Source organism: Pelodiscus sinensis, chromosome 4 (genome assembly GCF_052426305.1).
Source record: "Pelodiscus sinensis isolate ZL-2025 chromosome 4, ASM5242630v1, whole genome shotgun sequence".
Classification (NCBI taxonomy): domain Eukaryota; kingdom Metazoa; phylum Chordata; order Testudines; family Trionychidae; genus Pelodiscus; species Pelodiscus sinensis.
This window is the reverse complement of record NC_143055.1, coordinates 85405827-85982542: the sequence shown is the minus strand read 5'-3', so window position 1 is coordinate 85982542 and position 576716 is coordinate 85405827. Positions and strand designations below refer to the sequence as shown.

Below are 576716 nucleotides of genomic sequence, written 5' to 3'. Positions count from 1 at the left end.
AGCCCGAGCATGCTGGGGGTGGGGCAAGCCAGTGCGTAGCCCCGCCTCCTATGCCACAACGTAGGAGGGCCGGCAATGCTGGGTGCAGGGCAGACCCTGGAGACGTGATCCCCGGCGGGGCATTTAAACCCAGAACTGGGGCCAGAGCAGGGGGAAAGACGCTAGGCAGGCAATCCCTCCCACCTCAGCTGAGGAGCAAGTCCCGGACGCTGGAGGATGACGCAGGCAGATGGACACAGGCCACCGCTGGGGAGGTAAGGGCCATGAGGTCACGGTCTCGGCAGACCAGCGGGGGGGAGGCTAGGAAGCAGCCCGAGGCAGGGCCATTCTGGCGCCCATGGGCTGATGCATTATGGGGTGGGACGCCATCAGCCAGGTAAGGGCTAAAAGACCCAAACCCTTAGGGCCCCAGGCTGGGACCCGATGGAGAGGTCCCCTAGCCCCCATTCCCCTCCTTCACTTCCTTGATTTAACCGACCTGATGCACCACAAAATAACTTACGGACGGCGGGCTCGCAAGGCCGTAACCCTAATGTGGGAGGGTTGCGCGCTTGCGCCCGAACTAGAAGCCGTCACGGTAGCCATTGTAAGAAAAAGGGAGGAAGAAGTGGGCAAGGATGATGTCCCAAACTTCTGTTTGCCAAAAGCTGGAAATAGGTGACAGGGGTTAGATAACTTGGGATATATTTAGACCCCAAGTTATCAAATACCTGACAAGGCATAGTTTGAAGATTATTACACTAGTGTGCAGGGAGTTAACACAAAGGTATAGTTGATCACATTTTGATCTCATTATTCTTACAGCTTCATTTTTCCCTGTTGGTAAAGTATTTTGCTTTGCTTACCTCATTTTATTTTTGAACCCTTATTTTCTGTTTTCTTCCGTCTCATGTTTAATGGTTTGGTTACATGACAATTCATACTGTTGTGGACTCTACTGGACCTCAGAGTCAGTTTTAAACATTACCTACCCAACAACATGTATGCTGTTAGTTGGCTGTAAAAAAAGTAGCTTACTAAAAATGTATAGTATTGCTAACAGCTAAAATTTTAATTTCTGCATTGTCTTTGTGTTCATGAGCACAGAATAGTGTAATTAAATAAAAGAATTACAATACTGGGGGTTCTGGAAGGTTTAATATGGATACTAAGTCTCAGTAGAAACTCAATGTCATTGCTAAGTTTTACAGAGGAGGTTCTAGTTTGGTTCTTTAGGGTTTTTCATTCTTTTTGACATAATATGTATTTATAACACACATACTGCTGCAGAAGGCAAAAACCACCACTGTGAGAATTTAGAGTTTGTAAAGTGACATGAACTACTGGACAATCTCACAGATAAGATCACTCAAGCAAAATAATGACTACATACACATCAGAGAGAAAGCAAAGAAAACTGGAGACAAACATGCTGTCCATTCATTGGTTGCCTTAGATGTCCTGCCTAGGCAAGGTTGAAGCTGATGATATCAGCCAAGTATGAGACACAATTCCAACACAGAACAAGTATTTGACAGTGAGATAAAGGATGGCAGCTCAGTCTATCATGAGGAAGTAAAGCACAACTCAAGGTTCTGGAATGTACTGAAGCAATTACAGCAACTGTGTCTGCAATGTAGATGTGCACATCTGTATTTGAAATCTCCACCGCTACCACCCAGCATCTACCTAGAGAGGTCTGGAAAATGCATGTGTTTTGTTAATTGCTCTTGAAAATTCAAGTGATTTGCCAGACCTGAATTTTCAATAGACTGTCAAACATGCAGGAAGAAGAACGCAAAGGTATAAGAGATATTAAAGCTCTTTTTAGCAGTCAAATGGCAATTTAAATGTATTGTTACCTGAATTTGATTGTTTTTATCCATAGTAGACAACACAGGGAACTCTTGTACATGCACTACATACAGGACTCTGCAGTGCTCTTTAGCTTTTATAGTACATATTTCTATGAGTCTCCTCAGCATACATACCATTATTGTATATTTAGCTAAATATAATGCCTTATTCCAAACAGGAACACACAGTAGATACAGGAATTATTACTTTGTTACCACATTGGACTAAAGCACTGGTATATCTAGTTCAGTATTTTGCTCCCAATAGTATCCAGTACAGGAGACTTCACAAGCAAGTGCATGAATAATCTGCCTGAGGGGACTTTTCTGAGTGTTTACAGTTAGTTTAGAAGACAGCAATGTACATGGGGATCCCTTTCCATGTGCATTATCTCACATTTTTCAGCACTGAATTTTAACTCTCAACTTTCTCCCACTTTCGCCTCCTTTTTCTCCCACTTTCACCTACCTTTGTTAGAGTCTTCTGAAATTCCTCCCAGTGCTCTCTAAAATAGTCCATTTGGTAACATCAACCTATTTTGTCACAAGTCTTAACACTTTTCGCAGAACATTAATAAATATATTCAATCCCCAGTGCTAACCTGGATCCCCAATATTAATTTTTTTGTGTTGAAAATGTACCATATGCTCCTGCTCTTTGTTTTTTGTTTATTAGCCAGTTTCTAATCAATTATAGAAATTAACTCTCATTGCAGGATTGCTTAGTTTTCTTCATAGCATCTTGAGGTAAAAAATATTTTGGAAAATACAAATAAATTATAATCACCTGTTTCCTGTTTATTTGCTACTTATTCACTCACTCAACAATAGAAATAGTTGGGAGAGGGAAGACTTTTCTTTACAAAAAATAAGATAGCCTGGATTATTTTCATCTAGGCATTTTGTTTGTAATTACTGTTTCAGTCAGTTTTTCCTGGTTCTGAAGTAAGGCTGGATAATCTCTTGGACCATTTTTTTACTCTCATCTCTATATACTGTTTCTTTTTCTTTTACTTCATGCATCTGATGAAGTGTGTTGCAACTCATGAAAGCTTATACTATAATAAATGTGTTAGTCTTTAAGATGCCACCGGACTCGTTGTTTTTGCTGAAACAGACTAAGCCCTGGTGTACATTAGGGAACTATTTCAAAATAACTCCCCTTATTTCAAAACAAGCAAAGTGTCCACACTACCAAGCCTGTTATTTCAAAATAACAGGCTTATTATTTTGAAATTACAATGCTGGCTCTCCATGAGGGATAACACTTATTTCAAGATAGCACTAGTGTGAATGCTCCACTGCTGCTATTTCAAAATAACTTCTCCCCCAGGTCATTCAAAGTAACTACTCCCCAATGCTTCCTGGGGCTCTAAGTCGAGGTAGCACATCCACATTAAGGAAGCATGCCTTGGATTAATTTTGATGCTTCTCTGTAGTGTGAACATGCTATTTTGAAAGAGTTTTTTCAGGAGTTATTTTTTTCAAAATAATTGCCTAGTGTAGACATGCCCTAACATGGCTACCTCTGAAACCTTTTATATTTGCTTCCTTCCAGGTTGGCAGCTGAGTTTAACCAGTGATTGTATATTTAACAGGTTGGCCACTTCAATCATGAATTCCTTCAGAAATTCTTGGATGTTTACTATCTATGTAAAGTGACTTGGTTGTTCATTAAGACCCTGCTCCAACAAATGCATATGCACATGTTCAGTTTTACACAGATGAGAAATCTAATTGACCTCAATGGGATTACTCACATGCATGAAGTTAAGCACATGAGCAACTGAATGAAGGATCAGAACCTAATTTAACACCACACATCTAATTATGTATGCAACTATGTGAAAAAAGCAGGTAAGATTTTTTTTCTTATGAAGGACAAAAGTATATTTCCTGTATTTCTTTCACTGGGAGATACAATATGTCCCTAAAGTAATATTTTTCTTCTCAGTTCATTATATTTTTGACCCTGCAGATATCCCAATACTACCTTCTTATTTATTTCTCTGAATCCCTTCTAACTCAGTTTCCAAGAAAGTCTACTTTTGTAATATATTTTCAGTGGAGCCATCTTAGTTATTTTGCACCTGATCATTTCTGTTGTTCTAATCGTCCTATGAAGAGGCTGAGTAGAGAAGACTATCTTCAGAATTAGAAACAGACCTAAAACAAGCCACCAGATTTAAACTCTCCTCAACCCAACTTTAGGAATGTTCAGATTGTCATTGTTTCTCAATTATAAGTGAAGTATATCTTTCTGATCTCGTTTTCTTTCAGCACGACTATGGACTCTAATATATAGTGTGTGTTTTGAAGATTTATATACAAAATGAGGGACACTTCAATGTTTACAAGAAAATGTTATGCTTTATACTTCTACTTTTTTTTGAACATTGCTATGTCCATGTTATATTATATTAATCTAGCAAAATTCTACTTGCACTCACCTGAGCAAATATTTCTTATGGTAGAGAAATAGCATCAATAATTTTTTATCCTTACCATTACGGTAAAGGTAACGCAAATAGATTTTAGTCCCAGGTTGATGCTGCTTTGAGTTTGTGTACCCTGATTTATGAACAGTTTGTTTCTGATGATGATCTTTTTTGGAGAGATTGTAGTCATTTGAAGGCAAGAAATGGTAGTTCAGAAAAGATTTCTTTCAGAACTGGGTCTCCAATCAAGTATGAGTTGTAGCTGTTTGCTGTTAACCTATATGTGGTAGGTGACAACTAGGCGTGTGCAGTCAGATGGTGTTCTATTTCCGTATTGCAGCAAGTTCTATTTGCATGCAATCCACTTTCCTGGTAGAGGGTCTTTGTTTGGTGAAGGTGGTTCTGAGTGTATTAAGGTGAGGTATACATCTTTGACTTTCTTCTCTGATCCTGCCAGAACAGAAACAAAAGCTGCAGAAATATATTTTCTGCTACAATGATCAACATCCCTCACAACATGCCTTTCAAAATCCATAGGCAAAATGCATACATATCACAACATGGGACCTACCTCACACAATGTATTAAATAGACCAGTGACAACCAGATGGCTGAAACCAGACAATCACAACACTCTGAAGTGAACTTACACAGGAAAATGATAAGATGAAAACACTCAGCACCTGAGGGTGAGGGGTGGGGGGATGTCAACAGACTTGCCAAACCCCAGGGCAAAGTGGGAAAGGCCAGCTCTGGGCTCCTGGAAGAGGTAGAGCTGGGGCAGCCAGCCCTCAGTGCTGGATAGAGTATGCCACGCTCACCCTCAGCAGCCCTTAGAGCCACTCAGAACACATGGTGCTCCTGCAACAATTTAAAGGGCCCACGGTTCCATCCAGGAACCATCGGCCATTTTGAATTTCTGGGCCTCTGGGTAAATACCTCTTTTGCCTGATTCTGTTGGCAGGCCTTTGCACATTTTTCATAAAACAATCACAAAACCTAGGTCTTTGTCCTCAAAGGACACCAGCCCAGCACTTTCAAAAAAGAAGCCTGGGAACTTACATTCGTAACTTTGCTACACACTAAAAATCATGGTCTGAATAGAAACACTGGATTTATGGCCTATTACAACAATCTGCATCCCAGTAACCCCCCTTTTTGTTCTATGACTACAGGAATGTTAATGGGCCACTTCACCTTGAACAGACCCTTAGAATATTTGCTAGCCACTCATGCTGACCTCATATTTAGCTGTGATACTCTGAATACTTTGCCCAAATCAGAAAAAGAGCTCAGTGTAGTTAAAAAGCTTGTTTCTCACCAGAAGAAGCTGGTCCAAAGATATTACCTCACTCACCTTGTCTCTCTAATATAGTAGGACCAACACAGCTTCCACAGCACTGCATATATAACTAGTTGGATAACCATTACCAGACAGTGGTTATTAAGAGTTCTGTTATGCTGGTAGGACACAACAAGTGTGGTTTCTGCAGGGATCAGTTCTACTCAATATCTTAAATAATGATTTTGATAATGGCAGAGACAGCAACTTACAAAGTTTGTGGATTATATCAAACTGGGGGGGGGGGGGGTGTTGGAGGATAGGACTATAATTCAAAATGACCTGGACAAACTGGAGAAATGGTCTGAGGTAAACAGAATGAAATTCAAAAAGAACAAATGCAAAGTACTCCACTTTGTAAGGACCACTCAATTTCACACGTTCAAAATGGCAAATGACTGCAGAAAGGAGTACTGCAGAAAGGGATCCAGGGGTCAGAGTGGACCACAAGCTAAATATGAGCCAACAGTGTGACGCTATTGCAAAAAAAGCAAACATCTTTGGAATACATTAACAGGAGTGTTGAAAGCAAGACACGAGAAGTAATTATTCTTCTCTACTCTGCATTGATTAAGCCTCAACTGGAGTACCATATGCAGTTCTGAGTGCCATATTTCAGAAAATATGTCAACAAATTGGAAAAGAGAAGAAAAAAAGAAAAAATATTAAGGTCAAGAAAATATGACCTATGAGGGAAGACTGAAAGAATTGTATTTGTTTAGTCTGCAGGGAGAAAAAAAGACCCACTGGAGATATGATTATAGCTTTCAAGTACCTAAAAGGTTGTTACAAGGAGGAAGGAGAAAAATTATTCTCCTTAACCTCTGATGATAGGATAAGAAGTAAAAGGCTTAAATTGCAGCAAGGGAGGGTTAGGTTGGACATTTGGGAAAATCTTCCTGTCAGGGTGGCTAAGCACTGGAATAAATTGCCTAGGGAGATTGTGAAATCTCCATCATTGGAGATTTTTAAGAGCAGGTTAGACAAACACCTGTCATGGATAGTCTAGATGCTGCTCAGTCCTACCATGAGTGCCAGGGGCTGGACTTGAAAACCTCTGATTCTGAAATTATTGGTAGAGTACCATGATCATTCAAAACACTTTGTGCAAATATTCCTCCATTATACAACAGATTAGGTACATGCAGAAAGGTTCATTTTTCAATCTCTTGAGAGAGAGTATATTTGCAATGAGATAAAAATGTTCAAACATATATTCCTTTTCAAGTTTCCTTTATTAGCATATTGAAGGGAGTTATCAGAGATTAGCTGCTCTGGTTTATCATGTTTTGCAAAATATGGCTGCATGTTTTCAGTCTAGGCATAGTCCTCAAAAATGTGTAACTCAGACTTCAAGGAAATTAGTTTAACAATTTTTTTTTAAAAGTACTTTTCCCCCTTCCATATTTATGTGCATCTGCTTCCTAATAAGCATCTAATTAAGGCATACACCTGCAGTGGCTTTTCTTCAGCATGCTATTGTACATTAAGTGGCATTTCATCATTGTTTCTTTATTTTTCAATTCTGTCACATAGGACAAAGATTGTTAACCATAGGCAGGACATATTTTCACTAGTAGTGGCAAGACATGAAATACCTCCACAGAAGAGAGCAACATATTTACAGGTCTTCTGCAGTTGTTTGTCTTAGCCAGCAAAGTGGCTATAAAATTATATTCATTGAACTTTTGAAATCATCATTTGCTCAGTTCTTGGAGGAGTTTTACCTAACTTCAAAATCCTTATAAATCATGTATGCTGTTACTAGGGGGTTGTAAATGCACTGATTAAAGTAATTGCTATATTTTAGGTTAAGGGTCTTGCACAAAACATCATTTAGATTTAATAAGACAGGTATGTTACAATGCATTTAATATAAAACATTTAATTATTAAAGCAAGTGTATTGCATATATCTATTTCTATAACCCTAACCTTCAAATTTCTCATAATGTAACTGTCCTGTCTAAATTAAATGGATAGCTGAGCAGTAGAATTTAAGTGGTATTTATTACGGTCATACAGCAACCGGGTATTCTTTGACTGATCTTTATACCCTTTCAGTTTGATAAGCAACTGTGAAATGCAGGCTACAGATTGTTGCCCTCAACATGTGTCCCTGCCCTTGTGATAAAGCTTCCATTGACAACATAGCATCCTACATACAAAGGGTACAAAGAATTCTACAAAAGATAGAGATATCCCACAAAAAGTAAGAGTTATATCAAAAACACCCTGCAGCTCACCAGAATACACATAAATCCCTAGGGGCATAGCTGATCTTCAAACCTCCATCATGTTAAGAGAACTTTCCCTGGAAAAAATATTATATTAAGCACAACGTGATGGCATTTTGTATCTTCGCTATCTTCAAAAAATATTAGTGATGCCCATAGTGTGGTAAATGCAATACAATCTTCTCTTAAAATAATGAGCCAAGTTCATTCTAAGTGTAATGCCACTGAGGTTTTGTGTACGCTAACTTCACCTCTTACCCCAGCTTCCCATCAATCTAGCCTATTCAATTTTAGCTACTCAAATAGTGTAGCTGGGTATGTCTACACTACCCCGCTAGTTCGAACTAGCGGGGTAATGTAGGCATACCGCAGTTGCAAATGAAGCCCGGGATTTGAATTTCCTCATGGAACGAGGTGTACAGATAGTTCGGAATGGTTTGCTAGTTCGAACTATATAGCCCGTGCCGTGTGTAGCCGCGCTGCACGGGGTTCGAACAAGCCGGCATTTAAAAATGGCGCCGGCCGGCTTATGCAAATGAAGCCCGGGAAATTCAAATCCCGGGCTTCATTTGCAAGTGCGGTATGCCTACATTACCCCGCTAGTTCGAACTAGCGGGGTAGTGTAGACATACCCGCTGATATTGACATATTTACGATGCTATCTTCTGTGCAGTAAGGTCAGCAGGGGCCAGTGTTCCCTGTAAGCTATGTGCTTGTTAGCCATCCAGAAGAGATTCAGACATCATCTAGCTATTTAGCAGAGCATTCACAATGACCACAGCCAGTAGCGTGTATCTCCTAGTGGTGAATATCCACACATGTGTTGATGGACGTAACAAAAATTATTCCACGCATGGATGAAAAAAATTAGAGGGAACATTGGCAGGGACTGTTCTCCCATTGACTCTGGCAACTCTTCTTCTGATGGAGTGCTGGAGTCGATGGAAGAGTGTTTGGATATTGATTTATTGGATCTAAGCAGACATCATATATCAACCCCGGTAGATCAATCGCTACAGCATCAATCCAGAGCACAGTGAATAGAAGCTCTGAATCTATTAGGGTACGTCTACACTACAGCACTAATTCGAACTAACTTAATTCAAATTAGTTAATTCGAAGTAAGCTAATTCGAACTAGTGCATCTAGACCTAAAAACTAGTTCAAATTAGCAAAATGCTAATTCGAACTAGCATGTCCACATTGAGTGGACCCTGAACCGAGGTTAAGGATGGCCGGAAGCAGTGCCGGCAGGGCATCAGATTAGGACTTAGAGCGTGGAGCTGCTATCTCAGGCTAGCCGAGGGCTGTGCTTAAAGGGACCCGACCCCCACTCCGGACAGACAGTTCTCAGGGGTTCCCCGCTCACTTGTCTACCTCGATGAGGGACAGCAAAGCAGTCCTAGCTTGGATTGCCCTGAATGCCCACACTCGGCACATCACAGCACTCGGCCATCAGCCTGGCTGCACTTGCCGTAGGCTGCCATCCAGGGGATGGTCAATGGAGGGCTGCAGGAGAGCTTCCACCCCGAGGAGCCCGCAGAGCCACCCCAGTCCTCCTCATTGGGGGCTCGTACCCCATTCCTCCCTCACCTCCTTCCACTTACCCCTCCCTAACCCCCCTCCTGATGTACAAAATAAAGGACACGTGTGTTCAAAAATAGAAACTCTTTATTGAACAATACTTGGGGTGGAGGGGTAACCTCTGGGTAGATTGGGAAAAGGAGGTGGAAGAGGGAAAGAGAGAGGGTGGGAGAGGGGAGAGAAACTAAAATGATCAGGGGTTTGGAACAGGTCCCATATGAAGAGAGGCTAAAGAGACTGGGACTTTTCAGCTTAGAAAAGAGGAGATTGAGGGGGGATAGGACAGAGGTCTATAAAAGCATGAGTGGTGTGGAGAGGGTGCATAAAGAAAAGTTCTTCATTAGTTCCCATAATAGAAGGACTAGAGGACACCAAATGAAATGAATGGGTAGCAGGCTTCAAACTAGTAAGAGAAAGTTGTTCTTCACAAAGCAAATAGTCAACCTGTAGAACTCCTTGCTGCAGGAGGCTGTGAAGGCTAGAACTAGAACAGAGTTTAAAGAGAAGTTAGATAAATTCATGGAGGTTGGGTCCATGGAGTGCTATTAGCCAGGGGGTAGAAATGGTGTCCCTGGCCTCTGTTTGTGGAAGGCTGGAGATGGATGGCACGAGACAAATGGCTTGGTCATTGTCTTCGGTCCATCCCCTCCAGGGTCCCTAGTGTTGGCTGCTGTCGGCAGACAGCTACTGGGCTAGATGGACCTTTGGTCTGACCCAGTATGGCCATTCTAAGATCCGGGCTCAGGGTCGGGGGTCTCACTGGACCACCCTGATTTTCATGCAAGCCTGGCCAGGCTGGCAACTATCCTGCCCTAGATGGCCACTTTCCTGTGCCTAGTGGAGAGGTCGTGGATGAGGTCCATGATCTCCACACTAGACCATGTGGGCGCCCGCCTCTTGCGGACCTGGGCAGGCTCCCAGGAGCCGCCAGCCTAGTCCTGGGAAGACACGGAGGTCTGGGTGGCAGCGGGTGGGTGGTTCATTCCGTGCCAGGTGCAGGGTCTGCTGTCTGGGTGCTGGCAGGATTGCACCTGGCACGGGCACCGTAGCCAGACCGTGCCCCTTTAAGGGCTCCGGGGCTGGGAGGGGGGCAGAAGAGTTTCCCTGGTGGTGCCCAGAGTGGCCACCAGGGAAAGCTGGGGAGGGCTAGCCTCCCACTAGTTCGAATTAAGTGGCTACACAGCCCTTAATTCGAACTACTTAATTCGAACTAGGCGTTAGTCCTCGTAGAATGAGGTTTACCTAGTTCGAATTAAGCGCTCCGCTAGTTCGAATTAAGTTCGAACTAGCGGTTTGCCTGTGTAGCGCCTATCAAAGTTAATTCGAACTAACATCTGTTAGTTCGAATTAACTTTGTATTGTAGACATACCCGAAGGCTGTGTCTACACTGGCATCCCTTCCGGAAAAGGGATGCTAATGTAGCACTTTGGAATAGGCAAATCCACGGGGGATTTAAATATCCCCCGTGGTATTTGCATTAACATGGCTGCCGCTTTTTTCCGTCTTGGAGATAAGCCAAAGAAAAGCGCCAGTCTAAATGTGATTCTCTGGAAAATAAAGACTTTTCTGGATGATCTCTTATTCCTACTTGAAAGTATAAGAGATAAGAGATCCTCCGGAAAAGTCTTTATTTTCCGGAGAATCACGTCTAGACTGGCGCTTTTCTCCGGCTTATCTCCAAGCCGGAAAAAAGCGGCAGCCATGTTAATCCCCCGCGGATTTGCCTATTCCAAAGTCTACATTAGCATCCATTTTCCAGAAGGGATGCCAGTGTAGACACAGCCTTACAGTTTAACTAAGTCTGAATTTAACTCACTGTTTACTGTTCATTGAAAACAGTCCTGTGTTTATCCAATAGTTTCTAATTCTTGCCAATAGTTTCTTCAGTACCAACTGGGCAATCCATGTATTTATATTAAAAAGAAAAAAAAGACAATTTTAACAATACCATAAAAAAAGAGCAGAGACATTAGAAACACTTTTAGGTTTTTATTCAGCAAAGCACATAAGGATAAATACTGTTAAACACATTAAGTAGTAAAATCAAGGTCAAAGAGGTCAGCCACATGCTTAAAGTTAAGTATTTGCTTAGTGCTCTGCTAGTTCTGGACATTATTGAGAAAATTGGGGGGAAGGGAGTTGTATTAGTCTTTTTATCATTTAAGACTTGCTTCTTTGTATCACCACAAATAAGTACATACATATATTTATTGGGGTGTATATACATTTAAATACAGCCGCTCTCCGAGTTATGAACAAGTTGCGGACCAACACTTGGTCCGTAACTTGAAGTGTTCGTAACTCAGATCCCATAGAGTTACATGGCAACCACGCTTTTTGTAAGCGCAGATCGCCGTTCGTAACTCGGATCTGCATTTATGACCGCTTTGGTCGTAAGTGTGAATGGTCATAAGTGGATGTGGTTGTAACTCAGGGTGCAAGCTGTATACCACTCCAAAGGTTATGTACAATATCATACAGGATAAACCTCTCTAAACCAGAACTCTCTTGTCCAGAAACATCCATCATCCGAAATTATTTGAGTTAGATGGATGTCCATTTTTCATGAGTGTGGCCAAGTTTCCTATGGCCCCATAAAGTTTGTTTACAGCCACCAGTCCTAGCTCTCAGTATACTGTACTGTTATTTAGCTCTGATTTACTCCCTAAATGTCCTCTAACTGCACAGTAAGTACTGGAAGTGTTGGTAATGCTGCTTAATAGCATTGACCTCCTATGGTCCAGAAAATTCTCTCTCAGAACCAGTCAGATCCCAAGGGTTCCAGACTAGAGAGGTTCGACCTGTACTTTCTGTATCGGTTCTCTCGGACTTTCCACATTCAATCCTAAATAGAACTGCAAAACATGCACCTCTCTAGTGCAGCTTCTTTCTCAAGGTTTCAGTGCATCTGAGAGGGGATTAAAACTATACTTCTGTGGCTAATAACAAACACTCTGATAAAGATCAAGCCTGTGCTATTCAAAGGATCGAGAATCAGCAGCACAGAATGTCAACCTTGTTTAGGAAAAATTCTCTCTTCCAACTAGATAATTTCTCTTTTTATTTGTCAGTTCCCATATTACATTTTCCTAGTGCCCTCCTGTTTAAGGCACTATTTGATAATTTGTCAGAATAGTGCACATGAAATAATTCCTACAAATCCTGTATCAGAAATGTGACTGATGTAGGGGACTTCCCATGGACTGCCATGAAACTAAAGAGCAGTAAATTGTCATTGACATTATTAAAGGTTTCTTAAAATAACTGTCATTATTGGAGATGTGCAAATGATAAATTATTTCATTTCAAATTCCATTCCAGATGCATGATTTCATTTTATCAACTTTACATATAATTATGTCAGAGCAAAACAGTAGGTTCTCTCATTGAGATATCTATCACTTTAGCATTACATTCCATCTGATGCAAGAAAAGACAGTCATATGCAGTGGTGATAATTTATATTGAACAGAGTTACTGAAGAGTGTTACATCCCTTGTGATATAACCTATGGTTATCACTGCAGACCACTTAAAAATTATCCCTGCTTTCTTATATAAATGTCATATGGGTTCTTTTTCTTTATGAAATTTTTATTTCTTCACACTTTGCAACCCACTACTGAGTAGAAATACCTGCCAATCTCAGGATTTCATTACTATCTAATTTTCAACAGATTGATTTCAACTTGATTGATGTCTTGTAGCTACCTTCTCACACTTGAGTGGGGAATGCAAAGTCAGTAGCAAAATTATATACTTTCCAGCTTCTATCACCATATATAAATATATACCTTTGAACAGCTCCATTTCTGTTTTCTTTAGATTAATAAAATAAGTGTATATTTATTTTTGATATACTTTTCCTAAGTCAAATCCTGTTCCAGTGTACATCAATGTAGATCCATTAATTCTGTGCTATTAAAGTGATACAGATTCACACCAGTTGAGGTTTTGGCCTTGTGTCTTCTAGAAATTGCCCAAATATTTAGAAGACATTTTTTCCAGATATAATAATTTGTCACTATATTTTAAACACTTTAAGTACATGGAAAAATCTTTTACATTTATCAATTTAATCAGTAATAGAATTATTGATGGATAAATTTGAAAATTATAAATTAATCATTTTAAAGACTATCACCAAATTAACAGTGAATTCTTTTATACTATTGTTGATAGTCCTAAAAGTCTCACAGGATTTCTTATTTTCATGGGAATTGCCTCTTCTCAAAAAATATATCTTGGCATTGGAAAAAGTTCAGAAAAGGGCAACAAAATTATTAAAGGCATGTAATGGCTGCCATATGAAAAGAGATAAAAAAGATTGGGACTTTTCAGCTTAGAAAAAAGAAGAAGACTTAAGGGGGATATGACAGAGATCTATGAAATCGTGACTGATGAGGAAAAAGCACATACGGTAAGATTATTTACTTATTCCTATAAGTTCTGAGAGTCACCAAATGACATTAATAGGAAGCAGGTTTAAAACAAACAAACAAAAAGAAGTATTTCTTAACATAATGCACAATCAACCTGTGGAACTCCTTGCCAGAGGATGTTGTGAAGACCAGGGCAATAATAGGGCTCAAAAAAAAACCTAGATAAATTCATGTAAGATAGGTCCATCAATGCTTATTAGCCAGAATGTGCAGGAATGGTGTCCCTAAACTCTGTTGTCAGAAGCTGGGAATGGGTGACAATGAAGGGATCACTTGATGATTGTCTGTTCTGTTTATTCCCTCTAGGTTATCTGGTCTTGGCCACTGTCAGAAGACAGGATACTGGGCAGGTTACTATGGCTGTTCTTATGTTCTCATGTTCTTATGAATGACTCTAGTCATGAATCCCAAAGGGTACTAGACATAACACTGCACTGACTGCATGAGAGAATAGACAGTCTTATATCTGTAATGGGGAATAACAGCCAGTATTAATATGCTATATGCTTTGTTCATGCACAAAGAGAAAGGATGACTTCAGTGTAAATCAGTCTTTGTTGCAATACATTTCCATTTGTATTTTCATGATGGAGAATGGAAATAAAATTGTCAGGGGAAACATACAGTACATCTATTCTTCTGTTTGGTTCTGTAAACATGAAGAAAGTCAAGATTAAAAAGTAAATCATTCTTTCCATCTGGCTCAAAGCCATCACATTAAGAGTATTTGGATTAATCTGAATATATTTGTTTAAGCCCTACCTATCAAGAATATTATTAAATCATTATGCTGAAGGTGTGCTGCCTATTGATAACTAACTACTACAATGTGAAAAAAGAAAATCTTTGACTCATACAATTTTAGTATAAATAAAATTTCACTTAAACAGCAGCAGTTTAAATCATGACTTTTCTTTAATGGAACTGTTAATGTTGCAATTAATAGCATAATGTGTGTCCACAACTAATTATGTCTGAGGGACACAAATAGTTAGTTGCAGGTTTTTTTAATTATGGATTTCATATATTACACAGGATTCCCAGATTCATCAGGTAGGATTCATTCACCCATATGGAAAGTACCCCCTTTTTGCTGTTGACCCATTGAAAGAATGCTACAAATTATCTTAAGAGTGCAAAGAACTGGCAGTAAAAGTCTACAATACTAGCACAGAATATATCACACCCTTCTTCAGACATACCTAGAGTAACCACTCAAGGACAAATGCACCTATGATCTCTCCCCCAGTCTCTCCAGCAGCCACCATTTCCAAAAGGAAGGTCACAAATTGTGTTATTTCCAGAGTGGAAGCACAGGGGGGTTCATCAGGCTATTTCCACCCTCCTGACACAGTTACATAGCAAGTGGTGCCCTATAGCCATTACAGTACCTCAAAAGTGCATCACTTCTTTCATCTCTCTCACAAACCCTGAAGTTTGTGCCATTCAGATGGGATCCTGGGATGGGAACAATTTCCATTTCCAATTGTGCTTATAAGATAGGCCCAATTATAATTGGTATCTTCAAGGCACTCCTTTCCACATATTGGAGACTAATAACTGATTAATGTGACTGAACAACTCTTTCCAAACTGATATCACCCCAATATCTGTGCTCCTGGATCTTGCTTGAGATTCCTCACCTCTCAAAGTTTAGTTGAACCCAGATACCTCTGATACATTCCACAGAGCCTCTGCCTTAGTTCCACAGTCTCACTATGGACTGCCTATCTCTGGGCAGGGAGACAGATTCTTTTCCTGCAGTTTCCCTGTCTATCTCTCACATTACGTCTCTCCCCAAGGAGCTATTGCTCACTCACCTTTGTTTGCCTTTGCTTTAAATGGCTTAGTGTTATTTTGCTCTTAGGCTCCAGCCTTGGGAAAACAGGTTTGTTAGCCTGTCTAGTGACAGGCAAGTAGGGATTTCCTAGCTCGCACTTTTTTTTTTTCCTCCCAGGGACCCATAATGTTCATCCTGGCGATACTATATCTGTTATGGTTATGTTTGATGCTGTCCCCTCACAGTCTCCTTTGATTTAACTCCAGGGATCCAGAATAATATAGAGCAATTAAATGAAGGCACATATCATACCAAAAGCAACACAGCTATCTCCTCGATTCTCCAGAATGATACAGACAGCAAAGACAGAAAGATAAATAAGCACCTTGCTCCATGCTCAGGGGAGTAAGGACCAATGGAGAGGTAGCATGCCTTTGGATAAACTAATCATTGATATTATTAGACAGGGCTGTTTAGACTAAATCCCATGCTCAAGACGGAAAACAAAACCCTTACAACATGTGACTTTCTAAGCTTAAATTCACATAGTATATTAAACAAATCAAAATAAATTAATATAGTGACCCAAGAATTTTATATAAACATGTTTAATTAGAACAAATACTTCTTAGTATTTTACTTTTTAACATTGAGGTCCCGTGAACAAATGACCAAGTAAAGGTCAGAAATATGAGGGTGTATTATGCAGTTGTATACCACCATTCAGTTTCTCTTAGTAAACCTTTTGTGGTTCAGGAAAGATTAAGTCAAACAGAATGTAGAAAACAAAAACAAACACGCATGTAGCATAATTAATTCCCAGCAGAAATCTTAGCTGGCTAATTTAGGAAACCCTGATGCATCATATTAGATCAATGCATTCTCTTATTCTTTCAACAGCAAAGACATCACACTAATGCCAATGTCACATGAATCATCATGTTTGGTTTTGTTGGTATATTTTATTGCAAGGGGTATTAGACTCTCTGTGCTTTCCAGCTTAGCTTGCCAAAGTTACATTTTGAAAAGTGATATTAGCATCCCAAGATGGAAAAAAAAGAGATGATAAAAGAAGACGCAAGCATGCATGACAACCACATTCTCAGTATTTGAGGTTTGGCTGGTTTCCAGCATATCTATAGGATGACTACAGGGCATTGAGGACCTCTGTACTACTTAAACAGTCAAGCAGGCAACAGCTGTCAGGCTGCCAACAAACTGTCTTTTTAAGGCAACAGCTGTGCATGCTGTCACCAGCCACTTTCACACAACTGTAGTAAACCAATGACAAGCATGCACTTTACTTGATTATTAACAGCTTACTGCAGGGGACATGTGAATGGGAGCTACTCTTCTCTATTTGACAACTGGAGGAAATGTAGAGTAAAAAATAAGGGATATGTGATCTACTTTCTGGATTAGAAAATTACTACTGTATCTCCTATGTCAGCTACTCTGAACAGCTACCATGCAAGAGAGGTATCTAAAATCTAGTCTTTATTTCACATTATGCTTCCCCAGATGAAAATAAGTGTCAAATGCATAGCTCTTGAGTGAAGATTTTTGGCTGTTTTATATTTGTTATTCAGAGATCATATTCAGAGATACGTTATTCAGAGAGGCATAGAAAGTTGGCTTAGTCTCCAGTCAAATTACATCCCAACTACCACTCACTTTTATGTCTTTAGGCCCAGTGTTGCTGTGTTCATCCTTGCAACACCTACCAGACCTAGCAGCCAAACTCCCAATGGAAGTCATGGGATTTTTGGCTCCTAAATCCCTTTGAAAATGAGATTTTTTACTCCTGCATCAGTTAGGTGGTGTAATGCTAAACACTCTAACACCTAAATACCTTTGTAAATCTGGGGTTTAGTAAGTAAAGGGATTTTAAAACAACAAATCATGGGTTGTATTGAATCAAATTGTATGATTCAAGAAAAGAACATAATTCAAATTAAATCCAAACCAAACCAAATCTAAAGTATCCTTTTTAGATACTGCCTGCCTTTGTTCAGTCAGGCTTTTTCTATACTGCCGGGAGAGGCATAAGGATCTTGCGCAAAAAGGGGGTTTTGCGCAAAAAGGAAATGTCCATACTGCTTGTTTTTCTGCAAAAAACCTTGCACAAAAATGGCTCAAATAGATTATGCAAATGAAGCATGACAAAATGCTAATCAGTGCTTCATTTGCATACACTCTGACTGCAAAAGCCGGCAGTGTAGACATAGCCTGACAATGTATGAATTCCAGATTATGTGAACTGCTGTAAAGACTCTAACATAAGAACATAAGAACGGCCATACTGGGTCAGACCAAAGGTCCATCTAGCCCAGTATCCTGTCTGCCAACAGTGGCCAGTACCAGGTGCCCCAAAGGGGGGTGGACCGAAGACAACGATTAAGCGATTTGTCTCCTGCCATCCTTTTCAAGTCTTTGATAAACAGAGGCCAGGGGCACCATTCCGTACCCCCTGGCTAATAGCCTTTTATGGACCTAACCTCCATTAATTTATCTAGCTCTTTTTAAAACTCTGTTATAGTCCTATCCTTCACAGCCTCTTCTAGAAAGGAGTTCCACAGGTTGACTGTGCACTGTGTGAAGAAGAAATTTATTTTGTTAATTTTAAACCTGCTATCCATTAATTTCATTTGGTGTCCTCTAGTTCTTCTATTTTGGGCACAAGTAAATAACTTTTCTTTATTCAACTCTCCACACCACTCATGATTTTATAGACCTCTATCATCTCCCCCCTCAGACTCCTCTTTTCCAAACTGAAAAGTCCCAGTCGCTTTAACCTCTCGTCATATGGGACCCATTCCAAACTCCTAATCATTTTAGTTGCTCTTTTCTGAACCTTTTCTAATGCCAAAATATCTTTTTTGGGGTGAGGAGACCACATCTGTACACAGTATTCTAGATGTGGGCACACCAGGCTATGTCTACACTTGCGGCTTCTTGCGCAAGAACATCTTGCACAAGTGTTCTTGTGCAAGAACTCTTGCACAAGAAAACGTCCACACTGCCATGTGCGAGCTGTGCTTTTGGGCAAGAGTGCCCATGGCAGTGTGGATGCTTTCTTATGCAAGAAAGCTCTGGTGGCCATTTTAGCCATAGGGCTTTCTTGCACAAGAAATCCCTGCTGAGTGTCCACACTGCCCTCTTGTGCAAGAGCTCTTGCGCAAGAGGGCTTACACCTGTCAAAAAAGAGCATAGCTCTTGCTCAAGGAGCCCTCTCTTACCACGCCGTACTGTAAATTTATTTAAGCAAGGGCAGGCGGGCAGTGTGGACACTCTGCAAATTCTTGCGCAAGAACAGCTGTACTTGCGCAAGAAACCGAAAGTGTAGAAATAGCCTTATAGTTTTATATAAGGGCTTAAAAACATTTTGCTATTACTTTGAGGTTTTGGCTAGCTGTTCCTCAAAATCTTTTTTGGCTTTTCTCTTTACATTTTTACACTTAATTTGGCAGTGTTTATGTTCCTTTCTATTTAACTCATTAGGATTGGACTTCCATTTTTTAAAATAAGCCTTTTTATCTCTCATGGCTGCTTGGTTGTTAAGCCACAGTGGATCTTTTTTAGGTCTCTTATTATGTTTTTTTTAATTTGGGGTATACATTTAAGTTGGGCCTCTATTATGGTGTCTTTGAAAAGTTTCCATGCAGCTTGCAAGGATATTACTCTAGTCACTGAACCTTTTAATTTTTGTTTAACTAACCTCCTCATTTTTGCGTAATTTCCCTTTTTGAAATTAAATGCCAGAGTCTTGGACTGCTGAGGTATTCTTCCCACCACAGGAATGTTAAATGTTATTATATTATGATCACTATTCCCAAGCTCTCTTTGGTTAATGATTATCTCTGATCTCCAAAAGGTAACTGAGGTGTGCCTAAAAATGAGGTTCTTGGCAGAGACGTAGTGAAGAGGGTGTGGGGGGGGGGGCAATTGCCCCCGGGCTTCACGCTAGGGGGGCATCAGGCCGGGGTGAGAGTGAGCGCATTCTGCGCGGGCTCATCTGGCATGGGTGGTCAGTTCTACGGCCGTCCCTCCTCCCCCCGCCCCAGCCTCGGACCATCCCTGCCATACGCAGCATTCATTCGGCTCCCCCTTGCCCACGTACGCTGCGCACGGTCGGGCTGGGGCCGGGGGGGGGCAGCCATAGAACTCACTGCCCATGCCAGCATTCAGTCAGCTCCCCTTGTCTGTGCACACTGTGCAGTGTTTGCAGGTGACCGGGGAGACACCCGGGCATGACGTGACGTCACGGGCCAGGACTTTAAAAGTGGTCAGTGCCGTGTGGTGCTGGCCTAGCTTCCGGCTCAGAGTCCAGGGACTTTTGGGGCCCAAGCACAGACTCCGGCCCTGCAAGTGGAAGGCAGAAGGTAAGGGAAGGAAAAAACTAGGGGGAAGAGGTGGGAGAGGAAGGGGATTGTGTGGAGGGGAGAGGGAAGATACAAATGCCAGGGGAACAAGTGCAGACAATGAGGAAAAGGGCAGGAGGGGAGGTGTCAGTGGGAGGGGGGTCAGGGTGATGCTGGGAGAGGAGAGGAGAGGGGAAGGGCATTAGGGTCTGGAGGGGAGAGGGAGAGGTGCTGGGAGGAAGCTTGAAAGGAGGGGTGGGTATGAGGAAGGTGGGGATGGAGCAAGGCATGTGTGAGGGCACAGAGGGGCAGGAGTGGAATGGGGGCAGAGAGTGGGCATCAGGGGAAAAGAGGGCAAAGGTAGTAGGGACAGAGAGGGAAGGGGGAGACACCAGAAGAGTGCAGGGCTAAAGGAAGGTGCAGGTGCCAGGGGATTCTGGGGGTGAAGCAGAAGGGCAGACACCTGCAGGGGATGGACCAGCACCAGAGGAGAGAGGCAGGGCAGGTGTGTAGAGGGAGGTGTTAGGAGAGGGGATGAGGAGGGGTAGCTCACCTGATCAGAGTGGAGCTACTGGAGGAGTGGACACAGGAGGGAGAGAAGATCTGGTGGAGGGGGGCAGGTTGCAGGAGGGCTGAGGGCAGTGAGAAGGGCAGGAGTCAGGATAGCAGAGGAGGGTGAGTAGTTGGGGGGCAGCAGACACCATGGAGATGATGGAGCAAGGAGAGGAGACATGGCAGCAGAGAGAAAAGGTAAAGATTTAAAAATATTGATTAATAACTTGGTATGCTGCCCACGGCCAGTTTGTTTGTGCTCCGTGGTGCAGTTTGGGTTTATGTGGGGATCAACATGTGGCTGTCGAGTGGGAGCCAAAACAAAAAAGTAGTCAGTGTAATGATCTTCTGTTGATATGCATTTTAGTAGTTAAATTCTTGGACTGTCATTGCTCATGAAAAGTGCTGTCACATGCATAGAAATCAGGTAAATATTGCATTTTATTAATATCAGCAGAGCTGACTTAAATGGGGTCTGTGTGTTGCGTAGTCTTGCCTTAATCTTTGTATTCATGCCTGTCCATGTAAGAGAAGCTATTTGTATATATTTGCTCGCATATGCAACCACACTTAAGTTGAGGCCCTCAGCATGTTCTCTAAGTATCAGTATGGCCCCTGGGACTTCCAAAGTTGAGTTACCCTAGCTCATCCCTAACAGGTGTCTGTCTAACCTGGTCTTAAATTTCTCCAGTGATGGAGATTCTGCAATCTCTCTAGGCAATTTATTCCAGTGTTTAACCACCCTGACAGGCAGGAAGTTTTTCCTAATGTCCAACCTAAACCTCCCTTGCTGCAATTTAAGCCCATTGCTTCTCATCCTAACCTCAGAGGCCAAGGAGAACAATTTTTCTTCCTCCTCCTTATGATACTCTTTTAGATACTTGAAAGCTGTTCTCATGTCCCTTTTCAGTCTTCTCTTTTCCAAGTTAAACAAGGCCAATTCCTTCAGCCTTGCCTCATATCTCATGTTCTCTAGACCTTTCATCATTTGTGTTGATCTTCTCTGGACTTTCTCCAGTTTCTCCATGTTTCCTGAAATGTGGCGCCCAGAACTGAACATGATACTCCAGCTGGGGCCTAATGTAGATGGCTCAGTCCCTGCCTAGGGGACGTGAGACTGGGCGGGTTAATTTCCAATCCTCCTGTCTATTCTTTTCCTAGCCAGGAGGGCACAGTAGTTTTGATGGGGGGCTCTGCAGGAAGGCAGCCCGCACTGCTCCCTGCCTGAAACCTTGTGCAGGTGTTAAACATCTGTCCAGCCCACCCTAGAGGTGACTGCATTTCAGCGTGCCTGAAGCAACACAGCACCAATAAATTTACAGCATGCTGTATGTATTTGTTTCATCATATGGGGCCATGAATTTTTCCCCATGACAAATCTTCGAGACAGCTTGCTACTCGCTAAGCCATGAGCCCTTTGAATGTCGCAACCTTCCTCTGCTAATCAGTGTCATTCATGCTATAAAAAATATGCAGTATTAGTTGGTGAAGCTATGCCACCTGTATTGAGTAGAGCAGAAAGAATCTACTAACTCCCTAAACAATTTAAAATGCACTCACAAATTTCCCATGCTATGATTTGGATTTCTCTGGACTTCATCTAGGTCTTTATGGACTAATGGGACCATTTTAGTAGACAAGATTTTCTGAAATCTGATCTTTCATACCAGTATGTCTAAGGTCCCTCCTCACAGATGGGTTCAAGTAGCTGCACACAGGCAAGCATTTCACAGCACTGAATGATTTATCAGCACAAAATGGAAATGACATTGATGCATACACTTTAAATAAGGGAAAAAGTAAAGTACTAGAAAGTGGAAGGTCCATAGATTCCAAGAGAGATGCCAAACAATTTCTAAATGGAATTACATAGCTGCATTACCTGAATAGATGTATTTTCAAAGAGGCCAGAATCCTAGTCAGTGGAGATGTGACAACTTTAATGCCTCTTGTGAAGGTGATTGCTATCTCTGTTATATTACATCATGTGTAGCCATGGAGAAATATAAAATGCTAACATTTTTCTGCAGGAATGAGGGGAGGTTGAAAAAAGGGCAAAATATACAGCCTAAATTGGCCCAGAGATCCTTGTCACCATACTAAATAATGCCAAGCAATTTATTAGCTAGAACTATCTACAATACCAAAGGTTATTGGTGAAGGGAAAAGTTCGACACCCAGAGAATCTTGGGTTCCAATCCCTGTGTCCCTGAGCAAAACACGTGCTCTCATTGGACTTGATCTTGTTCCTTCTGAAGATAATGCCTGAAGTCCTACTTCAGCATAAGCCGTGCCACTGGAAAATTCTCTCATTTCCCCTTTCATGTGTTAAGCCAGGCTTTGCTGGATAAATATTTTTTTTAAAATGTCTGTAACACTGTGTGCTGTCTTCACTAGCAATCCTGTGCCATGTCTCATGACACAATGGAAGAACAATAGTAAAGATTAATTATGGTCAGTGCAAGAAACCTGGTTTTCTAGTGTTAGGCAATTAACTAACTATGCAGATTTTTATCTCACAGGGTCTTTACAATTCTTCTCATGGTGATGTAACTCTGCCTTGAAATATAATTAGTTAAGTTACATTATAATGAGTATCTTGTCTTGTTTTTTCTAGTTTAAGAAATTATAATATGCGCAGCCTGAATGAGAAGTTTAAAATGCACCCATTGGACTAATTTCCAGAAACACAGTTTTAAAAACCCTATTAAGACATCCACCATTTTAGAAAAGTTAAAAGCCTTCGGTATTACCTGAAGTTTGAACACTGTGTCAGTAATACTCTTAGTAATTTACACCGGGGGTGTGAATTTGAAAGATATAAGAATTATATAGCATTTTAAAAAGGAGAGTATGAAGATGAAATTTGCTGAAACACAGAGTAGCTTTTTCATCAAAAAAAAGTTGCATATAACGTCCTATATTCTGATATATTGAAATCGTATGAGAGATGCTACTTTCACATTATTTCATGGCATCAGACATAATCACTTCCCTTGACTTGATGAATCTTATAGAATTACTGTCAAGCTATATATGGCTGAGAGATCTGTTTATATGAAGCTTCATGGTTTTGCAGCTAAGTAAAAGATAAATCCATCTGCTGTCTTTCATCTCACCTCTTCATAAAGTCTGTGGGATGATGCCTGTAGAATTTTTTTTTAAATCTCTCTTTGGCTGCTCCATTTTCAAACATCAAACCAGAATTTTTCAGCATAGCAGACTGAAGCTTCTCTCCATAGTGGTTATAAAATATCATTAATTCTCAGCTCTAAAACTTATACACTCTTGATGGTCACATTCAAATACTCATCAGACTTTCTAGTTTCAGACAAAGGTTACTGTGTGAAATACGTCATAAGCAGATTCTTGCTGTACTGAATTACTCACCACAACTTCATTCCACAAAGCCTATTACCAAGAGCCAGAGACGTTTCACTTTACCACTTAATATTCTGAGCATGTTTAATACTTGGGGGTTTGGCTTCCTGAGCTGACACAATTCTTACTTCTAAAGTGTTGAAGCTTTCAGGATAAGGTTAGTGTTAAAAACACCCTACTGTAAGTGATCCATATGTTTTAGGAGAGCACAGTTAACTACCATCAGAGCTGAGAGGAATTAAAAGAAACTTCTAATGGGATGCCTAAACCTGCACTCATCTGCCACACACAGAGACCCGTAGCTTTTTAAAACAGGCTTCAAACTAGCAGACTGCACTATAAAGAAGTAGAAAGACTGGCTAGAAATAGATGGTCGGACCTGTGTGTAGACCAAGTCTACTCAGCACAGGACCAAAACCTCCCTGACCCTAAGATAGACAAGGGTTAATTTATCCCCAGAGCAAATTAAAGCACCTCCAGGACAAAGTTCTGAATGGTTGCCCCCAGCCTCAAAGAGCCCTGCTATCAGCTGAGGATTATTGGATAACATAGGTACTCTGACTACATAACCAAGCCTTTAATGCCTGGAGCTGTTGAGGCAATTCCTCCTGTGCTGGGAGAATGCCCATCTGTATATCTCAATGTCCCTCATTTCAAAGGGCGTGAAACATTTTAGTCCCACCTACATTTGGTGTCGCCTCATTCTTAGTGTTAAAACTTCTATACATCAAAAATAGAAGCTCATGGATATGAGGTTAAGGACAAAGCTATTTACTCTAAAGAAAGGCATCTTGCAGCATTTTAAGTTTCCTATAAGAATAATTATTCTGAGCTTCTTCTCTCTTTGGGATGATCAGGAGGCACATCCCCAAATACCTTGCTTTGCAGCCTCCTTGTATTGGCTAGAGTGGTGCAAACAGTCCAGAATGGAGCCAAAGAGCTGCCCTAGACAGTGATAGAATGAAAGGGTTTGCATGTTTACGCATAGGCTGTAACATATCTATCTCTGTGCAGCATAGTCTCTCCTCTCCAGGGGCACAGAAATGAGTGATTGCAATCTGTAGTGCTCTCATCTAGTCTAAAAAATATTAGATTTATCTCCCCCTTTTAAATTAAAAGAAGTTTTCTGAGTTTTTCCCTGTTGGGAACATTTTACTGTTAACCAGGCTTTCCTGTAATGGTTTGAGATCCATTCTGGAGATAAAATAAATACATTTCATCTAGCAAGGGAATAACCATCATCAATCCTGCCAATAATATGGAACTGTCTAAAATTTACAACATCTGTCAATTCGGTCTGTGTTGTCCACTTTAGTCACTAAAGCAGGGGATTGAATCTCACTCTGAGAAATCTAGCAAATATCTTGCACCTATCATTGAGTGTGAGGCAGTAAATGTGCCCTTTTTTGTTTAAGAAAGGACCTAGCTTTGTTAAAAAAAAGTGAGCCTCTAGGTCACAAAAGCAGGAATTTGGCCCTCCTGTTTGTTTGCAAAAGTCCAACTGCTGATACTATGTTCATATAAAAATTCACTCTATTATTTCCTCAAACAGATACAGAAGATACCAAATTCCAAGGACATAAATGAAGGGGAATAGTTTCCCCGCCGAATGCTAAAAGCAATGAAAATGCACTCCGCCTCCTCTCCTAGCTTGGAAGAGCATTGTTCCCTTGCATGCCAGCCTACTCGCTGGCTGGTGAAATGTCCAGGACATCTCAAATGGGAGTAGAATGAGTGGATGCCTGACTAAGGAATTTCTAGGTCTGTCATGTTCATTCCAATATACAGAGCCATTAGTAACACTGAAAAGGAGAAGATTCAGTGGGCATCTCTTTATGACCAGTAGCTTCTGACCCTGTACAGGGCTAGAAAATGAGACACTTTACTGCCACAGGAAAGACACACAAAATCACATCTCTGGCTCCCTCTCTCCTCTGCATCCTACCAGAGGAAGATCACCTAGCCACAGTGATTCATGCCTTCATGGTCTCCATGATCAGTCACTCCAATGCATGTTACTTGGTAACAAGTTGTTAGACACTCCAAATGTTCCAAAATGCAGCAGCCCATCTGTTCATAAGTTGATGAATACACATCACTTTACTGTTCCCACCAGAGCAATGGCTACCAGCTGAAAATCAAATAATGGCAAAAGTCCAGCCTTGAGCTTAACAAGGCTGTCTTTCTGCGTGCGTGTGTGTGTGCGCGTATGCGTACACATGACCTCTGTAATCTGAACTTCTGTGATCCCGCAATACCCTTGAACTGGCATCATCAGCAACCCCGTAGGTGCTCCAGCAAAAAAAATGGTGGGCTGGGACCAGGAGCGTTACCAGACCAGGGAAGAATGGAGCCCCAGGGGCCAGAACCTGAAGCAGCAAAGTCGTGAGGGCTGGTGGGCCAATCATTGAAGCCCCAAGGGCTGGGAACAGAGAGATCAGAATTGACTTCCCCTGGTCCAGCAAATTTCTGGTTCAGGGATGAGTCAAGTCCCACAGGTGCTGGTCCAGGAAGGTTCAACCTGTATATTATATATTCAAAAAATCAGAAACTCCTCTTCTTCCCAAACCAACTCACTGACACTGCTGTGATTTGTGGGTACAATGTATCACTTAGGGGATAGAGTAAGTCTAGTGGCAGTTGGAGACAATTTTAGTGAAAAACCCTCAGCTGAGGAACTAACTCTATTCATCTGGAATACTGTGTACAACTCTGGCCACCCATGTTTAAGAAAGAGAAATTCACACTGGAACAGATGCAGAGAAGAACTACTAGGATGGTCAGAAGAATGGAGAGCTTATCTTGTGAAAGGAGACTAAGAGAGCTTGGCTTGTTTAGCCTAGCAAAACAGTGCCTAAGAGGGGTTAAAATTGCTTTATACAACTATATCTTCCAGTCCTATTTTACCCAGAAGCAACAAGTTAACAAATCTTTCTCACCCCATTCATAAATGACCTGGAGAAAGGGGTAAGCAGTGAGGTGGTAAAGTTTGCGGATGATACCAAACTGTTTAGGATAGTCAAGACAGAAGCAGACTGTGAGGGACTCCAAAAAGATCTCACCAAACTGAGTGATTGGGCAACAAAATGGCAAATGAAATGTAATGTGGATAAGTGTAAAGTAATGCACATCGGGAAAAATAACCCCAACTATAAGTACAGTATGATGGGGGCTAATCTGGCTACGACAAATCAGGAAAGAGATCTTGGAGTTATCGTGGATAGTTCTCTGAAAACTTCCACACAGTGTGCAGCGGCGGTCAAAAAGGCAACTAGGATGCTAGGAATTATTATGAACGGGATAGAAAATAAGACACGGAATATCTTACTGCCCCTGTATAAAACTATGGTATGCCCACATCTTGAATACTGTGTACAGATGTGGTCTCCTCACCTCAAAAAAGATATTTTGGCCTTGGAAAGGGTTCAGAAAAGGGCAACTAAAATGATTAGGGGTTTGGAACGGGTCCCATATGAAGACTGGGACTTTTCAGTTTAGAAAAGAGGAGACTGAGGGGGGATATGATAGAGGTATATAAAATCATGAGTGCTGTGGAGAGGGCGAATAAAGAAAAGTTATTTATTAGTTCCCATAATAGAAGAACTAGAGGACACCAAATGAAATTAATGGGTAGCAGGTTTAAAACTAATAAAAGAAAGTTCTTCTTCACACAGCATGTAGTCAACCTTTGGAACTCCTTGCCAGAAGAGGCTGTGAAGGCTAGGACTATAACAGAGTTTAAAGAGAAGCTAGATAATTTCATGGTGGTTAGGTCCATAAAAGGCTATTAGCCATGGGATAGAAATGGTGTTCCTGGCCTCTGTTTGTCAGAGGCTGGAGAAGGATGGCAGGAGACAAATCCCTTGATCATTGTCTTCGGTCCACCCTCTCTGGGGCACTTGGTGCTGGCCACTGTCGGCAGACAAGCTACTGGGCTAGATGGACCTTTGGTCTGACCCAGTACAGCTGTTATGATCTTTCTTCCTTCGGGGGAGGGGAGGAGAAAGCAACACATTCTTATTTGCCATATTTTCCTAGTAATGCAAAATTATTTTAGAAATAAAAAATAAAATACTTCTGCTTTTTCTACTAGGATCAGGGTCTGTATGTATTTCATGATGGTGTTCTATGTAATTTTGAAAGATGCATGGTACTGATACTTTATTAGCTAGAAAGAGCTGATTGAAGGAATTCCTTATAGGAAAGTTACGCAGAAGGTAAGGGACCAGTGGCTTTTACTTATCTTCTCCACAGATATAAAGTTTTTGTGCTAAAGCCATTAAATGTATAATGACTTCAGGTGAATGCTACTTTCCTGATTTCAAGAACCAAATGGTACAATAAACACTTTGTCTAAAATGAAACGATATTTCTAAGGTTTGGTTGGTTTTGTTGTTGTAGCTTTTAAACAGAGACCATTGTTTACTTGATTTCCTGGCAAATGCCCTAAAGCATGCATTTTAAAGTTGAAAATGTATTGATCAAACACAAGAAATCCAAACAAGTGAAACTGAAGTTGAGTAATTATGTAAACTTAATTAAAGCTAATTAAAGTCTCTGTCCTTTTGGAAACAAATTATTAGATCTCTTATTTTCACCAATAACCTTTCTTTGATTAAAACGAAAGAGTTAATTTTACTCTCAGTCCAGATATGTGTAGAGGGCATGTGCTGCTTCTGTTTCTGACAGTCAGACAGCAGGCAGAGGACAAACTAGAAAAGAGGGCGGAGGGGGACACAGAGCTTTTGATGATGTTCTTGAAACACTGGTCAGCCATGAATAGGTGCTTTAGGTGTCCATGGCTGCAGCACTCTCCTCACCCCACATAACCAGAGGAGGAGGCTCTCTGTTCTCTCTTCCTGTGCCTCCCTTCACCAGCATGTTTGGCTACTCTTCCTGGCAGCCAGACATGAAGCAGCATGGAGCTGCTTCTGCTTGAGAGAATTTAGCCACTCTCTCTAGCAGCTGGGCAGAGAAGAGAGGAAGAAGTGACACTGTCTCATTCCCTGCCCACCTACCAGGTAAAGTGAACAAGTGTGCCAGGAAGTGAGGGAAGCTCAGGGAATTAAGGGCAGAGAGCCCTCTCCTTTCCCAACCCAGCAAGTCAATCTACAGTGGACACCTGATCCCCTAGGTCTCCCGATTCATCACCTTTTGTCAGGGGCATGAAAAAACCATCCCCTGACCAACATAATTTCACTGACACAAGTGTCAGTCTGGAACACTACTATGTTGGCAAGAGACTCCCTCTGGCTGATATAGCTCCTGCTGCTTCCTGGGGCGCATGCCAACAAGAGAGCTCTCTTGGGGGAACTGAGCTGCTATGCAAAAGCATACAGAGGCACAGGTGCAGTGGTGCAGCTGTACCATGGTAATGTCTGTAGTGTAGACATAGCTGAAAAAAAGTATTTATGACATTTCTATCAGCTTGGTATCTGTCATGGCAGCCATCTTGATGGACTTTGCAGGGATCAAACCCTCATACCTAAAAGGATGAGCCACTGCAACTTGGGCTCAAGAGCCAAATCATTCCAGGTATGTCAGTAACAGATTTATATCCTCTGTGAATTGAGCACAAAAGGAAGCTCATAGCACATACTCACCAGATGGTTATATGAGCATCAATTAATCTTTGATTAGAGACCATTGGATTCTGAAGACTACACTATACAGATCACGGTTTCTCAAGAAACAAATCTACACATTTCACACTCATTTGTACAATTGAATTGTTTCCTTTTTCAGTAGCTTGTTCCTTATATTATTCCATGCAAGCAATAGCTCTTCTTAAGTCCCTTATTTATTCCCAATGCTCTCAGAGCTGTCTGCATGTGAAGTTTCATAAGGAATGTGAATAGGGAAATCACATTCACTTCCTGCCTTTTGTTGGTGTTCTGCCAGTGACAGGTTTATTGATCACGTCAGTGATGTCATAGTGTTGCTTTGTATTTCAGTCATCCAGAGTGGCATTCAGGATGGGTTTATTTTTTTTTCTGCCAGCAAACAATAGCTTTTATATTTGGTGTAATATTTCTTCCAGCTTAGACATATTACACCAAATGTAAAAGCTATTGATTGTAGGCTGAAAATATACCGACCAATTACTGCTGGAGAGGAGATGAATATAAAGTGCTCTCTATCTGAAGTGGTTCCAGCTGGTGATACACACAAGCCTGCACTAGTACTTGTTAGCACACAAAGCTGAGAGGTTATAGATTCATTATAAGCAAATGACTGATTTTTCTTATTACAGGTTAAAGCACGAAGTACACTTTATTTCAAAAACCATATTCCCCTGCATTTTTCAAGACAGATTTCTGTCACTGCATTCTGTGACAGCATATACCCATGTTCATGCCTTACAAACCACTGTAATCATGTTTGTACAAGGAATGCCTTGTGAGGTATCATTTTAAAACCTCATAATCTGCTGATCAATAATACCACAACAAAATGAAGTCACAACATTTTATGTGAAATTATAAACAGAAGCCAAGATCATCACTAAAAGTAGATTTTTCCAGAGAAGCCTGGGGAGTGGCCAAACCAGAAACAAAGGGCAAGCTGATGCCTCAGCCAGGTGTAAACAAGGCTGAGAGATCATTATGTTCTAAGTATATTTCTAAACTACAACATTTTCTCCACACCCAAAAGCCAACACAACAAAGTGTATTCACATTTGCTCCCTCTGTCAACAGATCATATCCACACTGGAAGCAGGGTCATCTATAGTGAAAGCAATGCACTGTGGGTATGTATCCCATGGTGCATTGTTACAGGAAATCAGAGTGGTTCTGAGCACATCTTGGGATTCCTTCGAGTTTTCCCACAGCCTCCTCAGCTGTTGGGAGCAGCATCTCTGTGTTGAGAAATGTTAAAGCAGCACAGAAGCCTGTCCCTCTCCCTCTGCAACAGCAGTCTGCCTACCATTGTGTTCCTGGTGTAGGGCAGAATAAGAGCACTCCAATGATTTGCTCTTTGTTTGTTCCCCAAAGGAGCAGCTCACTCAGCTGTCAGACACTACTCAGAACTTTGAAAAGGGAGGTGTGCACGCCTGCAGGACTGCAGAGATCAAAATACCAAGCAGAGTCACCAGGGCAAGCATTGAGAGATGCTGGTGGAAGCCCATTCTGTCATCAGAACAAACAGAAGGGTCCACACTGGCCCTTTGTTGACAATAAAGAGAAGGGAAAAAGAAAAAAAAATCTCTTGTGGGGTGGAAGTTTTTTGTTGCTGATACTGGGCATTTTTCCTGAAAAAAACCCATCACACTGCAGTATGTACACTCTCACTGTTTTGTCACTAAAATGCAGTTTTTGGCAACAAAACGTGGTAGTGTAGACATATAACTAAATGCCTGTTCTTTTGAAGAAAGTGGGCAAGGGCAAAATAGCTACATCTTAACAAAGAAACAGCACTGAGTTATGTTCCACACAGACTGCCTGTCTTTGCTCGCGGCTAGAAATCTTCTCAAAGGAGATACAGGACTACAAAAAAGGAGGAACAGACACCACAAAACATCCCTTCCCTTCTGGCCCTTTGCATTCACTGCACTTAGAGCAACAAAGGAAATGTTTGTTGCCTCTGGGAAGAGGGGTCCTGGACTAAAAAGTTTGGTTTGTAAGACTGTTGAAAGCACATTGTAAGAAAACTTTTATTTAAATTTAACAAAATTAGGCTCCAATAGCCTAATTTTTCCTTTGTTTTTCTTGTAACCATTTCTGACTTGTATGCCTCATTACTTGTACTCACTTAAAATCTCCTTGTATTAATACATTTGTTTTAGCTAACCCAGAGAGTGTTCAAATTGAAGTAAATGGGATGATATTCCATTTGAGTTGGTAAGTTCTGAGCCTATTTCTATTAAAAAAAATAAAACTTGTTTTGTCAAGGGGAGAGCTGGTCAGCATAGGACGTACATGTCTGGGGTATAATATAAGGCTAGGGTTGTGTTGGAATCACCCTGGACTATAACCAAGGCTGGGGAAAGCCAGAGTAAAACCTTAATATGGCTGGTCAGGCAGGCTGTACACACAGATAGTCAGGACAGAACTTGCATGCTGGAAGACTATTTGTGAGTGAGCCAGCTGGGAGTTACTTCAGCAAGGTTTGTAAGTTACCCAGGATTGCAGGGCAGAGGTGATGCAACTGCGCATTAGTCTAGACTGTGCTCTGGTAGATCACCCATCTCTTAGAGGAAGGGTTTCACAGTATGCACAGAGAATATCTTGCTATTGGCTTATAACGGTAGATACAATTCCTGATGACCTTACGCAGTTTGTATTCACTCTTTTCAGGAAAAAATTACTGTTGGTTTCAGTGGACTCTTGTCTGAGTGAAGATTCTGCAGCCTTTACTGTTTAGTCAGTCTACAAACCTGACTTTGATAGGACTATTTAAGGGATAAGGTACCAGTCAGTGCAGATGGGTGTCAGTATCTGGACCTTTGTGATTTGACCCTTGTCCTGAGGTACATTCACCACAAGTGGTTCACCATCCTAGCTGCTCTTGAGATTCACTCCTTCCCCATCAGAGGTCTCTTTCTTCTTCATGCACTACTGATGCTGCTCTTAGTCTCTGCAACTCCCTCTTCATGACTTGCCTATTTGGCTAGGTCACTGAACACTTCCCCCCTTACAGGGTATCAGTCTTTCATTACTGGCAGTATTCTTAATCACTGCCCCTATGGTGTCAGTCCCCCAGCAGGTGAAAGGGGAATGTGGGTCCACTAATCATCAGGCAAAGTCTACATCATCCTGAACCTTACTGCCCTTTTCCTAAGCTTTTTCTGCTCCTTCTGACTTCCCCCATCTGGGTTTGCAAGTTCAAACTCCCAGCAAGTAACTGATAACTAATTTCTGTAGTCCCAAACATAACTTGCTAGCCCAAGGAATGACTGCAGAATACTTTCCTGCAGCCACGTCTGTTATCAGCGCCCTGGTTTTATAGAGGCCCCACCTGTTCCTGTATAGATGACCTTCCCCTAAGTAGAGCTTTGCTCTCAACTTTGATTTCCCCAGCTTGCATTTTAACACCTTGATTGGTCCCTCTGGCCCACAATAACCCCTCAGGGCAAGTGTGGGGAACACAGCCTATCACAAACCCCTATAATGAAAGTTCCATCACATTTTTGTTATATGTTACGTATTAGAGCTAGATTAACAATTGCTGCTAGATTCTAAACTCAGGAAATTATTTATTTGTATTATATTAATATTAGATTCCCCCCCCCACACACACACACACCTTCTTGCATTAATCCCAACTGTTTTAAACACCGAACACATACATCATAAGAAACAGTCCCAGCCCTGAACAGCTTTTAGTCTGGCCATATACAACAAAGAGTGAGTGGGAAAACAGCAAATTAAAGGGATGTGTCCAGGGTGACACAGTAGATCATTAGCAAAGAAAGCCCACATCTGCTGTTTCCAAGTCAGGTGAGGTTACAATATTGCCACCAAAAAAGAAAAAAAAAGGCATAGATGTGTGTTATTCAGGATTTCCAAATTCTACTTAACATTTGCTTATCCTCCCTCAGGTGAATTCAAGGTTGCCCAAGAAACTGACTCACTCACTTTCTGCTCATGCCACCAACTACCTCTGCAGCCACCAGCCTGCACCCCTTTTCTGCAGTTAGCTGCATATAAGGCTCCTAGAATCTCTGATCAAATTGTATGTTCTCTGGGGGCTTTCCATTTGTATACAGAGTGCAGCCAGGAGTTACAGTAGAGAGAGAGACAGAAGAGAAGAGGTTTGAGGTATGAAGTCAAAGGGTCTGAACAAGTTCTAACTAAACTGTCAAACTTCTAATATTAAGTCAAACCAAGGCAGCTCAGCGGTTTGACAGACAGTGGTTTTTACTGTGAAGCATTGTTAAACAATGTATTATGCACATATTTAAGTCTCGTCTTCACATCTGTTTTTACAGGTGGCATTTTCAAAATAGCTAAGAAAACTTAGGAGCACAAGCCCCAGTGACTTCTACTCTTTACTCAAAGTACTTTTGAAAACTCCTCCCTAAATGAACAGAAATAGTCTTTGCAACAACCAAACCAAGGCAACTCTGTAGGTAGTTTACCATGCAGCTTTCACAGATTAAGGCCAAAAGAGATTATGAGGTAATCTAGTCTAACCTCATGAATCAGGCAGCTTTACAAGCAAACAACATATCTCAGGAGCTGTATAGGCAAATACTTTGTTGCAGAAGCAATACTGTCCTCTCGTTTCAGAATGATATTTTAAACACATTTCTTCAGGGTGTGGAATTGTCAGCATTCTCCATAACTCCCCCATGCAGAGGCTAACATAAGGGTATGCCTCTTTCTTCATACATATTTCAAATAAATCTCTTCATTAGAAAGAAACCCTTACTTATCCCGGGTGCTCTGGTTGTTTCTGTATGTTCAATCAGCTGTAGAAAGTCATAAATGCAATTTTAGCAATGAACTCCTTGTATACTTACAGAATTTGGTTACTTAAGCAACTCCAATAAATGAAATAATTGATTTGAACATGTCCTGCCTGATATATATTGAATTCTATAACCTGTCTCCAAATCTCTTCTGTGTAGGCAATCCTTATGAGTTCAATTCTCTTATACAATTCAGACATTTACTCAGATTAGATCTCAAGAAGCACCTACATATGTTTTTAGTATCAGCAAAAGAGTTTTGCGGAAAAATGATACCACAAGAAGAACATCAAGAAAAAAGTTGCAGATGAGGTTAAAGCCAAAAATTAGTTTGGCCTGTTTCTATCTATGCTGCTAGAGGGGCCTTATTATACATAAGAATCAGAGTCTTCGGGCTCGTCTACACTGGCCCCTTTTCCGAAAGGGGCATGGTAATTTCAGAGATCGTAATAGGGAAATCCGCGGGGGATTTAAATATCCCCCGCGGCATTTAAATAAAAATGTCCGCCGCTTTTTTCCGGCTTTTAGAAAAGCCGGAAAAGAGCGTCTACACTGGCCCCGATCCTCCGGAAAAAGCACCCTTTTCCGGAGGATCTTATTCCTACTTCAAAGGAATAAGTAGGAATTCTTATTCAAAGTAGGAATAAGATCCTCCGGAAAAGGGCGCTTTTTCCGGAGGATCGGGGCCAGTGTAGACGCTCTTTTCCGGCTTTTCTAAAAGCCGGAAAAAAGCGGCAGATATTTTTATTTAAATGCCGCGGGGGATATTTAAATCCCCCGCGGATTTCCCTATTACGATCTCTGAAATTACCATGCCCCTTTCGGAAAAGGGGCCAGTGTAGACGTAGCCTTCATGTTTTGGGAGATACTTAATCCTCTGCAAGCACAAAGCCATTTTAAAGTGTCATATTATAGGCAATACAGAAATCCATCTGACATTATGTCCTATATTAAAAACAATAATCCATATATATCCAGATAAATAGACATAAATATGTATAATTAATTTTCACATCCTTATACTAGTTGCAAAAATATTACAGACACAGTAAGAACTAGAAATGGCCAGACACAAATTTCTGGTCAAGACCAAATTTCCAAAGATAAGGATAGGCACAATCAGATGCTACAATGATGACAAGATTATGGTAATTTGCAGAGGTGAAAGTAAGTGGGTGCGCCCTGGTGCACAGCTCCAGCAAGAGCTGGTTGAGCTCCAGCAAAAGCCAGCAGAGAGCTATTTAAAGAGCTGGCAGGGACCCAGGTTGTAATAGGACAGTACATGTAAGAAATATTAAGTTACTTTCACCTCACCAAGAGGTTTGATTCAGGCTAATTTCTAATAAGAATCAACTTGAACTTCTGTCCATAATTCAAACTAATACTTCAATTTATTTTCACTAGGAAATTTAATCATCTTGAATCAGTTTTTAACAGGTAACGTAGGCACCACAGTCCTGGCCATTTCTAATTTGTCAGTGTATTCAAGGTTCACTTCTGATCAACATGATGTCAGCTAGTCATAGGTAAGCCATAGTCATAATAGGATTTTCTTACAATTTGATGAGAATATGCTAGACAAAACTATTCCCGCTGTGTGCTAAATAGTCGGCATTCTGTCAACTAACTCAATTATATATTTAATTATTCAGTTTTCTAATAGAGAATGGAAGGGAGTTTTGAAGTAATATACAGAAAAATTGTCTTAAGAAGTTGACCAGAACTTTATTGTATTGAGACGAATTCAATAAGTTACTGTGTATACAAAGTCCTCCAAATCTTGATATGCTCTGAATTCACTTTACATTGGATTTGTATGATTGCCCAGCAAACTACCTAATAAACCAAGTCAAATTAAAGGGCCTCCTTGGCTCTCAAGTTCTTTCCTTTTCTTCCCCTGTCTTGTTTTTGTTTTCATGCACTTATCAATTCCCAGAGCAGCACTCCTCTACAACAAGACGGAAGCCATAATCAAGAGCTTTGCCAGTAGCTTTATATTTGTAACAACATTCATGTTTTTGTTCCAAACATATGTTTAGGACATGAATATAGAGAAAGTGCCATTCTACATAAACACTAAGACTCACTATGGCCCTACATATATATTTGCACCTTTGCTCTTATTTCCAGCCAGGACCTGAAGTAAAAATGGGTAGGCTAGTTGCTGAAGTATTTCAGAACTGTCAGGAAGCAGAAAATCCCAGAAATCTTGTAAGAACTTATTCTTGGAAAGTTTCCAGCTGAGTTTTGCAAAATCAAGTGGCTTAAGACTTTGAGTTACTCATCCAGACCAGACTGATTTTTGTACCAGCTCATTAGACACAAATGGTGAAGAGCATTCTCAAGAACTGCAGTTGTGTAGCTAGTTAGGATTTCGTCCGATGTGTCACTTATTCAAAAGAATTTTCCATGCTGTCATTACCCTAAAGATTCTTTTCACAGTTTCTGTAACAGTGGCATCTGCAGAGGGGAGCTCCAGCCACTTGAAACTCATTAAAACATGCTTGAGATTGACAATGAATTGAGAACATCTGTCAGACTTGGGCAAGATTTCAATCAAGTGTGATGTTGCTGTATTACTTTGCTACACTGGCTTAATAAATGAGTTAGCTGCTGTCGACTCAAGAAACGTTGAGTTCTAATTACTAGCCTGTTCTCTTTTTCTGTATCTTAAATGTTTTTTCTCTTTAATGTTCATGGTCTATTGGAAATGTCTTAAAATGCATCTGCTGTTGTTACAAACTAAAGTAAAAGAATATTAGCTCATATTTTGTATTGGGTCAAATCAACCAATTTATAATAGGATACAGAATCTCCTCCCAAAAGTATAAAAATACATATTTCTGGATAACTAAAAGCTGTAAACAAACTACTATTCAGCATTGTAGTATATTCAGCATAACCTTATCTTGAGGCAGATACAAAGAGTCCCATACAACTTGGAATAGAAAGCATCTAAAATCCAAGCATCATCTATTGACCAAATAACTTCCAGAATAGTATGTGGGTCCAATAGTTCTCTTCCAATGAAACTGAGGAAGAATCTGGCTAAATGGACTGCATACGAGACACAGTGAAGGACTGTAAAGCTATTTTAAAATGAGTAGAAAAGAGGTTGCCCAAACTGTTTCTCTGCTACAGAGATATTCAGTCCTGTGGACAATTTCCTCTCAGGCTACGTCTACACGATGAGTTTCTTGGCAAAAAATATCCTAGTGAGGGACTCATTTGCATGAGTTGCGATCTCATTTGCATATTTTCTGTCAAACCGTTTTTGTGCTAGGTGTTTTAGTGCTAAAACAAGCAGTGTGGACATTTTCTTTTTGTCCAAAAACCCCTTTTTCCGCAAAATCCTTATGCCCCAAAAAAGGAGGTATACTGATCTTGCGGGAAAAGGGGGTTTTGCGCAAAAAGAAAACATCCATGCTGCTTGTTTTTGCACAAAAAACCCTAGCGCAAAAACAGATCAGCAGAAAATATGCAAATGAGATCACAACTCATGCAAATGAGTCCCTCAATAGCATATTTTGCAGAGAAAACTCGTTGTGTAGACGTAGCCTCAGCTAAAGGTGGAGGGAGTTCTCTCTGGGGACAGAAGGGCTTCCAGAAGCTGTTTCATTCCATAATTAAAGGGGGTTTTTTTGATGGTGTGTGTTGCATTCAAAATTTTTCCCAGGTGAGTCTCCATTCTGTCTCTCAGCACTCCAATGACCTTGTATATAAAAATAAGATACAGCAATGCAGGTCAAAAAGACACCATACAAGAACCCCTGAAATATCAGCACTTTGGGTTGCGGAAAGCATGTGCACCATTATTGAATCAGTATGATAACCTTGCTTGAGATTAGTGAAATCTATAGGACTATAGACTCCACAGTGAATGGAATATGGATAATTCACCAGAGTATTGTTTTAATTATTTGTATCTGTGCTAGCAGATATTTTACTAAAGATGCACTTAAACACTAATGATGCACTAAAACAAATGCTATGGTTAGACTTTGTCCTGGGGTTTCTTCCTGGACCACTGGGGCTTGAAGCATTTCATACTGCACAACTATGTAACCTCTTCCATCAAGGAGTGGTATTCATGGGCTCTAAAGGGAGCAGAAAAATGACAACTGCAACATGCAGCTTTAAAAGTAAAGGTACAAAGAAGGATAAATCACCTGTGCACTACCAGGACTCTAAGGGTACGTCTAGACTACAGGCTTTTGTCGACAGAAGTTTTGTCGACAGATACTGTCGACAAAACTTCTGTCGACAAAGAGCGTCTACACTACATTCAGTTCTGTCGACAAAGCAAGCTGCTTTGTCGACATGGTAGTGTAGATGCAAAGGACAGTTTACATGCAACAACACCTTCTGTCGACAGAAACTCAGCGGTAGTGTAGACGCAGGTACAGTTTTGTCGACAAAACCCTGTAGTCTAGACACACCCTAACAGAAATGCAGAGCAGCAGACCCTGAAAATAATAAGTAAAAACAACTCAAATACATACATGTGGAGTAATTGTAAAATATTAATATATTAGCCAATTAGCCCGTTGTAAGACAGGATTTTCAGGTCTTCTCTCCTGAGAGCTCTCACTCTCTCACTCTCTCTCTCTCTCTCTCTCCTACTACTACTGCCTACCCCTCCCTCTTTCAGCTGTCCTCCTCCTCCTGCCTCTCTCTCCCCTCAGTCTCTCCCCTTCCCCTTCCCTCCCGCCGTGGCGCTTGGCTGAGTGCTGCCTGCTCAGCCAGGCTGCCGCGAGGGAGGGGGGCGAGGCGGTGACGTACATGGCCAGGGGTCAGGGCCATGTACATCACCGCTCTCCTTTCCCCTCCCATCCCGAGGGAGCCCAAACAGCCCCTTGCGCTGCTGGCTCCCCTGGTGGCCCGGCTGAGGGGCGCAGCACTCAGCTGAGTGCCACAGCAGGAAGGGAAGGGGGGCGGTGATGTACACAGCCCCGCCCCCTTGCCGTGTACGTCACCACCCCGACCCCTTGCCCTCCCTCCATGGTGGTTCGGCTGAGTGTTGCGCGCGCCCTGGCCATGTACATCACTGCCCCTCCCCCTTTCCTGTCCCACCAGGGCTCAGCTGAGCAGAGCAGTGCAGCACCAGCGCCGCTCAGCTGGGCCCGGGGCAGCAAGAAGCTGCTGCTCAGCTGGGCCCAGCGGGAGTGCTGCCACTCAGCTGGGCCCAGCTGAGCGGCGCAGCGCTCCACGGAGGAAAGGGAAGGGGGGTGGGACACTACGGAGGGAGGCAAAGGGGGGGCCGCTCAGCTGGGTGGCGCAGCGCTCGGCCGAACCGCCATGGAGGGAGGAGAAGGGGGGCAGGGTGGTGACCTACAGGGCCAGGGGACATGGCTGTGTACATCAGCGTTACAGACTCACGGACAATGGGCTACTATATATAGGATTACCTAACAATTTTTAAATTTTTTACATCCTGGAGTATGTGTTACATGGCTAGAAAGGTACCTATGCTTAGATTATACATCAAGAATAAGGCAGATGGTTAGGTTGGTTATCCTTGTGTTTTATGTTTCCCCTTAAAGAATCAATTTTACAATTGGGATCATTTGTTACATTAACTGGTGGCTGTTTCTTGACCCACAGCACCCATGAAGAATTTGCTGCAGCATTCACAATAGCCACTTAAAGGGAAAAGAGTAATATGTTACTGGCTTCTACAAGGGATTACCTAGTTTCCCTGCTAAACAGCACTCTCTACTTGCAAAACAATAACCTATATTCTTCCTGGAGAGACTTGGGCTATGGATCTGACAACAGGACCAAAAGCTGAACACTTTTGAATTCTAATCCCAGCTCAAAAACATACTCACCCCTGACACTTGGGAAAATCACTTAACTTCTAGTTTCTGTTTCCTCTTCTGTATTGGCTACCTCAGAAGGGTGCTGTGAACATTAGGGGTGCATCTACACTGCACCCTTACCTCAAAATAAGCTATGCAATTTGAGCTTATTTTGAATGCATTTCAAAATAGTTTATTTCATAGTTTGGTGCTGTCTACACAGCACCAAATTTCGAAATAAACCCTATTGCTATATGTCCCTTAATCCTCGTGGAACAAGGTTTACAGGGACATCAGAATAGCGTACCTGTTATTTCAAAATATCTTTCAAAATAACGGGTGCACTGTAAAGATGAGGAATAACTATTTCAGGATACCTGAAGTATTCTGCAATAGCGCTGCAGTGTAGACATACCCTGATTATTTAGTTTTTGTCAAGACCTTTGCAGATGTTTGTGCATGACCACATCTGTGATACGTACAAAGCTCAATTTGAAATCCTTCTGAATAAAATCACAAATTTATGCTCGTCAAGTTTGGAACTAAGTCACCAGCTGTCCAGTCACAAGCATGCTCTCAAGTGAGCTATTTCTTTTTCTTTTTGTTGTTGTTTTGTTTACTTGATGGTTCATTCTACTTTATATACAGATGCATTAGAAACTAACCCCCTGATCTGAACACCATGAAGTGCAGAGGTTGTGGAGGAATGAAATCTGAACTTCAAATTTTACAAATGATTCCTGTCTTTATAAGAAGCCAAACCAGAATCCTAGATCTAAATATCCCAAACTTTGAATCTGGCTTTTGTGACTTGAATTTTGCAAGTTACATTGGGGTTGGAGACCCTGGATAATGATGCTCCCCTCCAAATCATTTTTCTAAACCAAAAATATTCAGTACTGTGCATGTTTTCCTGCTTGTAATGTATACCTAGGTGGCCAACTGTCTCTGTATTGTATAGCTTTGGTTTTATCTCTTTAAAAAGTTCACTGAGAACAATGCATATCCACATGTTTAGGAATATGCCCATATTTCCCCTTCAAAATGTCCTTATGGATAACATTTAAATTAATGGATCTTAAAGGTTTCAAAGCTTGATCAGAGTTCAAATAAGCCCTGAAAAGTTTAGATACCTATTGGAACTCTTATTATGAAATGTAAATCAACCATGTGAGATCTCTCTTTTAAAAATGCCTTTTTTCTGTCTCCCGATCCAGCTTTTTTCAAAGATGTTTTCCTTTTCCTTGAAATCTTTTCTTTCCTGTGTCCCTACAGATAGCTCCAGACCTATACCGACACCATTCTGGAGGCCCACCAAATTGTTTTATTTAAATATGTCAGGTTCCAAAGCTTTCTTCGGAAAAAAAGCACACAAGAATGAATTTTCAAAAGTGCTCAGCTTTGGCCTCATTCTGATCCAGTGAAGTCAGTCTTATAGCTACCAGTGATGTCAATAGAGGCTAAGTGTGGCCACAGCTGAGTGCTTTTATATCTGCCAACCAAGTTGCACATCTCCAGAAGCCTTAGCTAAAAATTCACTATGGGTACATCTACGCTGCGTGCTTATTTTGGAATAAGCTATTATGGAAAAAAACCCAAAATAGCTTATTTCGAAATAGCATGTTTACACAGCAAATGCCCATCGAAATAGCACTGAGCTATTTTGAAATAGATTGTCTACACTGATTGGAGCCTCAGTCACATTTAAGCACTTCAGGCAGGGCATCAGGACAACAGTCACTTCCTGTAGCTGCTTCCTAAAGCTAGCTGAGGCTTGTGCTTAAAGGGACCTCTTGTACAGTCGTGTCTCAGGCTCCTCTCTTTTGTCTACCTCCTGGAGGGACAGCGAAGCCTTTTCACTGCCTGCTCTGCTTGCCCTTGTGCACACCAGAGCACTTCTGCCATGGAGCCAGACCTGCTGGAAAGCAGTTGCCAGCTTCTGGATCTCGTGGTGCAGTTTTTTCAGGCTACCCGCGTGGCACTGCAGAATCTGGACACCAGTTCTGACTGGTGGGACTGGATCGTGATGGAACGGTAGGACTCCAGAACTTCCACATGTGGAAGGACACCTTCATGGAACTGTGCAAGTGGCTTGCCCTCAGGTGATGGGACACCCACATGTGACCTGACATTCCCCTCCAGAAGCAGGTCACCATCGTACTGTGGATGCCATGGAGCTGCTCGTAGTAGCAGGTATGGGGTACCACCCAAGTGGGAGCTATATTCTCTGGCATTGGTATAGGCCTGACTGAGTTCTTTAACTTTCATGCACACCTGTTCCTGGGTGTTCATGTGTCCCCTCTGGCCCAGGCTCTTGGCCATCCAGCTGTAGACATCAGTATTCCTGCACCTGGTGTGGAGATCCTGGAGGTTTGCCTTGTCTCCTCAGATCTGAATGAGACCCAGAGTCTCTGCACCCATCCAGGATGGGGCCTGCCTCCTCCTCCCCTGGGCAGGAGTTTGGGAGCTGTCTGCAGCTGTGCTTGCAGCTTTTGGTGGCTCAGAGTCAGTGCTGTGGTCTGCCATGGCAGCAGAGTAGGCAGATCTGGGTGTTGCTGTGTGCCACAGAGTTTCCCCTAAGGCTGAACCTTTAAATCCTGCAGGGGAAGGGGAACTATAGAGTCCTGATGAGTGTGGACAGAGTGGCTAGCAGGGCATCTGTGGGAAGCCCTGGAGGTCACTTATTTCAAAATAACCACAACTGCCCTGTCTACACATGTCTTATTTTGAAATAGGCATTATTCCTCATACAGTGAGGGTCACAGAATTCTGAATAAGATGCCCGTTATTTCAAAATAATGAGTTGGCTGTGTAGATGCTCACTTTGTTATTTCGAAATAATGGTATATGTGCCCTATGAGACTGGAACAAAAGAAAGGCTGAAGCTCATTTTTTATTTGTTTTTAAGAACCTGTATGTCTGTATCTCAGTATTGGCATGTTTGGAATGTATATGGTACAGAAATTTCACTTTCAATTGATACTTTCTTCACATTTATATGTGACACTAGACCCAGTGCATACCAGGGTGGATAAGACGTGACAACTGTTGTTCCTCTAACATAATGGATCTCAACTGAGGATCTGTACCTCCTGAGGGCCACAAGCTGGTTTCAGAGATGTGAGAGCTCTGGCAACCTACAGGGAAAAAGCTGCAAACCCATGAGACAAGTGGGAAGGGGGAACTGGGGCATTGGCCCCTCCAAACGGCAGTGCCTTAAGCAGAACAAGACAGTCCTGAGAGCAGCTCCACATTCCCTCATAGTTCCTTCTGTCAATCCCCTCCCAAAGGTTCTGTCCCCTGGCCAGGCAGCAGGCTGGAGTAAAGTGGAGCGTGGTGGCTACTGCATTGGCTGGTGCCATGGAGCAGTCGGTCATAGCACTTCCCTGTTTGCTGCTCATGTTCAGAGCTCTAGAGCTACAACTGCTCCTCATGTAACAGCCCCCTGTGACTATTTATGCAGATGGTAAGAGCTGACCAGGGCTATGTCTAGACTGCAGGCTTCTTTCGAAAGAGGCTCTTTCGAAAGCATCTTTCGAAAGAGCCTCTTTCGAAAGATCGCGGCTAGACTGCAGGCGGATCTTTCGAAAGAAAAATCCGCTTTTTCGAAAGAGAGCACCCAGCGAGTCTGGATGCTCTCTTTCGAAGACGGCCTCTTTACATTGAAGAACGCCTTCTTTCGAAAGAGGAACTTTCGAAAGAAGGCGTTCTTCCTCGTGAAATGAGGTTTACCGCCATCGAAAGAAAAGCCGCGTTCTCTCGAAATAATTTCGAAAGAACGCGGCTTGAGTCTGGATGCAGGGGAAGTTTTTTTGGGAAAAGGCTACTTTTCCCGAAAAAAACCCTGAGTCTGGACACGGCCCAGGTGAGGGGACCTGACTGCAGGCCAGCAGAGGCCTCAGGTGGCAATGACCCCAGGGGAGGCTACCCTGGCACGTAGCCCTTTTTCTTGCATCCTGGGGGGGGGGGGGAGGACCTCAGAAAGAAAAAAGTTAAGAATCACCATGGCCACAAAAGATTATTTTCTATTACCTCTAAACATATACACAAAAATAAGGCTTCCTGCTTCCTATCTACACTTTGAAATTAAATACAAATGCAAAAAAAAAAAACCCCCAACAACAAAAAACCCCACCTGAATTGGTGTGAAGAGATTTGAATACTCAGATTTCACACATTCACCCCAGATGGTCCCCTCACCTGTGCTTTCTCTCCCTATGGGGATGTTGGGATAAGGGCTGGGAACAGGGGTAAGTAGGTTTTATGCTGAATTATTATTTAATCAAAAATTGATAACTTTTATGCCATCAAGAAGAGCGCAGACAATTTTTCATTTCACAGAGAAGAAACTTCACCCCCCACTGATAGGATAAAATATTAACTCAATAAGATACACTGAGGTACTGAATATACATTTGGAACTCTATAAATCATCTTTTGAAAATCATAGTATTCTTATAATGATGGCTCTTGCTGGAACTCTAATCTTTTCAGTTGCTATTTATTTTTTGGTTTTAGGAGTAGGCTTAATGGCCAAACCAAGACCGATAGGCGTGTGATAATCTGCCAGAAAAGTACCCTTCCCTAGTAATTTGCACTTTCTTCCTATAGTTTGAGGCCATGTCTACACTGCAAGCTTCTTTCAAAAGAAGCTTTTACAGAAGAGCTGTTTGGAAAAAACTTCTTCCAAAAGAAAGCGTCCACACCTCAAAACCAGATCGAAAAAGCAATCTGCTTTTTCAAAAGAGAATGTCCAGACCGCATGAACGATCTCTCGAAAGAAAGCCCTGATTGCTATTCACAGAACGGCCACCAGGGCACCTGTGCTTTTTTTGAGTGCCTTTTCTTTTGAAACATGTCCATGTTCTGCATCCCACATGCCTTTTTTTCCCCAACAGAGCTCTTTCGAAAAAGGCATTCCTCCTCGTAATTTGAGGTTTACTAATGTAAAAAAAAACAAAACATGTTTTAGATTTAATTAAAAAAACGTGATTGCAGTGTAGACGCAGGTGAATTTTTTTTTTTTTAACAATGTACTCTAGACATATACCAAGTGGAAAACTGGGCTACGTTCTTTATTTTTTCAGGTAAGATCGGACCACACTAGTAAAGAGGAGCTGTTTGTCTAAGCAAAGAACTAGAGGCCAGATTTTTACACTGAGTAGCACTTACTCTGTGATAAGACTAACTGAAATGAATGACACTTGTCTCAGAGTACATTATTACTCACCATAAGAGTGATACAATCTGATCTTAATACATGATTCTAAGGCCAGAAGAATTCACCATTATCCACTGGTGGCTTAGTCAATCAGCTTAGTCATCCAGAGGCTGGATACATCAGAGAAGTCTCATAGCATTACATTAATTGGTGAATTTTAACACTGACTTTTTGTCAAGTAAAAATCATTGCAAAATAGTCTTATTTCATTTAGTCTTTGAAGAGTTGTGCTTTTCAACCTAGTTGTTATGCGTGAATCAACATCATATATCCAGGCTCAGGTGCCTGATTCCAGTAGAGACAGAGGGTGAAATCGTGGTACCACTGAGCTGAGTCACACCACTGACTTCAGTAGGACCAAGATTTCACTAAGAGAGTATATCCATCTCTGACTAAATTCTGGCATAGTAATTTAAAAAGATATAAGACCAGGCATATGTGAATGTACAGCTATCCTCTAGTACAGATAAGTTTTACACTTCATTAGCTTCTGCAGCTGGTCAAATGGATTGTATTTCTTGGTTTGACAAGCAATGTTTATTTGTTACTACAACATTTGCTGGAGATTCATTTCTAGTAGTATGCCATTTTCACAAAAGGTAAGGAAAATAAAACAGACATTGCAGGTACCAGACATACAGTCATGAAATATGTCTTTGTTATTGCAACTTACACAAGAGATCCCAAAAGCCTCTAAGCACCCATATTGTCTCTCAACCTCTAATAACATGTTCTCCAATGTCACTTCTTAAATATCACCACTTGGATATTGAGTTAAGTTGTTATTTTTAGATAAGCTCCCATCTTTTCAAAGAGGTAACTGAGGATCAAGCAGAACAGAAAGTCATGTTGGTACCTCTTTCTATCTGCAGACTAGCGGAGGAGATTATTAATGGTATCCTCTAGTGATGAGCTTATCTGTTTTTGAAACCATATAACTAGCTATTTTTAACATTGCAGACATATAATTAAGTACAGTATTTGTACTGTGGTTTTGCAGGCATAACTTTGTAACCACACCAGGTCTTCTAATGCATTTTATATACACATCACATACTACCGAATGGACCTCTCCTGAAAACGCTGTTACTGTCAAACAGTAATTGCACCGTATTCTAACAGTTGTGTTCTGACTGTAGTTTCAGCATAATTTCTGTTAATAAAAAATGCATAACTACATACTTGTGTTAAACTTCAAAGGCTAAAGGCAAAGGAGGAAGTTATACCTAGTATGAAACATTTCAAGTGTAGAAAACAGAGGGATGGGAATCTGTGGGGCTTGCTTCATTCAGCAGATAGAGTGAGACTAGCTTAGGATCACGACTGGCATAAAGTCAGTCCAGAGGACAGCTGCAGCAGAGTAAGAGGCCAAAGCCACCATTATACTTGAGATCCTGGAGTCTACTAGCACAAGTGCAAAAATAGGAAGGATTGACCACAGACAAAGCGTATCTCCTAAGTTTTTTCCTATGGCTTTTTTTTAGTTAGTAAAGTTTTCCATGTAGTGTCTCGCCTCCATGAGCATGTGTCTTAAACATTACTGCATCAGATGCTCAAATCAGGACATTGAGGGTATGTCTACACAGCAGTGTTATTTCAGAATAACTAATGTTATTCTGAAATAACAAAGAGCATGTTTACACAGCAAGATGTTATTTTGAAATAGCAGCAAGCTGGAGTACTTCTTACTCCGACTCCTGTAACCCTCATTTTATGAGGAGTAAGGGAAGTCAAAGGAAGAGTGCTCTTCCTTCAACTTCCTGCTGTGTAGACAGTGCCAAAAGCCAAATTCAGCTATTTTGACTTCAGCTATGCAATTGACGTAGCTGAAGTTGCGTAGCTTAATTTGACTTTTGCCCTGCTGTGTAGAGGTGCCCTGAGAGTCAATAAGAATCAGCACTTCCAGATGAGCAAAAAGGAAGCTTTTCTCTAGCTGAACCAGCAATAGCTCTGCTAAGAGTCTCAGGACAATATTTTCTAAAGGTATCTAATGCCTAGGCGTTTAAAGGTATTTAGGTATTGTTGTGCTCAGCTTTGCAATGTCTAACTGATTAAGGAACCTAAGTAATTTTCAAAAGAGATTTAGGCATTTAGGAATCAAAATCCCATTGTCCATTGATGGGGATTTAGTGTCACATGGCAAAATTACTTTTGAAAATCAGATTTTGGTGTTATAGTTTGGACCCTTAAAAAAAACCTGGGCCTAAGGTTTTAGCATATTAATATTGGGTAAAACTAATCATCAATGCAAATAGCCCTCACAGTCCTGATTAATATCAGGTCTTAAATGCTTAAATGAAATATAAGCCTTTGGCAGCCTCTGCTGCTGTGATTATTACCCATTAGGAAGAAAGCTATGAAAAACAGCACATTAAAAAATTCCTTTGTACTTTTTTAAAATCTCAAAATGGAAAAAAAAAAACAATCTGTCTCGTTGACTGCATGAGGTCTTTGTGCCAGTGCACCTCTGCCCACTACAGTGTAACTAGCATCTCCAGTCTGATCAAAGAGTAAATTTAGCACCCTACAGCATCCCAAAGAATAAAGAAAGCATCACAGTTTGATACAGCTAATCACTTACAATGCAACCATCAACCCATTTTTCCTTTCTTTGTATTTTGTTCAATTTTGTCAATGTCAAGACACCCCTCTCTAAAAGCAACAGTGCTGCAATTAGAGATGTAAAACCCAGTTTGCATGCAATTTTAAAAGGCTGAAAACTAGTGATATTCCCAAGGAAACCACAAACAATTATTTCCATTTCCATGCACTAGTGCATCTGGTTGACCATTATTTTTCCTCTACGATTGTATAGGAATTGATAGTTAATTTGCCACATAGAAAAAAAGACTCTGTTTTTTTGACAGGGGTTAGTGATATAACATTTAGTCTCAGCACACTGTCAAGCTTATATTGTTAACAATTTAAACTACATGGCCAAATATTATAACAATGTTCTCTGCTAAATATTTAATGTGGTACATGGGTTTCTTTTCTCCCCCATCCACAACCTAAAATAGCCATTTAGCCTTTTCTGGCTTTCATACATTGAAAATAACATACAAATATTTGGAAAACACAAGCTCTTTTTCACTTCCCAGAGGTGAAACATACGTTGTGTAGGTATTGCAACATTTAAAACACATTTGAAGCCTTTGAAATGCAGGTTGAGGTGCTGAATTTTAATGCATACAAAGGCTGGGTGGGTATGGGGCCAGATCGTATGCGGATCAAAACCAGTCTTACTCTGAGATCAATGGAGCTACAGTAATTTAGGCAGAAATTCAGAACTCCATTTAAACTGTGCATCCCATCAAAGTCAATGGGATGTAACTACATGCCAAGAATTCTGCACATGCTTAAGTGAGCAAGGATGGACTACAGAAAGATATGTATCACGTTTAGAACAAAGAGGAAACTTTTATAAAAATGCACATTTATAGTTTCACTTTAAATTTCATTAGGATTTTATTTTATTTTGCTAAACAGACCCAGTTTATTTAATAACTGTTCATTTGCATATATGATTATTTTAATTCACAATAGGCTCAGAATTTATCAGGAACAAGAATTTCTGTTCTGTAGGAAATTGTAAAGATTTTAAAAAATCATTCCAAATCAAAAACAGAAGCAACTGGTTCGAACAGTTCAATGATCATTCTCTATAAATGAGAATAATGCTATCCCCCTTTACCTAAATACTAACATGCTGATGGTTGACATCATAAGATTACTGCACTGTTCATTTGACTTTGAAAGCCCGTATTTATATCATGTACTATAACATATATCATTCAGGCTGGACCTTTCAAAGGAATGCAAGAGCATCTCTTAGGGCGTGTCTAGACTACAGAGTTTTGTCGACAAAAGTGGACATAACTATACCTATACCTAAACTATACATAACATCGACAGAACTCAGCAGTTTTGTTGACGCTGGTAAACCTCATTTTACAAGGCATAACACCTTCTGTCGACAGAGTTCTGTCGACAGAAGGTGTTATTGCCTGTAGGGTTGCGTCTAGACTACAGGGTTTTGTTGACAAAGCAAGCTGCTTTGTCGACAGAACTGAATGTGTCTAGATGCTCTTTGTCGACAGAAGTTTTGTCGACAGTATCTGTCGACAAAACTTCTGTCGACAAAACCCTGTAGTCTAGACGTACCCTTAGGGTCCTTTTGCTGGCACAACCATGAATCCATGAGGTGCCCATTTGATTTCAACAGTGTTCCATGACAGTGGATCTTTGTACACACAGGAACCCCACATAGGACAATGAGATTCACCTGGATGCAGGGGTCCACCTGCTCCAAGACAATTGCAGAATTTGTGCGAATTTGTTCAACGTAACCCAAACTTGGTATGTCTATCAAAAGCATATGAGCCAAAACAAGATACACTCATAACCATTATCTCTCCACTATTTAGTTCTTTGGTCATCAAAATACCAAACATCAGCTAAAGAAAAAAATGTTGCAAATATAGCCTGGGCTCTCTTAATTTCATGCACTGTGACTTCAACAATTTCTTCATTTTATTTCTCCAAATGTAGCTTCATTTAAAAACAGGGAAACCACATTTCATGCTCTTCAGTTTCATTAAAGTTTATAGAAAATGTCCCTACCAAAAGAAGATTTCTTTAATTAAACTATTGGAGCAGATTAAACTATTGAAATGATGAGTCTGAAAAGAAATCTGACACACAATATATTTTCTTGCATCTCTTCTCATTTGGGCATTTAGAAAAAATTAAAATAAAGATCTGAAATCACGGGTTGAAATATGTAGCAGTTGCCATATAGGAACAGGTGTGGAACAACTCGCTAATTTTTAAAAACATGTCAAGAAAGAAAGGGGACTGTTGCGGATCAGTTTTTCAATACCAAGAAAAAAGCCATTGCATTTTATGAAAATCTACCATCTATGTAATTGGCCAAGCTAATAAAAGATTAGAGACCTTGTTCAGAATACATTCCACAGGAAATTTGATATAAATACTATAGGAGTTAAATAAGAGAGATTCATCACAATTCAAAATGTGCTACAGCATGCACTAGTTAATGGGCACTTGAAATAAAATGTACCAAAAATAAGAGGGAGTACTACTTAATATAATTCCTTCCCTCAGGACCTGGAAAATAAGTTTCTTTGATTGACATCTTTCAAGAAGCAAAAAGAATGGCAATGACTGCTGAGGGACAAACACTTGGGAAAGTGACTGAGATTGTATTCTAGTCACTGTTACTTTGACTTCAAAGCATGTGGAGCCAGTTTTATACAAGAAAGTACTAATATTCCCAACGTATTTAACTAATAACCATTTAAAAACATTTCAAGATATAAAATTGCTTCCCAAATGTCAATAGTAGTTTAGGAATCTTTTGGTAATGGACCAAAATTGATGGCAATGACATCGTTACTCTGTCAGCTATCAATCATTTCTAGGGGTTGGTTTCGCAATATGGTTTCTCATATATAGACCCTTTAAACTTTTACCACAGAAAATAGTTTGCTTATATTTAATCATTTAAACTATTGTTTTGGTAAATGGAATAGAAGCTTTTCATCCTTAGCTGCTTTAAATCGGGTTCAAGTCACTACTGTCACAGTGGCAGTGGCCAATATTCAATTAATTGACCATCTCAAAACTCCCACTGCACTTTTGTACATTATTTGGCAGCTTCAATGAAAACGCCAAATATAGACTGGAATTGGACAACCCAGTCTTTAGTTTCTCTCCTGTAGGCAGAGCCAGCCCACAACATTTTGGCACCTGAGGCAGGGAGTTCAAATGATGCCCCCATGCCATCTCCTGCCTGCCTGTTATGTCTCTTGTGCCCTCCTTCCTCCAGCACAGCACTCCACCATCTCTGGGCATCTAGAGCAGAGAGAATACATATGCACCAGCAGCAGACACAATTTTCTACACTCTAGGTCATAGTGGCGCCTCCCCTCCACACCCCACCGTCTGGCACCTGAGGTGCCTCAGTTCGCCTCATGGTAAGGCCAGCCCTGCTTATAGGTGTGGCCAAGAGGGAAGAGAAATTCCATGAACATTCTTTCGTAGAGTTTCCCGTGTGTACACTTTTCTATTGGGAGGGAGTTCTCTCTTCCCCTCCTCCCACCCCGTAGTGGAATTAGCCTCAGATATTGTCTCTAAATCCTACCTTTGGATCCCAAATACCTTCTCAACTGCTCTTTTAGAACTTCACTGTCACCTACTCCTCTGGACAGTTTCTCCAGGGACCACCCTTAAAGGGACTCACTCCATACTGAGGAAATCAATAGAAAAGGAAATAAAGCCTGAAGTTCTGCTTTGTCTTCCCACTGCCAACTTAATCTGACCAGTCCACTACCCATGTAATCCCTGTATGGATTCCAAACCTTTAGAAAGCCTTCCTTGAGTCCCAAGAAGATAGAAATAGTGTCATAAAGGTTGCTGATCTCTCTTCCACACAAGATGGTTAAGGTAGCAAATGGGCAAGTGGCAAAAAGACAAAGATCCCACATAAACTGAGCTATTGAAAGCAATTCAAAGTCTATTAAAGGAATGCTGACAGTTTCCACCAGTGCCTGAATAAAAGTAAAAGGCTTGTCCTTGGTGCAGGTAGAACTGATGGTTTAGTGGATCTTATGAATCTCACCACAAAGGGACCACAGAAATATTAACTTCTTCTATCTCCCTGTTATCCATTACAGACATTTTAAAACTTTAGACATACTAGTAGATTTGCATAGCCAGTATCCATAAATATGTCCCTTAATATCAACAGTGGCTGTAGCAGAGAAAACTGGAGCTGCAGTTACTGAACCAGCTGTACTTGTGTTGTCTATGGATGGGTCACTGGTAGTGAGAAGTCAAACCTGGTACCTCTTGTCCTAAAAACATAAGCCTTAGCCAAAATTGTAGCACACTCAACAACCTCTAAAGGTGGCCCAACCACCTTGGAAGTAGAGGGAGGGAGAACAATGCTGCAGCATTGAAACCCACAGCCACTCTCTAAAGTAAAAAGCATAAAAAACATAGAAGCTTAAAAAATGAGAGTGGTTCGAGGAATCTGTCCTATCTTGAGGACTCTCTTTCTGCCCCGCCATCACTTAAAAAATGAAACCAACAAGCCTCAAGAGGACATTTGTGTTTGTTAGCCCAAATTTGTCTGTGTTGAACACCTTACAAATTACATATTTGAAAATACAGTTTGAATTCTCTTTGTTAGAAAATGTGGGGCATAATTTATCTACATGTCCTGAAAAGGGAAGTACACAATTCTGAGTTTGAAGAAAAAAAGAGACACTGTTGGATTTAAAAATGCATATTTTAAAATAATGTTCTTGTCCAATTAACTATGGCCTTGATCCTCATTGATTGCCTTCCATAGGCATGTTCATGGAGCATAGAGTTAAGAACATGTCAGTCTTTCCAGGATTGAAGCCTACGTCTGTACTTTTGAGTTGTAACTCTATGTTGCACGTCTTAACTTTTATCCAATTTCTGCACAAATGTTTTACACTGTTGAGGTTAACGTAGCCACATTACAAAGCAAATAGAAAATATTGAAAAAAATGTGTCAATATTGTGCTCATAAATGGTCAACATTTCTGTTTATTCAAATATTCTCAGATTTCTTTAAATAAACAAAACTTAAGATGGAAAATATTTAATAAACTAGCCAATTAGCCCATCATAAGATGGGATTTTCAGGTCTCTCCCTGATGTCTATCTTCTCTCCTGAGCCTCCGGTCTCTCGCTCTCTCTCTCTCTCTCTCTCTCTCTCTCCTCCTCCTGCCTCCCCCTCTCTCTCTCAGCTCTCCTCTGCCTTCTGCCTCTCTCTTGGTCTCTCTTTCTCCCCTTCTGCCTCTCACGCTCTCTCTGCTTTCCTCTGTCTCTGTCGGGGATGCACGCTCATCCAGGCCCCGCCCTCTGGACATGTACATCTCCGTCCCACCCTCCTTTGCCTCTCGCCATGGCGTTCGGCTAACTTCTGAGCCTCTCAGCCAGGCCAACACGCTGGAGCAAGCAGCGCAAACAGCCTCTCTCTCTTCTCATCCTACTGCCTCGCCCTCTCTCTCTCTCTCTCAGCTCTCATCTACCTCCTACCTCTCTTTCCTTCTCTCTCTTTCTCTTCTCCCCCTCCCACCTCTCTCTGTGTTTCTCTTCTGCTGCTGCTGCTGCTGCTGTGTCTCTCTCTCTCTGTCTCCTGCCTCCTCCATTCTCCTCTCTGTCAGCTCCACTTTTCTCCTTTTGAATCTGGTGCCCTTTCCTGACAGAGATGCATGCTCATCCAGGCCCTGCCGCTGCCTCCCGCAGTGGCGCTCAGCTGACTTTTGTGCCGCTCAGCCGGGCCGCCGCGTGGGAGCAAGCAGCCGTTTGGGGTCTGCGCTCCCCATGCAGCATCAGCCGAGCGCCACGGCCGGAGGCAACAGCGCCGCCCAGAGGGAACCCAGCCAGTGTTTCAGCATTACAAAGTCACAGACAGTGGGCTACTATATATATGATATAATGCTATCTATAATGAATTTGACAAATATTGTTCAAGCAGCTCCATACTCTAGATTATTGCTTAGTTAACCTGCATCTCTGAAAATGGATTTAATATTGTTAGCAAAAAAAAAAATCCATAGGACTACTGGAGTGATATTAGATTAATGACTGGATAGCAGGCCAGTAATAGAAAATACATCTAGAAAGAAAAATTATTTCTGCAGCAACTGGTTTGGACTGGGAAATGAAGATTTAAATGGTAGGTGTAAAGTTGTGTTTGACAAGACAAAGAGGACATCAATGTTTATGTTTACTTACTTTTTGCTTTATGATAGTCTTTTTATTTGCCCAAGCAATTGTGTTTTTCACTTAAAGTAACCTGAATTCAGGCTTTATAATCAGTTATTCAGGAACCAGGATGTATGAAAATTCCTATAGGATGGAAACTCATTCCTGAACATAAGGAGGCAGAAGATGTTCAAAAATGATACTATACACTTACTTTTGACCCTATGTTGACAGGGGCTCATCCCAAAAAGGGTGCTACAGATACAGAATATGAAAGTTGATACAGAATATGAAAAAAGCTCCAAGCCCATGGGAGTACTAAGCTACAGTTAGAGATACCAATGATGATTTAATAAGACCATGGGAAAGTATAGTTCAAAATGATTTGCTTTCTTATGAGAAACTCCTTCTGAATGACAGTGATCCAAGGACAGTCCCTGCATAGAGTGAGATATAGGTGAGAGAATTATTCTAGGAGGGGTGGGTGAGATTCTGTGGCCTGTACTGTGCAGGGGGTCAGACTAGATGATCATAATGGTCCCTTCTGACCTTGAAGTCTATGAGTCTATAAGAGCCCTGATCATATGGATAGCACAAATTATTGCTTGCAAAGCATGCTGAGTGTAGCTTATCAAGTGACCACAGTACCCAAAAATCATTTTGTGTTGAATTTGTCATCCATTTAAATACAGTAATGCCTTTTTAATGTTAGAGTGGGTGACATCTCAAGAGAGATCGGAGAAGTGTGCATCACCGTGAAAAAGATTGTGTTTGATATGTGCTTCTGCTTGCTGTGATTCATATGTTCCCCTTATGTTCTTATGTACTACATGGTGTGCAAAAAGAGTACGTCATCACCAGGGCTACCAACATTCTAGGTGTACAATACTTCAAGACTCTGATAATACAGGATTAGTGCTTTACTAGGAATGTTAGATTGTGTATCCACTAAAATTTGATCTGGTTACATGACTATTCAATTACACACTACTACCCAATGGCCCCTGGGGGTGGAACCAGCATCAGTGTTCTCAGGGATTTCACTCCTGGGGAGCCCCCTGCCACCCTGTGCTGCTGCCTCTCTATCAGAGGCAGCAGTGTAGGGTGGCAAGTGGGAGCTGTTCCATGAGGGGCAGCCCCTGTCCATGGGGAGCTGCCCCTGTCCATGGGGAGCTTGGACCCCCCCACGGACAGGGGCTGCTGCCACGGACCAGCCTCTGTCCATGGTGAGCCTAGGCTCACCCCAGACACAGACTGCTCCTTGGGATGTCAGACAGGAGCTACTGCCGTGGAGCAGCCTCTGTCCACAATGAGCCCAGGCCTGCTGCGGACAGAGGCTACTTCACAGCAGCCTCCCTGACCCTTCTTTGCTGCCTCTGGCAGAGGCAGCAGCATGGGGTGGTACATGGCACCCACTCCTGCCTGTCCCCACCCCACTGTCTCTGCAAAAAGTGGCAAGGGGGGCAGGCATGTCTGTGCTGCTGCCTCTGTATGAGACACAGTCGCACTGGGCTGGGAGGGGGCCACAGAATTCTGCCTTTCCCCTTGCTGCCTCTGATATTTAGGCAGCACGGGGGGGGGGGGGGAATGCATGTAGCTGACAGGATTAACCGGTAAGTCCAGGTGTCATCAAAACGTCTAGTCATCAACACGTGCTATAAAGCATAGGGATGTCAACATTTTCTATTATTTTATGCAGTCTGATTTTTAAATTACCAAGAAATGGCTCTTTTACCACTTCTCCTTTGAAAGATTATTTCAAAGTTGAACTCATCTTACCCAATAAAGATTTACTTGATATTCAATTTAAGTTTCCTCCATTTTACTTTCATCTATACAACTTTCAGGATGGGTTGCATATAGTATAAAGTTGTGTCACTTGAAATCAGTGGTGTTTTGCCTGCCTACGGCCTTATCCAAAACCTACTGAACTCAATAAAAGGGAAGACTCCCATTGGCTTCAGTGGGAATTGAATTGGGCCAATGGAACAGTTTGCAGGATCAGAGCCTTCTCTTCTAATTAATATCCTCATAAACCACCCATCATTCCTCTCCAACCATAGTGCTTATACACTTCTACTATGAATAGATTCATGTCTGTCCCTTTGGCATTGCTTAGCCAAAGAATGTTCAGCTCTTAAACACTTTCTCTTAGGGTATGTCTACACTTGCACCCTAGTTCAAACTAGGGATGCAAATGTAGGCATTCAATGCCTACAATGAAGCAGAGATTTAAATATTCCGTGCTTCATTAGCATGATCTCTCCCATCTTTGCTCATTTTTTGAGGAGTAACATTAGTTCGAACCAAGTAACATTAGTTCGAACTAACGAGTCCCAGCACACACTTTCACTTTCGAAACAGCTGTTGATCGGAGTAACGCACCGGTGAGATAATGCCAATGAAGTGCAGGATATTTAAATCTCCGCTTCATTGACTATTTCGAATGCCTACATTTGTATCCCTAGTTCAAACTAGGGCGCAAGTGTAGATATACCTTTAATTTGACTCCCTCCAACACCAATCGTTGTTTCAAAACGAAGTGTGTATTTGCCTTTAATTTCTGACTAGTTTTAGAAGGTGCTCACAGAACTAAAAACAGTCTTTAATGACACAAAGTTGCTTCAGCTGGGGTTTGTATGTACCCATCCTCAAGCTGTTCTAAATGAACTATGACACCAAGTCATGAAGGAAGGCTTTTGTTTTGTTTTTAGCTGTCTTACCCTGCAGCATAGTAAAGTTGTGCATTTTCCTTTAGGAAATACTTTTTTTTTCATCTTTAGGGTTTAAATGAAGTGTATGAATGAGATTTAAACACCTACTAAATCTATGCACTTAAAAATAATAGTTGAGGTGCTTGCAATTTGTAACTGATTTGCAACTGCCCACACAAAAATCTTTCCAAACCATTTCTCACTTGCTTATTCAAAGTAAAAATTCTGAATTCATAGCATGTACACTGATAAAAGCATGGGCTTCCCAAAAAACATAACATACACACAGATTGATACTCTGAGGTTGTGGTTTAACTTTCCAATCCAATTTTGCCTGAAGCTGTTTCCATTAAAGTCAATGGCAAAATGGCCATGGACTTCAATGGATGCTGGATCAGATATGAGACTCAAAAGAACACCCTTAGGGAATGGTATAAGCCACCTAACTTTTTTCCTGTTTTAAATTTTCATTCACCTCTGCAGTTCCTGGCTCTGCTAAAATACCATGCAAAGAACACTTCTCACAAGTTTTCCAGTTACATTTTATTTTTATATATATTTTTGTGCTTCCCCAAACTGAATCTCTGAACTGCTCTATTATGTTTCTCTGTACAATAAACAAAATCTGCTTTCAATCTAAAATAACGTTTTCAATTAAAAAAAAGGAAAAAAGTAAACTCTCTGCAAAAGAATGTATGCCCCCTCTCTGGAGCAAGAAGCAACAATTCAGAAAATAAATTAGATCCTATTACTATAGACTGGCACAGTATTTAGAAATGGAAAGGTGGAGTAGATGGAAACTGAAACCAGAAAAATTCCATTAATATATACCACACTATGAAATTTGCTAATCAAGGCTCCAATCCAGCTAAGACTTACACAGATGTTTAATATTAGACTACATTCACAAAGTTAAGTACAAGCATAAGTCAAAATGGAGGCTGACTAGTGAACTATTAAATGCAGAGCCAGAGAAGTTCCAAAATTAATAAAATGATTCAAGCTCATAAAATAAATCAGTGTATAATTTTTAAAACCAGAGAAACTGGATGGTGCTACCATGAGTGCACAGACACTGCAGTGTATCCTGCTGAATTGAATCAGGCTTGCTCTAGTGTTCAAGTTCTTGCTCTACCATGTGTGGTCTACCAAAGAGGATATTGTAGCATATATATCTGATCATCTACTAGCCATTATCAAAGGCCATTTGAGAGAGTTGCAGCCTATTGTTTTGAACATAAATCTGGGCACTAGGAATTCCTGAGTTCTAATTCCATCTTTGTCCCTTATTCCTTCCTTGACCCGTATTCCTTCTGTGGCCTTGATAAAAGTCACTTAACCACTGTGCCTCAGTCATTTTATCTATAAACCCTCATTGTGAGGGTTAATGTTAGAGCTTTGAAGACTTAAAGTACTATGCACACTATCATTATCATAATCGTTTTGCTCAAAAGCTACACTGCTGTGCTTTTCAAAACAAGAAGATCACAATCACTAGTTCCATATGCATGTGGTATAGCTGATAATGTAGTACAGGCATATTTATGTGGCCAGAGATTTGGACAGGAAGGCAAGGAAGATAGCACATCAGATAAATGAAGAAAGTGGCATTGGACCACTCTTCAGTGTCACAGGCTTAGAGGCAGGGCAGGGATAACAAGCCTTCCAGAGAAGTTACTACTATCAGAAAAGTCAAATGCTGCTGCAGTTTTTCCCCTCAGACATAAAGAACCAATTCAAAATTCCAAACAATAATTTACTTCACAAGGGTCTGCTCATTATGCACTCTCTCTGTCCCTTGTGCTATTTTAAAATCCTCTTTTAGTAGGTAGGTATGAAATAATCTCCTGCTGCCTGTAGCACTGGCCTTTTTTCTTTCATGTAACTGCAAACAGAAACTACTTATTCAAAAAGGAAAATGTTATTAAACTCAGCAGAGTATTTTTTAAGTGAGAAAGAGAAATGAACTGTTTCTGCAATTTTAACTGTGAGGCATGACTGGAAAGCTGTTCAGGATACAACTGGTGTATGGAAAGCACAAACGCAACTCAACCCTGTCCAGTGTAGAAAACAGTCAGCATTCAACTTTGTCATCAATGAATTGCTAATTTGATTCGTAATGAGTGGGGGGTTTATTTCTGATTTTAAAGGGAATCCACATGTGGATTTTCCCTTGACAGAAATCTCAATTGTGGCCTTTCCAACTAAGGCCTTCAGTCCCACAAACATGTACACAAATTTAGCTGTACATATGAGAAGTCAGTAGTTCCCCTGACTTCAAATGAGTTACTAACATGGGCAATATTCAGGCCATGAGTCTTTGCGGGATTGAGGTTCAGTTTATTAAAACCTTTACATTCATAACAATTAATTAGAAATACACCATTCACAAGGCAAAAATTTTAGCTAATGATTCTTTGCCATTAAAGAATTTCTGTAAATAGTAAATTTAGCTTATTAGCAACGCATTTGTTTGAAACTGGAAAGTAGTCTTTAGGAAAATGTTACTGGACCATTATCTTGCTCATTCCATTGTTATTTTATAACTAGGATGAGCAAGGGTAATTTTCTTACATAAAACATATTAAATAACATTTCCAATCTTGAAATTTCAATGAGATTCTCTCTACCAACTTTTGCCTGATATATAAATTGTTCCGACAGTCTTCTAGCTGCTTTGTTGACGACCTGACACCTTGAAATTGCATAGGCATGGGCTAGTCGAAACAGTGATTAGCACCTATCATGTTTGTTGGGAAATAAAATTGATAAACCGTAATAAACCATCCTATTGATAGTCATCAAGAAGTGAAAGGAGCTAATTACTACATCCTTTCTTTCCCCAATGATCTGCAATCCCTGAATGAATGCTGTGTAAACCAGAAAGATTTTTGTGGCCACCCTTTAGTAATTGACCTTTCACTCTCCCCATTTCATTTGCCCTAAGTGTTAATTGACTTTGAAAAAGCAGTATATTATCCTTTTAGAAAAAAAAATCTGATTTGTGCACGCCAGCATCCTACAGCATCAAAGCTCTGTTAAATCATAGTGCAGTAGAATTGGAAATGAGTCTCCGAAAGAAGGAGAGGGGGTAGGGTAAGAAAGCAGACTTGAAAATGAAAGATCTCCAGTGCCATCTAGAGAAAATCTGCACTGCCTAATTTTCTGAAGGGAGGACAAGGCAGTTAGTCAAATTATATGTCAGTGTCTAATATATTTTGGGGAGAATTTTGTATTCTGGTTTACTGAATCCAAACATTTACAAAACCAGCTTTGCTGCAATTTACACTAAAATAACAGTGCTGAAATATAAATCAACTGCAAATCCTGGGGGAGTCGGTAAAGATGTTAGGAAGTTTCCACTAAAAAGTCACTTTTAGATTGTACAGCTATCATGTCTCATTGTGCAACAGTTTGGGATTTAGGTATCTTCTCTTACAAGATAGAATTTTTTTCCCTTCTTCAGAAGGCTGAGTCAGTCACAGATACTTTAGATCCTGACAGCTATGCTATGCTATGCTCCTAGCAGCTGCCTTTGTGAAGTTGCTTGTCAGTTAGAAAAGCAGAGTGTGCTATTCGGGGTACAAATTCTCGCTTTCAAACACATAAAAACTGTCCTGTGGAAGAGGAGTGTTTGATACGCAGCAGAATCCCAGGGACCAAGACAGCCAGCAAACAGGAGGCACCTATTGGAATGAGGTGCCAGCAGTAGCCTACTTTAATCTCACTGCATTCATTTATGCAGTTTCTATCCATACTGTGACTGAACTCAATGAAGAGTATGTCAGGGGAGATATGCTATGAAAATCAGAATCAGAAGATGCAGTACACCATGACACCCAGATCCAGGACAGCAAGAAGGCTGCAATCATCCTGGTGCATGGCTAATTGCACTTAAAGCACAATCGTTTATTTTACAATATAGTGTGTAGAGTCTGCATGTAGCTGAACAGCATTTCTAAGACACCTCTGAAGAGAGCACATTACCAGTGCATTGAGTAGTCTTATGAGAGCATTTGCTTTAGCTTTTAACATTAACAACTATATAATAAAGCATAATTTGTGATACAAAATAGCTAGTGGAGTAACACGTTCCTCTTCCCCATCCTCTCAGTGCAGCCTTGAAAATCTAAAATTATATTTAGAGAAACACACAAATTCTAGTTGAAGTTTTGAGGCTTCAAACATGAGTCCAGCAGGGACTGTTTAAATCCCACTTTGGTCTAGTACCTATTACAGTGAAGTCTATATTGGGTTTGGTGTTTCTTTCCCCAGATTTCATCAGCTTGGGTACTATGACAAGGATAGAGAACCTTGTTTGGGTCGGGGGCCACTGACCCACAGTAAAATCAGTCAGGGGCCACATACAGGTGAGAAGTGAAAAAAAACAGCCCTCACTGATGTGGTACCCCAATTGAGAAGGAGAAAGACACTCCCCACATTCCCCTTGTACACCAGGGCCTACATGGGCCTCAGCCTATTAGACTTTGTGCACTCCTGCTTCATGATGGGCAGTGAGGGGCTGGAGTGCCAGCACATGCTCCCCAATGTATGGAGGGCCCCTGAGCCTCAGGGCTGGATCCAGGCAAGTTGGGGGCCACATCCAGCCCCCAAGCTTGAGGTTCCCCACTCCTATACTATAGGATCAGCAAGGTAATCTATAATAGGCAGAGAAGAAAACAAGCTCTTGATTATATTTGACCCAGTGAGACATGAGTAAGGCACAGCAAAAGAGAGAAGTATATAACAAGCCAGGATACATACAATATGTTGCATAGTATTGGATTATGATGTGCAGTATCTGACAGTTACTTTACAGCTTCATTCCTGAATAAAGAATTATAGGGGGGGGGGTATAAACAGCAGCAAGGATATTGGGGAAATGAGTGTATCAAAACTACATAATTATCCAGGAAAGTAAAACAAAACATCAGTGATTTTGTTTTTGGCATGTGCTCTCTCACTCTCCCCCTCCCCTGCTTCCTTCTTCCTCCCTCCACCCCTCAGCCTGATGCTCCCTTCCCCTTGAATACCAACTGTGCAGAATGGGAGCTGAACCATACCATTCTGATCCGGCAGTATTTCATATTTCACTTTGCACAGTTGTAAGTGATCACATTAGGAACAGGGCAATGGGAAATCAAGCCCTTTGTATCTATTATTAAAACTGAAACCTTGTTTATTGCACCAAATCCTGGTCCCAGTGAGGTTAATAAGAATTTTGTTATGTCCATTACTAGAAGGAGATCTTGACCTTGTAATTAATGTAGATTAAGAGTCAAATTAACGCATAGTGATGTATTTATGAGCCTGTTGGAGGAACAATTGACTGAATACTAGAAAACGGTGTCTGAAGACTATCAGAAGGAAGAGAGACAACTGAACATGGTCCCAAAATGGATTATGAAATTACCAACTTGGCAGGAGATATTCAAGGTTAGACCTAGATGCTTGTCTGCCAGGAAAGCTTTTATAACCTTGAATGCAAGATGGACAATATAAAACACCAGAGAAGTTTTCCAGTGCAAATGTTTCCATTAAATGTAGAAGGAGTTGTTTCTATTTATTCCAATGAAGTAAGAGTTGTAGAGGGGGAAAAATCCCATTGAATCTATAAAGCCTAGTTTGTCCCTTATGACAAATATAATTCAACTATACAATTAAGCAACAACAGTGTGCATAAGAATCAATTACCAAGAATCAAGAGAGGAAGGGATTTAAATGATGCTGTAATATGTAAGATTGTCTTCTCTGTTGTCCCACTTTCTACCCTTGCTCCAAGTCCTTGAAGAATTTGTCATCATTTAATCACCGCATGAGAGCTCATATCTTAAGATTTACGTATTAAATCTGAATTGGTCCTGTGCCAAGCTGTGTGGAGCCAGCCACACATGCCTTTGATGAAGCAAGAATATAGACACTTGTTTTTTTAAAAACAGGTAATAAAACAAGTCATGTTGCTTACAACAGGCAGATTGAGACATCTAATTTTGTTCACTATACATTACACTATACGTTACATCTTTAAGTGTTGTTGGAACATAGTTCTGTGACTAGTGTAAAAGATCATGAACAAGAAACAGAAATATCACCACATTATGAAAATCAGAGGATAGTGATTCTTATATTTGGAATTTACTGTCAAGTGAAAAGGGCACAGGAGAATTTCTCTTTCATTTGTACATGCTCTGGATATATAACAGGCTTCACAAGAAATGAATATTTTTTATTTTAAGGTTCTCTTAGAATGTATTCTTTTTCATAGAAGATAACAGCAAGCAAGATACTTCACTTCTTGGTTTCTCAATTTCCTCTTCTGCCTTTTGTCTTCTCTATTTAGATTGTAAACTTTTTGGGCTAGGATTGTCACTCTTAATGCAGTTGTACAATGAGGCCACAATCTAGTAAGTCCCTGAAGGTACTATTATAATAATTGTTGGCTTTGTAATACGTGTTTATAGTCTGTATTTTGAATGGTTTGAAGTATGCTCTATGAAGTATGTTAGGTCTGCTGCCCTAAGGGAAGTGAAGGAGGCTTATCTGACATTGTTAATCTACTTCGTGTTCAATCTGCTGTAAAGAGTATTGTTTGGGAAAGGCAAAATTGCCATACATCCTCTCCTCTATGGAATTTTCCTCATTTAAAGTAAAATCCTGTTCACTCCATCCCTCTGCCAGTCCTGTTAGTTTGAGTAAGACAAGCAGAAATTTTCCCAAATTCTAGACATTCCCACACGTGAAGAGTCTTGTGTAATACAATCTTACCATGTGGAGATTATGACTATTTAGTGACTGATTCCAGAGACTATAGCAATCTATTACTTATGGACTGTTACAGTTGCTCCTTTACTCAAATGCTAGGGCCTTGTCCTCTTGGCACAGAGTATCCTAAGTTTGATCATAGCTGGTGACTCCAATATGTGTACACAACTTTGATTTCAAAGGGTTCCAACATAATTTTACAGAATGACAAAACTTCATTGTAACATGGCATCAATGTCATTCATCACTTAAACAACCTAGGACGGATCCTCAGCTGATATAAGTAATCATAGCTCCATGGAAATCAAGGGAGTGCTATCAATTTTTATCACCTAAAGATCTGGCCGCTAACATTACAATTCACTTCAAATTCCCACAGCATGTAGAAAACAGCAAACAGAGAGACAATAGATATATGACTGTTAGAAGGAACAGAAAATACTCTGAAATTTCCTTCTAGATAAAATGTTATCTCTTCCTTTGTTCATCTTCCTGAAGAGCTTAAATAACGTAGGGTATGTCTGCACTACCCTTGTAGTTCGAACTAGGAGGGTAATATAGGCATACCGCACTTGCAAATGAACCCGGGATTTGAATTTCCTGGGCTTCATTTGCATAAGCGGGGCACCGCCATTTTTAAAACCCCGCTCGTTCGAACCCCGTGCAGCGCGGCTACGCGGGGCATGAACTAGGTAGTTCGAACTAGGCTTCCTAGTTCGAACTACCGTTACTCCTCATTCCGCTGCACGGGGTTCGAACGAGCGGGGTTTTAAAAACGGCGGCACCCCGCTTATGCAAATGAAGCCTGGGAAATTCAAATCCCGGGCTTCATTTGCAAGTGCGGTATGCCTACATTACCCCGCTAGTTCGAACTAGCGGGGTAGTGTAGGCATACCCTTAGTCAGCTTGCTTCAAGCCTAATTGGAAATGGTGTTGTCCCACTTCTAGTCAAGTTCCCTGTAAGGTGCTTTGCAAAATGCAAAGCATTTGTTTTGTGTGCATGGTGTAGGTGGTGAGTTAGCGGATACAAACCTAGCTAAGATACTGAAGCCAGAAGGTATTTGTGTGTGAAAGCAGGTCCAACTGGAGCAAGTTGACTTATGGAATGCTGTAACATTAGTATTGATTTTATTTTCTTTACAAACCAGAAAGAAGGAAAATGCAGTGAAGCAATGAAATGAACAAAACAGGGGAACCCAGAAAATTCAGAGTAGGAAAGCAATAAAATTCACAATGACTTGGGTAGACTGGAAACACGGGCAGATAGGCAAGTTAATGACTCTAAGGACAAAATAAGCAAGAGCTAGATCTTCACTGGATAAAGGCAACAGCTGAAAGGATTTGCATTGCAGCATTCTGTTGCAAGAAATAGTGCACCATAAATTCTGATTTATGAAAAATAATCTCTCAGGACAGAACTGATTTTTTCAGTTGTGGCTACGATGGCTAGAAGACACTAAGAAAGAAAGATCTGGTCTGAGCACTTGATGAAACTCTAAAACTTTTGCCATAATGCTTGACAGTAACAAAGACTAAGAAAATCATGAACATAGGATATTTACACAAAGGCTTCAATGTAAGAGAATTTTTACAATATAAAAGATTTTAACATTGTGTTGGAGACTACGAAAGTGACATATTGGAACACATGTGATATACATGTTCTGCCTACATTCTGAATATGCTGTGGGAGAGGAGGAAGTGGGATAGCAGCGGCAAAGCAGGAAGATAGATGGGTCAGTAGAATTTATTATTTAGAATGTTTTGAGAAACTAGGGGCCTATTTCTAAGAAATGTAGAGGATTGAACCACACAACTCCTATTGGCTTTGTCAGAGCGATGAAGCTAAAACTCAGCAGGCTGTTTTGAATATATGCGTCTAAACCTATTTTATATCACTTGAGAAAAAGGACTTTTAAGATGGAACTCACTGAGCAATACAAAATTCCAGGACTGTCATCCTTATCTCAGCTCATCGATGCATTTTGGGCAAGAAAACTATTGTGCCACTCATGTAGCTCAGCAGCAGAGTGGTCCTACTATTCATAGTGGAATGAGGCTCCTGCATGTTATTTTCTAAATCATCTCTCTTTGAAGAGAGAGAAAGAAAAAGATCAGGTCAGATCTTGGATGGGTTTCAGGAAAGAGGCCCCTGAGGAAGGAGAATATAGGTATGTCCATCCATCCCCTTTCCTGTGACATTTCTGAAAGGGTTTGTAGAACACAATACAGAGCACATGTTCAATATCATTAGGCCTTCTATTCACTCTGCCGAAGATTAATGCGGCCACAATTGATCTTCCAGAGTTTAATTTAGCGAGTCTAGTTAAGACTTGCTAAATCAAACTCAGAGGGCGCCCCTGCTGGTGGTCAGTACTCCTGTTCTTAAGTGGAGTAAGGAAAGCCAACCACAGCGTTTGCTCCCATCCACCTCCCAATCTGGGACCTGCACCAAGCTTGGCTTAAGGTAAGCCAACTCCAGCTATACATTTTACACTTGATCCAGGAGTGAAGAACTAAGGAATAGAAATAGTACTGGGTAGCATTTCTGTAAAGGAAATAATTAATTCTGAATAACAAATAATAAAACATATATCCCTTTGTAAATTAGTTTCAGAGGGGTAGCCATGTTAGTCTGTTTAAACAAAAGCAACAAAGAACCATGTGCACCTTAAGGACTTAAATTTATTTGGACGTAAGCTTTCATGGGTTGGAACCCACTTCACCCAGTGGTGCCTCTAACAAAATTGGTATTAGTCCACAAACACTTATTCCCCAAATAATTAGTAGTCATTTAGGTGTCAAAGATTCCTCATTGTCATTGTAAATTGTTATTCATGCAAAAGGATCCCAAAACAAATTTGCAAACTAATTCCCCAATCCTGTAAGCAGCTATTCTAGGTCATATTCCAGCATGGGACAGTATTCTATCATGTCTTCTGGAGCTCTGTGCAGGCTTTGGGGCCTCACACAAGTGCTGTACTTATAGAATTGGAGCTTTTGGGGACAATTATTTCATTCACCTCTGAAGAGTTGCTATGCCTAAGGTGAAACATGGCAACTTTAACATTATACAGAAATACTGCACAATAGTTTAGGAATTAGGGCAGATGCACGAGAATATTGTAAACACAGGAGCACTAAAAAAATCCCTTTAAACAATGAATAAATCAGACCGTTTGGGAAATAATACAGAAAAAGAAAAAACTAATGAAAGTGCAGTACTGCTCTGCAGAATTGGAGAAAGGTATAATATCACAGTATAACAGTAACTACTAGGCCAAATATGCAGGCAAAAAATGGACTAACTGCAAACTCTGATAAATCCATATGGGACCCAAGAATCGGTCCAAGTGCTTTCATCCTTAAACATAATTACCAGCAATTATGGCTCTTTCAAGCTATCATAGGTCCTCACTGATACCAGTGCAACCCCAATATCTTCAGATTAGACCTTCTATAACCTCTATGTAATATACTTGCTTGTAATATGAGGATTCAAATGCAACTGATTGGCTTGGTAATTGGAATTTAGACAACAGTTCTGTGGATTTATTAGGAGGAGTGCAATCCAGATCACTGGTAAGCAGCAAATTTATTTTGGACACTAAAAATCAGCAGATCTAACTAAACATAGGGAGCTGACCAAATGAAAAATGAGGTTGCAATTTCACATAGCCACTATTCAGACAAGAACTACACTTTAAGTTCCGTTGGTGCTGCATTTACCCTAACAAGAGTTCCTTAGTGGTCACTTGTGACTTAACAAAACATTGGTTAAGACCTTAAATTGCAGCTGTCAGTTGTTTGATATGGGAAAAGTTTTAACACTACAATACACAACAATTCACAAGAGAAATGAATCAACTGACCTATCTAGATCCAATTCCCTTTATGGATAATGGTTTTGGTATGTACACTTTCTCACTGTGTGCTCATCTAACTCTGGTCTTGAATATGTTCTTGAAGTATATAGGCATGCAAATCCTTTTATCTAATTCACCATGACACTCTCAGAAACAGTCTGTATATGTACCTACAGTTATAAAGGCCAAATGCCAGACTCACACCAGGCATATCCTTCAGATAATATACACATATAATGGACGTTCTGGAAATGTTTTTAAGTGTCACTCAGATAATTGCACTTCTGGTTTGCATTCACTCTAGTGATACAATGTAAAGGTAGGCATCATGCATAAAAGAAAAGGGTTCAGCTGATGGTTGCTGTTTCTAGTAGTTCTGGGACAATCACAGTCCTGCCACTGGTGACCTGTTGCATTCCAAAAAATGATTAAATGAAAATCAAGGTAAAATGGAAGGTACGGCCATCCCAATTGTATATAACACTCACAGCTGTTAAGTTGAGAGCCTATCACTTCCAATGTTTGGATGAAGAGTCCAAGAAAAGAGGCATATTTCCAGGGATGCATAATACATATTTCAATATGAGACAACACAGCATCAGGACTTCAAGATGAATGCCTGATCATTATTTAACCGACTGGCAGTTATAGGATAGAACTCAAATATACTCTCAAATGTGCCCCTAGCTAATGAGTTCATATGCAGTTCAGGAAGATTACAGGTTTCCACATAAAATTCTGACCCAAAACCACCACTCAATTTAAAAATCAAATTTAACGGGGGAAATGTGTAAATAATTCATAACCATTTTAATTGAGTTTCTTTTAAGTGGCAACAAGTCTATAACTAATATAGGTGATTACTGATCATCTGAAGAAGTGGACTGTGCCCACAAAAGCTCATGATACCACCTACATGTTTTGTTAGTCTTTAAAGAGCTACCAGACTATTTGTTGGTTTTTAAGTTTATCCTGTACAGACTCACTCGGCTACCTCTCTCAAGCTTTTTTAATAGTTGTACATTATATCTATAATTGTACCATCATTCCTGATGATCTCATGTAATTTAATTTATTTTCAGTCCTGAAAGTAACACAATTCACAAGAAATCCATTGATTCAATGGAATTACTCACATAAGCAAAGGCAACTTCATAAGAGCAAGGTTTTGCTGTACCTAGCCCTAGTTTTCAGCAAAATTCTAACAGTCCGTCATTCCATATGAACTCCCATTGGTTTCGGTGCTATTAATTGCAGCATTAGGCAGTATTTATTATGACCATGAACAGCAGACTCCAGCCTTCTGCATGTAACTATCAATATAATGGCTAAAATACAGAAACAGCACAGTATAGTACAATCTCATAGTAATAGTGATACTACTGCACTTATTCATCCAAGTTTTAGCATGAGAGTAAATCTGGAATCTTTGCAAGACATGCTGTGCTGTGAATTTGGGATTATTCAAGGACTACTGTGAAGACAGCTTGAGTAAAGGAAAAAAGCTCTCTGAGCAACAGGAGAGTTTGTTTTCTTCTTTGGACTGTAATTAGAGTTAATTATTGAGGCTGAATTTCTCCCTTGGAATCAGGCACTGATATTTAACTGTAATTCATGGAAGAATGGATTACACTGTACGCTGTTGGACCATCACATTTCCAGGATGGGGTGTGTGCATAAATCAATCAAGTTATATTATTTTCAGGCTCAAGCTATATTTAGGTTCTCTACCTCCAATTTCTTCTTCAATAAGAAGCTGACTTATAAGGCCTTAGGCACATATACTGCTTCTCAGCAGAGGTGTGACACTGTTGTCAGAACAGGACATTGATGTCAGAAGAAAGGGCAACAATACTACAGGTTGTACCTCCCTGGCTTGGCACCCTCCAGACCTGACTGTTCTTGAACCAGGGAATTTACCAAACCAGGAGAGGTTAATGCTAGCCCCCATGTTCCAGCAGCAGCAGAGGGGCCAGCATTGACCAAGCAGGGAATTGGGTGGGGCACTTGGGGGAAGAGACAGAGTGACTGTGGAGCCCCAGTTGGGAGTCCACCTCGCACCAAATGAATAGTTTGCAGTTCTCCAGAAACTCTGGAAGGGTCGGAGGAGAGTTGCAGAGTGCGGGGCCCTGGCTTTTCCCTGTGACTGCTCCAGCCCGGGAGCACCCATTGGGATACTGGACCACATGTCTTGCTTGATTAGGGAAATCTAGATTATAGAAGCCCAACCTGTAGTTTTCTTTTCAATTACATATACATGTAATAGACTAGGGATGTTTCCCAAATTATATAATGGCTATAAGTTTTATGTCCAAAGTCCATCTTCCACCAACCAATTACATTTCAAATAAATGTGCAGTGTGAGGAACACTGCCTTACGTAATTCAGGCTTCCTATCTGGCTGAATGAAGGCTGGATAATAGGCTCTTTGCCAGAAAGGGTCTTTCCTTTTCCAAGGTGCTAAATTTGGTTGAAATGTGTCATTTTGAATTGCAGAATAACATTTCTCAAGAAATCAATGAATGACATTGATATAGTGCTTTGAGTGTAATGATACCAAAGCATTCCAGTACGCATAGCATATTGATTTACAATTACTTGATCTACACTTATGCCTATGAGTAACTATGCACCTGAATGGTCCCATTGAGTTCAATAAGACAACTCATCTATTTAAAGAATGGGGCCTAAATTACAAGTTACTTTAACTCAATCCTTTGGGATAGAAAGTGACAGCTGTTTTAGCTTTACACATGCCACAGCAATAGAGCCAAGTAAGTATCCAAGTATTCACACTGCAGGGAGAATTGTTGGTAGTGGCTGATCACTTAAAAGGAATGAGCCTTAAAATGCAAAATTGTTAAAATTATATAATTCTATCATTGCCTCAATGTATGACCTTATGAACATCCACAAAGAAAAATATGATACAGCAATTTCATGTACTCTTACACCATATTGAGGTGCGGGGGAGGGACTGAACTGGTTTCAAGCAGGAGAGAGAAAAGAGGGGCATATATAATTCCACAGCCTTAGATGGGATGAGATAAACAGTTAAGACATATGAACCTATGACCAGTTCTCATTAATTGGAATAAAATTGTAATCCTAATTTTAAAATTAGACTGATGGTAGAGTAGAAGCAAAGTGCTGCACTCCCATCTGCTGGCAGTACAACATAATGGCATTATCTCAATAAAATGTACTTGTTTCCTTTTCTGCAGTTTCTAATAGATTTGACTATCTGCAAAGTCATCACACAAGCACAAGTGTTTGCATTTCCAAGAGAGTTTGCTGCCCACGACAACAGTATTAATGTGTTTGTTAAAAAATAAATTGTAATGTATTTTGACACCTACGACAAAATGTAACGAGAGCCAGTGAGAGTTAAGATTTAAAATCTTGACAGTAAAATTATATAATACAAATATAACAAAAATGGATAGCACTCCACCTAAGTGAGCAGCAGAATTCCCACTGATTTCAATCACAGCAGGCCAAAATTGTGGAAAAGTTTTAGATAAAAATACTTTCTTAAACTAAAGTTCTGCATAACGCAAAGTAGGTTTTGTTTTAGTTGAGAATGTGTAGGATAGTTAGAAACTATATTTGAAGCCAATAAATATAATTTGACATATGAATTTACTTGAACATTCTTTTTATTGTACCAGCAACTGGTTTCAGTCTTCCCTTGAGTACATGGTAGCAGTCTTTCATTGAAACTAAGCATAGCATCTAACATATGCTAGTACAATGGCATCTGAAGTCTCATCATGCTTTTCTTGATTCATAAATAGATTTATAGTAAAAAAAAACCAATACCAGGTATTTTTTCTTCCAATATTCTCTAAGGCCTTCCCTTAACAATAAAACCCTTTTATTGTTCAGCTGGCCAGTGATTCCATTACTTCCTAGTTTTCATTACGTACTGAAACATCCATTCAGCACTTTTTCCCTCTACTAATGCAACAGAAACTCATCTGCTCCGTGAGATTTATTACTTTTTTCCTAGTGCTCACAAGAGATTGTTTTGCATTTTGCAGTAAGTCTTTATTATATAATAATGATGGCTTGCAAATTAAATTAGTTTTTAATGGCATAGTTAAATTCTAATTTATGTTGTGGATCTTTGTTTAATTCATTTAGTTGTAATGTAATCGCTTTCTTGCTATTATCTTACTTACGTAGGAAGAACAAAAAACACAACAACTCCTCATCACATTCACTTGAGTTGGCTACATTAAATCTCATTACTAATTGCATTTCCCTGAAAAACTTTCAGAACAATTGGAGGCTTATCTTTTGGGCCAAACTATATGGTTGTTCAGTATTGTGCCCCTGAAAGGAATCAAGTAGAATAATTATTGTAACTCACTGGGGTTTGTTACACATTTTGCTTGCTCATGTTTACTATGGGTATGTCTACACTACAGAGTTTTGTTGTATAAACAGCCATTTGTCGGATAAACAGACAAAACCTGAGTAACATCCACAACTGCAATCACGTTATTTTGCAAGTAAATCAAAAGAACGGATGGGTTTTTTCCAGAATTAGTAATACTCTTTCTATGAGGAAGAAGCCTTTTTCCAAAAAAGCTCTTTCAGAAAAAGATGTGTTTGGACAGGGAAGAGGGAGTTTTCGCAAGATGAGGAAAGAGGAAAAAGCGCAGGTACCCTGGTGGCCATTCCACCCATAGTAATCACAGCTTATATGAGAGATAGCATCCATTCAGTGTGGAAAATTTGCCTAGTTCTACACTAAACAGATCACTTTTTTGGTGTGTTTTCTCAGTGTGGATGCACTTTCACAGTGTGGATGCTCTCTTTTTAAGAAGTTTTCTCAGAAGATCTCTTCCAGAAAAGATTCTTCCAAAAGAAGCCTGCAGTCTAGACATAGCCTCTGAGTATAACATAGTGGTTGCAGAACATTAAAGAGATCCATAAAGGGGACTAACACTCCTTGGCCCCATAGCTCCACCAATGCAGATCTAGAACAAAATTTATGCCTTCCTAAGCCCTATTTTTGAGGATTTAAGTGTAATTTAAGCAATGCATATAGCTGCTTCAGATATTGTGCATAGGATGGCTTCTTCCCCTCCCTGCCAAATACTCCTACCATATTATTTTCTGTGCAGGAAAAGAACTATGCAAAGACCCTGGTATTTGGCATAATGGATGGTCCAAATAGGAGAGGCGGAACTCACAGAGAATGGGTACATAATATAGTAGATTGGTGTGGAGCTAGTCTACAGAAACTAAGCCACTCCTCACTGGACAGAGAAAGATGGAAGGAAATAGTGAGGGAGGTAACAGACACCAACGGGCGCTGAGGCCATGGTTGTTGATGATGATAATGAGTACCCCCCAAGCAAGTACCCTAGTCACTACACTATAAGGTCATTTTCATTCTCTTGCCTCTCTCAGACCCAATAATACATACAAAATTATTTCCTGTGGAAATGATGTTCAGTGGTTAGAGCACTCAACTTTAGTCTGGAGACGCAAGTTCAAATCTCTACTTCAATCAGACAGAGTGGGGATTTGAATGTAGCCTCCTTCATTATGAGTAATCACTCTACCCTATATCAATACAACATGAGAATGGCCATTCTGTCTTATCCAGTGGACTGTCTTCTGACAGTGACCAGTGTCAGGTGCATCAGAGTGAATGAATGGGACAGGGAAATTAATGAGTGATCCACCCACTATTGTTTAGCCCCATTTTCTAATAGTCAGATCTAGGACATATCTTTACTCCAGGCTGGATCGGTCAGCACTCAATCCAGCAAGGGTCAATTTATCGCATCTAGTATAGACACAACCTCAGGCTCTGGTTGTCCTTAATGCATTATCTTTGCTATTGCGGGCCATTGACCTAAGTTATGAAACTTCAGCTATGTGAATAATGTAGCTAAAGTCGACCTAGGTCTGCTTACTGCAGTATCTGCACAGCAGTAAGTCAACCAACAACCATTCTCTGGTCAACTCTGGTACTCCACCAAAACGAGGCGAGTAAGCGGAGTCAATGGGATAGCATTAGTTATCTTTTTATTAGTTATCGTTTTCCTAATGGCTCCATACATTCTTTGGGTTATAAAGAGAAGGTAGAATCACCATGGTCTTCTCACTAAAAATAACCATCTCCCCCAAAAAAGCCAAAACTATTCAGCAAAATTAGTGTAGAATTTAACAGTTTCAGTTGCAGGAAACTGCATTTGAAGTGAATAAACTATGCATCAAAAATGTGCCTAGTTCTACACTAACCAAACTTGTGTGTTCCAGGACACAATGCCTTTGTTCAGTATGAGATCAAATGAAAAACATTCAGACATCAATTTTGATGTAATAACTATATACATATTCTATCTTAAAGCAGAAAACAGCATGGGAAAACCCTTTTCAATGGTGTTATAGGAATACCCTTTTATCATTTAAAGGTAAGTGAAAACTCATTTGACAAAGCACAAGAATTCACATTAAAATTGGCATCTCATGGATGTATTATTGCAGTGTTTACATGTCATTGCCTATCAGTGGTGTCATTACTGAAAACATAATTTTGGATTGTAGTTGTAACTAATGTGCAATTATCTACTGGTCATTCACCAGACTTCTAGAAAAATACAGAAGCCCAAAAGTATAAACCAAAAGAGTAGTACATCTGAATTCTTTTTGCCTAAGCTTTTAATAATGTGTTGTGCTAATTGAAGTGTTTTGCTCAATGTATTGTTTTTCATATTTTTTTAAATTAATAAAGGAAAAAAGTGTTAAAGTCTACAGAGCCTCCAAACTCATGTTCTCACACTCACACATGGCTTCCTTTGCCTGAACTACAACACTCAATTAAATTCCTCTTCTAGTTCTCCATGAAGAATTCCCATTGAGGTCAACATAGGAACTGAATGCCAAATACATAGTAGAGCACCTCAGCATGTTAACCTAGGGTATGTCTACACTAGCCCCCTAGTTTGAACTAGGGTGGCTAATGTAGGCATTTGAACTTGCAAATGAAGCCTGGGATTTAAATATCCCAGGCTTCATTTGCATGTTCCCGGGCGGGCCCATTTTTAAATCCCCTTAGTTCGAACTGACTGCCCGTGGCTACACGCGGCCATCAGAAGTTAATCCTAACTAATTCCTTAGTTGGGATTAATTGTTACTCCTCCTGCAATGAGGCATATATAATTAAAGAAATAAGTAATTCACATTTGTATAATAATGCCCTTTTTTCTGCTTGATTCTAACATTAAGTCAACACATCCTGTGTTTCTAATGTTTCCATGGCAAATAGCTACCTATCACAAAATTCAGAATTCAGTCTTCAATATGAGGTTCAGTGATTGAAGAAACTGAAGAGTCAGCAAGCAAACCTTAAGTTTTATTTGAGCATCTGTATTTATTACCAAGGTGAGCAAGGATAATTGTGAAAAAAATGTCAACATGTAATGGAGAACTGCTGTTCCCCGACTTTAAACTATTGTACAGTAAATGTATTTATTTACCTCCTGGTCCATGGGGGAGATATAAGTAGGATTTTTATGTTTGCTATAATATTAATCGTATACATTATAGTTTTGTGACCTAATCATGTAAAAGTAATCTATCCTGATGGATCATTATCTCCTTGTGACTTGAAGGCTATATTAAGTTCTGCCCACAAATCTCTTTGCAAGTCCAAGCCCTTATATCTGAGTGCTTGTTCATTCATGTATGGAATGTGTTTGTGTCTGCATAATATAAAATCAGTCTAAGTATTTTAACAGTCAAAAAGTAAAACCAAACAAAGAGTATAATTAAGCAGGCAAAAAAAAAAAAAGAAATTGAAGAACAACCACCAAAAAGCACAAAAAATTAACAGCATTTTTTTCAGTACATCAGAAGCAAAAAGCCAGCCAAACAATGGGATAAGAGGACAATCAAAGTACTAAAAGAGCAATCGAGGAAGACAAAGTCATTGCAAGGATGATAAATGAGCTCTTTGTGTCAGTTTTCACTGCAAAAGATATGGGGGCGATTCCCACAGCTGAACCATTCCTTTTAGGTGACAAATCTGAGTAACTGTCCCAGACTGAAGTGTCAAGAGATGAGCTTTTGAAACAAATTGGTAAACTAAACAGATGGTATTCACCCAAGAGTTCTGAAAGAACTCAAATATGAAATTACAAAACTACTGTGATATGTAACCGGTCACTTAAATGAGTCTCTACCAGATGATTGGGGAATATGTAATAGTTAACATAATTCAGATTTAAAAAAAAAAAAAAAAAAAAAAAAGCTCCAGAAGTAGTCTTGCAATTATAGGCTAATAAGTCCAATTTCAGTACCAGGAAAATTGTTTGAAACTATAATAAAGAACAAAATTCTCAGAAATATTGATAAACACAGTATGCTGAGCAATAGTCAACATGGCTTTTGTAAAAGGAAATCACGCCTCTATCTAGTAGGATTCTTGGAGAAAATAAAAAAAACTGTGTGGACAGTAGCTTAGTTGATACAGCATACTTGGTCTTTCAGAAGTCTTGTGGCAAGATACTACCCCCAGGGTAGCCAACAGCCATGGCGGGCCCCTGGGCAAGATGGAAGAGGCCAGCTCTGCGAGAAGGAATGTAAGCAAGTAGTTGACTACTCACCTACTTGCATTTACCCCCGCCCTTGGTGCCGTGGACAGGGGCTGTTGGACCCGGTGTACACTGGGACTGAGCAAGCCCAGCTCAGTCCCAGCTCACACGGGATCCAGGACCTATGCCTGCTGCAGCTCTGTAGTTTAAATGTAGTCGGAGCCAGGCTTCCTGCCCACCTGGCTCTTACTACATTTAAACTGCAGAGCCACAGCAAGGGTAATTCTCAGAACCGGCATGACCCGGAACGGAGGCTTCCTCCCTTATTGACTAATCATGTAGTCAATAGAATTACTATCAACTACACAATTAGTTAATTACTCACTTCCAAACATCTCTACCAGCAAGGGGCAGGCCTTGAATGGAAGGGGCAGGGCTTGGGCAACCAGGCCTCAGCACAACCCAGACTGCACCACACCACTACCCGCCCCAACCCTTAGAGCCTGCCATAGCATACCAGATCTCCAGGCACTGGCACTGCTACAGTACTGGTAGCCAGGAGCCCTGGGCCCTTTCGAATTGCCAGGCCTCAGGGCAATTGCCCTTTTTGCCCTCCCCCTTGTCCTTTTCTCCTGCCTACCATCAGGGGACAAGGGGGAACTAGTTTTAAGATAGGAAACAAAGAGTAGGTATAAATTATTGGTTTTCACAAAAGACAGAGTTAAATAAGAGTCCTCCAAGGACTGAGGTCTGTGAAACTCACCATATTCATATATTATGTGGAAAAGGGGGTAAACAGCAAGGTAGCAAAGTTAGCAGACAATGCTCAGTTATTCAAGATCTACAAAGCTGACTGCACAGAGTTAGAAAGGGGTCTTCTAAAACAGGACGACTAGGCAGCAAAAATGGCAGATGACATTTTATGTGGATAAATGCTCATCACAGCTATGCATACAAAATGATGGGATCCAAATTAGTGGTTACCACTGAAGAAAAATATATTGGAGTAACTATGGGTAATTCTCTGCAAGCATTCACTCACTATGCAGTGACGGTCAAAAAAAAAAAGCGGTCAGAACGTTGGGAACCTTTAGAAAATGAATTGATAATAAAACAGAATATCTTAAAGCCTCTATATAAATCCATGGAATGCCCATACTCTGAATACTACATGCAGTTCTTGTCACCCCATCTCAAAAAGGATATATTAGAATTGGAAAAGGTAGAGACAAGGGTGACAAAAGTGATTAGGGATACGGAGTAGCTTCTGTATGAGAAGAGATTAAAAAAACTGGGACTGTTCATCTTAAAAAAGAGAAGATTAATGTGGAAGTATGATAGAGGTCTATATAATCATGAATGATATGGAGTAAGTGAATCAGGAAATATTATTTACTCCTTCACATAACACAATAACAAGATTTTGTTCACTCAATGAAATTAATAGGCAGCAGACTGTGAAACTGATTGCCAGGGGATGTTTGTGAAGGCCAAAAAGAATTACATAATGGTTAGGCCCATCAGTGATTTTTAGCCAAAACGTTCAGGGAAGCAACCTCATCTGATTTCCAGAAGCTGAGACTGGTCAACGGGGAATGGATCACTTCCCAATTGTCCTGTTACTTTCCTTTAAAACATCTGGCACTGGCCACTGTTAGAAAACAGACTAGATGGACCATTGGTTTGACCAAGGATAGCTATCCTTAGGTTTCTGTGTTATAAAGAGAGTGTGAAGGCTAGATCATTAGCTTTTGTAAATCAGACTAGTTCCATTGTCTTCACTTATGCTAAATTTAAACCAATTGAGGATCTGTCTTTCAGTCTAATTCCCTTTTCATTTAACACGGGATAATTTAGGAGAAACTCTACTGAAAATGGATATACTGTTAGATAAAAATCATCTAGGTCAGGAGAGAATTAGACCAATCTTACTCTAGTTGCTATGCATTTTCTAAAAGACTTTCCATAAAAAAGTGTAAATATGCACAGTATTTTAAAGAAACATACAATATGAATATTGTGTCCTAGCATATAACTGCAAACCATACCAATATTAGCTTAGAAAAACATGCATAAGGCTCCTTCCACAGCATGAATGGCCATAGAAGCCTCCCTGCACAGTCGTTCAACGAGTTGACACCCACCACAGGGTATCAATGATGTGCCTAGGTCCGCATCACTTCCCGCAGCTCTCTTTGGCTGAAGTGAACTGCAACCAGTGGGAGCTGCAAGGTGCTGTGGCTGCACAGGCATTAGGTAAGCAAACGGGGGTGGCCCATTAACAGCTCTCTCAAAGTGGAATGAGCCATTATATCACCTGGAACACTTTTCTATATTTTTGACTTCTTCAAAGAATTCTAAAAGATTGGCGAGGCATGATTTCCTTTTACAAAACCTGTGCTCTTTCCCAGTATATCATGTTTATCTATGTGTCTGATAAGTCTGTTCCTTTCTGTAGTTTCATTCAATTTGCCTGGTATTGAAATTAGGCTTACTTGCAGGTAATTGTCAGAATCACTCTGGTGTCTTTTTTTTTTAAATGGCTTTACATTAGCTACCCTTCAGTCATCTGGTATAGATACTGCTTTAAGTGATACAAGTAGTAGTCCCCTAATTTCATATTTGAGCTCTGTCAGAAGATGGGTGAATACCATCTGGTCCTTGTGACTTTTTACGGTTTATCAATTTGCTCTGAAATCTCCTCTATTGACACTTCAATCTGGGACAGTTCCTCAAAATATGTTACCTATAAAGAAAAGCTGTAAGAATTTCCCTCCCATCCTCGGCTTTGAAGACTGATGCAAAGAATTTATTTTAGCTTCACTGCAACAGCCTTGTCTTGTTTCAGTGATGCGTTAGCAATCTGATTATCCTGTGTCTCCAATGACTGTATGGCAAGCTTCCTGTTTCTAATATGCTTTAAAAAATTGCTGTTAGAATTTGAAGAGCAGTTGGCAAAAGACAACAAAAAAAAACTTTGTGTGCTTTATTATACTTAGGCATTTGACTAGCCAGAATTTTCCTATTTTCCTTCCTAGGATTTGACTTTTTTTTTTTTTAAAGATGCCTTTTTACCTCTAACTTCCTCTTTTACTCTGTTGTATAGCCATGGTGGCATATTTTATCTTTTTATTTTGTTGTTTATTTCTTTTGCGAAGACCGGGTTTTTTTGTTTGTTTGTTTTTTGTGGGCAGTATACATTTAGTTTGAGCTTCTATTATGGTGTTTTAAATAGTTTTCATGCATTTAGCAAGAATTTCAGCCTTGAAATTGTTCCTCTTAATTTCCATTTAATTATCTCTCTTATTTTTCTGTAGTTTCCTTTTTTGAAGTGGAAACCCACTGAAGCATCATTTTTGGCATTTTTCCCATGTAAGGATGTTAAATTTGATTAAATTATTGATGCTATTACTGTGAGAATCAGCTATATTGACCTTTTGGACTAGTTCCTATGCTCTACTTAGGACTAAATCAAGAATTGCATTTTCCTTTGTTGGTCCCAGAACAAGCTGATTTAAGAAGTAGTCATTTATGATCTCTAGAAATTTTCTCTCTGCATTTCTTCCTCTATCCTCAGTAAACATGAGGATAGTTGAAATCTTCCATTCTAATGTCACAGAGAGTAACTTATAAAGTTTGTGGATAATATCAAGCTGGGAGGAGTTGCATGCTCTTTGGGGGACTGGATTACATTTCAAAATTGTCTTGAAAAACTGGAGAAGTGGCCCAAAATATATGGCATAAATTTAAAAAAATGGCAAATTCAAAATTATTCCACTTAGGAGGGAACAAAATGGAAAATCACTGCATAGGAAGGAGTTCTGCAGGAAGGGATCTGGAGGTTAAAGTGAATCACAAACTAAATGTCAGTCAACAATGTAATAATACTGAAGAAATGTTGAAAGCAAGACACAAAAGTAACTTTTCCACTCCACTCAGTATTGAGAAGGCCCATTGTGGAAAGATGTTGACAAATTGGACAAAGTCTAGAAGAGAGCAATAAAAATAATTAAAGGTCTCGAATGCATGACCTACTAGGAACAATTGAAAAACTTGGGTTTTTTTAATCTACAGAAGATTGAAAAAGTACATGATAATAGTCTTCAAGATTGGTATAAAGAGAAGAGCAATAAATTGTTCTTATCCACCAAGAGCAGATCAAGAAGCAATGGGCTTATATTGTAGCAAGGGAGATTTATGTTAGACATTAGAAAAACTTCCTAACTGTAAAGATAGTTAAACATTGTAACAAATTATCTAGGGAGGTTGCAAAATCTCTGTCCTGGATGTTTTTAAGAACATATTAGAAAAATAACTGTCGGATGGTCTAGATAATACTTAGCCTTGTCTACTTAGCCTTGTCTACATGTAACAGACTGGAGTAGGTAACCCACTGAGGTCCCTTCCAGTTTTTCATTTCTATGGGTCTATGATTATTGTATTTTCCACCTTTGTAGCCTCCCTAATCTCCCTAAGCAGTCCACAATCACAATCAGGTCAGGTGGTTGAAAATATATTCCTATTATTGCTATACTCTTAGGCTACGTCTACACTTTCAGAATTTTTTTGCAGACAGTTTTGTCAGTTAACAAAAATGCTTTAAAAGTGCTGATTTGTGTTCACATTGTTTTCTACAGGTGTCAGCATACATTTGCATATGCACAACTTGCATTGCCATTGAGAGGAGAGCACTGTAGTACCTATCCCACTATGCATTGCTCTAGGACACAAAGCAATTGATTATTGTGGCAAGGTGGAAATGTTTGTGTGACAAGTACTTGAAGCAACCAGTACGGGAGAGGGGGAGAGAGGTAGAGACCCCAACCTCTCCTCCTCCAGTTCAAACAGTCTAACATCAAGACCCCATACTGTGTTGGAGGAACATAAACTGCATTTAGGCATGCATTCACCATCTGCCCACTAAGTGGGCAAGTGTACATTTTGCATTCAGTGCATAAAGTGGGCAGCCCCCCACTCTGATACTAGATTTCTGCTTGCATTATTTTTACTCTTGTAGGGATTTTGTTTTGAGGTTTATTTGTTTTCTTGTTTTGGATCTGGGAGAGGGAAGTGTGGGTCTAAATTTAGAGTATGTTTGTTAGGTGCATCAGCTTCTCACAACACTCTTCCAAAATTCTCGTTTGATACCCCTATTTACTTGCTCCTCTGGTCACTGAGGAGCTGGCTTCATAGACACCTCTTTTCCCTAGAGTTAGCCATACTCCCTTGTCAAGGGATCCTTAGTAGTTTGCTTCTATTCCTGAACAGCCACAACTCATCTCCCACAGTTTATATCAGCAGTGGCCCTGTGTAGTGGTCAATTGCGGAATAACTTTGTATGTGCTAGTTTGGGGTGGTCAGGCCTGCATTCCTTCCCCCCTTTCCGTTATATCTGATGAGCCAGAACCAAGTCTTTGGGAACATACGCCATTTAAGATAAGCATTGTTGCCAGCATAGCAGGAACAAGAATAAGATAAGGTTAAGAATGCATAAACAACTCTGTTTACCCTAAAGTACTGATCACGTAAACAGGGCCAAAGGACAAGAAGAACCAGATCAGAACCAGATTGATAATTAACAGCTAAGCTTTACATCAGCACTAATGAGTAAGCCCTGGAAATTTCCAACCTGCCGAACAAGGTAGGAAAACTGTAATTAAGGCTGTCTCAGAGCAATTCGGACCTCACCGATGGGCTTTGGATACTAGCACCTCGGAAACTGAGACAACCTCCCACTTCATCCACACCCTACCCGGTGCCCCAGGCTTGCAGGAAGGGACGTAAGATATGCCTCTTCTTTGTTATGTTGTCCTTCCATCTATAGGGCACAGCTGTTAGCTGTCAAGAAATAAACTGTTTGTGCTTGACAGATACCTGTGTGGTATCCTTTGTACTTTGGGAACCCAGTATCGGACCTGAGACTTCCTCTTACCGACTACACCCTGAAAAAAATATTGATCTAGATGTACATTGTGGACATCTATTGTCTTATATTAAAAACAAAATATAAAATGTTGGCAGTGAAATGCAGTAGATAACTGGAGTATAGTATAAGGGTGTAAATGGCTACACATTCACATAATTAACCAATAAGCCTGGGCTCATCGGTTAATCCTAATGGTTACATGCAGTCCCTCCCCTGCCCCATTCCCTTAAAGCCAGCTCTCCATGTATGCTGGCTCTTATGGAGCCACCTGCCCTTGAGGCAGAGGCAACAGCATGAAGGGGGTCAGGTGGAAGCCGGTGCATGTGGGGAGCCAGCTCTTCCCTGCACATACCAGCTCCTTAAGAGCTGTTCCCTCAACACACACCCAGCCTCCAATACAGAGGCAACAGGGGGGACAGGCAGGAGCTGGCATTCACAGGGAGCCATCTTAAAAGCCACCTCCCCACCCCCATGTTTCTGCCTCCCAGTGCAAGGGGGCAATGGGACAAGGGGGGAGCTGGTACTCGTGGGGTGCTGGCTTAAAATCTGGCTCCCCATGAGCATCAGCTTCCAGATGCTCCCCCATGTGTAAACATGTAACTGCTGAAATTTACATGCTCAAAATTGTTAACATAGGAAGAATGAACAAAATTGCACAATGTAATGGCAGTGATCTACACCATCAATATATGATACATACATTTCCCTTTCCTTGGGGATTTTAAGTTAAGTTATCCATTGCTATAAAGTTTTAATTCTAGAATTTTTTTAGTTCAGTTCCTACTAATGGGACATCTAGAGATAAAGTTCCACAAGGGTTTAAAAACAAACACTTTGCTCAACATATTCCCCAAGTTTGACGATTTTTCAAAACCTAACACATGCACACAGTAATTTTTCTGTGATGATATACTTAAAATATGTAAAAATTCCTAAAAGGAATTTACTATTGTGCAAAAATTATAACTCACATATTCAGCCCTAAATGTCTTTAAGCATTAGCTGCAGACATACAAAGACTGCTTGTAAGAGCTGTGTAACTAGCATGACAAACAGCTGCAGATTCAATTACTGTATGATCATCAGTGTATAGAATAAAGAGGCAATTTTTGCAGAGTGAAACCACAGGGAATACACTGGACTGACAACTGACTGGAATTCAATTTACTGAAGTGATATTGAAATATGGGGGAGAAGTAGCAGTACACTGATTAAGTTTCAAACTGCTGTATTACGAATACTGTCTCATGAACCTGTATGCTCTGTTATCACCATGGCAACATGATCATCAGAGCAATCCAGAGAGCAGGCAACACTATAGACTGTTCATTTACATTTCTGATAGATACTGAAAAGACATGGACTTTAATAAGCCTGAATTTCACCTAATGCAAGCAGACAAAATTAAGTGTGCCTGTTCCTCAAAAATTTGGGGTACAGGAAAGGAAAGAACTGTGCTTTGTTGAATAACATTCTTTAAAGAAAATAAATTCCTTCTAGATTTATTATTAATAATAATATTAATGGAAACAGCTGATATTTAAAAAGTGTACTGATAATGACTGATGCCTACATATTTCTTATACTGTTCACTGAATATATCAAAGATAAATTAAATCCATAACTTTCCAACTCATTCTTCATACACCCCAGAGAGTCAGTGGTTTTCTGATTCTAGGGTTTAACAACCAGAATTTAAAATAAGTAGGCATGACACAATTTGATATTTATTTTTTATTCTTTTGACAGATAATATCAATATCTATTTAAGCATTTTCTCTATAGCTATTTAAATTCACAACTTTCAAAATTATGAGTTTTAAGCATTTGAGATAAATTAAAATCACACAACTGTGGAAAATTTTAAGACAGGGATCAGACAACAAAGGGTGAGGCATCTGGCAATAATTACTTAATGGCAATGGTCACTGAGATTCAGTAAGTTAAAATTTATAACCATGAAACACAAAAATTGTAAACATTGGATGTCAAAATATACAAAGTAAATGTACTTTAAATCAAATTCATAAATTCTCAAGTAGCAGTTTTTCTGTCAATTTGTGTTGCTTTTACTGTACACACACTTACTAGATAAAAAATCTAATCTTTCCAACCCTAAAGATAAGGATCATTTGCAAAATTCAGATTTGGATTTGATATAATCCCAGATTTGTATGATTCACTCTGAGATTTTGAGGTATGCTTCTCTCATCTAAGCATTTTCTTTCTAAAATTTAGGAAGAGTAGAGCCAGTGAACTTAGTTTTCGCATGCAAAGAGTAGCAAACCAAAGGGGGTTTTACTAGAAGGTCCATATTAAAATAATGTGGGGTTCCATGCATTACGTAATTGCCCCAAATACCTTCCCTGCCCTGTAAGGAAAAGGTCAGGTCTCAGAGGCATAGCGAGGGTGTTATGCTCCTGGGGGCAAGGGAACAATTTGTGACCCTCCTGCTGCCGCCGTGCAGTGGGGCCCTGAATCTAGAGCAGAGCTGATCCCAACCTGGGCGGATGGGGAGGGAGCTTGTACCACGTCTTCCCCTGACCCCTCCAGTTTGGGTCCAGGCCCCGCACGCACTAACCCACAAGTGGAGACGGAGGAGGGTCAGGCTGGGGGCAGAAAGTCGGCTCCAGCCGGCAGCAGCAGGCGGAGGAGGAGCAGGTGAGCTGAGGGATGACAGGGGAAGTGGAGGGGGACTAAATTGGCACACCCCTAGCATGGTGCCCAGGGGCAACTGTCCTCCTCTGTTCCCCCCCCCCCCTCGCTACACCACTGTCCGGTCTTGCCCCTGGAGTGGAAGGCTAGACAGCAAGCTTAGCCTGAACCAGTTCCTATCCCAGGCAAAGGCCTCATTACACTTCATGCCGCCTCCCTACTGGCCCAGGGTTGGGAGGGTTGTGTGTGTGTGGATGACACTATTTAGTCCTGGACCAATGGCTTATTTAAAAGGAAATACGATGAGGCTCAGTACGGCTAGAAAAAAAAATTAGATCTTTGAAAAGCCAGGAATCTCCCCCTTTCCAATCAATGGCACAAAGCTTGTGATTCTGAGTCAGAAAGATTTCAAGATAGACATTAAAACTGAAACATTATAATGTACAGAGAAGCTACTGTATTTTTGGTAACTTGTAAAATTAACTTCTTCCCCAGAGTGCTATACTGTTGGACTCATGGTACGGAGGCACCTGGCTTTATAGTTAGAGGCAAATGAATAAACTGTACCCATACCTTTTTTAAACCAACTCTAAAAGTAAAGAATATGCAATGGTGTGGAGTGGCAACCATTTTCCAGGCATCGCATTTGTTCCAGCCACGCAAGAAAAATTAAAAGCTTCTATAGATGTCATTTAATTAGGCCACAACTTTATTCACTTAACATACAGTATCTGGGAATATCCAGCTGTGATGAATAAAACAGGACAGGATCTGCAGGACGAGCGGCCCCGAGGCAAGGCTGTGACAACGGAGATGTGCGACAGAGAGCCTTCACTGTTGAGGACAGTTGGCAACTCTAAAGGGAACGGCCCGGTTGGAGCCACGAGGGGACAGAGGTAGAGAGTGGGTGAAGGGCTAGAGGACGTGCTGGCCTGCTCTCTGCTACACCAGCAATAAATGGTATAGTGCAGTTAATCATTCTTTCAATTGTTTCCATTTACTTGGGAAGGCTTCTATCAGCCCTCTCCCTTCCCATCCTAGACCCAGCCCATACCTGGCATTTTCAAAACTGGCCCTGTGATCTGGTAGATAGAAAATGAACAAGAGACTGAATCAATGTTCGCTCTGAATCCTGCCTCCTTGTCTTATTTCTCCATTACCCCCTTTCTCTCCATTATTTCTACAATTACTACACCATGGGGAAAAATCCCATCTGATTAAAGGTGCTTGTTAAAGACCTCTAAACTTTAAATATTACACTAGTTATAGTGTTTTGCAATAACATTTTAGTGTACTGTAACTGTAGGTATGTGTATTATACACAAAAATGCATGTCACTGATAATGCCCTTTATGCATTCAGATATCCTGCTTCTATAGTATCCAAGAGAATTTTTGAGGGGGGGGGAACCCTTCCATTTACAGGAAAGACTCACACAATTTGTCTGCAGATGCCCAAGGTTTTGTTTTTTTCTTCCAGAACTGTTTAGCTCATTCCTACTGGAAATAATATTTAAAATCACACTGAAGAATTATGCCTCTAGTCTTCTGTAATAATGTTAACATACAAGTGTCAAGGGCCTGCTGTAATTTAGTTGCAAAAAAAAAAATTGCAAATAATTCTCACTGACTAAACACTTTACACTGAAGAATAACCTTCCATTCTATTCTGAGAGCTGATCTACATCTTATAATTTGCCATTAACTATATATATTATGAATTACCACTGACATTTTTTAAGTTACGCTAGAAAAAAATCCATGCCCTATACACTTAAGTGAGTTAATACATCAGAACTAAAATGATGAAATTCAGGAATTAGCCTTCACTTAGATAACCTGTGGAATTAAATTAAATCCATTTATTACACACACACACACACACCCCGATCTGTAACATCAGCTCAGGAAATCTCTCTGAGAAGTGGCAGTTCTTTATTTGATGTTAAGGAAGTAGACTGCATGTCAACTTACTCCTAAAAAATACAAAGTACATTGAAAACCTAGAGCTATGAACTGCTGTTTGTGTTAAATGGCAACTACTCAAGTTATTCCACATTGGAAGGTATAATGATCCTCACTTGGGTCTGATTGAGGAGCATGGCTAGGGTCACAGCCATAAATCCTGACTGCCAAGGAGGTGGGGAGGAGAATCTGCCTCCTCCCCCACCAGGCGCCAACCCAGGGCTACCAATAGTCTGGTGATCAGACTGCTTAAGGCTGCTCCTCCATGGGCTTTCCTTTCATTCTCCTTGCCTTCTCCCACCCCACCCCAGGGATTAGTTTAGTACAAGGCTTCTACTGATTAGGAAATCCAAACCAAAATAAATATGAGGGGATTACCAATGTCCACGGTCCACAAGAGCCTTTCCTCTCTGGTTGTCTCTGGGGTGGTTTCTCTTTTCTCTCAATCAAGGCCTCTTTGGACAGCTGTATTAGAGCCTTTAGCCTTCTCTCTTCTCTGTGCTGCTGTAGATCTGAGCTGCAGGTCACCTCACCTTCAACTCTACCAGCCAAACAAGCTAAATCCCTGGTCTTTTAACTCCTCCAGCACATGGAACATTTGCTGCAGGTGTGGAAGGGTGGGGCTAGCTGAGCCCACAATTCCTTCACCCCTCCTTGCCCAGTGTGGAGTTTGTACACTGCATCATAGAAGGATACCTATAAACATCAATGTTCTATTATATTTTCACTTCTCTGATATGGGGTTAGTTGAATGCTCTTACTGTTGGACAAACATTTTTCTTAGAAGCATTGCCATAGAATCATGCCATACCCAACAGTGATATAATAACTGTCCAAAATATCCAATCTATTATACCTTCAGATTTGACCAGCCACATAACTCTGGGCCACCTTGGCCCACTAGGATCCTCAGGCAGGCTCCCTGCCTCCTGCACTCCCACACACTACTCAGCTGGTGCCAGCTTCTGGAGCCAGCTGGTGCATCTCTGCACTGCATATCCAATGGGTGGGAGGGCTCTGCATGCTTCCCCCAATCCCAGGACAGACCTTGCCACTCCCATTGGGAAGAAACTGGCCAATGGAAGCTGCCTCATCCATACTTTCAGGTGCAGACAGCTCACAAAGCCCCCTTCCTCCTATGGTGTGTGCCACACAGAGATACACATGCTGACCCCAGCAGCCAGCCGCTTTGAACATGACACAATAGGCAGACAGCCTGCCTGCCTGAGGGTTCCACTAGGCTACTGGCCAGAAGCTGCCTAGAATAAGCACCTCCTGGGCAGAGCCTGCACCTAGCAACCCACCCCCTCCTGTGCCTCAACCCATCACCCCAGATCACAACTCTCGCCTGCCCCAGGTAACAACCCAAACCACTGCACTCCCTCCTGTACCCCTGACTCAGATCACAACCCTCTCCTACCCTGGGTCACAACTCAAACCCTCTGCACCCTACCACGGTTCAATTTCCTCCCAGACCATGCACCCCCTCCAGCACTCTTATCCCCTGCAGGGGCAGATGACTATTTTGCGGGGCCCCGGGCAGCGTAACTCCACGGGCCCCCCCCCCTTTGCCACAACACATGCGCCATGACGCCATGCACATGCGCGGTGGCGCCACAGCGCATGCCCGGGGCTTTTTTAAGCGCGGGGCCCTGGGCAGCCGCCCCGTTCGCCCTGCCCTATATCCGCCCCTGATCCCCTGCTCTAAGTCATGACCCCCTTCTGCCCCAGGTTTCAATCCAGACCCTCTTCATCCCCTCCAGCATCTCTGCCCCAGGTCACGACCCTCTACTTCACCCAAACTCCTACCCAGACCCCTCATCCCTCCTGCATCCCAGTCTTCTACTGTGAGTTTTTGTACCCAATCTCCATCCAAAACCCTGCACCTTCTCTATTAATATCATGGAAGAATGCAGCACTTGATGACTTATCAAATTCTTGGAGTGGCCCCTTATCAAAAATTATTGCCCACCCCAAACTATAAGGTAGTGTAGAAATGAAAGACAGAATAGTCAGGGTATTCTTCCCTTCTTTTCCTAAACTGTGATACACCCTTGCTCTGTACATATCCACCACATTGGTGGGTCAAAAGATTCCTACATGCATATTATTGTATCCTCAACTGCCAAACTTTTGGGAACAAGATAAAGTGAAAAATGGACAAACTGCTGGTATTGTTAAAAGATCAACTATGAAAAATACATTTGTGAAAATCTAGAATCTTAAAAAAAATATTCTGGCATATGAAAATTCAATGCCCTGTGCCTGCCCACTGGCCTGTTCTAAGGAAGGTGTAAGGATGTAGGTTTCATTATCTTATCCTCTATGCCTGGGTCCAAGGGATGTGAGGCAGTTCTAACTCCCTTTCCTTCCTTTGCATATGAATGAAACCAAGTAACAATCTATCCTTAAGGGAAGCAAATCAGGATAAATACATTGAGCTCCTTTTAGCTTGACAAGTTAAAAGATATATTTCATCAGGAGATTCCAGAACGTTTTAAAGACAATTTGTTGGCAGGTACACATTAAGCCCCAGTGGCGGCACAAATCGGATGAACAGGAATGCTGTTCAGGTTTCCTTTATAGGAAGCAAATATTCACTACCAAGGATTTTTTTTAATATCACTTCATGTTAACATTGTGTAATGAAAGGAATTACTTTTAAGCTTCTTTAATATGGAAGTATACCGCTGAATCCCAAAACAGCACATCTTCCAAGCCATAGGAGGACAGAGGAACAAAATATTCCTGTGATTCTATCCTCTATTGCCCACTATTTTGTTAATAACAAGGTGTTTAAAAAACATAGCAAGGGGGCAGAGAATACTTTGTAGTGGCATTGGCTGTGGTACTGAGAGTTTTCAGAATGATACAATAAAAATCAACTTGCTTGGAATCTATGTGGGGGATGGATCGGAGTGCAGATACCATAATAGGTGTGAAAATGTTATCTGATCTGAAATATACGCTAATAAAAGTGCAGAAAAACATTTTATTTTTCTGCATACTGCAAGTGTTAACTGCACATTTAAGTCATTTCGTCAGCATCCTGTAATTTCAGAATGCTAAAAAGAAGTGTCGTTGGCATCCATGCTGTGTACTCTTTATTCTGTAAGTGTAAGATATAGGATTGAGAAGAAAAGAAAATGCAGGGGGAAAGCCAAATATTCATTTCTAAGGATGGGTTTCAAACAAATAAGGTCAGTGAAAAGAACCACCTTATTTTTTAAATTACTAGAATGTTGTAATTTTTATCCAATTCCATATGTGTTAGACCATCCCCTAAAAGTGCATAGGGCTTGATGCTGCAAGCCCTCTGCATATGCATATATATATATATATATATATATATATATATATATATCCCAGTGACTTCCAGTGGAAGCTCCAAGCATGAAGAAGCTGCAGATCAGGCCAATAGTGAAGATATTTGTTTGTAACTATCTGTTCCAACGTGTTAGTTATTGGTATTTCTGCAGGAAATTTATTCAAATGCAGTGCAGGGAAAAAGCTGAAGGTGTAAATGCAGAACTTACATATAGGTCTTTTAAATGAATTCCAGTAAAACTACAGAAAATAACTTTTCAAGGTTGAATTATGTGCACACTAGATGCATTTTCTATTTCAAAAATAAAATCACTGCAAAATAATCAGAATGCTTCAATAGGGAAAAAATGCTTTCTCTCTCTCGCTGTTTGAAAGAAATCCATCCTCTTTCCAACTATGGAGCTACATGATAGCTTTCTCCACACAACATGGATATTAACCAATTGTGATAATTTATAGAAAAATATGAAGGGTAAGAACAGCCATTCCACTTGGTTCTTCCTCCTTTCAATATAATACTACTGATCCCTTCAGTACAGTAAAGGGCCTCTCAGTTTTGAGGGTTAGAGGCAAAGGAAGCAGAGAACAGCCATTCTGGACAGATTTCCAGTTGAAAATACAAAAGCAACACCCCCTGCGCAGTTGGAACCTCTCACCCCAGCCATCCTACTACTGGGGAAGGAGCAACCAAGATGCAGTGCAGAGGGCTTTTGATCTTCCCCTTGAATACTCCTGTAATTGGCACATGTCCCAAGAATCATGCAAATGTCATGGAAACTGAGAGGACTGAAGACTCAGCTTACAAAAACATGGTCATACTGAGCCAGGCCAATTGTCCATACAGCACAGTACTCTGTCTTCCAATAGTGGCCAGTGCTAGGTGCAATTATTGAGTGATCCATCCCCTTTTCCACACCCAGAGCCTGAGTTTGCATCTCTGACCATCTTGACTAATAGCTACTGATGAACCTATCCTCCCTGGACTTCTCTAAGGGTACGTCTACACTACAGCGCTAGTTCGAACTAACTTAGTTCGAATTAGTTCATTCGAACTAAGCTAGTTCGAACTAACGCATCTAGAACTAAAAACTAGTTCGAACTAGCGTTTTGCTAGTTCGAACTAGCAAGTCCACATTGAGTGGACTCTGAACAGGGCTTAAGGATGGCCGGAAGCAGTGCCGGCAGGGCATAAAAGGAGGACTTAGAGCATGGAGATGCTGTCTCAGGCTAGCCGAGGGCTGCGCTTAAAGGGTCCCGACCCCCACCCCGGACACACAGTTCTAAGGGGTGCCCCGCTTGCAAAGAAGTTCTGGCTTGGAGTGCCCTGAGTGCCCACACTGGGCACATCACACCACTAGGCCATCAGCCCGGCTGCACTTGCCGCAGGCTGCCATCTGGGGAGAGGGAGTAATTGGGGGGCTGTAGGAGAGCTTCCACCCCCAGAAGCCCGCAGAGCCAGCCCAGTCCTCCCCATCGGGGGCTCGTACCCCATTCCTCCCTCACCTCCTTCCACTTACCCTTCCTTAGCCCCCCTTCTTATTGATGTACAAAATAAAGATAACGTTTCTTCCAACATTGACTCTGTCTTTATTGAAAAAAAACTGGGGGAGACTGGGAAAAGGAGGTGGGAGAGGGGAAGAGAAAGGCTGGGAGAGGGGAGGGCAACTAACATGATCAGGGGTTGGGAACAGGTCCCAGATGAAGAAAGGCTACAGAGACTGGGACTGTTCAGCTTAGAAAAGAGGAGACGGAGGGGGGACAGGATAGAGGTCTCTAAAAGCAGGGGTTGGGTGGAGAGGGTGCATTCAGAAAAGTTCTTCCTGAGTTCCCATAAAGAAGGACTAGAGGACACCAAAGGAAAGGAATGGGTAGCAGGCTTCAAACTAGTAAGAGAAAGTTGTTCTTCACAAAGCAAATAGTTAACCTGTGGAACTCCTTGCTGCAGGAGGCTGTGAAGGCTACAACTAGAACAGAGTTTAAAGGGAAGTGAGATAAAGTCATGGAGGTTGGGTCCATGGAGTCCTATTAGCCAGAGGGTAGGAGTGGTGTCCCTGCCCAAAGTTTGTGGAAGGCTGGAGAGGGATGGCACGAGACAAATGGCTTGGTCATTGTCTTCGGTCCATCCCCTCCAGGGTCCCTAGGGTTGGCCACTGTTGGCAGACAGGCTACTGGGCTAGATGGACCTTTGGTCTGACCCAGGACGGCCATTGTAAGCTCAGGGCTCAGTGTCGGGGGTCTCAGTGGACCCCCTTGATTTTCATGCACACCTGGTCCTGGGTGGCCAGGCTGGCAGCTCTCCTGCCCTAGACGGCCACTTTCCTGTGCCTAGTGCGGAGATCGTGGACGAGGTCCACGATGTCCGCACTAGCCCAGGAAGGTGCCCGCCTCTTGCGGTCCAGGGCAAGCTCCCGGGAGCCGCCAGCCTGGTCCCGGCAAGAGGGGGTGGGCTGGGGGGCATCGGGTGGGTGGCTCTGTGCCGTGCCAGGTGCAGCGTCTGCTAGCTGGGTGCTGGCAGGCTTGCACCTGGCACGGGCACCGTAGCCAGCCCGTGCCCCTTTAGGGGGTCCGGGGCCGGGAGGGGGGCATAGAGTTTCCCTGGTGTTGGCCAGAGTGGCCACCAGGGAAACCTGGGGAGGGCTAGCCTCCCACTAGTTCGAACTAAAGGGCTACACAGCCCTTAGTTCGAACTAGCTAGTTCGAACTAGGCGTTAGTCCTCGTAAAATGAGGTTTACCTTGTTCGAACTAAGCGCTCTGCTAGTTCGATTCAAATTCGAACTAGCGGAGCGCTAGTGTAGCACCTATTAAAGTTAGTTCGAACTAACGTCCGTTAGTTCGAACTAACTTTGTAGTGTAGACATACCCTAATTCTTTTTTGAACCCCAGTATAATGTTGGTCTTCACAACATCCCGGAGAACAAGTTCCACAAGTTGTGTGAAGAAGTACCTCCTTTCATTTGTTTTAAATTTGCTGACTATTGTTTTAATTGAGTGACTCCCAGGACTTGTGGGATGTGAAGGAGTAAATAACACCATTGTCTGCAGTGTTACAATGCAAGTGCTTGAGAGACCACCTCTTTTTTATACATTTCTACATTGCCTAGCACAATGAGGCTTCTAAGCTTTGCCACAATAAAAATAATTTTGAAAATACTGATTGGTATTTTCTGTGACAATGTTGTGTACAGCACATAGTCTACACTTTTGATCAACCCCTGGATGTATATATTCACTATTGGGATTTTGTATTGATTGGTGTTATTGAAAACCTTAAACTAGATTATCTTAAAACACCTTCATTGTTCTGTATCTTTGGGCCTGATTCAGCACTGCATTACTCCAGCCTTGTACTGATGTAACACTATTGATTTTACCAAGTCATATTGGCACAAAACTGCAAGAGTTGAATCAAGCCCTTTATCTTCATATCTGCCTCAGATAATCTGGAATTAATTTATTATGACTGCTGTGAAGTGTTAGCCAAGACAACTCTTGGGAAATGAGAAGGACAAACAAGTGATCTTCTGTGGCTTGCATCAAAACATTTCACAGGGTTTCTAGAAAAAAAGGTCACTTTAAAATGAGATACATATTCAGGCTTTGCTTTTTAGTGCAATGGTTCCCAACCTTTTTTGTACCGCAGACCGGCAAATCCATTCACAAACTTTTGATGGACCGGTAAATTTGTATTTGCATATTTGCTGCCACAGCTGAAGCTGGCTCTGGGAGCCAGGGCTGGGGTACACCCTGGGTCCAGAGCCCCCAGTGCCAGCCCTAATCCCTAGAGCCTCCCACCCCTTCACTACTGACCCCAGAGTCCCCTGCACCCAACTCCCCCATGCTAGCCTCCCATCCTCAGAGCCCCCCCGGTGCCAGCCCCCATCCCAAATGCCTTGGTGTCAGCCCTCCACCCCTTAGATTCTCAGTGCCAGCCTCCTGTTTCCAGAGCCCCATAGCACCCAACCCTCCCAGTTTCCCCCTATGCCAGCCCCCAGTCCCCAATATTAGGTCCATCCCCAGAGCCCCCCCAGTGCCTGCTCCTGCCTCTTAGAGCCCCCCACCACCAGAGCCTCCCAGCACTAGCCCTGCCCCTGGAAACCCCAGTGCCTGCCCTGCTCCCCTCACCTAGCCCTGCTCTCCTCCCCTCCCCTCCCCTCACCACCAGCTGAGCACTGCTGCCCGAGTCGCAGCTGCTCTAAGGCTGCTGTGCAGGGCTCCACGTGGCTCTCCCACCACACAGCAAACCACTCTTCCATGTCCGGGAGGAGACCCCGCCTGCCTGATGCTGGTTGGCTCAGATGCGAGGCAGGACACACTTCTCCTAACAGCCACTGCAGGAGGGGAGGCCCCTAGAGCCACCATAGCCTGGCAGGCAGCAGTTTGCAGCCTGGCATCAGGCCATGGACCGGCTGTTGGGAACCACTGTATTGATGCACTACAACCAAAGTAATGAGACAGGAGACTTTTTCTCCCTGTCCAGAATCCTATGTACACTCAGCTCAGCTCCTGTGCTACTTCAACAAGGAAAAAACTGTATAGAAATAGGATATACATGCCCTCAGCATCTCAAAGCAATTACCACCTGTAACAGGGTGGCACTCACCTCTCATGAGCACCCCCCTCTAGCAAAGTGCATGTTCCTGCAGTCTCTTAGTTCGAAGACAAAAGCCTCTTTGGCAACTCAGCCCTCTGGCTGTGTGACTCAAACCCCTTCTGGGATACACCTTTAAAAGGGGCCCATCTCAGTGCTCTCTGTATACTGTTTAAGTCTGTTCCCTTAGGGTATGTCTACACTACCCTCCTAATTCGAACTAGGAGGGTAATGTAGGCTTACCGCACTTGCAAATGAAGCCCGGGATTTGAATTTCTCGGGCTTCATTTGCATAAGCCGGGCGCCGCCATTTTTAAAGACCAGCTCGTTCGAACCCCGTGCCGCACGGCTAAACGCGGCACGGACTAGGTAGTTCGGACTAGGCTTCCTAGTCCGAACTACCGTTACTCGAGGACTAGTCCAAACTACCTAGTCCCGCGCGGCACGGGGTTTGAACGAGCTGGGATTTAAAAATGGCGGCGCCCGGCTTATGCAAATGAAGCCTGGGAAATTCAAATCCCGGGCTTCATTTGCAAGTGCGGTATGCCTACATTACCCTCCTAGTTCGAATTAGGAGGGTAGTGTAGACATACCCTCAGTCTTAACAAGCATGGTGCCACAGACTTCCTCTCCTTAAGACAGCTTCCTCATCCTTCCCCTGGGTTTTATCTCAGAGTTCCATTATAGTCCATCAGTCCCTCTAAGCTCACCACATGGAGCTATCCATGCTGCTGCTGCTGCTGCTGCTGCTGCTCTCTCACCCAAATCCACACTCAGAGGTCTCCAGAACCACTGACTGCTGTGTGGTCCTGCCACTCCTTTTATAGGGCATTCCTGGACCTTGATTGGCTACTTTTCCTGCTTGGAGGAATTCTCTATAGATTCTCTGGGGATGGATGTGGCAGGACCACAGGGCTTCTGGCATGGAGAGCCTCAGGTCATGGTCCACCCCATCAGATACTGTAGATACTTTTGCAGCAGATGAATCCTTATTACCTCATGGCCCATTTCAGAGAAGGATTTGTCAACTTCTCTACAACTTCTTTCTTATCATTAATCAATTTAAATTACAAACTCTTATCTTTTCTGGCCTATAAAGGGCAATTCATTCCCTGGTACTATAAAAAAAATAACTATCCTCCTGATTGTCCTCACCTGTGACACCTGTCTTGGCTGATTTAGTGGTTTTTTAAAGTGTATTTGACATTGAAATACATCCCAACAGTGCTTCATTAAAGGACACTGAATTTGGTTCTACTAGAATAATAACTGTTCAGTATCCCTAAAGTTCTATTTTGCCCTTCATGATTCCAGTTTCCTGCTTTTCTTCTGTCCTGAGTTTATTGTCTCTTTTGTCCACAAATTATGATTCTCTATATCTCACTTCCTTCCCTTTTTCCTTACTGCAATTCTTTCCCACACTAAGCAAATTGACTTTTATGCTTCATTCCACCCACTATCTTGGAAAATCTGGTTTAAATATCTCAGTTGAGGTTATACCTACTGAGACCACCATTGTTCTAATAGTAGATTATCTAACTATTGTTCTGTGAAGAGTTCCACCTGTCTTTCCAGTATGTTGTTGGTATTAACCAAAATTTACAAATAAAATATGAATGGTCACTTCTTGTTCACATAAGGATTTTGTCATTCTTTCAATAGGGCTTCAGTATTTTTGCAGGGCTCCATCAGTTCTCACCCAGATCAATTTTTATGGAGATTTCCTCAATAGGAAATTCAAGGCCTGTAACCCAGCCTTCTCTCCTAGCAAGAATCTCTTTAAATGTATATATAAATGATGGTTCATTTTCATCAGCAAAGAATGCACACTATAAACATGTGGCAGATAACACTAGTTGATCTTTCTGTAATGTAGAAAGCCATTGTATTATTCCCCTTTTATAACAATGTAACTGCATTGATTTCAATGAAGTCAGACCTGTGTCACTCAAAGAATGCAGTGGTTAATTAAGCCCAGTGTCTGATTTTGTTTCCAGATTTTGAATTTGCTTTCTCCTATTCAGATAATTTTGAATGACAACATTTCCCAATGGATATTCAACAGAATTGGGAATTACAGGATATAATTTCTATTCCTAGTTCTGCCACTGACCTGTTGCATGACCTGGGACCAGTTACTTTTGCCTCTCTGTACTTAAGTTTCATCTTTAATATTTTTATCCTTTTGTAAACCAGTGTGATAGCTGAGAATGAAAAGTATAATTAACCAAGGCAGAACAATACTGAAATCCCTGATTTTAAAAGAGGTAAAGTTTCAAAGTCCAAATCAGCTTAGAGTGTAGGAAAATACAAACCTCAGTAGTCTTACAAGGGTTAAAATTCAGCAGGCTTGCTCAGATCCAAGCCTTAACATTGCCTAGAAACTTGGAAAAAATACTCAGCCACATCCTCCAGGCTAAAAGGCATGGAAATATAAAACTAGACATCATCAGTATTCTAAAATCACTTCAGCCCATGTAACTTAACATCCTCATATACACATTACATGAAAGAGGTAATAATAAATAGCCAAGAGAAAAAACTCTTGGGAAAGAAAAGCAGTCTCCTAATAATACCCTCTAAAACATCTCCAGGATAAAAAGTACAATGCCACCACATGTAGGCTATATCTACACTAGAAAGCTTACAGTGGCACAGCTGTACCAATGCAGCTCACCACTATAAGATCTCTCATGTAGCCGCTCTATGCCGACAAGAAAGAGTTCTCAAGACAACATAATTAAGCCACTCCCAACAAGCAATGGTAGCTATATCAGCAGGAGAAGTTCTCCAGCCAACATAATGCAGTGCATACTGCCATTTACGCCAGCAAAGTATATGTTGTACAGAAGGGTGTTTTTTGACATCCCTGTTTGACATACATTTTCCAGACATGGCCTTAGAAATTTTAAGGGACTAGGAGGCAGCAATCCTGGTCACAGCAAGTATTTATACATGATAGACCATGTTAGACCTAGTACTATATAGCTACGTCTACATTGTGCATTCTTGAGCAAGAAGATATGCAAATAAGACAGGGCGATGAATATTGCCACACCTCATTTGCATACCTAATCAGCCACCATTTTTGCACAAAGGGCTTCGACCCAAAAATAAGCAGCAGAACGGCTCTTGCACAAGAGGGGGGTTTTGTGCAAGAAGGAGCAATGTAGACTGCTCCTTCTTGCACAAAAGCTCCTTGCGCAAAATGGCGGCGTATTAGGTATGCAAATGAGGTGCAGCATTTGCATATATTCTTGCGCAAGAATGTGCAGTGTAGACTGTTACTGAAGCTACTACATTAGCTCCTCCTATAAGAGCCTGTACTTTTGAAGCAAAGCCCCATGTATTCATAACCTTCATGTGATTGGCTGAGCATAGAGGTTATGAGTAAAAGATCATAGATTTCATGTCACTATGCATGAGTTAATGTGAAGATTTCGTAGAATGAATAGTGGAATGGGATTTTTAACCTTTTACTAACACTCTTCATTGTAAATCTACTGTTCCAATGGCATTAAACTCTCAAGCACATAAATTCTCATTCAGGGATTCAAGCGAACAGCTCATCGTATCTCAGTCACAGATATAAAATATATATGACAAAGTTAAAAGAATGTATTCTTTCTGTCTGAAGAGTTTTATATTTGCTAATAGTGCTAATACATAAGCGGGTGATGCTGTAAAGAGAAAGAAAAGCACTGAGTCGGTCATATGACTACAGTGTCCATGTAAAATCATCCACAAGAGAGGAAGATTTCAAATTAAAACACATGTAATTCCATTTCCTTCTCATAATATCCTCTGGTGACATTTGTGTTCAAGTCAAGTTGTTTGCAGTGTATGTGTGAAGTTTCATAAATTGATTCTAAGGTAATTTCTGCTCTGGAGAGTAACAGCTGAAGCAAAGATGAAAGGAAGACAGAATGCAAGTTCCTGCTGTGCTCTTTCTGCCTGGGAGCAAGCAGACAAGCCACTGTATAAGGACACTTGAGGGAGCATTTTTGGTGTGTTTTTGTTTTTCTTGCCAACTCATGATGTGTTCCATTTGACTTAGTTCCTCTCTTCCTTAAGTCTGTCATTGTGTGATGGGCTAATTATGATATTCATGTTTGAATATTTTTAGAGATAGTCTACAATGTACAATAATATTTAATAGAAATGTGCAGAAAACAGTAGGTGCTTGACATTCAGTTTGAATAGAACTGCCACCCTTAAATAAAAGGAAGCGGAAGAGAGCATGTGGCCTATAAATACATGCATTTATTACATTTCATAATACATGCTTAAGGAATAGAAACCCTGAATTTACCTGTCCAAATGATTTATCAATTGCTCCATACGAGTATGTTTAATCTGTCATAAGTAATAAGAGAGGAGAATTGAGGCTACATATCTGTAACAGGAGGTTCTTCAAGACTGGTGGTTCCCGATGTGTATTCCACACGTGGATACTCATGCCCACCATGAGCCTGAGTTTGCAGATTTATAGTAAGCTGTCTCTGTGCACAATTCTCCACATACAATGCCTCTCCATTTTTAACCTTATCATGAATCAGTCATGATCTGCAGCAGAGAAGATGGAGGGTGAGAATACAGGTAGGTATAACCCATCTCAATGAGTTGCAGGGAAGTAACTTCCATTTCTACGAGTAATGTTTCCTATGTGTATTCTACGTGTGGGAGCTAAATAAACAGTACCATCTTTTAGCGAATATAACCCACACCCGAGTATACCCCGCACCCGAATATACCCCACAGTTTTTGCAGTTTGAGTAAAAAAATCTTGTATACCCTGCGCACGAGTATAACCCGCAGGGTATACAAGACTTTTTTCAAACTGTGCAGGGGAAGGGGGGGCTTCTATGGGTTGGGGGGAGAATTAGCCACCCTCCGGATGGGGGAGCACTCACCCTACCTGGTTCCCGCACAGCTGCACAATCTCCAGGCGGGGGAATGAGAGTACTCCCTCCCCCCCACCTGCGGTGCTCCCCCACCCGGAGGCTGGTGGCTGTGCAGCAGGGAAAGGGGTGGGGGAGCACTCACCACCAGGTAAGTAAAAACATTTTTGTATACCCTGTACCCAAGTATACCCTGCAGGGGGGGGTACAGGGTTTGTAAAATCGAATATAACCCATGGGTTATATTCGCTAAAATACGGTATTTAATCAGGAGGACAGTTCGAGGATGCAGATGGTATAAATATCTGTAATACTGCTATTTCTACCTACAGAATTCTGGGTCAGTGCATAATGTTTTGTAATGTTATAGTCAGAGAGCAAGATAGCCACGCTACATATAAAGGTTAGTTTACACACACACACTACATATAAAGGTTAGTGTACACAGAGAGAGAGAGAGAGAGAGAGAGAATGTGTGTTACTTGGATGATGCAGCCCAACATGGCGCTTATAGCATCTCAATACTCAGTGCCAGAGCAATCAAACAGTCTCAGAGTGTAGTTACTTTTGGTTGCTGTAGACTGAACACCAATGTCTGGTAAGTGGACTGTTTGCTGCCAGTTTTTGAGTTACACATCTGTCAAAAAATGTTAAAGCAGATCACAAACAAGAATCACCAGCAGACTCTAGAGATAACTGATAGTTTTGTAACCAAGAGGAGAAATGTTCCCATTTGGCCAAATAGCATCTCCTGACAGAATCCTTCCTGCTTTGAGGATATCATGAGCTCTCTTTGTCTGATGTCTATCCAGATACCTGCCCTTGAGTTCTGGAGCTCCTGGATTGGAGTGCTTGATTACACCATTGTGTTAGTAAGTAGAGCCAGAAGCAGTTGGATGTTGATGAGCAGATGGATTGAAATCCTCAGGAAGTCCAAGAGTCAGAATTATCTCAGCCAGTTGGTCATGCTGAGGATGACCTAAGCCTTGTTGTGATTAAACTTTTGCAGGACTTGAGGTGTTCATGAGATTGGTAGGAAGGCATATCTGAAGTGGTCTATCCAGAATAGTAGAATGGTATTATCCTTGAAGCCTCAGTCCTGTGCAGCTCTGGAGAAATACAGTTTCTTGTTTGCAAGGTGTAAGAAGTCCCAAAACAGTGTTCCATCCTGAACAAGATCTTCACCCTGGATGTATGGCAAATCCGTGACAAGGGCCATCAGATCCAACATTTCCCGGGTCACAGTGGAGCTACTGGCATAGAGTCTAACCAGAACATTGAAGGTAGCAGCACTAGATATCTGTCTTTTAGTTTCTTTGTCGGAACCAAGATCAGAACCTATGGATCCTTAGTCCTGCATTTCACACTATTTTGCTGGGGAGCCATACTCAGCAGGCATAGGTCCTTAGAACCTGTGTACAAGGACTCTCCCACCTTGGAATGTGTTGAAGACCAGTCCTTTCTTTTTCAAACAGATTTAAAGAGGCTCCTTTCAGCTTGTGAGGGGTGCCTTCTCATGAGAAATCCCATAATCTTTGCACTATTTGGGCCATGTCTACACTATGAGATAAGGTTGAATTTATTAAGGTCAATTTCTCAGCACCCACTTTTGTAAATTCAAAAGACCATGTCTCTGCTGTGTGCAAAAATTCAACATGGTTCGAAGTAATGTGTCCCCAGTAGGAAGACTACCATCAACTTTGAGAGCAATACAATGGGTAGTTATCTCACAGTGCCTGTGATGCTGGAAACAGTGGAAGACTAGTTCTGGTGCCATGAGTCAGGTACAGACTGGTGGGACCACATAGTGCTGAAGGTATGGGACAATCAGAAGTGGCTGCTAAACTTCTGAAATCACAAAGCCATTTTCATGGAACTTAGTGAATGGCTTTTCCTTGCCCTGAAGCACAGGGACACCCAAATGAGACCTGCTCCAACAGTGGAGAAGTGCATGGCTGCCAGAAGCCTTCATGCGGGAGGGAAGGAGGAAGGGAGGGAAGAGGTGCCAGAGGCTGAAACTATACTTACAACAGCTAATATCTTCCCCTCTTCCTTCATCCAGGTTCCCACGTGAGATATCAGTCTCTGAATCACAGAGTGATAGGGAGCTGATGCTGACTGAATGTGGCCAGAAACATGGGTCTTATGGGAAATGATTTGAGCTGCAATGATGCCAGAACACTTACTGGTGACTTGGCATGGAAAAGCTTCCAACTATGGAAGATGGGATAAGGCTGGTCTCCCCAGAAACCTTGTGAGAAGGATCAAAGAGTCCCTATCTGACAGCTTCATGGAGATGTTCAGGAAGGATTCCTGCTCCATCTCCAGATACAGTAACAAACTGTTCCAAGCATCCCATGCTGTGCAGGCACAGAATACACCATACGTCAGACCCAATTGTAGCCAACAAAAAAAAGTAAACGCACTAGATGTGCCCCCACCCTGGAATCAGGGCCTGACTGTGAGATGTCCTGAAAGGAAGAGATTGTCTCCAAAGTGTTGAAAAGATCTTGGGTCTCACCATGCACCATCCTGCAGCAGCACTGACTGGTGCTTAGGTTCTGACTGCGCTCTCCTGACTGGTGCGGACTTGCGCTTCACTGCGGTGCCGGAGACTGACAGCACCAGGGAACGAGAGGTTCTGGGCAGTGCTAGTAATGAGCATGCCAGGGAAGCCATTGAAACTTCTGAGCCTTTGCGGGGTGGTGAAGCAGCCCTGTCAATGGGCTTTTGCTGTTCCCGTGTCTCCTCAGGTTAGTCCCGTGGTGATTGTGGGGACTTCTCCCACGAGAGCTTTTTGAGACACATTTCACGGTCTTTTCTGGCTCTGGCTGTCATGTTCTGACAGTGCAGGCACTTATGTGCTGCATGAGTCTCTCCCAGGCATTTAACACAGGAGGCATAGACATCAGAAATAGGCATCAAGTCTCAATATGAGTCACATCTTTTAAAGCTAGGGGAACCCAGCATGTTGAAGGAAAAGCCACTGTGGTGGCACTTCTCTATCTCTCTCTTTTATATATATATATAAATAGTGAATATTGAAAACTGTCATTAACTGATTAAACTATGAAGAAACTCTAAACTAAGGCATTCCTTTGCTTTTCCTGTGACTCGGTCTTCAGCTGAGGACAGTAGAAAAGAAATTTAGGGGGCTCACGCCATGCGCGCACTTGGCAAATGGCAGGAGTGCGAGATGCTGGGTGCTTAGGCACTGTGTGAGGGGCACTGCTCGCCAAAAACCTCCGATCAGCAGCGCGAGGACACACTGAGACCTGAGTGGAGCGCCCAGAGGGACACCACTCAAAGAACCATGTGTTCAGTTGAAAACTGGTCTCATACCAACCCTATGTGATAATGAAGAAAAAAAATAGAAACTTGTTTATAATTTTCTCCATATATTAAAACAGCATTTTACAATGATGGTAAAGGTTTCTAGGTTCTCTGCCAATTAAGCAATATTACCACAATATAATGACCACCTGGGGCATTAAAAATAATCACATATGAATAACTAACTTATTCCGCCAGCATTATTAAACAAGCAAATGGTAACTGATTAACTCAACCAGTAATACAACGCACCTTTCCACCCCCACCGTCCCATCATATCTGGGAACAAACCCTCATCAATCGACCCCCAAAAAAATCAAAAATGCATTTTTGTAATATGGCTGATAGATCAGATTCAGGCTATTGCAGTTCAAGGATGGAGCAAGTTCCACAGGGCAGTCTACCAGAGCTCCCATTTGTTTCTAATAAGCTCTAAAGACTTGCATTGAGCATAGATGTGGCAGTATATCTTAGAAACAGAGATGATCTCTCAGACAGGAAGGTAAAATAAAATTTAGAATTTTTTCAAAATTATAGAATTCTGTATCTATTCATGGAAGGTCTCAGGGGGTGCTGCCCCAATCCGGGGCATAGCTCAGACCACTCGGGCCTAGTCTCAACGTGCAATGCCCCTTTATTAGGGGAAATATGGCCCACTGGCCTGGTCTTAAAGTTTGCTGCCGCTGTATTAGAGGAAATATGGCCTCTCAGCCTAGTCCTTAGTAGGCAGGCTCAGAGACCTAGACCTTCAGCCGAGCCCCCACTTGCTGGGGTTCCGGGAAGGGGAGCCTGGGTCCTCCCTCTCCACCGGGCCCCGACTCAGAGCCCTATCAGTGGCGGGCGGCTCCCACCACTGGCTCGGCGGGGGTTTCTCCCTGCAACACCCTGAGCCCTCAGGGGCTTTTCCAGCTCCCTGCCCTGGGTCGCTTCCTACCCCTGCCCCCAGCCTGTCGCGGCCCCACCCATTGGCACGAGTCGGGTGGCGGTAGCGGCACTTCCCCAGCCAGCGTCGGGGTTTGCGGTGGCTGGTCTGGTGCCTGGGTCACGGGCGGGGGGGTCGGCCAGTGGCTCCGTCATTGGAGTCGAACCCGGCTTGGGCCTGGCAGCGGCGCGTTCAGTGGGCCTGACGACGCCCTCTCTGGCAGTCCGGTCTGCGACTCGGGAGGTTGGGCGCTAGCTCCGGCTCCAATGGCGGTCTGCCCCTTCTGAGCAGGCCTGCAGCCCTTTATACCTTGGCTCCCCTCGGAGCATGCCCAGTAGGGCTGCGTGGGTGGGGCCCTCTCCGCCCCTTGCACCAGGTGGTTTCCCTGGGCTTGAGTGTGGGGCAGGGACACCCCGTCACAGTCAGAAAATATTAAATTCCAGTGACAAGCTTCACTTACTCACTAGAAGCCTTTCTTTGGCTCCTCTCTCTGAAATTTTATACAAAGCAGTTTTCAAACGCACTCCCAAACTTTCCCTTTATCTCCACCAGTACTTAGCCATGCTATAGACAAAGTAAAGTATCAAGTTCTACTACTCAAAAAGGACTGACAGCTTCTGTTTCTCATATTTGAAATACATGCAGTTTGTCTGGACAACTGTTATAGGAGAGTTGTGATTCTTAAGTTCCTGATCTTAGTAGTAAATAAGATAAGTAACTTTTATTCATTTCTTCCATGCATTTTTGTAGATCAAATAAAAAGTACATTGTGAGGCGTTTCCTACATGATGCAGCATTCAGTCTACATATTCAGAGCGGGTATGAGACACCTTGCTATGTATCTTATAAATATTGCCACCCAATGTCATAGTCATCATAAAACTGTCATACTCTAACAATCACTTCTTTTCAACAGATACATTGTGCATATATGGGTAAGTACCTTGCTTCTTTGGAATTCATGTGATCAGATATACGTTTACAGGGGATCCATGTGAGTGCTAATGACAGTCTTGTATGTGTATTTCTGCTACAAAATATATTGGAGAAATAATATTTTATTGGTCAGTGTCGGGGGCTGCCTCCCATTCAGAGGGTGCCGCCCAAGTCTCGGGCATAGTTTAGACAGCTCAGGTCTAGTTTCACAGTACACTGCCCCTGTATTTGGGGGAATTACGGCCCACTGGCCTAGTCTTAAAGTATGCAGGCTCTGAGGCCTAGTTCTTCAGCCGAGTCCTCACTCGCCGGGGTTCAGGACAGAATGGGTAGGGGGGCCCGGGCCCTCCCTCTCCACTGGGCCCCGACCCAGGGCCCTATCAGTGGCAGGCAGCTCCCACCATTGGTTCGGCGGGGGCTCCTCCCCACAACGCACCGAGCCCTCAGGGGCTTTTCTAGCTCACTGCCCTGGGTCACTTCCTACCCTCTTCCCCCGGCCCATAATGGTCCCACCCTTTGGCACGAGTTGGGTGGCTGTAACGGCACTTCCCAAGTCAGCATCGGGGTTTCCGGTGGCCAGTCCGGTGCCTGGGTTGCGGGGAGTTGGCTGGCAGCTCCGTCGTTGGGATCGAACCCAGCTTGGGCCTGGCAGCAGTGCGTTCATTGGGCCTGGCAACTCCCTCTCTGGCAGTCCGGTCTGCGACTCGGGTGGTTGGGCGTTAGCTCCAGCTCTGGCAGCATTCTGCCCCTTCTGAGCAGGCCTGCAGCCTTTTGTACCTTGGCTCCCCTGGGAGCATGCCCAGTAGGGCTACTTGGGTGGGGCCCTCTCCGCTCCCTGCGCCAGATGGTTTTCCTGGGCTTGAGTGCAGTGCAGGGCCGCCCCATCACAGAAAGCCCTTAAATGCAGCATCACGATTTTTTCCTATCCCTGATGTTAAGGCAGGTATTTTAGAAGCTTTTTTGTCATGTGTATTTCCGTAAAATATTTGCAATCTCACTCATGCTGATTGTCCCAGCAGCAGCCTCAGAGTAACAGTTCCAATGCCAGTCAGAAAGAGTGTGCAGTGATTTCTCAAATGGGATTTTACACTGTGCTAAAAAGCTCTCCCAGCTCCCCTGATGGTGCTCAAAAGTGATTTTTCAATAGATTAGAACTTTCTTTTCAATCCTAAAACCAAGTGAAGGTCTGAGACTTCAGGGAGGACTATTAGCCTGCTGCAAAGTTCATTGGAAGTCAGAGGAAAGATTCCCTTTGACTTCGGTAAGTTTTGGATCCAGGTCAAATGTCAAATTGCAGCCATTTTGCGAAAGCCTTCACTAAAAAAAACCCTGTAGGTAAAAAAGAGGGAAAACACCCATTCAATTTTTTGCAACAAAATCAATTTAGGCTGAAGTCAGAATAAACATAAATAAGTACAATCCCCCTCCTTCTCTCCCAAAGGTTTGCATTTTATAAAAATATGTAGTTATATAAATATGGTTATAACGAAGGTGTTTTGCAATTGTATAGTGGCTGCTTTGTTTTATATTTTCAAATACAACTTCATATCTAATTTACCTGTTTCACTGAAACTGTGCAATGAGAATGATAGCGTCAAATATTGTGAACAACAATCTCCAAACCCTTTTCCTGATTGTTGTGCAGGATGATTGTTCCATTTAGCATCTATTTCCTAGATTGGTTCCTTACTTCAACTTTAATTATCTCACATTTCTCTACATTGAACTCTATTTGCCATCTGCTGGCCCAGTCTCCTAAATGAGACAATTGCTTCTGAATCTGATTGCATTGCTCTGAATTATTTGCTCTACCTCCAAACTTAGTATCATATCAGACTTGAAGATTTTGTTTTCACTATTATAGACTGATTTGAAAAGGGCATAAAGAGCAATGGTGTCCTAGTTTTTTTTTAAGTGGATAAATTAATCTAAACTAAAATTCCATGTTGCCCAAATGAGAAATATGTAAACACAGTTTAGCCTCAACTACGTTGATGATTAGTGGGAAAGGATGAGCTAGTTCAGAAAGGGTAAAAATTATAGGACAAATCTTCACCTCAAATTGAGCTGATTTCAAGTCTTCTGGGGAGATTAAAAAGAGTTTAATGGAGCTCTTGTTTCATATGCACAGAGAAAGGAAATAACATATTGCCAATAGAGAGAGACTGGTCATCACATCCTTTTTCTCCAGAAAAAGGCAGTAATGGAAATCTCACTGGAAAATGTGTTTAAATATTTGGATACATATACCTATCTAAGCTAAATATTTAAAGCTTTGGGAAGTCCATTCAAGAATAATTATAAAAAAAGTCTTAAAGTGACCCATGAATCACTAGCTTATTTTGAGATAATAAACTCTGTTTTCTCTTATGACAAAAATACAGCAGGGAAATATTTTGCCCATTGTAAGAACACAGAGGAACAGTCAAAACAAATTTCCATTGTCACTTACCAATATTTTCTACTTAGGGACTAAGGACTATTTCAAAACTCATTGACTCCACTGAGAGTCTTTGCATTGACTGTAATAGGCACTTCATCAGGCTTTTCATTCAAGGATCTCCCAGGCCTAATCTACACTAGGGAGTTATTTCAAAATAACTTCCCTTATTTTGAAAATAGAAGCAGAGCATCCACACTACCAATCCTGTTATTTCAAAATAAGGGGCTGATTATTTCAAAATAATAACTCCTGCTTTCTTTGGGGAATAAGCTTATTTCAAAATAGTTATTTTGGGAGTTATTTCAAAATAAGTTATTTTGAAATAATTTCCTATTGCACCCAGGCTACGTCTACACTGGCCCCTTTTCCGGAAGGGGCATGTAAATTTCACCAGTCGTCGTAGGGAAATCCGCGGGGGATTTAAATATCCCCCGCGGCATTTAAATAAAAATGTCCGCCGCTTTTTTCCGGCTTTTAAAAAAGCCGGAAAAGAGCGTCTACACTGGCCCCGATCCTCCGGAAAAAGTGCCCTTTTCCGGAGGGTCTTATTCCTTATTCTTCGAAGTAGGAATAAGACCCTCCGGAAAAGGGCACTTTTTCCGGAGGATCGGGGCCAGTGTAGACGCTCTTTTCCGGCTTTTTTAAAAGCCGGAAAAAAGCGGCGGACATTTTTATTTAAATGCCGCGGGGGATATTTAAATCCCCCGCGGATTTCCCTACGACGACTGGTGAAATTTACATGCCCCTTCTGGAAAAGGGGCCAGTGTAGACGTAGCCCCAGTGTCTAATAACAATGAGAACAAGACAAAAAGATAATGCAAGTAAGATAATTATGATAATACCATCCTACTTCACATGTGAAGACACTGAGGCACAGAAACAAACTCGGTATTTTCAGAATTACACAGCAGCATTATTTAGGAATAACTAACATCATTCCGAAATCATTCTGAAATCACATAGTCTTCATCCACACTACAAGCAGTTATTTCGACATAACGTCAAAATAATGTCTAGCTGGAGTACTTCTTACTCCGACTCCTGTAACTTCATCGTACAAGGAGTAAGGGAAGTCAAGGAAGAGTGCTCTCTCAGACTTCTTGCTGTGTAGACAGCGCTTAAAGCTGAGGAAAGCTATTTCAACTTAAGCTACGCAATTGACGTAGCTAAAGTTGCGTAGCTTATTTCAGCTTTAGCCCTGCTGTGTAAACATGCCCTTAGTGATTTGCCTGAGGGAACACGGAAAATTAATGAGAAAGTAAAAAACAGAATCCAGGAGTTTTTAATCACAATCCTTGACAACAAGTATTAAATTACCCCAGACACATAATGATTCAGGATTTTAACAATAGTATGCAGGCTCGCAGATGGGGGTGGTATTGGGGGCACTTGCCAAGGATCCCAGTGATTCAAAAGTGTCTGAGGCTTCTGGCTGCTGCTGCTACATGAGCTCTGGGCCCTTTAAATCACTGCCTGAGCACTACACTGCATGCTCCCGGCAGCGTTGAGGGCTGTCTGGGCAGTACTGAGGACTGGCTGTCGGCTCCCATGTCAGTATGTATGCATTTATTTTATTATATATTGTTATTCGTGTTTAGAAATATAATAGTAAAAGATATACTAAAAGATCTATTCTGGAAATCTAGGTTTATATCCATTATTGTACTTTGTTCCCTTTAATGGACAGACTATTTTAGCTTTGTGTTTAGATTTTGAAAGCAATCTATTTACATACTCCTGACAATAGAACAAATTCTGTCTCTATTCCTTTAAAAAAACCTGCTCGATAAACCGTTCTCCAGTAACTCAAACCCAAGATTACCCTTATGTCCTGAGCATCATTTACTGAATCTGCTGCTATGACACAGCAGACACAGATTTCCTTTGTCCCATTTCTGGAAGGCTTTGTTTAGTTTACTAGTTTTCATGCAGTACAGTGACACTGATTTTCTATATCAAATCCCCAATATTATTGTTTTGTAAAAGAGACATTTGGTTAATTCTCTTTTACATATTTATACCAAATATTATCTCAATCGCTTATTGATTTGCAACAAAGAGAATGGCTACATGATAGCATAGTCTTTTGAAAAAAATAACATTTGACAAATCTGTAATGCACACGTACATTACACTGGAATTTAAAGAAGGCACAGAAGAGAACATCCTTTAGGAACTCTTAATATAGATTGAAGCTACGTGTTGGACCACTAGCTCTGCGGGGACAGCAAGGATCTGCAAGGAAGGATAACTCTGCTATGTTGGTCTCCTCTACCTCATGGCTAGTGGCTGAGTCCTCCCATGAAGAAGTTCAAGAGGGAGAGCTAATGCTTTTTGAGCAGCACTAATTCCTGATCAGCTTTCAACCTCGAAAGCTGCAGACACAGCAGGGAATGATATTGTAAAATCATATTTTTTGTTGATTGGGATTTAACCTTTATTTCAACTCTTGCTCCCTTGTTGAACACTTGTAAGAGCCTTAAGACATACGACGTAAGCATTGACAAAGGGCACTTGCTTGACCTCCTGCATTTATACTGTACAGAATTATCTTGTCACTCCACTAACAGTGGACTCACCCACTGTCTTTAACAAGTGTAGCCCTGAGCATGCTAAAAGAAGTGGTTCATGAGAATCTGTGTATTTTATGTTTGCTCTTTAACACTTTCTTACCCTCTAGCTCCATTTGTATGGGGAATTTTTCTCTCGTGAAACTCCACACATGTAATTTATCTTCTATAGCAACCTGATTCTTATCTGGTAAACTACAGTAATGCCTTAGATGTCAATAGAATTACATAGGTGTAAAACAGAAGTAAATAAGATGTATAATATACCTGTCGCTCTGAAAGCCTTTGGAATTAACTTCTTGAAAGATGCTTATATTGTGACCAATACCTTGTTGGTCATAGCATGTTGTGGTTACCTGTTAATGTGTCAGATGTACCACTGGCACACAGGAAGTATCATGAAACCGATGCTTCACTTTGCACTTTCTGCAATCATTTGCACCTATGCAAATCTGAATAGGAATTTTTTACATCCACTGTGACATACTAGAGTGAAATCTACACCGGTGAGGGCTGCATTGTTTTTGCCCTGCAACCTGGAGTGGCTTTCAATGCCTTACTGTTGTAGATCTCCACCTGGACCACTCACAAACAGCTTGCCAGTGTGCACATCACTCCAGTATGTTTGTGTAACTGCAGTTGCCAGTCACACCCTAGCTCTCATCAGCCTTGGCTATACTTCAGGAGACCGCAGCACATTCTCAGTTCCAGACTTTCCCCCAGAAACATGCGTCTTATACTATCCAGACCTCCTGCACAGCCCAAACATTTTAAATCCATAATTCCTTTAAGGAAATATAGTCACAACTTGCCATTCTAAATGGAGTCACCCAGACTCTAACTTAAACACAATGGATTAAATAAAATAATACAGCAATATTATTAACTACAAGGAGAGGGATTTTAACTATAACCTGCCAATCTGGTGAAAAGAACTATAAAAAAGTGCAAGGTAATGGTGAATCAGGTTCTGATTGTGCCACAAATGCTAAGACCATAAATGCCCTATCACCATTAAGGATTCATGCAGATGCCTCCGAGGCAAAAAATCTGTACTAAAGCTGGAAGTGGAACCATACCTCAAAGATACTCAGCATCATCTTCTAGTGATGTCCCCTTGATTCTCCATTACCTCCTGAGGGGTATCATGGAGTCCTCTGGATTTTTTTAGATTCTCTTTAGGGACTTGACTATCATTTACTGGTTGTGTGGCACCTGAGGGACAAACTAGTTGTAGCCATTAGGAGCTACTGTAGAATAAATGTAAAATAAATAATAACCACCCATACTCAGGGGATTCTTCTGTGGGGCCATGTCACAGGATGTGACCACTGTGGCACCTACTTCTGTCTATCCAGGAGAGTAGCCCTGTACACCCATGCACTCTATCCTGGTGATGTCTCACCACCATCACTTCTGTTCCAGATACCGACAGCATTCCCAGAATCACAGCATTCTCCTCATGACACAGCCCTCTAGCTGCGCCATACTCCATGTCCCCCCCCCCCTTCCAGTAGACAGTGTCACAGTCCCTCAGTCCAGACACCAGGAACTGCCTTTCATTGCCTGCAGCATTGCTCAGTCCATGGTGCTTGCTGCCTTCAGCCTACAGGGCAGACAGTTCTCCTCCCTTTTCAAGTTCCAGGGAGTAATTACAGCTGCTCTGTATTGCACCTCTTCATATATGAGCCTACCTGGCCCTGACTGGCTGCTCATATAAGCCCTTTTTGTGATTGGATGCCTCTTATGCATCCTCCTTAGGACTCTAAGCTCTGAGACACTCAGTATGGGGCAGGTACCCTGTCACAGGGCAACAGAAAACCTGCACGCCCATTGCATTGGCTGAAGGGACAGGTTAACATGATCCCAAACAGGAATTCATGTCTCTTGCATGCCATAATCTCTGTGAAGCAGCCAATCTATGTCCATATTTATAGACACACATATCCCCCTTCTTGGCCTCTCTGAAGCATAACCCTTATTGCACTCTCATTCACAACTCCTCTATGCTCCCTACTTCTGGTTTCTAAAACAACCTAGAACAGGGATGCTCAGACCTCAGTGGTTCAGAAGCCAAGTTAGTGATCAACATTACCAAAAAGTAGTATGAATTCATTCTTTCATCTACTATTCAACAGGTTTTTGTGAGCAAGGGAAACATAATCATAGTAAAAACATACTGAGTGGCTAATCATTGAGTGCAAATTAATAATTAGTTAATAGCACAGTAAAAGCATCCTGATTGGTTACTAATTAAATTAAATAAATTACACAGTATTTTAATGTTATGTTCTACAAAGAGCCACTTGCAGCTCAAAAGACTCAGTCTGAGTATTACTGACTAAAAGAACAACTACCTCCTTTCTTTCTATGAACTGCACATAAAGGACTTATAAGTAAAAATTTTAATAGCCCATGCAGCATTTTTCTTAAGAATAGCTCTATAAATCTCTGTAATCTATGAGCAAGTTCATTTATAGCTAACTAGATTGCTCGGGTCCTTAACTCAATTAATTTTTGTGGTTTTTTTTAATTAAATCATTGCTCTGGGGTGGGATTGGGGTGAGGGTTTCAGTATGCAGGTGCGCCAAAGACAGAAGACTACCCCAACCATCTCTCACTTCAGTAGCTTGGGGCCAGGTGAGAAATGCCTCTCTATGGCCACTGCAGCTCCAGCGGACACAGCCAGGGGAGGGATCATGTACCATGGACAGGGCAGGTTCAGGTTCATCTGCCCCCTGCACTCCCCAGTCAGAGTGAGGAATGCAGCAAACTGTATACTTTCCCTTTTCTCAATGATGAAGGGGAACAGCCAGTAATGTTCCAGTATGAATCAGGGAAGGGGGAAATTCTGCCCCTCCGCCCCCATGAGCCTCCTTAAGGGACACCTGGCGGGTGAGATGCTCAAGGCTAGGAACTGGGGCAGTCCTCGAAGGAAGGGGCGCATCTCCTGGCCATCCAATTTCACCTTCCTGGTAATTCAGTCTCTTTTCTGTATGATTTTATGAGAAGTAATCCCATTCCAGGCACATCCTGTTTTCCTAACACAACAATACCCTTACTTCCATTTAAGTTATAAGAGGAGGCTGCATACCAAATTTGGTAGTCCTAGCTCTTACCATTTAGGAGGAGTTCTTGAACAGACAAACTCTCTCAGATAGATAGATAGTTATATCATACTATAAGGTAATAATTCCACTTGATGTTTGCCTTAAAAAACCTGCCAAATATAATCTTGTGCCTGTATCCTTATAAGGATATGGAATCATAATTCTAACAAGCTTCACCAGGAAATCAGCTGCTTTCATTATGAGTCACTAGAGCACTAGGAAAGTGTGGGCTGACCTACTTGATCAGCCTTTAAAACCATTTCTTATTAGCCTTCAACTATTACTTTCAACTGTAATTTAAATTCCTTACCTTAACACACAAGTGTAACTTCCTCCATGTATAATTGAATCATTTAGTACAAGAGGTGTTCCAGCAAGAAATGAAAAACAGTGTATTATATCGAAGTAAATATTTGACTGATTCTTCAAATGAAAATTGCAACCTCTCAGTATTATTTTTACATAGACGTGTTGATGGGTTTTTTCCAGACTGAGCAATAAAACGGGGAAATTAAAAGAGCATTCTTAATCATTTTGTCAGGTTTTAATATAATTAACATTTGCCAAAATATTCTGTATTCTGATTGAGAATCAGAATATGTAAAACTTACAGTCTCATTTGAAACTGTTACTGTGTGGAAATGGCATCCCAAATGTTGATTTTCATAGCTGCTGTCTGCCCTAAAGCGAACAGCAATTTCTCACTTTGTTAGTATGACAAGATGGAACTGTCATCTTCAAGCTATATCAGCATGAATGATCAGCACATGCTGAGTATCCATTCTCGCACTATATATGGTTCCTAAGATATTTATGCTGCAATGGCAATTATAAAATTAGCAATGGCTAATTTCAGGTGGGTTATTTAATCCATACCAAAAATAACACTTTTATTGTTAATTATAGCTGGTATAATAACTACAGAAACATTTGTAGCCATTTGAATTGGTGACAGAAAACTGAGATCTTATTTTGCCTCCTTAATTACACAACCATTCTGTGATTGAATCTTTACTTATATGTTTATGTTACCCCAAAACCTTATATGTTTATGTCACTTGAAGGATGATCACCAAAAAATTCCAAGCCAGTTCTCTCTCAAATGAGTAATATCTTCTCTTCAGAATAAAATGTATCTATAACAAATCTTAATATAATACACTCACCTATAAGGAGTTTCCCTCAATAGGCACATAATTACTAGTGTTTAAGGGATCTAGACTCCTCACTTCCATTAGGAAAGACTATTACAATTAGACAGAGTTTGCCTTCTGGAATTGCTAATGTGATATAGTGCTGGTATTTGTTTTTAAAGCGCTCATTTTATAAATAATGGGCTGAATCCCCAGATGTGACTTTAAGCCCTTCATAGCTTCTTTGAGTTTAAGGCCAGAAGGGACCATTAGAACATTTTAAAGCATTAATTGACTTAGCCTCATTATACCACAAATTTTACCTACAGGGAAATTGAGGCACAGTGACTTGTCCAAGATCATAAAACCAATTGAGTGACAGACCTGGCCAAGAGCCAAAGTTTTCTAGTATTCACTTGTGTGTCTCCACCGCAAGAACACTCTGCCCCAAATTGTTCCTGGAACATAGGATGGGCAGCACACATGCAGGTCCTCTGGCACACAGATAATTTTGAAAACTCTGTGAAATTATTTCACAGCAGCCTATTACTCCTGTGCCTGATTGAGCTTTGCTTGATTGAGTTTATCTTGTTCTGTACTGTTGTGCTGAGATTGGGTCTTATTATTATTATTTCTCAGATCAAATTCATGCAATTGTTGAAGCTGATGAGTCATTCCAAGCTTTAACTAGCAAGAACAAATATTTGTATTATGACAAATTATGCATGTGCTTAATTTCTGGTATAGATAAGAGACTACATAATTGTGATGTAGGCTGGCTAGTTGTTTTCTGTGTTATTTACAAGAATTTGTTTAGAAAGTTCTAGGTTGTTTTAAAAAGTTGTTTTGCAAATGAACAAAGGCGAAGTTCAAAGTCACACAGTTGACACTCTAACCTTAGCTCCTGTAATAGAACAGTGTTTTGTAGATAACTCCATAAAATGAGGATGGCACTGTCAGCATTAACTTTAAATTTCCTGGCTTTTGTCAGCTTGCATGAGTAACTTTCCCATGTTTTTTGCATAGCTTTTTAATGTATTAAATATAATGAATAAAAAAGACTAAGACAGCAAAGAAACTCAAATATGACAATATAATTAAATTACTCAGCATCCAGAAATCTCCTGGTTTTCAAATTTGTGATTTAAATACAATGCCATTTCAGTTTTCCTTAAACACTTGACAGGACCTATTTTCAGCAAGATTTCTTGCTAACAGGCTTTCAGTCACATTAAGTGCTCACAAAGTGCACAGAAGTTGTATTTTATCTCACAGCCCTAATTGAGCTGTCTGGACTTAAATAGCTGAATGTTACAAAAATGTTTATTATACAAGCCCACTTAATCTGAACCTAGAAAAGAACATTTCTGTAGCTTCGGGTGTAATTTATCCCTGCAAAAGGAAAGCAAAAGGCCTTTTATCACCCTCTCATTTCAGTGAATTATGTTTATGGAGTTCTTCTACAGCTATGAATCTGGTTTCATGCCAACCTGAAGAGGAGTAAAGTCTCAAATACCTCTCTCTCTCAGCTTTCATTATGTTTGATGTTGCATGTTTCTGATGAAAAATGCCTCTATTCCATTTAGCATACAGCAGCAACCATTTATGCCTTCTCATACAAATAGCTGGTATCTATTCATATCATATCAGCCACAGAATGAATCTAAATATAATTAAACATTTTTATTTTCATTTTTGTTTCCATCAGTTTGCCTTTTGCTCCATAATCTTATTTGGTATTCATTATGTTTACCTTTTTTTAAGTATCTATTCAGGTGGTTTTAGCCACATTTACAAATACAAAGGTTTTTTTTTAATCCAGATGTACAGATAATTTCACATGGAAATGGACCGTTCCTTAAAGTATTTCACCCAAGCAAAATACAAGGTATCCTTTCTCCCCCTCCATTTGTCTATCACATATTTCTCAGTTTACCACTTCATCAGGGCTGTGTCTACATTGGCACCCCTTTCCGGAAAAGGGATGCTAATGTAGACTTCAGAATAGCAAAATCCGCGGGGGATTTAAATATCCCCCACGGCATTTGCATTTACACGGCTGCCGCTTTTTTCCGGCTTGGGGATAAGCCAGAGAAAAGCGCCAGTCTAGATGTGATTCTCCGGAAAATAAGCCCTTTTGCTATTCCAATGTGCCTAATCTGCATCCCTTTTCCGGAAAAGGGGTGCAGTGTAGACACAGCCCAGGAGTATAAGAAAACAGATGAGTCTAAAAGCACATGCCCTAAAGGTCAAGAGATCTGAAATCTATCAGACCAAAAAAGGAAAATGGAGCTCCAGAGCTGAGGGACCCCAACAGACAATATCTTTCCAGGTGCCTGTTCTCCTTGTTCCTATGACAAGTAAACAACAGATGGGAGGCGCTGAAATTAAGACCCAAAGTAAAGAGTGGTATTTTCTCTCTCTCCATAAATAACAAAATACATGTTCTCCTAATATTACTCTTTGTGATAAGCAATTGCTATAGTTACCACTGGGACATAGATCACAAATGGGAGATGACATGGCTCTGGTAGTCACAAATGAGAATTCTTTGTTCCCTGATCAAATGCTCATTTCACTTTACCTATTTTTAAAATGCCCACATGTCTTTATCCACCTTTGAATGTCTTCTGCTTTACCTAATTTACACAATGTGTTACATTTCATTTACTTTTCTGCAGTGTTCTCTCGTTATAATTCAGAATCTATACTAAATCTGCACCTTGATTGACTGACTGATTTTTTCCCCTGTGTCCATGCTTGACAGGCATTTAATAGTAATTAAAGATTTCTCTAATCTGTTCAGAGGGTACTCAGATAATCAACAGGCGGTGACTTTGATTGATAGTCACTGTCATGAAAACTGGAAGTTGAGACCTTTGAATGAATTTCCTCAAAGAAAAATGCTGTAGAGAATAAGTTCCAGACTAACACAGAAACATATTTTTACCATATGCCAGTGTTGCTTAAAAGGATGGTGCAGACTACCAGAGTCTGGCACAATAAGAGATTTGCTGCAGCTGTCTGAATTTCTCTGTGATCTCATTTGCCCTGGGGGTCTCTCTCCTTCTCTGTGTTAGACTAGGCTCCTTGGTAGTATGACACATCAACTAGAAATCCATAGCAATAAAAGTAACACTGAAGCAGAAATTAAGACAGAAAGTGAATCCCATGGGTTTTAAAATAATGAGAAGAGATGGAAAAACCAAACAGCAGTGGTGAAAGGGCAAGAACAGCTAAAGAGTCGCCATGGGTCATCACTGGAAAACATATTATTTCAGTATACATTCTCTTGATTTAGTGCCTGCTACATTAGGTCTATAGAACCACAAAAGCTAATAAATCATTGCTCTGGATGACAGCCTTAGCACCTGTGCTTTATCATACAGCAGGGAGCCTTGTAAATTACCTAGAGAGGCAACTGGTGACCATACATGCATGTGGGAGAAAATTATTCAAGACCTATTTCAGCACCCCGATTAGGCTTCTTTTGTTATATTTTAATATTAAAACACATGGATAGATTTATCCTGCTACTTTGATTAGTGTTTTAGGATTGACTTACTACCATTTTAATATTGATGCATTATGTACGTGACAATAAGTGGTTCTTATTGTCTTTAGTAACATACTGGGAGTCCTAATAACTTAAAAAGTGACAGCAGGGGTAGAAGCATGATCCTATGAGTGCAATGGGACTTACCCATATGAGGTTAATTTAATTTTTTATATTTTAGGTAAATATGTGTAAGTATTGACAGTAAAGCCGTACAAAATATTTGCATCAGTACTGAAAATACTTGCTATTTGCCTTTTCTCAGGTTCAAGTTGTATTCAGGAACATACATGTATTCAAATATTTTTCATGTTAATGAAACTTTAGCCAGACTTGTACACAAAAGGCCAGTTTAACTGGTGGTGTAAATCAGTGCAGCTCCACTTGCTAAATGGAATTTCTCACCACCTTTGACCCAACATTTTTCACTGCCTAGACATCTGTGAAACTTTACGACACCTCTGGATGCAGTATTTCAAATTTCACACTGGGAAATGCAACATAGTAGAAATAACAATAGCCCAACAGATTCTCTGTTGGGCTAATTCCATGCAATGAATAAAACAATTTTGCTCAAATTAAAAAAACAAAACACTCTTTTCCCCCAAAAAAATTTAAGCCTGGGAAAGACAGTCCCAAGGGAGAAGGTTATGAAATAAATTTGGAAGTTAAAAAGGTGGAATATGACTTTCGTACCTATAGCAGCCATTAATGGTGCCTGATATTTCACAGAGCAAATCAAAATAGAAAATCCATATTAAATATGTAAATATTTAATTTACGTATAGCCTATAGGTAATGTGCAGAAATGTTAGACCAGCCTATCTGATGCTCTGATATTCTACTCCCTGCAGCAGAGCTGGGGAATAGGGATGTAGAAGAGTAGTCAATTAGTCAACTACCCAATAAGCCTAACCTAGGCTTATTGGGTAGTCAAGTCAACTATTCACATTCCCCCCCACCCCACACCTTGCTGCCTCTATATCAGGGGCAGCAGAGAAGGGGGAAGCTGGAGCCGGTCCTGGGGAAGCAGAACACCATCCATCTCTCCACTCCCTTCCTCCCATTGCTTCCCCACCTACCACCCCCAGGGACAACCAGGGCCCCAGAACATGGGGCGGTGGGACCTCTCGGGCAGCCAAAGCCTCCCAACCACCTGGAGGCAGGCGCAACTCCTGGCCCCATCCCTGAGCCCCCTCCGCTCCCTCTTTCCCATTCCAGATTTTCTACCCAGTCCTTCCCCTGTTCTATGTCCCTCCAATAAACAGTCCTATTGTTTCAAGAAACATGTCTTTATTATTTGCTCTGCAGGGGAGGGTGAAGATGGGAAGGGAGGACAGGGGAAGGGAGGGATGGGGGAGGAAAGGCACACAGCGGGAATGCAGGGTCTCCTTCTGGAGATGCACAGGGGAGAGTCTCACTACTAGCTTTGTATGAAACTCTCTCTCAAGGCCACTCTGATAAGCACAGCCCTTTGATGTGCTCTTCTGATGGTGCTAGTATCTGGCTGCTGAAATTCCCTGGCCAGCCAGTCATCCTCAGCCTCCCATCTTGGCAGAAAAGTCTCCACCTTGCTCTCACACAAGTTGTGGAGCACACAGCAGGCTGGCACCACGAAGGAGATGTTGCACTTACTGAGTTCCAGATGGGTAAGGAGACACCTGAACCTTCCCTTTAAATGACCAAACATACATTCCCCCACCATGTGACACCTGCTCAGTCTGGCATTGAAAAGCTCCTTGGTGGGGGCCAAGTTGCCTGTGTAGGGCTTCATGCGTTGCCCAGGATCACAATGGGAATGTCCTCAACTCTGATGGCGTGGTCAGGGAAAAAAGTGCTGGCGTGCATCTTTTCTTAAGAGGCACGAGTTCCGGAAAATGCGGACGTTGTGCACCTTTCCCAATCAGCCAACATTAATGTTGGTGAAGTGTCCCTTGTGATTCACTAGGGCCTGCAGCACTATGTAGAAGTACCTATTTCTGTTCATGTAGTTCAAGGCCCAGTGGTTGGGGGCCAGGATGGGGACGTGTGTGTCATCTATGCCCTCCCTCCCCCACAGTTGGGGAAGCCCTTGGCAGCAAAGCCATCCACAATGCTGTCCACGTTCCCCAGTGATGACCCTCCGTAGCAGTACCTGGTTGATGGCCATCACTGCTTCTCTGAGCATGACCCCGACTGTGGAATTGCCCACACTGAACTGGTTCTCGGTAGTTGTGTGGCATGGCAAGCTTCCAGAGGGCGATGGCCACATGGGGATGGCGGGTTGCATGTGAGTGTCTTATCACCTGAGGGCAGTGACAAGCCACTAGCAGAGCTCAGGGAAGGTGGCCCTCCACATGCAGAAGTTCTGCAGCTATTGCTGGTCATCCCATCCCTGCATGATGATGCGGTCTCACCAGCCCGAGCTCATCTCCCCATGCCAGAAGTGGCATTCTTCAGTGTCCAGGGGATTGAGGGGCATGTGCAGCAGCATGAGTGCCAGGACCTGGGTGAACAGGGCCTGCAGTCCACGCTGGCATTTGTCCTGCAGGTCCTGGTCCGTGTCCTGCTGGAGCAACATGTGGACAGTCTGGACGTACTGAGCCATGAGGCGCAGCACGAGGCCCGTGCACCGAGTACTGCTTTGCAGCTGTTCTGGTACCATGCTGTGAGCGCTGTACCATCTGCAAGGGCAACCAGAGCACACTGCATCTCTTTTATGTCCCACAAGGGAAGAGGCAGTGGTGGAGTAGCTTCTGAGACACAGCCATAGAGCGGAGCCCCTGTAAGCATGCATCCCAGCTTGCCTGACAAAGCAGTCACAGGAAGTCTTCGCCCTCCCGTTGCCCTCCCCCAAAGTGCTTTCAGGAACTGTAAGTCCGAGGCTGGCTCCAATTAGCGTGGATGTACTGTTTCAGAATAATTCTAACTAATTTGAATGTTTCCCTATTTCAATTTTGTAAAACAAGGAGTTATTACATCGATTTTAGTTATTTCAAAGTAATGTCCTTGTTTAGACATGCCCTAAATCAGTGGTCCCCAACCATTTGGGGTTGTCGGGCATCAGGGGGCATGGCCGTTCGCCCGCCGGGCGGGGCCCCCCCCGAGCGGGCCCCCCCCCCCATAGCCGCATTCCCAGGGCCGGCGCTGGCACTCTCTTCCCCCTCTCCCCCAAGCGCCGCGCACTCGGGGCCGGGGCTCACCGTGCGCCACGCGCCCGGGGCCGGCTCCGGCACCGCGCATGCGCCACGTGCCCAGGGCCAGGCCAGCCCTGAGCACTTGGCGGGCGCAGACAAATGCCCCGTGTTGGGGACCACGGCCCTAAATGAACTATTTGTGTGGCAACAATTTGAGTAGTAAGGTATAGAAGTAAAAATTGCAGAACTTAGTTTGGGGTATGATGGGTTGCCACTTGTTTATAGTTAAAGATTTAATCACAGCACAGAAAATTTGAATGCATGTCATGCAACTTTGAAAAACACCTAGAAATGGGTTTCATTAAAGGGCACACAACAGCAGGAGGACATTATCCAAGGAGAATCATAAAGATGATATAGTCCTGAGACTGTAATGAGAACACACTTGTAAAAAACAGTGAAGAGGTTTCATACTGTTGTACATTTTCATTTTGGTCTTGGTCGCTAAAAATGGTTTCAGTAAGATTTTTTCCTCATCATTTCATTTTTTTTTCCTTGTTACAGTCTATCATGGGAATGAAGCTCAGAAGATTAGGGCTTCAAAAACTTTCTAAAAATTACAAGAAATTCAAAAAAAGTGCATTTCTTCATTTCAGCCTATTGTAATGTCCTGCATTATTACTGGCAGATCATTCTGCTAGCTTTCATACTTGTCTGTAGACTTACTAAATTGTTGGTCAGAGGTGAAACAGATATCTAATCAAAACACAGACTGTTGAGAATTCTATAATGAATAGAGCATAACAATATCTTGGCTTGATTGTATTAGCCCTAAAAATTCTACTAAATCATTCTCACAATGAAGTGTCTAATTCTGCAATCCTAGTGAGGAGTTATGTGAACAAGATAAGAATGTCCTATGAATATCTACAAATTTATCCTAATGCAGAAAAGATCCAAGTGTTTAAATAAGGAAACAATTACTAACTATTTATAGTATGACTAGAAGATTTACTCAGCATTGTTTGGGTTCTTAACTCAAATAAGTTTTGTTTTTCTTCATTGAAATAATTGTTCTAGGGTGGGGCTGAGGATGAGGGGTTCAGTATGCAAGCTACTCCAGGAGATAAAACAACCCCATCTCTCTCTCACCTCTAAGCAGCTTGGGGCCAGGAAAGAAGTGCCTGTCCATGGCTTCTGCAGCTTCAGCAGGCACAACCAGGGAAAATGTACATATCCCCCCAGCTGGGGGATGGACAGACACACAGATAAACTTTCTGAAATATATAGTATAGAGCTCTCCCCTTTTCCACTCCTGCTGTCCTCTGACTCAATAGGATTATAAAACTGTCCCAGTCCCCATCTCTGGCCCCTTGCTCCCCTCCTCGCTCCCACCACACACACATGGTCATCCCACATTATAACTCCCTCCTGCCACACTCTCCTTTTCCATTTTACAAGAAACGGTCAAATGTCAGGCACATCCCGTTGTCCTGGCACAACCAAACCCTCAGCTTGCTTTAAGCTATGATAAGAGAAAGCTGCTTATCAAATTTGGTGGTCCTAGCTCTTCAGAGGAGTTCTTGAACAAACGGACTCACAGACGGATGGACGGACAGACAAAACACATTTCTAAAATATATATTAAGACAAAGGTAATGCCTCAGGCCCCAGTCATAATAAAGGACTCATTTTACTGGGCAGTGTGCAAATTAATATATGACAGTCCATACTCTAAAGAATTAATAGCATAAACAAAAACAAGCTGCAACAAGTAGGTGAAGAAAACACAAGGAGAATGTATGCTATTGGCAACAGGAACATGGAGTTGCATGGTTAACCATATAATTTGTAAGCTACAGTGTTTTGTTTCATGTATCCAAACAAACAAACAAACCAAATGTTGATGAGTCTTTAACAAGCTACCTGGTTAGTTACAATTAATTAGTTTTCATTTATAATAGGTGTTGGAAAACCTGGCCTAATATCACTACAATTTTAAGGATGTACATGGATCCAATTTTAAGGATCCTTTTAATTTCTAGGATCAAGGGTCTGTCCCATATGTGCTCTCTTAGATTCAGTTGAAACTGTGCAATCCCCTTGAAAATAGACAAAATGAAATCTTACAGAAAACTACTAAGGTCCAGAACACTAAGTTATTATGAAACTCTAAATTTTAGCAATCACATAATTAACACATTTAAAGATTTTTGACCTCCTGCATCCTTTGCTTAATTGCTAGTAGTTCACAGATCTCTACATTTTTTCATGGTTAAAGCACTTCAGGAATTTACATTAAGAGTTCAGTGCAAGCCACATTTGGGTGACAGAAATAGTGAAGCTACATAATCAGAGAGTTGGTTTATCATTGGGAATCATCTCAGTCTAGAAAATGATATCAGTAAAGGAGATAAGGAATTCACACAAAGCAACAGGCACATAAAAAGTGCCTATTCACATTCTAGGATAATGAACATTGCACTGAATACTTAATTTATCCCTAAATCCGACAAAATAGTCCCAATTACTTAACAGATAAGTGTACAGTTTGGATGCTCAGGATTATGATATCGGTATTCATGTCGAATACCTTGCACCATAAACAGTCCCAATGAAGTCAACAAGACTGCTTATGAAATATGGTACTACCTGATTGATCTAGCAGACACAAGATAATCCCAGATCGGGAAACTGGAAGTTGAAGGCAGACAAATTCAGGCTTGAAATAATGTGCACATTTTGAACACTAACGGTAATTAACCTCTTGAACAACTTGCGTATGGATGTAGAGGGGTTTCCATCATTTGGAATATTTAAATCAAGATTGGATTTCTTCCTAAATTATGCACTCCAACTCAGCTAGGAAATATGAATTTGTTTCAGGAACTACTGGGTACAATTCTATGGTCTGTGTCCTTGACTACACTGCAAAATTGTCCCAGTACAACTGAAATCCTGTTTTAAGATTATTTCAGTTAAACTGATGCACACCCCATTATTGATTCTCTGCTTAAGAGTGACTTACTGTAGTACATTTTAAGCCTGTTTATGGCTAAATCTAAAAAATGTTGAAGTAACCAAAAAAGAATATTAAAATACAGGGTTTGCACAAGTTTAACTAAATTGGCCCATACCTTAGGCTAAACCAGAGAAACTTTCTTAGGTAACCCTCCCACCCCCCCATGTTAGGCAGAAGTCCAAGTTAGACAATCATAATTGCTCATTCTGGTCTTAAAATATATGAATTAATGTGACTAAGTATATCATAATCTGCCCTTGTCTTTAGGCAAAGTCTATAGTGAATTCAGGTAAACTTAGAATGGTAGTTCTCAACAGTTCATTTAAACAATGCAAAATCAAAATATTTGTTCCTAAATCTAAATAGTGTAGGATGGTTAAAGCATGTGTTTTAAAATGTTTGTCCTATTTCCTCATGCAAATGAGGTATAAATAATATTTGCATTAGTTTACACATGCACAGAGGATACCGCTGTATGAGTGCACATAAATTGATATGGATAAAGATAGATTCTCTAGTGAAAGATTCCAAATTGTTATGCTACTAGTTGAAACTAGGTAGCTACCATATGCATATTTACAACATGTAAAACATACATTCAGAGTGTGGCAGTACACACATAAGGGAGACTGTCAAATATGGCTGGAGAATAAACAGTGTGTGTTCATGAGTACTACATATTAGCACCCGGGAGAGATTTTCACAGAAACAAATTAATTAGGCACACAATTTCCTTTCATATGGAGCTAGATGCCTAGCTATCCCTTATACATTTGAAAATCTCCCCGCACCCATAGTTATTGGTCAGATGAGCTACGTGAAATAGGCTTGTGGCCTCGTTCCAGTTGCTGTTGGACATAACGTCCACATCACAAAAAGGTCTGTCGCAATTAGCACTAATCTGATGAGCTCAACAGAGAGACCAAATACCGTGCACTTATGAACAATGAATTGCTCTATAGGGCCCTAGAAGTGGTGACTGTATGCTGGGAAATAAGTACATTGGCATGGCAGTGCATAGAAAATTGCTCCAGTGTTGTCTGCATTGGATGTAATTGGTGGATAAATCACTTCATTCTCCAGGGCTGTCAAATTGGTACCAGGGCTAAACACAAGCAAACATCCCACTTGGGTTACACATCCCACTTGGGTTACATTGTATTTTGTACAAAGATTCTTATTTTAACTGAACTAAACTAACTGTCTTGTGTTAGGGCAGTCCTACAGTTAAAACGCTGCAGCTCTTCAGTGAAGATGTTACTATGTCAACAGGAGAGTTTCTCACATTGGTAAATGTAATCTGATTCTGTGGGGATACGTCTAAACTACATGGCTTCATCGACGGAGCCATGTAGATTTGTTGTTTTGGCAAAGTCAAATGAAGCCGCGATTTAAATGATCACGGCTTCATTTAAATTTACATGGCTGCCGCGCTGAGCCGACAAATAGCTGATCAGCTGTTTGTCCGCTCAGCGCGCTAGTCTGGACGCTCCCCTGCCAACATCAAAGCCCTTTGTCGGCAGCCCCGGTAAACCTCATCCCACGAGGAATAACAGGGCTGCCGACAAAGGGCTTTGATGTCGGCAGGGGAGCGTCCAGACTAGCGCGCTGAGCGGACAAACAGCTGATCAGCTGTTTGTCGGCTCAGCGCGGCAGCCATGTAAATGTAAATGAAGCCGCGATCATTTAAATCGCGGCTTCATTTGACTTTGCCTATGTGTCTAATCTACATGCCTCTGATGACAGAGGCATGTAGTCTAGACACAGCCTGAGATATGGGATAGGGACACAGGATCTGGGCAGGAGGTGGGGTACAGGAGGAGGTGAGGAGGGCAGGGTCTAGAGGGAAGTTTGGCAGCAGGAGAGGGTGTAGGATGGGGGTACGAGAGGGAGTTTGGGGGTGGAAGAGAGGGAATAATGCAGAAAAGGTGAGAGGGTAAGAATGCAGCCAAATAACTAGCTGGAGAGGGAGGCAAACTAGTGAGGAGTAAAGGAAAGTGCAGCTTCTGCAAAGTAAAATTCTCAAAGTGAGAAGCTCTCCCATCAACATAGCACTATTTATACTGGGAGTTAGGTTGGTATATTTGCACCACTCAGTGACAGGGCTGGATTACCCAATAGGAAGACTAAGCATGTGCTTAGGACACCAGCAAAGCAGGGGCACCAAAAAAAAAAAAAAAAAAAGAGAGAGATTTTACGGTATAATATTGTTTTTATTTTGAATTACATATGGGGGGGCACCATAATCTTTTCAGTGCTTAGGGCCTCTAAAGGTCGTAATCCGGCCCTGCTCAGGGGTGTGGATTTTTCACATCCCTCAGCAATGTAGCTATACTGACATAGATTTATAGTGTAGACCTGGTCTTACTGGCTGTGGCTTTTATTGGTCCCAACCTATAGCATTTTAACTAACACGTTTAACATTGAAATCAACAGTTGTAATGTGACAGCAAAACGTTCTCTGTTTTCATTTTAATAATGTTTCTGCCAGCACTCACAAGATACGGTTCCCGTTATTCAAGGTACAATGACCATAACTCATGTCTGGTAGGGCATTATTGTATGTATACTTTGGCATAGAGAGGGCTCTTAGAATGTCTAATATGATGTCCTTTGCAATCTGTTATTAGAGTATACATCATCTTGCCAGTTAATCATACCATTATGGATACTGAAAATAGGATAACTGAGAAGGATTGAAATGCAGTGCATGACCAAGATTAGGAAAAGCTATTTAAAAACAAAGTAAGAATAATCAAGATAAGTTGTGAACTGCAGCAGATTGCTGCATAAAGCTATGAAATTTTAATAAAAAAAATCTAAGTATCTGTGTATAGCAAAACAAAGACAGGGAAAAAAGAATAAGTAATGTGAACTCTATCTGTTGAAAGTGGTGAGGAAAAGAAGGGTTTTGGAGGGTTTTTGGATGAAAACCAATATAATTAAAAACCCAATTGATAAATACATCAGCTCTCTATTTACCTACACTGTCATTTGAAGCCAGGAAAGGCTGATGCATTTAGTCAGTCATCATCAGTACTGCACAGCATCATTAATCTCTTTGCTTGTTTATGTGCTGTGGCTGGTTTAACTTTTCTTCTGTGTACTTTGCTGCCACCTCCAGGATATTGTGGTTATAAAAAATACCAACCCCAAAGGTGGTTATTGCTCAAAGGTACAATATTTCTGACATTTTCAACATGTCTTTGATTTAGTTATTTGAGACTGTTTTTACTAGAAATTTGTTGGCAAGCGGAACATTGGCAGGCATGGATTTGATGATAGTTTACAGAGGCAGAAGCTGCAGGCTGCTTGTTAAGCAAGCAAACCAGCACTTTAAATGAATTCTCTATTTAACATACTGCTGAATTGCAGAAGAATCCTATTAAGATGTTTATAACATATATTAATATAAAACAAGTCCATCATGATTAAGGTTTCTGCAACAAAAGTCAAGAAAACGAATAATGATTAGATAGTTATTAAGAACTATAAAATACTTCTTTTTGTTTTCAGCTCTCTAAGGCATACATTCATTGCTAAATCATTAAAAGATGGCAGGTAAAACAAAGATCCACAATAATCTATAATAGCTAAATGATAATTGAATAGCCACATTTTTTATTTATTAATGGACTATTTACATTCAAATTTATATGAAATACCATTAAGAAAATATTTTCCAGAACTGCTGCACTGAAATTATATGCTTCATACTGTACTAATGCATATGAATGAAACTTGCTATGCTATTATAAATCTATTAAATGGCAAAACATACTTTATACATGCTACAAATAACTGCACAACACAGTCTTTTTAATCTCTTCTAATATCCTCCTGTGCTTCTGATCATTATTGTTAGCCTTCTCTGAACATTCTCCAGTGTTATGGCAGCATAATATTTTCTGTTTTGTACGCTATCCCTTTTTGAATTCAGCCTACTATTTTGTTTGTTTTCTTGACCACCACTTCACACTAATCAGATATCTTCAACCATCCACAAACCTCCTTGAATGAAGGAGGGGAAGCTATTAGCTGCTTCCTCTGCTGCAAACCTCCATTTGCCCATGCCCTGTGAAGCATCAATTCAACTCTTGGGCCCTCACCCCATTCAGGTTCCTGTGGGAAGAAGAAAAGTAGCATTCTCCTGGCAAGTGGACCGCAGCCCCCCCTCTGTAGATTTCCCCATGCGGACTTGATTTCCAACCAGTACAGTCTGGTGTTGAAAGCTTTTACACTTCACTTCTCCACTCGAGTGTCCTGCACTTCAGGGTGGGGGAAAACCATTTCCAAAGTTCAATGAAAGTGGCCTTGTGCGTTCAGAAGTTTTGCAGCAGCTGCTGATCATCGCATAACTGCCGCACTGTGTGGTCATACCAGACTGCTTGTCTGACGGCACCAGAAGCAGCGTACCAAAGGATCAAATGCCAGCAGCATTTGTAATTCACTTGCATGAACAGCATGTCCATGGCCTCCCAAGATTTGTCCTCCAGCTGGGATGTCATGCAGAGGGGTGCTGTGTGCGTCGCCATCCTGCCCCACTGGCACAACCAACCAGACCCCTTCCACTCTACTGCCCTCAGGATTGTATCCTGGCAGGTTCCTTAACATGCCTACCTCCAAACCAGGTCCAGATGCCGTCCTGAGAACTATGTTGTGTACCTGCTGTACAGTAGCTGCTTTAAAGCATAAGTGTGGCCTTGCACAGAACACATCTTCATTGTCTTTAGAGAGCTTCACTGTATGTTAACAGATTAGGTTTTAGGCTCCACAATGTATATCCTGTAACATGAGCCCTTCTGATTTTTCATTACACAGGAACAGGAGTGAGTCTGCTGCACTCCACTGGCTTCCCCAACTGTCTGTCTTGCACAAATCTGAAGGTGAAAATGGGCAAGGGAAGACATGGTCAAGGAGCAAATGTAATTTGCCCACTTGGACAGGAAGAGCATAACTGAATGGAGGAATACACTTCTGGAGGAGATGTGTGTAGAGTGTCAGGAAAGGAGAGCATGCAGAGACCTGCATATGAAACACCAGGAGACTGTTTGGTTGTCCCTGATGTCTGTGATGGACTGCATAGTGGCTTTTCAAGACAGTCCCCAGTCCTTGCAGACCTACTTTCTCTCCACACCCAGTTCTGTAGCCATGCCCTAGAAATCATAGAACATGGCGTTCAGGGAGTTCAAGGGCAGCCTCATACTAAATCTCCGGGGAAGCATCACAAAGCAAAAGGGGGTGCTTCTCACATTTCTGATTTCCCCTTCCCCTGAGGAGCCCACCATAGACTCCTTTTCTGTTACTGCTGTGTTCCCTAAATAAAAATGCATGATTTCTAAACAACAGTCTCTTTCTTGCTTTACAAAGGGGTTGGAGATTACAGGCAAACACACTGAATGTAGCAACACCTCACTGAGAGCAACATGCATGACTTTCAAAACTGGTCAGACATAAGATTTTCTTTCGAAGCCTCTCTGATTTGCACTGTTCCGAGCTGTGCTCTCCTTATTTCCATGGTGTCTGGCTGCTCAATATTTCTCACTAGATACTCTTCCTTAGTCCCCGTACCGGACACATAGCTTCCCCCTTGCTCTCTCAAATATTATGGCGCACATAGCAAGCTGCCACCACAAAGGGAATATTGCATTCGCTGAGTTCTAGCCTAGGTTTTCCCTTTAACTGTCCAAAAAGCTTTCCCTTTAAATGTCCTCCATTCTGCATTTGTAGTTGAACTGCACCTTACTGCAGTCCAGGGTCCCCGAGTAGGGTTTTATGAACCACAGGATCAAAACATAGGCTGTGTCGACAAGGATCGTTAGTGGCATTTCCAATTATTTGGCTTGCCAAAGAGGCAGGAATTCCTAAAGATGCGTGTGTCATGCACCTTTCTTTACCATCCAATGTTGATGTAGGTAAAACACCCTTGTGATCCAGTAGCACCTGGCAGCACCATCAAGAAATACCTATTGCAGTTTATCTGCTCCTTGTCAAGGCTGTCAGGTGCCAAGATGACTATGTGCATTCCATGCATCACCCCATTGCATTTAGGGAACCTCATCACAGCAAATCCTCCAAAGAAGAATGGTATTGATTGCTATGGCTACTTGTATAACAGCAGCCCACACTGTAGATTTCCTCACTCTGAATTGATTCTCAGCTGACCAGTAGCTGTCAGGCATTGCAAGCTTCCATAAGACAATTGCCACACATTGGTCCCATTCAGGTGTCCCTGTGCTTCAGGGTGGGGGAAAGCCATTTACAAAGTTCCATGAAAGTGGCCTTGTGCATTCAGAAGTTTTGCAGCCACTGCTGATCATCCCTTCAGCACTCTACAGTTCCACCAGTCTGTGCTTCTCTGATGGTACCAGAACCAGTATTCCACTGTTTCCAAAGGATCGAATGCCAGTGGCATTTGCAGTTCACTCAAGGACTTGCATGAACAGAGTGTCTGTGGCCTCCTGAGATTTCTCCTCCTGCTGGAGTGTCATGCACATGCTCTGGACATACTCCACCATTAGGTGCACCAATGGGAACATCATCATCACAATGCTTTGATGCACAACAGGATCCGAAAAGGAATCCATGTTCATGCTTCTATGGCATCTGCGTGAGTAACCAGGGCCAAAAAGGGCATCAAAAGACTATTTCCCATTGATCTCAAGCAAGAGTTGAGGGAGTAGATGAATGAATTATAGGATGCTAATGCCATGAACCCAGAACCACCCACTGCACAATTGTGGTCCAAATGTGCATCAGGAGCATAACCCAGAAAGCAGAGCAGACACTATGGGATAGCTACTCACAATGCATTGCTCTCAAAGTCAATGTCACTCTCCCTCCTGGGGATACGCTACTTCAAACTACAATGAATTATTGCACACAGTAGGGACATGAACCTGCAACTTTACAAAGTCAAGTGATAAGAAATCAACCTTAATAAATGCAACCTTATTTCATAGTATAGACGTGGCCTCAGGGTATGTCTACACTTTCACCCTAGTTTGAACTAGGGATGCAGATACGGGAATTCGAAATAGTCAATGAAGTGGGGATTTAAATATCCCGCATTTCATTAGCATGATCTCGCAGGCACGTTACTCCAAATGCCAGCTGTTTCGAAAGTGAAAGTGCGCTCCTGGACGCATTAGTTTGAACCAAACCCCTTGGCTCAAACTAACATTACTCTTCATTTTAATTGCACATATTTAAAAACAAAAATCACATTTAATGTGTACAAAAAAATAAAGCTAAAAAACGAATATGAATTATATTGGCAGTTTTCAATGTGAAGAGTGGGTTTTCTTTTCTTGACAAATTCTTTTTATAGTTTGTTTAATACTAAAAAGTTGGATTTGCATATCTGGCACTGCATTCAGTCGATTTCTGTATTTTGTTTTTGTTGCTGCATAATTCGAGAACCCAGTTTCACACGAGTATGTGCTGGTGAAGGTTAACAACTGATGAATTGCAAGTCTTGATAAAGCTGAATATTCTTGACATAAGCCACCCCAAAATGTAATCAGAGAAACTTCTTTAAGTTTTTGTATTAATTGGGCATCTGAAGTGATTTTGATTAGGTTTTCATAATCTTGCATAGAAAAACTGTACAGGAAGGTCAAATAGTTTCAACCCCTGTGTTTTTTTATTACTTCAAAACTTTAACACCTACCATGCTCATTTTAAATAATTAGCAATAGTAACAAGAAAAGATGAAATCAAGTAATCTGTAATTCAGAGTACCAAAGCCTGTATTTTTACAGGTTAATGGCAAAAATGCTACTTTTGAAATTACTTATGAAACCAGGGTAAGTCCCAAAATTAAAAAAAAAACACAAAATGGAAAAAAAAAGCCAACAAATATGAAAAGTTATTTAGTCCAATATTGCCATTGTAAATAGGGTCCTGTTTAGGGCTCGGCAGCATTAAGTAGTCCCATCAAAATCAAATTGCCCTAAGGAACCATTTAATGTAGGAGTGGAAAAATGTAGACTGTGGTATTCATCCACCCCAGTTTTAATATATAATGCATTACACCTTCTGTGCAATTTTATTACACGAAGATAATACTTGTGTTATTTTTTAAAGAGTGTTTCTATTTGCAGGCCATTATCTGGAAAGAGACATCAAAATTTCCCAATATTTCTCTTTCAATTGTAAATATTTGTGATTTTTAGCATCCCATTATTAAAAGCTAGACAAGCTATCAATTTATACTACTATTTTTATTTGGAATGCTTTGAATAATATTTGCAGTCAACATTTTATGTTTGTTGAGAAAATCTATTCTTCTCTCTTTCAATTGCCATATTTAATAATGATAGTAAAGCCTCTGCAGAGGCATTGGAGAGACAATGACATCCTTATAGGCTACATCTATACTAAAAGGTTCTTGCGCAAAAACCATTGGTTTTGCGCAAAAACCGGCGGAACCTCCATACCTCATACACACTTTTGCGCAAGTAAATTGGCAAAAGAGAAGGCTTTTGGTGGTACAGTTATTTCTCTCCCCATGAGGAATATCTCCTTTTTGCGCAAGAGTTCTTGCACGAAAAGGCAAGTGAGGACACTTCACAGGTCTGAAAAAGTACAGGTGTTCCGATGGCCATACTGTAAATGGCATTCAGAGCTTTCTTGTGCAAGAGTGTCCATGCAGTATGGATGCTCCCTTGCGCAAGAACACATCGCTTTTGTGATGCGCTTTGAGGTCTGGATGCGCTTTTGCACAAGAAGTTTTTGTAGAGAATTTTTCTGCAAAAGGCTTCTTGTGCAAAAACCTTGGGCTATGTCTACACTGCACCCCTTTTCCAGAAAAGGGATGCAGATGAGACAAGTCGGAATTGCAAACGAAGCAGGGGATTTAAATTTTCCCCGCTTCATTTGTATAAACATGGCTGCCGCTTTTTTCCGGCTCGGGGCTTTCCTTTTTTAAGAGGAATAAGAGACCTTTCGGAAAAGGCTTTATTTTCTGAAAGATCCCCATCTAGACTGGAGCTTTTTTCCAGCAAAGCCCCGAGCTGGAAAAAAGCGGCAGCCATGTTTATACAAATGAAGCGGGGAAAATTTAAATCCCCCGCTTCATTTGCAATTCCGACTTGTCTCATCTCATCCCTTTTCTGGAAAAGGGGTGCAGTGTAGACACAGCCCTGCAGTGTAGACAAAGCCTCAGGGTATGTCTAGACTACATGCCTCTGGCGACAGAGGCATGTAGATTAGGCTACCCAACATAGTAAAATGAAGCGGCGATTTAAATAATCGCCGCTTCATTTAAATTTACATGGCTGCCGCGCTGAGCCGACAAACAGCTGATCAGCTGTTTGTCGGTTCAGCGCGATAGTCTGGACGCGCGGGTGTCGACATCAAAGGTATTTGTCGACCACCCAGGTATGCCTTCTGGGATGAGGTTTACCTGGGTGGTCGAGAAATACCTTTGATGTCGACACCCGCGCGTCCAGACTATCGCGCTGAGCTGACAAACAGCTGATAAACTGTTTGTCGGCTCAGCACGGCAGCCATGTAAATTTAAATGAAGCGGCGATTATTTAAATCGCCGCTTCATTTGACTATGTCGGGTAGCCTAATCTACATGCCTCTGTCGCCAGAGGAATGTAGTCTAGACGTACCCTCAGAGTAGCTGTCCCAGCCACTGGTCCACAGCTTCCTGCTGGGCCACGGACCTCTGGCTGCCAGGCCATGGTGACTCTAGGGTCCAGGGCTGGGATACACCACCCAGTGCCTCATCTGCCACTGTGGCTGTTGGGAGAGGCCTGTCCTACCCCACCTCTCAGCCAGCCAGTGCTGGGCAGGGGTAGGGGTCTCTTCCCAGATGTGGAAGAGTGTTTTGTTGCACAGCAGGAAAGCCATGTGGAGCCTGGCCTGGCAAACTCAGGAAGTGGAGATCATCTGGCAGATGGGAAGCAGTGCTGGGCTAAGTGAGGGGGTCTAGGAAGGCACTAGGGACTGTGGGGGCGGGGCTAGTGCTGGGACTCAGGGAGGTGGGAGGCTCTAAGAGGTGGGGGGCTGACACTGGGGGGCACTGGGGCATTCAGGCTGGGGAGCTGGCACTGGGCAGCTCTGGGGGCCGGGCTAGTAGTGGGGGAGGTGGTCCTGACACTGGGAGGCTTTGGGGATGAGGCTAATATTGGGCACTGAGGGCTTGCACTGGGTGGAGGCTCTGGCGGGGTTGGTGCAATGGGATTCTGGAAACAGGAGGCTGGCACTCAGAGGGTCTGGTGGTGGGATGTTTTAAGAGGCAGGGAGCTGGCGCTGATGTTTGGGATGGGGAATTGGCACTGGGGAGTTCTGAGGGTGGGAAGCTGGCACTGGGGTTGGGGTCAGGAGATACTGGGGTCAGTGGCTGGTGCTGGGGATAAGTGGAGGGGTGGGGAGCTCTAGGGATTAGGGCTGGCACTGGGTGGCTCTGGGGGCTGGGGCTTTTGGCAAACTGATAATGTTATTTGCATATTCATTATTTGCATAATGAATATGCAGATAAAATGTTGCCAGTCCGACAAGAATTTGTGAATGGGTTTGCCGGTTCCTGGTATAAAAAAAGGTTGGGAACCACTGCTTTAGAGTCTTCAAAAATTAGTAGAACCAATTACAAAATAGTATGTGACGTGCTTCCATTATAAAAACACATGAGTAGACTGTACCTTTAGGAACTGCTTTGGTCAAGGGGTAGCGCATTGCTGCCCTACCTCAGGAAGAATTCAAGTTACAATTCCAGTCCTTCTGGACACTTGGCTGTAATAGATCAATTCTTTCTCCTACCCAACTCTCTGGTGCAAGCTGCACTAGCCAATGCATTATGGGAACTAAAGTTCTGCCCATTTCCCAGTGCACTCTACTCCCAGATGTGCAGATACTACTCTCTCCCCCACCCCCACATGCTGCACCTGAAACTTAAAGGTACAAGGGGATTTATTTGGGGTCTTTTACCCCTTTATGTCCCTGGACAGCCACACAATGTAGAGCTACAGTCTGGCCCACAGTAACGATAAAAGCTCATATTAAATATGGCAGCAAGATCATACTGTTTGGGAAGTAAGAAACTGTGTATAACCTTTATTCTAGCTGATAGAAAATGATGCAGTATTCTATTATCTACACTGACAGGTGATTTATTGGGATACTTTCTTTTCCTTCAAACTGTTTTAAACTATTATTTTCCTCCCAATTGTACTGATTTTCTAACTTGCTCTGTGTGCAGGCCTGTTATATGTCTGAACAGTCTTTTTTTTAAGTAATAATTCTTAGCTCTAGCCATTATTAGTTTTTAATGGCATGTTACAATGGTTTATTTTCCCCAGTGAATTGTTGTTTAGGAATATTTTTAGAGCCAGTTTTCTTACAAAGTGTAATGAATGGTTCCAAGCTCTAGAGTTTGCCCTTCTGGCACAAGGTCATTTCACATTATGCAGCCAACCAAGCCATTGTCAAACAGGAATGCTTTATATTATTTACTATTGTTTCATTCCCACCTGACCTAACTCATTCAACATCAGATCATTTCAAATGAGCTTCAGGCTGCTAACTAGTTGAATAATAATAATAATTCTAGTTTACTATGTCTTCAGATTCAATTCAGTTATATGGAGAAACTGCACTTACATATGATTCAATCATTTCCAAAACAAGTTTGGGCTGGGGTTTTCAAAAGTGGTCTACCTTGTAGGCCACTCCAATTACTTCAATGAGAGCACAGACAGGTCAGCAATAAGCCCTTTGAAAATCCCACCTTTGAAGTGTTAAGCGAGTTTGCCCCTCACTTTCCGTCACACATTTCTAGGCATCCAAGCCCAGATTTTTAAAAGTGTTTAAGAGTAGACATTCAGTGTTGCAGAGCCTTGCTGCAATGCTGATTCAAAAGGGATTTAGAATGAGATTGGGATTTTGGCTCCTAAGTGTCTAAATCCCTTTTGAAAATGAGACTGATAGTCCAAAGCTACAAAATGCACTAGTAGATTGCAGTGCTCATTATAAGGGGCCAGCTATGTGTATCCCAGTGCATTGGAAGAATACACTCACCAGAAAGGGGGAATCAGGGGAGCTTTTTTTGTTGGCCCAAACCCAATGGGCTGGGTCTGGATTTATTCTGCTTTGTGGGATTTCTAAAGTGATACTCGGTGGTTACTCTGAATCTCAAAATAAGGGAAGACTTGTTACGATTCCACCATTTCCCCACTGACAGCTGCTACTTGGGTACAGAGCTGGCTCAGCTCTCTGCTTTTCAATGGCGTTCGAAAATTTTAAGATTTCTGACATATCCCCTTTTTTGCTCGGACTGTGAACTCCCAGAGCTTGATTCTATGTTATAACATGTCATTTACACCTGGGCAAAGTGAGTGCAAACTGCTACAAAATTAGAAAGGGCATTGTAATGGTGTATATAATGCATAAATACAAGGCATCTCCACTGCCTTGAACTTTTATATTTTCACATTTTGGGGGACATTTTCAAAAGCTCTTAGTAACTTAGGGCCCTAAGTCTCACTGACTTTGGTGAGGCTTGGGCTAAATAATTTATGCACTTTAAAAAGAAATCCCTGTTTACAATCATACCCTAAAATTTACCTTCAAGTTTATTTCACACTAGCTAAATAACTACTAATATTGTTATGTCTACAAGAGGGCAACTAAAGTAATATTATTGAATATCATCCACTTATTTAAGAGTAGGGATTACTTAATACAATTAATAAATGATTACATTGTTTCTTCCTTCAAGTTTAATTTATGTTCATTCCTTTGTGCTCTGATTTGTCTACATTCACTGTCCAACCTGCTAACTTTTCATCTGGTACCATAAAATCATTTGCACCAGCAACAAATTCCTCTCCAGTTTTCATGCTCTGATCCACCATACAGCTTCTTACCAGTCCATCACTATATGCTAGCCTTAATACTGGAAACAAATTTTCAATGTATTTAAAGAGCATAGAGGTAAAAGGGATAATAATGCCCCTGAAGAATCAATATAAAATTAGAGAATTAAAGTTAGCTCAAGTTTGGTTAAAGAAATATGTATTTTAAAGAAAGGCCCTAACTAGCACATAAAAGAAATCATAGAACACTAGAACTGGAAGGGACTTCGAGAGGTCATCCAGTCCAGTCCCCTGCCCTCATGGCAGGACCAAGCACCATCCCTGATAGACGTCTATCTATCCTGCTCTTAAATATCTCCAGTAATGGAGATTCCACAACCTCCCTAAGCAATTTATTCCAGTGTTTAACCACCTTGACAGGTAGGAAGTTTTTCCTAATGTCCAACCTAAACCTCCCTTGCTGCTGTTTAAGCCCATTGCGTCTTGTCCTATCCTCAGAGAACAAGGAGAACAATTTTTCTCCCTCTTTCTTGTAACACTCTTTTAGGTACTAGAAAATCGCTATCATGTCCCGTCTCAGTCTTCTCTTTTCCAAACTAAACAAGCCCAATTCTTCCCATATAGCTCATGTTCTCTAGACCTTTAATCATTCTTGTTGCTCTTCCCTGGACCTTCTCTGATTTCTCCACATCTGTCTTGAAATGCGGTACCCAAAACTGGACACAATACTCCAATTGAGGTCTAATCAGCACAGAGTAGAGCGGAAGAATGACTTCTCGTGTCTTGCTCACCACACTCCTGTTAATGCATCCCAGAATCATGTTTGCTTTTTTTGCAACAGCATCACACTGTTGACTCATATTTAGCTTATGGTCCACTATAACTCCTAGATCCTTTTCTGCAGTACTTCTTCCAGACAGTCGCTTCCCATTCTGTAAGTGTAAAACTGATTGTTCCTTCCTAAGTGGAGTACTTTGCATTTGTCCTTATTAAACTTCATCCTATTTACAACTCTTCCTATCTTGGTGTCATTTGCAAACTTAATAAGAGTACTCTCTATGCCAATACCTAAATCTGAATTCCTTGAGAGTAATGACTTCTCAAGGCCAGAAGGAATACAGTAGTGAGGATAACTGGTTCAAAGAATAGCTAATGAAAAAAGGAGAAGTTGCATAAATAATCATTTAAACAGTTCCCTCTTTCCCCCCCCCCCCCACACACACACACTAACCTCTCTTGCATGGACCTCTACTCTAGGCACAGAGGAGGATGCATGAAGCTATTATTTACCTTGGAGGGAGAGGGCAGGGGGAAGGCTAAAGAGCCAACCTCCACCCCAACACACCAGCAGGCAGAGCTGAGCTGCCACGAGAGGGAAGACGTGTTCCTGGTTTTAACAGGAGTCCCAATTATTCTTTACTGTCTTTTCCTATTCTACCTCAGAAAGGGAAAAATGGCAATGTTCTTCATTAGGCTAATTACTATAAAATGACAATACAATAGTATAGATTGTTTAGCAATTGGGACATGAGAGTTGAGGTTCTGGAAGATCCAGGTAGTAAGCACTTCTGTACATTCACAGAACTTAAGGCATTACACAACAGCATTATAAATCACAGCCATGTCCAAATACAATATTTTCATGTACCAAAAACAGCTCTAAAATAAATCAATGGTTCCTGAAAGCAAGCTCTCAAATCTGATCAAATTTTTGAACGTCTAAATTAGAAATTTTTCAACAAAAAAGGGAAAATTCTTTTAGAAAAAAATAGCATTTCCCCCTCATTTTCGAATCAACTCCACTTTTAAAAAGTGCTGGTGTAACAATGAAGATATAATCAAAGCAATGGAAAGATTTAAACTGGTTTGGTGCCACAATGTTTGTAAAGCATGTGCCACTTTCAGCCCTAGAAATATGGCTCAACAATATTTAGACTTCAGTGGAATGTTGTTTGGCAGCTGCAATGTAATCACAAATCCATCAAATGTGCAGTTGCACACAGGTTCCAAAATTAGTGTGAAACTTTAGAAATCAGAATATTTTCAGAAGAAGGATGAAAAAACCCAACAGAAAGACTGATGCTATTCAAAATACAGGACTGTGTAGCACTTTAAAGACTAACAAGATGGTTTATTAGATGATGAGCTTTCGTGGGCCAGACCTACTTCCTCAGATCAAATAGTGGAAGAAAATAGTCACAACCATATATACCAAAGGATATGCTTCAGCTACACCAGACTAACACGGCTACATTTCTATTACTATGATACTATTCAGTTTCTTTAGGAGATGCACATCATTTTGTTGCTTGAGAGAACCTGTGTTTATCAATATGGGTACTCCTCTTAAACACTGCAGACCTTTTGCAGTTAATGAAGCATTGTTATATTTACTTCAGAGATGGACAAAATTAAAAGTCAAATAATTTTCTACTGTCAGTTCTGCACTGTATCATTATTTACATAAAAATCAGGAAAATTAAGGAAGGGGAGGGGAGCCTATACTGATTAAATAATAGTCGTTTACTTCTTCACCCCGCCAACCTCTCTAGGGAAATGAAACACCAAGTAATGAGCAGTTGCTCATGTATGTATTTTTAGCTCATCTATTTTTGTAATTGTCACAATACAAGAAATCAATGAAATACCCCTTTCACAGAAAAATTAAGATATATGGAGAGATGCAATTTGCCAAGGTATGGGCAGTTCAGGTGATTAGTAATAGTATGTGACATTTCATCTCTTTGATTTCTATTTCAGATCCACATTAGTACTGATTAGAAGTTACTATTATCTGAAGACTGTTCAGTGGCCTAAATGTAAGAGTTTGATTGCCCTAATCTATTTCCCTATAGCCAGATGTCCAGATCATAAACATCATGGATAACTGGCATCCTTCTTTGGAGTCTCAGCAAAAAAAGGCAGTGACTCAGGTCCCACCATTTGCATGAGCAGTCCCACTAATTTTAGTGAATAGTCCCATTTCATAGTGATCCCACTGAAATCAATAAGACTATTCACACACTTAAAGATAAGCATGTTCTTAAGTAGTTTGCTTATTGGAACCTGAATAGGTTTGGAAATAGAACTAATACTTCATCTCTTGAGAGTCAGAGGTAAAGCATATAGGTAGGAAAATACAGGCAAACTAGCACTGACCCTTGCTTATACCATATCTACTGTGTGTAAGCACTGAACTTCAATTGCCAGAAGATCACCAGGAATGCCTGCCTGCCTGGCATTTGCAATCAGCACTAAATTCAACACAAAAAATGTGAGTTGCTTAAAGTTAAACAACAAATCACTGGCTGATGTGAAAATAGAACCCAGGAGTCTTGACTCCATGACTTTGCTTTAGCTGCAATTTGAGGATTATTCTAGCTAATCAAATCTCATCTGGGTTTGAAAATAAATGGGTCCAAGAAAAAGTTGCTTCACTTTTATAAGTATACTTTTCAAGACTCTCTCACTCAGGCTGGGCAGCTTTGATTAAATTTAGTTTTAACTAGTCGCATTATGTACACTGAAAATCAGCTCCTTAGAGACAGAATAGCTATTTTATAATATATTTTATAATACTGATCCATATTGATCTGATACTTTGGCAAATAAATAGTAATTCGATTGCTGCTTGCTGTTGCCTAAAATATAAATGGTATTAAAAAATTATAGGTATAGGAAGAGAGGGGGAAATGAAAAAAATATTCTGTGCAGTATTCAAAGTTGGAAGAAAAGATGCAGAGTGAAACCGGGATAAAAAGCACTGCTTCCAAAGGACAGCCCTCTGTCTGAACTGTATCAAACTATTCCCACAGTTTCCAGTACTACACCACAGCAGTCCTTTATAAAGGCTACCCTCTACTAGGCAGCTGCTATTTACTGGTTCCTCTGCTATTTAAGACATTACATAGTATTTTCTTTTTTGAGAATGACTCAATAACTGATCTTTGATTCACCACTTACCAAATATTGGTCATCCTAAATCAGGGCTACTTAGCACATGGCACGTGGCCCGTTTGTTTGTGGCCTGTGGTGCAGTTTGGGTTTATATGGGGCTCAACATGTGGCCTTCAGGTGGGAGCCAAAACAAAAAAGTAGTCAATATAATGGTCTTTTGTTGATATGCATTTTAGTGGTTAAATTCCTGGATTGTCATTGCTCATTCAAAGTGCTATCATATGGGTTGAAATTGGGTTGCATTTTATTAATATCAGCAGAACTGATTTAAATAGAGCCTGCATGTTGTGCAGTCTTTCCTTAATCTTTGTATTCATGCCCGTCAGTGTGAAAGAAGCTATATGCATATATTTGCATATATATTTGCATGTACACGCAACCACACTTACCTTGCGGTCCTTGGTATGTGCCGTGAGTATCATTGTGGCCCCTAGAGCTTCCAAAGTTGAGTAGCCCTGTCCTATATACATGATTAAGTTATTAACCCAGGATTATTTTAGTTATAGCATTAAGAATCATGGTATTTTCTTCCCACCCACTTGAAGAAGAGCATGCAAGTCTACATCAAGTTAACATTTCACAGCTCGGCATGTAAAATGAACAAACTAGAATTCAGAATGAGAAGTGGGAACAGACATGACTAGCATTTCAGTGACTGGCATGTAGATGTTAGTTAATTTTATACTGATTTAATAAATGTAACAGCTTAAAGCTTAAATGATTAAGAATGGACATATTAAAAGTAAAAGTCCTACTCACATTTAACCATGTTAAAAAATAAAAAAATTGTAATGAGGCTTATGCTTAGGAGAGAGCATTGTGCAAGTTAATGTAAGTAATGAACCTTTCATGTGAAATGATGTAGTGTCACAACTCATTTGCATCCCACTTAAACTGTAATTAAGTTTCCCTGACAGCATAGCTTATGGCTGAAAGAACAGACCTGGCTGTTGAATTAATCCAGAAGCCCTCTTGTTAATAACACTCTGCAGAGAAAACTTTACACACTTTCATTTAAAGTTCCTAAATTCACATTTAAGGTGACATTATAAGAAATACAAGACAAAGCTTTAAAGACATTGGGCTAGATTCAGCCCAGGAGCTGATTTTACTAATAATTATGCTTACTTAATCCAGGATCACATTTGGCCCTGCTCCTATAAATGCAAATAACTGGGCAAAATACTTAACTACAATGTGTTTCCATTCTGTCTCATTGTTGGACTACTGGTACATGAACTTCAATATCTACTTCACTAGGGCCTGAAAAGTTCTAAACTCAGAAGAGTTCTAAGATCTGCAAAAGATATTTTGGCAGGAAAATAGACTGATCATCATCTGCAGTATTTCATCAATGCGTAACAACTGGCCAAGACAGCACAGGACACATTGTATGGTCGCTATAGCTCAGTGAAAGTTACCCTTGAAAATAGCATTTGTAGAGGAAAAAAGCTCTACAACCAACTTTAGTACTTCCAAGTATCTATAAAAATCTAAGTTCAAAACAGAATAGTTATTAATAGATCACAGAGCAATTCTGCATATGTACTTTAAGCAATCATGACTGGTTTTGATGTTGCTGGGACTATTAGCTTAGCTTATGGACTAGATCACTTCCTACAACATGGAAATATTTCCATTCAGTAGTTTAATCTGATTTCTTTCAATGGGGTAGAATGGAGTTTGTTTATGTTTTATAGAAACAACAAAGCTTTCATCCTCTAGAATTTACAGATCTTCTGAGATCTATGTGGGTCAATGGGAAAGGCTGGTTTGCCATGGACATTTCCCAATACCAAAGCACAAAGTTCCATGGTAGCAAGTTATGGAGCTATCTGGGGAAAGAGAACTCATGCATATGAACTTCACTTCCTTTATTATTATATTTGTATTACAGTATCAAACAGAAGCCCTAGCCAGTGTCCCCTATCATGCAAGGCACTGTGTAAAACACATAATAGGCAGCATCTATCCTACAATTCTAATCTAAATCCTGAATTTTTTTCTACAACATTTCCTTTAAGAATTGAGTAACTGTGCAGCCCCCTTATTTAATTTTGGGGCAGAAGTTCTTATAAATCCAAAAAGGGTAATCTGTGTGATACAAGAGCCTGAAGAGAACCGAATCATTTTGGTAGCGATGAAAGTATTGCATGATATGGTGTCTTAGTTTGTATCTGTGATCTCCAGCTTCATCCTTGTAGAGCACCATGAGTCTGCATCATGGTCCCTTACAAATCTTTCCAGGCAGACGGACATTACTCTATTCAAGAAAAAAAAACCCTGTTTTTAGTATCTTCCTCAACAGTATTCCCAAAAACTCACACTGAAATATATTACTATTAAAATTACATATTAATATCATTTGTATTTTGCAGACAGATCAAAATACTGTAATTGGCTTCTATTAACTTACAAGAGATATTTTAAGGAAGATAAAACATGCATTAAAAGGGTGCTTAAAACACTCATTAACCCCTTTTTATCTTTTAATTGTATATAATTGAATATAAAACAAAACATTATCAAAGGACATCGCCTCTTACTTTATTTTAATTGCCACATCAGTTGAAAAAGTGACAAAATACAACTTCATTCCAGAAATCTAAAATTAGACTTTTAAAGTATTTGGAGGATAGAGGCTGTTAGTTTTTGCTGAAGTGTTTATATATATATAAAAATAATAACTGTGTTTGTGATTTAGAGTGTTACTTGATTGTAGACACTGATTAAGCTATATCCACAGGTCTGATGCTGGTTGCTCCCAGTTGTCTCCCATAATCCACTTTAGACTGAAGCTTTTGAAATACTCCAGACGATGACTATTGGTAAGAAACAAGGATAGAAAAAAACAACAACTTGTAAGTAAAGATACAAGTTTCCACATTCATTTTAATAATACACTTCAAAATGAACTGTTTGTTGTGAAGATGGGCTGCAACCAAAATCTGGACTCAAAATATTATGCACAATCATTGGAGTCTACATTTTTGTGCATAGTCACTCTGTGGGTAAATAGATTCGATGCTAGTCAAATCTTGTTAGTTATTGGAGTTCAGTTTCACTTTTACAGCTGTATTTGTGGGACTCTCTTTCGAACAGGAAACATGACAAATACCCAGTCACTGTAACTCCTCTGAACAGTAAGTGTTAATATTTTAATGGTGCCAACTGAATTAGTATTTCAAGGTCAAATTACTGAGGACACAAATGCTGCTTTTGCATTCACAAAACAGATACCCAAAATTGTGACCAAAAATGTAAAGGTTTATTTGGTTGACAAATCTCATTCAAAGGCTGTTCCCTCTACCTTAAATCCAGCTGCCTACGGCTGTAAAGATATGTGCACACCCTGAAGCTGGGAGCAAACCTAGGAGTCCAGCTGGACTTGAGCTAGTCTGAGTTTCTGCATGGGCTGTAACATCTATATAACCATTTTTAGCAGGACAGCTGAAGTCCTGAAAGCTGAAGTCTATTTACCTGGGCAAAGAGGGTCTTTTTGGCAGGCAAGGATTGATGAATTTTAGGAACAGCACAGCTATCTCCTGGTTTGGGGTTAGGAGAGGGGGTAGAGTAGGAGTTTGTATAGTAGTTCTACTCCACCTGAGGATTTACCTGCATAGGAGGAATCTTCACAGGCAGAAACCAATAATGTTGAGCCTGCTTTGCACCCCGGACACCACAAAGCCTATGGTCAAAACCCTATTAAAGTAAATGGAAGGACTTCCATTTCCAGACTTTAATGGGCTTTGAATCAAGACCCAAAAGGCAGTTTCAAAATTCTTATCAGTTTCATGCTGAAAGTATTTCACTGCATTATTCTGCAGTAGGAAGGATTTCCCAAACTCACTGTATTAATAGTCACAGACAAGAACTAGTAAAAATAAGATACCGGTTTTGTACTCACAAATTAGGCTTCTGATCAAATTCAATCTCCTCTCTAGGTATTGGATAAAGTGCCTCATATGTTCTTCCAATCCCAGATCCATGGATAGCATATGAATTCATCTTGTCAACACCAGGTGGGAAATAGCTCCAAGGAATAATTGCTGTGCCATTCCATTTGCTCCAGTTTATGTCTGCTTTAAATACCAAGTCAAGTCCTTTCTTTACACAGGATTAAAAAAAAATCAAAATATCATCCTTATTATTTTAATATAAAATTAATATCACTAAAAATGAAGAACTAAGGTACTCTCAGACAAACATGAGTGTGTTTTAAAATGACCTTAATATGGGATATTTATACATGACATTAGAATTAACAGTTTGTTAGTGTTTCCATTAAAGTATCAATCACTATTTCATAATTGTTTATCCATAATATATGGATTGTTTTATATCCTTCTAGTAATGAATTTGACATGTAAATTTGGAATAATAAAAACAAAAACAACTGAAGATACATTTATGCAGAAAACAATGTAACTATATTTGGAACAAAAGACAGAACTATGTAGCACTTTAAAGACTAAATAGGGGAAGTTATCACCCCTATGTCATTACCTCACAGACACTAACCTTCCCCCCTCACCCGCACTCTGTTCTAAAATTTGATTTGTCAATTTCACATGCGTTCATTTTTTTGATTGTATCACTTTGGTATATATGGTTGTGCCGATTTTCTTCCACATATGGAAGTGGGTCTGGCCCACAAAAGCTCATCACCTAATAAACCATCTTGTTAGTCTTTAAAGTGCTACATAGTTCTGTCTTTTGTTTCAGCTAGACCAGACTAACACGGCTGCATTTCTATCACTATTCTATATTTGGAACAGAATTCTTAAGTATTGCTTTTATAAATAGATACAAGTGCAGGTTTTGTAACACGAAATGCAACTGGATTTCTGTCATAGAAATTGACATTGATTTGTTGGTGTCATTTTAATTGACTACCCTATTTTCATTCTCCGAAGCTCTGACGTTAATAATGCACGTCAAAAGGAGAGTTATGCTTTTGATAAGGGGATCAGATTCTTCTAATCTCATCCTCAATAATCAATCCCTGCAGAACCAAACAACTTCATTTCTTGAAGGATGCAGACAGATGAGAAAGTTTATTCATATTTCAATATTGAGGAAAAATTTGTTGATGAGTGCAGCTGACCGTGTGCTATCAAGATATTTCCAGGGTCCCCACTGTTTTGCTTCACTTTGTTTCCACAGCTGCACAGTTTTAATGGATGAGTGTGCCATGGTCTCTTCTACTATGCTTTCCTCAGGATACCAGGTTCTCATTTCACTCCACCAGGTAAAAGAGGTATATATAAAACACTATACAAATTCTTCATCAAAGTTGGTGAAGAGGTGATGCATGGAAAATGCCTCTCCCTAATTCCACATATTTTTATCCCTGGCCCCATTCCCCTCATGTGCAGTTCCCAAGTTTCATGGGGGAAGAAGAGGAAAGAGGATAATGGGGAGTTTGGCTGGGTCGAGGCCTCCTCAGACAGGCCCAGCTCCCCTCAGAGCACCAGGGAGGGGGATGGAGGGAGGGTGCATGGCACCTACCCCCAAGTAGAGCCACAGCAGGAATAGGTCCGGGACCCGGTGCAAGCCAGGACTAAGCACTCCCAGTGTTGCCAGGGAAAAGTCATTTAAAGCTATTATGTTCAAAATGGAGCCTCTTTAGATTCCATCTTGTTTCCCTTCCTCTCCCTGTGTTACCCTTTTCCCGCCAAAACCTAAGTGCACACAGTCACCTGCTCAGTGCACCCCGCACTATCGTTTGCACTCAGCCCAAAACTGTGCACTAGGCACTAAAATGAGCTACACACCGCTCAGAAACTGTGCACCCCTCCCTACTGGAGTGCTGCACACGGCACCATTTGCTGCACACCACCCTTACCACCCTTTTCCCGCCTTGAAGGGCTTATAAGCCCTGACCAAGGAAGGGTTCGGGTTCGCCACCGTCCGTCCGTATCGTAGCCTGTCAGTCACTGTCTGCTGTCCCAAGTCCTGTCAGTGTCTGTTCGTCTCCCGTGGTGATCCATTTTAGTTTGTGGGTTCTGGTATAAGGATTGGATTTGTTCAAGTGTGGGAGAGAGAGCCTCGCGAGTGTGGGAACGCCCCACTTAAGGATTATTGGCTTCTGCCACATGGACTTGAACTCAGTTACCATCATCCTTACCCGCTGGATTGGACTGGAAGTCGAAGGGCTACCAAGCGCCGATCCCAGAGGGAATCTACCCGACTCACTGGAGGCAGAGATCCACCTGCAGGAGGGCCGTTCAACAGGACTACCTTTCCCTGTCAGCGAGGGACTCCCTGCTGTCCTCCCCTAAGGCTTTACACTAGCTACAGGGTAGAAGGTCGCAGGCATCAATCGCCATCTGCCTCTGATTTGTAAAGTATATTCCCCTTTGTTGTATCCGGGACTTATCTATCTTCTTTTCTTCTGGGATAGGGTGGGTTTACACTGTTGTTGTTGGTGTATGTTCTACTGTTCAAAATATATGGTTTGGCCCTAAACATTGGTCTAGCCTGATTTGTGGTTACCCAATCCAACGGTGATCAGATACGTAACACCAGGCCGAATCTGGCTTCTGGGAGGGGGACATCCGGCTTTAGGCCGTGGGCTTAGTCATTGCTATTAGCTTTAGCTCCCACAACAATTGCTTACCTCAGTTCCCCAGGTAACACCAGCTCCCACCAGTCCCAGACTGTTGCACCTCTACCTCCCCTATTCCCCTCCCACCACACCATAGAGACAGTTCTGGGAGGAATTGGCTTTGAAGTCAGTTCCCCCCAGCATTGGCTCCTGCTTTCCCCCCTTTGCTACCTCAAATAGTGACTCAACTAGTCGCTTACATCCCTACAAGGGACCCAATCTTGCGGACATCAGTTATAAAGTGATAACTATTGCAAAACAGTGTAACATATCCATTTTCAGTGGGACACTGATACTACATTATATTTTAACTGTTTTTAATTATACTGTAGGTTTTTAACATTTTCACTACTTCCCATGCTGCCGTGTCATTGCTAGGTCTTTTGGGTATTACACAGCAAGTTTATATACCCTTCAAAAAAGTGTGACCCTTCTCTTCAGAGCATTCAATGGTTTTTCTGGAATATTACTACAGGTTGGACCTTCCTTGTCTGTCACGCTTGGGACCTGACATGTTCCTAATGAGGAAATTTGCCAGATCAGGGGAGCTCCCTTGCCACTGGCCTCCCAGGATGCTCCCCCTCCCTGTGGCTGGCTCTGCTCTGGCCCCACTGCCACTGGGCTCCAGCCTGCAGGACTTAGGCTCCGGTGTGTTGGGGTTCCCCAGGGACAGAGCTCCTCAGCTACCGTGGCCCCACTTTTCCCACACACACAATTGGGAATTCCTGGGGATGGGGCTTGCTTGCTAACTGCCCCACTTCTGCTGCTAGCTGTCCTGCTGTTACCCCACCTGGCCTGAGGTCCCCAGGGACAGGGCTAACCAGTCCCAGTGGCCAGGGCTCCCAGCCAGTTCACATGCCCAGGTGCTAGGGCACTCTGATCCAACAACATCCACGGTCCTGCTGGACCATGGATATTGCCAGACCAAAAAGTCCCAGATTTCGAAGGTTCAACCTGCATTTTCAACTTTTCTACTCAACATCTGAACAATGGTTGAATAAAGTGGTAACACATTTGTGTGTGCATGTATTCTTGGATTTACACAAGGCACAAGGCCCAGATTTTCACCATTAAAATGAGGCAGTAGTTAGCTATGTGCAAAAGCAGGGTTATACTCACTCTTCTTATGAAGAGGGCATGGAATAAGGTTAAAGCTAGCTTCCATTCAACTCTGAGGTAATGTTTTTAAAAACTAGGAAAAACAGCTGAAGTTGGATGGAAGTCTAAGGATAAAAAAAGACTTTGTGGAACACACTGGCTGTGTCTAGACCGGCAAGTTTTTCTGCAAAATCATCTGCTTTAGCGGAAAAACTTGTCAGCTGTCTACATTGGCCGTTTGAATTTCCGCAAGAACACTGAAGATCTCATGTAAGATCATCAGCGTTCTTGCGGAAATACTGTACTGCTCCCGTTTGGACAAAAGCCCTCTTGCACAAATCATTTGTGCAAGAGGGCCAGTGTAAACAGCACAGTACTGTTTTCCGCAAAAAAGCCCCAATCGCGAAAATGGCGATTGGGGCTTTTTTGCGGAAAACCGCATCCAGATTGGCCACGGACGCTTTTCCGCAAAAAGTGCTTTTGCGGAAAAGCATCCTGCCAATCTAGACATACTTTTCCGAAAATGCTTTTAACAGAAAATGTTACCATTAAAAGCATTTTCGGAAAATCATGCCAGTGTAGACGTAGCCACTGTGTATATGTTGTCTCCCTGACTATTGCTTAAAGATCACAAGTAAAACTATTAACTACAACTCAGGCTACAATTATGTCACAAAGGTCACAGAAATCATGAAATCTGTGACTTCAACAGGTCTCCATGACATTTTCTGCCTCCAGGTTGGAGCTTCCAGCCAGCCCCCCTCCATTCCTCCCAGCTCCTGCACTGGTGTTGGCACCCTGTCCAGGAGGGGGCAATAAGAGGCTGCAGCCTTACTGAAAATCGAGGAGACAGGCAGGCACAAGCCTCCCCATGTCTAAAGGTCCCTTCCACAGCCTTGTGGGAAGAGCTAATGGACCCAGGACTCACCTAAAGATCGCATTGGGCGTGGGACAGCTAAGAAATACCAGCTGCAGCAGGGCTGTCCAGCTACTCAGACAAAGAGTGATTCCACACAACTGCCCAGACACAGCAGGAGGTGGGAGACCCCCATAAGCTCACAGACATTGGGGGCAAGGGCTCCCCAGAGCTCCTACCAACCCAGCAATGGGTGACCCTAGAGCCCCAGCAGTAGTGGACGCTAAACCTGCCTCCCCATTTTGTCAGAGACATTTTTAGTGAAAGTCAGGGATAGGTTATGGGCTTCTGTGAATTTTGTTTATTTCCCATGACATGTCCATTAAAATACTCTGACAAAAACTTAGCCTTAAGTACCACCAAAGCAAATTCTCCTTCCATTTGACAGATAAACCTACTGCTTTTAAATGCTGAAGTCTTCAGATTAATTTCTAAAATAACTAGATTTCTCAAAAATCAGGATATTACTTTAGTTGAATACTTACTTATTCAGCTGATTAATCCTCAACTCTGTATGGACCAGAGTTTTATTTATTCTTTTTGAATGGTTAATTTCTACAGAAAACTGTAGATTTTTTACTACCTTCCAGAATGTATCAGAAAATTATATTATCTGATAGAATTCTATAGGATATTTCATAAACCTATGAAAAGGGCCTAAAATGTTAGTGAAATTTCTTGATAACCCCATTAAATATTTATTGAAAACTACTAACTGAATTCCTGTTAAATTTTAGAAGTCTTTTCATTTCTCTCCACGGCTTCCCACTGTCTCACCTACAGTGGCTGGTGACAGTAGCAGCAATCAGAAGTACTCATGAAATCTTACTGAGACTTCCATATACAATCTGAAGACGCATTGCCATATAACTACCCTACATCTTGCCTCTTGAACCACATCCACAACACAAGAATAATAGAGTTTGGTTGACAGGAAGCCTAGAAACTGGCAGTCATGGTGTAGAATCTAAGTTAACTGCTAAAGGAGCAGAGTTCTATCACATTCTTGGCAAAATAAAGACCTACTGGGAAGTAATTGCAGGCAGCAACCTTGGAGCACACACTGGGTAGGTAGTAAGGAGGACTTCAGATAAGTTAAGTCAGCCATATCCTTAACTATAAATTGTGCAATTATGTAATGAAAGATCCTAATGTGTCAAAAATGTTACTCTGAAATTTCCCATCCTTTATATCTGCAAGAGTCTCAGCTTAACACTACCTTAAAAAGGGCATGTTGGGAGTATTTTTTTATTTACACTGATGTATACTGGGCGCTCTCTTTTTTTGTTAATCTTACCATTCGTGGGTATTACTCATTGGCACCTAAGGGATCGACTGCTATGACTGATATTGTAGAACTGGCCAAGCTCATTCATGTGGTCACTGACTTTGATGAAGAGAGAATGAATCCCTGCACTGATTCCTTTAAAGAACAAAACAGCAAAAGGACAAGATATTTTGATGCTCTGAAGTAATTTATATCAGTAAAGCAGATTTCTCAGAATACATTTTTCTCAATTACAACTGACTAAGCCAAGCCAATGAAAAGAAAATATATTGAATGGTCTTGAAAAAGAATCACGATTCTTTATATTTGTATTGCATCATTTCCCATTATGCCTTCACTGCATAGAAACAGAACATTGATTCCATGACTATAGCTGATTTTAAATCAACATGGTATTGGTATTTGAAAGAAATATTTCAAGGTTTGCTACTATGCAGTCCAGAAAATACATTCCATTGTATACCGCAAATTAATGGACTGTAGAGAATACAATACTATTCTTTTGTTTATTAGGCCCAATCTTTATAGATCAAGAAATTAAATCAAATCACGTTTCTGTCTTTGGGTGTTCATCTTGTCCTTTAAAATGAAGTGATGCAAAGAAGAATAAAGAGGCCACAATTTGATTATTCTTGCACTAGTGTAACTCCATTGTTTTCAGCGGAGTTAGTTCTGACTTACACCACTATATGTCCGAGGAGTCTCAAACCCAGTATATTTTTCTCTTCAAACAAATGGAACAACTTGTTCCCAATGTCAAAAGTAATTTGTTTCTAACATTTACAAAAAGATTAGTAGTGTAAACAGAAGAGTGCAAACATAGCAACATGCTCTTCAGTTTAATTACTTAAAACATTAGTAATTATTTTATTTTCCCCAGGCTATATCTAGACTGCAGGCTTCTTTCAGAAGAAGCTTTTCTGGAAGAGATCTTCCGAAAAAACTTCTTCCGAAAGAGAGCGTCCACACTGCAAAAGCACATCGAAAAAGCAATCTGCTTTTTTGAAAGATAGCATCCTCAGTGAATGGACGCTAGCTGCATTTAAACTGTGATTACTATGGACAGAGTGACCACCAGGGCACCTGTGATTTTTTCATCTATCTTCCTCTTTCAAAAGAACTCCCTCTTCCTCATCCACACACATGCCTTTTTCTGAAAGAGCTCTCTTGGAAAAAAAGCTTTTTCCTCATAGAAAGAGATTTACTAATGTCGGAAAACCCCCTCTGTTCTTTCAATTTTTTTTCAAAAGAACGTGATTGCAGTGTGGACGTAAATGAAGTTTTTTCAGAAAAACAGCTGTTTTTCTGAAAAAACTCTGTAGTGTTGACACAGCCCCACACACACATCTTAAAATGTTCATAGGTAAAGCAACACAGTCAACTTAAACAGTAGTCATATGTAGCTTCATATGCAACATCCATCTGAGTCCCACAGTCAGTTTTTTCATTTTAAAATTCACATTCTCATCTTTAAATTTCTGTCCCCTGGTACTCTGCGAAAGACCCAAAAAGGTACAAGCAGTCCTGTGGCACCTTAGAGACTAACATGACCTAATACATTTGTTAGCCTCTAAGCTGCTGCAGGATTGCTCATTGTTTTTAAAGTTAGAATACTATCCCTTTGAGGGCATGTCTACACTAGGAAATTATTTCAAAATAACTAAATTGGACTTAACTCCCACTATGGAAAGCATCAACATTAGTCTGAAGAAGGATCCTTAATGTGACCGTGCCACCTTAACTTAGAGCCCTAGGAAGCACTAGGGAGTAATTAGAGCAAATTACTCTGGAGAGTAGTTATTTCAAAATAGTAGCACCAGAGCATCCACACTAATGCTATTACAAATAACTATTTTTAAATTAGTGTTATTCCCTGAAGAAAGCAGGAGTACAGATTTCATATAAGTGGCCCATGATTTAGAAATCCCAGGCTTGGTAGTGTGAACACTCCACTTATAAATTTGACCTAAGGGAGGTTATTTCAAAATAACGCCCTTCTGTAGACCAGGGCTAAGACTTTTTACCAAATAATAACAGGAAGATGTGATGAACTGTCTGACTATACAGGGGAAACAATGAAACTGACTATATATGTCAAATATGTACAAAATAAACTTACAAAGCAAAAAAAAGTCTCTCTTTAGCCTCAGTTATAGTAATCTTAGATGCAGTAACACTTGTAACAGGTCTGTAACAACCTAAGCATGATTTTTATGCTCATGGACTCCCTTTTTAAAATAGTAATCTCTGGGTTGGCCATTTCCTGATAGTGAAAGACCAGCTGAAGAAGACAAATAACTACATGTGCATTAAGGCCCTTCACTCATCAGCCATCATTGCTTATATGTTAGCAATATTTCTTCCCTTGGGGCAAGTTCTTGGAGTTTTGCCATTTATTTCAACAAGAGAAGACTTAACGACAAGAACACTTTATAAAATTGCACTTTGATCACCTTAAAAATCCTTTGTCAGTTCAGGTGGTGGACTTTTTCTGATGAATTCTCACGAAGACACAGAGCTTTGTGCTAAATCAAACGTCATTACTGCAGTGTATGGACCTTACAAAATCCATCTGCCAAAGATTTCATGCAAGACAGAAATCCTACTCAACTCAACAGAAGCATTATGTGCCATGTTCAGTTAACTGACACTGAGTAAAAGTATGGGTACATCTAGAAATAGCTACCTGGTATCTTTTAAATGAGTTAAAGATTATTAGTACTTCTTAAATAAAAAATTGTTAAGCCAACAGTGGTAAATCAAGCCAGGCCTATGCGCCTGAAGATGTAATAGTATTGTGGCTGGGGGCAATGCTGGTTAACAAAGTTTTCTGGTTAACAGAGTGCCAGATAACAAACGTTTCACTGTATTTTGAAATAGAATCGAAATAAGATACAGAATTTGCGTAGTGCAAATTGCATATCTTATTTCAAGTTTGGGGTGCTGTGTAGACACACCCTGTATGTGCAGTCTATACTAGGATTTCAAGGGATATTTGATTGCTCATTACTTAAATATTAATAAAAATAAATAAAAGTCTAAGTGGCCTCAATCACTTTCTCAGAGCAACTGAAGCTTAGATGTAAGACTATGTCTCTCTACTGGCGAGGAAGGTTTTTTTAAAATTAGTTTGACAAAGTTACATCCATAGAACCAATTTACTGATTAGCAGGCATGTTGGTGTTACTTCAATATCTATACTATTACTATGATTCAGGTTACAGGAAGTAACAAATGATAAAGTAAAAATTACAGTCCTTAAAATACCATGAAGAAAAAAAATCAGGAAGGGGAAAAGGAAGAGCAGTGATTGCAATTTGCAAGCCTGTCAGGAAAAAAAAACCCGAAATCCATTCATTCTTAAAAAGTTTTTATAGAAAACTATTTCTTAAAAAATAAATGACCTGTATTTGATCTTAAGGCTACTATTCCTCAAACAGAATCCTAGCACAAAGAGAAGTAGTTGGCAGAGTGGATAAAATGATCATTTTACAGATTCCTGGGACTCATATTACAAAATAATGTTATTTTACTCTCATTATAAAAAATCCCACAGAGATTTATAGTAATTTTTTTTAAATGTTTTCATTTTCAGAAGTCATAGGGATTTTTCCTTTTTTAACTATATTTTAAATATTGTTTTATTGTATTTCTTTTTCATCACCCACACAGTAGTAAAAACAAATTAAAACATAACATAAAATATAAACATCAGGTCCCTGATCTTAGGAAAGTATGGGTCTGCCACAGAGATCCTTTCTGAATTGAACTAACCAAAAACAAGTTGATGAGAGCCAGATTTTCTAAAGTGCTCAGTTTCCACATAAAAACCTAAATAAAGTGTCCAAATCTTTAAAGATTATCTGCAATCAAAATATATGACTTTGTATCATTTTCAACTTCTTTATGAAATATAAAAAAATCTGGAAGCCCACCAGTGGTTTACCCTGACCAGCAGTGTGTGGTTTGTGGGCCACAAATTGCCCATCACAATTTGCGAACAGGTGAGGGCTAACAGGGAGTTTTGAGATGGAGTTCTCCAGGTGAAGGAGAAGCAAATACAGGACTCTTGAGGGAAGTGTGTTTTGTTATTGGGGCTTTCTTACTGTGTGCTGAGCTTGTGTTTGTTTGGTGTGTGGTGGTATTGGTTTTTTTTTTCTTCCCCTTTCCCTGTTCGAGTGAGGCTTTAGAGAGGGAGTTCTCCAGGTAGAGGAGAAGCAGGTACAGTAGTCTTGAGGGAAGTGGGTGTTGTGTTTGGGGCTTTCTTGCTGTGTGCTGAGCTTGTGTTTGTGAGTGAGGGTTGGTGTGTGTTCTTTTTTGTTTTTTGTTTATTTATTTATTTATTTATTTTCCCCTGTGTTTGAGTGAGGCTTTTTTTCCCCACCTCCCCTCTGCCCTCCCCCTCCCCTTGATGGAGTTTGTGCTGTGATTGGCTGTGATTGGCAGGTGGAAACTGTTGGCTTCTAATTAAAGTTTGAATTCTAGAAGCCTCTGCTGATTGGCTGAGCCTTGGTAGGGGGAGGGGCTTTATAAGGCAGTGGGCAAGCGACCAAGGAGCTTGCGAACAGGTGAGTGCTAACAGGGAGTTTTGAGAGGGAGTTGGGAAAGGTGGGAGGTTCTCTTGCCTTCTTTTTAAATCCCTTTTCCAGGACAGCAGCGATGGTTGGTGATAGGTCTGCTGTTGTTACCTGCACAGCGTGCGCCATGTTTGTCTTCCTCCCGGAAGAAAGAACAGATTTCATCTGCACCAAGTGCAAGCTGGTCGACATTTTGGAAGAAAAAATTAGAGGACTGGAGGCCCAAGTGTCGACCCTACGCTTGATCAGAGAGGATGAAGACTTCCTCGATAGAAGGCAGCATTTAATCCTTCAAGCACAGCAGGCGGAAGAGCCAGAGAGGGCAGTACGTGACCAAGAAGAGAACTGGCAGCATGTAACTTCTAGAAGGGGAAAAAGGCCAGCACAGGAATCCCCCGATGCTATAGAGATAAGCAATCGCTTTCAAGCTCTCTCCACAGGCTCTGCAGTGCTGAAAGCTCTGGAAGGGACCTCACAAGGAAGAAACCAGAAGGGAACACCATCTACTGGAAGGCATGGGATGCGTAGTCCTACGGATGGGGGTTCCACGGCCACCACCCCCAAAAGGAAACGACGGGTGGTGGTGGTCGGGGACTCCCTCCTAAGAGGGACTGAGCCATCCCTCTGCCGTCCGGACCTGGAATCTCGAGAGGTGTGCTGCTTACCGGGAGCTCGCATTCAGGATGTCACTGAGAGGCTTACCAAGATGATCAAACCTTCGGATCGCTACCCCTTCCTGCTTCTCCACGTGGGAACTAATGATATGGCCAAGAATGATCTTGAGCGTGTTACTGCTGATTATGTAGCACTAGGAAGAAGGATCCAAGAATTTGGAGCGCAAGTGGTATTCTCCTCATCCTCCCTGTTGAAGGGAAAGAACTGGGCAGGGATCATCGAATTGAGGATGTAAATGTGTGGTTGCGCAGATGGTGTCGCAGAGAGGGCTTTCGTTTCTTCGACCATGGGAGACTGTTCCGGGTGCAAGGACTGTTAGAAAGAGATGGGATCCACCTAACCAAGAGAGGAAGGAGCATCTTCATGGGCAGGCTTGCAAACCTAGTGAGGAGGGCTTTAAACTAGGTTCGTCGGGGGACGGTGACCAAAACCCTGAGGGGAGTGGGAAAGTCAGATACCGGGAAGAAATGCATAGAGCAAGGAACGAGAAAGGAGGACCCCAGTTTCGAATGGAGAAGATAGGACGATCAACTGGTTACCTGAAGTGTTTGTACACTAATGCGAGAAGCCTGGGCAACAAACAGGAAGAACTGGAGGCCCTGGCCCAGACCAAGAAATATGATTTAATTGGGATAACAGAGACTTGGTGGGATGACTCGCATGACTAGAGTGCTGTCATGGAAGGGTATAGACTGTTCAGGAACAAAAGGCAGGGGAGAAAAGGAGGAGGAGTAGCACTATATGTAAAAGAGCACTACGATTGTTCTGAACTCCAGTATAAAGAGGGAGAAAAACCTGTTGAGAGTCTATGGGTTAAGTTTAAAGGAGCAAACAACAGCCTTGATGTTGTGGTTGGTGTTTGCTACAGGCCACCAAATCAGGTGGATGAGGTAGATGAGGCTTTTTTCGGACAACTGAGCGAAGCTTCCAGATCGCAGGCCCTGGTTCTCGTGGGGGACTTTAAGCACCCTAACATCTGCTGGGAAACCTATACGGCAGTACACAGGCAATCCAGGAGAATGTTGGGGATAACTTCTTGACACAGGTGCTGAAGGATCCGACCAGGGGCCGTTCGCAGCTTGACCTTCTGCTCACAAACAGGGAGGAACTTATAGGGGAAGTGGAAGTGGGTGACAACCTGTGAAGCAGTGATCATGAGATGGTAGATTTCAGGATCCTGACCAAAGGAAGAAAAGAGAGTAGTAAAATACACACCTTGGACTTCAAAAAAGCAGATTTTGACTCCCTCCGAGATCTGATGGGCAGAATCCCCTGGGATGTTAACATGAAGGGGAAAGGAGTCCAGGACAGCTGGCAGTATTTTAAAGAAGCCTTATTGAAGGCACAGAAAGAAACCTCCCGACACGTAGCAAGAGAGGCAAACATGGTAGGAGACCAGACTGGCTTACAGGGGAAATCCTTGGTGAACTTAAGCACAAAAAGGAAGCTTACAAAGAGTGGAAACTTGGACAAATGACCAGGGAGGAGTTTAAAGGTATAGCTCGAGAATGCCGGGGGGTTATCAGGAAGGCGAAAGTGCAAATGGAATTGCGACTGGCTAAGGATGTGAAGGATAAAAATAAAGGTTTCTACAGGCATGTTAACAAGAAGAAGGTGATCAGAGAAGGTGTGCGGCCCCTAATGGATGAAGGAGGTAACCTAGTGACAGATGATGTGGGGACTTCTGCGCCAAGTGACGCAAGATGGGATGAAGATGGACAGCCCGTGGTGGGTAAAGAACAGGTTAGGAAATATTTAGAAAAGCTAAACGTACATAAATCCATGGGTCCGGACTTAGTGCATCCGAGGGTACTGAGGGAGTTGGCAAATGTCATTGTGGAGCCTTTGGCTATTATCTTTGAAAAGTCGTGGAGATCGGGAAAAATCCCGGATGACTGGAAAAAGGCAAATGTAGTGCCCATCTTCAAAAAAGAGAAGAAGGATGATCCAGGGAACTATAGGCCGGTCAGTCTTACCTCGGTTCCTGGAAAAATCATGGAAGGGATCCTTAAGGAATCCATATTGAGGCACTTGGATGAGAGGAAAGTGATTAGGAATAGTCAGCATGGATTCACAAAGAGCAAGTAATGCCTGACCAATCTGATTAGCTTCTATGATGAGGTAACTGGCTCGGTGGACATGGGGAAGTCAGTGGATGTTATATACCTTGACTTTAGCAAGGCTTTTGATACGGTCTCCCACAATATTCTTGCCAGCAAGTTAAGGGATTGTGGATTGGATAAATGGATGGTAAGATGGCTAGAAGGCCGGGCCCAGCAGGTAGTGATCAATGGCTCCATGTCAGGATGGCAGTCGGTTTCTAGCGGAGTGCCCCAAGATTTGGTTCTAGGACCGGTTTTGTTCAATATCTTTATTAATGATCTGGATGAGGGGATGTATTGCACCCTCAGCAAGTGTGCGGATGACACTAAGATGGGGGGAGAGGTAGATACGCTTAAGGGCAGAGATAGGGTACAGAATTACTTAGACAAATTGGAGGATTGGGCCACAAGAAATCTGATGAGGTTCAACAAGGACAAGTGCAGAGTCCTGCACTTGGGACGGAAGAATCCCAAGCATAGTTACAAGCTGGGGACCAACCGGTTAAGTAGTAGTTCTGCAGAAAAGGACCTGGGGGTTACAGTGGATGAGAAGCTAGATACAGTGTGCCCTTGTAGTCAAGAAGGCTAATGGCATATTAGGTTGCATTAAGAGGAGCATTGCCAGCAGATCCAGAGATGTCATCATTCCCCTTTATTCAGCTTTGGTGAGGCCACATCTGGAGTATTGTGTCCAGTTCTGGGTCCCCCACTACAAAAAGGATGTGGACGCATTGGAGAGGGTCCAGCAGAGGGCAACCAAAATGATTAGGGGGCTGGAGCATATGACTTATGAGGAGAGGCTGAGGGACTTGGGTCTGTTTAGTCTGCAGAAGCGAAGAGTGAGGGGGGATTTGATAGCAGCCTTCAACTTCCTGAAGGGAGGTTTCAAAGAGGATGGAGAGAGGCTGTTCTCAGTAGTGACAGATGGCAGAACAAGGAGCAATGGTCTCAAGTTGTGGTGGGAGAGGTCCAGGTTGGATATTAGGAAAAACTATTTCACTAGGAGGGTGGTGAAGCACTGGAATGGGTTACCTAGGGAAGTAGTGGAGTCTCCATCCCTAGAGGTATTTAAGTCTCGGCTTGACAAAGCCCTGGCCGGGTTGATTTAGTTGGAATTGGTCCTGCCTAGAGCAGGGGGCTGGACTTGATGACCTCCTGAGGTCTCTTCCAGTTCTATGATTCTATGATCACTGGAATATTGTACACTGAGCATTCCTTCCTCTGAAACATTTGGTATTGGCCACTGCAGCAGACAGGTTATAGACTTGATGGACTACTGGTCAGATACAATATACAGGCAGTCCCCGGGTTACATGGATCCGACTTACATCGGATCCCTACTTACAAACGGGGTGAGGCAACCCCACACTAGCTGCTTCCCCTCAGCAGACCAGGGAGACGCGAAGCTAGCGCCCCGCCCCCCGCAGACCAGGGAGACGCAGAGCGGCTTTTCTCAGCAGACACCTCAGCTTGAGAATAAAGGACTGAGGGAAGTGAGGTGTAGGAGAATAAAACTGAGCTCTGGAGAAATGTTTGGCTAGACTTTCCCCTACAATATGTACCAGTTCCGACTTACATACAAATTCAACTTAAGAACAAACCTACAGTCCCTATCTTGTACGTAACCCGGGGACTGCCTGTAGTAACTCCTGTTTTCCTACTTTCTTAACATTAGAGAAGTTTTAATTTTAATAATTCTAAGAAAAAAATCAGCAGGAAAAAAAGAAAGCAACCCTTCTAGGCCTTCTCCATACACTATAAAGATAAAAAAAATGAACAAACTCAATTTTTCTTTTCTTTTTCACCTTTACAGACTTTTCCACTACAAATCTTTAGAGGGAACTTATCAATATTCAAGGGTAGATTGTACTTTAATAATCTGCCTTTATTAATCTAATCTAGGAATAATTCAGGGTTGTTGTTTTTTTCCTTCTTTATTGCTCTAAGCAGTAAAACAACACTATTCCTTTTTCTGGAGCAGTTCACTTTCCAACACATTGAGGGGGCAGAACCAAGATTCCTTATTCCCAGACTCTGGTAACCAATTCTCTGTCCCCTGCACAGGAAGAGGAATAGCACCTTTGTGGTAACTGCTCTCTCCTTCACACTGTAAGTAGAGCCAGTGGCATGAGAGCAGGGACGGGAGGGTAAGGCACAGCATGGGGTCAGAGAGAAGGTCTCAAGAGAATGGATTTGCAATGAGTGCTTTTGCTACCTGGAACTTGTAAGTGATGGCACCTGGTAGCAGCAGCTTCTGACATATCAGGGTGGGGCAGAAGGTACCGTGTTGGGGTCCTGCCCACTCCAATCCCCATGGCAGGTTGTGGGCCCCGCTGCCCAGGAACCCACCTGTACCCAGGGCATTGCCCCCCCAGCTCCAACTCCACAGGACTGGAGTGGACCCTCCCCCCTCAGGGAAGGGCACGTTACTGCTTTGCTGGAATCCCTCCTCTTCTCCTAGAAATCAGATACCTCCCCCATGCACACTCCAAGCTGCACTAGCAACTCTCAGCAAAAATGGTCCACGGATGCAGTTATTCACAGATATGAAGCAGAATATCTGTGGATTTGCAAGGCTTTGTAGGTAGTAAGCACAGGTGAACCAAGGGTTTCCTTAAGCTCCCTTGTTCCCATGTGTGAGTACGTAGCTAGGCCATGATCTCAATCTCACTTTTTCAGCAGGACTTACAGAGCCACACACAGTTTTAAATGGGTAAATTATATACATCTTCATTATCTTCACTCGTGTGTGCCTATTTCTGCAAGAACAACCTAAGCACCTACTTTTGAATATTTAGTTCACCATATGTTATATTCTATACCGGAGATTTACAATCTATAGTCTACAGAACACTATATGGTCACTTGCTGTTGGATCTCCTGCTTGTTTTCAAATACTATAGTGTATTTAAGGCAACTGAAAATGCATTAAATACTTCTCTAACAATACTTGCTGAGTAGATAATACCCGTAGTTTAAAGATTCTGAATAGAAAAGGTGGGGAGTGAAGGACAGTTCACAAAACACATTCACTAATAATATATGGTCCACCCTCAAGCAGTTTGAGAATCTTTGCTTTAAGCTATAAAAAATCAGCTTGCAGAGGAAACACAAGAGATTTCCTGATCAGTAAGGTTCTGAGTCTCTTCTGTGAGATACATCACTGAGAGCTGATGAAAGAAGGCACCATGCAGGAGGTGCCATGCAGAATCAAGCCCTAAAATCCATGGCACTTTTCTGAAATCATTGAGATCAGAGTGCAAATTAAGTAATAAACAAAGATCCTAATTCATTTGTACATCTTAAGCAACAAAGATAAAAAATAATATTGCCAAGTGGAAAAGCAGCAAAATTCGTGATGAAAAACCTTATTTTCTGAAGAGATATTTCAAGCAACTGAGTACAAAGGAAAATACTACAAGAAGCACTTACAAAAACAAAGCTGTTTTTGGCAGGCATTTCATTGTAAATTAGTTCTGTGGAATATTACTTACTTTAAAACAGTTTCCTCTAGAGAGTAATAATACAAGATGTTGTCCATGCCTAGAAAGAAACAAATATGAGGGAAAAAAGATTTCAATTATAATGTCAAAATCAATTCCATAACTAGCTCAGAGTCCTCCCTTGTAAAATATTGAAGAATTTAATTTAATGTATAATCTTGTCTTCAGCTAGCCAGAAGCTTGTTCCCCGAAAACTTCATTCAAGCTGACTGATCTATCCTAATTCCCACTGATAGTGGAAGTGACAAGCATATGCATTCACACACTTTAAAGACAGTGGTCTATTTTATCCCCATTGTAATAGATTACATCAGTCATCAGTTCAAATTAAAAAGGTACCCAAATTTAAGTTATGTCTAGACATGGAGGATAAATCAAAACCTCATCATCTAACTTTTGCTACATCAGAAGTTAATTACTACACAGGAAAATCAATTTAAAGACCGGCTGCTTGGATTCATTTTAATAATGTTCACCACATTGTACATAATCTGTGATGAAGTCTATAAACAAGTGCCCCAAAGATAGGATGCTGAAATCTCACTACTAGCCCACAATCAATATAACATTTTATTTCACATAAAAGGAAGTATCTTTATCATTTATGTCAGTGTTAAGTAAATAGATTCCATTTACCCCCAACTTCTATATACAAACTCAGTAAACAAACTCCCTCTGCTCCGTAAACATGAAGAATATACAAATTCTAATTTGGGGTATGCATTTTTAAATATATACCCCAAATTAAAAAACATAGTAGAAGAACTAAAGAGCCACCGTGGCTTAACAACCATGTAAAAGAAGCAGTGAGAGATAAAAAAGACATCTTTTAAAAAGTGGAAGTTAAATCCTAGGGTGTGTCTAGACTACATGCCTCCTTCGACGGAGGCATGTAGATTAGCCAGATCGGAAGAGGGAAATGAAGCCGCGATTAAAATAATCGCGGCTTCATTTAAATTTAAATGGCTGCCCCGATCTGCCGATCAGCTGTTTGTCGGCAGATCGGGGCAGTCTGGACGCGATGCGCCGACAAAGAAGCCTTTCTTCATCGGCACAGGTAAGCCTCGTGAAACCAGGTTTACCTGTGCCGATGAAGAAAGGCTTCTTTGTCGGCGCGTCGCGTCCAGACTGCCCCGATCTGCCGACAAACAGCTGATCGGCAGATCGGGGCAGCCATTTAAATTTAAATGAAGCCGCGATTATTTTAATCGCGGCTTCATTTCCCTCTTCCGATCTGGCTAATCTACATGCCTCCGTCAAAGGAGGCATGTAGTCTAGACACACCCCTAGTGAGATAAATAGAAAGAAGCATAAACACTGCCAAATTAAGTGTAAAAATGTAATAAAAAAGCCAAAAAGGAGTTTGAAGAACAGCTAGCAAAAAAAAAAAAAAAAAAAACCACAAAAAATAATAACAAATGTTTTTTAAGTACATCAGAAGCAGGAAGCCTGCTAAACAATCAGTGGGGCCCCTGGACGATCGAGATACAAAAGGAGCACTTAAAGATGATAAAGTCATTGCAGAAAAACTACATGAATTCTTTGCTTCAGTCTTCACGGCTGAGAATATTAGGAAGATTCCCAAACCTGACCTGTCCTTTGTAAGTGACAAATCTGAGGACTTGTCACAGATTGAAATGTCATTAGAGGAGGTTTTGGAATTAATTGATAAACTTAACAGTAACAAATCACTGGTACCGGATGGCATTCACCAAAAGGTTCTGAAAGAACTCAAATGTGAAATTGCGGAACTATTAACTATGGTTTGTAACCTATTCTTTAAATCAGCTTCTGTACCCAATGACTGGAAGATAGCTAGCGTAACACCAATATTTAAATAGGGCTCTAGAGGCAATCCCGGCAGTTACAGACTGGTAAGTCTAACGTCAGTACCGGGCAAATTAGTTCAAACAATAGTAAAGAATAAAATTGTCAGACACGTAGAAGAACATAATTTGTTGGGCAAAAGTCAACATGGTTTCCGTAAAGGGAAATCATGTCTTACTAATCTATTAGAGTTCTTTGAAGGGGTCAACAAACATGTGGACAAGGGGGGTCCAGTAGATATAGTGTATTTAGATTTCTAAAAAACCTTTGACAAGGTCCCCACCAAAGGCTCTTTCATAAATTAAGTTATCATGGGATAAGAGGGAAGATCCTTTCATGGACTGGGGACTGGTTAAAAGACAGGAGACAAAGGGTAGGAATAAATGGTAAATTTTCAGAATGGAGTGGTGTTCCCCGAAGGTCAGTCCTAGGACCAATCCTATTCAACTTATTCATAAATGATCTGGAGAAAGGGGTAAACAGTGAGGTGGGAAAGTTTGCAGATGACACTAAACTGTTCAAGATAGTTAAGACCAAAGCAGTCGGTGAAGAACTTCAAAAAGATCTCACCAAACAAAGTGACCAGGCAACAAAATGGCAAATGAAATTTAATGTGGATAAATGTAAAGTATTGCACATTGGAAAAAATAACCCCAACTATACATATAATATGATGGGGGCTAATTTAGCTACAACTAAACAGGAAAGAGATCTTGGAGTCATCATGGATAGTTCTCTGAAGACGTCCACGCAGTGTGCAGTGGCAGTCAAAAAGCAAACAGGAAGTTAGGAATCATTAAAAAAGGGATAAAGAATAAGATGGAGAATATCTTATTGCCCTTATATAAATCCATGGTACGCTCATATCTTGAATAATGTGTACAGATGTGGTCCCCTCATCTCAAAAAAGATACACTGGCATTAGAAAAGGTTCAGAGAAGGGCAACTAAAATGATTAGGGTTTTTTAATAGGTCCCATATGAGGAGAGATAAAAGAGACTGGAACTTTCAGCTTGGAAAAGAGGAGACTAAGGGGGGATATGACAGAGGTATATAAAATCATGAGTGGTGTGGAAAAAGGAATAAGAAAAAAATATTTACTTGTTCCCATAATATAAGAACTAGGGGCCACCAAATGAAACTAGTGGGCAGCAGGTTTAAAACATATAAAAGGAAGTTCTTCTTCACAAAGCGCATAGTCAATCTGTGGAACTCCTTGCTGGAGGAGGTTGTGAAGGATAGGACTATAATAGGATTTAAAAGAGAACTAGATAAATTCATGGAGGCTAAGTCCATAAATGGCTTTTAGCCAATATGGGTAAGGAATGGTGTCCCTAGCTTCTGTTTGTCAGAGGGTGGAGATGGATGGCAGGAGAGAGATCGCTTGATCATTACCTGTTCGATTCACTCCCTCTGGAACACCTAGCATTGGCCACTGTCGGCAGACAGTGTACTGTGTTGCATGGACCTTTGGTCTGACCCAGTATGGCCATTCTTATGTTCTTATGAGTTCTTGCTCTTTCAATAATTCATATAATTTAATAATATGTTTTAGTTATTTGCTCAAAGACCCACAGTTAATAATACAGCTTGATTCAGATTTATTGACAGCTTGCAATATATTGTATGCTTTTTAAAATGCTTTGTCTCTATTGATGTGATATAATATTTGAAGTATTTAATTTACAATAATGGGTCCTGAACCCTCACAACTCCATAAAATTTGAGGATGCTTAGCAACTTGAAAAAGATAGTCAGCAACTCAGAATAAGGCCCAAAATTTGCAGAATTGGGATTGATGATTTTATGTAATTTTAAAAAAATGTATATATTATTAAAATAAGCAAAATGGCATTTCTGTCTGGGTATTCCGGAAATAACAACACAGTTTTGAATGAATGAAGTTAGAAGGGGAACTTGAAATTTGTGAACTGGACATCTAGACATCTGAACATCTGTGTTCATTAAGGTCCAAAATCTCATACTCATTAATTAATGAGAAGTACCACCAATAGCCCCACTGATTCCAAGGGAATACTTGTGGAGTAAGGTAATGCTTAAGGACAGATGAAATGTGCATGTGTATACATCTCAAGAATGCTCACTTTTGAAAATGAATGGTTCAGAGACAGCAACCGTTGTGTTAACCTGCATCATATTAACATTCTTAGCATCTAAACATTTAATCTCCCAGGTTGTATGTGATTTTTAAAAAGCTTAATTCCAGTGTCTCTTGTGGTTTAAATCTATATCAAATCTCAAAAAAAAAAATTAATATAAGACTTTCAATCAATTGACCATGCAAAAAAAAAAAATCTCCAACCACCACAAACACATAGGAACACATGGTCCTTGACCTACTCTTATTGCTGAAAGTTACCCTAAGCAGTGGAGTGGTTAATTTTTACCAATAATCCACATGTTACAAATAAAAGTAATACAAGTAGAGAACCACGAAACACAGCATCTTCATGGTCTAGATGCAATTATGAATTGCCTAAGTATTAATCTGTCGGCTTCTAATAATATCTGAGCTTCTTGCCTGATTTCTAATGTGGTAATCTCTTCATTCCCTATTCGTTATTTTATTTGCAATATGGCATGTGCTAAAAAGAACACAACCATAATTAGTGTCCCCCCTCAAACAAACCAGGCAGTGCTAGATGACTGCCATTGTATTTTTCTAGTAACAATTAAATACTGCACTATAACCCCTGATTTTTTAATACACAACCCCATATTTATGACCGGAAGTAATTAGCCTCAAGTAGTAAATATTCAAAATAAACCAGTAATTAACTAGTGTATTTAAATGCCTAATTTCAAGACTAGTCTATTCCATAGTTTGTAGGAATCTTCACATTTTTTAAATTCAAAATTAAAGTGATTATAAATGTACTGTGACTCAGAAGCAGTTTTCAATACCTAGGAAGGAACACAGGACATGTTCCATTAAGTGTAAATGGAGCAGACAATTTTTCTAATTAATACAGATTATATGTGAGTGACAACCCAAGAGCCTTCATGGATGAACTAATATTCTGTGTCTTTAATCTTTTGGGTGCATGGTTCATGTGGGCAAGAAAATCCAAACATCTCTGGGGCCACAGATGAGAAAAATTTGATTAAATAGCTGTCACTAGACTGTCTGGAAAACAAGAATTCCAGTTTGTGAAAAAATGTGCGGTTTTGACATTTGGTTCCATTCTGAAGCAGACCAAAACCAAGGCTTGCTTTTGCTGAGATAGAGAAGACCTAGAATCTCAAAGTGGTTGAGGCTAGATGAGTACACTTAATACTGGGCTCTTTTGGGATCTCTCTTTCTCTCTTCTGCTTGTCCTGAATGTGAAAAACTCTTGTCACACCAAATACATTCTGAAAAAAGGGTGCTTCAATGAATTGGCATTTAGTAACAAACACAAATTGTCAAGAGTTCCAAACCAGCTTTAGTTACCCCATATTTTGGAAAAATTAAGATATTAAAATTCCTTTTTTATTGCTGCATTTCTGCATTTCCTTTTCAATAATTTCTCATTATTTAAGGACTGGAGGTTTTCCTGTGTAACTAGCATTTACTGTATGCCTTATTTAAGGCAAAAAGCAGATGGAACTATCTGCAGCATAAAACAGTGAGGATGGGGAAGGAATCCTTCCAGGTTTATTCAAACTATTACCTGTGATGAGGTCTCTCTCTTCTTACTTGTATTACTAAGAGCAGAGGGGATGTTGGGAGTACAGGTAGGCAGTCCTTTTACAAGATCCAAGATTGCAACCAAATTACAACCTATAATGTTGTAGAGATCCATAAGATATGCAATGATGGATGGGGCAGTGCTGGCCAACATTCAGTGACTAAAGTGTTTATACTCAGATAGCTAGAGGGTGCTTTGCAGGGAGCGAGGGAAGCCAATGGGAGAAGGTGTTGAAATTTGAATTGGAAGATATAGCTGTCTGCTGGTTTTTTTTGTGTGAGTTTTAAGTCACGAGTTGGAGGAACATGATGAATTGAACCAGGCAGAACTATCAAGCCTACAATAAATACTGGGCATGGAAATGGACTGGACTTTAAAGCACAAATCTGTGAGTCGATAGGGAATGAAATGTCTATTTAGACACAATCAGGTTACTTCCTTTGTTTTGTTGTTTGGTTAAACTTCTTGGTGCTAAATCCATGCGTCTCCCCCGCCCCATACACTGTATTAAACTGAATCCCAGAGATACAATTATCTGTGTTTTAATCTTTTCTTTTCTCAGTTGTTTTATAACACCTAGCAACCTAGCATGCTTTACTAAGTATATCTTTTTGTTTTGTTAATAAAATCACACTTTTAAGGCTATGATTTGTGTCTTGTGTCCTGGAAGGTAATAGGAGATCTGTGCGTGTATGCTTAAGCCTGAGAAGTTAGCTATCAGAGACTGCAGTTTGTTTTCTCGTCTTTTTCTTTCAAGCTCTCTTGTGGCAAAAGAACTTGGGGTACTTCTCTGGAATAAGTTCAAGTGCTTTCTTCCTAGGTACAAGAAGAAAGGGGTTTTCGCTTGGTGGAAGCAGCCTCCCAAGCCAGGGAATCTGTAACCTTAGGCAGAAGCCTATAGAGGCAAGGTATTTTTAAGGTCTCTTGTGGGCCCTCATCTTTTGCACTGGGAGTGCCAGAGTGAGGAACAGCCTTAAAATATGTACAGCAAGATTTTTACCTCTTCTCTTGTGTGTGATCTGGGACAGCAATGCACTTCAAACAGTTATCAAGGAGAGTGTAAAACTGGAATAAAGTTTTAACTATTCAAGCTAGCTTTCGCTACACACTTCTTACCCTGATTTATCATTTTATAACTTAAGAAAACAACAAATAGTCTGATAGCACTTTATAGACAAACAAAACATGTAGATGTTATCATGAGCTTTCGTGGGCACAGACCATTTCTTCAGATGACCGGTCATCTGAAGAAGTGGGCTGTGCCCACGAATGCTCATGATACCATCTACATGTTTTGCTAGTCTATAAAGTGCTACCAGACTATTTGTTGGGTTTTTTTTAGTTTATCCTGTACAGACTAACTCGGCTACCCCCTGAAGCTTCTTGTTATTTTATGTTCACCCAGCTACTGACTGTTCCCCTCCAAGTGCAGCACCTCCATTATCCCCTCAATCATGTTAGGCCTCCAATTCTCCCTGTCATAAGTTAAACCCATATATAAACTGTTTAATTTTAAAAATAGCTAATGCCTAAAAATAATAGCCTCAAGGTCAATGTACAGTATGCCACTTACAAAAACAAAACAAATCAGCAATACCTCTGAACATAACAGTTACAAAGTACAAGGTTTTATAAGAGAGACATCAACATAGCATCGTCAGTATTACACATCAAAACTTACGGGCAAAGCTCCACTTCCAGATAGTTTTCAGTCTCACTATTCAGAAAAAAAGATTCAACAACTGTAAAATAATAAAAAAAAACACATACAGAAAAGATGAATGAATGAATAAAGAAAATATGTACAGTACTAGAGAAAAGAAAAACTCCGTATGAATCTGTAATATGCCCCTGCAAACAGAATGTTAAGTATTGATTAGGAGGTTAAAAGTAACCAACCTGGAAATAAGGGGAAGCTGTCAGCATGATTAACTGCCAGGGGCTACCATAAGGATTAAATCCACAGGTAAGCCGCATGTCCTCTTAATTATTATTTTATTCATTTTTAAGATGTTTCAGGTGTTGCAGAGTTGAGAGGATAGAGAATGTCTCAATATTGTGTTACATTCTTATATAGTCATGAATATTTTTCCCCGCGGGACAAATACAAATACTCTGTGTGGTGGAATCTCTAGACATGCACATTCTGTAGTTAAAAACTAATATACTTGAAAGGGGACAGATTTGGTACTGAACAAATAAGGTAGACTGATCTGCTTTCACATTACCCCTGAAGAGACCAGAATTCCAAAAGGTTTGATTTGATTTTTAGTGAAAATTCTGATTGTTTATCATGCAGGGGAAGATTGGTTCAGAATACTCTTTTGTTTCTGCATTGCAGCATTGTACTTTGTAATAGATAAATTATCCAAAATATGAAAGAATGCTACTGTTCAAACTGGGAGATATTTTTTAAAAGGAAGTTTTCTGGAGGGAAAATTGCCTTATTTAAAAATGTAGTTTTGTTTACAAATTCTTAATACCTTCAGAACCTTCCATTTTTTTCAAAATTTGGGGGATATTTTATTCAATTATATTATCAAAAATCATTAAACCTTGTTCTTAACTAAATATGTAATTTGTGTTAAACCGAAATGTTTGTAAGATGCAGGTTTCAGTAAATAAAAGCATTCAATTTCAAATGCTATTTTGATGAAAACCTGACACACAAACATTCACAAACAAAAACTGCCCCATTTAAAACTCTACAAAATGGAAGAGTTCAAAGTTTCTCACTAAATTGTTTCTTTTTCCATCAGCTTGAGTGAGCATATCTATATATATTTAAGTAATATTAAGTGTTTGAGATATTGCAAACTTTAACTGTCTAAAAACGGATATTCCAATGTATCTTTTATGTACATCTATCCTCAAATTGCTCCTAAAATACAACTATTTTATATGATTAATTTTAGTGATTCTTCTCATACATACAGAACATGATACGTAACTCAGACTCTTAATATGTTAACCAAATATTTTTCATCTCATTACACAACTGATCAATATGCACCAGGAAAAGGAGAAGGAGTCATTGAGATAGCTTTGTTCTCTTTCAACCTCAGATACAGAAGTCATTTTACCTACTTAACCAAAAAATTAAGTGCATTCTTATGATCTGTGAGGCAAAAGACAAGAGAAACTTAGGACTCCTAATGATTCACAGATCTCCAGATGGAAACCCATTCAGCTTCTTGGAGGAACTTTTAAAGCTACTGTCCAGAATGGAATTGGAATCCCCCCAGCTTGCTTGTCCTTACTGACTTAACCACCACATAGACAACGTACTTGATCTCATGGCCTACATGGAAACCATGGGATTATCCCAGGCAGCCTCTAAATCAACATGTGCAAATGGACATACTATGGATCCTATCTTGAGCTCAGGTGTGTATACTTGAGACATCAACATACCACATTTCTGGTTTGAGCATAACCTTATCCAGGTGAGACCATAAACTTTCTCTTCTTCCCACCATGATAGTGAGCAACCTTGATGAACCTGCAGAGGGCAATATCCTTTTCTGGACATTCCAGCCATTCAGTTAACAAAAATATTTCTCAGTAGTTAAGTCTTGGGACCTACTCCTAATTGTCTTGTTGGTGAGGGTTAAAGCCATAGACAGTGGGTCCTAGAGAGTTCACAGGAATGCTAGGTAAACAGGAAGTGAGTTGTCAGAAGGCCAGGAGAACCATAGAATCATATGGTTTTGAACTGAAATCAGTGGCAATCCTTTTCCTGCTATTGTGTAACCAGAGCAGACGGAAGGATATGAATTAAGCAAGGAAGCCATGCATGAAATATCCAGCAACATCTATGCCTAGGGAAAGATGTAATTTTGAACCAACAGATATGTGAGTAGAACAGGGAATGTTTAGTCAGACGTGATCAGGTTATTTTATTTTATTTTGGGGTCTGTTGGACTTCTCCATGCTGAGTACATATATGTAGGATGAAAATTTCTGAGGCAGACTATGATATTCTGTTAAGAACCCCTGTTGTAAATTTGGAGTCTGGGACTGGCACACAAACACAGTATATGATAGTTACCCCCCCACACACACACCTAGCCCAGGGTGGGAGACAGGACATGACACATTCAATGCTGCTAGGCACAACTGTGCCATTGTTAAGTACTCCTAATATCTCTGCTTTAATCCCCAGATGGACCATGTCCTGCAGAGATACCTTCTTGAAGCTAACAGACATATCACCACTTAACTGATAATTGATGTCTACTTTGTTTAAATACCTGTTTTACTGGAAACACTATGTAACTTTATATTATTGTTCTTATCTTGCCTTACTATTAGCATCTATCTAGGGCCGTGGTCACCAACAGGTTGATCGCGATCTACTGGTCCATCGCGAGGCCTCCACTAGTCGCTCGTGAGGTGTCCTGTCTGCCCCACCCCGAGAAGCCCCACTACTTACCTCAAGTGAAAATGGAGGTAGTGTCGGCTTCCCAGGGATGGACAGAAGTCCCGCAGCTTAACGCCACTTGCAGCGATTCCAGAAGTGCGCTAGCTGCTCTGCCGGGTGTACTGCGGGAGGGAGCATCATCTCCCTGCACCGCAAAGGAGGAGTGAGTCAGCCCCGCGGGAGGTGCACAGGGGGTTTCCCGGTGCGCGTGGGGGAGTTGGCCCTGGGGCAGGCGTGCGCGTGGGGCTTCCCTGCGCGGAGGGGGTGGGGTTGGCGCCAGGACAAGCGTGCGTGGGACTTCCCTGCACGGGGAGGGGTTGTCCCTGGGGTAGGCGCTAGTGGGACTTCCCTGCGTGGGGGAGGGGGAGGTTGGCGCCAGGACAAGCACGCGCGGGGCTTCCCTGCGCGGGTGGGGGGTGTCGGCCCTGGAGCAGGCACACACTGGTTTCCCTGGGGACAGGGAAGAGAATCCTGGGAGGAGGGAGATGCAGGGGACTTTCCGCCTCTACTGGCACCCCACTCCCCAACCCTCACTTCCCAGCCACAGAATGCTGTCCCCACTCCTCTGTCCCCAGCCACAGAACTCTGTCCCCACTCCCCTGGCCCCAGCTACAGAACTCTGTCCCCACTCCCCTGTCCCCAGCTACCGAACTCTGTCCCTATTCCCGTCCCCACTCCCCGAACTCTGTCCCCACTGGCACCCTGTCCCCTGCTGCAGAACCCTGTCCTCTGCCCTCCCAACACCCTGTTCCCTCTCCTCAGCCCCCAGCCACAGAACTCTGTCCCCCCAAATGTATAATTTTAAATGTTTCATTTTAGATTTAAATAGCATGAATAAAAAACAGACCATTTATTTCATAACTATAAACATGTGATTTTAATTTTAAGTATCGCATAATTTAAAAATAAACTGTTTATCAGAGTAAGTAAGGGCTGGGGATGGCAAGTGATGGACGGGAGGAGAATAGAGAGGGTGGGGCTTCAAAGAAGGGGCGGGGCGGTAGATCTGAGCCTGTTCTGAGATTTAATAAATGATCTTGGGTGTAAAAAGGTTGGAGTCCACTGATCTAGGGGGTCCGGGATCTTCCCCCCTCCCATCACTTTGATCTGCCCATTGAGCATCCTATATAACTAGTTATAACCTATCGTTTAGCAGTGTTCACGGAGCTTAGCAAGTGACACTCCATCCAGTGCTCTGTGTGTAATAAACTCTCCTGCTTGCTTCACATATGGTGTCCAGATTCTGTTCCTTCAATGTAACTACCCCGTTATACTATAACTTTCCAAACTGAATCCCAGGGAAGTAAATCTCTCTGTTTTAATCCTTTTTCCCCCCAGTTGCTCTGTATCACCTAGCAATCAAGTAATGTTTCACCAAGTATTATTTTGTTAATAAAAATCACCATTTTAAGACAATGATCTATGTATACACGCAGGAGGCTCTATGTACATGTGCCAAAAAACTGCAAAGCTAAATTAGTAAGAGAAATTACAGGTTCTCAAACTCTCTTCACAGGGAGGACTAAAGAACCTGACCGGACCCCATAGGAAAGAATTCCCAAATGCGCGTCCCTGGGTTCTCAAACTTGTTGGCTGTGTCTACACTGGCATGAATTTCTGGAAATGCTTAAAACAGAATAGTTTTCGTTATAAGTATTTCTGGAAAAAGAGCGTCTACATTGGCAGGCTGCTTTTCCGGAAAAGCCCTTTTTCCGGAAAAGCATCTGTGGCCAATGTAGACGCGCTTTTCCGGAAAAGAGCCCCGAGCGTCATTTTCGCGATCGGGGCTTTTTTTTCCGGAAAAGACTACTGGGCTGTCTACACTGGCCCTTTTCCAGAACAGTGTTCCGGAATAAGGACTTATGCCTGAGCGGGAGCAGAATAGTTTTTCCAGAATAGCGGCTGATTTTGTACAGTAGAGCATCGTTGCTTTTCCGGAAATTCAAGGGCCAGTGTAGACAGCTCACAGCTTATTCCGGAAAAGCGGCTGATTTTCCAGAATAAGTGGCCCAGTGTAGACACAGCCATTGTGTTTTTTTGCATTTGGGTGGTAGCAGTGATCCCATTCTAAGGCCAGGGAATCTGTGACCTTTTGAGTTTTAACACAAGCCTTTAGTGACAAAGTATTTTAAAGTATCTTGCAGGCCCCCACCTTCTGCACTCTAAGTGCCAAAGTATGGAAAAGCCTTAGCATTGTGGCAAAAGTAAGATAACATGTCAAGACTGTGCTCTGTCCTGGCACATGGTTATTTGCAGGAGCAGAGATTGGACTGGGCATTGCAATTTCACTCAGCTGCATTTGCATTCCTCTCTCGAAAGAGTAATGCAGTGTAGACATACCTTGGTAGACTGTATCAAAAGCTTTCCTCAAGTCCAGGTGTTCCACATACACTCATCATAGAAGGGCAATCAGGTTGGTTGCCCTTGGTGAATCCATGTTGACTATTCCTGGTCACTTTTCTCTCTTCCAAGTGCTTAAAAATGAATTCCTTGAAGATCCCCTGTGTGATTTATCTGGGGACTGAGGTGAGGCTGATCAGTCTGTAGTTCAATTGATTGTCCTTCTTCCCTTTTTTAAAGATGGGCACTACATTTGCCTTTTTCCAATCATTCGGGACCTCCCCCAATCTCCATGAATTTTCAAAGATAATGGCCAATGGCTCTGCAATGACACCTGCCAATTCCCTTGACACCTTTGGATGCATTAAGTCCAGACCCATGGATTTGTGCATGTCCAACTTTTTTAAATAGTTCTTAATCTGTTCTTCCTCCACTAAGGGCTACCTACCTCATTCCCGCACTGGTGTTGCCCTAGTGCAATAGCCTGAGAGCTGACCTTGTTTGTGAAGACAGAGGGGAAAAAAGCATTCGTTACTTCAGCTTTTCCCACATCATCTGTCACCAGGTTACCTCCCTCATCCAGTAAGGGTCCCACACCTTCCCTGATCACCCTCTTATTGCTAATAGGCCTGTAGAAACCTTTCTTGTTACCCTTCATATACCTTGATAGCTGCAATTCCAATTGGGCTTTGGGCTTCCTGATTACAATCCTGAAGGCTTGAGCAATATTTATACTCCTCCCTAGCCATCTGTCCAAGTTTCCACTTCTTGTAAATTTCCTTTTTGTGTTAAAGTCACCACGGATTTCACTGCTAAACCAAGCTGGTTACCTACCATATTTGCTTGTCTTACTGCACATCAGGATGGTTTGTTCCTGTGCCTTTAGTAAGGCTTTTTTACAATACTGCTAGTTCTCCTGGATTCTTTTCTCCTTCGTGTTAACATCCCAGGGGATCCTGCCCATCAGTTCCCTGAGGAAGAAAAAGTCTGCTTTTCTGAAGTCCAGGGTCTGTATTTTGCTGTTTTCCTTTCTTCCTTTGATCAGGATCCTGAAATTGATCAACTCATGATCACTGTTTCCCAGGTTGCCAACCACATCTACTTCCCCTACTAATTTTTCCCTGTTTGTGAGCAGCAAGTCAAGCTGTGCATGGCCCCGGTTGGCTCCTTCGGCACTTGTACTAGGAAGTTATCCCCAACATTCTCCAAAAACTTCCTGGATTGCCCACTGTATTGGTCTCCCAACAGATGTCAGTGTGATTCAAGTCCCCCATGACACTAGGGCCTGTGATCTGGAAGGTTCTCTTAGTTGTCTGCAGAAAACCTCACCCACCTGATCTGGTAGTCTATAGCAGACACCAACCAGAACATCACCTCTATTGCTCTCACTTCTAAACTTAATCTCAAGACTCTCAACAGGCTTTTCTTCCTCTATATACTGGAGCTCTGAGCAATCATACTGATCTCTTACACATAGTGCAATTCCTCCACCTTTTCTTCCCTGCTTTTCCTTCCTGAACAGTTTATATCTTTCCATGACAATGCTCCAATCATCTGAGTCATCCCACCAAGTCTCCATTATTCCAATCAAATCATAGTTCTTTGACTGTGCTAGGAGTTCTAATTCTTCCTGCTTGTTTCCCAAACTTCTTACATTTGTGTACAGACACCTTAGATAACTAGCTGATTGCCCTATCTTCTCCATACAAATCAGGGGTCCTTTTCTGTTGCACCTTCCTCCTTGTGTTTCTTCCCCTGTATTCCATTTTCCTCACTAAGGGTACGTCTAGACTACCGGGTTTTGTCGACAGAAGTTTTGTCAACAGTATCTGTCGACAAAACTTCTGTCGACAAAGAGCATCCAGACACATTGAGTTCTGTCAACAAAGCTAGCTGCTTTGTCGACAGAACCCTGTAGTCTAGACGCAACCCTACAGGCAATAACACCTTCTGTCGACAGAACTCTGTCGACAGAAGGTGTTATGCCTCGTAAAATGAGGTATACCAGCGTCGACAAAACTGCTGAGTTCTGTCGACGTTATGTAGACGGTAGTGTAGACGCTGGTATAGTTTTGTCGACAAAACTCAGTAGTCTAGACACACCCTAAGTTTGCAAGCCTGCCTGCGAAGATGCTCTTCCCTCTCTTCATTAGGCAGATCCCATCTCTTCCTAGCAATCCTTGTGCTTGGAACAGCATCCAATGGTCAAAGAAACCAAAGGCCTTTCTGTGACACCACTGCGCAACCATGCAATTACTGCCAAAATGTGACGATCCCTACTCGGACCTTTTCCTTCAATGGGGAGAATGGAGAGAACACCACTTGCACCTCAAACTCCTTGATCCTTCTTCCCAGAACTACACAATCTGCAGTGACCTGCTCAAGGTCATTCTTGGCAATATCATTAGTTCCTACATGGAGAAGTAGGAAGGGGTAGCGGTCTGAAGGTTTTATCAGTCTCGGAAAACTCTCGGTCACATCCTGAATTCTAGCTCCATGTAAGCAGCACAGTTCTTGAGATTCCCAGTTTGGACAGCAGATGGATGTCTCTGTCCCTTTTAGGAAGGTGTCCCCAGCTACCACCTCCCATCTTCTTTTCTTGAGTGATGGTGGTTATGGACAGTGTTCCCTCTAAGATTTTCCATTCTTTGGCGGATTGAATTTTCTTTTGGGTGGGTTGAAATGTCTTATGAGCAACACCAATATTGAGGTAGTGTGTAGATGTGCATCCACCAGTACAAACAAAAAATGTAGATATAACATATATTTTCAATAATCCAGAAGTGTGGAAAAAATATATTAAAATAAGGGATAATTAATAAGGAGCAATGTTTATGATTATTTAAAGGTTCCAGAGGTCTACAATTGCCCAATAAATTTCTTTCTGCTGGATCTTGAGGCTTTGAAACAGGGAGCTGCAAGCAAGGGTAGGTCAAATATGGGTGTGCGTGTGGGAAGCATAGGAAGATATAAATACTCTTCAAGCACTATTCAGAATCAATTTTGTTCACTTGAAACAACAAAGTAAGACATTAATTTTGCAGAATTTCATAATATTATCATCCTTCTTTCTTGCATGATTTGATCACCAGTGAACTAATATGAATGTTGACATTTAAACTACAGTACCATTATCATGAACATAAATTCCCTCAGAGTTAGTGTTTCAGGCTGTTTGCAGTCACAAGTAGATTTTACTACATAGTGTTTTTCCACATTCTGAAATCTATCACCAATATATCTATAGCTAAATAATTTCTTACCTTCATAATCCCAAAGTCCATCAAAAGGCTTCCCTGGCTCACCAGATGGAGCAGAAGGGTCATTAAAGAATAGGGAATTCACTTGCATTATTAATCCTTGGTCACCTGCCTTAAATCTGATGGTTACAGGCTCATGCATCACAACAATGCTGTCCCAGGTTCTTGTAATCTTGTATTCCAACTACAGAAGATTACAGAAGAGTAAAAAGAGAAATAACGTAAAATGGATAAATGCTGGGGACTGTTTCTTAATGACAGTTTTCCAGAGAAAGAATGTGGGAGCATCTCAGTAAAGTTCTTGTTCTGCATAAATAGTTGGAATGGGACATGGAATAAAGCACATCTTTTTCAAGCTCCTGAAACACTGAGTGCTCATTTAATACCACACATCCTTTTCCTACTTAAAAAAAAATCTCCAATTACAGTTTAACTGACCTGTGATTGTCAGTACTTCATTAGATCCTAGAATATTTCAATAACTGTGGTAGTTTTATGCTATTATTACAATGCACAACTAGAACAACTTTTTTTTTTTCTAATTTTTACTGGCTTTACCATATTCTTTTAGGGATGAACTTTGACCTTTCTCCACATTTATAAAAATCTCATGACAGTGAAAAAAATGCAATTCTAATGTATAGAGACATGAGTTTAAGTGGCAAGGCAGTATGTGCACTTCTCTTCTTATCATTTTCATACTCTGTACTATTGTTAAACTTTTCTATTATTATTTATGAATAAATTGTACTATGTACTGGTGCGCTCTTGAGAATTACATTTCTGCCATTCTGTTTGTCAGGATGAAGCTTTTTAGACACTTCTCCCTGCATTAGCTTTACCCTTTTCTTATATACCAGTGCTACACAAAGTCCAATGTAGTTTTAAATAGCTTCAATTAATAAATTTATGGAGTATTGTGAGAACTACATAGTGATTTAGAAGATATGTGTGGGGAACATGATGGCAAACAAGTATGTCATATTGGCAAAAGTAGTATAAAGTTGCTATTTTGATGGATTATGAATGTATAGAAATGTAAAAAGGGAAAAGGGACCAAGGAATCATGATGTCTGCCGAGGATATAGCAGCAATTTAAAAGTGAAATGAGATGATTATATACATTAAAAAGGCATGACATTTTTGTTTACCTAACCATAATCTCACTGATCTGAAGGTGGCAGTCTTGCCACTGGCCAATCCCCTCAAGCCAAATACACAGGGAAATCTTGGAATTACAATACATATTTTTGTATTCAATGAAAAATTCAATTAAATTACTCATGGGCTTAATCAAGATATGGGGTGGTGAACCTTTTATCACTGAAGGTGCTAACAGCTTTCTGAACGGTATCCTTCCTGCCTTTCTGAATGGTATCCTTTATCCTCTGACTTTGATCTTTATCTACTCAGGTTTAGCACCCTTTCTCCTGATACTTTATGCATAGAGGTAGGAGGGTAGGCAACACAGCATCTTTCTCCGGCCCCACTTCCCTTCTCCCTATATATTTCGAGTTTTCTTAGCCCCTAGTCATAACTCCGGTCATCTGAAGAAGTGGGCTGGGCCTACGAAAGCTCATGATACCATCTACATATTTTGTTAGACTCTATAAAATGCTACCAGACCATTTTCTTGCTCTCTTTTGGAGTACAGGTTGGACATTCCTGGTCCAGCACCTTGCAGACCACACCAATCACTAATCAGGGAATTTGCTGGACGAGGGAAGGTTCCCTGCCACTGCCCTTTGACCCTCATCACTGTCAACTCCGGTGGCCCCCTCACTACTTCCAGCCCCAGCCGGCCCTGCCCTAGCAGAAGGCTGCCCACAGGCTTCAGCAGCCTTTACTGTCACAGGCTGCCACAGTCTCTGGCTCTGGCCCTATGCTACTGCAGGTCCTACCCCAGCTGCCACTGCCGGCTCCAGCCCTGGTCCTGCTGCCATGGGCTGGTGGGGGCTGTCTCTTGTCCCAGACCTGCTGCCACAGGCTCCCGGGGGCTGTTGAGGACTTGGGTTCCACCTCCGTGGCAGCCTGCGGACCCTGGCCCCATGCTCCCGCAGGCTGCCCGAGGCTCCGTCCCCATTGCTACCACAGATGCTGGGGCTGCTGCCAGCCCCAGCCCAACTGCCGCGGGTTCAAATTCCTGTCCTGTGGCAGCGCGCAGGCTCTGGCCCCACTTCCACAGGCTGCTCCGGGGCTCTGGCCCCATCCTACCATGGGCTGGTGACTGCCTGGTCCTGTGCTGCGGGTGCTGCCCCAGACCCAGTCTTGGTGATGCAGTCTGTGGGGGCTGCTGCTGGCTCCAGTCCCACTACTGTGTTAAGGATTGCCGCCAGCCCCATCCCCATCCCACAGCTTCAGCCCAGTCCCACTTCTGGATAGCCTTCTTGCCACTAGGCTACCGGGCTCTCTGACCCAGGAACATCCATGGTCATGCTGGGGCACGGATGTTGCTGGACTAGAGATTGCCAGTTTGGGGAGGTGAAACCTGTATTGTGTATCATTTAGCTATATGAGCTGATGTACCAATGCAACAGCACCCCCTTTGGCCACACAGGGCCAGAGTGAACCAAGGGTCATTGGATCTGGCCAGGCAGTCAGTCAGCTCAGAAGTTTACTAGTACAAGCCTGGGTTTCTTGACCCATGAATTCTCCTGGATGATATTATTAAAGATCACCATGATGCCAACATACAGGCAAGTGAACCCAAAGAGTCTAGGTGTGGTATAAGTAAGTGATAATGAACATAATTTACTCCTGTTTTAACCCTCAAATAGCTTCCAGTACTTTTGGTGAAGCATCTCTAAAGTATATAGCAAAATAAAGTTGCTTACAGAGTAGGAAAGGAGGAAATACAGTTCAGCTATCAAGCTTCAATAATGTTATTACAGATATTGCAATTAAGCGCAGTGAGGTACACTTTAGAAATGGAGTTGACATGAAAAAGATTAAATTAGTATTTTTCAAAGTACATAGAAAATTTTGCCATGCATACTTCAGAAACATTTAGCTTAGCTAAAACTGAAAATACACCAAGGGTAATATTCTGTGTAGTCTCTCTCAGAGAAACAAATCAGAATTTCTAAAAAGTATTAAACAGAGTAAAGTATGAAATAACACAGGAAAATAAACACAAAGCTTCTTTCTTTTGAAGTTTCTTAGCGTATGTCTACACTACAAAGTTAGTTCGAACTAACGGATGTTAGTTCAAACTAACTTTCATAGGCGCTACACTAGCGCTCCGTTAGTTCGAATTTAATTCGAACTAACGGAGCACTTAGTTCCAACTAGGAAAACCTCATTTTACGAGGATTAAGCCTAGTTTGAACTAGCTAGTTCGAATTAAGGGGTGTGTAGCCCCTTAATTCGAACTAGTGGGAGGCTAGCCCTCCCCAGCTTCCCTGGTGGCCACTCTGGCCAACACCAGGGAAACTGTTCTGCCCCCCTCCCAGCCCCTTAAAGGGGCACTGGTTGGCTATGGTGCCCGTGCCAGGTGCAAGCCTGCCAGCACCCAGCCAGCAGACCCTGCACCTGGCACGGATCGAGCCACCCACCTGATGCTCCCCAGCCCTCCCCCTTTTCCCGGGACCAGGCTGGCGGCTCCCAGGAGCTTGCCTGGGACCGCAAGAGGCGGGCACCCGCCTGGGCTAGTGCAGACATCGTGGACCTTGTCCACGATCTCCGCACTAGGCACAGGAAAGTGGCCGGCTAGGGCAGGAGAGCTGCCAGCCTGGCCACCCAGGAGCAGGTGTGCAAGAGAATCAAGGGGGTCCAGTGAGACCCCCGACCCTGAGCCCTGAGCTTACAATGGCCGTCCTGGGTCAGTCCAAAGGTCCATCTAGCCCAGTAGCCTGTCTGCCAACAGCGGCCAACCCTAGAGACCCTGGAGGGGATGGACCGAAGACAGTGACCAAGCCATTTGTCTCGTGCCATCCCTCTCCAGCCTTCCACAAACCTTGGGCAGGGACACCACTCCTACCCCCTGGCTAATAGCACTCCATGGACCCAGCCTCCATGACTTGATCTCACTTCCCTTTAAACTCTGTTCTAGTTGTAGCCTTCACAGCCTCCTGCAGCAAGGAGTTCCACAGGTTGACTCTTTGCTTTGTGAAGAACAACTTTCTGTTACTAGTTTGAAGCCTGCTACCCATTCCTTTCCTTTGGCGCCCTTTAGTCCTTCTTTATGGGAACTAATGAAGAACTTTTCTGTATGCACCCTCTCCACCCCACTCATGCTTTTAGAGACCTCTATTCTGTCCCCCCTCCGTCTCCTCTTTTCTAAACTGAAAAGTCCCAGTCTCTTTAGCCTCTCTTCATATGGGACCTGTTCCCAACCCCTGATCATTTTAGTTGTTGCCCTCCTCTCTCCCAGCCTCTCTCTTCCCCTCTCCCACCTCCTTTTCCCAGTCTCCCCCAGTTTTGTTCAATAAAGACAGATTCCATTTTGGAAGACACGTTATCTTTATTTTGTACATCAAGAAGAGGGGATAGGGAAGGGTAAGTGGAAGGAGGTGAGGGAGGAATGGGGCACGAGCCCCCAATGGGGAGGACTGGGCTGGCTCTGCAGGCTTCTGGGGGTGGAAGCTCTCCTGCAGCCCCCCAATTGCCCCCTCTCCCCAGATGGCAGCCTGCGGCAAGTGCAGCCGGTCTGATGGCCGAGTGGTGTGATGTGCCCAGTGTGGGTAGTCCGGGCACTCCAAGCCAGGACTGCTTTGCAAGCGGGGCACCCCTGAGAACTGTCTGTCCGGGGTGGGGGTCGGGACCCTTTAAGCACAGCCCTCGGCTAGCCTGAGACAGCATCTCCACGCTCTAAGTTCTCCTCTGATGCCCTGCCGGCACTGCTTCCGGCCATCCTTAAGCCCGGTTCAGGGTCCACTTAATGTGGACATGCTAGTTCGAATTAGCAAAACGCTAATTCGAACTAGTTTTTTAGTCTGGATCCGTTAGTTAGAATTAGCTTAGTTTGAATTAACTAATTCGAACTAAGTTAGTTCGAATTAACGTTGTAGTGTAGACATACCCTTAGAAATTGCCAAAAGATGGTCTTCATTATTTATGCTGCTTGGTTTCTTATTTCCATTATATATATTAGATCCTGATTTTCCATTCCACTGGATAGAAATCTGATTAAGGCCATTGTTCTATACCAGAAAGAAGCAGCAGAAGGCATAAACAAAATTTTAGCGTTTGCCTTTTAGGCTATGTCTATACTATAGACTTTACAGCAGCACAGCTATACTACGAGGTCTCCTGTGTAGCTGCTCAATGCTAGTAGGAGAGCGTTCTCCTGCAAGCATAAACCACACCCACACAAGCAATGCTAGCTATGTCCACATGTGCACTTTTATTGGTGAAACTTATGCCCCACCTCTAGCTGATACATTTTTGCTGACAAATGTGGTAGTATAGACAAAACCTAAAAAAGCTACCTGTATTCATCAACAGTATTTAAGGCATTGTAAGTTTTTTGGAAGGTGTGCATGAACTCATATTAAACTTTTGAAAAATAAGCTATTCTTCAAACCATTATTTTGTCACAAACCTTTGCATATTATAACTTTTATAAACGTACACTTACCTCCCTTGTTTTACTCTCCAGTGATTTTGTCTGATGATTATTAGTGAAAACATTTCTACTTCAGGAAAACAAAAAAGTTAAAAACTGTGAATAGATGATTGTGTGGTATAATTTAGTATTTAGTTGCTATAACATACATAATCACACAACTAAGAAATATAGCAGTTAAAACCAGCACTGTACAAACACAATTTTTGAGGGATTTCTTATTTTAGAAACAACTGGGAGTGAAACTGGATGAACATAACTGGGTTGGGTAAAGTATCATTTTGATAACCTTCTTCTTCCATCTAGTGGCAAGAAGGAGTAAAAAACTAGGTATCTGGGAACACTGTCATAAAATATTTCTAAATGCAACTACAAAGACTCATTGATGTGACAAAGAGTGGGTGAGTAATGCAGAAAACCTAACATTTATGAATGAGTTCATAAGGGTAATAAAAAATAAAGTCAGAAAGAATTAGAAATACATGAGCTAAGACAAGCCAAAATTCTGTTTTTGCAGCTATGTTATTTATTCAGTCATTTAGTTTAATATTTTAATTTTCCAGACTAGTCGGTCTAGATAATTTCACTATATATGAACTTGTCACTATCTGATGCTTGATTCAGATGTAGTTACTGAGATTTCTGGTGTATGGTTCTACAAAAGTAGAGTCTCTAAGAAATGTTATTGCTTAAGAATCTATTCAGTCCTCAGATGTCACAATGATTGGAGTCATCTAAGGACCAAAACAAATAGTTCCGAGGAATCTATTGCCCTATAACTGGAGTGTTTTGGGACATGTAAAAAAGAAAATGTTATTAAAATCAATTATTTCCTCTGAATTACCATTCACAGGAATTTTGCCAGGGAGGGAAAAACATGCATATTGGGATTTGGGTGCCATGCAAAGGGATGAAAGGAATAAATATCAGAAATTGTCATATTAAAGAAGACCGATGCTTCATCTAGTCCCAAACCTTGCTCTTTATTGGCCTGATACTTCTGATGAAGGCAAAATTAAAATACTATCGGTACATCTACGCAGCAGGGCGAAACTCGAAATAAGCTACGCAACTTGAGCTACACTAATTGCGTAGCTTAAGTCCAATGAGCTTATTTCAAAATTGGGCACGTCTATACAGCACTTATTTCAAAATAGAGCACTCTTCCTCTGACTTCCCTTACTTCTCATACAATGAGGTTTACAGAAGTCAGATAAGAAGCCTGTTATTTCAAATTTATTTCAAAATAACGGGCTTGCTGTGTAGATGCACAATATGTTATTTTGGAATAATGTTCATTATTCCAAAATAACACTGCTGTGTAGACTTACCCTATGTGTGAAAAGTGGACCCAAATCAAAAGTGGAAATACACCTATAGCATTAAACTTCCCTTCCCATTTCCAAGTTGGATTCTACTTCATTCCTAAGCCTTAGAGGAAGTGATAGAGAGTTGCTTAGGGCTCCATCAAAGTTTGTATAGTGAAACTGTCATTTCTTTAGAGGTATTTTCTCCTCCCTGATGCAATAACCCCTCAGAAGCTGTGGTTATATTATTGGCTCTCAAAGCCACATAGATAGCCCCCTGTATGGGGGAGGGGTAAAGCTTCTGCATTACACAATATACATACATTAACTCCATCTAAATTAATTTAATTTTTAGATTTACTTTATAATAAAAAATAGTAATAGCAATTAAAACCACTTTGTAGACAAAAATTAAGAGTCATTTTTTCCAGTCATAATTAGAAATGGTAGAAAGGTGTCCAATACCTGCTTAGGAGAGAGTGATGGATAGGATCAGCTACACATGCCGCAATAACAGCTAAAATACACAGAGCCTTCATTTTTTAAAAGACTAAACCAGGAGAAAATTTGCCACATTTATACTCCAGCTGTTGCTATCACAGCTAAGTAACCACTGGACATTTCTGATTCCTGCTATTTAAATGGTGATTAATAACGTTTACCGTCCTTCGCAATGTTTTAATAATTGACTAAGATTACAGATTAACATTCCATACTGGTATGTTGCAGGCAGCAATTCATTTTGATACTTTGAACAATTTCCTTAATCACTGTGGTAAAACATGCAGTCCAACATTATTAATTTAACTCCACTCATTGTAAATGATAGTGGCACAGCAGCACCACTACAGTTAAGGTCACATCGTGGCTTCTGTTTAAAGATCAACCTTTCCAAGTCCTCTAAAATTTACATGCTTTGTCAGATTCCTTTGAAAATTTGGTGAAATTTAGAAGGATACATGGTAGGGTTAGTAACCCAAATTTGAAGTCATTTGAGCTATGGATTGAGGAGATAAAAGCACTTCTCAAAAATGGCCATTTTTCAAAAAGTTTTTACTTCCCCTCCTCCCCCCTCACAGTACCAGAACTCTTGATATGATGTGGGTCACAATGGTCTTCATTTATTGAGTTTTACCCATGGTATTGCAAAGCACCCATTAAATCTATGAGGGACGCTCATTCAGAACAGTACTTAAGAAAATGCACATTTGTACAATATGCATGTTCCAATACAATAAGAAGTTTAAAGAATTTAAACCTGCTACTTTATATACTTTAACACGTGATTTTTGTAAGTGCTCTAAAATCCATATGGTTACTTGGATTGCTTTGCATGCCAAATTTCTGCATAGGATAACATTAATGATCTTTGACCAAAAAGTTTCCAACTTACAGTAATTTGAAGAAATCCAGTTTCCTTCTGCTGCTTGTATTGCTAAAGTAAGAGGTGCCAATGATTGGATGAATTACAGACTTCACTGAAAATTTGACAGCTATGGAACTCATCACTCAATTAAGTTAATTAAGGACAAGCTAATAACAACCCCCCACTTAAGACAGAATTTTGGATTGAGTGGCTGAAAGTTACCACAAATTGTAACTAACTGGTGGCAATTTTTTTGTGGGTAATATACTCAAAGTATTTGGGGGGAAAAATAGACATGTTGTATATTTCCTGGGATGGGAAATGTATGAAGGGGTCAGAGGAGTGGGAAAGTAGGGGGACAGGAGTTTGGGGCTCCAGCAAGAGGATGGGTTTAGAGGAGAAGACAGCGTTTGGGGGCTCAGTGAGGGAGATACAGGATTAGGGGAGTGGAGGGACACTGAAAATAGGCTGTAGGGGCACAGGCACTATCAGCTCTACTTCCTCTCTTTCCATGCATAAGCCCAGAGCTGGGGGTTCTAGCCACTCTCCAGGATTCTGAACCCCTTTCCCTGCCCCCCATATGAGACAGTATCTAGGGGGGACCGTGCTGTGATGGGATTTCTGAACCCCTCTCAATACTCTAATGCAGTGTTTCTCAAAGTGGTCCATGGACCCACTCTGAGAAAGCTGCTAATGGACCGTTCCAGGTTTGGTTTTGTAGCAACAGAGCCTCGCAGCTCCCATTGGCTCTAGTTTGCCATTTGCAGCCCAGGGGAGCTGTGAGAAGCAGGAGCCTGGGTCACGCCACTTTCCATGGCTCCCCTACGCAGCAGATTGCAAACTGAAGCCAATGAACACTCCGTGGCTGCAAAGCCAAACTGGAGTGTCCCATTAGCAGCTCTCTCAGACTGGGTCTGCGAACCACTTTAAGAAACACTGCTCTAATGTGTGAGACACAACGTGGAGGACTTGTGCCTAGCTACACGGGTTTCACCCCCCTTGTGTGAGTCAGATGTGGAGGGGGGAGCTTACCATTTTGTGAGAGTCACGGATCTCAAGCAGTCCTATCCTTTGCATGCAGAGCTGAAAACAAGCAAATTTTATGCATAAGAAGGCACTCAAGAAGAGGGTGGGAACACCCAAAATGAATGGAATGGGTGACACATCCCTGCACGAGTCATCCAGGTTGTAGTAATCTCCACTGTATGTCCTCAGTCAATTGAGACCATCATATAGAAACGAACAGGCACCTTTCAGAGACTCCTGGGGTCACAGCTACATGTGGGTCTCTTCCTGTAATCTGGATTAGTTTAGCCCCAATCTCTCTAGCAGCCCATAGAACAAGTCACACAGTTACACACTGGAGCAGAGGAAAAGTGACATGGACAACCTTCCCCCAACTTTTTGTCCTTTAACAGGGGTAGACAGAATCTGTGGTGTGTCTACACGGCACTGTAACTGGAAATAAGATACGCAATTTGTGTAGCACAAATTGCGTATCTTATTTCAATCCTATTTCAAAATAGCTTATTTAATCATTTGGCGCTCTCTACACAGCACTACATTTCAAAATAAAGTGCTATTCTGAAGCACACCTCACAGTTTTTATAGAATGAGGTTTACAGGGACATCGGAATAGTGAGCCCAAAATAACTGACTTACTGAAAAGACACGGGATAGCTATTTCAGGATATCCCGGTATCCTGAAATAGTGTTGCAGCATAGATATAGCCTGGCTGACAGTGAATGAGTTGTAAAAGGATCATATTAAGCAGGGTGAGGGTGACATTTTGGTAATGATCGGGGCAAAAGAGTGGCTTAAGGGGTCAAACAGCTACATCTAATGGCCCATGCCAAGAGCCAACTTACCAAGTTCAGGAAACAAGCTGGAGCAGAAAGTTAGAAACCAGGAATCAGGGACTAAAGCCAGAGTATCAGCTGAAATATGGGCAGAGACAAACAAACAGGAGCAAGAAACCAAGCAGGGAAGCAGAGACAAGGAGCAGAAGTGCAGGGGAAGGGAGTTCAGAGCAAGGGGTAGGAGCAAGAACAGAGTTACAAACAGGACTAGGGAAGCAGTGTAAAACTGAAACACTTGAGTAGCCAGGGTCTCAGACCTGTGACCTGCATTTAAAGTGTATTAGGAGCCAGGTGGGCAGGTAGCCCAGCTCAGTTCCTGCTCGTGCTGGATCTGGGAGCTCTGATCCCCCTGTAAAAAGGGGCTGCAGCCACCCCGTGCTGCTGTGGACCAGTTCCCACCTGGCACCCTGTACTGCTGCCTCTGATACAGTGGGTACTGGCCCTGCCCTCGCAGATTATAGAATAGTCGACTAGCCTATAAGAATTCATGAGGTTACTCGACTATTCAATTAACCAATATTTAACATCCCTAGTCAGAATCTCTGCCAGTTTCTAGTAGGCTTGCGAGGGCTGTGGCGTCATCCAAGTTGTCTGGGCAGCAGCAATGCCTCCAACAATTTTCCCATGCCAAACAAAAAAACCCTCACCACAATCAAGAAGTCACCAACTCTAGTTTTTCTGTACTCCAAAAGCCAACCTTGGGCAACTACAGAAAAATTTAAAATCAAGGACAAACTTTCAAAGGTGGTATTTAAGAGGTACCTCTTTATTCTTTTAAAGTTATATCACCAAGAGAAAGGCATAGAAATGTCCCATAGAGCACAGAAACATTGACCAAATCCTTGTATTGCTAGTTATTCTGTGGTTACCTCCGTTTCTAGTGTTGTCAAACCAGAATGTTTCCTGATACACACAAACTTTCCTGGAATTTAGAAAGAGGAATGTTTCGTAAGGTGTACTTGTGAGACCCTCAACTGAAGACACACTCACACAGGCCATGTTTTAAAGAGGCTGTTAGCTCACTTTGAATCAGCAGAACTTAAAAGAAGTAATACAGAAAAATACAGAATTTGCTGTTGCCAACAGCCAAGAATGATTTTTATAAATGAGACAGAGTGGGTGAAGTAATATCTTTTATTGGACCAATTTCTGTTGGTGAGAGAGAGACAAGCCTTTGAGCTTCACAGAGCTCCTCCTAAAACACTGAAATTAGGAGAAGATTACAGGGAAGGATCATTTACCAAACCACAAGTCTCCTCCCGAATGTACATTAGAGAAATGTTAGGCTTTATGAATAAATCTCTTGACTGAATGAAGAGCATGGGATTGTGATATTTAGCAACTACAACAGCATGAAACCTTTTGTGACTAGAAAATCCGAGTCTCTTTCTCCTTCCTATCATACCTTGTTACATTTCATAAGGAAATGTAGAGAACAGCTAGAGATATTAGAAAATATAAATGGGGATAGCTATTTCCATTCTGCAGCTACTCTAATCAGAGGTCCACAAAAGAGAAGAGAGAAAATACATGACAGGATGCTTTCACAGGTTTTACAGGCATGAATTTTTAATAGCTGTGTTACTCACAAGTTATAAGGCCACAAGTGACTTAGAGATCAACCTATAAGTAAAATAAAATAAATATATACTAGACTTCTCCTTCTGCATACACTCCATGTGCCACGTTAAAGAACTAAATTAGAAATATTCACAAGCATTTTAAACACTTACTGGCACTTTCTCCATGCTCCTTTAGTCACCCAGCCATATGCCCATTGGAGGCAGAGCTCTGGCATAGCCTTCAATGTAGCAGGCTTACACTATACACGGCTCAGAGGGAGAAGAAAGTTATGGCTTAAGAAAAACCCAAACCATTTTTACATATATAGAAAAAAAGTCAGACTATAAAGTCAGTTATCTTGAGTCTTGTCAGTGTTAGCATCAAGTGCTGGGCATCCTATGGAGAATACCCCCTTTCCAGAATAATGAAACTCCTATAACTGAGTCTCCTGTTCCATGAGATATCAGACATCTGTAACTGATGTAGGACTGAATATTTCCTGTTGGAAAAACTGACCAAGTAAGCTGATTTTTAAATGACAATAACAGTTTAAAATTATCACAAATTTAAAACGTTAAAATAAATTGATTAGCAGACAGAATGCAGGAAAAGATGGCAGGTGTACAATAAAGTCATGTAGCTATGCCATTTATCATGCAGATATACAATACACATGGTGTATATGAACTATATGATAATCTGGATTTTAAGAAACAGCTAATGAAATAATGCAACAAGAGCATAATTTTTTTATTTATGGTAAAAAAAAATAACATCTACTTCTCTCAGATATAGAGAATGAGAGTCCTACAGACATATCCAAGGACAAAATTTGAAGTGTTGTGGGAAAAATGGGCTGAAAAGCACCTGAATAAATAACACTGACTTATTGTTCCTTTACTTATAGGATAATCAGCTGAGTATGAGAAAAGAGAATCTGTTTGATACAAGCAACTAAGTGTTGTGAACTACAGCATTCACTTTATTCCTGAATGCTTGACTTTAAATGGCAAAATTAAATGTTTCACAATCAAATAATACATATGGAATATTAAAATGTTAAAAAATATTTTTTGCCCATGAACATATTTCATCAAATAAGACATCTTAGAAAAACATCAGAACTCTTGTATTTTTACCAGTATTTATTGGATTGATCAATATTCTCAGATTACACGGTAATTTTCAGGAGAAGGTGTATACACTGCAGGTGTAAAAAGTATCCTAGAAACTATACATACAATACTTACTATTGTCAACAAATGGCACTTGATAGTAAGGAATCTATAAGTCTAATTAAGAGAGCAGAAAGAATTGGTGACACTAAGAATGCAGTGGTCTATTTGCATAAGACTGGGGCTTGGAAAAGTCAAAGTGTACTTATTGAGTAAGAAATACACAACTGAATAGAGAATGGATACACCAGCCCTGCAATTTATTCCAGTCTATAACCCTGATTACAGTCTAAGTATCTACATTGGGAACATTTATTAATGGGCTCTTCAAACAAGCAGAAAAAAGTATGAAATGATCCAATGATTGAAAGCTGAAGCTAGACAAATTCAGACTGGAAATAAGGCATACATTTTAAACTAATAAACCACAGCAAGTTTATCAAATGTTGTAGTAGATTCTCCATCACTGATATTTTAAAAATCAACATTGGATGTTTTCTTAAAAGATATTCTCTTGAAATTCCTTTGGGGAAGAAGTTCTATGACTTGTGTTATATGCGAAGTCAGACTAGAATACTCCAATGGTCCCTTCTGACTTTGGAAGATAAAAATCTACCAGTAGAGAGGAAGCCTAAAACCAATCAGAAAAGCCCAAAGTGCCAGTATTGCTCTATTGTGTACACATCAAAATACTGTGGAAAAAACCCTAAGTTTATATCTCTTTGAAAACATTTTCTTCGCATTGTAAGGAAGAAATAAGTATTTGCCCTCTCATAACAGGGTTAGACACTAAATATGTTAAGAGGAATGCGTATCAGAATCAAATTATGTTTTCTGCAGCATGGGTGCATTAGGTGGGATACACCCGTATCGCTTTAGCATTCCTGTAAAAGCAGCTTTCAGCCCCCAGGGGGCACTGACAGCCATACTATTAAAGATACCTCAGATGTCAATAAATTAAACACAAAGAAATGCAGAGGAGAGTCTAAATGCTTTTAAAAATCTGGCCTACAGATATTAAGCTGATTGAGGCTAGGTAGAACATTCATAGAGGAGTCAGAATGAGGTTTCTTATGCAAGAAGAAACTAGACTGAAATAATAGGATAGACCTAGGAATAGGTAAAGCCCTACACAGATGTGAATAAAATTTTGTATCCACATCTACATCTTCAAAAGTAAGCTGTGTATATGGATATACACAGATATAAAGCAGATATCTGCAGCTTGCAAGGCTCTAGGAATACAGGGCCATATTCCTTCCTCCCCACACACACAAGAGGTTGCAGCAAGAGGAGTATGCTGAACAGTGCATGGCAAGTGTGGTGCTTCCTACATGCATCACAAAGAAATGTGCATGCCCTTACATTCCACAAGTCTCTAAATTCTTAGACAAGGCATCTCTTCCTACCCCAAAACAAATATGGTTTTAATAATCTGAGCAGAGTCGATAGGGTTGGCCCAATTAGAGTAGCTGAATTTTAAGTACATGATCAGAAAACAATATTTTAACATGTACCATTTTCTTGGTACCAACAAAACTCATATTTCAGTTTTAAGAAATAGGTGTCTTAACAGGGATGCTAATTACCTTACCCATTACAAAGATAGCTTCCCCAATTATCACCTCTAATATCATTAGCTCACATGTACCTCCCCCTCTCATCCCCCTTCTGTTCTGAAATTTGATTTGTCCTTTTCATATGTGTTTTTTTTTTTATTGTATCCTTTGGTAGATATGGTCGTGCCAATTTTTTTCCACAATTTGATCTGAGGAAGTGGGTCTGGCCCACAAAAGCTCATCACCTAATAAACCATCTTGTTAGTCTTTAAAGCGCACATAGTCCTGGTTTTTGTTTCAGCTAGACCAGACTAACACGGCTACATATCTATTACTACCATTGACCTGTGATTTTTAGCTGCAACTGCTGCAGATAACTGACTTTTTAAAAGATTAACATATTTGGTGCTTAAAAAGGATTTCCAAACACTTTTTTGTGATGTTTATATATGCACACTACAGCTCTTAATTTAGTTTCATACACCCTGAATCATACAAAATCATTTTTTCATCTTGGTCATCTCATCAGTTGACATCCACAGATCTGATCCAGGCTGTTTCCAATCTTCTCCCATTAATACCTTCAGGTTAAGTGGTTTGAAAAATTCCAAGCGATGGCTGTAAATAAAATGGGGGACGGGGAGAAAGGAAGAATTACTCAGGGCACGAGTTTTGTTTCTTTATACTCAGAAGTTAGGAATAAAAATGGTTGCATATAAACTAGTCAGGATGTAAAAATAATTTAATATTTATTTTCCTGGGTTCTTGGAGAGCATCATAGCCAATGTTCTATTTATTTTCAATACTCTATTTTGCAAGAACTAGATGTAATAAACCGGGAATACTTATAGAGCTATGCAAGAATTTTTCTACAAATCCTGCATTGAAAATATGGCTCCAAATTCACAGCTACAGCCAAGCAATATACTGTACTGAGTGTAAAGTTAGCAAGCACTAAGCTCATTTTTCAACTACTTCAGTCTTTGGGCTACTGTGCACTGGGTCAGTTCCTGAACTTAAAGAAGCTTGAGGGCTGATCCAATGAATGGTGGCTGCTGGAGATGCATCAGTCCTGTAAGAATGAGGACCCACTTCACCCCTTGTCTCCACCCACATCTTCCATATTAACAGCAAAGAAGGAATCTGCTATATGACCCTGGCTATTGGAGAATCACTTCTGTCACTGGAATGACTCTTTTCCTTGCCTTTATGCTGGCTCTATGACCAGAATAAAGCAGTGGTATGATTTAAAGTTCAAGATCTAGTCCAAAGACTGTACATAGCAAGGTTTTTCCCAGAACGCAAGACCATACAAACAACCAAACTAAGTCAGACCAAAGGTTCATCTAGCCTAATATCCTGTCTTTCAACAGTGGCCAATGCCAGCAGCCCCAAAGGGAATGAACAAAACAAGTACCATCTTTTAGCAAATATAACCAACACCTGAATAAACCCCGCACCCAAATATATCCCTCGGTTTTTGCCATTTGAGTTTAGAAATCCCTGTATACCCCGCGCACAAGTATAGCCCGCGGGGGTGGGATTTATTTGGGTGTGGATATATTCCTGCCTGCCCCACTCCTGTGTACCATAGCTGCCTGTAGCCTCCCTCTGCTGCTGCTGGCCGCCGAGCCCCGCGGTGTGGCAAGCGGGCTACAAGGAGGATTTGCAAGGGTACGCAGGGGAGATTGCAAGGGGCTGCCAGGGGGCACGGGCAATTTGCAGCCATCTGTGGTGCAGGCCACCCGCCGCCCGGGACAGGGCTCCGGGCTCTTTCCCTTTGTCAGCCCGGGCTGGGAGCCTCCCGCCTTGCGCCTCTGCTGGGGATGCCTCTGCCCCGGCTCTGGAGCATTCCCAGAGAGCAAGCCGGGCTCCCGGGCAGACTTTGCCCCCCACTCTCCCTTCTGGGAGAGCCATGCCAGGAAACGTTACTGGGATGTGCTCCACCATTGTAAGTTTCCCTGTGTTGTTCAGCTGCAGGCTGTTCAATCTGGCCCCGGCTCTCCACGGGGGCAAAGGTGTTGGCAGCTCTCCACCCCAGCCTGGTAAAGGCTCAGCCAGGAGGGGCTCTCAGAGTGGGGGGAAGGGGCATTCTCCAAGGCATGTGCTGCATGATGCCTGCCTGTGAGCCTGGTGACTCCTAGTTCTTGTGTTTGGGAAAGACTAAGTAACTCCTCATTCACTTCCTCCACACCAGTCATGATTTTATAGACCCCTGTCATACTTCTCCCCTTAATCTCCTCTTTTCTAAATTAAAAAGTCCCAATCTTATTAACCTCTCCTCATATGAGAGCCACCATTCCATACCCCCAGTCATTTTTGTTGGCACTGGAAAGAGGTTCAGAGAAGATCTCTTTTGAGAGAAACAACCACATCTTCACGCAGTATTCAAGATATGGGTGTACACACATACACACACAGAATAAATAAAATATTCCCTGTCTTACTTTCTCTCTCTTTCTTAAATGATTCCCAATAGTGTTTGCTTTTTGACTGCTGCTAAACATTGAAACGATGTTTTTCAAGCACTATCCACTGATCCCAAGCTCTCTCTTGAGTGGGGACAGCAAATTTAGTCCCCATCATCTGATATGTATAGTTGGATTACGTTTTACAAAGTAGTGCATACTGGATTTATCAACATTGAATTTCATCTTCCATTTTGTAGTCCAGTCACTTAGTTTTGAGAGATCCTTTTGCAGTCTGCTTTGGACTAAGGATGTTAAGCAAATGCTTATCGGATAGTCAGTCAACTAGTTGATTCCCCCTCTCCTTTCAGCCTCTATCAGATTGAGGCAGCAAAGGGGGAGAGGGAGAAAGGGCACTTCAAAGCGGCAGCACCCGCATAGCTGAGCCAGGGTTCAGCTGCCTGGGGTCAGCTGGGCACTCCCAAGTTGAGCTTGGATTCCACCCGTGGCATTTCCACAGAACCCGGGGTCAGTTGGCGACTCTGAATCGCCTGCTGATCCAGGGCTCCATAGCTTTGAAATGCACAAGAGCTCCTGCTGGGGACTCTTGTACATTTCAAAGCAGGCATGCATGCCTGTGGGCAGCCTGGAGTCAGCAGGAGTTCTCGCTGGCCACGGACTACATGCTGACTTCCAGCGGGGGTTCTTACATATTTCAAAGGAGAAATGCGCAAGTGCCTATCGACTAGTCGATGCAAATTCCATCGACTAGTCAATTAACTGCAATTTAACATCCTTACTTTGGACTTTGCGATCTGGAGTTTTGTATCATTTACAATTTTTCCCACCTCACTGTGTACCCCCTTCTCCAGATCATTTATGAATATGTTGAACAGGACTATCCCCAATACAGACCTCTGGGGAACACCACTAGTTACCTCTCTTCCTCTTCCCCCTTTCCAAATAAGGAACAAGGAGAATGTTGGGAACATAACTTATTTCTTTTACTTTTATTAGCAGTGGTGGGAGAAATGTTTAGACAGGATTCGGAAATAACAAGAGATTTGGGAGGAAAAGAGCAAGATGACAGGAAAGGAGGAAAAAAGCAGAGTGGAGGAAAATGAGAATGGTATAACAGGGATGGGTACACAGGGACTGAAATCTCCCTCTCCCATTTACCCAAGAATGAAATTAATGCTATGCATAAAATCCTTGCTTGGTCCATCCCTTTAGGCTACTCTTCTGGAGTATAAGAATACTAGTAGTGATGTCTTCTTTCCATTACTATATGCTGTACCCATAAATACCAGCCAATAAATCATGTAATACAGGTTACACTATGCTAATATCACAAGTGTTAAAAGGAAGGTTTTTTCATCTTTTCAAATAGCCTTTGATCTTTATTTCATTCAATAGTAAAGATGAATTACAAAGCAAAAAAGGGAAATTGGAATATATAATTTATATGCTGAATGTTCTCCAAACGTTGATGTGGGGGAACCTTCACATACATGTTGTTAGCTATTTCACTCCCTTTGCTGCAAAAGGTGGCATTTTTCCTAATCACCACAAATAGCAGAAGCCTTATTGCACAGAAATAGCAATTAGCATTATAACTCAATTCTTCATTGTCTAACTTCACTTTATAGTCAAGGTAATAAGTAGGCACAAAAATGGAGTCCAGGTGATGTCACGTTTCTCTTTTCCTGTTGATGCTGTATTTTATATTAAAACAGTTGAAAGAGATTATAATCATTCTCCCTTTACTGTAATCAATTCCAAAAAATGAGAAACTGAGCCATGATTGTCATGAACAGTAGAGAAGAAACAAAGCAGGTCCACTGGAGATGCATTTAGTAAGATTATTGCTGGTTGGCATTTCAAAGAGGTTTCTAGGTAGGGAAACATGGGACAAATTATTGATCTTGTTGAGAAAGGTGATGAAACAGATGCTACTGGTGTTGAAGGCATCATTTGCAATGCACCTAATGAATAGCAATAAAAATCAACCTCTAATTATAGCTATCTGCCACAGAGCTCTTTATACACAGCAGACTACCTGTGGAACTGGTGCTCAGTAACATAATTAAAACATCAGGATGATAGTCGTAATTTTATACCTAAAATAACTATTTTACAAATTTTTCCCCAAGACTCCTATTATATACTGCGATACAGATGAAGTAATTTTCTACTTACAAATCAGGTTTCTGTCCTTTCTGTATTTCATGCTGAGGCACAGGGTAAAGTGCTTCATATGTTCTCTTTGCTTCTGATCCATGAATTGCAAATGCATTAAACTTGTCAGCATATGGTGGAAAATAACTCCAAGGAAGATGAGCTCTGCCTTTCCATTTGGTCTCTGTTCTGGATACTTCAAATGTTAAAGCAAGTTCTTGCTATATAAAGAGCAAAAAAAAAAAAAAAAAAAAAGGCAATTATTTCATATTTGCTTGGAAGATTTAGATCAGCTACAGACTAAGAAAGGATGTTAGTTTTCTACATTTTTATGAAAAGCATTTTATCACTTACTTTCCATACTTGTCTTCTGCCAGAAAGTAACAGCAATAAATGTTGTCCATGACTGACCAAATTAAAACAGAGCAATAATGTTATTCAGTTGCAGTAAATGATTCATATATACCTATATTCAAATATATCATGGGAATTCATACATATCTCAGAGCTCTGGAATTGTTGTATGCCCTACTAGGGATACCATCATATAGACAACTACATGATTACCCAATAAGCCTGGGTTTACTGGTTAAACTTGTCCACTACATGTATTTTGCCATCTTGCTGCCTCTATCAGAGGCAACAAGGGGAGCGGGGGCAGGTGCCCAGAACGAGCTAGTTTAAAAGCTAGCTCCCCACGAGCACTGGATCTGCCTGTTCCCCCACCCCTGCACTGCTGACTCTAATAGAGAGGCAGCAGCACAGAGTGAGAGGGGTAGGCTGGATCCAATATGCACAGGGAGCCAGCTTTCAAGACAGCTCCCAGCGTACATAGGTTCCTGCGGACCTGCCTGACCCTCACCCCATGCTGCCTCCTACAGAGGAGGGGTACAGGAGGGAGCACAAGCAGGATCCAGTGCTGGGGGGAACCAGCTTAAAATCAGCTCCATGGTGCCACCTGCCCCCCACCTATCAGAGTCAGCAGCACAGGGAGGGCTGCCGCAAAGCAGGACCGTGGGATGCAGAGGAACCTCTGTCTGCAGGAAGCTCAGGCCCCCCACAGACCGAGGTCGCTTTGCTGCAGCCTCCCCTAGACCTCCTGAGCTGCTGCCTCTGTCCATGGGGAGCTCGGACCCCTGCAAACAGGCAGCCAGTCTGCACAGGGAGCTGGTTTTTAAACTGGCTCCCCTTGCTGCAGCTGATACAGAGGCAGAAGCATGAGGTGGTAGGGGGCTCCCCAGGAATGGGTCTGGGAGCGCACGAGCTGCTGGCCTTGCCCCCAGGAACTACTGAATGGTCATGTAACTGCTAAAATTTCATGGGGTTACATGACTGTTCAATTACACGATAGCTAACATCCCTATGCCCTACCATATTACCCTCCACACTTTCTGTGTGTGCGCACATGCGTGTCACACAAACACACAGCACTCCAGCCTTGCACCTCCTGCAAGATTGAAGGCAGTGCTGGCTTTCTGCGGAAGGCAAGAGTGGAGGAGGGGAGGACGGAGAAAGCCCCATGCCGCGCACTATGACCAGGGAAGAAGCAGTCTTCCTTTTCCCCGGCTAGGGGAACATCAGCACAGGGACGCCCACAGGCTACTTCAGAATCTGGCCAATAGGAGCAGTGGGAAGTCATGCCTGGGACAGGGAGCATGAGAACAGCATAGGGTGGAAAAGCAAGTAAGTGCTGCCCAGACCCTATATCCCTAGCCCCTTCTGGCCCCCTGTGCAGAGACTTTGCACCCCCAGCCTGCTCCCTCCCCGTCTGGCCAGAGCCCCTACCATCACACTGCTTCTGCTCCCTCCCTGTGACCAGACACCCCTGCCTGCTCCTCTGCCCTCCCACCTGACCAGACACCTTGCCTCCAGGCTGCTCCTCCACCCTTTCATCTTCTGCCCCTTCCCCAACAGTGAGACACCCTACTCCCAGCCTGCTCCTGCATCCTACCTCCCACCCAGAGCTCGCACCCTCACCCTTCCTGCATTCCTATCCCACTCATTGGCAACCATGTTCCGCATATTTAACCCCACAGTTTTGGCCCCAGCCCAGAGCATGTGGGCCCACAAAATGTACTAACCCTGGGATCCCAGAAGAGTAAATTTGTCATTAAGCCTTGAACTACGGTCCTCTCTACCCCTCCCCACACCACAGGGCTCAAACACCAGGGGATTGAGAACCACATCAGTGGGTGTCCCCCCCCCTTCTGCTTCTCACTTGTTTGGTCCCCCGACTGATTTTTCTGTGCGCCAGTGGACCACAACCCAAAAATAGTTCTCCACCCCAGCCATAAATAAAAACAACGTTGAAACTTTGTATTGGACATAATATTTTACTTTATTTGAAAATGAAGCTTGGCCAACAAACCCCTAATTGAGGTCCAGCCCACATCTGGCCGCAACATCTAACACTCTACACCACTCCCACACCTTAATCCTGAGCCCATCATACAACTGAACCCCCTGCCCTGGGCCCTTCATACACCCCAGCCCAGACTCTTGCGCCCCCACATCCCCAGCTTCCTGCCATAAATTTGACAGAACACAGCCTGAATGCATGCATAGCTGGATTTTAGCAGTTATGATGTAAACTTCAAAAAAAAAAAAGTGAGACGCTGCAGCAGCGTAAGTGCCATTAAATAAAGTCTGAGTATAATGTTTCATTTATGCTATTATTCATCATTATGTGAATTATCAATAATATTAAGTTGTATATTTTCAGTCATGCAAATGGGTATTCTTATACAGTTCCTTGTTTGACCCTTTGTTCTGAATTTTGATGTAGTTTGGCTCATTGGTTTGAAAAGACTGCTGACCACTGTGCTAATATAATGGTAGGAAAAATGTAATTTAACACTTTTAAAAACAACAGAAAAGCATTATACTTACGGACAGAGTTCAACTTCTAAGTATCCCTTAGTTGTCTCACTCAAGAAAAATGCTTCTACAACTGAAAACAAAAAACGAAAACATTCACATACACCATGAATATAATAAGGTAATTATTTATTCTGTTTCACCTCTCAACTTCTACCTAAAATAAATTTTTATTTTATTTTTATGCAGAAATATTACCGTTTAGAAATATAATCAGTTTAGAAAAGAGGAGACTGAGGGGGGATATGATAGAGGTATATAAAATCATGAGTGGTGTGGAGAGGGTGGATAAAGAAAAGTTATGTATTAGTTCCATAAACAGAAGAACTAGAGGACACCAAATGAAATTAAGGGGTAGCAGGTTTAAAACTAATAAAAGAAAGTTCTTCTTCACACAGCGTGTAGTCAACCTGTGGAACTCCTTGCCAGAGGAGGCTGTGAAGGCTAGGACCATAACAGAGTTTAAAGAGAAGCTAGATAATTTCATGGTGGTTAGGTCCATAAAAGGCTATTAGCCAGGGGATAACATGGTGTCCTTGGCCTCTGTTTGTCAGAGGCTGGAGAGGGATGGCAGGAGACAAAACGCTTGATCATTGTCTTTGGTCCACCCTCTCTGGGGCACCTGGTGCTGGCTACTGTCGGCAGACATGATACTGGGCTAGATGGACCTTTGGTCTGACCCAGTACGGCCGTTCTTATGTTCTTATGACAATGTTCTAGAGGTCGACTAATCATCTTCCTATATATTTTAGAAAAGTGTTTGTGTGTCTGTCTGTGAGTCTGTTCAAGAACTCCTCCTAAATGGTAAGAGCTTGGACCACCAAATCTGGAAAGCAGTTTCCTCTTGTAAGTTAAAGCAAGTTAAAGGTTCAGTTTTCTAGGATAATGTGATGCACCATAAAATGGAAAAGGAAGGGTCTGGCAAGAGGCAGTTATATTGCAGAATGACCACAGGAAGACAGCAAGGAACCAAAGATGGGCACCGGGACAGCTATAATCACAATGGACCAACAAGGCACAGAGGTAGAAAAAGGGACGGCTATCTACTTGACATTCCAGAGCATTTGTCTGTGCCTGAATGTTTACCTGTGTGTCCATCTATCCATGAGCTGGGGGTGAGGGAAAATATACTCCTTCCCTGGCTGTGCCCACTGCAGTGGCCATGGAGAGGTGCTTCTCACCTAGCCTCACGCTGCTGTGGTGAGAGAGGGCTGAGGTAGTCCTCTCTCCTACGGCAGCCTGAATACTCAACTCCTCATGCCTAATCCCACCCCAAAATAATGGATTTAAATGAAGGAAAACAAAACTTTTGAGTTAAGGATCCAAACAACCCCAGCATCAGCAGTTTCTAAGCAACGTGTCACAATCTTTTAAAATGGCAATGCTTTTTTCCCCCCTAACTGCAACTACAAGGAGTTTTATAAAGAAGTAGCAATAAAAAGGCTGTTTTGATTTTGCTTTGTTGTATCTGACCAGTGGTTCTCAAGCTGGAGTCGACAGCAAAAAGATAGTTCTTGTTAATTGATGTTAGCTGTCAATGGGACAAAAGTAGCAACAGCTCAAAAGCATTTCACTTGTGATGCCTGCTGTGAGTGAAATTGGCTAAGACTTTGTGATTGTAATCAATTGCACTCACAGTGGACATCAAAGGTAAAGCACTTAAGTGCAGAAACCTGGAGCTATGAATTTCCAAGCTACTGCCTTGAACATGAAAGACAGGGCGGCAGGGGAGGGAAGGGGAAGAAAAGGAAGAAAGAAAAAACAGATTTACAGGTGCCTGCACACAAACAAGCTACACATAGAAACCTGTCACTAAGATCAGATGAAACAGGAGTCCTCAGAGGAGGATACAAACAGCCAAGGAATAAAATGTTTGGGCTATAAATGCCATTGGCTTTTTCTGAGAATAATGGGTGTTCTGGAAAGAGTAGCATTCTAAGGCAGCAAGCATATTTGGAAGCCACCTGTCTTTGTAGCCCTCCTTTAGGAGTAGCTGATGGGAAAGTGTATGATAAGGGAGAATCTTGTGGCTTGAATGCCATATCATTTTCAATGAAACAAAGAATGTTAAATATGAATCTTGAGTTCATGTATTGCTGTGTCAGCACAAATAGTATAATGGAACCTTTCTTACCATGTTCCTGCTGGGGGCAGGGAAGGTTGCTCCAGCCCAGCTTGGCTTGAACACCCCCCCACCCTAACCTGCTTAATAGGTTAACCGGTTAATCATAATATTTAACTGGTTAACTCAACAGGATTTTACATCCCTAACAGAAACACCAAGGTTGCTGTAGAAACAAAGTTTTGCAATTGTCATAATTTTGCACTGAAGGTCACATGAACCAATATGATTTTCCTGTGCTATATACTGTGTTTGTGGTCAACTTTGGCAGTGGTCTTGCAAATTTAATACCTCAAAAATAGATTCCCAATTGGAAAAAATTGAATAGCTGCCAATCAAAATGTGCCAGTTATTGATTTATAGTTTAAACTATCGCTGGTTTAAACTGAATTGTCTATTTCTTCAAGGAGGAGTACAATTATCATTCATTAGGATTAACATAAATGCCACTCTATCTGTACTTTTCTAAACATAGGCCTCCATCTTTAGAGCCCTGAATGTAATAAATTTCTGTCTGCAGATGCAGATAGAAATCAGTATCCACTGATCCACCAGGTTCTGTTCCCAGGAGAATCTATAGGAAAAGCAGATGAACATGGTGCCACTACTCCCAGGAACCAAAGCCCTGCAATAGCATCTCCTCCTGGCCATGAGACTGTATTGTCCTCAGCCCCACTGCCAGTAGGGCCAAACAACTCCAGACAGGAGATGTGGCTGAGGGTGGGGCCGAGGGCAGTTCAGTTGCATGGGCAATAAGGGTATGTCTAGACTACATGGCTCCATCGATGGAGCCATGTAGATTAGGTTTCTAGACATAGGAAAGTGAAGCTGCGATTTAAATAATCACCGCCTCATTTACATTAAAATGGCTGCCACGCTGTGCCGATCAGCTGGAAGCTCTGTGGTTGACAAGGGAAGCCCTTGTTGACTGCCCTGGTAAACCTTGTTCCATGAGGTATAACGGGGCATCCAGACTACTGCGCTGTGCCACCAAACAGCTGATCAGCACAGCACGGCAGCCATTCTGATGTAAATGAAACGGTGATTATTTAAATCGCCACTTCATTTTCCTATGTGTAGAAACCTAATCTACATGGCTCCGTCAATGGAGCCATGTAGTCTAGATATACCCTAAGGCTGTGTCTAGACTGGCAAGTTTTTCCGCAAAATCATCTGATTTTGCGGAAAAACTTGCCAGCTGTCTACACTGGACGCTTGAATTTCCGCAAAAGCACTGACGATCTCATGTAAGATTGTCAGTGCTTTTGCAGAAATACTATGCTGCTCCCGTTCGGGCAAAAGTCTTTTTCCAGACTTTTGCGCAAAAGGGCCAGTGTAGACAGCACAGTACTGTTTTCCGCAAAAAAGCCTTGGTCGCGAAAATGGCGATCGGGGCTTTTTTGCACAAAAGCACGTCTAGATTGGCCACGGACGCTTTTCCGCAAAAAGTGCTTTTGCGGAAAAGCATCCTGCCAATCTAGACGTGCTTTTCTGAAAATGCTTTTAACGGAAAACTTTTCCGTTAAAAACATTTTCAGAAAATCATGCCAGTGTAGACGTAGCCTAAGAGCTGCCGGCTTCTGGGAGTGATAGTCCCATTTTCCTCTCCATTGATCACAGCATCTCCTCAGAATAAACCACTGCAGATCAAAATATACAGACTTCTATCTGCGAATATTCACAACCATGAATACTAGTAAATATTTGTGTCCACATAGAGCTTTACTCATTTTTTTGATAAAACATAAAACTTATCTCCTTACTATTACTTGTCATTAGAAAACTGACCCTGTCCTTCTACATGTTTCTCTATGCTTCACTCCTGCCCTCAAAACTCTAATAACAAAAGCAAATATTTTAACTAAAATGGAATTTCTACACTTTAAATAGTAACAGCTGAGTTAACGCCACTGTTGGAAAATATCTTTAGTTTATTACACTCTTTTTGCCTCATTCATGCGGTTTCAATTACAGGCAGTCCCCGACTTATGCGGATCCGACTTATGTCGGATCCGCACTTATGAACGGGGCTTTTCTCCCACCATATGGGCGGCTTTGCTCCTGTCCCCCTGGTCTGCTGGGGGGGTCCATCAAAGCCGCTGGACCCCCCCAGCAGACCAGGGACACCCGAGCAAAGCTGCCGCCTGGGTGGCTTTGCTCCCGGGCAAACGAGCAAAGCCGCCCAGGCGGCAGCTTTGCTCTGGTGTCCCTGGTCTGCTGGGGGGGTCCAGCGGCTTTGCTGGACCCCCCCAGCAGACCAGGGGCACAGGAGCAAAGCCTTGGAGCACGCCTGCAGCGGGACAGCCCGGGCGTGCTCAGGCTGTCCCGCTGCAGGCGTGCTCCAAGGCTTTGCTCCTGTCCCCCTGGTCTGCTGGGGGGAGGGGAGGGTGCAGCTAGTGCCCCCCCCCCAGCAGACCAGGTTTTTCTTGCCTACCCCTGGGGTAGAGCAGCTGGGGGCTGCCGGGTTGGTCCCGCAGCGCCGCACCGGACCAACCCGGCAGCACCCCAACTGCTCTGCCCCGGGCGTCCTGATTCAGCCGCTGCTGGTCAGTTTCAGCAGCGGCTGAATCAGGACGCCTGGGGCAGAGCAAATGGGGTGCTGCTGGGTTGCTCCAGTAGCACTGAGGAGCCGCTACTGAAGCAACCCAGCAGCACCCCAGCTGCTCTGCCCCAGGCGCCCCCAAGTCAGCCGCTGCTGAAACTGACCAGCGGCTGACTACAGGAAGCCCGAGGCAGAGTTGCTCTGCCCCAGGCTTCCTGGAATCAGCCGCTGATCAGTTTCAGCAGCAGCTGACTTGGGGGCGCCTGGGTTTCTTAAGTTGAATCTGTATGTAAGTCAGAACTGGCATCCAGATTCAGCCGCGGTTGAAACTGATCAGTTTCAGCAGCGGCTGACGCCAGTTCCGACTTACATACAGATTCAACTTAAGAACAAACCTACAGTCCCTATCTTGTATGTAACCCGGGGACTGCCTGTACCATAATTTAGCTAATATAACCTATAGGTTATATTCATTTTTACAAACCCCACAGCCCCCGGTATACTTGGGTGTGGGGTATACAGAATTTTTTCACTGTTCTTGCACCACCGTCCCCCACCAAGACTCCACACTGCCAGCACCCTCCCCTCTGGGCAGACACCCCAACCCCAACCCACTCCTGCATCCTTCCTCCTGGCCACATACTGCATCTTCCATTGCTCTTGTCCCCTACCCCTGGCCAGGCAGAACCTGGGTGAGTGGTCAAAATTTGCTACCCCCAGAAGACTAAATCCAGCCCTTGGGAAACCCTGTACCTCAGTCCTTCGTGTCCCTTCCCCTCACCACGTGGGGCTGGAGTGCCAGAAGAGTGAGGTGTCTCAGTTGGAGGCCACATTAGTAAGGGCTGGAAGTTTTTGGAGGGTTTTTTCACTTATGTGGTCCCCAACTGATTTTTCTGTGGGTCAGCAGCCCCTGATCCAAAAAAGGTTTCCTATCCTTGCCATAAAGAAGGAAAATATTGAAAACTTGTGTTGGACATAAATTAACATTTTACTTTGTTTAAAATGAAGTTTGATAAATTAACATGGAGTTAAAAAGCTTAATCTGTTTAAATGAATATTTCCTTTCTTACTGGTTAAATTAAACTGTTCTCCCCAGCTGCAGCACTAGCATAATTATGTAAATAATGGTAAGTTTCCATTAGAAACTGGTGGTCCATGGAAAGGTTTGCATTAAGCCAAGTGGACCACAGGCCAAAAAGTTTGAAAGCTACTGCATTAAATATACTGCTGAAGGTATTACACAATTTTTTTTGTTTAGAGTGGAACATTTTCACTTACCCTCATAGTCCCACAGTCCATTGAAAGGCTTTCCTGGCTCCCCAAGTGGTGCTGGAGGATCATTAAAGAAAGGGGCACTTATTTCCATCAGCAATCCTTCATTGCCTGACTTCAGCCTGATTGTTACTGGTTCATGGTTCACTGGTAAACCGTCCCATGTGTGTTCAATTTTAAATTCCATCTATTTCATAAACAAACTGTAAATGGATGTATGTCAACAATTCCAGATTAGCCTCAAAAGACTGTCCTGTTGGTATAATCTGAAGGAAGAAAAGAAACATAAATTTTATGTGATGCTTAGGACAACAAAATAGCATTACACTCACAGAAAGATAGTGCATAGGATAACTGATATGTTTGTATCTGATCTTTCAATTCTTACTAATAAGGGAATACAACTGGACATCAGAGTCCAAAGAGTTGCATGAGTTTGCCGCAAAAATAATTTAGCCAAAGGAGTTGTTATAAAACCAAGTTCTGTACACGGTTTACAAGTTTAGCTCAAATATTAAGACAATCACAACATGCATTTAATTAAATTTATTCCTGGGCTATGTACACACAGTCATGGGGCTGTAAAATTCATCCTTTTCTGATGAAAGAGGAGGAGAGCCTGTTCCTCCCCCCTCTAAAAAACAAACACACACAACCCCACACAGGAGCTGTGTTATTCAATGGAATTCACCCTGTAGGACAGGAACATATGATATAATCCTGATCCCACATTCAAAATATAGTGCATGTTTGTGTTCTTATTCCAATAGAAGAATTTGGAAAGATGGAGAATGAAGATGTGTTTCTCTACTAATCAATCACCCAGTCAATGGCTGATTCTGATATTATATAGTCTACAGAAGTATCCATGGCCAACTGTGTTCCCATATGCCAGAATTATAGCCAAATATCTGAATGGATAAAGTCCTGCTGATACAAGGCCAGGCTCTTCAATGCTCAAGTGGCTGCAAAATACTCTGCGCAACCTCTGAGCCCTACCTACAAGCTATGAAGTAATCCAGTGGTTCTACAGTGAAATGGACATTTCTGTACAATATCGAACACGAAGTTTTAAAAAAATGAGACATCTTTCAATGTTTAAAAACAAGTCATTAGAATAAGAGCCAAGTGTATTTTCAAAAAAAAAAAAAAACTAATCTCCTAATTTAAGATTAACAAATAACAAGTGTGCACGTGTTCAAAACCATATTTTCCATATATTGCCAAAGACTTTTACCACAAACCCCCCATATATTCTAAATTAGACCAAACTATATAAAAGTTTCCACTGCAAAATGCAACTTTGCTGATTTGTGAATGTGAAAATCAATTTTATGGCAAAGCATGTAATACCTGTTTTATAAAACTTCAAGATATAGAAAATTAAAATTAGAAAACATTTGGCATTAAGGATTGTTCTGCTGTAAAACACTGAAATTCAGGGATTTAAGAACTAAACCAACATTTTAACTCATTAAACCCATTCCTGAATCTTTCTTTTCATAGCAGAATGAATGAAGGGCCATGCACTAAAATAACTTTTTAGTTAAAAGGTGAACTGTAAAGCTTATACTTTTCAAGGTTATCTGCAAATAACCACCATATTCTGTTACTGGCTATTCACAGATACCTTTAATTAATTTAATGGAGAGTGTGGTGGTTTAAAATGGAAAAACCTTGTCTGATGGAAGTAGAGCTGTAATAACTTGAGAATAATGTATGGTGGCCTCATTATTGCAATCTTTACCGCATAGTTAAATGGAGAACAGTTGAATTCCAATTCAGGAGAGGTAAAAGTATGAAACCTCACACTTGAGGAGATGCACTCAGAGAAATCAGAAAGAAAGTAAGAGGCATAACCCTGCATCCACAACGCCTTCCAGCTACTCACGCATAGCAATGGCATAGGACAGTGGTTCCCAATCTTTTGATACTGGGGACCAGTAAACCCATCACAAGTTTTTGGAGGACGGTAACATTTATTTGCATATTCATCAACTTGGGTTGTTCCACCCCCACTCCTGGCTCAAACGCCCTGGCTGTATCCGGTGCCGAGCATCTGTGTCGGTGCACACGGCACCCAGTGGGTTGTTTCACCCTCCCCTGGCCCCAATCCCGGTCGCTTTATCAGCTGGCGCCGGTTCCCCGGCTGCGTCCAGCGCCGGTGTACGGCCTTCTCCCTGGGTTCTTGCTCCCTCCAGATGTAGCCCCACCGCCTGGGAGCATGTCCAACAGAGATGCCGTGGCAGCGGGCTCTCTCCCAAGAGAGCTGTACCACTACACTCAGCAGTACAGGGTGCTGCTACGCCGTCACACAAATAGGATAGTGCGCAATAATTTTTCTAAGGACCGGTACTGGGCCACGGACCACATTTTGGGAAACGTTGGCATAGGATATAACCTGACATTTTGAAAACTCTCCACTTCTGCGATAGGCTGCTTAACAGAGCATTCAGCACACATGGTTGGAGGAATTTTTTTTTTTAAACTCTTAAGTACTAACGGTCCATTCTTATTGTGACCGGTTAGCACCTGTTCAGCTGTGACATTCTAGCAAACACTATGCTAGAGTGTCACTCATCTGGTCCTCTGCACACCAGTTTGTGAAGCTTTTTTTCCATCTTACACTGTATAGTTATTTAAATTTACATTATATAGACTAACAAAATATTTTTAAAAACTCCAGAAAAACATTGACCTCCAAAGAGAACTTTCACTGTGTATACACATTTGGGTTTTATATGTTTACTAGCCTGAACACTGAAGCCAATATTTGTTTGTAATGATGCCTTAGCAGGAGTTTATCTAAAATATTCTGAACTTCTACTTTAAAATTCAGAATGTTTTTCACTTTTTGCAACACGAGGGGAAGCGGGATGAAGAGGAAGATAGAGGCTAAAGAGAGGTGAGTCTCTAAGCTGTATTAAATTAGGTTGCAGAAGATTCAGGGTGAAATTCATGCACCTACTTCACAGGTGATAGCTTTGTCAAGCCTCACAGAGACAAAGAAAGAAAATTTACAAGACTTACCACACTTTAAAGGAGTGCTTACAATTCACACGAATACGCTCTGCAAGGCAGTGGCAATGCCAGATCTACCACAGGGAATAGCAGGAACAACAGAATGGAGACAGAAGAGAACGTCCTCTGCCACTATCATGGGAAACCGTGAATCAGGTGGTGTAGAGGGAACTGAAAGGGTGCTTACGCATGTAAGAGTATTGTCTGGTTCCAAAGTACAGCATTTCAAAAACTATATCATTTTAACTAACAGGAGAAAAACATACATATGTACAGAAACATTAGGTCTTACATCTTTTTAGGTGGCAGCCACTGGAGGGCAACATGCTCATACAAATGGAGTTGATGGGACATGAACTTTTGTAATAGTAAAAACTTAAACAACCAATAGTCTTGCAGTACCTTAAAGACTAACAAAACATGGAGATAGTATCATGAGTTTTCATGGGCACAACCCACTTCTTCATTTGAACGGTGTTATTAAAGGTCCAGTCTCTACATAAATGGGGGGAGGGGGGAGAATAGACAATTAGTGTCCATGCTCCATTAAGCAGATAGAGACGGTACTAATTGTTAACTGCCCATTGTCTGGATTTTTTTAATGTCATTAGAATGTAGCGGGCCATACAGCCAATGTCTTTATTAATACCTCTGTTATTGGAATTAAACAGTCTGTATGCCAAAGAATTAATGGACAAATTAGGTATCTGAAAAGGCAACACACAGAAACCTGTTGGAACATTTTAACTTGCTCAGACACTCATTAATGGATCTCCAAGTCACCCTATTGTTTCAGGCCAATTTCAAAAGCCAACTCCATAGGGAAGCCTTAGAACTTAACTTCATTTACAGGTTTGATTCCTATAACAGAGGTATGAATAAAGACATTGGCTAGATGGCCACCTACATCCCATATCGTAATGACATTAAAAAATCCAAACAATGGGTACTTGGGAACAATTAGTACCTTCTCTATCAGCTTCATGTAGCATGGACACGAATTGTCTTTCCCCTTTTTCTTTCTCTCCCCCCAACTCCTATTTATTTAGAAACTAGACCTTTAATAACTCCATTCATCGGAAGAAATGGGTTGTGCCCACAAAAGCTCATGATACCATGTCCGTGTTTTGTTTCTCTCTAAGGTGCTGCAAGACTATTCCTCGTTTTAAGCTTTTCCAGTTACAGAGGAGTACCTCTCTGAAGCTTTTGGAATAATAGTTAGCTTTAGGAGGACATGATCATGCACTTAACCAGGTGTGAATCACATCCAGCAGACAGTAGAAGCATGCAGTTTTCCCTCTAAGCTAAGTTACAGCTGATTAATCAGCACCACTCAGTCCTAGGCTCAGGGCTCCAGAGTGCACTGCCTGGGTGGGACTGATTATTCACCTGTGAAGCCGTGCTGTAGCACAGCATAGACTTAGAGGGAACACTGGAGGCATATATACTAGGTAAGCATAGCCACACAATTACCAAGTTATCTAGATACATCATAGCTGTTCTGCTGTACACTGTATTGTACAGTTACGTCATACACCATTCCAAGCTTTCTGTGAAAAGTTCATTCAGCTGAACGTGATCCAGTAAAATCAATTATTACAATTAACCCAAGAAAAAGTCATCCTTACTATTATGGTCTTCTGTTTATGTTCTAAAGTCACAAACTTGACATTTACCTATGGTCCTGCATTTAGCACATTTCCATTAAATATTATCTTTTAAATATAATTTAATGGAAATATATAATTACTGAAAACTGCTTACATTCTAATATTAAAAGTATATAATCAGACTAAATAGTTTACTTTCCAGTGTATGATATTTAACAGTATAAACAAGTATCAGAAGGGTTAGTCAGAATCTGCATGAACAACAAGAAGTCCTGTGGCACGTTATAGACTAACAGATTTATTGGAGCATATGCTTTTGTGAGAAAACACCCACTTCGTCAGATGCACGTAGTGGAAATACCAGTATAAACAAGTTGTTCAAAGATTTAGTTTGCACTGACTTCACTAGTGTTTATGTAGTCTGTTGTAAAACTATGTAAATATTCAGATAAGGCGAGTACCCCATAAGACCTCTTGAGAACCACTACAATAAAGCATCAGAGGGGCAGCCGTATTAGTCTGAATCTGCAAAAGCGGCGAGGAGTCCTGTGGCACCTTATAGACTAACCGAAGTGTAGGAGCATAAGCTTTCATGGGCAAAGACCCACTTCGTAAGATGCATGTAGTGCAGTGGTCCCCAACCTTTCGAGGTTGTCGGGTGCCAGGGGGCGTGGCCGTTCGCCCGCCGGGCGCCAGGGGGCGGGGACACTTGCGCCCCGGGGGCAGCCCCCCCCCATAGCTGCATGCCCGGGGCCGGCGCTCCCCCCGCCCTGCGCCCGGTGCCAGGCCAGCCCCGAGCACCTGGCGGGCGCATATAAATGCCCCCGCGGGCGCCATGGCGCCCGCAGGCACCGTGTTGGGGACCACGGATGTAGTGGAAATTTCCAGAGGCAGGTATAAATATGCAGGCCAGGATCAGGCTGGAGATGAGGAGGTGGATCCAATCAAGGAGGATGAGGCCCACTTCTAGCAGCTGATCTGGAGGTGTGAATTCCAAGAGAGCAGAAGTTGCTTTTGTAGTTAGCAAGCCATTCACAGTCTTTGTTTAATCCAGAGTTGATTGTGTCAAACTTGAAGATGAACTGTAGCTCAGCAGTTTCTCTTTGAAGTCTGGTCCTGAAGTTTTTTTTGCTGCAGGATGGCTACCTTTAGATCTGCAATTGTGTGTCCAGGAAGATTGAAGTGTTCCTCTACAGGTTTTTGTATGTTGCCATTCCTAATATCAGATGTGTCCATTGATTTTTACGTAGGGACTGTCCAGTTTGGCCGAACAAACTGGACAGTCCCTTCGTAAAAGAATCAATGGACACAAATCTGCCAATTTTCTTCCACAATTTGATCTGAGGAAGTAGGTCTGGCCCACGAAAACTCATCACCTAATGAACCATCTTGTTAGTCTTTAAAGTGCTGCATAGTTCTGTCTTTTGTTTCAGCAAGACCAGACTAACACGGCTACATCTCTATTACTGTTCCCTTCCTGACTATACAATTAGCCAATTACCGACTTCTTAGCATCCTTATGCTGAAGTAAGGCAATTTTGGATGTAGAAAGGCAATCCAATTTATTACCTCTAGACAAAGGGAAGAGTCTAGAAGATTTAAAGGAAACTTAGGTTGATAGCTTTCTGACTGGCAAGGACCCACTTAATAGTTGGGTTTATGAAATACATTTTTCTTTATTGCTTTGTTGTTATGCTTCCCGTATCTCTATTGTTTACCTGTCTGGTTCTTTGATTGTCTCCTGTATAATTAATTTGTTGGGTGTAATCCAATTAAGGTGGTGGAATATAATTGTTTAAATAACCATGTTACAATGGTAGGATCTGTTAGTTAAATTTCAGTAGAATGATTGATTAAAGTATACCTGAAAACATTACTATATATTAGGGACAAGTAGGAAGGGAATGGGAAAAAAACAAGGGGAAAAGGAACTGGATTCGTTTTTGCTGGAAGCTAACCCCAATAAACAGTGAATAGTTCTCATCCCTGGACTTCGTGTATTGCTATTTATCCATGTGAGAAGGACCAATGTAGTGGGATAGTGAAGGGATAAGCCCTCTAGCAGAGTACCAGAACCTCAATTTAATATCCTACTCCTACCATAGACCAAGACATTTTCAGGGAAAGCTGCACATAAAAAATGAAGCACTACCAAAACACTATGGGCCACTGCAACCTCAGAACTGGGGCAGGGACATAGCAAGTTAAAAAAAATACAAAGGTGATACTGCACATCAAATTTTAAACCCATAATATGTTCCCAGACATAGCTAAAGCCAAACATTTTAAGTAGCTGCTCGAGGTAGCATTGATTTCAGGCAGTAGCTTAATAAACTTAGAGGTCAGTTAAGTTTGACTGATTTCTGGATGATGGCCTGAAAAAAAGGACAATCAATGAAATAATCTTTCACCTGCTCTTTTGCATGCTCCCAAAGCTTTTCCTGATCAACCTGAATGCCCCTCCCCCCACTTCTTAATTAATTGACTTAACTCTTATTTACTCTCCCCCCAATGCATTGCCATATACAAGAATCCCTACTCAGTGGTATAGCTTGGACTGTTATACTTCACATAAGCATCATTCAGCTAAGTGATTTGCATTTAGCTTTTCCAGTCATTTCCTCCTAACACAGCCCGTGGATCACTTCTGCCATTCTCTACTATTGCTATCTTATCTATGAATACCTGTGCCTCATTACAGTTCATGGGGAAAGATTCTGGAACATATAAAATTATTTTTCCTCCTGTCCAGCACCCCCAGATACAAATAAAAATAAACCACTTAGACCAAAGTAAGCATCCTGTGCATGGGGTGTGAAAGAGTCTGCAACCAGGCCCTATGAATGGACTGCACCCAGTTCCTCACAAGTCACTCATTCCTCAACAAGCATTGTGTAAGTGGTACTCACTGGGCAGGGTTAGCTCCATTTCTAGCTAAAAGAATGAAGTCTTTGGTAGCCCAGAACAGTGTTTCTCAACCTTTTTTTTTTTTTTTTTTTTTTAAATAAAGTACCCCCAGTATCTAGTTTTCAGACACACACAATTTTTTTCTACCATTGCAACAAATTTGTTTAAACAACTTAATTGTAGCCGGGTGGGTGATGTAATTTTTGGGTGTAAAACAAAAATAATAAAATGCTGTAAAACTTAAAACAAATTCAGTTTTCTCCAAATTTCAGTTGTGTTGATGTACCTCCCCCCCCCCCCCAGACTTCTCTTGAGTACCTTAGGGATTCTTGTACCACTGGTTAAGAAACACTGGCCCAGACACCCTCTCACAGCTACATTCTGCCTACGGGAATTGGATTTGTTTTCCTAGCCCCCTCCCAACTGCAGCATGAATGGCTGGTGCTGCTCGGGCTTACTAAGTGCACCTGAGCGATCTAGAAGCCTGGAATTACTGAGCTCAACCGCCAGTAAAATTCACTAGGGCAGAGGCCAGTACTAGAAGAAAAGGGTGTTCCCACCTCCACAGCTGTAGCCATTCCACCCAGAAGATAGTTCAGGGAGGCCACCCTGGGCCCAGTACTTTTGAGGTCAGGGGGAGGGCTCAATGGCAGCCACCCAAACCAACCTAATGATGGGTCCATCCCCCCATATTGATATGAGTTTGTGGGGACCCAGCATAGCTTCAGGGATAACTGTGGGAGCCTGGAGCATAGCAAGAGCAGGGGCCAGGTCAGCCTGTACTCACCAGGATGGCAGGAACCACAAGAAGCAAAGTGAGGCAGCAGCCTGCTCTGCCCCCATTTCCTTGTCAGGTTACTTTGCCTCAGCGTGGCAGTGGTAAGCAGAGTAACTTAGCTCCAGCCCGCTGAACTACCCTGGGCAACACAGTGCTCATGGGAGCAGATTGCAGTGCCTTGGGGCCAGGTTGTTCCACTTTCCACTGCAGTGGAACTGGGAGATGGCAATAGAGCAGAAGAGGCTAATGGGTCACTCTTCTTCTATCTGTTGACACCATAGTCAGTGCAGGGTGGTGGTGGGGTGGGTGTGTCCTGCTGCATGCCAGGTTTTGCGGTAATCCTCCCATCACATCTCTTGGAGAAGGGGTGCTTCTGGCAACAGGTAAAAGAGGGGCAGGAACAGAAGCAAGAAGAGGCTGTGTCATATGAAGCAGAGGGAGGGCTTAGGGTGGTGTAGGGAGGGTTGCTCCAAGCCCCAGACCTCCCTAGTGATGGCCCTGCCCACAGCCAAGTAAATGCTGGCAGAGTTTCATTCTCCCTCTGTCCTTCCCCAGGCAATGTGACTGAAGCTGGGAGAGACAGAATCACTCTCCCTCCTTTCTCCCTGCTATGTAGGCACAGCTGGAACTGGGCATGGATCTCCTGCAGCAAGAGTGATAAGTGAACCTAGGGATGAAGGAAACAAGCCCCTCTCAACTCCCCCCTCCCATCCATGGCCCCCCTGGGAGGCAAGCCCTCCCATAGTAGGGACAGGCTCCTCATGCTCCCTAGCACAGCCAGCCTGCAGTTTTCTCTGGCCACTCCCCCACCTCTCCAGGAGTGCAGGTAACCTGCAGCCCTGCCTCTCCACCCTTCCACCCAGTAGAGGTGGCCTGCAGCCTTCTCCAGCCTCGGAACACCTGGAGGGCTAGCAGAACATGACTCTTCCCTGGGGTGGGGAGAGGCTAAAGCCCTGGCTGCCTTAGGAAACTGAGGGAGCAGGGCTGAAGGGAGTCTTGGGATGCCCCAAACCTAATTCCTTTCCCCCCTCCCCCGGACCGCACCTACTCCCTATTCCTCCCTCTCACCTCATCTCTTTGCTAGCATGAGAAGTATGCAAAATGCAGAGGGTCAAATAATTTTCTCAACTATGTGGCTCCAACTCCCATAGAGTCAAATAGAGACCTTATACAAGCAGGTACAACTTTACTGATAATATGGCCTATTAACTAAAATGAGGTCTGTCCTTCTGTACAGGAATGCAGAATTTTGCCTGTGCATACATGCAAGTTTCAGAAATTCATACTCCAGGTTTGAATACAGGCAGTCCCCGGGTTACGTACAAGATAGGGACTGTAGGTTTGTTCTTAAGTTGAATCTGTATGTAAGTCGGAACTGGCTTCCCGATTCAGCCGCTGCTGAAACTGACTGCCAGTTCTGACTTACATACAGATTCAATTTAAGAACCCCAAGTCAGCTGCTGCTGAAACTGATCAGCAGCTGATTCCAGGAAGCCTGGGGCAGAGCAACTCTGCCTCGGGCTTCCTGTAGTCAGCGCTGGTCAGTTTCAGCAGCGGCTGACTTGGGGACGCCTGGGGCAGAGCAGCTGGGCTGCTGCTGGGTTGCTCCAGTAGCACCGCTCCTCGGCGCTACTGGACCAACCCAGCAGCACCCCATCTGCTCTGCCCCAGGCGTCCTGATTCAGCCACTGCTGAAACTGACCAGCAGCGGCTGAATCAGGACCTGGGGCAGAGCAGCTGGGGTGCTGCCGGGTTGGTCCAGTAGTGCCCAGAAGGCGCTGCAGGACCAATTGGCAGCGCCCCAGCTGCTCTGCTCCAGGGTCCAAAACAAAAGCCTGGTCTGCTGGGGGGGGGGGGCACACTAGCCGCGCCCCTCCCCCCCAGCAGACCAGGGATACGGGAGCAGAGCCGCAGCGGCAGCGGGGTGCCGCGCCTCTGAGGCTTTGCTCTGGCAAAGCCTCAGAGGCGCGGGACCCCCCCGCGGCTGCGGCTTCAGTCCTGGTGCCTGTGGTCTGCTGGGGACGGTCCCCAGCAGACCACAGGCACCGCAACTGAAGCGGCAGCAGCGGAGGGTTCCCCGCGCTTCTGAGGCTTTGCTCTGGCAAAGCCACAGAAGCGCGGGAACCCGCCCGGTGCCCCTGGTCTGCTGGAGACGGTCTCCAGCAGACCAGGGGCACCGGAGCAGCTTACGAACGGGGCTCTCTCGCCCCGGAGCTCGCAGGTAGCAATCCGCTACCTTGACCTCCGGGGAGCCCCGTTCGTAAGTCGGATCCGCGTAAGTCGGGGACTGCCTGTAGTACAATAAAGGTGTTTGTAATAACATATTAACTGCCTGACCTGAAACCCTGTTATGCATATTTCTTCTTGAAGTCCACAGATTTCTCTGTATAAGGATTGCATGATCAAGCCTTAATGTATGAACCAGCAGACACTAACGAGAGAGAAGCTGATCACAATTCTATTCTTAAAATAGAAAACATCAATATCTAGATCTACATAGGCTGTTGCTTAAAAACTGTGTTAAATATTGACAGAGTACAAAAAAAAATGTACTACCTCAATAATCCTATGCTTGAGCATTTGCTGTAAGAAAACTCTAAAATACTCAAATTAAGATATGCAGACTCTAAAACAAAAGGAACTTTCATAACACTGTGAAAAAACTTGGATAGCATAGCCTCAAGCTAGCAATGTAAAACTATTAGTAGTGTTTGATTCATATACATTCAAAGAGCTGTAAGCATAAAGCTAATTGTGGAGCCAGAATTTACTGGTAATGGTATGTTTCTATTATTGGCTTCTCTACACACTTCCCTTGTAACACTACAGAGAAGTGGAGTTCTATACCACACAATTTTTAAATAGAACAAAAGCTTTAACAGAGACCAATAAACATTTCTGGCTTATTTCAGGAATTCCCAACAAGGATAAAAATACAGGAAAAAACAGTATGCACAAAGAAATGGATAAAATTAATGTTAACACAAAACTGTAATTCTGGCATTTGACTTCTGAGTGCTGGACCTTGCAATGCTATTTAGAGATGTTTGCGGGGAGTCGACTAGTCCAGTGGTTCCTAACCTTTTTTATGCAGTGGACCAGCAAACCCATTCACAAATGTTTGGTGAACCGATAATATTTACATAATTATTATTTGCATAATGAATATGCAAAGAAAGTGTTACTCATCCACCAAAATATGTACCCCAGCCAGAGCCAGCCTTAGGGAAAATGGCACTCTGGGTGAACTTGTATTGTGGTGCCCCTGCCTCCCCAACCCCAGGCATGGTGCCCTCCTATTTTCTTTGGTGGCCATGGGCTCCCCCATCCCTGGCTCCCCACCCTGTGCCCCCTTTGCAATTAACTCCAACACTGTGCCCCAACTCCAGCTGCGTCACCTTCATCCCAACCTCTCTACAATGCCATCGTCATCCCAACCCCTGCATTTTCCTCCCCCCTGCACCCCCAGCTCCAGCCCTGTGTTGCCAGTGTGCCTACCACATTGCCTCTCTGCCCAGTACCACCCAATACCTTATGCTTCAGATTTTTTGGCCCATGGCCCCTATCTGGCTCAACACAAACCTTTCTGTGGACCACCAATTGCTAATAGAAACTTGCTGATAGTTACATAATTAAGCCCAAGTCACTTTGCTAGTGCTGCAGCAAGGGAGAACTGTTTAATTTAACCAGTAAAAAAGGCAATATTAATGTAAGTGCTTTAACTTTCTCATGCATTAAGGCATGGGCTAGCCGGGCAGCTGTCCGGGGTGCCAACCTATGGGGGGGTGCCTGATGGCAGCTGTAAGAGGCACACAGCACCCCTTATAGCTGCCATCAGGCACCGCACGGCCGGCTCCTGGATCGCTGGATGCAGCAGCTCCCGGCAGCTACCCTGCAGCGGCCGCCCAGAGTGGGAGCTGCATTAACCACCGCAGCACCGGACAGCAGCACCCTTCCCCCCGAGGTCACGGGGCCCCTGCACGGCCAGGCTCAGTCTGCACCGGGTGGCCCCGGGCTGTGCGCCAGCGGCGGTAGCCGGGCTGGGCCTATGCGTCCTGCTGCCGCCAGCTCCGTGTGCCCTCCCCCACACGCCGACACCGGGGCAGGGCCACGCATGCGCCCTTCCCCAACCTGGGGCGCAATTAAACTGTCTGCCCGGGGCGCTGGAATGGCTCGGTCCAGCCCTGCTTGTGCCCTGTTAGGTCCTTATATCTTTTCCAGTCTGCCTGTCCTCATACCACACCTAGGAAGAAGCGCTGTGACCCCATTTTGACATACAGGGAACTCAAGCACAGACTAGGGAGTTAAGATGATCAGAAGCTCCTCAAACCCTGGTTAGTGAAGCAGCTGCATAAGCAGCTGGATTAGGGACCTTCAAACCTCAGTGACATCAGGAGCCTCTGTCCTCCCTCCCCCTCACATGGTTGGAGCACCAGTGCTGACTTCCCGCTGTGGGGCAGGGGGAGACAAAGCCCCAAGCCTTGCACCACGATCTGGCTCATGGGGAAGAAGCGCTGCCTGCACGCTGCTGTTCCCCCAGCCAGAAGAGGGAAAGGGCAGTGCTTCTTTCCTGCAAGTTGGATTGTGGAGCAAGACTCAGAGCTTTCTCTCCCCTCTCCCATCCACAGTGGGAAGGCAATGCTGGTATGCCAAATGCATGGGGGAAGAAGCATGTGTGTGCACGAGGCAGGAGAGTGAGGCTGCAGCACCCTGGAAGCTGGCTACTGTGTGGTGGCTCAGGGGACTGGGACGTACCCTAGCAATGCCCCCCAGTGGCTGTGAACACCTGACTTCACCTTGCTATCCGCAGTCAGCAGTTCTAGGACCATCACCAACTGGGAATCGCTGGACTAGTCAACTATCCAATAAGCACAAGCTCATTGGTATTTGAGTGGAGTATCTACTACTCGTGTCCCCCTCCCCTCCCCCCATTACTGCCTCTATGAGAGGTAGAAGGATAGAAAGGGGGCAAACAGGAGTTGGTGCTGGTGGGAGCCAGCTTAAAAGCCAGTTTCCCCCCTGCACTGTCTCTGCAATGCTGCTTGTTTCCCCATCTGGGGGAGAGGATAGGGGAGGTTGCTACAAAGAGAGGTCTCAGCGGGGAGCTGGGCCTGGTGCTCACGCTAGTCTGGGATGTTACATCTCTGCATTTTATGTGTATTAAGAGCCCAGTAGCTCTTACTACATTTAAAATGCAGAGCCACAGCAAGGGCGTCTCCTGCAGACAGCACTGCTCAGCCCCGACTCCAGCTGACTCCTGGAGCCACACCGGATGCGGCTCTGCAGAGTGCTCCTTGTTGACTAATCATGTAGTTGATGCAATGTAACATCCTGAATCCTAATAACATTCTTTCCACTACTTCTGTGCAAAGTACTTTCCTAGGCTTAAAATAAACTGAAAAAAAAAAACCCCATTGTGTTGCATCATACTGATACTCACAGGAGCCAGACGACTTGGCTCAACTGCACAGATCTCTGCCACTTGAATGGATGGAATAACTGGCAGCATTAATAGACGGTGTGTTACAGGTATGTCTACACAACAGCTAGACACGTGGGTAGTCTGTGCCAGCCAACTGAAGCTCACAGGGCTTAGGTAGCAGGGCTCTTTCAAGACCGTGATTTCTGGGCTCCAGCTGGAGCCTGATCTCTGGGACCTGCTGACCTTGCAAGGAGCCCAAACTTCAGCCACGGCCCAACCGTCTAGAGGGCAGTTAACCAGCGCGTTACTCTGAGCCCTGCAAGCCAGTAGCTGGGATGGGCCAGCCAGTGGTGCCTAGCTGCAGACTTGACAACGGCACCAGTGTGCGGGGAAGAGCCGGGTCAAGGGGCTGGGGCGGAGGGGCGGCTTGTTGTGCCGAGCTACGGAGAGGTGGTGCTGGAGAGCAGCCGCGTGCCCGGTACACGCCCCTTCTCAGCAATCGCCCCTGCTTGAGGGGAACCGGCTCCTGCTTGTCTCCCCCCCCCCCCGCCCACGTGCCCGCGCAAGCTAGAGCGGCAGTTGCTGCTGGTTCCCTAAATGGAGCGATTCTACCTACCGCGCGCGCGCGCGCCTCCGCCCGCAACCCTTCGGCCAGTTCTCTGGCCCGTCCTTGCCCCGCGAGACAGACCCAGGCGGATCCTCATCGTCATGCGGAAATTAAGATAAGGACCAATCAGAAACCGCTTGCCACTTATCTCGGATTCCAATTGGTAGATCGGTGGCTGTCACGTGAGCTACACAGTTCCGCGCTGGGTCGGCTGCTCGGGCAGTTGGTGGAAGTGCTGCGGGTGTCCGGGGGTGCACGCGCGCGGTTGGAGGGAGCCGTTGGGCAGGTAGGCGCTGGCGGCAGGACCCCTGGCTTGGAAAGGGGGTTGGTCACAGGGCAAGTCGCTGCGCAACGGTCATTCCCCTCCCTCCCCCCCCCCCCCCGGGTCTTGCCGCCGCCGAGCCGCTCGTCTGGAGAACGGGGCGGTTTGCCTGGGAGCGGCGGCGTCCTGTGCACGGCCCCAGCCGCTGGGCGCCGTTGCCCTCTCGGCGGCGGCCCGGGATGCGCTGGCGGCAGGGCGCGCGGGGCCATAGAAGATGCCCCCTTTCCTGAGAGCCTGCTGGGCACGAGCCTGTCCTCGGGGTAGCAACACGGGACGCTTCGTGGTGGGCGGGGTTAGGGCGGGGAGACACCTGGGCAGAGCGCGAGCTGCTGGGTCGCCGTGGAGCCGATGAGTCTGTAGCAGCTGCACTACGGGGGGGGTGATTGGTGTGACGGGCTAAATGCTGTTTCCGCTGCTCTTTCCCCGTCGCTAGCGGAGGCTGTTACCAGACTTGGATAAAATGCGGCTCGCGCAGAAAGCAGCTCATTTAAACTTATAATAAACTGGTTTGGCTTGTTTCTTGCAGGCTCTGCAGCAGGGCAGGAAAAAACAGCAGTGTACTGAAGCTCTTCATTACCAGCATTGGACTGCACAAGCAGGTTAAAATATGGCAGCGGAGATTAACTTTCTAAGAGATCAAAGTAAGCACGACATACACTTAAAATAGCCGTTTGTGCACTTAAGGTCTTGCAATTACATTTGATAACCTAACGGTTTCACTCCCTGACTAGTGTTTGAAAGATGGATGCAAACAGGAAACCTGCCTCTAGAGTTTACTCTAGGAGTTCTAGAGTAAACAAACACCCCCCCCCCCACACACACACACACTTCTGTTTTACAGTAATTTTAGCAATTAGTTTCTATAACACTCTTTTCTAACAGAATAAAATAATTGTCAACAGCTCTGGTTTGTTAATACATGTAAACCAATATTCCATTTGACTTAGGGATGTAGGAGTTTAAATGGTTAACCAGTTAACCTGTTAGCTGATGCTTTGTTCCTATTACCATTTAAACTCTGGTAGGGAGTGTGGGTAGATAGGCTGGTGCCCACAAGGCCTGATGGAAATTCCATCAGTTACATGGTCTGTACGATTAGACCTACTGAAAAAGTTTGGACTTCTGGCCTATTAAACACAGCAGAAGAGCCCTCCCCGTATTGCCTGTACTCTGACAGAGTTCAATAATGTCTTTATCTAATTTTCATATACTCAGGGAATTTTCTTATTTTTTCATACTTACAGTGTGGAGTAGCGATGTGAAACTTTATCAAAACTGTTAACCAGTTAAATGGTATAATTGTAATTGTTTAGACTGTGACCACCAGTTAACTGTTGGTGGGGACAGGGCAACTGTATGTGGGGGGGGGTCATTACCACGCTGCGGGCAGGCATGTCAAGAGCCAATGTGGGTCCAGTGCACCATGGGCCAGGGTCTGGATTCCAGGGTTGCTGCTGTGTCGGCCTGGGGTTGCAGTAGTGCAGCTGGGACCAGAATCTGGGGTTGCTGCAGTGTGTTAGGGTTCTGCATGCTCCCACCACAGCCACTGTGGCCCAATCAGGATTTCTGCTAATCCCTTCTAGGACTGCCTACTGAACAGTTTAACAGAACAAGTGGAGTAATATGTAATCGTTAGAATGGTCATTGATGGCACTATTGTATTGTTTGTCATGGAGTGGGTACTCCCAGTCCCCTCTGTGGCAGGGCTTTAGACCTTTCAAAAAGTGTGCTCCACCCTATGAGTGTCTCTAGGGCCCAGGTCCTCTGACTACACCCTTTTTTCCAATGCAACAGTCTTGCTTAGCAGTCAGTCAGTGAAACAGCCCCTTCTGCAAGAGCAGAGAGCTCTGACAGTCAGTAATTGCCCCCTTTCCTCCAGGTGACAAGGCCTAGTAGCCAGTGGGAATCCCCACCCTCTTCCTTCAGGGCAGTGGGGCTTAATGTCCAGAGTCAGTTCTCACTCTCTTCCCTGAAGGCAATGGGGCCAGAATCAATAGCAGCCCACCCTGTTCATGTGGTAATGAGACCGAGCAGCCAACATCTGTTTCCCGCTTCCTTCCCTCAGGGCAGTGAGGCCTAGTGGTCCGAGTCCATAATCACCATTTTCTGGTCTCAGGGCAATAAGGCCTAGCAGCCAGACGCAATAATCACCAGGCCCACCTTTTCCACCAGGTCCAAGTCCAGGGGCCTGTCAGTGGTGAGCATGTCCCATCACTAGCTCAGCAGGGAATCCGCCCAAAACATGCTGAGCTCTTCCCTGCCCTGGTCTACTTCCTACCTTATTCATGACCATAGGCTTCTTCTCCAGCTATTCTCCCCTGATTGGCCTCCATGGTTTGGTCCCACCATAGCTCTTCCTGCAGAACTCTGGCAGGAGCTTCTTCCTCTACAGCAGCCCGCTCTGACTGAGCTGCTCCACTGGCATTTATACCTGTCCTCCAGCTGGTGCATTCCCAGCAGGGCTGTGGGGGTGAGGCTCTCTGTTAGGTAGCTCTGGTTAACTCTTTCAGGCCCAGTGCGGGGTTGGTACACCCTGTTACATTGTTAAATAGAAAATCATATATTGAACAGATGATTTGGGTGATCTCAGATGAAAGGTCACCTTTCACATTATAAAAAGGCACTTCTATAATTGAAAGGAAGGGCTGCTGTATCAGACCCTCTTTCTACTATTTTTTGGGGGGAGAGAGGGTTATGTGTTGAGAAAAGTGTGTAATTTTGTGCCTAGCTTCGATTTGCCTTTCCTTTTAAAGTGCCTTGTATTTTTCAGGACATGGTTGCTATTTTTAGCACTTGCATACTTTCATTATTTTCCCCATCAAAATAGAGCTCATGCTGTCTAGAATAGCACAAACCTCAGTGATGTGTCTTGCTTAATCTGGCTCAGGTTTTCGGTCTTGCTTTTGACTTTCCAGAAGAGTTATTGTTGAAATGTATCAGGATAGTACCTAGTGACAAAGGTAGATCTCCCCTCTATTCTCACACTATACAGTATAAGCGTAGGTCACAATTGTGAGATATTGATTTGGAACTTACTCTAGATCTGGTATGATTGCAGTGTTTTCTTTTTTATTCATGCTTAAGAAGTCAAGGTTTTAAAATAGTAAGTGTTCCTTATATTCATAAGGAAACTGCTTTAAGAATGTATAGTCTTTAAAAACCAGCTCCCTGCGCAGACTGGCTCCCACGTCACACCCTGCACTGCTGCCTCTGATACAGGAAAGAGCCAGTTTTGAAACTGGCTCCCCGCACAGAATGGCTCCTGCTTGTGCCACAATGCTGCAGCTGGCAGCTCCCCTGCAGGTTATTCATTTAAAACTTGGACTGGTGGGCTGGGACTGAGCCAGTGTGCCAGTCCAAGTTTTAAATTTAGAGCATTCAGGGAGGGTGGAATTGTTACAGTTAACCAGGCCTGTTAACTGATAAGCAGTCACATACACAGCTATACCAATACACCAAGCCAGTCTGGAATTCCCCATTTTCTTCATGACCTGAAAGTGCTTTCATGAGTTGATGTTTTATTTGGCCTTCTCCAATAAGCAATGTGATGTCTTTGGAGGATTCCACTTGTCCTTTCAGTCAGTCTCTGACATACTCCCTCCAGTGGTTTGAGCACTGACCTGCTACACCCAGGGTTGTGAGTTCAATCTTTGAGGGGGTCATTTAGGGATCTGGGACAAATTTGTCAGGGATGGTACTTGGTCCTACCATGAGGACAGGGGACTGGACTTGATGACCTCTCAGGGTCCCTTCCACTTCTATGAAATAGGTATAGGTATATCTCCATCTTGTCAGGGATTGCATGGTATTTACTGGGTTGTTTTTTACTTCTCTGTAAGAGAACTAGTTAATTTTTGTTTAACAAGTCTTATATTTTTAAAAGTTATTCGTGAATACGTAGCACATGATGGAGTTTTAGTTACATACAGTAGTGTATTGATAATTTTATTTATGACTATAACAGCAAAGAGTAAAATTGCAGCAGGCATAATAGTAATATGTAAACTATAACTCTGAACATCTGAATGCCTGTACATTTAAGTATTTTCCCAAGGAAGCTAATATGTTATCACGTATGTTTCAGTGTAATATTATAAATATGTCAACCATTTTCTATGAAAATTACAGTAAGCAAGATATGTTGGTTTGAAGCATTAAGTAATGATCATGCTCAGTTCCAGACTACCAAGCTGTGTCCATTTGGTCATGCAGCACTTTTTACTAGAATACCAAGTTTTATGCAGCGAATAGACTGAGCTTATTCTTCAGTTATGAGTGAGTGTATCCAAAATTTGAAAGGATTCATTTTGTGCTTGCTAGATACAGATGCAACTATTTTTCCCAATTAAAGATGGTATTTACCGGCATTCTTTCATGAAGTAGATTTCCCCCAGGAAATTGCAAACATTGCATCATCTGGTAAGGTAGTCAGCTATGCCCAGATGAATTTATCGGTAGGATTTTCTGCTACAAGGTCCATCTTGGGTTAATTATTTAAAATGTAATAAGGTAGCTTTCTGATGAAGACATTGAACTGGTAGGATTATAGCTTGAGTCCTTCAGTATTAAATACACATATGCGGTATCTCTTATTTGCATTACTTAGGTTCCAAACAGCTTTATAGAAATATTAAAAAAAAAAAACACTAGGGCAATATGACAAATGGCATTTACTATTAAAATTACAAGAAAAATTGTGGCCTGCAAAGATGGCCTTTTTTACTATGAATCTATATTTTTCAAAAAATAAATGTGTTCCTTAAACTGTAGACATATGTCTCCAACCCGCTACATCTATAAAACTGTTTTAACTGCCCTCTTATAATCTGTGTAAATATTTATACAGTATCTATAACTGTTTTACTTTTTTTTCCAGATCAGAGACTAAATGCAGCACTTAGACAGCATCAAGCAGAGAACCTTTTGAGAACCACCTCTGTGCAAGTATGTTAATTAGGACTTGTCAGTACTGAGGATTTTTACACTGGTGTAAGCCCACAGTATAGGTGCACTGCACAAATATAAGAAATCTTTTTCCAATGCTGTGTTTGAGTCATTCATCCCTGTGAATAACTCCATTGCTGATTTCTGTTGTTGCTCAAAGGTTTCCCACACATCAGTTCAGTGAAAGTGATGTGATTATCTTGTCAGTTTCATTGTTAGGCAATAAGTTCTGAATGGCAGCATTGAAAACTGATGAAAGAGTAATTGATTGGCGGGGTTATTTCACTCTGAGCACTAACAGAGACATTGGCACAGACTCCAGGCAATGGACAGGTCTATGCCACAGGGTTAAGTCAATTTAAGTTCTTCATCTTCAGCTATGTGCATAACATAGCTGGAGTCATCTTAGCTTACATTGACTTACTACAGTACCTATATTGTCCTGGGTCGATGGGAGAAATTTTTTCCTCAGCATGACTACTTCTGATAAAGTACCAGAGTTTATATGAGAATGATCTGAATTTGATGTTTCAGGTCTTTACTAGAACAGCTAAATCAATCCCCTGGTGAATCGATAGCTGCAGCTTTGATCTCCTGGAGATGAGCCCTCAGCAAGATAACAATACTTTAATTTACATCACATCTAAATGTGAAATTAGCATATTTGTAATCTTAAGTGGTTCAAAGTTATTTTTGTTTAATTTTTATTAAAGCTTAATCTCTACAGAAGTTGTTAATATTTGCCCTTGAAAGATTCCTAGTTGCCATAGTTCTTTTCAAGCCTTGTCGAAGAAAACATAGCTATACACAGATCTGACATTATATAGAAACTACTAAGTTGTTTGATTAGCTGCCATTATTTTTGCCACTTTTTTGTGAATTATCTAATATCTGTTTCTATCCAGAAGTGAATATACAATTACCATGTAGTCTCGCTAGAATAGTTGATTCCCTGCTCTGTGATGTGATATTTCTACATATGTGTGTTTCCCATGACATATTTAGAATTCCAATGACAATGTTCTCTTTCAGATTGCATGGAAATTTTAAAAAATAGCTCACTGTGCATACATACCTAAAACTAAATACATGAAATGTGATTTAAGTTTTGAGTATAAATGGAGTAGAATCAAATTCTTAAAAGTTCTGAAGTCAAGATTAAGAACTTTTAGTTTTGTGCAGCTGCATTAACATGCAAACTACTCTTACAGACAAACATCGTAAGAGGAGATGACACACTGGAATCCTGGCTGACTGACCAAAGGTATTTTCTATAGTTTGGAACTAAATATTTTCATATTTTTAATGAACTATTTAAAAATTGTCATGCACTCGAGCAGTGGGGCCTGACCATTTTCAGGAGGTAACTTAGTTTTTATAAATTTCTTATTGTGAAAGTTTAAATAACATGAATTTAGGAGGTATGATTATGTGGCAGATGAAGTATCTTTATCAATCTCTCTCTCCTTTCAAAACAACAATAACCAAAAAAAAAAAAAAAACCCTCCAAAGAGTCCACTTTAACGAGCCCTTGGGAGGAAGGAAACTAGAAGCTGGATATGTGTGTGACTATTTTCTCTGTGACAGAATAATAGATATTTAGGGCTGAAAGAAACTTCAGTGTGTCACGTGGTCCAGTGTCTGCACTGAGGCAGGACTATGTTATCTAGATCATCCCTGTCAGGTGTTTGTTTAACATGTTGTTAAAATCTCCAACCTTCCAGGTAGTTTATTCCAGTGCTTAATTGCAATTACAGTTAAAAAGTTTTTCCTACTGTCTAACCTAGGTCTTTCTTGCTGCAATTTAAATCCATTATTTTGTGTCCTGTCCTCAGTTAAGGAGAACAATTTATTTCCTTTCTCTTTATAACACACCTTTTACATACTTGAAGACTTACCATGTCTAGCTCAGACTTTTCTTCCATTAGAGTAAGTAAACCCCTCTTTCACTCTTTCCTGGTAAGTCACGTTTTCTAGATCTTTATTTTTTGTTGCGGTGTCCTGGACTTCCTTCAATTTGTCCACATCTTTCCTTAAGTGTAGCTTGCTGAATTGCAATCAGGAATACAGCAGAAGCCTTATCAGTGCTGAGCAGAGTCAGAGTTATAACATTCTTTCAAGTACATTCTAATGCACTCCAGAATGTTTGTTTGTGTGTGGGTGGTGTGGGGTTGTTTGTTTTTTTTTTCGGCAACACTATAACATTTACTCACCCCATACAATGATCCTCTATGATGCCTGGTCCTTTTCTGCAGGACTCCTAGGGAGCCATTTCCTCTTTGCGTAATGATGCATTACTGGTACTTCACGTCAGGACTGCAATAAAAATCTCACTGAGTCTGTTAGGATTACACCTGAATAAAAATAGCAAAGTTTAATTAACAAAACTTTGACTTGTCTTACAAGTATTTTATGAATAATTATTTGCTCAGTTATTGACATTCAGGCAGCTATTTTTATATCCAGAAATGTTTGGTTAAAGTTAACATGTCATGAATAAAAATTAACAAGAATTTTCACACTCCAAGCGTTCCTTGGACATTTTGGAAAGCTATAATCACTTAGGTTAAATCAAACAAATACAACTCTCTTTGATAATTTATAAACAGAGAAGAATGGAGTGGAGAAAAGGGATATCTGTTTACAAAGCCTAGTTCATCCAAAGAGGGAGCAGAAGCAAAAATCACGTAACTTAAGTCTGGTCTATACTAAGAGTTTACACTAAATTTAGCCACATAAGATTGATTTTTCTAAACTATGTGTTCCTGCTACCAAGCCTGTCTCGTTGAAGTTAAGGGCCACTGAAGTAGACGTACAGTGCTCCTAATTTGACAAGGAGTAATGCAATTCCCAATCTTGCCTGGTCGAATTTACTATAGTGTAGACAATGTGTTCGCATAAGTGGAGGTTATTGGACTGTGGGAGGTATCCCGCAGTCCCCCGCTCTGGCCAGAACTTGCAGCTCTACTGCTCTACAGGTAAACTGGTAAAGCCCTGGGAAAGTTTGAATTTCATTTCCCCAGTGGCCAGTGTTGTGAGCGTACCTCGCAGGAGGCAGCACAAATGAGCAACACATGTGGTCATGACTTCCAATTCTTCAAGTCCCATGAGCTCCCTTTCCCACGGGTGAAGAAGAGCACCAGTGTGCAGGGGATCATGGACCTCATCAAGGTGTGGGGAGAGGAATCCATTCTCTCTAAGCTCCAAACCAGCAAAAGAATTGCTGATATTTATGCAAAGATGGCAAACTGCCTGGTGACCAAAGGATACTCCATGGACACCAAGTAGTGTACGGGCAAAATCAAGCAGCTGAGGCAGTTCAACCACAAGATAAAGGAGGTGAATGGACAGTCTGGTTCACCACTGCAAACATGCTGGATCTGTGATCAGGAGCATGTGATGTTAGGAGGGGACCCAACCAATTTCCTAAGCCTGACTGGAGTCCAGCTTAGATACTCCTGGCATCAAGTGGTGGCAGAGGGGGAGGAGGAGAATGAGGTAAATGAGCCAGCTGGCATCTGGTGAGAGCCAAGAACTTATGACATTGGAGTCAGTCACCTCCTCCCAGGAGGATTCCCAGTCAAGCACTGATCCCAGGGAGAGCACTCCTGGTGAGTTTCACAATTTTTTTCTTAGAACAAGCAGGATAAGGCAGTTAAGTGTGATGTGCCGTGTGCTCTGTGTGGAGGAGCCCGGAACAGCTTGTTAATGTGTCTGGAGATGGAGCAGGGATCCTCCATGCATGTCTCCATGAAGCTCTCAGATAGGAACTCTTCGATTGTTCTGACAAGGTTTTTGGAGAGACTAGCCTTATTCCATCCTTCATGGTGGTACGTCTTCCCACATCAAGCCCCCAATAAGTGGTCTGGCCCCCAATAAGTGGTCTGGCATCATTGAACCACAAAGCATTGCAGCATAAGATCCAGGTTTCTGGTCACATTCATTCAGCATCCGTTCTCTTCACTCAGCCTAATTTGGAGAAGACTGATATCTCTTACAGCAACTTGGATGAAGGAGGAGGGGAAACTATTAGCTGCTGCCTCATGACTTTAGCCTCTGGGGAGGTAGCACTATCCTGGGAAGCTGCATATGCCAGACACCATCCTGCCCCGCTGATAGAACTGCATTGCAGATCCCCACTGCTTCCTTGTATAGGCTCCTGCAGACTGGAAAAGTAACCCTCTGAGTAATGAAAGTATGTGTAAAAAGTCCAGTCAGCTCAAAGATTGATTTTGTGTTTACGACAGTTGACTGAATCTTGGGAGTTCCAAGTTCATTACCTAGCTCTGCCACTGACATCCTGTGTCACTTTAGGCAAATTTCTTAATACAGGCAGTCCCCGGGTTACGTACAAGATAGGGACTGTAGGTTTGTTCTTAAGTTGAATCTGAATGTAAGTCGGAACTGGCGTCCAGATTCAGCCGCTGCTGAAACTGACCGCCAGTTCTGACTTACATACAGAATCAACTTAAGAACCCCAAGCGTCCCCAAGTCAGCTGCTGCTGAAACTGATCAGCAGCTGATTCCAGGAAGCCCGGGGCAGAGCAACTCTGCCTTGGGCTTCCTGTAGTCAGCGCTGGTCAGTTTCAGCAGCGGCTGAATCAGGACGCCTGGGGCAGAGCAGCTGGGGTGCTGCCGGGTTGGTCCAGTAGCGTCCAGAGCGGCGCTGCGGGACCAACCGGCAGCGCCCCAGCTGCTCTGCCACAAGCGTCTGGAGAAAAGCCTAGTCTGCTGAGGGGGAGGGGAAAGCGTACTAACTGCGCCCCCCCCCCACCCCAGCAGACCAGGAAGACGCGGCCGGCGGACCGAGACGCACCGCGGTCCCGCCGCTTGGGTCCTCCGCGACTTTGCTCCCCGTCTCCCTGGTCTGCTGGAGATCAGCAGTCCAGGGAGACGGGGAGCAAAGCCTCTGAGGACGCCAGCAGCGGGACAGCCGTGGGGCGTCTGGGCTGTCCCGCTGCCGGCTTCCCCGAGGCTTTGCAAAGCTGCGGGGGGGCTCGGGGAGCGGGGCAGCCCCGGCGCGCCTGGGCTGTCCCGCTGACCGAGCCCCTCCGCGGCTTTGCTCCGCGTCTTCCTGGTCTGCCGACCAGGGAGACGCGGAGAAAGCCCCGGAGTACGCGGGTGGCAGGACCGCGAGGTCCCGCAGTCCGTGTCCTCCAGGGCGAGCCCCGTTCGTAACTGCGGATCCGACATAAGTCGGGTACTGGCTGTAGTTCGTGTCTTGTTTCCTGTTTATAATATGGAGATAAAGACAAAGAATGGGTTGTCTATTGAGTTTATAAAATTTGAGTCCCATATCTATACAGAAACCAGCCAATAAGAGCTGCAGAGATGATGATTGCAGATGCCAGCAACTCATGGAGACACATTGTCCCTTTCTCCCTAAGGAGCATGCAGAGGCATGCCAGTAGATGGCAGCTTTTGGGAATGGCATGGGGCCATAGCTTGGAGGCAGCCTTAAGAGTTTCTTGCTGGACTTTCAGCAGCCTGAAGATTGCAATTAACTGGCTGTATCTCCAGGATCAGCCAGCAGATCGTGATGAATAGGTTGGTGTAACTACTGATATAGACAATGGAGCAAACTGAATAGTGATTTGTGAATACTAGTGCAAATTGCTTGTAGTTGCAAAGTGGTCAATAAGCAGGTAGGAAAAACTTGAACTGTTGACAGAGTAGAAAGAAGTATAGTAGGGAAAAATAACTATCGGGAAGAAAAGTAATGTCTGTGAATATAGATGCATTATTTTACAACTTCTTTTATTATTTAATGTTCCAGTTTTGTTTCTTCGTATGAAAAATTATAGAGTTGATAGTTCGTGTTAAATCTTGTTTTTTCCCTTCTTTAGTGTTTTACTGTATAATGGTGAATTTATATCACTTTTGCAGATAAGTAGCTTAATTTTGATACGAGAAAACTAAGTTTTACAAATGCCCTTAAACTTTGAATGGCATTATTTTTCTTTTAAGTAATTACTTAAAAGTAATAACCAAAGGTTCTTCATTTGACTAATATTCTAGGTCTGTCAAGAAACATGGAAAAAGATATATTTTTGGCTCAGGTTGAATAGTTGTTTGATAAAGCATTTCCGTAAACCCAGGTAACTACTCGAATGCTACATCAGTAGCTATAATTATGTGTCTTATGCATTTCTTTTGCTTTTAGCTTTCTGTCCCCCCTAATTGCTGAGTATGATAAACATCTGGAGGAAATGAGTGAACAGCTGCAGTACTATCAGGTATGAATCATACCACTAGAAATATTTTAGACTGTAATTATTTAAAGAAAAAATGTGCAATTAAAATATAAAGTTTCCATCTTCATATTTATTCATTTAAAAATTAGGAAATAAAAATATAAGTACCAAATTTAAAAGAAACTAAGTCAATATAAGATGAGAATGTAAATTTTGAAAATGATGTGTTTGATGTTTAATATTGAAGCATAGTTCTTATAATCTGAGGATAAAATATTCCAGAAGCTAATTTGACTTTGCATTTGACAACCTTCTAAAATTCCATTAATTTTAGACTACAATGTCTGCAATTAGTAGTAATATTTCACTCCTTTAGTGCTAATATCTTACTGTATTCATTTCTGTTGAAGGAATGGTTTTATACTAATTTTTAATGTTTCACTAGATACTACCTTTTTTTGAAAGGAGGTGTGACAATTTCTTGTCATTTCAATTTCTTGTCATAGAAAAGAATATACTCAACCTGCCCGATACAGTGTCTGCAGCCATGGAAGTAGACTTGAAACATTAAATATGTCTATTGGCATGTTCCTAGCACATAGGAGTAGCAAGAATCCTGTTTTGTGAAATATTAAATAGTTTTTATGTTCTTTAAATGAGCCCATTATACAGGAACACCTATCTACATTAAACTCCAAAAAACAAGTTCAGTGATTATTTTGTTATTGCGGTGTGACTTCAGTGCTTAGAGGCTCTGTGATTTAAATGTAAAAAGTTCAGGGTCAAATTTTACTCTTTCAGGCACAGATGGGAGAGATGAGACTAAAACTTGAACAAGTCACCAAGGAAAATGAAGGGTAAGTTAATTAATATACTTTTTTAGAAATAGAACATTTTAATAATTGAAAATATTTCTATGGATCAGGAACATAAACCTCTGAACCTATGGATTGTAGTCAAAATTTTCATACCTGCATGTTTAAACTTAAGGTCTTAGGTGTGTTGAGGAACTCAGGTTTGGAAATTTGGACTACTTATACACATAATTAAACAGGGAATAAACCAAATTTGATATTTAGAAGTCAGTGTACACATTCTTGTGTGTATTGTGCAAAGTGTGGTTTTTTAAGTGTGTGTGTGTGTGTGTGTGTGTTAAACATCTTGTGATGTACGTAATGAAGAAGAGAATAGACGCCACACTTGCTTGCCTTTCTCCTGCTTCTCTCTATAGCAGTTTCTCTTCCCAGAGTCTTCTTTTGCTATAACGTGGGTTCTGGGATTCTACATTTGTTCTGATCCCCTCACTCCTCCACATTTTTTTCTGACACTAATCTTTACACTATTAATATTTTCCAAAATATTAAAATGTGCTTTAAAGTCAAAGACTACTCAACGTAGGAATTGTACATAGTATCAGCATGATCAGTATGCAACTTAGTTTCCACTGTTCTATCCTCTTGCTCTCTCACTAGGTTAATTAGGATGCCCAAATTGTCCTCTTGTTAATACCTCTAACATCACTCAGATTTTTGTGGTGCCTTAACAGAAGAGTAGGGGAGAAGTCCATTAGGACACATTCTGAGTCATGACCAGGTCCACATTGAATCAACTGTATATGGTGCCTTCCACTGAACCTACTGTCTCACTGTATATGGTGCCTTCCCTTCCCGCAGCTCTGTTACCAAAATTATCCTTTGCTGGGAGGATGAAAATAAGTATGAGTTTGTTTTAGGTTTCTATTAAAGCTTATCTTGATGAGTCAGCAGGTGTAGTCACTTGAGACATACATTAACAAAATTTAAGTGGGTGGCATCAGCTATAATCAAGATACTAAGAAAAATACTGGTATTGAAATACATTTGCTGGCATCCTAACTGGTCTTCTGTCATGTCCATTTTATTAATACACATTGGACCTCCCTGGTATGACTTCTTCAGGGCTTGACCAGTCCCTGACAAGGGAGTTTTCCAGAATGGAGGTGGCGGGCTGCTAGCCTCTCTGTCGGGTTCCTCTCTTCAGCCACCATGGCTCCTCTCCCCAGCCTCCTGGCTCCACAAGCTTGCAGCAGCCTTGTTAGGGCTTCCAGCCCAACAAGCTGCGGCAGCCCTGCCGGAGCCCCCAGTGACCCCGCCAATCTTGTGGCAGCTCCACCAACCTCACAAGAGCCCTATTGTCCCACCGGGAGTTCCCAGTGGCCATGCTGGCTATAGGCTCTGCTACCCTGCAAGCTCCAGTGCCCCCATTGGCTTTCCTGCCATGCAGGCTCTGGCTCTGCTGTCCCCACCAGCTAGCTCCACTCTGAGCTGCTAGCCATCTCTGCTACTGGGCCTCTCTAGTCTTGCAACATACATGGTCCTTCTGGATCATGGATATTGCCAGATCAGAGTGTCTCAGACCATAGAGGTTCAGCCTGTACCTTTGTAATTACAGTAAATGTAGGGTGTACTTTTCAAGATTTTTGTGCACGTTCAGATAATTTCTTTGGTGCATATACATCAATGCATTTGACTTAACATTTTTATGGCAGAGTGCTAAGTGTCTTCTGACAGTTGCTAATTGTTAATAAACTACTAGGACTGCAAATCAGAGATGATAGACCAGCAGAAACTGTTCGTGGTTGTTTAAGCACAAATGCTGTGGCATGCAATCTTTATATCAATTATCATTACTATGCTGTAAAATAATTCAGTTTAATTCACATGATGGATTATATTTATGCAATAAGACATATTTTCAGTGTGACAGGTACGCAGAGTGAGAGCGAGAATCAAGCATGTAGTTTTGCTACATGACAGATTTTCTCCACTTCAGTAGTGGAATTTACATGTGTTTTCCCAGATATGCAAATCTTTGTTCTAGTGACTACCCAATACTATGTTCTGGAGACCTCATGTGTTTTATTATCAGTTTAAATGGAGACACATTTTTATTAGCTGTGAAGCAGCTCTGAGATTTGAGTGCAAACACAGGAGGTGATTCAGGGACTCAGGAGAGGAACAGTGCAAATTGAAACAAATAATTAAAAAGCGAACTGTGTACACAAGCCTGTTAGACTTCTCATGTCATAGTCATTATGACATTTCTGCTGATTTTTTAATGTAAAAACGATAGTTACTATGCAAAGTAGTGACATATTTTGCTGTTAAGTGGTTATATTTAATATATATGCATACATACTGTTAAAAGGCAAGTTAACTGGTAATATAGTTAAATATTTTCAGATACTGCAACTGTCACTGGGACTCCTTGCCAATTTTTGTAGTTTAAAAAAAGACAATGACTTAAATATGTTTCTCTCTTCTGTTACTGTGTGACAGGCCCACATATATATAGGAGTAGATTAAACTATGTAGGGAAAAGAATTGAACTGTAAATCTTCAGGTTTTTGTAACCTTTTTCATAGATTTTGATCTTTTTCTGTACACTTTGTTATACTAATCATGGTTACTCTTTGTAACAGTAAATAAAATGGAAATAAGTGGGATTTGAGTTAACCATGTTCCTGTATGTCTTAATTCTCAAAAGAGAGGAGCACACAGTTACTTGCAAGTATCATAGTAACATTGGAAATGTATCCTTTGTAAGTGAGTAATAACTGAAATCTATTCTTGTAAAGTATTTCTACTACTATTTCATGACATTTTTCTGTTTGTATAGGCAGCTGCCATTAATGACAATGGGAATTATGCTAATGTATTAACAATAGTTATCATTTAGCATTTCTCATTATCAGAATGCTTTTCAAACTGAGTATAGTCCTCTAAGATTTGTGGTTAATTTTAAAGCCTTTGCAGAAACATTCAGGTATTAGGATTTTTTTGACCAAAAAAATATGTTTCAATCAAGGCAAATATTTTTGTGTTAGTGCCATTAGTATCTGCAGAATCTTGACTTCCATTTAAAAAATTATAGTTCTTATGTTTTTTTTTTTTATATCGTTCCTGATGCATATGTACCCTGACAGAAGGTGGTGGCGGGGAGGTGGTGATCATTAACTGGTTCAGTGGCGGTTGCCTACCACTGACATGGGGTGAGAGGCAGTATTATTTGGAAGTCTAGACTACCAGTTGTCATTGGAGGTCTTTAGATCCAAACAATGAGGGGATTTCCAGACAAAGAGATAGGGTCTGATTTAGGGCACCTGTGTATTGGAGTAAGATCAGGCCTTTGGCAAATAAACTTTGGATAAACTTTCCAAGGCTTGTTAATTGATATGACAGACACCTCTCAGAGTAGATTTATATGCAGTTAGATGTTGAGTATTACAATTCCTTTGGGATGAAGAGATGATTACAAATCTAAGGTCAAATCCTGCTGCTTTTAATGATGCCAGTAATTCTAAGAGACATGGATAAGGTCTATGGTATCTGTTTTTTACTGCACAATTGATTAGGAGTTTAAACATGTGAGAGAATCCCTTAACTGACACCTTTTGTTACATTATGTAATTCAGCCGTAAAACTTACATATCCTTCAGTTGATTTACCGACTCCAATAGATATGATAGTGTACAGAAAGTAGTATTGTATTATGGGGAGCAGCAAATGGGCTAGCTACCCCAAGTAAAAAGCTGACCAGACCCTGTGGGTGGGTGGGTATGTATGTGGGGCAGCAAGCCTATGCTGCTGCTGCCCATGTTATAATAGCTACATTATTTTTCTTTGCATACTTGATTTACCTCTTCACAGATGGATATAGTGTTTCTGCCGCTGTATACTACATGACATTCATTTCCAGTGGATGGCAGATACTGTATCAGTCATTGTCCTCCCCTCAATTGTGCTGTCACTAGAAGACAGTTTTGTGTCACCATCAGGGATCCAATGTAGCTTGGCAGATCACTGCATTTCCAGACATCCTAGCAATGTTATCTACCTTATCCTCATCTAGATAGCTATTATAGGGATGTAAAATCCCATTTAATCAGGTAACTGGTTAAACGTAGGTTTAACTGGTTAACCGACTAAGCGGGATCCCAGGCTGGGGAGCGCTCCAGCCCAGCTTGCAGGGCTTCTTGCCCCCCAGGTTTGGCTCCTGCAGAATCTCACAAAACTAGATGACTGGGTATCATGGGGTCGCGCGCCCCATGGGGGGTAAATCTGGCCCAGTGGCAGGGTCTATAATGCCCTCTGTCTGGGGTGCAAGGGTATGGGGTAGAAAGGCCCGGGCCCTCCCTCTCCACCGGGCCCCAGCCCAGGGCCCTATCAGTGATGGGTGGTTCCCACTACTGGCTTGGCGGGGAGTTGCCACTGAAGCACACCGAGTTCTCCGGGGTACCTCCTGCTCCCTGCCCTGGGCTGCTTCCTACCCCGTCTGCTGGCTGGCCTTGTCCCCACCAGGGCTGGCAAATGCTGCGGCGTTGGCAGCGACATTTGGTGCAGCTGCTGTAGCTGGCACCGCGGCTGTGGCAGTGGCCCATGGCTGACACGGCTGTGGCTCTGGCTGATGTGATAGCTCTGGCTGGGGTGGCAGTTGCGATGGCAGCAGCTCTGGCTGGTCCCGCAGGGGCGGTTGCTCCTAGGCTCTGGCAGGAGCTCCTTCCCCTTCAGTGGTCACCCCTGACTAAGCTGTTCCACCATCCTTTATACTGACTCTGCAGCTGGAGCATGCCCAGCTGGGCCTCAGGGAAGGGGCCTTCTCAGCCCAGCAAGCCTGGTTAACCCTCCACTGCCAGTGCAGGGTTGGTACACCGTGTCATACCGGGCAACAAAAGGGCAGATGAAGTTTAATGTTGACAAATGCAAAGTAATGTATTTTGGAAAACATAATCCTAGTTACGTGCACAAAATGATGGGCACTAAATTAGCTATTCATTCAAGAGAGAAATCTTGGAGTTATTGTGGACAGTTCTCTGAAAAAGCAAACAATGTTTGGAATCACAAAAAATAGAGAGAGAATAAGACAGAAAACATGTTTCTACCTGTATATAAATCCATGGTATGTCTTCATCTTGATGATTACCTGTTCTGGAATTGACCACTGTTGGAAAACAGGATACTGGGTTAGATGGATCTTTGGCCTGACCCAGTAGGCTGTTCTTATGTTCTTATTTTTCTGCAGCTATGCTTACATTTTCACCATGCTAGCTTGGTGAGAGCTAGCTTGAGTCTGTCTACTCTAAATTGGAATCATGGTGCTAATTTCAAATGTAGATGTAATCTAAATGTGAGTCTCTCTCTCTCTCATAGTTGGCTTTTCCTCAGTAAAGTTTTCTCTCAGATATACACTTACACCAATAAACAAACTAATCAATATATTTCTCTTACAAAGAAGTGATGAAGGAGGATTTATTTTATTTAAAAAAGCTTGTGAGATGATTGATATTGCAGTGAGGGGACTACTACCTAAATTTTTCTTGGCCGTCACGAGCTGCCACTCAGAGGCTATGTCTACACTGGCGCGATCTTGCGCCAGAGCTATGCAAATGAATATGTGTGGAATATCGCCAACCCTCATTTCCATATCTAATGAGCCGCCATTTTGCGGACGAGGCTCTTGCGTAAGAAGGAGCTGTCTACACTGCCCCTTCTCGTGCAAGAAAAACCCTCTTGCGCAATGCTGCTACGCTGATTATTTTCGGGAATAATGGCATTGCGCAAGAGAGTTTTTCTTGTGCAAGAAGGGGATAATGCTCCAAAATGCTGCCTTAACCTTAGGAAAAATAGCAAGGGTCAAAATGTTTTAAATTTAGAAGTTTGCAATTTCATTTAAAATTGGTCAACAATGTTGGCAATTCTACAACTTCCAAATAGTTGGAATAAACAAACTAATAATTGGTAATATAATAGTATTTTAGTTAAAAATAAAGTTGCTATGGTCTTAACTGCAGCATTCTGGTACCTTACCAGTCACTCTAATCTTTGGACAATGGGGAAGAGAAGAGTAGAATACAGGTTTATTTCAATGGCAAACTCTAAAATTTACCCATAGCTCTGAAGGGCTCCACTTCTCTCTATTAGAACACAATTTACATTTTTAAAGAATGTACTATCATTGAATTGCCCATGCATCTCATTTTCACCTAGAGCAATTCTGCAAAAGTAATGTTTGATGAGGATATAAAAGTTTTTGAGTTTATGCCTGAGAAATCAGGGTTAAAAAAAGAACATAATTTGCAAACTTTCTGGAAAAACATCTAAAACTCTTGAGTTTAATTTAGTTCTTGTTTCCCTCTCCCCCCCTCCTCCACCCAGGCTTTGGCTTTGTGCTTTAATGGAGGAAGAAGTTAGTTAAGAGACAGCAATTGATATTCTAGTCTTCATGATGAGGGGGATTAACATTCAGACTCAGATTAGACGACCGCTTTTGTTTTATACCATTCTTCTCAATGGCAAGAATAAGTGACCGTTATAAAAGCTGATAGATGTGCACAACATAAATACTTGAAAATATATAGAGTTTGTTTTTAATAGCTGAGCTTCTGGTTGAGGTAACCTTAGGGCTTCACTACATGGAGCTCTATTTCCACCAGAGGGGTGTAAGATTTAATCCTCAGTAATATACCCTTTACTAACTAGCCTGTGTGGACATGCTGTAGTGTACCAAGACTTTCCATGGGAACATCTTTGTGGTCCTATTTCAAACACTACTATGTCAACACATATTAGGGAATTTTTTTAGTGCACAACATCAAAGTTTTCATTAGTTAGTTCAGACTAAAAATTGATACCACCCTGGTATGGACATAATGATGTAGACAAACCCATAGTATTTAATGAGTTTCTTTTGGAGAAGAAAGCAAGGGTGTTGTATGACTCTGTTACCTCTTTGAGAACATTATAGTGAATTTCCCACATTTTAAATTGTTTTCATTTTTATGATACACTCAAAGATAATTAAACATTAATTCAGAATTTCAGTTACATTTAGAAGGTGCACTAAAAATACAACTTGTTTAAAAAAATGTTTTACACCAGTTGTATTTGTTACTTTAAATGTGTGGATTTTTTTACTTGTTGAAAGAGCAATGGTTTACTTCACTACTAATTTGTATCACAGGCTCCATGAGGAATTGAAAGAGATTGTTGAGAAGCAACTGGAGGACCTTCCTTCTGGCACTGTCTTGGGGAGTGATGTGTTTGCAGATGAAGAAATTGTAAGAAATCTTCAAGATCAGTTACAACTAGCCAATCAGGTGAGTGATTTTTAAAGTGTTACTTTATTTCTTTGGCTTGTTTCTTTGCAGGTTGGGAAATCATCCATTGGTAAGGAATCCCTTTTCATAACCATATTTTTTGGTTAAGAAATATGAAAAAGTACTATATTTACTTTTTGGAAGGAGTAACCTACAAACACTAATACTTTTGCCTATCCTGAAAGAGTTTGTCACTGAAGTTTTGGGCTCAGTCTTTTTATTAGTATTTAATTTTTGAATTCCTGAATAGGGAAAGGAAATAGTAATGAACAGGGCTCGACAATTAGGGCAATCTACTTGCCCGTGGCGAGTAGATTTTAGCCGGGCACGGTGCCACAGCACAATCAGCACGCACGTAGTGTGGTCTGCGCATGCGCAGTGTGCCAAACCGCGTGGCTGGCAAGCGGGGCTCGCCACCGCTTGTCAAGCCCTGGTAATAAAGTTTGATGCTAAAACCCATCCAGTGGTGATGAATCAAATAGCTATCTGAATCAAATAGGCTGGTGTGCAAACCTTTGTGTAGATGTTGAATCAGACAGTCTCAGAACTCTTGCAGAAGCCACATGTCACTTCTGATTAAACTCTAAAAAGATCTATTAAAAATAGCAAAACCTATTATTTCTGTTCATCTCTTTAAAGTGACATAATCAGTCACACTGGATACGTCTAGACTTCAGGCTTTTGTCGACACAAGTTTTGTCGACAGGTACTGTTGACAAAGCTTCTGTCAGCAAAGAGCATCTAGACTACATCCAGTTCTGTTGACAAATCAAGACACTTTGTCGACATGACAATGTAGACGCAAAGGACAGTGTAGATGCAATAATACCTTCTTTTGACAGAACTCTGTCGACAAAAGGTATTATTCCTCGTAGAATGAGGTTTACAGCCGTCGACAAAACTGCTGAGTTCTATCGGTGTTATGTTGACAGAACTCCTCAGCAGTGTAGATGCAGGTATGCTTTTGTCAACAAAAGTCCACTTTTGTCGACAAAACCCTGTAGTCTAGATACACCCCCGTATTGAAACATTTTCACTTATCTAAATTGTGTATTTTGTAAATAGGGTCACAAAACTGGACTTTTGATTCATTAGTAGAATAGATCATTGTTGAATTCATCCATTTAAACAAACAAACAAACACCTCATCTTAGATTTGTCTACACTACAAGATAAGCTCAAATATTCTATGATCAGGTCTGTCCACCCAACATGGAGAAGGCAAGGGGCCGTGTCCACAATACAGGCAAGAGTAGAATATTCTCTATAGTAGCATGTTCACATTGACAGAGCCTACCATTGAGTCAGAGAGCGAGGAAGCACCATGGGGAGATTGGCAGGCTGGCCTATGCTTCTGGTGTCCGTTGGGTCCAAATAACAGCAGTGGTACAGACTCCCAATGAAGACAGCACTGGCACTGCGTACCGAAGTTTCCCCAGTACTGAACATATTCACGGTATGGGGCGACTTGGTACTGCAACAACACCAGCCCTCTGTACTGCCAGCATCGGTTTTTCCTCCTCCAACGCTGCTCACCAAACATCAGGAACTGGCTTTTTCGTCAGTACCGGGCACATTGTTATTCAGTACCAATGCTACACCTACGTTAGAGGGCCCCAGAAGACTGACTACAACATCAAGCTCGTCCCCACCCTTTTCTTGGTAGCAGTGAGGATGATGAAGAAATCTTTCTTTCCATAACTCTCCTCTCCAAAGCCATCCTCTCAGTAACAACAAAGCTATCCCCAGATGTGACAACCATTCCCATGGTTCCCTCTCATTCCATTCCCTCAGTGATGGCAGGGATGGGATCCATGGGGCCCCATGAGAGCTCAGGCAGCAGCACTGCAATTGACAGCAGTAGCTAGACCTCAGGAATAGTTCCTAAACTACCTTCATCCACCAGATGTGAAAGAGGAGATGGAAGATCTGAGGAGACACAGGAGGAGGACAACTTACCTCCATCGCACATCTCCTCTTTCTCTCTGGATGAATCTATAAGGCCCCTCCGCTGACAGCAGGCGATGACTTCACGTCCTTTCAGGACCTATACAGGAGGGTTGCCTATTCCCTCAACATTTCCTTAGTTGAGGTTCCTGAGGTTCAGCACAAGTTGGCTGATATATTGCATGTGTCAGTGTCATTGAAAATAGCTTTGCCAATCTACAAGGCACTACTTGACCTGGCAAAGATCTTGTGGCAAACTTCAGCCTCAATTTCCCTGAACTCACAAAGGGCAGACAGGAAGTACTACGTTCCTGCCAAAGGAGCTGAATTTTTGTTCACCCATCTGGTACCAAACTCTCGTGGTGGATGCAACCAATACCAGGGCAAACGGACCCAATATAAATCCACTCCTTATGACAAGGACTGGAAGACGCTGGACATTTTGGATAGAAAATCATACTCCTCCGCATCCTCCAGATCAGAATAGCAGATGAGCCAGCATTGCTAGCAAAATACACATACTACCATTTTGATAAAATAAAAACGTTTATTGAACAGCTGCCTGAGGACTACCAAGCTTCATAAGAACATAAGAATGGCCGTTCTGGGTCAGACCAAAGGTCCATCTAGCCCAGTATCCTGTCTGCCAACAGTGGCCAGCACCAGGTGCCCCAGAGAGGGTGGACCGAAGACAATGATCAAGCGATTTGTCTCCTGCCATCCCTCTCCAGCCTCTGACAAACAGAGGCCAAGGACACCATTTTATCCCCTGGCTAATAGCCTTTTATGGACCTAACCTCCATGAAATTATCTAGCTTCCTAACCTCCATGAAATTATCTACTCCAATATAGATGATGGGGTTCTCATAGCAAAAAGTGCTCTGCCGGTGTTGCTTGATGCACCGGATACTGTCTCAAGGTAACTGGCGATGTTGAGGGTCATGCGTCAGGCCTCCTGGCTGCTCCTCTCTTGGTTCCCTGGGGAGGTGCAGAACACGGTTGAGGATCTCCCCTTCGAGGAGCAGAAGCACTTTTTCTACCACGACAGATGCTTCTTTGCATTTGCTCAAGGACTTGCGAGCCAGGCTCAAGACATTAGGTATGCATGTCCCTCAGGCCAAAAAGAGGTTTAACCTCCTTAACATGCCCCAGGGCAGATCATCATCATACCGCACTCAGAGGAGCTATGATGTCAGACACCAGCAGAGGCAACAAATGTAGGCAGCCTCAAGAACAACCTGCCACATCTCAGTCCTCCAATGGCAGGCAGACGTTTTGAACATCTGGTCGAGGGTTTGACATTTTCATCAGCCAAGCAGTACTGATTCAGCCTTCAGCCTTTCCACCATGCCTGGGCCAGGATTACAATATACAGATGGGCCTCGGAGGTAATAGTGAAAGGCCTCATTATTCCCTTTCTTACCTTTTCACAAACCCAACCTCCTTCCCCATCCTTCTTCAGGGACTCCTTTCAGGAGACTCTGCTCCAGCAGGAGATACACAAACTGCTCTAGATGTGAGAAATAGAGCTTATATCAGCACATCAGAAGGGGAAGACCTTCTACTCCTGATAATTTCTCACTCCAAAGAAATCAGGAGGTTGGAGGCCCATCCTGGACTTACGTAGGTTGAACAAGTACTTGAAAAGGCAAGGATTCACCAAGGGTAACCCTAGACAAGATAATTCTGGCCCTTGAAAAAGGAAACTGGATGTCGTCCCTTGACCTATAGGATGCATATTTCTACATAGCAATTTGCTCTTGGCACAGAAAATTCCTCAGGTTTGCACTAAAGGATCAGCACAGTTAGTATCAAGTCTTACCCTTGGGCCTATCTTCAGCACCCAGGGTTTTCTCCAAGATCCTTGCTATAGCAGTTGCCCACTTCAGGAAAGTAGGAATAGTAATTTTTCCTTATGTAGATGATTGCCTGATAGTGACTCCTATGGAACAAATGGCCATGGACTACACCACAGAGACAATCTGGTTATTCAACACTCTGGGCCTACAGATAAACAAGCAAAAATCTCACCTTACTCCATCTCAAGAGCTAGAGTTAATAGGCACAACATTGGACTGCCTATGAGCACAGGTGCTGCTACCAACATAGAGATTCCATTCATTGGCCACATTAGCAAGAATAATTATGGACAGCCCTACAATATCAGCCAGACAGTGCCTACAACTACTCAGACAAATGTCTGTGACATACGCAGTCCCTCACACCAGACTACACGTGCAGTGCCTGCAGTGGTGGGTTCCCACATGCTTTCAGCCTCACAAGCACCCTTTGCACCAATTTCTGAGTCCCACAATCAAAGTTAAGGAGTCTCTCAGATAATGGTTGCAAGCTAGCAATCTCTGCTGTGGGGTCCCTTTTCAAGCAAACACCACCATCCATACACCTAACCACAGATGCTTCCCTAGAGGGCTGAGATGCACATACCAATGGCTACAGCACCCAGAGGAGATGGACACCTCCAGAATGAGGTCTGCACATCAATGCCCTGGAACTCTGCACAGATCATGTGAGTGCTTTCTTCCCCTCATTCAGGGCAAGTCAGTGAGAATCCTCACAGAAAATACTATTTCCATGTTTTATATAAACCAGCAAGGCGCAGGGCCAGGTCATGTCATATCTTTGCAAAGAGTTTGTGAACTCTGCTATCAGTGCATTAATTTCCTAGGCAAACAAATGTCACTTGACATATTTGGCTTGGTTTATTTCATCAGAAATATGGGAGGGGATACATCCCCAAGCCCTACATACAGTCTTCAAGAAGTGGGGCTTTGCGGAAATAGGCTTATTCACCACAATTCGTAACGTGAAGTGCCCCAGGTATTGCTCCAGAGTGGGACTGGGCAAGAGTTCCATGGGATATGCCATGATGATCAGTTGATCTCACAATCCCCTTCCCACCTCTTCCCCTTCTCAACAAAGTTATACAAAAAAATAAAACTGGACAGGGCCAAGGTCATTCTGATAGCACCGGCATGACCCAGGCAGACCTGGTTTCCTTACCTGTCTCAGTTGTCAGCTGCTCCTCCAATTCCAGTGGCTGGACATACTATCTCCGGATCAGTGCTGGGTTCTTCATCGTGACGTTCACAAACTCCATTTCAAGGCCTGGTTCCCCTGAGGGTTATTACGCAGGACCTCACCTGTTTGGAAGAAGTTTGTAGTCTAATCATAAACTCAATAAGGATCTTAACTTGGTCCATAACACCGTAACCCATTCTCCTTTTGAGCTGATGGCAATGTGCACTTTGTCGCATCTTTCCATGAAGATTGCTTTCCTACGTACCATCGCAACAGCCAAAAGAGTCAGCAAGTTCGCAGCGTTCATGGTGGATCTGCCATTTATGATATTTCACAATGATAAAGTGATGCTTAGACCACATCTGAAGTACCTTCCAAAGATAGTTTCACAGTTCTACCTCAGCAAGCCTATATACTTACTTGTTTTCCACCAAAAGCCTCATCCTGATGCTAATGCAGCTTGACTTCACTCCTTGGATGTTTTATGGCAGTTGCTTTTTACTTAGCTAGAACAAAGCAATTCAGATGCTCTTCCACGCTGTTAATTTCCATAACAGATTACTCTAGGGGGCAGGTAATTTCAAAACAGAGGCTTTCAAAATGGATAACAAATTGTATTAAAACTTGCAATGACATCAATAAGGTGTCACTACTGACTCAGTTGCAGGCACTCTCTACCAGGGCAATGGCCACCTCCACAGTCTTTCTGCGTGAAGTGTGCCCATTATGGACATTTGGTAGATTTGTAGAGCTGCAACATGGGCATCTACACATACCTTTATGAAACATTACGCAATAGATCTTCGAGTGGCATCCCTGTGGTGCTCTGGTGCATCCCTGTGGTGCTCGAGATTGTAGGTGTTAGGCTCATCCCGGCGCTGAAGTTTGGAGACTTTCAGTAGCTATAGTCAGCTGGACCATGCATGCGCGGTTAGCGTCTCGTGCCATTTGTGCCCTTTGATCATCGCGCACGGTCCGGCTCCTGCCAGTTGCTCTCAACCATCCTCGGTCACAGACGGAGCTCGTTTTCCTCATCCAGTCCAGTGTCCTGTAAGTATATTTGTGAAGAAGTTAGAATTAGTTTAATTAGTTAAGTAGTTTAATAGTTCAGAGTTCTTTCTTGTTTTAAAAAAATATATTTTTTTGTTGAAGCATTTGTGGCTCTCACTGCTTTTAAATAGCAGCCCCGTGGCTGTCCTGAAAAAAAAAAAAAAGAGTAGTACGGACAATATTTAGTATATTCATTGAGTTAAGCCCTAAGGGAGTGAGAGGAACTCAACAATGCCTGATTGACCAGGTTTTAAGAAATGCTCCCTTTGCCGCGAGCCTATACCAGCCTCTGACAGCCATTCGGAATGTATTCGATGTTTAGGAGAGGCGCATGTCCCATAGAAGTGCATTCATTGTTACAAACTAACTACCAGGGCGCACCAAGACAGAGAAATGCTCCTCAAGATTATTTTATTTAAGGCACTTCAACCCGACAACGCTGCCCCAGTGCTGAGATCACAGTGGGGCATGACGCAGAAGCACAGAGCTTCTTCTCCTGAGATGACCACAGTTAAAAAGATAAGAGTGCCCCCCCCCCCCCCCGCTTCCTGCTGACCGGGCTAGCAATCAGCAGAGGAGACAAGCCCAGTACGTCCGGCACTGTCTCTGGGGCCTCTGGGTTGGCTACAGCTGCAAAGTCTAAGAAAATGATGACCCTGGCACCGGCTAGTCGGTCACTGCTGGCACCAAGATCAGTGCCGGCTCTGGAGATTCAGACTACCAGGCAATTAGTCGTCCTCGGCACCAATGATACTGGAATCACCATTGGCACCAACACCATTGCCGCGATTGGCACCGATGGATGCATGGCAGGACTCTGCACTGGGTCCATCAGCACCAGGGGCGTCTCAGATGTCGGCGCTGACGACATCGCCACTTGGGATGGAATCATCGGCACAGTGTACAATGGCATGGGGTGGCACTGCATCAACACTGAGGAAAGCCGCAGATAAGACCAATAACCATCGGAGTCCTATGGTTAAAGTAAATTGTTGTCAGCATTCAGACATTGATTATTCCCCTCGACGGAGTCCTCTATCGCCTTACCGAGAGCTATTGCGAGATTATAGGAGACATTATTATAGATATCATTCACTTTCTCCCGGTCCTTCCTCGAGATGCTCACTGCACTCACCGGTGCAGTCGACTCATACTAGTTATTGCAGGCATTACAATAGCGTCATTTCATCTAGATGTTCATCACTGACCCAGTCTGATATTATGAGCATTATCATAGGCCAAGTTACTCTTCTCCTCACTACTATCGCTCCCATTCATACAGGCGATCTCCATGCCGTTGTCACTTACCAATCCATCATGGGGCTACAGTTGAGCCACAACATCAGCAACACCAACCAACCCCTCCTTCACAGAGTCCTGTGACCGTGGTCCATCACTCTGAACCAGAAGAAGGTCAATTGTCCGAGTGGGATGACCAGCAACCGGAGCCACCAATAACAGACCAATCATCATCTTCCCCAAATGAGGTGCTCTTTTTAGGTGATATGTCTCTGTCAGACAACCTGAAACCATTTCAGGAGCTTTTCAAGCAAGTGGCGGAGTCTCAGGAGGTCCAACTAGCCGAGGTCCAGGCCAAACAATATCATTTACTGAAAAATCTGCACCCTCAACAACGTTCCAAAATTGCGATCATGGAGGCCCCGGAAGACATTTGGCAGACTCCGGCCTCTGTAGTACCCACTAGTAAGCAGGCTGATAAATATTTTGTGCCCTGTAAAGGTTTCAAATTCCTATTCAATCACCCACAACCAAATTCGCTAGTCGTTGATGCAGCTCACCAAGGATCCAAGACACCATAGTACAAAACATAGGTCCTGAGAGGGTCATGAAAAAATTAGGATATGTCTACACTACCACCCTAGTTCGAACTAGGGTGGTTAATGTAGGCAACCGAAGTTGCAAATGAAGCCTGGGATTTAAATATCCCGGGCTTCATTTGCATCTTGCTGGGCGCTGCCATTTTTAAAGCCCCGGTAGTTCGGACTCCGTGCCCGCGGCTACACGCGGCATGGAGTAGGTAGTTCGGATTAGGCTCTCTAATCCTCGAGGTGTACTGGTCGTTCGGATTAGAGAGCCTAATCCGAACTACCTACTCCGTGCCGCGTGTAGCCGCGGGCACGGAGTCCGAACTACCGGGGCTTTAAAAATGGCGGCGCCCGACAAGATGCAAATGAAGCCCGGGATATTTAAATCGCGGGCTTCATTTGCAACTTTTGTTGCCTACATTAACCACCCTAGTTCGAACTAGTGTTACCCTGGGACGCAGTAACGATTAATTTTGAAACCTAATTTGGACGCGCTCTAACTTGAGATTGATGTTAAATGTTCCAAGTCCCAGAAGAGCGCTCACCTGAGGCCGATTACTCGAGGCCGTATCTATCACCGGCACGGATTTTCCCGGAAATAAGACACAGACTTAATTTGGGGCCCAACCATATATTGTAAAATTTGAAATACAGAACAGCAGGTAATATCTTCGTAAACAGTTCCCTCTCTATCCCTGAAAATTAAGAAGATAGAAAAGATCCCTAGATACACAAGGAGTATACTTTACAATCACGTGGTGTAGACAGACGAGAAGCTCACGACCTCAATGCCGCAGCTAATTGCAAGCCTTGGCAGAGGAACTGTGAGGAGTCCCACGATGACACTGGACCAAGCCCTCTGGGTTAGGGTAGGCAGACTGTAGATTAACCGACAAAGGCCTTGTGCTCTCCGAATGTAATCCGTGGGGAACCAATTGGTCTTCAGACCCAGGAATACTCCACAGGTCACCAAAACCCCAAAAATACCCACCACTCTCACACTAACACATGACTGTATACACTCACACTCTTTCACTCTCTCATACACACTGACAAGGAAAACTTGTCCGAATTAACTACTAGTTCGAATACCCTTAGTTCGAACCAATATTTTAGTTCGATATAGTCAGCACTCATAACATCTCACAAGTTTCTTTCACACAACCTTATAACTCTTAACTGCAAACTGAGGTAACACTAGGGTGGTAGTGTAGACATACCCTTAGATATTTTCAGCAGGAAAGTTTATTCCTCCGCCACATTACTTTTCCACATTGTGAATTATGCTGCCCTCTTATCAAATCACAACTTCTATAATTATTCCGAAGTGACTGACCTTCTCCAATACGTTCCTGATTCCAAGAGGCCACTTTTAAAATCTGTGGTGCAAGAGGGCTGTACATTGGTGAGAGCAGATACACCCATACACACCACAGTGATAGCTATGAGGAGATGGTCTTGGCTCGCCTCTGCCGGAGTTCCCAGAGAACTTCAGAGTAAGGTGGTGGATCTTCCATTTGAAAAGAGAGTTTTTTCACAGACAAAATGGATGACATCCTCCACTCTGGAAAGGACTCCCGTAAGACCCTACGTACCCTTGGGATGTACATGCCTCCTTAGTAAGAGGTACTATCCATACCACATAAGGTACAATTATCCTTTCCAGAGGCAACAACACCGTACCTCTGATCAAGTCCGTCCAAGAGAATGCCTGCAACACTCAACCACCTCGCATGACCAACCAGGCTGCCACGAAGCAGCAGATTTGACTTGTTGGTGGAGGGCATGCAACCAGTCTATGTTGTTGGGACTTAACATCATGTCCCATACATTTTTCATCACTGTCTACATCCGTTCTACGGTCAATGGGCCACCATAACATCAGACCGATGGATCTTAGAGCTTGTGGCTTTCTGACACACAATCCCATTTATATCCATTCCTCCCATTGCCCCACCAACCCTGTCTCTCTTCAGCGATCCATCTCACAAGAATCTCCTAAAGCAAGAGATCCATCGACTCCTGTCTGTCGGAGCCATAGAGATGGTTCCAATGCAGTTCAGAGGAAGGGATTTCTAGTCCCGTTATTTCCTCATGAAGAAGAAAATGGGGGGATGGAGACCCATCCTTGATCTCAGAAAACTGAATCGCCACCTCTGGGAGCAGCGGTTCAAAATGGTGACCTTTACCACCATAATACCATCACTAGACAATGATGATTGGTTTGCAGCCCTGAACCTCCAAGACGCGTATCTCCACATTGCCATCTACCCAGCACGGACATTCTTCGGAGCATCTTCTGCCTCTGGGGTCTCTGCAAATAGACCTATTTGCCACTTACGACAACAAGAATTGTTGCCACTATTTTTCAAGAGCAGGCATTGGGAAGTGATCACTAAGGGACACGTTTCTTATCCATTGGAACATGCCCCTGCTTTGTGTTTCCCCTGACTGTACTGATACCCAGAGTGTTAGAGAAAACCAGCTCAGACTCAGCACAAGTAATTCTCATAGCCCCAGCATGGGCGAGACAACCGTGGTATCCCTTTCTGCATCGAATGTCCTTACAACCACCCTGCCCTCTTCCCTGCCTATCAGACCGGCTTTCTCAGAACCACGGCTCTCTCCTTCATCCAAGACCAGAAACGGTACATTTAATGGCATGGCTTGTAGCTTGTTCAAAGCATCTGAAGATCTCTGTTCGGAACAAGTAAAAATGGTCTTAATGCATAGTAGGAGAGAATCTATAAGGACAACTTACCTTGCTAAATGGCAGCGATTTGTAGTCTGGTACTCAGATAACCAGATTGACCTGTGTGCATCATTGCTGCACCAGATCCTCAATTACATCCTTTATCTCCAACGAACGGGCCTATCTCCTCTTTGAAAGTACATTTAGCAGCAGTCAGTGCCTTCCACCATTCTATAGAGGGGGTATCGGTATTTGCTCACCCCACCACGAAGAGATTAATGAAAGGGTCGACGAATCTCAATCCCCCATTTAGACCACCGCCACCCTCCTGGAGCTTGGACTTGGTGCTGGATACTCTAATTTATCCTCTCTTTGAGTCATTAGCCATGACTTCTCTCCACATGTTCACCGTCAAATTTGTTTTTCTATTGGAAATTACATCTGCACGCAGGGTTAGTGAGCTGGCAGCTTTGATGGCGATGCTACCATTCACGTCCTTCACCAACAATTCCATGATATTGCGAGTCCATCCTGCTGCTTTTATTCCCAAAATTTGCTCCAACTTTCATGTCAATGAACCAGTTGTACTATGCTCATTCTATTGGAATCCTCACGCTCCCTGCACGAGAAGCTGTACTCCATACCATCGACATGTGTTGAGCAATTGCCTTTTATATTGATAGAACGCGGGACTGGCGTAATAGTATCAATAGCGAACTGTTAGCAGGAATTTAATGTACTCAGAAATGCACTAAAACCAAAATGGTGACTGTGACTAAAGGGACAATCCAAAATGGAGTTGTGGTGCATGATGGGATTTTAACATGGAACCCAACAGACTGAGAGGACTTTTGCCACCAAAACCATCCTTTGCATACGGCACGTGACTATACACACTACACCAGTTTGTCTTCACCCAACACCATTCTCTGCACCTGGCACTCCAGCTGCTTTCCCGCCCAGAGGCGTTTATAAGCTCGGACCCTGAGAGAGTTCGGGTTCCTAATTTCTCAGGTTCCTTCATTCCTGTCTCTTTGTGAGTTCATCGTGTGCCTAGCTTGCTGTCTCCAGGACAGTGGTGAAGGCCGGGACCTATCCTGATAACAGACCAGCATCTAACAGGGTGCTTCAGTCCACCACTGTGGTGAAAGCCTGGTGCAAGTGGACTCTAGCTACCTGTCCTGACGAACTGGACACACTGCCTAACTCCGATTGCTGTGGTGAATGCCCTCTACTCCGGAGCTGGGAAGACCATCTTGTGTGTGTCCTACTCACAAACTGACTGTCACACCATCGACAGAGCAACAACAATGACTCCGCAGTGTTCCTCCCCTGAGGCTATCTGAGCTAAAGGGTTGTAGGTCCTGAGCCTCGGCTGTCGGTTACCATCTATGGACAGACGGAGTATAATTTCCTTTACACACTGCATAACATCTCATTATTTTAAAAGGGTGTAGGGTTGGTTTTACTGTTTTGTGTTGTGTTTATTCAAGTTTATTGGTTACCTGTTGTATTCAATACATTTTTACATCTTTTAAATTTGATATCAGAGTCTGTGTTTATTTCCATCTGAGAAATCCGCTGGTGATAGATACAGTGGGTTCCAGGCCGGATCTCCTTCTGGGACAAAGGCATTTACCATCTGGTCAGCAGCCCCAGTCTAAATTAGTTTCCTAGTGCACCTTTGCTGGTAACAGAACCCTTCTTAAGGCAACCCTTTGTTGTCTCAATGTATTGCGAGACTCATAGTAACATGCATCACTACCTGTTATTCCATTCGTAACAAAAGTCTTCAAAACCCATGAAAAGCATACTCTGAGAGCTATGGCTACGACAATGGCCTTCATGCGAGGGGTTCCTTTGCATGACGTCTGTCGAGCAGCTACATGGTTATCTAATGCCACATTTATGAATCATTTTGCAATAGTGCAACAATTGGCTGCTGATTCCACTGTGGCTTCAGCAGTACTCTGTCATTGATAAGCCTTGACTCCCGGGAGCATTCCAAGTACTGCTATGTAGTCATCTACAGTGGAGCACCCACAGGGACATCACTCGAAAAAGAAGTTACTCCCCTTGGTGCAGTAATGATGGTTCTTCGAGATGTGTCCCCCCGTGGGTGCTCCATGTCCCGCCCTCCTCCCCGCTCTGGAGCCTTGGCCTATTTCTCGTTATAGATAACCAAGGGGTGAGAGGAAATGGCTGGAGCCGGACCACGTGCAATGAATGAAGAGCGCAAATGGTGTGAGATGCTAACCGAGTATGCATGGTCTGGCTGACAACAGCTATTGAAAGTCTCCGATCTGCAGTGCCGGGATGAGCCCAACACCTACAGTGGAGCACCCATGGGGGGACACATCTCGAAGAACCATCGTTACAGCACCAAGGTGAGTAACTTCTTCTTACACTGCACAATATGTTAGGTTTGAGGTTGCAGTCCTCTCTGCTGATCACCGGTCAGGTCCCAAGCCCCTCATTCCAGACTCTCAGGGTACTGCTCCATAGTCACCCACAGTAGAGCGCCCACAGGAACACCTCTTGAGGAAGGAGAGAGGTTACTCACTTTGTGCAGTAACTGATGTTCCTTGAGATGGGTGTGCCTCTGGACGCTCCACGACCCTCGCTACTCCCCTCTGCTTTGGAGTTGTAACCTCTCTCCATGGTATAGAAGGAACTTGAGGGATGGTTGATGGCGCATGCGCTTTGGCACCCATGGGAAATACTGTTGCTAAAAAGTTCCAATTATAAGCACAGGAGTATCAACACTCTACATTGGAGTGTCCTCCATAGGGACACCCATCTCAAAGAATACCAGTTACTACATAAGATGAGTGACCTCCCTTTTATAGAATCTCAGACAGTGTTTCTATATCCTGGGAAATTTCTGTTCATTTCGTCGTTCCTTTGTAATAAAAATTTGCAGACGATTCAGATTGATTCCTTGAATTTGGTATATATGCCTTCCGCTACAATTTTTAGCATCAAGTTCAATGAGTTCTAATAATTGACAGGCAACTCTATTGACCAACTGAGAGCAGTTTTTGATCAATGTTCACAAAAGAATCCCATTGAATAATATTTTGGGTGTTTCTTGTGATGGTGCAAATTTGATGATAGGAGCAAAGAATTCCTTTTTCTCTAAACTTAGGTTGTTCCAAATGTTGTTTTGCTGAGATGTATTTGCCATACATCAGCCATGATATCAAGTTCAGTTACTACAGTTTTGCCTGATTTCATAGAGCAGTTTATAACCAATATCACTAACTATCCAGCACGTAGTGTTAAAAAGAAAGAAGAAATTGAGGAGATGGTTGAATATTTTCTCCATTTAAAGTTATCTATGTTAAAACCAAGTCAAACAAGGTGGTTAGCTGTACACCCTTGTGTAAATAGAATATTAGTGTTGTGGGATGCTCTGTTTAACTATATACAACTTGAGTGTGCCTATCAAAAAAGTCCAAAAGCAAAGGAAATATTTGATGCAATGTGTAATCCAGAACTTAAAGCCTACCTACTATTTTTTAAATATGTTTTGGATTACATGAACCAATTCAATGTTCTCTTTCAATTACATCTCCACTCATTCATTGCATTAAACCAGAGTCAGTGAAACTTTTCAAAGTAATTGCAACAAATTACTTAAAACCACATATGTGGTGTGGTGTTGGTGCAAGTGAAGGATATTTCGAGTTAAAATATATATATATATATATATATATATGTGCATGCATGCAATTTTACACCTGTGTGTGTGTGTGTGTGTAAGTAAAATAATAATAAAACCAATGAATTAACTATACATAAAATAACCTTTATACCATATAAAAAATAATGTGGGAATTTTTCATCAGATTTGGGAAAGTTTTAGCGCTGGCCTGGGAAAAGTTGGCAACACGATATAGAAACAGTGATCTCAGAGGAGTAGCCATGTTAGTCTGTAACTTTAAAAACAATAAGTAGTCCTGTCGCACCTTAGAGACTAACAAAAATATATAGTATCATGAGCTTTCATACATAAAACCCATGTCATCAGATGAGCTGGAGTGGAAGTAACCACTCCATATTTCCATTCCAGCTTCTCTCATGGAGTGGGTTTTAACCACAAAAACTCAGGATACTATATACATTAATAGAAGTTATTTTAAGTTTCTTCAATATGAAGTATAAGATCCCCATTTTTTCAAGTTTTGCACATTAAGGTAAACATGATCTGATAAGAGAATTTTCTATGTAATCTTTCTTGTTTTTAAACCTTCTAGGAAAAAGAGCAAGCACTAGAACTCTGGCAGAGAGTATCACAGGAACTAGATCAACTCCAGCAGCGGTACCAGGGGCACATGACTGAAGCACAGATTCATGTGGTAGAAAGGCAAAAACAAAAAGTAATTTTGATTTGAGTGTGATGTTTCTTTTGTCAAGTCATTTTAATCTGGAAATAATCCAGGGATGTATGTAAATCAAATTTGAAATCCTATATATCACTACCACTATTTAGTTATCTGCTACTCAGTGCTTTTTTTGTGATGGTATGCACCGGTACAGCGTACTACCACCTTTCTTTGGGAGCACTCGCCACTTTCCCCCGGCACAGCCCCAAGCCAGCCCTTGGAGTACTTGCGCTGTGCCAGATGGAAGCCTGCTCAGGGTATGAGGCAATAAAAAGGGGCCGTGACCACATTTCGGCCCCGGTACTTTTATTTATTGATTTATTTTTCTTCATAAATTTTTCCTGGTATTTTTTTTTTATTATTTTTTTGCTTGATATCTGGCAAGCTTTGTACCAGCACTATTTTACCAAAAACAACAACAAAAACCACCACTGCTGCTACTAAATGTATTCCAGTAATCATCTAAATATTTAATGGTAAGAGACAATTGTAGATGTCAGAAGCCACTGTTTTTTGTTCTAATCCATATCTATAGTTAAACTATATTTTATGTGTGTTCTCTGACAATCAGATGGGGCATGCATATTGCAGTGGATTTGTATATAAAGACCTAAAGGAGCTAGAGCTAGACTCAGTCAAATAGTTCTTCAACTCCCTCTAAAAATATGTTCATATTTATTTATTTTTAAAAAACTCAGTCCATACCTTGGGCTGCACAGTTTAACTAGTGGTCTGTGGGCTAAACTGCAGCAGGGTGCTTCATGTAACTACTTGTAGCTGCGCTGTGGATCCTCTATGACAAGTTGCATGGAGGGTGTTCTGGATGGAGGGAGTGGTCTTGTTTATTCTTGTTTGCACTGGCTAGGTTTGTATCCATTTAGGAGGGAGGCATTATGTAACTAATTAGAAATTGACTCTAAAGCTTGAACACCTTTTTCAGTAATAAATCTGTGATCTGCCTAATAATTCCACTAATAATCTAATTAAAATAAAAAAATGAGGTAACACTAACTGCATTAAAACATACATAATTTGTTGAAATTGCTGTCAGTTGAACTTAAAATTCCTTTAGGATAATTAAAAGCCCTTGATGATGATTACAAACTCTGTATTTCCTATTTTAGGATCAGTTGGCTGGCTTTCAGCAACTGACTGAGCAACTTCGATTAGCCAATGAGAAAACAGAGTTGGTAAGTGAATCCTTCTGGATAGCATGTTCACACTTTCAAACTATTGAATTGTCAGTCTAAACTGGGAGGGAGGATCAATATACCGTACTCACCCCAGGTGGCATTTAGTGTTCCCTGTTGTAAGCTGTGCATTTGGGCAGCCGATTAGCAGAGCACCCATAGCCGGTAGCATGTGTTTCTACTGGTGGTGCTCATAAAAAATTATGCTGTAAGTGGATGGAAAAATATTAGAGGGAACATTGGTGACTTCTCCTCATAGCTGTTCTAGGGATAAAACTCTTTCCTAGGTCCAATGCCTCCCCTTGCGGTCTCTTCTCCCCTTCCTCCCTAGTCCCATTGTTTTCTCTCATTTCAGGAGCTGTGGTTTCTTCTTCATGACTCAGCACTCCTTCCAGATCATTATGTGGGGTACAAAGGTTCACTGGACTAGCTGTCCAGGCAGTACAACTCCCATCAGTAAGGGAATCCAGGCTTACACACTACTTCAGACCTTACAATGTGCAGCCAAGTCATTCACCAGTCTGGCTCCTCTCTTCCTAGGTTGATTTCTACCCATCTCTCACTGGTTTTCTTTTTTACTCTTCAGAGTATGCCCTTCCATCAGAGGTCTACTCTTTGCCAGGGTTCCCTTCTTTCTTCTCCAGTTCACAAAGAATGGCTATAGACTTACTCATCACAACTATTTTTGTTACCAGCTTCCTCACTTTATACTGGCCCAGCCTACACTTCCTTACCTTAACTTCATCTTCCAATCAAGGGTTGTTTCTCTGGCCTATCACATAATTGGCTCTTTCTCAGCTTCATTAATGCTTTCAGGGCCAATGCAGAGCAAATGCCTCATGTTTTCTTTTATTGGCAATCCATTGCAAAGACACCAGACATTACATGTTTAGTAACATGACACAACATGCTGCCTTTCGACACATCGTCATATAATTTACAAATAATTGGGCCTCATCATAAATTGTCTTGGTGACAATTTTTTTTTTTTTACTCTTGAATATCTTACTTAATAAACTAGGTTGTGTTACTCCCTTCCCAAGTAATGAACCTACCAAGTAGCCCATCCCAGAAAGCCTTATTATAGTGAAGTTGCCTGCCTGCCTGCCTGCCTTCCTTCTATCCTGCATCAGAACTTAGGACTTGTCCTCTTTTAATATGGAGCCTGTGTTGTCCATTTTCTTCCCTTTCTAAACTTCAGAGTTTGTTTAATACAGATGAAAGTGTTAAACAGATTTAAACCTATTTTTGGAGTTCTCAACTTTTTGATTACTTTAAAATTGTGGCTTTTGTGAGTTGACCGAGACCACAGATGGAATCTCTGTCAAAGCAGGGAGTTGTTCCTTATTCTCAGTCCCCTCAGTTATACCGAATTTCATGCTGCTGACCACTCTTGTGATCATTGATAATTTGGCTGCTCAGAGCAATTTTTTCAGGTATAGGCCACCAACTGGTAGGAAGCTTGTGGTTACCTTGCCTTGTGCAATAAGTTGTAGCCTGTTCAGCATTGCCCTATGAAAGGATAAACGGATTTTGGAGTCCAAATCCAAGGAACTGTGGCTCTTTTTTAGACACCCTAGCTGGCTGTGGTATAAGCAGTAATTTGTGATCTTTAGGAGAAGTTGGTGACAAGCTTTCACACTAGTGTATAGTTTGCATTATGTTGAATTTGAGTCAGGAAAATGTGATCTCAGGGAAAAGGCAAAAAAAGTTACTTTATTTCAAATGAAAACTAAGTTTGTCCAGCACATTTTTAAGTCTCCCATAATTACAGGTTATATAGGTCAATTCTACACCACATTTACTAGTGTTCTATGAAGTTTGTCATTGATGATGTCGACGTTCTTGCCCTTTATGATCCATCTTTTTAGGATTATTTTCTTGGCTTATGCTTCTGGGGATTTGAAACCATTCTTCCCACTCTTGCGTGTTGGCTTCTGCTCAAACTAATGTTAAGCCAACTTCTTCAAAGATTGCTAGCAATTTTGGCTGCCTCCGTTTCAGGTACCATGGAGGGGAATTTTTTTTTTTTTAAAGGATAGAAACTGATCGCTTCCTGAAAAGTCAGTCTTCAACCAGAGATGCCTTTACAGCACCTAAAATTGCTAGTCAGTTTGAAAATCTTGCCTTACTGCATGAGCCATGGCTTTCTGTTTTGTGGTTTGGCCTCATGGTTATCAGTTGGATTTTTCCTTTTTCCTCACCTCATTCCCTCATCTTCTTAAGAAAAAGGTGGGATCAAAGATGTTGCTAGGAGGGAAAATAGAGAGAGAGAGACAGAAAGGAGGATGGGAAAAGTGAAGTAAAAAGGAAGAAATAGCAGTGGTTGTAAAGGTGAGTGTATCTTCCTACAGTGTAACAATAAGGTACAGTATAGATGAAATCTGGGGTTTCAACTGTGTAACTGTTTCTCAGTGGATAGACTTTGTGCTCAAGTAATGCAATATTGAGTTCTTTGAGGCTTTCGTGTGGATGAAAGTGTCAGTTTGTTTGGTGGCAGTTATATAATCATGGCTCAAAAGGTCAAGTTACTATATAAAAGTTGTATTCTATCCTACGTGTTTGTGCAAACCTCCTGTTGATATCAGCAGGAGTCTCTGTGATGATTCTCGGGGTATCCAGAACAGAGAGTCACTGCATTAGCCCTCTGCTTCCAATGAGAGGGAGACTAGCTGATTTCTTAACTGTTTGTCAGCTGCTGCTGGGTTCTGACTGGCTTGCAGGTTAACAATCATAGAATGCTAGAGCTGGAAGGAACTTCGAGAGATCATCAAGTCCCACCTCCCTGCCCTCACGACAGTACCAAGCACAGTCTAGATCATGCCTGATAGGAGTCTATCTAACCTACTCTTAAATATCCCCAGTGATGGGGATTCCACAACCTCCCCAGGTGATTTATTCCAGGATCTAACCACCCTGACAGTTAAGAATTTTTTCCAAACCTCCCTTACTGCAGTTTAAGCCCATTGCTTCTTGTTCTATCCTCAGAGGCCAAGAAGAATAATTTTTCTACCTCCTCCTTGTGACACCCTTTTATATACTTGAAAACTGCTATCATAAGTATATACAAGCTCCTTTGAAGCAGTCCCTTATCCACCAAACAGATACCATGTTTGCTGTTACATAAGAAAGGCCATACTGGGTCAGACCAAAGGTTCGTCTAGCCCAGTATCCTGTCTTCCAACAGTGGTCAATACGAGATGCTCCAGAGGGAGTGAACAGAACAGGTTATCCTCTCCTTTCATCCATTTCTAGCCTCTGAAAAATAGAGGCCAGGGACACCATCACTATTCATCCTGGCCATTGATGGAGCTAACCTCCAGGAATTTTTCTAGAACTTTTTTGAACCCTGTTGAAGTCCTGGAAAAAACATACACACTAGCTTGAATGATTCAACTCAGGTTCTGTTCCTTGTATAATACTAGAGTATTGAGCTGCATTTATAGAGAAAACAAATAAAAACAAATGATCTAAGGTTCAAGATTCCAGAGATGGGGATAATGAAAAAAAAAAAGAATTACATATAAAAAAATCATAATGTGATTATTAACAGACTAATCTTATGTCTGAAAGAGGTTTATCCCACTCAAATGTCCTTTTCAGTATTTCAACACCCCTGGTTGAAATTCAGTTTTCATGAATGTGATCACTACTGCCCTATCAAATTAACAGTCCATTTTGGTCAGTTTCAATCATGGGATTTTTAAAATAGTATATTTTATTATTTCAGATATTTAAATCTGAAATGTCATTATGTTTTTACTGTAGGGATCCTGACCCAAAAGGAAGTTGTGGGGTGGTTGCAAAGTTACTGTGTGTGGGGGGGGGAGGGGAGATGAGGAAAAAGAGGGTTACAGTACTGCTACTCTTACTTTTTAGCTGCTGGTGGCAGTGGAGCTACCTTCAGAGCTGGGCATCTGGAAAGTGTTGATTGCTGGTTGTAAGTCTTGCTCTGAAGGCAGAGCCACTGCCAGCAGTAGTTCAGAAGTATGTATGATATGGTATTGCCAATTTAAACGATTAAATTTTGTTCAATCAGCTAATCAACTAGTCAATGGATTTTTCCATTGATTAGTCGATTAGCCCGTAAGTGGGGGAACCACAGCGGAGTTAGCTACCTGCCCTAAGAGCTAACCCTGCTGCAGCTCTGCCTTCTAAATGTATAAAGAGCCTGCCAGCATCTGGGACTGAGCGCAAGCCGGGAATCAGATGATTGCCATTTTGCACCCAGTTCCTGCTATCCCTTCCCCCCATGGAGACAGTGCTGGGTGGAATTGGCTCCTGCTCTCCCCATCCCCACTTGCCTCTAATACAGGCAGCAAGAGAGGGGAAGTGACCAGTTGAGGGACTAGTCAATTATCCAATACGCTTACATTCCTAATTGCCACCCTTCCTTCTCTTCCGATGGTGGGGCACAGAGCTGAAAGCAACACAGAAGTAAGGGTGACAATACTTTGATCCTTTTCTAAAATAAACTTGGAACCCCCTTGCAACTTCCTTTTGGGTCAGGTTTCCCAATTTATGAAACAGTGGTCTCCCCTGTGAAACTTGTATATTATAAGATAACAAATAATATGTCAGATTTTAATGGTCTGTGATGCTTTTTCTAAACTGCGAATTTGGTAGGGCCCTAGTAATCACACTACCCTGTTACTTCGTAAGCGCAAGATAGAGATGTCTTCCTTGCCTTCTCTTTATATTCCCCAAAGTTCACTGAACCGCAGAGTGGAGAGACCCCATATAGTTTATTTTCTGTGTCCATTTTGATTTCATGTCCTCTGATGACTTGCTTGCTATGTAGATGTACAGCCATTGTGTTGACTTACAAAGCCATTTTACATGTCAACAAACAGGTGAATAAATATCTCTTATCTAACAGAAAACTTGTTTTGTCTACTCTGGCTTGATAGCAACAGAATATTTTCAGCATGGGTACCTAACTTCTAATGTAGTATCTGTACATGTATTTTGCAATGATATTAACGACCAGCATGACCCTGGCTTTCATTTATAACCACACATATATTCTTTGGTGAATCAGAATGTACATACCAGCATTAGGATATTCTTGTAATCCCATTGACATTGATGACTTTGTTCATAGTCCTGTATTTTTAGGTTATAGTCCCATACTAGACTTTGGGTGTTAGGTATAATACTGTGTTTTTACTGTCACCAACAGACCATAATTGAAAGTGAGAGTTGGCTTTTTCTTCAAAATAAGTTTGACACTTCTGTTTAAACTACTAGTTGAGTATTATACAATGGCTGTAAACAGGAATCATCTGAACCTTAAGTAATCTTTATATAATGTGTTATGATGCTCCAAAAATTGTAGTATAACTTCCAATAGTTATTAAGTGCAAAGTGTCTCTGGTTTATGTAGCAAATAGATGGTTTTTTAACTGAATCAAGCTGTAATTTAATAGAGTTTAAATTGAGAATTGGGAAGATAGTATTTTGGTACTTCTGGTCATAGTATTTAGTCTACCTTAATGGGATGCCTGATAAGAGACAGTGCATTAATGAATAAGCCTCCATAAAATAAGCAATAAGTTGATTAAAGAGAATAAATGAATAAATCTGCATGTCTGTATTCATTAGTGAACATACTGTGTGTCAGATAAAAGACACTATATAACAAGAGTGTGCATTTAAGTAGTCTTTAGCAGAACAAAGAATATGTTATAAATCTTTCCTCATTTTACAGACTAATCAACAATTTCTGAAAACGGTAACAGAACAAAATGTGGAAGTAGAACAGCTACGGAAACAATTGAGGTAAAAAACAACAATCCTTCTAAATGTTGTGTTCTGTCTTGTATTCCTTTCTGACTTATTATTTTATCGTTGGCCTTGTCTTAATTACAGAGCTGTTACTGATAATTGGTTCTCCCAGCCCCTTGGCCAGCACCTTTGCTAGCTATCTGAGTTGAACCCCTTAGTCACTAGGTGCTGGTGACTCGTCCTGTCCATTACACTAGTTATATCTAGAGTTAAGCAAATTGCTGCTGTAGTAAGCTGCAGCACCCATTAATACCATGTCTGATAAGCTTTAACATAGAGATAATCTTGGGGCTAGCTTTACATTTTAGAGTCCCATCCTGTGAGGTGCTCAATGTTCAATTCATTTATGGTATTGAATGCTCTTTGCTCCCTTTTAGCAGCGTTGTGCCCTGAGGACCAGCAATATATTTTTATTAGCACAGCATATTTGCACAAAATCCAGTTGTATGGGCAATAAATCACATTAGAACTTCTGGGAGTTGTGAAGTATTCAAAATACTCTGAACAGGTTTAAAGTTTTTTATTGTATGTTGACTTGGATAATTATTGTTTTGCTTCATGAATATTATACACCATTAATAGTTCATAGTGAGGAGAAGAGAAGCTTTAATTGTGTTTTTTAGATAATATCAACAGTAATCTGGAATATTACTGGATAGAGATGTTAGACAGCGGGTATTAGAATAGTTGAGTAACCACGTGGTATTTTATCATTTTCTTGACTATCCTACAGTCCCCAGGAGAGTGGCCTGCAGCATGTGCACTCTGGCCCCACTCCCGGGGAGCCCCATGCCACCCTACACTGCTGTCTCTGTATCAAGAGGCAGTAGCACGGGATGCCAGGTGGGAACTGGTCCGCAAGGGGAACCAGATTAAAAACAAGCTCCCCTTGTGAACTGGCTGCCTGCCGCCCTACACTGCTGCCCCTAATACAGAGGTAGTAGTGTGGGGTGGCAGCAGCTCCTGTCCGGCGGGGTCCAAGCTCCTCATGCACAGAGGCTGCTGCTGAGGGAGAGGAGCAGGGTGAAGCAGCGTCTGTTTGCAGCCGCCTGGGCTGGCTGTAGACACAGGCTGGTCCAACAGCAGCATAAATTCTATGGTAAATTTACGGAAGAATAGCGAGAGATTGTAAATACCGAAGTGCCTTTATTTACTGAAGACAATGTTGGCAAGCCCGTATGGGTGATCACTAGGGATGTGAATGTTAAACCGATATGGGCTGGAGCATCTCCTTGCTTGCCACAGGCAGGAGGCTGCTCCAGCCCTGGAGGCAGTTAAGTGTGTACAGGAGCTGTTCTGGTCAGGCAGGAGCAGCACCTGTCTGCGGAGCGCTCTGACCCACCCTAGGCAGGGACTGCTTTGGTGTCCCTGCCAGAGCAGGTTCTGTCCACAGAAGGCTGAGCACCCTATAGGCAGGGGCTGCAACCACTACTCAAGCAGGGACTGTTTCTACTGGGATGCTAGAGCAGCCTCTGCCTGTGGTGAGCCCATGTGGCCTGAAGGCAGGGGCTGCTCCTGCCCAACCAGTGTAGCCCCCCGCCTGTGGTGGGAGGCAAGGCTAGCAACCTTCCCTCCCACCCTCTTCTTTAATCAGATGGTTAACCAATTTAATGCGATTTTTGATGTCTAGTGATCGCTGTAAGTAATTTTAAAATCTTGATTCAAAGATGACTCTCTTCAGAAGCTATTTTATAATTCAGCTTCTCAAAAAGAAGCTAGCTGAGGGGGAAAATATTAGTTACCTCTCTGTCATGAAGAATTTACCAAAGATGAATCTGGTAAATTGTACTATATTTGATTTAAAAAAACCAACAACACAGTATTTGTCCAATGCTAGCACTAACTGTATGTTGCTAGTGTCTGCTTCAGTTGTCTGTTCATGTCTTGATACCTCTTATTCCTTAAGTGGAGAGAAGAAAACCTTCTTGTATGTATTGCATTGTTTCTCTTCATGTAATTCACTGATACAGCACTTTATTCCAGTATCTCATTCATCTTCCACAGCATTGGTATGGAAGCTGTACACATTAAACTTCTCTGGTCCAGGGCTCTCTAGTCAGTAACATCCGTGGTCCTGTCCCTGGACCAGAGAGCCCACGGGCTAGCTGAGAGTCCCGTGGCAGAGGAGCTGGGGGGGACTGGTAGCTGAGAGCGGAGTCGGGACAGAGGATGGGGGCTGGCCTTGCTGCCGGGAGCAGGACAACGTGTGGGAGTGGGGCAGGAACAAGGAGGTGGGCTGGCAGCAAGATGGCTAACTGGTGGGAGCGTGGCCAAGGGTAAAGAACCTGGCCAGGATTAGGATCCCAGTGACTGGGTCCAGCAGTGGGGGTCTGCAGTCATGAAGGGAGCCTGAGAGCCAGGGCCAGCAGCAAGGTGGGGAGCCTAGTTGGAAGGCTGTCAGTGCTTCAGGAGACCCTAGAGGCTTGCAGCAGAGAGGCTGGAAATGATTTCACCTTGTCTGGCACACTCTCTTGTTTGGCACCTGTCTAGTCATGTGGGTGTCGGATCAGGAAGTTCCAAGGCTCAGGATAAACAATGTCTAGTTTCAGACAAATGGATTTTGCACACACCAAATTTCTATAAAACTTTCATCTGTAACATGTGTTCTGTTCAGTTTTACTAGAAAAAATATTTTTCTGAACCAAGAAATTCTGTTTGAGAAAACTGGAAAGCACTGTATAAAACTATGTTTTAAGTGCCTCAAAGTGCTCTGTCACTACTAAGATATCACTTCTGTTAAAAATTCACCTATGTCTGAAAATGTGAAGGGCAGTGTAGGCTATTGCGTGTAGAAGAGTAATGTTTTAGAAAGTCTATTTGAGTCTTTTACTTTAGGTTTTTCCCAAGAAGTTGTTGAAAATAATGTTAGTTTAATAAAATTGCATCTCTATTTGCCTTTGAGCAATATTGTTATTTTCAACAAAAATGCCGTTCTGCTGCTGCCAAATACTGGTAATGGACAGGAACACATATTATGTTCTTTATGTGAAGAACAAAAGTCAACATTGTCTTTTTCAAAGGAGTTCCACACTTCTTTTGCAAAGAAGTAAGTTAATGTCCATGTATTGCAAATATTCCACATTAGGTATATCTTGATGTTCATAAAAGTTGTTTTAGGTTTTGATTAACACATTTTTATATCACTCTACACAAATAGAGGCTGCCTGTTGTTTTGAATTTTTGTTTAACTCCTAGGTACTATACTTTCTGATAGAATTATTGATTTGTTGTTGCAGTTGATCACATAGTACAGCATACAGTAAAAATGAAGTTGTGTCTTTAAATGTGCAAAGCTCCTGCTCTCAACTGATACATATGCTGTTTCTGATTTTAAGTGCTTCTTTATTAATAACAATAAGAAAGAAGTGCTGGCTAGTGGCTTATCAATTCATACTTAAAAGATCGATCTCATATAGTGTTATAATGTTATAACCCAAGTCAAACATTTCACATAAGAATCAGCAGTTTATCTGATAATCCATATTTTGGTTTTACAGCAACAGATTTCTGGTTTATCAGGCTATCTAGGGTCTAAATTTTACAATCCTATCGCGATTGGTAAAATACAGCATCAAAAGTGTTATAATGCTGTCCCAAATGAGTAAGAGATGCTGAAAAGGGGAATGTTGTTTTCGCAGCTGATGATGGTTTGATGCTGAGTGAAGATGTATAAATAATCAGCATGGGTTAATCTTTGCACCTGTCAATCATAATGCTTTTCTTAAGGATGATTTGTTCAGCTAACTGTAGAAACTGGAGGAAGAATTGTGGTATGTTAACTGACTAAGTAGTTTGAGAATTCAGCTGGAGGTTGGTTTGAAATTGGAATTGGTTAGGTTTGACCTTTCAGAACAGGCTAAACTCGGTTACAGGAGAAATAGAAATCTGAAAAACCATCTAAGGTAAGTAGTAAGTGACTTACATTATCATAAACAACATTTCTGACAACATCTAGGTGTGGCAGTATTGAAGAAAGATCATTCTCTTACTACATAGATATTTTGTTTATCTGTTGTTGGTTTGTTTTCTGTGCATATTGTTCTCACTTCTGTTGTGCTTTGTGGGAATAAACTCATTTTTAGTTTTGTGTTGCCTTGTTAGAGATGGATAAACAGATACATAAATACATCAACACAACTGTATTAGAACCAGAAACACAAAAGGGGTAACATGGTGTAGGTCTGAGCAAACAAACAACAAACCTTTAAGAAATCCTTGTTGAAAACAGATCCAGTATTTATGGGAAGATAAATAGATAAGGAGAAATGTATTATAATTTTTAGCATGATAGTCTTTTTCCAGTTCTTGTTCTGTCTTTTTAATGTTAAATGTTGTATAAGGGTACAAATTCAGAAAAGAAATGTTCTTACCAATGTGCATATCCCTGTTGAGGTCAAGAGAAATGTCCAATTCCTGAGCTCATAGGCATTCCTCTTCTCTTGGACTGCTTCCTGTCCCTGGAGTCATCAAGATTCGTTTCATCTCCATTAAAATGAAAATATAGACTAGAGATATAATAGTGTAACAGATGGTTAACTGATGAGCATGAGCTCATCGGTTAACCTTCACGCAATGCCACACATAAAGAAATATTTACAAAAATAAACACATTTTAATATCCCTAATGTGGACCATTAGTGCTCTTTACTTGCAGCCCCTATGGTAGGGTAATCAGTCTGTGCTCACCTGCTGACTGTATGATTCTGGAAGGGCCTCATGTGCTATCCTGTTCAAGATTGTGAGGGAGTTGAAAAGAGGGGCGCCTGATTTTGAGGGAATTGAAAAGAGGGGCGCCTCGCCTTTTGGCCCAGCTAGCCCTGCTCTGCTTTACCTGCAGCTAATACTAGGCCTGGAGGGAGGATAAAAGGAAGGTGCCTGGCTCAGTTAGGGGCTCACCAGCAAAGAGCCAGGAGCGTGGTTCTGCAGTGTGCAGGACAGGAATTAATGTCTATCCATTTGGCCAGCCAGCAGAGCAAGTAAGCCTCCACCCCAACCCTGGGTCAAATTGGGGAACCTGCTAGACTCCTAACAAAGGGAGAAACCTGGACTCTTGGGACCATGCCCCAAACGTAAATACTCTACTAATATAGTGGGCTGGAGTTTTTAGGTCAGGGACACCAGTAGCAGGGTCCTGCTCTCTCGTCCTGCTAGCTAATTCCACACCTAACCACTAGGACTTCTTGCTGCCATGGAGACCCAGCCACAAACGCTAAGGTTACTTTTCTGATAACTATTATCGCTACAAGAAGGATGAATAAATTGAAGGCCATGATGGCTGACTGCCCTTTCACCACATTCCATAAGCACAAAGTCTTAGTGCATTTGTCTCCCATGTTTCAGCCAAGTATGGCTTCCCACTTTCTTCATAACCAACCCATACACATACCTATCTTCTTTCTAAAGCAAGATACTTCAGAGAGAGAAATAGTGCCTTCGTACCCTTAATTTACATAGAACCCTACCCTAAGTTGTTCAGGAAGATTCCTCACTCATAGACTCATAGACTTTAAGGTCAGAAGGGACCATTATGATCATCTAGTCTGACCCCCTGCACAGTGCAGGCCACAGAATCTCGCCCACCCTAAAGTATTGGTTGCTGTAGTGGAAAGAAGGGGTAGGCCAAGGCCATCTCCACTGGTTGGATGACTGAGGGTTTTAGGATGTATTATGTTCTGTTATTAGGCCTGTCTCCTTTTCTGGAGATACCCTTTCCACAAGAGCACAAGTTAGTGATCTGTCCACCCAGGGAGGCTAGCCCCTCCCCGTGTCCCTTCCTCTACCCCTTTCACACTCATAGGAACCCAAAGCACACCCACCATGGTCCACGACCCCAGTACTGCTCGGCTGGGGCAGAGCCGAAACTTAAGGTTTTCTGTGCCTGGGGCAAGCTACTGAACTGCCCCCTGAAAAATGATAAAATGCTTATTTTTTGTAGTATTTGTATTTATTGCACGTGTTGTTAATTTCACATATATTCAGATTGCAAATAAATGATAGTAAAGATATAAATGAAATATTTTAACTTTCAAATTTTTAATTTTGCGCCCCTAATGTACTGCGCCTGGGGCAAGTGTCCCACTTGCCTCACCCTTGTTACGGCTCTGAGCTCGGGGCAGAGAGTCATGGTGTGCCTAGTCAGAAAGAGGGTGCAAAGAAGATGGTGGAACCATGTTAACATAGGCTAGCCTCAATGGATTAGTCATCCATCACAGAGTCTTACACCAGAGCATAATGGGAAGAGCAGGTGTGAACCAAACTCCAAGCTACCACTCTACATATGTCAGTGAGCAGTACATTGTGAAGCGTGGTCATAGTTGATGCTTGTGTTCATGGGTGGCGGGTATAATAGGCCAGGAAAGCTTGACCTATCCCCTCTTCCTATCCCTGTTCTGACCATTCCCAAAGGCTCCCACAGCAGACTGTTGCTGCTTGCAGACTGGTGACTCTTCCCACAAAGTGGATCTGTTAACTTAAAAGTGAAAAGCCTTCCAACTTGATAAATCTATTAGCATAACATTGAACATGTGAAAGAGCCATTAAGACAGAGAAGGGCAAGATACATCCCGCAGTCCGGATTGGGCCTGCCAACCCACTGGATCCAGCTAGCAGGCCACGCTGATGGGACTGTCAGGCATAGAGTGGCCAGCCACTTCAGAGCAACCCCCAGCTTTAAGCAGCTGGCTGCTCTGGAGGGGGGGGGGGGGGACGCTTTGCATGCTTTTCCCGCACGTCAGAAAAATTCTTCAGTTCCTATTAGCCAGTTTCCAGCCAATAGGAGCTGAGAGGTTTAGCTAGGGGAGTAGAGGCAGCACATGAAGCCTCTCCCTCCCCTCTGGTGCCCAAAGCAGAGTCACAGGCAGACAGCCATTTGCAGCAGCCTGGGACTGCTGTGGGCAGGAAGCCTGCCTCAGGGTCCTGCAGGGCTACTAGCCCAGAATCACCTAAGTAAGCACCTCCTAGTCAGGGCCCACTTCGTCCAACACCCCAACTCCATGCTCCAGGTCAAACCCTCTGTACCCTCCCTCAGGATACAACTCTTTTCCTGTGACCGAGGTGCTTTCAAGTGCTCAGGGTTGGGACTAGACATTGGAACTGAGTGCAGGGACCTTATCTTTCCCAGCTGGCATTTAGGTATTGTGGAGTAGGAAGCCATCTGATTCAAATGCAGAGGGGACAAAAGCCAAACCTGGGGAGAGGAAGAGGAGTAGGCTAGGACCAAGAGTACGGTGAGACTGAGAACCAACATGGTGAGGAGGCTGAGACTGGTTGGGCAAGGACACTGGCACTGGGAGATGGGGTAGGTAAAAAGGGAAGACAGACAAGAAGCAGAGTTTTGGGGATAGAGTGGGACCTGAGACTGGCTGGGCAAAGAGGCTAGGTTAAGGAGCCAGAAATGAAGTTTAATTATGCCATTTTCTCACTTTTCAAGGCATGACTTTGCAATCTTAAGGTGGTGGTGGTGGTGGTGGTTGTTTTTCTGTGACTGGTTTAAACGTAGCCCAGCGCACTGGATAAAGGAGGAAGGAATCTGTGTTGTTTCCCCTGACCTAAATCAGAGTAAGAGTAGAGTTGCTTTATTTCCACTGGGGAAAACTGCCTAAGTACCGTACCATCCTTTGACCCTACTCCAGTTTATCTTCCCCTTCCTTCTCCATCCCAGCCAAACCTGTCTATATTCTGAAGCACATACACTGAGATTTTTGAAAATGGCTAATGATTTTGGGTACCCAATTTGAAACCTATTAAGAGGGCTTGATTTTCAGAGTCCTGAGCCTTCAACTTCTGAAAAACAAACCCCTTTAAAATGTCTCAAGTTGAGAACTCAGAAATTTGAGGAGCCCAAAATCATCAACTCACTTCAGAAAATTTAGGTTATGGAGTCCTCCACAAACTTTTATTCAGCAGTACAATGGCTTATGTACCTCCTGTTTGGTGTCCTCTCGAATCTCTTCCACCTAACAGTCAGTAGCTGCTGCTGCTGTCCCTGTGTGAAAAGTTTTGATGATATGGTCGACTTCACATGATTTTATAAATCATCTGTTAAGTTCTGGGTTTTTTTCACAATCTGATAAATGTAATTAATTGAGGGGTATCTTTATATGCAGGCAAGCCAAAATAGATGTGAGAACAGCAACTGCTAAAGTTGATGAAATGACAAAACTGTTAGCAGACCTTCAAGTCCAAATGAAGAGAAAGGTATTCTAGAATAACTGAAGGTTTTAATTGACTATCCTATTGCAGGGGTCGGCAACATATGGTACGCGTGCTGATTTTGAGTGGCATGTGCACCCATAGCTGGCTCAGAGGCACCTCTGAGCACCCAGCCGCTGTGCGCACAGACTAACCTGCTGCTGGCACCTTCCCCCTTCCCTGGCAGCAGGTTAAGCTGCACACACAGCAACTGGGTGCTCAGAAGTGCCCCCGAACCCGCAACGGCTCACACCACCACATTCCCCAGTTCCAGTGTGGTGCACACTGCCGCTGGTGAGTCCCCACCACCCTTTGCTCCACCACTGTGCACCCGATAGCTCCCTCATCCCTGCTGCAGGACTACCTCTGGTGCACGGGGTCTGTCTGCGTTGCAGCTGCCTCCTTCATCTCCAGGCTGCTGTTTGTTCTTTCTTACAGCAGCTGCTGTTGCCCAGAGGAGGGGGGTGCCGAGTGGGTTCGAGACCGCCATAAAAACCAGTAGAGCTGCTCCTGGACCTCAGTGCCTTGAAGTGGCTCCATGCACTGCCACTCTTTCCTCCCCGTCTCTGGGGGAGTGGCAACGCACAGAGCTGCTGGCTCTGCTGCAATCCGCAAGTTGGTCTGTCAGGGTCAGGGCTTTCTTCACCTTCCCCACCCTCCATGCCTCCCAGTAGAAAGACAGAGCTGATGCTTTGCAGCCTCCTGGCTGCGTGGGCTCCCCCACCACATGGACGGGGATGAACTCCCTCCCCACCCTGCTGGGGGAACGACAGTGCGTGACACAAGTCCAAAAGCTTTCCCCACTGCAAGGAGTTGCAAAGCAAGGTAAGCGTCCCTTCTCATTCCCAGACCCCCTGCACCTCAATTCTCCTCATTCACTCTCCTCCCCTTGCCATGACCCTGCAATCCCAGCTTGCACCAACACCCTCCCTCCTGGCCAGATACCCTATCTCCATCCTGCTCCTGCATCCACCATTTCTCCTTCACTCTCCTGCCTGGCCACATACTTCAGTTTCCCTTGATCTTGCTTCCTCCCCTTGGCCAGGCCCCATACCCCAGCCTGCTTCTGCACCATACCTCCTACCCAGACCTTGTAACGTCTCCCCCTTCTGCACTCCTCCTCCTTCCCACTCGCTGGCAGCCCTGTCCCTCACACTGAACCCCTCATTTTTGTCCTCATCTCAGAACCTAAGGGGGTCTATAAAATCCACTAACTCTGGAACCCTATAAAAGTAAATCTGGCTTATAGAAAGCCAAGAACCTGTCCCTTCCCCTTGCCCTGTGAGGCTGAAGGACCAGAGGAGTAAGCTGTCTCAGTTGGGAGCACATCAGTGAGGGTTAGGGGTTTTTGTAGGAGAATTTTGCTCCTTGCTTTTGTGGTCCCCAGCAGTGTTCCCTCTAAGCTGTGGGGCAGCACAGCTTCACAAGTGATTCATCAACCCTGCCCATGCAGGGAGCCCTGAGCCTCTGACTAGGTAGCGCTGATTAATCACCTGTGAAGCTGTACTGCCACGCAGCATAGAGGGAACACTGGTCCCCAACTGATTTTTCTGTGGGTCAGTGGCCCCTGACCAAAAGAAATTCCCCACTCCTGCCATAAATAAAGAAAGCATTGAAACCTTTTGTGTTGGACATAAATTCATATTTTACTTGATTTTAAAATGAAATTTGATAAATTATCATGAGAGAGTTAAAATGCTTAGCCTATTTAATAATTTAAATTAAACCATGCTCCCTAGCTGCAGTACTAGCAATTATGTAATTAACGGTCAGTTTCCATTAGCAACTGGTAGTCTGTGAAAAGATTAGCGTTGAGCCAGGTAGTTCACAGGGTGCACGGTGGAGAAAGCCCCTCCCCGTCCCACGAGAGTGGCACAGGTCAGGGTAGGAGAGTTAAGTCTTGGCATGCCACTTCAGAAAGGTTGCCGACCCCTATCCTATTGCAAACATGAAACTTAAATAATTTAAAAAAAATTTGTTTCTATCTAGAACATTTCATTTTTTTTTGTGCTCAAGCAGAGTTCAAAAGAAAATGTCTGAGTAATTGCTATGATTTCTAGGAAGAAGATGTAGTATCTGCTCGGGAGAAAGAGGAAGCATCAGACAAACGCTTGCAGCAGCTACAATCAAGCATAAAACAATTGGAGACAAGGTAAATAGATGAATGACTCTGTTAAATGTGACTGATGATATTTCTAGAAGAATAATGAAAGCTGAGGTTTTCTTTTAAATGCTTGTGTTCTATAGTTTTGAGTGATCTAGTTCTCTAACTATATTTTACCTGCAGATTATATTTATCATAGATTACTCGTATTTTATCTGCTTCTTTACCCCTACCTTCTCAGAGTAGTTTCTTATCTTCCTTCTTCTCACCTGAGTAAAGGCTAGAAGACCACAGATCACTTGGTTTTACTCGTGTGTCAGTTTTGCCAGTGACTTTTTAGTCTGTGCACAGGTCCCGAGTTTAACTAATTTTATTAACATTAGCTGGAGTAGTACCCCAGAAGCTCCAAGCATCAGTTTGAAAGTATTCTCTTAAACTGTCCACCTTTTGGATGTATACAGCCACATTAAGACAAGTAAAAGTTGATTTCAAGTATCATTTTGTATCCTTTGTCCCTAGTAGGGACTAGGGACGTAATAATGTAGTTGATTATACACTAAACACATTTCCGCTAGTAAACTTTTTAGCAAGCTGGCCAGTCCTGGCTTGTGATGGGTCTTGGACCTACCCCAGTTGTGGCTCTGCAGTAAAGTGTTATTAGGAGGTATGCGAGCACGCAGCCCTGCTCAGTCCTGGCTTAGGCCGGGTCCAGGTGCTCAGACCTCTCTCTCCCATACAAGGACTGCTATCACATATGAGAGGTGGCAGCGCAGGGTGATAGGCAGCCAGTCTGTGAGGGGAGCCAGCTCCCGCCTGACACTGTACACCCTGCTGCCTCTGATATGTGATAGCCCTGTGCCCTGCTGCCTCTGATGTGATAGCCCTGCCACAGATGCAGCAGTGCGGAGTGGCAGGGGGCTCTTCAAGAGTGGGGCCAGAGCCATTCCCGGGGTCTATAGAATAGTCAAGTAACTGGTAAGAATACATGAGGTTACTTGACTATTGAATTAACTGATATTTAACATCCCCAGTAAGGACACTTAATAGCACAATAGAGCAAAAATGGTTTTTTTTTCCTTGTGGTAAATGTCAGTGATAAAGTTTTCTTGAATAACTAAACAAAGAGGATGTTCTATTAATTATAGTATTGCATGCTAATATATGTCAGAATGATTAAGGATTTCCATTACAATCTCTTTTCTTTCCCCTCTACTGCCCCCTTTTTAACCAGATGATAACTTGGCTTAATAAATTAATTTGGGGCTAGAATTTTGAATTAAATGTTTTAGTCATCAAATGTTTCTCAGATGACATAACTGAAGGAGGGGTTTTTTGTTTGTTTTTTGAAGTATTCAGAAACTATCACCTTAGAAGAAATAAAACAGATTCACGTTTCTTGGTCCCTGCTCCATGGGTGTGACTAGCAAAATCATCATAGCTAAAGAATCTAGCAACCCAATAGTACAAGAGCAGACCTGTTTGTAACAGTAGGAGTCTTATTGCCTTGAAATGTTGCACATGATAAATTCCTCAACAGTGGCTTTCAAGAACTCTTTTGCTTGAACTAAGAACTGTAGTCTTTTTATTTGTTTGAAACTGGACCTAAAGTAATTAGCCAGCCATAATTAATGTAATTTTTGTGTTGATATATATTTTATCCTGTAGATATTCAAAACCAACTTGACTGCTTCAAAAACTACTTTAGGTGTAGTCATAAAACGTTGATTTGTGGTCTATCATTACCATCACTTTAATGCCTGATCTGAACCCAACTAGGTCCCTTGGCTGTCTGTCTCTGCCTTCTTTTGTGCCAACCAGTAACTTAAATCTGGTTCAAGCACTAAACATTGTAGAGATAGTGTAAAACTACAAGCCGTTTCCCATTGCTGATGCAATTCTGTGTGTTTGTATATGTGTACACATGCAGATACCTACATGCACAAAAAATTGCATCAGCAGTGGGAAACGGCTTGTAGTTTTACAATAGCTCTAGCTAATATTATTGGTAGATGTTAATTGACATGGAATGGTGGAAGAGAGTGCAGGACAAAATTGCAACATGTATGGATTTTGTGTGTGTTAACACTGTTACATAAAATTTTAATGCCATATTTCAATTACTCCTCCCTCTGCTTTCATCAAGGAAAATGGTTTAAAATAACAAGAAAAATAAGCAGAGTATTTAGAAACAACTGTTTCTTTAAGGTGTACCTGTTCCTCTTTTTAAACATCTGATGTTAGAACCATTTGGTAGTGGTATAATAAATAATTTGACTTGGCAAAGATTATAATTTAAGGTGGGTAATAAATAACAAAAGAATTAACAAAAAAATGTTCTGCAACATGCCTTTTAATAAGTTTACAACTCAGTAGAGATAGCTCTGAATAACTATACCCTTCTCTCTTAACTTTGAACATACTGTTTATAATTCAACTCCTAACATAAGAATGGCCGTACTGGGTCAGACCAAAGGTCCATCTAGCCCTGTAGCCTGTCTGCTGACAGTGGTCAGCACCAGATGCCCCAGAGGGGGTGGACCGAAGACAATGATCAAGCGATTTGTCCCCTGCCATACTTCTCCAGCCTCTGACAAACAGAGGCGAGGGACACCATTTCTGTCCCCTCGCTAATAGCCTTTTATGGACCTAACCTCCATGAAATTATCTAGCTTCTCTTTAAACTCTGTTATAGTCCTAGCCTCCACAGCCTCCTCTGGCAAGGAGTTCCTCAGGCTGACTATGCACTGTGTGAAGAAGAACTTTCTTTTATTAGTTTTAAACCTGCTACCCATTCATTTCATTTGGTGTCCTCTAGTTCTTCTATTATGGGAACTAATAAATAACTTTTCTTTATTCGCCCTCTCCACAGATTTTATATACCTCTATCATATCCCCCCTCAGTCTCCTCTTTTCTAAACTGAAAAGTACCCATTAACTTCATTTGGTGTCCTCTTCTTTCATTCTTTTTCTATATGGGACATAGTGATAGAAGATTAAGAGGACATATAAAAACTTATACCAGAGAATTTAAACATAATAGTTTATAAGCAAATTTGTACTTTCTGTATATGAGAACAGGAGTGAAAGTGTTTTAGCAAGTTGCAAGTTCAGCCAGTGAGATGTTAGTGTTCTGATTTTTTTAGATTATGTGTAGCTGTACAAGATGCTGAACAGTTGAGAACAGAGAGAACAGCTCTAGAAAAACAAATTAGAGAGCTACAGACGAAGTGCACAGATCTAGAAGAGGAAAAATATGATGCAATTGTAAAAGTTCGAGACAGCATGCAACTCTTAGAAGAAGCTAACCTACAAAAAAATCAGGTAAGACAATGATGTAACTATTCTAAAGCCTGGTTTTATGTAGTAGACATGTCTAAAACTTTAGCCTGTTTAAAAATCCTGGCTACGATTTTCCAAGAGTGACTTATTGATTTTTGAGACATCAATTTTTGAATGTTCAGCTTGAAAATATCATTAGGGGAACTGCTTCTGAGAAGAACTTGAGTAGTACTGTCCAAAAAAACCCCAGGTCTTAAGGAAATCCAGAGTACTGTTACTTACATCTGCTGACTACATGTTACATTGATGCACATTTAATGAATTGTAATCAACAGCAAATGAAGCTAAGAGAGCTCAAATTTATTAGAATAAATTACAGGATGAACCTCCCAAAACTGGAATTCTCTTGTCTGGTAACATCCGTGATCTTACAAGAGACCGTGGTTGTTCCTGGATCAGAGAACCCCAATAGCCTAGCGGCAGGAGCGAAATCCAGAAGGGGCTGGGCTGAAGCAGCGGGAGGGGGCGGGGGCAGGGGCTGGGACTGATGGCATCTCCTAGCAGCCTGCAGCAGCGGGGCTAGAACCGGCAGCAGTCCCTTACAGCCTGCAGTGCTGCAGCCAGATCCCCAGACATCCCGTGGAAGTGGGGCTAGAATCTGTGGGCTGCTGCAGAGTCCGTGATAGCAGGACTGGGATCAGGGCTGGTGGCAGCTCCACCAGCCCATTGCACTATGACAGGCATGTCCAAAGTCCGGCCCGCGGGCCAAATGCGGCCCGCGGTCGGATTTAATACGGCCCCCCGCTTCTCCCGGCTCCCCGGTGCTTTTTTTAACTGGCGCGCTCAGCGCGCCGCTTCGGGCCGCCGCCGCTGCGGTCCCAAACCCTGCCCCTGCACTCCGCTTTGGGGCTGAGAGTGCAGGGACAGCCCCCGCTTCCTCCCCCTCTCCTGGCTCCCTGGCGCTCCTCTGACTGGCGCCGCTTCCGGCCGTGCCGCCGCCGTCCATGGCGGCCGCTGCGGTCCTAAAGTCCACCATGTAGGGCACGTCCGCAGCCCCGCTCCCCGCTTGGCTACGGGTTCGCCCTGCCCCCGGGCCGCCGTGAGGCCAGCGTGCCCTGCGCTCTCCGCCCGCCTCTGACCCTGCAAGCCCTCTACCTTGGGGCTGAGAGTGCAGGGACGGACTCCGCAGCTGCTGAGATCAGGGACGGACTCCGCAGCTGCTGAGATCAGGGACTGCCTTTGAACCAGACCTAGCCTATGTACTGCAGTCCAGATCTCAGTTTCACCCTTCACATTAGTGTAGGCAAGTTTTTTTTTCAATTGAGATGAATACATTGTAAAATCTCAGTTAATGTCAGTTGGTCTAAATCAGTTATAAATATATTTGGACACAACATGTATAGTTGGTGTTATGTCGTTTGCCATTTGCAATAAACTTTGCATAAAATAGTTAATTTGCATTTAATTTTAATGGTTCAAAGAATGTCAGGCAAAATGGTCGGCCCTCACGCATGTTCACTTCATCAAATCTGGCCCTCTTTGAAAAAAGTTTGGACACCCCTGCACTATGAGGTCAGAGCCCTGGACAGCCCACAGAAGCAGGGCCAGAGCCCACATACTGCTGGGGAGCTGGGACTGAAGCCCAACCACTTGGCAGCCCCTGGCAGCCTGATCAGGGCCAAAGACAGCCCTGGCAGCCTGCGGCAGAATGAGCTGCTGGAGCCTGGTAGGCAGTGTTTCCAGGGCAGCAGCAGCAAGTCCAGAATCCCAACAGGCTGTCCAGCAGGAAGTGGAGGTAGACCCCTAGTGTTCCCTAACCCCACCCAGAGCTGGCAGAGTTGGTGGCTGGGAGTTGTGACAGGGAATGTTTTAAATTACTCTTTTGAATCACGGGGCCCTGGGAAAATTATCACTCCTCTCAACAGTGGGCCTGGTTCTTTTTCAAGTAGTGTCACGGGGACACGCATCTCGAAGAACCATCGTTACTGCACCAAGGTGAGTAACTTCCTCTCCCTGGCATCTGTAGTTCACCACACGCTTTGAATGAAGGAGACAGAGGCATGCAAAAAACTCCACAGAAGTCTGGGAATCAACATCAGACTGTTTTCTCCATCTGGATCCTTGGGCTCTGTAGGGGGAGGTGGGCAGGTGTCTGGGCTCTGAGGGTAGGGGGACAGATGTCTGAGCTGGGTAGGGGGGCTGCAGCTGATCTCTGGGAGGAGGGGGTGCAGGTATCTGGGCCAGGGTGGCACTGTGGCTGGGCTGAGGGGGAGATGGTACAGATTTTTGGTTGCAGGAGGTCCGCAGCTGTGCTCCCGTGGGACTTGGGCCGGGGGGAGGGTTGTAGATGTCTGGTCCTAACAGGGCTTTGAGGAAAAAGGGACAAAAAACCAGAAACTAAGTTGTCACGTTTTTTTTTAAAACTCTACTTCTTTTGCACGAATACTTTTAACGGAAAAGTTTTTCCATTAAAAGTATTTGCGCAAGAGAGCATCTATACTGGCATGTGCCATCGGGCTTTCTTGCGCAAGAAATTAACTTGGCTGTCTACACTGGCCCAAGAATACTTGCGCAAGAGGGCTTATCCCTGAGCGGGAGTGTTGGAGTATTTGCACAAGAACCACTGATTTTGTACAGTACAAAGTCAATGTTCTTGCGCAAATACTCACGGCAAGTATAGACAGGCAACAAGATTTTACGCAAAAGCAAGTGCTTTTGCGCAAAATCTTGCCGGTCTAGACGCACCTGGAGAGTTTTCATGTCTGTGTTACAGACATACTTGCTGGCAGGTATTTTGAAATAAATTAACAAAAATAAATGAAACTGTTGTGATTTTTCAGTTTTATTTTGACAAATAATATTTGCTGATATTTTAATTTTTTGGCTCAGAATGCCCCCAGGAATAGTATTTGCTGCAATGTGATGGTCATCCTTCCTCGTGTTTTAAGTTTTATTGATTTCCTGACATACTTGAATTCACGTAGCCAATAGAATGACAAACATCAGTTACCTAATTTTTTTTTCTTGAACAGTGGTATTCTGATGTCATTTTGCAAGCTGTCATTTCTTTTTGTTCAATCAGTGACTTTTTTAATGGAAAAAAAATACTATTTTTATGAGTGGTAATTATGAATAAGTATTTTCAAATTGTTTTCTCTAGGCCCTACTGGGAGAGAAGCAAAAAGAAGGGGAGATAGAAAATATGAAAGAAGCAATTTCTCAGCTTGTACAAGATGCTGCTGCAAGAACTAGAAAGGAAGTATGTTATTCTCTTACAGCTTAATCTTCTGCATAATTTCCAGTGCTACTTCAATTTGTATAGTTTAAATAAGCAGTTAATATTTTAATACTTCTTAAAACAGTGTATAGCAAGTTCAGGATAAGTTCAGCTATACTTCAGTCTGTTCTTCATTGTGAATGTGGTAATGTGAATCCCGGCTCTTTTTTTTTTTTTTTTTTTTTTTTTTTTGGCCAAGGACACACTTGGTGTACCATGAAAATAGAAACTTCATACTTTCAACATGTCCAAAGCTTTGCTTTATCAAGGACCAAGCCTTTCAGGCTGTCTTTCCATGTCTTTGAGACTCTGGAAATCAAGAACACAGCCATATCAGAGGAATCCTACAAGCTGTGTGACATCTTTTCTAGCAAGGATTATCTTCCACTTCATAAATGAGGGACTACTCAACCCTGCTAGTGTGCAGTGGTAATCACTAGCCATAACATCCATTGCAAAACAGGTCAAGAAAGGGTGAGATTTGAGTACTACTATGTTTCCCTCAATCTAGGCTTCTTGGAAGCCTCAATGAGGAAAAAATGTTGGGGGGAGAATCTCGTACAAAGTAGGAAGACTCTTATCAAGCTATCAGAGGGGTAGCCGTGTTAGTCTGAATCTGCAAAAGCGACGAGGAGTCCTGTGGCACCTTATAGACTAACTGAAGTGTAGGAGCATAAGCTTTCGTGGGCAAAGACCCACTTCGTCAGATGCATGTCATCTGACGAAGTAGGTCTTTGCCCACGAAAGCTTATGCTCCTACACTTCAGTTAGTCTATAAGGTGCCACAGGACTCCTCGTCTCTTATCAAGCTGTTTCTTCACTTCTTTATGGCCATATCTGGCCTATCAAAAGGCGAAGCCTTCTCATCCCAAAGAATTTCAAAGCGGATCACACAGTGCATTTCCATTTGGTAGATGTCTAGCAAACCTCTTTTTCAAAACATCAAGACACACTGCACTAATGCACAAGTAGAAGGATCTGCCTGCGTAAGGAACATAACAGTCTGAGATCTGCAATGTGAAGTAACCAGTGACTTGCTTTAAACATTTAAGCTCTTGCCATGACAGCCAGGTCAGAAGCCAAGTTCAGGAAAGCAATCCTGCAGTCTGACTGACTGACAGAAAGGTCTCACTCCCACTATCCAGAGAGGACACTGCTTGCAAGTCACTTGCAGTGAAATCCACGTTAATTACAACATTTCAAAGAATGGTTATTTATGGTAATTTAGGTTATTTAATATATTGTTGTCAGTGTGGATCCCACTGTCCCTCTTCCATCCCACTTTTCAGAGCCCACAGCTACGTAAGGCTTTTGAGTTAAGAAGCTCATGATCACCGTCCTTATGATTTTGCATGGAACAATGAGGCTGCACAGAGCACGTGTGCAGCCCTGACAGACACTATAAAAAATAAAATACAATGTTGCATACATGAGGTACACTCATTTATTGTGGGATCCACATAGACTGCTACATCTGAAAGAATCATAGTTGCTAGAGGGGTAAGAAACTATTTTTCATTTTGAAGTATTAGTAAGCCAAGAACAACTATAACACACACATTTGAATGAACAGAAATCTTGAGCTGAGTAATATGTCAAGAGGCAGTAGTGGAGCTAGGCTTCTATTTTAGGAGAAGGAGGCTCTCTTCCCATTCTGCTAGTGAGAGGTAAGATGTGTGATGGGAAAGGAAGCAGCTTTTGATAAGAGGGAGGGAGATAATAGATAAAGAAAGTAAATGAGGTGTAACAGTTATTGAATATAAAGAGGAAGGTAGAAGGAGTGAGTGGGAGAGACTGTACTTGTAACTGTTTAAAGCTGAACTCTACCATTCATTCATACCATGCTTCACAAAATGTTCTGTGAATGTTCTGTGATATCATCTTGTAAAGGAATCTACCTTTTGGTACTCACAGGCTATTTTTCCAGAGCTAGAAAACGTGTATCATTAAAATTCCTCTATGCAATATTTTTAATAAATTGTGTTTAAGTATAGAAAGCAGCAATGAGTAAAAATACACTAATTTTTCTAGTGTGTTTAACAAGATAAAATGTAATAATTTTTTTCAGCTCATTACAAAAATGTGTGTGGAAATTGGCTATCCTGCACAGTCAAGGAATTATTGTTTTAAAAACAAAAATATTAGCTAGTGGCATTTTTACTATGTTTTTTTCTGTCTGTCATCTACTATATATTTGAGTGACTTTGTCTGTCGGTTGGCCTGTCTGTCTGTGAGTCAGTTTGTTCAAGAACTCCACCCAAATGGTAAGATGAAAGTACCAACGTTTGGTATACAGCTTTCTCTTATCATAACTCAAAGCAAGGTAAGGGTTTGGTTGTGCTATGACAGGGGTGTCCAAACTTTTTTCAAAGAGGGCCAGATTTGAAGAAGTGAACATGCGTGAGGGCCGACCATTTTGCCTGACATTCTTTGAACCATTAAAATTAAATGCAAATTAACTATTTTATGCAGAGTTTATTGCAAACGGCATACTTTTCATTTCGTCACATGGATGACAAATCTAAACAGGTGTTAAATCACTCTGCCTTTCATATCTGAAGGCCAGATGAAAAAAAAATCCAGGAAGCTGAAATATATGTCAGGAACATTGTAAAGTACATTACATATTATCAACTTTTAAGTTCAAAAAATATGAACAGCAACAAAACACCAACTATACATGTTGTGTCCAAATATATTTATAACTGATTTAGACCAACTGACATTAACTGAGATTTTACAATGTATTCATCTCAATTGAAAAAAAAACTTGCCTACACTAATGTGAAGGGCGAAACTGAGATCTGGACTGCAGCACATAGACTAGGTCTGGTTCAAAGGCAGTGGTTTTGATGCGCAAAATGTCACGCAGGTGAGAGTCACTTAGTCTTGTCGTCACGCGGTTCTTGTTAAAGTTCATAGCAGAGAATGTCTTCTCACACATATATGTTGAGCCAAACAAGCTCAGCATTTTCTTAGCCAATGTTCGAATCTCTTGAAACCGGCTCTTATCCAGTTGGCAGTAAAAGTTCACAAGAGAGAGCTCTTGGTGACGACTGCGTAACTCGCTGTCACAATGCAGCTCAATGAGCTGCAGCTCATCTGGAGCATCATCGGGGTCAACAGAGAATGGAGAGGAGAAAAGGCTGATCTCCTTTTCAATAGCTGCAAAATCCTGAAAGCGCCGTTTAAACTCCCCAGCCAGAGATGCAATGTCTGCTGCATACCTGCTCGTTTGCGCACTGATATTGTCCTGTGGAAAACTGTTCATTATTTCCTGCAACCCTGAAAAATGTATGGTATTGGGCGGTGTTTGTGACAACTGCCTTATGAAAAGTTGCAGCTTTGTCCCAAAGGCTTTGAGGTGTGAATAAAGCTGGTTCACCGCTGCATCTTTCCCCTGAAGACTCGTGTTCAGTACATTCAGATGCTTTGTTATGTCAACTAGAAACCCCAAATCAGCCAGCCAAATAGGATCAGATAGTTCTCGCATTGGTTGTCCCTTTGTTTCCAAGAATTCTCCGATTTCCTTTCTGAGAGAGTAGAAACGCTGCAGTGCAGACTCCCGACTGATCCATCTTACATCGTTGTGATATAAAACATCTTCGTATTCAGCCTGAATGTCCAGTAGAAACTGTTTAAACTGGCGGTGGCACAGGGCTTTAGAGCGAATAAAATTAATAGTCTTTAGCACCGGTTTCATAACATGATCATATTTGAGATGTTTAGCACAGAGAACTTGTTGATGAATGATACAATGGAGTTTAATAGCTTTGCCTCCTTCTTCGATCACCTTGTTACAGATTAGGGTTGATAATCCACTTCGTTCACCAACCATGGCAGGTGCCCCATCAGTAATAATCCCAGTAACTTTGTTCCAAGGCAGTTTCATGTCATCTATGGCGGAACTAACAGAAACAAATAAATCTTTTCCTCTTGTTTGGTCTGTAAGGCTCTGGAGGTCAAGTAGCTCTTCAGTCACATTCATTTCATCGTCCACCCCTCTCATAAAATCAGCAACTGAGCTGTGTCAGATAGGTCCGTGCTTTCATCACAGGCTATTGAAAAGAAGTCAAAATCCACTCCTTTGGATGTCAACTGTCTCTTAATATCTGATGAAATCTCTTCAATTCTCCGTGCTACAGTGTTAAGAGCCAGGCAAATGTTGGCAAACTCTTGCTTCTTCTCGGGACAGATATTCTCAACCATTTTCATAATGCATTCTTTGATAAAGTCACCCTCAGCAAAAGATTTGCAATTTTTAGCAATTAACGTTGCCACCTCATAGCTCGCCCTTGTGGCATTTTCATTTGACTCACGGGCTCTTATGAAAAATTGCTGTTGTGACATTAAAACAACTTCAAGTTGCTTCAACTTTTCACTGCGGTCGTGCCCTGTTAGCTTGTCGTATGTGCTATGTCTCGACTGGTAGTGTCTCTTGACATTAAATTCCTTATAAACAGCCACAGTCTCTTGGCATATCAGACAAACACAGTGATTCTGTATTTCAGAGAAGAAATATTCCACTTTCCACCTGTCGTGGAAGCGGCGGCCCTCACTGTCAACTTTCCTTCTCTTATTTACAGTCGCCATTTTTTTAAATTGCCCAGAAGGGGAAGGGATCATGTGAGCGCAGTGCCAGAGGTTTAATACACTGCCCAAGTAATACACTGCACTAATACACTGCCCAACAAGAATTCTCTTGCCTTTGTGGCTGTTTGTGGTGAAGTGTCTAATGATGAGCTCGGGCGTGTTCGCAGCTCCACGTGCCTGAGCCCGCCAGGAAGCTGACAGTGCACAGGGCCAATCACAGATACTGAGATATTTCCTGATCTCAGCAGCTGCGGAGTCCGTCCCCGCACTCTCAGCCCCAAGGCAGAGGGCCCGCAGGGTCGGAGGCGGGCGGAGAGCGCAGGGCATGCTGGCCTCACGGCGGCACGGGGGCAGGGCGAACCCGCAGCCAAGCGGGGGAGCGGGGCTGCGGACGTGCCCTACAGGGCAGGGTCTAGGACTGCGGTGGCGGTGGCAGCGCAGCCCGAAGCGGCGCGCTGCGCGCGCCAGTTGAAAGGAGCACCGGGGAGCCGGGAGAAGCGGGGGCCATATTAAATCCGACCGCGGGCTGCAATTGGCCTGCGGGCCGGACTTTGGACATGCCTGTGCTATGACAATGGGATGTGCTTGGAATGCGATTGTTTCTCATAAAACTGAAAGAGGGGCTAACAGGGATAATTATATTGTATAATGACCACAGGGGAACAGCAAGAGGCCAGATAATGGGACTGGGATAGCTACAACCCCATTGGGGCAGTGGAACAGAGGGGGCAGGGATGGAGAAAGGGACAGCTATCTACTATATATTTGAGAGAGTTTGTCTGTCTTCGTGTCTGCCTATCTGTGTGTCTGTCCCCTCACCTGGAGGACATGCACCTCTCCCAGCTGTGCCTACTGCAGCAGTCATGGACAGAGCACTTCTTACCTACCCCCAAGCTGCTGCGGTAACAGAAGGCTAGGGTTGTTTAGCTACTTTTAGGATGATTTCAAAATCTGATTTTTTTTTTAACTTCATACCCATTTTTAACTGCAATATTTATTTTTAATAAATTGTAGCTTTGCAGATGCTTAATTTTTATGGTAAATTCGTGGTTTTATTTGTTAGAGATACGTTATTTAATTGAAAGACTATATCTGGCCTGTGTGAGCAGGTATATTTCATAACTGCTTCTCATTCATATCTGTCAATCTTGGTGACACACATGCATTTTGAGTATCTGTAATATCTGTTCATTTTAACATATGCATATTATGAAATTTAGGTGCCAGTTACCTAAACACACTGTCTGTAACCATCACCACAGGTGCCTCATTCCTGGGAGGGGGAAGCATCCCTGCAATGTGGAGAATACCTACACCCATATTCTATACAGGGCCTCTGGTCTCCTTCAGAATCCCTCTTGCATATAAACCTATTGGAAGGCTACACTGTCTGCAACACTTGCTCACACTTCTTAACACTCATCAAGGACAAAGCTATTAAAATTCTTACAGACAACATAGTTTTAAAGACAAGGGGGAGCACAGTCACACTGGCTTTGTGTGCAAGTCATAAAACTCTGGCAGTGGTGCATCAGATACAATATCGACATCACTGCAGCTTACCTACATGGATGTCATGCCATAGTGGATGCACTCAGCCGAACATTTTCTTGGGACCACGAATGGGAGCTTAATAACATTGTCCTCCTACACATTTTTCCAATAGTGTGGGATTTGCCAAAATAGACCTTTTTGCAACAGTCCTAAATGCCAATTGCCCAAGCTTCTGCTCCAGGGAAGGTGTTGGTAGCCATTCATTAGGTGATACATTCCACCTCAATTGGAATGACCCCCTTCTTTATGCATTCCCTCCCATCCCCCTTTTGAATGGGGTGAGTCTGGATTTAATGCATCTGAGGGTAGTGAGGGACTTGACAAATGTCATTTCAGAGTCTTTGGCCATTACCTTTGAAAACTTGTGGACATTGGGAGAGGATTGGAAAAAGGCAAATATCATGCCCATCTTTTAAAAAAGGGAAGAAAGACAATTCAGGAAACTACAAACCAGTCAGCCTTACCTCAGTCCCTGGAAAACTCATGGAGAGGATCCTCAAGGAATCCATTTTGAAGCACTTGGAAGAGGAGAAAATGAATAGAAATAGTCAACATGGTTTCACCAAGTCCAAGTCATGCCTGACCAATCTGATTCGCTTCTATGATGAGGTAACTGGCACTGTGGACATGGAGAAGGCAGTAGATGTGAAATACCTTGACTTTAGCAAAGCTTTTGATATGGTCTCCAACAATATTCTTGCCAGCAAGTTAAGGAAGTATGGATTGGATAAATGAACTGTAAGGTGGATAGAAGGCTGGCTAGATTGTCAGGCCCAAAAGGAAGTGATCAGTGGCTTGATGTCTAGTTGACTGTGGGTCTCAAGTGGAGTGCCCCAAGGATTGGTTTTGTTTAACATTTTTATTAATGACCTGGATGAGGGGATGGGTTGCACCCTCAGCAAGTTTGTGGATGACACTAAGCTAGGGGAAGAAGTAGATACATTGGAGGGTGGGGATAGGGTCCAGAGTGACCTAGATAAATTGGAGGATTGGGTAAAAAAAATTTGATTAGATTCATCAAGGACAAGAACAGAGTCCAGCACTTGGGACGGAAGAATCCCAAGCATTGTTACAGGCTCGGGTTGACTGGCTAAATAGCAGTTGAGCAGAAAAGGACCCGAGGATTAGAGTGGATGAGAAGCTGGATATGAGACAACAGTATGCCCTTATAGCCAAGAAGGCTAATGGCATATTAGGGTGTATTAGGAGGAGCCATTTCCAGGAGATCTGGATAAGTTATTGTTCCCCTTTATTTGGCACAGGTGAGGCCACATCTGGAGTATTGTGTCCAGTTCTAGCCCCGCCCCGCCCCCCGACCCCCCCCCCCCACTATAGAAAGGATGTGGCTGCATTGGAGAGGGTCCAGCGGAGGGCAACCAAAATGATTAGGGGTCTGGAGCACATGACCTACAAGGGGAGGTTGAGGGATTTGGGCTTATGTAGTCTGCAGAAGAGAAGAGTAAGGGGGGGGATTTGATAGCAACCTTCAACCTCCTTAAAGGAGGTTCTAAAGAGGATGGAGAGAGGCTATTCTCAGTGGTGAGAAATGGCAGAACAAGGTGCAATGGTCTCAAGTTACAGTGGGGGAGGTTTTGTATGGATATTAGGAAAAACTATTTCAGTAGGAGAGTGGGGAAGTACTGGAATAGGCTACCTAGGGAGGTGGAGTCTCCATCCCTAGAGGTTTTTAAATCCTGGCTTGACAAAGCCCTGGCTGGGATGGTTTAGTTAGGATTGGTCATGCCTTGGGCAGGAGGCTGAACTCGATGGCCTCCCGAGGTCTCCTTCAGCCCTAGGATTCTATGATCCAAAAAATCAGATTGGACGTAGCTACAGTAATTCTAATAGCTCCAGTGTGGTCTTAACAAACTTGGTATCCTTACCTCAGGATTATCATGCATCCCTCAATCACATTCTCACTTCTGCCTCATCTGTTGTCCCAGGAATCACGCTGTGTTCTACACCCAGATCCATGAAAACTCCTATCTCGGAGCATGGCTTCTCCATGGTTCAGGGGACCAGAGCTGACCTGCCAGAGGAGGTACCAGAGATACTTTTGTACAGTTGCAGAGAAATGACTCGTCGTTCATACATCCTGAAGTGGACATGATTTAAGACATGGTGCCAACAAAAACAGATGACATCCATCCCAGTGTCACTACGCTTGATACTGGAGTATTTACTATGACTCAAAGGGTCAGGCCTATCCATGGGTTCAATGAAAGTCTATCTATCTACCATCACAGCTCTTCACCCCAAGATGGACCATTACTCTGCATGTATTCGCCCTTTAACCAAACAATTCCTCAAAGGACTTACCCTGATTTCCATAAACCCACCAAACCATGTGACTTCAGCCTGATCCATTGGGCCCTTAACTATACCGCATTCAAACCACTGGCAATTTGCTCATTACTATACCTTTCCATGAAAGTAGCTTTTCTTGTGGCAATTACATCAGCCAGAGGTATGCGAGAACTAAAAGCTCTCATGGCAGACCCTGCATACAGAGGCAGACCCTGCATCCTTCTTTAAGGATAAGAAGTCTCTCAAACCACACCCCAAGTTTCTGCTGAAAATCATCTCTTCTTTCCATCTCAACCAAACCCATCTATCTGCCAACAGTTTATCCTAAACCCCATATAGAGAGAACACATTACACCTTTCATACGCTTGATTTTGAGAGGACACTGGCCTTCTTCATAGGCATGCCTAAACTATTCTTCAGATCACCTAGACTTTTCATTGCCATCACCAAATACTGCAAAAAGTGTGCTATCTCTAAACAAAGACTCTCTAAGTGTACTTCTGATTGCATAAAACTCTGCTACCTTCAGTGAGCCTGGCAATCCTTGATGGGGAGTCATACTCATTCCTCTAGAGCCATGTCAGCCTCCACAGCTTTCCTACAGTGTCCCCATCACGAACAGCTATAGAGCCACTACCTGGGCATCAACCCATAGCTTTACACTGCGCTATGCCTTAGAACAGGGGTCTCCAAACTACGGCCCGCGGGCCGGATGCGGCCCGCGAGGCCCTCTCATCCAGCCCGTGGAGACTGTGACGGGGAAGAAACTCCCCGCACTAACAGCCCCTCCCCTGGAGAAGCACCGAGCGGTGCAGCGCAGCGGAGCCCAGGGGAAAGCCCACGGGGAGGGGAGCGAGGGCGCACAGCCGCAGGCGCGGCAGGCGAGGAAGGCGGCAGGACCCAGGAGGAGAAGGGGCAGGGACGCCAGGGTGAGCGGCACGCCCCGTGCGTGCCGGCTCAAAAGGGGGAGGGGCCGGAAGGACAGGGGCGGCCGGCACTCACTTTCTTTTGGGCAGGCAGCCAGGAGAGGGAAGCCGGAGGAGCCAGCGGGACGGAGGAGGGACTCTGGACCCGCGCAGCCCTTGCCCTGGGCAGCAAGACTCCCCGGCCGGGGGTGCGGGGGATCGGAGCCGCCAACGGACAGCCACACGCCCTGCGGACCGACGGCCGAGCCCGGGCTCTGCGCGTCCCTCACAGCAAGAGGGGTTGGGACTTGGCGTGGACAATTGCTCCCTATTGGCCAGTGCATTCTTATCCTATTGGCTAGCTCTCTCATGAGGTCACTAGTGGGCTGGGCTCTATTTTGGCATCCAGGAAACAATTTCACCATTCACACTAATACAGGTGTTCATGTGTAGTGTATCAATGTGTTATTAAATAATAACTGAATAAAATAATATTAAATAAATAGTTAAAAACAACATCCATGTTTTGATTGTTTTTTATTTGGACCTCAAGTGTGTAGTCGGCCCCCGAACTGCTGTTTGATAGTTAATGCGGCCCTCGGGCAGAAAAGTTTGGAGACCCCTGCCTTAGAACATCAAACAATATCCAATACTTCCTTCAGATTCTATGTACTGTCATTGATCACAGCACAAACTCTGAAGCCTTCTCCTTCCATTGGAGAGTGCTGCTCTGAAGTCATCTAAAGTGGAGTACCCACAGGGACAGCACTTGAAAAGAGGGCAGTAATTGAGGTTCTTTGAGATGTGCTCCCCTGTGGGTGCTCCACAACCCCCCTCTCCTACTTCAGAGTTTCTAAATTAGTCTATGCAGTCGAGAAGGGACAGAGTGGGGGTTGGTCACAGGGCATCAGTTAACTGCATGGAATAGCACAAAGCAGGGACCACACATGTCTAAGACAACCTGGCATTTCTACCAAAAATCTCGAACTACAAGCATGGGGCACTCAAGACACCTAAATTGGAGCACTCACAGGGATACACATTTTGAAGAACCTCCGTTACCGCACAAGGTGAGTAGCTTTCTCTTCTATCAGAACTAATGTCTACTGAACAATATATTCTGTAAGACCATGGTCATGTAATTGGATACTCTAACATTGGATACACTAATCTGGAACCCTCTTCTTCATGCAAGAACTTTAAATATTAAACAGCTCCTTAGTGGGAGCAGGTCCTATATTTTAAATACAGTAGAACCTCTAAGAACACCAGAATTGTCATCTGACCGGTCAACCACACATCTCATTTGTAACCAGAAGTTCACAGTCAGATGGCAGAGGAGAACAGCACAATATTGTTAAACTATTTCAAAAAAGTGTAAGTTTTTAAAAAATATTGTCAAGGGACAAGGAAACTGTTTTTGTGCATCTTTCGTTAAGATTTAAAATGGTTATTTTTAAGAGCTTTTTTCTTCTGCATAGTGAAGTTTCAGATCTGTATTAATGTTCATTTATAAATGTTTGAAAGAACAATTGTAACATTTTGTTCAGAGTTGCAGAAATTTGAGTTATGAAAACCCCCACTCCTGAGCTGTTCATAATTCTCAGGTTCTACTGTAGTGTAGATAGACATAGCTATTGTGTAACTGTCAGTTGCACTGCACTCTACCTGTATCTCCGTCCACTTTGAGATGCTGATCCTGATGTTGAATCATAGGAAGTGACAAACTCATTATTTTCTAGTGTCTTTTTGGGTGCTCCACTTAGGTCTCGGTGCATCCTTGCACTGCTAATCAGAGATTTTTGCTCAGCTGTGCCCCTCGTGCTTGGGCACCCCAGTGTCTCGCAGTGTCTTGCGCTGCTGCTATTAGTTTAGTGTGCATGCGCAGCTCAGTTCCTTTTCTACTGTCCTCAGCTGAAGACAGAGTCAGAGCAGTGCTCTCCTTTTCTGACAGAAAACAAATAGCATAGTTAGTTTAGTAATAGTTCATAGTTTTAGTCAGTCAATGACAGTTTTCAAAGTTTACTTTAAAAAAACTGCTGCCATGGCTTTTTTCCCCATCAACATGCGGGGCTCTCCCAGCTTTCAGAAATGTGACTTATGCTGGGACTTAATGCCTATTTCAGATGGATATGCATTCTGGTAGACATCCCTACAGCCATCGGGAGCGTCCGTTTGAAGATACACAGGGGCAACAAAAGCCTGTTGACAGGGCTGCCTCACCACCTTGTAACCACCATAGGCTTTCAAGTTTCACAAGCTTCCCCAGTACCATCAGTCTCCAGCACCACAGAGAAACGCAGGACCATATCACCTAAGAGAGCGGAGTCAGAGCCTCAGAGATCGGCACCTGTCGGTGCCGCTAATGCAATGGCACCGACAAAGCCTCAAATGCCACTGCCACCGGCTCCCACAGGCATCTCTGCACTGCCTGAACAAGCCGTTCTTGGGGAGCCTGAACCCAAACGCGCTCCGGCACCAGAGCACAAGAAAGCGTCACGAAAGATGTCATTTACAAAAATCCCCAGTCAGGTACATCACTGATACAAGGAGCCTGTTCACCGTGCTCTCCGGTGTTGTCTCATGCCAGCTTGCACAGGCACATGCCGGAAGGGGCTCCCCACTCTCCTATGCTGCTGTCACCATGAACCAAGTACGGCAGTGGGCAGCAGAGTAGATTCTCATTGTGTTAGTCATCCCCTCTAGGATTAGTGGCTTCCGAGCACTCATATTGAGATCATTCTCTACAACTGTCACACCTCCCATGGCTTAACCTTCACAACAATTTCAGACTCTGTGTCCCCCTTGGGAACTATGGCATGGGTATCGACCACGTTCCTCCCATACCTAATGCCCAAGAGATACATCACGTGCATTGCTAAAACACACGGCTACATGCTCCCTGCCTATATCTGCACATTCCTCGTCATCTCACCTGCCCTCAGTGATAACACAGACTTTACTCAAATGGCAATAACAACTTACCTCGCTTGGACTCGGAGAGTTCTTCACGTGATCCCCGATCTACTAGATCAGATGAGGGAAATTTCCAGGTATTGCCCTCTCCACCAGCAGATGACCTAAAACAATTCCAATAATTATTTTAATGAGTGGCTCAATCACAGGACATTACACTCCAAGAGATTCAAAACAAACAATACAAATTACTCATAATACTGCAACCGATGGCATCCTCAAAGATAGCTTCATTAATGGATAAGGCTATCTTGGAACCTTCAGAGGTGCTTTGGCAAACTCCAGCTTCCACCCCCCTCTCCCACAACCAATCACAGAGTGGACAGAAAATATTGTGTCCCAGCAAAAGGCATAGACATCCTCTTCTCACATCCCCAACCAAATTCACTAGATGTAGACTAAGTTAATCAAAAGTCCAAACACCCACCATTTAAATCTACGCCTCAGGACAAGGAACAATAAGCAGCTAAATATCTTCGGCCTGAAGGTATACTCTTCTGCCACCCTCCAATTTAGGTTATCGAATTACACAGCCCTCCTGGCTAACTACAGTCACGCCAACTATTCTAGACTATACGATCTTCCTGAGAGCAAGAGACCACACCTGCAGTCCATTATCAAGGACGGCCTATCCATAGCAAAAACATTGCAGTCTAGAGGGCAGTATGTGGCTGACACAGCATTTAGGGCCACAGCTACCGCAGTAGTAATGCATAGGGTCTCTTGGGGTGTGTCTAGACTACAGGGTTTTGTCGACAAAAGTGCACCTTTGTCGACAAAACTGTACCCTCGTCTACACTACCACCAAGTTCTGTTGACATAACGTCAACAGAACTTGGCAGTTTTGTCGACGGCGGTAAACTTCATTCTACGAGGAATAACGCCTTTGGTCGACAGAGCAGCTTGCTTTGTCGACAGAACTGCATGTAGTCTAGACACTCTTTGTTGACAAAGCTTCTGTAGTCTAGACATACCCTTGGCTACAATCATTAGGAGTCCCAAAAGAATTACAATCTAAGGTGGAGGATCTCCCCTTTGATGGATACCTACTGTTCACCACAAAGACAGATGAAGTGTAGTACTCAATGAAGGAGTCTCATACCACAGTCTGCACTCTGGGGATGTACTCTCCACCTTATGAGACACAAATACAACCCCTACCAAAGGTTAAGGGACTACAACTATTATAGACAACAGCAGAGGCCATAGGACAACGGGCCCAAGCAACGCTCCAACAGGAGGGGGACTCAGCAGAATCAGTCTCTAATGCTCAGTCGACTTCACACAAACAGCAAATTTCTTGGTTGGGGGTTTGAGCAACTAGCCCGTAGATCCAGTGCATCCAAATATCACCTTCCATCACTGCCTGAGACCCTTCTACTAAGAAAGGGCCCACATTACTACAGACAAGTGGGTCCTGGAGATTATCAAATCGGGCTACACAATCCCCTTTACATCTAGAGTCCATCCCCCTACCCTTTACATCCCCTTTACATCAAGAGTCCATCCCCCTACCCTGTCGCTCTTCAGAGACCCATCTCACGTATAAGCAGAATATGAAAGCTACTTACTTAGGGACAATAGAACCGGTTCCCACAGAACATGGGGGAAGAGGGTTCTCTTCCAACTATTTCCTAACAGCCAAGAAAACGGGTCTTGAGGCCAATTTTGGATCTCAAGAAACTCAACAAGTTCATCCTCAACAGAAAATTCAGAATGATGACTCTTAGAACTATCATACCCGCACTGGACAAAGGGGACAGGTTCTCCGCCCTTGACCTTCAGGATGCATATTTTCATGTAACCATCCATCCTGGTCACAAGAGATTACTCAGATTTGTGGTACGTCAAGATCACTACCAATACTGGCTCCTCCCCTTTGGTCTTTCCTCGGCCCCTCGAGTGACAACAGCTAGCATCTTTCTCAGAAGACAAAATGTCACTATCTTTCTCTACCTCAATGACTGTTCGTTCAAGGGATCCACACATCAACAAACTCTAGCCATTACAACCACTACCAGAGAATGCTTTTCCCAACTTGGCCTACTTATCAATATCCACAAGTCCGCCATATAGCCTACTCAAAAGATAGAATTTATTGAGGCACTTCTAGATTCAGTGACAGCAAGGGCCTACCTGCCATCGCAAAGATTCAAGGCGCTATGCGACCTTATTGCAGGGTGGGAGGGAGGGAGTGGGGGGGAAGAGTCAAGCATACTTTCTTTACCACAGCCCACACGTGTCTCCAAATACTGGGATTCATAGTAGCTACAACCTTTGTAGTCCTATTCATGAGGTTACATATGCACTGACTACAGTATTGGCTTGCAACTGTCTACATTCCAAATTGACACAGCCTCTCAAAGAGCCTCACGCTTCTACTGCCATTTCTACAGTCTCTTGACAGATGGATTTCTTCAACAAACCGACTGGCCAGTATACCCTTCCATCGCCCAGACCCATCAGTAGGGATCATGATGGATGCAACACTTCTGTGCTGGGCAGCCCATTGTGGTACAATGTCAGTACAGGGCAGATGGTCCCCATTGGTGATGCACCTTCATATCAACATCCTGGAGCTCAGGGCCATTCGCAGAGCATGTGCTTACTTCCTTCCCTGATAAAGGGGGAAACTATTGATGGACTCACGGACAACACACTCTCCATGTTTTACGTCAGTTGACGGGGGTGCTCAATCATGCTCGCTATATGCAGAAGCAATCACATTTTGAAACTGGTGTATCAGGAACCATATAACTCTAACTACCATATATATATACCAGGACAGCAGAATGCAAGGGCTGATAAACTGAGCAGACTTTTCAGAGCAACACGAGTGGGATATCAACACCAATGTTCTCCCCTCAGTTTTTTTATTTTTTTCTCTTTAGACCTCTTTGCAATGGTACTCAACTGCAAATGTCACAGGTTCTGCTCCCGAGCAGGGCAGTGCAAGAGATTGGAGGGGGATGACTTCACCATTCCCTGGACCACTCCCTACTCTACACTTTTTCACTGATCTCTCTGTTCTCCAGAGTGATCAACAAGATACGCTCCGACCAGGCCACAGTATTTCTGATAGCTCCTGCCTGGCCTGGACAACACTACTTCCCCTATCCGCACTACCTTTCAATAAATTAACCGATTCCCCTCACCCATGGTACCGCATCTCCTAATACAACACCACAGCAAAACATGCCACTTGAAATATCAAAACTCTGAAACTCCCCCTGGTGCCACATTGGGACTTGAACCTTGTTCTCAACACTCACCAGGCCACCTTTTGAACTACTAGCCACAACATCCGCACAATACCTGTCCATGAAGGTGGCCTACATAGTGGCAATAACATCAGCAAAACGTGTAGGCAAAATCGCAGCCCTCATGGCCGATCCACCTTTCACTATGTTTACTAAGGATAAAGTTATACTCAGGCCCCACCCCAAGTTCCTCCCCAAGGTCATGTCTGACTTCCACCTAAACGAACCCATATACTTACCTACATATTTCCCTTCACCTCATACCTTCTCCAAAGAGTCCATCTTGCACACATTGGATGCAAGGCGAGCTATTGGGTTTTACTTTGATAGAACCAAAGAGACCAGAAAGTCAGACAGACTGTTCATCTCTTGGTCCAGGCCATATAGAGGAATAGCCATCTTGGCACAACATATATCCAAATAGATTGCTAGCTGCATATACACAGCTTATGAACTTTGTGGGAAGCAGCCACCACAGATTATCAGGGCTCACTCCACATGTGCAATGGCCGCAACAACGGCCTTCCTACATAACATACTGTTGGCAGACATTTGTAGAGCAGTTATATGGTCCTCCCATCACACCTTTGCACAACATTCCACCCTACTGAAAAGACCCATACCCGTGACATCTCTGGCAGATGCAGTCCTTCCACTACATAAATTACTCCAGTGTCCACCACAATCTGGTAGATACTGCTACTAAGTCACCTGAATGGAGCACCCACAGGGACACCACTCAGTGGAGAAGAAGTTACTCACCCTGTGCGGTAACAATGGTTCTTCAAGATATGTATCCCTGTGCTTCACTACCCTCCTTTCCTCCCCTCTGCTTAGAGTTTTTTAATTGATTACAGGTAGAAAAGGAAGAATTATAGAGCTGTGGCAAGGAAATGATGCACTGGATCATGCCAAGCACCAGCCACACACAGATTTGCAGGGCTGCAGCCACAGAAGGTATACCCCAGAGCTTCCTCTCTTGGCTGCAGTCCCATAAACCTGCCTTACACTTATTGGCAATTTCTGGATAATAACAGCTTTTTGCTGGTAACCAATAGGTAGCAAATAATTACACACTAATGTATTAATGTTTTATTTATGAAAGCTAAAAATGTTTATAGCCCCTCCAAACGTCATAGGGCACCTAAAGCCTTGCTGCTCATTCCATGGAAGACACAGAATGTGCATGGTGGAGAAGAGAGAACACTATAAACACATCTTTACGCAGTGGCACTTGATTACACCCAATTACTGAATTTAAGATCTATACTGGCAGTTTCTTTGTAGGGAATGATACTTGTCTCCTAAGCCAATTAGAGATAAAGAGTAATGTACTGAGGATAAGAATAGTATATGGAAGGGGAAATGAACAAGAGGAATAAAAGTATTTATAAGGATATTCTATGGAAAATATTTGTATCTTACACATATAGTACTTTAAATTGAACAACACAGTATAAAAGTGAATTGTCATATCAAAGTGTTTTGTTTTTAGTCATTCTAGATATATGCTATTTTGACACTTCCCTGTGGACTTCTTTTTGAAGACACTAACTATCTTATAAAAATTTCTTTGTCACTGTCGGAGGCCCCCCCCCTTGCCAGGGGTTGCCACCCTCCTCTGGGGCATCACTCACACAGCTTGGGCCTCGGCCCGAAGCGTGGTTCCCCCTTTTAGGGGGAATACGACCTCCCGGCCTAACCCCCAAAGTTCACTGCCCCCACAATAGGGGAAATACGGCCTCCCGGCCTAGTCCAAAGTTCACTGCCCCTGTGATTGGGGAAATACGGCCTCCCGGCCTAGTCCAAAGTTCACTGCCCCTGCACTAGGTGAAATACGGCCTCCCGGCCTAGTCCAAAGTTCTTTATCCCAGCCCCCACTCGCCGGGGGTCAGGGAAGGAGGGGTAGGGGGGCCCGGGCCCTCCCTCTCCACCGGGCCCCGACCCAGGGCCCTAGTAGTGGCAGGCGGCTCCCACCACTGGCTTGGCAGGGGCTCCTCCCCGCAACGCCCCGAGCCCTCAGGGGCTTTTACAGCTCCCTGCCCTGGGTCACTTCCTACCCCCGGCCCGTAGCGGTCCCACCTGTCGGCGTTGGTCAGATGGCTGTACTGGTACTTCCCCGGTCAGCGTTGGAGTTGGCAGGTTCCGGTCCAGCACTCGGGTCACAAGGGGTCAGTCGGCGGCTGCGGCCGAGCCCGGCTCAGGCTCGGCAGTGGCACGTTCAGCCCTCCTGGCGACTCCCTCTCTGGCAGTTGGACACTAGCTCCAGCTCGGGCTGCAGTCTGCTCCTTCTGAGCAGGCCAGAAGCCTTTTGTACCTGCGCTCCCCTTGGAGCATGCCCAGTAGGGCTGTGTGGGTGGGGCTCTCTCCGCCCCCAGCACCGGGTGGTTTCCCTGGGCTTGAGTGCGGGGCGGGGCCACCCCGTCACAGGCACCCAGAGTTTTACCATTCTTCTGGAATTAGCTGGCTCTGCCTTTTATATGAATCCCAGGTCCATCCCACTTCTAGCAGCCTGAGAGTTGATTGACTAATTAATGTCAATCATTTGGGGTTCCCCCACGTGTAACATTTTCCTCTGTCACAAACAGACATATCTAGCCTTCTAAGTTTCTAGCCATCTCCCACAAGTAGATCCTGCTAGGTCCTTAGTTCCCGTATATAGAATCCTATATATCATGGAATCATAGAATACTAGAACTGGATGGGTCCTCTAGAGTCCATTCCCTGCCTTCATGGCAAGACCAAGCACTGTCTAGATCATCCCTGACTAGTGTCTGTCTAACCTGCTCTTAAATATCTCTAGAGATGGAGATTCTACAACCTCCCTAGGCAATTTATTCCAGCGTTTAACCACCCTGACTGGCAGGAGGTTTTTTCCTGAAGTCCAACCTAAACCTCCCTTGCTGCAATTTAATTTCACCACTTCTTGTCCTATCCTCAGAGGCCAAGGAGAACATTTTTTCTCCCTCCTCTTCATAATAACCTTTTAGATACTTTAAAACTGCTATCATGTCCCCTCTAGCTTTCTAGGTATCTAGTCATCTACCACAAGTGGATCTTGTTAGGTCCTTAGTTCCTATATATCCTTTGAGACTGCTGGGGTTTGGGTCACAGTCTTGTCCCTTAATTCACAAACCAATTATCTCTCCTGCTTCAGGGAGTGTCCTTTTAAAAAGTTATTGAGTCCTTTTCATTACCTTCCTTGGAGAACAAATTATTTTTTATCTATTTATAGCCTTTTGATCTGTTAGTTCTTAGCACTGGCAAAACAGTTGTGTAACTTTGGGTTGGTCACAGGATATAGCATCCTCAAGTAATAGCTTTCCCCATTGTCTTTCAGGGCTATGTCATGATGTTCTTATCTGGGGCAGTTATTCTGTGGTGTTCCTGCTTGTTCTTCCAGCTGCCTCCATTGAAGTAAAACAGTGAATGTATATAAAAAGCTTGGCACTAACTTTTTCATAGTTCTGTCTCCCTAAATAGGTTACATGCAGTATTTGTAAGATTATCAGATAGCGGCTCCATGTCCACCACATCCCTGTCATCAAATACACCTAACTACTTGTTCTCATTACCCTTAACTACTTTCTCAGTCTTTTTTCTCTTTCCTCTAAAATCTAGAGAACAAAGTATTGAAAAATACCGTTTTGTTTGTGTTATGTCAGTATATTTATTTTTAACTCTAATACAGTGTTCTTGAGGAATCTCAGAGTTTCCTCTCTAGAGGCAATTTGTTATTAAACATCTCCTCAGAAATACCAGGGCACAGGTTATTTAGCATCAGCATTCCATGGATAAAAGCCATATTTCATATGTTAGTGTACAGTAATGGTCCATATCTGTCAGTAGTTCCAGTCGCAGAAACATGCATCATAGGACAGAAAAATAGTATGTGCAGATTTAGTAAAATATCTTTTTAATTGCAGGTAGAGAATGCAAGGAAACATTACAATATACAGATATCTCGATTAACAGAAGAACTTTCTGCTCTTCAAATGGTATGTTCTGGACTATGTTCAAAATAACTATTATTGATCAGAACATTTTTGAATACCTTTTTGTTACATTGACATATGTCCATTTGTATTTATCTATTACAGTCCATTCTGTTTATAAGAAGCAATGACATAAGAAACAACTGCATACAGTGATCAAAACCACTGAAAAAATTATTCCCATATGAGCTAAAATACTCCACTGTTATGAACCATCCACTTTCAAAAATCAAATAATTTGGACTAGATATGATTCTTATAAAAATAGTGCACTGTAAACTGAATTATAAGAAAAAATATTTTAGACTTTTAGTAGGACTAACAGAAATTTACACTATCTCTCGTAAGCAATTTTGCGAATGGGGAATTCTCTTTTAGTAAGTTCTCTGTTCAAAATTAAAACTTTTGGACAAAAGTAATTACTTACAATTTTTAGAGGTTGACTATAGCTTCTTTTACTTTTGTGTTCTACATTACGTTAACTGAATAGAAGTATTTCTAATAGGGATATGAACAAGTAGTCAAATAGTCAATTAATCAATAAAATTAGGCTTATTGGTTTATCTAGTTGACTACTCACATTGCCCCCCCCCCCCACCTTGGCAGCAAGGGTTGGGGAGGAAGCAGGAGCTGGCTTAAAAGGCAGTCCTCCCTACCCCCCTCCAAACTGGCTCTGCAGTGCCACCTTAGCGTCTCAGGCTCATTATTAGCAGCAGCCCTTGTCCATGGGGGACTAGGACTCCCCATGGATGGGCTGCTGTCCCGAATCTGCCTCTCTCTGTGGTAGTGCTGGTGCTGGCCACAGACAAAGGCTGCTCCAGCTACAGCCCCTGTCTGCAGGGGGGATACACCAGCCCCACCGTGGACAGAGGCTGCTTTGCAGCAGTCTCCCCCCACTCCCTCCCCTAGCAGGAGCCTCTGTCTGGGGGCAGTTCAGACCCTCCCCGTGGACAGGGGCTGCTGCCACCCTGCGCTGGTGCCTCTGTAACAGGCAGCAGCACAGGGCCGCAGGCAGCCAGTCCATGAGGGGAGCTGGTTTTTAAACAGTCTCCCCTAGTGGACCGGCTCCCGCCTGGCACACCGTGCTGCTGCCTCTGATACAGAGGCAGCAGTGCAGGGTGCTCCCCGGGAGTGGGGCTCGATTGCACTGGCTGCTGGTCCCATTCCCGGGGACTATAAAATAATCAACTAGCCACTAAGAATTCATGCCGCTAGTTGACTATTCAGTTAACTGATAGCTAACATCCTTATTTGCAATTATCTATTCTTAAAGATAAATTAATTGTCATTATTTGTGCACTTTTCTTTCTGTGCTCATGTAGATCTGCTGTATATACAATAATGAATAGAGTATCACTCAAGAAAGATTTCAGTAGTACTCATTATATCTGTCTTATCCCATAAGGATGTGGTTTGAGTTTAAATTGGACACAGTTCTAATAGATCATCCCTAAGTATTACTATTTACATGCCAGTAAATTGCTCTGTCATTGAAGACACAGATATTGGCAAATAATTTCTCTACAGAGTTTGGATCACTGTAATACTGATCCATGGGTAACTGTACAAATGAATCATAGATCATGTATCAAACAGAGGGAGTTGAATGATTTAACAGATTTATATGAGAAGTATTCCCATATACCCTGAATTTTTCTGCTTGTCTGTGTCTCATATTGGGACAAAAAGTTCAGGGCAGCATGAATGATATAAAAAAATACTAGAAGTGATAAAATTTCCATTTCTTGCCAAGGAAATGAATAATGGGTCAGATTCTGTATTGTACCTCTTAGGGAATGCAATACAGAAGACACAACTCAGGTGAAGAGAGGCAAAGGAGCCATCCACAGCAAGGACTAGACTGTGTGTGTACAGGATACACATGTGTTAGATACTTCATAGAAAAAGACTAATAACCTATAATATTTTGCAATGATCAGACTTTTTCCCATGAGAAACATCTCTACTAGGGATGTTAGCAAACATGTATTTGTGTAAACGTATAACCACTGGATTTTTGCCTGTAACCCAGGGGGCAGGCAGGACCCGGTGCTCATGCCTGTTCCCCATGACTCTCCCCATGGTTGCTTCTCTCTGAGGCAATAAGGCGGTGGGGAGCGGGGGGAGAACAGGTGGCTCTGTGGGACCCGGCTCCCTATGTGTATCGGCTCCTGCCTGTCCCCTCCACCTCCCACGCTGTTGCTTCTCTATCCAAGGCAGCAGCCTGAGGGGAAAGGCAGCTCTGTGTTGCCTCTCCCACCCCTTGCTGCCTCTGATACAGAGGCAGCAAGGGGGTGTGTGTGTGTGTAAGTGTAACCATTGGATGAACGGATGAGTCCAGGTTTATCGGTTAATCATGTAAACGGCTATATGCTAACATCCCCAATCTGTACAGTGATTCATTTTTCCAGCCTTTGAGGCAGTCTTTTAAGTTATTCTGGGTATGTCTACACTACAGCGCTAATTCGAACTAACTTAGTTCGAATTAGTTAATTCGAACTAAGCTAATTCGAACTAACGCATCCAGACTAAAAAACTAGTTCGAATTAGCATTTTGCTAATTCGAACTAGCATGTCCACATTAAGTGGACCCTGAACCGGGGTTAAGGATGGCCGGAAGCAGTGCCGGCAGGGCATCAGATGAGGACTTAGAGCGCGGAGCTGCTGTGTCAGGCTAGCCGAGGGCTGTGCTTAAAGGGACCCGACCCCCACCCCAGACAGACAGTTGTCAGGGGTGTCCCGCTTGCAAAGCAGTCCTGGCTTGGAGTGCCCTGAGTGCCCACACTGGGCACATCACAGCACTCGGCCATCAGACCGGCTGCATTTGCCGCAGGCTGCCATCTGGGGAGAGCGGGCAATTGGGGGGCTGCAGGAGAGCTTCCACCCCCAGAGGCCCACAGAGCCTGCCCAGTCCTCCCCATCGGGGGCTCGTACCCCATTCCTCCCTCACCTCCTTCCACTTATCCTTCCCTAGCCCCCCTTCCTGATGTACAAAATAAAGAAAACGTGTGGTCAAAAATAGAATCTCTCTTTATTGAACAAAATTCGGGGAGACTGGGAAAAGGAGGTGGGAGAGGGGAAGAGAGAGGGTGGGAGAGGGGAGGGCAACTAAAATGATCAGAGGTTTGGAACAGGTCCCATATGAAGAGAGGCTAAAGAGACTGGGACTTTTCAGCTTAGAAAAGAGGAGACTGAGGGGGGATAGAATAGAGATCTATAAAAGCATGAGTGGGGTGGAGAGGGTGCATACAGAAAAGTTCTTCATTAGTTCCCATAAAGAAGGACTAGAGGACACCAAAGGAAAGGAATGGGTAGCAGGCTTCAGACTAGTAACAGAAAGTTGTTCTTCACAAAGCAGTGTCAACCTGTGGAACTCCTTGCTGCAGGAGGCTGTGAAGGCTAGAACTAGAACAGAGTTTAAAGAGAAGTGAGATAAAGTGATGAAGGTTGGGTCCATGGAGTGGTGTCCCTGCCCAAAGTTTGTGGAAGGCTGGAGAGGGATGGCACGAGACAAATGGCTTGGTCACTGTCTTCGGTCCATCCGCTCCAGGGTCCCTAGGGTTGGCCGCTGTTGGCAGACAGGCTACTGGGCTAGATGGACCTTTGGTCTGACCCAGGACGGCCATTGTAAGCTCAGGGCTCAGGGTCGGGGGGTCTCAGTGGACCACCTTGATTTTCATGCACACCTGCTCCTGGGTGGCCAGGCTGGCAGCTCTCCTGCCCTAGATGGCCACTTTCCTGTGCCTAGTGCGGAGGTCGTGGACGAGGTCCACGATCTCCGCACTAGACCAGGCGGGTGCCCGCCTCTTGCGGTCCCGGGCAAGCTCCCAGGAGCCTCCAGCTGGGTCCCAGGAAGAGGGGGAGGGCTGGGGGGCATCGGGTGGCTGGGTCGAGCCGTGCCAGGTGCAGGGTCTGCTAGCTGGGTGCTGGCAGGCTTGCACCTGGCACGGGCACCGTAGCCAGCCCGTGCCCCTTTAAGGGGTCTGGGTCCGGGAGGAGGGCAAGAGAGTTTCCCTGGTGTTGGCCAGAGTGGCCACCAGGGAAACCTGGGGAGGGCTAGCCTCCCACTAGTTCGAATTAAGGGGCTACACACCCCTTAATTCGAACTAGTAAGTTCGAACTAGGCTTAATCCTCGTAAAATGAGGTTTACCTAGTTCGAACTAAGCACTCTGCTAGTTCGAATTAAGTTCGAACTAGCGGAGCGCTAGTGTAGCGCCTATCAAAGTTAATTCGAACTAACGTCCATTAGTTCGAATTAACTTTGTAGTGTAGACATACCCTCTGAGTGTTGAGTAATAAAGTGAAGTTATATAGTCAATACTTTTACACCTACTTCTTTCACAGACGTGGCATGTCACCTCGAGGACTATACAATGCATGATTCTTAAACCTCAGCATTTCTGCTGTTTATATGTATATCAAATAAAAAATGAAAAATGCATTTCTTAAAATACATTGCCTAGGAATATGAACAGGATTAACACTGTATTCAATTATCAAGTAACATTTTTTTCTTTTAGTTTTTCTCCTACTTCATGAAAACATTCTCATTTTGAGGAAAGACATGTTGAAACTAACAAAAAAAACCCACCTTATTTTGGTAGATACTTGTGCCACAGTCACAGGTGACAGTCACATATTGTATATTTTAGCTGAAGGACATAGAGACAGTTATAGTAAATATTGCATAAATGTTTACATTGTAAGCGGCCTTTTTCTGTTGCATAACCTTTCATCTTTTGGACTGAAAAATTCATGGGCATTTGATATCTTCCTGAGCATTAAGAATTTTGTGAAGTGTTTTTTTGTTGTTGTTTCAATCATTTGGGTGTGAGTTGATCATTTTCAAATACAGAGTGGAAAAAGACATACTCTTTTACCATTATAAAAAATTATTTGCAACCCTCTTGGACAACTCTAGCTAGTGCTTGATTTTCGTTAGAAACTTGAAATACTGCACACAGGTAGACACTTGATCAAACCCTAACATTTTGGTGGTTATGTACAAATCTATTAACTTTGGTAAGGACTGCTTTATTCAGCATACAAAAACATGTACAGCCACACTTGTTTCCTTCTGTGAGAAATATACACATTGAGAGAGTACTCCACAAGCATTAAAGTAATTCAGCTCTACTTTTCTTGCCTTATTGAATGCATATTTTGCACAAGACTCAGGATCCTAATAAATAGTTCCACAAAGAGGAGTTTCTTTGGGATTTTGTGTTTTGTTTTTCCTAATTTAAAGATTCCTAGAAAGCACCATTTAAAATCAGTGTTAAATTTGAAAAAGAAACCACTGAAGCCAGAAAATGTCAAAGTTAAAATTCCTCAAGTAACATTAACTTCTTTGAGTGGTGTCCCTGTGGGTACTCCACTGCATATGTCGGGCTTGTCCTGGCACCGCAAATCAGAGATTTGTCAGCAGTGGTTTGCCAGACCGCATATCAGACACTTTTGTGCCATTCGTGTTGTTTCTTAGAACATGTGGTCTGGCTCCCACCAGCTCCTCCTAACCTTCCCTCTCGTCAGATCCTGTCAGAAGTTAAATAGTTGTTAGTTGATAGTTTGATAGCTAGTTGTAGTGTTAGTAGTCTTAGTTTGGTTAATCTTAGCAGTAGGTTTAAAGCCGCTAAAAAAAAAAGGATACACGGACTTTGCAGTACTGTACGTTTAACAAAAGAAAGAAGAGAAAATCACTTGAGGAAGAACAATGCCAGGATCACTTGGTTTTAAAAAAATGTGGAACTTGCCAGGAACCTATGCCCACTTCGGACAGGCACTCCCGCTGCATTAGATGCCTAGGTGAGGGGTATATCCTGCAAAACTGCCCTCACTGCTCCAAGTTAACAGCATGAGCGAGAAGGGACAGGGAAATGAGGCTCAAAATGCTTTTATTTAATAAAGCACTAGAGCTTTCACAGACTGAGCCCTCCCTGCCCAGATCGGACTGTCTTCGAGCCGAGAAGCGACGGGCCATCTTGCCAGTGCCTCGTACTTTTGTGAAAAAGAGGCCCTCTCCAACTTGCTCATTGCCAGCAACCAATGTTAGCATCAGAGATAAGCCGGGCACTTCAGGGATGACTCGTACTTGCTGTTTGGAGAAAGTGAAACCAAGCCACAGCACGTCGGCACCAGGGCCAAGTCTACCATGAAAATCACCACCAGCGGCACTGGTGTCATGTGTGGCACTGCTACCAGCCTTGGGGCCGGATTCTGCAGCTACAATTGCAATGGCACCGCCAGTGTAGTTGGCACGATCGGCACCGCCAGCACAGTAAGCACTGGCACTGTCTCCAGCAATGCAGCCAGCACTGGCACCTGCATTGACCACACCTTGTATGTAGCCTATAGACCAGTCAGCATTAGCGCAATTGTTGGCACTGGCAAAGGCCCACCGTAAATCACGAAGGGTCATCACTCCTTCCCCCAGTCCAGAGCATATCACATTTTCTCCTGAGCCTTTTTCCCCTTTACCAGCTCCAGTGGCTCCACCTGTGGGCCTGCCATGGCATCGAACTACAATAGAATACCGGGACTCGTCGGCATGCAGTTCTCTTTCACCCCATTATTAGTATAGGCACCGGCATACATCCTTATCTCCTATGCTGGCAAGACGCCGATCCAGGTCACCTAGATCACCCTCACTCTCTGTTCATTCACTACCATGATGACAGTAGGAGCATATACTCTTCCAGGCATTCCTTATCTGCCAGATGTTACTATAGTTGTAACCATGGTTATACCTATTATGAACGCTGTCATCCTACACATCACTCCTCACAGCATCATTTCTGCCATTGGTCACCTTTTTTATACCAATCAGAGCCCAGGCGTGGCCATAATAATTCTCCCACCTCTGCTGACACAAGACCCCCCCCCCCCCCACTCCTACCCAAAGCACATCCCAGGCACTCCCAACATTCTGACCTTGAAGAGGGTCATCTCTCCAACCAAGAACAACCTTAGTTTGTTTCTCTGATGGATCCATTCTTGTCTTCTTCTGATGGGGCAGTATTTCCCGAAGATTCATCACCAACTGATGACCTCCGACAATTTCAGGACCTTTTCAAGCGGGTTGCGGGCAGTCAGGAGGTGCAGCTCATGTAAGTACAAGAAAAGCAGCACCATCTTTTAAAAAATTTGCAGCCTTCTCAGAAATACAAGGTCGCTTTGCCACTTGACAAGGCTATTTTAGAAGTGGTGGATGACTTTTGGCAAACACGGGCTTCTGCCCCTGCGACCAACAAGAGGGCCAATAAGAAATACTTTCTTCCCGCAACTTTTTTGGCAGGAAATTTTCCGGCTATTCTGACTTTGAGAATGGCCATCTATGTTGCTCTCCTGACGAATCAGAACTTTGATTCTTAAATATGTAGTACAAGAGCGGTACACTGCTTCCCATACAGTTCTGCAGATCGCTCTCAACATCGCCGACAGTGTCGCACAATCCACTGCAACTTCACTGGTAATGTTTAAGGCCTCATAGCTTCAGGCTGCAGGAATACCCAAAAAATTACAAGCAAAGGTGGAAGGCCTCCCCTTCAATAGACAAAAGCTATTCGCAGAGAAAATCAACAATGTTTTCCCCTCCAGCAAGGACTCAAGAACTACATTAAGAACACTGGGCATGTATGTCACCATACAAACGCAAACGTTATATTCCTTACTAGAGGCACAGGCCCTTCTCTTACTCTGCACCTCATCATAGACTGTTTGACGAGCATCGTAACAAACAGCACCCACAGAAACGACGCCTCCAGAGCAATAGGATGTCTAACCAACAGAATAACCGGCTGCAAGTTTGACATGCCTGTCAAGGGCCTGCAAACCATTCCTCTCATCTGTTATCAACGCGAAGAGGCCAGGTTGTTTCATCACCTTCTAAGACTATTCCAACAACGATGAGCCTCCATCACCACTGATTGGTGGGTCCTCAAGCTAGTAACATCCGGCTACTCGATTCCCTTCACTTCACTCCCTCCTCCTTCCCCACCCTCCCTGTCCCTCTTCTGGGACCCTTCTTACGAGACCCTTCTGAGGCAAGAGGTCCTACGCCTCCCCACCATCAGAGAGGTAGAGAGAGTACTCAAAGAATTCAGGGGCAATGGATTTTATTCTCATTATTTTCTTACCCAGAAAAAGTCAGGTGGTTAGAGGCTAATCTTGGACCTCTGCCATCTCAACCAACATCTGCGCAAACAGAAATTGAAGATGGTGACCTTAGCATCTATAATCCCAGCTCTCAACAATAGAAATTGGTTTGTGTCCCTCAACCTGCAGGACGCCTACTTTCACATCACAATCCATCCGGCTCACAGGTGTTTCCTAAGATTCGTCATGGAGCCAAACACTTCCAATACAGAGTTTTACCCTTCCATCTGTTTTCAGTGCCCAGAGTCTTTTCAAAGACACTCGTGGTTGTAGTGGCCCACATCCTCACCATCAGAGTGGTAGAGAGAGTAGTCGAAGATCATTATCTTCCCTTATCTCAATGACTATTTGATCAAGGGCCCATCCTTCTATGACGCAGTGCTGTCTACCAACACAACGAGGGCAGTCTTCAAAGCTCTTGGCTTTATAATCAATTTTCCAAAATCAATGATGACACCACAACAATCTTGGGAATTAATTGGTGCACGCCTCAACTCACCTACTACCTGAGCTTACTTGCCGTTAAACAGATTTCAGGTTATTCAACAAGCCTCTCTACAAGCCCCACAATTTCCATACTTACCTGTCTTCAACTCATGGGGCACATGGCAGCTACCACGTATGTCATAGCGCATGCCAGGCTTCACCTGCGGTGCCTTCAGCACTGGAAAGTCTGGCAAACACAATGTTCACAGGAGAACTGCAGTAGCACCTAAAGTGGTGAAGTTTTTGAGTTGGTGGACCATCCCTGCCAACATGTTAGCCGGCATACCTTTCCACCGACCTCAACCCACAATGAAAATTATGGCGGATGCATCTTTGTTAGACTGGAGAGCACATCTCAACGGCCATCACATTCAGAGTCGCTGGTCCATACAAGAAACCTCCCACCGTATCAGCCTCCTAGAATTGAGAGCCATTTTCAATGCATGCAAGCACTTTGTCACTCTTCTCCAAGGCCACACCATCAGGGTGCTTACTGACAACATGACCACGGTTTTCTATATAAACCGTCAGGGAGGAGCTTGGTTGCGTTCCCTCTGTGCAGAGGCAATACGTCTATGGAACTGGTGCATCCACCATGACATAACTATTCTAGCGTCATACCTACCTGGCAAAAACGACACCACTGCTGATGCACCCAGCAAGTACTTTGTCACGAACCACGAGTGGGAACTACATTATCGGGTGATACAAGATATCTTCTGTCTCTGGAGCTTCCTGACCATAGACCTATTCACCATGCATCAAAATGTGAAATGCCAGTACTTCTGCTCCAGAGTGGGTATTAGACCAAGATCCCTGGGAGACAAAACAGCGAGGTTCCTAGTTGGTTCCAAGATGCGGAAATGATCTGTTCCCAGGATGTTAAACATGTCCTGATCCTGAATAGAAGACCCACCACTCGGACTACTTACCTGCACAAATGGCATAGGTTTCGTTCTTGGTGCACGGACAGTAGTCTAGATCTGACCTCTGCTCCCATCTACATCCTGCATTTAAAACATTCCAGTCTAGCACGGTCATCTCTCAAGGTTCACCTTGCTGCGATCACTGCCTTCCAACACCCAGGGGAAGGCTATTGGGTGTTCGCTCACCCAATGACTAGGAGGTTCATAAAAGGAGTGGCAAATCTCTACCCATCACATAGAGAGCTGCCTTAACCATGGAATTTAGAACTGCTCTTGGATGCCCTTCTTGGTCTTGGATGCTCGACCACCCTTTGAGCCCTTGGCGATCTGCCCCGTGCTGCTATTAACCAACAAGGTTGCCTTCCTGTTAGCAATAACATCTGCACTCAGGGTAGGCAAACTCACTGCTCTCTATGCTACACCTTCCTATACAGTATTAACAAGTCAGGCAGTTATACTCCACCCTCAACCAGCCTTCCTACCAAAAATAAACTCAGATTTTCACATCAATAAGCCTGTCATCCTTCCAACCTTCTATCCCAAGCCACACTCCTCCTGCCGAGAAGCATGGCTTCAAACATTAGATATAGATATGGCACTGGCCTTTTACATCGATAGAGCACAAGCTTTCTGGAAAGCTCAACGACTGTTGATTTCGATGGCTGATCGTTCTAAAGGCGAGTCTCTCTCTGCAAAATGCATCTCCAAACTCATCATTTTGTTCATAGTGTGTTGCTACTCATTGCAGAACAGGTCGCCGCCAGAGACACCAAGAGCCTATTCTACCAGGGCAGTAGCAGCTCCTACAGCCTTTCTAAAGGGAGTTCCTCTGTGACATCTGTCGAGCTGCCATGTGGGCCTCTAATTACACCTTTGCTAAACATTATGCTATTCCCAACAATTTAATTAGTGACTCAGCAGTTGCCTCATCAATGCTGTCCACAGCGACGAAACTTTAACTCTAAATATACCTTCCTTATTTCGGGCCAGTGCTATGAAGTCACCTACAGTGGAACACCCACAGGGACACCACTTGAAGAAGAAGAGGAAGTTACTCACCTTGGTGCAATAACGACCATTCTTTGAGATGTGTGTCCCTATGAGTGTTCCACTACCTGCCCTCTTCCCTGCATCAGAGTTTCTGTGTTATGTTTTTCAGATACTTGGTGATTAGGAGGAACTGGTGGGAGCCAGACCGCATGCTCTAAGAAATGGCACAAGGTGCCTGATGCGCATGCGCGGTCCGGCAGACCACTGCTGATGAATCTCTGATCTACGGCGCCAGGACAAGCCCAGCACCTACAGTGGAGCACCCACGGGGACTTCCCCTTTCTTATTTGTGTGTGCACCTTTGTGTGTGTTTCACTTTTGACCCCAACCTCATTTTGATGGCCTTTGCTTAGAAGCTTTTCCATTATTATCCATGTGTGACAAGAATACTAAGAGGCTTAAGGAATGTTATGCAAGTAGGAGAATATAGAATGTCTTGATGAGGAAATATCTTTGCAATATGCTTGAAATCTAGTGGCAGGCAGTTGTGGATTAGTTTATAAATGATATGTTAATGTGTTTTTGACTAACATCTAATTGTCAAGTAGTAATGCAAGTAGAAGGTAATAAAGATTAAGTGTACAAGGCTTTCTGTAGGTAGTAAGGTTAAGAATTAGCATGAGACCTAGCTGAGGCATGGTTTTAGAATAGTTAGTATATATGCTTAACCTAAAGTTACAAAATTTAGCAATATGTGCTTGGCACAAATAAACTACAAAGCAAGTATCTTGTTTGTTGCAGAAATAAGTTTAAAACAGTAGATTCATCTTCAAGTTCTTGCTGTCATGTCCATTCAACATAGGTGTGTGTGCCTGCCATATAGACCTGTGCTGGAAGTTTTTCCCTAAGCAGTACTCATAGGGGCTGGGGTCCCAGTGCCCCCTGGAGTGATGCTTATAAGCCACACTATATAGGGCACTCCCCAGCCCTTCCCTCCTCAGCTTCTTCTTGCCACCAGTGATGGTGCTAGGAACAGCATTTTCAGCCTTTGCTGTAGCTAATGTTTCATTTACGTATTCTGTTGTACATAGTTATCTTCACTAGTTAAGTACCTATAGTTGTCTGTAAATAGTTCTATTAGCATTCTGATTCATTTTAAAGACTTTGCCTGGAAGCCTCACTTCAAAGGCTGCGCCGTGTGCCACACGCCTGTGCTGGTTAGCAATCCACATGCTAATTGTCTTCGTTGTCGGGGGGAAAGACATATATTGGAGAAGCGTTGCATCTGCAGGTCGTTCTGTCCCAGAACTATTTAAGAAAGGGGAGTGCAGCTCTGGATGTTACTGATGGAGTCCACACTAGCTTCGCAAGACCAGCAGCTGAACTCGGCACTGTGCACTGATGCAGTGTGCAGCTCTCCTCCAGCATCAGTGGCTCAGAACCATTCATCACTACCAGCCCCAGCGAAGGGCCTAAGTAAGTTGGGCAGTGATAAGTCCCTCATAAGGACAAGAGGAAAAAGAGTGACCAGTCTGTTGGTAGGCCACAAGAGAAGCCCCAGGCGGCAGTGAGCTCCCCCTCTCAGTCACTGTCCCTAGTGCTGGAGGTCTGTCTCCTTCCACACTGGAGGCCTTCCAAGCCACCCAGGATATCTGGACCACACCTGTACCGCCATCCCTGGCACTGACTGAGGCTTAGCCTAGAGGGAAGCTGCCATTAGGCCCTTGGTCGCCAAGCACAACCTGGTCCCGCTTGCCTTCTCTGTCTTAGAGGAGAGTGTCTCATAGTCTACTGAGGTCTGAGGGAGAGAGACCAGAGCAGGACACATGTTTTCCCGCGTTGCTGGAGTCAGTACAGAAACCTATGGAGGCACATGCCCCCCGCTTCCTCCCCCCCCCCCAGGCACCAATAGCACCACAGGGAAAGTCAATCCCCTTACTCTCTGCGTCAACCTAGGACATTTTCTGTATGCACCACTCACCACGATGATGATACTCTCAGGCACCAAGCTACTCTAGCCATCATGGCACATCCCGTTGTGCTTGATCCTCCTCACGGCACTGGAGTTCCCTTACACAACGCTGGTACTTGCACATGAGGAGTAGATCCTCCAGGCGCTGCAATCCTTGCAGGGATATATGACACTCCTGGTCATCAGGGTCTCTTGGATGTGGAGTCACGGTATTGGGGAGGCTGCCCCGCACAATCCTCATCATGGTTGTTGGACAGCATTCAGTTCTGCAGTATTGCATCAGGCTCAACCACCATCCCTCTGGCGCAAACCTCTGCACAGCTCTCTGAGCCACCACACTCAGTACCAGAGGTGCTGTCGCAGGGCATGTGGCCTCAGTCATAGTGGCAGGCTCAGTGGTGCCCACCAACCCCCTGGGGATTTCCGGTTCAACCTCAGCTCAATCACTCGATGGCTGTAGCATTGTAAGCTTCCTAGTTGTCCCCAGCTCCTTATGGGCAACCAGGCTAAACAGCGGAACCAGTCTCCTTCCAGACAGGCGATGTGATGGGTGACCAACTCTCATCCCTCCCCCCACCCCTCAGAGGAAGGCCTGTCCGGTAAAGCTTCTTCTTCCTCCTCAGCAGATGAGGCAATAGTGGGGCACATAGCACAGTGGAAGTATTTTGTCCCTGTCAAGGACCATGAGTACTTCCCTAGTGGTAGAATTTATAAAACATAGGGAGTGCCAGGGCCAGCCCACCCCCACTCCTAAGAATAAAGACTCCAAATGATTGGACTTGTTTGGTCAGAAACTTTATTCTTCAGCCAGCTTCCAGTTTAGGGTGGTGAACACCGAGGCTCTGTTTGCCCGTATTGAAGTGAACACATGGTAGGCGATGACAAAGTTCGAGACCTCCCTCCCAGAAGGCCTACGAAAAGAGTTCAAGGCCCTTCTGGAGGAAGGTTCCTCTGTGGCCATGGTGGCACTGCAGGTGGCTTTGGATGCGGCAGACTCAGGGGCTTGCTCCATGATGTCCACCATTTCCATGCAGCAGGCAGCTTGGCCATGCATATGCAGTAATAAAGAGAACTAAGTTTGCATGAGCAACCTTTTAGCTTTAGTATTTCCTAACTTTGGAGTTTTTCTCTTAGCAGCCTTAACTTTCTTTTAGCATTCATTCTTGTTCTTTTGGTTTGATGTAATTAACATCCTTAACAAATGGTTTGGCTTTGTATTAGGGATGTGAAAGTGTAACCATTAATACAGCTAACTGATGAGCCTGGGTTCATTGGTTAACGTGCATGGTTGGATGCAGGATTTTCCCCCGCCTTCCACTGCCTTTGTATCATCTGTATCAGAGGCAGCAGCAGGGGGAGAGCAGGCAAGAGCCAGTGAATGCACGGAGCTGGGTTTTAAGCCAGCTCCCCATGTGTATCTGCTCCTGCAAAGCTTTCTGCCTCCTCCCCCCACACTGCTGGCTCTATATCAGAGGCAGCAGCATTGGGGGGCAGGCAGGAGCTGATGTGCCCTCCCCTCTCTCTCTTCTGAAATTTTCAGCAGTTACAAAATTACGTAATTTTAAACACATTTTAACATCCCTACTTCTCGTAGGAGTGCGGAGACAAGCAGAGCCAAATTGAACGGGCCATTAGAGAGAAGAGAGCAGTGGAAGAAGAACTTGAGAAAGTAAGAATGCAGATATTCAATTTTACATTTTAACTTTCCTATTTTGTGTAACATTGTCGTAATTTTGTATTTCACCATTTTTACCAGTATCATTGAGTAAAATGGCATAGGTTTTGTGTTTTTATATTTTAAAAGACTGGAAAAGGGCAAATATTGTGCCCATCTATAAAAAGGGGAATAAGAACAACCCAGGAAACTACAGACCAGTCAGTTTAACGTCTGTCCCAGGGAAGATAATGGAGCAGGTAATTAAGGAAATCATATGCAAACACTTGGAAGGTAATAAAGTGATAGGGAATAGCCAGCATGGGTTTGTGAAGAACAAGTCATGCCAAACTAATCTGATAGCTTTCTTTGATAAGATAACGAGCCTTGTGGATAAGGGAGAAGCGGTGGATGTCATATACCTAGACTTTAGTAAGGCATTTGATACGGTCTCACATGATATTCTTATTGATAAACTAGCAAAGATAACTTAGATAGGGCCACGATAAGGTGGGTGCATAATTGGCTGGATAACCGTAGTCAGAGAGTTGTTGTTAACGGTGCTAAATCCTGCTGGAAAGGGATAACAAGTGGAGTTCCTCAAGGGTCTGTTTTGGGACCCGTACTGTTCAATATCTTCATCAATGATGTAGATATTGGGATAGAGAGTACGCTTATTAAGTTTGCAGATGATACCAAACTGGGTGGGGTTGCGACTTCTTTGGAGGATAGGGACATAATTCAAAATGACCTTAGCAAGTTAGAGAAATGGTCAGAGGTAAACAGGATGAGGTTTAATAAAGAGAAATGCAAAGTGCTCCACTTAGGAAGGAACAATCAGTTCCATACATACAAGATGGGAAGCGACTGTCTAGGAAGGAGCATGGCGGAAAGGGATCTTGGGGTCGTAGTGGACCACAAGTTGAATATGAGTCAACAGTGTGATGCTGTTGCAAAAAAAGCAAATATGATTCTAGGTTGTATCAACAGGTGTGTTGTAAGCAAAACTCGTGAAGTCATTCTGCCACTCTACTCTGCACTAGTTAGGCCTCAGCTGGAGTACTGTGTCCAGTTCTGAGCACCACATTTCAAGAAAGATGTGGAGAAATTGGAAAGGGTACAGAGAAGAGCGACAAGAATGATTAAAGGTTTAGAGAACATGACCTATGAAGCCAGGCTTCATGAACTGGGCTTGTTTAGTTTGGAAAAAAGAAGATTAAGGGGGGACATGATAGCGGTTTTCAAATATCTAAAAGGGTGTCACAAGGAGGAAGGACAAAATTGTTCCTCTTGGTTTCTGAGGACAGGACAAGGAGTAATGGGCTTAAAGTGCAGCAGGGGAGGTTTAGATTGGACATTAGGAAAAAATTCCTAACTGTCAGGGTGGTCAAATATTGGAATAAATTGCCAAGGGAGGTGGTGGAATCTCCCTCTCTGGAGATATTTAAGAACAGGTTGGATAGACATCTGTCAGGGATGGTGTAGACGGAGCTTGGTCCTGCCTTGAGGGCGGGGGGCTGGACTCTATGACCTCTCGAGGTCCTTTCCAGTCCTATTATTCTATGATTCTATGATTTAATTATAAATCCAGTGAAGGAAATTGAAAAATATATTTTATATTTGTAATACATTTTGGAGTTACATTACCTGAACTGCAAAATATGGCTTTTAATATATGGAGATATGCCTCTCTCATAGAATTGGAAGGGACCTTGTAAGGTCACCAAGTGCAGTCTCCTGCCCTCACAGCATGACCAAGTACCATCCCTGACAGATTTTCCTTGAATCCCTAAATGGCTCCCTCAGGGGATTAAACTCACAAGCCTGGGTTTAGCAGGCCAATGCTCAAACCACTGAGCTATCCCTCCCCCACTATTAGAGAATGTTTCTAAAGTCCTAACTAGCTTTTCAGCACATATTCAGTATATTTGTATTATCTATGTTCAGGATGTATGTCTAACTGTGAATATAAATGCTTATAACTATTTTGAAGATATAAAAAACAAGTAGGAGTAAGACTTGTTTAAAATGGTTCAAAGGGTGTAAGTACATTCAATAATGGAAATTTAAACAAAAGAAAATGGATAACTTAATGTAGGCAGAGATGCTATACTGATAGAAATCTGTGGGATAAAATGAGATTTACATGTAAACCTGACCTTCAGATTTACCGTGAAGGTAGAGGAAGTGAATGTGATTACAGAAAACTGGAGGAACTTCACCAAAGGTGTCTGATAGCAGAACGTACAAAAGATGACCTTCAGCTGTGTCTACAGACAACACAAAACAAAATTAAACAACTGGAGATGAAGTAAGTAGCTGATATGTCCTAATCAAATTTCATTCAATATTTCCATCTGATCTAAAAAGCCTTATGTCTAATATTTGTATTTTGTTCCACGTTCTTATCGATAAGTAGAAATAGTAGGTTGTCATAATCATTCTTTTTATTTTAAGCTATAAAATATGCAGCATTATATGCTATGCTATGCAGCATTATGCAGCATTATATGATATTCTAGAGCAAGAATGTCAAACATGCAGCCCACGGGCCTCAGATGGCCTGATTGAATTTTTTTGCATCCCGTGACTACATGTTTAGAAAGTATCTAAGTGCGATCCGCCTGGTTACATTGTTTATAAAGTAGGTATAGGGTTGCGGGATCTTCCAAGAAAAAACTCAAGTTGCACGTGTGCACAGGACGTAAGCTGCTATTAAGTTGCACACAGGCAATGCTGCGGTAGCACATGATCTCATTCCAAGCCATACTTGTATGTGTGAGTAGGACAGATAGAGTTTCGGTGCCCCACTCTACGTCACCAGTACGCAATGCTGCGCTGTGCCGTTTTCTGTGCCACGTCCATCAGTTTGTGATTTTCGTTCATCATGGATTTTTATGCCTTTTAGGCTATAAGAAGTCCTTTGCAATGTTACTATCAAAACCAGAAAGTAGTAAATCCATAAAAAGGAAGACTGAAGATGAGCACCATGTTTTCCAGGACAAATGGGAACTGTTATTTTGTTTTCAACTGAAAGCCAAGATTATCTGCTTAGCATGCTATCAAATTACCAGTGTTCCAAAGGAGTATAACATCAAGCGGCATTATAAAATCCACCGAGAAAAGTATGATAAATTAGAAGGGCAATTACGGCAAGATAAGTTACTGGAATTAAAGACAGCATTGAATAGGTAGCAAAGTGTGTTTACAAAAATTAAGAGACAATGAAGCTGCAGTTAAAGCTAGTTATGTTTTTTCAGAATTAATAGTGCGAAGGTCAAAACCATTCACTGAAGGTGAATTTATAAAAGCATGCGTGGTAAAAAATGCTGAAATTGTATGTCCTGGAAATATGAAAGCGTTCAAAATATCTTTGTCGTGGAACACAGTTGCAGAGAGGATAAATGAAATGGCAAGTGATTTAAGTGAGCAATTAAAAGAGAAATCATCAACTTTTGAAGCATTTTCAATTGCTCTCGATGAAAGTACAGATATTGGTGCTGTTGCGGACGGTTATTTCACTTTAACTGAAGAGCTTCTTGAACTCATGCCTATGGATGACACTACAGCTGGCCAAGACATTTTCAATAGCAAATATAGATCTTAAAAAAATGGTTACAAAGAAAATAAAAATAGAAAATAGAAACAATGGTACCAAGTGACAGCTTAATCTTTAAAGAACTCTAAGTCTGTGTGTACACTTAAGACAAAGGACCACATCCAGGTACAATTTTTACCCCCTTCTGTGCCTCTCGACTCCAGTGGGTCAAGCCAGGGCCGGTCCCTCAATTCCTAGGCAAGACGAATACAAGGTGGGCGTCCCCGTGGAACCTCGGGAGGTCAAACACCTAACCCGACCAGCAGATAGATGGTAGATTGACACTCAGAGTAAATGTGCTGCTGGACCCATCTTTATACGCATAGGGGCCCGTATCCTCTTTCTTATCTAAGATTCCAAATTGTACTGGTCTGTTTTGTGATGCCAGTTCTTACAAGCAAGTTTCAAGTTAATTTACACTTGCAAGAGAGAGAACTAAATTGTGAGTACTAGACATTTTTTTTTACTGGGCGAGAGATTCTTCCCCCAGCAAACGGCTGTGTGTTCGTATCAATATGGGATTCAGTCAAGGGCACTCCTCAGCAGCCTCTTGGTCAGCAATTGACATATCTCTATTTACAGCCATTGACGGTCACAGCAGCCTGCATATCCTGAGCCTCCTGTTCAAGGCTTACTGCTCTGTGTGCCCTGCATGCTCCAGGCAAGAAAAGATGGATGTTACAGTGGGGTTCCTGTCTGGCTACAATGGCTTGCTGCCCCACCTCTCCGGCAACATAGCGTGAGTCCTGACAGACAATATGACCTTGATGTTCTACATCAACAGGCAAGGGGCAGTGCTATCATCAGCTTTCTGTCAAGAGGCACTCCATTTATGTGATTTCAGCATCAGCCACAAAATCTACCTCAAGTTTGTTGCCTTCCTGGTACTAAGAATACCAACTTAATGGACCAATTCAGCAAGGAGTTCTCCTGGGTGGTCATTCTACCCAGAAGAAGCCTGCATAATCTTCCAGAGATGGGGAACTCTCAAAGTCGACCAGTTCACCAGCAGACAGAACAAGAAATGCCATCAGTTCTGTTCTTGGCAAGGTCTGAGCATGTGATCGCTCTCTGGGACCTTCCATCTCTCATGATCAGGGAGCTTGATGTACATATTTCAGCTGATTCTGCTTATCAGCAGGGCACGGGCAAATATCAAGAAAGATAAAGCATACACTATTACGGGTGCCCCTGCATGGCCTCGCCAGCATTGGTTCAGCATGCTTAGTAACCTTGCAGTGGTGTATTCCTGGTTACTGCTTAGCTGTCCAGAATTGCCGTCAGGTTGGCTATTTCATCCCAATGTGGTGTTCCTGCATCTCTCAGCCTGGATGCTGCATGGCTAAATCCAAATTAATGTAATTAATTTAACGTGATGGCTTGTGTTTAAGAAGAGGACATAGTTATTTAGAAGTAAATACTTGGCCTTCATTATACAATTAAAGGTTCTAATTAAAAGGATAGGGAATTTTAGGAAAATGGAGACTGAACTTGACATAACGTCTTAATTGGTAGTCTAGTGAGATTTGTTTTCCCTTTTCAGCTCTGAGGAAGAGCTATCTCGTTGCCAGGAAATGGTTCGCAAGCTGCAAAGCATTCTGGATTCTGAAAGAGAAAACTCTGGCTCTATCAGTGAACAAAGACTAAAACTTCAACAAGAAAATGAACAGCTGCGTAAAGAAGCAGATGACTTGAGGAAACTGGCCATAGATGCACAGCAGAAAGCTAAGTTAAAGGTATTAGCAAAACAAAAACAGTGTGGAATTATTTGGTTAAATGGGTCCTTACTAAAGATAAAATACAAAAAAAGTTGGGTTGAGTGTGGCAACTTTTAGGTCATGCTTTTCAGTTATGCCCTGCAAATAATCCTTACTTGTGAAGTAGCTTTTTTTTTTCTGTCTGATAATTAATTTGTTTATTAATAAGTTAAATGATACTTCTTAAACAGAATCTTTCAAAATGTCCTTGTTAGCTTTTATAATGTGAGGGAAGGTCCTTTCATCAATCCTTTTATGGATTGATAACCAGTTAAGACAGGAAACAAAGTATAGGAATAAATGGTTAGTTCTCAGAATGTAGAGAGATAAATAGTGGTGTCCCTCAAGGGCACTCACTACACACAAAATCATAAAACCACACACAGAATCATAAAAATTATAGAACTGGAAGGGACCTCAAGACCAGTATCCTGTGCTCCCATGGCAGGACCAAGCACCTTCTAGAATATCCCTGATAGGTTTTTGTCAAACCTGCTCTTAAAAATCTCCAATGATGAAGATTCCACAGCTTTCCTTGGCAATTTATTCCAGTGTTTAACCATCCTGAGTTAGAAAGGTTTTTTCCTAATGTCCAAACTAAACCTCTCTTGCTGCAATTTAAGCCCATTTCTGCTTGTCCTATCATCAGAGGTTAAGGAGAATAATTTTCCCTCTATACTTTTTCACAGCTTTTTGTAACAACACACATGATGTAAGCCCTTCCCGAAAGAACTTATCTTCTACGAATACAAGCCATTTGTCAAATTCAGGAGAGAAGAATAAAGCATATATTCAATTTATAAAACAATAGGCATCACAATCCTCACTGCCCTTTATTACCATTTGTACTGTGTGTTAAATTGGTCTTATGAGCATATTTCTATATGCACAGTTAAAGCTATGATTGGGGGAATTATTCATGGGCTAAAGTTGCAAACTTTTGTTGTCTGTTGGTGGCCTTTTTTTATTGTAGATAAGCACAATGGAACATGAGCATTTAGTGAAGGAACATGGGTTTGAGGTTCGACTGAAAGAGATGGAAGTCACTAATCAAAATTCCACTGGTGAATTAAGACGTCTGTTGATGGCCCAGCAAAAAGCAACAAACCGGTGGAAGGAAGAAACAAAGAAGCTTACAGAAACTACAGAAACAAGGATCAGTAATCTGAAGTAGGTGCAATCTGTTTTTTGTCTTTCACCCATTTTGTTAATTTCGCTCTTAGGTTTTAGTTATTATGGTCATCATCATGAAACTACAGATTGCACCTCTCTAAACCATGACTATGGATATTCCTGGGCCAGAAACTCCTGATGGCTGGGAGTCAGGTAGCAGGAGGGCTGGCAGCTAGGACCCCAGCAGGAGACAGGGGCCGCATGACAGTCCTCCAAGCCAGGGCCAGATTCAGGCAGTCTGGTTTGCTTTCGGTAGGATGACCAGCTGGGGCTGGAAGCAGAACCAGTGGCAGGGCTGGGAAGCCAGTGGCAGGGGACCTTCCATAGTCCGGCAAATTCCCTCTTTTAGGACTGGTCAGGTCCCAAGGGTGCTGAACCAGGGAGGTCCAATCTGTACTTATGGTGGGGAGGGGGGGAAATAGTATATAAATAATCTAGGCCAGAAGAGATGTTGCAGTCTCAGGGTAAGTCTAGACTGCAGGCTTCTTTCAGAAGAAGATTTTCCAGGAGAGATTTTCCAAAAAAAACTTCTTCCAAAAAAGAGCGTCCACACTGCCAAAGCACATCGAAAAAGCGATCTGCTTTTTTGAAAGATAGTGTCCACATTGAATGGACGCTATCTTGCATTTAAGCTGTGATTACTAAGGCTGGAATGGCCACCAGGACACCTGTGCTTTTTCCTCTTTCCTCTTCTTTCAGAAAATTCCCTCTTACACATCCACACATGCCTTTTCCCAAAAGAGCACATTCGGAAATATGCGTTCTTCCTCATAGAATTTGGTTTACCAATATCGAAAAAACCCCTATGTTCTTTCGATTTTATTTTGAAAGAACACAATAGCAGTGTGGATGTAAGTGGAGGGTTTTTTTTTAAACAGCCATTTTTCAAAAAACAAAAAAAAACCCTGCAGTCTAAATTCACCTTCAGTGAATAAAGAAGATGCTTTCAAAAAGAATTGTTAGTCTCTGCTTTACTTTCTCAGTTGAACTTAGCAGGATGATTGCAGAAATGAAGACTTTTTCCCTTCCCAGACAGATAATACTACTTTTGTGTTTTTGACATTTTGTAATGACATTGTAACTACTTTTTTGCTGCTTCATTATAATACAATTTTTCAAGTAAATTTTACTCATTTTAGAAAATTTACCTTTGGTTTATGAAAACACCTATAAAAAGAGCTGTATGAACCTTAGTCGTCTCAGTTCCTTTCTTTCTTGGCTAGATTGTGTAAGGGACCTTTCTCCATATTCAGAGCTGTTAAAGGGAATGTTTAACCAGAATTTCCTTAATTTGTGGTGTTAGCATGCCAACTAATATTGCATAACTGTTTGTGTCTGGACCAGGATTCTGGGGTCTTTTTGGCCATAGCCAATCTCTGGGCCCCTCTATTCCATCTTTAGCTTATGCTGGATCTTGAATACCAGCACAGGAGTGTATGGTCATATCTCTAAGGGCATGTTTACACTGCAGCTGAACACCTTCAGATAGGTGACTCGAGCTCACAGGACTCAAGCTAAGGAGCTGCTTAACTGTGGGTAGGCATTTGAGCTCAGGCTGGAGACTGAGCTCTGGGATCTGGCAAGGAGAGCTTGAACTACAGCCTGAGCCCAAACTGCAGCTAAATTGCCCTTAGCCTGAACCCCACGAGCCAAAGTCAGCTGATATGAGTCAGCCACAGGTGATTAATTGTAATGTAGACATACTCTGTGTGCGCACTTCCCTGGGAAAGCACTTTAAGTTCAGTACTCTTGGAACTGGGTGTTAGGAATGAATCTCTAGGTTTCAGTTCCTCCAGATGTGCTTCTTTGCCGTAGCATCATGCAAGTTGCGTTGAAGGACACAGTGGCATACGTTTCAAAGCAAGAGTACTTCTATGTCCCAGGGCACTCATTCTCATTCAGGGTCCCTCTTCTTGGGCTCCCTTTAGTCCACAGATTGCCACCCCTTATTAGGAAGGTTCTCCTAAACCTAATAACCAGATGTAGCATGAGAAGAAAATGTCACATGTCCCGTATACAGTGCTTTCTAAAGTTGTGCAAATAGCAGCTCTGCTGTTCTGTTTCTTCTTATGCATCTACTAGAAGACTTATTTGTCTTTGTCTGGGTCCTTCAGGGCAGGGGGCTGGCTGTGGGTTGTGTGTGTGGAAGTAAGGGCAGGGCCTAGGGGATGTGGGGGGCTCAGGGATGTGGAAAGTGCAGGAGTCAGGTTGGAGTGTTGCGGAGAGTCTTGGAAGAGTTCTGGGAATGTGTGTGTGAGGGGTTCGAGGGTGAGGGTTGGAGGTAAGTAGGGTCTTAGTCTGGGGATACAGTAGTCAGTGCAGGGGGTGGAGAGGGGCTCCGGGCTTGGGGTGGAAGTGCAGGGAAAACTCGAGAGGGGAGGGTCCTTAGTTAGGGGTGGCTGCCTGTTTTCCCCTTGGGGTTGGCCTTGGATGGAAGGGACTAACTTCCCTTCTCCCTCCCTCCCCCGCCCCAGTGGCTTGTTCCCAGGAGAGGGGCGGCTGTGTATCCCACTCTCCAGTTTCTCCCAGGACCAACCCGGGGCAGAGGGAGCCATGCACCCCACCCACCAGCTTGTCCCTTGGTCATTGGAGTTGCATACCCTGCCCGCTGGCTTGTCCCCAGAAGCTGAAGTGGAGTGAGAGAAGCCCTAACTAGGGGAGAAAGAAAGGGGGGCTACATAGACTGATGCTCTCTGGACCTGGTCTGGGGGCTGAAGTTGGGGGGGTGGCAGGCCCAGCCCAAGTGACGAGGGGGAATGTGTAGGCTGGCTCTGGTGGTGCTCTCCAGGCCCAGTATATAGGGCAAAGTTGGGGGGATGCAGGCTACAGTGCAGGGATGGGGGGGGGGTGTTTTGGCTCCTTCAGGAGGTGGCAGGGCTGCTGGTATGCAGGGCTCTCCTCTTCTCTTCCTCCATCTGGTACTGTGGCCAAGGGGGGAAGGAGGCAGCGCAGTGGCCGGAAGAATAGTGAGCTTTGGCCCCAGCTGGCCACTCTCTTGGTGTTGTGACCTCCTCCAGTGGTCACTCTTCAGAATTGCTCTTCCCCATGCTTACTGCCCCCAGTTGTCACTCTGCAGTATCACTGTCACTCTAATCATCCCCCTCCCTTTCTGTATTATGGAAAACAATCCCATTTCAGGCAAATCACATTTTTCTGGCACAACCAAACCCTTACTTTGCATGGAGAAGAGGAAGCTGCATACCGAATTTGGTTGTCCTATCTTTTACTGTTTAGGAGACGTTCTTGAACAGATGGACTTACAGATGAACAGACAGGCACATTTCTAAAACATAAAGATAGATATATAATAGCACTTTGAGTGATGGCATTTAAGTGTATTTCAGATGTGAGGGTGGGTATATATTTGGCACCTGAATCCAGAAATATTTAGCAAGTGGTGTCCGTTCGCCTGCACATACATAGTTCTGCTTGTGCTCAGAACTGAGGCATAATGGAAGGTGCACATTTCTAGTTCCTCCTCCTGCTTGAGCCTGAGCCAGAATATTGTGCTTCTACAGCTTCTTTTGACTGCTTCTATCTGTAATTTTATTGTAAATAGTTTGAGTATTTTATTTGGGGACTGGACTTGATGACCTCTCGAGGTCCCTTCCAGTCCTAGTATTCTATGATTCTTTAGTCATAAGTAGTAGTGTAACTTATTTTCCCTGGGAGGATAAGCTTATGTCTAGAGTCCCAGGATTCAAACATTGTTTTTCCTGCTCCCTTTCCTTTTCAGTAAGTGACTAACACCAATGCTGCTTTTATTATCTACCTAAAACTCGCATTTGGGCTAAGTGCAACATTTGTCATTCCTTCTCCACCAAAACTTATGGGGGTTGAGAGCTAAGACTTAGAAAATATCTGATGGAGGAAGGCTAAAAGATCCCAATAACATCTGGGCTTGGGAGTTCCCTGGTACGTTGGTCTCCATATAGTGCCCCTCCAAGCACAAGCTCAGGAATCAAATCTAAGACTTCCAAGATAAGAGTTTTCATAGAAGTAAAGAGCACTCTCACAAACATAGAGATAAATCCCCTTTTTTCCACAGCTGTCCCACAGAAAAGATATTCTCCCTGACACCTTCAAAGTCAGGAAGGTCCTTGTGTGTGGATGCTAAAGATTTAGGTTCATAAACCATCTCAACATGAAAAAGTGGCAGTAAGGAGCATATATTGTCAGTACTGGTACCGGTTTCAACATGCAAAACAAAAGACAGACATCAACTGTAGGGATGTAATAGTATAGTCAATTAACTGATTAACCAATAAGCAAAAGCTTATCAGTTAATGCTACAGCTTACATGCATTTCCTCCCCTCCCTTGCCAGTATATTTTTAGCAGGGTGGCCAGCAGCTCAGCTCCCGTCTGGCACCCTGAACTGCTCTCTCTGATACAGAGGCAGCAGCATGGAGTGGAGCTGGAATGCATTGGCTGCTGCCCCACCTGCTATGGGGCTATGGAATAGTGGAGTAATTGATAAGAATTCATTATGTTAATCAACTAGTCAATTAACCAATATTTAACATCCTTAATCAACTGGGATCTATCTCTATGATAGGCACCCCTCGAGATCAGAACATGAACCTTACTTACCATATCCTTGCCAGAACAAACTAGACCCATTGGAGCATAGAATACCTTAAGCAGATCCAGTGATTCTGGGAGAGATTTAATCGTCTTTCTCAAATGAACTGGAACTCCATCTTTACCAGCACTGCCTGCTGGCTACAAGTAATATCTGAACTTCTGCAAAGGATGGTATTCAAATTCCAGATACAGCTGGAACTCATAAGCACTTCACCTCGAACTCAAGTGCTTACATATATTAATTTAGAAAAAAATTACCAGTGAATAGATCAGTTCAGCAAACTTACTGAACTGTCTCCATTTATGCTGGTCTTATTCTTTTGCTTGTGATGTTTTCAACCCAGAGATAAATGGCATGTTTTTTAAGATTTAAAATAAGTAAACAAGTAGAGAATGTTTGAATAGTGCTCTTTGGTTACTGTGTATTAGTGTATGCAGTCAGTTTTATAAACACAGTCCTAAAATGCACTAGGTAATGTTTTCAATGTGAGTAAAGCACATTCATTGTTCACATCAGAAAAATAATTCATTTGTATGCATGTACACAATTATGAAAGAGCCAAATTGCCATTTTTATAGCTGTATTCATTTCCTGAAATGCAAAATATACTCAACTATACATCCATGCCAATATGTTTCTTTACCAGGAAGATAGTAAAAATATTAAAATGTAAATTTTAAAAAGGAAAGCTGTTTGCTCTCACAGGTATTGTGAAATTTAAAACGTTTTTATTTAACAGGTGGTTAAAAGAAAACTAAAGCTTTGTATTTTCAAGCCTTGGATTTAATCAATGACTTGTCACACGTTATTTTTAAGAGATTACATGTCCTAAAGTGAATCATCATGCTCCTGAAGTACTACTTGTAAGAGATAACTGGTGAACTTTTTGAAGCAGAACTTTAATTTGTAAATATCTCTTGACCTTTTCCGTCTGTCAGAAACAGAATGCTCTTAGTCTGAGTTGTATCTGAGCCCAGATCTCCAACTGAAACAGGGAAAATAACCTCTGAAGTTTGTGTCCTTCAATAACTTTTCATTGCTGCTAACATACATACTGTTTGCTTGTTTCTCTTTCTAGAGAAGAAAGCAAACTTGTCTTCACATAAATAACTCGTTTGTGTAAAGTACAGTAAAACCATTTATGACCCACATTACCACTGACCTAGTATTTGGCAGCATAGCTCTGTTCTGAAGCTATTTCTGTTTTGCAGGAGTTAAGTTAGCTAGTTAGCTTTTTTCTGATATATTTAGCAGGAATTATATCTGAAATAGCAGCTGGGAAAGAGACAGTTTTGAAGACTAGCTAATAAGCAGTGGAAGCGTGAGTGAGGATCAGAGTGTCATGGATAAGGAAGAGAGATAGCAGAAGGGAAAGGGTTAAATGGCCAAATATTGTATAGTAAGGGGGAAAACAATGTGTCAGTGGAAAGAGAATTGTTGAGAAGCAGCAGGGAGAGGATGGAAAAGGATTGGTAGCTGGTTTCAACCCAAAGAAGAGAAATAAATATTCTAATTAATAAAAGAATGGAACAAGGCATGCTAGAAATGTACTTAATTATTGGTATTTGGTTGTGTTTCAGGGCGTTGGCCATATAGCGAATAACCAGTGGTATCATAGCCAATAGAAACCTGAAAAAACATTTTAGGATATTTTAGGCCTGATTCTCCACTGTGCTACACCCAATTAGCTATTTACACCCCACAGCTGTGGTCACCAGCCAATTGATCGCGAGGCCTCTACCAGTCGATCGTGAGGCGCTCAGGCCTCCCACCCCTCATTTTCCTCCCCACCTCCGAGAAGCCCCACTACCTACCTCCAGTGTAGTGCAGGATTCCTGCGGGGTGGACGGAAGTCCTGCCTGCAACTTCACACCACTTCCGGGGGTTCCAGAAGAGCACTGGCTGCTCACCTCCCACAGCTCTGTGGCATGCTAGGCATGCTGCGGGAGGGGGCATTGGCCCCGGAGGAGGAACACGGCAGCTTCCCTGTACTGCAGGAGTGGTGAGTTGAGCACAGGGGTTTCCCTGTGCCACAGAAGCAGAGGTCAGCCCCGGGGTCAGTGTGGGGGTTTGGCTGCGCCGGCGGGGGGTGGGGTGGTTGGCCCCGGGGCAAGCGCGTGTGGGGGTTTGGCTGCACTGCAGGAGGGGGGGTTTGGCCTTGGGGCAGGTGCGTGCAGCGGTTTTGCCCCAGGGCAGGTGCGTGCAGCGGTTTTGCCCCAGGGCAGGCGCTGCGGGAGGGGGGGTTGGCTGCACCACAGGAGGGGGGGTCGGCCCCAGAGGAGGCACTTGCCGGCTTCCCTCTGGGGGGGGGGGAATCTTGGGAGGAGACAGGTGGAGGGGACTCTCTGCCCTCACTTACCCCCCCTGTTCCCTCTCCCCACCCCCGTTTCCCCTGTCCCCAGCCACAGAAACCTGTCCCTACTGGCACCTTGTCCCCTGCCAAAGCATCCACTAGCACCCTTCCCCAGTACTATGTCTCCTGTTCCCACCAACACAGTTGGGGCCGCATTAGTGAAGCTTAGGGGGGTGGGGTTGGAGGAGGGTTTTTTTGCATCTCACTTGTGTGGCCCCAACTGACTTTTCTGTGGGTCAGTAACCCCTGACTCAAAACAGGTTCCCTGCCCTTCTCAGAAATAAAGACAACGCGGAAACTTTTTGTGTTTGACATAGTATTTTATTTAAAAATGAAGCCTGGCCAACAAACCCCCAATTGGGGCCAAGCCCCAATCTGGCCACAGCATCATAACACTCCTTCACTCCCCTTTCCCCCAGAACCTACATTTTAGCCTGTCATACACTGGAACCCCCCTACCCTGAGCCCCTCACATCCAGAAGTCTGTGGCTTGCTTAGTATCCTAACACTACATCTGACCCCAACACTGTCCGGCCTGGAGCTCCCTCCCCGAGCCAGCGTCCCCTTCTCAGTCTCTTCCTGCATCCAGGTTTCCTCCTAGACCTTGCACCTCTCACCCCTTACCACACTCAAATCCCTCATTTTCACCCCAGAGCCTACACATCCTGTCTCAACCCAGCGAGGGTACGGCTAGACTGCAGGAGTTTTTCAGGATTCCAGAGATATCCCAGAAAAACTCTTCTGCATCCACGGATGCGTGTGTTCTTCCACTTCTTTTAGTGGAAGAGCAAACATGATCTTTCAGTCACCCCTATATTTCTTTTTCCACGAGGAATAAGGGGCTTCCAAAAGAAGAGTTTTTTCTGACATTTGGTCCTGTCTAGACAGGCCAAATGTTGGAAAAACTTCTTCCTACAGAAGAATTGGGGAAAAAAAGCAGCAGTATAAGGATTGGGGATAGCAAGTGATGGAGAGGAGGAGAATAGAGAGGGTGGGGCTTCAAGGAAGGGGCGGGGCGGTAGGTCTTGGCTTGTTCTGTCCTTAAAAAGTGATCTTGGGTGTAGAAAGGTTGGAGACCACTGCCCCTCCTGCAGAATGGATTAGATGTTAATATTAGGGGATAAAGCATTTTAGACAGCAGTGTGAGGTTTCTTTATTATTACATTGTCTCTTTATGGATCTAGGATGTATATTTCAAAACTTCACAATGTTTTTGAAAAATTTAAAGTTTGCTTAAGAGGTGGGCAAGGTTTAATTGAAGATATTCACTGCCTGGTGTTAATCAGTATCTTCCATTAGTGTGGTTGATTATCTTAGGTCTTTTCCCATTTAAACCACTGTTTAAATCCGTGGTCCCCAACATGGCGCCCGCGGGGGCATTTCAATGCGCCCGCCAGGTGCTCGGGGCTGGCCTGGCCCCGGGCACATGGCGCACGGGCGCTTGCGGGGAGAGCGCGCTTGGCGGGGGGAGCGCCGGCCCCGGGCGCGCGGCACTCGGCGGGAGGGGGGGAGCGCCGGCCCCGGGCGCGCGGCACTCGGCGGGAGGGGGGGGGGAGCGGGGAGCGGGGGGGGAGGGGGAGCGCCGGCTCCGGGCGCTCGGCACTCGGCGGGGGGGAGGGGGAGCGCCGGCTCCGGGCGCTCGGCACTCGGCGGGGGCCCTGCCCCCGGGCGCGCGGCTAGGTGGGCCCCCGCCCCCGGGCGCCCGGCGGGCAAACGGCCACGCCCCCTGGCGCCCGACAACCTAAAAAGGTTGGGGACCACTGGTTTAAATGATAATCCAGATATTCTTACATGGTATTTTGGTTCTCCTCCATACTGGCAGTATCTCCCATCCTTGTGTCATTCACAAATTGTATTAGTACATTCTCACTTTTTGTTCCACGCTCACTAATAAGAATGTTAAGTAACACTGGTTCCAAGATTGATCCCTGAGAGTCTCCACTGGTAACCTCTCTCTACCTCGACTGTTCACCTTTCAGTATGACCCACTGTAAGCTTCCCTTTACCCAATACCTTATCCACATTTCAGTTTTTATATTAATCCCCATTTTTTTTCCAATTTAACTAATAACTTCCCTTGTGGAACTATATCAAATGCCTTATGGAAATCCAGATAGATTAGATATACTGGATTTCCTTTATATAAAAAGTTCCTTCTCAAAAGAGGAGATTGTTTGACTAGCACAGTCTATCTTTTTAAAAACCCATGTTGTTTTTAATCCAAATTACCATTTATCTCTGTGTCCTTAACTATTTTCTCTGTCAGAATTCGTTCCAAGGTCTTGAATGCAAATATGGTCAAACTAGCCGGCATGTAGTTTCCTGGATCACTTTTTTCCCTTCCCTAAAAATACGTATTATATTAGCAATTTTTCAGTCATAGAGTACAACTCCAAATTTACAAATTAATTAAAAAATCCTTGCTGTTGGGTTGCAATTTCAGCTGCCAGCTTCTTTAATATTCTTGGGTAGAGATTATCCAGGTCCCTCAGTTTTAGTCCCATTAGAGCTGTACGAGTTTGACTTTCACCTCGGATGTAGTAATTAGCCACAACCCCTAAGATTTTCATTACCCTTATTAATAACTGAGGCAAATATTTTGGGTGTTTGTCCATGCCTAGATTACCATCCTCAGAGTTTAGTTGTTCCAATTTTTCTTTCCTTGTTTTCTTTTTATTTATCTGCTATATGTTTTAGAGAGTTTGTCTCTGTCTGTCTGTCCATCCATCCCTCCATCTGTGAGTCTTTGTTCAAAAACTCCTAAATGGTAAGAGCTATGACCACCATATTTGGTATGCAGCTTCCTCTTATCATAACCTAAAGTAAGTCCAGGGTTTGGTTGTGCCAGCACAGTGGGTTGTCCATTTAATGTGATTGTTTTGCCTCTAACAGAAAGGGAGGGATGTGATCGGAGGGACAGTTATATTCACGAATGACCACAGGGGGCAGCTGCTGGCTGGCAGCAGAGCCCTCACCACTCTGACTTGCTCTGTGGAGCAGCTGCTGGCCACCAAGCAGGCCTTGCTGCCTCAAGCCAGCTCCAGGAAGAAGCCAGCAGGAGGTCTCACTGGCCCAGACAGTCTCCAGGACCAGCCTCATACAAACCCAAAGCTGGCCTTAGGGGGGAAGCCAGCAGGCGGCCCGCCTGGGCTCTCCCCACCCCAGGGCAGCCCACAGCCCTGGCGAGAAGCCAGCAGGCAACGCCCCCTCTCCCCAGGCCAGTCCCAGGGAGAAGCCGGTGGTTTTCCTGCATGGCCTTGCCAGCATGTTCCTGGACATCCCAAGGGAAGTCTTTTATTTTCTAATATGTCTATAAAATCTTATTATTGGTTTTAATTTCCTTTGCAAGATCCCATTCTGCATATTTTTTTGACAGTTCTCAATTTATCCCTGTACAATCTGACCTCCTTTCCTCATTGATCCTGCCCATCTATCACCTATTTGAAATGCTTTCGCATCCAGCTTGCTCTGCAATACTTCCCTACAATTTTTTCCCTGGTGCTTGGGATGCAGGCTACCACTAGTTTCTGTAATTTGGACTTCAGGCCTCCTCCACATTCAGATCCTTTAGTTCTTCAGTGTAATCCTACTTCCCTAACTAATTTTCTTAATTCTTTTAAAAGTTTGCCTTTTTGAAATCGAGGACCCTGCTTGCAAATCTATTTTTGTTTGTCCTTCTCTTTGGTTTATAGTGAATTAGCTCACACTCACTTAAACCAAGGTTGTCCTCTACAACCAGTTATTCTATGAGGTCCTCACTACTCACCAATAGCAAATCTAAAATGGCATTGTGGCGGGTTTTAAGGGTGCGAGCCCCGCACCCCCGAAATCCCCCGGGCTGAGCCAGCGGGGTGGGGTGGGGCTCCGCGTACCCACCGCCTTCCAAACGCCCAGTTGCCCCGCCCTCCGGGGTCCACGGGCGAGTCTGGCCCCGGGTGCGATCACCCCTCGCCCCTTGCGGGGTCGAGGGGGCTCAGCGGACCTGGACCTGTATCTTCCCGGGCGGCCCCCGGCCGGGGGCCCGACCGGGGTTCTTGAGCCGTCCCTCTACTCTTTGCCCCCTCGCCTTGTTGCCCCTCTCTGCGGGGGAAGGGGGGGTGCTGCGTTCGACCGTCGCCGCCTTTTGAGCTTACGCTGAGGTCGGGGTGTGGGGGAGTGGGGGACCCGGGCCCGCCCTCACCACCGGGTCCCAGCCCGAGGCCCTAAGTGAGATGGGTGCTTTAAAGCGCTCCCCTCACGGCAGGCGGGGCAGCCGCCCGAAACGCCTGCCCACGGGCGCCAGAACGGCCCCGCCTCGGACTCCTTCCACCCCCGCTGCTCCGGCCCCCTGGGCCGGTGCAGAGTCAAGTCACTTACCCCGTCGTAGACGCCGGGTTCGTCCCAGGGCGAGCCTCCAATTGCCGGGGTCGTCTCCCTTGGTCGCCCGGAAAGCCGGGTGCTTGAGGTGCCGGGAAGCCAGGGTGGCTGCCCGCTCGCTTCCCCCTCCTTGGGCGTCCCGGTGCCCCTGTTATGGGCGCAGCCGGGTGACGTCAGGGGCGTCAGCCCCGCCCCCTCCAGCGGATCCCCGCGCGGCTCCGACCGGAGCGTGCCCGCAGCTTCCGCCCGGGGCGCGAACCGGGGCGCCCGCGCCGGACGCCTCCCGGGCCCCCGGTGTTTCCCCCGTCCCCTCTGGCGCGCGCCTGCCCCCGCCTTTAGCCGCTGCGGGGCCGGCGGCGCCGCGCCGAGCGGCTTCTGGCCGTCCCTGGCCGCCGCTTTCTGCCGGAGCGGGGGGGCCTCCCCCGCCCCTAGTGCGGACCCTGCCGGGCCCGTCACAGGCATCTTCTCTTGTTGGTTCAGTGGCTATTTGGTGAAGTAATCTGTCAGCTATCACATCCAGGAAAATCTTGGCCCTATCATTATTAGTAGCATTTGTCCTCAAATTTGTATCTGGGAAATTAAAGTCTCCCATAATCACATAATTCTCAGTAGTATTTATTTTCATTAAAAGCATTGAAGAGTTCTCTGTCCATATCTAATTTTGGTCGTGGAGCTCTGTGGTATAGCTTAAACACTACTCTGTGGGAGCTTAGGATTCTTCCTCTAGTGATTTTGATCCAAAGTCTGTCTTATCCAGTCCATTACTTCTAATTTCTTCTTCATTCATATACAATGCTACTCCACCACTTTTACCCCCCCCCTTTTTTTTTTTTGCTGAGCAGCACATTCCCTTCAATACCTCTATACCATTCATGACTATTCCACCATGTTTCTGTTATCCCTGTAATACAGGAGGCCCCTGACTTGTGATCACCTGAGTTCTGAACCCCCGTGCTTACAACCATTTTTGTAAGTGCGGAAGGGGTTGAAAACCCCTGACTTACATCGTTGGCCCTCATTTACGATGGCGCACAGCACCTATCATAAACAAGTTCTCAAGTTATGACACCCCAACTTGCAATACTTCTCCAAGAACAAATCACATCGCAAGTTGAAGGCCTCCTGGATCTGGTTTCACTTCTTGCATTAGTAGTTCTAGATCCTGTGCTACATTGGGGAGGAGCCTTAAAGAAATGAAGGCTCAAGTGATCTTCACTGGGATTCCACCTGAGCCTCTATTTGTTTAAACATCTTCCCAGATTGCCATAGTTTCCTTTAATGCATTCTAGCATGAATCTAGCTGTACCATTTGTTCCCACATGAAGGACAATCAGTGGATTCTCTTCTGTTCCTATTAGTTAGTGGAGACGGGGAACTTTTTGTGGGTTGGGGGCCACTGACCCACAGAAAAATCAGTTGGGAGCCAAACAAAGGTGAGAAGACAAAAAAAAGCTTCTCACTGATGTGGCTCCCAACTGAGAAGCTGAAAGACACTCCCCACATTCCCCTCACACATCCAAGCTAGTAGATTTTGTGCGCTCTCTCCTCCTTCCCCCCCCCCCCCCCCAGGTTCTGTAATGGGGCCAGAAATGAGGAGTTCAGGATGTGGGAGAGGACTGCTGGGAAGCAGGTTTGGGGTGCAGGGTTTGGATGGAAGGTGGGATGCAGATGCAAGCTAGGATGGGAGGGCTGGATACGAGGTAAGGTGCATGAGTGGGGTACAGGTGGGGGGTCTGGGCAAGGGGGTGCTGGAACAGGTTTGGGAGGGGGTGCAGGAGTGGGTTGGGGTTTGGAGAGTCTGGGCAGCTGGTACGGTGCAGGGGAGGGATGGGCAGGAGGTAGAGTGCAGGAATGGAGTGTGGCTGGGAGGTGGAGTGTGGATGGGTGGGGCTAAATGGGGATGTAAGCTCTGGGCAGGAGGTAGGATGCAGGAGCCATCTGGAGTGGGAGAACTGGTTGGAAGATAGGATGCAGGAGTGGGTTTAAACTTGGGGGGGTCTGTGGGGGAGGGGTACAGGAGTGGGGTAGGGATGCAGGTCTGGGCAATGGTGGGGCACTTACCTGGCACAGCCCCACAGGGTATACATGGCTCCGTATACCTTGCCACTTCCAGGCACCATCCCCTGCTCTGTTTATTGGTTGCAATTATGGAGAATCAGAGCAGCAGGGTGAAAAGCATACCATTTTCCCCAACCAGAATGAGTGGGAAGTAGAGTGGCTGCAGATGGAGCCTCTTCTTCCCTCTGCAAGGTAGAGCCCATAGGTCGGATCTGGTCCCCAGCTTGCCTGTCTCCAGCCCACGAGGCTTGGGGCTCCTCCTCCTGCAGCAGAGAGCCAATGCTGGTGCTCCAGCCATGTGGGAAGGGGGTGCATGGTTGGACCATCAGCATGGCCTCCCTGCTTTGGGGGGTGGGAGTCCCGAGCTTTGGGCGCCAGATCCAGACTAGCTGGGGGCAAGATCTGGTTCCCTGGCTTTAGGTTCTCCATCCCTGCCATTAGAGCCTTCTTCAGCCTTAATTCCATATCCTGTGTCTTTGCTCCTGGCAAAGACAGCACACCCTTTTCATATCCGGATCAGCTGTAGTAGCAGCCCTGTGGTAACATCTTAGTTGTTCACCAGTCACATAGACCTGATGTTGGATGATTCTGTGGCCTAACCCTTGTTCTTTCTGGGTGCAAGTCCTCTTCTCATAGACTCATAGACTTTAAGGTCAGAAGGGACCATTATGATCATCTAGTCTGACCCCCTGCACAATTCAGGCCACAGAATCTTGTGTTCTCCCTGGTAGTCTTCTCCAAAATCTTCTGTAACCTCCTGGGATTCCAAATTTTGCATGTCTCCATTGACTTTTCCCTCTTCTTATAGAACTAGCTATTTTTCCCTTCTTTCTGTCCCTCCCCCCTTCACTTGCTATCTTCTTCATTTTGAAACTCAGCAAACTTGTTTCTGAGCTCTGCTTCTCCTTCACTCCCTGGCCTTTTCCTCTGCTTGGTTCTCAGAGTCAGATGTGTCCACTGGCCACTTTCCTTACCCAGCAGACTCAGAGTTCTTCAGTCCATCTTGTATTTGAGAGTCTTGACTCTTTCCTTCAGCCTACTCTCTTCTTTATCGCCTATCTGAATTATCTTTGAAACCCAGTCATAGTTTTCACCTGCATCTCCGCACCTCAAATGTTCTCTTATTTCAGCTCTATCAGGTGTCATTTCGTACAAGTGAAGCCCTTTTCAGATACCCTCTCCAGGATAAGATATATCCCACAGTTTCCACATCTAGTCATCTTAGTTATCTCTTCCATTCCTTGGGTCACTAACACTGCTGCTTCTGTATCTGTCCTAGGGAAAAAGTAAAACACTCTCACCCAAAAAAAAATTAGAACACCATGCTATTCCTCTCCAAAATTGTCCTTAAAAACTCCCACTCAAAATTTCCATTTTCAATTTTGTTTTCTGCTTCTTTGCTGCTGGCTGGCTGCTTGTCTGCCTTTTTAGGTCCCTAAATAGGCAAACCTCATTGCTTCTCTCTCAGTATTCCCCTTAACAGCTTGTACAAACTGAAAACAAAATAAAATAAAAAAAACAGACAGACTCACTCAATGCTCCTAAGAAACAGTGGCTTGCTTCCTCCGTTTTCCAGCAGCAGCTCCCACTCAAATCCAGTCAATCTATTTATTCAGTACTCATTCTTGAAAACAAGGTCCTTGTCCGCATTGGAATCTAGCAGATTCCAATACTTATTTAAAAATAGAGGCAAAATGTCTTGCTTTACAATGAAATAAGAAATATTACTTTTGATACATCTAGAAATAAAATAACTTAGTGATGAATGCTCCAAAAAGACTACTTATAATGGAAAATCAACATCCTTAGAATACTGTAGTAACATTGCAGAACTTTTTTTGATTAAACTCATTCTATGTCATCTTTAACATAGTAGTGCAGGACCCTGTCAAAAACCCACTGATTATTAACGTGTATTGACTTAAGTGGACTTTGGATTGGTATCCAAGTTTATGGTTGATTTGCACTTAACTCTCAAGATATTTTAAGGTCTACATGCCACCCGGTACAAGGTTAAGTTTCATGTAACTTCAAAGAAAACCTAACGTTCTTCTTTAAATAGCTTTTAAAACTGATTATTAACTTAATATCAGTTTCTGATAGATCAGCAGTATCATAATTTTCCCCATGCAGATATCTGCAGATCTATTTGGGTTTTTGTAGATCAGTTACTGAACTGAAAACACTTTACATTTAGAAGTATATTCTTGTAAATATGTATTATTTTGAGGATAGTCGGAGCTATATTGTCTCACTTTGAGAAATTAGTGTTTGACTTTTGGGACTCAGTTATACATTTGAGCATAAAAAATGTTAATAGTGGCATCGAATAGAGTTTGCTTATGAAAAGCTAAATTTATTTCTTTTTAATGTGCCATATAATGCTAACTACATTTGTGTTTCTCATGCTGCAAATTCCTTTACAAAAATATTTTGTTCTGTGGCCTTTCTGTAACCCAGTTCACCAGAGTTCACTGTTATTCATCATTTATCTTCACTAAGTCACTGATCATTTGCTGGTGGTTGAGTTTCTTATACTATTATTTTGCCTTGAATCCTAGCATTGTTCACTACAGAATTTTCTCAATGTAACTTCATTCTCTTATTTCTGGGTATTTCATTTCCTACCCTAAAAAATAAGCTATATGGACAAAATATGGTTGTTTTGAATTTGAAAGTGAAAAACCAAGTGAGTCTATTTAAAAATAATACTACAGGGGTACACCTCCCAAAACCAGCAATCTCTGATCCAGCAACATCTGTGGTCTGGCACGACCACGGATGTTCCTGGATCAGAGAGCCAGGAGCCCTTATTTATACTAACCCCACTGAGTCCTATTTGACTACTATATGCTGTAACTGCTTATTCCACTGCCCATCCCTCTCAAGGCTGGATTTAACTTTTGGTAGGGCCAGTGCAGGGCAGATGTCCCAACACATGGTACAATATACAGTGCTACACCTGAGACCCCTCCAGATGTGGCTTGCCTCTATGTACTTGTGAAACTGCCATCATTTGGACTCTCTTCTCATGGCACCTCCTCGGACTCCCATCTCCTTCAGTTGGTCACTGGATCTACTTGCTGTTTGTGCAGGTGTTCCTTTATATGCACTCAACCGTGTATAACTCTGGTGTCTGATGCATAAACAATAGCATGGGGAACTCTGTGGGGTCACTCAGAGCTCAAGACTTCTGGAAGAACTTTCCACTCCACATCAATGTCAGAGAGCTCAGAGCTGTTTACCTGGCCTGTCAGGCTTTTCTGCTGCTGCCAGGATTTATCTCTAAAGTCTAGGAGGAGCTTGCTCTTCCTTCCTTTGTCAAGAAGGAATTTAACAATGGGAGATTTGTATAAGAAAGGGCTGGTATAGGACATTAGCTCCACCCTGAGGCCTCTTATTTTCTGGGAGGGCAAAACAAGCTGGTATATCTGGGTTTTTTTTCTTCCATCACCATGAATGGCCTCTTTGCCTGTTTATGGTGAGGGACATTTTCTAGTAGTGTGGGTTCTTGAGTGGACTAGGGGATATGGCATTTGCCTAGAGAGCACAGGGTGGTGGGTTCAAGTTCTGTCCCCTTCCCCCACCCACCCTGGGAGGAGCCGCACAGCCAACACAGACTTCCCCAGGGCTGGAGCTGGCTCCTATTTTAGGAAGGCAGATAGACCTATTTTCAACCAGGTACAACTGAAAATGTTATCAGCGGTGCTTCCTAGGAGATCACAGTCTAGGTTCTGTCACAGACATCTTTCTGTTATTGTTTGAACATCTTTACTATGCTTTCCCCCATGTTGCTCATGCAAAGAGTATAGAGCAAGCTGTTTGATAGGCCCTTGCATTGTCCCTCCAACATTGGTTTTCCACTTTTCCTGACCTCTCAGTGGTTACTTCAGTCCTGCTTCTGTCACATTCTACTTCATCTCCCAGGACTATAGTTGTCAGCTCCACCCAAACCTGAGCTCTCTTCAGCTAACAGCCTGGAAGTTCAGTGGCTAACTCCGGAGAGCAGACTTGTTCAAAGTTCATCAAGTCCTATTAGGTAATAGATGGCCCCCCCACCAGTACTTACCTCTCAAAGTGAAAGTGGTTCTCTGTCTGGTCATCCTTCCAAGAAATACTTGAATATCAATAGCACCTGAAACATCAAGACAGCAATCACTGTTCACCTGGCAGCAACCTCAACTTTCCAACCTAGGATATATAACCAATCCGGTCTTTTTAGACATCTGTCTAATTCCTCAAAGATCTACCAAGTTTATACCCTCAAGTGAGAGAGCGGGTGTTGCTCCCTGGGACCTGAACTTGTTTTTATCAATGCTTATGGGACTCTTGTTTGGCAATATGCTCTATGCTATACTTCTTCTGGAAAGTGGTTTTCTTAAGGGCCTCAGTATGGCCAGAAGGGTTTCATAGCTCCATGCCATCACTTCACAGCCGGTGGATGCAGGTTTTGGGTGTGGTTTTTTTTTTTTTTTTTAAAGATAAGGTGTATTTATGTCCTCATCCATTTCCTATCAAAATTGACTTCATACCAATCAGGTGATCTAACTACCTGCTTTCTACCCAAAGACACATGCAAATAGGAATGAACAATGCTTTCACTCATTGAACAATAGACAAACCATAACTTTCTACACAGAAGAATTAAGCCATTCTTAAAAGTCCATCCAGCTGTTCATAGCTGAAAAGGATAGGATGAAAGATTTTCCCCAATCTTTTTACAGACAGTTTCCTCCTGGATTACTTCATGTATTCACACTTGTTAAAATCAGGCAGGTTTTGCCACCAGCTAAATGAACATTTCATTCTAAAAGGACACAAGCATCCTCAATACCATTTCTAGGACAGGACTGTATTCGGGACATTTGTGAAGCAGCAGCCTGATCCTCTGTACACACATTGTCCTCCCAGTATGCCATTACTCAACACTCCAGAGCAGTGATTCTCAAACTTTTTGTCCCGGGCCCACTCCGCTCACTGCAAACCTTTCCTCGGACCACCCATGATGATAAAATGAGTGTGGAAGGTATGGTGGTGCACGGTCTGGAGGGGAAGTAGAGTTCAGGCAGGCCTATTGATGGGGAGGGAGGCAAAGAGGGCAATTGTACCAGAGCCTGGCCATTCAGAAGGGGTCTGGAGTGGCTTTGAACTGCTGCAGGAGTGCCACTTTGCACAGCTTTGAAGGCTGGGGAGAGGCCTAATGCCTCGGTCTGGGCATCACTAAGAACTGACCATCCTTGTGCAGGCTTCTTCTGGGGGTCTGTACTCTGTCCCCCACCTTTCTCCAGGGCACATGGTGGCTGTTTATCCCACTGAATGCAAGAGCTGGCAGAGGGTGGGAATCTGGGCAGGAAGCAGGGTGCAAAGGGGCAGGCTGAAGATGGGGGTCTGAGTGGGAGGCAGGGAGAGTTCAGGATCAAGCTCAGGGTGGGAGGCAGTGTTCAAGAGCAGGCTGCAGATGGGAGGGGTCTGGCCAGGAGATAGGGTGCAAGAATGGGTTGTGGGTGGGAGACTGGTTAGGAGGGAGGGTGCAGGAGTGGGTTGGGAGACTGGGTGGAAGGGAGGGTGCATGAGGGAGCTGGAGATAGGGGTTTGTGCCCCCTGCAAACTGGATATGGGCTGCCCTCTATAGAGGGAAGCTGTCTCTAGTGCTCCAATTTTGTGTGGGTGTCGGGGGGAAACGGGGCTTGAGCACTAGCGTGGGCTCCATACTACAGGGCGGAGGAAGGGAGAGAGCTGAGCCTCAAGCCATGCCCTACCTGCAAGGCATGCGCACTTTGCAAGAACGAGTTTTCTCGACCAAAAATATGCTGAGGGACTCATTTGCATGAGTCAATCTCATTTGCATATTTTTTCCAGAACCATTTTTGCGCTGGGGGTATTGTGCAAAAACAAGCAGTGTGGATGTCCCTTTCCCCGCAAGATCGGTAAGCCTTTTTTGAGGCATAAGGATCTTGCGGGAAAAGGGTTTTTTGCACAAAAAGAAAACGTCCACACTGCTTGTTTTTGCGCAAAAACCCCACTGCAAAAATGGATCTGCAGAAAATATGCAAATGAAATTGCGACTCGTGGAAATGAGTCCTTCATTAGCATATTTTTTGCAGAGAAAACTCGTAGTGTAGACGTAGCTTAAAGGTATGTCTGTACCATGGAATACGGTCAAATTAAGATACACAACTTAGCTATGTTGATTTCGTAGCTGAAGTCGAAGTACCTGAAATCGACTTTTGGTGCTGTCCACACTGCAGGAAGTTGAAACACTCGTCCTTCAACTTCCCTTACTCCTTGTGGAAGTAGGACTACCAGCATTGACCAGAATGCCCCTCAGTTTGAATTAGTGTGTCTTCACTAGACCTACTAATTTGAACCCTGGAAGATTGACAGCAGCAGCTTTGACCTTATCCTGTAGTGTAGACCTATTCTAAGATTATGCTGCAGGATCTCTGCTTTGAAGGAGATATTTTTTTCAGTGAAAAGAGAAATGAACTTCTGGAAAAATTAAGAGACATAAGATCAATAACCCACTCTCTGGATTTGATTCACGTTGTTAGGAAGTGGCCCTTTACCCCTGGTTTTCAATACCAGCACAACCTCATGAATCCCAGCTTGTTCTGCTTCTTAGATTCTGCTGTAACCAAAAACTGAGAGAGAAACGAACTGCTATAAAACTAACTATCTAAAGGAGAGAGAGGATCAGACTCAAAAAAGATCAGAGTGGCTCACATCCATTCAGGAATGTGGTTTGGAGGAACTGAGGTGGTAAGAAAGCTCTGGCGCTTGTAGCCTTCACCTTAAAATGTAGGTGATGCTTAGAGGAAAGATGGGGACAAGAAAGAACTTTAGCATTGCTAAGGGTCTACCATAAGGCATCTCAAGGCATAATGATATTCCTAGGAAGGAAATATGCAGAGTCACGTGAAGAACTGACAATGTATGTTCCTGTATCAGTTTTATATAAACCTTTTGACTTCTTTGCGACTACAGTGCCTTTTTCCCTCTCTATTAAATATTGTGGGGTCAGTTGTTCAAGTCAATGGATTAGAAATTTTCACACATTCTAGTGCTAATAGCTTCTAGACTTTCTGCCTGTTATTGTAGAGTATATAGTGATTAAGAGGTGTCAACAGAATAGAACCATTTCATGGGATAATGGTCTCCTGTTGGCATAGAATTGCTGAATCCTAAAATAAATGTTTTGGGCTATAAGTAGGACACATTGTCATAGGAAACTAGATCTAATATTTTTATCTGTTGCATTTTGTTGCTGACAAGTGATGGTGTCAGCCATGTCATGTTATCTTTAGAGTAGAACGCCTATTTCAAGTTCTGATCAGATTTCCATTATAATCTATTTTCATGTTTATTGTTGGAGTTTTTAAAATTATTTTGAAGTAAAACAATGATGAGCTGAAATTGTTGTTAAAATCTGTTCCGCTATTTTTGAGATAGGAGCGTATTGAAGGAGAAAAAACACATTTAAAAAAAAACCCTTTTCTCTCATCACCTATAATTCAGAAACCATGCAAACTTCACTTGTAATTATCCCTCTCTGAAGAAGTCTTATAACTAAAGAGCACATCTTGTATCAATTTTTAAAAGTCACTCCTCGTTGAATTCCATGACTCCTGCTCAAAAAGGGTAAATGGAGTGATCCAGCTAACAATAGAAAGTTAGCCTGACATCAGTTCCATTACTTCAGATATGCCCAAAAAGAATAATTCTGATGTGGGTATCTCTCCCCCATCCTCTGCAATTGTCTTATTTTTCTGGAGTGCTCTTTTAAAACTTTTATCATCTCATGGCCCCACTGTGTGTTTGGCAGACTGCCTGCGTTTCATGTACTTGCAAAAAAAAATAGTATAGCATATAATTAGACACTATAACATTTTAGCAAATCCTTCCTTGCCATGTATTATTTACATGTTTCTTCATAATAGGACTTTGATAAGGGATAGTGACTAAAATAATATTCACAAAGAAGATTGCAAATACCATACTGAAAAAAACAGTAGAATGATCCCAAAATGTCCTTCAATAGAGAAGAAAATGAAAACTGATTTTTTAAGTCGATCACACAATTTTAAGATCTTTCTGCAAATTCTGATGAATTTTGTGTCCCTTGCATTGATACTTTAGTCTGCCAGTAATTGCACTGAAATCCATGGATGTTTGTAGATTACAGATACTACTTAACCTGAATAAGGGCAATAATATTTAGTGCTAAGTTTTTTTTCTTTAGAATGAAATTTTTATCTACAAATCTAACGAGCCATTTAATGTGTGTCATTAAGCACAAGCTGACTTTTTCTTTTAAAAAACATTTTAAAATTGCATGCAACAATACAATTCACAATGTTTAGTCATTTAGCGCACTCGATATGGAAAAAGTATAATATGGGGGAAAGTTGCTATGAAATTCTTAGTTACATGATTACATTTGCAACTATAACATTGCATTATATAAGTTCACAAACTGTATGGCAAAGATTCTATTTAACATTATCCTCACTTGACTGCAGCTGCCTAAGGTATGTTTGTTCCAATATTCTCATTCACCATGTCATAGTTGTGGTGCCCATGTCATTAGACGTTTAGTCATGTAAATTCCTCAAACTTGTCCTTGTACTGCTGTGTAACTATTCTCCAGTTTTCATGTCTAAATATAGGTGTTGGCCAAAATCGTATGCTTTCATATACCATGCAGTGTATCAACTGAATTACACTACATTTTGAGTGAAGGAGGCTTCCTCCATTTCTAAAACATCATTTTTGGTTATACTACTATAATGCTTGGCAGCCATAGCTGCCTATTTTAAGGCATTCATTTTTAAAAATTAACAGGATGCGAGACAGCTGCAGGTACTAGCAGTCTACAAAATGCATAATTACTAAGGGTAACTGAAGCATATGATGGTATAATTCAACAGAAAATAAACATCTGGCGTGTACTATATTTGTCATATGAGAATTTTGCACTAGGTACTTGCTGCAGCTGACAGTCATCATCCATCTGCGAAAATACTAAACAGCTCACCTTTCGTTTTCTACTTACTTTGCAAAGACAATATTGAATAGACTATGTAAACAGACCATGAACAAATTTAGGCTGGAAATTAGAAGAAAGTTTGTAACCATCAGAATGGTGAGATTCTGGAATAGAGTCCCTATAGTTTGGAGGTCAGCAAACAATTTTAAGAGGGAGCTGTACAAATTTGAATGACAAGCTTCTGCTACAAGCTGGGAGCTCATCCGTTTGGGATGGTGGGAGGTAGGGCTTAACAGCGCTAGGGCTCACTTCTTATTTATGTCTTAGGTTCCTTCAGGGTTTCAGCCGCTCACCATCAAGGGGTCAGGAAGGGATCTCCTGAACCCCACTAATGTGTTCTGGGAGGGCGTTTTATGTTGTTCAGCTGAAGCCTCAGCCATTTCCATGGCTAGAATCAGGACATTGCGCAGAGGGGCTACGGCTCTGAGTTGCACCAAGCATTTTCTCTCTCAGCTATTCAAGTGTCTGATTCTTCTTCAAGTGCTTGTTCACATCAGTTCCAATCAGGTGTACATGCACTGTGTGCATGAGCATCAGAAATTTTTCCCCTTGGCAGTTCCCATAGGTCAGCTGTGGAAACCCCCGAGAGAGGTACTGCTAAATTAGCGCATATATACCACTGCTGACCCTACCCCTCCCTCAGTTCCTTCAACATCCTTGACCATGTTGGAACTTCCTAGATGTCTTGCTTAGGCAAGCTCCTAGTCTCTAGCACGTGATAGTGATTATCTCATTTTCCTTCCTAACTACGTTCTTGAAAAAGAATCAGAAGTGGTGGGCAGGTGCCTAAGTACGGTTAACCCTCCAGGACTTCAGGGCATGCTTAAAACCCCAGGGTTTAAGTCATGCTCCATGTGCTGCGCCCAACAGCGACCCGCACAATGCCTGTCTTCACTGATTAGGTGAAGAACATTGCACCAAATAGTGTAAAATCTGCAGAGGTTTTAAGCCCAGCACAAGGAAAGACCAGGAGTATCAATTCCAACTACTCCTCATGGAGGCAGCATTAAAACCTCCCCAGGCCAAGAAAGCAGCACCAGGTTCAAGATTCATGCGCTGCGCCCCAGCCTCCATGCGCAAGACCACACTGAAAGCGGCTGCCACCAAAAACTCCCAATGCTGGAGCCTGCTGTCACCGAAGGCCAGAGGCCCTGAGGCACCGCTCAACCTCGCCGACACCACATGGTCATAAAGAGGGGAGAGACAGATTGCCCCACAAAACATGCCCCTGGCAAGACCCAGCACAGCGCAAGCAGTTCCCCATACATGAAGTCCACGATGAGAAAGGGAGGTGGGGTCAGAAGGCACTGGAGCCCAAAGCCAAGGAAACTAAAAAGATTGACCTTTTCAGTAGGAAGGTCTATTTGGCAGGGAGCCTGCAGTTGAGGATTTTCTATCAGCAGGCAATCCTCATTTGGTTTGCTTTTTGAGGTGCTCTCAAAATAAAGATACTGCCTCCAAAAGCTCAACACGAGTTTGGGGCCTTAATAGAGGAAGGGTGCACCATAGCAAGAACCTTCTTTCAAGCGGCTCTGGATTTGGTGGACTCAGCGGCGAGAACACTTTCTACGTGAGTGGCCATGCATACATCGGTGTGGTTATAAGCCTTGGGTCTCCCTCCAGAGGTCCAGCACTCTTTTCAGGACCTCCCACTGAAGGGCAGAAGTTTGTTTTCTGAACAGATGGACTCCAAACTCCACTCCCTCAAGGATTCACAGGCAACTATGAAATCCTTGGGAATGCACAGCCCTGTTAACCACAGCACCCCGTTAGACCCCAAGTCCCTCTGAAGAGATTTGCGCCTAGACAGTGCCAAGAGAAACAATGTAGGCACAATAGAAACAATAAGAGGAGAACCCAGACTCAGTAGCTAAACCAGGGGAATAACTCCTCAAAAGCCCCTCAAGGCCCAAAACAGGGCTTTTGAAGGTATGCCCAAGGACTGGGCACCAGTCTCACCAGATCCTTCCCCTTTGTTTTCAGCCAGATTCTCATACTTCTGCTCTGTGTGAGCCAGCATTACTTCAGACCATTGGGTTCTCCACGCAGTTGGAGTGGGATACTCCCTGCAATTCTCCTCCCACCTGCCTTCCTTCCCCCCTTCCTGGTCCTCTTCAGGGACCCCTCTCATGAGCATCTCCTAAGACAGGAGATCCAATCTCTCCTCAAGTTGGGGGTGAGCCAAGAGGTTCCCCAAGGGTAAGGAGCTTGGGGTTCTACTCCCATTATTTCCTAATCCCAAAAGCAAATGGGGGTTTAAGATCTATTCTAGACCTGAGAAACCTCAACCGCTGCATGTGGAAAATGAAGTTCCATATGGTCTCCCTGGCCACCATCATTCCGTGCCTGGATCCGGGCAATTAGTAATGCTGCCTTCAACATGAAGGGTGAATATTTCTACATATTGATTCTCCCATGTCACAGGTGCTATCTCAAATCTATCTCAAACAAGCATTATCAGTTCACAGTGCATACAGAAAAGACTATTCTAAAATGCTCTGAAGTTTAACAATCCGGGAAAAAAAAGCAGGAATTACTAATTGGGGGGATAGGTTGTTTTCTAGATCATTCATTTCTGTTGGAAATTTGTATTTCTGCCTCTTTTCCCCATTTGAGTGAATGGCTGCTGTCTTTCTTTTTTCATCTTCAATGTACATAATTGCTTGTATTCTTAAATAGTGCCTTACCTAAAATTTGTACTTATCATACTATTGTAAAAGTTGTATTGCCATATCGGTTTACATTTTTAAAGATTAAAATGAGCAATATATTCTTTAAAAATAATGAGCCACAGGACTACTCATTGTTTTTAAAGTTACAGATTAACATGGTATCCCTCTGAGAATATATACTTTGTGTACTTCAGAGAGGTACTTCCCTGAATTGGTTAATGTGCTTGGTTTTTTAGGTTAACCATATGACTTACTAGTTTATTAGCATGTAAGCTGGGAACACTGCAAATAAAGTTTTTGTTAACTCAGTGTGCTTAATGCTAGTTTTGTAAAATGTGAGCATTTGTGTTGAAGACGACATTAAGGCCTATTGATTTTAACAACAATTACACTATATCTTTGCCATCACTCTTTTTATGCTAGAGTTGGAATATTTTCTGATTGAGTGTGTTTTGAGCAGTATTCTAATTAAAAATGGACTAAACCCCAGGAGAATTTCCTAAAGAAAGGATCAAATGTTAGTTATTCAGATAACAGATGCATTACTGTACATTAATCAGCTTCTTTGGTCTGATTGATAGAAGTGAGCTGTGTCGACAAAAACTTCATACACAAGAGCTGCTTTCTCAGCTGGAAATGGCAAATGAAAAGATCACTGAGGTAAGATAATGACCCTCATGGGTACTACTTTCAGACACAACTTGATGCACATATTATAGAATCTTACTGAACCTTATCCAGATGAATTATGTAGTTAGTTTATAAGTGCTTCTGAAGATTTTAAAATCTCTTAACTTTGCTCCTGAATCATAAAACATGAAAAAGGAGAAATCCTCTTTTATTGTTACTAATATAGAAATTGTGTGGTGATAAAGGAAATGTTATTTAAAGATCATTTAATCTAATTTACACATGCTTTTTAAAGGTGGACACATTATATTTGTTATATAGTAGCATTCTTACCATACCATATGAGTGGTAGAGTTTACAGAGTATCTATAGGAATGAATAAAGGAAGACTCCCCCCCCCCCCCCTTGCATCATACAGCAAGAGTAAAGAAAGGTTTGTTTGAAGAGTGTATCTTATTAAATAATCAATTGACAGTTTTGAACATGCACATATTTGTCATTGTCTTTAGAATAAATCATTTCACTTCAAGGTTTTTTCCCTACGTACAGGAGCACTTACAGGGGAAAAAAAACATTGCTAGAAGAGGAGGCCAAAAATCAACAATTTCCACAATTGCTGTTTGGGCAAAGGATGGTCAAGGGAGACCTTCTATGCACTAGTTTTTGGTGCACACAGAACAGAGGGGAAAAAAAGCTTGCAATTGAGAAGTCTTTATTTGTATCATCACTTGCAGCATTCTTTCATTTTGAGCATTGTTAATAGATTTACATCTTAATCTACATAAGAGAAGCTATTTTTCAGGCTGTAGGTTGGTCCCTCTGTAATCCACATTTGAATACGCATATGTACCATGCACCTGAGTCTGAAATATTACTTTACAAGTAGTGTATATTGGTCTGCACATGCACCATAGCTCTATTCATTCTCCACATAAAGGATGGTATGGCTGACATCCATTTCTTCTTTCTGTTGCATAGTCTGAGTCAGAATCTTCGGTGTTGTCTGCTCCTTTATACTACATAATTGCTGTGCATATAGTTAATTGTAGTAGTTTTGTAGTTTTTATAGTATCTAGCATAGTGTAATTATATAGTGGTTTGTCCCCTTTTTCCTCACCTGAAAACTTTTTACCCCTCAAGAAGTTTGAGATTATGCCCAAAATCCCGAGGGTTCAAAAACTGTTTCCTGTTCTCACTCCTTTTCTGTGTGTGACGAATATCAGTGCTACCTCTACTACCTGGGTTTAACCTGTTAATATTTTAAATAGGATTTTACATCCCTATCTGGAACCCAGAAAAATGTAGGGTATCTAAAGGCATAGGAAAGGAATTGCATCATCAAGCTTTTGGCACTCATAGCTGCTGAATTAGCTTTACTGATTTTCCAGACTTACCCAGAAACCAACCAGGTCCTGGTCTAGCCAGACAACCACAGTTCCATGCATAAGCAGTGGAGACAATGGAACGTGCAGATGTGACACTCACTTCCTGGGCAATTCACACAAAAGAAGAGCAGAACCTAAAAGCAGACTGGCTTAACAGACACAAAGTCAGCTACTCAGGGGGATGCCTGTACCGAGAAATCTTCACTCTTATCTCACAGACATTTGGTATCCTCACAGTCAACTTGTTTTGACAATTGCAAAAGTGCAAAATAGCCAAAACTCTTTAACTAGGATGTGTATCTTGGGCCTAATGCTCTGCCCACATGTGGCCTCTAGGCCTGTTCTGAGCACTCCTCATTTTCTCTCTCCTAGGAAAAGTGAACTAAAAGATAAGGCAAGAAGAAGAAAGAGTTAGAGGACTTCAGACTGGCCAAAGAGATACTGGTTCACTGACCTAACAACCAGTGTTGCAGTTTCCAACAAGACTTGACATCTTTTTTCCATCTAGATCTATATAGTCTTCAACTGAGAGCCCATTATTGAAAGGATAGTGTTAACTGCATTCAGCTTATCTTCCAGAGCCATCTCTACTGTCATACAGAAGAATTTCAACACTGAAAATCTACTCATATGTGGACCAATTTCAGTATATGGTGCCAAGAGTGCAATACAGGTCCAAGGGATCCTGGCCACTTGACTTCTTTCATTAAGATGCATATAAGAGCCTTCAGCATAGCACTAGAGTACACCAGATATCTGCCCTGAGTACTGTTCACAGGATCATCAGGCTCCTGGGCAGAATCTACATGGTATCCAGAATGCTCAGAGCTGTCAGAACAAGTGAGACCTACTACTGGTGTTAAAAATTCTGACCACCAGTCTCTTTGAGCCAGTGACGACTTCCATTTTCTCCATGGCTACAGCACATGACTGAGAAATAATGGCATACTTTTGATGTCAGACAAACACTGAAACCATACATCAAGTGTGCACAGCTCACAAAGAGGTCAGGCTTCCTATTCATTTCTTTTAATCACAAAGTGCCAAATATTTAATGTGTCCAGACTCTCCCTTACTAGATGGATCAAACTATACAGTACTGAGGCATACAAGCCATCCAGCACACCTGTTCCAGAAGGAATCAAGGCGGCTCATTACAAAATCCATAGCAATCTTATGGGCAAAAAAAGTGTGCCCTTCCACTGCACAGATCTGCAAAGCAGCTATGTGATCATCAGCTAACTCCTTTATCAAACACTATACAGCAGACATTCAGTCTGTGCAGATGCCTCTTTCGACACAAAGATGCTGCAGATGGTAGTCCAGATATAGCCTGGCCATTTGAGAATTTCAGAAAAATTCCTTTCCTGTTTCTTATGTTCACTTTTCTGATGCTTCCCTTCTTAAGCTTAGTGTCCATTCACTGCTAGCTACATCCTACATGTGTATGAGAATTGTGATGGACACTAACCTGAAGAATGGAAAATTGCTTATCCACTAATTTCCTTTCTGCTATGAGTAGTATCTACAGGTCTATCCAGCCTAGTTACTTTAACAGTTAAGGTTCAATATTTTATTTGCGTAGTTACCACGGTGGCCTACTGAACATAATTAATTAGTTGCCACCAATGTCATTGTTACAAAGCATTGTCTGAGCATTTTTCCCCCACAGCTTTGGAGTGAATCAGCCCTTCTGATTGGTACCGGATATCAGAGGCTGGGCTGCAGCTATGAACCTCTCTGGAAATTGCAGATGGGGGTGGGAGAGGCATGGAACAGATCAGACACATAAAAATTGTGAAAGATCCTATGAGCAGAAAGGAAATTATCAAGTAAGAAATTTTCAAATTTTCCAAAAATGCCAACTTTCATGAGATGTCTAAGCGACAGATATTGACATTAATGTAACTTGCTTTGAAGTCTACTTTGTATAGAAAATGTGTACAATGAAAAATGTAGAAGAGGATTTTTGCTTTTATATAATGTTTGCAAGCTGGAAATTATTCAGAATCACAAGTGTTTTTAATTTCCTGTCTTGTAGATGTAAAATAGTTTCAATATTTGTCATTGACGAATCTCCTTTTGCTCCCAGTTTTCTCACTGCAACGTACATGAAACTTATAGTTGTAATAACATCTTTCACTTATACAGAATGAAAAATTAATGATGGAGCATCAAGAAAAAGTCAACCGACTTCAAAGGCGACTAACACAGGCAGAACAGAGAGCAGCTACAGCATCTCAACAGGTACAAAACTGTAATCGGACAACAATCTTATTACAACTGCAAAACAAGAGGTCTTGCATGTCACAAGAAAAATGTTATTTTGGAATCTCCCTAGAGTAGATGTAATTGTTTTATTATTAAATAGTAAAGTAGCTGATTCAAACAATTACACAGTTCTTATTTGGCAAAATGTGTCACTTCAGAGCTAAAATATATTTAACCAAACTCCAAACCCTGTTCTGACAGTTCGGAGTTAGTGGAATTCCTTACTGGAGCATGTTACTGCAGCATGTTACTGCAAATCTAATGTTTTCATGTAGTATGTTTGTGGAAATAAACAGAATTCACATCTAATGTATGTTCTCTTCATATTAATGAAAGCATGTGAGTTTTTAATAATCCTTTGCAATACAAGAAGGAGCTTACTTAAATCTGTACAAAAGTGAATCAAGATCAGAATGAGGGAATACCTGTTTCAGCACCTGTACCACTGATTACATAGCATAGCTGATCCAGCCCACTTGCAAATTGACTAATAAGGTTGTATTAATTAAAACTTATGGCTCCATAGTAATAAAATGCAAATGCTATGCTAGCTTCCACAGATTGGTACCTGTATAATCTTATTCTTATTCAGAAGACAAAAATGTTTTCATTTCATAGCCATAGAATGCTATCTGGGCTTTTTTAGGCAGTTGAACCTAATTTAAGACAGAGACAGTTGTGAGTCAGTAGTTTCTAGGGCCCAACTAGATGACAGATGTTTTAGCTTCATAGTGTAAAAAGATTTGGAATATCTGAAGAAAGGGAAAATTTTAATTTTTATGTCTGCTCAGTTTTATCATATACCCTCTTACCTGTCAGTCTTCCTCTACAAAAGAAAATAAAAAAAGTTTGTATAGCTTGTTCCCTTAGCTGTTGCCTCAAACCTCAAAGATTGGCATTTTAATAATGCAGTGTGTGTGTGTGTGTGTGTGTGTGTGTGTGTGTGTATATATATATATAAATAAATAAAGTAGCAGGTGTAGCAATTTGGGATGAAACACACCATCCATAAAATGTAATATTTCTATTATATAGCCAATGATTGGTTTTTTTTAATAGTCTAATTGGCATAAAGTAGGGGGTGCAACACTGAAAAATCATTACTGAAATGCAATCCTTTAGAGAGACATTACAATATTCTACATGGTTCATGCATTTTATTTTAGGACAGCACCACTTCTATTGCCCCATCATTAGTCATTCAAAACTCCTTTTTATGTGAAATACGGTCATTTGTTAAGATTTCAGTGGAATAGTGAAACTATTGCCTGTTTGTTTTTAATTACAGCTCAATGTGATTACTGTGCAGAGGAAAAAAGCTGCCTCCATGGTGAATCTAGAACATATTTAAAAAAATATGCGTTGCCTATTCACACCACTTAAGAACTGGAAAATCTGTCAGAGAAAAACAGTATTGGAGTGTTAAACCTATAGCACACCGCTAGACTTGTGTAATTTGCATAATCATTTTCCTTTCTGTTAGCACGGGGGGGGGGGGGGAGCAGAATTGTGGTTAATTCACAATAAATACAGGAATGAGAGTCTGCAAAATAATGTAATGAGCTCAAATGTAGAATGAAGCCCACCTTCGTCAGGGTAAAATTATATAAACTACTGTATATACTATGGGGGGTTGTGATTTACTGGCAATCATGACATAGATACCAATCTGCTGGCAGTTATAAACACCTTTACTCTATATGTACAACTGATTTGTTTAAATACATTTTGTATAATATTTTGTTAATGTACACGTGCAATACAATAAACTATGAACTTTCTAAACAGATTGTGTGCATAGGAGGGAATGGGCTACTTCCTCTTTTGTGAATGAAACTGAGAAACTGGTTAGGTCTTAATTCTTAAATAGTGGGTATGTATGGTAATTTTGCACACATCTGTCCTGAATCTCCCTGTTGCAGTACAACATTTATTTTGTTTTTCAGTTTGTTTCCTGTGTGACATCCATGGAAAATAGTAAAACGCAAATACTGATCTGGTCTCTGGTACACCTAGGCTCATCCCAGCTATATTCTTACTCCAAATGCTAATTCTGTGCCGTTATTCTGAAAAAGGCTTTTGAAAGAAATTAGTATATTAGACTCTTAACTGTTTTTTCTTTAAGTATATATAACATTGGAAAATTCATTTTGACAGATCTTGAAAGTCCATCGTTGTCTGAAGTAAGTGATTCTAATTTCTTCTGAATATTTTCACAATGCTGTGTATTTCCTCTCCCTCCCCACAAGATATTTACAATATGAAGAAAAACACAACTTATATTACATTTATCTGGACTGATAATTCACTCATGGTTACCTGAAAATGTCCTTTCTTTGAATAACACAGAAGTCTTACAGTGGGTCTTCACCCTGCTTACACCTTTGGAGGCAGAATCAGCCACTGGCAGGTAGGAGTGTCTCTTGCCCCCTGAAGAATCAGTCAGTTAAGACAACTTCCATAGCCAAGGATAATTCTCTTCATTTAATAATCTAAGAAAAAAAAACTCTTAAAGGATAACTGTTTTTGTCTCCTCCTGCACAGCATACTTTTTAAACAATCACTTCCTCAGTTTAGTGTATCCTAATGCTGAACCCAGTTTATACCAGAATACTCTGCCAGAGGAGCACTGGCTCTGTGATTCTATTACTCAGATAAGCTTGGATCCACATCCCTGCTTCTCCTTGTACCCTATTCGCTGCCATATAACTGCAGTTAATCTTTGTTCCCAAAAAATAAGCAAGGCTTGCAGCATGCCACAAAGATAACTGAAAGCAAAACACTAAGCCAAGCAGAATGTGCTTTTGAAATCTCCTGGCTCCTCATGGAGAGTACCTCACTTGCTGTTTCTTCGCATTTAAACGAAGGAGCCTGAGCATCACAGCTGATCTCCTCAGATAGTTAGCCTTTACTAAATATGCAGATTTACAGTATCTGCTTTTTTAATCTTCTAAAGCTTCTGCCCTTGTCATGTCACACTGCTACATTTCATATCTTGAGTTCCTAAAAGCCCATCTTCATACAAGAGAAAAGCCTCCTGTTTTCTTGTATCACTCTGATATTATTAGCACAATCACGAATAGATAACTATAATTGAAAGTAATATCTAAAATCAAAGGAATAACTTATTTATCCAGGAACAAGCACTTTCTATTTGGTTCTAGTAAATTAAAGATGATTTAATAAAATGTTTAGTTTCCACAGATGATGACCAATAAATCCAGACTAGAGAATGACTCAACACTAGTTCAGCCATTTCTCATTGGTGCTGAGGCCAGCATGACTCAAGAAGGGGTGATTTCTCATGCTCAAATTACAGCCTGTGTACATCATGAATCAAGAGGTAAAATTATTGCCACTTCTATGCACATTTTGCCTTGAGGCTTTGTACTGGTGATATCTTGGAATGTGTAAAATAACTTACATTTATGAGGTATGAAGATAGACTAGAGGCAACTAATACAAACCAAAAATGTCTGGGTAGATACTGCTGTTCAAACTGCAAGAATCTCCAGCTTTCAGTTCAAAATGGCATGTTGATTACAGATGTTTTATTATTGAAGAAATTTGTTACCACATCCTCACAACCTTGCCTTTGAGAAGCTCTAGCACACCATGCAGGAATTTGAATTTTAGTAGATAATAGCCTTTGTGTCAGGCATGTGCCTTCTGCCTTTCCCTTGAAATTTGACTAAAGTATAAGCCAGGCTCAGATACTTGCCAAAACAGTTTAATTTTCAGAAAATTCCTTCTTCCCTAAGCATGATTTTCCCTGCAATTGCAGTTTCTAGATACCCTGGTCTATATGGGGTCCAGGCATTGGAGCTGAGAGCAGTTGTATGCTCTGCATGGACCTTCTCTAGGTATTAAATGGTTGTGTTCTAGAGGAGGCAATTGGCTGTAGAATAGTCAGAAGGTGTGTATATATAGTGAATGCAGCAATGGATTGCAGGCAGGGCCGGATTGGGGGGGGGGGGGGAGCTAGCCGGGCAGCTTCCCGAGCCGCTAACCTATGGGGAGGCGCCTCATTGAAGTGTTAAGGGGTGCCATGCGCCCGCTGCCCAGGGCACAACGATGGCTCGGTCCAGCACTGATTGCAGGAACAGAAAGCATGATCCCATGTTTATGATAAAAGCTGCCCTGGGGAACTAAAGTCTTGTACACTTTTCACAGGTGGTTACAAAGGGTATGTCTACACTGTAATTTAACACCCATGGCTGTCCTGGCTTGGTTGCATCTTCTTTGAACTCTGAAAAAGAGGCCTGTCTCTCTCTCATTAGGTACCCAAAATTAGTGGATATTTTTTACCTTAATTTTTCTCTTTGCCTCAGTTCTCCCATTACAAAATGAGGATAATATCTCCATTTCACAGGCTTGCTTTGAAAATAATAAAATCATCAGTGTTTGAGAAACAAATTTACTATCAGTGATGAACACCAGAGGAGGTCTGTGAGAAAATTAATAAATTTTGTCTTCAAGAATAGAGTGTGAAATAAATAAGGTATGGGACTACACTTTGAACAAAATATTGAATTAGTTGCTCATAAAGTGAACATGATCCAGTCTGTGCATTGAATGAGGTACAGATTTTAGGGAAAAAATAGTATGTGATTGATAGAAGGTTGATTCTGAATGCATTTATACAAGGGAGGTTAATTAAAGTTGCATAAGCAACCTTAATTCTGGAGTTTCTTAACCTTTTAATGCTTGATTTTGCAACCTTAATGTGCTTTTAACATAATGTTGTGTGTAATAATACTCTTTTAAAATCATTTTGCAGACACTGAACTAAATGAATATATAAGTGCAGTCCTAGTCTAATATGCCAGCTCTCAGCTCCATTAGAGTGCAAACAAGTGTTATTGTGTAACACTAAGGTGGTACTGTGAAACATTCCAGTTGAGGATGCAAAGTAAAGGTGAATATGCAATTTTCTCCTGTTCCATGAGCAAATGTCTTATGCTACTGTCTTTAATTATATGACCACTTATAATTTCCCATTTTCCCCCTAGAATCTTAGACTATTTTGTGAATCTTTGATTCCTGTAATGCAATCCAAATTGAAAGCATTTTTTATAATGCATACACCTAAGCAGTTAAAATTAAGGTTGCACAATATGAAGAGTTCAACTGTGATTGGCATTGTATAAGACAAAGATGAAGTCTCTGAGCTTAAAATCTGTTAACATTCAAATTTAACATTGCCTCAGTGTATTTAGGAGATAAGGCTATTCCTGCACATTCATCTTTGGAATTTCTTTATTATAATCATTGAAGAGGTGTGCACTAGAGACTGTTTAATTCCTTTTAAGCTGTTGTACTTGTTTTTCTGATATAGGCTGTTGTGGCGTCATAAGTCCAGGTCTCTACCTTGGATGCTGGGCAATTATGATTGCAATGAACAGCCTCTAACAAACCTGAAAACTAGAAGCCTGTTGGAACATACAGTACATATGGTACTGTCACATTACATAAATGATTTGGTAAACTTGCCACTGTTCTAGTAAGAAATCACGGATGCCATGTTCCACATATTTAGTAGTATGCTGGAAAAACGGAAAGAGGTCTGTTTCTTTACATTTATAATACAATTCAATACATTTATAATACAATTTCTTCATTCTGTAGATTTTTTGGATGACAATTTTAACCAGAACTGTCAAACTTTTATGAAGGTTTCTATTTGCCTAGCACTTGTTCCATAGGACAAACTAAGATGATTTAAAATTCAAAGTACAGTTTTGGACAGCAAATATTTCAAAATTACTATTAAAAAAAAGAATCCATAAAAGAGAATCTGGTAAGTGGATACTCAGTCTTAGGGGCTTACTGTGGGCCAGTAATAACACTACTGAACAAATAAACATAGGTAGTTCCACTGATTTCTAATAACATTACTTGTTTATACGAAATTGTTCACCAATGAGTACTCTGGACTTTTAATGATTAAAATAATGTTTTACTACTGTAAGCACACCAGAGCTAATACATAGAAGAATGAGTTATATCTTGGTCTCATGTGCACCTCAGTCGCCTTCCAGTTTCAAAAACTTTTGACTACTAATACTATGAAAAAGAAAGAAAATATGGCAGGCACTGAGTAAATATTACACTCATATCACTGTAGATACATGTAATATTTATCACTGATAAGCTACATATGACTGGGCATCAAACATGACTTACAGTTGGTCACAATGCCCAAACACAAATGTGCTTAATTTTAGCACAAGCTTACTGTAAGAAAACAGCCTATATGCTTTAAGTTAAGCATATGCCTGTACTTGCAGAATGTTTATTTTACCTTTGCTTAGATATCATGGCAATGAGAGCAGTATATAAACCTGAACAGATCAGAAAAAAGTGAAGATTTTAAAATTTAACACTGCCAGTCTGTTGCAAAATGTACAGCATTTATTCACATACAGACAAAAAGGCACAATTCTACTAAATATTTTAACAAAAAATACAGCTGTCTTCAACTAGATCTTTATAAATACTTCAGAAAAGAGGGAAAATAAATACAGGATTGGGCCAAGTAATATAAAATAGTCATCTCTACATATACTTTATCTCTGATTCTATGTTTCTCTTCATGCACCTTTTTTAATTTTAGCTGAATGGACACCAAAGCTAGGCACATAGTGAAAACTTTTCTGTACAAGATTTTACAAATGTAATGACAATTTTTTTTTCAAATTTTTAAAATAATTAAGATTTGCACACATGACATGAATAAACCCTTCATTTTAGATTTGTGTTTATACCCTAGCAAATGGCATTCCAGGCAACTTTACAGAAGTTTAACTAGCCTACATTTTGACATAATACACGAATCATAATCAAAGAGATTGCTTGGTCAGTCTGCACAGGGAAAGGTAAAGCTTTAAAAAAAAAAAATCAATGAATGGTTCCCTACCACTAAAGCACAAAGGGTGGGTTTCAGTTGTTACTTCTATACTTATGACTCCTTTCTTGCTGAGTGCTAAGCCTGGCATAAAACTAACTTTTACAGCTGGTCATACTGCAATTAGCTTGCCTTGTAGCTTTTTTGTAATTAGGAGATTGGGAAAAGCGCTTTTTTATTTGGTTCAGCATAATGTGGAACATTAGAAAGCTTATTAACCTAAACATGTGGGGAATAAAACAGATAAGGCATTATATCTGCACAATGCTAGCATTCATAATAGTGCAAATGAATTGGGTACCTCTTTCAAACTGATGTGAGGTTAAATGTTTGCTTAGACTCAAATTTAATTTTTTTTCATTCTATGGCTTGACAAACAATTCCCTATAGCATAACCTCTTTATAGTAATTAACTTAGCCCTCATCTAGATATGTTGCTGAATATAAAAGTGAAATCAACTGTACTTCCCTCTTCTCCCATATCCAATAAAAAAGTCTTTTTTAATTAAACAAGAACTTTAATATTTTAGGTCATGTCAAAAGTGAATCTCTGTATGAGTCAGATCCACCATTCCTCATTTGATATGTGCAACAAATTAATCTGGCTAACAAAGTCATGAGATGAATCTGGTTTCTTGGGAGCAGCACAGTTTAAGTAGGTATCTTTCCAATACACATATTTCCCCTTCCCAAGATTATTCCACTAATTATCAAAATGTTATGTCTAATTTGGTTTAAAAAAAGAACAAATAATAGGGAAGCATTTGTTTGAAGTTTTTAATTATTTGATAACTTGCATAGCAAGATGGAACATCAATTAGCCTATTTTGTCAACTGGGTCCTCTGGAAGACTTAAAGTTAACACAAAATTTCAATTTTTTTTTCTTTCCCTGCCCTAATGAGAAGGGGTAAAATGTATTATGTAATTGAATACTGATAGCAATAGACTGGGGGAAAGAAAAGGGGATTCTTCCATATGCCCATATTTCTAAATTCATTACTGCTTAAACTTTTTCAACTCAGCTATTTCATGCTTGCCTTACACTGATGCAAAAATTTCACACTGTTGTAACCATCCATTGTTATGTATATGCACTCTATTCAGAGCACAGTCCTATGTACTGATTATGTTATTGCTGATAACTTACTAGTTATTGCCATTTGCAGTTATTAAAAATAGTTATGTAATCAGACTGAGTGTCCCCTCATCAATTCTAGTTAAGTAATCAGACTGAGCGCCCCACCCCCATCAAATCTAGTCCACAACAGAATGAAATCACTTTATCTCGATTTGAATGCAAAGAGCTTGTCCCAACTTATTGCCTTTCCTTTTTATTCTATTTAAAAATGTATGTATGTGTGTGTGTCATATATATATTTGACTTCTTTTATATAAGTAATGCTGTAGTGTCAGATGCCTGGATTTCCTAATACATACCATTAGTGCATAAGTGGTTGGCACTGGGAAATCGTGCTGATTAGTGCCTTCAAGTTAGTGACTTATTACCCAGTTGATTTATCATTGTATTCCTGGAGGGCATGTGATTGGATAATGCTAAAGCTGCTTTTTGAATTTTTCCACAGAATACAGTAGACCATAAATTTGTCCCTCAAACTGGACAAATGGCTTCAAAATGTATTCCTTCCTCAAAACTGAAGAGCTTAGGAGTATGACTGGGTCTTTTCGTGCTGTGACTGTTGCATCACTAGGCAGCTGCAGTTCTGACCTGTTCCCTTCATTTTTTCCAGTAATTACGGTTAAAAGTGATGTATTTACATGTAAACTCTCTGGAGTTAGGGAAGATTTAAAGCTGCCATGTATACTGAATTCTAATGCAACAGAAACATTCTGCAGGCAAATATGATTTAAATAACTGCCACAATCCAAGAAAAGTAAGCATTTGTAATGGGTTTAGTGATGCTGGATGGTTAAATAACCCTATTGGATATAGTATACACTAGTTAAATTAACTGCTTGTGCTTTTGGGGATGGGGGGCAGAAAGAGGGGAAAAAACTGGCCAGTGCTGTTCTGCTCAAGAGACAGATGCAACCTCTCTTCTTTCCCGCCCTCCCCGCCCCCCCCCCCATTTTAACTATTTTAGTGTTCCACCAACAATTGCATTTTAATACTAATCTTCTGTTTCCTCAATAAAGTTGCAAATCAAAAAAAGGTTCGTTTTCTCACAGAAGTAGATTATAAGGACTCAAAGGCAGGGGACAAAATCATGGTCGTAAGTGCAAGTAAACATGTTTATACAGCTCAGGGATAACGGGTTAGCTCTTTGTCAATCTGTAGCCATGTCTAAAACCCTAGCCTCTCCTCCTCACACCAAAAATGCAGAGTGGGCTTGCAGGTAGTGCTTTCTATTGACCATGGTGCTGAAGATTTATCTTACTGTCCAGTCAGGAAGCAAGGATACTTCTCCTAATAATGTCTGTCCTCCTGTTGATAGTGCTGTTTGGACTAAGCCTTTGCTGTCTGCATTTTTTCTCAGCCACTTCAGTTTCTGAATCACTCATTTCAGCATCAGGGACGTACCCATCATTCTCACTGTCTGTTTTTAGTTTGCTTTTTGCCCTGTCTTTAGGTAAAACTCTGCCCAGGCCCAAATATGGATAATTAGCATTCTGGTGGCAGGTCTCCTGCTGGATCTCTCCTTGGTGTTGTCTCTCCCCCTTCTTTGGAATTCGGAATCCGCCCCAGTTTTTCACTGGACTTGTGGGCGTAGTAGGCACTTTAACTGCAGTCTGGTTATAGTTTATTTTGATGAGAGATCCATTGCATTTAGGCACTATATCCCTCCGTGTGCCAGGTGCTGACCTACCACTTGGATGGTTCACAGCCCTTTTGTTTTCTGATTGCCTCTGAGACGCTTCTGTGGATGTCAGTGGCTTGTGGCTGTGCTTCGAAAGCTTTTCCTTCAGTTCTGCCTTGATTACTTCGCAAGGGGAATGATTGTCTCTTCTTTTCCTGTGTTCTGGCATAACTATCCCATTTCTCTGTTGTGCTGATACAATTCGTGCTTCTGCAAAGGCCTTTTCAAAATGTAGAAAGCTACCTGGAGTCACAACACCTTCCCTTCGGCTGGACTGCTTGAGCAGGGACTTACTGACACTCCCAGGGCTGTTCCTTACTCTGTCTCTCTTGTGTGATTTTTTCAATGAGTGTGTCAGAGAAGTGCCCATTTGCTTCCTGAAGAAAGCAGAATGCCACTTCAAATCTTCTATCTTAGGAGCATCAGGACCTAAAGGTGGACTGTTGAACAACACCATGTTTTCTACTGAGGAAAAAGAGAAAGGCACACCTAAAAACACAAACACAGAAATTATTTTACAATGCAGCCAAAGCAAATTCCTTCCCTGATATAACAACTTCTGCTTTTTACCTCAAGTATCCTCTTTTGAGTGTTTCTTTCCTGTCTTCAACTTATTTTAATTATGCTGGAGCATAACCAGCATTCAGTGGCTTTCATAACATCCAACATTTGACAGCAATCAGTAACTCTTCTACTCATCATAGGTCTACTTATACTTAGATGTAATTTCCATATCACTATAGGTACTATAGCTAATGTAGATCTCAGATTTTAAGGCCAGAAGGGGCTGTGGTGGTTATTTAGTTTTATCTCCTGGATAACACCAGGCCCAAGGACTTCCCTGAATTAATTACTGCTTCAAGTGCTGAAATTGCTTTCACTAGAATATATTTTACAGACAAACATCCAGTCTTGATTAAATTCTCTAGAAAAAGACTCTTCATTTAATGGACAAAATACCACATATGTTGTTGTCATCCATTGTGCATCTGACCAATGATTAAATCCTTAAGAATAATCTACTTAATCTTTTCAGTGTAGCATTTTCCTGCTGAAGAAGCTACCTTTTTTAGTAAGCTGTAAATAGGTTGGGAATGATTTTTTTTTTTTTACAGCAGTTTGCTTCCCATTAGAATTCATGCCTTTTAAAACCACTGACTTTCAGTCATTCAGAAGATCTGTTGGTCAATTCAGGTTCTGACTATTCCTGTAAGTCTCTTTTGGAGTAATAGATATCTGCCCTTCCTTGGCAGATCACGATATGTTTGGTTTACACAGAATGTGCTGAAATGGCGATAGATTTGCAATGCTTCCAGCAAGGGCCCAAAAGATGAGTTTATCCTGATGATGTTTTACAAAGGTTTTAGTTCAGGAAGAACAGAAAGTGAAACATCTAACAGGCAAATGAACAAGGACGTAATTTTTCTACTAAATATATGCATTTTATTTAAATTGAGGAATGAATACCAATACAGTCAGTCCCAGAGTTACGCGGATCCGACTTAAGTCGGATCCGCAGTTACGAACGGGGTTTGCTCCCTGTCTCCCTGGTCTGCTGGTCACCAGCAGACCAGGGAGACGGGGAGCAAAGCCGCGGAGAAGCCAGGCGGCGGGACCGCGGTGCGTCTCGGTCTGCCGCCCGCATCTCCCTGGTCTGCTGGGGGGGGAGGGCGCAGCTAGTACGCCCTCTCCCCCCTCCCAGCAGACCAGGCTTTTCTCTGGATGCATGTGGCAGAGCAGCTGGAGCGCTGCTGGTTGGTCCCGCAGTGCCGCTCTGGGCGCTACTGGACCAACCCCAACTGCTCTGCCCCAGGCATCCTGATTGTTGTTTAAATACTTGTCTCAAATATGAGAAAATACTAAATCTACAAATAGTGCCAGGGAAGGGGGAGTGAAGCTCACACCACAGTAAGTATTGTTAAAAGTACTAAGAAAAACGGGGACAAAACACATAATCAAGTTACAGTGATCTTGTATCTTATTTCTGAAAAGTGTGATTTCAGCATGAACAAAATACAAGGTTCTACACCCTCCCCCCACACACACATTCATGGGCTTCAACCATCACCTGAAAAGAACACTTCTAGGAACAATGGGAGTTTTTTCTTCATGCCCCTTCAGTGGTAGGCCATTCAGATAGGGGTGCCTATGTGGATATCCATCACTGTATTCTAGACTGAGACCACCAAAAATATTACTATCAAATGCTTGTAAGACAACAGCTCCTAAATACCACAACCAAGTTGGGCCCCATTGTGCTGGGTACTAAACAACACATAATAGGTGACAGTCCCTGATGACAGAACTATCAATAGTGGGAAAAAATGTGCCTACATCAGTTTTGGAAGCTTTTGATGCAAGGAGCTAGAGAATGTGGCTCTTCATCCCATTTCCAATCCCTTAAGCCACTCAGTCCTGTAGGGGTGGCTAGTTAATTCAGGCCAACTTTCTTATCTGATTCCATGGCTTCCCATGGTGACCATTCTTTATGTAGCTGAAAATTCAGACTATAACAGCTCTTGGCTTCTTAAGGGTTTTTCGTCCAATTTCTTGATGCAAAGTAAACTAAACAAGAATATAAGGAAAGGTGAGATTCATCAGACCCTAGCCAAACCCATTCTGTTTCTCTGCTTGTTATCCTATGCTTAGATGCAATAATCAGGTCTGTAAAACATACCTGAAACTCCTCCTTGTGCCATAAGTTTTGCGTAGAGACTGAATATCTGTTCCTGGACTCTGCAAACAGATCTCTTAATCTTTTCCCTTCGGGTCACCATGTAAGTCAGATTCCGAACCTAGAAAATACAAATAATATTATCACTGAGATTCTTGACAGTAAAACTATAAACTGTACCAGGCTGGCCTGACAGGTCAGAATCAAGGACCAAGTTTCTGTCTTCCTCCTTAACTAACAAGCAGTAGAGACAGTGTATCACTCCTAAGTGTCCTCCCTACTATAGCTCATGTTAGGGAATCTCTGAACCCTGGCTGCCTAGAGGGAAGGGAGCCACAACATGGTCCTTGAAATTGGAGGTGGAAATAAAAGGAGAAATAATGATGCATCTTTGAGGACCATTCCCACATCTCTCTACTACTGGATATATTTTATACGGAGAACTTTTTAATTATGCTTAATAGTTTATAGAGCCAAAAGTTGGGGTGTTGTAACAGTGTCCTTCATGAACTTTCTGTTTTAATCTAGTATTGGTCTATTAATACATCCAATAGGGCTTCTATGTATGCCACTGTATGACAGACATAGCATGATCGTTGAAAAAATTGAAAGTAAAATCAAATTATATATTAATTACTAGGCTCTGTATAGAATAGGTACTTACTCTACAGTAACTAATTCTTCAAGATATTATAGTCAGTGTGGATCCTACTGTAACAGCATATGTACGTCAGGTATGTGAGAATGGATGTTTTTTCCACTAGACATATCCATCAGAACTGTGCATGCACTCATTACTTTCTTGGGTTTTCTCCATGCAAGGATAGAGTGGAGTAGCCCATGACCATCCCTCATTTCCCTTACAATTCAAAACCTGTGACAGCTGGAGATGCAGAAAAGTGAGGATGGAGGGGATAATGTAGGATGTACAGTACAGCATCTTGAAGAACCACAATTATTGTGGAATAAATACAGTTCTTTGAGCTGGCGGGGGCGTGTGTGTGTGTGTGTGTGTGTCCCATTACATGTTAACTGGCGAGCAGTATCCTCTGAATATGTTATGAGTAAGGAATTTCAGCAGCAGTCACAGACTGTACTATTGCTTTCCTGAATTTGGCATGTCAAGTGCAATGTTTCACAAGGCAAGTAGATCATTCTACACAGCTGCCTAGCAGATCTTACACTGAAGCAGGCAGAAATGTAGCCTGTGATCTAGTGCAATTTTCACTGACTTTTAGAGACACACACTAACCAATCTTGTGACACAGATGTAAATGCACCGGGCAATCCACTTATTGAATCTCTGATGAGATGGCCTGGCTTGAGACATTGCCACAATGAAGCAGACAGAGAGCCTAAGAGGTTTTGTCCTATTAAGGTATGAGACCAAGGTTTTGGAGATATCCAAAGAATGCAGCTGCTTTTTGCACTGTTGAGCGCAGTTTTGAGAAGGTATATCAATTGCAGACCTGAGAGGGGAAGGTTTCCCTGCTCAACTACAGGAAAGAATGTATGTTCCTGTAATGAAGAGGAGGAGTAGGTTTCTTATAGAGGCAACACCAATGTTTAAGGTGCTTTCATGTACCGGAGGCCGTGTTGGTTCTTTCTGCCTGAGCTTCATTCCCTCAAGTTTGGGGTCAGTGCTATTGCTGATGAAATCTTTTGCATCGCAATCTGTTCATTCTCTTCATCCGTGATGCTAAGGACTTTCTTTAGAGGCTTTGCTCTGTTTGTCATTATCAAAGGACACTAAGCTTCTTCTTGAGCTTATGCCTGAATGCTCAGAACATTCCCTTTCAGTGCTCAACTTCTGACTCCCGAGATGGAGGTACCAGCTTTCATGTTAAAGCAGGTCAGTGCCAGATTTTTATTTGGCATGTTTTCCCATAGTGGTTTTAATCATTGTGTGGTCTACTTTATTGGGTAGTGGATGATGCTGGCTTGTCCATTAATTTGATTCTAGAGTTTATTTCCCCTGGATTTGATGAGCTATTCCATGGACTGTTGTAGAAGGTGGCGTTTCAGCCTTCCGTTTTGTGACTTATGATTCCTTACAGAGAAGGACAAACATATTGTCATGTGCTAGAAAATTGTGATTTCTCCAGCCAGAAGGCATGCCTGCTATATCCATCCTTCAGGTGAGATGTCTATCACAAGATGGCTAGGACTTGAAGCCCCAAGGTTTTGAGTCTGCCGTTAGAGAAATCGTGGACAAAGGGGTCTGACCAGAGAAGCTTATTCCAGACAGATGGTGGAAGTTCATGTTTGTCAACGTGGAAGATCAGATGTGGTTGTGATGATTTATAGAAGATTTTATAGAAATTTAGTTTGAGCTAAGTACGAATTAGTATGGTGGATGCTTGCTAAATTTGATCTCATTGCCATGGACAGTAAAAGGGATCTGAGGGAGGTGGCAAGAGCATGAGCTAGTGTCCACTACACCAACAGACACTGCTAGTCAAAACAAAATTTGATCACATATGCATGGCCCCAAACCTGAATCCATGCCATTGCCACCACCAGTCTGGAATTGGCTCTTTTTGTCATGCCATAGGGTTAGCATGGTAGCAGCAGCATGTCCAGTGCCTGCTGTCCATCACCCCCTGCTGCTCTGTGTGGGCTGCAGAATAAGAGGCACTCACCCCAGAGAGATAGCTACAACCAGGAGGAGGAAGGCATACCGCTGCCCCCCGGTTGATACCACAGGAAGGTAGATATGAGGCAAACGAACACAACCTGAGCCCAACAAGGGCTGGGTGTTTTCCCATCCCATTCAACCTGGGCCCAACACTTGTAATGAAGTCCAGCAGGTTACAAGGCTATACATCCCATAATCACAGTTATCTTTCTGTGGAACTCAAACTTCTGACATTTCAAACAGAGCTGCTGAAATACATGTGGATTTCTCCACGGCTTATGACTCACTACTGCAGGAATTGCTGACTAAAAGATTAACACTGTACAAAAAAATCAGTATGGCATGTTAAATAAATTAACAACTGGCTAACTAATTTCAAAACATAATTCTTAATGGGGAGTCATCCACGAATAGTAGTTTCTACTAGAGTTCCACAGGCATAGAGTCTCAGCCCAGTTCTAAGTCAATACTTTAAAATAACCTCCAAGAAAATGTGAATAGATTTTAAGACCATTAGATCACGTAGTCTGCCCTTGTGTGTAACAAAGGAATTTCATCTCGATATCCTGTATCAGGGTGGATAAAAATCAAAGATTTAAAAAAAATGTAAAATATTTTTAAATTTAAATCAGATTTTCAATAAAATGTGTTTTGAGGAAAAACGCTGTAAAGATCCTTTTAATTAAGATATATCATAGCTCAAAGATATCTCATCATGGAATATAGATTATAAATTCTAATTCATGTACTGTTTAAGAAAAGTTTTATAAATATGTTCTAATAGTTCATGTATTAGGGACCCAATCTTATGGGATTCCAGAGGCTTTCTATTCTACCCAATGGGACTCAGTGTTCAGTTTAGAAGATACCATCGGAAATGCTTAGTTTTGCAGATCTCTAACTGTGGATTTGTGTTTCCAGGGATAACATGCGTTGTTAAAAGTAAAAATGCTTTTACATAAATATAGAAGTGAGAAATAACAGACTTCAAACCTATTGCCCCTCTGCAAATTTGTGTACAAAAAATCAATCCTTTTCAGCTCTCTAAAAGTGCAGTTTCAAAAAGTTCCACAAATAGAATCCAATATTTTAAGTTTCTCAAGTTGACCTGGCTAACATGGTCACTTTAATTTTTCTTTTTAAAAATCATTTAACTATTGTAGTTAAAAATAATTTTAACAAAAACAAACTTGGTTTTTAAAAATGTGAATATTTAATTAAATTGAAAAATTCATATTGCTTCTTTTGTTAAAATATTAAGTTTGCTGTTGAAGAAAAAAAATCCAGAATACAAAAATGTCTGTCTGGTGGTGGTATTCTCCTAATACAGCATGACAAGAAAATCCTCCAAACATTAATAATTAATCTGTTGAACTGGAGATAGTTTACCTCCCAATGTCTTCATAAATATCTGCTTCAATTACCTTTGGTAAATGAAATAACCAAACAATTATTTATTTTTTGATACAGCTGTAAAACTAATTTGAAAAGTTTTCAAAATAAATCACCATTTAAAATGTATATACAGTAAAACTCCGATGGTCTGGCGTCTGACAGTCCGGGACTCCTGATGGTCCGGCACCATCAGGAACCCGGAAGTGCTCCGGGCAGCCGGACCATTGGAGCTGCTCTGCCCCCAGCTTCCCCGATTCAGCCGCTGCTAAAACTCACCAGCGGCTGAATCAGGGAGTGTTGCCGGATAGGTCCGGTAGCGCTGCTCCTCGGGACTGCGGGACCCAACCCGGCAGCACCCCAGCTGTCCCCAAGTCAGCCACTGCTGAAACTGATCAGCGGCTGACTCCAGGAACCCGAGGCAGAGCAACTCAGAGGGTTGCAGAATGTGATACAAGAATAACATGTGAAATGTGGAGAACACACAGATTTAAGGAACTTGACTTGTTTAGCTCTTCAAAGAGACGGTTAAGGAGAAGAATACCTATCCATGGCTAGGGAAACAAGATTTCTGATATCACAAGCATAAAAGAAAGACTGTGATTTGGATTTTCATTTGATTGAAAATGTGTAGCAGTAGGTACCACCAGGAGAAAGTATCACAAGCTAATGGCTTGTGATACTGAAAACATACTACAAAGTAGGGCATATAATCATTTAACCAATAAACATGGGCTTATTGATTAATCCAAAACACTATATGCACCTCCCCCCTTGCTACCTCTGTATCACAGGCAGCCAGAGGCGTGGGGAGGTGGGAGCTTGTGCCCGTGGGGAGCTGTCTTAAAGCCAGCTTCCGATGATCCCATGCGCTGCTGCCTGATAGAAAGGCACCAGCACGGGGGTGGGGGGTTTAAATGCCTCTCTATCAGAGGCAGCAGCATGGGGGGAATAGGCGGGATGCCAGAGCAACCTCTGTCCATGGGGAGCTCAGGTTCCCCTGCGGACAGTGGCTGCTGATACCCGATACAGAGACAGCAGTGTGGGGGAGGAGGGAGTTCCCCAGGAGTGGGGCTGGACACACACTGGCTGCCAGCCTTGGCCCCGGAGACCATTGAATAATCGTGTAAGCGATACAATTTGGTGCAGTTACACTATTATTAAATTAAATGACATATAACATTCCTACTACCCAGCAGTGGCTGCAGTAAAGCCCATAGCCAACAATGGCACCAGTACTGAAGTGGAGTCCACAAAGGGTACACCTACACAGCAGGTGGGACCAAGCATCCCAGCAGTGTGCATATTGTGGTGCCCGTGAAAACTCAGGCTAGCTAAGTGAACTTAAACCCATAGATTCAGCAGGGCTTGAGTGTCTGAGCTATTATCCAAACCACACCATCCACATTGCTATTTTTTAGCATGCTAGCATGAGCCTATTTACTTGTGTTGAGGGGCTCCCAGCTATAGTGCGGACATAGAATCACAGGGTTAGAAGGGCTCACAAAAGTCATCTAGTCTCACATATCCAAAGCTCAGGTTAAGACTGGGCACTGATTGTCTGGACCTGTCACCTCTGTGGACTGACCCTCTAACTCTAAAGAATACAGCTGCAACCTGTTGTGTTCTATATAAATTCAGTGCAATCTTCAGCATTCTGGCAAGTGGACAACATGGTGCTGAGCTGGAACAAAATGTGGTTACTCACATCATATGGCAATAACCAAGGAACTATATTATCGCTGATTTAGGTTGTAAACTCAGCTAACTAAACACAGCACCATTCTCCTCACAAGCATAATAAGCTTGCATTGCCTTACCCTCTCCAAATCCTGCCGGAGGTGCGTGAAGAGCTGCAGTCTCCTGAACAAAACATCCTGCTCCCGCTTGGCCAGATTGTCCTCTTCGTCTTTCTTTGGGGTAATCAAGGGCTTATTGAAATTGCCTTTCCTCTTGAGCTTCCAGTACTGGTACAGGAATTCCACCAGCTTTTCAGGTAGCCGCAGTGCCTTGGCCACTTCCAAGACATTGACAAATGTGTAGAATTCATCCTCCAGCTGCTGGAGCTTCTGCTTGCGGACGCTGACCCTGTGGGCCTCTTCCTGGTTTTGATCAAGGCTGTGGAAGGTCTCTATGTGGGAACTGTCCTGGGTCCCATTCTCATTTTCCTGGCTGGTGCTTTCACTGAGGTTATCATCATCCAGTTTCTTGGTGGAGCTGTGCTTGGAGCAGTATGACTTGAACTTGACTTCGTCGTTCTCCGCCAGGATAGTCTTCATCTCCAAGCCTCGGTCAAATGCGCATGTGACATGAAAAGCTGTTCGGCAGTTTTTCACTGAGCACTGTAGAAAATTTTAAAAAACAAATCTATTTTAAACAAGTCATTCACACACTACACACAAAATACCTGTACAGCCACAACTTCTTTGAGATCAATACTCCACCAGTGCAACTCTGGTACAATACGTCACAGTACTGGGATTTGTCTCTAAACTTTTTCTCATTATTAGGTTAGCAATTTAATGCTATCAGTTGAAGCAACAATGTAGCAATCGAGCATTTACTGCCCGATTAAACTTCTCCCTGGACTTATCCTACTATTCAATATGAGTCACTCCACAAAAAGGGGTTTCTCATGGTCACTGTAGCGAGTCATGTAAGCAATACTATGCCAGGCTAAATGATCCCCCTTGGCTGTGCTAGCACTCCAGAAAGCTCTGATTCCCAGCCAGCCTTATACTTCAAATCTCACAGCACCTGGACCTGTGTAATCCAAATGGCAAGGCCCAGTTGAGATTTTTCCTTTTATCATCAAATTAGAATATAATATATTAAATCGCTGACATTCAGTACTTAGCTCACTATTGCTGTTCTACTTCACATGAGAAAAAAACCTACAATTTGCTTCTTTCATCATCTCCCAAACTCTCCTTATTTTCCACTGAACCATTATGAAGCTAAACAGCTACAGTGTTTGATTTTAACTAACTTTCTTTTGCAATATATTTAATATTCATAACCATCCATAAATTGAATTTTTTTTTTAAATCCCCTCTTAACTTAGACCCTTTTCCCCCACATACAAAGATAAATTAAAAGTGGACATGGCTGTGACAGAAATTAACTATGACCGTACTAAACTATTCTTAACCCAAGTGGTCTAACCTTAAAGAGAAAAACTGCAGCAGGATATTTATACAGTGCTTGTAACAAAGCCAAGTATCTGTCTCCTCTGGGTTTTCCTGCTCAGGTTGACTCAGCAGCCAGATGTCATATAAATGAATACTATAGAGTTTAAACTGCAGAGGTTCAGAGTTTAAACTGCAGAGGTTTCAGATAAATGTTCTATAATAAAATCAATACTTAAAAGGAATATGGATAATGGTGAGACCCTCTACGCCCTTTTGTCTGCTCCAAATAAATGTTCTGTGAACAAATAGGGCAACAGCAGCAAAGTTGGATATTAAACAATACAAAAGAAGTGCTTTTTGCAGCACGTTCCATGCTACTATGATCTCTACATAATTAGCTTGTATTAAAAGTAAAGTTCTGTTGAGTGAAGAGGAAAATCTGTCTCATCTGAAGGAAATCTGAAGTGAGAAGACAATGTAGTGTTCCTTTTCCTGGCTTACAGAAACTGCTTTCTGCCCATCCCTGTGCATACATTAAAGTAGCTTGCTTTTTGAATTATTGTGACACTCTCTAGAGAAACTGCCTCTTCTCCCTCAAATCAATTGATTATTAGCTTTTTTATTCTACACTTCAAACAAACATTCTGTGTTTTCCTATCTAAAAGTTTCACAGCACACGTTTTAAATATTTATAAATCATGAGAACACTCTCGTGTTTCTTATATCACAAAACCCTTTTAATAATCTTTGGTGATGTCAGAGAAAACTGGAACTGAGAGTGTCTCTCCAAATGATTTTTAGATGTGTAACTGTCTGAAGTGGCAGCTTTACAACATACATATCAACCCATTGTTTACTCCAAAAGACAGATATTTTTGAAGCAAGAATGTTTAAAAAAAAAAAAAGAAAAAGAATCCACTAGGGCTGTAAGCGACTAGTTGACTACCCGATAAGCTTAGTTGAGTAGTGACTTGACTTGTCACCTCCTGCCCCTTCTCGCTGCCTCAGTCAGAGAGAGAGAGGCAGCAAGGAGGGTAAGCAAGAGCCGGTGTTGGGGGGGGAGGGCCCAGCTGCTTAAAACCCAGTGCCCCCCCCCCAGCATTGTCTCCATGAGGGACAAAGGAGGAGGCAGAGGCACAGCAGGGAAAAGGTGCAAGTGGGGACTAAAGCAGTCCCTGTTTGTGCCAGTCCCAACTGCTGCGCCTCTCCTTTTGAAATATCCAAGAGCCATAGGTAACTCTTGTACATTTCAAAGGCAGTGATGCAACGGGATAGCGACTTAGTGACTAATCGATTCATTGATTAATCAAAATTTTACATCCCTAGAACCCACCAAAAATCAGTATGAAATTGTTGCAGTTAGCTCACATAAGTATTGGGAGTCAAAATAACTTTTCCCAGCATACACTATCAATGGCTCAGCAAGAGGAACAAGGGAGAGAGTGGCATGATCCAGTGATCTGAATTCAGAACTGGGAGCTTTACTTTTCATCTTCACAGTGCTTCGCTATGTAACTTTCATTGTTATTAGAAAGCATTATTATGCCTACAATTAGGTCACCTAGCCTTACTTTCTCCAGCAAAACACTGCATGCTCTAAAACGTGTTCAAACACATCCATTGCCCTTCTCAAGGTGATAGCAAGAGAATTAAGATTCAGCTCTTAAATGTACTTTAGACCTCTACATGCTTTCACGGTTAACATCCCTTAACATAATATCTATATACTGTCTTTTATTCTGAAGGATCCCAAAGAGCTTTAAAAATGTCACAAGCTGATGTATTCTATACACAAGGGACTTTTTCACCCACTTCTGAAATGAACATAACTCCGAAGAAGATCAATCCTGTTGTTTAACAGGATACTGTAACACTACAGCACATTGTACAGTAAGTGAAGAATCTCTATCCCACTGAAGATTCAGAGAGAAATTAATTATAAAAAATTTGGCCCACATCGGAATTTTGTTAAGAGTGCAAATTGATGGTCGGAAACAAAATAGTGGTGTTCTTGCTTTTCTGCTGGATACATAAGCCATAGATTCTTTACTGTGCATGGAGATAGCTCTTTCCTTAAACACAGTGGGCCTGATTCTCTCCATTGCCTTTCACCTTGTGCAGTCATTTACACCTCTACTAAGTGAGAGTAAACATCAAAATGTTAGTGTTTGGCAGCTACCTTAGAGATGTGTAAATGATTCCGTAAGGTGAAAGGCAATGGGGAAGTCAGGGCCTGAAGCTTTGATTCTACAGAACACAAAATATCTGCAATGCCTGCCATCTCCTAAATCTACCCAATTTGTGGCTTTCCAGGATCAGCTAAAGAAGGGGCTTGTATTTCCTTTATTTGTGGCTTATGACTCATTTATATTTTGTAGCAGATTCTAAGCACACAAACTGTTTCCTTCATACTTACTGTAAAGCTCAAAGGCAAAGATTCTCATAACTGATTTAAAAAGACCAACAAATGAGAACACTTAATCATTTATCAAGTAAAAAAAATCCCTGTGGTAATATATAACTGCTTCCTTACCAACAATAGCTGACATTACCAGTTTACATTAGTCCCTGGTAGACACCTAGGCCAAAATGTTTAAAGTTGGGTGGGTGGTGTCTAAAGTTAGGCACCTAAATCCATATCCAGTTATCTGACTGACAACTTTATTATGCAGGGTGCTGAGCATTCTGATTCTCATGGACTTCAATGATAGCTGTAGATGTTCAAAATCTTGAAATCAAGCTGCTCATCAGAAGGATGATTTTTAATAGGAACTGGGTGTCTAACTTTTCTTTGAGCCTTTGACACTTACCTTGAAGATACATGCAAGTGAATTCTAGCACACAGTTTTTGGCATCCAAGTTTAAATATTTTGGCCACAGTGAATTACTCACTTTTGCAAATTAATGAGCAAAAAAATGAACAATTACATCTTAAAAAGCAAGGAGAATGCACCACTAAATGTATTTTGGTTATTTAACAAGTATGGTCATTTAAGTTTCATTATTTATATTTCAGTATTCTGATAAACACTTCTTAGTATATTTGTAAAAGTTAGGAATCCTTTAACCCTCATCTCCCTGTGTTATCTATTATTAAAACTCTGCCGAGCAGTAGGAAGAGACCGACATTTTTCTGTGCCAGCTATTGGAAAGGAATCAGAAAGGTTCTATAGAATGCACATTTGTATCTATAACCAACACACTTGTAATTAGTTCATTACCTGTATGGATGCCCCAATCTTCTCATTGCAAAGGCTGCACACTAATGCCCATCTACTGCTCGGAATGTGAGAGACCTTGGTTATGGGCTCCATCTTTTCTGGGCTGCCAATACTCACCTACACATCAGAGCAAAAAACACATAATGAAAGATAAGCAGAGAAGGTGGGAACCATTAAAATATTTAGGTGCCTAAAAATCAGACTTCCGCATCTAAGCCCCAGCTTTAGCTCCACTGCAATTCACAGAACACCTACTGAACCATGTAGCACTTAAACCTGGGGTGGGCAAGATACTGTTGGCAGGCCAATCCAGCCTGCCAAGCCATCTGATCTGGCCAATGGCCTACCCTGCCACGCTCACACCAGTTAGGGGTGGGGGAGCACGTGAAGTCTCTTCTCCCTCACAAGGGGTGAGTGGCACCTAGAGGGAACCGCCAGCTGTTCAAAACAGTTCAAAACCTCTCCTCTCCCTCTTCATGTAGTGGCTAGAGGGAACCACCCTTTCTTCCTAGGCCTAGCCCTGCCCCTTCCAGAAGCAGAGTTGGCCCAAGAACCACTACCAAAATTGGTGAAGCCCCCACCCCCCCAAAAAATTATTGCCCATCCCTGACAAACTCACACAGCACCCAAGCTTTTCATGGTAAGAGTTCTCTGGGCACCTGTATTTCTGCCTCTGAGCAAGTGCAGTGCTGCTTCGCTCTAGGCATCTTGATGCCTATCCCTCACTGAAGCCTAAGAATGCTCCACATATCAGGGGAAGATTGGGTCCTACATGTGAATGCCTATCTGGGGAGCATGTTTAGCATGCACCACTCTTATCCCCCACTAGCTAGCTTAGGTGTCTCTCCATCTCGCAACTTGGCTTCTGTGGATCCCCATTCATTGCACAGGGAGACCAGGAACCTAAAGACTGGCTTTGTGGATTCACAGCATTGTTCCAGGATTTTCTAGTCACGTAAAATTAGGTACTATGAGACTCAGCATTGTAATATTTAAGTCCCTTTGTAGATCTAACCCTAAGCAAAAAGAAAAGTATAATCCTCCATGAAGTTCTGTTTCATTGCCTGGAAATACGCCAAATTAATATGTTCCAGGTTCTTCAGTTTACAAAGAAAGAAAAATGCAGTTTCAAAACCACTTCTTTCCACATAAAAATGAAATAGCGTTGAAGCAAACCCCATAAATTTAAGCAATTTTAAAGGATGAATAATGTTGAACTCTCAAGAATTAACACTGTTAATCCAAATACTTGATTACCCAAGTTCTGAATTTTCATCTACAAACAGTGCTTATTTTGTGAACTCACTAAATTAGCTTTCCAAGCAGTTGTCCTTTTTCTAGACTTATGAGCCATTTATATTGTAGTATACTGAGCTAATGTAATTACCTTTTTCTTCAACATCATGTATTATCCTGCCAGACTTGCGTCTTCTATGTTTAATTGAAAATGAGTATTTCCCTATTTTTATTTTAAAAATCTTTCTTCTTCCTAACAACAAAGGCTCCATGGATGTTACAGTCATTATGGCAAAAGACATCAAGTTGCATGTTACTATGAGCAAATTTGTCCTTTGATAAGATTTCAAGAAAGATGTGGAGAAATTGGAGAGGGTCCAGAGAAAAGCAACGAGAATGATTAACGGTCTAGAGCATTTGACTTATGAGGCTGAAGGAATTAGGTTTGTTTAGTTTAGAAAAGAGAAGACTGAGGGGGGACATGATAGCAGTTTTCAGATATCTAAAAGGATGTCATAAGGAGGAGGGAGAAAACTTGTTCATCTTGGCCTCTGGGGATAGAACAAGAAGCAATGGGCTTAAACTGAAGCAAGGGAGGTTTAGGTTGGACATTAGGAAAAAGTTCCTAACTGTCAGGGTAGTCAAACACTGGAATAAATTGCCTAGGGAGGTTGTGGAATCTCCATCTCTGGAGATATTTAAGAGTAGGTTAGATAAATGTCTATTAAGGATGGTCTAGATCAGTGGTCCCCAACCTTTTTAGGTTGTCGGGCGCCAGGGGGGCGTGGCCGTTTGCCCGCCGGGCGCCAGGGGGCGGGGACCGGGGGCGCCCCCCCATCCACGCGCCCGGGGGCGGGGCCCCACGTACTGCGCGCCCGGGGGCGGGGTCCCCCCATAGCTGCGTGCCCGGGGGCAGGGCCCCCTCTAAGGGCCGCGCGCCCGAGGCCGGCGCTCCTTCCCCCCCCCCCCCCCGCCGAGTGCCGCGCGCCCAAGGCCGGCGCTCCTGCTCCTCCCCCCCGCCGAGTGCCGCGCGCCCGAGGCCGGCGCTCCCCCCGCCGCGCGCCCGGGGCCGGCGCTCCCCCCGCCGCCTCCCGCCGAGTGCCGCGCGCCCGGCGCTCCCCCCGCAAGCACCCATGCGCCACGTGCCCGGGGCCAGGCCAGCCCCGAGCACCTGGCGGGCGCATTGAAATGCCCCCGCGGGCGCCATGGCTCCCGCGGGCACCGTGTTGGGGACCACTGGTCTAGACAGTATTTGGTCCTGCCATGAGGGTAGGGGACTGGACTTGATGACCTCTCAAGGTCCCTTCCAGTACTAGTATTCTATGATTGATCTCAATCTGAATATTGGTACCTCTGCTGGATTGACACCTACCTCTGGAATCCACAGAGCACAGCTAACATGGACCCACTTCGTCCCACTACGAGTTGGCTTCATAGCGCCGCCTTTCTTGGGACACAATAAACACTTTGGCTGAACACCAAGTGCACAGGTCCGGCATAGCCAACTGCCTTCTGGCACCTTTAAGATTCCATAACATGCCTGTACTCATGTTTAGAGAAGAGGGGAAGAAAGGGAAACAACAGCATGTTCCTGTTAATATGAACTGATTTACTTTTAGCCTTTTGCTAACCTCAGAGCCCTTTTATGGGACTACATGCTATAAAATATTAGCTTAACTTATTTAGCCACTTTTAGGATCATAAGGTACTTTTACAAATGTAGCAACTCCATATACAAAATATCCATACATACATACTTTTCCCACCACTGAAAGGGAGCCACCTCCAACCATGCAAAATAAGATTACACAACAGCTTAGGACAGGAAGTGAAGAATATATTATCCAACTTAAATAGAAACAGACATTTTAGATAGCTATGTGAGTGGTTAGATATCTGAGCTGGATGTTGGCCAGGACACTGGAACTATAAAGTCCCATGAGATCTTTAAGGACCACAAATGATAGAAACTTGGTTTTCAATCTCATCTGAAAAATGAGATGATGAAATGAAAGATGCCCCCAAGGTATAGTTCAGTTCATACCAACAGTGTCAAGTGACATGTACTTAATGATTAACATCATGTCCTGCATTAGAGTGGCAATGTCTATGGAGACCTCCAATAGAATTATTGCCAATTCTGACCCTTTCTAGATTGTAAGATTTCATGTAATCACAGTTTAAAGTAGAATGGCTATAGACAAATCAATGTGCCCATTTTAAACTCTGAGCACTTTGCAAGATATGCAGTGTTTGTACAGTGCCACACTCAAGAAACACATTTCCCTACCATACATGCACATATATTTATGTAACTTTAGCCCTAGAAACAAGAAAAAAAAATCCTTGTTAATCAAACATTACAGCTGCCCCACTGCTTAATGATAAAGCAAACATTTTAAGGGACAGAGAGAAAGCAGACCCACAGCAAGGTCTCTTCTGCAACAGGGAGCAGTCAAGGAAGTGGATGTGTTACAAACATATCTGTTCCTTCTTCCATGCAAATGAAGGCTTTTTTAATTTCCACAGAAAGACATGTTGTGCTTTTCTTGTTCCCAGAATAATCTAGTTGTTTAGGCACATCTCTAGTATGAGAGAAATGAAAGTTCAAATCCCTGGTCTGTTTCATTCAGAGCCATCCCAGGATAGAACAAAACCAGCTTTTAACAAGGAGCCTTCAATGGCATCAATTAACTACTGATAAATCCTTGCCAGTTCTTGTTGCATGAAGATCATCACTGTTCAGATTTCCTCTTTTTCTTCAAATTTATTGGTACTGAAAATATAGTGCCAAAAGAGGGACTTCAGTTCATCATGTGGCTTGTGTAAGGAAAGTGAGGGACCAAACCAAAACATTGCAGACCTCTCTATAGAACAAAGCCAACTGAGCCAAATTCATTGGGGATGCAGATTGTAGTGTCAGTGTAAACTAATGTAATGTACACATTCAGCAGCAAAAAAGGGTATGATTATAGCAGCAAAAGCAACCCATACAGGAGTATAAGATGCTGTTAAATAAAGCAACACCACCCCCATTTTTATCTTCTATCTTCTTACATCCTCCTATTAGTTGCTTTTCTTGCTACACTTCCACCTTTTTCCCCCCTCAGCATGTAACTTACTCAATTACTAATGTTTAACCTACACTGACATTACCTGTGAGTTTGTCCTGTTGGCCAATTTAACTCCTGGGTAATTCAATAAAATCAGTGAGTTATACTAGACAGATATCTGGTCCATCTTTAAACCTATCTTTATAGTCATAGTAATAGATTCTAGATATTTCTGTAACCACCCATTGCCTGCTACTACCACAGAACATAAGCTGCCCAAATGGCCATTCTAACCTCTAGGACTGGATACCATACCTGGTGAACACAGATATTGCATTTGTCACAGAACACCATTTCATTGCCATCCTCCCCATCTGGGGACTGGCAAACATCGCAGACAACGTCCTCATCATACTCGATCCCAAGCCCTTCTTCAGTTTCAATAGCATGGTTCATACTGTCATAGCATCGCTGTTCAAATTCCTCCATGACTCTCTCCATTGTATACTCATCCAGCTCAGGCATTCCTGGGAAATTAATCCAACAATATGGATTATTTTAATGGTAACAATACCTGGACCCCCATCTCTTTCTATCAATGCATCAAAGGCTAAGCTTTTCCTCTTTGGCTGAACAATGAGCTCCAAATGACACACATACACCAAACCCCCCCCTCCCCCCCCACCTCTCCAGTGTAGATGATTTATGGCTGTAGGGTTGCCAGGGCAAATGTTAGCGGGGACATGTAGAGTAGTTAAGTCAAATATGTAAAAAGTCCTAGATCTATGTTGGAACAATGAAAATTTACTAATTTCAATCAATATTTGAAATCCTCAAGAAAGTTTTCACAATCAAGTCCCACCTCTGTGTTGTCATGGTTGATCTCATTCTCCCTCTCATACAATACTATCTATGGTTGCTTGTTTTAACTTTATGACCTCAATCATTTTAAGAATGGTGACTCTTTAGAGTGCAACAGAGTCAAAGAACTTCCAAGTGAGCAACAAACAATCCATCAAAATGATAATATAGTCTCATGCAAAATCCACCGGGTACAGTCTCATACATTACAATCAGCAACCCAGATAAGACTATCATTTATTTGATGTAGTGCATTTTTCACAGTAACTAGCGCAATCAGGTCCTGATCCTGGCTAGGATCTACTGTAGGACCAACAAATAAATAATTATTCAAATACATGACAATGATGTCATCACTTAAATCACTGTAAAAATAAAAAAAATTGAACCTATAATATTAAATGTTCATTATGATACGGAAAACTCCTGCAGTAAACTCAGCAAGAAAAATAAATGAAATCCAGCTTTCTATCTGGATACAACTACCTGACAAAGTATCCCATTTCTCAACTTTTAATAGCGCTACACGAACTTCAGAATTGGTATTGAAGCAAACCCTAAACAAGCCTTTCACACAGTTACCTGTATATCTTAAAAAGTAGTACCACTCCTAAGCAAGCTCTCTCTCCTCCTTCAAAACCACTTACATCAGGCACTTTCAAACTGAGATACTTACAGAAATTTGCAATAAGGTACAGGCTTTGAGAAACAAAATCCTGTGGTTTTAATCCTGCTCCCAGTAATTACTTTGCTATCTGCAGTACATCATAGTAAACTTTTGACGTGTGTATTATGAGGGCATATCCTCTCCTTAACTCACAGGGCAAATAATTCAAGTCGCTTCTGAGGAATTCCTCAGGAAGATGGAGAAGGAATCCCTAGCTCTCACAAATCACAGAGCTGGAAAATAAACATTCTAACAGCTCTGCCAACGTAAAAGTAACACCTGTATCTTGGGGAAACGATCTGGAGAATCTGCAGAGCATACAGCTCTGCATATCTGTGGATATCTGCTTTATAACCTCTGGTATCCACAACCACTAGTGTGGATTTGGATATTTGCAGCTCATTTTGTGGATACAAGTTTTGTGTCTAGAACCTTGCAAATCTGCTTTATGTCCACTGGTCTCAGCATTTGCAGATGTGGATATGGATATCCAGGGATCATTTTTGCAGCTGTTGGTACCAATTTTGGAGCTGCACAGGACTCTATAGAGCAGTGAATACTCTGCTGCAGCCCAGCCCTCACTCATTGGGTCCCACAGCTGCAGGGAAGCCTCACAGGGAACATACAAAATTCTGCCCTTCCCTACCACTTTCCCAATATAAGAAAATGCAGTTTCTCCCTAATGGCAGAGAAGTGCTGTTCTGGATAGCAGGTGATGATGGACTGAAAGGTGATGAGTTAGTACAGTAGGGCTTCACTTTAATTTAATGGCTATAAATTTAGAAATGATAATGAGGGTATTTTGAAATAAAAAAGTTGTCTATGTTTATATCTGGTCTTTTGGAAAAAACACACATTTTAAGTATCAACAAGAGCACTGCAGAATGCATCATGGTCAACCTCTGGAATTCACAGCCACAGCTGGAGATTAACTAGTAATTGCTCATTTTAATGACTATTAACATATTTTTCTATGAACAATTTTGATAAAAGTAACTCAAATGTCACTGTTTCAGGCTTTGCATGAACTGCCTACTGGAGACAAGACAGAATTTTTTTCCCCACCGTTTACTGAGTAACTTCATTTGTAAAGGCGTATAGCAAAATACTGTGTGCTAGCGTATCAGCCACAAAAATCTACCATAAAAGAATGTTAAGGATGATAGTTAAGCTGACAAATCATGTCTATCCCTTGACTTATGTTGCTATAGCTCACAGGAGACCAACCTGAGTTTCACGAGTCTCATGGGCTATAACCGTGTTAGTCTGTAACTTTAAAAAAAAAAAAAAAAAGGGCCTGTAGCACCTTAGAGACAAACAAAAAATATAGATAGTATCATGAGCTTTCGTGGGCACAAGCCACTTCTTCAGATGATAATAATGTTCTTTTAGGAAATATATATTGTATCTAAGGTGCTATAGGACTACTCATTTTTTAAGCTTTTTTTCCCCCCGAGTTTCACCAGTATAAATCAACTTCACTGAAGTTACAATGGTATAACCAAGAGCGGAGTCCCAGAATTTTTAAGGGAATCAGAAGAAGCTAGGAACAATGGGGCCCCAAATCACTAGAGTCAAAGGTCTCCCAACACAGGGAATTATTTTTCCCCATAATGGTCACCTAGCATGGTCACCCACAAGAGGGAATTTTCACTTTTATCTGTACTGAACTTTCTTCTCCCTCTGATCAGTTTGTACAATGAAATGAGCCTGCAAAGAATGCCTCTATGGTCACTGGATCTGCAGCTAGCTGCAACATGAACCCTATGCCTCCTTCTTCCTTCCCTTCAGAGATACACTACCATCACTTTCACATTTGTGCTGTAATTGATGTAGTGCTAACCTTTCCTGTTTCCCCTTTTCCTCCGGTGACGAGGGGAAAGAGAAAGCTAAAGAGAATGCATGAGCAGGGCTCAACAAATTATGGAAAACCCTACTTGCCAAAAGGGACAAAAAAGGGACTTGTCACCCCTCCCCCCCCAAAAGTGGTTTTTGTTAATGGCATAAATTCCTAAAAAGAATAAGAACAGTAATTATTAATACGTTCTTAATAAATATCACCCAAGTTATTAATAAATATCTTATAAACTTCTACCTTTTCCCTCTGCTGCCATGTCTCCTCCCCTTGCTCCATCAGCTCCCCTGGTGCCTGCTGCCTCCCAACCCCTCACCCTCCTCTGCTGTCCTGACTCCTGCCTTTCTCATTGCCCTCAGCCTTCCTGAGACCTACCCCCCTCCACCAGCCCTTCTCTCCCCCCTGTGCCCACTCCTCCAGTAGCCCCACTCTGATCAAGTGAGCTACCCCTCCTCATCCCCTCTCCTAACACCTCCCTCTACACACCTACCCTCTCTCGCTGGTGAGGGGCTGGGGCCGTGGCAAGACTAGAGCCGGCGGGGCGGGGCCTGGCTCCGCCACATGCCGCAGCCAGCTGCCTGGGACATGCAGCCAGAGCTGAGCTGCTGTGGCCCTTTAAAATCGGCGGGGCCACATCACGCCAGCGTCCTGGCATCTGCCGGCGCTCCGCCTCCTTGCACCGCAGCTGCAAGCAGGTAGCCTGGCACTGAGAATCGCTGCGGTTCCCCCTCCCTGGCAGCGCTCTGCTCCTCCACCGGCTGGCGGATTAGATGGGGCTGCGCCGCCCGTAGTGTGGGCTTCGGCCAGCCCGTTACAATGGCCCACCGGGCCAGTCCACCCCTGCAATCGCCAGCTGGCAAAATCTACTCGCCGCAGGCGAAAGTATTTGTCGAGCCCTGTGCATGAGTATCTCAGACTCTGCTCACTTTTAATGCTTGTTTAAATAAAGCTGAATATTTTAAACGCAACTTAAGACTAACATCATCCACCTTGTGTACGTAAATAGGCCTGATCTGAGATTTGCGTTGAGAACGTGAACAGGAGAACAGGTCAGAGTTGGTTGTTTTGTTTGTTCCAAGTGGGTTTTCTTCAGGATTTTTTTTTTTTCAAGTTTATGACCAACTGACCTTGGCTCGCCAGGTCCATACCTGTCTAGTCAACGGACAGTGTCCAGGTAAATGATAATACTGTAACCATAACCCAAATGAGGGAACTGCCACAGAATAAAACTCAACAGTATTATATGTGCTCACCAAAATATCCAGAACCCTTCCACTTGGCACAAAATATAGTCTCAGTTATGTAAAATTATGGTCAAAATTTTCCACTGACTTAGATCCTGTGCAACCAGAGTAAAATTCACTGGATGCTTCCACTATTGGAACACACATCATAATAAAGAAGTGGTCTTGTTCTCTTCCCTTCTCCCACACACAACCCCTTCTTGAGGGGAGCCCTCAGCCCCACTAAGAGAAATCCCTTTTCCTTCTGGAAACTAAGGACACAGTAATAGAGTTGGGGACAGTTTCAAAAGGAATCACTGAACCAGTTCTTTGTGGTCTCAATCCCCAAACAGTCCCACTGGTTTGTTTTTGAAACTCACAAAGACCTCTCTTCAACACTGCTTGTGTCCAAATAGAAACAATAACTAGCTTTAAAGGGGCTGAGAGTTTTCTCATTTCATTTTATAGAGAAGGGATGCATGGGCAAGCAAGCAAAAAAGGATGGATGGATGGACAGATGACTTAAATCGTCTATTTTGATGTCATCGCCAAAGAAGTTAACAATGGCGAAAAGGCTCTTTGAGGGAATTCTTGTGGAGGGTAGAAGGGCCAAATTCTGATCCGGTATAAGAAACTGCAACTCTACAGACATTAATTGAGCTATGCACAGGTCTGATATTCACACCACATCTAGCCTATAGTGGCAATGCAATCCTTCACCTAAGGGTTTTGAGGCTAACAGTTTAAATGCTAGTGGTTTTTAAAAATAAAATCACAAAAAAACTACATTCCAATTTATATGATTCACATCATTTCTCTTCCTTTCCAGTTTTCTCACTCAAATTCTGCACACAACTGCCAGCCTACTTCAACATCATGTGTAATTTTATAGAGTTAAAAAGTCCACAGGCTTCTCTCACCCATGTCCTTAAATTCTTCATTGGCCAGCTCTAACCATGCTGCATCCACATCATTGAGGTCATAGCGACACACGCTATCTGCCAAAGTTCGAATGTCAACATATCCCAGCTCAGGAGGCTCAGAACCTGAGGAAAGGATGTACTTCCTGGGTCTTGTAAATGTAACTGCTTTTGTCTCAGACACAATCCTGAAGGAACAGTAAACACACATGTTACTCATACCAGGTTGTAAATCTCCTAGCACAGACTGGGAAATGTTCAATCCTGCTGTGTGATTAGTGCCTCGAGATTGCACTTATACCGTGGAACTAAAAATCTCCAGCAATCTTGTAGTATCAACATCCTGCACATCTTAAGGATTGGTACATAAAACAGAAGAGAAGTCATTCAGGTAGTTATTAAGTGACCTACAATGCTACATAAAATAATTCACATTTTTTAAAATCCCAATTGACTAAAAGAATTGCAGGTGGATTTGAGAGAAGATTACAAATCATCTCCCGCAGGAAGACATGGTACTTGCTACATTTAAATGGCACACTAAGCCACACACTGTCAACATGATGATGGGTACTACGTACATGGGAATTAAATTAATAATAAGAGATATAAACCAGTGTTTCTCAACCCATGGTACGAGTACCCTTCGGGGTACTTGAGAGATGTCTGGGAGGTATGTCAACACAACTGAAATTTGGAGAAAACTGAATTTTTGTTTTAAGATTTACAGCGCTTTATTATTTTGTACTGTTTACACCCAAAAATTTAATTGCCCTCCCAGCTACAATTAAGTTATTTAAACAAATGTGTTGCAATGGTAGAAAAAAACCTGTGTGTCTGAAAACTGTAGTTACTGGGGGAACTTTTTTTTTTTTTTTGAAAAGGGGGTACTTCATAAAAAAAGGTTGAGAAACACTGATATAAACCAACTTACTAAACATTGCAATTGGATACAATTCTCAAATTCAATACACAGACTAACAGTCTCTATTGTTTTTCCAGAAATTCTATTGTTTTTACACTAATTTGTATAGACTGCTATTTCTGTGACATTCTAAATGCCTTTCCACAAGGATACAATAATGACAATTCATAAAATTGTTCTTAATCATTCCTTCTGTCACTTACCTGCTCAGATCTAAGTCTAGCCTCTCATGGATTTGCATTTCCCCTGAAAAATCACTAAAGCTGCACTGAACCAGACTTTAGAACAAAATCCATTTACTGTTTTTAAATTCAGCTGCAGCTGTACTATGTCCTAATAGGTTTTTGGTGGGGCCAACCCAGTGTCAAACCAGACCTCATTAAAGCATATTTTGGTTGCAACCACATTTAAATTGCATAAGCACAACTGTTAAAAGTCAATTGTAAGGAATTTGGAGATAGAGCAAACACTTAAAACAGTGTAACTTGCTCTTTTTTAGTGGCCTGGATTACTGTGACTATACAGATCCAGCAACTAAGAAAAAAAACGCAGTGCATAGGGACAGCAGTTGTCATTCCAGCTCAGAGAGATTGGAGTAGAAGCCATGGAGAGGCTGCACTGCTAACGGCTTGCTTTCAAGTGGCAGGTTCCATATGCCCTATCCACGTCAACATTCTGTGGATGGTTGCAAAGGAGGTTCCACAACCTCTCATTTATTATTTAAGTCTAAGCACTCTGAAATTCTGTTTGTATGAAATTCAGTTTGTATGAAACTTGTATCTGGATCAAGCCCAGGCAATGTGCCCAACCTCCAGCTGGGTTCTCAGGTCATGGAAGCCTCACTAATGCTAGTGTGAGGTTTACTGCAGTCATGCTCCATTGCCTCATGGTGTGGAGAATGATCTACTTCATGAGAAAGCTCCATGGGGGAAGTAGGATGTCCTTCATTCTACTGTGGCCCAGCTGGCGCACAGTGTATGTTCTCTCATTTAAAAAGAAACCTTGATCCATCATCCTTATAGCAATTCTGGACACGTTTATCTATTCCAGCTTGATTGTTATAATGGCACAGCACAAGAACCAGAAGTGAACAGGCTAGAACAGGTAGTCTGGCTTTCAAATGCTCATTTTCCTAAGACCTGCAAAAGTCATTTTTAGATCTTCATGATGTAAAGTAGTAAAATAATAATTATTATTATATACCCAAAAATATTTAATTGAGTCACCATTATGAGCATGTGCTAGCAGTGAGTCACCTCATGGACTCTGGTCCCTGCTTGCCTCCACCCCTACTGTTTCTTATCCTGATTGGGTGCATTGGGGTAGTGCCTTTATCTTTATGTTTCCTCCTACAAACCACCTCCCTCACTTCTGGGCACTGTAATAAGAATTATTTCTCTGTGAAATGTATCGTATTTCCTCCTCCTCTACATCAACTGCAAGTGAATGTCCTTAGTTCACTTTACAGTCATGTTTCTCTCTTACTGCAATTATGCACAAAATCATTACAGCATTTTGGTGTCCACTATGGGGTGGATTAGTTAGCAATAATGACCATTTTGCTCCTTTCCACCAACCCGAACCAACCCTACAGTCTGTCCCCTACACATGTGAAGGGCAGCAAGAAGGGGAGAGAGAGGGTGATGCTTCCACAATCCTTGTAATGGGCAGAGTTGGAGAGAATCAAATTACTCCACTCCTCCATGTAAGAGGAGGAGGTGACAAAAGGTAGGGAAGGGCAGAGAGATCTTTACATGGTGTTAGTATTTTCTGTCTCTTGTGAGGATATACAATATTTTGATCTGAAAAAAAATGGGGCATAGTCTCACACAGCAAGGAAATAAAATTCTGTAGCAAGACATTGCCATCCTCACAGAAAGGGAAAGAAGGGCAAATCTGGCACAGTGAAACAGCAGAAATTTTAAACTGCCCAAAATTAATTAGAATTATCCTAGAAGCCCAGCTGGGATTAAGTAGCAGTTCCTAGCCACTGTCAAGTCTTATTTCCTGGTATAAAAACTAAAGTGGGAGCTATCTTCTAGTCCCTATTTCATTTTTACAGCAGAAGGTGAACTTGCTAGTGAAACACAAGCCGAGTTCCTGAGGACTAGGAAAAGTGAAAAGAAACCCAAAGAGTCAGGAGAGTGGCACCTTAACATAAAACAGTGACCAAAAATAATAATTTAACAAATTCACTCAAAATAGCAGAAGAAGCATTTTCCCTACTATTTCTTAACAACACAGACACTTGCCACACCAACTCAATGGCCCAGTGTCCTGTCTCCAACAGTGGCCAGCATGTTAGTATAAAATCCAGTATAGATAATTATGCATTAACCCTACCCAGAGGGAAAGTTTATTCTTGATTCAGGTAGTTAGTGGTTAGCTCATGAAACATAAGAATTTATGACTCTTATAAAATTTTTATCCAAGCTAAAGTAATGGGATGTTCTTTTCATTCATATAAATAGGGTAAGAATTTCTGATCTTTTACTATCCATTATTTTTCTCAGTGGAAAGCCATATTACATAAACCTCCCCAAACCGTTGTGGACTTTTTTTTTTAACATTAAAAAGCCAGACTCTAATTGCAATAAATCCTTCATTAATAAACTACTGGTGCAACTTTCTACATATTTACAGACATCTGGGCCAAGCTGGTCTTTGGCCTCATGGCTCACAACACACCCAAGGTATGACAAACAGACTGCTAATGCAGACTCCAACGTGGGCTATTGCAATAGGCAATGGTGAACAAGTTTGCATGGCTGCCTACTCCATAAGACACAGCTTTGACTAATAGATAAATGTATAGCCCATGACCAAAAATTTTGGGCTCAGAATGTATTCTCCTTAAAAAGAAGGGGGGGGCGGGGGGAATATTTGACAGTTCTTGCTTTTCCACACACTATCTTCTCACAGACTTCAGCCAAGTAAGCTACTGAATGGTGAAAGCTCTTCTGGGTAAGGATATGAGAGAGAGAGAGAGAGAGAGAGAGTGTGTGAGAGAGAGTGTGAGTGTGTGAATTACACACACCATTTACATTCATTAATGAATTGTAATAAACTGAGTACAATGAAGTTACCTTACATAATAAAAAATGTTTGCAACAGGTCCCTGCTCAAAGGAGCATAGTGTCTCATTTGAAACATAATACAACATGTAAGTGTAAGAGAAAAAGATGAGTGTACTTAGTGACATATATGAGAGCTCACATTTATGTAGTTTAGCTGTGTGTCCAGCTTGATGGCTCTGACCACTTGAGGGTTTTTAAATCTAATTGCAGTGTTATATAGCAATCATTTTAAGTTATAAGTATACAGAAAAAGATCAGAAAACTTCATAAAACAAAAATTAAAACAAGCAGTGTTTTCCAAGGTCCATAATTTAAATTTGCCTCCTACCATTCATATTCAGCAATCTAAAAAGAAGTGGCCAGATCTTCAATAGTTCTGAACCCTCACAATGCTCATTGATTTCAATAGGAGGCAACCTCTGAAAATCAGGCCATTTTTAGATGCTTACATACGAATTTAGAGCCTATGGATCCAGATGTGTAACTGATGGCCTACGCATATATGTGTTTGTTTATATTTCTCCAAACTATACCTGGCTACTGGTTCAGGGATGGCCCCTGGGCTAACTGGCACCTGAACTCCCTTTTCCCACTCCTGCCTCCAAGGGTCTGCCAGCACATAGTATTCATCAGGGTTAAGTTGGTAGGAGTCAGGTAGCTTCATGGCAGTGATCAAGTCCGTTCTGAACACCTGCAAAGAAACCAAGCAAGAGAAAGAACAGAGACACTGACATTTGATATTTACACTCTATGATTCACAGCTCCAGCGTAACCATGGAGCAGTGCATAACAAGGTCACTGTACCAACACAAAACAAACAGCCTATTACAGGACAGTCATTTAGCTTCACAGAGCAGAGAAAAGAGGACATTTATACAATGGCCGTAAGGCTGATAGCTTTATGACTCCTAATGTTCATACTGTGCAAGAAGCATATGCATGAGAGGTGACCCACACCTGTAACACACAAATTTTAATGAGAAATGCAGGTGCTCAAAGCCTCTCAGGATCAGGCACCAAAACTGTAGCATTACCTATCAATAACAGCAGACCCAATCCTGTTCCATGTGAGCACTGTACCAATACTCCCACTGACTTAAATAGGAGCAGGACTGAGCCCTGTGCTTTTCAAATAATTTCTCTGAACTAACCCAAATTAATTCTAAAAATTCTGTCGTAGAAATCAAGGTATGACTGTGGAGCAACTAGTTGCAATGGCAAATTATAAACAAGGCAGCTTGTCTTGAATTGTTTTTATTTTTAATTATGCTAAAGATCAACTAAAATGCGCTTGAGACTAGATCTCTTGAAGCACCTCCATGTTCAGCAGTAGTGTTCACTGTAACATGTACAAGTCCACTTTGCCTTTTCAATACATCAGCCTCTAAAACTGGCAGGACATCTGGTGAGTTTGGGGTTATAATAAGCCATAAACAAGCAGGGAAGCAATCTAGGAGGCAATAAAAATGGATTTACCCTTGTGAGGAGTATGCTGCTATGGCAGCTCCTTTCTGCCTAGTTTGCCACTGCCTCTCAGAAACTGAAGGGTGATATCACAGGTCTGAGAATAGCAAGATAGCACTTGCCTACACATCTTTCAGTGCTCCTTGTACTTCTTCTCCCCTAACCAAAAGTGCTACCTAATAATTAATATTTTACCCTTTTCATCTCAACAGCTCTTTCCCTACATTAACCAGCAAATGCCATATGCAAGGGAACAGAGGCGCAACAAGGGGTTTTTAAGCAACCAAGCAATGAAAACAAGAATGTAAACCAAGCCCTTTGCCAAACAGTGCAAAAAATCAGCCCATTCAGCACCAGCCAGGAAAACCATGAGAAAAGTGCATAGCCAAACTCATCCGTTTATAGCCAGTATAGTCAGCAAAGCAGTTCCATAGTTATGAAAATTAAAGCAGATTTTAAGGAAGGCAAGATACTATTCCTAGAGTCTCCAAACATTGCTAATGATGCAAATTTACTTCACAGTTTTTACTCTAGTTCTGAATCCCTAATCCAACTTCCATATTGGCTGCTTTGTGTTTGTATCAGGCAACCGTTGGACGTGGCTGTGTACAAAGCACAAATCTGTAAGGTAAGTCCATCCACTGTGGTTACACAAATTATAAGGCTGCCTTCCCCAGGGATAGTGGCTTCTTTCATATGCCACTAAAATATTTCAAATTACAATAAGTCACGTATTAATTTTGTACATGTTTTAAAAAATCATTAGTCTGCTCATTAGGGAAAAAATCTCTACAATAAAATACCACTTAAAAAAAGCCTGGCCACATGTTATGTCCAAACACTTCTCCCCTCCCCCATTCTCTCATTTTTCTGCTATTCCCTGGATTTCTCACTGGGGAACATCCAAGTAGGAGTTATTTTCATTTTTCAAAACTGTTTACATCTACTGAGGACATTTTTTTGAATTTCAGTTACAAGTCTGCATTTCTGTAAGAATAAATCCTACTACAACTAAGTATTAATTTGCAAGTTTCTCGTGATAAAAGTTTCATGCTATAAAATATTTTTAATCAAAACTATCAGTCCTGTGAGACTGCAATCAAGAAATGAAACAAATAAACTTCCTCTCCCAGTAAACTAGTACAACCAGCCATAGGGTTTTGGACTAGGGATGTAAAATGCCGTTTAATTGGTTAACCGGTTAAGCATATTGTTTAATTGATTAAAGGAGGAATGGGCAGAGACTGCTCTGTCCCAGTCCCTGTTCTCCCTTCGCACACCACTGAGCTGGAGCACCAGCCAGGCTATGCGAGTCCGTGGCAGGCGGGGAGCTGCTCCAGCCTTACCAGTTAGCCAGTTAAACATTCACATTTGGACCTCCAGTGATTTGAGTACAAAACCAATATATTATGTTCTTCAGTCTCATACTTTGTGACTAGTTATTTGTGCTATAACATAAGAAGTGGGTAAAGGAATACTTGACCATCAAGAAAATCCATTCTAAGACTCGCTGCCTTGTGTCACTTATCCTTGCTGCTCTGCTAATTTCTGATGTGATCAATGTGCCTGGAGCCAAAAGAAGTTTACAAAATTATTATCTCTGAAGAACTGGCACACAATACTTCAGAGATAGGGGGCAAAATCCTGGCCTTGCCGAAGTCAATGAGAGTTCTGCCACTGATGTCAAATGATGCAAGGATTTCACCATGGGAATTTAGGGTACGTCTACACTACAACGTTAATTCGAACTAACTTAGTTCGTATTAGTTAATTCGAACTAAGCTAATTCGAATTAGCGCAGCTAGACTTAAAAACTAGTTCGAATTAGCGTTTTGCTAATTCGAACTAGCATGTCCACATTAAGTGGACCCTGAACCAGGCTTAAGGCTGGCCGGAAGCAGTGCCGGCAGGGCATCAGAGGAGGACTTAGAGTGTGGAGATGCTGTCTCAGGCTAGCCGAGGGCTGTGCTTAAAGGGTCCCGACCCCCACCCCGGACAGACAGTTCTCAGGGGTGTCCCGCTTGCAAAGCAGTCCTGGCTTGGATTGCCAGGAGTACCCACAATGGGCACATCACAGCACTCGGCCATCAGACCGACTGCACTTGCCGCAGGCTGCCATCTGGGGAGAGAGGGGTAATTGGGGGGCTGCAGGAGAGCTTCCACCCCCAGAAGCCCGCAGAGCCAGCCCAGTCCTCCCCATCGGGGGCGCGTACCCCATTCCTCCCTCACCTCCTTCCACTTACCCTTCCCTAGCCCCTCTTCTTGATGTACAAAATAAAGGACAATTGTGTTCAAAAATGGAATCTGTCTTTATTGAACAAAACTGGGGGAGACTGGGAAAAGGAGGTGGGAGAGGGGAAGAGAGAGGCTGGGAGAGGGGAGGGCAACTAAAATGATCAGGGGTTGGGAACAGGTCCCATATGAAGAGAGGCTAAAGAGACTGGGACTTTTCAGCTTAGAAAAGAGGAAACGGAAGGGGGACAGGATAGAGGTCTCTAAAAGCAGGAGTTGGGTGGAGAGGGTGCATACAGAAAAGTTCTTCATTAGTTCCCATAAAGAAGGACTAGAGGACACCAAAGGAAAGGAATGGGTAGCAGGCTTCAAACTAGTAACAGAAAGTTGTTCTTCACAAAGCAAAGAGTCAACCTGTGGAACTCCTTGCTGCAGGAGGCTGTGAAGGCTAGAACTAGAACAGAGTTTAAAGGGACGTGAGATCAAGTCATGGAGGTTGGGTCCATGGAGTGGTATTAGCCAGGGGGTAGGAGTGGTGTCCCTGCCCAAGGTTTGTGGAAGGCTGGAGAGGGATGGCACGAGACAAATGGCTTGGTCACTGTCTTCGGTCCATCCCCTCCAGGGTCCCTAGGGTTGGCCGCTGTCAGCAGACAGGCTACTGGGCTAGATGGACCTTTGGTCTGACCCAGGACGGCCATTGTAAGCTCAGGGCTCAGGGTCGGGGGTCTCAGTGGACCACCTTGATTTTCATGCACATCTGCTCCTGGGTGGCCAGGCTGGCAGCTCTCCTGCCCTAGCCGGCCACTTTCCTGTGCCTAGTGCGGAGGTCGTGGACAAGGTCCACGATGTCCACACTATCCCAGGCGGGTGCCCGCCTCTTGCGGTCCCGGGCTAGCTCCCGGGAACCACCAGCCTGGTCCCGGGAAAAGGGGGAGGGCTGGGGGGCATCGGGTGGGTGGCTCGATCCGTGCCAGGTGCAGGGTCTGCTGGCTGGGTGCTGGCAGGCTTGCACCTGGCACGGGCACCGTAGCCAGCCCGTGCCCCTTTAAGGAGTCCGGGGCCGGGAGGGGGGCAGACGAGTTTCCCTGCTGTTGGCCAGAGTGGCCACCAGGGAAACCTGGGGAGGGCTAGCCTCCCACTAGTTTGAATTAAGGGGCTACACACCCCTTAATTCGAACTAGCTAGTTCGAACTAGGCTTAATCCTCGTAAAATGAGGTTTTCCTAGTTCGAACTAGCGGAGCGCTAGTGTAGCGCCTATTAAAGTTAGTTTGAACTAACATCCGTTAGTTCGAACTAACTTTGTAGTGTAGACATACCCTTAGTGAGTATCTCTTATCTGCTGGCACAATGGAATTAATATAGTATGCTGTTGAAGGCAGAAACAATTCAAGAAATAACAAACAGGAGCTTGGGGGGAAGTGTAAGAAAGACCTCTCAGACTGGGAAGAAAGACAAAAGGAGGAAACAACAGAATATTGGAAGGAGCCACAAGTGAGTATGTGTTCATTAGGAGAGAAAGAAACACCACAAAAATGGGACTAGGCCCAGACATACAAGATCAGGGATTGAGAAGTTATCTCTGGTTATTTACTTGATGGTCAAGTGGCTCTCTAAGTTGTGTTTTTAATACACTGACCCAGTATACATAATTCCCCCATGAAAAATGGATTATCCCCTGGGACAAAAGAAGTACACTATCATCATGAAATCTGCCACTCTGGCTTTAAAATACTCTGACACAGAGAAGATGACTGAATCCAAGAAATTTCACCTTCTGAATCTAACACCTTGTTTTCAGCCACAATGGAGCCCGAGGTCTAATGATTTTCTCAGACCAGTTCAGGCAAGGGCATCTGCAAACTTTGAAGCAATGAGTTACATGCAATTTGTGCTTACAACTGACCCACCCAAGAAGTTAACATTGATTTATATTCCTTCCTTTATCTGAATTCCTGAAAGCGCTGAGTATGAAGCTTAAAAGAGACAGATGTCTCGTTTGACAAGTCTGTTAGCAAATAAAAATTATTAATTAAGGCCAAATAAAGACCATGAAACTGCTAAAAATAAACTTTTACTGTTCACCATAAATCAAGAACAAAGAACCCAAATCACTGAAAGAAAGAAAGTTTCAGAGCTATGTTGGGCTGGTGTCAAACTAGCCCAATATTCATGGCTAAAAACTAACTTGGTGCTGGCAGTGACTGTGGCAGCAGCTGAACTCCCTGATCTCCTGGCCAGAGGAAAGGTTGCTGGGTGCCAGCTGAGATGGAGCAGAAAAGGAAAGAAAATATCATTAGGAAGAAATCTATTCTTTAACAAGGCATGAGTGTGTTTTACTGGACAGAGCAAAATGCAAGTACAATTTCAGAAATACCTCAGAAGGTTTTCGGTCTTCAGATCTGGAGCATGAATTCCTCCGGTGTCGAGATCTGGAATGCTGGGACCAGGTGGACAAACCTATGGTATAAAAATGATCTACTGAAGCAAGTGCTTTCATCAAGCAGAAAGGGACTTTGCTCACAAAACTGGGCCAACTTGACTTTCACGATACTTCTCAAGTAAGTCAAGAAAGATTCATTCACAGTCTTATCACACACTTCAAAAAGAATGTTTCATAATGAACAAGCTTGTACAAAAATCTGCTGGCTCACTCTAGCATTCTATGATCACTTCCATGTCTTGTTTTTATTCTTTCGACTACATTCACTGACTTCACAAAAATGACCACTTTTATAGGCATCATTTTAGAAAAGCTGCAGCACAAAAGTTCTTTATTTGAGCAATATCAATCCAAACACAAATCGCTTCCTTGGGATTAACAAGTAGCTGCGAAGACAGGATAGCCTGAGATGAAATCTTTAATGATAATGTACTGGTATCCCAGCACATCAATGCAGAACATAATTTGTCCCTATGATTTCTCTTAGGACGGAGACCTTTTCAAGGTAAAACAGAAAGCTGTTCCACACTCAGGAGCCCTAACTCTATGGGTGTGTCTAGACTACAGGATTTTTTAAAAAAAAGTAACCTTTTTTTTTTTAAAAAAAAACTTCACCTGCATCTAGACTGCTGCCGCGTTCTTTTGAAATTAAATTGAAAGAACGCGGCAGTTTTTTCGACCGCGGTAAACCTCATTTTACGAGGTTTTGAAAGTGCTCTTTCAAAAAAAGGCATTCTTGAATGCAAACAAGACTTTTTTGAAAGAGAGCATCCAGAGTGCCTGGGTACTCTCTTTCAAAAAAGCGGCTTGCTTTTTCGAAAGAAGTAGTTGCAGTGTAGATGCTCTGTTTCGAAAGAGGCTTGTAGTCTAGACGTAGCCTATATGATGATGTCTGTCTCCTGTCATTAGGAAATTACTGAGCACGGTCATAAGGTTTTTATATGTAAAAGTCTTCAGTCACTATACTCAAGACCAACTTCTTCTCCCATCCCCAGCATTCTTCAATACAGAGTGGATGCCTTTATCTGCTTTTAGGAAAATTATCCTAACTGATGTGGGGGGGAGGCGAGGGAGAGGAGATTCTGTTCTACTAGAAATGCTGTGCCAACCTGTGACCAAAACCTTCTTATGGTGAGCCTGTGCCAATCAATTTAATTTAATGATACTTTATTGACACAACAAAGTATGTAAATGTTACCCAAGTCAAAGTATATGACAATGGTGAAAGGACAAGAGGCTAGATCAGCATGATGGAGGAGGAAGGACTGGAAAAATGAAGCACAGTAGTTGACACAGAGGGTGTGATGAGGAGATCAAAGCATGCACATGAACAGAGGCAGCTCTGCAACAATTCCACAGCTCTGAGCCTTAATCATTAACAAAGCAGGGTTGGGATGATAGCCTTAGGGTTAATGCGCGCTTCACTGCTGTCTGGGCCAGCAAGTGCTGGGAGCAATGTATAGCATTCAGCTGCCGCCCATGTATTGCTCACATCACTCAACAGAAACATAAAGTGATTTACAAGTAGTGTGGCAATGAACACTGAATAAGAACAGGTCTGTAATCCTTCTACTGGGCACATACAATATTATTTTCAATGTAAAATTTCTTCACAAGACTGTCACTCAAAAGAGAGAACTGCTGGACAGAAGTATTCACTTAGTTATTCTTTTACTGCATTTGGCCTTCCCCTTTCTTCAGCCAGTAACACAATTGTAAATCTGGTTAAAATAATGCTCTGTTACAGATGGGCAAACAATGGATAGTACAGAGAATGTTCACAGTGGCATAAATTGAGTCAATATGTGTAGCAACTAGACGGAAATCTTATCCTTTATGATTGGTACTTAGTCCTGCCATGAGGACAGGGGACTGGAGTGATGATCTCTTGAGGTCCCTTCCTGTTCTAGTATTCTATGATAATCCCATCAGAAAATAGTGATATAAAGAGACACAATCCATGTAAAATGTAATAATGTTTATGCCTGCACCTCTTTATATGCCCTCTCTTGGGAGCACAGGCACTACTCTGCAAAAAGGTGGAAATGCAAATGTTGCTATTTATAATCTCCAGTCCAGAGAGCACAAGTGCTTGCGCTCAGTGGAGCACCTACACAGATATGTATATTTGAAGCTGTTGCAGGTACTTCCCCTGACCATGTTCTCCTTGCTGTTCTTGTAGTCTTTTGTCTTAGAATCACACCTCTGATACCTTTTGTGAAAAAGATTCACACAAAACAGAGGAAAGTAACAAACGATGATTCATTTACATACAGAAAGTTAATACAAAGCTTATGTAACACTTTACTCACCTTAAAAACCTATTTTGAGCCTGGAACTGAAATTTAAGTGATGAAATGGTCTTCTGCTGGACCTCAGCAAAAAGGAATTTCAACCTAATTGGCTATCTAAGATAAACAGCTAAACTAACCATAAAGAACTGACACATGCACAAAACAAATGAATGGGGAAAAAACACACTACAGGCAGTCCCCGACTTACGTCGGATCCACACTTACAAACGGGGCTCTCTCGCCCCGGAGGTCGAGGTGGCGGATTGCTACCTGCGAGCTCCGGGGCGAGAAAGCCCCGTTCGTAAGCTGCTCTGGTGCCCCTGGTCTGCTGGAGACCGTCTCCAGCAGACCAGGGGCACCGGGACTGAAGCTGCAGCAGTGGCGGGTTCCCGCGCTTCTGAGGCTTTGCCAGAGCAAAGCCTCAGAAGCGAGGGGAACCCGCCGCTGCTGCCGCTTCAGTCCGGGTGCCTGTGGTCTGCTGGGGACCGTCCCCAGCAGACCACAGGCACCGGGATTGGAGCCGCAGCCGTGGGGGGGTCCCGCACCTCTGAGGCTTTGCCAGAGCAAAGCCTCAGAGGCGCGGCACCCCGCTGCCGCTGCGGCTCTGCTCCCCGTGTCCCTGGTCTGCTGGGGGGGGGTTGCGCGGCTAGTGTGCCCCTCCCCCAGCAGACCAGGCTTTTGTTTTGGACCCTGGAGTAGAGCAGCTGGGGTGCTGCCAATTGGTCCTGCAGCGCCGCTCTGGGCACTACTGGACCAACCCGGCAACACCCCAGCTGCTCTGCACCAGGTCCTGATTCAGCCGCTGCTGGTCAGTTTCAGCAGTGGCTGAATCAGGATGCCTGGGGCAGAGCAGCTGGGGTGCTGCTGGGTTGGTCCAGTAGCGCTGAGGAGCGGTGCTACTGGAGCAACCCAGCAGCACCCCAGCTGCTCTGCCCCAGGCGTCCCCAAGTCAGCCGCTGCTGAAACTGACCAGCGCTGACTACAGGAAGCCCGAGGCAGAGTTGCTCTGCCCCAGGCTTCCTGGAATCAGCGCTGATCAGTTTCAGCAGCAGCTGACTTGGGGAAGCTTGGGGTTCTTAAGTTGAATCTGTATGTAAGTCAGAACTGGCGGTCAGTTTCAGCAGCGGCTGAATCTGGACGCCAGTTCCGACTTACATACAGATTCAACTTAAGAACAAACCTACAGTCCCTATCTTGTACGTAACCCGGGGACTGCCTGTACACTATTTTTCTTTAGTCCCTTTCAGTTATAATATTTGGATGTTATTGTTAAAGATATAAGTAAAAATAATTCAGATAGAAGTATTTTTCCAAGTGGCCATGTTTCTTTAAGATACACAGCCGCACAAATATTTGCACCCAGTTGTCCAGATCTTGACATTTTTCCAACCTCAAAAATATTCATCTCTCATCCACTACAATCACAGCTATTGAAACAGTTCGCTAATTAGGTTGTTGCAGCAGCAATCTAACTGAATTGAGATGTCTAATCCGTATGTGGATATGACTGCTAGTTCCACTTACATACTGGGGGGGTTTTGGGGTGGGTAAGGGTGTTCAGGGTACTGAGAGAATGACCAACTCCACTAACAAGATGAAATATTCTGTAGCTTCTACCAAATAACAGCTACTAACTCTGGAAGATTGGTACAGTTGTTCCCAAGTGATGCACACATCTGGCAAAATTACATTAGCAACGTGATATACTTCTGGATGTTTAACTGTGTGCTTTAATTCAACTATAGTGATAAGTTTACATCAATTGGAGGTTGACAGTAAGCAAGCATATGGCTTTTTCTAAACAAACTGCTAATGGATAGATTTTTCAGATTGTGTGTGTGTCCTTGGGAAAGCTACTGGAGGTGTGGAGCAGAAATAATCCTTGGTTTATCTTCTGTCTGCATTTGTTTATTAATTCCCCTTTGGTTAATTCAAAACATTTCTCAGCTCTCTTACTAGCAGCAACTACAAAACAAAGCAAAATCTTAAATGTAATTCTGTTAACATTAATAGTGCAGAACATTACAGCTAGGCCATTGGCCTGACCTCTTAGTGCTGCATGAAGAGTTAAATCCTATCATTTCCTAAATCTTAATACTATTTCCTAAGTTGCTTTTATATGCTTATGTTAATATAGAAACTTTACACAAGATTACCCATTCTGGGAGGAATAATTCAAATTAAACCACTTCAGAGTATATTAGTGGTTGATATTTTCTCAGACAGAATCTACAGGTTGAACCTCTGTAATCTGGGACTCCCTGGTCCGGCAACATCCATCAGTCTGGCAGGACCACAGGTGTTCCAGGACCAGAGAGTCCTGGTGGGGGGCTGGTGGCTGAGCTCCTCAATGCACCGCAACTGGGAAGCCAGGCACAACACAGTGGGGCTTCCCAGCACGGCCAGGAGCTCAGGGCTCTGCAGCGGAGCTACCTGCCCCATGAGGCCAGGAGCTCAGCACACCCCGTTGCACAGGGAGCTGTACTGCCCAGCATAGCAGGGAAGGAGATGCGGGAGGGGGGGGCCAGTAGGCAGCAAGGCTGGTGGCCAGGGTGAGCCGGTTAGGAAACTAGCAGGGCTGGGGGGAACTGGTAGCAAGGGAGCCAGATATGACCTCCCGTGATCCAGCTAAATCCCTCATCCAGGACCGGTCAGGTCCCAAGAGTGCAGGATCAGGGAGATCCAACTTAGGGATGTTAAATATTGGTTAATTGAATAGTCGAGTAATCTCACGAATTCTAATCGGTTACTCAACTATTCTATAATCCTTGGGGGTGGGGCTGGCAGCCAGGGTGCTCTGGCTTCTCTCCCAAGGAGCCCCCTGCCACTCCACACTGCTGCTTCTGTATCAGAGACAGCAGCACAGGGTGCCAGGCAGGAGCTGGTTCGCAAGGGGAGCCAGTTTAAAAACCAGCTCTCCTCACAGACTGGCTGCCTGTCACTCAGTGCTGCTGCCTCTGATAAAGAGGCAGCAGTGCAAGGTGGCAGCACCCCTGTCAAGGAGGGGTTTGAGCTCCTGGACATAGCACAAGTTGGAACTGTGCCGGGCTGCTTGCCCGCCCAGCTCTTAAAATACTTTAAATAAAGAGCCGCAGCAGGGGTAGGGCCTAGACCTGTCACAAGGCAGGACTGAGCTGAGCTGCTGGCCAGCCTGCTAAAAAAATTTACTGGCAAGTGGAGGGAGGGAAATGTGTGTAGTCTATAGCTTTAACCTTATAAGCTTTAACCCTATAGCTTTTGCTTATTGGTTTATCGAGTACACTATTACATCCCTACTCCAACCTGTAGCAAGTTCCTAAAATGAAGGACAACATTAAGTTCATTACAGGCAGTCCCCGACTTACACGGATCCGACTTAAGTCGGATCCGCACTTACGAACGGGGCTTTTCTCGCCCCGGAGCTCACGGGCAGCGGGTCGCCGCCCATGTCCTCCGGGGCGAGAAAAGCTTCTCCCGGTCTCCCTGGTCTGCTGGGGGGTCCAGCAAAGCCGCTGAACCCCCCCAGCAGACCAGGGACACCCAAGCAAAGCCGCCGCCTGGCTTTGCTGGACCCCCCCCCCAGCAGACCAGGGGGACAGGAGCAAAGCCGTCCAGGCGGCAGGGGTCCCGCTGCCTGGGCGGCTTTGCTCCTGGGCAAACGAGCAAAGCTGCCCAGGCGGCGGCTTTGCTCGGGTGTCCCTGGTCTGCTGGGGGGGTCCAGCGGCTTTGCTGGACCCCCCCAGCAGACCAGGGAGACAGGAGCAAAGCCACACAGGCGGTGGGGTCCCTCCGCCTGTGCGGCTTTGCTCGGGTCTCCCTGGTGTGCTGGGGGGCACTCCCCCAGCACCCCAGGGAGACAGGAGCAAAGCCGCACGGGCAGCGGGGTCCCTCCGCCTGTGCGACTTTGCTCGGGTCTCCCTGGTCTGCTGGGGGGGAGGGGGTGCAGCTAGTACGCCCGCCCCCCCCCCGCAGACCAGGCTTTTGTTGCGGGACGCCTCGGGTAGAGCAGCTGGGGTGCTGCGGGGTTGGTCCTGTGGGAACCTACCGGGCAGCTCCCCAGCTGTTCTGTCCCAGGCTCCAGATTCAGCAGCTGTTGAAACTGATCAGGCTGATTCCAAGAAGCTGGGGGCAGAGCAACTCTGCCTCCCGCTTCCTGTAGTCAGCCGCTGGTCAGTTTCAGTGGCAGCAGCTGAATCTGGAGCAGTTCCGACTTACATACAAATTCAACTTAAGAACAAACCTATAGTCCCTATCTTGTACGTAACCCGGGGACTGCCTGTACATAATTCCAGGATGACTGTTTCCTCCCTCAACCTACCCTTTAGCTGGTGAATATAGAGTGTTAGCTTTTAATAACATCTACAATGGGACTGTGGATTTCTGGCCAATAGAACAGGCTGTTTTTAATATCATGCAACAAACATGAGGGAACTTATGGCTCAATTAAGATTTTACTGACCATTAGGATAGGCAATTATAGTTAACAGAAGTGACCATTGGCACACATTTCATTTTAGTAGGGAAAAAACCATACAATCAATGAATAAACACACACATACTAAATAATTAAGCTTATAGTGTAACAGATGTAAACCTCAATAGAGTTAGATAACACCATTTAGAAACACAAATGCAAACAAACTGCAGGAGCAAAAGAAGTGACAACAGGATTAAATACAACTTCTCCCTATATTTTGTAAAAGGAAAGATCGGATTTTACTTCCAATGAAATCACTGGCAAGATATTCAATGGAAGAAGAATTATGCCACGGCATTTCAACAATGGGGAATTGACTAATTCAAGCTGTCCCTTCGAGTAAACCAGAAACAATATTACTGAAATAACTAAAAAACGCAAGAGGGAAAAGAAGGACGCATGAAAGTCAAATCACTTTTTATTTCCACCCTTTACTAGAAATTTGCAGAGAGTAGCAGAGGGATCTCTGAATAATCACTGAAAGAAAAATTTCACAATTACTGGTATTTCACTGATAAATTACCTGATTTTTATTTCCAGTTACATGTACTGAAAGACGCTCCTGGACTACAGGAAAATGGTTCTCTCGCATTGTAAAAATAAAAGTTGTGGAGCTTGTCTAGACACAATGTGGTGCTTTTGTAACATATGTGCCATTGATGAATTAAGGAACACATGAATCTATGCATTTTAGAGAGATTCTTGGTATTTTTCAAACAAAACAAATCCTCAGCATTAAAGCTTCACAACTTCTATGTCATCAATGTGATTCTAAAAAATAGTCTTCTCCCAATGGTCATTCACACTTTCCTCCAGTTTCAGAAAGAGAAAAACCCGAGACTGATTGAGACTGGCACAGACATCAAAGATTAAGATAATATTTTACAGTTAAACTCCTGTGTTTGTAAAAATAAATAAGTAGTTAAAATAGAGATATCAAAAGTCTGCACCACTGGGGATTTTACAAATAAAACATTCCTAACTAAGCAATTTACCTTAAGGAAATCTCGCTTGTATACTACGTAAATTTATTCTATAATAAATAGAAGATTAATGACAAATGGTTACTCCAGAATTGTTGTACATGCCAAGACTCACATTCTACAGGCAGTCCCCGGGTTACGTACAAGATAGGGACTGTAGGTTTGTTCTTAAGTTGAATCTGTATGTAAGTCGGAACTGGCGTCCAGATTCAGACACTGCTGAAACTGACCGCCAGTTCTGACTTACATACAGAATCAACTTAAGAACCCCAGGCGTCCCCAAGTGAGCTGCTGCTGAAACTGATCAGCAGCTGATTCCAGGAAGCCCGGGGCAGAGCAACTCTGCCTGGGGCTTCCTGTAGTCAGCGCTGGTCAGTTTCAGCAGAAGCTGACTTGAGGACGCCTGGGGCAGAGCAGCTGGGGTGCTACTGGACCAACCCAGCAGCACCCCATCTGCTCTGCCCCAGACGTCCTGATTCAGCCGCTGCTGAAACTGACCAGCAGCGGCTGAATCAGGACCTGGGGCAGAGCAGCTGGGGTGCTGCCGGGTTGGTCCAGTAGTGCCCACGGGCACTGCAGGACCAATCGGCAGCGCCCCAGCTGCTCTGCCCCAGAGTCCAAAACAAAAGCCTGGTCTGCTGGGGGGGGGGAGCACACTAGCTGCCCCTCCCCCCCCCCCAGCAGACCAGGGACACGGGGAGCAGAGCCGCAGCGGCAGCAGGGTGCCGCGCCTCTGAGGCTTTGCTCTGGCAAAGCCTCTGAGGCGCGGGACCCCCCGCGGCTGCGGCTTCAGTCAGGGTGCCTGTGGTCTGCTGGGGACCGTCCCCAGCAGACCACAGGCACCGGGTCTCATGCGGCAGCAGCGGGGGTTCCCGCGCTTCTGAGGCTTTGCTCTGGCAAAGCCTCAGAAGCGCGGGAACCCGCCCGGTGCCCCTGGTCTGCTGGAGACGGTCTCCAGCAGACCAGGGGCACCGGAGCAGCTTACGAACGGGGCTTTCTCGCCCCGACTTCCGGGGCGAGAAAGCTCCGTTCGTAAGTGCGGATCCGACGTAAGTCGGATCCGCGTAAGTCGGGGACTGCCTGTATATGAATCTGAAATACACCATCCCAAAGAACAGAAAGTAACAGCCATTGCAGCACATCAACCTGAGTGTAGAAGTAATCAAAACCAGAATCCTTCATCCTAACATCTCTTTCCTTCCCCAAGTACAAATTGTTCTGTGAGCAGCTTGACCCTAAAACACATCTTCACAAGCCTGGTTTACAAGTTAACATGAAATCTTTATAACTAATGGATGACTATAACAATTTATTATGGACAGTGATAAAAATAATGTATTCAACCTACAAATAAAATCATAGTGATATACTTTTAAGTCTTCAGAACTAACAAAACCTTCCCAAAATACACAATCCAATTATCATCAGAAAATTAGATACAAATATATACTCCTACGGTACCTATATTTACCTATTAAAAGGCAATGTATGTATTTAAGTAGCTAACATGAAACATCTACTGGGAGTTAAGCATACAAATCACCAAGCTATTACTGGGAACAGAGAACCCCTATCAAACATTTTTTTAATAAAATGCTCTGTGGGTGTCAAAGTGGGTTATATCATTCTGATTAGACCTCATCCATTTCTTCCAAATCTAAGGGCTTCTCACATTAATCTAGGCCTTTTATTACCACTACAATGTTTCATTGGGAAAAACTCCAGGGGAGGCTTCACTACAGGCTCTGCAGTGTAAAGTTTATTTAAGCTTTACAGGCAGTCCCTGGGTTACGTACAAGATAGGGACTGTAGGTTTGTTCTTAAGTTGAATCTGTATGTAAGTCGGAACTGGCGTCCAGATTCAGACACTGCTGAAACTGACCGCCAGTTCTGACTTACATACAGAATCAACTTAAGAACCCCAGGCGTCCCCAAGTCAGCTGCTGCTGAAACTGATCAGAAGCTGATTCCAGGAAGCCCGGGGCAGAGCAACTCTGCCTGGGGCTTCCTGTAGTCAGCGCTGGTCAGTTTCAGCAGAAGCTGACTTGGGACGCCTGGGGCAGAGCAGCTGGGGCGCTGCTGGGTTGCTCCAGTAGCGCCGCTCGGTGCTACTGGACCAACCCAGCAGCACCCCATCTGCTCTGCCCCAGGCGTCCTGATTCAGCCGCTGCTGAAACTGACCAGCAGCGGCTGAATCAGGACCTGGGGCAGAGCAGCTGGGGTGCTGCCGGGTTGGTCCAGTAGTCCCCAGCTGCTCTGCCCCAGAGTCCAAAACAAAAGCTTGGTCTGCTGGGGGGGGGGAGCACACTAGCTGCGCCCCCCCCCCCCCAGCAGACCAGGGACACGGGGAGCAGAGCCGCAGCGGCAGCGGGGTGCCGCGCCTCTGAGGCTTTGCTCTGGCAAAGCCTCAGAGGCGCAGGACCCCGCCACGGCTGCGGCTTCAGTCTGGGTGCCTGTGGTCTGCTGGGGACCGTCCCCAGCAGACCACAGGCGCCCAGACTGAAGCGGCAGCAGCGGCGGTTCCCCGCGCCTCTGAGGCTTTGCTCTGGCAAAGCCTCAGAAGCACGGGAACCCGCCCGGTGCCCCTGGTCTGCTGGAGATGGTCTCAAGCAGACCAGGGGCACCGGAGCAGCTTACGAACGGGGCTTTCTCGCCCCGACCTCCGGGGCGAGAAAGCCCCGTTCGTAAGTGCGGATCCGACATAAGTCGGATCCGCGTAAGTCGGGGACTGCCTGTATACTGTAGTGCCCGCAGCATGTAACCGCTGAGATTTTCAGTGGTTACATGGTTACCTATTTAACCACATTTTAACATTCCTATTGGCAAGAAGATACTCAGTTATACAGTATATCATGCATAACACTACGGTAAAACCAGCTGCCAGGCATCTAGCAGTACCTTAAGTGAACTAGAGGCTGCTACCACCTCTGAACACTTCAGATCTTGAGAACACTGGGAATCTGAACACACTTTTCCTACCATAAATACAACTCTGCTACATCAGTATACCAGGCAGCACAACAGTGTAAAACATTTCTGACATGAATGCTTGCCTGACTGCTGTTTTTGCTAAGTGCTGGCATTTTCAGCTGCCAATACTTTTTCCAGACTTGCTCTGAGGTACAGTGGACATTGCTGCCAACACCACATTCTGTCAGAAAAATCTGGGGCCTGAGAAGTTAGAGAAAATGCTTAGTCTGCCTGTCTGCTGCCTGAGCGGCCACACTTCACAATAAAGCCTTATATTAGACACACCTCAACCAGCCAATAATCAAACTACAGGATAAAGATCCAACCTGAGAGGCAGAAAGAAAATAATAGCTGAGTATCTGAGGCTAATTTCCCAATTGTACTTAGTAAAGACTCAGCTGCACATGCATAAGTCTACATACTGTCTCCTATATGTAAGGCCCTACCAAATTCACAGCCATAAGAAATACATCACTGACTGTGAAATCCGTTCTTTCATGAGCTTTCACTCTATGCTATACAGATTTCACAGGGAAACCTGCATCTCTCAATTTAGGGGTCCTCACCCAAAAGGAATTTACATGGCGATCACAAGGTTATTTTAGGGGGTCATGGTATTGCACCCCTTACTTCTATGCTGCCTTCAGGAGCAGGCTGGGGCTAAGGATGTTAAATTATGGTTATCTAACTACTCATGTAGTCGATACAATTTGTATTGACTGCACAGCTAGTCAACAAGGACCGCTATGCAGAGCCACCTGTGCTGAGGCTCTGCATTTTAAGGATAGTAAGAGCCACTGGGCTCTTACTACATTTAAAATGCAGAGGTGAAGCATCATGGAACAGTACGACCCAGGACTGCTCAATCCTGGTTCACACGGAGTCCAGCAACCCATTCTTGTCAGAGCAGCTTCTGTTCACGGTGGACAGGGCTGGCGGCCAGCAGCCCCTGTTCACAGCCAGGGCTGCTGCCAGAGCAGCCCCTACGCACGGCCAGCCTGGGCCACTGCAAACAGGAGCTGCTTGGTGGCAGCAGCCCCTGTCTGTGGGGGGAGCCTAGCTTCCCACTGGGACCCCAGCGGACAGAGGCTTCTGCCAGAGCAGCCTCCCCTATCCACCCTACTGACTCTGATAAAGGCAGCAGGGGGGCAGATGGCACTGTGGAGACAGTGCTGCGGGAAACCGGATTTTAAACCAGCTTCCCTCAGCACCAGCTCCTGTTCCTCCCACTTCTTGCTGCATATCATAAAGGCAGCAAGGGGGGGAGGGAAGCGAGAAGTCGATACTCCAGCTGATTACCCAATAAACTTTCCCTTATCAGGTAGTCGACTACTTGCTTACATCCCTAGCTAGGGGCAGGTGTCTGGTCAGTGGGGAGGGTGCAGGAGGGGGCAGGAGCAAATGATGCAGGGTCTTAGTGGAGGGAGTGTGTGAGGGAGTTGGAGGTGTGGGGTCTTTTTCCTGCAGGACGATAGAGTGACATCATGTCATCTGCATTCTCATGCCACTGCCCTGCCGACATGCACGTAGCTGGGCTGCCCACTCAGTGCCAGGACCCCTCTGGGATGCCACCGCAGGAGCGCTCCCCTTCCCCCCACTCAGCAGTGCACAGAAACCAACTCAGGAGGGACCCAGTGCCCTGCAGCAGGCAGGGTGAGCACGAACAACTACCCGCTTCTGTCCGAAGCCACTCTCGCCGGCAGGAAGCCTGGGGACTGTGGTGGTAATCGTGAGTGCAGAGCTGTAGCAAAATAGCCACCTCCCTTCCCCTCTCACTGACCCATGGCCAAGCTTCCGCACTCTGGCCAGAGGAGTCCTGGTTCTGCCTTCGGCCACATGGCCCAGCCCAAAGTGGGTCCTGCTGATGGCTCCTCACTCCTGTCCTTCCACCCAGCCCCCTCACTCCCTAACTCAGCTTCCCTCTACTCCTCCCCACTGGAAGAAGCCCACATTGGCATTCTAGACCCCCAGCCCCAAGGTTGAAGCACCAGTACCAGCTTTCTGCAGGGGGCGGGGAGAAAGGCCCGAGGCTCCCTGCATTCTGCCACTTCCCTTCCCCCTCTGCCACTGGGAGAAACAGCAGCGCAGGGACATGCTTCATAGAATCATAGAATCATAGGACTGGAAGGGACCTCGAGAGGTCATCGAGTCCAGCCCCCCGCCCTCAAGAGTGCTTTTCCTGCTACTTGGCAGAGGGTGCGTGTGAGGGGGCTTGGGGTGCCGGGTCTCAGCAAGGCAGTGTGTGAGGGAGCTGGGGATGCGGGATCTCAACAGGGCAGTGAGTGAGCAGGCTGGGGCCGCGCTGGGAGCCTGCAGTGGCACTTCAGACTCATCCCCCGCTAGCTGAGACCCCATACCCACACTAGCAGGAAAAGCCTCTTTGAAGCACGTCCCTGTGCTACTGTTTCCCCAGCCAGGGGAGGGGAAAGAGAAGTGACAGTGCATGGAGAGCCACGGGGCTTCCCCCACAGGTAGCTGGTGCTTCAACCTTGCAGTGGGGTGAGGGGCTAGAGCGCCAGTGCAAGTTCCGTGCTGTGGGGGGACCAGGAGGGAGCTGAGCTGGAGCTGGTGAGTGAGGGAGCTGGCTGGGTGGAAGGGCAGGAGCAAGGAAGCCACGAGCAGAGCATGCAAGGAGCTCACCGTGTCCTGCCACTGCAGACCATGCTGCTCGCAGGCCTCCCTCTGTTTCAGATCAGGCCACATGGCCAAAGGCAGAGCTGGGACGCCTCCGGCTGGAGCAGAATGGCTCAGCCGTGGGTCAGTGAGAGAAGGTGGGAAGAAAGAAAGATGCTACACTACAGCTCCGTGCTCATTATCACCACCATGGTCCCCAGGCCGCCCGCCAGCGAGAACGGCTCCAGTTAGAAGCAGGTGAGTCGCTGGGCACAGGCCGCTGTGTGGCAGAAGGGTAGACCCCCGCTCCAGGCTCCAGCCGTTGTTTGCGCTCACCCCACCTGCAGCAGAATGCTGGGTCCCTCCTGGGCTGGGTTCCGCACACTGCCGAGCTGGGGGTGCTCCTGAGGCAGGACCCCACAGGGGTCCTGGCACTGAGTGGGCTGCCCTGTACCGTGCATGTTGGCAGAGCAGTGGCATGAGGACACAGATGACACAATGACATTGCTCTGTTGTCCCGCAGAAAAAGACAGTTACCTGTTCTCGTAACGTAACTGGTGTTCTTCAAGATGTGTTCAGTGCTTAATGGCTTCTTTGTTTTGGTTTTCATCAAGAAGATGGATGGTGACAAGAAGCCTAACATAGTGAATGCTTCTGGAAATGAGGTAGATTTAGAAGTTAAAATAAAAAAGAACAAGTTAAAAAAATGACTTAGAAAAGTTAGATATCTGCATGTCACCAGGGCCTAATGAAATGTACCCTAGAATACTCAAGGAGCTGATAGAGGATGTATCTGAGCCTTTAGCTATCATCTTTGAAAAAGCATGGAAGTCGGGAGAGATTCCAGAAGACTGGAAAAGGACAAATCTAGTGGCCATCTATAAAAAGGGAAATAAGAACAACCCAGGAAACTACCGACCTGCCAGTTTAACTTCTGTGCCAGGAAAGATAATGGAGCAAGTAATTAAGGGATTCATCTGCAAACACCTGGAAGAAAATGGTGATAGGTAATAGCCATCATGGATTTGTAAAGAACAAATCATGTCAAGCCAATCTGATAGCTTTCTTTGATAGGATAACAAGTCTTGTGGATAAGGAAGAAGTAGTGGACGTGGTATACTTAGACTTTAGTAAGGTATTTGAACGGTCTCACATGACCTTCCTATCAATAAACTAGGGAAATACAACCGAGATGGGGATACTATAAGGTGGGTGCATAACTGGCTGGAAAAATGTATCAATCGCGGAGTAGGCCATGAACGTATGGCGTGAAGACCTGCAGATCTCCTTCAGGGGAACGTACCACAAAAGCAGTTGATGAGGCTTATGCCGTACTTGAGTGGCCTGTGACCGGTGGGGGCGGGACCTCTATTAGATTGTAACAGATGCATATGCACCACACTATCCAGGATGATATTCACTGTATAGAGATCAGGTCCGCTGTCGGACACTCCACCAATGCCACAAACATCTGCGTGGACTTTTGAAATGGTCTGGTACAATCTATGTAAAAGGCTAAGGCCCTTCTCGCATCCAGCATGTGCACTCTCTGTCTAGCACTAGAATGTGGCTTGGTATAAAAGACTGGGAAGAAAATTTCTTGGGTCAGATGGAATCGGGAGACCTTTTTTTTGACGTTCGTGCACGCGGTGCATGTACACCTGATTGGAATCAACATGAACAAGCACTCAAAGAAGGAAAAAAAAAATGAGAGAGCGAGAGAGAGAGAGAGAGAGATGACGAAGAAATTGACCAAAATGGATTATGAATATGGTAAGGACCTACCTATATATAACGTCTGAATGCAAACACAATCCGAGTCCCTTTCATTGTGCTTCTGCTGCTGGAGAGGATTTGCTGATCCATCAGCCTCATGTATGCCATTAATGAAATTGGGACTTCATGACAATACTAATAATTTATGGTATATTATGATTTGTTGATCCTTGCAATCAAAAAAAGCTGATCATCAAAACATAAAAAGCAACAACCTCCACTTCTTAATCAATGTCTATGTTGCACAAAAATAAAATGTCATCAGTAATTGTCCAATTACTGCTTTTGAACTGTATGATCCCTGTGGTGACTTTACAGCAATTTCATACAATTACATTACATGAGGCACTAAAACAAAATGGTGAATTTACACTATCCAGAGTAAGTTAATGCAGGTAGCCTCCTGTTCTCCCCTCTCTCAACAATATGTATCTGAATATTTAATTATCTTTGACAATGATCGTGGCACTTTGAATATGCACACCTCATTATGTGGCACTCCTCTCGAAGTGTGGGGAACTAATTGATCCTATGGGATATTTCCCACTCAAGGGTCCACTTTAGTTCTTTCCTATTGTGACATCATTCCACTGCAGTCATTTCTGATATTTTATTTCTAATATGGATGTAGACATGCTGGTCCTAGGATATGAGGAGACATGGTAGATGAGGTAAGACATTGTATTGAACAAACTTCCATTGGTGAAGTGGTAAGTTTTTGGGCTTCATAGAGCTCTCTGTCAAATCTGTAAAGCTCAAAAGCTTATCTCTTCCACCAAAAGAAATTGATCCAAGGAAAGATTCTCTCACCTTTCTTGTGTTTCTGAAGTTTTGTTGTTATTCTAACTGCAGATTTTGAATGTCTATTTGAGTACCGTCAGTATTTGCATCCATATCATTATGTGATCTTGTTAGATCTTATCTAAACAAAGGTGGGTAAGTTCAATAATTGAATGGAATAGGATATAAGAGACTAGTTGAGTAGTCAACTACCCGATAAACCTAGGCTTATCAGATAGTCAGGTCACTACCTGACTAGTCGCTTCCTCCTCCCCTCCCTCCACTGCCTCTGTATCAGAGGCAGCGGGAGGAAGCAGAAACCGGTGCTACATTTAAAAAAGCAGACCTGCAGTGAACCCCCTACTGACTAATCAAGTAATTCCATTGACTACTTGATTAGCTTATTAAACACTACTTAACATCTCTAGAACAGAAGTCTTGTATTGAAAACTCAATGATAATTAAGAACACAAATTATGTCACAACAGTTACCACGGTCATGAAACCATATTTGCCATTTATAGGGCAAATATCTGTCTAATATCTGTTTTGTGGGTATTGATCCTTTGGCAAAGTGTCTGAAACGTTTGTCCAATGTACATAGCAGACGGACACTTTCGGCACATGATAGCATAAATTATATTTCTGGATGCGCGGGAATACGTATTCTTGATCTTATAACTCACTAGATTAGGCCCAATAATGGTATCAGCAGAGTGAATATGTGGACAAAGCTGGCAACGGGGTTTGTTGCAAGGGAAAGTACCAGGGTTGGTATTAGTGTGGTATGTCCTGTGGTTGTTGGTAAGAATCATCTTGAGGTTAGGTGGTTGTCTATAGGAGACTATGAGTCCGTCTGCTATGTACACTGGACAAATGTCACAGACACTTCGCCAAAGGATCAATGCCCACAAAACAGATATTAGACAGGATCACAAAGAAAAAACAGTTTCTTGCCATTTCAACCAGAAAGGACATTGTCTCAACGACCTAATCACATGCATCCTACTCCAGAAGACTTTCAAATCTGCACTTGAAAGGGAATCCTCTGAACTGTCATTCATGCTAAAATTCGACACTCTCCGCGGGGGGCTGAACAAAGACCCCAACTACCTTACCCATTATAAAGATAGCTTCCCAATTATCACCTCTAATACCATTAGCTCACAGACACCTACCTTTCCCCACCTCTAATATCATTAACTCACAGACATTTACCTTCCTCCCCCCACCCCCCGCATCCGCCTTCTGTTCTGAAATGTGATTTGTCCTTTTCATATGTGTTCATTTTTTTTTAATTGTATCCGTTGGTATATATGGTTGTGACTATTTTCTTCCACTATTTGATCTGAGGAAGTGGGTCTGGCCCACAAAAGCTCATCATCTAATAAACCATCTTGTTAGTCTTTAAAGTGCTACATAGTCCTGTATTATCTGGTACAATGTTTCCTATTCTCTGAGAATGCAGTATCTGAAATCACAGCCTTGCTTCTACTCATGAAGCCAAATGCACATAATCACACCACATTATGTTGATTTTTAAAATAAGAAAAATATTAAAATACAAACTCTACCTTCTTATTTAAGTCTAAATGAATGATAATTAATAATGAATGAAAAAGCATGTATTATTATTATTATTATTATTATTACCACCGCCCTGTGAGTTTTGAGGCTTCTGCACTCAGGAGAATAAAGCACCTATATTCCCTTTAAAGTAAAAAGCTATCAGGGAGGGTATTAAGGGTCCAGTTAGGATAAGCCACTTAGGGGTCAAAATGGACAAGTTAGCCCTAAATTATACACAGTCAGGCTCAAACTGAAGCCAAGATGCTTCACGACATATTCCCATTGAGTTGTCCATTGAAAATCCCACAAGCAAGGATGAATAGTCTAACAGCTGGGAGGTGGGGGGGCTGACCCTACCCATTAATGCCAATGGGAATTTTGCAAATTAGTTCAGTGACAGCAATGTCAAATTCTAAAGCTGTAGTACTGCACCATTCAATGCCCTAAGCTCAATGAAGGTCAAGAGGCGCTAGTTACTCTGATGAGAAGCAGATGTTAGGCAAGAGGATTCCAACTAAGTGTTGATTAAAATTTTAATTTTTCAATTAGAAGACAGCTGTTTGGAATGGTAAATTTAATTGTCTTGTGCTTCTGGAGTCTTTGAGTAGAAAAATGGTTTGTAAAAAGCTTGAAATCTTTCTACAAAAAGTGGAGGCCAAAAGTTCAGAAAATTCTGGATCACACAGGGAATCTCTAGCTAAATTGCAGAATAAATGTCACAAGTACTACCAGAGAAGTGGAACAAATAAACTACTGGTAATATAATTGTGTGTCTGACTCTGGAAATTAAGATAACAACAATAGACATTCATAATCTGACAAAAGAGGAGGAAGCATTAGGTGAAGGTGAAGCAGAGAAAGTAAGATCTCTTAACCCACTCACTAGCAAATTCATAACTTGGAGAAAAAGACCTAAGACACTGATTCTTCAAACATTTATTATTGTCTGAGATGTTTACTATATTAAGAGTGCAATGAGTAAGGCATGGGTATATTAGTTCCAGAATGTCAATCATGCTAAGTATGCAATTCTAGTAACTCATTAGCTCTGCCACTCCCTGGATTTCTGGTGGATGGAATTAGTTGCAAGAATGTTTTCGGAAATTGACCAGTTCTGCCAACTTCCAGACATGTACCATTATGATTGCTTCTTGCTTGGAAACAAGGAGGGTCCTGACTTTAGCCTACAGGACATGCAGGTATGTCCCAGTGCTTCTTATAGTCGATCAGAAAACAAAGCCCAGCTGTGAAGAGCTGTGTGTGTTACAGGAAGAGATTACCTAAGAGAACACAAAAATGGAAGATGCAGTAAGCTGGTTTGGGACCAACTGCAAACACAGGTGATATCTTCTGGGGGGCTTCAGCATCCATGAGGACAAGTCATAGAGATTTCATCACTATGTCAGACATCTCCAATCTCATGGGAAATTTTTTATTTGAAGTCTACAGATTACCATAATGGGCATGCTGGATTTGTGTCTCAAAACTACAGAGTAATTTTAGACTACCGTAAAGAAAAGTGAAACCAAGTAAAGCCTGGACAGAATATGCAATAAAAGCAAGAGAGAAGGAAGTGGTGTATACTTGGAATAGTTGGAAAACTATTAATATACTCTGACAGGTATTTATCAAATAAATGAACAAATGTATTTTTGAACTCTTCTACAAGATCTATTACTAAATTATGTTTTATCATCTCACAGAGAGGTGATTACATTTTGTTAGTATATACTGCGTAATAAATAGCAAAGAACTATTTTATTCCTTTAAGTCACAGTGGACATAAAAACACAGGTTTTTTTTAATCCTAGCTAAGCTAGTTGTCTAAAACCTCTGACCAGCATGTGTTGGACTCTTTTTACAAATAACGAGTATGATTATTAGAAAAATACATCTTCACTTTTGAAGACCTGAATATGACAATATATTAAATCAGTGATATAATTAACAACAGATAAGTCAACTTGTTCTACTAAATTTGAGACCCAGTCAACTGTTGCAGTTTTAAAGTTCAACTCAAAAATTATCTAGTTAAGGTTTTACTTTGTCCAGGATAGAACCAGCAGAAAGGGGTCAAAAGTAAACACCAGATGAAGATTACCCTTGGGGGAATTCTGTACCCTATGCGGTCACAGAATTTATTCTTTCTATAGATTTATTGGCTCACCCACAGAAAATAGGGAAGCAAAGAAATCTGTGGAGAACACATGCCCCTTCCATGGCAACTTGGACACATCTGCTGCCTGGGAACAGCCAGCAGCAGAAAGCAGATCATTGTGTGTGGACTGGGTATGCATGTGTCCATGAAGAGACATTAAGGCAGGGGTTGGCAACCTATGGCTAGTGAGCCAAATATGGGTCACTAGGGAGCCCGATATGGATCTTCTGGAGCCTCCCTTTCCCCCCGGCCTTCCCCGCAGCAAGGAGCTAGCGCTGGTGCTACAGCCTTATGGTCCCTCGCAAGATTGGAACATCAGCGCTGGCTTCCTGCAGGTGGGGGGGGGGGGGGGGAAGGAGGGAGGAGAAAGCCCCAAACCTCCCCGCTGGATCCAGCATGCAGGGAACAAGCATGCACTGCCTTTTTCCTTCCCCCTGGCATGTGGGGAACAAAAGGAATCAAAAATGGCTCTGTGCACACTGCCCTTTTCCTTCCCCTGGGACACACTTCCTGGAAGTTTCCCCTGCAAAACTTCCTGAAGGTTTCCTTACAGCGAATGGGAGCAGCAGGTGTTACACGGTTCCTGCGATGCAGAGCAAAAACAAGTGACCCCTCAATGCCCAGATCCCAGCCCACCCACTCATCCCCGAGCCAGACACCCTGCCCGTAAGCCTGCTCCTGCCCCCGGCCACTCTTGGTCCCCTGGCCAGACACTCTACTCCGAGCCTGCTCCTGCACCCTATCTCCCACCCAGACCTCGCACCCTCACCCCCTTCTACCACCCAGATCCTGCACCCCCATTCCTTTCCCATCCACTGGCTGCCCTGTCGTGTACACTTAATCACTCATTTCTGGCCCCACCTCAGAGCCTAGGGGAGCCCACAAAATCCACTAACCCTGGAACTCCAAAGAGTAAATCTGGCCTGAGTCTTGAACCTCAGTCCTCCCTACCCCTACACTCCCACACACCACCAGGCTGGAGCACCAGGGGAGCGAAGGCCACATCAGTGAGGGTTGGGGGTTTGGGGAGGATTTTTTGCTTCTTACTTGTGTGGTCCCCAACTGATTTTTCTGTGGGTCAGTGGACCCAACCCAAAAAAGGTTCCCCAATCACGCCGTAAATAAAAACAATGTGGAAACCTTTTGTGTTAGACATAATATTTTACTTTATTTAAAAATGAAGCCGGGACAACAAGTCCCCAGTTGGGCCCAGCTCTCATCGGGCAAAAGCATAACAACACTACTGTATCCCACACACATCAACCCTGAGTCCATCATACACCCAAATCTCCTGCTGAGCCCCTCGAACACTCCAATCCAGACTCCTGCACACCCACATTCCCATGCTATAAAACTGACAGAAGACAGCATGAAGCTGAATTTGACCAGTTTTGATGTAAACTTCAAAGAAATGTGCGAAAAGATGCAACAGCAGACGTCCCGTTAAATAAAGTCTGTAAGTACTTTTTCATTTGATTCATAAATGTTTCATTTATGCTATTATTAATCATTGTGTCAATTATCAATAATATTAAATTTTATGTTTTTTCAGTCATGCAAATGGGCATTCTTATACAGGTCTTTGTTGACCACTGGTTCTGAATTTTGATGTAGCTTAGCTTTTCGGTTTGAAATGACTACCGACCCCTGCATTAAAGGGATGGGGATGGGCACCTGCCTGCATGTGAATGAGTGAGAGAGATTCAAGCTACACTGTCATGGGGCCCCTCCATGCCTTATGAAAATGTGCTTATAAATATGCATAACTCAGATGCTTTAGACAAAATATCTCATGTAACTTATGAGTTTTAATACTACAATCTTCAGAATCTGTATATTCATTTTAATTTAGTAACTTATTTTGATCTGACTATTTTTACTTGCAACCACTTAAATCCTACTTTTTGTACTTAATAAAAACCCTATTATCAGGCCAAGTATAAATAACTGTTACCAGAGGGAAGCAACAGCTGTGCAGCTCTCTTTCACTGATAAAGAGGGCTGACCTTATGAACTTTTCCTGTGTAAAACTTTTACACCGAGAAAGATGGACTTATTTGGGGATTTGATCACTTTTGGGTAATGATTTCCCAGGTGCTGAGCTCTTACAGTTGAGCCATCTTGGAACTGAACCAGTTCAGCGTCTGCTGCTCTGCAAGGGGGACAGTAACCCCAACTCTGTGCCTAGTCTGGTCCAACAGGACAGGATGGTGGGAAGCCCCAGAGAACAGAAAAACAGGTGTTAGTGGCACGATTAGCACACCAGGGGGATAAATCAACGGACGATCTATGAGTGAACCCCATCACATACCCTATGCAGCTTTTAGCAACAAGGCTGTGTTGACACAGTCCAGTTGCTAAAAAAAGTCAGTGTGTATGAAAGCTGTTTGTCAGCACTTTTTCAGACAAAATACTTTTACCCCCAACGACTGAGTTTCAATTTGTCTGTAGGAGTGCACTACTGCTGACAAAGCAGCATTCACACGTGCAAAGCAAGTACAGGTTGGACCTCTCTGGTCCAGCAACCTCGGGACATGACTGACCACAAGAGAGGAAATTTGCTGGACCAACAGAGGTCCCCTGCTACCATCCCCCCACTCACCTCACCTCCCTGCTGCTGGCCCTGGCTGCCTCCCACCCCTGTCAGGCTACTGTGCGGCTGTAGCCCCAGCAGCCTGAACTGCCACAGCCCTGGGCCTGTTACCTTGTCTGCTGCATCCCCAGCCACACTCCCAGGCCTGCCACGTCCCCAGCCCCACTACTAGGCAGCCACACCCCACTGGGACTCCTCGCCAGGACTCCCTAGTCCAGGAACAACCTTGCCAGATATGAAAGTCCAGGTTTTGGGAGGGTCAACCTACACAAGTGCAGACACAACCTAACTCTGTCCCTGTTGCTGAATACTGGGCTTGGAGGCACAGGGCTGGGTGAACAGGCTCCGTTCCTGAGGCAGAGCAGAAATTTAACAACTAAAAAGGCAAGTGCTAATGTTTGTTAATTTCTCCCATTCTAGGAGCCTTATTGTAAATGATAATAAGGAAAACCTCAGCTAAGAAGGTCTATGTGCTTTCTCGGTTTTGGTCCCCCCCCAGCAGAAAGGCACAATGAGATTAGATTACAGCTCAAGATCTATTCTACTTACTCATTTAAAAAAAATGCAGGACAACGATTAGCAAAACAGTATGACTTTCTTGTGTGAAAGTCTAAGCAATTTAAAGTGACATTCAATTCTACAGAACACCAACGAGCACAATAAAAGAAACATAAATTAAATGAAAATCCAGGATTAGAACTGGAATGCAGAGTCTCGGTTACCAGATATTTGAAAATTAACTTTCACATGTTTAGGAAATGCTGAACGCTTTCTCTCCCCCCCCCCCCCCCCCGGTAGTTTACATAAATTACCAAAATAAGTGAAACTGCTGTGATTATACTGCATTATTTTGATAAATAAATTATGCAAAATTTTGGATTTTTTGGTCTGAATTCCTCCAGGAGTAGAAGATGTAGCATGAAAATAGAGCAAATAATGATCAAAGTTAAATACAAGGAGATTGTAAAAAAGGGAGAGTTGGGGGATGGACAGAAGAAAAAGAAAAATTCTAGTAAAAATATATTGTATGTAGAATTTTGAGGGTTAATTTGTATTTGTGCTAGAAAGACATGTTTGCTTCTTTTTCATCTAATTTTCTTTGGAAAAGTTTGAATTAATACTAAATCATGAGATTTTTTTCAAATCTAAAAATAGCTCAATAGGTTTTTCAAAAATCTGGGACCCCATGAGGTCAAATACTGAGGTCTATTAAGAGGTCAAATACTGAAAGTCGTTAATTTTTTTTTATCTATTCCTTTCTCAGTTAAACTCCTAGTAAAGTTGGTTTTTTTTCTTTTTTTCCCCACCTTTTCCATTCCTTTTTTCACTCATTGATTTCAATAATAGTTTGCCTATGTAAGGGTTACATTGTAGGGCCTGATATTCAGGTCTGCATGGGCAGACCCTCACAGTTGTCAATAAGGGTACGTCTGTCTACACTGCAAGCAGTTATTTCAAAATAGTGTCAAAATACCGTCAAGCTGGATGACTTCTTACCCTGACTCCTGTTACCCTCATCATGAGGAATAAGGGAAGTCGGAGGAAGAGTGCTTTATTTCAAAATAAGATACTCAATTGACATAGTTCAGTTTGCATAGTTTATTTCAAGTTAAGCTCTGCAGTGTAGACACATCCTGAGATTCCTCATCAGTGCAGGATCCATCTATGTAGGTCCTGCTGCAGGATCAGGACCTATGAGCCTGAGTCAAAGTCTACTGAAATCAACAGAAATTCCCCAATAACTTCGTTGGGTTTTGGTTTAAGCTTCAACTGAAGAACTCAAAATGTGGCTCAATAATCCCTTCTACTTATATAGTGCCTTTCATCCCAGATAACATGTACCCAGATGGACTGAATTACAACCAGGATAATGCCTGTGACAACTGCATAAGTTACAAAGCTGGAGAATACAAGTAAATTGCATGACTTGCCCAAATAAGCATCTAAGCACTATTCCTGCCCCACCTCTTATATCAATTGTTTTTAAAAAATGAAAGAATACCAATTTCCCATTATTTGAACAAGTAAGATATTTTAATTAGCTCATATGAATTACGTCAAGAGACACCCAAGCTACTGAACAAATCAATACTTTTTCCCTAAATGTTAGGGAACATTTGTTAGTCCTCAAATGTGACTGATACCAACACAAATATGAGAAACTTAGGGTTTATAAATTATAATTTAAAATAATAATTCATTTTAAAAGAGATTTTTATAGGCACAAAAAACTGTTCTTATAAAAGTTTGAAGCACAAGAATTATACCCTACCTATTGTACAAAGAGAGAATGAAAACATTAAAAAAATTAGAGCAAACTCTGTCCCTCAATTAAAAGTTGAGCTAGTCAACAATGTTAATAACTGATAATGTGCTAATTCTGTTCTTGTAATCTTGTTATGATAAGCTGTATTGCTTGCACCACTGACGACCTTTAATTTATTTTCTTGTGTCAAACTTTATCATCAAACACTGTATAATCAACAGCAAGCTTTGTGGGTTCTTGTAATCTACAGCTCACCTATTCTGAAACTATTTTGTTTTAGAACCGTTTTCTAACATTTGCGTTGTTCCCCAGCTTTCTGTAACCCATTATGTAAAATATTACATTAAAATGTGATTTCAACACACACATAACCTACTGCACTCCAAGTACAACAGAGGAGCACTTACTGCCATTGTCGTCAGAATCCTCGCTGCTGCTAGGAAGCCGACCTCGTTTCATGATCTCCACGGGAAACAGCAGGTGGCCTGCAAAGCAATGAGACAGCACTTAACCCAAGATAATACACAACCATGAAGTTGTGTTTCCACTGGCATTCCAGGATATACAGCACACAAATGAAAATAAATTGATTTAAATAGCCTTTGAAATATAAACAGTAAACATCCAAAAGATGCGTAATTAGATATGTATCATATGGGCAGGTGAAAATGTGATTTAAGGAAGTGTGATGACAGTCTTGTGGTCACATTAATTTCAAGAAGCAAAAGCATATTTTTGTGTTTTCAGAAGTCTTAAAGTAGGCAAATACCTACAGCAAAAGTATTCACATTGGGTTAGACCTTCCCCCACCCACTGTGACTCTAGATTTAAAATCAAATTACGGTATTATTGCCTCTGTAAATGTATAGACTGGCTGATACGTTTTTGAATCAAGTTTAGTCCTCATGGAAGGTGCCAGCCTAAGAGCAGTAGAGATAGAAATCTTCCATTTATTCACAGAGCAGCAATTCTCTGAGAATAGTTGTGATGAGAGAATAGTTCCCTCCTCCCGAATATGATTTTATTACCTCTCTGGCCTAATGCCAATTGTTATGCTGGTTTCTTTGAGGCAAGCCTGTTCTGTAGGAGTTAGACAGACCTCCAATTCTTAATACAAAAGCTACTAGGTTATAACTTTCAGTAACTATCAAACTGCGCTGCCCTACAACCCACTGAGAAGTGAAAGTATGTGTATCTTAACACCAACACTCTGAACACAGGGGATACTGTCTAACGCTTTATGATGTGGAATAATTCTAAATTAAATTTTCTCTAAAGTTTTCAATAGCTGGTGAACATCGACATGTAAAAGCCTATAAGAATTGAAGTTAATAAGTGGAAACAACATGACAAATGTAGCAAACCATGTTCACCATGAGTTAAAGGGACAAGTACTCTAGCGTGTATATCAGATTCAATGAGTCTTCATTTGCCATGCATCAACTGTAGTGAAAATGAGAACTGGGTGGTGCGTTAGCAACAAAATGCCAATGTACACTCCGCAGGGGCAGATTCAGAAACAAGCTGCCTAAGGCTTTTGATTCTTGCTTGGTGCAAAAAATGTAAAGTTGGATTCTCATATAAATTAGAATTTCCTAAGTACCTTTCTGGAAAATAGCTCTATGCTGTAGGGGCCAATGGCAGCTTCAACACAAAGACAAATATGATTATCTCATTGTAGTAAAACTGCTGTGAGTACTTTTAACTTTTGTAAGGACAATTCCCATTGAAAAAAATGAGTGTTGACCAAAAGCTGCTGTGAATCCCAATAAAACCATACAAAAACCTTCTCAAACAAAAAACACTTGCATAAAATGGGTAAGGGATTTTTGTTTCTTTAATTAACTCCTAATTTATCATCATTGAAAGATCATGTGTAATGAAAGCTCCAATGATCTTTTCCTTCTCCAAGGAACCTGGTATAATAATAATGGTAGGTGTATTGGAGGAGCTCATCTTTTGCAGCACTAGTACATGTAAACTTGGATACAAGACTGATTTATCTAACCCAAAGGGACTTACCATACCAGAAATTGAGTAAATATGGCTCACTGAGATGCACAGTGGTTTTATGTTGCATATATCTGGCCACTAAAAGTGAATATGTAACCAAGTAGCTCATTTCATGACTTTCCAATGCTATTTTATAGAGGGCAATTTATATTTAGAGGCAAAAGAATAATAATTTACACAATCTTCCCCCACATAATTTCAGAGGTGAAAGAATAATAATCAGTTACACAATCTCCCACAATTATATTATTAAACTCTTTCTAAATCAGTAGTTTTAGAATAAGCTAGAACTTTATGCATTTAATAGACAGATACACATATTAAGATCAAAATACATAAGTCAGGCACCAGCCACAAAGTTTGGATATAGATCTGAATTAAGTGTAAACATTTCAGATCCAGGGCTTGATATAGGAATGTTAGATACCAATTAACTGAACAGCTGTGTAACCAAACAAAATATTATTGGTTACATGACTATTCAATAGTCCACAGGGGTGGCAGCCAGTGCACTCCCGGGCCCATTCCCAAGAACCCACCTACCACCCGGCACTGCTGCCTCTGTATCAGTGAAAGCAGCACAGGATGGCTGGGGGGAGCCAGTCCATGAGGGGAGCTGGTTTTAAAAATCAGCTCCCTGTGCAGAATGGCTCCCAACTGCCACCCTGATCTACTGCCTCTGATACAGCAGTCCCTGTTTGCAAGGGGTCCAAGCTCCCTGCAGACAGAGACTGCCCTGGCATCCCATGGAACAGCCTCTGTTCACAGCTAGCCTGGGCCAGCCACAGACAGAGGCAACTTTGTGGCAGTAGTCCATGGAGGATCCAAGCTCCTTGTGTAGAGAGGCTGCACCAGCATCCCATGGAGCAACCTCTCTCTGCAGTGAGCCTGGGCCCACCGCCCCGCCCCCCCCCTCCCGCCTCTGAGTGGGGCAGCAACACAGCTGGGGGAGGGGAGGCGGCTTCATGAAGCCAGCACAGGAGGAAAGCCAGCTTAAAAGCCAGTTCCCCATGCGCATGGGCTCCCACCTGTCCACCCCCTCCTCCCCCCCGCCTCTGATAGAGAGGCACCAGTGCAGGGGGGAAGCCGCTCACATGAGCCAATATGTGCAGGGATCTGGCTTGAAAGCTGGCTGCCCGCATCTACCAGCTCCCGCCTGCCCCCCTCGCCCTTTGCACTGCTGGCTCTCTATCAGAGGCAGCAGCTCTGGGGTGGGGATGGGACAGACAGCTCCGCAGATCCAGTACTCGTGGAGAGCTGGCTTCAAAGCTGGCTTTCCACTGCAGCAGCTCCCACTCCCTCCCCGCTGCAGGAAGAGGGGGAGTGGGTGTAGTCAATAAGATTAACCGATAAGCCTAGGCTTATCAGTTAATTATGTACTCGATTATAGGTTGACATTGTAAAGAAGGGTCATTTGAAAATTTAGATTCAAATCCCCCAAAAACATGTGAAAAACGTTTTTCCGAAGAAGCATGCATGAGCTCTAACCAAGCCTACTCAAAGATGAAATACACCTCTGACCCAATCTACACCTCCTCGCAAGCCACAAACTCTACCAGTAATTTAAAGAAATATTAACAATGCCAATATTGAATAGTCTATTTTCTTACAGTGGAAATATTTCCTATGATGCAAGTAAAGAGAGAACTGAGCAAACAGTGGGGAAAAAAAAATCTAAGATGCATACCTATCACCCTTAACTCCCCTGCTGACCCATCTCTGACCTTTTCATACTGGTGCACAATTGGGATGTTAGATATTAGTTATTTTAGTAATTGGGTAGCTTCAACAATTTTTAGCGGTTACACAATTGCTATATTGCTCCTCCACAGGGGCTGGGCCAGTAGCCAGTATGCTCCCGGTTCCAGTCTTTGGGAGCCCCATGCCACCCCACGCTGCTGCCTCTGTATCAGAGGCAGCGGCACAGGATGGCAGGCAGAGCCGGTCCACAAGGGAAGTGGTTTAAAAACTGGCTCCCTGTGCAGACTGGCTCACCTGCCACCTCGCGCTGCTGCCTCTGATAGAGAGACAGCAGCGTGGCATGGCAACAACCCCGGTCTGCAGAGGGCCCGACATCCCACAGAGTAGCCTCTGTCTGTGGCAAGCCCATGCCCACCACGGACAGAGGCTGCTCCGGCATCCCACTGCACTAATACAGAGACAGAAGCGCGGGGCGGCAGCTGGTTCCGTAGGAGAGGGGCAGCATGTGGGAACCCTGGGTATGCTGGGAGCCAGCTTAAAAACCAGTTTCCCGTGCACCCTGGCTCCCACAGTGCTAGCTGCCACCCCACACTCTGGGCTCTGCAGTGTAAAGCTTATACAGCAGAGCCTGCAGCACAGCCAGCTCTACCAGGAAGCTGGGAGTCAGCTTCCAGCATGCACTGGCTGCCAGCCCCACTCCCAGGGAGCTGGCTCCACTGCAGTATAAGCTTTATATTGCAGAGTACAGATGTTAAGAGGCAGGTAATTGGCTAATTGTGTAGTCAATAGAATTGTTATCGACTACATCATTAGTTGATAAGGGAAGGTGCTCAGTCCCAGCAGCCCGTGTCTGTGGGGGGGTCTTAGCAGGGAACTGGGACACCTGTGGATGGGGCTGCTGTTGGAGCAGCCTCTGCCCGCGACAAGCCTGGACCTACCATGGGCAGAGACTGCTTTGCGGCAGCCTCCCCTGCTCCCACCCCCACCCCCACTGCCTAGGATAGAGGCAGCAGAGGGGAGAGGCAGGTGGCACTGCAGAGATGGTGCTGGGGGAACCGGCTTTTAAGCCACCTTCCCTCCAGCATTGGCTCCTGCTTCCTCCCCCATCGCCCCCTTTGCTGCCTCTGGTACAGATGCCATAAGCGGATACAGAGGCAGAAAGAGCTTGGGAGGAAATGCAAGTAATCGACTCGACTACCCAATAAGCCTAGGCTTATCTAGTAGTCAACTACTCGCCTACGTCCCCACTGCAGACCCCGCAATGTGTAATCATGTAACTGCTAAGGTTTTTAATGCTTATGTGATTACCTAATTAATTGCTTTTTAACGTCCCTAATCACAACCCAAACCCTCTGAACATCTGTCCCTAATCACAACTCCCTCCAAAACCCTGCACCCCTATCCTGCACCCATCCCCCCAAGTAAGAATCTTTTCCTGCACACATATCTCCCCCCTCCCCAGATTCTACACTCACTTCTGCATGGTAATCCCCTCCCCTGATAACGGCCCCATCCCTTCACCCCAAATCCCTCTCAGACCCCACTTCCCCTCCTACACCTCAATACTCGATGCTGAGTTCCCTTCTGCATCCAACCTCTATCTCAGACTCCGCACCTCCTCCATTAATATCATAGAAGAGTACGGCCCTTGACCACTGACCAAATTCATGGAGTGCACCCCCATCAAAAATTATTCCCCTCCCCCTCTAACAGAAAGTGAAGACTGGGAGACCCTGCCTCCAGTGCAACACAGTTTAACTGGAAGCAGTCATGGCCCTGCTGCTTGTACTCCTGGATCACAAGGAATATTGCTCTGAGTGCTGCTTGCAGTAGTCAGGGTATGTCTGGATAGGGTAGAAGTCATGACTCTCTGACTCCCCGCCACATGCAAACTGACTATCAACATCAGGACAGCGCTGTCAGCTGGATGGCAGACACTACACTTGCACGGAGTGCAGCAAGTGCTGCTGCTCTCTGTCTTTCCCCAGAGCCCAGGAAGCATTATTCTTTACAGAGACATGCCACCACCTGTCACATCACTCAGCTATTACAGGTGTTTTGTTCTTCTTTTGCTACACTGGCTCTAAGAGCTATAATCAGGCTTTAATTCATCAAGTACGTACACCGTTTTGAAGATGTGAAGCACTGGGCAAGTGCTAAATACTATTCAGACCACTTTAAAATGCATATTATTTAATAATCCGGGAGGCTGCTTTTGAGTCACTAATGTCTATGACATAGTGACAATCCCTATCCATATTTGTAAAATACGATGCAAATAAATCACTAATTGGCATTCAAATCAATGCCCTACTTCAGAATCATTTCATACTTCCAAATCTTTGCTGGGATTCAGTAATAATATCCATCCCATTACATCTTCACGCAATTGGCGAGGTGCAGTAAGGACAACAGAATTTATGCTTGCCTCTGAGGAATCCACTACCAGATGCAAAATACGGAATCTGAACCTCCAGTGCGATACAGTATAGTAAATCCTCTGCTCTTATCAATATGGTGCGGTGCTTTGCTTTTCTTAGCACTGTTAGGCTATGTCTACACTACCAGGGTATTTCAAAATAATAACTCCCAAAATAACTATTTTTGAATAAGCTTATTTCTCTTCACAAGCATGAGTTATTTCAAAATAACAAGGTGATTATTTTGAAATAGGCTTAGTTGTGTGAATGTTCGCCTTTTTTTCTAAATAAGGGGAGTTATTTCGAAATAACTCCCCAGTGTAGATATGCCCTTAGAGACTAATTTAGAAAAGGAAAGAAGGGACATAAAAATTAAACTGAAGAATAACATCAATGTATTTCTTGTTACACCTGTTCATTCACACAGTAATCAGTAGGACTGCAATTATAGAACTAAGGGCAAAATCTGACCCTATTTTTTTTAAGTAGGCAATCTAGTTTCCTTAGAACAGAAGCCCAAACAATGTCATGTAAACAATTGCACATAATGTACACATAGTGTAAATAGAATTTTTCATGCTTCTATTGCCTGGTAACAAAATTCCATGTTTTGTTTTGTTGTTATTGAATCTAATCTGATGTTCTTTCTAAGTGACAGGGAGTTTGGGGAAGGAGGTATAGTTTAAAAATGGCAAATTGCTATTTTTATAATGGCTAACTAGAGATTTTCAAAATAATTATAAAAAATTAAATATGCATCCTCAGGTTAATGCTTTTATATATCATATTTCCCAACAGATAATTTTTTAATGATTTTATGGACCTCTGGGTAAACAGAGTTTATAATTCAAACTCTGACAGACCATTAACTATAACAGTGTTAATGTGTGTCACTATAATAAACTGCATTCAACAGCTGCAGACAGTAAGGAAAGAATGCAAAATTATGACAGATGTACACCCTGAAGACAGAGAGAAAAATTAGCTATTCTTGAAAGTTACCAACTGCAGTGATACTAACTACACTGAGACCTAATTATCAGCACGCAAGAGATCACTTCAAACACTTTTGTACAAATGGGAAGCAAAGAATAATCTCATCTTAATCAACTGGATGGTAGATGAAGACATTAGTCTCCAATTACTATATCCTTTAAACAGTCTTGCTAGTTCCCTTCCAACAGATACCATTCAGAAAACACTATTTCAGGTACTAGACATGTGAATAGATGCATATACCCCCAACAAAAATATGATCCAAATAAAATCAATTCTGATACTTTATATTCTGCTATCCCACTTTTTCATGTGTACAGAAAACATAACTGGAGCTAGAATTCTATCCAAAAAGGGATGTTGGGCTTTTCTGCAGTAAAAAGGCCACAGAGGCTTGATACGTGGAGAAGAAACCCTCACAAACTTGCATGGAAAATATACGGGCCCAATCTATTTGCCTTATGAATCTGGAGTATTTCCAACTGCCTTTCAGTAGAGCTATTCAAAATCAGGGTAAATTAAAGCAGAATTTGATTATAAGGTCAATCATCATTGCCCTACCACTTGTATAATCATTGGTACTGCAAAGTGAGTTCATTCTGGTTTTGGTAGCATTTTATATTGCCTTTGCACTAGTGTAAATGACTACTCAGTGTAAGGAGGAATGAGAAATTAGATCCTACCTATTAATTTCATCCATCCCTCATCCATTAGATGTATCTGACTACTTTAATCTAGAGTGAGCTGTCAACTTGCCCAATTCTACCAGGTAGCAGCAGTGTAAAGAGGCAGCACTGACTATATGGAAAAAGCACTGGGCAGAGGATGCTTTTTTTTAAATGTGATCTAGAAATGAAAGCAGAGAAGCTAGAAGGGAAATTTACAGCTATTATTTTATTGGAGACATATATATGAAACATAGCTTCAAATCAGCAGTGGTGGAGAATCTGCTTCTTCAGGGAGAATCCTGTCACTAAAACGCACACTCTTGCAATTTGGAGAGAATATTCCACTGACTATGAAAAGCTCTAGAAACAGAATCATACCAAACATATTTTAGTGTAATGTTTATTAAGGTCTTATGTTTGCAAGCATGCTTATTTACAAAAGAACTACTTGCAAAAGAGTTAATCCAAAACACAGTAAAATCTCTTTATTTGGAAATGGATGTGCCAAATAGGCTGTTTTAGCTTTTATTTAAAATAAAAGTTAAAATTAAAAATGAACAGAAAACAACTGTTGGTAGTTTGCTGTACAATTACCATAGCTTCTAATGTAACAACTCCCCAAAAGGGCAGATATCTATGCTTAAAACTTTCACGTGGCTACATAAACTAATCATTTATGTCAAGCCATGGCCCATTATTAGTTGATGAGTGACAAGTCTAAAAATCTAGCATAGATTCCATTTGCTGGCATTACAATCATTTTTATTAGAAGAATTATTACTAAGAAAGGGCCTGCAGATGAAGAATTAATCATAGGTATATTTATTCCCATGAAAAGGCAACACTAGTTCAGACCAAAGGTCCATCTGGCCCAGCGTACTGTCTATTGACAATGGCCAATACCAGGTGCTTCAGAGAGAATGAACAAAACCTGACAATTATCAACTTATCTAGCCTGTCATCCATGTCCAGCTTCTGGCAGTTGGAGATTCAGGAATATGTAGAGCATGGGACTGAATCCCTGGCCATCTAGGCTAATAAGCACTGATGGGCCTGTCCTCCATGAACATATGTAATTCCTTTTTTAACCCTGTTACAGCTTTGGCCTTTATAACATAGTCTGGAAACAAGTTCCACAGGTTGACAGTGCATTGTGTGAAGAATTATTTCCTTGTGTTTGTTTTAAACTTGTGGCCTTGTTTCATCTGGTGACCCCTGGTTTTTGTGTTGCATGGAAAGAGTGAGCAACACTCGTTTCTTGCTTTCTCCACACCATTCATGTCACCCCTCAGTCATCTCTTTTCTAAGATGAACAGTCCCCAGTCCATATCAAGATCTCTTTCTATGGAAGCTATTTCAATATCTCAATCATTTTTGTTGTCCTTCTCTATACCTTCACCATTTCTAACAAATATCTTTTAGAAGGGGCAACCAGAACTCCACACCATATTCAAGATATTAGTGTACCACAGATTCAGTTGGTGTCATTACAATATTTTCTGTAACATTTTTCCCCCGTTACTGGCTGCTACTGCACACTGACTGAATGTTTTCATAAAGCTATTTACAATGACTTCAAGATCTCTTTCTTTCAGTAGTAACAGCTAATTTAAATGCCATCATTTTGTGTATCTCACTGAGATGATTTTTTCCAATGTGCTTTACTTTCCATTTACTAACAGTGAATTTCAGCTGCAATTTCACAGAGATAAGGTGGGTGAGGTAATATCTTTTATTGAACCAACTTCTGATGATGAGAGATACAAGCTTTCAAAATACACAAAGTTGCATATAAATCTGCCATCTTATCACTCAGGTTAGTAAAATCCTTTGGTAACTCTTTGCAGTCAGCTTTGAAATGTTTGCATCATCTGCATATTTTGTCACCTCACTTCTCATCTCCTTTTTTCCAATACATTAACGAATATGATGACAGAACAGGTTCAAATACATATCTTTGGAAGGCCCCACTATTTATCTCTCTCTCTACTGCGCTAACAATTAATATTCCTACCCCTTTGTTTCCTATTTTTAACCACGTTCTGATCCATGAGATGTCCTTCCCTCTCATCCTATGGACTACTTAGTTTGTTAGTATTTGTAAAAGCCCAGGTACTCTATATAACTGTATGGCCTTTGTCCACATGCTTGTACATAGCTAATAATTGGGGAAAGTTCTAATAGATGACAAATCATTCCTTATAATTTAGGAAAGCCCTGTTGATTCCTAATCAATATACCCAGTTCACCTGTGTGTCTGATCAACTTTACTCTGATTTCAACTGATTTGCCTGGTACATAAGTTAGCCTTCCTGCTCTGTAATTACCAGGATCATCTCAAAAAAATTGTTTTAATCAACAATATATTGGCTAGCCTCCAATCATCTGGTAGAGACTGATTTAATATGTTACATCTTACAAATAATAGTTCTGCAATTTCATACCCAGTTCCTTCAGGACTGTTGGGTGAATACCATCTACTCCCATAACTTATTGCTTGTTTAATTTATCAATTTGTTCCAAACCACCTATCCCATACCAACACCTTAATTCTCAAAGTGCTCTTGAAAACTAAATAATTCTAAAAAAAAATCACCTACTATTGTTAATTTGCATATTGATCAAAACAAGTAGTCACTGCTGCAATAATGAACTGGAAAGCTAGAACTGCTTTCCTTACTGAAAGGCTTCCTCATTTGGGAGGCTTATTTTAAGGCCATGCTTAAAGTCTGTTTTTCAGGTAAATAAGCATTTTTGTTACTTGTATTCTTTAAATCTCGGACTCTCTATTTTTCAGTTCCTCCTGGTTCAAATATATGTTCCTACTCCTAGCTCCCCAGCATGCTTAGACAGCAGTGCTAAGAGGTAGAGTCATGTCTCTTAAACCCGCCCAGTTTTTCCGATCCACACAACACAGGGCTCATTTATCGCCAGCCTTAGCAATACCGGTGCCGAGGGCTCGCAGCGCCGCCGCTGAAGCTGCTCGTACTGAGAGGTCCGGAAGCATCAGACACGAACAAAGACTGAGGAGAGAGGTGGAGAAGCCGGGAAGGAACAAGTATCACACTTAACTCCTGCCCCCAGCTGCGCTGCTGTCGCCGGACTAACCCCTTTTTGCGATTATGGCACCTTTTGCACAGCAGGCAAAAATCCCATTTTACGTACACCTCCCCGTCTGTCTCCATTTGAAACTGACCAGATCTCCCCCGCCTACCCTCCTCCTGTGCTCCTCACCTCCCACCAGATGCACCAATCCGCTCAGCCTCAGCTGCAAATCAAACTTGATGCCCTCAGCTCAGCTCCCAAATCCATATCATTTCTACGGCCAAGCAACCCTCCCCATCTCCACCCCCCGCTCTCCATGTTGCAATGTCTGGGGAGGGTGAGGTGGGGGACGGTTTAGACTAGGATTGAATAGCAGCAGCACTAAGACTTGAGGTTGCTTTCCGTCGGTCTCTCCTCCCACTCCCAGACAGTTCTGGAAACTGTGTATCACCTCTTGTCATAGGAAACCATCCAGCAGGCGGTGCAAACAAACACACATCTCCTACCACCACCCTCGTCAAAATAATAAAATCCGCGCCATAAACTGCTAATGAATGCTGGCGCTAATGAACACTGGCAAGAAAAAAATCAAGACCCGAAGCCTGACAATCTGCAAAATCTGAGCATGTAACGAGCAGAGTCCAGGGATACGAGTGCAGCAGGGCGGCTTTGTCTAATTTCAGCAACTGGAATAATCGCCTGCGCTGCACTCTTGCCTTCTCCTCTGGGGACGCCAAGGATAGCCCGTTAGATCGAAATGATGCGGTTATTTGAAAACACCATAACCTAGTCCCATTTTCCTTGTAAAGACCTTGGTAAAGGAAGAGGGGGGGATATTAAGAGCCAAAGTCTCCCTTACACCTGTGCAATCCCTCAGACATTTTGCACCACCCCCTGGTTTCATTCGTATATCATCGTAAGTGCATGTCAGCATCATTTAGGAGATTTAAGAACTTCATCCGTAAACCCTATTGCCACTCATTGTATTGATTATCCATCACCGTAGTACTTGGGAAATTAATGTGCCACCCCAATGATTTAATCCGACAGTGCCCATAATAGGATCTACGTTACTCAAATGCCACCGCCTCACAGCGCAAGTGGGCACTGCTGTCTCGGTGCGACTGCACGGGGTAGTTGTGGGCAGAATTTAGCCCTCGGTCTCTCAAGGAACAAAACATGGCTCGCAGAAGTTCCTCTCGAGCACCCGCACGTGTTTGCTTGGGCCGTGGAACCCCGCACGGATCTCAACTCGCCGGCCCCCAGCGGGAGGGGGCTGGGGAGCATCGCTTTGGATGGGGAGGTTCCTAAGCCTCCCGGCCGGTTCTTGTTGCCTCCGTGCACCTGCTTCCTTTTGCCCCTTCCCGTCCCCCCTCCCACACCCAGCCCGGAGGCGCCCGATGAAGCAAACCCCGCCTCTCTCCCGCGGGGGGGGGGGGGCAATCTCCGCAGCCAGTGAGACCGTTCCGAAGGGATTCGAATCTGGGGTCAACATTCCACATTCCGGCCCTGGCCCGCATTCATCGCTCTCGCCAGCGGCACAGAAGCTGCTGCCACCCAGCAGAGCCCGAGCAGCCAAACAACCGCCCCCTCCTCCCTCAGACACACACAACACACCCCTTCCCTCCGTACACTCACACTCTCCCAACACGTGCACTTCAGGGCTGTTACAACTTGCTCTCCAGCAGGAGCTACTGTACACTCGGACTCAGTTGAAAATAAACGGCTCTACTATAGCAGTGTACTAAAAGCCTCCCCCTCCACACATGTCCATTAGTGCCTAAAATCACAATCGCGTCTAGTTCAGGACTAACTGGCCAACACTCTCCTACCCCAATAGGAAACTTCTGCCTATTTTCTCCGGTGAACGGTTTTTATACTTTGCGAGCATTTTTTTTTAACTACAGCAAGTGAAATCCAAACACAATTTGCATGAATGTAATTGCAAAGCTGCCTGCACATAACACACACCCTTACTGCCCTTGAATTGATGCAACGGATATTTTGGACATGTGGGCGACACGGTGACAGATTCTGACTACGACCACCCCTCCCCCTTTCTATAGCGTCTATATCTAAAAGGACCTGCGCTTTGCAATTGCCATCTGTCTACCAACTTGATCCAACGCTTTTTACTTTTAAACTAGGCTGACCCAGCATTGATTAATTCAGATACCCGCGTCCCCACTCTCTTTTTTAAAAAACTACAGCAAAGTCAAATACATATACAAATTTTAAAAACCCTCAGTGCAGTATTGTGTTGATTTAGCTGGTGCACCTTGAAAGCTGCAAGAGCCTTATTTGCCATTGCAAAGTCTGCAGCAAAATGAAAACCAGCTAGCAGAACACTCCTTACATCACATCGTTTCTCAAAGCTGCAAAATAATCATCTATTTCCTCCTCCCACCGCTCCCTCCCTCCCCAGCAATGCACAAGTTGCTTGTGGGATAGTGAAGCTGCAACTCAACTGCCTCCCCTCGCTCCATATCAAGAAGCAAATCTTTTGGCGCCATATTAATGACGTACTATATTATTTCCACTAGGCAGCGACCTTCGGCATTAAATTGCTCTCTAGCTGCTTCTGGAGAACTCCAAAGCAAAGCAACAAAAACCCATCAAATATGGCTGTGCTGGCTGTTCCCCCGGCTCACTCTGCGGCGGCGGCGTGGAGGAGAGTCAGAATCTGGACACAGTTACCTGCTCCTGCTGCCGCGATGGTTGCCAGTGAGGTTGGAGTTTCTCTGCGCGAAGGGGTCTGTGCTGCCTCATGAGTTCAGACAAGCACTGGAGAGTGGGAGCAGATTGTGGCTCCCTTCACACACACACACACACACACACACACACACACACACACATACAGACTGACTGACGTTTTTACTTGTTATGGAGGAAGGACTCTGTGAATCAAACTCATTTCTGGGTCACTGCTGCCACAGGGGGGAGCTACTTTAATCCCCTGCCAAAACTAGAAGGAGAGAGAGCGAACAGAAAGGAAAAAAACAGGGTGGGGAAGAGAAGAGGATAGACTACAACACTTAGGAACTGTCTGATTTAACTCTTCACAGCCCTCACTGGAGAAGTCGTGCTCCGTTTACAAATGCAGGGAGGTGCCTTCATTTCTGAATGGATTTTACTGAAGTATCTCTTTCTTGTGAGGAAGAATATTTTGCTTTGAGACATTTCCAGTCTAACTCACCCCCTCGCTTGAAGTCTTACTCATTCAATATTGTCACTCACTGCTTGAGAGCAGCCCTGTATACCACTCTTACTGCCAACCACGAATATTCAAGTTCCTTGTTTTTCAAATAGTGTGCATATGTATCTTCTGCTAGTGTGCATGCACACTATTAGAAGATTTGTTTCTAGGGAATTATTTGTGCATGTTTGCACTAGGTATTGTTACTGTCTCAAAATATTTCAGAAATATTAATTTATTAATGCCTCATGCCATCCCTCTAAGGTAGGTATGGCCAGGGCTCTATTTTTTAAAGAAGGGAATCCGAGTCTCAGAGCAGTTAAATAACTTGCCCACATTCATACATGAATAATGGTCAAGCCCAAGATTTAGAATGGATTTCTGATATTCAGTCTCCCATCTAACTCTTCTGCTTCCCAAACTTTTCCAAAGGAGATTGGGGGAAACAGGGCCAAAATGTTCCGAAGTTCTTTTTAAATCAAATTTAGTTCTTTTTAAATACAAGTTCAGAATAAGTGTATTATAAATAAAAGTATTTACCAAAGATTTCATTATGAAAAGGGGCATTTAAATGCAGACTAATTTTTAGTTTAAAATGCTTTTTCGTCAATCCATTAATTCATTTTCCATGAGAAAACAGTGGAGACTCTTACACAGAACAGAGTTCCATGTATAAACAGGAAAGAATAACGATATAGAGAACAGGTATTGTAATTTCAAATACAGAAAAAAAAAGCTGTCTGTGTAAAATACAGGCAGCCCCCGGGTTACATGGATCCGACTTACATCGGATCCCTACTTACAAACGGGGTGAGGCAACCCCACACTAGCTGCTTCCCCCCAGCAGACCAGGGAGATGCGAAGCTAGCGCCCCCCCCACCACCACCACCAGACCAGGGAGTCGCGGAGCGGCTTTTCTCAGCAGATACCTCAGCTTGAGAATAAAGGACTGAGGGAAGTGAGGTGTGGGAGAATAAAACTGAGCTCTGGAGAAATGTTTGGCTAGAGTTTCCCCTACAATATGTACCAGTTCCGACTTACGTACAAATTCAACTTAAGAACAAACCTACAGTCCCTATCTTGTACGTAACCCGGGGACTGCCTGTAATTCCAAAGACAGGAAATACATAATTACAAATTAATGCAGTTCCCCAGGGCAATAAATACTTTTACTTGGTGTGCCAGAAAGTCATACCTTAATTCAACAGAGGAATTGCTCTGCTATTCATCAACAAAATAATTTATCCAAACACACCATAAACATCTACTCACTCAGCCACCTGCAGAACTGGAGTCATAGGCTATGTCTACACTGCATGCTTATTTCAAAATAAGCTATTTCAGCAAGGAAAAATCCTCTGAAAAAGTTTATTTTGAAATAGCATGTCCACACTACAAATGCCCATCAAAATAGTGCTGTTTCAAAATAGAACGTCTATACTGATTGGAGACTTTAAAAAACCCCGGGGCATCAGGACAGCAGTCGCTTCCTGGAACTGCTGCCTGAGGCTAGCTGAGGCTTGTGCTTAAAGGGACCTCCATGTACAGTCATGTCTCAGGCTCGTCACCTTTGCCTACCTCATTGACGGAGAGCAAACCCTTCTCACTGCATTCTCTTGTTGCCCTTGCAGATGCCACAGCACTCCTGACATGGAGCCAGACCTTCTGGAAAGCAGTCGCCAGCTCTTGGACCTGCTTCCGCACCTCCTGGTGCAGTTACTGCAGGCTCCCCTCATGGCTCTTCAGGAAGAGGACCCACCGCTCCCTGCGAGGTACCTCCTCACTTTTCTCCATGTGCTACTCATTCACCTCTGCCCTTCCCAGCCTCTCCTGCCCTGCTTCTGGCTATAGGACACCAATTCTGACTAATGGGACCGCAACATCATGGAGCGTGGAATGACCAGCAGTGGCTCCAGAACTTCTGCATGCAGGAGGACACCTTCCTGGAGCTGTGTGAGTGGCTCTCCCCTGCCCTCTGGCAATGGGACACCCACATGAGACCTGCCATTCCCCTCCAGAAGCAGGTCACCATCGCTATTTGGAAGCTTACCACACCGGACAGCTACTGCTCCATGGGGAACCAGTTCTGCTTGGGAATATCAACTGTTGGGGCTGTGGTCATGTAGGTATTGCTCTCTTGCTATTGTCCCGGGAGGGTTGTGAACTGCTGGAATGGGGTTCCCTAAGGAATGGGGGGGGGGTGGAAGCTCCCTCCCTGGAAGGCATTTCAGTCTCGCCTTCACAAAGCCCTGACGGGGGATGGGGCAAGCTAGGGTTGGTCCTGGTGTGTGGGGATGGGAGTTGGTCTTGCGCAACTCCCAAGAGCCCTAGCAACCCTGTGATTCCCTGTCTCCTTCCTGGGTGGCGTGGATCCCATCATCCCCAGCTTTGCTGCCATGGGCTTCCCCAACTGTGGGGGGGGGAAGCATTGATGGCACCCACATCCCCATCCAGGCCCCCGACCACTGGGCATCAGATTACATCAACTACATTACTTTTCAAATTCCTGCAAGCCATCATGGACCACCCAGGCCGCTTCACAGACATCAATGTTTGGTGGTTGGGGAAGGCGCACAATGCCTTTGTCTTCTGTAACTCCAGCCTCTTCCAGAAGATGCATGCCGGCACTTCTTTTCCCAACCACATCATCAGAGTTGGGGACGTGGACATGCCAATGTGCACTGTGGGCAGCGCAGCCTACCCTCTGCTCCCCTGGCTGATGAAGCCCTACATTGGGCACCTTGACCAAAGCAAGGAACGTTTCAATGGCAGGCTCATCAGGGCCCACACTATTGTGGAGGGCACATTCAACCATCTCAAAGGGAGGTTCCGCTCACCCTCCTGGACCTCAGCAAGTGGAACATCCCCCAAGTAGTGTCAGCCTGCTGTATCCTGCTCAACCTGTACAAGAACAAAGGTGAGATGTTCCTGCCAGGATGGAGGGCAGAGTCCGAGCGGTTTACCAGGGCCTTTGATCAGCTCATCCAGAAGGCCCATCAGGGGGCTGCACTATCTGGGAGGCCCTGGGGAAGAGTTTCAGACAAGGATACCTGTGAGACTCTCCCCTGGGTCTCCCCACAAGCGGCCTCTGCAGTGCCCCTCTGTGCCTTTCCTCCCACACCCCTCCCTTTCGCTGCCCTCCCTTCCCACCATCTTTCCCCTCTCCTCCCGACACAATAAACCAGACTTTTTGTTTTGGAACAAGAAACCCTGGTTTTTATTTGGGGCAAATATAAACAGGGAGGGACTGAGAAAAGAACCTGGGAGGGGGAAGAGAGGCTCAGGAATGGGGCTGGGACTAGCTCTTGCCTCAGGTTGTCCCACCACCTTGTGCGCGGGGTCCTCAGCAGCTGTGGGGGGGTGGGCGGGAGCAGGAGTGGGTGTGGAAGGGTGGCTGCTGGACCATTCAATCACAGCGACCATGTGGTTGGCAGTGACGCTGTATGTTGCTCACATGCTCTGGGTCTCCTGGGACAGCTCCTGCCAGGTGGTGCGACGCAGCTCCCAATTGGCATGGCGCTCCTCCAGGTCCACGTCCAACCTCTGCTCCTATCAGTCCAGGGACCACTGGAGGTGAACGGAGGCAGGCTATGTGCTCCTGCTGGAGGTCCTCGCGGAGTTGGCAGCACCTGTGGGTCTCACGGGGTCGGGAGGCTGGCGTAGGAGATTTGGCTTGCGCCCCACTCACAGCTGGTCCAGCTGTAAAAAACAAAGAGAAGGGCAGTCATCTCGGGAAACAGGGCACATGAAGCTTTGCCCTCATCTCTGAGCTGACACCGAAAGGTCTCGGTTCAGATGAAGGCCATGTGCTTTGAGCAAAGCCATCTGAGGCCTGGACAGTGGGCCCTTTCCTGCAGGGGCACAGATGTCCCGGGGGAGCCTCGCTACCCCTTTGCCATGGGGACAAGCAGGCATGGGAAGGTGCCGGCCAGGCCAGGAGCCTACAGGTGGGAAGGGGGCAATGGGGCAGCTCAGCTTCCCTCTGAGCCACACACACATGAGGTCCGGCAGTGGCGGTGTCCCACAGGGAGAAGACTTGTATCCCTGCCCTCTAGAGGAGATGGGTGGAGGGTGTTGGGAGAGGTGTGTGTGAGCGGCAGACTCTGCTTGCCGGGGAAGGTGCTGCTGGGGTCCCCCCCATTTCCTTCCCCTCCCAGCAAGCTCCACTGGCAGGGGAAAGGTGTTCTCTGCCTTGCCACACTGACCCAGGAGCTGATGCTGCCCCACGAGTGCAGGCATGCCCATGAGCAGCAGTGTTGTGTGTGTGTGTCCATGACCCCATCCTCCGCAGTTGTGACTTTTGGTCGAAAGGTGTCCCACCAGGGGATCAGGAGTAAGGCAGGCCTGTGCAGGAACCCTGTGAGCAAAAGCGCAAGGTTCTTGTGTGGCAGTCTCACTGTGGCTGTGTACTTCAAACTGCTGCTCCGTGTGCACCCATGCTGTGCAATCCCCAGGCCGAAAAGGATAAGTGAGGGGTGTGAAGCCCCTCACCACCTGCCGCCTCCCCCGTATGTGTCTAGGGAAAGTAATGGAACTCACCTGATGGACCTTCCCCAGCCTCGTCCAGCCCATGGGACATCCTGGGAGGGAGGGAGCGGCTCCAGGGACAGGCTGAACTCCTGGCTGGCGGGCATGGTGTCGGTGTTGGCCTTTTCATCTTCCTCCTCCTGCACCTCCCCCTCTTCCTCCTCCACAGCCATGCCCTCTGGGAGGCTGATGACAGGCATCTCCAGCCCAGAGTCCACAACAAGGAATACAGTGGAGCTGGTTGAAATACTAGCAGGTGTGGGGTGCCGCCCCTGAGCGGGTGCTGTGCTCTCTGGCCTTGGTGTAGGCCTACCTCAGCCCCTTCACCTTCATCTGCACCTACTCCTGGGTGTAACTCTGGCTATTCTCATCCTGGCTGTTGGCCATCCAGCCAGAGATCTTAGCATTCCTGTGCTTGATGCAGAGATCCTGGAGGTTTGCCTCTCCTCCCTAGATCTCAATGAGATCCAGGATCTTCGCACCAGACTAGGAGGGTGTCCTCCTCTTTTTGCCCCCAGGCTGGGGCTTCAGAGCTAGCTGCTGACTCCCTTGCAGCCGTGGAGGGCTCGGTGGGAGCAGGGGGGTCGCTCATGGCAGTGGGGAAGTCAGTGAAGGCTGCTGGTGCATAGCACAGGGCTTGCAGGGATTTCCTTGTGCCACAAGGCCTTTTCCACGAGGCTGCACATTTAAAGGCTTCAGGGGAAGGGGAACTATCAAGTTCTGATGAGTGTGGACAGAATGCTACCAGGGCACTCGTGAGAATCCCTGGAGGCCACTTATTCCGAAATAACCACAACTGCCCCATTACACACACCCTATTTTGAAATAGCCATTTTGAAATAGGCATTATTCCTTGTGGAATGAGGGTTACATAATTCAGAATAAGATGCCTGTTATTTTGAAACTATTTTGAAATAATGGGCTTGATGTATAGACACTTACTTTGTTATTTTGAAATAAAGTGAGTTATTTCAAAATAACATTGCTGTGTAGACATGCCCATATCCTTATACTTTCTGAAACATACAAAACTGGTCTGAAAAAATAGCTTCCTTTTGGTTAATATGTTTTCACCGTGAAAACAAATTAAAAAAATAAAATTTTTGCATATTTATTCCCCGCCCCCCATCTCAAGAAAAACAGCAGTCTTTGGGTTTGAGACCCTACAATGGGGCTTTCCCCACCCCCAGCTCTTTCTCTAATGAGTGGTTTAGCTTCATTCACATACCAGTGTATATCAGTTATCTAACTTTATTATCGCAGGCCTACCTGAAGGCTCAGTTCTCCGAACAGGAGAACAACATAATAACTGCACCAGTATCTCAATGATATAATTTAGGCTACTTGCATGCATAAAGTTACTCTTGAGTGTTTTCAAGATCAGTGCCTATTCTCACTGGCACACTCACACCAGAGTAACTGCCTGTAGAAATGTAAAACTTTCCTGGCTGATAAACTCTTTCCCATTACCATGAAGACATTCACATCAACCACTCTTTGTCGTCCAAAACACTCTAGGGACTTTTTTACTGCCAATCTATATTACTGTACTTGAAAGATGCTCAGGTACTATGGTGGTAGTATAAAACGCTATGCTTGATCAGTCAATAGACACACCATAGCAACATTATTTCAGATTCACTCACTCCTATCATAACTTTCAGCCACCAGGTTCCATCTTCCTCACGCCCCTTTCAAAAAATCAGTGGAGAATGTGACCTCATGATCACTCTGAGCAAGTATTCTGCTGCCTGTTGAGGAAGAATAGAACTATCTTGCATCATTCTCCTGGGGTTTCTCATTGTTTTTTCCCCTCTTTCATAGTTCATTGCCTTTTTATGTAAAACAAAAATATAATAATGAATATCTAAATTCTAACTTGCATATTAGGAATCATTAGCACTTCCCTTGGTGCTCTACAAGGTCATATGTCCAAGAACAAAGAGTGTTGGCAGTACAGGCAGTCCCCGGGTTACGTACAAGATAGGGACTGTAGGTTTGTTCTTAAGTTGAATTTGTATGTAAGTCGGAACTGGTACATATTGTAGGGGAAACTCTAGCCAAACATTTCTCCAGAACTCAGTTTTATTCTCCCACACCTCACTTCCCTCAGTCCTTTATTCTCAAGCTGAGGTGTCTGCTGAGAAAAGCCGCTCCATGTCTCCCTGGTCTGCTGAGGGGGGCGCTAGCTTCACGTCTCCCTGGTCTGCTGGGGGGAAGCAGCTAGTGCGGGGTTGCCTCACCCCATTTGTAAGTAGGGATTCGATGCAAGTCGGATCCATGTAACCCAGGGACTGTCTGTATTTATAGGATCATGTATTGTATCCTGGAAAGCTGTGAGTGTAGAAAACCAACTGAATACAAGCTCCCAGTATGATGCAGTGGCAAAAAAAAGATAAAGATACAATAAATAGGTATATCATCTCCTTGTGTATATAAATAGGGGAATAATAAGTAGAAGTGTGAATTGCCAATATATAGCATTGGTGAGACAGTACTAATGTCAACACTAAGCAGTATGTTAAAAGACTTCTAAGAAGTTGAATGACTTGTGTGGAAAACACATTACAATGATGGATTTAGGAATTGTCAACACACAAGTTGTATCACTTTAACTGTACTGGTGAAAAGATATTTTATATCCAGTACAGCTATTCTCCTGCAGGAAGGGAAATAAGCTACACCAGTGTAAGCCACAACTATTTTTGGTAATATTTATATAAAAAGTTCAGATCCTATCCCGAATAATTATGTTAACACAAGATCAACTTAGCTTATCAAAGAGAGAAATGTCAAAATAAGAGAGCCATCTATTATCTTTTACACCTCTATTGACCAGCTCTCCAGGCTGTTAATGAAATCCTACCTCTACTGATGACAGTACAGGTTCAACTTATCTCGTCCAGCACTCTCTGGTCCGGTAACATCCATGGTCCAACATGATTTTAGTTGGCCACACTCACGAAAAGTGAACATCCAGCTAAGTTTCTCGCAGAACTGTAAAGTTTGTTTACACCCATCAGTCCTAGCTTTCAGTGTTCTCTGCTGTTATTTAGCTCTAATTTACCCCTAAATGTTTTTTAAGAGCCCAGTAAGCAGTTGAATTGTTGGTAATGCTGCAAGACAATATTCCTCTCCTGTGGACCGACAAATTCTCTAGTTTGGCACTGGTCAGGTCCTAAGGGTGCTGGACTATAGAGGATCAACCTGGACAAGTTTTGTCATTGACTTTAACAGGGCCAGGATTTCACTTTCTCTTTTATAGGACATGTCCCCAGTCAGAAGACTACCTAATATCTTATCTTTATAAAATTTCTCAGGCACAGTCATACTCAAGGCCTAGCTCTTCCTTCTGTATAATAATCATTATCCTTACTATCAGGGCTCGACAAATCATGTAATCTACTCGCCCCTGGTGAGTAGATTACAAGCCGGCACAGCCAGCGCCGTGCGATCTGCCCATGCGCAGCTCACAGAACCGCGCGGCTGGTTAGCGGGGCTCACTGCCACTTGGCGAGCCCTGATTACTATTATTTATTTCCATCCAACTACTTTCCAGATAATACAGTTAGCATCGCAGTTCCATTTTGCTATGCTCTATGCACAAATAAGTAAGAAGACATGGTCCCTGCCCCAAACTGCACATTTCATTACATATTTAAATTGCATCTAAACTATTCAAATTTATGAGTATTCTATATAGTTGCTTCATTCATCTCACTTCATACCATTTACAGTTATTTCTGAGCTGAAACATGGCCAGAAGGAAGAAATATGGCTTTTCTCCATATCTCTGTTACAGTTTTAAGGGGAGATATAATGTTGCAGCAGCATTTGCTAAAAGCTTCTAACTCTATTTTCCCTATTGTGTTTCATTCTGTTTGATAACACCAGTTACTCCTTCTATGCTTGACATCTTCCATGTTAGTCCCTTCAGTTTTGTCCTATGCAAGTGAAAGCAAAGCTAATTAATTTGAGCTTCCCTCCACCACTGTTAAACTCAGCCAGAATACTACCTACAGGCTCATATGCAGGAATTGTTCGGGTGGTGTGAGCCATGGGAGGGGCTGGTTGCTGCCCCGCCCAGCCCCGCCCCTGGGGGAAGGAGAGGAAATCAGTCAGAGCCTTTCCCCTGCTGGCCGGAGCACAGGGGAGGGAAGGTGGGTTAATGTGCAGCTCCTGCCTTCTCCTGGCCAACCAGAGCATTGGGAAGGGAGACTGGGGCAATGTGCTGTCCCAGCCTCACGCTTACTTGGGAGACCATGGAGAGTGCCTTTACATTCTTTGCATCCCTCTTGTGTACAGGCCTGACTTACAACTCTAATCTATCCCTTTGCACTTTAAGCCCTAGTTTTTAAAGGCCATTCACACACACACACACACACACACACACACACACACACACACACACTTCCCATTCCTTTCTCTCTCTATTAAAAAACTGAAGGCAAAAACAAAATGCTCACCCAGAATCTGAATCCAGGAGAGCTCTCACAACTATTATCTGAGAAATGGGACACGTACACTGTATGTAGATTAGATATGTAAATGGGCCTAATCCTATTTGACTAACATGAACAGTCCTTCTTACTTCAACTCAACTACTCATACAGGCATGAGGAATAGGATTTTGCCATATATAGATTGCACATACAAACTGTATATTGTTTTATTTCAATACTTTTAAATACTGCAAAGCAAAACATTTTCTCATCTATTCCCTTGCCCTCCACCAAGAAAGAGAGCAAAACTTCCTTCCTACCTTTCGTAAAACTCTCACAAGTACTGGGCAAATATTTAAGGGCCAGATTGTGTCTGGCTCCTGCACAGGTGCACAAGAAGTGAGAGATGATCTGAGGAGCCTTCCCTAGTTTTCCTCGTGTTTGATGTAGGGATCTAGCTTGGCATGGCTTAAGGATAACAGAACAGCACTACTCTAGCATAGACAGTGACAGGTATCTGAACAATGTTTCCAAAGAGGCCAGACTGCATGTCAGGTTGGCCATGAAGCAGAGGGAGTGCATACTGCATCTAATAAATGGGTGGTAAAGCTCCTGATGCAGCATTTGTTTCCCTGGAGCCCATAAGTTGTCGGTGAAGGTAGGGCTGGGCAAACCCCCAGCTTCGCCCCTTCCACTGAGGCCTGCCCTCCACTGGAGTCAAGCTCACTGCACACACGTCCCCCCACCACCACGAGGAGGGGAGTGTGGGTCGGTGCACATGCAAGCCCACCCCAAAGCACAGGGAGGGAGAAGGGTGCACAATTCCAGCCTCCCCGTCCAGGAGCATAAGGAGGGCACATAGCTCCAGCCGCTTGGGCCCTGGAGCACAGGGAGTGCGGGCGGCATGTGTCCTGTCTCCCTGGCCTGGAGCATGGGGAGGGCAGGCGACCACAGCTATGGAGCACAGGGAGGAAGGAGGGTGTGTAGCCCCAGTCTCCCTGGCCCCAGACCACTGGGCTGGCGGATGCTGGGGTCAGCAACTCTCCACCCCCAGAATACCTATAGGCGTTCTGGGGCCAGAAAATGGGTGGAACCAGGCTGGCAGCTTGGGAAGGCTGTTCCTTCCCCTGCCTACTGTACTGGACGCCCATGCTGAGCCCATGGAAGAATTCTGACTGGCCTAGCTAGTATTTGTTCTGGATCTCCCTCAGCCATGTGACTCCTCACTCTCCTAAATAGATATAAATCTTAAAGGCACAATCTAGCCATAATTCTGTCTAATCTTATCTATCTGTCTTGTTTCTCACTGCACATATCTGTGTGGTATCTGAACATGTCACAAATTATAAAGAGTGATTATAAATTCCCTCTCTCTTGCCCTCTCTCACTGATTGCAGGGACTGGATTTCAGACCAGGGAGTGGGCTGTCATAAGAAAACTATATTGAAGTGGGGTTTTGCATTTTGCTCTGCAGTTGAGATGTATGGACATCCTGATGTCTTCTGAGAATAATTCCCAGATTCATGAGTCACTCTCAAAGAAAGCTCTTTCTGTTGCACCTAAGTCTCATTCTTTTGGTTAACAGTTCCTTTATTCTAATGGAATGTAACTTGTCATGGGAGCAGGGTGACTACCTGTCCTAAAATGGGCACAATAGTCCCGAAATGAAGAGTTCAAGTCCTGGTCCTAGTCTAAATGACTCCAAGACGGCATTTGCCCCAGATTCCCCACAGCACCACTCCATGCCTGCCTGAGGTTCAGCGGAGGTGCTAGCCTTTTCTGGTGGGGTGGTGCTGAGGTAGGTGTCCTGGGAAAGTGAGGACACAAAGTAGGGGCTACTCTCTAGCAAAAATGAGGAGTACAGGATCTTTCGAAAAAGGGTTTTATTTTCAATTGATCCCCGTCTAAATGGCCGTTTTTCTTTCAAAAAGCCCCGTTTCAAGAAAAAAACCCACGGCCGCTATTATGCAACTGAAGTGCAGGAAATTTAAATCCAGGTAATTTTGAAGTGTCTAATTTACATCCCTTTTTCGAGAAAAGGATGTAGTTTAGACACAGCTTCAGTGGCTTATATTGTGGAGTAGACAAAGTGCTATATCCTGATTTAGGGTACGTCCAGACTACATGCCTCTGTCGACGGAGGCATGTAGATTAGCCAGATAGGCAGAGGGAAATGAAGCCGCGATTAAAATAATCGCGGCTTCATTTAAATTTAAATGGCTGCCCCGCTCTGCCGATCAGCTGTTTGTCGGCAGATCGGGGCAGTCTGGACGTTCCCCTGTCGCCAGAAAACCCTTTTGTCGACCGCCCCGTTATGCCTCGTGGGATGAGGCATAACGGGGCGGTCGACAAAAGGGTTTTCTGGCGACAGGGGAACGTCCAGACTGCCCCGATCTGCCGACAAACAGCTGATCGGCAGAGCGGGGCAGCCATTTAAATTTAAATGAAGCCGCGATTATTTTAATCGCGGCTTCATTTCCCTCTGCCTATCTGGCTAATCTACATGCCTCCGTCGACGGAGGCATGTAGTCTGGACGTACCCTAAGTAAATCACCTGACAGGCCTGTGAAGTAAGGATTATGATCATTCATTTTACAGGCAGTCCCCGGGTTACGTACAAGATAGGGACTGTAGGTTTGTTCTTAAGTTGAATCTGTATGTAAGTCGGAACTGGCGTCCAGATTCAGCCGCTGCTGAAACTGATCAGTTTCAACAGCGGCTGAATCTGGACGCGAGTTCTGACTTACATACAGATTCAACTTAAGAACCCCAGGCATCCCCAAGTCAGCTGCTGCTGAAACTGATCAGCGGCTGATTCCAGGAAGCCCGGGGCAGGGGCTTCCTGTAGTCAGCCACTGGTCAGTTTCAGCAGCGGCTGACTTGGGGACACCTGGGGCAGAGCAGCTGGGGTGCTGCTGGGTTGGTCCAGTAGCGCCACTGCTCCTCGGTGCTACTGGACCAACCCAGCAGCACCCAAGCTGCTCTGCCCCAGTCGTCCTGATTCAGCCGCTGCTGAAACTGACCAGCAGTGGCTGAATCAGGACGCCTGGGGCAGAGCAGCTGGGGTGCTGCCCGGTTGGTCCAGTAGCGCCCAGAGCGGCGCTACGGGACCAACTGGCAGCGCCCCAGCTGCTGTACCACAGGTGTCCGGAGCAAAGCCGCGGAGCACGGGGGCAGCGGGACAGCCCAGACGCGCCGTGGCTGTCCTGCTGCCCTCGGGCTCCGCGGCTTGGCTCTGCTTTGGTCTGCTTTGCCCCCCCGCCCCATCCCCCTGGTCTGCAGACCAAGCGGACGGGGGGGCAAAGCAGAGCAAAGCCGCGGAGCACGCGGGCAGCGGACAGCCCAGATGCGGCTTTGCTCTGCTTTGCCCCCCCGTTCCCCTGGTCTGCAGACCAGGGGGACGGGGGGGAGGGGGGGCAAAGCAGACCAAAGCAGAGCCAAGCCGCGGAGCACGTGGGCAGCGGACAGCCCTGTCCGCTGCCCGCATGTTCCGCCGCTTTGCTTCCTCTCCCTGGTCTGCTGGAGACCAGGGAGAGGAAGGGCCCCGTTCGTAACTGCGGATCCGACATAAGTCGGATCCGCGTAACTCGGGGACTGCCTGTATATACTGGTCAGCAGATCTATGTAAGTGAAGTCACTTGCACAAGTCACACAAAAATCATACATCTGAATCTGTAAGGATATAGACTTTTTCAGTAGCTGTATTGAAAGGCCTGTAGCCATATCAGAAGGCCTAAAGCCTTCCTCTTCAGCCAGAGTGAAGAGCAGTAGCCATTAAATGTAAAGCTTGGAGTCACACTCTCAGATTCTATCTAAATTGCATTAAAATAGTGCCTTTCCACCAAGGAGGAGATCCCATCCTAATGACAACCAATATCGCCAGGAAAAGAAACAGATCTGAGAATGGGGAAAGAAAACTTATTTTAATAGCAATTTGTCTGGCCCTAGGAATGGGTGAAGGTGGGTGACCTTAGAGTGATTCAATGGCGAAATTGTGTGTGAGTAAGAAGTCCAGATCTCTAAGCACCAAACTACACTGCCTGTCTTGTCCTGTTACATACTACACAATGTAATACAATTTATGCCTCTATGGCACCTTCCAGCAAACATCTTAAGATGCTTTTACAAATAAAATTAAGTCCTTAAGGAAAATAGGTATATGTTCATCTTAATTTTAAGTGGAGAGGAAAAAGGCTTGGCAAATATCCAAAGGTAATGAATTCTAAAATCTAGACACACAGCTACTGAAAACACAAATTGCCAAATTATTTCAATTTAAAAGTAGGGTCTGACAGGAAATAAGCAGAACAAGAACCTCAAGGGAACTACTAAGAAGGGAGTTAAATTGTAGGCAGGATGAAATTGATGCATAATCTTGAAAAATCAACAATGTCTTTGTTTATGATGAGAGATTTGGTAAGTTGGGCTACGAGACCCTCACACAAATGAGAACTATTCAGCCACAAGATTCAGTCTTTGTCAAAGTAAATACACACTCCTATCTGGAAGCTCTTCAAGTGATATATTAAGCAACCCAGTCTAGATGAACTTCAACTGCAGTATTAAACGGTGTTCATGCAACCTGCAATAGTGAAAGCTGTGTTACAACAATAGAATGGTTCAAAAGGATCTAATGCCATTCTTCCAATTACAGAAGGCAGAAAAATTGGGTTATCTTGATGACATTGCTAAATACAGTGCAGTGGTGGTACCAATCAGATGAGGAAGAATCAAGTCAATAACAATCCAGTGTTGAAGTCACTTAACTTTTACAAGTTTATCCATTTTACCTTGAGATCTTTAAGACTAAAAGTCAGAAAGAGCAATCTGAAGAAATAAGACTACCTGCTAGGCTGCTCCAGCACTTTTTTTCAGAAAAGAACACAAACCTTGGAAATAAGATCCCATGTTGTCTTTTAAGTTCCACCTCAAATTTTATGGAACTGTCTCTGAGATAGTTCTACTTGTGATCTCTCCTTTCAGCCTCTTCCAAATTCCATGATGCATTCAAAGTATATTGATGTTTAAGTGGAGGCCAGACCAGGTAAACAGATGTCTCCAGCAATGCCTGAAAAATCCCAAGACCTTCATTTTGAGGATGAAAATACTGGGGAATTCATGCCATTAAAACTGAACAAATAGACAAAGTGTTCCAGGAAGGGGCTTCCAAAGTGTTATAGAAAAGAGCCCAAGAAATGTATCTACTCGATCATAAGCCTAATTTTTTTTGGTAAAAGATGATGCAGTAAGAGTGGGGGTCATCTTCTGAACAAGTCATTGCATTTTACCAATTTGTTTTTTTTAACTTGGGGGTGATGGCAAATTTCAGTTTCCAGCCCAGCAAGGCAAACCACTGGCACCCCAGGACATTTTATGTACCTGGAGTGTCTGCTAGCTCCTTAGCTCCCACTGGCTGCTGTTTGCTGTTCCGGGTCAATGGGAGTGGTGGGAAATAGCAGCCAGCACATCCCTACTGCAGCTCCCATTGGCTGCAATCAGCCAAGTTTTTGTGCCTGCAGATGTACCAGGTAAACAAAACATTCCAGCAGCTTACGCTGTCAATCTGGGACTGGAAGTTTGCAAATAGCTGATATAGAGTCAACTCATGAATGGGTCACTGCGATTTTTACAATTTTTTTTTAACTTGGGGGGGATCAGTTTATGAATGAATGGGCTTATAACTGAGTAAGAACAGGGTAATCTGTATTAGCCAAATAATACAGATATAGTAAGAGTCCTTCGTATACAGACCCATGACCATGAGGATGTTATGAAGACCAGGACTTTAATAGGGTTCAAAAAAGAACTAGATAAATTCATGGAGTTTAGGTCCATCAATGGTTATTAGCCAGGTTGGGTAAGAATGGTGTCCCTAGCCTCAGTTTGTCAGAGGCTGGAAATTGATGACAGGAGAGGGATCACTTGATGATTACCTGTTCTGTTTACTCCCTCTGGGGCATATGGTATTGGTCACTGTTGGAAGACTGGATACTGGGCTAGATGGACCTTTGGTCTTACCCAATATGGCTGTTTTTATGTTGACCAATTTTTTCAGGGCATTACCACAACTCCAGCAAGGGATTGTGCATAACAAACAATATGCACTCATAATACTAGTGATGAATAACATTTGAAACCAGAGTATGACAATTGGAAAAAAAGATATAGTACATAATATCTCGGGAACAATCAGGCAGTCAAGAGAGAGAAGGAAAAAGCAGAAATTTCACTCACAAAAGAAATATCCCCCATTTCAGCTTGTATATCATCAGCTATCGATACTCTAATCATCTATGTTAATGCTATCACTAATAGAGGGGGGAAGTCTATCTGAATATTCAACAGGTCCTCTCTCATTCCCATAGAAAGCAATAACAAACTCCCATTATCTTCAGTAAGTCTATTTTAGCAGCTGTCCTAGATCAAAGATTCATAAGTTCCAACTCACCTTACCCTGATGCTAGGTAACTGGGGTCAGAACAAGCTCTCTCTTTCAGAGGCGCAAGTTTTGGTGTATAAATAGACACTAGTTGTCTGCTACACAATTATTTTAAATTGTTGAGTTTTACACAGAGCAGAAATAGCTGAAGAAACAAACAGCTAGCTCCAAATAGTGCAACAAGAATACTGATTAGCATGGCAACATGCAATGTGTTTCATTACTCAATCAGTTTAATAATTTTTAATCAGCCTCATAAAAAGTAAAGGGGTAATCAAACTGTTCTATAAACTTTAATCTTGCTATTTAGTAAGAAATTCAGAGAGTCATTTCATCCACGCCTTTACCTGGCTTGAATTCATGTTCTCACAAAACTGTATATTCATATGCTTATGCCTACATTTTGCTAATAGGCCTAACAGACACATGCACCCATTTAGTAGTCTAATACCTGTATGTATACAAATGTCTGATTAACATAAACTGGCTCCAATTTTGTGGATACAAGTTCTAACACATTTGCTTAGGCACTGGACTATTTAAAAGATAAGACGAGTATTAAAACGTCATGTGATCACCAACCCATTCCATTGCTTAATCTGGACAGGGTTATTGTCAAATACTGCAAAAATTTACATCCATATTAAAATAAAAAATTGGGACTTTACACAGCCCATGTATGGTAACACCTTGAAGCACAAGTTGTCTTCTGAATCTGCAGGTCAGTAAACCCAGGAATTATGAGTTCTGTATACATCTCAAGAACAAATCATCTTTGTTTATAATGCCTCTTGTCCTCTCTTTTCTCTTTTCCTGCAGGTATTTGGTTCTGCAAAGTGTAGGCACAAGAGAGAGAGAGAGAGAAAGAAGAAGTTACTCACTTTCGTGCAGTACTGATTGTTCTTCGAGATGTATCCCTGTGGGTGCTCCACTCGTGATGTCGGGCTCGTCCCAGCACCGCGGATTGGAGACTTGCATAGCCATGCTCTGCCAGACTGCGCATGCGTAAGCAATGGCTCGCGCAGTTCGCACCTTTGATCTGTTGTGCGCAATCTGACCCCCGCTCAGTCCCTCCAGCCGCCCAAGTTTCTGAAACAATAAAAAGTTAATTCCGAAACGAGGAGAAGGGCGGGTCATCAAGCACCCATGGGGACATATCTCAAAGAACAATCGTTATTGCATGAAGGTGAGTAACTTCTTCTTCTTCTTCGAGTGGTCCCCGTGGGTGCTCCATTCGTGGTGACTTTGGAGCAGTACCCCAGTGAGAACCGCAATTCGGAATTACGATTTATTAACTGGAGGGAGTACTGCTGCTGCCACCAACAAGTCTGAAGCCCAGTGATGCAGGATTGCATAGTGTCTCATGAAAGTTTCATTGGAGGACCATGTGGCCGCTCGGTAAATGTCCCGAAACAGCACACCTCTTAAAAAAAGCTGTAGATGTGGCTACTGCTCTCATGGAATGGCTTTAGGTTGGGCCAAGAGTGGTTTATTCTGTATGGAATAGCAGGTGGTAATGCATGTCGCTATTAATTTTGCAATGCATAGGGGAAGAGAGTGGTTGTCCCTTGGAACAGGTTGCAAGTGAGACAATGAGATGGTCTGTTCTGCAGAAAACCCGCGTTCTGTCCGTCTATAAAGCTAGTGCCCTGCATATGTCCAGGGTATGTAGAGCTACCTCACATGATGAAGTATGCGGTTTTGAACAAAAACAGGGAAACACAATGGGCTCATTGATATGAAAGTCTGAGCATACTTTAGGAAGGAACGCTGGGTGAGACCTTAACGTGACCGAATCTCTTGTAAATACGGTATACGCTAGTGATGACATGAGGGCTGCAAGCTTGCTCACTCTATGTGCTGAAGTTAAGGCCAGTAAAAAGAGAGATTTAGTTGTAAGCAGGTACAGACAAGCTGTAGCTAGCGGTTCGAATAGAGGGTGCATCAACGTATCTAGCACCAAATCAAGATTCCACGAAGGTGGTGGAGGTCTTCGTGGTGGATTAAGATTCTTAAGCCCCTTCAAGAACCCTTTTGTCATGGGGTGCGAAAACAAGGAAACCCCATCTAACATATGATGAAAAGCAGTAATTGCTGCTAAGTGTACGTGTATGGAAGCTAAAGATAGGCCCCCTTGTTGCAGGTATAGTATATATTCAAGTATTTTATGCAACGGTGAAAAGTGTGGATTGACATCATTTCTGATACACCAGGCCTCAAATCTAGTCCACTTTATGTGGCTCATGTAGAGCTTTTCCTATTGTCATTAGTACATGCTTGACTGGATCAGAGCAGAGGTTCTCTGATGTCGTGAACCACTTAGCATCCAAGCTGTCAAATGTAGAACTTCGGGTCTCGGATGCCGTAGGGAGTTGTCCCGTTCGGTCAGCAGGGTCGGGGGAACAGGCAGACAGTATGGGGACTTGACTGACAACTGACGAAGTATCGAATACCATGGTTGGCGAGCCCACGCTGGAGCTATGAAGATCACGTGAGCTGCATCCATGGTGATTTTCTCTAGAATCCTGGGTACAAGGACCATTGGAAGGAAGGCATAGAGTAGAGATGAAGAAGAAAGGCGTCTCCCAAGGAATGACGACCTATTCCTGCCCTGGAACAATATTTCGGACATTTGGCATTGCTTTGTGTGGCAAACAGATCTATTATTGGAAAGCCCCAATGCTGAAAGATCCGATAAAGAATATCAGTTCAGATCTCCCATTCGTGATCGTGGGGAAACTGTCTGCTTAGTGAATCTGCAATGATGTTGTTTACACCAGGTAAGTACAATGCTATGAGGAATGTCTTATTGCGGATACACCAATTCCACAAGCGAATTGCTTCCGTGCAAAGAGATCGTGAACGGGCTCCGCCTTGTCTGTTGATGTAATACATAGTTGCAACATTGTCTGTGAGCACTCTGGTTGTTGTGCCCCTTATGTGCAATTTGAAATGCTTGCAAGCTCGAAATACTGCTCATAATTCCAATATATTGATGTACAGCAACATTTCTGCTCTGGACCACTTGCCGTGGACCGTCAGGTTGTCCATGTGTGCTCTCCATCCCGTAAGAGAGGCGTCGGTGGTTATTTGTTTTGATGGCTGGGAGCGACAAAAGGGGTCACCCCATAAAAGATTTTCTGGTTTGGTCCACCATTGCAGGGATGCCTTGACATGTGGTGGCAATACTACTGACTTGTGGACACTGTGCTTTGCCGGAATGTAAACTGAAGCCAGCCAGTGTTGGAGACATCCGAAATGTAACCTTGCATGTTGAACCACAAGAATGGAAGCTGCCATGTGGCCCATTAACTGTAAGCAGATGAATACTGGCATCATTGAGGAATGCGTAATGGTGTTTAGTAAGTCCTGTATTGACTGGAAGCGTTCTGCTGGTAAATATGCACGAGTTGTCTTCGCATCAAGTTGCACGAGTTATCTTCGCATCCAGTTGCACTCCTATAAAAATCAAGTTCTGAGTTGGTTCCAGTGATGATTTTTGTATGTTTAGAACAAGACCAAGATAATTGAATGTTCGGGTTATTATTTTTACTGCCTCGCTCGCCTCTGTATGAGTGTGACCTCTGAGGAGACAATTACACAGGTAGGGAAAAACTGTCACTCCTGCTTTGCACAGGTGAGCCACCACAACTGCCAGAGTTTTGGAAAATACCCTGGGAGCACATGCCAAGCCAAATGGAAGTACTTTTTACTGGAAGTGTTCGTCTGCTACTGTAAAGCGAAGAAATCGTCTGTGCCCCCCATGTATTGCAATGTGGAAATAAGCGTCCTGTAGGTCGAAGACTGCGAACCAACCTCCCTCGTTCAGAGCTAGTATAATTGTAGCTAGGGTGACCATTCTGAAGCTTTGTTTCCGGAGGTATCGATTTAGGTTTCGTAGGTCCAATATAGGTTTCCATCCTCCGTTCTTTGGAGTAAGGAAATATCAAGAGTAGAATCCTGTTCCCTGGAATTCCTTGGGCATTCTCTCTATTGCTCCAATGATGAGTAGATGATGGACCTCTTGTTTCAACCGATCCTCGCAAGATGAGTCCCTGAAAACGGATGGGACGGGTGGGGTGGTTGGCGTAAGTGAAATGAAAGGAATGGTAAGACCGGAAACTACAATTTCCAACACCCATTTGTCTGTGGTGATAGTGGACCAATGATGGTAATAGGGTCTTAGACGATGTTGGAAAATAAGCGAGGTGGGAGTTTTGTTCGCATCCTCAACTATACCTTCAAATTTACTGTTTCATAGCTGTCTGATTGGAGGTACAGTTCGTCTGCTGCCATCTGCACTGGGGACACTGACCGAATTGTTGATGGTCCTGGGTATGAGGTTGCTGCCTATCGAAGGAGAAATCATATCGCCTTTGGTAAGTATAACAACACCTTTGTCTGAAGGGGTGTGTGTACATCCCTAGTGTGCAAAGCATAGTTTGGGAATCCTTCCCTGAGTACAGAACCTCGTCTGTTTTGTTAGCGAAAAGTTTGTGCTTGTCAAAGGGCAAGTCCTCAGCCTTATTCTGGAGTTCCTTGGGGACTGCTGCAGATGATAGCCATGAAGATCTTCTTATTGCCACACCTGTTGCAGTGGATCTTGCAGCAGTGTCTGCCACATACATGGCGATTTCCAATGCAGCTGTGCATGCGGCGTACCCCTCTGACACTATGGATTTGAGTAATGGTCTTTTTGAATCAGGGAGATGTTGTAGAAGGTCTGCCAATTTTGAATAATTGCAAAAGTTGTTGTTAGAAAGGTGAGCGGAATAGTTGGCAATACGTAGTAGTAACGTAGCTGATGAATACACTTTCCTTCCAAAGATATCTAGCTTCTTATCTTTTTCCAGAACAGTATTTCTATACTGTGGCACCTTTGATCTATGTTGCACCGCACTGACCACCAATGAATTAGGTTATGGGTGGTTAAAGAGAAAGTCCAAACCCTTAGAAGGGACAAAATACTTTTTACCCGCTTTTTTTACTCGTTGGAGGAACGGATCCTGGAGTCTGCCAAATTTCCTCTGCGACCTCCATGATCGCCTCATCAATGGGAAGTGCGATTCTATTGCGATACTTTGGGCATAGATTTTTAAAGAGGCGGTGTTGTTTCATACAAATATCCTCTAACTGCACCTCCTGACTATCTGCAACACGCTTGAACAGATCCTGAAACTGTTTCAGGTCATCTGATGAGGAGAAATCAGCTGGGATCACCGCCTCATCTAGAGATGATGATGAGTGGTCGGTTGACGAAGGACCCTGCTGAGGATCCTCTGGGTCAGACAACTGACCCTCCTAGGGCTCAGAGTGTTCCAACTGAATGGTTGGGCTCTTCGGAGGAGGAGGTGATGACTGATTGCGCTGAGGTACTGGTATGTGAGAATAGGTAGATGAACAGCAGCACGTGTCTCTCTTGTAGCATTGGGAGGTCTGGTCATGAGGAATAGGGTCATAGTATCCCGTGGTAATGACCATGGTACTGCTCTGAGCATGTAGGTGATGAATACCTGGAAGAGAACACGCTGCTATATCTTGTATAGTAATACCGTCTTGGTGACCAGATGGGCGATTGTGAGTAATGTAATGAGTGCCTTGGAGATGAGGATTGTGAGAGAGAGAGCCTCCTCTCTCTATATCTTGGCTCTCTAGCAGGAATAGTCATCAGAAGAGACTGGGCTGCCTGCCCTATTGTAATGGTGATGATGTGCTGTCAGGGAGGGGGGTGGCCCCAGTGAAAAAGTTGGAGCTGTACAATTGAGCCCTGACTGCACAATTGCCTGTTCACAGGCTTCTCCCAGTGCCGCAGTGATGTTAGCCTGCAGCGATGCCGGGTCATGCGGTGCTGAGGAGGCTTGCTCTGGTACCGGCAAGCTCCCCTGATGCTTTAAAGTTACTGGTGCTAGCAGCGCAGGTGTCGCCGGCATCGCAGCTGTTCCTGCTGCTGGTGCCACAGGCATTGCATCTATTCCCGCTGCCGGTGCTGATGTGCCCAGTGTTGGCGGTGCGGCTGTCAGTTTGAGTGGCCCCGTGTAGCCAGTGCCAACTGAACTCTCGGTGCTGGCAGCGGCGGCTTTTTTCCCTTTGTGTCCGACAGTCGCCGGGACCCTGCTCCGGCTGTCCCTGATGCGCCCGAACCCTGTTTTAAGCCCCATCTGATACTGAGAGCCGTTGGCAGAGACCGGGTTGGGGAGGGCTTGGATTTTTTAGAGGCAGACGCCTCAGTATCAGCAAAGGGGCACTTGTGCCCAGCAGAGGCAGACAGCTCGGCAGGCTGTAAAGCCTTGTCCATTGATAGTACTTTCAAACATCAGTCCTGATCCTTGTGGCCTCTGGCTGTCAGCTTTCAGCAATGCCGACAGCGCTGCCGTATGTGTGCTTCTCCCAAGCACCGTATATTGCCTCATGGCCGTCTGACACTGGCATGGGCTCTTGACAGACTGCACACTTCTTAAAACCTGGTGATCCAGGCATTTCTCACAGGGAGCGTCTGCCGCTAAGTAAAAAGGGGGTTTTTTTGTTTGTTTTTTTAAGTTTTAGGGAACACCAAGCTAGAACATGAACTGAGAAAGGTAGAAGGAACTTGGTAAGAACTATGTACAGATCTGAGGTAAGGAGAACTCTGAGGGAGAGATTGGAGCTCCGTCCACGACCGAGGGCTGTTGGAAGTAACTGAGCAGGGGCTGGACTGCGCACAACAGATCAAAGGTACGAATGACGCAAGCTGCTGCTTGCGCATGCGCGGTCAGGTGGAGCACAACTATGCAAGTCTCCGATCCGTGGCACCGGGACGAGCCTGACACCATGAGCGGTACACCCACGGGGACCACTTGAAGCAGCAGCAAGAGAGACATTTTGTACAAGCACAAGTGAAATTCAGTCCTCAAAAAAAGAAAAATGCTATTTAAAAAGAATCTTAGTCTGTGCAACTGAACATAACTATTTGACATTACAATTCAGATTAATGATATTTTACTAACATTTTGCCAAGTCCTGAAGACCTTATTCAGTTTTTCCACAGACAAAAATCCAGTATGTCTGATTTCTGAATGAGAATTTTAGATTTGACCCAACTGTTGTATGTAGTAACCAGAATAATTTGTTTTAACTCCCAGTCCTAATCTCTAGCCACAAAAGTAAAGTGCATATCCTTTTCCTTTTATGCTATTAAAATAGCAGCAGCAGCAACCACCAACTATGAATGCAATTACTGTTAATAATGTAAATTTGTATGGCACGTCTAAAATGGAATCTGTGTTGCAGGTTCAGGAAAAAAGAGAGCCTTTCATAAAAGGTAGTTACTCACCTTGTGCAGTAATGACTGTTCTTCCAGATGTGTCGTCGTCCCCCCCCCCCCCCCCCCGTGGGTGCTCCACTGTTGGTGACAAGTCATCCCAGAGCCACAGATCAGACCCTGCAAAGCAATTTTCAGTTGGGTTGTGCATGCGCGAAAGGCACCTCCTGGCATTCACACCTTAGCACCTCATGCACATGGCCCAAGCCCCTGTTTCAGTTCCTTATCTACGCCCAGGTAGCCAAGACTTTGAGTAGAGGGAAGGAGGGAGGGTTGTCGAGCACCCGTGGGGACATATCTCAAAGAATAGTCATTACTGCATGAAATAAATAACTCTCTTTTCTTCTTCAAGTGATGTTCCTGTGGGTGCTCCACTCTTCACAACTACAGAGCAGTACTCAAGATGGACAGTGGGATTCAGAGTCACTGCTTGGCAGCTGAATACAAGATCACTGTAGCTACCGCTGAGTCCGATGTCAATTGAGGCAATATGGCATGATGCCTGGCCAAAGTGTGGTCAGATGACCAGGTGTCCCTTAGGGCAACATTGTTCAGAAAGGCTGTGGAAGCTGCAGTAGCACAGATGGAATGTGCTCTTGGTGGAGTTAACAAAAGTCTGTTCCGGATGGCATGGCATTTGACTGTGCAGGAGGATAGCACATTTCGAAATGCGTTGGGCTGAGATTTGTGCCCTTAGAGCATTCCATGATTGACACAAAGGGGCGCTGAGACCCGCAAAAGACTTGTGTCCTATCTATGAAAAAGGTAAGCACATGTCAGATATCTAAAGTGTGGAGCATTGTGTCATGGGGGGGATGCATGAGTTTTTGGGTAGAAGGTAGGTAACACAATGGGTTCGTTGATGTGGAATGAGGAGCAGATCTTTGGCAGGAAAGCAGGGTGAGGGCATAATGTGACTCTGTCCCCTGCAAAGACTGTGTAGGAAGGATCCACCATGAGGGCCAAATTTCTCCGACTTTCCTAACAGAGGTAATGGCAACCAGAAACGAGACCTTCATGAAGAGAAAGGGAAGTTGGACAGTCACTACACGTTCAAAGGGGGGTTCTCAAAAAGTCTAAATGTAAATGAGATTTAAATCCTAGGAGGGCGGTGGGGTCCTGTGGGGAGGGTAAAGGTTTTGGAGATCCTTCAGGAATCTTCTTGTGATCTGATGTGTGAACACTAAGCATCTGTCAATCAGATCATAAAAGGCAGTTATTGCTGACAAATGAACACTTAAGAATGGAATGGATAACCCCCCCTCCCTTGAGCTCAAAGATCTAGACAAGGATATTACAAAGCGGGAAAGCATGAGGGTCAATCTGTGCTTGTTGATACCATGAAGAAAAACACTTACTTTTATGCAGATAAGTCATATGTGTGGAAAGTCTCCTGCTATGGAGAACATCCTTCACCCGGTCAGAGCAGCAAGCCTCCTATTCTTGGAACCAGATAGGAGCCATGTGCTGAGGAGAATGGTATGAGGTTGTTGGTGTAACAACGAACCATAATTCTGTGAAAGAAGATTGTGGCAGTGGATACAGGGGTTGGATGGACATTTGATGCAGATATGGGAACCAAGTCTGCCTAGACCAGGAGGGAGCTATCAAGATGACATGTCGTCTGAGCAGATCTTGTGAAGAACTCTGGGGATAAGAGGGATCAGTAGAAAAGCATAATTTAGTGGAACGTTCCATTGAATTAGGAAAACAGCTTCAAGAGATCCGTTGCCCAGATCTGCTCAAGAACAAAATCAGGGGCATTTGGCGTTGAGGTGTGATGAAAACAGGCCTATAGACAGATACTCCCATTGCATGAAAATTGAGGCTAGGACCTGAGGATGATATTCCCACTCATGGTCGGTGGGAAAATTGTGGCTCAGATAGTCTGCCATGGTATTGTTCATGCCAGTTAGGTATGATGCCAGCAATGTTACTTGGTTGCAGATGCACCAGTTCCACAAGTGGATACACAGCCTCCACACATAGGGAACGAGAGCACCCACCCCCTTATGTTAAAACATTGTTGTGATGTTGTCTAAGAGTATTCGGACTGTGCAGTCAGTGATTTTGGGTGCGAAATGGATGCAGGCATTCCTTACGGCTCTGAGCTCCAAGAGACTGATGTGTACCGAGGTCTTGCGTGGAGACCACCTACCTTAAGTGACAGGATTAAGCCTTCAAAATTTGTCTTTTGGAGTCCAGAAGGTGCTCCATGAGCTCCTCCAATTTAAAATAGTTATCAAAATCATGGTTTGCTAAAAGCGCCAAATAATAAGCAATCCTTAGTTGTAATGTAGCAGAAGAAAACATTTTTCTGCCAAAACAATCCAGCTTCTTATAGTCTTTGTCATGAGTCCTGGTACTGAATTGCAGGAGCTTAGATCTATGTTGTGTGGCTTCCATGACCAAGGAATTTGGTTGGGTAGTAGGTCCATGTCCTTAGCAGGAACAAAAGTATTTCCTGTCAGCCAGCTTACATGTAGGCTATAAGGAGGTAGGAGTTTGCCACAGCTCGTCTGATGCCTCCATAGTTGCCTCATCAATAAATAAAGCAATTTTGCCCTGTAATGTTGGCTGTATGTTCTTCAGGAGTTGGTTTTGTTTTTCTTACACCCCTTGAAGGGGAACCTCCTGACTAACTACCACTTTTTAAAAAAAGCTCCTGGAACTGTTTAAGATCATCTACCGGGCATGTATCCACAGGAATCATTGCCTCATCGGTCAATGAAGAGGAGTAGTCTGTGGGTGATAGCCTGGGGCTCAGAATCTTGCTCTTGAATCTGACCCTCCTCCTTTTTTGAGTCCTCCGTCAGCAGAAGGATGCGAGGTAGGGATGTTAAAATTAGATTAATCAACTGGTTGATTAGTCAATAAAAGCACTTCCGCTTCGAAATGTAGCAAGAGCCCACCTATTGCCACATTTCAAAGGCAGAAGTGCCGTGTAGCATTCCACCTTTAAAATGTACAAAAGCCCCAGCAGGGACTCTTGTACATTTCAAAGACTGAAATGCTGCATGGAGTCTGGTGCCAGTGGGGGACTCAGAGTCTCCCGCTGGCCCCAGGCTCCATGCAGCGCTTTCACTTTGAAATGTACAAGAGCCCCAGCAGGAACTCTTGTACATTTCAAAGGTGGAACACTGCTGCCACTGCACTCCTGCCCCACTCCCTCCTCTCTTCCCTCCCTCTGCTTTCTGACTCTTTCTGACAGAGGCAGCAAGAGAGGGGGTGACTAGTCAACTAGTGTGTCGACTCTCCGATAAGCTTTTGCCATTGATCAGTGTCTATAGGAACCCCAATGCTCTCATGGATACTGGGGTGGTGGCATGGCCAATGAGAATACCAAGAAGGATGACAAGGTTTGTCTCGATAATGGTATAATCACAGATGCAGTGGGAGAGGAGTGCTGTGACAAGAAAACACTCCAGCCATCATCAAAGTCACTGCAGTCCTACAAAACGGGAGATCTGATAAGTCCCAGAGAACTATGGGCTGATGACAATGCTGGGAATGGATCTCTAGTGGCAAGGCGGGAACAGTAGTCTCTGTTGTAAACCCCTGGTGCCTGCGATCATCAGTTGGATCCCTCCAGTGCCGAGTGAGCAGCATGTATTGGCTCTTCTGCCGGTGCCACAGGAGCAGAAGGCAGTGGCTTGGGGTCCAGTGCTGAGCCTGTCGGTGCCGCCCATGATGTTTTATGGGACATCAGTTTGGTAGTCAATGCCAAGATTTTAGTCGGTGCCGGGTCATGGTGGGCTGTCGGGGTTGGTACCAGGACTTGTTTGTGAGGTCCAGTCGGTGCTAAAGATGCCTGGATCGCTGCCGAAGGTGGTTCCGAAGGCATCAAGCCAGTACCAGTGGAGGGCCTCAATGCTGTGGTACCCAATGTACCCAGTCTATTTCCTGACCCTGAGAGATGGAGTAGGAGAGAGAGATCACGCTGAGGAAGCTCTTTTTTTAGAAGCCTTCCTTGGCGGCAGAGAAGAAGCTCTTTTCTTAGTAGACCCCACCTGGGGCTTGGGAGACTGTTGAGCCTCAGAAGGCTTCATGGCCTTCCTGAATAGGATCACTCTGAAGCGCAACTCCCTGCCCTCTCTGGGCCTGACTGTCAAACTGCATTTTTGAGGTATACGAGTGAATGCAGGATGAGTGTCCATCTGAGACTGGCACAGTATCATGACATGTGTGGCAATTTTTAAACCCCGGTGAGACCACCATGTCGTCAGTGGTCCATGTTGACAGACTGACTTCCTTCCTTCCTTCCAAACAGGGGAGAGCAGAAAAAAAGGAACGCAGGAAGGGAGAACTGGAAAAAACAGAGAGGGCTCTTGCAGCCTCCTGAGTGACCAGAATTGCATTGAAGTCCCCTCACGATTTTTTTTAAAGAACAAAGGGTAGTAACTCTAACTAAATATATGAGGAAAACACTACTAAACTTCTCTAACTACGATGGTAAGCACACCATGAGGTGAGAAACCAAGCTCCATCCACAACCGAGGGCAGTTAGCAAGGAACTAAAGTGGGGGAGGTCAGGCCACACACACGAGGTGCTAAGGTACAAACGCCACGAGGCGCCATTCACACATGTGCTGCCCAACTGAAAACTGCTTTGCAAGACTCCAATCTGTGGCTCCGAATGACCCATCACCAACAGTGGAGCACCCACAGGGACATCTCAAGAAGAAGAAAGTCATGGTCACTTGAACTCAAGCAGAACTGAGGAATATTTAAGAAAGTATTACAATGAGAGTTTCAGAAGGTGACGTGGTCTTTGCACTTAACCCCTATATGAAGGAAGAAACTCCTTTACCAGCTGCCTGGTAAATTCTCAGTGCAGATGAAGGAAATGTTCAAAATGTAGATAGCTTTGGAGTCATTTCATACCATTCATAACAGCAACTCTGAAATTATATCACAAAAACATCAGACAAAAGAGCTGATTACTTATTACAAAATGCAACTTGTCTCCTGTTCTTCCAAACCCAGGGCTTCAAAAGATATATTTAATAATGCACATAATAAGGAATGAAGATGGCTTGGAAATTAAATTGTTACTATGGCTCCTTTGAACTTTGATTCAAGTAAGCAAAAAAAGAAAGATCTGCTCTGCGTCTGCTGACAGATTTCGGCACTGGGTAAATATCTGTTTCTTCAGCTGAAATGCCTAAAGCCACACAATTACAAAAGAAGCTCTTTTTTGCTTTACATCATGAACACCTTCAAACCTTAGGTATTTTCCATCTAAGGGTATGTCTACACTACAGCACTAATTCAAACTAACTTAATTCGAATTAGTTAATTTGAAATAAGCTAATTCGAATTAGTGCATCTAGACCCAAAAACTAATTCGAATTAGCGTTTTGCTAATTCAAAATAGCGTGTCCACACTGATTGGAGGCTGGGTTGCATTTAAGGGCAGCTGAAACCGGTTCCGGCAGGGCATCAGGTCAGTAGTTGCTTTGTGTGGCTGCTGTCTGAGGCTCGACCTTAAAGGGACCCCCCCGGACCAACCCGCTGTGTTCTTTTGATTTAATTTAGAAAGACCACAACAGCAGTCTAGATGCAGGTGAAGTTTTTTCAAAAAAAGGCCACTTTTTAAAGAAAAACTCTGTAGTCTGGACATAGCCCTACTGAACATCTCCTGAAGTTGGACCTTGGGCCAAGAATTTGGCCCTATCTATGTATAATTTAATTTTATTTCATACTTTTCAAATCCAATATGTTTCAAAGTGCTTTACAAAGTAATACTGGTATTTCCAATGACTGTCTTGAAAAATACTGCAATTTGTGCTTAGCAATAGCTGACACAGTGTCTTTGCTACCAGGCATTAGATTGCCAGTAGACTTCCATGGCTAAAATCAGGGATGCATGGTGAAACTGAGGGCAAACTTTCGCAGGAGTCAATAAACAAGATGCACAATCAGGCCCAGAAACCAAATTCACAATTATACATTTCCTTAGTCATCCTGTGTGAATAAATGTCAGTTTCTATAGTATGCAGATAGATGCATCCAGAAATATTACTCCACTAATGGATTCCAATAACCAATCACATCCCTTCCATATTGTGATCATCAGAACTTCACTTAACTTGTCTGTTCTGCTACACAGCTAGTTAACATTTTAAATGCCAGAGGCAGAGCGACCAGGGGAGCGAAGAGGACAGAAGGCAGCAGACAGGGGAGTTTAAGAGGGAGAGCAAGAGATCCCGCCGCTGAACAGGTTACCAGGTAAGAGTGAGAGTACTCGCTTTTGGTGTGAGTAAGTTTGCTCAACTGTTTGAATTCTGATTCTGATTTCAGGTGACTTCAGTTTCAGTTTCTGTGGCAGTTGGGACTGAGTGCCTGACCTTTGTTCCCTTGATTGCCTTTGATCAGCCTTCCCCTGTGTGACTCTTGAGGGGGTAGGCCTGACCCAGGCGAGCAGGCTTTGAAAGCCAGAGGCAGAGCAACCAGGGAAATGATGGACAGGGAGCTGCAGACAAGGGAGTTTAAGAGGGAGTTTGACAGAGGGAGGCCTACGAAGGTCAGGAAGACCCACAACACCTGTGCCAGCACTGCTTCTGTCTCCTATGCCTACAGCCAGACAGACCACCTGAGCACGGATGCCTCTACCCAAATCCTGGTGTGGTTTTGCAGGTACTGTGGCTTGCAATTCCCACTTACTGATACCCAGGCTGGGAGGACCATCCAATGTGAAAGGTGCCAGCTGGTAGAATCTCTCAGGCAGCAGGTGGGAGAGCTACAAGAGAAGGTGGCTAGTTTAAGGAGCATCTGACTCCACGAGCAATTCCTGAAGTATTCATGTGAAGACAGCTGAGGTAGCTGACCCAGTACACAGGACTTCTGACACACCACTGGTGGAGGAGGAGGTGACTCAGGGTGGACACTGGCAGCTGGTTACTTCTGGCAGCAGGCAGTGCTCCACCCCTGCTCTGAACCCTCCCACCGTGGTACTAGAAACCGTTATGCTCTTCTTGATAAAGGAGATAAGGAATCACCCCCTACAACAGAGGAGGAGAAGCCTCATACCCCCAAGACTGGGAGGTCTTGCCCACATGCTCAGGGTTTAGCTGATCGCCATATTTGGGGTCGGGAAGGAATTTTCCTCCAGGGTAGACTGGCAGAGACCCTGGAGGTTTTTCACCTTCCTCTGTAGCATGGGGCGCAGATCACAGCTGGAGGACTCTCTGCATCTTGGGACCTTCAAAGTATTTGAAGGCTTCAATATCGGAGATATAGGTGAGAGGATATCTTGCAAGTAGGAATAAGAGATCCTTCGGAATAGGGCTTTATTCCGGAGGATCGCGCCAGTCTAGACGCTCTTTTCCGGCTTTTCCCCAAGCCGGAAAAAAAGCGGCGGCCATGTAATTTAAATCCCGCGGGGGATATTTAAATCCCCCGCGGATTTCCCTATTCTGACTTGCCTGCTTTGCATGCCTCTTCCGGAGAAGGGGCCAGTCTAGACGTAGCCTATGATTTCATGATCCTAAGGTATGGTAGAAGGGAGAACGGCAAATTGGAGACAATGGATTTCAGGCAGGCAGATTTTGATAAGCTCAGAGAGCTGGTAGGTAAGGTCCCATGGGAAGCAAGACTGAGGGGAAAAACAACTGAAGAGAGAGGGCAGTTTTTCAAAGGGACATTATTAAGGGCTCAAAAGCAAGCTATTCCGCTGTGTCAGAAAGATAGAAAATATGGCAAAAGACCATCTTGGATCAACCATGAGATCTTGCATGATCTAAAAATAAAAAAGACATAAAAAATGGAAATTAAGACAAATTACAAAGGATAAATATAGGCAAACAATAGAGGAATGCAGGGGCAAGATTAGAAAGGCAAAGGCACAAAACGAGCTCAAACTAGCTACAGGCACAAAGGGAAACAAGAAGACATTCTATAAATATATTAGAAGCAAGAGGAAGGCCAAGGACAGGGTAAGCCCATTGCTCAGTGAGGAGGGAGAAACAGTAACAGGAAAATTGGAAATGGCACAGATGCTTAATGACTTTTTTGTTTTGGTCTTCACTGAGAAGTCTGATGAAGGAATGCCTAACATAGTGAATGCTAGTGGGAAAGGGGTACGTTTAGAAGATAAAATTTTAAAAAAGAACAAGTCAAAAATCACTTAGAAAAGTTAGATGTCTGTAAGTCACCAGGGCCTGATGAAATGCATCCTAGAATACTCAAGGAGCTGATAGAGGAGATATCTGAGCCTTTAGCTATCATCTTTGGAAAATCATGGAAGACAGGAGAGATTCCAGAAGATTGGAAAAGGGCAAATATAGTGCCCATCTATAAAAAGGGAAATAAAAACAACCCAGGAAACTACAGACCAGTCAGTTTAACTTCTGTGCCAGGAAAGATAATGGAGCAAGTAATTAAAGAAATCATTTGCAAACATTTGGGAGATAATAAGGTGATAGGGAACAGCCAGCATGGATTTGTAAAGAAAAATCACGTCAAACCAATCTGATAGCTTTCTTTGATAAGATAACGAGTCTTGTGGATGAGGGAAAAGCGGTGGACATGGTATATCTAGACTTTAGTAAGGCATTTGATATGGTCTCTCATGATATTCTTATCAATAAACTAGGCAAATACAACTTAGATGGGGCTACTATAAGGTGGGTGCATAACTGGCTGGATAACCGTTCCCAGAGAGTAGTTATTAATGCTTCACAATCCTGCTGGAAAGCTATAACAAGTGGGTTTCCACAGGGATCTGTTTTGGGGCCGGTTCTTTTCAATATTTTCATCAACGATTTAGATATCGGCATAGACAGTACACTTATTAAGTTTGTGGGTGATAACAAGCTGGGAGGGGTTGCAACTGCTTTGGAGGATAGGGTCATAATTCAAAATTATCGGGACAAATTGGAGAAATGGTCTGAGGTAAACAGGATTAAGTTTAATAAGGACAAATGCAAAGTGCTCCACTTAGGAAGGAACAATCAGTTTCCCATATACAGAATAGAAGTGACAGTCTTGGAAGGAGTACAGCAGAAAGGGATCTAGGGGTTATAATGGACCACAAGCTAAATATGAGTCAACAGTGTGACGCTGTTGCAAAAAAGCAAAGATGATTCTAGGCTGCATTAACAGGTGTGTTGTGAGCAAGACACAAGAAGTCATTCTTCTGCGCTAGTTAGGCCTCATTTGGAGTATTGTGTCCAGTTCTGGGTACCACGTTTTAAGAAAGATGTGGAGAAATTGGAGAAGGTCCAGAGAAGAGCAACAAGAATGATTAAAGGTCTAGAGAACATAACCTATGAAGGAAGACTGAAAGAACTGGTCTTGCTTAGCTTGGAAAAGAGAAGATTGAGAGGGCACATGATAGCAGTTTTCAGGTATCTAAAAGGGTGTCATAAGGAGGAGTGAGAAAACTTGTTCATCTTGGCCTCTGAGGATAGAACAAGAAGCAATGGGCTTAAACTTCAGCAAGGGAGGTTTAGGTTGGACATTAGGGAAAAGTTCCTGTCAGGATGGTTAAACACTGGAATAAATTATCTAGGGAGGTTGTGGAATCTCCATCTCTGGAGATATTTAAGAGTAGGTTAGATAAATGTCTATCAGGAATGGTCTAGACAGAGTTTGGTCCTGCCATGAGGGCAGGTGACTGGACTCGATGACCTCTCCAGGTCCCTTGCATTACTACTATTCTATTATTCTATGCTTTTTATGGTTATTGCAAGCATGTTCATATAAAGGGTTTTATATTTGGCCAGAAAGCTTGTGCAGTTGTTCAAGGAAAAAAGCTGTAGATCAAGTCCTAAATAACAAATAATCATTAAAATAAACATGCTCCATCTACAAAATGATAGTTAGGAAATGCACACACCTATTAAGAGAATTAATTATTGTTTTCAAGGTAAAAGGTATTAATATTTGCCTTATTTTAAAGTTCCCTAGATTTAACTGTACTTCGTAAGTGTCCATTCAAATAAAAACAGGGAGAGAAATCCTGTCCCATATTGAAGTTAAAGAGGCTTATGTCTGATACCAACAGGGCCAAATTTCACTCATTTTATAATCCATAGCCAGTAACCTATTGCTATTGACCTCCAACTTATATGCTATTTATTTTTTAAATAAGTTGATGTAATATCTCCAACATATTGTAAATTCCATAAACTTTAAATTCCATAGACTGTCAGCCTTAAAGATCAAACAAGAAAGGAGCAAGCAGCCGGTTAAAAAGATGTGAGTCATCTCTAGTATATGCAGCAGTAACCATTTAAATTATACTTTACAAGGAATATTCTACATCACACCAGCTATAGTCTCCTAACAAAAAGTATACCCAGACTTATTTAACTTCTGTTCACATTTAGGTCCATATCTTGCAAACATTTAAAGGAGTAAAATTACTTGTGTGTATTTAGAGGACTGAGCCTTTATTGCTCTGCCTCCTTTCCTGCATTGCTATGGATTAAAAAGGACTGTAGAGGCCCCAGTTTAACAAGGCACAGTCTTCAGCACATGTATAGCTGTACTTCCTTTGAAAACCGGTTGAACAATTTTTTTAAAAGCATATTTTAAAAACTTTTAATGAATAGATGGTCCTTTTTAATGCTCTGATTAGTGAAGGAGCTTTGTTGTCCTGATTAAGTGTTGACTGGAGGTTGTTACACCTCACCCTCTTCAATCACTCAGAAGACAGCTTTCATACAAACCTTTGCATAAACATATGTGCAAACTAATAACGTTGGTTTATTTTATATATTTCTATGAAAAATAGCAATGCATTTTATATTGTTGTATCATTGCTATTGTCTTTCAAAATATAAAAATTCAATGTATGACAAAATAAAAAGTTCTGTCATAATATGCAAACATACTGGAATCAGCAATCCAACACAACAGCATCAAAGAAGAAAAACAGCCTTCTTCAAAGTAGTTAATTTATATATCAAGATGAACCATATGACCTTGTGATCTTGCCTTTCAGAAAGCAGTAGGAACTGGCTTAAGTCTACCACCAACCAGCCCTAAAAAGCTCAATTAGCAATAGCACCTGATGTAAACGGCTTTGCTTTTTATCACATGTGTTTTTAAGTAATTATTTACTTCCAAGTATGAATCCAAGAGGAATGATTCGGTCATCCATGAACATTCTTTTTTTTTTCTTATATTGAATTCTATTTTCTGAAGGATTTTGTAAAATACTTTCCTTTACCTTTTTAAGGGGAAAAATTAAATGTTGACTAAAGAACACAGTAGGCTATCACCTAAGCTACTAAAACAACACTGTATGCATGAGAAGAAAATAAAGACGACAGCATTTTGAAATGAAATTCCTTGTATTGAATTACTAGAGAGTCAGATAACCTTCTATATTTAGCTTTTACTTCAGCTTGAGTGCTAGCCATCTGGAAACTAAAATGCCAAAAGTTTCCTTGCAAATCACTAATTTGTTTGATGAATTTCATAATTAAAAATAATTTATTCATTTATTTTTCCCGTTATTCTCCTAGCTCTGTAAGATGGGTGAATAATGTTCAGGTGCATACACATTTTCCATTTTTTTTGGTCAAATATTTATAAAGAATTCAGTTCATTTTCCAAATTCTGAACTAGAATATTATAAATCACTATATTTCCATGAAAATTAAAGCCTTACAAGTTTCAATTTGTGTATATTTCATCTTTTTAAAAGGAAAAAAAGCAAGGAAGAAATACAGTGCAGTTTTATGCTTTATCACCTTTTTCTGAGACCTAGACAAGCCCAGTGAGTGGTGTTAATGCGTTTGACATGTATTTTCTCAGAGTTCAGCCATTTTGTGGCAGATACAGGGATTCTTTTGTTTTTGGATAGGGTTCAACATATTGCAGGCACTAGTAGAAAGAAGTAATAAAAAATAAAATAAAATAAGTGTTTTCTGTAAGGTGAAATGCACAGGGACAGCAAACCACAAGAATTTCCTCAGAAGGAGAATTTGCACAAGCAGCTAGTAAGGTTTCTTATTTTTTCTGTACGTAGGTCACAACACTGTTATCACTCTAGTACAGATGTCACTAATAACCCTGCTGCCTGTACTTCAGAGAAAATGACTTTAAAATAGTTTGAGGGAAACCGACTAGGAAGCTGCACAGCAGTGCCTTCTCAGTCTTGAGTCTAATTTTCAAAGTGGCTTCAGACCACTTAAATTTGCACCTAAGTTGTATATCCAAAATCCAGCATGTGTGTGAAAATTGGGCACCTAGATATTTTGCTATTCAACCTGTAAGCACAAAATTGTTGAGGCAAATTTGGGCCCTGCTCCTGCAAAGTTTTTGGACATAGAATCATAGAACTCTAGATGTGCTTAATCGTTCTTAAGTGAATAGTCCCATGGCCTCCAATGAGACTCCTCAGATAAGTGAAGTTAAGTACACATGCAAGTGTTGGTAGGAATTTAGGGGACACTTAAAAGTTTCTCCCTTGACTACCATAAATCATAGGCTGTGTTAGACACTTGAAAATTGCACTTCAAATTAGACACTTGAAAATTGCAAATGAAGCCGGGATTTAAATTTCCCACACTTCATTTGCATAATGTCAGCCATGGGTTTTTTTTTCCCCCCGAAAAGGGGCTTTTTGAAAGAAAAATGGCTGTAGGTGGGGATCATTCAAAAATAAAACCCTTTTTTGAAAGATCCTGTACTCCTCATTTTTTCAAGAGTACAGGATCTTTCGAAAAAGGGTTTTATTTTCGAACGATCCCCATCTAAACAGCTGTTTTTCTTCTGAAAAGCCCATTTTAGAAAAAAACTGCGGCCACCATTATGCAAATGAAGTGCGAGAAATTTAAATCCTGGCTTCATTTGCAATTTTGTAGTGTCTAATTTACATCCCTTTTTCGAGAAAAGGAATGTAATTTTAGAGACAGCCTTAGTGAAAACCTATCTTGTATTGGCTTACAAGAATTTGGTTAGCTGAGGCAGCAGTCATTCAAAGAATATAAAAAATTCTGCTAAACCACTCTTATGTAAATATATGGAGAAGAGTTAAGCCTCAATATTGCAACTGGATCCATATAGGTACAACTGTACGCCTGTGGTGGAGCCCCACTGACAAAGGAAGGATTCAACTCAAGACAGACATTCTATTTATGATTATAAAGCCATATCCAAATCCATTTTGCACCAAGACTCCTCTACAGTTCCTAGAAGAGTGGGTCTTTTTTACTTCATCTTGCAAAATATTGAGATGCTGGGCTCCTAGCTAGTGAAATCAATAGGCATTTAAGGGCCTCAGCACTTTACAGGAGGCATTAATACCTTGCTGGATCAGGCCCAGGGCTTAAATTAATTGAGAACTGTTCAGCAAGATACCCTGGGTGCTCTATGGGACTGAAGCCCTGAGCCCTCCTTCCACCCAGCAGAGCCAAAGCCCTGAGCCCCAGTGCTCTCCCCAGGAGGTTGAAGCCTGAGACCTCCACTTTGCAGCTAAAGGAGCAGCATGGAGTTTCTGGGAAATAGAGAATTTAAGCCCTGATCAGGCCCCTTGTCCCTAAGCCATATAGTGACATGGAAATAACTCAGTATAACTTATTCATCCCAGAAAGACTCTTATTGTTTCTAGTATAACTATGGTTAGCGGGTACAAAATTATGGACGCAGATTTAGATGTCGTTTTTGAAAAACTGGGCCTTAATAGTCAGTTAGAAGCCCTGAGTTTCTCAAAAAGTAACAGACCTGTACCTCCTTTGCTTTCAAGTATTTAGAATACTCAGGAATTTCTCGACCTAGTTCAGCTCTCTTGGAAGTCGATTCTCCTTTTAGCAGACAACTTCCTGTTAAGCATCTTTCAGAAAGCTCAGTTTGATCTGCCATTTTAGTGTCCAGAGAGCTATTTCTGTCTTTCTGCTTTTGCCAATGGTGATTAGTTTTCCACAGTACTTAGCTTCCAGACATAGCCATGATTTTGTTTTCTAAGGGTGACAATGCAGAGCTACAACTTTAAATGTCATTTCCAAAATCCCCATGGAGTTAACTGCAGCCTAAAAAACATGAGAGTCATATTTCTACAAAGCTGTCTGAGAGGCCACACCGCCATCTGAGAAGAAATAGTAATTTACTACTTGATTTCTAATTTTAGGCATTTTGCCAATGTTGATGCTACTTTAACACTTTGATATTGTTCATAAGCTGAGAGGAAAACAGACGGCTAAAGAATTCTTCACTTAAAGTTAGGTTAGCGTTAATCACACCTGGAACCAGTGTGTTCTGGTGCTGTCCTTGCTCCCCAAGAGAACAGTTTTCAAAGTTCATTTCTCTGGATTGTTAGATCCAGATTACATTCTGAGTTTCTCCCCATATCCCACTATTATTCAAATAGGAATGTGGCCAGAACAAAAATGCTAATGATTCTCTGCTTGGAAAAGTTGTCTGAGTATCTTTAATTACCTCAGCTGGTCAGAGTCTGACATCTGGAAGGCATTGCCCCAAGTAGCACAGTGCCTTCTATCACTATACTGGTCCATTGATTACCAACTCATAAGAAGGAGCACTATTTAGCAAATCACTAAAAATCATTTCTGCAGAACACAGTTTTTTCCTAGGATATTTGCCATCCAAGTAGTGATCGTGCCCAACCCTGATTAGCTTACAATCATTAACATGACCACAAACATAGGGAATATGGCTATAGGCTTATCATTAAGGCTAAGATTTTGTCAATAACTATGACAAAATGGGGACGGAGGAGTGTCCAGCATCTACCACTGCTGCAGCTCTGGGGTTTGCTCCACTGCCCACTCTGAGCTATTGAGTCTCTGGCTGGGAATTCTGGGATCCAACCTAGGTGGCCGATAACTGAGTGTGAGAGGAGAATGGGGACCCGTGGAGGCTGGTCCAGCCCTGCCACCTTAGGGCTGAAGCAGAAAATGTCACAGAGGTCTCTGGAAGTCACAGATTCTGTGACCTTCCTGACCAACTTTTAAGCTTTTCTTACCATGAATGATGCAAACAATGCTGGACACAACGTGGCATAGTAGTACCTGCCTAGTGCTAAACCTAGAAGAAAGAAATGAAACCCAACTCCACCACTCACTATGAAAAGTAAACTATACTGAATACAAATGACATCCCAACAGCTGTGCAATTACTTCATTACGAAAACAACCATAAAGTGTAACATAAAATTCTTACAAAATGGGCATAGCTCACACAAGTTATAACAGTTCCCTTCTGTGGATATTTAACGATGGTACAAAACAAAGGCACTCTTTGCAAACAAGATTAATCTAGAAGAAAGGATTGGACTGTTTAAAGGACCGAAAATGGATTCCTGAGCTTTTAGCCTTCACATCATTATTGCAAATGTCTGTGATCATCATTACTATCTTTGACCTATTTTCAGACTGTTGGTTTTTAAATAACATTGATGATCATTTTATTGTATTTGATATGAACATTCCAAACATTCAGTTGAATGATTCTAACTAAAATGAATTGCAGGTCTAAATCTATTTCCTAGCTTACAAGCATCCTTGTCACAGAAGCTAATTTCGATGAGCAGTTTCCATGGACCGAGTAGGTATATATTTTGAATCCCTATAAATATACTATAGTATAAAAATTATTATTTCTATTGCAGAAGTATTTAAAGATTATAAACAGATTAGGATCCCATTGTGCTGAGCATTGTACAAATAAATAACAGACTGTTGCTGCCTCAGAGCGCTCCCAATCTAGGATAATTTCAGACAGGATAAGCATTTGTGTTTTTTCAGAGCACACATACTTTTTTAAAATTATTCTCTGACCCTAAAAGTGGTTCTTTCAAGGTCAGGGCTGAGACACCCCATTTAGGCATTGGGAGTAGCTTATATCCTCACAGCCTGTGTTGTCCTTATGTGGAAATTTTGGGGGGGGTCAATCTGCCATCTTTTGAGAAACACTATGCTCAATTTTTAAAAGATACATCATGGAAAACAATCATCTCAAATCTCTGTGACTATGAAACCTAATCTAGAATCCCTGTACTGAAGTAGTAGGCCAGGCAAGGAAAATATTCCCTTTTCTTTTGGAAGTCACAAGTCCTCATGTTCAATGCAAGACTCACACAGTTACACCAGATACACATTTTATGTAATTTTAAGAGTCTTCAAAGAACTCAAGGCTCTATAATAAGAGCAATGAGAGGGCTTCCCAAAGAATTTCTCTGTAAAGTACAAATCTTTTCAAGATCAAATTATTGGTTCTTGCTCTCATGTAAGGCTCATCTGAGAAAGCCTTTAATTTAATTGCAAAAGTGCTTGCTGATCCTCAGATTTGGGAAACTTGGAAAAATAATACTCTGAGTTGCAATTCAGCAACGGAGGACACAGAATTGTTCCTTTTTACTAGCGGTGCACTTTAATTTCAGTTTCTTTGCCATATTATAACTATAACCATGGTCATTTCCTTCTGCCATTACAGTTCCCTTGGGAGTTTCTCCTTTAATTAATGTTCCGTTAATTAATCATTCTCCTTTAATTAATGCTGCATAGCATTTTAAGGACTAAAAGAAATTGTTACTCACCCTGTGCAGTAACATCTGTTCTTCGAGATGTGTTCCCCCGTGGGTGCTCCACTACAGGTGTCGGGCTCGTCCCGGCGCCGCAATCTGGAGAGTTTTAGCCAGCAGTAGCCCCCGGTGGACTGCGCATGCACAGAAGCCGTCTCTCGGCATTTGCGCTCTTTCTGCGTATCGCAGTCTAATGCCAGTTCCTCCTAGCCGGAACGTCTGAAAAACACAAAGGTGAGAGTTCTGAAGCAGGGAGGAGGGCGGATAGTGGAGCACCCACAGGGGGACACATCCCAAAGAACAGATGTTACTGCACAGGGAGAGTAACAATTTCTTCTTCTTCGAGTAGTGCCCCTGTGGGTGCTCCACTACAGGTGAGTGTGAAGCAGTAGCCCAAAACAGTACTGTGCTACGGAATTAAGCATGCACAGAGGATAGGACTGCCTGAGCCACCGCTGCATCTGCTGAAACAAAATGTTCCAGCGCATAGTGTCTGGTGAACGTCGATGCGGACGACCAGGTTGCCGCACGGCAAATGTCCTGGATGGAAACGTCTCTTAAGAAAGCCATGGTGATGGCCATGGCTCTGGTAGAGTGCGCTTTAGGTTTAGAGGGCAATGGTTTGTTACGGAGTGTATAACAGCGGGTGATGCAATTTACAATATGCGATGAAATACGCTGAGATGAGAGTTGTTGACCTTTGGAACGAGTTGCAAGGGACAAAAAAAGTTGTCTTGATTTGAGGAATTGACGCGTCCTGTCTATATAGAAAGCCAAGGTTCTCCTACCATCCAAAGTGCACAGGCGCGCATGCTCCTGGGTGGAATGCGGCTTAGGGTAAAACATATGGAGAATTATTGGCTCATTGACATGAAACGATGAATTGACCTTTGGAAGAAATGATGGGTGACATCGTAGTGTTACCCTTTGGTGTGTGAACAGCGTGTACGGAGGGTCAGCTGACAAGGCTGCCAGCTCGCTGACTCTTCGAGCAGAGGTGATGGCTAAAAGGAATGCAACTTTCATAGTCAGAGTCTGTAGGTCGCAGGTTGCTAAGGGTTCGAACAGTGGACAGGTACGTGTATCAAGGACCAGTGTTAGGTCCCATGGCTCCGGAATAGCCTTGAGCGGAGGATAAAGAACACTGAAACACCATCAATATATGGGTGAAAAGCTGAGATTGCATCCAGGTGTACTTTTAGTGAAGCGACTGCCAACTTCTGTGAATGTAGATGGAGGTGGTAGTCCAATATGTGTTAGATAGATACACACAATGGGTCCATGCCATGTGAATGGCACCAGTTTTGGAAGCAGCACCATTTATAATGATAAGACCTTTGGGTCATTTGTCGTCTGCTTTGTATCAGGATGTCCCTAACCGTTTGTGAGCAGTCTAACTCTGAGCCCTGCAGCCACTAAGGAGCCACGCTGTGAGGTGGAGACGGTCGATGCTTGGGTGGAGTAGACTGCCGTATTGCTGGGAAAGTAAGTTGTGTATGTGTGGTAGTAATTTGGGTTAAGACTACGACATCCTTATGAGTTGTGGTAACCAGGTCTGGCGAGGCCAAAACGGTGCTATGAGTATTACCATTGCGGCATCCACCGATATCTTCTGTATTACCCTCGGTATGAGGTGAAAAGGTTGGAAGGAGTATAGTAGTCGATACGTTCCCCAATCAAGAAGGAAGGCATCGCCTTTCGAAGCGAATCCCATTCCAGTTCTTGAACAATACAGGCGGCACCTCTTGTTGCGTCAGGTGGCAAACAGATCTAAGTCTGAGTATCCCCAAGACCGAAAGATGTCGCGCACTACATTGTCGAGGAGCTCCCATTCATGCTGCTGATGAAAGGTCCTGCTCAGAGCGTCCGGAATGGTATTGCTCTTGCCGTGGAGGTAAGCAGCCATAAATGTAATGCCATTCCAAATTGCCCAATTCCATAGTCATATGGCCTCCGCTCACAGGGAGCTGGATCTGGCACCACCCTGTCGATTTGTGTAGTAGACTGTGCACATGTTGTCTGTTAGGATCTGCACAGTCGTACTACGAAGGTGTTGGGCGAAATGGCGACAGGCATTGTAAACTGCACAGAGCTTGAGAAAATTTATATGAAGCAGGGATTCGTGTGGTGACCACAGGCCCTATACTTGATGATGTTGCATATGCGCTCCCCAGCCAATAAGGGAGGCATCCATAGTAACCTGGAAGGATGGGGCTGGACATGGAAGAGGACTCCCGCTAAAGTGTTGTTCGGATTGAGCCACCATGCAAGGGAGTCTCTCACCCGGATAGAGATAGGAATAAGACTGCGCCTATCGCCAGTGAATGGATTGTAGACTTGAAGAAGCCAATGTTGTAGGCATCTCATGTGAAGGCGAGCATGTGGAATAACGTAAGTTGACACTGCCATATGACCTAGCAGCTGGAGGCAGATAAATATGGAGACCGCGGGAGCGGTGAGTAGGACATTCGCAAGATCCTGAATGGTTTGAGACCTGTTGACCGGTAGGTAGGCAATGGCGGTGGTGGAATCCAGCCTCGCCCCTATGAAATCGATCGTCCGAGGAGGCACGAGAGAGGATATTGGCAGGTTGATAATGAGGCTGAGGGCCTCAAATGTGTTTCTGACCATAGCTACCGCTCTCTGTGCCTCGACTGCTGAGTAAGCTTTTATGAGGCAGTTGTCGAGGTACGGAAAAATCATGATCCCCGAACGTCTGAGGTGAGTGGCTACGACCATTAGGATATTTGAAAACACCCTTGGGGCTGCTGAAAGGTAGCACGGTGTACTGGTAATGATCATTGCCGAGTGTGAATCGGAAAATCTCCTGTGTGCCGGGTGGATGGTAATGTGAAAGTAGGTGTCCTGAAGATCGAGAGACGCGAACCAATCCCCTTTGGTAAGAGTCGGAATGATAGAGGCTAGGGTAACCATCTTGAACCTTTGTTTTCTCAGGTGATGGTTGAGTTCTCGAAGATTGAGGATCGGTCTCCACCTGCCGGACTTCTTCTGCGTGACGAAGTACCGGGAAGAGAAGCCTCTGCCTCTGAACTGATGTGGGACTGCTTCCACTGCTCTGATGGCAAGTAGTCGCATGACCTCCTGTCACAACAGGAGATCGTGAGAGAGGTCCCTGAAAAGGGACGGGGAAGGGATGTTTGAAGGGGGAAGAGTGGTGAAGGGAATAGAGAGTCCGGATGTTATGATCTCTGACCCATCGATCTGTGGTGATAGCAAACCAACGACGGCGAAAGGGTCTCAACCGGTGATCGAACAGTTCAGTTATTTGGGGGATAGCCTCTGAAAGGGGAATGGTGCACAGTCCCTCAATGGGGACGTCAAACCTGCTGACGAAGTTGATGCTGAGTTTGCGTCTTGACAGGCTGTTGACGCCGCCTTTGTGGCTGCTGCCTCTGCTTCTGTTGGTCGTAAGGCCTGAACCGTTGAGCGGTGTAGGATTGGGGTCTCTGCCTATTGTAGGGCCAAGCTCTTTTATGCCTGAAGGGCGGTGTATACATCCTGAGTGTTCTTAATGTCGTTCGGGAGTCTTTACCAGAGGGGAAGACCTGACTGGTATTCTGAGCGAACAGAGAAGAGCGGTCGAAGGGTAGATCTTCCACTTTTGGTTGTAAGTCCTTGGGGACAGAGGTGAGGTGCAACCAAGAAGTGCGCCGCATTACAACCGCTGTAGCTGTCGTACGGGATGCCGAGTTGGCGCTGTCAAGTGAGATTTGAAGAGCTGTACGGGCCGCCTTGTAGCCCTCCTGCACCACTGCCTCGAGTATCTCCTTCTTAGAATCTGGGAAGTGCTGCATTAGCGGAACCAGCTTTGCATAATTATCGAAATCATGGTTGGCCAATTGAGCGGAATAGTTTGCCATCCTAAGAGTTGCTGTCGCTGACATATAAACCTTTCTCCTGAACAAATCCAAACGTTTTGCGTCCTTTTTGGATGGTGTATTCTTAGATTGGGACATCTTCGACTTTTGTTGAGCTGCGTCAACAACAATAGAATTGGGAGGAGGATGGGTAAAAAGGAACTCTGCATTTTTGGCGTCCACAAAATACTTTTTGTCTGTACGCTTATGTGTTGGTGTTACAGACACAGGCGTCGGCCAGATATTGTTAGAAATCTCTAGAATCTCCTCGTAGAAAGTAAGGGCCAATTTCGCCCTATTGGATTGTTGTAAATTCCGTAAGAGAGCATGCTGTTTTCAAGGTGCCTCGGGAGCATGCAGGTTTTGTGAGTGGGCAACCCTTTTAAACAGCTCCTGGAATTGCCTGTAATCATCTATGGGTGAAGACTCATGATTGAAGACCGCTTCATCTGGTGACGAGGATGAGATGTCCGCTGGAGAGGCAATGGGTTGTGTATCCCCGGAGGGAGAAGGAGGGATGTTGGCTTGTCCAGAGGCTCTATCATCGCCTGTGGGTGTTGGAAGCAGTTGTGCCAGAGGGATGGTGTCATGAGTTGGTGGCTGAGGCGAGTACGATTGACGGTGACTCCAAGAAGGCGAGTGTGAACAGTCATGGTAATGCGCATGATCTGACCGACGGTGATGGCCATGGTGAGAATATGCAGGTGAGTAACTGCCTTGCTGATAGTGATATGCACGAGCAGGTGACACCAGGGACCGTGACCTCACAGAATATCACAATGGAGATCTGGAATAGTAGTGCCGATGATGACGCAAAGGTGACGGAGAGCGTCTCAGAGATCTCCACTACTGCGGTGACGGTGAGCATTCATAATGATGCCGTCGGTCATATCGAGGAGGAGGTGAGGGTCCCGGTGAGAACACAGTCCTAGTAGGACTGGGGGACGGTGAACGTAAGTGGCGCCTCTTCCTTTGAGCCTTTGTAAGTACTCCAGTCACTGAAGAAGGAGCAGTGACCACTGGGCTACAAGGCATTGATATGATGGAGGCAGACTCAGATGGTGACATAGGTGCTGAGGCCAATGAAGGTGATGCCGTGCCCTGGGGTGAGGGACTAGATGGCTGTGTCTCTGGTGCAGGTTGGGTAGCCGGTGCCTTGGTCAGTGCCGACTGCAACTGACAGGATTCTGTGCTGCGCGGTAATGCACGGTGCAGTGAGGGCGGCAGTGTATCCTCTCTTGGCACCGTCTTTGGCTTCATCTTAGGCTTATGCCTTGGTGCCGGTTTCTCCAGCTGTGCCGCTGTCTCCCTCAGTGCGGGCTGTCTCGGTGCCGTAGTCATCTCCGTTCCCGATGCACGTCTCCGTACCGATGTCGGAGCAGACAACACCTGTGTCGGCGTCGACTCTGGTCTTGGCGTCGACTCGTGCCTCAGCACCAGCTTAGAGGCAGCCCCAGATGGTTGGGCATGGCACTGTGAAGCACCCTCCAGTGCGGATACGGACGGTGCCGATAGTTGCGGTGCCGTCCAAGTGCTCGGTGCTGTTGCCGCCAGTACGGACTTGGACCGCGGTGCCGTACAGGACGGTGCCGAGGAAAGCACGAGGCTAGGTTCCGACGTGCTATGGCCCTTGGGCGATTTGCCACGGGCAGGCGGGAATGCTGAAGAGCCCAGTGCGTCCCCGGTACTCGCACTCCTAGATGTAGTGGAGGTTCTGCCTTCACGGGCCTTCCGTGACTGTGGAGCCTCTGGATGCTGGGCTGCGGACGAGGGCTGAAGTGCTGTGTTAAAAAGGAGCATCTTCAGACGCATCTCCCTGTCGCGTTTGGCCCTGGCAGTCAATTTAGAGCAATGACCGCATTTCTGTGGGATATGCCCCTCTTCCAAGCAGCGAAGTGTCCGTCCAAGGCCAGCATCGCGTCACCACAGGAGGCACATCTTTTAAACCCCGCAGGCATGTTGGAATAAGTGCCTTAGCAGGAGATGGAGGAAAAAAATCCCGGCAGGCCGAACAAAGGGCCTGAGGGATCGAACAAGAATAGCTTTTTTTTTTTTTTTTTTGGTGAACTAACTAACTAATTAATGAACGGTGATAACTAACTATACTATAAGAGGTGGGGGGCTAACTGGGAAGTAACAAGTAATGAGTAACTTTGATCTAAATTCTCCTCTGGTTGATGAGGAGCACGTTCCAACTCCGTCTGCAGCCGTGGACAGTTAGGAAGAACTGGCGCTAGACTGCGATGCTCAGAAAGAGCGCGAATGCAGAGAGACGGCTTCTGTGCATGCGCAGTCCACCAGGGGCTACTGCTGGCTAAAACTCTCTGGATTGCGGTGCCGGGACGAGCCCGACACCTGTCGTGGAGCACCCAAGGGGACACTACTCGAAGAACCACCTTTTTTACTAAATTTATTGTAATAATACCATGCATCTCCAGCAGCTGTGATCAGGAACTCCCTATCTTTAATGTCATATGGGCACGTACTATGATTTAGTTGGCCACTGTGGATAGGGGCACAACATGTTAGAACAATCATGTTTTAGTCTGGGGCAATATCTAATCTCAATACTAGATTTTTAACATTGCCCCAACGCATCCAGACTGGCCATTAATTTTGTTAGAGCTAAATGTGGCTACAATTGAATTTAAACCAGGTTATAAAATTGAACAGGCAAATACAGATTAGCCATAGCTTTAGTGTCCCTCTCTAACAGTCAGTTTAAAGATGTCTTTTCAATTGATCTGAATGGGACCAGCACGTTTTAACAAAAATTAATCAATTAACTTCCAAGTTTCCAGACACTGCCTGCATTTCATTCCACTCAACATCTGACTTCATCTCCACCTATTCTTCTGCATATTTGATTTCCTCTTTGTCTTCTCTTATATTGATTTCTCACAGCACAGTTGAGGGTCTTTACAAGACAAAACAAAAACAAAGAAATCTGTGCTGGCTCACTGAGTCACTTCCCTTTTTTAAGGGTCAGATTCTGATCTCTAGTTGGTTTATTTGGTCCATATATTTCAGTTATTTAATATGTAGGAAGAATGTAATTTAAATCCTTCCTTCCACTTCAGTTTGACTCTCTCTGTAAAGCATTTTGGTATTACCTCTATGAATTATACTACTAGTACACAGGCATTATATTTAGATACGAGTGAGGTAATATTTAAAACTTACATTGAGGTTTCCAATTAGAGTTATCTTCTCATGGTAAATTCACCATAAGACCATAGTACCAATAGAACAGAATTATCTATATTTCAGCCTACAAACACATTTACTGTGAGACCATTACATATGTTGGAAATTCATGTATGGTAGTTTAAATGTTCTTTTTATATTCCAAAACATATTGAAAAGATTTCAAGAGAACTGGATAATTTTATAAGCAAATGGATCTTTTCTGGCTATAGAAGCACTGCATTTCATAATGGGCATATAGTAAGGAACCGTCCTGCACATATTTCTGCTCAAGTGAACTAACTGTAAGCTTATGGCTTTTCTTTTACTGCAAAAAGGTGAAGGTTTTTGTTTTTTGGGGTGTTTTTTCCCCCACAGTGAGATAAAAGAATATTAGCTATTGTGCTGTAGTGGAGACAAGGGACTGTAGCTTTAACCTTAGGAATTATTTTTAGTTAATGCATAAGTGGTACGATAAGAAGTAGAAGAAAATTTTGAAATATAAGTTTACTTTATCTTCCTACTTTCTATTGTGTAAGTCAAAAATAAAAATGTCAAAGTGCATATCAAAAAGGCTTTAGTAGGTATGTCACATCTAAGCCATTCAATAGCCTCTGGGTCAGCCGTCTACAGTCTATAAAATCCTCCTGATAGACCACCACAAGAGGAGCAGCCATTCAGTAGGTATGCAGCATCCTCAACCACACCAGTCATTCAGATGCCATTCTGGAGGTTCAAGGCATGGACATTTGCCTTGCTGCTCACATCTAAAATGCTTGAGTGTGTACTAGAGGTAGCATGGCAACTCAAAACCAGCCAGTCACTCATCAGGCTGAGTGATGCAGAAGTAATTATTTACAAAAGGAGCAACTTAATTCCATTCTGCCCATTACAGTGAAGTAATGTCTGCCATAGAGTTAGTCATTGCATAGTCCTGATTGGTCTAATCCAAGATAAATTAGGAGATGTCAAAAGGGGTATAAGGCCTGGCCTCATCTTTCTACCTCACAGTAAATCTTCCATTAGGATTTTACAGCAGGATAGCCAATGTATGTTCATTATCCTGCACTAAAAACTAGGGTTGCCAGATGGTTTCCACAAAAATACCAGACACACTTGACATGACATCACAATCTACATTACATCTTATTTAGAAAATACCGGACATTTATATTTTTATGATTTATATTTTCTCAATTTATTTCCCAAACAGACAGCTCAAATGCTGGACTGTCTAGTTCAAAACCAGACATCTGGCAAAGCCTACTAAAAACACACCATTTTTAGTAGGGACGACAAACACAACAATGTCCACCAGTGTTTTTCTCATGCCATTTCTCAATGATTTTTCTCGTGCCATCCCCCTGCAAAGTTATCGTGCGTATGGCCAAAGACCCTGCTTTCCTTTTATTTAGATATATGTAATCTCTCTCGCCTGGGAAAATATGCAGACATTAAATACAGGGTAACAAGAATGGGATGTTCCAATGCCTGTACCTCAATGTGCACATGGTGCAACTTCCCAGCCATGTATGAGGTCTTCTCCCTCAGCTCTCTTATGAACAGGGCCATACTAAATTGCACATAGATGGACTGCAAAATGAAAATTCTCTCTTCTGATTTGTGTCCTTTTGCATGTGTATATATTCTCTCTTTTTATTCATTCATGAGCTCTCTAGAGATAAAGAAAATGTTTTCCATACTTTCATTTTAAAATTAGAATAAACATATCAAGTTTCATCCTCTATTAGTCAAGGATATAAAAACCATAAAGAGAGGGGAACTCCTTCAGTTCCCATTTGCCAGCTGTAAAAAATGGAGCTCCTTAAGTTGACATCTGTTTGACTGAGACAAATCTGTCCTGCACCAGTGTAATGCTTACCCTCAAAATATACACTGCACCTATTATCAATGGCAGACAAGATCTGATAACTGATTAGGCACAGAGCAAATCTGCCTGGGCACTAGAAAAGAAATAGTGCAATTTTAAAGCAGATGTATGTTCTTATTGTTTGTTGATAAAGCAATAAAATTACTTGCTCTTTCCCAGTCTATCTTAACTGTTAAGAGTAAATAAACTTACTGCAGACATAGTGTTTACATTAGAACTGTTTATTTTAGCACCTGCTTATTTTAGCACATAAAAAGCTGGCCACATATTCAATTAGAATTATTTTCACACTGCTGGCCAGCCTTTGCTGGAGAAAAATACTATTTGCCTGTTGTGAGAAATAGTCACTGTAAATTAATTTCCACTGAGTTTTCAAATCCCCGAATTTAGACAAATTTAAATCACAAAAAAGATACCTCCACTTCTGTAGTGAATTACAGCCCTTTGTGATATTTAGCTTGTGTAATAGCTAAAACAGAATTATTCTTGTGTAACAGAATGAAACTTAAATTTGCATGTAGGGATTTTGCTTTCTCACATATGGCATAAGATTAGAAGTCAGCATATGTCTCTATAGTTATAAAAGCAATTGTTTATAACAGAACAGATATTGAATAAAGAACATTTATATGATTTTCAACATGCACCTTCTTTTTAGTAAGGTTACAGGTCAAATCTTCAGTGCCTAAAGTTAGGCATCCAATATCGACATAAATGAAAGATGTCTTTGATTCAGTCCACAAAAAGAGAGGTGATAATTGCTGGGGTTAAAAACTGTAAGAAATAGCAAAGATATTACCGATTCCTCTCATTAAGGAGAGTCAAGTGAGCAGAAGTCTGATTGGATTCCCAATTGCTACTTGGAGAGCGGAGAAAAGATACAGTCCCATGAGATTTCTCACCATTTCTTGAAAGCCAGGAGGTGCAATTGTTTCTTTCAGATGAAAAACTTTCAGTTGTCATGCATACCTTTGTTACTTTCAGACTAGAGTTCTCCAGTGTGCTATGCATGGGGCTCAATCCTAAATTTATCAGCATTTCATTATCCAGAAACTGAAACTGTAGCAGAATTAGCAGCTCACTTGTCCGACACATCAGGAAATAAAATTATACAAACTGTGAGTTAGTGTATATGCTCTTAACAAGAAAATGTTTCTCTCATATTTTTATAAATACACACAAACTCTAACAAGGCCTTGCCTTTTAGGAGGATGACACGATTGGTACACTCAATCTCCTTCAGGCATCTCTGACTTTTAAATATGGCAACATTATTTAGTAATTACAGGCAGTCCCCGAGTTACGCGGATCCGACTTATGTCGGATCCGCAGTTACGAACGGGGCCCTCTCCCTGGTCTCCAGCAGACCAGGGAGAGGAAGCAAAGCGGCGGAGCACGCGGGCAGCGGACAGCCCGCATGCAGGTCTGGGCTGTCCGCTGCCCGCGTGTTCAGCCGCTTTGCTCTGCTTTGCTCCCCATCCCCCTGGTCTGCAGACCAGAAGGACGGGGAGCAAAGCGACAGAACACGCGGGCAGCAGACAGCCCAGACGCGCAAAGCAGAGCAAAGCCGCGGAGCCTGAGGGCAGCAGGACAGCCACGGCGCGTCTGGGCTGTCCCGCTGCCCCCGTGCTCTGCGGCTTTGCTCCAGACGCCTGTGGTACAGCAGCTGGGGCGCTGCCGGTTGGTCCTGTAGCGCCGCTCTGGGCGCTACTGGACCAACCCGGCAGCACCCTAGCTGCTCTGCCCCAGGCGTCCTGATTCAGCCACTGCTGGTCAGTTTCAGCAGCGGCTGAATCAGGACACCTGGGGCAGAGCAGCTTGGGTGCTGCTGGGTTGGTCCAGTAGCGCCGAGGAGCGGCGGCGCTACTGGACCAACCCAGCAGCACCCCCGCTGCTCTGCCCCAGGCATCCCCAAGTCAGCCGCTGCTGAAACTGACCAGTGGCTGACTACAGGAAGCCCCTGCCCCGGGCTTCCTGGAATCAGCCGCTGATCAGTTTCAGCAGCAGCTGACTTGGGGATGCCTGGGGTTCTTAAGTTGAATCTGTATGTAAGTCAGAACTAGCATCCAGATTCAGCCGCTGTTGAAACTGATCAGTTTCAGCAGCGGCTGAATCTGGACGCCAGTTCCGACTTACATACAAATTCAACTTAAGAACAAACCTACAGTCCCTATCTTGTACGTAACCCGGAGACTGCCTGTATGTCACTCAAAGAGACCAAATAAAAACATATTTTTAATTTAATCATCACTCCTTCATTCAAAAATACACCAATTTTCAGCCTTTTACTCACCTGGCTACAATTTTTTTATGTATGAGAAATTGGGAAAAAAATACTTTTACCAGATTGAAAAGTGAAATTGGCAGACCTGGTATATTGGCATCATAAGAGAATATCGTTGCAGCGCCTATTTGTAAGTTTCAAAAGTACCCTATTGGTAGTGTGTGGAGCAAGAATACTTTCCTTATTCCAATCTCTTCCCAATAAAACACGCTTATTAACCATGATCAAACATGCCTAAAGACAGCATGCAACTACTCTGCAATTAACATACATTCTCTAACCTTCTAGGTAACCAGTATTTTTATGGACATTTTCTTAACTAAAGCACAACTAGAACAGGTGACTTCAGATCTTCATTTTTCCAAACTGGATATCTGCTGTTCAACATGAATTACACTTGGAGACATTACTTTTCTTTTTTGACAAGCAAAAGATAAGTTTTATTCTCAACAGCATTTCTCTATTTCTGCCTCTCGGTCTGTAACACAATAGGTTTGGCAGAGCTTCAAAACAATTCCAAACTTTCAGGGAAATAGCAATGAATGGACAAAATCCTACTGATTTTCACCAAATCAGAAAACAAGAAGAGGGAACTAGAGGACACATGGAGCTCTTTGCATCTAGTTTGCAGAGCCAACAACTTAAACCATGTCTGTAATTGGCTATTGTTCAAAGAATTTGTTGATGGCAACCATTAACATTAACACCTTCCAACCTAACATGTCAGCTCTAACCATCTTTCCAATACAGTTTGACAATGCTGAATCCTGAATGACTTACCTTGCAGACAGAAACAAACAATTTGAGTGAAGGTAAGGAGAGAAGGAGAAATGGAAGCACATACAGATGTTTGTGTCTACACTGCAGTGAGAGCCCAGACTCACACTTGAAACCACGCCCCTCTTCCACCTACACACAAATCTCTCTGGCTCATAATTAAGGCCTTAGAACTCTGTGGGGGAGGCAGGTTTGAGCCAAATAATCTTTGGACCCTGGGTTAGAGTCCTATTATTTTGCAGTGCGGATGCCATCTCTCTCTGACACAGGTCCCAGGAATTTGCCAAGAATATTCTGCTTTGTCAACTTCCTTTGCCCTCTCTATCTCAAGTATTCTCAGACAGTTCCATAGAAACAAACCCTCTTGGGGTAGTACAGAAACTCCATGAGTTAGCATTAACCATTCCATTGTCTTTGGACTGCTGAGCAACAAACAAACCATCAGAAACTCTTCTGTGTTGTGAACATTGTTACCCCAAAAATATTCTCACTGGAGACCATCCAGGGTTACACTAGTCTGGGTTTATTTCCACTAGGTAAAACTAAAGAGGAGAAAGCAGCCACCAAAGGTTTATGCTATATATATAGATATAGATATAGATGATATATATATCATCTCTCTCTCTCTCTCTCACACACACACACACACACACACGCAAGCACACACCCCTCCATTCATTCACACCCATTCATTCCTGCCCTCAGGCAATCACACACTTACACAGACATATAGGTTGCAGAAGGAGCCAAGGCATGTGGATCCTGGAGGGTCTGTCTGCTCATCATGGCTGGGGAAGCTGGTCAGGAGGAAAGACACTGGAGGGGAGCTTCTCAGGATTAGCTGGAAGGAAAAAAAAGAGAGAGTCTCACATGTGCTCCTTCTCTTTATATAGTGTCTGAATGGGTCCTGTGACTCATTCACCTTGTCATCAGGGAGCATGCCCAGACTTCCCTTTATCCAGCAGGGAGCATGTCCATACTGCGATGACTCATTGTCATGTGGTCCATTGTTCCAAGCCTTCTTCAAACACTCACACACTCAATCTCGTTCTATTCACTCAGGGGAGAATGCAGCTTAGGGAAAGTTATAAGCAAGGTGGTTGCATGTTACAAAGATTACAAAGTTGCAGTTTACAGTAAATTTGAGAGTGACACAGATTGCAAAGATTGACAAGCATCACAATACGTTGCAGTTTAAAACCTTAGACCTTACAGTTTGGTGTAGCTTTAGAAAATCCATGTATATAAATCTAGTGAGCTCAGGCGGAGGCTTGTTTATGCAACAAACATAAGATGTCTTTTGCAAAGCATGCTGCTTCATGGTCATAGGAGCGCACACAAGTATTGCTAAAATACTGGTGAAAGGCCAGCAAAACAGTGGACTTTACGTAAGAGTACCAGAAATGAGCATGCACACCAGCAAATAGAAAAAAAGTTGGCAGTGTTGAAAATATACTGGACCAGTGACCAGTGCAGAGAATGGATTAAGTGGCTCAAGCCTGAGTACAAGAAAACCAATCAGATCTGAACCTCAGGCATCTCACTGCTATTACACTTCTTTTATGAGACGTTTGACTGGGTGCTGGATATTGCCCCAAGCACAGAACCAACAGCAAGGCATGGTGACCTGGTCAGCTAGGAGGGTAAGATCCAGCATAAGAACAAATGGAAACCAGCAGCAGGAGCTGATCAAGGTCAGTAAAGTGTTGTTGTTGAAACTAGTCCAGATGAGACTTTGCTGCAGTATATCCTGGAGCCATAAATGGAGGAGGGTTTTGATACCCTCCTGAGAAATAGACCATCATAGAGCCTGCAGCAGACATGGAAGAGACAGAAGTAGCCCCAGAGCCTAGTAAGTTTCTGTTTCCATTTTAATGTTTATTCAAATAGAAATGGGAGGGATTTCTGTTCTATGAATGAATGCAAGGAACCCCAGTTAGCAGCATGTATCTGCTAGTAACAAACTATACGACAGTGGCTTGGCTCGCCCATCAGCATGTGAGATTCAAAATGGCAATCCCAGAAATGCAAACAGTAACAATGTCTGAAAATGAATTTTTACTGAAATTGTACAGATTTTTGCTAAGGCATTCCTTTAAAAAAAACAAAAAACAAACAAACAAATTCTACATTACCATGCTTATAAATACACTGCTCTGTAGCCCCATGAAAGTGTAACAAATCACATGGAAACAGTTAACGGGGGAAAGTGGAAATGTTTTCTATTTACAAATCTAGTTCATTTCAGTGAAATGTAGTCCATGCAGCACATAGGGTACAAAATCATCTGTCCCAAAGTCAATAGGGTTTTGAACTTTTGTCCAAAAATGTACTGGTGGAGAGGAGGAGTAAGCAGGATGACTGTGGAGTTCTGTGTGTTTGTATGCAGTCAGAGTATTCTAAGCCAAGTGGAAGATAACACAGCATCTTCTTGATAGAGATGTCAATTTCACATGCATTCATTTTTTTGATTTTATCACTTTGGTATATATGGTTGTGCCAATTTTCTTCCACAAATTGATCTGAGGAAGTGGGTCTGGCCCATGAAAGCTCATCATCTAATAAACTATCTTGTTAGTCTTTAAAGTGCTACATAGTTCTGTCTTTTGTTACAGCATCTTCTTGACTCCCTTATAAATTCTGACCCTATCCTGTGTGCTGATAGCTGAATCTTTTCCAAGCAGGAACTCATGACATCACATGATGGTAGACAAATGCAGCATACAGACATCACAACGTATTGGTGCAATAAGGATAATCAATGGAACTCTGTAATACCAGGGTACAAAATATATACAAAAGAAAGAGTAGGTGGGGATCAGCACTATAGGTGGAAGACAGCATTGACTAAAATATAGTAAAATCTTAAATTAATCATACTGTACTATGGAATCTCTATGGGCAAAAATGTCATGCTTGAATATTAAGAATATACAGTACTACTGACTACGGAACCAGGATGGAGATGGTTATTGTAAAATGCTCAAGAAGATTAGAAAGACTACAAAAATAATAAAACTCAGTAATAATGGCGATTTCAGCTACCCCTGGATTGCTTGGCTTCCTATCACCTCAGGACAGAATGCAGAAATAAGGTTTCTAGACACCATAAATGACTATTTCTTGTGGCAGCTAGTCTTGGAACCCATAAACAGAAATGACTAAATCAAGAATTGCCTAAGAGGGCCAACTGATCAGGTAGAGAAGTGAATACAGGCAGTCCCCGAGTTACGCGGATCCGACTTATGTCGGATCCGCAGTTACAAACGGGGACTTCTCCCTGGTCTCCAGCAGACCAGGGAGAGGAAGCAAAGCGGCGGAACACGCGGGCAGCAGACAGCCCAGACGCGTTTGGGATGTCCACTGCCCGCGTGCTCTGAGGCTTTGCTCTGCTTTGCTCCCCGTCCCCCTGGTCTGCAGACCAGGGGGACGGGGAGCAAAGCAGAGCAAAGCGGTGGAACACACACGCAGCGGGCAGCCCAGACGCGTCTGGGCTGCCCGCTGCGTGTGTGTTCTACCGCTTTGCTCCCCGTCCCCCTGGTCTGCAGACCAGGGGGACAGGGAGCAAAGCAGAGCAAAGCCGCGGAGCCCAAGGGCAGCAGAACAGCCACGGCGCGTCTGGGCTGTCCCGCTGCCCCCGTGCTCCGTGGCTTTGCTCCGGATGCCTGTGGTACAGCAGCTGGGGCGCTGCCGGTTGGTCCCGTAGCGCCTCTCTGGGCACTACTGGACCAACCCGGCAGCACCCCAGCTGCTCTACCCCAGGCGTCGTGATTCAGCCACTGCTGGTCAGTTTCAGCAGCGGCTGAATCAGGACGCCTGGGGCAGAGCAGCTTGGGTGCTGCTGGGTTGGTCCAGCGGCGGCGCTACTGGACCAACCCAGCAGCACCCCAGCTGCTCTGCCCCAGGCGTCCCCAAGTCAGCTGCTGCTGAAACTGACCAGTGGCTGACTACAGGAAGCCTCTGCCCTGGGCTTCCTGGAATCAGCCGCTGATCAGTTTCAGCAGCAGCTGACTTGGGGACGCTTGGGGTTCTTAAGTTGATTCTGTATGTAAGTCGGAACTGGTGGTCAGTTTCAGCAGCGGCTGAATCTGGACGCCAGTTCCGACTTACATACAGATTCAACTTAAGAACGAACCTACAGTCCCTATCTTGTACGTAACCCAGGGACTGCCTGTACATCAAAAGCAGGAGGACTGCCAAACAATGTGGTGAATAGAGGATGGAGGTGGTAGAGGAACATTTGAGGAAGATAAGATCATTGGGTAGAAGCTAAAAAAATTCTTTGCACTGGTCTGCAGGAAGAGAAGGATCCTACACTCAGCCATTCTTTTCAGTATCAAATCTCAGCTCAATCAGAGATTGAGCCATCAATAGAGGAGATTCTGGAACAAACTGATAAATTAAGCAGTAATAAGTCTACTACTAGTAGACATACATCATCCCTTCAGAATGACTTTTCCTACATTGTACATGTAGGCTGCTAATAGCAACTGCTGACAGGGGAAGAAGAGGGGACCCCAGACCCCATCTCTCCCCACCCTTTGTTCCACCTCCATTCTGTTCCAGCACACCCTGGAGCCGTGCACCTTCCGCACCACTGCTGATGATGAGCGAGGGGACAGGGGTAGAATAGACTCCAGCTGCTGGCACTGGCCCTCCTGCTGGTTGCTGGCTGGCCCCTTCTGCCTTGGGGGGGGGGGGGAGAGAGGAGGGTGTCTGAATGTGTCTGGAATTTGTCTCTCTTAGCCTGGAAGTTCTCTCTGCTTGCCTCAGTGGCTTTATGATAATGACTTTTAACATGCAAGCCTCTGTTTACAATTTCTATGCTAGTTTCAGGTTTTTTACATTTGTCTAAGTGATCTAGGTTTTGCTGACTCACCAACTCAGACGGCTTTGCCCTCTGTATAGCGGTGGATATGGTTAAGTCTCTCTTCAGTTATAGCTGCTGTAAAAGGCTTTTATCTGTGAATGCAATGTCTCTGACATTTTCAAGTTTTGAATGACCAAAATCAGAATTTTCAACTCATGTATGCAGAGCTCTTATAAAAAAAACCGTTCAACATTTCCCCCTGGTTCTTAATTCTGTTGTTGAAACATGCGTTTTCATGAACACATTTCTCTGAGGCATAAAGTATGGAATAAACATAACCAGTTTCTCCATCACCTTTGTGACTATCTTCAGTAAAGTCAAAGAGGATTTAAAGAGATGTTCTGCTGTTTTCCCATAGCATAAATTAAAGAATACCTATATATCTCTTGTTTCTTTGCAGTGCGTGGGAGCAATGCGAAATCTTGCAAAATATTGCTTCCAGGCTGTCTATTCCGAAGGTTTGAAAGCTGAAGTTCTATAGGACACTAAAGGGTGGTATACTGCAACTGTTTTTCCTTCTGTTTGTAATCCTTGTTGCTTTGTTCCTTTTGTACCTCTTCTCAGCTGACTCCTGACATCATGTCATGTTCCTCTATACCACATATGGACTGATCACTGAGCTTGCTAATACACAGATGATTTCATTATTAGAACCTTTAATGCTCTGCCAGGTATGGCTCAGATTATCTTCAAGTATTTTTACACACAGTGCCGCCTAATGGCTGAACAGTGTAATACAAAAACTGGACTGGTAGCACTTTATAGACTAACAAAACATGTAGCTGGTATCATGAGCTTTTGTGGGGAGCCCACGTCTCTGTTTTTGTTTTTTAAGTTTATTCTGTACTAACTTGGCTTCCCCCTGGAGCTTCAGTATAATACAGTTTAACACACCATGATATTTTCAGCAGAGGAGCAGGCACTTGCTTCACAATTGCTGGAACTGGAAGAGTGGTTAAAGGAGGAAAACAGAGCTCGGCCAAAGTAACTGTTTGAGCATCTGATGTCACAAATAGCAGTTGCAGCTGTGGCATCACCCACACCACAGCCTGAGTCCCTTACGCAGTACCCTGTGATACAGTCCAGAAACAACTTTGAAAATTCCATGGCTGAGCATCCAATGCAATCAGGCTCCATGAACAGATGGGCAGCACAACTTTAACCCAGGAAGTCCTCCATATTGACCTTCTGCCCTGTGGAAGCCTCCACCCACTGGCCCCAGAGCCAAGTGCATGGGAAATGAGGAAAGAAGAGAAAGCAGCACAAGGTACTAGGGAGCATGCAACAGTAGGAGGTTGCTATTTTTACCTGGTTTCACTGTCTGCAGTTGTTCATGGCTTATTTTGTTTGTTTGTTTTTATGGTTCTGTTGTACTGATATGTTGGTGTAGTAATGGCAGCTGGCCTGCCTGGCAACATCTTGTTTATAAATAAAGCAATTTATTTTATCAAGAAAGTGTATTGATATCACATCATACAATGTGTACTTAAAATAAGAAAGGTAAACATGATCAGAGACAATTGGGAATTAATAAGCAAATACTGTTCTTCACTACAGTTAGCTACATCAATCTATACTTCAATCACTTCCTTACATCAACCCACACTTTGAATCAGCCTCTCCTCCCTCTCTGATAAGTGGCCATGACATTCGTAAGTGTACTGCACGGCCTTCAACCCCCTCATCCTGTCCCAAATACTGAAACCCCGCCCCCTCCGCCCTGCAAACAAGCAGTTTTCTCCCACTCAACTTCCTCTCCCCCTCTCTCCATGCATATGCAGAAAGGAACTATGCTCCCTCTTCCACTGGGCCATGCAAGTCCATAATTTGGGAACACAAAGCATCCCTGACTTCTGTGGCCTGAGTGCAGAGGTAAAAGTAAGGTGGTGTGTCCCGGTGCACCTCTCCATAAGAGCTGGCTAGGGTGCTCCGCTACAGGAGTAGGTGGGGCGTGCTCCCAACCAAGCTCCCAGGGCTCTCCTGCAGGCTACCATGCTAAGCAGCCGCAGATGAATGGGGCTGGCTGGGGGGCATTCCCCGCCCCTGTCTGGGACTTCCCAACTCAGAGCTGCCCCTTCAGCACCATTCAGGGAGGGAAAGGGGGGGCTGAATTCCCTCCATCCCTATTGATGCTGCTCGTTTCTCCCCTCCAATCACTGTCAGGGAGCAAGAGGACAATACACAGCCTGCGTGCCTGCATTGCTCACCTTCCTAGCATGTGCAGGGAAGGAGGGATGAATGACCCATGCTGTGAGCTTTCCTCTCACTTCCTGAGAGTGATGTAAGGGGAAGAGCAAGCAACAAGCAGAATTGCTAGGGACTGGGAGGGGGGGTTCCAGCCCCTCTGCCCTCCCAAAAGGGTGGCTCTTGCCTCCCTGCACTCCTCCAACACTCCAACCCCCACCCTAATTCCTGTACTCCTCACCACCACACACATCGTAACCCTCAGGTCTGAGCCTCCCTCCCCCCCACTCCCTGGCCCAGTTCCTGCACCCCCTCTCTGCATACCCTAACCCACTGCTCTGAACCCCTTTTAACACCCCCAACCCTAACTCTTCCTATCTGAGTATACTGATTCAGTGGCCCCACACCATCATAGATCAATTCAGCAGCAACTCAGGCTTCACACCACAGCAAACGACAGCAATGAAGTAAATAATTATGATAACGGAGTCCAGACAAGTCTGTAACCAACTCTAGTGGGATTTCAGTCAACCAAAAGCACATTCTACCACCACCATTCTACACCTGCTGAGTGTAATTAAACCTTTTTTTCCCCATGGCCTCTGAAATCTGGGAAAAAGGGGTGAGAGATACCAGGGTACAATGCACACGATCCGTTGTCTACATCCAAGCACTAAGGTACAACCGCATCTGCTCCAATCCTTCAGACAGAGACCAACACCTACAAGATCTTCACCAAGCATTCTTGAAACTACGATACCCGCACGAGGAAGTGAGGAAACAGATTAATAGAGCCAGACATGTCCCCAGAAGCCTCCTACTACAAGACAAGCCCAAGAAAGAAACCAACAGAACACCACTGGCCAACATCTACAGTCTTCAGCTAAAACCTCTCCAATGCATCATCAGTGATCTACAACCCATCCTGGACAATGATCCCTCATTTTCACAGGCCTTGGGAGGTAGGTCAGTCCTCGCCCACAGACAACCCGCCAACCTGAGCAAATTCTCACCAGCAACTATACACCACACCATAGTAACTAACTCAGGAACCAATCCCTGCAACAAACCTCGGTGCCAACTCTGCCCTCATATCTACACCAGCAACACCACCACAGAACATAACCAGATCAGCCATACCATCACTGGCTCATTCACCTGCACATCTACCAATATAATATACGCCATCATGTGCCAGCAATGCCCCTCTGCTATATACATCGGCCAAACTGGACAGACCCTACGCAAAAGAATAAATGGACACAAATCAGATATTAGGAATGGCAATATACAAAACCTGTAGGAGATCACTTCAATCTCCCTGAATACACAGTAGCAGATTTAAAGGTAGCTACCCTGCAGCAAAAAAACATCAAGACCAGACTTCAAAGAGAAACTGCTGAGCTACAGTTCATCTGCAAATTTGACACCATCAGTTTAGGATTAAACAAAGACTGTCAATGGCTAGCCAAGTAAAAAAGCAGTTTCTCCTCTCTTGGCGTTCACACTTCCACATCAGCTGCTAGAAGTGGGCTTCACCCTCCCTGACTGAATTAACCTCATTATCTCTAGTCTTATTCTGGCCTGCATATTTATACCTGCTTCTGGAAATTTCCACTACATGCATGTGACTAAGTGGATCTTTGCCCATGAATGCTTATGCTCCAATACCTCTGTTAGTCTCTAAGGTGCCACAGGACTCCTTGTCGCTAATGCATGCTAATGAGTAGCTATGTCACGTCTGTTCTGTAACCTGGCATGCCCTTCACAATGCCTTGCTGCTCTACCTTCCTGCATGAAAGTCACTCTCAGCTATGTCTGTGTACATGCTGCAGCCTGCCAGCCACATCTTGGCTCTCTCCAGTCCTAGCTATGCTGCAGGGTGACCCCAAAAACTCACTCTCACATTCCCTTAGAAACATACATCTTGTAGAGCCCAGCCCTTTCCTGGACAGTACAAATATTCTGAATCAGTTATTCCTGTAGACGAATCATATGTGCAGAACTTGTTACACCAAATGGAGTTACCCATACACTTCAGCTTCAACATCCTGGATTAAATACAACAATAAAACAAGTGAACTGACTATGAAGAGAGAGATTTTGAGTGTGTACAAGTAATAAGGCATAAAAGTCAGAAATCATTTCAAGAAAAATAAAGATAAAACTTACTGGAGCCTAACACACAATATTCGATTTGAAGTAGAGTTTTCTTCCAGCATGCTTTCAGCAGTCATACCAGCCAAATGTCTTAGGTCATGACCTCTTCTCCAGAGTCCAACTAATGCTTCCTTGCTCCCTTGGGTGTTTGTCTCGCCTTTTAATAATTTCAATTCCGCTCCTGAAAAACATTTCCATCAGAGAACCAGGAACCAAAGAGTCTATATGGAAGGATGTTCCCTGCTGTTTTTTTCCCACCTCACTGAGCTTCCTTTGTCTTCCCTTCCTGCTTGATGAGTCTGTTTACTGCTTAAATGTAAAGTAAGCAGAACACATTCCTTTTTATAAGATTTATTTCTTAAATTCTGCTTGTGCAGGGTGTAGGGTATGGAACTCGAGCTAGGAGGGCAGTCCTCCGCTGGCCCCATGCTCCCTATGGTGTTTGAAAGTGGCAGCGCCACATGAAGACCAGGGTCAGCTGGGGACTCCCCCGCTCACCCTGAGGTCCGTGAGGTGCTGCCAACTTGAAATGCTGCAGGGAGCTTGGCGTCAGGCTGCACACAGCCTTTGAAAGCAGCAGTACCATATGGAGCCTGAAGTCAGCTGGGGACTCCCCCACTGACCCTGGGCTCCATGCAACACTGTTACTTTTAAACGCTGTGGGGAACCCAGCCTCAGGCTCCACACAGCTTTTCAAAGCAGCAGCACCGCACAAAGCCTGAGGTCAGCAGGGGAGTCCCCCAGTTGATCCCAGGTTCCACATGGTACTGCTGCTTTGAAATGCTGTGTGCAGCCTGGGGACACCCCAGCTGGCCCCAGGCTACACACGGTATTTCAAAGGAGCAGCGCCACATAGAGCCCGAGGTCTGGCCCCAGGCTACACACAGCAGTGCCACTCTTTCCGCCCCACCACTCTTTCCGCCCCGCCCCCCTTGCTGCCTCTGACAGAAGCAGCAAGGGGGAGGAAGCAACTAGTCGATTATCCTGCCAACTATCCGATAAATAGGGCAAATATAGTGCCCATTTATAAAAAGGGAAATAAGAACAACCCAGGAAACTACAGACCAGTTAGTTTAACTTCTGCGCCAGGAAAGATAATGGAGCAAGTAATTAAGGAAATCATCTATAAACACTTGGAAGGTGGCAAGGTGACAGAGAACAGCCAACATGGATTTGTAAAGAATAAATCATGTCAAACCAATCTGATAGCTTTCTTTGATAGGATAACAAGTCTTGTGGATAAGGGAGAAGCGGTAGATGCGGTATACCTAGACTTTAGTAAGACATTTGATACGGTCTCACATGATATTCTTATCAATAAACGAGGCAAATACAACTTAGATGGGGCTACTATAAGGTGGGTGCATAACTGGCTGGATAACCATACTCAGAGAGTAGTTATTAATGGTTCACAATCCTGCTGGAAAGGACTAGTGGGATTCTGCAGGGGTCTGTTTTGGGACCGGCTCTCTTCAATATCTAAATTGTTGATGAAGATATTGAACATAGAAAGTATGCTTATTAAGTTTACAGATGATACCAAGTTGGGAGGGGTTGCGACTGTTCTTGAGGATAGGGTCATAATTCAAAATGATCTGGACAAATTGGAGAAATTGTCTGAGGTAAACAGAATTAAGTTTAATAAAGACAAATGTAAAGTGCTCCACTTAGGAAGGAACAATCAGTTTCACACATACAGAATGGGACGCGACTCTCTAGGAACGAGTAAGGCAGAAAGGAATCTAGAGGTTATAGTGGACCACAAGCTGAATATGAGTCAGCAGTGTGATGCTGTTGCAAAAAAAGTAAACATGACTCTGGGGTGCATTAACAGGTGTGTTGTGAGCAAGACACGAGAAGTCATTCTTCAGCTCTGCTCTGCGCTGGTTAGGCCTCAGTTGGAGTATTGTGTCCAGTTCTGGGCACCGCATTTCAAGAAAGATGTACAGAAATTGGAGAGGGCCCAGAGAAGAGCAACAAAAATGATTAAAGGTCTAGAGAACATGACCTGTGAAGGAAGGCTGAAAGAATTGGGTTTGTTTAGTTTAGAAAAGAGAAGACTGGGAGGGGGGGAGGGGGCATAATAGTAGTTTTCAGGTATCTAAAAGGGTGTCATAAGGAGGAGGGAGAAAACTTGTTCATCTTCGCCTCTGAGGATAGAACAAGAAGCAATGGGCTTAAACTGCAGCAAGGGAGGTTTAGGTTGGACATTAGGAAAAATTTCCTAACTGTCAGGGTAGTCAAACACTGGAATAAATTGCCCATGGAGGTTGTGGAATCTCCATCTCTGGAGATATTTAAGAGTAGGTTAGATAAATGTCTATCAGGGATGGTCTAGACAGTATTTGATCCTGCCATGAGGGCAGGAGACTGGACTCGATGACCTCTCCAGGTCTCTTCCAGTCCTAGTATTCTATGATTCTATAAGCATTTGCTTATTGTACAGTCGACCAGTCCTTCACATCCCTAGTTCAGTTTTCAGAAGGCAGGTGTTCAGCGTGTTTTGAAAAATCAGCCCTCCTCAAAATGCCACAGGTTAGACAACTCGAAGTCTTTAGTCACTTGATTAAGTAATTCTGATTTGGTTTTACTATTACTGTGCTTTACAGGGAAAGTTGAAAACAGATATAGAATCCTTGGCTTGAAAATTTAACACTTCATAATGTCTGAAAAGTAAACAAGTATAAAGTTTTCAAGTTCAGTATATCTGTAAAATAATTTGTTTTACTTAATTTGCCTCCATTCCACCTCATGTTATGACACATATATTCAATTGACTAGCATCAGATAATACATTTATTACAGTGTTCTAGATTTAGGATCAAGGCTGTTTTTAAGTGGAAGGGCAATAACAGAGACTGCCCATTAGAAATCAACAGTTTGAACAAACGTTCTCTGGGCAACTTGTGATTGATTTAACCAACAGCTGTGAAAACACTAGTTAACTTAGAGTGATAAGATAATATATTTTATAATACAGGTGCTTCACAGGTTCGGTTTAGGAATGAGTGCAGCTCATCTGCTTTCCTGGGTTAGTAATAAACTGAAAGCAGCTGTACTATTGGACAGGAATGTCATATACTGTATTAACAGAGTTCCACAAATAATTTGCCTATTACTGAAATTGCTAAAATTAAAAAGAGATGTATCTGCATTGTAAATATAAATTATTTAAAAGACAAAATAAGATGGCAGGAGGATAATCCCAGAGATGTAAATGTAAAATGTCAATATTGAAAAAGACAATATTGAAATGTGTCTTCAGAAAATAAAGGTCGAACTTATCAAGCAGCCACAAGTGAGGGCTTCTTTATTGAGTGTAGGTTAAGTTCTAGATCATCTGCTGCAAAGTACTAGATTGGGCCTGATTGCTGACTGTGTTGTAGGATTACCAGGTGTCTAGTATTGAGCTGGAGAGTCTGGTATTTTCGCCCCCTGGCTGGGAAAAAATTAGAAAATACTGGACATTTTAAGTGTCAGGTATTTTCTGAATATTTTTGTTTTAAACCAGACAGGAGCAAAATATACCAGACTGTCTGGGTCAATACCGGACACTTGGCAACCCTAGGTGGGTGCTGAAGGTTTTGGTGGTGACCTGGGGCAGGGAGTTGGGGTGTAGGAGGGGGTGGGTGCCAGAGGCAGGCTCTGGTGGGAGGTACTTACCTAAGTGGCTCCTAGCCAGCAGTCCATTGGGACCCGGAGGCAGGCCCTTTGCCTGCCACTGTCCCAGATTTCTCAAAATGGCTGCCTGCTCCCTCCATGTGTCTCTCTGCTCTGTGCATGTATGTGGCAGGGAGACTTAGTGCACACGAGGATTGGATCACTACACAAATAAGGATCATGTATATGAGTTTGATCATATGTGCAGTTCAGTTTGTATGCTCTTTTTTACATCTGCATCGTATACCTGGAAAATGTAGTCCATTATATTAATGATACCACAAATAGCCAATATTGTATTATTTGTGAATGGCTGGAAGGTTTCTTTTAAGGGTGGTGAAAAAGGATGCTTCATATTTATGTACAGATAAATCAAACCTTTTTTCAGATCTTGGGGTACGTCTAGACTACAGGCTTTTTTCCGACAGACTTTGTCGACAGATACTGTCGAAAAAGAGAGTCTAGACTGCATTACGCGAATCAAAAAAGAGCGTCCAAACTGCCACACACTCTGTCAACAAAAGAAGGCACCCAGAAGTGCTTCTGGCAGGTCACAGGAGGAGCCTTAAATTCCAGGCGCTGCTGCATGCTCTTTGCAGAGCCACGTGCTTAAAGGGATCCTCCTGGAAAGCCATTGCTCTGCTCCTGCTTCTGGCTTGCCTTCCTCCTAGAGGTAAAGCAAAGCTGCTGCAGTTCTTGCTCTGGTTGCCCTGCTTCCTCCAACACCACAGCAGTTTATTTTCAAGTTTGTTTTTGTGCTTTTCAGACCACAGAGTCTGAGCTGCTCCTGGGCAGGCGATGGCCCCACCCTACAATGCTGAAAGTTCTGCTGCATCTTCATGAGAGTATCATGACGTTTGTGGCAGAGCTGGATTCAGAGCCCAGCTTTGAGCCCCTCACTCAGGCTGCAGCCCCACTGCCCTTGCCCCCGAACTTATTCTTGGAGAGGCGAGTTTGGAGGCTGGGCACCAGTTCTGAGTGGTGAGACCGGCTTATTATGGAGCAGTGGGACGACTCCCAGTGACTCCAAAACTTCTGGATGGGGAAGTCCACCTTCCAGGAGTTCTGAGCCTGGCTTGCCCCTGCCCTACAATGTCAGGACACCCACTTGTGGCCTGCCATGCCCCTGGAGAAGCACGTCACTATTGCTCTGTGGAAGCTGGCCACCCCGACAGCTACTGCTCCATGAGACATAAGTTTGGCATGGGGAAGTCTACTGTCAGGGCCATCTTGATGGAGATAAGTCACTCTCAGGGGACACTCAATGGGGGCAGGGGCGGGCGATAAGGGGACAGTCAGGACTGGGCTCAGAGAATGGGGTGGGAGTGGTAGAAGACTACCAGGCCTCACCTTGTGGTGGTACGGAAGGTATGGAAGGGGTGGGGTTTCCTGAGGGGAGGGCTCTTAGGGTCTAGAAGGGGAAGGTGGGGGAAGCACCTCTCATCAGCTCACACAACTCCTCTAATGTCCTGTTATTTGTGTTCGTATTTGTCCCTTTCTGCAGGTGGTGATGGCCATCAACTCGGAGCTGCTTCACAGGACTGTCCGCCTCGGAGACCTGCATACCCTCTTGGCTGGATCTGCGGTGGAGCACTTGACGGGACACACATCCCAATCCGCGCACCACCCCATCGAGCAGCACAGTATATTAACAGAAAAGGCTTTATTTCCATGGTGCTGCAGGCCCTGGTCGACCACTGGGGACAATTCACAGACATGTGCATCAGGTGGTCAGGCCAGACACACCATGCTCACATATTCCAGAATTCCTACTTGTACCGCAGGCTGGGTTATTTTTTCCAGAGAGAAACTATGCAGTTGGAGATGTGCAGATGCCTACATGTATCATGGCCGATGTGGCATACCCCCTTATGCCCTGGCTCATGAAGCCATTCATGGGACACCTGGATGCGAGCAGGGAACTCTAACTCCCACCTGAATCGGGCTTGCTTCCAGCTGGAGTGTCCCTTTGGCCGTCTGAAGGGCAGATTTGGATGCCTGCTCACTGGGCTGGACATGGGGGAACACAACATCCCCTTTGTGATTGCTGCATGCTGTGTGCTGCACAACCTAGTGGAGAGGAAAGGGGAGGCCTTCCTCCCTGCTTGGGGGACATGGGCTGATGTGGAGGGGAGGCACTTAGAGCAGCCCTGAATAGCTGACATCCAGCAAGCCCACCAGCTGGGAGTGCTCATTGGAAAAGCCTTGAGGGAGCAATTCTCCCAAGGAGGCCAATGATTTTCCCCAGTGCCGTGGGATTGCCCCATGCCCCCAGTGCCTTCCTCCCCAAAAGCCCTCCCAGCCCCACATTGACACATTGTACGCATTCATCACACACTGGCAATAGAGACGTGTTGGTGAAAAAATGTTTACAGTTTATTTCACTGTTGGTTTTTTGAAAAACTAAAATACTCTTTTGTTCAGAAAAATAATGTAAACAAAGTAAAGTGCTTCCCTCAGTGACTCTCAGGTGGGAAGGGGGAATGTCAACCTTTGATGGGGGAGGGAGGCTCAGGACTGAGGGTGCTACCTTAATGAAGAGCCCCTGGCACTTTGGCTGTGGAGGCCTTCTCACAGACGGCCGTGCATGCGGGCTCGGATAGTAGGGGGCTGGACAGGAGGTGGGACTGTACCTGGGTCTGGGATGGCAGGGGCTGGGTTGGGGGCAGGCTAAGCAGGATGAGGCACAGGACTAGGGAAGGCCATGTCCTCCCAGATAGCAGTGCAAATCTCAGTGCGCTGCTGGACAAACTTGTCCAGCAAGCACCTGCTCCACTCTGCCTCTGCCTCCATCTTCCAGTTCATTGAGTCCTGCATCCCTTGCAGGACCAAGATGTGCTGGTGCACCAGGTCCAAATATGTGCACCAGTGCGAATGGGTTCCCTGCAGCCGTCTTGGTGGTGGGGCAGGTGTGGCGCTCTCCTCCTGGTCAGCTGGTCTGGCTGTGGAGAACAAGAGGAAAAAGTCGTCAGTCATGCATGCTCACACTTCCCCTGAGAGGGCATGCCCTCCTCAGCAGGCAGTGCCTGTCCTAGCATCAGAGGATGCTCATGTGCATCTCAGTAAGGCATGGTGTGGCCTGGCCAGCAGCCACAGCCTCCCTGGAGCCCAGAAGGTGTGCAGGCCACCATCCTGCCCCCCCTCACACACACCCTGTGGCCAAGCAGCACAGACAAGTGTCAGGCTACAGTTGGGGTTCCTGCACGTTGAGAGGCCTGAAGCTGTGTGGCCATCCCAGCATCCCCAACCCATGCCTGTACCTGGCATCACTGCCTGCAGGAGTGCAGGGGTAGGACGGCCCTCCCTGAGGTCGGCCATGTGTGTGCACCCCCAACCCAAGTTGTGATCAGCATGACATGTCACAGCACTGAACCATCACTTTGCTCCCTTAACGCACTCACCTGATGTTCCCTCCCTGGTGTCCCAAGTTGTCTGGGAGGCCTCTTGAGTGTGGGCATCTGGCTCCTGGGTTAGGGTCACTGTGCTCCTGGTGGTGTCTTCCTCCTCCTCGAGCTGCTGGTCGTCCACTGGGGTTTCACCCTGGAGTTGCGGCCACTGCTGCACAGAGGTCTCTGTGATGTCGCATCAGGGTTCCCCCATCTCCTGCACCCCCGCAGTGGCATGACCAGACTCCACCAGCCAGTAGAATATAGGGAATTTATTGCTTCTCCAGGATACAGCACAGCATTGATGCAATCTGGTTACAGGGCAGGCCTAGGATGCCTCAGCCCCCCTTGAGATAGGGGAGACTGGGCCCCTAAATCCCAGCCCGTTGCTTAGGCTGCTTCCTCCATGATACCAGACAAACTAAAAACCTCTCTACCAGCCCTACCCCCAAGCCAGGTGCTGGTCTCCGCCCTCCTTCCTGTGTCTCCCTCCCTGGGAGGCTGAGCCTGGGTGTCTGGGTTAATACACATTTGGGAGAGTCAGTGAGAATCTCCCATCACAGAGCAGACAGCACCCCCACTATGCTACAGTCTCCAAGCCAGACTCCACAACCCTCTCGGGAGGCAGGGGTTCCCCTGCCCCCAGGATCTGGTCCAGGTCCTACGTAATAGGCACAATAGTGTGCCATTTCCCCAGAGCAGGAGTTGCACTCACGGGCCCTAACATACCCCTGCCACAGCTCTTTGACCTTGGCTCTGACCTGGTCTAAGATACGGGTGTGGTGACCTTTCCTTGCCAGGCCATCAGCCATTCTGGCGTAGATGTCAGCGTTCCTCTGCCTGGACTGTGGGGCCTGAAGAGCCTCCTCCTCAGACCAGAGCTCCAAAAGGGCTTTTATCTCGGGCTCAGACCAGGAGAGTGCCTAGCGTTTGGTGCCCTTGGCTTCCTTCAGGGTTATGTCCCTGAAAGGGCTGGAGGGCTCTTCAGGGGCTTGTCCCTGGGACATGGCTCTGAGTAGCCCTACTGGAAAGAGCTGCGCAGTCAGGGTCCTGGCTGGAACTGGCTTGTTGCCAGAATGCTAATCCTGGGTGCCTGTGCCTTTTAAAGATGGCTGCAGGCAGGAACAATAGAGTTGAAAGCTGTGGCAGGAGTGTCCACTAGGGCTTCTTCCTGGAGGCCTTTATTGTCGACAAATTTTTCCCGGCATCCACACTTACCTTTTGTTGACAGAACTCAGTCAACAAAAGTGTTCTTCCTCGTTAAACGAGGTGTACCGCCGTCAACAAAACTGCCGCGTTCTGTCGACTTACTGGCGACAGAATGCGGCGGTAGTGTAGACGCAGTTATAGTTTTGTCGACAAAAGTCCACTTTTGTTGACAAAATCCTATAGTCTAGACACACCCTGGTATTCCTACTAACAGAGAAAAATAAGACCACATTTTCTCTCATTCCCCAACAAAAAAAGTATTTTCAGTTATCTTTTTATGCACGGTTTATTTTTATGACAATGTTGTCCAAAGACCTGCCATCAATCTAAAAAGATCTGACTTACTGAAATTCTTGGGGGGAGTGTTGTGCAAATCCATTATAGTTTGTGAATTCATTTCTTCTCAACAGATATAATATAAAGGACAGGATTTCTCAACAGATATAATATAAAGGACAGGATTAAACAAATATCAGAGGAAAGGAGAAAACAGGCTCATCTGAAGTCCTAAGTCAGCACTATGTAGCTCTATGCAAGATCATACAATATGAGATTCATATGAAACTCTGATCCATTAACAAGGTAATGACATTGTGACTGATAGGAAGAGTATTTGCCAACATTAGATGACTAAAGGGTTAAACTGAGGTAGGTAGAGCATGTGGGCAGGGAGCCAGGAGAGCCAATGGGAAAAGATATTGACATTTGAATTGGAAGATATACCTGCCTGCTGTTTTCCTTTGTCTGAATTTTAAAGTAGGAGCTGGGGTAACAAGATGAATTAAACCAGGCAGAAATACCATGCCTACAAAGAATACTGGGCATGGAAATGGACTGGACCTCGAAGCACGAATGCATGAGTAGACAGAAATGTCTATTTAGATGCGATCAGGTTATTTAATTTGTTGAGTTGTTTGGTTAAACTCATCTGTGCTAAGTCCATGTTCCCCCCCACCATACACCATAATTTGCCAGAGTGAGGAACAGCCTCAACAGACAGACACCTTTCTGCACCAAAAGGCTTCCGCTTCTTTGCAGTTCATCTAAAGCACATGCTCAAGGAACTTGAAGTGACCCATTGGCAATCCTACAGTGATTTACTTTAAAAAAACTGGAGTCCTGTAACAGTCCGGGCAGCCAGCACGGGAACGGCTGGGGGGCCACACTGACTTCCTACAGTGACTAGGCGAAATAGGAATTTCCGGTTCCTGGGTCAAGACGAGGTAACAAACTAGCAAGCAGTTAAAAGTTCAGTAGCCACAGCCCTGGTCCAGGGCAGGGCAACAAACAGACATGCAGTTATAAGTTCAGGCCTCACTACAGGCTGAGCAGCAGTTTGTGGAGCTACACCCGAATCCGGGCATTGCAATACAGAGGCAATTCCTATGGTTTAATGCGTAGGCCTGTCCGCAGACTGAGCAGTAGTTGGATCTCCTTGCTCTGGTGGAGAGCAGACAAGCACAGGGGTTTTTTCTCCCTATTGGGGAACCGGCCACCCTGGATGGTGCGGCATCGGGGGGGACACAGGCCCATATGCTCCACTGTGTCCCAGCCCAGGGACCTAACAGTGGTAATGTGAGCTCCCACTGGGTCAGTGGTGATCCTGCCTGCAACACGCTGACCAGGTCAGTGGGTCAGCAGGGTCCAGACCACAATACACTGCCCCACCTGGCATCCATTTCGTTAGCCGGCACTGGGTCAGCTATCCCTGGGCCCTTTCCCAGTTCCCCCTGGGAGCCTACCTGGCACGCCTGCTGGTTCTCAGGGTTTTCTGTGGATCACAGTGCTGGCAGGGTGTCCATAGGCTCAGGGTCTGGGTCACTCACTGGCCCTGGTGCCACAGCCCAATCTCCAGGACCTGGTATGGCCTCTGGTCATCTCCATCCACCCTCAGAACCTGGCAGCAGTCGGGGTAGTCGTGGTGCATCACAGGGCTTGGGCAGCAGTCCTGGGGGCCAATCCACTCAACCCTCCGATAGCAGGGCCGCAGTGCCTCCCTTCTGGGGAGACCGGGGAAAGCATCTGGCCTGCTCACTCGCTGGGCTATGAGCTCTCCACCCCTGCTCTTATAGTCCCAGCCCTGCCTTTCCACTTCCTGGGGGTGGGGCTGAGCAGCTCTGGCTCCACCCACCAAGGGGCCTTATCAAGGGCTTCCCTTTCTGGGTCAGTGGGAGGCCATACTGACTCACTGCAAGCCCCAAAAGGGTACTGCTTAATGATAAAGATTTATTTATGAGAACCAAAACCACATTTCAGATTCTAGAGCAGACGAACACTAGAGTGAACATTCAAAAATATCATGAATGCAGGATAATCTCCTGTGTACGGGTTCCAAAACTATCTCAGGCCAATGATAGTTTCTTCCAAAAATTAATATTGTGCTGTGAGCATTTATCCTACCATTTCAAATTATTAAGCATTGATATACAATTCCTTGCTGCCAGCACTGTGAACTTCTGCCCAAACAAGAAACACTCCAGGTGATGCAAATCTACAGTCTTCACGCATAGCAGAATAGCAGTAGGAGATAAGGGAGTTGTCTGCAGCTAAGCTGACAGTGACAAGCTTCAGGTTATGCAGAAGAACTCCTTGCCAGCAATCTGAACCAGCAGCACTCTAGTTCTCCTTGCCTGTAGTATATTCCCACCTTCAGTAGAAATCCTTCAGGGGAGCAAGAACAGCAATAAACCTGTCATTAGCAGCCACAGTACTGTCACATCACTAACTCTTGTGCACGTCAGCAACAGTCTTTAACTCAGCTATTTGCATCATTGGGGAAAGCTTTCTTTGATTGCCAGGAAATAAAACATGTACAGTGGTCTTTCATAAACAGATACAAGCTCTCCAGAGTACAAACAAACAAAACAATCATGTACTTAGGTAAATGTGTTGCAATTTTTAACCAGAGCAGATGAAGCCTATGTGAATAGACCTGCATGCAAACTAGTGTGTGAAAACTTGCTTGTAATCTGTCATGTATAATACAGCAATTGCCACTCATTTCACTTACCCTTTCCAATGCTGGAAAATAGATTATTTTTATATGTGATTTATACACAACTGTTTTCAAAGCCCACTGCTAAATTCCTTGAATGGCAGCCAAGGAGTTGGGTGAAAACCTACAAACCTACCACATACGGTTCAGTATGTTGGGCACTGGCAACTCTAAGCTAAGGGAGGGGGAAGGGGAAGGAGAAACAGCTCTTCCTTAATGACACCTCATCTTTATGCCAGAGTCAACAGCAATTAAAAACCAGTGGCAGAAGTAAAGTTGATATGTTCCGAAATTCAAAGCGCTATTTTGTTCTTTTTCCAGTGCTCACGCATGCCCATTCCAACATAGGTGGGTATGCACTCTGACAGTTGCTGGAATATTTTTCCCTTTGTGGTAATCTGTCAGGTTGGCTCTAACCCCCTGGTGATGCTTGCTCAGAGCATCTGTAGAAGGTGCCCTACCGAGCCTGCACTTTTTCAGTTCCTTCTTCCTGCCTGTGGCAGTTACTGGAACTTTCCTCATTGTTCAGGCAATCTTTCCAGTGGTTTCCTCCTTTATTTTTGTCTATCTAGTTCTTGTAGTTTAGTTAATTTGGAAGTAGTTTTGGTACATGTTGCCCCCCTCTCTGGCAAAGCCTCAGAAGTGGGGGAACACGCTGCAGCGGCTTTGCTCACGGTGCCCCTGGCAAAGCCTCAGAAGCGCGGGACCCCGCCTCAGCTGCGGATTTGCTCCCAGTGCCCCTGGTCTGCTGGGGACCATCTCCAGCAGACCAGGGGCACCGGTAGCAAAGCTGCAGCAGCGGTGGTCCCGCGCCAGAGCAAAGCCTCAGAGGCAGGCAGCCCGCCGCTGCGGCTTTGCTCCCCGTGTCCCTGGTCTGCTGGGGGGGGGGGGAGGCGTAGCTAGTGTGCCCCCCCCCAGCAGACCAGGCTTTTGTTGTGGACCCTGGGGCAGAGCAGCTGGGGCGCTGCCGGTTGGTCCCGCAGCGCCGCTCTGGGTACTACTGGACCAACCCGGCAGCACCCTAGCTGCTCTGCCCCAGGCGTCCTGATTCAGCCGCTGCTGGTCAGTTTCAGCAGTGGCTGAATCAGGACACCTGGGGCAGAGCAGCTGGGGTGCTGCTGGAGCAACCCAGCAGCACCCTAGCTGCTCTGCCCCAGGCATCCCCAAGTCAGCCATTGCTGAAACTGACCAGCGCTGACTACAGGAAGCCCGAGGCACAGTTGCTCTGCCCCGGGCTTCCTGGAATCAGCCGCTGATCAGTTTCAGCAGCAGCTGACTTGGGGTTCTTAAGTTGAATCTGTATGTAAGTCAGAACTGGCAGTCGGTTTCAGCAGCGACTGAATCTGGACGCCAGTTCCAACTTACATAGATTCAACTTAAGAACAAACCTACAGTCCCTATCTTGTACGTAACCCGGGGACTGCCTGTACAGTCTATCCATTTTTGTAGACTTCGGGAAATTTCCTAAGTATTCAAATATTTGCCTGAGAGTTGTCCAAGTGAATAGACGGCTATAGCATCTGCCTCATTTAAAATGCTTTATTTAATTTTAATTAGGATCCAGCCTCTAAGGCTCAGGGCTGCCCCTGCAGCATTGAGGAGCCTACCATGGCGCTCCAGTCCCACAGCCCCCCCCACAACTCTTACGCAGGGCTGGAGCACCAGCACAGGCTCCCCTCTGTGGGGGGGAGGTGGGAGCCCCGAGCCTTGTGGGCCAGAGTCAGGCAAGTGAGAGCTGGATCTGACCCATGGGCTATGCCTGGAAGAGGGTGGAAGCAGTTCTGTATGTTGCCACTCTCCCTCCCCCTGGCTAGCATAGCAAAGCATTGCCTGGAGGTTTCCCCCTGCTGCTCCAATTGGCCCTAATAGCAGCCAATAGGAGTAGCAAAGTACAGTGCTCGGGAGTGGGACGGGGAAGGCACGGACCCATGTGAATCCTGGGAGAACTATGCCAGGTAAGCGACCCCCTATAGCCCAGATTCCACACCCCTTCCCCGTTCTGCCCCCTCCCCCAGCCCTTAGCTCATTTCTGCATCCTACCCCCCTCTCAGATCACCCAATCCCCAGACTGTTCCTGAACTCCCTTCCACATACTGAACCCCTCATTTTTGGCCTCAACCCAGAGCCTTGGTGGTCCACAAAATCTACTGGTCTGGGATCCCCCAGGTGGTTTGGAGGATTTTTTGCATCACTTCTTGTGTGGCCTACAATTTATTTTTCTGTGGGTCAGTGGCTCCCCAACCCAAAAAGTTTCTCCACCTCTGATTTATACTATAGTAGCACCATTTGCTTCAGTAAGGGCCATGCCCCATTGAATTAATGATGAACAGATAACAGTCAGATGAAATTTCTACTCCAAACATCTTAGCGTCTATTTTAAAACAAGATGCAAATATGTTTTAAGTGATGAGAAAGGAGGGTGAAGAGAAGACAGGGTGAACAGAGGATCACAAGATTACATAAGTTAGCTATTGCACAGCTTGATGGTCTGGGTTGGTTCTGCTCAGCTAGGAGACTTCCCATCCTGACATATGATGACTTCGCCTCAGTCATGCCTGCCTTTCTTACTTCCAAGACTCACAGCATGCTTCCCTGGTGATTGTCTCAATCTCAGCTGCACTACACTATTTTTACACCTTCGCTGCCCTGGGATAAAGCCCTGACCCCTAGGTTCCTTTCCTAGAATTCTTCCAGACTCTCCTTCAGGGCCTTCCACAGAAACCCAACTTGTTCCTTGTGGTTCTCCCCCGCCCCCAAACTAAGTTCTCTCAGCCTTTTTATGACACCTGTGTGTTTCAGGCTGGCATTTGACCCCAAACAGTCCAGCTCTCTTATGTCTACAGTACAGCGCTAATTCGAACTAATTAATTTCAAATTAGTTAATTTTCAATAACGCATCTAGACCCAAAAACTAATTCGAATTAGCGTTTTGCTAATTCGAAATAGCATGTCCACACTGATTGGACACTGGGTCGCATTTAAGGGCAGCTGAAACCGGTTCCAGCAGGGTATCGGGTCAGTAGTTGCTTTGTGTGGCTGCTGTCTGAGGCTTGTGCTTAAAGGGACCCCCCTGGACAGCCGGTTCTCAGCTTTTCCTCTTGTCTACCTCGCGGAGGGACAGCAAAGCGTTTTCCTCTCCGCCTGCCTGTGTAGGTGGTTCCCATTGGGGCTGCCGCCGCAGTTGGCACCATAGAGCCAGAGCTTGCCCTGGGCATTCTGCTCCAGTTTTTGGACTTGCTGCTGCAAGCCTGCCAGCAATGGCTGGAGGCTACCTGGCACCATCTGGTGCATGTCAGCCCCCTGCCTCTCCCCCTGGCCTCCTTGGGGGCCGTGGAGGAGCCACAGCAGCGCCCGGATGCCAGCGTGCCTCACCACATCTGGTGTCTGGACACCAGCAGCAACTGGTGGGACCGCATCGTCCTAGAGCACGGGGGAGACCAACAGTGGACCCAGAATTCAGGATGAAGGCGGACACGTTCCTGGAGCTCTGCGAGTGGCTCACCCCTGCTCTGCGGCAACGCGACACTCGCATGAGGCCCGCCATCCCCCTCCAGAAGCGTGTGGCCATTGCCCTGTGGAAGCTCTCCACTCCCGACAGCTACCGATCCATCAGGAACCAGTGCGGCATGGGGAAATCCACCGTAGGAGCAGTGCTCATGGAGGTACAGCACTCACTGGCCACTGGGCCGGGAGAGAGGGGGGAGGAAGGGCTGCAAGGAGGAGATGGGCCGCCCCAGGGAAAAGCGGCGGGGGGGGGGGGGGAGGAGATGAAAGTGCCCCACATGAAAGGGTTCGGTCTGTCCCGGCAGGACTACACACCGCCCGTGGCGGCCAGGATCGCAGCAGGGGTTGCTTTTGGGTGTGGGGCGCGGGGCAGTGCCAGGGAACAAATACTCCCAGCCACCTGGGCGCCCCAGTGATTCGCGGTTTGGTGTCTCTCTCTGCAGGTGGTCAAGGCCATCAACAGGGTGCTGCTCCGCAGGGTGGTCGCCTCACCGACCTGGACGCGGTCATCCAGAGGTTCGGCATCCTCAGCTTCCCCAACTGTAGAGGGGCCATCGACTGGACGCAATCCCCATCTGTACTCCGGAACACCAGGACTCCCAGTACATCAACCACAAGGGGTACTTCATCATCCTGCAGGCCGTGTCTGACCACCGGGGCCAGTTCATGGACATGTTCATGGTCCAGCAAGGCACACGACGCCAGGGTGTTCCAGAACACCTCCGTGTGCCAGAGGCTGCTGGCCAGGACCTTCTTCCCCAGTCGCCACATCAGTGTTGGGGACATGGACATGCCCCCTACAGCTCTGGCTAATGAAGCCCTACATGGGACACCTCAACCCCTCTCAGCAGGCCTTCAATGCCAGGCTCACCAGGGCCCGCATCGTGGTGGAGGGAGCTTTTGGACACCTGAAAGCACGGTTTAGGTGCCTCCTCGCCTGCCTCGACCTCGCCAAGCACAATATCCTTCCTGTGGTGGCAGCATGTTGTGTGCTGCACAATTTGTGAGAGCGTAAGGGGGAGGCTTTCCTGGCAACCTGGATGGCTGAGGCTGACTGCATGGCTGGCCAGTACGCGCAGCCCTGCACCGACACCATCCGGGAGGCCCAGCGGGGGGGCCATCCAGACCCAGGAAGCCCTGCAGGAGAGATTCCAGGTGGAGGAGGACTGAATTCTCCCTGCATGGCCCGCTGGGGCCTTCTTGCACCCTCACTTCCTTCCCCTTTCCCAGCTAATGTAAAATAAAAACACCTGTTTTGCCAAAAAAAAATCTCTATTTTATATGACTCTGGTGGGGGAGGGAGGAATGAGGGAGGGCAAGGGGAGGGGGAAACCTAGGAGGAGGGAGCTGGCAGGGGGAGGAAGGGGAGGGAAAGCTCAGGGTTGGGTGTCCTGCTGGCTCTCCTGTCTCGCAGCACTGCGGGTGCAGGGACGTCGGGGGGCAGTGGGTGGGACACGAGGGATGGAGGGTGTGGAGGAAGTGGGAGGGGGAGCAGGGGTGGAAGGAGGAGCGAGAGCTGGGGCGGTCGCAGGGGCTGGAGCATGATGCGTCAGGAACCTGTCCACCAAGGTCTGGAGATGGCTGCGGAGGGCACAGCCCTGCTCCTCCAGTGCCTCCAAGCTCTGCTGCCACAGCCGCAGGTCCTCATGAACCCAGTGGTCCTGGGTGCGGAGCTGGTGCTCCAGTAGCCGCAGGTACCGCCGCTGATAGTCCTTCAGGTTGCGGGTGCGCCTGCTGGCCTGGGTGTGGGTGGCTCTTGCAGGCGGGGTGGTGCGCCCTGCAGGCTCAGGTGCTGCCACTGTGGTGAAACAGGAACTATGGTCAGCTCTCCCTGGGGACACGGTAGGTGAAACCCAGCCCTCCTCTACAAGGCGAGGTCCATGTGTAGGGAACAGGCCAGGGCCCCTGCATGACACCTAGCTGCTGCTCCATGGTGCGCAAGGCTCAGGCGCACGGTCTCTGGGCTCCCTCTCCCCCCACACCTTCCATTCACATAAGGGGAGCTCTGTGCTCTGTGGAATGCCTCGGGGGTCCTGGGTAGGCTCCTGGCATCCTTCTCCTCCATCAGGGATGGGGCCCTCTGCCCCAGGTCGATCATCACCTGGGGGGCATGGACTGCGTGAGCCCCCAGGACGCGGTCCAGGGCCTCAATGAGGGCAGGCCTGTGTGTCGGCCCCTGGCTGGGAGGCCCCCCGAGTAGGCCTGCTGCAGGTCCTTTATTTTGCAATGAAGCTGCTCCTGGGTCCGCATGTGGCATCTGGTGGCCAGGCTGGAAGCCATGCAGTTGTAGATGGCCACGTCCCTGTGCCTAGTGTGGAGATTGTAGACATTGGAGGCCTCCCCGCAAACCTCAGTGAGGTCCATGATCTCTGCATTAGACCAGGCAAGCACCTGCCTCTTGCAGCCCTGGGCAGGCACCTGTGAGCCGCCAGCCTGGTCCTGGGTCTGGTCCTGAGTCTAGATGTGTTATTTTGAATTAGTTTATTTCAAATTAACTAATTTGAAATTAGTTAGTTCGAATTAGTGCTGTACTGTAGACATAAGAGAGCTGGACTGTTTGGGGTCAAATGGTCCTGGGAAGAGGGGGAGGGCTGGGTGGCAGCGGGTGGCTGGCTGATCTTGTGCCAGGTGCAGGGTCTGCTGGCTGGGTGCTGGCAGGCTTGCAACTGGCACAAGCACTGTTGCCAGACCGTGCCCCTTTAAGGGATCCGGGGCTGGGAGCGGGGCAGAAGAGTTTCCCTGGTGGTGCCCAGAGTGGCCACCAGGGCAAGCTGGGAAGGGCTAGCCTCCCACTAGTTCGAATTAAGTGGCTACACAGCCCTTAATTCCAACTAGGCGTTACTCCTCGTAGAATAAGGTTTTCCTAGTTCAAATTAAGCACTCCGCTATTTCAAATTTAATTTTTGAAATAGCGGTTTTTATGTACAGCCGCTATGAAAGTTAATTCGAACTAACGGCTGTTCGTTCGAATTAACTTTGTAGACATACCCTTAGCTACCTTCTACTCTAATTCTGGCATATGAGTGCTAAGTGAATAGGGCTGGCTAGCCTCAGTCCTCCCTGGAGTTTAAAAGGGGCAGATCACCCTGTCACAACATCAGACCTGCCCTCTGTTCCACACACTAACTTTCCATAGAAATCTGCATCAAGTTCAAAGTGTTGGTAGGGTTGCCAGATGGTTTCAACAAAAATACCGGACACACTTAACATTACATCACAAGCTACATTACATCTTATTTAGAAAATACCTGACATTTATATTTTCTCATTTATGTTTTCTCAATTTGTTTCTCAAACAGAAAGCTCAAATACTGGACTGTCCAGTTCAAAACTGGAGACCTGGCAACCCTAGGTGTTGGCCCTTATTTTCAAAGTACTCTGTGGTCTGGGCCAGGATACCAAACACATGAAGCTCCTAGATGAAGACTCTGGTTAACAACTTTGTTCCTTATGTACAATGGAACTTCCTACAATGAGTCCACATAAATGTATCTATACTCACCTTTGTGGAGACTTAGCTTTCCCTAGGGTAGGTCCAAGCTTATGGAATCAACTCCCACAGGAACTAAAGCCCATCACAAAACTCACCATTTTCTATTCTAAGTGTAAGGCACCATCCTTTGACCTTGCCTTCACTAACATATAGCAACATGTCTAATATATTAAAAAGTTACAATACAACACACTGCCCTGCATATACCTTCTCTTAGGTGGGGAGGATAACAGAACAAAAACATAGTAGAGTTTAGTCATGTCATTTAATTTTCTACAGGAGGGTACTCAGATACTTTGGTGCTGAGCACAGTATAAGAACCTCTATAGAACAGAACTTGTATTTTGAAAATGCTTTTTTTCCAATGGAGCTTTTACTTGTTGGCTAATTTCTTGTAGGTGTCACAGGAAAATGGAGCTACATAATAAAAGGCAGGAGCAGTCAAGTAGCCAGAGCTGTGAAAAACAAGATTTGAGAAACCTTAATTTCATCTGGGGAAAAAGCAGGGAGCAATCGAACCATAAAACTGGAAAAGACCTCAGAAGGTCATCAAGTCCAGCCCCCTGCTCTAGGCAGGACCAATTCCAACTAAATCAACCTGAACAGAGCTTTGTAAAGCAGAGACTTAAACACCTCTAGGGATGGAGACTCCACTACTTCCCTAGGTAACCCATTCCAGTGCTTCACTACCCTCCTAGTGAAATAGTTTTTCCTAATATCCAACCTGGACCTCTCCCACCACAACTTGAGACCATTGCTCCTTGTTCTGCCATCTGTCACTACTGATAACAGCCTCTCTCCATCCTGTTTGGAACCTCCCTTCAGGAAGTTGAAGGCTGCTATCAAATCCCCCCTCACTTTTCGCTTCTGCAGACTAAACAGACCCAAGTCCCTCAACCTATCCTCATAAGTCATATGCTCCAGCCCCCTAATCATTTTGGTTGCCCTCCGCTGGACCCTCTCCAATACGTCCACATCCTTTTTGTAGTGGGGGGCCCAGAACTGGACACAATACTCCAGATGTGGCCTCAAAGCTGAATAAAGGGGAATAATGACATCTCTGGATCTGCTGGCAATGCTCCTCTTAATGCAACCTAATATGCCATTAGCCTTCTTGGCTACAAGGGCACACTGTTGACTCATATCCAGCTTCTCATCCACTAACTCCCAGGTCCTTTTCTGCAGAACTACTACTTAACTGGTTGCTCTCCAGCTTGTAACTATGCTTGGGATTCTTCCGTCCCAAGTGCAGGACTCTACACTTGTCCTTGTTGAACCTCATCAGATTTCTTGTGACCCAATCCTCCAATTTGTCTAAGTCACTCTGGACCCTATCTCTGCCCTCAAGCGTATCTATCTCTCCCGCCAGCTTAGTGTCATCCGCAAACTTACTGAGGGTGCAATCCATCACCTCATCCAGGTCATTAATAAAGATATTGAACAAAACTGGTCCTAGAACCGAACCTTGGGGCAGTCCGCTAGAAACCGACTGCCATCCTGACATCGAGCCGTTGATCACTACCTGCTGAGCCCGGCCTTCTAGCCATCTTTCTATCCATCTTACTGTCCATTTATCCAATCCACATTCCCTTAACTTGCTGGCAAGAATATTGTGGGAGACCGTATCAAAAGCCTTGCTGAAGTCAAGGTATAACATCCACTGACTTTCCCATGTTCACCGAGCCAGTTACCTCATCATAGAAGCTAATCAGATTGGTCAGGCATGACTTGCCCTTTGTGAATCCATGCTGACTATTCCTAATCACTTTCCTCTCATTCAAGTGCCTGAAAATGGATTCCTTAAGGATCCCTTCCATGATTTTTCCAGGAACCGAGGTAAGACTGACCGGCCTATAGTTCCCTGGATCGTCCTTCTTCCCTTTTTTGAAGATGGGCACTACATTTGCCTTTTTCCAATCATCCCGGATTTCTCCCGATCTCCACCACTTTTCAAAGATAATGGCCAAAGGCTCCTCAATGACATTTGCCAACTCCCTCAGTACCCTCGGATGCATTAAGTCTGGACCCATGGATTTGTATACGTTTAAGCTTTTCTAAATAGTTCCTAATGTGTTCTTTACCCACCACAGGCTGTCCATCTTCATCCCATCTTGCGTCACTTAGCGCAGAAGTCCAGGAGCCGACCTTGTCCGTGAATACAGAGGCGAAGAGAGCATTGAGTACTTCAGCTTTCCCCACATGATCTGTCACTAGGTTACCTCCTTCATCCATTAGGGGCCGCACACCCTCTCTGATCACCTTCCTCTTGTTAAGATGGCTGTAGAAACCTTTCTTGTTATCCTTCACATCCTTAGCCAGTCGCAATTCCATTTGCACTTTTGCCTTCCTGATAACACCCGGCATTCTCGAGCTATACCTTTAAATTCCTCCCTGGTCATTTGTCCAAGTTTCCACTTTTTGTAAGCTTCCTTTTTGTGCTTAAGTTCACAAAGGATTTCCCCTGTAAGCCAATCCAGTCTCCTACCATGTTTGCCCCTCTCGCTACGCATCGGGATGGTTTCTTTCTGTGTCTTCAATATGGCTTCTTTAAATAACTGCCAGCTGTCCTGGACTCCTTTCCCCTTCATGTTAGCATCCCAGGGGATTCTGCCCATCAGATCTCTGAGGGAGTCAAAATCTGCTTTTTTGAAGTCCAAGGTGTGTATTTTACTACTCTCTTTTCTTCCTTTGGTCAGGATCCTGAAATCTACCATCTCATGATCACTGCTTCCCATGTTGTCACCCACCTCCACTTCCCCTACTAGTTCCTCCCTTTTTGTGAGCATAAGGTCAAGCTGCACATGGTCCCTGGTCAGATCCTTCAGCACTTGTGTCAAGAAGTTATCCCCAACATTCTCCAAAAACTTCCTGGATTGCCTGTGTGCTGCCGTATTGGTTTCCCAACAGATATCAGGGTGATTAAAGTCCCCCACAAGAACCAGGGCCTGCGATCTGGAAGCTTCGCTCAGTTGTCCGAAGAAAGCCTCATCTACCTCATCCACCTGATTCAGTGGCCTGTAGCAGACACGAACCATAACATCACTGCTGTTTGCTCCTTTAAACTTAACCTATAGACTCAACAGGTTTTTCTCCCTCTTTATACTGGAGTTCAGAGCAATCGTGGTGCAACTCCTCCTCCTTTTCTCCCCTACCTGTTCTTCCTGAACAGTCTATACCCTTCCATGCCAGCGCTCCTGGCATAAGAAAGATCTAAAGAAGGAAATAGCCTGGTCAGAGACAGGCAAACTGTGTCTGTAGTTTAGCAGATTCTGGATTTATAAAATAATCCTAGAATCATAGAATACTAGGACTGGAAGGGACCTCGAGAGGCCATTGAGTCCAGTCCCCTGCCCTCATGGAAGGACCAAAGTACTGACTAGACCATCCTGACAGACATTTATCTAACATACTCTTAAATATCTCCAGAGATGGGGATTTCACAACCTCCCTGGGCAATTTATTCCAGTGTTTGACCACCCTGACAATTAGGAACTTTTACCTCACGTCCAACCTAAACCTCCCTTGTTGCAGTTTAAGCCCATTGCTTCTTGTTCTATCCTCAGAGGTCAGGCAGAACAAGTTTTCTCCCTCCTCCTTATGGCACCCTTTCAGATACCTGAAAACGGCTATCATGTCCCCCCCCTCAGACTTCTCTTTTCTAAATTAAACCAACCCAATTCTTTCAGCCTTCCTTCATAGGTCATGTTCTCTAGACCTTTAATCATTCTTGTTGCTCTTCTCTGGACCCTATCCAATTTCCCCACATCTTTCTTGAAATGCAGTGTCCAGAAGTGGACACAATACTCCAACTAAGACCTAACCAGCACAGAGTAGAGCGGAAGAATGACTTATGTCTTGCTCATAACACAACTGTTAATGCATCCCAGAGTCATGTTTGCTTTTTTTGCAACAGCATCACACTGCTGACTCATATTCAACTTGTGGTCCACTATAACCCCTAGATCTCTTTCTGCCGTACTCCTTCCTAGACAGTCGCTTCCCATTCTGTATGTGTGAAACGGATTGTTTCTTCTTAAGTGGAGCACTTTGCATTTGTCTTTATTAAACTTCATTCTGTTTACCTCAGACCATTTCTCCAATTTGTCCAGATCATTTTGAATTATGACTATCCTCCAAAGCAGTCGTAACCCCTCCCAGCTTGGTATCATCTGCAAACTTAATAAGTGTACTTTCTATGCCAATATCTAAATCGTTGATGAAGATATTGAAGACAGCCGGTCCCAAAACAGACCCCTGCGGAATCTCACCACTTATACCTTTCCAGCAGGATTGTGAACCATTAATAACTTCTCTCTGAGTACGGTTATCCAGCCAGTTATGCACCCACCTTATAGTAGCCCCATCTAAGTTGTATTTGCCTAGTTTATTGATAAGAATATCATGTGAGACCGTATCAAATGCCTTACTAAAGTCTAGGTGTACCACATCCACATCTTCTCCTTTATCCACAAGACTCGTTATCCTATCGAAAAAAGCTGATTGGTTTGACGTGATTTGTTTTTTTACAATGTTTGTCTTTGAAATGAACTTGTTCCAAGTACAGTAATAGGCATTTTGAGAAAATATTTCCAGGGGAAGTTCCTCTGCTGTAACCCTTAAATTCAAATTACACATGCTGGAGACTTGGTTGTGTAATCAATATGCTTTTTGTAATTTTCAGGAATAAAATGTAATTATTTCTAGCAATGGGCAATTTAATTTAAGTTTGACCACTTTTCTTGTTTTCTCACTTGGCTGCAATCAGAAAAAAGGGTTTTTTGTGCATATGGGAACTCAAAAAATAAAGATTCTCCATTTTCTCCCAGGGAAAAAATTATTTAGAGAGCCCTTTGTTAAAACATTGGCAGCACATCACTATTGCAGGTGCAACCAGGCAGTTAGATGCCTAAGTGCTATAAAATACATCCACACTTATTTCTAGCACAAAATTGCAGACACAGCTTTAGAGATACCTTTTCAAAATCTAGCAAATTGTCTCCTTTTACTGTGTCCTCAAAATTTCCTTTAGTGGTACACTTTTTTTTTTAAAATAAGAAACGACAATGAACCAACATTGCTATTGGCAAATTAAACAGACAGTACAGCACACTTTGATACTGTTTTATTGTTTCCCTTTTCAGTAGCTCAAGGCATTCCAGAATTCAATGCACCAGTGACATCAGAATCACCTTTGATTCACATGGTTTAGGGGAGAAAGTCTGTTTTGTGAAGAGCAGGTAACTCTGTTTCTTCAACTTTGACCTGATTACTAAACTATATATTATAAATATTTGTATTCCATCACAATATATAGATAAGAATTGAAAAAAAGCATGCTTACCTTATCTTCACATATAGACACACACACATCCAGTGATAATTGCTGGTATCACAAGCCACATTCATTGAAGCAAACATCAGTATCTGGAGAGCATGAACTGTTAAAGAAAAAGAACCAATTATCTTTACCAAGAGAATGAAGGAGACACATTGTTACTCTGAGAGCCCCTCAATTCCAACCGGCAAAATGTTCACTGTACTAAATAGCAACTCCTATCAGGCCAGATAAACTCACTATACCCAACTTTTTTTGGGGGGGGGGGGGGGCTAAAAAGCATGGGCTACGTCTACACTGGCAGGTTCTTGTGCAAGAACTCTTTTGCGGAAGAGTTCTTCTGCAAAAACTCTTCCAGAAGAGAACGTCTACACTGGCATGTACTTTTGCGCCAGAGTTGTGCTTTTGTGCAAAAGCATCCATGCCAGTGTAGATGCTCTTTTGCGCAATAAAGCTCTGATGGACATTTTAACCATAGGGCTTTTTTGCGCAAGAAATTCATGTTGCCTGACTACACTGGCCTCTTGCGCAAAAGGGCTTATTACTGAGCGGGATCAGCAGAGTTCTGGCGCAAGAAGCCCTCATTTCATACAGGAGAACATCAGTTTACTTGCGCAAGAACACATGGCCAGTGTAAACAGGCAGCAAGTTTTTGCACAAGAGCGGCCACTTTTGTGCAAGATCATGCCAGTGGTAGACACACATGCATCACGTGATATCCCTAAAAGATTTATGTGATACTGATTCTCAATCATTTTCAGATGTATGTACATATGAGATATAAGGAGTTATGTGATGTACTGAAAATAGATTTGTTGAGTCTTTGTCCCAGGCACGTTAACAAGATAGTATTGCCAGAAAGGAATGTATAGTCACCTGTTTGCCTTGGTTCACATGTAAAATAAGCTTAGTAAGCCAACACAATAGAAACTCATTTGCATACTAAGTTAACATGAAGCCAATATACCAGGGATACACCACCATGGTCAATGACTTTGGGAAATATGAAAGCAAAAAAGATACTCTTTCATACTAAGACGGGGAGCAGTCATAGAAGACCCCTTGAGAATGCTTCCCAGTTTGTTGACAAAGCCGCTGATACTCGGCTCCTTGCTCTCTAGGGCTTCTCACCACCCTGCCCTAATGGGCCTGGTATCCCACAGCCAAGTCACAGAGCTGAGATGACCATTCTCCTTCTCTCCCCGCCAAGAGTAATGCAGACATCAAATCACTGTCCCCGTTCCACCACTATGGAGTGGAGTGCTGGGTGGATGGGCTGCATGGCCCTGGAGGGCTGGGCCGTTAGCACCCAGCTCCTTTAACACAAGTGTCGGGACGGTGGCATTGCTCCCAACTTCCCTAGCCCCAAAGCACCATGTGGGCAGGTGGCCCTCAACACTCCCAAATCCTGGAACACCAGTTGAGTGATGTGCCCTCCCCTTCTCTACCCTCTTCTCTACCCCTAGAATCCCAGCTGGGCAGGAGGCCTCCAACACCCTCAGATCTGGGTGGCCCCCCAGACCCCCTCAACCCCAAAGTGTTCTGGAATTTAATAAGGAGGCAGATGGGCAGCACAAACACCAGCTGCCCCGAGTCCCTGGCCAGAGTCTTCCACTAGCCTCAACCAGAGTCCTGACCATAGGGCATGTTGAACTGTAGAGTATCAACAAGAAGTAGGAGGGATCCTGGGGCCTGAGCCACACAGAGCTGTTTGGGAGGCTCACCCTCCCTTGGCCTTTGGTATCTGCTACCCAGGCTTTCTTTTATATGTAGACATTTCTTACCATCATTATCCTTATTCACGCACTCTCTCAAATCTTAACCTTTGAAAATAAACTGATGGATTGTTTTCACTATAAATGTATCTCAGTGCTGTGATATTATGTGCAACTTATATCTCATCTGTACATACATCTGAAAATGATAAGGATCAGTATCACTTAACCCAGAAGTAGGGAACCTTTTTTGGGTTGGGGGCCACTGACCCACAGAAAAGTCAGTCAGGGACCACACACAAGGGAGAAGCAATAAACAAACAAACAAACAAAACCTGCACTGACTGGCTTCCCAACTGAGGAGAAAGAAACTGCCCACATTCCCCTTGCCCACAAAAGCCATGGTGGGGGAGGGTAGCCTAGTAGATTTTGTGTGCTCCCGCCCTGCGGTGGGGCAGTAGAAGGACTGGAGCATCACCGCAGGCTCCCTAATGCTAGGGGGACTCTGAGCCTTGGGGGCCAGATCCAGCCCCCAGGCCTGAGGTTCCTCACCCCTGACAAACCATTTAGGGATATCACACAACTCTTTTTTGGGGGGGCTAAAAAACATGGAAGTAGTATGCTTGGTATAGTAAGTTTGTCTGGCTTGATAGGAGTTACTATTTATCTCAGTGCTGTGATAGTATGTTGGAAGTGATTCTCAGCTGACCAAGACAAGCCGGCATGTGTACTGTTTCTTTAGGAACACTTTACCTAGTAATTTCTGCCAGTGTCCAGTGGTTAAGGGCTGGACACTACAGGGGACTGCTTCAGGGGGGCTTGAATGCACCTATTATTAACACCTCGAAGGCAAAGTAGGGGCTGGCATAGTCCAGAGGAAATTGTTTGGGTGGCTAACAGACTTGTAGTGTCGAAGCAGACATCCAGTTAAGCACATGCAAACCTCCCTCTTGCTGGCGGATAGCAAGGTAACTGTCCAGGGCAGCGTGGTGGGGCAATTGCCCCACATTGTCCAGAAAGGGTTAAAGCAGGCTGGAGGGAGCCTGTGCAGAGCCCTGGCCCATTAGGGAGAGGCTTTAAAGGAGACAATTAGGGTGTAACTTGCTGGGTATAGGAGCTTCACAGCAGAGAGTAGTTAGTTAAACCCAGACCAGGGAAGATGCAGGACAACAACTCTGCTCCCACTGACTTCATGGGAATTTTGCAGTGCTATCTCAATACTGAGCTATTTTGAAAATCCCATTCTACAATTTAGACCCTCCACCTACACAAACTTACATGTATGGCTAACTTTACCCATCTGACCAGTTCCATATAAATCAGTAGGACTATTCTCATGAGTAAAGCTATGCAGGTGCATAAGCATCGGTAAAATAAGGGCTTTAATAATAACCCACTTCCGAATCTAGTCACTGGTAATGTGATAAAACCCATGGAAGTCAGATCAGACCCTAAATAAAATCAAGAATTAACAACTGAAGATTTACACAAAGGATTTGGTGGTAAGACAGGGGGGCAGAATTTTACTTTGGTGGTATGCTGGTTGGGGCCACCAGAGCAGCTGCTGGACTAATTCCCCAGAACTACCAGCAGGAGGTGCTGAAGCAGTGAGCCAAACTTGTGACAGTCAGGAAAGAAAGCATTGCAAAAAGCATGAGGACAGATTGTGGCCTGGTATTGCGCAGCCACACAAGATGTCCACACACAGGCACATCGTTCTATACAGCAGCTCTCTTGCGTGCACAGAGCAATGGAGAGTGGGGGGAGAATAAGGACTATGCACTTAGTATTTCTCCTCCAACCACCATGCAGTTGAGAGAGTCAGGGAATGGGAAATCTTCACACCAACCCTGAATGTACCAGCACAGCTGAGCCAGACATGACATAGTAGCAATGTGCTTCTGACCAGGCCAGTAATACATTACTGCCTCCCAGAGAGCAATGGGATGAGCCACTTCCTACTGAGGGCTGCCTGGGTTGCAGCACACATGTGCAGTGCCCCAACACAGGGCTAGATATGCAAAACAAGAACCCCATTATTATGGATTTCCCAATAATGCAGTGGATAGTGGGGTATGTTTTATAAACTATAAAGAGTCAGTGGGCTGGGACCACAAAAAGGAATTACTGGATTCTGTTGCTCAAGGATAGGGGAGTGGACTAGTCAATTGCATCAAAATATAAAATGAACCAAAAATTCACTTTCATAGCTAAGGATGTTAGATACTGTTTATTTTAATAGTCATGTAACCACAACAGTTCTTAGTGGTTACACGGTTACTAAAATGCTCCCCCCGTTGGGGTGGGGACAGGGCCATAGCCTGGCCCCATTCCTGGGGAGCCCCCTGTATCAAAGGCAGCAGCACGGGGTGGCAGGTGGAGCCAGTTCACAAGGGGCACAGGTTTAAAAATTGGCTCCCCATGAGGACCAGCTCCTGCCTCTCGCCTGTGCTGCTGCCTCTGTGTCAGCAAATGGAACCAGAATGCTTGGGGAGCTTGCTTAAAAGCTGGCTCCCTGGAGGCACTGTCTCTGCCTCCCTACCCTTGCTGCGCCTCTAATACAAGAGGCAGCAAGTGTGTGTGTGGGGGTGTCCATGTATTAGTTTGAATTAACTGATAAACGATTAACCGATAAGATAGGGTGTAAGTGACTATACGCTAACATCCCTATTCATAGCAGACTTCTTGGAAAATCCATATAGCTTTTTATATAGTCTCCATTAATACAGTATTTGAGTGCTTCCCAAGTATTTCAGAATAGAAATAGTAACCATAGTATTTCTTTCTTTCTTTTTTCATTCACTGCCTGTAGGAGAAATAGCTTGATTTGTGCTTTGTATATGTGTGTGTGCATGCATGAAAGATGGAGAGCAAGTGAGCAGAAAAGCACAAACTGAATAAATTAGAGATTTGCATTTAGTTCCAAGGTAAGTCCAGGATGATTGCCTCCATCCTTTCAGTCTCTTGGATGTGTGACAGGAATATTCGATGATCAACTATATTAAGAACTTCAGAGAGGCTCAGAAGCATTCACAGACTAAGTGCTAGAAAGGACCACTGAAATCATCTAGTCTGATGTCCTAAATAACACAGCCATAGTATTTCACCATGAGATTCATGCATCAAATCAGCAACTTCTGGTTGAGCAAAAGCATGTCTTTTAGAAATACAACTGATCTTGATTAAAAAACGTCAAGTAAAGGAGAATCCACCACATCCGTAGGTAAACTGTCCCAATCATTAATTGCTCTCACTTTAAAATGTGCACCTATCTGTAGCTCAAATCTGTGTAGCTTCAGCTTCTAGATACTGGCTGCTTTTATGCCCTTTTTCCTGTTAAAGAGCCCTTTCAGATAAATCTTTTCATCGTGAAGGTATGCTTGGGTATGTAGGTGCTTCCCTTGCACAGAAACCAGTAGCGATCATCCAAAGCAACAAATGCCATGGCCCAAAGCCTTTTCAACAAGGATCTAGAATACTGGCAACTAACAAGTGACACTGGAGATGGTTATTTTGGTACCTTAATTTGCTGAGAACAAAGGAGATTGGACACCAAATTGTAGTTGCGACGAGGAGTCCTGTGGCACCTTATAGACTAACTGAAGTGTTAGCTTTCGTGGGCAAAGACCCACTTCGTCAGATGCATCTTCGTCGACATACATCTGACGAAGTGGGTCTCTGCCCACGAAAGCTTATACTCCTACACTTCAGTTAGTCTGTAAGGTGCCACAGGACTCCTCGTCGCTTTTGCAGATTCAGACTAACACGGCTACCCCTCTGATACTTGACAAATTGTAGTTGAGGAAGTTACTCACCTTGTGCAGTAACGGCAGTTCTTCGAGGTGTGTCCCCCCTGTGGGTCCTCCACTTTAAGGCTGTGTCCAGACTCAGGGGTTTTTTCAAAAAAAAGTAGCCTTTTTTCGAAAAAACTTCCCTTGCGTCCAGACTCAAGCCGCGTTCTTTCGAAATTAATTCGAAAGAACGCGGCTTTTCTTTCGATGGCGGTAAACCTCAATTTACGAGGAAGAACGCCTTCTTTCGAAAGTTCCTCTTTCGAAAGAAGGCGTTCTTCAATGTAAATAGGGCTTCTTCGAAAGAGAGCATCCAGACTCACTGGATGCTTTCTTTCGAAAAAGCAAGCCGCTTTTTCGAAATTTCTCCGTGCAGTCTAGACGCTCTCTTTCGAAAGAGGCTTTTTCGAAAGATGCTTTCGAAAGAGCCTCTTTCGAAAGAGGCTTGCAGTCTAGACATAGCCTAGGTGTCAGGCTCGTCCCACACTGCAGATCAGAGGTTCATCAGCCGTGGTTCAGCCGGACCGTGTGCGCGTGGTGGCGGCGCATGCTGTTCGCGCTGCTTGTGAGTTTGCACGTGGTCCGCTTCCGCCAGTTCCTCCTAATTGGATCACTCCTGAAAAATATAAAGAAGAGACTCCGAAGCAGGGAAGAGGGTGGGTCGTGGAGCACCCATGAGGGGACACACCCTGAAGAACCATCGTTACTGCACAAGGTGAGTAACTTCCTCTTCTTCGGGTAGTGTCCCATGGGTGCTCCACTGTAGGTGAGTACAGTAGCCTCGTCTATGGAGGTGGGATCGAAGTTAGGATCTGGTTGCTGTGGAGAGCACTGCAGAGGCCAACGTTGATTCTTGAGCAATAGCATCGATTGCATAATGCTTAGTTAATGTAACCAAGGACCAGGTTGCCATACGGCAAATGTCTTGCATTGGGATGCCTTTAAGGAAGTCCATTGAGGTAGATGTTGCCCTGGTGGAATGAGCATTAATTGAGGTAGGTATGGGCCTGTTGTGTAATGAGTAACACGTTGCAATATATTTTACAATTAACTTAGAGATCCGTTGTGAAGACAGTGATCGGCCCTTGGTTCATCTGAGCATAACAAGAATCATTGTGACTGGCAGAAAGGTCGTGTCCTCTAGAGGTAAAAAGCCAAGGCTCTACGGACATCTAAGTTATGTAAGCGGGCTTCATGACTAGAGGTATGTGGTTTAGGATAGAATGTTGGGAGTAGGATAGGCTCATTAATATGAAATTCTGAATTCACCTTTGGTAAAAAGTTGGGGTGAGATCAAAGTATTATTCCCAGGTTGGTAAAGAGAGTATATGGCACGTTGGCCAAAAGAGCAGCCAGTTCCCCAACCCATCGAGCCGACGTTATAGCTAGGAGGAAGGCAACTTTCATAGTGAGTGTAGGGATGTCACAGGTAGCTAACGGCTCGAACGGTGGATAGGTTAGGGTGTCCAACACTAGCTCCAGATCCCATACAGCAGGAAGCTTTCTGCGCATGGGGTATAGATTTGCTAGGCCTTTCAAAAGGTGTTTGGTCATTGGGTGAGCAAATATTGAAAAACCTTGAATTGACTGTCTAAATGCAGAAATCGCCAAGAGATGGGCTTTGATGGACGAGAGTCCCAATTCTGAACGGTGCAAGTGAAGAACATAGTCTAGAATATGATGGATTGGAATGGACATTATATCAAGGTTATTGGCTAAAGACCAAGAATGGAAACTACGCCATTTATAAAGGTAAGTTTTCCGCATGGAATCACATCTACTATATATTAGTACTTGCTTCCCCTCTTGGGAGCAGAGGATTTCTGTTCTATGGAACCAACTAGGAGCCATGCCGTTGTGTTGTAGCCAGTTGATTCGGGAGTGTTCCAAGGGCAGTCCTGGTTGCATCAGTAGGTCGGATTGCTTCAGTAACTGATATGGGGGTTGGAGGGACATTTGCAGAAGGAGGGGAAGCCATGTCTGTCTGGGCCAGAACGGAGCTATAAATATGACTGTGGCTCAGTCTTTGGCTATTTTCTCCAGTAGCCTCAGAAGAAGTGGAACTGGAGGAAAGGCATAGAATAGATGGTGACTCCAGTTTATCAGAAATGCATCCCCCAGAGATTTCAGCCCGAAACCTGCTCTGGAGCCGTATTTCGGGCATTTTGTATTGAGATGTGTCACAAAGAGGTCTATTATGGGGTATCCCCATCATTGAAATATGGAATGGGTTACCTCTGGGTTGAGTTCCCATTTGTGTTGGGGAAAAAAATGTCTGCTTAGGGCATCGGCAATTGTATTGTCCTTGCCTGGGAGTTATGTGCCTACAACAGTAACTCCATGGCGTATACACCAGTTCCATAGTTTCGTGGCTTCCACGCAGAGGGACTTGGATTGGCACCACCCTGACGATTGGTGTAATAAACCGTGGTGATGTTGTCAGTGATTTGAACCGTCTGGCAGCGAATGTTTGGTAGAAATGTCCTGCATGCATTGAGTACTGCCCTGAGCTCCAGGAAATTGATATGTTGAAGGGCCTCTTGTGCATTCCATTGACCTTGAGCATACTCACCCTCGCAGTGAGCTTCCCAACCTGGCAGAGATGTGTCCGAAGTAATTTAAACCATGGGTTGTGGATGGTGGAACGGAACACCAGAGAGCATGTTGGCAGGAGAAGTCCACCATGTTAGGGATTGTCGTACCATCGATGGTACCGTTACTAGTCTGTGTACGTCCTGATTGCCAGGGAGATAAATCGAAGCCAGCCAGTGTTGGAGGCATCTGAGGTGTAATTTCGCGTGTCGTACCACGTATGTTGTGGCGGCCATGTTTCCCATGAGTTGCAGACAGGTAAGTATCGGCACCTTGGGACCGATGGAAAGTGTCTGCATAAGGCTCTGTATTTTGTGGAATCTTTCCAGAGGAAGATAGGCCTTGGCTGTTGTAGAATCTAACCATGACCCAACAACTCAAGGGATCTTTGCGGTATGAGTGAGGACTTTGGGATGTTGAGTACAAGGCAGAGTCGAAAGTAAGTCCCTTGTGACTTTAGTGGCATGAAGTGTGTGATCGTAAGTGTGGGCCTTGATAAAACAATCGTCCAGGTACGGGAATATCATGATGCCCTGGTGATGTAGATACAAGGTGACCACTGACAGTATCTTGGAAAAGACCCTGGGCACTGATGATAGGCCAAACAGACGGACCTTTTATTGAAAGTGCTGCATGCCTATGACAAATCATGAGGAGGCATCTGTGTGCTGGGTGTATTATCACATGGAAATACGCATCCTGCAAATCAAGGGACGTGAACCACGCATCCTGCAAATCAAGGGACGTGAACCAATCTCCCGCATTTATCGCAGGGAAGATAGAAGCTAATGTCACCATCTTGAATTTGTGTTTCCTGAGATACCGATTGAGACATCGAAGGTCCAGGATAGGCCTCCATCCTCCTGATTTCTTCTCAGTGAGGAAATAATGAGAATAAAATCCTTTGCCCTGGAATTGTTCTCTCCACTACCCCAATCTCTATGAGTCGTATGACCTCTTGCATTAAGAGGGCGTCATGAGACGGGTCCCTGAAGAGGCATGGGGTTGTGGGGGAGGTAGGAGGAAGAGACAGAAGATGAACCAAGTATCCTGAAGTTATCAGTTCTCGGACCCAATGTTCTGTGGTGATGTCAAACCACCTGAGTTGATAAGGTCTTAGACCATGGGTTCCCAAACTGGGGGGCATGAAGAAATTCCAGGGGGGGGGCGCGAGGCGGCCAAGCGTCTCCCTCCATCAAGTTTTGCTGCCCTGTTCAGTTCCTTTTTTCCTTTTTTTTTTTTGGCTCAACAAGTTTTGCTGCTATGGAGGGCGGGGTGGGGGGGAGGAAGGCCGTGAGGGTTTTTCAAAAATCAAAAAGGGGGAAGTGATGCCAAAAAGTTTGGGAACCACTGTCTTAGATGATGGTAAAATAACTTCTGTGATCCCGGGAGATGTTAGTGGAATGGTTCACAGTCCCTCAGTGGGACCATCAAACTGACTGCCTGTTGTTCTGAGGATTGGACGTCCTATTGGTCTGCGGTCTGTGTTTTTGTTGGCGGGGTCTGCCGCACTGCTGTCGTTTGTATTGTCCATATCTGGGTCCCGTAAATGAGAAGCGCCTCTGTTTATAACAGGGCGTGTAATGCTTGCAACGATAAGGTAGTGTATACATGGCTAGCATTCTTAAAGTTGTTCTGGAGTCTTTGCCCGAGTGTAGAACTTGATCAGCCTTTTCGGCAAAAAGACTGTCTATTGAAAGGAAAGTCTTCGACTTTGGCCTGTAACTCCTTAAGCACTGAGGCCAACTGCAGCCATGACGATCTTCTCATGACCACTGATGTTGCCGTGGCATGAGCTACTGCATCAGCAATGTCCAAGGAAATCTGTAAGGCCATTCTTGAGGCTGCGTAGCCTTCCTGGACCACTGATTTTAGGATTTGCCACTTGTCCTCAGGTAGATGTTCTACTAATGCCACTAATGTTGAATAATGATCAAAGTTATGGTTGGAGAGGCATAATTTGCCATCCTAATGGTCAGGGTGGTGGAGGAGTAAACTTTTTGTACAAAGAGGTCTAGTCACTTGGACTCTGTGTCATCAGCGGCATTTTTGTATTGCGGTGTCTTGGCTCTTTGTTGGGCTGCATCAACAACCAATGAATTCGGTTGCGGGTGCGTGAACAAAAATTCCATCCCCTTTGAGGGAACGAAATATTTCTTGTCTGCTCTCTTATGTATGGCCTGGGAAGAGACAGGCATCTTCCAGATGTCAGCCACGATCTCCAGAATTGCGTCATCCAACGGTAATGCCATTTTTTAATTTTTGTGACGGTTGAAGATTTTTTAGGAGGCAATGCTGCTTCTGTTGAACCTCAGTCAGTTGAACTTCTTGGGATTCTGCTACCCTCTTAAAAAGGTCATGGAATTGGTGAATGTCATCTGTGGGAGAAAAGTCACCAGGAAAGACTGCGTCGTCCGGCGAGAAAGAAAAATGGTCCATTGGAGACTGGGCTTGAGACCAAGTCTGTTCAAGCCCAGGTATTTGTGCTGGTTCTGGTTGTCAGGGAGGGAGAGGAACATCTCCAGACAGTGTAGGTGGTCTTGTAGGAAGTTCTGGTGGCGTTGGTAATCTGAGACTGCTATGAGAGCATCATTGGTAACATTGTGGGGACCTCGAGGAAGAGTGTCCTGAAGAGTTGCAATGCCAGTATTGATAGTCGCGGTGCTGATGGTATCTGTCATGGTAATAACACCTTGGAGAATAATCCAGTGACTATTTCCTTCCAGAGTCATAACAGTACCTGGAATACGAGGACCGTGTGGGTGATCGAGGAGAACGGGATCTACGCATGGCATATGATGGTGAACATGAACGACTGTGGTACCGTTGTGGAGATGGCGAATACCATGGTGAAGGCCTATGTTGTTGAGGCTTGAGTGGCGTGACTTTCCTGCTGTAGTGGCACGGAATCGACAGAGACTGGCGACTGCGGTTAGGGAGAGAACAGACAGACTGTTCTGGGCTCAGGGAAGGTGTTATTAGCCTTCTGGATTTTTGTTTAACTTTTCCCCGCACTGATGATGGATGTGTCGCAGAGTGAGACCTGTGCTGTACCAGTGCCGCCAAGTGCCCCGTGACAAAGTCTGCTACATGCCGTGTCAATGACTCAAGGGCACTCCACACTGATATACTCGGTGCTGTCATGGCAGTCGACGCCGATGTCGGCGTGAATGAGACACTCTGTGACAGTGCTAGAGACGGCACCAAAGGTGGCAGTGCTGGAGACGGTGCAGCAGTAGCTGGTGCGGCAGTAGATGGTGCTGTCGCAGATGCAAATGTCAATGCCGACACCTCCCGCCACCGAGAACCCGGTCGTCGGTGCCGATGGCTTTCTTTTAACGGGTGCCGGGGCAGAATCAGGTCTTGGGGCTACAGCTGGTACCAGAGTTGCCTTCATATGAAGGGAAGGGCTTGGTTCCGATATGCTGCAGCTTGACTTGTGCCTGTTAGCATGCCGAGGTATCATCGATCCCGAGGTACCCAGCTTGTCACTCACACTCTTGCACGAGGTCGATGAGTGCCAGAGGGGTGACTTTTTGCCCAGTGTTGGAGTCGAAGACATCGGCAGGCTGCAAAGAAAAGAAGCATTTTTAGCCGCATCTTGCGGTCACATCTGGCTCAGGCAGTTAGCTTGGAGCAGTGTGGACATTTGAGGGATATGACCCTCGCTCAAGCACTTAATACACACTGAGTGTCCATCAGACACTGGCACTGCATTGCGACACTCCACGCACTTCTTGAAGCTGGGGGATCCCGGCAAATTGAACTGAACAAAGTACGAGGAGAAAAAAAGTTGTTTTGAAGTAGAATGAAGTAATTAACTAAAACTATAACTAAATAACTATCGACTATTGGCTAACTATTTATAACATTGTACAGATTTCGTTGTCACACTGAGGAGAAGGGGTTCGCTCCGCCTGAGACCATCAATGTTTAAGGAGGAACTGGCGTGAGTCAGACCGCACGCAAACTCACAAACAGCGCAAAAAGCACACACCGCTGCCGCGCATGCACGGTTCAGCTGAACCATGGCTGATGAATTTCCAACCTGCAGTGCCAGAACGAGCCCAACACCTAGAGTGGTGCACCCACGGGGACTCTACCAGAAGAACAGAAGGTCCCATCCAAAAGTGGTTTCATTGGTTGGACTACTGCTTTCTTTAGGGTCTGTGGTAGAATCTCAATTGAAAAGACGGTGTTGATCATCTATTACTCTGTGGGTTCGCTGCTTGTTTAGCATCTAGATGGGTAAAGTCACAGAGAGTGGTCTCAACTGCAATCAATGCTTCCATGGCTTTCTTACGAGACTGGTCAAAGGTTTGCAAGGCATTGTTTTTCCTCTCAATTATTTAAGAGGGTCCTATTAGGATATCTATCATAAGAGGATAAATCCTCACAACAAATGGTAACTGGTTTTTGAAACTGCGTGGAAGCTCCCTGTGTTTAGGCAGCAATGTACAGACATGGCGTTCCAATCTGTATGGTAAAGAGCATCTCAACCACCCTCATGGCAGTAGCACAGCTTTTCAGGAACTCTGTGACTGTTGGTAAGAAAACACATTTTCCATCAATGCTGTGTGTGCTTCCTCACTTTTTCTATCACAGGTTAATTGAAAAGCACGGTGGAACTGTGGAGGGAGAGAAGCAGGTGATTTAGAGCAAGAGGTCTTGCAGCACTAGTAAAATCAATGAGTGATTTTAGTTCTTGGCCAATTCTTTTATTTGCTAATATCTTGACTGAGCAATCAACGAAACTAACACAGCAGAGTACAATGAACCATTGTGCCTCCTCCAAGAAAACAACATCTCAGGATAGTACCTATATACCACAATGATGACATGATTAGAAAGGGAGAGAGAGGAGTAGTAAGGGCAGTTTGGAGGGCAGGGATTACAGGAGGACTGGGGAGGAGCTTTGCCTACCTTGTTAGGTGAAGGCCAGCTGCATATATGAACTGTTTGATACCTATATGAATCTGATCTCTTAGAAATTCTGCTATTAGGGACATCTTTCCATGTTAAAGATATGGGCCTGGAATTTTGTCAAATGCTAAATGAAAATCAGCATGTTAAAAATGCAAAGAACAATATGGATCCTCTAGGTCAAAATTACTGTTACCTACTGTCAGCTGCTTTTAAACTCCATTAAAAGTTTTGGAAAGTTGACAAAAGTATTCAATCCAAGCACATTAGCAACATGGTTAGAGTTTGCCAGCAAATTAATTATTTTTCCTTACATTGTGATGTACTGAGCTCTAGCATTTTTGGTAGGGAAAAAAAAATCAGATGGGCGTTGACAACTCCATGTATGCCAAGTTTTGGCTATAATATAGTCCAACCAACATGATCAAACCCTGAAAAATGAATTTTGTGAATCATAGAAATACAGGACTGGAAGGGATCTCAAGAGATAATCTAGCCCATCCCACCGGCTGAGGCAGGATCATGTATTCTCAGGTCAGCCCTGATAGATGTTTGTGTAACCTGTTCTTATTAACCTCCCATGATGGGAATTCCACAAATTCTCTTATAAGCCTATTCCAGTGCTCAACTATCCTTACAGTTTGAACATTTTTCCTGATATCTTACCTAAACCTGCCTTGCTGAAGATTTAGCAGATTACTTCTTTGTCCTATGATCAGTGGGGACATGAAGAAAAATATATCTTCTTCAATCACCATATTCTTTATATCAGCCCTTCACATATTTCAAGTCTTGTCAGAATAAACCCTCCCCCTGCAAGTCTTCTTTTCTCAAGACTAAACATGCCCAATTTTTTAAATCCTTTCCTCACAACTCAGATCGTCTGAATTTTGTGTATCACTGAAACACTCCAGAGTCAAATAAAAATCAAGATGTAGAAAATAAAAGCAGTGATAAACTACTTTAGATCCAGTCAGAAGTGCTCCTTTGGTGAGTTCAAATGGCATCATAAAATTTGGAGAATTATACTTAAACTGACAGGAATCAAACAATGTGACAAGAACCTAAGTAAACTTCCCTGAAAAAGAGACGTTCAGCTTGATACATTGTGTAATAACTGAAATATGAAGCATGAAAAATTAGTTATTGTAACAGTCAAATATTTTACAAACAATATTTTATTGTCATAAACCATTCTTAAAAAATGAGTGTACTAATGTCCTGAACATGCTCATATTGAGATGCCTTTCTAAAGTTTAGTTTGGTCTTCTCATTAGTATTTTCTGTGTATTCATCAACAATACATTTAAAAATTGTTAGGGATTTTAGTGTTTGTGAACGGGGCCAAACTATAGCTCTGGAAAACAAACCGTGCCCACAGAATAGGTACAACATGCCTAAATTTAGAGAACGCTTCTCCACACCACTAGCAGTGGACTTCATTTCTGACCTGGAGAGATCAGTTTAGAGTAAAATAAGAGTTTTGGTTCCCATGTTCACTAGGTATTTGACATTTCTGCTAAGACACCCAGCAAGAACATCCCCAGGGATGTTTTATGTTGTAGGTAACTGTCTATAAAGAACTGGACTGAGAACACAATTCATTTTACATACGTACCCAGTCAAACTTAGTCAACTTTACAATAAAGAGATTGGATACAAGTGTCATGTGCCCCCCAAATGCCATGTGGGGGAGGGATAAGGGACCAGCAGTCAGTGGGCAGAGATGTCAAATCCATAGGATAGCTCATCCAACTGCCCTGAGCCTTGTGCCCTGGGGCTCCCTGTGGGGACCTGGTACCAGCCTCAGGAGTTGGGCCTGTGCCCACGCTCACTGGTGGCAGTGGGGGGAAGCAGAACAACCCAGCCTCAGCCCAATCCAATGTGGCTTGGAGCCCAGGGAGCGCTCAGAAGAGAGCCCTTGGTGGAAGGGATAGAATCTCTACCTCTCCCCATACCTAGTGGTGGCAGGAAGCAGAAATACACTGTTGGAAGCCAGAGAAGTGGAGCAGGTTGGGACCAGGTTTCCCATTTCTTGTTGCTGCCACCAGTGAGTGGGGGGGGACCCCTGCTGCCAGCATCAGGTGCTCGGTTAGCCCCCCAGGCTGTGCTGCTTGAAGAAGAGGACTTGGGGGGAAGAGGTAGAATGGATGTGGAGCAGGGGTGGAAGGAGGGTGGGAAGAGGAGGACACAGAGGGGGCGAGTGCATGGGGTAAAGGGTGGAGTAAGGGAGTGAAGAGGCAGGACCTTCTCCCTCACGTGAGGGCTGGCACAAGGAGGAGTCACATGGCCAGTGTTGCCCTTATGTCCCTCCCCAGCAGTCACCACAAGACAGTCACTATCTTTAAAATTATCTGGCCAGAATTGGAAACAGTAAAAACAACAAGCAATAGGAGGGATTACTTCTAGTGCTGTACTGAATACAAAGTACCGTATACAACATTTCCCTTCCCCACCACGATATTTTCAGCTTAAGATACTTCACTAAGAATTTTTCATTTGAATCTTTACCTTCAAAGATATCCTTCAAGAGACACAATCCTCTTTGTAGGAACAAAACAAAAATGGCAGCGGGGAAAGACTTCAGCCCCATTAACTACATTGCAAACAGTTCCTGATCCGCTTACATAAGTCACTGAAGAAAAATTCACCACTAACAATACATTTCCTAATTTATGAGTTATAAATGCAACTTTAACTTTGTGTGAATAAATTTCTAGCATTCATTCATTTGATGAATAAGCATTGGGAAAACTATTCCAAGTTGCCAACATGAGAAACCAAGCCTGATAGGCTGATTACATGATATCTTTAAATTTAGAGCATTGATCTCATCAGAGACTGAAAGGGCTATTTTTACTGCTACTTGCACTTGATTTTCAAGCTTACACAATGGTCATGGGGGCTACTGCACTGAAAGGTTCACATTTAGGAAAATTTACTCAGGCCCAAATTGACAGTGTTTCATTAAATGCCATGAATGATTGCACAGACAACTTCAAACATTAGCAAAAATATTGCTCAAGGATGTATCTAACAATGATAAAATGATATACAAGCTAAACTGAGTGAAAAAAATGTCACTTTCCTCAGCATCATGGATCTGCTACACTTGCCTGCCCCACACTTTTTCCTAAAGCAGATGTCAAGGAGAGCTACACACACAGGACCGCGTAACAACACTTGTAGTGTGGTAAAGAAATCAAGAGTGCAGACTGAACAGGAACTATTTTGCCTTTCATCTTGTTAACATTTTCTACTAACAGTTGAAGACAAAGAAAAATGCTTTGCATTATCAAACTGCAGCTATAAAAACATTACACTTGTGCATACAGTAGCATATGTATTAGATCATCAACATAGACTCCTAGGTCTTCTAGCTGGAAGAGGCTGATCAGATTGCAAAGGCCTTCAGCAGACTTCCCTTAAGAACAAATAGTGAAAACTCACATGGTCAATGATCTTACGCAATCCAAGAGTGCAATTCTGCTGCCAACAAGGCCAATAAGAAAAATTTCCCATTGTCTTTAATGGAAAAAGGCTTGAGTCCTAAGAGAGTACACACATTACCAAAGACATCCAAAGCCTTTTTAGTCTTAGTCAGGCAAACTCCCTATGAAGTCAATGGGAGTTTCGAGTAAGTGAAATGAGTAAGATTGTTGGATTGTTCACATAGAGCCAGTCTGATGGCTTTCTAAGACTGTAGTACAGACTTTTGCTTTCCCTAACACTATCTGTTTTCTCCCCACAGAAAAATGTGCCCCCAAAGAAGCCTTCGGGAGCTCAATATAGGAAATGAAAATTTTGTTTAGTAAGAGGTAAATCTCATTGGAAAATACCTGCAACAGAACAAGGGCAAAGGAAGAAAAATGATCTTTTGAACTACAGGACTAAGATTAACATTTTAAGACTGTAACATTGTTTAATACTGGCCCAACCAATATTGGTGCACAGTTCAATTTCCTGGTGCTAGTACATCTAGTTATCCTTAAAGTTAAAAAGTTTCTGTAATCTTAAGAGGTAATTATTTTTATTTATTTATAAATGGCATGAATAAATACATCCAGATCTTAGTATGTAAATGTATTGTTGCATCTGAAAGGGATAAAACATGCTTACAAATCATGCACCAAAGTTGTGAAACGTGCAACAAATACATTAAAGAAATAAAGAATTTTAAAAAATTAATAAATGGAGGAGGAGCACCAGAGATACTCCTTATCTGGAGCACCATTTGATCTAAGGACAGCCATGAGCATAGGTACTCTGATATTCTTACTACTACTACCACCAGCACTAGTAGAGCTGAACAAGAGTCAAACTTTTTTAAAGAAGTAAAAGATTAGTTTAGACCAGGCTTCTGAAGGCTTACCATTATATACAGTTTATTCTGAATTCTGTCATAAGAGGTGGGGAGGGGGTAGTTTGAGAAACTATTTTTTTGCCTTGTCTATATTCACCCACAATATTGGAATACTGTTGAACAAAAAAGCAACAAGGGATTCATAATTAGGTGAATAATTTCCCCTCATGCATGAACAAGAGTAAGACATTTGTTGAGCTTGATTTAGTTTTTAAATAATTTCAGTGTTTCAACCATATTCAGCTAGATACATTTCATGTAGCATCAGGGAGAATTACTAACTCTTTATCTGGTCTTGCAGGATAATGAAATGAGCACAGTAGAAAACAGCAGTACATGGAGATAAGCAGTCATTTTAAGAGCTACCTTGTCCCAAAGACGAGAGAGAAAGAAAGGAACAAGTAACAAATATTGTGGAGTCCTAGTAGATAATTCACAGTTAAGAATACAGGGTTTTGCCCATGAAAGCTTATGACATGTGTCATGGCTGTTCCCCACTCTGGCACTCTGAGTGCAGAAGATAGGGGCCCACAAGAGACCTTAAATATCTTGTCTCTATAGCAGTGGTCACCAACCAGTAGATTGGGATCTACCGGTAGATCTTGGAGCCTCTGACAGGTGACCCTGACTGGTTTGGCCAGGAAGCTATTAAGCGCTGGCACTTCAGTTGCCCCTCAATGCACTGTCATGCTGCTCCTGCCCTCTGCCTTGGAGCTGCCCCTGGGAGCCTCCTGCCTGCTGCACAGGGTGTGGGACGAGAAGAGGGGGAACACTGATGTCAGGGTGTTCCTCCTCCATTCACTCCTGTACCCCACCTCCACAAAGAGAGAAGGGGATGAAGAGCACTTGGCAATGCAAATCTGTATCTCTCTCTCTCTCTCTCTCTCACTGTGTGAGAGTGAGAGCGCTCTCTCTAGTGCTGCTATACTATAGGGCAGGCACTTGAAATTTGTCAGGGTAGCCTTTGTGAGAGAGATGTGCCTTGTGCTGTCCATATAAAAATGTGCTTAAATTTGGCGTACCTATAAGCCTTGGAAAACCATCACAGTTCACACATGCTCAGCAGAGCTTAACATCCAACATCTCTAGGAGTCCATCCTCGCCAAGCGTGCTCAAGCCTCTCAGCTTCTAGTGCTGACCAATATTCTCTCTAATCTTTTCCACCCATGTGCAGAATGATTTTTTTCTGTATGCACCCCAACATTTGTGAATGTGCACCACTAGTAGAAACAAAAACTTAGCTCTGGGTGCTCTCCTAATCTCTCCTGAGCAGCCACACAAGCACCTATCTTATAGGGAACACTGGTGCTGACCCAACAGTGCATGTACCATCCCCTCACAGCTCCTCTGTATGACAGGACTGAGCCCCACAGAGCAACAGAGGACTCTCCATCCCTTCACAACAACGATAATATCCAGTTCTCTGAGATAATGTTTTAGCCATGAGACCACTGATTCTTTTCCTGTCTTGTTCACAAAAGGTCTTCTAATGTCTAACACCAACACAGGAGTCCCACATGCAACACACCTCTGATTCATCCACGGAGTAGCTCCATTCTGTGCACTGGATTAAGCATGTGGACCATGAAAAAATGTGTTATATAATCATGTAAATAAAGATTATATAATATGGTACACACCCAAGAGGGCTGAATTAAGGTTGTTTGGACAAGTCCAGAAGTAGGAATTGGGTATGAAGGCTTGAGACAGATTAAAAAAAATGTTTTGGTAGTTATTATTTCATTGCAAAGCAGGTAAATCTGTTATTCCAACCACATATCACATAAGAGCTGCTTTCTGGGAGGATTTAGTAATGATGTGTTTGAACAGCTAAAAGGCACAAAAGAATTTAAAGATCCATAGTATGGGATTACAATTTCACAAGCAACGGAAGGTCTGGAATGCTAGGAACTTTGCGGATAGTTTTATATAGTCCATGGAACCAATGACAATGTGAAGTTAGCTCCAGCATAACTGTGCTAGAATTTGAAACTAATGCAGTGTGGAAGTTGTGAATCTGAGGTCTCTTGTGGTATGTGGCAAGTAGTTCTAACTCCAATGGTTCAAAAGAATATCAGACCTTAATTTTAGATCACTCTCATTTCTATCTTGCCTTCGCACCTCACACCAAAATTACTCTCTTTTAAATTTCCATTAACTAGAACTTGTGCTCAGCAGCATTTTTTACCAGCAGCAGCCAAGGCCATCAATCATCAGTAGGCATGTCTGCAGTGGTCTGCATTTACATAGCACCCCAGCCTGTGAGCCCATCCTCCTGCTGTTCACCAGCACCTTTTGTTGGCTACCTTCTTTGAGGACACAGAAACTAAGGGTGAGATCTTGATGCTATTCAAGTAAATGGAACAACTCCCATTAACTTGAGTGATGCAGAATTAAGTCCTAAAGGAAGAAAGTTCCACAGATAGAACTAGGGTGAGGGAGAAAGGCAGATGGGTGCTTAAAAATAATAAAAAAGATCCAAGTATGATTGGTAAAACCATATCCATCAAAAATAGTCAAAAAATTCAAAATGTCTTGCAAAATAAGACTATAAAACAAGCATTTTTTCAGTAAATAGCAGGGAAAATAGGAACTAACTATAAAATTATCCCACATGAATTCAATAAAATAACCCTTTTAAGGATGAAATTAAGAGTGGAAACTCCGCCCTTATCCTTTTGATATCCAAGAATTTATCAAAGTTCTACAGCCCATGAAACTGCTTTTCATGTTGTACTTTTCATTCTGTAGCCTCATAGTTGTATGTTAAAAAAAACTTAAAATAGCGTTAAATGTATTTTGAATCTGGTATGTATGTATTTTCTAGTTGACCAAACAATGCCATGTAAGGTCTTAAATAAAACCTGAGGTCATAACGATCATTAACATCATTGTAAAAATATACATACAAATACTATACAAGGAGTTATGTTTAAAGACTGAAAATATGGCTTTAAAGTCTGTATCAAGGCAGGGACGAAACAGGTTTTCCTTTCAATGGGAGGTAAGAAATATAGTGTGCTCTCTCATATGCAAATTGAGCATTGTAAGCTAACACCATGGATACACATTTATATAGGAAGTCAAAGTTAGCAAAGGGATGTGAAAGCAACATGGAAACAGCACACAAGAAAAACAAACAAATTTTAAGACCAAGATACTGCTTCATCCTGCATACAATAGGAAGTAAATGGCAATGTGTTTACAATTACAAGAAACAGGCACTTTACCCAATATTGGTTGAAATGCTACAGGAGATTTAGTGGATGAAATAACCTTTTGTCCAAAACAGTTTAAACTAACCTTTTAATGTGTTTTGAGAGATGAAACTTAAGTATGATTTTGTTTAAGTAATCATTAGGTTCCAAGACTCAGGGGGTAGCTGTGTTAGTCTGTATATTTAAAAATAACCAGTAGTTCTGTGGCACCGTCACCGAAAAATAGTCACTGCAGATTATGTAGAGCTGGGAAGAAGGATCAAGGAGTTTGAGGTCCAAGTGGTATTTTTGTCCATCCTTTGTTGAAGGAAAAGGTTCAGGTAGGTATTGTCCATGGTCATGGAATGTGTTACACAGGGGACTCCTCAATTAAATAAATTGAATAATTTCTAAAGAAGTTTAGAGTCTGATTTTAAAATGATGGTATGCGTTCCTGAAACCAGAAGCGAGGTCGCTCGGCAATACTGTATCTATCACCAGTAAATTTCAAATAAACACTCAGCATCCAAATTTAGGGCCAAACCATATATTGTGAATTTAAAAGAGCAAACATGAAATTTGTACGACAACCAATAGTCCCCAAAACCTCACCCCAAACAGAAAGGAAGAAGATAGAAAAGTCCCTAAGAACAAGGTAGGTATAATACTGTATAGTTACAAGTAAGTGGCTTGTGGATTGGTGATGTTGTTGCTCACAACCTGCAACACTTTGGCTAATTGTAAGCCTCTGAGGAGAAACAGCGAGTGATCCCTCGGTATGACACGCTAGGCCTTTTGCCACCAAGTGGTGAGGAATACAAAATTCACAGATGGATGGTTGCCTCTTCTGGTTTGGAATCAATTAGTCCTTTGACAAACGTCCAGTCTAGAAGGAAATGAACCCAGGACAATGACAAGTGGATGACGACTGTAATTCTATGGCTTTAGTCCGAGATCCGAGTCTTCACTAGGACAACGTCTCACCCTCAGGTCTGGAGCAGTTTACCTCATAGCTGACAGCGAACAGCTGACGCTGACCAACCAACCAACCGAGGAGCCCTTATGGCATCATACTTCTATTCGTCGTAAGGTGGGAAACTTGGATAGGAGTTTTGGGCACAAAAGTGCAGTACTGGGTGCAAAATTCTAGCTGTCTTTGTGCACATTTTAGAGCTCAGTGCACTCTTAGTGATGTGTGCAATCCATTGGTGATATATGCAGAGGCACTTTGGGCAAGAAAAACCAGCTTGCACCAGTTCCCTCAGTTCTGTGGATGATAACAGACTCCATTTTGAATTACCTCAGACTCCGTATTGATTTATATAGTAATATTACACAACATCATCATACCTGCTATTAATTACACTTAATTACCCGTAACAGAAGGGTATAAACTGGTCAGGAAGGACAGGTGGGGGAGAAAAGGTGGAGGATTACACAATATTTAAGAGAGCAGTACGATAGCTCAGAACTCCAGTATATACAGGGAGAAAAGCTTGTTGAGAGTCTTTGGGTTATGTTTAGAGGTAGGAGCAACAGCGGAGTTGTGGTGGTCGGTGTCTACTTATGCTGTGCCTAGATTACGTCCCTGTAAACCTCAGGATCTTTCGAAAAATGCTCCTATTTTCCAGAGAACCGCATCTAGACTGAGGTTTTACTTTCAAAATAGTGCTTTTTCAAGAACGCCATGACGTGAATATGCAAATGAAATGTGGGAAATTCAAATCCCAGCTTCATTTGCAATTTCCAAGTGTCTAATTTACATCCTTCTGTTGAAAGAGGGATATAATCTAGATGTACCCTTAGACTACCAGATCAGGTGGGTGAGGTAGATGAGGCTTTCTTCAGTCAACTAAAAGGAGCTTCCAGACCAGACCCTGGTTGTCATGGGGGACTTGAATCACACTGACATTGTGCTGGGAGACCAATACAGCAGTCCACAGATAATCCAGGAAGTTTTTGGAGAATGCTGGGGACAACTTACTGGCACAAGTGCTGAAGGAACTGACCAGGTGCCATGCGCAGCTTGACCTGCAGCTCACAAACAGGAAGCAATTAGTAGGGGAAGTAGATGGGAATCTGGGAAACAGTGATCAGGAGATGGTCAATTTCAGGATCCTGACCAAAGGAAGAAAGGATATCAGCAAATTACAGACTCTGGACTTCAGAAGAGCAGCCTTTGACTCCCTCAGGGAACTGATGGGCAGGATTCCCTGAGATGCTTACATAAAGGGGAAAGGGATCCAGGAGAACTGACAGTATTTTAAAGACGCCTGATTGAAGGCAGAGGAACAAACCATCCTGATGTGTAGTAAGAAAAACAAATATAATAGGTGACCAGCTTGGCTTAGCAGTGAAATCCTTGGTGAGCTTAAACACAAAAAGGAAGCTTACAAGAATTGAAAACTTGGACAGATGACTAGCAAAGAATATAAATATAAATTAAGTATTTATAAGTATAAATATATTGCTTGAGCCTGAAGCAGTGCTTCAGTTCATAGCATAACTGCATACATTGCAAAATCCATCTGGAGAGTTTCTATTTGGATATTGCTTCCCCTCTGAATTGTTCAGTGGTAGATAGGAAGAGACATGGCAATTTCCCAAATAACATTGTTCTCTAAGTAAAACGCCAGTACTGTACGAACATCAAGGGTGTGCACAGAGACCTGTTTGACATCTGTGTGAGGTTTCAAAAACAATACTGGTAAGTAAATAGCTCGATTCATGTGAAAGGGTGATTCTACCTTTGGGAGAAATCTTGTGTGAGGTCATAAAATGACTTTTTTTTCCCCCCCATTTAACATATGACTAGTCTTCCATGAGGGCAACTAGCTTCCCCACTCACCTGGCCATAGTGATGGTGATAAAGAAAGATACTTTTATTAAGAGGTGTATTAGAGAACACATTGATAAATGCTCAAATAGTTTGCCTGTCATTGTACATAACACTATGTTAAGGTCCCGTATAAGCGTGTGTGGTTTTAGTGGTGAAAATGAGCTTCTTGAAAGGACAAAATAACTATTTCACACAGTATGTTTGATAGCACTATTGATGCAGTTTAATATAACTCTAGCAGTGTGCTAATGAAAGGCCTGATAAGAATAAAATTAAATGTTGCTCCCTATGCATTAAAATTGCATACAACAGCATATGTTTCTCTCTCTCCTCATATTGACACCCCTTGACAGGTATTTTTCTTCTATACCTGAAGAGAAGTTGGTAAGTATGGTTGACCTGCCCATAATAGACCTGCAGTCATTGGTAGAGGCAGAGAGGAGTTTTCCTTAGTTCAGAAGCTGAACCTGTTGTAATACAATTGCTTTCAAGCTGCTCCATATTGTCAACAGCTAATGCAGTTTGCCTCTGGCTGCAAGATCAGCAATAAATGTCCAGGATGTATTTGAGATTGATGATGGTGAACACAAGGAATTCATCAGAGCTTTGAAAGTAGAAATAATGTAAGAGGGAGACAGCAATATTGAGGCAGAGAAGAGCTGGGCAGAACTAACAATTTCCAGGAGAACAGCGAGGAATCCTAAATTTAGAACAAAATTCAGAATGGAAGCCAAGATACTGTCACCACCAGTGCTGTGGTGTTACTGTAACAAGAACAACTTCAATAATACAGCAAATATAGAATTTAGATCCGTGGTCCCCAACAGGGCGCCCGCGGGGGCATTCGTGTGCGCCCGCCACGTGCTCGGGGCTGGCCTGGCCCTGGGCACGTGGCGCATGCACAGTGCTGGAGCCGGCTCCAGGCACATGGTGAGCGCCGGCCCCGGTCCCGGGCGCTTGGGAGACGGGGGGGGCGTGGCCCCGGGCGCGCAGCCCTTGGAGGGGGGGGAGGAGCGCCGTCCCCGGGCGCGCGGCCCTTGGAGGTGGCCCCAGGCACTTAGAGGAGGGGCGGGGGGCGCCGGACCCGGGCGCACGGCTATGGGGGGGCGCACGGCTATGGGGGGGCGCACGGCTATGGGGGGGCCCCACCCCCGTCCCCACCCCCTGGCGCCCGGCGGGTGAACGGCCACACCGCCTGGCGCCCGGCAACCTCCACAGGTTGGAGACCACTGATTTAGATGGTCACTGCATCAAAGGAGACCTGTTAAAAGACTTCTAGAATACTTTTGAGATCATTCTAATTTTTTGTAGATTCGCACATACAAATATATCTGCGCTAAAAAAAATACCCTGAAGAAAGGAAAGCAGATGTTAATGTGCCTTTAATAAAGTCTCCAGGGTGTGGGAATGCACAATCAAAGAAGGAAGTTGGTTTTAGGTTAGACTGAAATTGACCTGCGTTAAGATGCTCGGTAAATGTTAAATATGTATCTAATAAGTGACTAGCAATGAATTATTATCTAGACTAGTAGGTGACGTGAATATAAACACACAAGAGCTATTTGAATCTCTCAGAAATGCTTAAAACCATGTAAAACTCAGCTCACTTGGGTTTAACACAAAGAAACTGCACTAACTCCATTTCATGTGCATCTTGTTTGAGTCCTTCGAACCCCTCCTTAAAAATTCTATTGGAAACTTTCTACTTTCTGAACAAGTACAAACATCTCTAAACCAATTTTTAGCCTTTCATATTGACTTTGTAATGAAACTTGTGACATCTGGTCACATGATAGATCTGCCAGCTGGAATAAACTCAGTAAAACTCTGCAATAATGTACTGTGAATAGGTCCATACAGTAACTAAATTAGTCTATTGAATGTGGAGCTTCATCTTCATCATACTAGAATCAGTTAACATGTACAGTAGAATCAAGAAGTATGAAACCACATGAACTATATTTACTTCAAACCTGTGTGACCCCAAACTATCAGGAAACCATTTAGATACCTGAGCAATATTATATTGCTTTTTCCCCCACATTAGTTCTCCAAGGCTACTCCCCTGCCTTTTTCTATTCTTCTCATACATGAAGTTTCCTTTTGGTATAGCTACACTAAATCAGATTATATTGGAGAGTAACAGCATCACACTAAAGAAAAATATTTGTTTAGTTATTATAAAATGTACACCACTCATTCCAAAAAGGTAGAGAAAGTAGTTAGAAAAAACTGTTCTCTGGTGAGAATATTTTCCCTTTGCTTTTTCAAGAAAAAATTGTGATATCATATATAAGGAACTCAAATGGCCTGCTAAAGTGAAATATTCTAAACGGGTACATTCAAAAATTTAAATGACTGCCAAAAGAATAAATTTAAGTAAAAGAGGAATTTCCCCTATGTGGAGGATAGAGTCAGGGCACTTTGATCAAGACATTTGTTTGCTGAATTTTACTCTAAAAATTATATGGTAAAAAACAAAATTAACAGAGATCAAAATGTGTGTGGTGATCAAAATGCTTTGTTTTCGGCTTCTCAATCAGCATAGTGTCAAGCTACCTAGAAGGAGTGAGGAGCAGCTGCTGGATATGGCTTCATTCTATATGCACCAGAGATGGGAATGGAATGTAGTGAAACATCTTTCCCAACTCTTCCCTCTGCCTCCTCTTCCTGCCTGTCCTGGCCCCCAAGGAGGAAGCTAAACAGAAGTGCAAATCAGAATCTTAGCATTTCTGTCTCCATTCAAACATTGTAATAAAAATCTTGCATATGACAGCAAAAACATCCAGACATCAGGACCCAACTACTACTGCCATCATCATATAGGACATGGAAAGACAACCTTCAACTCTCCTGCTTATTGGTAAGTGAAGAAATGGTAACAGGAAAAGGGAATAACTAAGGTGCTTGAGTGGCCTAAGGTTCCGGCTTAAAACATCAAGAGCCTACAGAATCATAGGTTCCAGTCCCAGCAGCATCAACATAGTAGTCATCCTTCCAATGAGGATAGACTGAGAGCCATGCAATTTGCCTTAAACTAGGCCATGCCTTTAAGAATTAGCCTTCTAATGAGTGTTGGAGTAGAGCTGGAAAACTCAGGAAGGATTGCCCCATAGTGATTTTGGCCTAACACTCTCAATGAAAATAATCTTGGTATAAGAGATTGAGTTGTGGCTCTATAAGTAGACTTTTTTTTTTTTAATAAAACCGTGGAGAAACTAAAGTGTGCCTTTTAACTCAAGGATCCCATAAAGTACACTTCACAATGACCTTTCAGCTGTGTTGTGACAATGCTTTATTCATACTACATATATTAATTTTCCTTTTGAAGTCTGGAGTTTAACAAATAGGCTTTGTATGCCTCTTATCAGTGCTCTAAGAGATTTATTACTAGAACCACACAAGTACATGCTTAGTCATCCAGATTAGTGGTCTCCGACCCTCTTGTACTTTTGTCTTATTCTGGGAGTTTAGGAATGATTCCTTCATCACCAATAGTTATGAACCATTACAAATATGATTTTCAACTCAACAGTAAGAGGGAGGGCAGCTTGCATGTCACTGGCCAGAAATGTCTGTTTTAAACAGAACGAGTTCTTCATAGAACTGGTCAGTAAAGTTTTGATCGAACCAAATGCAGTTCTGTCAAATATAAATGTTTTCGAAAACTGTATTGATTTCACCAAAATTGTTTCAGAGGAAAAATGAGGGAAAAGCTACACATTATTAAGGCATCCCATTTCAACGTTTTCAGAAGAAAACTTTTCAATTCTTTGTTTTTTTAGTTTTCCATGTACTATCTTTCTCTATAAAAAAAAAGTTTTTTCCTGATAGATGACAGAATGTTCCTGCTGGGTGACAGAATGATGTCATCAGCATCAATGGGCTCTCTTAGCAAAGAGAAAGCAGCCAGAGAGAGGGGGTCAGGTGAGTGTAGCGAACAGAGGGTGCAGCCCCCTCATATAGGATAAAATTTCAAAATCAAAACCAAACGTTTGATTGACAATCAGATGTTTTTCAGAATTTTCCTTTAAAGAATTTCAAAGTGTTAAGTTTTTATTCAGAGTCAGAATTAACCAAAATTTCAAAATCCTTTGCAAAACAGAATTGTCTCTCTGTGGCCAGCTGTAGTACTCACCAGAGGTCCATAAGCTCTCTTCCAAATAAGAGGAAAAATCAGGACTATCAATAGCCTTTCCTTTCTCCCATTCTCATGGTTTTAAAACTCATTTTGTTGCTTATTGGTCAGAAACTTACTAAGACTTTGGGCCATATCCTCAGGTGAATTATATCAGCTATTTCAAGTGACATCAATAGCAGGCATATTAAAAAGTTGCTGGAGCTATCTGATTTAAACCAGTTGAAGATCTGGCACCTTGTGCCTTCCTCTTTTACATGGAAAATGATTTCTTCAGCACAAAACTCAGTAAAGGCAATGTATACATATGGAATTACTGATTCTAGGTTGATAGTTCTTCTCTCTCAGTTGTCTTGTGGTCCCTCTTCACTGAGTCCCCAAAGTCTGGTCATGTGTTGAGATTTATTTGGTCATATCTGACAGGATTCCTGGGATGCAACCTGGACCATAGGACTGCTGTGCCCACTTCCAATCTGGGCTGTCTCCCACCATGCTTTGAGACACACATGCAGCAAACTCCTAAGCAGTGTTATCACTCAGCACAGCTGCATGTGGAGTCCCACACAAACCTTGATTGCATGAATGCTCCAAGAGTCACTCATGAATCACATAGAGAAAGGCACCTCCTCCCTACCTTCCCCAGTTCCCAGCCTTGTACCTCAGGAATATATGATCTTGCATGCTCAAGATTAGTAGTACAAGTGTATTAATTTGTTCACCAATTCATCAATGGAAAGTGGATATGCTCAGGTTTTACAAAAACTGCTGTAAGTTTACCAGACACTTCAGACTCACTGGTAAAGATAAACACTAAAATAAGCTTACTGATCACAAGAGACAGATTTTAAGTGATGGGGGGGGGGGGGGGGGGGGAAACAAGAGTTAGTTACCAAAAGGAAATAAAATACAAGTGCATAGTCTAAACTTAGTCCTATTAGACTGGGCAAAATCTCTATTAAACAATTTCTGTCACCCCACTGGATGCTGCAATTAGTCTCCTCCCTTTTGGAGTCTTCAACAAGGATACTCAGAAGATGCTTGCAGATTAGGTGGAACAAGGAGAAAGGCAAAGCATGGGGCCACTGTATTCTGATTTGTACCTTCAGTCCCATGTGCTTGGAGAATGTAAGTCCTGGTATGTCTGATGAGCATTGCTGAGATACCAGGCAAAGTTGAGCAATTTTTTAGTGTGGCCTTATGCAGGTGAGTTAATCAATTGTAACTCCCTTGCTGGACATCATCTGTTGATGGTTGACACCAAGGTTTCCTCTAAGCTGCATAGCCACATGTTTGCCTAATAAATCCTACACAGAGGGGAGGGGCACTATCTACACATCACCGATACTTTCCTGTATCAGGCATTTAATTGGTTCCAGACCAGAGCTTCCAACCATATACCCCATAAACTGCCCGAATGGAATTTGACCAGGAGATGAAGGTGGACATCTCTACTTTTGTGCAAAGTGCATCTTTGATGACAGCAAATTGTCATGTTATCTGCAACTTTAACATCTGAACTGAAAAACTAAACTTCCAATCTAAAATGCTACATAATAGATTAATATAAAACAAAAGATGTGCAGAAAGCACACTTCCTGTAGGTGTGGATAAAGGGGGAAAAGGGAGATTTCCACTTGACTTGATTCTTGGCCATTACTTTTTTTCTTCTTCTTCACATTGTTAATAAGAGTTCATAAGTGGGAATGTAACCCGCTAGTGAGTGTGTGATATTAGTCCCTCTCTGTACCAATTCAGCAGATAAGGGTTACTATAACCCTTAGGTATAGAGTGTTGCCAATTTACCTCAAACTGTAGCAGGTCATGTGGTTAGCTCTGGAGATCCCTGGTTAAAACCCCCCTGATGTGATGGCAAAGAAAGCAGGCATCACATAAGCATGACAATTCAGTATCATAGTACTCTCAGACCCACACTGGTCACTGATTTAGTGTTAAATCATGTCATGTAGGCACATCATGTGGTGGGCTGCTAGAGCCAGCCCATCCCAGTTAAACTTAAAAGAGTCATCTTCACAGTCCACTCTGCCTGTTTTGGAATCAGGAGCACAGAGAGCTGTTCTCTTCCTTTACTAAGAATAGGCACTGCAAAAATGTTCTTATTTGCTCATATGCATTACAGCCAAGTAAACACACACAAAATACAGAGGTTATATCATACTGAAAATATCTGTAGATGGGACAGAGTGAAAAGGGATGAAAAAGCTACATTTCCAAGAGTGTGACCAGAATATATGGAAACTGGGATGTTCAGAGATTTGAATATGATTGTTTCATTAGGGACAGAGTTAAGAATCATAGATTGAACAGAAAGAGCTTGAGAAAAGATTTGAAAATTGTTACAGAGATTCATGTAGGTTGATCCAGATGGTTGGGACAGAGTGTGAGACAAACCCATTTCTCAGTAGAGAGAGACAAGCAACAGAGAACAGAAAATTGCCTGGTATTTGAGGAGTGCAGAACAATAAATTCTGTGTCAAAAGTGATCACAATGAAAAAAAAAAATGAATGTTCATGTGCTGCAGTGTCATATATTGCAGAGAAACGTTGTGCATTTTCTTTATAAATAAATTGTTCACCTAATGATTGGGCAAGAAAGGGCTACTTCCCTGCACCGATACTTCTATTTCTTTGCCTAACTGCCTATGGAACACTTGTAAAATTTAACTATCACCAATATGAATTAACCCACTAGTAGCAGAACAATGTATTTTCCTTTTTGAATCAAGCATCCACGTTAAAATCCTAAACCAGTGTCAGCCCACGGATAAAATCCTGTCCCAGTTGCTTGTATGGTAGATCTCCCATTGACTTATCTGAGACCAGGATTTCACTCTAGCTGTACAGATGCAACTGCACTCAAGTTTAACAGACTTATTCCAGCTTACTCCAGAACTGCACTGGACACTTGAATTAAATGTGATAAAGAAATATTTTCCTGAATTTGAAATTAATCTTTATTTTGAGCCCAGAAATTGACTTGCTAAGGATCTACACAGCTGCTCATACGATGGTTTACTCCAAATACATTCATACAAAATCAGGGCCTACTGTTTTTACTTCACTTTTGGAAGCATCTCTCACACACACACACACACACACACACACACACACACACACACACAACTTTGGACAGCACCATTGCAGTGCAGTCAACTGTTATTGGTTGGTGTTGTGACATAATTCCTAGAATTCTGGGAACAGATACTAAAAATGGTGGCATTGAGTAGTTTAGAAGCAGGCCAGCAGGCTGATTTGAAAGTAGATAACATGTATGCATGAACCTTTTCCTTAAAATTAGATTTTTTTCCCCCTTCCACTTAAGTAAGGCCAATGATACCAAAAGTTTCCCATAACTTTTACATTGAGCTGTAAACCAAATGGACTTTAATGCACCCACAAACTTCTTTTAATCTTTTTCTCCAAGTATTCCTGTAAGAAAAGTTTCACATATATTCATATAACTCTGTAGTGACATCAGAAGCGTTCACACTACCATTTTGAAATGATTGTCAGGGAAGACAAAATGATACCTTGTGTCCTAAGCAACCAATTACACAGCTCAAATTGTGACTATTAAGTACCCATCATGCATAGTTCATGAGCAAACAAACTTCAGACTGTGGATTGCTAATCATATTTAACAGCTTTATATTGTAGGCACAAATGTGTCCAATCTGTTCACTAAAAATGGTGGAATTTGCCATATACATTGTTTGATGCACATTGTTCTTCCAGCTCTTTTCACAACTCAAGTTGTATTGTGGAAGATGTTTGCTCTGTTCCTTCCTATTATTTCATAATTTCCAGGCAGTCCCAAATCACTCCTGAGCTATTTACTTATTTGACAACAGCTTTAAAAATGAGGTACTTAAAAGAAACCTATTACTTGTTTTCAAATCAATAATACTGACATATTGCTCAAATAAACTTACAATTCACCACAATCTGTTTTTAGAGAAGCCATCCACTTTAACCTCAAAATGGGATGAAAACTAAGATTTCCCTCATCTTAATCACGAACATATGTTAAAAGATAATAATGAAAGCTTATTCTGAGAAGCACTCTGTTCTTCCTTATTCAGAGACAAGCATCGTTTCTATCAGACTCATTTTCATTAGGGGCACCTCTGCATTACAGGTTGAGCCTCTCTAAACCAGGACTCTCTGGTCCAGCTGGACCACAGATGTTCCAGGACCAGAGTGTCCTAGTAGAGGGGAGCCCTGCAGTGGGGCTGGAGTCTAGCAGCAGAGCTGCCCCATGGCAGTGAAAGCGGGAGCTCAGCAGTAGGGCTCCTGCCTGGTGGCAACTCTGCCCAACGGGTCCGGGAAGTAGCAGGACTGCCCTGCGGGGCTGGAGCCCAGCAGTAGGGCTGCCACCTAACCACACAACCAGAGCCTGAGAGTGGGGCTGCCCTGCCTAGGCAACGGAGCCCCCCTGCCACTAACAGAGCTGCCCAGCAGAACTGGAGCCCAGTAGCAGGGCTGCCCTGAGGGGCAGAGAGCCTGTGGGGCTGGGAGCCCTGCATGGGGAGGGAGAGGCAGCAGTGGGGAGAGACTTCCAAGAGGCTGGCAGCCAGGCTATGGCTGTGGGTGACGGTGGAAGGAGGGCAGCAGAAATGAACTTTCCTATTGTTGTAAAATCCCTCATCCAGGATTGGGCAGGTCCTGAGAGTGCTGGACCAGGGAGATCCAACCTGTATTTTCTATAACCAAAGGCTAACCTAAAGAAACCTAAGGCCCGGAGGCTGAACGTGGCTCCCAGTTTGCCTGAATCTGGCCCACCAGGCTTGGGGCTCCAACAATGCTGGTGCTCCAACACTCCAGCCACCCTCCGCCGGTGTTGGAGCACACAAAAATCTACTAGCCTGCTCCTCCCCAAGGCGGGTTGGTTTTTTCCTCACTTGTGTGCAGCCCCTGACTGACTTTTCTGTTGGTCAGTAGCACCCAACCCAAAAAGGGTTCCCCCAGCTCTGGGTTAACTGATCCTTTCACCTAGGTCAATCTGTCAGTCGTTTCATTGACTTCAGAGTAGAGATGTAAGCAACTAGTCAACTAGTGACTTGACTAGTCACTTCCCCCCCTTTGCCGACTATCAGAGAGAGGCAGCAAGGGGGCGGGAGCAGGAACCACTGCTGGGGGGGGGGCAGTTTCCCACCAGCAGGGGGCAGGGGAGGCAGACGTGTAGCAGGAACCGGGCCCGGTCCTCCCCACACTGCACTTGTGCTTTTTAAATGTATAAGCGCCTCCGGCTCAGCAGGGGGGACTGGGGCACAAGCCAGAAATCAACTGTCCTGGCTTGCACCTGTTCCCCCTCCCCCCCGCCCCTACGCTTCAGCCTATTAAATGTATTAAGAGCCTGCCAGTTCTTAATACATTTAAAAGGTAGAGCCACAGCGGGGTTACCTCTCAGGGCCGGGATTTAAACCCACTGCAGCTCTGCAGTTTCCCCCACTTATTGACTCATCGACTGGTCGATGTAAATTCCATCAACTAATTGATTAGTGGATTTAACACAATTTAACATCCCTATTTCAGAGCTAGGATTACTTACCTTATTTATTTCACAGGTTGATTAAAAGTCTGGCTTTCCAACAAAAATAGTACTCACATGTCTTGAAACATGCGTTGTTTGAGATGCCAGCTCTGCATTTTACTGAGAAGAGACATTTTCCATTTTTCAGATCAGCAATGAGCATTTAAGGGCCCAATCCAAATGTCATTAGAGTTTTGATAACAATGAGAGTTGACTGAGACCCTTAAGGGATGAGCAGTAGCAATAAGAAACTGCCTTGGACTACAGGGGCAATGGCCACTACACCTTGAATCCATGGGTGTTGCCAGCAGATACAAACACACAAGCCCATTCTCTAGCATGTCTGCAGTTGAACTTATGAGACTTGACTAAAAAGATCTAAATAAAAAAGGTATCCATATGCATGCATCAGAGAAATATGAGTTATTGAGCAGATCTGACCAATTTCTACACTAAGTCCCCTTATTCATTTCTTTCATCAGCTCTGTATTCTTGCCATCAGGAAGAGGGTTACAATAGAGTATGAAGTCAAATTTCCTACAGATCTGTTCCTTGATACTATTCCAGGCGACAGCCTTTCCTTGTGACCTGCTGAGCCATATTTTATATATGCATTTATAAATCTATAAGTCTGATCTAGATAATTTAGTGTATGAGCACACAACTACTGTGCACCAGATAAACTGTGAATGAAAATCAAGACTCCCACACATACAATACCTTGTGCCCTCTAGTAAATCTCAGAAAAAAGTAATGGTAAACAGATACACCGTTTTCTGTAATGCCTATCAATACATTTTGGCTATCAGACAAGGAGAGGAAAGCCAAAGCCCATTTAGTAAGCAAGCTGTTCCCTAGCCTGCAACATGCCTATGTAGTGACTGTAGGTATTAGCCATCCTTGCTGGAACCACTTTCCAGAGTAGAATGAAAGAAGAGAGGCAATCTCCTGGAAATTGCAAAGGGCTATATCGGGACTAAATACAGGTTGAACTTCTCTAGTCCAGGACTCCCTGGTCTAGCAGGACCATGGATATTGCTGGAGCAGTGAGTCCCTGGACCAGAGAACACTGGAAGCCTGGAGTTGACCAGGAAGCTAGGAGCCTAGCAGATCTCAGGGTCTGCAGAGCATGACAGTGGTGCTTGGGCTCACCATGAAGCTGCATGCTAGGGATGGCTGTGGAACTCAGCAGTGCCCCAGAGTAGCCAAGCCCAGAGTCAGGGGACTAGACATGGAGCCACATGCCAGGGATGGCCATGGAGGCCAGGCTGGATATTGGCTGCAGCAGAGCCCGGTGGCAGCCCTGGGAGAGCGGAGCCTGGAAGCGTACCCAAGGCAGCCAATATCCAGCCTGCCCTGGGTATACCGCCACTGGCAGCAATATCCAGGGGTTGCTGAGATCACCTTACTTCCTGGAAAAATCATGAAGGGAATCCTCAAGGAATTTATTTTGAAGCACTGGGAAGAGGAAAGTGATTAGGAGTAGTCAAGATGGATTCACCAAGGGCAAGACATGCCTGACCAACCTGATTGCTTTCTATGATGAAGTAATTGGCTCTGTGGACATAGAGAAGTCAGGGGACGTGATATACCTGGACTTCAGCAAAGCTTTTGATACGGTCTCCCACAATATTCTTGCCAGCAAGTTAAGTAAGCATGGATTGGATAAATGGACTGTAAAATGGCTGGAAAGCTGGCTAGATTGCCGGTCTCAATGGATAGTGATAAAACGGCTCAATGTCAGGATGGCGGTCAGTATCAAGTGGAGTGCCCCAAGGTTTGTTTCTGGGGCCGGTTTTGTTTAACATCTTTATTAATGACCTGGAGGAGGGGGAGAAATTGCACCCTCAGCAAGTTTGCAGATGGCACTAAGTTGTGGGGGGAGATAGATATGTTGGAGGAGAGGGATAGGGTCCAGAGTGATCTTGACAAATTGGAGGATTGCGCCAAAAGAAGTCCGATGAGGTTCAACAAGAACAAATGCAGAGTCCTGCACTTGGGATAGAAGAATCCCAAGCATTGTTGCAGGATGGGAACCAAATGGCTAAGTAGCAGTTCAGCAAAAAAGGACCTGGGGATTACAGTGGATAAGAAGCTGGATATGAGTCAACAGTGTGCCCTTGTAGCCAAGAAGGCTAATGGCATATTAGGGTGCATTAGGAGGAGCATTGCTAGCAGATCTAGAGAAGTGATTATTCCCCTTTATTTGGTACTGGTGAGGCCACATCTGGAATACTGCATCCAATTCTAGGCCACCCATTACAGAAAGGATGTGGATGAACTGGAGAAAGTCCAGCAGAAGGCAAAAAAATTATTAGGGGGCTAGAGCACATGACTTATGAGTAGAGGCTGAGGGATTTGGACTTATTTAGTCTAAAGCAGAAAAAAGAGTGAGGTGGGCTATGATAGTAGCCTTTAACTACTTGAAGGGGGGGGGGAAGGTTTCCAAAGAGGATGGAGAAAGACTGTTCTCCATAGTGACAGATGGCAGAATGAGGGGCAATGGTCTCAGGTTGCAGTGTGGGAGGTCGAGGTTGGATATTAGGAAAACTATTTCAGTAGGAGGGTGGGGAAGTATTAGAATGGTTTATCTAGGGAGGTGCTAGAATCTCCATCCCTAGAGGTTTTCAAGTCCCAACTTGACAAAACCCCAGCTGGGATGAGTTAGTTGAGGTTGATCCTTCTTTGAGCAGGGTGTTGGACTCGATGACCTCCTGAGGTCTCTTCCAACCCTATGATTCTATGAGCCAGGCAGTAGCAGCATCCCCAGGGCAGTGAAGCAGCAGCAACAGCTCTAGGGCTGGCTGCCTAATCTGGTGGCACTCCAAGAGCAGGAGGCTGATGTCCCAGACGCAGGGAACCAGGCCGTAGAGGTGGGGATCAAGAAGGGAGCCTGGCTGGGTCTGCTGATGGACCTGGAGAGTCTGGAGTCCATCAGAAAGGGGCCAGAATTGACCTCCCCTGATCCGGCAAACTCCCTCCTTCGGGATAGGTCAGGTCCCAAAAGTACCGTCCAAACTGCAACCCATTTAGCCAAATTTAGAAAAACTGGAAGCTGGTTTATTCTATGGAACACCAGAAAGAGAAGTTACTAACTGTGTGCAGTAAGGATGGTTCTTCCAGATGTCTCTCCCTGTGGGTACTCCACTGTTGGTGTCAGGCTCATCCTGACGCCACAGATTGGAAACTTTTACAGCAGTCTCCAGTTGGGCAGTGCATGCACAAGAGGCATGTGGTGGTCCCACCTTTGAAATTAGCACACCTAGCCAGACTCCTCTGTTTCTTCGACACCCTATTGGCAAGTTGTTAGTGCCAAAGAAGCGGATCCAAGGACGAGGATATTTAGCTTAAATATTATTATTTTTTAAAATCATAAAATGTTATTGTAATGGAATTCTCTTGTGGAACCCTCATTTTCACTTCATGGAACCACAAGGTTCTGCACAACTCCATTTCGGAAACACCGCACTAGGTGATAGAAAGCTACATTCTGCATAGGTTCTAAATCCATCCTGCGATTCTCTCAAAGGCACTCATACTTAAATTAATACACGGTATGGGAGAAGTATTTTCAAGGTCAAATATAACTAATGTAGTCACTCCACTCCTCCATTTCACACTGAGCCAAGTACCAAATAGGATGCAACTGGACCAGTAACAACCTGCCACTAGGTCTTTGTTATATGAACCAAATCAGATCAACAGCCATTAAGCATTCAATCATGAATTAAATAGAGTCCCAACCAGCTGACAGCCAACATGGCTGAACAGATAACTTTGATAAGCTGAAATATATTTGCAGTTAACGTTCATCCAATCATTCTGAATAATGAATTAATACAAATGCACAGATATTTTGCAATCTTTAAAAGGAACTAAATTTAGCAAATAACTTTCACTGCAAATAGTTCATTAATCTTTAATCTACATTACAACTGGGTTTTTTTAAAGCATTAAGTGTTAATAGTGCTGGCAAGATGTGTGTGGCCTGGGCATTACTTCAAAAAGAATTAAGTATATCACCAGCAGAGGAGCCAGTGCCTTGGTCAGCTCTTTATAAGCTTCTGCCTATCAGGGATGGGAGCTTTAAATGGCATTAACTGCTTTGATTATGCTTCTGTGGACAATTGGTACCTCAGGCTTCTTTCCTGAGTTCACAAATTCCCCTGGGGAACTGTTCAGTGTGTAGCGTGGAAATTGTGATGAAAGAGCAGTTAAGTTTTTAACAGAAAGTCCAGAAGGCATCATTGATATAGAGTTCCTTGTCATCACAAAACAAAGCACCTCACTGAATTTTGCTTGTAGGGAGTATTTTTATACAGGGAATGTCGCACGTATAGTTGATAGAGGCAGTGATTTTCTGCGAGATTCTGGTCTTAAAACATTAGTAGCTTACTGCATCTTTTAGGAGTGGTTATAGTTTGACTCAGGGGCCAGGCTGGGTGCCACCTCAGTGCCAACTGGAGCATAGTGCTTCCCACTCCAGCCCTTAATGCTGCCCAGAGTGTGATATACAGCACTCTAAATTTAAAGGGCATTGCCACAGTAGCAATGGCCTGCATGTGTGTGTCAGGAATGAAGACTCCCAAATGATTGTGAGACCACATATCTCTACCTCCTTAGTAAGCAAAAGAGAATGCAGAGTTGTATCACAACTGGCTTGCAGCAGAACTGCCCTCAACAAGCTGAAGGAACCAACAGGTGTGCTCTTAAGCCCAGCAGCAGAACTGGGGGAAGGACTGTTAGACACAGGTGGGATTTGGACTACCCTGCTCCTGGATCTCAACAGGTGAAAGAGCATTTGGTCAATAGCCATTCAAAGCATTTTCCTACTGCAAGCTTAGCTCTTGCACCTGTTTCTCCAACCCGACTCTTACCCTGGACCATGCCTTCCCTTTGTAGAGCTCTGACCCTAGGCTCCTACTCCTGACTATAAAGTCTAGATATGACCAAGGGATCCTATTCCTGGTTTCCAACTCTGGCCATTCAATAGTCACCTATATGTGTAACTTTAGAGACTGGATAAGGTGCTAGGCCAGGACTTGAATAGGGTTCAAAAAAAGAACTAGATAAAGTCATGGAGGTTAGGTCCATCAATACTTATAAGCCAGAAGGGGTAAGGAGACAGGGTCAGAGAAGACAGCTATATAAAGATATAAGCCTTAGACTGAGGAGATCTCTGCCACCAGAGTAAAAGGGAGGAGCTGGTTTTGAATCAAGGGAGTGGAATAAACTAGCTAATTGCCCAGGCCTGCAGAGTCAGGCCATTCTAGGTCAATTAGGAAACCTGGGGGTAATTAAGAAAACCAGTTCAGACTGGCTACAAAAGAAGTTGCCTGCAGTTGCAGGGTGCATGCAGCTGGGAGAAAGGAGGAGAGCACCACTGGGAGTAGGAGGAAAGGAGATCACAACTAGGAGGATGAACCAGAGAGAAGGAAAGTGCTGGGAAAGATGTGGGGAAGTAGCCCAGGAGTCTTAGAGTTGTATTCTAACAGATATTCTTGATAGAAAGCAGCACTCAATACTCCAGGCACAGCAGGCTGGAGAACCAGTGAGGGCAGTACAGAACAAGGAAGAAAATTGGCAGCATATAACCTCCAGGAGAAGAAAGGCAAGTCAAGTATCCTCAATCCTGACAAAGGTAAGTAGCCACTTTCACTGCACAGGCACTACGGTGGAGAATCCTTTAGAAGAAACCTTCCAGGGAAAGGATAAGACCCCATCGACAGGAAGGCATGGGATGTGTAGTCTTTGGGATGGGGGTCCACAACCACCACCCGCAAGAGAAGATGATGGGTGGTTGTGGTCAGGGACTCCCTGCTAAGAAGGACAGAGTCATCCATCTGCCATCTAGACTGGGAATCTTGAGAAGTGTGCTGCTTACCAGGAGCTCTAATTCAGGATGTGACCAAGAGTCTTCCGAAGCCCATCAAACTTTCAGATTGCTACCCCTTCCTACTTCTCCATGTAGGAACTAATGATATGGCCAAGAATGACTTGAGCAGGTCACTGCAGATTATATAGCACTGAGAAGAAGGATCAAGGAGTATGAAGCAGAATTCTCATCCATCCTCGTTGAAGGAATAGGTCCAACTCGGAATAATCAAATTTTGGCAGTAAATGCATGGTAGCACCAGTGGTGTTAGAGAGGGGGCTTTGGTTTCTTTGACCATAAGATGTTGTTCTGGGCACAAGGGTTGCTAGAAAGAGATGAGATCCACCTAATGGAGAGGGAAGAGCATCTTCGTGGGCAGGCTCGCAAACCTAGTGTGGAGGGCTTTAAACTAGGTTCATCGGGAATGGTGATCTAAGCCCTGAGGTAAGTGGGGAAGTGGGATACCAGGAAGAAATACAAGGAGAAAGTAGCAAAGGAGGACCCCTGATTTATATGGAAAAGAAAAATCTCTATTGCATAAAAAACAATATGGAAATCCCTCCAGAAGGAATAAGAGATGTCGCTACTAAAGGATTTATCAGCCCAAACTGGTTAGTCATATTTATTCTTTCAAACACAAAATTATGTACCATTAATGTAGTGCCCCAAGGCTTCCACAAATGTGAAACCTTGAAAACTTCTGAATAAAAGCTGTAAAACCAATCATTTTTTAAACCTGCATGAGTGACAGGAGGAAAATTGTACTAGTTTTGCAGGCCAATTTGAAATGAAACTGTCATAAAGCAGCTCATGATGCTATGATCAAAAAGGTTATTTTCTCACCAGATTGAGACAAGCTCTTGTTCTCATAGGGCTATTCCCTGACTGTCCCCCCAAAAAGGCTCAGAGATAGCTGTATTAGTCTATAACTGTAAACAACAAGCAGGCCTGTGGCATCTTGGAGATTAACAAAAATCCAGTATGAGATGGGGGGGGGGGGGGGACACACTTCAGATGAGTGAGTGGGACAAATTCTGGGATACCATTTTTTAACAGAAAAAGGGAGAGAGGGAAAAGAAGACATGCCAACTGTAGTGCTGGTGCTAATAAAACTAATTTGAGTATGCTGGAAGAGTCCCATACTTAGCTTTTTATGACAATGAGGTGTTAAATGTATGGGAGGCTAGTTTTATAATGTGCAATCCATTTAATGTCTGTGTTCAAGACCAAGGAAAGGGTGTCATATTTGCATATGAGGGTCAATGCCAAATTTTCTCTGTAATTTTGGCTTGTGAAATTGCTTTGTAAAAGAACTACTACCTTTAGATCCATGATTGAGTGCCCAGAGAACTTAAAATGTTCTCCTATAGGTTTGTGTGTGTTAGCATTTCTAATATCTGACTTGTGTCCATTTATGCTTTGTCAGAGACTGTCCAGTTTGGCCAATACACATGGCAGAGGGGAATTGTTGGCATTTGTATCACATATCACATCAGAGGATGTGCAGTAGTCTGAGCCTCTGACATGGTGGCTTATGATGTTAGGTCCTGTGGTGGTGTTGCTTATATAGATGTTAGACAGAACTGGTGACAGGGTTTATTGCAGTGGTAGGTTCCTGGGAGAGCGTGTCTGAGGTGTGATGTGCCACTGCTGAAAAGAATTTGCTTCACGTTAGTGGGTTGTCTATAGGCTAGGACTGGCCTGTCTCCAAGGCCTGGGAGAGTGAAGGCTCGTTTTCCAAGATAGGGATGTAAGCAGGTAGTTGGGTAGTCAAGTTGACTGCTTGCATTTCCCCCCTTCCCTCCTACTTGCTGCTTCTGTATCAGAGGCATCAAGGGGCAGGAAGCAGGAGCTGGTGCTGGTGCTGGGGGAGCTAGGTTCAAAGCCCACTCCCCCCAGCACCATCTCTGCAGTGCCACCTACACTAATTCCTCCCTCACCCCCGCGGCAGCAGCACGGGGTGGGGTTGGAATGGCTGCCACAAAGCAGCCCCTGAGTGCAGTGCACTGGGCTGGCTGCAGACAGAGGCTGCTCTGGCGCCCCCTGCAGACAGGGGCTGCTGGACAATGCAGGCTGGGACTGAGCAAGCCCAGCTCAGTCCCAGCTTGCGCCAGGTCTAGGAACTACCCCTACTGTGACTCTGCAGTTTAAATATAGTAAGAGCCAGGTGGGCAGGCATTTAAAATATGGAACCTCAGAGGGGGTAGGTCCTGGACCCAACATGAGCCAGGACTGAGCAAGCCTGGCTCTCACCCGATCCAGGAGCTACCCCCACTGCAGCTCTGCCATTTAAATATAGTAGGAGCCAGGCTGCCTGCCCACCCAGCTCTTACTACATTTAAACTGCAAAACCGCAGCGGGGGTAGCTCCCAGATCCGGCACAAGCCAGGACTGAGCACCTCCCCCATCGACTAATAATGTAGCCAATAAAAATTATCTACTACATGATTAAATACCCGCTTCTTAACATACCCCGTTGTACATTGTCAATGAGGTCGTGGAACAGGTGTAAGCTAGGGACTGTAGGAGATGACCAGTGGTGTTTTGTTATTTTTCTTGTTGAAGAAGCAGATTCCTCCGTGATCATCTGGCTCTCAATCTTTTTTCTTCACTTCCCCAGGTAGGTATTTAAATTTTAAGAATGCCTGATAAGGATGGTGTAGGTGTTTGTCTCTGTCTGTGGGACTGGAGCAAATCTGATTGTATCTTAGGGCCTGGCTGTAAACAATCAATTGTGTGATGTGTCCTGGATGGAAGCTAGAGGCATGTAGATAAGAATAGCAGTCAGTAGGTTTCCAGTATAGGGTGGTGTTAATGGGGCCATCATTATTTGTACTGTCGTGTCAAGGATGTGGATCTCTTGTAAGGTTGATGGTAGGATGAAAATTGCTGAAATCCCCATAGAATTCTTAAAGCGTTTCCTTCCCATGAGTCCATATGATATACAGTACGTAACCCGGGGACTGCCAAGATAGGGACTGTAAGTTTGTTCTTAAGTTGAATCTGTATGTAAGTCGGAACTGGCATCCAGATTCAGCCGCTGCTGAAATTGACCGCCAGTTCTGACTTACATACAGATTCAATGTAAGAACCCCAAGTCAGCTGCTGCTGAAACTGATCAGCACTGATTCCAGGAAGCCTGGGGCAGAGCAACTCTGCCTCGGGCTTCCTGTAGTCAGCGCTGGTCAGTTTCAGCAGCGGCTGACTTGGGGACTCCTGGGGCAGAGCAGCTGGGGTGCTGCTGGGTTGCTCCAGTAGCACTGCTCCTCGCTCCTTGGCGCTACTGGACCAACCCAGCAGCACCCCAGCTGCTCTGCCCCAGGCGTCCTGATTCAACCACTGCTGAAACTGACCAGCAGCGGCTGAATCAGGACCTGGGGCAGAGCAGCTGGGGTGCTGCCGGGTTGGTCCAGTAGTGCCCAGAGCAGCGCTGCAGGACCAATCGGCAGCGCCCCAGCTGCTCTGCCCCAGGGTCCACAACAAAAGCCTGGTCTGCTGGGGGGGGGGCACACTAGCTGCGCCCTCCCCCCCCCCCCAGCAGACCAGGGACACAGGGAGCAGAGCCGCAGCGGCAGCGGGGTGCCGCGCCTCTGAGGCTTAGCTCTGGCAAAGTCTCAGAGGCGAGGGACCCCGCCATGGCTGCAGCTTCAGTCCCAGTGTCCCTGGTCTGCTGGAGACGGTCTCCAGCAGACCAGGGGCACCGGGAGCAGCTTACGAACAGGGCTCTCTCGCCCCGGAGCTCACAGGCAGCAATCCGCCACCTCTACCTCCGGGGCGAGAGAGCCCCGTTCGTAAGTGCGGATCCGATGTAAGTCGGATCCGCGTAAGTCGGCGACTGCCTGTAGATATCATCAATGGAGCATAAATAGAGGAAGGGTACTAGGAAATAAGAACTGAGGAAATGTTATTTGAGGTCAGCCATAAAAATGTTGGCATATTGTGGGGCCATGTGGGTGCCCATAGCTGTGCCCCTGTTTTGAAGGTATTAGTTGACCCCAAACTGGAAATAATGGTGGGTAAGGACAAAGGGTACGTCTAGACTACATGCCTCCGTCGACGGAGGCATGTAGATTAGCCAGATCGGCAGAGGGAAATGAAGCCGCGATTAAAATAATCGCGGCTTCATTTAAATTTAAATGGCTGCCCCGCTCTGCCGATAAGCTGTTTGTCGGCAGATCGGGGCAGTCTGGATGCGACGCGCCGACAAAGAAGCCTTTTTTGATCGGCACAGGTATGCCTCGTGAAACCAGGTTTACCTGTGCCGATCAAAAAAGGCTTCTTTGTCAGCGCGTCGCGTCCAGACTGCCCCGATCTGCCGACAAACAGCTGATCGGCAGAGCGGGGCAGCCATTTAAATTTAAATGAAGCCGCGATTATTTTAATCGCAGCTTCATTTCCCTCTGCCGATCTGGCTAATCTACATGCCTCCGTCGACGGAGGCATGTAGTCTAGACGTACCCAAAGTCACACAGCTCAGCCCACAGATGCGCTCTGGCATCACTAGGGATAATCCTCCATTGTGTGAAATGTTGGTGTAAAGAACTTCTATATCCATAGTGGCCAGGATGGTGTTTTCAAGAAGATTACTGATTAGGCTGTAGTTTCATCAGGAAGTCAGTGATGTCTTGAAAGTGTTGGTAGCATAGGGTCTGAGGAAAAAGTCAACTTAACCGGATAATCCTGATGAGACTGCAATAAGTAGTAATTCTACATCATGTGGCAGAAAGACCTATTACATGACAGAAGCTAGTATCAGCTGTCACTGAAAGCAAGCTGAAAAGCTGTTTATTCTATTTTAAATCTGATTTTTTTTTTTAATAACTTAACAGGTTTTCATTCCCTACCAGTAAGTCAGCAGTTGAGCTGTGGATATTTATGAATGACTCCTTGTGTGTATTCTATCATCATTTTAAAATGTGCAATTGAAAACTTGCATGGTGCACAGGCAAGTTGACAGTGAGTGTAGCACTGAATGCACAAATCACATGCAGATACAACATTAGAAGGACTAACAATGACATGATCACAAAGCAAGATTTAAATAGATATATTGGACCATGCTCACTGCCAGGGTTTAACTCTATCAGCTGGGAGAATTCATTGAAGGACCTGTATTATGATGATTTGAACTCAGGTCTCATGTCCCCTGGTGGGATTGTTATTGAGGGCACACTAGGGGAAGGGGATGGGAGTGGGGGGTCATGAGAATAGTGGTGTATGGAGTTCCACTTTTTCAACTTCACTTGTATTCTTCACTCTTTGCTAATGAAACATGGAGGTAGATTAGAGCTGTGAGTTGAAACAAGAGCAACAGTTGGCAGTGAGCCACAGAATTCTATCTGAAACCTGCAGGAGCTCAGTAGCTTTTGCAGACATAAGTTTGCTGGGTGGAAGAGTTTGAACTGAGCATAGAAGAGGGACAACAGCAGGAAAGTGAAATGATTTTACATTAGTAGGTGACAAGTCAGAGACGTCCGAAGCTCACCATTGCCTCAAGCCTCACAGCAGTCCTAAGTGATTTGGGGATCTATTACTTCCCTGAACACAAAAAAACTGTGAGCCAGCAAAAGGTTTTCAATGGAGACCAATCTAAAGTTGGGGGATAGCCCCTGCATTGCTGCTTTACTAGCAGTCACTGTAACTTTCAGTTTGGGATTTGACATGCTCCCCTATTTGAGACAAAATAGTGTGTCTCATAGGTTCACAATCAGCAGAAGCAGCTGATCCGGGTGATCTTACTTTAGACAAAAAATTAAATATGGGGCATGCAGAAGAAATCTCAAGTATGAAAGCCCTGAGAAGCACAGCTCTCCCAGAGCTACACACAGTGAGACAAGAGCAAACGAGAGCAGGTGACCAAGGTTCCACACTCATAGGCTATGTCTACACTGCAGTGCTATTTCGGGTTACCGAAATAGCTATTCGACATCCTTTGAGCACACCCATTACAGCAGACTTCCGATAATCCAGCACCTTTGGGACCCAGGGAGTGCTGGATTATCGGATATGCTGGCGTATCAGGAGATACTCCGGCAGGGGGGCTGTGATGGGTCTGGGGGGGAGAGGAGGGAGGGGAATGGCACAGCGTGGGGTGAACCAGGTGCTGGTGAGGAGCAGCACTGTGGTACCAACCCGGCAGCACTCCAGCTGCTCTACCCCATGGCTTCCCCAAGTTCACCACTGGTCAGTTTCAGCAGCGGCGGACTTGGGGAAGCCGTGGGGCAGAGTAGCTGAAGTGCTGCCGAGCGCCGAGCAGGGGGGTGAGGGGCAGCGCTGCGGGACCAACCCAGCAGCACCCCAGCTGCTCTGCACCGCATCCGCAGGTCCACAGCTGGTCAGTTTTAGCAGCAGCGGACTTGGGAAAGCAGCTCCAATTGTCAGGCTGGTCAGAGCACTTCCAGGTTCCAGTTGGTGCCGGACTATTGGGAGTGCAGGACCACTTGATGCTGGACAATTGGAGTTTTACTGTACAGGCAGTCCCCGGGTTACGTACAAGATAGGGACTGTAGGTTTGTTCTTAAGTTGAATCTGTATGTAAGTCGGAACTGGCGTCCAGATTCAGCCACTGCTGAAACTGACCACCAGTTCTGACTTACATACAGATTCAACTTAAGAACCCCAAGTTTCCCCAAGTCAGCTGCTGCTGAAACTGATCAGCGCTGATTCCAGGAAGCCTGGGGCAGATCAACTCTGCCTCGGGCTTCCTGTAGTCAGCGCTGGTCAGTTTCAGCAGCGGCTGACTTGGGGACGCCTGGGGCAGAGCAGCTGGGGTGCTGCTGGGTTGCTCCAGTAGCACCCAGTAGCGCCGAGGAGCGGTGCTACTGGACCAACCCAGCAGCGCCCCAGCTGCTCTGCTCCAGGGTCCAAAACAAAAGCCTGGTCTGCTGGGGGGGCACACTAGCCGCGCCTCCCCCCCCCCCCCCAGCAGACCAGGGACACCGGGAGCAGAGCCGCAGCGGCAGCGGGGTGCCGCGCCTCTGAGGCTTTGCTCTGGCAAAGTCTCAGAGGCGCGGGACCCCCCGCGGCTGCGGCTTCAGTCCCGGTGCCTGCGGCCTGCTGGGGACCGTCCCCAGCAGACCACAGGCACCTGGACTGAAGCGGCAGCAGTGGCGGGTTCCCGCGCTTCTGAGGCTTTGCTCTGGCAAAGCCTCAGAAGCGCGGGAACCCGCCCAGTGCCCCTGGTCTGCTGGAGACAGTCTCCAGCAGACCAGGGGCACCAGAGCAGCTTACGAACGGGGCTCTCTCGCCCCGGAGCTCGCAGGTAGCAATCCGCTACCTCGACCTCCGGGGCGAGAAAGCCCCGTTTGTAAGTGCGGATCCGACATAAGTCGGATCCGCGTAAGTCGGGAACTGCCTGTATTTCAAAATATAACAGGCTTACTATTCTGACGTCCCTGTAAACCTCTTTCCACGAGGCATATGGGACATTTTGAAATAGAGATTTGTTTCAAAATAAGTGCTGTAAAGACAGCTTATTTTGAAATTTGGTGCTATTTCAAAATTGTCTTGAAATAAGCTGCACAATTTGCGTAGCTCAAATTGCATAGCTTATTTCAAGCTACGGGCAATGTAGATGCACCCATAGCGAGATGAATTTGCTGTGGGAGACAAATGAGAGCAGATAAAGAAATGCCATGAAGTAGGACAGCATCATAAGGAATGCAACAAGTTTTAGCAGTGTGTGCAAGAGGAGATCAAGGTTCCAGAAAGATTCAGGCAGATTTGTACAACAGGAAGATAGCATGTGAGACAGTGATGAAGACATCTTGATTCTCCTTCAATCAAAGAGAATAACGGGTTCAGGTTGTTGGAACCAGGAGGGCAAAAAGGGGAAATGCCAAATTCTGCACATGTAAAAATGCTAAATTTGGGAACAGAATCTTCAATATAAGTTGGATACTGTTGCCTCCTTTTGGGTGAATTGACACACACACCCATTACAAAGAGCAGATGTGTTCTAATAATGCATAATAAGAGTATAATGTAACCTACAGGAAAATGTGACCTCATAACAACTAACCTGAAAAATAACAGAGGGTACCAAGTAAAATTTGTAGTGGTGGTTGGTAAACAACATAGATGTCTCTCTTGGAGAACTAGAACCATATAAGCAATGGGTCTGATCAGACCCAGAACTGTATAGCTTCAGCTTAAGAAGCAAAGCAGAGTTTCTTGGACAATGGAGACCATTGTAAAAGCACATAGGAATGTTTTCAAAGGTGAGGAATATCTCAAAGAAAAGCTTTGGAACCTGTGTGCTTACCATAAAGTCAAATTCCAATGGCACTATGTAGTCCACTACGCAAGGAGCTTGAAAGTCTGCAGAGCATGGGTATCATAGCACTTGCACAAGACAGTATTGCATAGATAAACAGCATGGTGCAGTCAGTGATTGGCAAACTGGGGACCCTCTTTTTAAGGTATGGAATTTTGGGCACCATGTTCAGACAGTAAACCCCTAATCTCTCAGAAGAATTCAAGGAACTTTCAAGCAAATGGGACTGACCATCACTCCTTACCTATACAGTAATGAGGAACCACTTGAAAAACAGCTAAGACACTGTTATAAAGCTATTCTTCTGGTTCAGATCTCATTAGCATTTGACACTCAAGAGTATTCCATCACAGGGGTGCCAAAACAGTCCAATATAGATGCTAATGGGTCAAAGGATCATGACCCTGTTACCAATGAAAGGTGACAAGTGGCAACCAGAAGAAAGGAGATGGCCAACTCTCAGAGAAATCAGGCACAGAGTCCAACAGGTCAGCCTATTAGCCCTAAAGACAGGTACTCCTGTGAATATTCACCCGTTAAAAGAAACACCAGAAGGAACTGAGAGAGATGCAGTGACACTGAGTTAATATAAATCAATTGCATAAAAGAGAAGTTATCTGAAGAAACAGGAGGCATTTTGAGGCAGTAGACAACACCCAGAAAGAGGCTAATTGCAGAATGAAGAGACAGAACCATCTGGAGATGAACTACACAGGGAGGGAAGAGACTGTAGAAATTGTCAGCAAGAAAGAGATAGGTCACTCCCTATGTAATTGCCCGTTCAGAAGACCAAACTATCACAAAGACAAGGTAACCAGCCAAGTCTGTGACAAAGACAAGACTCCAAATTGGCTAGATGCTAGCAACCTTTGCTGAAAGGAACACTGTGTGAGGTATGATGTCAAAAGGCAGGACAATGTAGCACTTTAAAGACTAACAAGATGGTTTATTAGATGATGAGCTTTCGTGGGCCAGACTCACTTCCTCAGATCAAATAGTGGAAGAAAATAGTCACAGCCATATATACCAAAGGATACAATTAAAAAAATGAACACATGAAAAGGACAAATCACATTTCAGAACAGGAGGGGGATGCGGGGGGGGGGGGAAGGAAGGAAGGTAAGTGTCTGTGAATTGATGATATTAGAGGTGGGGAGAGTGGGATGTTTGTGAGTTAATGGTATTAGAGGTGATAATTGGGGAAGCTATCTTGATAATGGGTAAGATAGTTCAAGTGTTTGTTCATTCCTTTTTGGAGAGTGTCGAATTTTAACATGAATGACAGTTCAGAGGATTCCCTGTCAAGTGCAGATGTAAAAGGTCTTTGTAGCAGAATGCAGGTGGTTAAGTCATTGAGAGAGTGTCCTTTCTGGTTAAAATGGCAAGAAACTGTTTTTTCTTTGTGATCTTGTCTGATATCTGTTTTGTGGGCATTGATCCTTTGGTGAAGTGTCTGAGATGTTTGTCCAATGTACATAGACGGACACTTTCGGCACATGATAGCATAGATTATATTTCTGGATGTGCAGGATTATGTGTTCTTGATCTTATAACTCACTTGGTTAGGTCCAATAATGGTATCAGCATAATAAATATGTGGACAAAGCTGGCAACGGGGTTTGTTGCAAGGGAAGGTACCAGGTATTAGTGTGGTATGTCCTGTGGTTGTTGGTAAGAATCATCTTGAGGTTAGGTGGTTGTCTATAGGAGACTATAGGTCTGTCTCCCAGAGCCTCTTGGAGTATGGTATCCTGTTCCAGTATAGGCTGTAGTTTATTGATAATGTGTTGGACAGGTTTAAGTTGGGGGTTGTAGGTGATAAGTGGTGTTCTATTGTTGGTTTTCTTGGGTCTGTCTTGAAGTAGATGGTTTCTAGGTATTCGTCTGGCTCTTTCAATTTGCTTTTTTATTTCTCCAGGTGGGTAGTTGAGGTTTATAAATGCTTGGTAGAGATCCTGAAGCTTCTGGTCTCTGTCAGTGGGATTAGAGCAGATGCGGTTGTATCGAAGGGCTTGGCTATAGACGATGGATCGTGTGGTGTGTTCTGGATGGGAGCTGGAAGCATGTAGGTAACTGTATGAGTTGGTGGGTTTTCTGTAGAGAGTGGTGTCTAATTTTCCATTGTTGATTTGTACTGTGGTATCCAGGAAGTGGATCTCTCGTGTAGAATGGTCCAGGCTGAGGTTGATGGTGGGGTGTAGGTTGTTGAAATCTCTGTGGAATATCTCCAGTGTTTCTTGGCCATGCGTCCAGATCATAAAGATGTCATCAATGTACAGTAGGTAGAGAAGGGGTGAAAGGGGACGGGAGTGGAGGAAACATTGTTCTAGGTCAGCCATAAAGATGTTAGCATACTGTGGGGCCATGTGTGTACCCATGGCTGTGCCGCTGATCTGGAGGTATAAGTTGTTCTCAAACTGGAAATAATTGTGGGTGAGAACGAAGTTACATAGGTCTGCTATCAGGCTGGCAGTAGTGTCCTCTGGGATAGTGTTTCTAATTGCTTGTAATCCGTCTTCATGTGGGATGTTGGTGTATAGAGCTTCTACATCCATGGTGGCAAGGATGGTGTTATTGGGGAGGTTATCGATGTTTTGTAGTTTCCTTAGGAAGTCAGTAGTGTCTCGGAGATAGCTGGGGGTATTGGTTGCAAAGGGTTTGAGAAGAGTGTCTACATAGCTGGATAGACCAGTAGTGAGCGTGCCAATACCAGAGATGATGGGACGTCCGGGGTGCCCAGTATGTCGTCAGTTATTGTTCAGGGTGTACAACAAAGTGTTTGTAAAATAGGGAAGAGGTATCAGTCAGTGGAACTTGAGTCAGAAGGCCCATGTTCCATAAAGGAGCTGTTACTAACAGAACATCCACTGAAAAGGAAACAAAGTGGAGTTAAGTTGAAAACAATGCCCCTACATGGACCAAGCAGGGCACAGGGTTCACATTTAATAAAGTTTCACTTTTTCAGTTGAACCTGGATTCAACTTTAATCTTTGCTAATGAAACAGCTTGAACTTGCTTGCTCCAACTCGTCACACCCTAGCTTAGGACTTTTTATGTTACTTTAGGGAATAGGGAGTTCTGATAATAAACAGCAACAATACTCTGTTAAATGGAAACAGTGCATTTTGAATTCTCAAGTCCCTAGGCACTCCAATGTTAGACCTTACAGATCTCTATTCTTTTTAGATTTTTGTAAAATAGACACGATTAAGAATGTGTGTGTTATGTTCATATATGTACAAATGTTTGTAGATGTGGATATAAACAAACTGTGCTACTATGTATGTCTATTTATTTACTACATACACTGTGTGCATAGGTGTAGGTAGCTGGGTAGGGAGTCTACTGAAAATGTATATTTTTCCACTTACCTGATACTTTGTTTACAAGTCCAAGTTGAGGGGGAGTCCATTCAGACACACTATTGTTTATATCCCAACACTGTGGTTTTATTCACTGCCTTTCATCTGAGCATCTCAAACCCCTTTACAAACACTGAAGTCTTGAAAGCACTCTCTAAAACAAATACATATTATTGTTGAGAGTGAACCAAATGACTTGTTTTTGTGCTAACATACTTAGCAATAGTATTCAGCTAAAGTCAAACAAGTGAGTACAGCAATAAATGATACAATCTCTGGAACTGAACTTATCTTTTATTGTAGCAGGATGTTATGAATAAGCACAATGGACCAACTTCTTGGCCCTGCTCTGGCAGCGCAGAAGGTCAGGTCACACAAAAAGCCTGTTGTTGGACAAGACAAGACCATTTACAGTCCCAGCTGGTTATTTTTCCTTGGGGTAGAATCCTTCTTTCCTTTTTCATTTGAAGAGTCCTACTGAAGTCAATAGGGCTAATCTCATGTGAAAAGCAATTAAGATATGGCCCTTTCACTTTAGGGTCATACTAAATAATCCATTTGTTTAACAAAAACTATACCTTGGTTATCTCTTTGGATAGCTACAGAATAATCAATATTCAAAGAAAGTTTTCTGGCTGTGAGGCACAATTCAGAAGCCAAATTTAGAAATTCAGCCTTAATATTACATTGTGTGTGGTTTTTGTATATTGCAAAATATTTTCAGTAAGATGATGAAAAAAGTTGATAGCTTATTAAATGCCAGTGACTTCATTATAACAAGCTATTAATCACTTGTGTTGCTTCTTTATTCAATTGATAGCACAAGACTTATTTGTTTAGATATGATTTCTCTTACTCACTTATTATATATGCCCTTCCAGATTTATTTCACTCATCTGATGGATTACAACACCACATGGCTGCAACACTATTCAATATTGTTTTTATTCAAGGAAGTGTGCAGACTTGCCAAATAGCTCTGCCCTTCATATGGCCAGAAATCTTATATGGCCCTAGTCTACAAACACAGCTGATTGTTGAGCTTATTACCATAAGAAATCCCAGTCCACTTCAATGTCCAGATCTCAGGGTAACACACACCACAACCAGCAATAAACATTTGTAGCTGTTTCTCCCCACTGCCCCACAAGTCTTACAGTTTTCAACTTGCCTAGTTTCCTGGGGCAAATAATGTTTTTTTCTGGACAGGCAAGTGGAAATTCACAGATCACTTTTTCACAATGCTTGATTCGGATAAAGTATATGAGAAAGTCATGAATCATGCCAGAGTTGCTGCTGCTAGGCTGTGTCATTGTGAAAGCATGTATCTAACTAACCTGGACAACAGATGCCAGGTTATTAGTATAGGTGGGCACAAATACTGATGATGGGACAGGGGGGCCCCAGCTGTAGTATAAAATACTAGACATTTTTATGGCTGTTGTATATTCTTTTTAAGGAAAGAATAATAAAGCTTACCTTGGAAGTGTCTCTCTCTCTCTCTCTCTGGACTTAATTCTCCACTGCTCTGCACCTAGGTATACACATCTGTGCAATGCTAGTGCAAACAATATAAAAATGCCACCATTCTTATTTAGTAGCTGTGCATGTACAATCATTTAGTACAGCTGTATTTGAGTGCATAAGGTGCAGGGCAGTAGATAATCTGGATGTTAAGATAATAGTTTTAATGACTGTTAAATATTCCTTTTAAATTATACGTAGGCACTATACAAGAGATATTTAGTCTTATTTGTAATAATACATTTATCTTTGATACAGCAGTTGCACACTGGGAACTCTGCCTTTTGAGAAGCACCAAAAAACTAAAATCTTGAAAGTCTACAGAAAACGGCAAAGCTTGATGACAGTTGGTTCCATGCCCCCAAGCATAAGGAAAGCAACTTAAGAGATTCTGAGTTTTCCACTAGTGTTTTGCAATGGATGATCCATCCCCATTTCAGCAAATTTCTGAAGGTTGATCTTAAGAAAAAAAAAATCACTAAACCCATTGGCCAAATGTTCCTTTGTAATAGCTCCACTGACTTCTGTTTACACCAGCTGAGCTTCTTGTCCCAGGGCTTTCAGATCTCAGGTGGGCTGAGCTGCCTAGGGGAAGTCCATCCTGTTCTTCCATGATCTCTGTCAAAGGACTATTCAATCAGTGTTAAAGAGGTAGAATTAATATCCTGTTCCAGCTACTGATTGTACCATTGCCCTTCATTAGTGGTAGGCTTAATGAAGAAAGAATAACAGAGTATAACATACTCTTGAATAGATTTGATATCAGTTTCCTCCACTTTGACCAGGCTTCCATGCTTTATCTATCTTGTTCCAAAGAGATTATTTTTCAGACTGTTTTATCTCTAAAATTGCTTTCAAAATACAGGTAGATTAAGGAAGAAAACTTAGTTCACCACGTCTAAAAATCTAGTGACATCCAGCTCTCCATTCCTCACTGCTATTTGTTTCAGTAGTAAATGCTGTAGTCAACACTTGCATTTTCTTTCAGGTGTTGCCAGTGGAAAAAAAAGTCTATTTTTCCTATGTGGCAGGCCAAATCAATCTCCATGCAATTGACTCAGAACATTTTGAGCTGTGAGATGCTTTTCACAAAGCTTAGGTAGTTCCCCCCCCCCCCGGAAACATCACTAATATTATAGTTTCTGGCTTAGAACAAGTGAGCTAACATCTGTTCATGAATCTATCAGAAAGTGCATGTGTGTGTGTGTCTATATATATATATTCCACAACATGTGTATGGAATATACGTATTCCACAAAATGCTAAAGTAACTAAGTCCATCCATGGTTCTGCCAGCCCTTCATCCAATGACCCAGCCAAAAAATAAAATAAAATCTGTAAACAGTCACTATGGTTACAAGAGAGCACAGCCACTATTCTTTAAGTCAATAGAGAACTTTATGAAATTGCAGTAGATTTTCCATTCACTTATTGTCTTTCCACAAATACAACTTTGTGCTGATACTTTCAATGTATGGGCTTTAAAGGTGACTAAGTTTGAACAAGAGCCCTTCTGTTTGATTTCAGTGAGTATGAAAATAATAGATTTCTTCTTGTGAAAAAATTCTAACCAAAATGTTTTCACACAGCTAGAGTAAAAACAGATATTAGGAATCTGAAACTTGTTAGTGATATTTCCCCTTTAGACCTAGTCTCTTCAAAGAGGTGGAGGGGGGCAGAATATAGAGAAGTTAAACAATTTAAAAAACCCACACCATTCATTCATCCATCAGCTAAGATTTTAGTAGAGTGTGGTAAGTCTCAATCCATTAGTGACGAATATTTTCTCTGCTTAGACTGGTACATTGACAGATTACTATTGGCACAACCTGCATGAGGAAGACTGAAATTATTTTTTTGTGAAATCCATCTGAGAAAATCCCTTTTAAAAAACTGTCTAAAACTGGGGGATTGAAGTGTTGGAGGAAATGACATAGCTCTCACTAGATTACGGTCCTTCACAATTTTTGCTACATTCTACACTATCTGAAAATTTCATTTAACCAAATTAAGTTTTAAGACTTTTCACTGTATTCAAGTCAGGCAGAGCAGTCACAATCAACACAGATGCTGGTTGAAACTCTCTAAACCAGGACTCTCTGGTCTGGCAACATCCATAGTCTGGCAGGACCATGGATGTTCCAGGACTAGAGAGTTCCAGTGCAGGGCTAGTGCCTAGGAACCCTGTGTGACAGACCGGGCCGTGTCTGGGCACAGCTGAGGGCGTCCGCTCAGGGCGAATTGCTCAAATCCGGGGCTCCTTACAGCCCCCAGACTGGTGACCTCTCCAAACAGGCCACAAACCAGTCTCAGAGCGCTTCAGCCCTACGACACCCCAGCAATATCCGTGCCCCAGATGGCCCCGGGCCTATACACCGGTGGGGGGTCCTAGCACCCAATCCCACCTACCCCGAACAAGTCCTGTCCGGTTCCAAGGAACCAGCCACAGATCTGGTCAATTTAACCTCTGGATCTTACCCACAAATCACGCTGGGCCAATCCTTTAGAATCTATATCTAAAGGTTTATTATCACAAGGAAGAAAAGCATGAGAGTAAGGTTGTTAAAGAATAGTACATTACATGCATCGAATCTCCCAGTTCTCGATGCAGGCTCTAGCAGAGATGTTACATCTGCTGGTTTAAAAGTTCTTGTTGCACATCCTAGTATCAGGATGGGTTCACAGGTCTTCTGGGCTCTTCGATCCCTGCAATGCTGCCTCTGGGATGAAGTGCTGAGCTGAGAACAAAATGGCATCGACCACATGGCCTCTTGATACCTCCTCCCTGGCCTCTCCTTGTATGCAGCCAGTCACCTGGTCCTCAGCCTCTCTCTGCTGGCAGCTCTTAGGTCTCCGCCCTCATGCTTTAGGTGTGTCCTTGGCCCATCAAGTGCCATTGTCCCACAGGGCCTGGCTAATCAGCCTGTCCATAGCAATGGTCAGCCACATTCAGAGAAATATTCAGCTTCCACACAGATTACAGATTCCTACCTACACACACAGACATTATACACTCTCATAAATAGCGTACACAGGATCAGCAAACAATAAGCTCCCATTCAATACCCCACATGGCCCCCTTTCATACCAATTTCTGGGGCCAACACCCCCACCTAGGGGTGCAGCAGCGATCTGGCTGCTTCCCTCCAATTCGGTAATGTGACACCCTGCAGGCTGGAAGGATAGCGGGTGTCAGACATGGGGTAGTGGGGCTTCCCAGCAGGGCTGTGGGAGCCTGATGTGCAGTAGTTGGGTTGCCCAGCAGGGCAGCAGGATCTCGGCGCACAGAGGCGGTAGTGCTACCTGGTAGGGCAGCAGGGGTGAGTGACAGGGAGATGACAGGAACTGTCCAGGAGGTCGGTAGTCAGGCCAGAGCTGTAGAGGAGGTGGGGGAGGGGGCAGAAATGACCTCTAATTGTGCCAAATCAGGTAGGTCCAATCTGTTTTCATTTTTCCTATTACTTTTGTTTGCTTGTTAATTGTATCCTTCTTGGGAAAAATGTATAAACAAATGGCAAATGATTTGTTTGTTTTGGGTTCTCCAATATAAAATAAACTGCCACATTTCACATTGTAAATTCAGGTCCAGTTTGGGCTGGAATACTCTGTAGTGGCTGGAGAAATAGTGATGTCACAGAAGACAGAGTGAACAATTGAGGGGAAAAAAGGAGTGTTAGACAAGCTATTTCAAGATCTTCAGACTAGCTTGCGTTAACATCAGTAGAACTTAAACAATTAATTGATATCTGGGATTACAAAGATTTTGTTAAAGACTCAACATCTTCCTCCCCTTCAAATAAGGTGATATAGCTCACAATAAATATTCCTTAATCCTCAGGAGGGGCCTTCCCACAAAACCAGGGAAGACCAGAATTCACATTCCAGATATTTCTAGAGGTACAACTAAAGTAATTTCTAAAAAACCCAACTTCTCACTTTCCCTTTAGCAATCTTAGAAAGGCAGTGAACTCTAGTGGACAGAGCACTGCACTAGCAATCAGGAATTCTAGGTTCTATTTCTGGCTTTCCCACCGGCCTGCTCTGAGTCTCTGGTCAACTCACATCACCTCACTGTCACATCACTGTTTCCTCAACTACCATATGTCTGTGCTATCAGCTCCTCAGAGCACAGAATATTTTACAGTGTAGGTGTACTTTGGCACACATCTTGTTGGAAATGTTAAGATGCTACCATAATGCAAAATCCACAGTATATATCTGAGAAATTGTGTGTTTGTTTTCAAGAACCTTCCTCTTGTCATAACTTAAAGCAAGGTCAAGGTTTGGTTGTATCAGGAAAACACGATGAGCATGGAATGGAATTGCTGATCATAAAATTGTACAGAAAGGAGACAATCACTCAAACAGATTAAAGGAGCTGTCCAGGACTGCCCCAGCCCCAAGCCTTCCATCCCTCAGGCACCCTTTAGGGAGGACGGGAGGGACTAAAGCTTCCTCCCTCCCCAATTCTAATGGGGACATTGCTGGCTGTTTCCCCTGGATCCCTGATGAAAGGTAAGTGCACAGAGTGCTGCGTTCCTCACTCTGGCTTGGGGTGCAGGAGGCATATGGATCTGGACCTACCTCAGCTGCAGGACATGCACCCCTCCCTTGGCTACGCCAGATATAGCTGCAATGGCCATGGAGAGGCGCTTCTCACCTGGCCCCAAACTCCTGCAGTGAGAGAGGGCTGAGTAGTAGGGGGAAGCCACTGGCAAGCCACAAGACTCTTTGTTCACCTGAGTGTCTGCAGGCACAACTGTTCACAGCTCCCAGTGGTTATGGTTTGCTGTTCCCAGCCATTGGGAGCTATGGGAAGTGATGGTCTGGCCCAGATCACTTGCCACAGCTCTCATTGGTCAGGAATGGCAAAACGCAGCCACTGAGAGCTGCAAGTGGCCATCTCTGCACATGCACAAGTAAACAAAGCATCTCATGACCTGCCATCAGCTTACCCTGATGAACTACAACCCAAAGTTTGAAAACACCTCGTTTAGAGAAAAAACACATTCTAGCCAAACAATGACACCAACAGAAAAAGGCATTAACTCCTCATCCTCCCTAATCACTCATCAAGGAGACTCCGAATCTTAGTTAAAATGAAAATATGCCAAGTCATATTTTTTTCTTTAAAAATAACCTAATAAATTTAATGGATGAACATGTTAATGCAATTTGAATGTTGCCATTAAAGTTTCAGGAAGTCAGGAAATATAGAAGTTAAGGAAACAAAAGTAATGTTAACTGATACATACTATTTTCTGTCATTTAATACGTTATCACAGGCCTGTGGGTGGGGTGTGTGTGTGGGGGGGGGGTAGGGGTGGAGGGTGCGAACACACTCCATCCTGTGGTCCCCCCAAGTAAATGTGAGGGTCTCTGCAGCTGCCTTCCAGCTGGTCCATGGCTCGAGCTCAGTCCCCCTCCTTCCTACTGCAACAGGAAGCTCACACTGGTGCTCCAGCCTCCCCCGGCCAGTGAGGCTGGAGTGTCAGCGTTGGCTTCCCATGGGGGGGTGGAGCAGGAGAGGAGAAAGCCCTGAATCTTGCTGTGAGATCCAGCTCGCAGGGAAGAAGCACTCCCCCTCCCACTGTTGGGGGAACAGCACAACAATCTGGCCAATGGGAGCAGCAGGAGAGGATGCATGTGACAGAGCCTGGGAGTGGTGCAGGGCACAAAGGCCCCACACACAAACACCTTGCATTCCTAGCCCCTCACTCATACCCCTGGCCAAGATCCCACACCCCCAGCCTGTTCCTGCACCCTCCTTCCTGGCCACACACTGCACCTTTCCTTGCTCTTGCCCCTCCCCCTGGCCAGACACCCTACTCCCAAGCCTGCTCCCAACCTCCCATCCAGACTTCGCACCCTTATTCCTTCTTGTTCCTCACTTCCCAACCAGATCTTGCACCCCCATTCCTCACTGGCAGCCCTGTTCCACACACTAAACCCCCATTTTCATAGAATCATAGAATACTAGGACTGGAATGGACCTCGAGAGGTCATCGAGTCCAGTCCCCTGCCCTCATGACAGGACCAAATACTGTCTAGTCCATCTCTGTAGACATTTATCTAACCTACTCTTAAATATCTCCAGAGATGGGGGTTCCACAACCTCCCTGGGCAATTTATTCCAGTGTTTGACTACCCTGACAGTTAGGTACTTTTTCCTAATGTCCAACCTAAACCTCCCTTGCTGCAGTTTAAGCCCATTGCTTCTTGTTCTATCCTCAGAGGCCAAGATGAACACGTTTTCTCCCTCCTCCTTATGACACCCTTTTAGATATCTGAAAACTGCTATCATATCCCCCCCCCCCCTCAGTCTTCTCTTTTCTAAACTAAACAAACCTAATTCCTTCAGCCTTCCTTCATAGGTCATGTTCTCTAGACCTTTAATCATTCTTGTTGCTCTTCTCTGGACCCTCTCCAAGAAAGATGTGGAGAAACTGAAATGTGGTGCCCAGAACTGGACACAATACTCCAACTGAGGCCTAACCAGCGCAGAGTAGAGCGGAAGAATGACTTCTCATGTCTTGCTCACAACAACCTGTTAATGCATTCCAACCCCAAAGCCGGGGGGTCCACAAAATCCACTAACCCTGGAACCCCAGAAGTGTAAATCTGGCCTATGGGAAGCCCTGTACCTCAGTCCTCCCTCTTCTTCCTTCCCCAGTTGGGCTGCAGATCCAGACAAATTAAGTGGCCCCCAACTGAGACATCAGTGAGGACTGAGTTGTGGGGTTTTTTTGTTTGCTTCACTGGTGTGGTCCCCAGCTGATTTTTCTGTAGGTCAGTGGGCCCAACCCAAAAATGTTTCCCACCCATGCCATAAATCAAGAGAATATGGGAACCTTTTCTGTTGGACATAAATTAATATTTTACTTATTTTATCAAACTTCATTTTAAACAAACATAAGAAAGTTAAAGCACTTCAAGTAATGTTTCCTTTCTTACTGGTTAAATTAAACCATTCTCCCTAGCTGCAGCACTAGCAAAATGGCTCTGGCATAATTATGTAATTAACGGAGAGTTTCCGTTAGCAACTGGTGGTCCACGGAAGTTTGCATTGAGACAGGGAGGCCCAAAAGTTTGAGAAGCACTGTGTTAGGGGGATGGGAGAATACTGTGTTGCAGGGAGATGGGCAGGCGGGGCTGGTAGCAGTGTGCCAGCGCAGGGGAACAGGCAACTCCCACATATGAAGAGCGGCTTGGGCCCAGCCCTGCTGGCCGGAAGCCCCACCTGCACTCACCCGGCACTGGCCTGGCTGAGAAGGTAGAGCAGCAGCAGATCGAGGCATCCGAGGGAACGGGGGGGCCATGGCAGCCGCATTGCCGGCCATGATCCCAGAAGGTAATTTCTGTAAAACCTTTATTATTGTATAATCTTTAGTATATTATAACAATATCATTTTACCAATCACGGTTTCCACTTACATTTTTCATTAACCTTTTATGAACATTCATTGCACGACTATTTTGAATTCCTTTATATTTAAAAAAAATCAGTCCGTATTTACAAAAAGCACCATCCCCCAGAAATTCCTGCACATGGGCCTGTATCATTAATACAATGAAAAAACTGAATTAGACAACACTGCATGCAGCTAAGTTAACTTGCTGTAGAACCCTGATTTTTTTTTCATTTTCCAGTTTTGTGCATGTTGCACAGTCTATTGTATTTCATACAAAAATGAGAGTTTAAAAGATATGTAATTCCTGATCCTGCAGAACTTGATCAGGCAACACAATGGGATTTGACTGAGTAAGGGACTACAAAAATCAGGCCCTTTCTAAAGGATGGGAGACAAACTTCCTGAACTGTTGTCGTTGCAATATACAAAGTCCTCTCCCCGGGAAAGTTTTCCTAAAATAATCATCTCATCTTACACATCACCTTCCTTCTCCACTTTAGAGCTCATTATGCAAAGGTTTCCAAAATGATCTACTACTGAAAAAAAAACTAATATTTCACAGGTGCACTTTCACTGTAGAGTGCACAAGTATCACCTTGTCATCATCATAGCCAACACATTCCCCACAATCACATTGTCAGCTGCTTGTATTGTTTGTCCTTATGGGTTTGTTGGAAATGCATAGAACTGCCATGTGAAAAATTTCCAGGTGCAAGTATATAGCCTTACATCTGTTTTTCTTCTCATGCGATTTCTCTCTCCCAGTCTTTATATGATTTCCATGTGTTCCAATTATTTTATCACTAGCATACAAAATATACAGCACCTTTCTTTAAAGAGCACAATGATATACAAAGCATAGGCAACACAGGGCTCTAAGGCGATATCTACACTGCAGGCTTTTTGCGCAAGAAGCTTTTAGCGGAAGAGATCTTCCACAAAAACTTCTTGCGCAAAATCACGTCCACACCTCAAAAGTGCAGCACAAAAGCAATGTGCTTTTGCGCAAGAGCATCCATACTATATGGACACTTGTACAAGAAAGTTCTGATGGCCATTCATAGAATGGCCATCAGAGCACCTGTGCTTTTTGTGATAGGCTCTTTTTGTGCAAGAAACCCCTGTTGAGCATCCACATGCAACAGTTTTGCGCAAAAAGGAGTTATTCCTCGTAGAGAGAGGTATACCTACACTGAACCTCCCCCCCCCCCGTTCTGCCGTTTTACTATAAATTTTCTTGTGCAAGAATGCGTTTGAGATGTGGACGCTCTGCAAGTTTGTGCAAAACCCGCTGATTTTGTGCAAAAACTCTGTACAGTAGACACAGCCTGAGATTAAGGTGCTTTTTACCTGGATTTTTTTTATCGTTATCGTAAGTAAACAAAATATTAGTCCTAACTTTGTGATGCTGCTCTATCTTCTCTGCTGTTCTTTTCACTTTCATCCATCTCTAAACCTTCTTTTACCTGGAAGCTTTCATTCTTTCAGTATATTAATGCAATATTTAAAAACATGCCTCATGTAAATTACCAAATCATTTCTAAACATAATTTGTATCCCAAATTCTGCATACAAAAGCAGCTAGCATTCTCTCCTGTGGATTTCAGCTCCAACTTTGCACTGTCCTCTCCTCCCTCTTTGAGCAAAACTAAAGATCCCTTCACCAGGAAGTTTTGAAACTTCTGAGCTTGGATGCAAATTTGCATCACTTTACATATGTTAGATTATTCTTCTTTATAGATGCATGATAAAAAAAAATCACAGCACTGTCTCTCACCTTAGGAAGAAGTACTTCACAACAATGGCTTTTAGTTTCCAGAGTCACAATAGCATTTCCTTCTACCTAGTAAATTAGTAAAAACCTTGAGCTTTGTTTTGTGTACGGCCTTGATAACGTGTAAACTTATATCACCCTAGGGGACACTGTAACCCAGACATCTCCTCCAACTCGCTATCCCTCCCTAATTCTCTTCTTGTTGCCAGACAGCAGTAATTGACAGCAGTAAATTGCTATGGCAGCTACAACAATGGCACAGCTACTTTGGCCAGTGACAGAGGAGGAGGATGGAGTAGAAACAAGACTTGTCCATTCACCACCCATTCGCTCTGGGATGAGGGTAACATGGCAGTTAAATTATGCCTGTCTCAAAGTCTGCAGAGCCCACATAAGGAAGTTCGTACGTTGGTGCCTGAAGTGTTCCACACCACTTTTTTTGAGATTAGGATTTAAAGCTCCACTGTAGGTTAGAGTGACCACAACTAAACAGTGGGTAGTGGCACTGACAGATACAGCCAAAGTCCCGGCCTATTCAACTTGTCCTAAAAAGTTGTAAATAGGATTGCAAATGTGCAGAATCAAATGTGAAATCTGTACTTTTTATATTGCACAGTTTTCTATAAACTGATAGCAATATGTCAACTTTTTAAAAACAATTCATAAGCCACATAGTTGGTGAAAATTCAGGCAATTTTGATCCGCTCTTTAGCCTACTTTAGAAAGGCCTCCTTGAATATTGCAGCATCTAAAATGCAATAATCACATCTTTAATGCCTAAATAAAAAGGGCTTTCTTGAAAAATGTTGGTCCTCCTCCCTGAGCATTCATACTAGAGGTGGGGAAGCTTTTTTGGGTTGGGGGCCTCTGACCCACAGAAAAATCAGTCAGGGGACACACACAAGTGAGAAGTGTGGGGAGGGCGGGGGGGAGAGAGACTCCAAACCCTCACGGACATGGACCCCAACTGAGACAGAAAGACACCCCCATATTCACCTTGCACAGCAGAGCCTAGGGGGGCCTGAACTAGTAGATACTGGGTGCTCTAGCTCCATGGGGAAATGGCAAAGGGGTGGCTGGAACTCCCCAGTGCAAACTCTCCAATTCTGGTGGGGAGATGCCCTGAGCCTCGGGGGCCGGATCCAGACAAGCTAGGGGCCACACAGCTTGAGGTCCCCGTGATTTATACAGTTCTATGATGTGGCTCTCTCCCTCTACCATTAATAGATTAATTTCTTACCTGATCATCCTTTCAACATCAAATATATGAGTACAAGCCTCAGCTCTTTCTGATTCTGAGCAATTAGTACTTTCATTTTCTAGGACTGACTCACATTCCGAAGTTCAAAGGTAAAGGTTCTGAAATTATTTCTCAAGAGATCTTAGAAATTTTGCAGCATATGAAACAGACAAATCATTTATTCCAATGATACATTAATTTTAAAATCTCTCATTTGAATATATTAGATATCTTTAGGTAGCAAGCCCAGCCTCTTCTGCCATTAACCCAAACAGTATAAGCATTTTCTGATTATGGTTATGTCACAGAATGATTTGTCTTCCGTTACAATTAAAACATGCACCAATTAAAGTCCGGGAGATTGATACTCAACCAGATAATATAGAATACTCTTGTGAGAGATGGCTTGCAAGCCAAGTTCCACTAAATAAACTTTCATAAACTGAAATTCTATAGTATTGTTACCCCTTCCCCTCCCCCCATTAACCAAAGTTCAGGGCCCTGTGAATTGTTTCCAGTAGGAGAAGAAATGGATGAGTCAGATTGTTTGTAAATAACAAGGATTGTGAGAAAACTATGTACACAACTCCTGCTTCCCTGAACACAGGAAAAAAAAATCAAACAGAAGTTCTCTGCTACAAGCCTCTTTTAGTCAGCACTTACCCAGAGACAGCTTTTAGGCGGTTTCTCAGAATCACGCACTCAGTGCTTTTTCATAGTTACTTTCTGCTGCTTTATTTTTCTTTCTGTAGTGTCTCTCCTGCTGCTCTCTCACACTTATACCCTTCTCCTAAAACTATCCTCAGCCAAACTCCTGTCCCACATTGTTCAAACTCCTGAATGGCCTTTGATGCATCTTTGTCTTGGGCAGGGACATATGTCTGTGTCGTGGGTGAAACAGTAACAAATAAGGAGATCAACTGTTTCTTACAACTATAGGAAAGTGAGGGTGGCGGTTATGACATTTCATACATCCCACAAAAGTATTATCACTGCTCCGACTTCAGATTGCACTACCAATCCTATATCAAAGTGGCTAGCAGTGATTTATCACTAGAACTCTCATCTTGCCAAAGGCAGAAGAAATTATGCATCATCTCTGTGGTATTACTCTTGATTTTTCTATTTGGAGTTGGCTTTTTCATAATATTTATGCCAGGACTGTATTAGAGCCAGCAGGAAGCTGCATCATCATAGAAAGAACACTGGGGAGATTGAGAGACAGGCACATTCTCCACAATGATGATGCATGCAAATCAGCGTCAGATGTGTGCCAAGGACCAACATGCATGCACCCTGCACCTAAGACGACACTCTGGGAGAGCTTATATTTGTCCCAGGCTCAATCTCTGATTTCTAGGATAACTGTCCATCCACACTGCCCCCAGACCTAGGGCAGTGCCTGAAGTGACAAAATCTAGCTCAGTCATCTCATTAGGTTGAAGCAGATTGTTCCCTCATATGCACTGGTTCTACTCTACTGGCTGGTGTGGATGAGGGAAGGGCTAGGATTCTGTCCTCCCCTCATTGCTCCTCTCACGTTTCCTGGAGACTTGCTCCCTAGGAAGAGCAGACACAAGCACTTGCTGGACTCCAAGGAACACATGGAAGACAGAGAAAGCTAGGGTACATCTACACTACAATGCTATTTTGGGATGCCAGAGGTATCCCAAAATAGCTACCCCGCGTCTTTTGAACATGTCCGCTATGGCAAAATATAACGGATGCACTATTTTGGCATCCTTGTAAACCTCGTTGCACAAGGGATGTCTCAAAATAGCGTGTTATTTGGAAATTTGGTGCTATGTAGACGTGGCGCATTTCACAATAGCCTATTTTGAAAAAGAAGCGAAATAAGATATACGCAATTCGTGCTATGCAAATTGCATATCTTATTTCAAGCTAAGGGTTCAGGGTAGATGTTCCCCTAGTGTGGTAGGCTCCTGTGCAGCTGCACAGGGATTGGGAGGCTTCTGTGACTGAGCAAAACCCATCAATCTGGCCCTGGCTATTTAATAATAGTAGCATTTTCAATTTCTGTAGAACTTTCCATATCAGACTGTAGTGTAACTTAAAGCCATTAAC

At 43.4% G+C, this 576716-nt stretch overlaps 4 protein-coding genes and 2 long non-coding RNA genes across 12 annotated transcripts; 2 read left to right on the top strand and 4 right to left on the bottom strand.

The window, feature by feature from the left end:
* The first annotated feature begins 108333 nt into the window (after window positions 1-108333).
* Window positions 108334-146896, top strand: LOC142829592 (uncharacterized). The gene is made up of 6 exons (XR_016349455.1): window positions 108334-108606; window positions 128381-128445; window positions 143090-143171; window positions 144288-144365; window positions 145510-145594; window positions 146458-146896. It is a non-coding gene; the product is annotated as an uncharacterized LOC142829592 (long non-coding RNA).
* On the bottom strand, window positions 142986-176834 carry LOC102462442 (UPF0462 protein C4orf33 homolog). Its single transcript, XM_025187117.3, has 5 exons — window positions 176658-176834; window positions 168313-168373; window positions 161104-161152; window positions 144251-144450; window positions 142986-143165 (listed from the first exon to the last, which is right to left on the bottom strand). Exons 1-5 carry the CDS (start codon window positions 176794-176796, stop codon window positions 143078-143080), a joined length of 537 nt encoding a protein of 178 aa, XP_025042902.3. The 5' UTR covers window positions 176797-176834; the 3' UTR covers window positions 142986-143077.
* A 12607-nt stretch (window positions 176835-189441) lies between these two features.
* Window positions 189442-221525, bottom strand: LOC102461173 (UPF0462 protein C4orf33-like). 3 transcript variants are annotated; one of them, XM_075929972.2, is made up of 6 exons: window positions 221395-221525; window positions 204456-204715; window positions 198526-198586; window positions 195991-196042; window positions 195658-195857; window positions 189442-191668 (listed from the first exon to the last, which is right to left on the bottom strand). In XM_075929972.2, exons 2-6 carry the CDS (start codon window positions 204634-204636, stop codon window positions 191551-191553), a joined length of 612 nt encoding a protein of 203 aa, XP_075786087.2. In that variant the 5' UTR covers window positions 204637-204715; window positions 221395-221525; the 3' UTR covers window positions 189442-191550. The 3 variants fall into 3 exon arrangements, with proteins under 3 accessions (XP_075786087.2, XP_089634107.1, XP_089634108.1); XM_089777981.1 differs by lacking the exon at window positions 189442-191668 and adding an exon at window positions 191689-192122; XM_089777982.1 differs by lacking the exon at window positions 189442-191668 and adding an exon at window positions 192130-195350.
* SCLT1 (sodium channel and clathrin linker 1) lies at window positions 218865-353069 on the top strand. Of its 3 annotated transcripts, none has more exons than XM_089777978.1 (22): window positions 218865-219080; window positions 219643-219757; window positions 223993-224060; window positions 225272-225324; window positions 230224-230296; window positions 231056-231111; window positions 238253-238388; window positions 253202-253324; window positions 254455-254520; window positions 260231-260301; window positions 268413-268503; window positions 270558-270649; window positions 273745-273922; window positions 277041-277139; window positions 296680-296751; window positions 310872-310946; window positions 313097-313242; window positions 316073-316265; window positions 317260-317456; window positions 343113-343191; window positions 346698-346793; window positions 348106-353069. In XM_089777978.1, the coding sequence occupies exons 2-22, from the start codon at window positions 219724-219726 to the stop codon at window positions 348166-348168; spliced, it is 2061 nt and encodes a 686-aa protein (XP_089634104.1). In that variant the 5' UTR covers window positions 218865-219080; window positions 219643-219723; the 3' UTR covers window positions 348169-353069. The 3 variants fall into 3 exon arrangements, with proteins under 3 accessions (XP_089634104.1, XP_089634105.1, XP_089634106.1); XM_089777979.1 differs by lacking the exon at window positions 218865-219080 and adding an exon at window positions 219177-219376; XM_089777980.1 differs by lacking the exons at window positions 218865-219080; window positions 219643-219757; window positions 223993-224060; ... (2 more) ...; window positions 231056-231111; window positions 238253-238388 and adding an exon at window positions 251136-251329.
* Window positions 353070-353209: 140 nt separating this feature from the next.
* On the bottom strand, window positions 353210-427728 carry JADE1 (jade family PHD finger 1). 3 transcript variants are annotated; one of them, XM_075929967.2, is made up of 12 exons: window positions 427550-427728; window positions 414417-414494; window positions 389486-389568; window positions 389297-389371; window positions 383948-384105; window positions 379413-379600; window positions 374202-374413; window positions 372206-372373; window positions 369598-369714; window positions 365066-365587; window positions 359219-359336; window positions 353210-357030 (listed from the first exon to the last, which is right to left on the bottom strand). In XM_075929967.2, the coding sequence occupies exons 2-12, from the start codon at window positions 414466-414468 to the stop codon at window positions 356129-356131; spliced, it is 2595 nt and encodes an 864-aa protein (XP_075786082.1). In that variant the 5' UTR covers window positions 414469-414494; window positions 427550-427728; the 3' UTR covers window positions 353210-356128. The 3 variants fall into 3 exon arrangements, with proteins under 3 accessions (XP_075786082.1, XP_075786079.2, XP_075786081.2); XM_075929964.2 differs by lacking the exon at window positions 427550-427728 and adding an exon at window positions 424754-425012; XM_075929966.2 differs by lacking the exons at window positions 389297-389371; window positions 427550-427728 and adding an exon at window positions 424754-425012.
* A 51205-nt stretch (window positions 427729-478933) lies between these two features.
* LOC149524541 (uncharacterized) lies at window positions 478934-562828 on the bottom strand. Its single transcript, XR_016349344.1, has 4 exons — window positions 562691-562828; window positions 512067-512163; window positions 488491-488659; window positions 478934-480105 (listed from the first exon to the last, which is right to left on the bottom strand). It is a non-coding gene; the product is annotated as an uncharacterized LOC149524541 (long non-coding RNA).
* Between the last annotated feature and the right edge of the window lie 13888 nt (window positions 562829-576716).

Coding starts and splice junctions, on each gene's coding strand:
- LOC102462442 (XM_025187117.3), bottom strand. CDS start 176,796: ATGCATGAGCCTGTAACCATCAGATTTAAGGCAGGTGACCAAGGATTA. Junction 168,374..176,657: donor TGGACTTTGGGATTATGAAG/GTAAGAAATTAT, acceptor ATTATTTTACAG/TTGTTGAATCTTTTTTTCTG. Junction 161,153..168,312: donor CTGGAAGTGGAGCTTTGCCC/GTAAGTTTTGAT, acceptor GTTTCTTTCTAG/GCATGGACAACATCTTGTAT.
- LOC102461173 (XM_075929972.2), bottom strand. CDS start 204,636: ATGGAATTTAAAATTGAACACACATGGGACGGTTTACCAGTGAACCAT. Junction 195,858..195,990: donor GCAGAAGACAAGTATGGAAA/GTAAGTGATAAA, acceptor CTCTTTATATAG/CAAGAACTTGCTTTAACATT. Junction 191,669..195,657: donor AAAGGACAGAAACCTGATTT/GTAAGTAGAAAA, acceptor TTTTATTTACAG/CCATCGCTTGGAATTTTTCA.
- SCLT1 (XM_089777978.1), top strand. CDS start 219,724: ATGGCAGCGGAGATTAACTTTCTAAGAGATCAAA. Junction 253,325..254,454: donor TAGAAAGGCAAAAACAAAAA/GTAATTTTGATT, acceptor TTCCTATTTTAG/GATCAGTTGGCTGGCTTTCA. Junction 313,243..316,072: donor ATTAAACAACTGGAGATGAA/GTAAGTAGCTGA, acceptor TTCCCTTTTCAG/CTCTGAGGAAGAGCTATCTC.
- JADE1 (XM_075929964.2), bottom strand. CDS start 424,814: ATGCTTCCGGACCTCTCAGTACGAGCAGCTTCAGCGGCGGCGCTGCGA. Junction 374,414..379,412: donor TGAAGAATTTAAGGACATGG/GTGAGAGAAGCC, acceptor TTAATTTCCCAG/GAATGCCTGAGCTGGATGAG. Junction 359,337..365,065: donor TCCGGCAGGATTTGGAGAGG/GTAAGGCAATGC, acceptor TGTATTTTCTAG/GTTCGGAATCTGACTTACAT.